This window comes from Stigmatopora nigra, chromosome 7, assembly GCF_051989575.1.
Source record: "Stigmatopora nigra isolate UIUO_SnigA chromosome 7, RoL_Snig_1.1, whole genome shotgun sequence".
NCBI lineage: Eukaryota > Metazoa > Chordata > Actinopteri > Syngnathiformes > Syngnathidae > Stigmatopora > Stigmatopora nigra.
The window spans coordinates 10,710,851-11,197,157 of NC_135514.1; the positions used below are offsets into that span (position 1 = coordinate 10,710,851).

General features: G+C 39.8%; 46 protein-coding genes, 7 long non-coding RNA genes and 2 other non-coding genes across 105 annotated transcripts; 15 read left to right on the top strand and 40 right to left on the bottom strand.

The window, feature by feature from the left end:
• Positions 1-3,781: 3,781 nt before the first annotated feature.
• On the bottom strand, positions 3,782-14,928 carry vars1 (valyl-tRNA synthetase 1). The gene is made up of 29 exons (XM_077721533.1): positions 14,797-14,928; positions 13,726-14,078; positions 13,517-13,660; positions 12,845-13,055; positions 12,364-12,479; positions 12,227-12,302; positions 11,591-11,691; positions 11,236-11,363; positions 11,004-11,168; positions 10,842-10,923; positions 10,029-10,148; positions 9,851-9,959; positions 9,183-9,362; positions 8,929-9,053; positions 8,727-8,830; positions 7,956-8,114; positions 7,762-7,852; positions 7,596-7,701; positions 7,446-7,516; positions 6,637-6,762; positions 6,440-6,544; positions 5,957-6,104; positions 5,534-5,661; positions 5,301-5,456; positions 5,021-5,233; positions 4,838-4,949; positions 4,213-4,388; positions 4,006-4,155; positions 3,782-3,910 (listed from the first exon to the last, which is right to left on the bottom strand). Exons 2-29 carry the CDS (start codon positions 14,074-14,076, stop codon positions 3,842-3,844), a joined length of 3,822 nt encoding a protein of 1,273 aa, XP_077577659.1. The 5' UTR covers positions 14,077-14,078; positions 14,797-14,928; the 3' UTR covers positions 3,782-3,841.
• Positions 14,929-15,162: 234 nt separating this feature from the next.
• On the bottom strand, positions 15,163-19,238 carry LOC144199982 (uncharacterized). Its single transcript, XM_077721899.1, has 3 exons — positions 18,766-19,238; positions 16,930-17,769; positions 15,163-16,222 (listed from the first exon to the last, which is right to left on the bottom strand). The coding sequence occupies exons 1-3, from the start codon at positions 19,060-19,062 to the stop codon at positions 15,674-15,676; spliced, it is 1,686 nt and encodes a 561-aa protein (XP_077578025.1). The 5' UTR covers positions 19,063-19,238; the 3' UTR covers positions 15,163-15,673.
• Positions 19,239-19,962: 724 nt separating this feature from the next.
• Positions 19,963-22,570, bottom strand: ino80e (INO80 complex subunit E). Of its 2 annotated transcripts, XM_077721855.1 has the most exons (8): positions 22,441-22,569; positions 22,080-22,162; positions 21,800-21,870; positions 21,646-21,698; positions 21,470-21,551; positions 21,256-21,373; positions 20,973-21,071; positions 19,963-20,806 (listed from the first exon to the last, which is right to left on the bottom strand). In XM_077721855.1, the coding sequence occupies exons 1-8, from the start codon at positions 22,466-22,468 to the stop codon at positions 20,600-20,602; spliced, it is 741 nt and encodes a 246-aa protein (XP_077577981.1). In that variant the 5' UTR covers positions 22,469-22,569; the 3' UTR covers positions 19,963-20,599. The 2 variants fall into 2 exon arrangements, with proteins under 2 accessions (XP_077577981.1, XP_077577982.1); XM_077721856.1 differs by lacking the exon at positions 20,973-21,071 and having other exon boundaries at positions 22,441-22,570.
• A 1,951-nt stretch (positions 22,571-24,521) lies between these two features.
• On the bottom strand, positions 24,522-38,015 carry LOC144199559 (uncharacterized). Its single transcript, XM_077721289.1, has 12 exons — positions 37,719-38,015; positions 32,556-32,628; positions 32,257-32,277; positions 31,912-32,181; positions 30,092-30,212; positions 29,830-30,005; positions 28,965-29,107; positions 28,728-28,875; positions 28,481-28,662; positions 28,165-28,257; positions 27,561-28,092; positions 24,522-27,088 (listed from the first exon to the last, which is right to left on the bottom strand). The coding sequence occupies exons 2-12, from the start codon at positions 32,599-32,601 to the stop codon at positions 27,033-27,035; spliced, it is 1,788 nt and encodes a 595-aa protein (XP_077577415.1). The 5' UTR covers positions 32,602-32,628; positions 37,719-38,015; the 3' UTR covers positions 24,522-27,032.
• A 562-nt stretch (positions 38,016-38,577) lies between these two features.
• Positions 38,578-48,282, bottom strand: mdc1 (mediator of DNA damage checkpoint 1). Of its 4 annotated transcripts, XM_077720615.1 has the most exons (13): positions 48,235-48,282; positions 47,736-47,873; positions 47,206-47,544; positions 46,900-46,978; positions 46,166-46,788; positions 45,762-45,821; positions 42,690-45,574; positions 41,990-42,043; positions 41,727-41,909; positions 41,522-41,647; positions 40,357-40,467; positions 40,111-40,275; positions 38,578-40,044 (listed from the first exon to the last, which is right to left on the bottom strand). In XM_077720615.1, the coding sequence occupies exons 1-12, from the start codon at positions 48,275-48,277 to the stop codon at positions 40,123-40,125; spliced, it is 4,794 nt and encodes a 1,597-aa protein (XP_077576741.1). In that variant the 5' UTR covers positions 48,278-48,282; the 3' UTR covers positions 38,578-40,044; positions 40,111-40,122. The 4 variants fall into 4 exon arrangements, with proteins under 4 accessions (XP_077576741.1, XP_077576742.1, XP_077576744.1 ...); XM_077720616.1 differs by having other exon boundaries at positions 38,578-40,275; positions 45,762-45,818; XM_077720618.1 differs by having other exon boundaries at positions 38,578-40,275; positions 42,690-45,526.
• A 474-nt stretch (positions 48,283-48,756) lies between these two features.
• tubb5 (tubulin, beta 5) lies at positions 48,757-55,253 on the bottom strand. The gene is made up of 5 exons (XM_077720621.1): positions 55,043-55,253; positions 52,090-52,198; positions 50,832-50,942; positions 49,790-50,034; positions 48,757-49,710 (listed from the first exon to the last, which is right to left on the bottom strand). The coding sequence occupies exons 1-5, from the start codon at positions 55,097-55,099 to the stop codon at positions 48,898-48,900; spliced, it is 1,335 nt and encodes a 444-aa protein (XP_077576747.1). The 5' UTR covers positions 55,100-55,253; the 3' UTR covers positions 48,757-48,897.
• An 825-nt stretch (positions 55,254-56,078) lies between these two features.
• On the top strand, positions 56,079-62,063 carry flot1b (flotillin 1b). 2 transcript variants are annotated; one of them, XM_077720619.1, is made up of 13 exons: positions 56,079-56,197; positions 56,647-56,722; positions 57,049-57,124; positions 57,569-57,659; positions 58,469-58,612; positions 58,677-58,796; positions 59,134-59,229; positions 59,416-59,568; positions 59,635-59,816; positions 60,184-60,229; positions 60,314-60,451; positions 60,534-60,698; positions 60,771-62,063. In XM_077720619.1, exons 2-13 carry the CDS (start codon positions 56,680-56,682, stop codon positions 60,798-60,800), a joined length of 1,284 nt encoding a protein of 427 aa, XP_077576745.1. In that variant the 5' UTR covers positions 56,079-56,197; positions 56,647-56,679; the 3' UTR covers positions 60,801-62,063. The 2 variants fall into 2 exon arrangements, with proteins under 2 accessions (XP_077576745.1, XP_077576746.1); XM_077720620.1 differs by having other exon boundaries at positions 56,115-56,197; positions 56,666-56,722.
• Positions 61,324-110,747, bottom strand: ddr1 (discoidin domain receptor tyrosine kinase 1). Its single transcript, XM_077720622.1, has 20 exons — positions 110,485-110,747; positions 91,782-91,945; positions 88,571-88,676; positions 84,842-84,917; positions 83,869-84,021; positions 82,815-82,962; positions 80,358-80,460; positions 78,485-78,671; positions 73,695-73,944; positions 71,964-72,095; positions 71,710-71,775; positions 69,483-69,649; positions 69,206-69,407; positions 67,436-67,543; positions 65,575-65,876; positions 64,573-64,700; positions 64,289-64,486; positions 63,959-64,226; positions 63,620-63,769; positions 61,324-63,550 (listed from the first exon to the last, which is right to left on the bottom strand). The coding sequence occupies exons 2-20, from the start codon at positions 91,885-91,887 to the stop codon at positions 63,410-63,412; spliced, it is 2,991 nt and encodes a 996-aa protein (XP_077576748.1). The 5' UTR covers positions 91,888-91,945; positions 110,485-110,747; the 3' UTR covers positions 61,324-63,409.
• Positions 110,748-121,945: 11,198 nt separating this feature from the next.
• Positions 121,946-127,258, bottom strand: gnl1 (guanine nucleotide binding protein-like 1). Its single transcript, XM_077720805.1, has 12 exons — positions 126,870-127,258; positions 126,149-126,296; positions 125,931-126,067; positions 125,670-125,821; positions 125,272-125,343; positions 124,851-125,043; positions 124,679-124,777; positions 124,429-124,611; positions 123,498-123,676; positions 123,239-123,425; positions 122,828-122,968; positions 121,946-122,733 (listed from the first exon to the last, which is right to left on the bottom strand). The coding sequence occupies exons 1-12, from the start codon at positions 126,940-126,942 to the stop codon at positions 122,477-122,479; spliced, it is 1,821 nt and encodes a 606-aa protein (XP_077576931.1). The 5' UTR covers positions 126,943-127,258; the 3' UTR covers positions 121,946-122,476.
• Positions 127,259-127,745: 487 nt separating this feature from the next.
• znf384b (zinc finger protein 384 b) lies at positions 127,746-140,057 on the bottom strand. 7 transcript variants are annotated; one of them, XM_077720062.1, is made up of 14 exons: positions 139,418-140,057; positions 137,632-137,774; positions 137,482-137,548; positions 137,257-137,308; positions 135,311-135,369; positions 135,010-135,238; positions 134,335-134,448; positions 133,601-133,731; positions 132,889-132,983; positions 132,267-132,491; positions 129,982-130,149; positions 129,831-129,909; positions 128,877-129,035; positions 127,746-128,750 (listed from the first exon to the last, which is right to left on the bottom strand). In XM_077720062.1, the coding sequence occupies exons 4-14, from the start codon at positions 137,270-137,272 to the stop codon at positions 128,424-128,426; spliced, it is 1,602 nt and encodes a 533-aa protein (XP_077576188.1). In that variant the 5' UTR covers positions 137,273-137,308; positions 137,482-137,548; positions 137,632-137,774; positions 139,418-140,057; the 3' UTR covers positions 127,746-128,423. The 7 variants fall into 7 exon arrangements, with proteins under 7 accessions (XP_077576188.1, XP_077576189.1, XP_077576182.1 ...); XM_077720063.1 differs by lacking the exon at positions 132,267-132,491; XM_077720056.1 differs by having other exon boundaries at positions 127,746-129,035.
• LOC144198868 (telomerase protein component 1) lies at positions 137,427-149,716 on the top strand. Its single transcript, XM_077720065.1, has 13 exons — positions 137,427-137,791; positions 139,482-139,573; positions 140,608-140,771; positions 140,856-140,979; positions 141,912-142,033; positions 142,765-142,851; positions 142,925-143,014; positions 143,891-143,979; positions 144,702-144,915; positions 145,864-145,986; positions 146,095-146,260; positions 148,987-149,066; positions 149,197-149,716. The coding sequence occupies exons 1-13, from the start codon at positions 137,702-137,704 to the stop codon at positions 149,292-149,294; spliced, it is 1,539 nt and encodes a 512-aa protein (XP_077576191.1). The 5' UTR covers positions 137,427-137,701; the 3' UTR covers positions 149,295-149,716.
• Positions 140,067-148,660, bottom strand: LOC144198887 (uncharacterized). 2 transcript variants are annotated; one of them, XR_013326798.1, is made up of 4 exons: positions 148,166-148,660; positions 148,006-148,083; positions 142,700-142,856; positions 140,067-140,972 (listed from the first exon to the last, which is right to left on the bottom strand). It is a non-coding gene; the product is annotated as an uncharacterized LOC144198887 (long non-coding RNA). The 2 variants fall into 2 exon arrangements; XR_013326797.1 differs by having other exon boundaries at positions 148,006-148,660.
• A 1,063-nt stretch (positions 149,717-150,779) lies between the features above and the next one.
• Positions 150,780-160,569, top strand: pianp (PILR alpha associated neural protein). Its single transcript, XM_077720078.1, has 6 exons — positions 150,780-151,242; positions 151,325-151,472; positions 152,083-152,344; positions 152,684-152,762; positions 157,420-157,560; positions 158,286-160,569. Exons 1-6 carry the CDS (start codon positions 151,232-151,234, stop codon positions 158,305-158,307), a joined length of 663 nt encoding a protein of 220 aa, XP_077576204.1. The 5' UTR covers positions 150,780-151,231; the 3' UTR covers positions 158,308-160,569.
• Positions 160,570-162,740: 2,171 nt separating this feature from the next.
• cops7a (COP9 constitutive photomorphogenic homolog subunit 7A) lies at positions 162,741-172,446 on the bottom strand. Its single transcript, XM_077720074.1, has 8 exons — positions 172,309-172,446; positions 168,632-168,754; positions 166,923-166,998; positions 166,223-166,311; positions 164,979-165,181; positions 164,813-164,918; positions 164,167-164,336; positions 162,741-163,218 (listed from the first exon to the last, which is right to left on the bottom strand). Exons 2-8 carry the CDS (start codon positions 168,752-168,754, stop codon positions 163,179-163,181), a joined length of 807 nt encoding a protein of 268 aa, XP_077576200.1. The 5' UTR covers positions 172,309-172,446; the 3' UTR covers positions 162,741-163,178.
• A 4,635-nt stretch (positions 172,447-177,081) lies between these two features.
• On the bottom strand, positions 177,082-197,788 carry usp5 (ubiquitin specific peptidase 5 (isopeptidase T)). 2 transcript variants are annotated; one of them, XM_077720049.1, is made up of 24 exons: positions 197,650-197,788; positions 197,293-197,362; positions 190,151-190,240; positions 186,290-186,486; positions 184,179-184,480; positions 183,802-183,930; positions 183,647-183,713; positions 182,874-183,001; positions 182,291-182,436; positions 181,565-181,749; positions 181,398-181,492; positions 181,148-181,341; positions 180,681-180,752; positions 180,515-180,602; positions 180,309-180,434; positions 180,072-180,225; positions 179,823-179,985; positions 179,652-179,740; positions 179,342-179,527; positions 178,871-179,014; positions 178,644-178,783; positions 178,305-178,455; positions 178,152-178,236; positions 177,082-177,567 (listed from the first exon to the last, which is right to left on the bottom strand). In XM_077720049.1, the coding sequence occupies exons 5-24, from the start codon at positions 184,284-184,286 to the stop codon at positions 177,474-177,476; spliced, it is 2,544 nt and encodes an 847-aa protein (XP_077576175.1). In that variant the 5' UTR covers positions 184,287-184,480; positions 186,290-186,486; positions 190,151-190,240; positions 197,293-197,362; positions 197,650-197,788; the 3' UTR covers positions 177,082-177,473. The 2 variants fall into 2 exon arrangements, with proteins under 2 accessions (XP_077576175.1, XP_077576176.1); XM_077720050.1 differs by having other exon boundaries at positions 179,399-179,527; positions 197,650-197,787.
• p3h3 (prolyl 3-hydroxylase 3) lies at positions 185,421-191,436 on the top strand. Its single transcript, XM_077720087.1, has 16 exons — positions 185,421-185,744; positions 186,323-186,507; positions 186,742-186,900; positions 186,966-187,158; positions 187,260-187,391; positions 187,461-187,603; positions 188,131-188,220; positions 188,295-188,347; positions 188,409-188,488; positions 188,819-188,946; positions 189,038-189,133; positions 189,202-189,352; positions 189,901-190,018; positions 190,138-190,213; positions 190,656-190,796; positions 190,861-191,436. The coding sequence occupies exons 1-16, from the start codon at positions 185,471-185,473 to the stop codon at positions 191,011-191,013; spliced, it is 2,172 nt and encodes a 723-aa protein (XP_077576213.1). The 5' UTR covers positions 185,421-185,470; the 3' UTR covers positions 191,014-191,436.
• gnb3a (guanine nucleotide binding protein (G protein), beta polypeptide 3a) lies at positions 193,785-200,252 on the top strand. Its single transcript, XM_077720073.1, has 9 exons — positions 193,785-193,999; positions 196,354-196,448; positions 196,923-197,068; positions 197,144-197,207; positions 198,160-198,322; positions 198,392-198,458; positions 198,627-198,828; positions 198,916-199,132; positions 199,598-200,252. The coding sequence occupies exons 2-9, from the start codon at positions 196,392-196,394 to the stop codon at positions 199,702-199,704; spliced, it is 1,023 nt and encodes a 340-aa protein (XP_077576199.1). The 5' UTR covers positions 193,785-193,999; positions 196,354-196,391; the 3' UTR covers positions 199,705-200,252.
• A 142-nt stretch (positions 200,253-200,394) lies between these two features.
• On the bottom strand, positions 200,395-202,893 carry cdca3 (cell division cycle associated 3). The gene is made up of 6 exons (XM_077720071.1): positions 202,744-202,893; positions 202,047-202,196; positions 201,854-201,965; positions 201,018-201,725; positions 200,798-200,856; positions 200,395-200,652 (listed from the first exon to the last, which is right to left on the bottom strand). The coding sequence occupies exons 2-6, from the start codon at positions 202,176-202,178 to the stop codon at positions 200,569-200,571; spliced, it is 1,095 nt and encodes a 364-aa protein (XP_077576197.1). The 5' UTR covers positions 202,179-202,196; positions 202,744-202,893; the 3' UTR covers positions 200,395-200,568.
• Positions 202,894-203,121: 228 nt separating this feature from the next.
• pex5 (peroxisomal biogenesis factor 5) lies at positions 203,122-213,990 on the bottom strand. Of its 3 annotated transcripts, XM_077720051.1 has the most exons (18): positions 213,906-213,990; positions 213,740-213,829; positions 211,576-211,733; positions 211,392-211,430; positions 211,183-211,300; positions 210,949-211,095; positions 210,006-210,090; positions 209,602-209,692; positions 209,280-209,402; positions 208,577-208,690; positions 207,489-207,572; positions 207,135-207,254; positions 206,367-206,510; positions 206,191-206,261; positions 205,451-205,672; positions 204,855-205,020; positions 204,611-204,768; positions 203,122-204,051 (listed from the first exon to the last, which is right to left on the bottom strand). In XM_077720051.1, the coding sequence occupies exons 3-18, from the start codon at positions 211,687-211,689 to the stop codon at positions 203,802-203,804; spliced, it is 2,046 nt and encodes a 681-aa protein (XP_077576177.1). In that variant the 5' UTR covers positions 211,690-211,733; positions 213,740-213,829; positions 213,906-213,990; the 3' UTR covers positions 203,122-203,801. The 3 variants fall into 3 exon arrangements, with proteins under 3 accessions (XP_077576177.1, XP_077576178.1, XP_077576179.1); XM_077720052.1 differs by lacking the exon at positions 208,577-208,690 and having other exon boundaries at positions 213,740-213,952; XM_077720053.1 differs by lacking the exons at positions 208,577-208,690; positions 209,280-209,402 and having other exon boundaries at positions 213,740-213,952.
• A 640-nt stretch (positions 213,991-214,630) lies between these two features.
• On the bottom strand, positions 214,631-230,615 carry clstn3 (calsyntenin 3). Its single transcript, XM_077720048.1, has 19 exons — positions 230,275-230,615; positions 229,483-229,549; positions 227,309-227,431; positions 225,217-225,427; positions 224,946-225,154; positions 222,880-223,029; positions 222,567-222,752; positions 221,980-222,267; positions 221,704-221,816; positions 220,835-220,994; positions 220,489-220,536; positions 220,253-220,401; positions 219,525-219,673; positions 218,400-218,626; positions 218,164-218,325; positions 217,856-218,001; positions 217,650-217,779; positions 217,296-217,480; positions 214,631-216,788 (listed from the first exon to the last, which is right to left on the bottom strand). The coding sequence occupies exons 2-19, from the start codon at positions 229,547-229,549 to the stop codon at positions 216,639-216,641; spliced, it is 2,853 nt and encodes a 950-aa protein (XP_077576174.1). The 5' UTR covers positions 230,275-230,615; the 3' UTR covers positions 214,631-216,638.
• A 192-nt stretch (positions 230,616-230,807) lies between these two features.
• lpcat3 (lysophosphatidylcholine acyltransferase 3) lies at positions 230,808-247,576 on the bottom strand. 4 transcript variants are annotated; one of them, XM_077720070.1, is made up of 14 exons: positions 247,462-247,576; positions 246,149-246,253; positions 242,398-242,505; positions 239,344-239,450; positions 238,480-238,573; positions 238,252-238,289; positions 237,048-237,226; positions 236,842-236,950; positions 236,681-236,767; positions 235,194-235,357; positions 233,719-233,866; positions 233,066-233,221; positions 232,763-232,912; positions 230,808-232,615 (listed from the first exon to the last, which is right to left on the bottom strand). In XM_077720070.1, exons 4-13 carry the CDS (start codon positions 239,401-239,403, stop codon positions 232,793-232,795), a joined length of 1,155 nt encoding a protein of 384 aa, XP_077576196.1. In that variant the 5' UTR covers positions 239,404-239,450; positions 242,398-242,505; positions 246,149-246,253; positions 247,462-247,576; the 3' UTR covers positions 230,808-232,615; positions 232,763-232,792. The 4 variants fall into 4 exon arrangements, with proteins under 4 accessions (XP_077576196.1, XP_077576193.1, XP_077576192.1 ...); XM_077720067.1 differs by lacking the exons at positions 246,149-246,253; positions 247,462-247,576 and adding an exon at positions 244,387-244,849 and having other exon boundaries at positions 232,768-232,912; positions 239,344-239,453; XM_077720066.1 differs by lacking the exons at positions 246,149-246,253; positions 247,462-247,576 and adding an exon at positions 244,387-244,846 and having other exon boundaries at positions 239,344-239,453.
• On the top strand, positions 245,408-246,603 carry mrpl51 (mitochondrial ribosomal protein L51). Its single transcript, XM_077720085.1, has 3 exons — positions 245,408-245,833; positions 245,951-246,058; positions 246,132-246,603. Exons 1-3 carry the CDS (start codon positions 245,743-245,745, stop codon positions 246,326-246,328), a joined length of 396 nt encoding a protein of 131 aa, XP_077576211.1. The 5' UTR covers positions 245,408-245,742; the 3' UTR covers positions 246,329-246,603.
• LOC144198881 (vesicle-associated membrane protein 3-like) lies at positions 247,460-252,187 on the top strand. The gene is made up of 5 exons (XM_077720086.1): positions 247,460-247,904; positions 249,031-249,160; positions 249,220-249,378; positions 249,937-249,988; positions 250,112-252,187. Coding segments are annotated over exons 1-5 (360 nt in total). The 5' UTR covers positions 247,460-247,902; the 3' UTR covers positions 250,129-252,187.
• On the bottom strand, positions 251,178-255,135 carry rbp5 (retinol binding protein 1a, cellular). The gene is made up of 5 exons (XM_077720084.1): positions 254,989-255,135; positions 254,811-254,902; positions 253,712-253,896; positions 252,723-252,824; positions 251,178-252,612 (listed from the first exon to the last, which is right to left on the bottom strand). The coding sequence occupies exons 2-5, from the start codon at positions 254,884-254,886 to the stop codon at positions 252,559-252,561; spliced, it is 417 nt and encodes a 138-aa protein (XP_077576210.1). The 5' UTR covers positions 254,887-254,902; positions 254,989-255,135; the 3' UTR covers positions 251,178-252,558.
• Positions 255,136-255,179: 44 nt separating this feature from the next.
• ptpn6 (protein tyrosine phosphatase non-receptor type 6) lies at positions 255,180-268,721 on the bottom strand. Of its 2 annotated transcripts, none has more exons than XM_077720055.1 (18): positions 267,059-268,721; positions 266,903-266,954; positions 265,446-265,769; positions 265,329-265,377; positions 263,969-264,091; positions 263,119-263,313; positions 261,127-261,310; positions 260,944-261,060; positions 260,682-260,813; positions 259,915-260,011; positions 259,771-259,850; positions 259,550-259,696; positions 258,694-258,825; positions 258,456-258,616; positions 257,252-257,319; positions 256,463-256,614; positions 256,261-256,325; positions 255,180-255,582 (listed from the first exon to the last, which is right to left on the bottom strand). In XM_077720055.1, exons 4-18 carry the CDS (start codon positions 265,334-265,336, stop codon positions 255,483-255,485), a joined length of 1,761 nt encoding a protein of 586 aa, XP_077576181.1. In that variant the 5' UTR covers positions 265,337-265,377; positions 265,446-265,769; positions 266,903-266,954; positions 267,059-268,721; the 3' UTR covers positions 255,180-255,482. The 2 variants fall into 2 exon arrangements, with proteins under 2 accessions (XP_077576181.1, XP_077576180.1); XM_077720054.1 differs by having other exon boundaries at positions 266,903-266,975.
• Positions 268,722-268,799: 78 nt separating this feature from the next.
• On the bottom strand, positions 268,800-284,770 carry chd4b (chromodomain helicase DNA binding protein 4b). Of its 5 annotated transcripts, none has more exons than XM_077720043.1 (40): positions 284,560-284,770; positions 284,214-284,457; positions 283,529-283,647; positions 282,735-282,992; positions 282,547-282,662; positions 281,837-281,936; positions 281,579-281,765; positions 280,908-281,023; positions 280,701-280,824; positions 280,459-280,631; positions 279,630-279,875; positions 279,351-279,554; positions 279,069-279,280; positions 278,632-278,763; positions 278,452-278,551; positions 278,135-278,326; positions 277,107-277,307; positions 276,881-277,018; positions 276,548-276,669; positions 276,278-276,451; positions 275,647-275,788; positions 275,309-275,558; positions 275,073-275,197; positions 274,876-274,968; positions 274,644-274,785; positions 273,932-274,101; positions 273,680-273,857; positions 273,150-273,236; positions 272,896-272,987; positions 272,679-272,812; positions 271,892-272,036; positions 271,649-271,805; positions 271,079-271,164; positions 270,768-270,993; positions 270,652-270,690; positions 270,408-270,563; positions 270,227-270,335; positions 270,010-270,142; positions 269,702-269,897; positions 268,800-269,149 (listed from the first exon to the last, which is right to left on the bottom strand). In XM_077720043.1, exons 2-40 carry the CDS (start codon positions 284,275-284,277, stop codon positions 268,947-268,949), a joined length of 5,841 nt encoding a protein of 1,946 aa, XP_077576169.1. In that variant the 5' UTR covers positions 284,278-284,457; positions 284,560-284,770; the 3' UTR covers positions 268,800-268,946. The 5 variants fall into 5 exon arrangements, with proteins under 5 accessions (XP_077576169.1, XP_077576168.1, XP_077576167.1 ...); XM_077720042.1 differs by having other exon boundaries at positions 271,643-271,805; XM_077720041.1 differs by having other exon boundaries at positions 273,668-273,857.
• Positions 284,771-284,918: 148 nt separating this feature from the next.
• On the bottom strand, positions 284,919-293,074 carry LOC144198885 (uncharacterized). The gene is made up of 5 exons (XR_013326795.1): positions 292,851-293,074; positions 290,089-290,179; positions 288,878-288,967; positions 286,668-286,782; positions 284,919-285,072 (listed from the first exon to the last, which is right to left on the bottom strand). It is a non-coding gene; the product is annotated as an uncharacterized LOC144198885 (long non-coding RNA).
• wnt4b (wingless-type MMTV integration site family, member 4b) lies at positions 290,757-295,849 on the top strand. Its single transcript, XM_077720072.1, has 9 exons — positions 290,757-290,861; positions 291,710-291,911; positions 292,383-292,536; positions 292,683-292,767; positions 292,878-293,009; positions 293,387-293,529; positions 294,168-294,308; positions 294,414-294,576; positions 294,889-295,849. The coding sequence occupies exons 2-9, from the start codon at positions 291,817-291,819 to the stop codon at positions 295,056-295,058; spliced, it is 1,083 nt and encodes a 360-aa protein (XP_077576198.1). The 5' UTR covers positions 290,757-290,861; positions 291,710-291,816; the 3' UTR covers positions 295,059-295,849.
• Positions 295,850-296,164: 315 nt separating this feature from the next.
• Positions 296,165-302,581, bottom strand: cdc42l (cell division cycle 42, like). Of its 4 annotated transcripts, none has more exons than XM_077720082.1 (7): positions 302,465-302,581; positions 300,632-300,753; positions 298,581-298,685; positions 298,419-298,491; positions 298,212-298,321; positions 297,119-297,316; positions 296,165-297,021 (listed from the first exon to the last, which is right to left on the bottom strand). In XM_077720082.1, exons 3-7 carry the CDS (start codon positions 298,683-298,685, stop codon positions 296,932-296,934), a joined length of 576 nt encoding a protein of 191 aa, XP_077576208.1. In that variant the 5' UTR covers positions 300,632-300,753; positions 302,465-302,581; the 3' UTR covers positions 296,165-296,931. The 4 variants fall into 4 exon arrangements, with proteins under 4 accessions (XP_077576208.1, XP_077576209.1, XP_077576206.1 ...); XM_077720083.1 differs by lacking the exon at positions 302,465-302,581 and adding an exon at positions 301,019-301,452 and having other exon boundaries at positions 300,522-300,753; XM_077720080.1 differs by lacking the exon at positions 302,465-302,581 and adding an exon at positions 301,221-301,450.
• On the top strand, positions 300,863-304,942 carry mlf2 (myeloid leukemia factor 2). Of its 2 annotated transcripts, none has more exons than XM_077720077.1 (8): positions 300,863-301,320; positions 302,308-302,419; positions 302,487-302,522; positions 302,674-302,730; positions 302,797-302,925; positions 303,110-303,269; positions 303,352-303,569; positions 304,460-304,942. In XM_077720077.1, exons 1-7 carry the CDS (start codon positions 301,277-301,279, stop codon positions 303,564-303,566), a joined length of 753 nt encoding a protein of 250 aa, XP_077576203.1. In that variant the 5' UTR covers positions 300,863-301,276; the 3' UTR covers positions 303,567-303,569; positions 304,460-304,942. The 2 variants fall into 2 exon arrangements, with proteins under 2 accessions (XP_077576203.1, XP_077576202.1); XM_077720076.1 differs by having other exon boundaries at positions 300,865-301,320; positions 304,480-304,942.
• Positions 304,943-305,939: 997 nt separating this feature from the next.
• On the top strand, positions 305,940-311,195 carry LOC144198883 (gamma-enolase). Its single transcript, XM_077720088.1, has 13 exons — positions 305,940-306,088; positions 306,286-306,371; positions 306,789-306,884; positions 307,115-307,173; positions 307,254-307,323; positions 307,822-307,955; positions 308,028-308,250; positions 308,769-308,966; positions 309,338-309,414; positions 310,293-310,417; positions 310,486-310,594; positions 310,728-310,786; positions 310,854-311,195. Exons 2-13 carry the CDS (start codon positions 306,287-306,289, stop codon positions 310,921-310,923), a joined length of 1,305 nt encoding a protein of 434 aa, XP_077576214.1. The 5' UTR covers positions 305,940-306,088; position 306,286; the 3' UTR covers positions 310,924-311,195.
• Positions 308,609-311,757, bottom strand: LOC144198886 (uncharacterized). The gene is made up of 3 exons (XR_013326796.1): positions 311,688-311,757; positions 310,426-310,613; positions 308,609-309,065 (listed from the first exon to the last, which is right to left on the bottom strand). It is a non-coding gene; the product is annotated as an uncharacterized LOC144198886 (long non-coding RNA).
• A 452-nt stretch (positions 311,758-312,209) lies between these two features.
• On the top strand, positions 312,210-322,834 carry atn1 (atrophin 1). Of its 4 annotated transcripts, none has more exons than XM_077720046.1 (10): positions 312,213-312,594; positions 314,509-314,633; positions 314,712-314,813; positions 314,984-315,115; positions 315,257-318,018; positions 318,123-318,339; positions 318,435-319,992; positions 320,437-320,580; positions 320,699-320,879; positions 322,077-322,834. In XM_077720046.1, exons 2-10 carry the CDS (start codon positions 314,607-314,609, stop codon positions 322,108-322,110), a joined length of 5,157 nt encoding a protein of 1,718 aa, XP_077576172.1. In that variant the 5' UTR covers positions 312,213-312,594; positions 314,509-314,606; the 3' UTR covers positions 322,111-322,834. The 4 variants fall into 4 exon arrangements, 3 of the variants coding, with proteins under 3 accessions (XP_077576173.1, XP_077576172.1, XP_077576171.1); XM_077720045.1 differs by having other exon boundaries at positions 312,214-312,594; positions 320,437-320,604; XM_077720047.1 differs by lacking the exon at positions 322,077-322,834 and having other exon boundaries at positions 312,210-312,594; positions 320,424-320,580; positions 320,699-320,847.
• Positions 312,706-325,875, bottom strand: LOC144198884 (uncharacterized). Its single transcript, XR_013326794.1, has 4 exons — positions 325,740-325,875; positions 324,878-325,022; positions 314,691-315,092; positions 312,706-312,776 (listed from the first exon to the last, which is right to left on the bottom strand). It is a non-coding gene; the product is annotated as an uncharacterized LOC144198884 (long non-coding RNA).
• Positions 325,876-325,899: 24 nt separating this feature from the next.
• LOC144198874 (uncharacterized) lies at positions 325,900-327,548 on the bottom strand. Its single transcript, XM_077720075.1, has 2 exons — positions 327,264-327,548; positions 325,900-326,713 (listed from the first exon to the last, which is right to left on the bottom strand). Exons 1-2 carry the CDS (start codon positions 327,427-327,429, stop codon positions 326,082-326,084), a joined length of 798 nt encoding a protein of 265 aa, XP_077576201.1. The 5' UTR covers positions 327,430-327,548; the 3' UTR covers positions 325,900-326,081.
• Positions 327,549-327,873: 325 nt separating this feature from the next.
• LOC144199342 (uncharacterized) lies at positions 327,874-329,741 on the bottom strand. The gene is made up of 2 exons (XM_077720923.1): positions 329,482-329,741; positions 327,874-329,407 (listed from the first exon to the last, which is right to left on the bottom strand). The coding sequence occupies exons 1-2, from the start codon at positions 329,642-329,644 to the stop codon at positions 328,785-328,787; spliced, it is 786 nt and encodes a 261-aa protein (XP_077577049.1). The 5' UTR covers positions 329,645-329,741; the 3' UTR covers positions 327,874-328,784.
• A 156-nt stretch (positions 329,742-329,897) lies between these two features.
• Positions 329,898-333,136, bottom strand: LOC144199630 (triosephosphate isomerase B). The gene is made up of 7 exons (XM_077721397.1): positions 332,901-333,136; positions 331,475-331,598; positions 331,326-331,410; positions 331,119-331,251; positions 330,957-331,042; positions 330,567-330,654; positions 329,898-330,434 (listed from the first exon to the last, which is right to left on the bottom strand). Exons 1-7 carry the CDS (start codon positions 333,007-333,009, stop codon positions 330,316-330,318), a joined length of 744 nt encoding a protein of 247 aa, XP_077577523.1. The 5' UTR covers positions 333,010-333,136; the 3' UTR covers positions 329,898-330,315.
• A 593-nt stretch (positions 333,137-333,729) lies between these two features.
• On the top strand, positions 333,730-333,784 carry LOC144199992 (U7 small nuclear RNA). The gene has a single exon (XR_013327020.1). It is a non-coding gene; the product is annotated as a U7 small nuclear RNA (small nuclear RNA).
• Positions 333,785-334,521: 737 nt separating this feature from the next.
• plekhg6 (pleckstrin homology domain containing, family G (with RhoGef domain) member 6) lies at positions 334,522-347,668 on the bottom strand. 3 transcript variants are annotated; one of them, XM_077720421.1, is made up of 18 exons: positions 347,527-347,612; positions 346,914-347,008; positions 345,734-345,928; positions 343,496-343,699; positions 342,295-342,429; positions 342,094-342,231; positions 341,279-341,374; positions 341,139-341,189; positions 340,911-341,060; positions 340,660-340,770; positions 339,447-339,596; positions 339,249-339,383; positions 339,038-339,157; positions 338,209-338,341; positions 338,007-338,122; positions 336,175-337,104; positions 335,292-335,374; positions 334,522-334,787 (listed from the first exon to the last, which is right to left on the bottom strand). In XM_077720421.1, exons 4-18 carry the CDS (start codon positions 343,628-343,630, stop codon positions 334,619-334,621), a joined length of 2,652 nt encoding a protein of 883 aa, XP_077576547.1. In that variant the 5' UTR covers positions 343,631-343,699; positions 345,734-345,928; positions 346,914-347,008; positions 347,527-347,612; the 3' UTR covers positions 334,522-334,618. The 3 variants fall into 3 exon arrangements, with proteins under 3 accessions (XP_077576547.1, XP_077576548.1, XP_077576546.1); XM_077720422.1 differs by lacking the exon at positions 346,914-347,008 and having other exon boundaries at positions 347,527-347,668; XM_077720420.1 differs by lacking the exon at positions 347,527-347,612 and having other exon boundaries at positions 346,811-346,931.
• tnfrsf1a (tumor necrosis factor receptor superfamily, member 1a) lies at positions 347,293-352,566 on the bottom strand. The gene is made up of 10 exons (XM_077720423.1): positions 352,510-352,566; positions 352,357-352,437; positions 351,760-351,865; positions 350,853-350,978; positions 350,354-350,509; positions 350,117-350,195; positions 349,634-349,692; positions 349,055-349,221; positions 348,880-348,988; positions 347,293-348,490 (listed from the first exon to the last, which is right to left on the bottom strand). The coding sequence occupies exons 1-10, from the start codon at positions 352,549-352,551 to the stop codon at positions 348,186-348,188; spliced, it is 1,230 nt and encodes a 409-aa protein (XP_077576549.1). The 5' UTR covers positions 352,552-352,566; the 3' UTR covers positions 347,293-348,185.
• A 4,030-nt stretch (positions 352,567-356,596) lies between these two features.
• iffo1b (intermediate filament family orphan 1b) lies at positions 356,597-364,176 on the bottom strand. The gene is made up of 9 exons (XM_077720424.1): positions 362,961-364,176; positions 360,607-360,667; positions 359,786-359,881; positions 359,417-359,557; positions 358,857-359,068; positions 358,659-358,785; positions 358,491-358,583; positions 358,114-358,244; positions 356,597-358,041 (listed from the first exon to the last, which is right to left on the bottom strand). Exons 1-9 carry the CDS (start codon positions 363,842-363,844, stop codon positions 357,942-357,944), a joined length of 1,845 nt encoding a protein of 614 aa, XP_077576550.1. The 5' UTR covers positions 363,845-364,176; the 3' UTR covers positions 356,597-357,941.
• A 666-nt stretch (positions 364,177-364,842) lies between these two features.
• gapdh (glyceraldehyde-3-phosphate dehydrogenase) lies at positions 364,843-368,871 on the bottom strand. The gene is made up of 12 exons (XM_077721710.1): positions 368,763-368,871; positions 368,577-368,622; positions 367,701-367,800; positions 367,284-367,390; positions 367,093-367,183; positions 366,905-367,020; positions 366,738-366,819; positions 366,277-366,428; positions 366,121-366,199; positions 365,735-365,818; positions 365,297-365,394; positions 364,843-365,177 (listed from the first exon to the last, which is right to left on the bottom strand). The coding sequence occupies exons 2-12, from the start codon at positions 368,597-368,599 to the stop codon at positions 365,108-365,110; spliced, it is 1,002 nt and encodes a 333-aa protein (XP_077577836.1). The 5' UTR covers positions 368,600-368,622; positions 368,763-368,871; the 3' UTR covers positions 364,843-365,107.
• Positions 368,872-371,524: 2,653 nt separating this feature from the next.
• nppcl (natriuretic peptide C-like) lies at positions 371,525-372,445 on the bottom strand. The gene is made up of 2 exons (XM_077721486.1): positions 372,344-372,445; positions 371,525-371,818 (listed from the first exon to the last, which is right to left on the bottom strand). Exons 1-2 carry the CDS (start codon positions 372,443-372,445, stop codon positions 371,525-371,527), a joined length of 396 nt encoding a protein of 131 aa, XP_077577612.1.
• On the bottom strand, positions 372,344-393,426 carry ncapd2 (non-SMC condensin I complex, subunit D2). Of its 2 annotated transcripts, XR_013326978.1 has the most exons (33): positions 393,260-393,426; positions 392,828-392,947; positions 392,543-392,618; positions 392,138-392,196; positions 391,878-392,053; positions 390,968-391,110; positions 390,455-390,582; positions 390,224-390,347; positions 389,582-389,729; positions 389,310-389,507; positions 389,097-389,231; positions 388,462-388,549; positions 386,544-386,730; positions 386,342-386,460; positions 385,450-385,650; positions 385,185-385,359; positions 384,777-384,861; positions 384,511-384,647; positions 383,297-383,429; positions 382,781-382,856; positions 382,023-382,232; positions 381,776-381,936; positions 381,075-381,186; positions 380,829-380,952; positions 380,584-380,739; positions 378,733-378,910; positions 378,569-378,663; positions 377,750-377,830; positions 377,123-377,306; positions 376,214-376,364; positions 376,008-376,127; positions 373,130-373,282; positions 372,344-372,483 (listed from the first exon to the last, which is right to left on the bottom strand). XR_013326978.1 is itself a non-coding variant. In XM_077721708.1 (32 exons), exons 1-32 carry the CDS (start codon positions 393,282-393,284, stop codon positions 375,669-375,671), a joined length of 4,188 nt encoding a protein of 1,395 aa, XP_077577834.1. In that variant the 5' UTR covers positions 393,285-393,426; the 3' UTR covers positions 375,519-375,668. The 2 variants fall into 2 exon arrangements, 1 of the variants encoding a protein (XP_077577834.1); XM_077721708.1 differs by lacking the exons at positions 372,344-372,483; positions 373,130-373,282 and adding an exon at positions 375,519-375,751.
• On the bottom strand, positions 388,131-388,412 carry LOC144199995 (small nucleolar RNA U85). Its single transcript, XR_013327022.1, has one exon. It is a non-coding gene; the product is annotated as a small nucleolar RNA U85 (small nucleolar RNA).
• Positions 393,427-393,717: 291 nt separating the features above from the next.
• Positions 393,718-396,502, top strand: LOC144199837 (uncharacterized). Of its 4 annotated transcripts, XR_013326981.1 has the most exons (5): positions 393,718-393,868; positions 394,048-395,399; positions 395,480-395,541; positions 395,960-396,258; positions 396,335-396,502. It is a non-coding gene; the product is annotated as an uncharacterized LOC144199837 (long non-coding RNA). The 4 variants fall into 4 exon arrangements; XR_013326979.1 differs by having other exon boundaries at positions 394,048-395,541; XR_013326982.1 differs by lacking the exon at positions 395,480-395,541.
• An 897-nt stretch (positions 396,503-397,399) lies between these two features.
• On the bottom strand, positions 397,400-400,787 carry LOC144199830 (uncharacterized). Of its 2 annotated transcripts, XR_013326977.1 has the most exons (5): positions 399,272-400,787; positions 399,155-399,194; positions 398,746-399,046; positions 397,617-397,694; positions 397,400-397,527 (listed from the first exon to the last, which is right to left on the bottom strand). It is a non-coding gene; the product is annotated as an uncharacterized LOC144199830 (long non-coding RNA). The 2 variants fall into 2 exon arrangements; XR_013326976.1 differs by having other exon boundaries at positions 398,746-399,194.
• Positions 400,788-400,948: 161 nt separating this feature from the next.
• On the bottom strand, positions 400,949-404,422 carry ing4 (inhibitor of growth family, member 4). Its single transcript, XM_077721704.1, has 8 exons — positions 404,323-404,422; positions 403,818-403,889; positions 403,433-403,599; positions 403,247-403,361; positions 402,707-402,818; positions 402,483-402,627; positions 401,742-401,803; positions 400,949-401,674 (listed from the first exon to the last, which is right to left on the bottom strand). Exons 1-8 carry the CDS (start codon positions 404,357-404,359, stop codon positions 401,635-401,637), a joined length of 750 nt encoding a protein of 249 aa, XP_077577830.1. The 5' UTR covers positions 404,360-404,422; the 3' UTR covers positions 400,949-401,634.
• A 224-nt stretch (positions 404,423-404,646) lies between these two features.
• Positions 404,647-410,929, bottom strand: nop2 (NOP2 nucleolar protein homolog (yeast)). The gene is made up of 15 exons (XM_077721254.1): positions 410,698-410,929; positions 410,033-410,159; positions 409,892-409,934; positions 409,745-409,812; positions 409,148-409,416; positions 408,583-408,781; positions 408,219-408,418; positions 408,037-408,126; positions 407,307-407,394; positions 407,086-407,226; positions 406,883-407,022; positions 406,735-406,824; positions 405,979-406,101; positions 405,681-405,915; positions 404,647-405,269 (listed from the first exon to the last, which is right to left on the bottom strand). Exons 2-15 carry the CDS (start codon positions 410,136-410,138, stop codon positions 404,866-404,868), a joined length of 2,196 nt encoding a protein of 731 aa, XP_077577380.1. The 5' UTR covers positions 410,139-410,159; positions 410,698-410,929; the 3' UTR covers positions 404,647-404,865.
• A 26-nt stretch (positions 410,930-410,955) lies between these two features.
• On the top strand, positions 410,956-412,260 carry emg1 (EMG1 N1-specific pseudouridine methyltransferase). The gene is made up of 5 exons (XM_077721255.1): positions 410,956-411,146; positions 411,317-411,418; positions 411,490-411,631; positions 411,705-411,910; positions 411,993-412,260. Exons 1-5 carry the CDS (start codon positions 410,997-410,999, stop codon positions 412,104-412,106), a joined length of 714 nt encoding a protein of 237 aa, XP_077577381.1. The 5' UTR covers positions 410,956-410,996; the 3' UTR covers positions 412,107-412,260.
• kel (Kell metallo-endopeptidase (Kell blood group)) lies at positions 412,225-418,430 on the bottom strand. 3 transcript variants are annotated; one of them, XM_077721252.1, is made up of 17 exons: positions 417,806-418,430; positions 417,397-417,610; positions 417,117-417,323; positions 416,870-416,991; positions 416,369-416,527; positions 416,235-416,306; positions 415,979-416,167; positions 415,037-415,197; positions 414,702-414,963; positions 414,022-414,120; positions 413,875-413,952; positions 413,697-413,803; positions 413,537-413,626; positions 413,407-413,474; positions 413,187-413,341; positions 412,778-412,867; positions 412,225-412,703 (listed from the first exon to the last, which is right to left on the bottom strand). In XM_077721252.1, the coding sequence occupies exons 1-17, from the start codon at positions 417,878-417,880 to the stop codon at positions 412,557-412,559; spliced, it is 2,295 nt and encodes a 764-aa protein (XP_077577378.1). In that variant the 5' UTR covers positions 417,881-418,430; the 3' UTR covers positions 412,225-412,556. The 3 variants fall into 3 exon arrangements, with proteins under 3 accessions (XP_077577378.1, XP_077577377.1, XP_077577379.1); XM_077721251.1 differs by having other exon boundaries at positions 417,397-417,652; XM_077721253.1 differs by having other exon boundaries at positions 412,227-412,703; positions 417,397-417,621; positions 417,806-417,859.
• Positions 418,431-418,805: 375 nt separating this feature from the next.
• zyx (zyxin) lies at positions 418,806-459,893 on the bottom strand. 4 transcript variants are annotated; one of them, XM_077720190.1, is made up of 11 exons: positions 459,762-459,893; positions 437,781-437,890; positions 426,090-426,328; positions 425,068-425,339; positions 423,544-423,639; positions 421,882-422,406; positions 421,223-421,367; positions 420,955-421,124; positions 420,692-420,870; positions 420,492-420,612; positions 418,806-420,102 (listed from the first exon to the last, which is right to left on the bottom strand). In XM_077720190.1, exons 3-11 carry the CDS (start codon positions 426,310-426,312, stop codon positions 420,001-420,003), a joined length of 1,833 nt encoding a protein of 610 aa, XP_077576316.1. In that variant the 5' UTR covers positions 426,313-426,328; positions 437,781-437,890; positions 459,762-459,893; the 3' UTR covers positions 418,806-420,000. The 4 variants fall into 4 exon arrangements, with proteins under 4 accessions (XP_077576316.1, XP_077576317.1, XP_077576314.1 ...); XM_077720191.1 differs by lacking the exons at positions 437,781-437,890; positions 459,762-459,893 and adding exons at positions 427,846-428,037; positions 431,527-432,090; XM_077720188.1 differs by lacking the exons at positions 437,781-437,890; positions 459,762-459,893 and adding an exon at positions 432,102-432,410.
• fam131bb (family with sequence similarity 131 member Bb) lies at positions 440,791-464,825 on the top strand. 9 transcript variants are annotated; one of them, XM_077720192.1, is made up of 9 exons: positions 440,791-441,004; positions 454,371-454,408; positions 455,410-455,445; positions 455,796-455,898; positions 458,242-458,466; positions 459,204-459,344; positions 459,619-459,950; positions 460,507-460,767; positions 461,930-464,825. In XM_077720192.1, exons 1-9 carry the CDS (start codon positions 440,977-440,979, stop codon positions 462,173-462,175), a joined length of 1,410 nt encoding a protein of 469 aa, XP_077576318.1. In that variant the 5' UTR covers positions 440,791-440,976; the 3' UTR covers positions 462,176-464,825. The 9 variants fall into 9 exon arrangements, with proteins under 9 accessions (XP_077576318.1, XP_077576325.1, XP_077576320.1 ...); XM_077720199.1 differs by having other exon boundaries at positions 459,700-459,950; XM_077720194.1 differs by having other exon boundaries at positions 455,796-455,889.
• Positions 464,679-465,838, bottom strand: LOC144198940 (uncharacterized). Its single transcript, XR_013326801.1, has 3 exons — positions 465,746-465,838; positions 465,115-465,236; positions 464,679-464,965 (listed from the first exon to the last, which is right to left on the bottom strand). It is a non-coding gene; the product is annotated as an uncharacterized LOC144198940 (long non-coding RNA).
• Positions 465,839-466,376: 538 nt separating this feature from the next.
• On the bottom strand, positions 466,377-485,082 carry LOC144199675 (chloride channel protein 1-like). The gene is made up of 24 exons (XM_077721487.1): positions 484,959-485,082; positions 484,836-484,903; positions 481,857-482,109; positions 481,057-481,188; positions 479,875-480,003; positions 479,676-479,809; positions 478,520-478,597; positions 476,861-476,939; positions 475,642-475,767; positions 474,221-474,305; positions 474,039-474,140; positions 473,118-473,202; positions 472,750-472,905; positions 472,567-472,636; positions 472,331-472,441; positions 471,224-471,437; positions 471,011-471,144; positions 470,067-470,254; positions 469,908-469,989; positions 469,151-469,236; positions 469,037-469,081; positions 468,847-468,951; positions 468,359-468,445; positions 466,377-467,085 (listed from the first exon to the last, which is right to left on the bottom strand). The coding sequence occupies exons 1-24, from the start codon at positions 485,080-485,082 to the stop codon at positions 466,723-466,725; spliced, it is 3,036 nt and encodes a 1,011-aa protein (XP_077577613.1). The 3' UTR covers positions 466,377-466,722.
• Positions 485,083-486,307: the final 1,225 nt, after the last annotated feature.

The window sequence follows — 486,307 nt, forward strand, 5'->3', positions numbered from 1 at the left end:
TTTTCTTTAAAAAACGACATAGTATAGTAAGGCTTTTTTCTTTAAAAAACGACATAGTATAATAAGGCTTTTTTCTTTAAAAAACGACATAGTATAGTAAGGCTTTTTTCTTTAAAAAACGACAAAGTATATATAGTAAGGCTTTTTTCTTTAAAAAACAACATAGTATAGTAAGGCTTTTTTCTTTAAAAAACGACATAGTATAGTAAGGCTTTTTTCTTAAAAAATACGACATAGTATAGTAAGGCTTTTTTCTTTAAAAAACGACATAGTATAGTAAGGCTTTTTTCTTTAAAAAACGACATAGTATAGTAAGGCTTTTTTCTTAAAAAACGACATAGTATAGTAAGGCTTTTTTCTTTAAAAAACGACATAGTATAGTAAGGCTTTTTTCTTTAAAAAACGACATAGTATAGTAAGGCTTTTTTCTTAAAAAAACGACATAGTATAGTAAGGCTTTTTTCTCTTCAAAAACGACATAGTATAGTAAGGCTTTTTTCTTTAAAAAACGACATAGTATAGTAAGGCTTTTTTCTTTAAAAAAAAGACATAGTATAGAAAGGCTTTTTCTCTTCAAAAACGACATAGTATAGTAAGGCTTTTTTTCTTTAAAAAAACGACATAGTATAGTAAGGCTTTTTTCTTTAAAAAACGACATAGTATATATAGTAAGGCTTTTTTCTTTAAAAAACGACATAGTATAGTAAGGCTTTTTTCTTTAAAAAACGACATAGTATAGTAAGGCTTTTTTCTTAAAAAACGACATAGTATAGTAAGGCTTTTTTCTTTAAAAAACGACATAGTATAGTAAGGCTTTTTTCTTAAAAAAACGACATAGTATAGTAAGGCTTTTTTCTCTTCAAAAACGACATAGTATAGTAAGGCTTTTTTCTTTAAAAAACGACATAGTATAGTAAGGCTTTTTTCTTTAAAAAAACGACATTGTATAGTGAGGCTTTTTTCTTTAAAAAACGACATAGTATAGTAAGGCTTTTTTCTTTAAAAAACGACATAGTATAGTAAGGCTTTTTTCTTAGAAAACGACATAGTATAGTAAGGCTTTTTTCTTAAAAAACGACATAGTATAGTAAGGCTTTTTTCTTTAAAAAAAACGACATAGTATAGTAAGGCTTTTTCTCTTCAAAAACGACATAGTATAGTAAGGCTTTTTTCTTTAAAAAACGACATAGTATAGTAAGGCTTTTTTCTTTAAAAAAACGACATAGTATAGTAAGGCTTTTTTCTTTAAAAAACGACATAGTATAGTAAGGCTTTTTTCTTAAAAAAAACGACATAGTATAGTAAGGCTTTTTTCTTTAAAAAACGACATAGTATAGTAAGGCTTTTTTCTTTAAAAAAACGACATAGTATAGTAAGGCTTTTTTCTTTAAAAAACGACATAGTATAGTAAGGCTTTTTTCTTAAAAAAAAACGACATAGTATAGTAAGGCTTTTTTCTTTAAAAAACGACATAGTATAGTAAGGCTTTTTTCTTAAAAAAACGACATAGTATAGTAAGGCTTTTTTCTTTAAAAAAACGACATAGTATAGTAAGGCTTTTTTCTTTAAAAAACGACATAGTATAGTAAGGCTTTTTTCTTTAAAAAAAACGACATAGAATAGTAAGGCTTTTTTCTTTAAAAAACGACATAGTATAGTAAGGCTTTTTTCTTTAAAAAACGACATAGTATAGTAAGGCTTTTTTCTTTAAAAAAACGACATAGTATAGTAAGGCTTTTTTCTCTTCAAAAACGACATAGTATAGTAAGGCTTTTTTCTTTAAAAAAGGACATAGTATAGTAAGGCTTTTTTCTTTAAAAAACGACATAGTATAGTAAGGCTTTTTTCTTTAAAAAAACGACATAGTATAGTAAGGCTTTTTTCTTAAAAAAACGACATAGTATAGTAAGGCTTTTTTCTTTAAAAAACGACATACTATAGTAAGGCTTTTTTCTTTAAAAAAAACGACATAGTATAGTAAGGCTTTTTTCTCTTCAAAAATGACATAGTATAGTAAGGCTTTTTTCTTTAAAAAACGACATAGTATAGTAAGGCTTTTTTCTTAAAAAACGACATAGTATAGTAAGGCTTTTTTCTTTAAAAAACGACATAGTATAGTAAGGCTTTTTTCTTTAAAAAACGACATAGTATAGTAAGGCTTTTTTCTTTAAAAAAACGACATAGTATAGTAAGGCTTTTTTCTTAAAAAAACGACATAGTATAGTAAGGCTTTTTTCTTTAAAAAACGACATAGTATAGTAAGGCTTTTTTCTTTAAAAAACGACATAGTATAGTAAGGCTTTTTTCTTAAAAAACGACATAGTATAGTAAGGCTTTTTTCTTTAAAAAACGACATAGTATAGTAAGGCTTTTTTCTTTAAAAAACGACATAGTATAGTAAGGCTTTTTTCTTAAAAAAACGACATAGTATAGTAAGGCTTTTTTCTCTTCAAAAACGACATAGTATAGTAAGGCTTTTTTCTTAAAAAATACGACATAGTATAGTAAGGCTTTTTTCTTTAAAAAAACGACATAGTATAGTAAGGCTTTTTTCTTAAAAAAACGACATAGTATAGTAAGGCTTTTTTCTTTAAAAAACGACATACTATAGTAAGGCTTTTTTCTTTAAAAAAACGACATAGTATAGTAAGGCTTTTTTCTTTAAAAAACGACATAGTATAGTAAGGCTTTTTTCTTTACAAAACGACATAGTATAGTAAGGCTTTTTTCTTTAAAAAACGACATAGTATAGTAAGGCTTTTTTCTTTAAAAAACGACATAGTATAGTAAGGCTTTTTTCTTTAAAAAAACGACATAGTATAGTAAGGCTTTTTTCTTTAAAAAACGACATAGTATAGTAAGGCTTTTTTCTTTAAAAAACGACATAGTATAGTAAGGCTTTTTTCTTTAAAAAACGACATAGTATAGTAAGGCTTTTTTCTTTAAAAAACGACATAGTATAGTAAGGCTTTTTTTCTTTAAAAAACGACATAGTATAATAAGGCTTTTTTCTTTAAAAAACGACATAGTATTGTAAGGCTTTTTTCTTTAAAAAACGACATAGTATAGTAAGGCTTTTTTCTTTAAAAAACGACATAGTATAGTAAGGCTTTTTTCTTAAAAAAACGACATAGTATAGTAAGGCTTTTTTCTTTAAAAAAACGACATAGTATAGTAAGGCTTTTTTCTTAAAAAAACGACATAGTATAGTAAGGCTTTTTTCTTTAAAAAACGACATAGTATAGTAAGGCTTTTTTCTTTAAAAAACGACATAGTATAGTAAGGCTTTTTTCTTAAAAAACGACATAGTATAGTAAGGCTTTTTTCTTTAAAAAACGACATAGTATAGTAAGGCTTTTTTCTTTAAAAAAAACGACATAGTATAGTAAGGCTTTTTTCTTTAAAAAACGACATAGTATAGTAAGGCTTTTTTCTTTAAAAAACGACATAGTATAGTAAGGCTTTTTTCTTTAAAAAACGACATAGTATAGTAAGGCTTTTTTCTTTAAAAAACGACATAGTATAGTAAGGCTTTTTTCTCTTCAAAAACGACATAGTATAGTAAGGCTTTTTTCTTTAAAAAACGACATAGTATAGTAAGGCTTTTTTCTTTAAAAAACGACATAGTATAGTAAGGCTTTTTTTCTTTAAAAAGGCAGGCAGGCAAGCAGGTAGGCAGGCAGGCAGGCAGGCAGGCAGGCAGGCAGGCAGGTATGTATGTATGTATGGCCAATCAGATCGCTCGATTTCCTCGGCCAATCAGAAAAAGGGAAAAAGTCACTCTCTTTGCCACATGATTTTATTCAAAGATTTAAGCTCCAACTAAAATATGTCAGGTGCGCTATAACATCTTGCTAAAGTTGTCCATGGCTTCTTTGACTTTCTCCAGCTCTGTCTGACTCTGTCTTAACTGAAACAAAAAAGGAACACAAACAAGCATGTTAGCAGTTTGAACTTGGGAAAGAGGAAAAGTTTCCTCGCAACAGGGTGCTCGCTATTCATCACCTTTTCCGCATCCTGCTGCTGCACTTTGAGGGGCACTTTTTCCCTGTAGTCGTTCTTGGCCATTTTTTCCCTCAATTTGTCCATCAGCTTGTCCAGATCGCCTTCCTTTGCACGCAGTTTGGCCAACTCTTTATCCACGTCGATGAGACCCTGACGCACACCAAAACGTCACTGTGGGGCTCAAATTGGCACGTCGTGAAGCCTCACCTTAATCATAAGGTTGACGGTGCAGCGGTCCGACGCGATGGCCACGGCGCAGCCTGACGGCGCCGGCTTCTCGGCGCTCAGCGGCACCACCGCCTGGCAGTACGACAGCGTCTGGATTTGAACACCCCACGTCTCCACTAGCGACGCGGTGGCTGAGTCAGCACACTGAAGGTAACCTTGAAGATAGGGAAATACAATAGACCACATGTGTCAAAGTGGCGGCTCGGGGGCCAAATCTGACCCGCTGCATCATTTTGTTCGGCCCGGGATAGAAAATCATGAGTGCCGACTTTCTGTTTTAGGAGCAAAGTTAAAATGAAGAGTAAGGACGTATATAACATTTCCTGATTTCTCCCCTTTTAAATCAATAATTGTAATTTTTTAATCATTCTTGACTTTTAATAAATTTCTTTTAATCCATTTGTTTAAAAAAAATCTAAATATATCTAGAATAGACTGTAATTTCAGTTCAGAATAGGCCAGGTAGAAAAGTAGATAATAGTGAAGACGTCTGCTATTTTAGCACGAAAAATTAGCTTCCATGCAACAAATGAATAAGCATGGCGCTCTAAATCCAGCCTGGAGTTTTTATAAACATCAACATTGAATGTAATGCATCACTTACAGTCAGCTCTGGTTTTGGTGAGGTTGTAGTCAGCTCTGAGCGAACGGATGGTCTTCACTACGTTCATGACAAAGTCCATGTCGCGGTCCACCTTGTCGCTATTCCAGCAAAACTGTCGAGAAAAATGTTCAATTTCAACATCCGACTCCCTCCGCCCATCCACCCCCGACGTGTCTCTCCAACCTCTTGGGCGTCGGGGTACGACGTTACGCAGACGGATGGCGCGTCCAGCTTTGCCCGACGCCGCGGCAACCTCTGGTAGAGTTCCTCAGTGACGAAGGGCATGACGGGCGCCAGAAGTCGCAAGCCGACGTCCAAGCACGTGTACAAGGTTTGTCTACACACTTCGGCTCGTTCCTCGTTGACGGGCGAGCTGAAAACGGGTTTCACGCTTTCCTACGGCGAAAAACAAGTGTCGTCGACATCTTTGCGGAAGCCAATCAAAAGTCGGCGGATCTGGTACCAGGTAGACATCGCAGAGTTCGTATAGCCAAAAGTTATAAATGGCGGTAGTGATGGCGGGGAAGTCGTACGCCTTGAACCCGTGGTCGCACAACGAGACGGCAGCGCTGAGGCGGGATAAAATCCAGCGGTCGGTGACGCCCTCGTCGCCTCGAAGCTGTAATTTGGAGAAGAAAAAAATATATATATAATTATTCAAAGACAGATAAATGCATCAACACAATTTTGTATCACCTGGGCGGTCTGGGAGGGCACGAAGGAGTCTCCCAGTGTCTTGATGGCAAACTTGACAGCGTTCCACAGCTTGTTGCAAAAGTGACGGTAGCCCAGAATGCGGTTGACGTCCAGGTTGATGTCCCTGCCTGGCGGGGGAAGATTATGTTTCAGTCACGTGGAAAAAAACGGTAGGAATTCACTCCAAGGAGCCACTCATCAATAATCTAATTGATCTTAAAACCAATTAAGAGTCAAAAATGGTGTTTTGCAGCCTTTTTTGGTTGAAAACTTGATATACTTTGTGTTGGATTAATTCTGTAATGGATTCTCACTTGCAAGTAACACCAGAGATATGAAATTAATTGATGCACAAATTAATAGAGGTCTCTTTGTATTGTTTTAACTAACACTATGCTTCATATGTGCGAGTTTTGCCTTTACCTTGACTGGTGTAAGCACAGAGAGCAAATCGCAAGGCGTCCGTCCCGCACTCGGGAATGCCATTGGGGTAGTCGGACTTCTGTCCCTGCTTGGCTCGTTCCACCTCCACCGGATCCAAATTGCTGTAGGTGAGCTGTGCATGCAGACCCTGGAAGACGCAAATGGGAGCGTAAGAAGTGCTGTAGCGCCCTCTGCTGGTTTCTAGCAACAACCTGGGTAGTCATTTCATGACGGATGGCTTCAATAAAAGCTTTTTGGCATGCTTAATAAAGCTTACGAGAGAAGACGGACCTCCAGGGAGTAATGTGAGGTACAAAAAAAAAAAATAGCATTTGTTGTGTGTGTGTGTGTGTGTGTGTGTGTGTGTGTGTGTGTGTGTGTGTGTGTGTGTGTGTGTGTGTGTGTGTGTGTGTGTGTGTGTGTGTGTGTGTGTGTGTGTGTGTGTGTGTGTGTGGCTATCATCAAGCAGCAATTCCACTTTACCTCCAGGGAGATTCCGGTAATGACATCAAGCGGGTCGATGACGTTGCCCAGAGATTTGCTCATCTTCCTCCCGTGGGCGTCCCTCACCACGGCGTGCAGATAAACCTTGGAGGAATGACAGGAGTCCTCGTTATGTTGTCCTAATTACGCCAACAAGAGTCGCCAAGGACGACCCCCAAGGCGTGGCGAGAGCTCACCTCTTTAAAGGGCAGCTTGCCGGTCAGTTTGAGACCCATCATCACCATACGGGCAACCCAGAAGAAGAGGATGTCGTGACCCGTTTCGAGCAAGGTGCCAGGGTAGAACACGTTCAGGTCCTCCGTCTAAGGTTGAATGGTATTCAATGTTATTTCCATTTTGAAATGTGCACAAATAATATGGACCCCAACATTATTTCATGAGCTCTGTGAAATCAAGCCGTGTATGAAATTTGTTTTGTCTTTTTTCACAAAAAATACTATATCTAGATTTTTCGGATTTATTTTATTGAGGATTACATAAATTCTTATTTGAATGTAAACATGTATGTAATACCCAATAAAAGAAATCAAAGGAATCCCACTTGATTTTCAAAAGATTAAACATATTCATTCCCCAAATTTTTTTAATGGAATTTAAAAAATTAAAAAAAATGTCCCTTTTTATTTACGGGGATTATTAAATTATCAATGTTCTAGCCTTCCACCATTAAAAATCTATTAAAACCCTTTTCTTATTAAAAAAAATACATATTTGACAACAAATTCAGTGTGTGTAGAACTGACGTCCTAAAATGGCTGTGCTAATCGCTGGTGTCAATTTGCTAAAACATTAATTTCTCTATTATCCGACCCTAGTGAGGATAAGCCAAGGAATAGGTGTAAGTCTTAACTCGATAAAATCTTAGTGTGTCATGGGAAGAGGCATTTCCAATAGAAATTAAGCTGACAATGCCACTTAGTTTTGCAGCCCGAATGGCTCTTTGTGTTGTTTCCCAGCAGTCCCGTTTGTTTTTGTTTTTTGTTACCTCATTAGGCCAGCCGAAAATGGAGAAGGGAAAAATGCCGGATGAGAACCAAGTGTCCAGAACGTCTTCATCTGAAACAACAAACGGCAACAAACTCAGCAAACCAATTTTTCCATTATATCTAAAATCCCACTTGGGGAGGAAAGTAACCTTGTCTTAGTGTAAGTTTATCAGGAGTCACATTGAAGCGCTTGGCGGCTTTCTCTCGGGCCTCGTCGACGGTTCTGCCGCTCACCCAATAATGACCGTCTACATCCTTGAAAGGAGAGAATGATGCTCATAAAGTTTCAAGGTCAACGCCTGGAGTTTGTCTTACTTCTCCTGGCTTCACGGAGGGATCGTTGACAGTGATGAAGTAAGCGGGGATGCGGTGACCCCACCACAGCTGCCGGGATATGCACCAATCCCTGAGAGGAGGGGGAGGTCATTGAGAAAGTGATTCAATGACAGGGATAGACGTCTCGTTTCTTTCAAACGGGAGGGCTGACAGCAATCATTTATTATAAGTACCTTATGTTGTCCATCCAGTTGAACCAAGTTTTGAGGTGGTGGTCGGGGATGATTTTCAGGCGCCCGTCTCGGACTGAATCTGCAGCTTGTTTGCCCATGTCTGCGCAGTTGACGTACCACTGGGGCTTCAGAAAGGGCTCCACGATGTCCTTGGAACGACTACACAGAAACGTAAAAAGACACAAAGAATAGCATTTTTTTTAAAAAGGCATACAAAAAAATCATTCAAATGCAAGAGTACATAAACAAAAAAATGACAAGAAACAACCCCCAGATGATACCGTAAAATCAGTAAAAAAATACACTTAGGCTACATAAAACAACTCCCAAAAACAAAAATACAGCCCACATAAAAACACAAAAAAAACTCAAAATATACAAAACTAAACCCCAAGTAAGACAAACCAAAAAAATCTAATATACACAACAATCCCCCTAAAACATAATATACAAACACAGAAAACAACAAACTACCTGAATACACACGAAAAGTACAAACAAAATAGAATAACCACCCAAAAATAAATAAATCAAATCCATATTCAACCTCATCAGGGGTGCTGGAGCCTATCACGGCTAACCAAAAAAAAACAATACACCACAAAAACACACAAAAACGATAAAAACGACTCTAAAAGAATAAGCATCTTCAAAACCAAAAATATGAACAACAAAACACCCACCCCCCTCAGAAAAAAAATAGAAACAGAGTGAACCCATGAAAAAAAATCTGAAAGACAGGGTTAATTCATGAATGGAATGACATCAAACCTGCAAACAGGCACCACCATAGGGTTGTCTTTGATCTCTTTAAAATGCCCCCTGTCCTTGAGTGCCTCCAACACCGCTTTCCTGGCCTCGAAACGATTCATTCCCTAGAATGTGTAAACCAATGAAAAGGTTAGTAAGAAAAAATGCCTCGGTAAGCACGGCTGCCGTCCTTCGCAGCGGGGACGTCGTAACGAGGCCATACCAAGAAGGGAGGGGGCACGTTAATGAGCAGCCCGTTCTCATCCAGGATGTTGATGAAGGGCAGACTGTGGCGCACACCCACGTCGTAGTCGTTTTGATCGTGAGCGGGCGTGATTTTTACGGCGCCTGTGAAGAAAATAGTACCGGGAAATGGCACCTTAGCACATTGGCTGCCACAGAATGGAGAAAAATCCTCCCAAATTGAACAGATTCAAGCTATTTTATTTAATACATGGCTAGGAAGTTGGCTCTTACCGGTTCCAAAGCTCATATCCACAAAGTCGTCAAAAACGACAGGCATCTTGCGGTCGCAAAAGGGATGCGAAACCATCTTGCCCTTCAGGTGTTGGTATCGGGAGTCGTCTGGGTGCACTGCCACAGCCGTGTCGCCCAGCATTGTCTCGATACGGGTGGTTGCCACAACCACCTCCTGGTCTGAAAAAGATTGCTCAGAAAATTAATATTGGTATACCGTATTTTCACGACTATAAGGCGCACCGCATTATAAGGCGCACCGCATTATAAGGCGCACCTTCAATGAATGACACATTATTTTATTTTTCATATATAAAGCACACTGGATGTCTATTTTGGAGAAAATTTAAGACATTAAAGTGCGCCTTATAGTCGTGAAAATACGGTACTTGGATGTGAATATCCCAAAACTAAGCAAAAGAGGAAAATAAAACCTTCATATATTATGATATGGTAAAAAAATATATAATGAAGTTATCATTGCAAAAGATTTTTTTAAACGAAATAATAAAATAACAAATAGTGCTGGTGTTTTTTTTTTCTACAATTGCGAAAGTGCTTTAAAACTATGGATAACTGGTAACTGAGGGGTTTCCAGCAGGTGAAAATCCTGACCTCTACCGCCCCCTGTTGAGAGAGTTTAATCATCTTGAGGGAATTTGGAGTACCTGATCCATCCACTTTATAGGCAAAGGACACCAAGACTCCAAATTCCACTTTGTCTTTGTAGCCCGGCACAGGCAAAAGCGTTCTGCCCGTCAGCTCCTTCTTGTCCACCTTAAAAGAAAGCAAGCACCCCCATGAACGGAAACCCATCTCATTTTCCAGAATTATTTTCTGACTTGCCTCAATGTCAGAGATGGCAGAGTTGAGCGAGCAGGACCAGTTGACCAGCCTTTTGCTCCTGTAGATCACCCCCTCATCGTGCATGCGGATAAAAGCTTCCTGCACTGCGTAGGAAAGTTTCTGCGTAAAAACAAAAGGGGGACATTTTAGAGATGGGCAACATTATTTTTGCAATTGGCAGAGGTTATGTGTTCGGTACAAGACAAGGCCAGAACGGAGAAAGTGATAATTACTCAATTTGAAGAGTATTTTGAATAATGTGGAATGGAAGAATTGAGTAAATTTGAGGGTCATAAGGTCAAATGTTAGAGGTCAGAAAAGGAATTTTGAAATAACTTCATAATGGATTAGTTTTCAACTCAAATTTTCAATCTCGGACGTATATAACAAGTATAAGGGATCGAAGGTTAGAAATATATCAATGCTTTGAATTTGGCTATTTGGTGGTTGGCTTTGTTCGGGTGATTCTCTAGTGCTTCATTTCAATAATTATGGATATGTGCGACTCTGGACAGTTTCATTTTGAAAATTATGACAATAGTCTACCATTGAGGTAGCATGTAAAAAAAATCTGAGTAATGGGATTTAAAGAACCTCAAAAAAAGATTTGGATCATGTTTAGGTGAACAAAGTCTAAATAATTAATCGACAAGCAAAATTGTCACCAAATAATTTGTTGGTCGATCATACTAGAGAATTTTTTAGAGTCGATCATTCTAGAGAACGCTTTAGACTCGATCATTCTAGGGAACGTTTTAGAGTCGATCACTCTAGAGAACGTTTTGCAAACATTTGCTGTTTAGCAACACTCACGGGGTCCATCGTGAAGCAAGCTCGGTCCCAGTCCAGAGAGGAGCCCAGCTTCTTCAGCTGGTGGTAAATGCGGTCTCCCTTTCTGTGGAGACACATTCAAAACTTAGGACCAAAAGTTTCTCCAATAAAAAAAAACATCCCATCCGCTCTGTGTCTACTCACTCATTTTTCCACTTCCACACTTCCTCGATAAACTTATCCCTTCCCAGATCGTGGCGGCTTAAGCCCTTGTCCCTCATCAGTTTCTTCTCCACCACCACCTGGGTGGCGATTCCGGCGTGGTCGCAGCCCGGGTTCCACAGGGTGGTCTCGCCACGCATTCGGTGCCTGGAGGAAGCAGCTCCTTAGTATCCAAGTATTTCGAATGTCTGCATGGTGCTAAAAACATCGTTACCATCTGGTCAAGCAATCCTGGATGGCATTGGTGAGGGCGTGACCCAAGTGGAGGGATCCGGTCACATTGGGTGGAGGGATGCACATCATGAAGACACCTTTGGGGTTTGGATGGCTAATGCTTTGCCTCTGTTGAAAAGGTAAATATGTGACAGACAGTAAAGGGAATAGTTCCTACAAATGTATTTGACAGAATGGCAGCAAAAGAGGCATTTACAGGTTGACCCAAAAAGATGCGTACCCATCAGTTTCGAAAACGTTTCCATTAGTACGCTTTTTGGGTCACCCTGTTTTTGTAAAGACAAAACGCCAAAGGTTAATCAAGATGCGACATAAACAGCCCACAAAGTCCTTACCCCATATTCAGGCTTGAAAAATCCCTGCTTCTCCCACCAAGGGTACCAGGCAGCTTCCACATACTGAGGGCTGTACGAATCAGGGAGTGGACTGACGACATCTGAGAGCACAGATGAACATCTTAAAATATGATATCACTTGATGCTGTTTGTTTTTGTTACATTAAATCGACTACACAGCTCAAATAAATAAATAAAAAAACTACCGAATTTTCCGGACTATAAGTCGCCATTTTTTATAGTTTGGCTGGGCCTGCGACTAATACTCAAATGCGACTTACCGTATTTTGCTGTTTAATATACCCCACCCCATTTAATATACCCGGGTATATTAAATGGCAAAATACGGTACATGTATTTTTTTTCTATCTGACCATGATAACTTCTTATGTTGTTACTTTTAGGTTATAATTGTCTGAAAAACCAATGTTAAATTCCTATTTAGCCCGTTTTCTCCATTTCACTTTAGTTACATTAACATGTGTGTTCTTAGTTTCTAAGAAAATAAAAAGTTGCCCTCCAAAAAGTGCGACTTATATACATATTTTTTCTCTCCATGGTGCATTATTTGGTCAAAGCCACTAAAACTAAAGTGCGACTTATAGTCCGCAAAACTCGGTATATATTTTAAATCACCTTTTTTCTCCCCAGGGGTAGTAGTAATGTCATAGGAAATGACTCCCAACTCCTTCTTCTCAGGTTTGGCTTTTTTCTAACAAAAGAAAATCAATATTTAACATAACTAAAAAATAAAATGATGCCTTAAAATGTACCTCAGTGGCTGGCTGTGTCTTCTTTTTTGCCTCCATTTCCTTCTTCTGCTGGAACTTCTCGAGCTTTTCCCTCTTCTTTGCCTCTTTCTTCAACTGGGCTTCTGTTTTTGGTGGCCCTGAAAGAGTCCAGAGGTGGCTATTTGTCCTAAAACAACAAAAAACATTGTAATACTAAAGGTGTAGCTGTTCACGGACCAAAAAAATACTTTGCTGCTTTTAACCTTCCGAGTCCTTTGATTACACTACGTCCAATCCCACTGCATCTCTAAAGTGCTCTAAAATAATCTTACTTGACGCTGTATTAATAACAGTTCAAATAGAATTGTGCTGAGTAAAATATACCCCTAAAAAAATTAATTTTCAAATATTGCCACTAAAAAATGATCTTTTTTTCCCCTTTTGAACCAAAAGGTGAGCCCCGCACCAAAGTACATACCGAACTGTGACTTGTGTTTACTCCTAGTTTACATTCTTAACTGACCATTAGTGAGTGCTGTCGTGTCGACGGTACTATCAGTAGTAGGGGCAGGTGTACTCTGTATAGTTGTGGCCTCAGTATTTGTCTTCACCAGTGTCATCTTCCCACACAGTGTGATTTTGCCCAGCACCTTGATGAAGTTGGGTTGGTTGATGCAAGTGGTAAACCATCTGGTAACATTGGTCAATGCCTTCCTATCATTGGGCTCCAAAGCCTATAGAAAATGAACATGGCCATTAGTTTTGAAAGCACTTTGTTAGGGTTATCATTATTATATATTTGCTTGTAATGAAGAATGCTTTGCTTTATTTAGAGTTATTGACATTAAAAAAATGCATTTTATTACATGTCTTGCAAGAGTAATGCATTTGGGAATGCCTATTGGTGAACCTTTCAAACCTATCGTTTAAAAATAAATAAATACAAAAATGTTGTGCTACAATCGCAATGAAATACAAAAATATGCTGTTAATTTTCACTCATTCATTCAATGCCCAGACCTCTTTTGTATTTTTACAATCTATCTTAATGCTCTATGTCTCATCAGATTTGGTCTTGACTCCTATAAAGTCCTGTTTTGATAATGGTGAATTCATATCTCAGGGTGTTCTTGTTATGAGATTCCTTCTTAGGCACAACAATAAGGACAAGAGTAAAAGACCTGAAATTACGCACGTATTTGAAGGGTAGAAGAAGAGCTGAGACCACAGCCATGTCAGCAAGTGTGATGCTCTCCCCCACAAGGTATGTTTTTGGCTCCAGCATCTTATCCAGGACCTTAAGAATGTGCAACAGCTCAGCGCGGGAAGTCTGCTGGAGCTGACGCAAAACAAGACGTGTCAAGAAAAGCATTGCTTTAACAATTACTCCAGTCAATTTTCTACCTTCTTATCCAACGTGGCACCCATGAGGGGGAAGACGACAGCACATGATGACGGGATTAGCTCGTTGTCGGCGAAGCTGAGCCACTGCCACACCTCGCTTTGCTGTTTGACATCTACGCCAGCTCTTTTCCCCAACAAGGCCAGGTACCAGGCCACAGCATTGGCACCACTCAACACGGTGCCGCCGTCTCCGGCTGCCAGCACCAAAACTGGTGTTGAGCGTGCACAGAGAGCGGCGGGGGGAGCATCAGTGACGGTCTTGACTTTAGCAGATGGCGCCACCTCGGCTGCAAGGAGCGCCAGGAGGCTCCGGAAGTCATCGGAGTGGGGGGACACGTAAAGAGTGGCCATCCCTGAACAAAATGGAATGTTATACAGTCATAATGATACGATAGCGTCTAAAAAGTTCAAATAATTGGACTTTTATTGCAATAAATTGCATGTATTATTTAAAATCATGCTAAAACTAAAGTTTGGTATTTAGGTAAGTGGTTTGAAATATATATGTCACTTGGAAGACGTACTTTGAAGTCACGAGAATAATATTGATAAAGATATCCATATTATTGGACATCAAAACAATATTTTTCGATATTACAAAGTCTCACAGTTCAATTTGACAGCCACTGATCGATTTTGAAAATAATAATAATAATAATCCGATTTATTTCACCTAAGGCAAAACGAAGTACACAGTACTTTTAGTGTTGTTGATTAATCATTTCAGACTAATAAAATCCCTTAACATCGCAATACAGTGGTCGCGAGGGTCCCAAAATTGAGTTCTTCGTTGTAACATTACAACTTCAACGCGATCAAAACAATCCACGGGGCATCCAGTGCTTCCGTGTGTTGGGATATTCTGTTTATTGAGTAATAAAGACAAATTTCGCGTTACGTGGGAGTAAAGTGTGTATTTTAGAGTTTACCGCGGCCACCTGTCAAAATCTGATGAAAGTTAATGCTATGTTAGTTTCGTAAAAAAAAATCAAAGTCAAGATTTGCGATTTAGTTGCAAAAATGTTGTTTAAAGATGTTTGGATGCTTAGATTGCGTGTGTGATGGATTTACCTGTAAAGAAACTATGAAAGACGACAGCCGGTCAAAAAGCTCTTCACCGCATCAAGACACTCACGCCACACTAGCAATCTGACAAAATCTGACGCAATGAGGTAACAGTTCCGGTTTGAAACGCCACTTCCGGCAGTGACGCCACTTCCGACAGTGAGCGGAAGTCTAATATTTTTGTTTGTATTTTTTTACCTTCATTTCGAGAAAAAAGATAGTGCAAAGGTATAATTTAGGTGGGGATTTAAATGATATTACATTTCTTTTCCACTTAATAAAAATCAATTTGTGTATGTATTTGGTTTACTGTATTTTTGTTTTGTGCTCACCTTGTTGGCCTTGTTGAATCAGTTGGAAAGAAAACAATAGTACAAGACCTGCCGATCTTTTATTCAAACATAACAAAGCACATCCAATTCTAATTACCAAAAGTTTTATGAAACAAAGTCACATTCAATCACTAACCACACTTAAAGAGGTAATTTGTTAAAAACCTATTCAGGTTAACAAATTAACAATGACTTAAAAAGGGACACACTGCTTAGTAGCCATAAAGACAACAGCAAAACTTCCTCAGGTTTATCACATTACTTGAAATTTATGTATAAATATTTCACCAGGCTTCTTCAAAACATAAATCGAATAGTTTTATCCTCAGTTGGTTAACACACTTTCCCTTCAGTTATTTTCCTACAAGATGAACGAGCAGGCGCTCTAAAAACACAAACACAATCATTAATATTCAAGCCATTAAAATTCTACATATCTGCATCTCCCCTTAAATAGAAACTTCCACATTTTTCTCCATTGTTAAATTCAATAAATTGAAAAAATAACATTCCAGTGCAAAAAAAAAAGTCAAACCCACTCCAAAATGTTCTTAATCGGCCTCCACCAAATCAACAAGGACTGGCATTTCCTTCTCCCGTCCAAACCCTTCCGTGAAAGCCCCAAAGATCACATCCAAAACCCCGAAGACTACACTGCCCCCCGTGAAGAACACATTGAACACCCCGACTACACTTCTCCAGGCCAAACGCCCCGTCCCTCCACCCAAAGCCACCGCCTGATCGCCCATCTCCATGGCAACCGTCCCGGCATAGTCCCCACTCTGCCTCAGGAGACGCCCTCCGAAGAACTTGCTCACCCACCACGTGTTGCCCAGGACGTCCCCGAATATTCCGACCGTGTCCCAGCTCAGTGTCCCTAATCCAGTCACCCCCATGTAGCAGGTGTTTAGCAGCACCGCCAGCATGGACGAAGAACAGTAGTAGATACCATAGATGAAGCTCATCACAATGTCCAGCAGCGTCTCCAGAGACCAGCGTATCCAGGACAAAAGATCCGACGTCAAGAGGTAGAGGAAGGAGACGGTGTCCTCTGGAAGAGCAGCAAGGACACCCAAGTCTTCCTGGAGGACGTATAACACCTGTAACCAGAGTCGCAAGATACATTTCAGGTTAGTTAGTCATAAAATTGCACATAAATTGTGTCAAAGTCATGTTTTTTTAAGGAAATTGACTTTATGTCTGTCCGTTAAAATGAACTTTAAAGAAAATTTGTATAGTCTTCAATGGAATATCGAATAGGAGAGAAATCAGAAAATATTAATAGGGCTTTTACCTCTTTGTAAAATTTAGAATGACTTTTTTTTCAATTTGAAAATAGAGGTTTACAGTTTTTTTATGATTTGTATTTTTAATGAAAAAACTAATTTATTGATCTTATCTTATCTAAAATAAAATAAAAGTGATTGGCAAATATGTTGACTGATCGGGCTGAGACGTCTTTTAAAGAGACAGAAAATTATTTGAATAGAGTGTGGAATGCCCTCGAACAACCTTCATTCCTGTTTCTGGGAGGGGCTGTATGAATGACAGACTACAATCGAGCAAAACATACACCAAAGAAATTGTGCGTTAACACTTGTATGGAAATATAAATCTAATAAACACATCTGAAAATTGGCAATGAATGTCTTCAGTTTAATAATCACTGTCATTAACAGAAATCTCACTCTTCACAATTGGACTTGATCGGTCCGACCCCAAAAAAAATCTGAAATTTCCAATAAATTAAGAATAAAAACGCAATTCTGCATAATAGATTGCAAAAGTATTGCTATATAATATTCACCTGTCCAGGGAACTGCGTGATTCTGGAGAATATAGGCCTTAGTGGAGCTTTGAGGATGGACAAAGTGGTGTAAAAGATGGAAACTACAACGCTGCTGGAATTGCTGTCTGCTTTTTCCACCTCTTGATCAGCAATTTTAACATAGCGCGTCTCATCGGCCGCCTCGACGCTTCTTCTCTCCGTCTCAACAGTCAATTCCTCTTTCGTATCTGCTTCTTTTGAATCAGTTTGCCTTTTATCAGTATCGGTTCCATCCGAGTTAATAGAATCCGAATGGCTTGGATCTGTAGGGCTTGGATCTGTATGGCTTGGATCCGTATGGCTTGGATCTGTATGGTTTGGATCTGTATGGCTTGCATCTCCGTCTGATACTGTGCTGGAACTTTCGATGAGATTTACAGACATCTTTTGGAGGTCCTCCTTAGTGTAAAAACTCTTCTTGACCCCAACCCTGTCTTCCCCAGCACAGCCTCCGGCAAACAGACCCTGAACTCCCAGCTTCTCTTGCAATTCCTTGACACTCACCGGCAGCACGGTGCCATCGTCGGCGCCGTCTTCGCGTATAAAACCCACGCTAAAACCGCCTTCGGCATGTGGGTCAAAGCAGCACGCCGAGGACCAAAGCGGCTTCATCTGACAATCCTCGCCCCAGCGAGCTCCAGTCCCGGTCAGGATGTAGAGAACCCCGTTTCGGCTGTTACACTCGGTGGCGACATGACTACGGATAATAGTGGAGACGGACCAATCCCAGTGTAGAAAGTCGTCATCTGTTAGTGGGGGCTTGGAGAAGTTGTTCCGGCAAAGATATGGGACAATCACTTCGACGTCATCCTCAATTTTCTGCGGGAAACAAGCAGAAAACCTTGAATACCTTTATTCTAAGGGCCATACTCTTTTGTGAAATGTTATATACTAATCTGTACAACAAATATGTATCCTTCCTCCATCTGGTTTGAACGGATCTAAGGTGTCCCTAGACCAAGACTTCTCAAACTGGTCTTCTGGGTAAACCTAACCAGATAGCCAGGAAGATGCTAACAGTTGCGCTAGTTATTTTTTGTTTTACAGTGCTTTGAAAATGTTCAATAAGAGTCAAAATGGCTTAAAATTAATTTTAGATGTTTATCTAAAACAGGGGTGGGAAAACCGATCCTCGAGGACCACTATGGGTACAGGTTTTTGTTCCAACCCATCCAGCACAGACACTTTAACCAATGAGATTTCTGCAGAAAACAAAAAGCACCTGACTGCAATCCACTGATTGCACTTGTAAAACACCAGATTGGTGAAAAGGTGTCTTCTTTAAGGGTCGGAATGAAAACCTAAACAAACTGCCGCCTTTGGTGGAATAGTTTGCCCACTCCTGATCTAAAAGATTAGGTTAAATACAAGGATGCTCAATGCACCCTCATCCTGTCTGAAAAACAGGCACAATTTATGATAGGAGGGTTTGTTATCTGTAGAATTCATCATATTTTGATTCATTTCAAGTCAGTCATTTATACATGTTTTTCTTTAAATCAATGGATTGTCTTAAGGAATGTTCTGTTAATAATACACCTGGAAATCATTATTTATATCTGATTGGTGAGGGGTTTGGCACATTAATATATACATATAATGATTTATGCTCACATTTATAATAGTATCCCAGAATAACCCCAACAGCGATTTTAAGACAATTTTTGGACTGTTTGCCTCTTCGACACCCCCACCAAGTTTGACAACCATGTGATTCATCGTCTCCAAATAAGGAGAGACAGGCAGATTGTGATGAATAACAATCATATGAATTGATAAAAATGAACATGAAATTCAAAAGACTGACATACTTACAAAAGACTCCTGTTTTTGTAAATCTTCACCAAACAACCCTTCAGGACTTAGACGGATAGCATAGACGACGGCGGTGTCACAGCCGGGTCTGTGCAAGGTGACGAAATTGGGGCCATTGGGCCGACCGTGACACCAAATGCTTAATGGCAAACCTTGGTCTTGAGGAAACGTCTGCGCGTAGAAGTATCGGTTGCAATGAAGTTGTGACGCCTCGCTGTCAGCTGTCAGTGGCAAGCTCCACCAGCCTTGCACCGGCAGGCCAAGCAGGGCCATCAGCCACACAGCAGCAGTCAGCATGTTGGAACTGGACACAGTCAGTGGGTGGGTGGTGAGCTCAGCAAAACTCCTTTACAAAGCCATGCAGTGTGTGAAAGGGCTACAAGTGTCTTCCTCACTGGCTGCTAAAAACCTTATTGGGGACAAACAGCAAATGAACAACCAGTGCCGGCTCCGTTTTACTCCGTACTGCCCTGTCAACTCCACCCTAAGCCCCTCCCCAATTTATAGTTTCTATGGTGATACCTTTAACTTTACAACATAAGCCTTGCACACACCCTCCACAACATACCTGTTACCTGTAAATCAGCATTCCCTCACACACATAATGGATGTCATCATGTTCTTTATGTAAAGCAATATTTTGGGCTTTTTTTGAAATATAAATCTAAAAACTACACTCTACTTTATGATTCTTCCTAAAATGCACGATCTGACTGTGTTGTCGTCACTGTTTCTTCGCAATCTGGCATGCATGAGATAGCAGCTGGCTGGTTTTACTTCATGGTGAAATTTAGCCAAACTACCTTGATGAGGCTTAAGACTTAGTCCAAACAACATTTGCACTTTCAAGTCAAAATGCTCTTTTCTTACGCCACAGGAAAAAAAATTCATTTACATACAGTGGCTGTGATTTAAATGCATTTTTTTTTCTTCTGTGAACAGTGGAGGTGTGGCTAAAAATGAACTTTGAATCATGAGTCAGTCATACACCTTCAAGTAATATGAAATAGTTGAATAAAGATGCCACACTATGGTTTTAATAGAAATCCATAGGCCATTTATTAAACAATGAGTGGATCTTCATAATCAACATGATCAATGTCACATTGTTGCAGTCTTCAGTTTTTGGTGCAAATGAAAAAAGTCTAATTAAAGTCAACAAGGCTTGTTTCTAGTCCACAGAGAGGAGTCCTTGGATTTAAAGACTGGTATTTAATGGACTACAATTCAGATATCGACATGATAATCCCTAACGCAGTCACAATTCACTCATTAAACATTACAAAATGGTTTTAAAGTTCCACTTAACCACTATGGGTGCTTAAATATACAATTGGAGACTATTTAGCAAACATTTTGTCATAGTTTGGCTAGTAATTGATCTTATAGTCTGGAATAAATTTCAGGATTTTTTTTTCATATCGACAGCCACAGTAAATGTTTTCTAATTCTAACCTTGTTGCTTACATGGTACAAAAAATGTTTAAAAAACAAAATTGTACAGTTGAAAACAGAAAAAAATGTAACAAAACGCCTACCAAAACAGTAATAATGTTTTAATTGTTGTTTTAAAGGAAAAAACTGTAAATAATGTAAATGTTCCTGGTCTGATGTTGACATTTGTCTACTTTTTCTCAGTCTAAAATGGAGTTAAATCCCAGCTAAGGGTTCTGACGCTCCTTTCAGTTCTTAGTGATATTTCCTGACCTTCTACCACACAGCTGGGAAGCACAAGCTTGTTATTTTTTGTCGATACGACTTACTTAGAAAAAAAAACAGTGTCAATGGCAGTATTTGAGCTAAATGACTCACATACCGAATATCTCCGTAAAGTTCACTCGTTAGGGATGTCAATGACCAGTTCGGCCTCGTCCCCTTCACCCCGATCTTCATCTCCCCTGTCACTGTCACCATCGCTATCGCCGTCCTCCTCGGCGGCGTCACCGCTAAGCATCTGACGGGGGACCCAACTAAAAGGGCCGCTAGTAGCCGAAGCCGCCGTCTGGCCTGATGGGTAATTGGCCCTCATGGGGGCGACTACCTGAGAAATGGGAGAAAAAAATGAGGATGGGAAAAGATGGTTGCTTAAAGGCAGGGTGAATAAATACAACATGGAATGACTTATTTTTTTGGTTAAAAATAAATAAATAAAAACTCCGGTTTTGGGACATGGGTCGGTTGTCTTTTTTTTTTCCCTCCTCTCTCACCTTCCCTGTTGTGCTTTTCTTGTTTTTGGGAATCTTTGGTTTCCTCTCTTTCTTCACTCGCTCAGCAGGGGGAGCCAAATACTCGGGTGGGAAGGGCATCTGCCCCGCAGTATGAGCACATAGACATACACGAATGGAAGCAGCAGACGGGACAGAAAACAAAAACAAAAAACGGTCCAAAATGATGAACAAATGAAATGATAAATAAAGTTGAGGGAATAATGCTCGAGGATGAGGATGAAGTGGCAGTGAAGGTTTATGAGGAAAGTAAATGTGCACTCACGGCGTTGAGGTAAGTCCCAGTAGTGGAGGACTGAAGTGGGTGCGGTCCTGGACGGGATAGCATGGAAAGGTGAGGTGAGGGTGATGGTGGGAGACACGTTCCCGGGCTATTTCTTCGCCTGGAAACACACAAAATTAAACAAAAGAACGGTGTGACGTCAAAAAGTCGGATTTTAGTTAAAAGCAGAAATGGAACTGGTGAGTCAAGGCTTTACTTCTTGGCTCCTTCCCGTTCTCGTTCCCTCTCCCGCAGTACTTCACTCTCACTGTTGTCAGAAGAAACTGTCGCTTCGGAATCTGAAACCCAAAACGTAAGCATGCGAGTATGAACTATCATTTTAATGCTAAGACTTGTCTATTTACGGTTTACTGGTGGTTTTAGGTGAGGTACCTGATGAGTCTTCGTCTACTCTCTCGTATGGAAGGAGTCGGTCCAGAAGGAAGCTGAAAAATATCGAGTCGTTTAACATTATCAAAGAATTGTGTTGTACACAACAATATTTTTATTAAACTTTGAGGAAAAACATGTCCGACATAACACTCACCTTTTATCTCGTGAGACTTTCAGAAGTTTTCTTTGTGCCCTTCGCAGCTCTTCTTGGAAACATTCATGTTCCTAAAAAATATCATGGTAATGTAATTTAATGTGGGATTTTTTATTGTTATTTCTGTTAAATCTCTCTTTGAAGCTTTTTCTAATTATATCTAGCAAAACACACAAATTTGCCTTTAGAGGAGATAATTCAGAACTACTATTTTTTTCCACATAATTCCTTCTTTAGTACAGAATATGAGTACTTTGATCAATTGCATTTGAATACTTACATATACCAAAAATTTTAATTTTCGTTTGAGGTTCTTGTATTTTCGCTTGTAGTCGACTTCGACGTCTGCTTGGCCGTTCATTTCTGAAATGCATCATACTCATAATGTCATATCACCATTCTGTGTTTTTATAAACCATATTGACTGAAACGTGGAAAAAATACTTAAAAATAATGAATGAATACGTGTTACATTGACATGCTAAGCAATGCAGCTCAGTATAAGCTAGGCGCGCCAGCTAACACGTTCGCAAAAGCAGCTAAACTTCCTCAAAATAAAATATCAAACCGTATACACCGTTCAAATATTTAGTTTTCCACTTAAACACTTAACTTATTTATAAAAATGGTGCCATACTTACCTCTTCTTTGTGTCTGTCTGAGTGACATGTTTTGTTTACGTTGGTAGCGTCGTGGCGTCACATCACGTCATTTTACGTCGAAAGGGGGCGGTTCTTTTCCCTCCCACGTGACATGGACACAGCAATAGACACTCGTAGGCGTTTAAATTCATTAATTTATTTCCTGTACCGCTTATTTTCGGTGATATTTCTTTAAAAAAAGGGAGACAGGGTGAACTGTTAAATGGCAAAATTAAATATTCATGATGTAACTAAATTATTTACTCATTGATTGACAGCAATAGACTTTCAAAATGAATTGGACGTCTATCCCCGTCCATGGCAGTGAAAATGTTATGTTAAAATATCATTAAAATTACTTACAGTAATTAGTACACATAAAAATACATTTTAAAATATCACCACTGTTCAGTAAATGCTTTTTTCTCACACATAACCTTCAAAAATGTTTAAAAAAAATTCCCCATCAATCCAGAGAAAGTGTCTTCCAAAGTATTGAGAGGAAAATTTTCTTAAGGGCAAACGTCAAATCAGGTTGTCAATGTTATTCCAACATATGCCGAATATACAGCTGCTTCCGCATGGTGAAATTTGCTGCACTAAACTGTACAGTCACATGGCAGCATGAATTATAGATGGGGTAGAATTTTCCACAAGGTGCATAATGCTGCCTCACAGTGTGCAGACCCATCGTCACATGGCACAACATCAATAAAAGGTGACCACTCAATCCATTTCAAAATGGAAGACACACAGAATGAGCTTGGACACATTGGCAAGTCTTCAGCAGCTACAGTCCGAAGCTTGTCGGCATGGCAACCCATCTTACCGACAATGTCACGTCACCTCAAACCACAAACGTGACCTTTTCTCTTCCCACGTTGTCTCCCCTTTCCTGTCATTTCTGATGGAATTTTTAGCCGATAGTATTCTCTCCAAAATGTCGCAGTGTCATTCCGGGCAGTAAAAAGTGTCGCAATGGCTCCGGGCTGCACTCTGTTACCTCACCCGCCTCCCCCTTTTGGATGAGAAATCGATGAAGTACCTTGACAAATTTAAACCTGCCCAGAAAATGTGTGGCACTCTGTCATTTCTTGTTCCCGTTTGTTACCTAAAGCCAAAAATAGCCTGTTCTTTGTCTGCTGCCATAAATCACATGATGCCTGACTCGCTCGGAGCCCTCTATCCACCATTTTTTTTATGCAGCTCTCCATGAGCTGTGCTATATATTGTTTCCTGTTATTTTTAGCTTGTCATCTATTGTCTCCAACCACGCAGCTGCTTAGTCGAGTCTCTTTTTTAATTTTCAACTGTGTCTACATTGACTAGAATGTATGGAAATGACAAATACAAATAAAAACGTCTGTAACAGAGGCCTGCTTTTTTGGCGGGGTTTCACAAGTCATTAAATATGAATAGGAATTTCACTAGTGACTAAATTAAACATGCCTTTTGGACATTTTTTGCCAGACTTCTTTTAACACTATTTTTTGGTAAAATCTATGTAAAGACTTTGACTTATCAAACCTCGACCAATCACTCTCCTTATTAATGATTGCAATTCCCCCTATTAAGTGATAATAAACTATACAAATGCAACTCGGCACATATTTATGTACTCACATAAGGCGCACTTAAAAGTCTAAAATTTTTCCCCAGAAATATACGCCTAATGAGGCGGTGCGCCTTTTTACTGCACTAAATTCAGGATTCTCTAGATGCCGCTGCGTGACGCTAACAATTCGACTTTATACATTGCTTGCTGACGCGCTATATTTATATACCGTATTTTCACAACTATAAGGCGCACGTAAAAGTCTAAAATTTTCTCCAAAATAGACAGGGCGCCTTATAATCCAGTGTACTTTATATATGGAAAAAATAATAAAATGTGTCATTCATTGAGGGTTCATTCATTATAGTCGTGAAAATACGGCAATTGACGATGACCTTTTCGTCTCCAACCAGTGACCGAGACGATCCGGATTAGAGCCGAAATGTTGAAGACGAGAGAAAAAAAGTACTTTTTAAACTATTGAATCCGACGCGCGACAATACAAAAAAAAAACTCCACTCATCCATGAAAGTTACCACAACTTTGACTGTTTACTACGAGAGATTTGAGTGACACATTCACACATTGTCGTACATAACATCACATGGACACACTTCCAGATGAAAAGTCGCACACACGTCAATGCACATCACACAAAACATCCGTGCGCGTATTACAACTTGTTGGTGGAACACGCTAACTTTCCGAAAGTGTAGGGTGACAAAAGCCTGCGTTGTTTTCCATGGCCGTGCTGCATTCAATGACATCAGGTACAGTTGAAAACAATACAGTACCACAAGATAGCAATGTAAGAAATCTCATACAGTATAGTATAGACATTTTAGCAGTGTTTGGCTTTTAAATGAGCTCAATGCATGACGGAATATTAATAGATATAGTATATAGCGTGTAAATATTGATGTCTTTTTTTTCCAAGGTTGCACAGGAATTGAAATTAGTCATCTTTGTTATTTAGTACGATACAATAACCATTCCGTAGACTTAAAAGTCAATTAGAGGGTTAATTAAGTGGTGTACACATGCAATATTTACAAGGCTGTGTGTGGATGTTACGTGTGTTTAAGAGGAATAACCAAAACTGCTGCTTTTTATAATTTTAAGGGTTTTATGTTTATAATTCTAATACTATTAAAGTATATGGCTTTTGGAAATGATGAGATAATTTCTCAAATGCACCTGTAAAGACAGGTTAATCCAAATAATGTTTTATATGCTGTTTCTTGAATTGCTCTAATTATTTAATGTTTCTGCAACAATGTTTACACTTTGACCCCCAGGAACTCCCACAATGCAACTCTGTGGTGTCATAACGCAACCAGAATATTATATGTACACATTTATTGGCCTTACATTGATTTAAGACGATACTTTGGAAGAATTTAACACAATTTGTTCCATTCTGAGGCAATTAAAAATACTAGGTTATTTACCATTTTAAAATGAAAATTAATTTTTGTAAAGAAAATAAACAGAAATATTTAGAAACGTTTTATGTCTCGATTAATGTGATTGGGTTGTAGTATATCGATTTGGACAACAGTGCAATATTTGATCATTTGCTCTACCATAACACCACTACAAAATATATACGACTTTTTTTTGCCCAAAATTTGCCAACTTATACAAACTAAACCCCATATTTTATGGCACAAGCAGTGAATCAGAATAGGTAGGAACCCCTGAATTACAATATAGAGGATGATTGAATAATAACTTCAATGATTAATACTGTTCCCATGCTGAAATTATAGGGATTCAAACAAAAAGTATGAATGACGTGGTAAGGGAAGAACAAAAAAAAAATGTCAAAACAAGAAAATTAAAACCAGCAAAGTGGTAATAACTCACCACAAAAAATGAGGGAACCAATCAGCATCGATAGAGGAGATGGGGCAGGGTTAGTTGTCAGCAAATTAAAACTGCAAGCAAGTAAACAGAGGTTAGCATTCAGAGTTTTAGCAGCAGTTTTATCAATACGGGACGGCATGGCTTCATGGATAAAACTGCTATTGGCTTCCCAGACTAATACTTTGTACTTAATTTCTCTCAAACAGATTGTGGAGTTGTATTAAAACATAAAAAAAGTGCATCAAAAACCAAAGGTTCAAACATATATTACTTATATATCATCTCTGTATGTTAATTTTTAGTACTGTACAGTGCTGTGCTCCAATCAGTTGCACACTTGAGACTATTAAACACCTCCCTGGAATAAACTGTTTAACTTTACCATCTAAAAAAAATACATTAATTGTAATTTATTTCATAGTGTTTCATTGAGTTTTGCTAACCAAAACCAAAGCACCAAAAGAAACGCAGTTTTTCAGTTAGTAATTCAAGTTAACGCAATGGTTAGGATTAGTGGGGGGGTACTGTTTTTGTAAACATGTATTTCGTGCTTAATGTGATGTTAATTTAAATGTACGTTATTGGGAATTTTTCTGCTGTACGTGTCTTTTTCTGTTGGGCTGTATGCTAATATAATATGTATATATACATTTATATAGTATGTTTTTGTGAATGTGTATTTTCAAGTTAAACAGCCCAACTATTTTATTGACATCAGTATTGCAAGCTTTTTTTTTAATTGTTTTTTTTGTGTGCATATTTCGCATGCTAATAAGTACATCGGCATTCAGTGCGTGGACCAAAGCGACGACGCTGTGAATGAAATGCACAACCTGGTGGTTTCTACTTGTAAACTCTGCATCTGCAGTTTGGCAGTTGTTGTTGTTTTTAGAAGGAATTTCCAAAATAAAATCCTGCAAAATGTACACAGCTAAAATGTGATGTGAAGGTAGAAATATTAATGGTTTTCGCTATGTTCAGACATTAAGTCAACCAAGGTCCCAATTTAAGGGGAGGAGTTTGATTGTCTTAAGTGAGGGTGGATGGTGGATGAGGTGGGGGTGGTTGTGGTGGTGGGGTGGGGGGTGTCCCAGGTGTTTGAGTCCTTAGGTGTTGGTGGAATCTTTATCTTTTCCAGCACCGCTTGATTTGGGATCCACTGTACTGCTTACAGAGAGGAACCTCCAATGAGATCAGCTTGATCTGAGCTTGGCTCAGGTGTGCCTGCAATGCCAAAAAAAGATTACTTTAATGGATTTAACATTTACATGACAACATAAATCAAGTCCACTGTAGGCTGAATTTGAGCTTCTTGTGCAGGTCGTATTCAACGAAACTTTAATCATTTGCTGTGGGCCCAAAAAAAACAAGGCAGTGGGCCAGAGTTGGCCCACGGGCCGGAGTTTGGACACCCTTCATTGAACATGACAGAAGAAGCCTTTATCATGTGCAGCTTCAATTCAACTCATTGAATCAAGTTTATAATATTAACTAGATAAAAATCACTCAAAAAAGCAATTTTCTAAAAAGAAAAGCAAATATTGTGTTATGTTTACTTTAAAATTTAGGTTAGCATGACTAGTAGGAAGTTTTATTTGTTTTATTGTGGGCCTAAGTACTTTGAGCAACCATTTTTTAACAGGCCATTTATACCAATGTGTTTTCTGTCAATTTAATGACATCATCACATACATACCGTTAGGAATCGGCTCCGTCAAAAACGGAATGTTGTCCTCGGTGGAAGGAGGCTCGTAAGCCACACCTGTGGCGGACGAAAACATCTTTTGGGGTTCGGGAGCTGGGCTCGGAGCCTTCGGGGAAGCCGGCTTGGCCTCCAAACCGGCGCCCACTGGTTTGGGGGTGGCTGGAGTCGCTGGACTCTTGGGCGCGGGGCTCGTGGCCGGGCTGATCTTGACGTCGGCCAGTTCGGGAACATCAAGAATCACGGGGGTGGTCTCGACATCTTTGGTTTCAGCTTTTGTTTCCATGACCGGTGGGGCGCTCGGCTTGATTTCAACTACTGGACTGGATTTAACTTTCTCGGTTGGCGGCTGTGGGGCGCTGGATTTAGTCTCCGGGGCGATGGAGATGCTCACGGCCTCCGAGTCGGGGATTGCTTCTGGGGCATCAGTGTCAGTGTCCAGTGGGAGGGCGGTGTTAAAACCAACACCGGAGTCGCTCGTATCCAAATTGCCGATGCCGATCTCCTTTGAAGAAACCTCCAAACCCTGCATTGACACAAATGGAATAGTTGACAACTCTGGACAGAACATGACATTGGCAAACTGATTTCCTACCACCTTAATGTCCACTTCAGTGCTCTGAGATTTCTCCGTATTGTCGGCCTGGGAATGCTTGGACTCCTCACTTAGCTTTGTGATGTTCTTCACCACCTGCCAGAAAATAAAATAAAATGGCAACTTTTTTAAGCCTTTTCCTGCCGTTTTTGTTTTGTTTTGGTGAGAATATAGTACATTTTTAGGTCAAAAACGCTATGTAGAGACTCCGTGTGTTTTGATTTTGGATTTTTTCTATAATGGGATTAAAAAATGTTGAATTTTGGAGCTATTTTTGGTGCAACCGTGACAACGTCTTGGGACTAATGACAGATCCAACCTGTCGGAAGGCTTCGCCTTCGTCCTCCTTGCCAGCGTTCTCGGCAAGCTTCTCCAAGGCGGCGGCCCTCTTGGACCTCTTTTGGACTTTGATAAGACAGGACAGCAGACAGACCAGAAGAAGGGCGACCAAAAGGCTCAGCAGGGCAATGATAGCCACGTAGATGAACTCCAACTTGTAGGCTGCCAAAGCACAAAGACGGCAAATGACTCCATTGACCTCCATCGGATATATTTACCAGTCTTACGTTTGAGTTCCATGTGGATTTTGGTGACTGGATATCCTTTTATGTCAGTGACTTTAAACAAGCCTTCATCAGAGCGCTTGACCTTATCCAGGAAGACCACCGAACCGTCCGTGGAAAGACGACCCTCGAAGCCAAGCGTGGTTTGGGCCTAACAATCAAAGGGAATGTTCAAAAAAATAATAATTCAGTACCACTGAGGATAGTCCATCTGCAAAATTGTGAAGAAAACTTGCTCACATCTGTGAATTCTCCGCGATCCATGAGTAGGCGCATTTGGTGGTCCCTATCCGAGCTATAGTAAAGTTGCACGGAAGAGCTGTTGGCCATCAGGTTGATCTTCAGACGCTCGCCGTGAAGCAAGTTGACAAAGTATTGGTGTTCTGAGGAAGTAGATGCAATACATCAGTTACTGAGTCATTAGCCGCTTTCAGAGATGCACTGAAATCTGCCAATGCGTGACCGGACGTTTGGTCGCTGGTCTTTTGGTCGCCAGTCTTTTGGTCCCTTTTATTCGCCGGTCAAATGTACTTAGATATTAAACAGTACTTAGATATTAAACAGTACTTAGATATCAAACAGTACTTAGATATTAAAAAGTACTTAGATGTTAAACAGTACTTAGATATTAAACAGTACTTGGATATTAAACAGTACTTAGATATTAAACAGTACTTAGATATTAAACAGTACTTAGATATTAAACTCTCTCTCTCTTAGATATTAAACTCTCTCTCTTAGATATTAAACTCTCTCTCTTAGATATTAAACTCTCCCTCTTAGATATTAAACTCTCCCTCTTAGATATTAAACTCTCTCTCTTAGATATTAAACTCTCTCTCTCTCTTAGATATTAAACTCTCTCTCTTAGATATTAAACTCTCTCTCTTAGACATTAAACTCTCTCTCTTAGATATTAAACTCTCTCTCTCTTAGATATTAAACTCTCTCTCACTAATATAATTTTGAGAGCTGGCTTCGACAGTAAACTCTCTGTCACCATTTGACCGGCGACCAAAAGACCAGCGACCAAACGTCCGAGCACGCTGCCAATGTTATCTTAATATGGGAACAGAATTTGCCAGATTGCACTTAAGATTCTCACCTATAACTTGGAGACAAATTTTGATCCGAATGGCACCCCGAGCGTCCCTGACTGTGTAGCTGCCATCGTCGGCCCCAGTCGCTGACTTGAGGATCACATGGTCTTCGCTAACATCAATGCGACCACGGTAGCCATCTCGAGCCATTCCTGTGCTTGTCAGTAACACAATAGCCGGTCTAGGAGACAAAAAGGCGTATAGTAATGTAATTCATCATCTTCCAATTCATTGATTCTTAGAATTCTAACGCAAATATGAGGATACTTGGATGTAAAGTTGGCCTCCACCGTGCTAGGCCTGTGCTCCAGTGTGATGGGTGGCGTAACGTCCATAAGTGGAATTTGGTAATTTTCTCCATATTTCAACGTTTGCTCGTTATAGCAATCTGAGGGCGGGAGAAACATAATGCTTTGGGAGGCAAGAACATCATTTTAATGGCAGCCAAAGAGTTAAACATGAAAAGTCACAAAAGATTTGTAAAAGATGAAATAAAAGACATTCCCAGTGCAAAATCCACAAAAAAAAACATTTAAATGTGTTAATTTTTCTTTTTTTTCCATGTTTTGAATTCATTTGTTGACGTTTTCATTTTTTTAATACATTATAGTGCTGTAGTTTTAAAAATAAGTGTTTTTATTTAGTACTATTTCTAAAACTGTATCCCCTTATTTTATTTCAAATGATCTGCAAACACATTTTTATTTCCCATTTAAAATATGTGCAGGCAATAACAATACGACGCAAAATATTATTTCATTTGCGGCAAGTGGCTCCTGGGCCGTGGGTTTGATAGCCCTGTGCTATGTAAACATAATGAAAACATTTACGAGGGGAAAAAAAATCATTATTCCATCATGCTAGCTTTAAAAGGACAGACAATACGATGTACGATTGCGGTAGTGACTAAGCTATTTTATCACTAAGACATACAAATATTGCTCTGGGCATCATTTTACATTTCTTTTTGCCTCTTCTCCAACCCCACCGCCCTAAAACCAGGGTCCCAAGAGGCTGGGGGGGTCTGTGTGCAGCCCCACCCTAATTACCACCCCTGGCTGCTTGTTTGTTCCTAAAGGTAGAACATGAGAGGACTTTTGCTACCTCTAGAGAAAAATCTGTTCAGTGAATGGCAAATTGCTTTAAATCAGCAGCAGGAGAAGCAAGCATTGGCATTCGTAAGAAAGAGTCTGAGTGGTATTAAGAAAAGAAAAAAAAAAGAACAGATTGTCAAGAAAAGAGTGAGCAGTGATCCAGAAATATGGGGATGGGACTCAGTGGGGATAAAATGGGCTACACAGCAGGGGGGGGGAGAAAGGAAGGAAGGAAGGAGGAGTGGGCCGTTGCTTAAAGAGCTGCATAATTACAGGCTGTCGGCGTCATTCGGAAGACACACGGTGTTCACAGCAAACATACATACTTGGTCATCATCTGGCAACGCATGACACACTCCATATGGCGCATATTACCGTTCTGTGCTCGCTTTTGAGCCACGCTTGCTTTCACAAACATCTGCGTCGATGCGCTCAGAGCTGATTAATGAATTGTTAGTGTCGTGTGAGCACTTTTTTTGGTAAATGGCTGTTTTATTGGGATTAGACAGATTTGACAGGTCATGAACTGTTTTTGTTAGGTTCAAATGGATGTATTATTCATTTTTTACATTATAAATAAGAAAAGCACTAACATATTAAGGCAACATTTCAATTGTTTATTTTGGTGTAATTTATTTTTATTTGTCACTTTTTTAGTACGAAAAAAAAATAAAAAATGTCAATGATTTTATCAGTTATTATTTTTGAAGTATTTCATTAATTATGCTGCTTCTATATGTCAACAAATCTCAGAAATATTTAAATTAAAATTCCATTAAATTAAATAAAAAATAATGTATTCGTTCACGTTTCATATTAAAATCTTGCCAGTTGAAAAGTTTTTTCCCCATAAAACAACACTAAAAACAGTTATATTTTAAATTTTTGTGTCTTTTGTCTATATAAATTACGTTAAATTTGTCCATTAAAAGCACGTTCTTCATTTCTTAGTTTTTCCAGATATTAAAAAACGATTATTAATGCTTTCTGTACCTCGAACGAAGAGCCTCGTGCGTCGGACATCTTCCAGGTCATTGGGATTTTTCACGGTGTACACGCCCTCATCTCCTTCGGTCAATGACTCGACAACCAGGTGACTGAGCTGGCGGTTCATCTTAGCCCGGTTGTTAACTACCAGGCCGCCTCGCATCAGGACCACTTCGGAAGAGCGCGGGGTGGCGCGAAACGTCACTTCCAGTCCGGATACGTGCAACATGATGTGGAAATCCTCCCCCAGGAAAAGTGTCATGGATTGCTCATTGACTATGTAGGGGAAGGAGAACTTTATGTTACTCGACGGTATAGAAGGAGGTTACTACCATTTTAAAGCATACTCACCCTTGCCGGATACTGTCAAAACTGCAAATGGAAAGAGAATACATTCAATTAGTGCACAATAGAAGTTTCACATCATCTCCATTTTACTCATTGTAGATGAGAAGAAGAATATACATTGTAAGTCATTTTAAAAATGGCCTTCATGACACAAACTGTGAAAAAAAGTAAAATAACTACAAATGCCTGATTAAGTCACAAGGTTTTACTGTTTTAGTCGAAAGAGAGTTTTATTGGAGGTCTTAAAAGGGTTCAGTATGGTCATAAACTATTGCCTCTCATATTTTTGGCTGATTTCCTACCTGTGGCAAGAAGAAAAGCGAGCGTGGTCACCATTTTTGTCCTCATTGTGGCAGTTTTTAGTACCTGAAGAAACTGAATAAGAGAAGATGACATCATCTACAAAACTGTGCACATTTGACAAGGTTTACAATCGCACTTTTGTGAAAAGCGGTTAAACTGCAGTACATTTTTTTCAAAACACCATTGTCTGTGTGTGTGTATGTATATATATATATATATATATATATATATATATATATATATATATATATATATATATATATATATATATATATATATATATATATATATATATATATATATATATATATATATATATATATATATATATATATATATATATATATATATATATATATATACACATATATATACACATATACACATATACACATATACACATACATATACATATACATATATATACACATATACACATATACATATACATATATATCCATATAAATATATACATATATACATATATATCCATTTAAATATATACATATATACATATATATACATATAAATATATACATATATATATATATATCCATATAAATATATACATACATATATACACATTATGTATATGCACACTCACTAAATATGTAAATATAGCCATACGTCTAAATTATGGGCTAAGATGACTACTGCGTATGTTGCGGGTTGTACATTTAATGGTGATGATAACAAATATACTCATAAATGAACTATGAACTGCTTTCTTTAGTATTTTGCACTACTGCACTGCATCTTCCAGAGAGTAGTTGTTGGCAATATTCTCTCTCCCCTCTCCAGACGCTAGATAAAGGTCACCAAAGCGTGAGGCGCTGCTCTCAGTAGGATGCTAGACAGCGCAATAGGAGATGGACAAGCTTTCTCATGCTTATTCATGGCAAAAAATGAAGGACGGTGGCAAGTCAAAGAGCCAGCAAGCCAGCAAGCCAGCAAGCTGCATTGTAAGTGAGTTACCGTGGTGGCCAATAAAGGGAGAAAAACATCTATCCATCAACAGGATGCGCCAACTCCATATTGATTCGTATTTTTCCTTTTTTGGGGTTAAATTGGATTCCACATGGAATAACTCTTAATGAATGCCTGGCAGAAGACACCCGATTAATGACGACTCGGAGGGCTATTACGGTGATGCGAAGTGCTTTCCTCTGCAGTGCTGACGCACAAAGGCAGAAACGTTCTGTCTGTGTTTCTATTTGTGGTATTTAGCTGCACTTTCCCTCCATGAAAGAAGCCCAGGAGGAAACTGCAAGTGTTCTTAGTTGCCATCGTTGTGATGTCGCCAAGACAACCAGGCGTACTTGCCCGAGAAAACTTAATCCACCTCTTAAAACCATCATTACAACATTGCAATGATGTATTTTTAATAGTATGCAAACATAATATCGACAGTAGCTCTCGTGATTGTGTCAAAGAACAAGCTCATTTACTCGATTCTTTGCATTTTATGATGATAAACATTCTTTAACCAATAGGATTCCCTACTTTCTGTTGTTTGTACTTAAACACAGTTGTATTAAAGATAAATCACGTCAACATGAAATAAAAATTTGCAGTCATGCCTTCTTATTTCATAATACAAAATTTTAGTATATACTTGAAACAAGCACATTTCCTCCAAGTACAGCAATATATGTGTTTTTAAAAAAATAAGGATAATAAATTCACGTAATAAACCTAACGCAACAAAAACTGTGTTCCCCATTGTTATTGTGGACAAAGGAGGGAATTAGTAGAAAGTGTTTTGGCGTCATAGTTCTGGGGTCGTTGGTTCGAACCTCAATCGGTCCTAACAATGTAGATTTTGCATATTTCTCCCCGGCTTGTGTGGGTTTTCTTAACAATACTCAAGCCAAAATATGCTTCTGTCCATTTCCAAAGGGTTCCATTTGACCATTTAGCCTGCTTAGCAAGGCCTCAGATGGCCCACTTTTGCCACAACCAAGCCCCTCTTGGGTCATCATTTACTGTGCTATGCGGTGACACCTCAGTGATCACAAAACATGCAAAGCGCACAAAAGCGTCCACTGACGCGCTGCGCCGTCCTCTGGACCATAAAGCTACAAAGCGCGTGCACCCAGACAACAAACCATCTGCCATCTTTGCCTTTCCCTTTTTGTACATGCACTCCCTTGCCCTCAGTCCTTCCACTGCACTTTTTCTTCCTCTTCTGGTTCACCTGTCCTACATTAGTTGGTATATCTATGTCTTACATAACATTCACCACCACCATCACGTCTCGCGATGGAATCAAAGCAGTCATCTGTGCTCCTTCACACTCGACAAGGTCAGCCGGGTCTTTGTGGCTCTTAAAAGAAGCGGAAATGCCTTTTCGTGACTGCAGATGAGTATAACGACACAAAGCTAGTCAGTGTCCACAGCCCTCATTTTTTTACTTTTCACCTTTTACAAAAGGTAAACATTGTTGAATTAATGTTTTTTTAATAACATGGAACAGCATATTTATAAATCATGGGGCATAGAAATAAAAATGGTGGTGAAGAGGTGTGTGATCGGATTAATCCACAAGTGATGGGTTTACTAATCAATAAGTTGATTAAGTCATCATTAAGAATGTTTTCTATTGGGTGAAATTGATTGATTATGCATGTCTGAAGGGATTGAGGTGAGATGTAGAGTGTGCTTAGGCTTTTAAAGAGACATCAATTGGTTAAAGGGGCTATGAAATACTAAAGTAAGTGACTTTAAAATGACCAAAAATAAATATTCAGTGTCTGTCTTATGATTTACATCATTTGGTATGATTTTCATGTGCTATTCCAATATGTTCCCAAAAATTTCCTTCTACTGAATAAATATATCTTTCAATGCTCATCCTTAGGGTCTCAACAGTTGTGTATCAAAGTGAACCAAAGAAGCAGAGGACAAAAGCTTCATTCGTGGCGAGCTGGCGGACTCTAAAAGTGATGAACTAAAGGATGAGACGGGCTCCTTGCACCTGTCACATTCTCTCAAATCAGAAACGAGGATGAGGATGATGAAGGCACTTGGGTTAACACATTGCGTTGTTGACCAAGTGTGTGAAAGTGACAAACATGTTATCTGGGCCAATGCAAATTGTCTTTATACATGACTGTCAAAGTGTTGTACAACTAACGCTCATGGAACGTGGGCGCCCTCTAGGGGTACGTGAAAGGATTTTTACGAACAACAATTCCATTATTTCTCGAATAATAAAACTTCATAGATCGAAAAGCTTCAGAATACGACTTTTGGATCGTTATCTTAAAAAAAAACAAATGCCATTATGGTTTTCCTGTGTGAGGCTCCAGTTTTTTTACCTAGGTCTACAATGTCTTCTGTGTCTTAGGACTGTCTTGCTACTGAAACCAAGAAATTTCCAGGACACGGAATGAAAGAAAATCTAATCTAATCTAAATTATTCTTTGCTATTGACAGACATGCCGTCCAATCCATTTAGCCAGTATACTTGAAAACTATGTACTGTCATAGATTTTTTTTCAAGTTGGTCCTTGATGTAAAACGTTAGAAACCAATAGTCTGTTTAGTGTAGCGTTGTCAGGCAAGGGGAGAAGCTTCCTCCTGGGCTAATGGATGCTGGTAAGCCATTTAGGTTTCCTTTAAGGAGAATACGTATGACGAACATTTCTCGCAATGTATTTAGCCTCGGAACAATCGGGTGAGAACATTTTTCGGTACGCCTGCATCGTAAAGTTTTCCTTTATAGAGGTATTAATGAAATGGTGTTTTTCCCAAGGACGGACGGTGGCAGAGATGAATCAAGTTGTCAGTGGGGACGTGAGATGATCACAAAATGAAGATGGCTAATTTGATTGGACACTGGCAAATCGGGTTGATTCATTGTTTTGGCTGCTTGGTTGTAGTTGGCAGTGGTTCGGACGTGCATTGCAGGAGATTCAAATTTCGTTGTAGTATTTGTAGGCTACCTAAGATCAGCCTAAATCTTATTATATATTAGTACATTTTGGAAATATGAAAAATATATTTGGACATTTTGAGGCAGACTGTTTTTTTTTTCTAACACTGGGTTTCATTTATGCAATTGACATTTAAGAAATGGCAAATAAGTTTGGGGAAAAATGTTAAATGTGGTTTAATAGGCGCAAATAGTAGATATATTTATCATACTTAGGCGGACGGCGACAGCATAAAATAACAATAATGATATAGCTACATGTGCAATATTATATCATAGTATTGGGAATACTGTTTTAAAATGTAAAAATACTTGATAGGAAAGCTAATCTTATATCTGATTTTATGATTTTCAAAAAGAATGAAACTAATTGAAAATATAGATTAACAAACTAAAGCATTTATAAAAACAAAAATAGAAAGAATTTATATTGAGGTTGCACAGTACAAAACAAATTGTTGTCAAACAAGCTTTGGTGCAATCAAAACACATCACTGACACAATTATTTGATTATAAAATTATACCGAGTGACCATTTTTGAAGCTGTTTGTATTCGAAAAACAACTAGCCTTTATAAATCAATCCAATTAGAAATGCAACAAAATCCTAATTACAATTGCAGCATAAACATGTACAGCTCCAAAGCTTCCTCCCAAAAAATATTTTTTAATTAACTCCCAGCAAAAAAAAAGCATGTCATAACACATTAACAATCTGCCAACCAAAACTGAGAAGTCCTCCCTCAAGCAACTCATTTCAAATCATATTTTTCTACATGGGCTTTAAAGATTCCTCAAGTAAACCTGATCAAGTGACCCCGATTATCATGAAAACCATCCATCAAATTTCAAAAACTCATCCATCAAAATTTCAAAACTCATCCCAATTTCCCCAGTGGCTTTCAAAAAAAAACACCCATCTGCATCCATGACTAATCACTTTACCCAATTCCAAAAAGGTAACTATCTCATCCTGTCTATTATTATTATTATTCCTCCACCTTATCGTCCATAATCCAGCAATTCATTCCCTATATGACACTGCTCTAAAGTCCAAATCCTTCCCCGCAGGGCCCGGGACATCACACGCACACGCACCCACACGCACGCACAAGGCGTGAAAAAGCTGCAGAATTTAACCCGTCACGCACCGGCCACGGTTGGGAGAACTCGGCCGAATGCGAGCACCGATACTCGGCCAAGCGAGAAGAGTGAGTGCACCGACCTGCGGGTGACGATGTGGCCGCCGAGGATGGAACAAGTGTCGTTCCGTTCGTCCCTCCGTCCGTCCGACCGTCGGTGGTGCAGATGTGCGTGAATGTGGACTGCGTGGGGTCTCTCCTCTCGCTCTCTCACTCACTCCCTCCTCCGGAGATGTTGCTGCCGCAGATGCACTCGGCGACTCGGGCTCCACGTTTGGAAGATGTTCAAAAATGTGTCGGACGGACACTCGGAAGCACTCGGCTCCTTTCGGAAAAGATCGGAGATCTCCGAGTAGAGCATATGTTTGGGAAAGAGTCAGAAAAAAACAAGTTAGGGGGGATTTTCGATTGATATAAATAAAAAAGGAAATAAAAATTACAATTTGAAAGCCAGAGAAGAATTGTGTAAATTTCAGTAGATTTTTTTTTTATGCAACAGAAGTCTTAAACTTGGGATATGGGGCCAATTGAGGAAAATGGAAAAATAATTTGGAATTGTGGTATTATAGTGGCAGCACATCATCTGACATGGTCAATAAAAAATGACATGTATTTATCAGGAGAAAAACATTTCAACTCAAATAATTATTTAAAAAGAGAAAATACGAAAATGCAAAAGAAAAAAAGGGAGTGGAATAAAAATATGTAAATGGAATTGAAAAATAACGCTTATAAAAAGAAGTATGGTTATTAACTGGAAAAAAGAAACAATTTCCAAAAAGTGTGTATCGTGTGAATTTTGGCCCAAGAATTTTATGGATTATTCTAATTTTACCTTAAGATGCAAATTTTCATCTACATTTATGAACTCTTCGACCTTTGCCCTCTTGATCCGAAATGTCATCATATCACCTACTACACACACACAAATAGGCAAACAAATCCATAAATCATAAACACTTTATTTGTTCTTGAATTCATTTCAATACACAGAAATACAGAAAGATAAAATATCCCGTTCAAGATATGCGTAAATGTCTTGACACGATATTGTACTTCCCTGTAATAAATAAATGACTTTTCTAAAACTAGATGATGAAAGCATTTTATAAAAATTTATAAAATTGAGACATTCAACACCATTGTCCCCTCTATCAGTAAAGTAATTTTAAAAATTACATCACACTAATTTTTAAACATTTTTTAAACTCTTCTGACTGAAATGTACTTAAGTATAAAAGGTAAAAATACTTTTTGACTGTCACAACTACACTAAGTTGCAAACAAAACAAAACAAATTGGGACACCACTCCCTCTATATATCATAACAGTCTTGCAACAACCACCATATTACAAATGAAAACTTCAATTAAAACATGATCCATAATCTCCTTTAATGGATAAGTGTACTCATAGAGTATGTTTTCTCTCCACATAGAAAAAAAACAAAGCCATTCATGCAAAACTGTCATTCTATTGTAGACAAATATCACAAAGAAATGGCATCCAATATCGTTGAATCCTTTCCTAGATAATATTTTTTTTTATTGGCCCTAATTTTCCTGTTTTGTTCCTCATCCAAAATCATTCCTGAGATAAAAACTGTTCTTTGTTGACATCTTAGTTGTTCACACACTATTCTGTGTCTAAATTACTCAAATATGTCCACTATTTAAGTCATGATTTTTTTCCTAAAACCAGAAATAACTACTAAAGTGAAAAAAAAAACGATACTAGATAGAAAAACACTATTTTCTCCAAATTTTGTTGGCATTCTAAATGAACAACAAGTACATTTAGTGACACAATCATGAGTTGCCATAGCATCCGGGCAGATAAAGCATATAAGATATTGATGACAACTGAAAACACATTCTCAAACGAACTCTTAAAACGAGTATTGCCCGCCTAGTCTTCTCCGGGGAACTAATAGGAGAGGATGAGGGCTTAATGGAACGTTTGACGGTGGTTAATGGAGACGAGAGGACACTCTCCTATGTACATTATCATCCCAATGTATAAAAAGGAAAAGCACACGATCTCTTGTGGTGTTACAAACCCATTCGATCTTTTCATCGATTTGTAGAAGCATTTTTTTTAAAACATTTTACCACACAAATATTTTCCTGCTTTTGCAACAATGCATTTAAGCATCACTAATTTCTCCCAAGCTTATTAAGGGGGAGTTGACATAGATAATGAAGGGGTCATTATACCCATCCGGCACACTTTAAATAAGGCTTGTTTAAAAGGTACTTACTCTAAGCACACGGCAACCAAAGGCGGACGATTGTGGGTTGCGCTCTTTTTTTCTCTCCATGTATACCGATGACAGCCACAAGCACGAGGCGGTAGATAACAATGACTTCTCAATCAATGTCATTCGCCTCTTTCACACGACCTGGAAAACTGGAATATTAATGTAAAAAAAAAAAGGTAGATGAAACAGTGCGAAAGGAATGATTACAATTGTACATTTTCCGTTTTTTAAGGGCCAGACAACTTGTGTGTATCAAAGTCCACTTTGTGTTGCAGGACTCCAGAGATGATGAATTCGGCCGTGACGATTGGGAGTGAAGCCGAAACGGCCCTGCGGCATAGCAGCCAGTCTTCCGGACAGGAAACTACCAAGGTGTAAGGCTGAGGAGGGAAAAGTAGACTTCAAATTGATGGGGGGGGAGGATTCAGTGTACCGTAAAGGCGGACTTGATGAGTTTGCACCTTGTTGGTAGAAGGCATTTTGGGGGCAAATGTTGCTCCACAGCAGGAAATGATGTCTTTCATGAAGACAGGCTCGGGCTGCACGGATTTGGTGACGTGGATCTTGTAGCCCTGGATGAGAGAATGAATGCAATGTGATATCAAATCATTCTAACATTCCTGCGCATAAACGATCGATAAATTGTCGTTGTAAGTGCTTCTTGTGTCTTTGCTGCTTTTTTTTTTTCATTTCAAGATTAGACAATCGTTTAGATGACTCAGCAGTGGAAGCGCATGGGCTCTGTTTACATCCTGCCTTAGCATGGCCTAATGTCTTAGCAGTAGCTAAACAGCCTGTGTCATCATAAAAGCACATTAAATAAAAGGAATAATCAAATTTCATATTGGCCGAGTCAAAAAAAAAAAAAAAAGCGGAAACTGAAACCAATATGTGAACATTTACTGATGCCCTTAAATATAAGATGTACACACCAAAATGTAAAAGGAAACGAAATTTGTAAAATTCCTTAAAAATTGGGATTTCCACTCCAAAAAATGTGTGCGCGTGTGTGTGCGTATGTGTGTGTGTATATGTGTGTGTGTATATGTGTGTGTGTATATGTGTGTATGTGTGTATGTGTGTATGTGTGTATATGTGTATATGTATGTATATGTGTGTATATGTGTATGTGTGTGTATGTGTGTGTATGTGTGTATATGTGTAAATGTATGTGTATGTATATGTATGTGTGTATGTGTACGTGTGTGTGTATGCGTGTGTGTATGCGTGTATATATATATATATATATATATCAGCAACATACTAATTTATTTATTTATGTATGTAGTAATTTATTAACTTATTTATTACCTATGTATTTATGTCTAAAATGTATTTACCTGTATCTGCATTCTCAACCTCTTGCTACTGAGACAATGAAATGTCCCAAATACGGGATGAATGAAGTTATCCAATCCAATGCACAAACATGCTGTCATTTGGATTAATGATAGTTAACCTGAAAACTAAAGTATTTTAGTGGTGTTAAGGGAAGGCAACCCTGAAAAACACTAGCGGTAGCTGCAATGTGGTTCTGTCATTAATGATATTAACCTGGTTGCCACGGGAGATGGGAGAAGAACAGAAACCCTCTTTGTAATAAATGCAATGAATAAGTTTGAGCACCTTAAAGAGAGGCTGTCTGCTGGCTTGCAGCAGAGTTTCCTGAAGACAGAAATTGAAATTCAGCTCCTGCGCTGGATCGTTCAACGAGAAGGCTTCGGGAGCCAGAAAGGTCCCAGCTTTAGCACTCTGTGGGGGAAGAAAGATCCACAATTTATCCAAGCACATGCAAAAAAGTTCTAAAGTCGCTGATCATTTGCTGGCTAACCTTGTGCAGCCATTGTGTGTTGACAATTGGGATTCCTTTGGCCACGGCACACAAGAACTTGACAGTCCTCCGCACCATATCAGTCACCAGACAATTCATGTCTGCGGTGCCTTTAGCCAAAACACCCCCCAGTCGTGTCACTACTTTCTCCCCGTCTTGGTCCACCACCCCTGTGAAGAGCACCTGGACAGGTAACAACCTGGGTTAGTCGGAAATTGGCAGCATAGCGATTTTTTATATGTTATAGTAGCGTATACTCAAACCTTGTAAGAATGGCTGGAATCTCGCGTCTGCCTCTTGCTGATTGGGGTCTGAGGCTATAAAATATGGAGCATGAACACACGTAAGAAATCCTCATTAGATAACCATTCATTAAGATCTTAATCCAATCAAGCATAAATGATGTTGGTGTTGATTTAAAGGACTCTAGTGGGTTAGCAACAGCAAAGAAAAGATGACTGTCAGTGATGAAGACTAAATTGCATTAGCTAGGAAGGCTGAATCAGAATAGAGACAGACAAAAAGCAGCACTCTAGATGACTAATGTTCCGCGCAATATCAACTATCAGCTACTTAACATTCCATTTAGTGGCCACAACTGGGTAAGCCTGCACTTGAATCGGAGCCATTACCCAAGAGCTATGAGAAATGAGGACTATTAAAAGCTAACTATTTGTGGACTACAGAAAGCAAATTTCTGCCATGACCAGGCAATCTTTAGCATCTGAATAATTGAGGATTAACAAGATAATCTGAATCCCGTTAAATCAACTGTTTTGTGTTGTTTTTTTTCATTAGCCCCAGTGCATGTGGACTACAAAAAAATGTTTCAAAACAAAATCCTCATTAGACTATCACTAATTTCGTTCGTATGACTGTTAGGTTATCACTAGACCAAGTGTTCTTCAGAAAAAAATGAACAAAATTCCATCATAGACATTTATTATACATAAAATGGATTACCTGAACACTTACACCAGAATCAGCAGATGTCCCAGGAGATTCTTTAACATTCTTGTCTACCGGAACAAGAGATGCTCTGGTTCTTCTCTTATCTTGAATCGGAGCTGGATTCTCATCTTTCACGTCTACCTCCAACATTTTCTTTCTTCCCACCCCCTTATCTTTGGCCTTTACTTTGTTTGTAGGCGCTACTGGTGCTTCCAAAACTTGACTTTTTCCTTTCCCCCTGATATTTCTTTTAGATGGCGGACCTGTTGAGTTGTTTGCCAGATTTGACGGTTCCTCAACATTTGCTCGCCTCTTCCCCCTGGTGGCCACCACTTGCTTTGATTCTGGCTTGTTGACAGCTTCATGAGAAACCTCAGTGGTGGATACCTCTGTCTTCCTAGTCCTCTTCCCACCTGACGTCGCCTTAGGAGCAGGGTTTGGACTTAATGTAGACTGGATCAAACTGGGCCCAGATTCCTTTTTGCCTTCAATTACTCGTTGTTTGCTTCTACTTCCTCTCGAAGAACTGCTGCAGGACATCTCTGAAGCCAGAGAGTTGGAAGAAGTGGATCTCGACAGTGAACCTAGGGAAGAATCGAGGCTCTTGTCCTGTTCTGAATTATCTGGAAAACCAGAAGGATCAGCTGCTACAGTCCGTTTTCTGGGGATAGACGACGGTCCAGACCGGTTTGAAGTCTTGGAACTTTGACCGCGCCCCTGACTCCGTTGGGTGCTTGATGGGGACATCTCGGAACTAAACGAGTTGGAAGAATTGGAGCGAGATCTGGTCCTCTTAGCAAGGCCTTCATCTAAAACTGCTGTGGACAGACTTTTGACGGTTGTTCTTTTTTCTCTTTGGCTCCTTCTTGGTGGCTTAGGTTTGGACAAATCATTTTGTTGAAGCTCCGTCTTGGCTCCATCGACTTTTTGTCGTTTAGATTTCGTTTCTGGTCTCTCAAGTGTTTCTTCTTCATCTACTGTTTCTGATCTTGAAGTTTCTTCTATTCTTTTACTCTCTACAACTTCATTTTGATGTTTCAGGTCCCTATTTTGGCCTTCAAGATTGCTCTGCTGTCTTGGAGCCTGACTTTCGCTTTGTCGTTTGTCCAATGATTTCTCTTTTTCACTTTGTTGTGACAATGTTTTTGAGTGTGCAGTTTGGCTGGTTCTGAGTTCAGAAGGCTTTTTTTCAGATTTGGGGCTTGGCTTGTCAGAGCTTGGTGACTGACTTTCAACTGCAGAAGTCTTAGAATTGTCCATCTCCCCTGCTCTCATTTCTGGTTGAGATCCTGTGAGCGATTGCGTCTCATCGTCAATTTGCAGCGGTCTGGCTTTTCTTTTCCTTGAGCTGCAGATCAGGATTTCGCTGTCATCTTCATGCAAGTCCATGAGTTGAGTTTCAGCAGAAGACACTTCGGAACTCACAAGCGCTTGAGTCTGTTCTTTTTCATGACCGTGACCGGATCGATTTTCATCATTGTTAGCCGGGGTTTGAACATTAGGATTTCTACAAGTTGAACTGTCTGATGGGGTTTCAAAATTACTGCAGAGGGACTGCGTGTCTTGGAGCTGTCTTGCTTTTCTTTTCTTTGGGAAAATTGGAATGGAGTCTTCCTCGTCATCACTTTCATTTTCAATTGTAGCTAAAGGCTGAGTTGCAGCTATACTAAGAGAATGGGGTGTACTTTTATTGGGTTGGATCTCCTTATCAAGCTGAACTTGACCTTCACGCAACACTGGAATGGGATCTTCGCTGTCAGTTTCCTCATTTTCACTGTTAGCAATTGGCTGGGTTGCCGCTATACTCATAAAATGATTAGCAGCCGAACGCAAAGAACTTGTATTGGCTTGTAGCATGTCTTGAGTCAAATCTTCATCACTGGATTCCTCATTTTCACTTGTAAGCAAAGGTTGTGTGGCAGCTATACTCATTGGAAGGGTTGCAATAACTAAGCTACTGGATTGCTTTTCTTTAAGAAGCTTCGTTTTAATTTCCGAAGAAACTTGTGTTACATTTTTGCTGTCACTTGCCGCAGTTTCACTTGTAGACACGGGCTGTGTTGCACTGACACTCAAAGACTTCTTACAAGCAGCCAAACCATGAGAAAACAAATTGGATTGTACATTTTCTTCAAGCAAGACAGAACCATCATCATCATCATCACTTTCTTCAGTTTCACTCACAGCCATGGGCTGGGTTGCAGCAAAACTAATCAGCTGACGATTAGCAGAACCACGAGAGCTCGTATCGGATTGCATTTCTTTATCAAGTTGTTCTTGTTCTCTTCTCAAATCTGTTTCTTGAAGTATCTGGTTTTGTTGCAAAAAGGCAACAGAAGGTTTCTTAGTAGTCAGGAGGTCAATTGCAGGATTTTTGGGCAAATCAAAAGGTTGGGTCTCTTCCTCTGTTTCTTCTTCAGATTCACCACAAGACTCTGAAACATAGGCCTGTGTTTCTTCTAAAGCCAGAACAACGTGCCGATTACTTTTCAAAATCCCTACACTTATTTTAGGCGATTTGAAGGACTGGCTGGTCTCTTCTTTTAAATCGTTCCCGAGGGATGTTGTTTCTACACTTGAGGTATTGGAAAACATTTGGGTTTCAGCTTCAGCCAACATGCCAAAGGCCTGGGTGCCCTCACTCGGCAGAGCTTGAGCCTCACTTTGAAGGTTGCTGGTGTCAGATAATGCTTGCTGGAAAGACGCTCCAATAACGGGCAATTCGGATGTTTCGTGATCTAAGGCCGACATTAGGCTGACATTATTGAGGCTACTACCGTTCTGCTCTGGGGTCTGAGGGACGAAGTACTGTGTATCAGCGACAACCATATCTTCTTCCTCTGGGATGTCTAAACTTGAAAACAATAGAACAGATCCCTTATTCCTGCTGAAACCATCTTCGGAACGGAAAGAGAGAAAAAAGTGTGTTTTAGCATTGTTTTGCTAATAGGCAGAACAAAGTTAGCATGTTTGTATGCCATGTTGTCAGTAAATAAATAATCGCAAATTTAGCGATTTAAGTATGCCAACTTTAGTGGCACGATTTAATGGTGCTTATAATAAAATAAGAGTTTCAGATCTTACCTTTCAATGGACCGAGTGAAGAATTAAAGAAGACTTGGGTATCCATCTCGTCCATTCCTCCTTTTCAACAACCAATGCAAGGAGGAAATAACAGTATTTATTATTCAAACATAAATAAGAGTGTTCCTATAACATTCTTATCTATAAACACAAACAAGAAATGAAGATTTATGGTTCGACTAAAAAAAAAATCAAATAGTACACCTACAAATATAGATCCGTTTTGTACCTTGTCATACTAAGATAGCGAGAAATACAATGTAAATTTTGTAATTATAGCTAGCCGATCGAAAGGCAACAAAAAAATACATATACTACATACTCGGATTCCCGTCTATAGCCAAAACTATTCACTAAACCTGCACCAAATAATGTGTTTATTTGCATTTTACTATGACAGTTACCTGAAAGAGGCACAGGGGTAGAGAAATTCTCTTGCTGTTTTTTCATCCCTTTAAAATGTATTGGATTTTTTCCCTCTTCCACATCAGTATCACTGTCCTGCTCAGTAGAGGGCACACTAGACTTGCAGTCCAATTGAGCAGCTGTAGCGGTGATACCATGAGCAACTGAAGAGGGTGTGGTTGCAACAGGTGAAAACTGAGGAGGTTCTCTCATCATCACATTGCTGTTATTTGATCCAGTAGTTGAATCCCTGACATTGAGATGTGTAGAACAACCGGGGGTCTGGTTTTCAACAAACCCTGACATGTCCCTAATCGAATTCAGCTTGGAAGGTGTCTCATCCATGCTGGTGCTGTAAGCCTCTTCATCCACATCTGTGTCACTGTCTAGCTGGAAGTCATCCAGCAGCACTGGTGTAGCCTTATCAGCTATTTTAGCACTGGGTGACATGTCACGGAATTCGTCGCCCGCCTTGGGCTGTAAAGATGTGGACACGCCGTCCCCCATTGCGTCGTCTTCGTCATCTACATCCGTATCACTGTCCATGTGAAAGCAGGCAGCTTTTGGCTTCTGGTCTAGCGCTGGTTCCGCCTCGCCACCGTCCTCCTCCATGTCAATGTCACTGTCCATGTTAAATTTAGAGATGGCATGTGTGGCAACAAATAGATCATTAACAGAGTGACAAATTTCTGCGGTATCTGATATCAAGATTAAAAAAATATGTAAAACATACCTTTCTGGGACTATTTTGTTTGTCGGAGTCGAAAATGTTGAAGAGAATTGACTGGTTTGATGGGTTTCAGACTCAGATCCTGTAAATATCCATTGAAATGACAACAAATCAAGAAAATGAATGTGTGACTACAATACAATTTATCTTGCATGCCATTGTTATATGAATCCTTCATTTTTTTGGATGTTTGATATTCAAATCCACAGCTGTGCACCATTAATGTTAATAAATTGCTATATGATATATTAATTTCGACACATTTCCGAAGTCTACTGGGAGTCCTGTAGGATGAAATCATGAACATACCTTTAAGCTGGCACTTGACCTCTGCGTGCCCTGACCCCTCACGTGTGATCTTACGTGTGACGAAGTGACACGGGATGTCGGCCATTAAAAGGTGGTCCCCCTCGTTCAGTGAGTAACGGACATTAGGGGTCAGTTTTAGGCGGCCTTTGCGGGTGCCGTTCATGCTACCCAAGTCCCAAACCAAAGCTTCCATATCCACTCCTCTACGCGATCCTCGTCGCCGGTGTACAGAGATGGCGATGGTGGCGTGCTGTTTGGAAACGGAGGGTGCCATCAGCGGAAGCGTGCAGATGGAAACGTCACGGCCAAGTATGTTATCCCCAATAAAAAGAGGAAATTCTGTGTGGACAGGAAGAGCATTGAGAGTCTAACATTCACATAAATGGGGATTTTATTTTTTTAATTGGGTAACTAAAGTGCTAGTGTATTTGTTATTGGATTTAGAGTACTTAAAACACTGTGCATACTACATTTAGCATTTTACACATCTAATTTCTGAAAAGATAGCTCCATATGGCTATGTTTCTTACCTCTTTCAGGAACGTGGTCATTTTTTAAGATGCACAGTTTGGCTAAAGGTTCCTTAGCCTCTTTCGCTTTCTCTTCTTCATTTGTTTCCTCATCTGACTCGAAGAAGGAGTCGTTAATGACTTGTGTGGCTTCCATTCCTTGCCAAAAACAATGATTATGCCACTCACATTAAAAAAAACCCTCTTAAATCTGCCTCTTAGCACATGACATCAAAGCATGAGTCCGTTAGCATACCAAACTCTGCCTCTCAGTCTATTTGATAACGCAAAGAAAGTGCAAAATTGGAGATCGAGTTTGAAACTTTAACATGCACGATGAAATGTTTACATCGTAGTATTGTTACGTTAATGTGAACGTGTTTTCATTGCGTAATATACATAACAGTATCCGATGCGTTTAAGCACCATCGTTGCTACTATTAGCAGACACTTTTATAATTTAAACATAAATCCGACCCTCCAATTTATGTATAATGTAATTTCGAGAAAATAAATGTACCTCGTACGCCTGACTCCAGTCGATCGCTAGATGAACAATACATGTCACTTTTCCGGGTCACACCCACTAAAATGTATGAAAACCTACTGCGATTGGTCAGAAGGGCAAGGATTCATATACATACACTCAACACCTATTGGCCGTTTTCACTTCATGTTCTCTGATTGGATCATCCTCACGAATCAGACAGCAAATGTTTGGCGCCGTATTTCTCTTAAAGTGAACTGATTTCATTAAAAAATACATTCAGAGTCAGAATATGGGACCAAAATCCTTGGGATCTGGACTGGAGTGGTCTCCAAGGACAGCCAGAAGATTTGTAAACGCTTCTTTGCCTAAACCGTATTACTGCTGTCAAAGCAGAATGTAGTAGATATTATCATGTGGTTTAATACTTATTTTCCTGGGTCATTGCCACTGGAAACTGTGCCTGTGAACGGAAACCAGTTTTTCCTCCCTCGTGTTCGCAAAATTTGCTGCGCGAAACGTTTTATGCATTTTCAGCAATGAAATAAAGACACATTTCACATTTGACAGATTTTATTGAAGATGAATGACACGGGACACTAAGACGGTCTAAAAGAATCGGTTTCTAGCATAGCTGACTATGTGGTCTCCTCGGTTTCACATGTAGTTGGCCCCTTTGACTTTCTCGTTACTCTTTTAGGCATCTTCCTCGGCGTCCTCCTCAAACTCGCCCTCCTCCTCGGCCGTGGCGTCCTGGTACTGCTGGTATTCGGACACCAGGTCGTTCATGTTGCTCTCGGCCTCCGTGAACTCCATCTCATCCATACCTTCGCCCGTGTACCAATGCAAGAAGGCCTTACGACGGAACATGGCGGTGAATTGCTCGGAGATACGCTTGAACAACTCTTGAATGGCCGTGCTGTTGCCGATGAATGTGACGGCCATCTTGAGGCCGCGAGGTGGAATGTCACACACGGCCGTCTTCACATTGTTGGGGATCCATTCGACGAAGTAGCTGCTGTTCTTGTTCTGCACGTTGAGCATCTGTTCGTCCACTTCTTTCATGGACATGCGGCCGCGGAAGACGGCGGCCACGGTCAGGTAGCGACCGTGCCGTGGGTCGCACGCCGCCATCATGTTTTTAGCGTCGAAAACTTGCTGCGTTAGCTCGGGGACGGTGAGGGCTCGGTACTGCTGGCTTCCGCGACTGGTTAGCGGGGCGAAGCCAGGCATGAAGAAGTGAAGACGGGGGAAAGGCACCATGTTGACGGCTAGCTTGCGCAAGTCGGCGTTGAGCTGACCGGGGAAACGCAGGCAGGTGGTGACGCCGCTCATGGTGGCCGAGACCAGGTGGTTGAGGTCTCCGTACGTAGGTGTGGTTAGCTTCAGAGTACGGAAGCAGATGTCGTAGAGTGCCTCGTTGTCAATGCAGTAGGTTTCGTCCGTGTTCTCCACAAGTTGGTGGACGGACAGAGTAGCGTTGTAGGGCTCCACCACTGTGTCAGACACCTAAACGTGCAGAAATAAGAGTTTGAATGAAGATAGAGTCCTTCATTTCAATGCTATTCATGCTAATCTTTGGTCTCACCTTTGGGGAAGGCACCACACTGAAGGTATTCATGATCCTATCAGGGTATTCCTCTCGGATCTTGCTGATGAGCAGTGTTCCCATCCCCGAGCCGGTTCCGCCACCCAGGGAGTGAGTAAGCTGGAAGCCCTGCAGGCAGTCGCAGCTCTCAGACTCCTTGCGCACAACATCCAGAACCGAGTCCACCAGTTCAGCACCCTCGGTGTAGTGACCCTTGGCCCAGTTGTTGCCAGCGCCGCTCTGACCTACACGACGACATGGTTTACAAATTATTAGGCAGTCAACAGTCTTGGGATGTAATGATGACAAATTGTTTTTTTTAATACTCTACTTATTGGGTAAGAAAAGACTCTTGAAGTAGGTCTGGGTAGAATACACATTTTAATGAGACCTACTTCACTCTAATGGAAACTGATATATGTCAAACATGATTGGTCAAGGTATTAAAATATGAAAATCCGGAATTTCTCGACCTGTGATGATAGAGAAAATGCTTAAACAACAAAAAATTACAAGTCAAGCCGATAGGTGGCATCAGTTATACCCATGCGCATGGTAATTAGTCTTAATTATGTCATGGAGAAAGGCCTGTCAATCACGGATAGTCACATTTGATTGTCAAAAATATAGCCAACATTGATAAAGTATCTACCCCAAATCCAAAAAGCTTTTAATTGACTTTTTCCAACTAATTCTCATGAATAAATTAATATTTTACTTCAGTACATTGCTGGGCCAATATAATAACAGTAAGAAATATTTAAAAATATTAATCAGAATTGATACTTAGTAACATACACTGGATTATAATGCTAGTATCCAGTTTTGGGAAAAACTAAATATTTTAACTGAATCTCATAGTCCAAAAATACAGTCAAATCACTCGAATTTAAATGCATTTTTTTAAAACCTCCACAAATGACAGGCAGATTATTTTTTTTTAAACTCAAGCGGCTTACAAGTGATTAAGGTCTAATGTTTGCAAGCAACCTTAATTTATTCGACTTAAAAATAATCTGTTAGCCTTTATCAACACACCCACCAAAGACAAAATTGTCAGGTCTGAAGATCTGTCCAAAAGGTCCAGACCTCACGGAATCCATGGTACCTGGCTCCAAATCCACCAAGATGGCGCGTGGAACATATTTGCCTCCTGCAGCAGGAAGACGAAAGAGTGAAAGAGTTGGGAGGCCCACACATAGACAGAGATTGAAAAAACAGCTCAGTAATGGAACACAAAACAGAGCAGAATAGAAAAACACAGACACAAAAGAAAGCTAAAGCCCCCCCAAATCACTCCTCTCTCCCCCATGCTGGGTTTCCTCCCACTGGCCTCAATCGGGAACAGCAGATCCCCCCTTTAAACGCACATATTTTAGCCTACATTCAACACTGACTGGATTAGTTTTTTTTTACATCAACTTGAGCCAAAGTAAACCTATTTTTCTGTTATTACAAGTTAAACAATAGCCAAGTAAAACTGTTTGGAGAGGAATTTGAAAGGCTTAACGGTAGAATATTAACATTTTGTAATTGTTTCATTCAAATATTTCCAAGAAATCACATTACTTGAGTGCTATTCTTAGTTCAGGAACTCGTCAAAAAAATAGCTGTCAAAAGGTCAATAAAAAATGTAATAAAATCAGTCTTGTTTTTTTGAGACACGTGAAACAAAATGAAGATTGAAATAGAAATCCTTGCTCACAATAAATGAGTGCATGTTTGAATTTAAGTGAAATTTGTTGGCTTGAATTCATGGAAAACCAGATTACACGCTCATATGATCAGGTGTGTGTATATTTTTTAATCAACTCCTGTCTGTCTGTTTAAACCCTGTGTGTCTGCCAGTCTTCATCGGATCGTCTGCATTAAGCTATGTTGCCATGCCATGTTTTAAGACCCTAATTTCCCCATTTCTTCCATTTTAGCTTTGATTTTATTATTTATTTCTAAGTCCTTGTTGTTTTCTTGATTGATATTTTTTCTGTTATTACAAGTTATACGATAGCCAATTAAAACTGTTTGGGGAGGAATTTGCAAAGCTCAAAGGTAGAATATTAACATTTTGTAATTGATTCATTCAAATATTTCTAGGAAATCACATTACCACCCATTATTACTCGGGTGCTATAACACGGACTATTAACTGGACTTTAAAGCACTTCAACAAAGTTCTAATAACATGAAATGCAAAGTACAGATATTAACATTTTAACATTTAACGTCTATCACTGTCAGAGAAGTAATTCATTCACTATGTACTCCCGCTTTCATTGATTTTTTTTGTTCTCCTATATAACCTGAGGCCTCGTTGTAGTAGACGCTGATCCTATCCAGCTGGAGGTCACTATCTCCGTGGTAGGTCCCGGTTGGGTCGATGCCATGCTCATCGCTGATCACTTCCCAGAACTGCAAACACACACACAATCACATGACTGTTGCTAAGTGCAAGTACAACAAGCAATTCTGTTCAAGTCACATAAGGGGGAGGACAGTGGGGGCTTTTGGATGAAAAAAACAAGAGTTTGCACATTTGCAAAGGGAGATTTGTGTAGTCAAATGGCGGATTATGCAGTGGTGATGACCAACTGATGACCGAGCACTTCTTTCACATTAAAAGAAGACAAAGAAACTACTCATCTGCCTTCGAACTAAAAATAAATCTTCATCTATAAAGCCTGTGTTTGTTTCCATGCTGGCCATCTTTCCCTTTAAAAAAAAGATCACCCTCGTGTGATTTAAATCCTGTCGAGTGAGTGGAACTGTTGATGCAAGCAAGTTGTTACTTCCAAGACAGCTTTTCTTCTGTCGTGTGGTCTCATTTTTTTTCGTTTAGTTTTTTTTGCATTGCAAGCAGGATTTAGGATCATCTAGCTAAGCGGGTCACAGTATTTTAAGAGATTGGGGTGTCATCTGTGCACTAAAAACCCCCTAAAAGTGACCTTAATATGAGTGGAACAGTGAAGGGCATGACAATGGACGGTGAGAGAATGAGGACAGCAATGACGCCACACCCTGACCCACTTGAGCTATGCTCAGCAATCGTGTCAATCTCAAAGCCCTGCGATGGACGTCACCCGGTCAGGCTGAGAAATATGACAACGAGGCAGAATATGACAGCAAATTCACTCATTTTTTAATAAGCATCAGGCAGAGGACAGCCAAAATTGATGGTCAGCCAATCACAGGGCTTTAGGGGAATCGACAACCATTCACATTGGGGCAATTTACAGTGTTAAACTTGTTAGCTTAGCATCCATGTTTTTGGGAGAAAACCGGAGTACCCGGAGAAAACCCAAGTAAACTGGGGGAGAAAATGCGAATTCCGCAGGAGGAGGGCTGGACATGGGATTGAACTGTCGATTTTAGAACTGTGAGGCCAAAATGTTTAATACTTGGCCACTGGGTCGCCATGACAGTAGATGGAAGTGTAAAATTGATGGTGTTCTATCAATGGAGGGTTAAATTAGATTTGGGAATGACTTCATCCTGTTTGGATGCAATGAGCATCAGCTGTTTTCTTCATTCCTTCCCCCACCACTGACTTAATGCGGTTAAGGGAGGAACTACCAAGATGGATGACAAAGGCAGGACTTTTTTTTTTAACAAAAAGGAGAACATTTTCAGAAAATCATAGGACTGAACTTAATAAATATTTTTTCTTGTGAATTTACAAAAGAGATATGATTGACAGGCCTTTGTGGTGTCTGTCGCGGTCAATTACAGCTGAAAAGTTGATGCAAGGAAATAAGGATTATAAAGAAATAGCAACAAAATTCTACAATTTTCATATTATTTCATCTTTTTTTAATGGGAGGGCAAACCTATTGTTCAGCATAAATCAGAATAAATTACATCTATAAATTAAAATCAAAAAGCCATTAGATTTCAGTTTAAGTCAGCTGTGGAAATGATTTCTCTTTTATTAAACAACATTATTGGTATTATTCTTAACAAATTCTAATTTCATTGGCATTAGCATTAAAGGTTAAACATGTATTTATCTCTTATTTAAGCAAATTATTTTATTGCTTTTAACATATAATTTAGAAAAAACTGGAGGAATATATATATATATATATATATATATATATATATATATATATATATATATATATATATATATATATATATATATATATATATATATATATATATATATATATATATATATATATATATATATATATATATATATATATATATATATATATATATATATATATATATATATATATATATATATATATATATATATATATATATATATATATATATATATATATATATATATATATATATATATACTTGATAAAAATTTGTACAAAAGTACTACATATAGACAATTTAATTTCAGAAAAAAATCAGGAAAATACCAAAGTAATATTTTTAAAAATGATAATTTCCTGCCAATGACAACGATAACTGTCAAATTTATTTAAACTGGCAGGATTGTCTTATCTATCGTTCATTCGCCCTCCCTTGAAAAAGGCACAAAAAAAGATGCTGCCAGGGAAGAAAAGACTGCAATCCCATAAAGCAGATGTGTGGCCCTCAAACCCAGTGATGTCATATTCTACTCCACTACACATTGTCCCCCAAAAATCAACCAAAAAAAACCAAACCCACAATTAACCCTCATTGAATCAACTGACAAAACCCCCGAACAAAACCCCCCATCAACTAATAACCAATTTTCAAGCCATTTCTTTCCTGCTTTGTCTCCCAAATGGCACCCTGCCACGCCCATACTACACAGCAGCTGACTGTCGGAACCATCTGCTGCAGGCATCGAACCCCCAAAAAACAATCGATGGCGGGTATTGATTAATCGTAGAAGTAGGAAAAGCTGGAAAAAATACACTGGCGCCCTATGCTGTGGGGTATTTAAATGAGAGGGAGACAAAGAGAGCCCCTCCTTTAGTATTTGCATTCTTTTCAGGCAGATAGACAAAGCATGGATGTAGAGGCAGTCGAGCCACTGAACAAGTGTGGCGTTATTCCCAGGAATCCGAGGTTCCACACCCACCAGGCACCCACCATGACACCGCATTGCACAATGACATTATTCCACCAAAAGCCACCCTTCCCATCTCACCCCAATGCGAAGCAACAGTATTTTTTTTTACATCCAAACCATTTGTTTTGTTGGGCGAGCCCTTTGTTTGTCAATCACATGTGCAGGAATCAAACAGATTTTTTCAACTTGAATAGAAAATGGCCACTTGTTTGAAGATGTTTTTTTTTTCTTACCTTAGCGCCGATTTGGTTGCCGCACTGGCCGGCTTGGAGGTGCACGATCTCCCTCATGGTGGATTTGGAAAAAAGGTAGAAAGGGGAGTTTCTTGGATGAGCTGAGCTGAGACGAGAAGAGACGAAGAGAGGCGGCTGGACAATGGCTTTATAATGCTGGAGGGGCTCCAGGGAAAGGCAGGGTGGGATGATGATAATGATGCGGAGGAGGAGGAGGATGGGGAGGAAGAGGAGGAGGAGGGGGCGTGGTTTTCATGGTAGAGAGGGTTTGACTGGTTGGGAATTGGTGGGGTTTGCTGCATGGGGGCCCTGCAGTGAGGCAGGAGGGGCCCGGCAAGCCCCAGCTGCAGAGATGGCTGGGAGTGGTGGCCAGATAAAAGAAGCAGACAGATGATTTCAACCACCAGACATGCGTTCGTTCATTCGGAAAAGAAGCTTAATCGCTAGGATCGAGATTCATTCAATCTGTGATATAGGTTAGGTATTCAAAAGGAAAAATTCCCCCCACCCTGGATATTATTTAACTTATTGCATGTTATCGACAGCCATACATGTTTAATTCATTTATAGTGGGAGGAGCTAATGCTGATGTTTGAGTGCCATTGACAGTGGTAGACGTCCAAATTTTGACCTGGAGTCATTTATTCATTTTCTGTCCCGCTTATCCTGAGTAAACAAATTCAGTCACACCAAGTATAAATTAGCAGGATGTAGAGCACTGTCAATGGCACTGAAATATGACCATTCACGAACACCTTATAAATAAATAAATGTATAAAATGATGTTAGAAATACAATCGATAATTAAAACAAATATGAGTTTTTTATCACCAAAAGTACTTGTTCACCCTGTACAAGGTCAAAAGATGTTAACCTTTGAGTACCAGCCCACTATAGTTACTCCTGTTGCTGAAAGGGTTAACTCATTTACTGTAGTTAGTACATACATTGCTATTCCAGTATGGCGACGTCACGATTTCATAAAGTGTAGCGTCCATTCTATCCACTAGGGGGAAGACAAAGTCAAATGATTGAATGGGCGTGGCCACTTGGCACTTCCGGTCTGGAAGACATTTTTGTCGTTTCGAGGATAAACGGCAAACAATTTACTCGAGGTGCCTCAACGCGAATAAAACACCGTCCTGTCAAGCATCAGTAAGTGAAATATTCGAAAGACGACTTATTATTCATATGCCTTTATAATGCGGTAAAAGAAATAAGATCGTTGTCGTATTTTGGAACCGTTAAGCTTCTCGGAATGTGCTCGTTGGGGCGTCGAAAAGGGGGCGAAGGGGTGGAGTATATTATGCCTGATTAAAACCAGCCACTGGTGTTTAAATGATATATAAAAATATTTAAAACTGACACAAAAGGCTTTTGAATAGTTGTATTATTATTATAACGTATTGATCTTCGTGTGGTTTGAAGATGTATACTTTGGTCGTGTGGGCGCGGCGCAGCTGAGCACTCAAGTAATTAAATCGATGAATGTCCAGTATGGCAAAAATGTCCCCATTAAAGACCACTAGACTTTATTCTTTCTTAAAACGATGAAAAATATATTCTGAAGAAAACCCTGTTTTGTGTTTGTTTGCTCTAATTAGATTGACGTGTCTTTTCAAGCAAAAACTGCAAAAATGTTTTACACGTGTGGACCCAATGAAGCCATGGTCGTCTCCGGTAAGTTGTCTTTATAACCTTTTTTTAAATACGTTTTTTTTCTCCTTAAATTTGAACTAGGTTTGTAACATTTTATTTCTTGATTAGAAAACCCTCACTTTTTAGGATTATTTGAGCATTGAAGCAACCTGTCACCGCTTAATTACACCAAACAACTGTCATTACAATTGTATCATATGATTATGATGATCACATGACCAGAAAACGTCACACAACAGTAATTTAAATTTAGCAAGGATATCCTGCAACAAGTAACATTTTTTTGCAGATGGTTATACATTAGTAAATGTCATGTTTACATTGCTCACCCTTCTGGTTCCCCGCAGGCTTTGGGCGCTCTCCTCCTTTAATGATTGCTGGAGGACGGGTTTTTGTTATCCCGTGTATTCAGCAAATCCAGAGGTGAGGGTGCCATCCTTCCATTTTGTCCATCATTTTTTGTCATTGCAACTAGAAGAAGAGTCGAAAAAGCTGTCCCTGGTCTTGTTGGGTATCACAGGCCCAAGGGAGGGGCTGATAATTGATTTACTCCTCCCTGGCTCTGCCTGGCTTGTATAGTACCACAACCCTGTTATTACATTATTTTTTCGTTGTCTTGCAATTTCCATTGAACCTTTCACGGCCGATTTAGTTTAGCATTTTTTCCCCGTGTCATTTCGGTTACCATGACGAGGTGAGGGGCTACTACAAGGCCAGAAGTGACGCCCCTATTTAAATTAGTGTCTTGACTCGCAAGTTCAATATTCTGTTAAACCGCATTTGCAGTCAACATAGGATTTTTTTTTTAATTATCTTGACAAATAATATTGAAATGGGCTCCTGATTTTTGTTTTACGTCATTTTTAGGATCACTCTTAACACGCTGACTCTAAATGTGAAGAGTGACAAAGTGTACACCCGACATGGTGTCCCCATTTCTGTGACAGGCATCGCTCAGGTAACATTTGAGACTATATTTTGACACATTTTCATTTGGATAAGGCAGGGGTGGGCAAACCAGTGCTTGTGGGCTTCTGTGGTTACATATAGATTTGGAATATGATTCAAATGATGCTTACAATATACTCGCTAATCCATTTTTCCCATAGAAAATAACTAGATCCAAATGAATCTATTCCCACCCTCTGGAAAAAAACACCAAAAACAGCATATTACAATGGAAAAACATTTATTTGTTCTAATTCACCACATAATCACAAGGTAACAAATACCTATCTAGTGGTAATGATTTTAAATACTTATGACACAATATTCAGTACAGATTTACAGAAAAAAAGGACGAGAGGGTTTTGGAAAAATGTAACAAGGTCGTAACAGAAACTTTAAATTTAACTTAAATGATTTAGATTACAAAACACACTAAAAAATAAGTAGTATTCTTACATTACACTGAATCTAATCCTTCTTGTGCGGTAACTGAGTAAAATATGTTAATGTAGTCCACCATGGCGTTTGAGTTGGAACTGCTTGATTCTCCATGTCTCAGAACCCAGTGTTTGTTTCGTCCAGTTCGTTTTTTTAAATTCTTAAACCAGCCATGACTTGCTTTGAAGGGTTTTAAGCTGACTTATTTTGGCAGATTGTCGACATTTGCTAAGTAAGGATTTTTTTTCTAGTAAATTTGTCAAAACCCTAGGAAAGTGGGATTTTGCACACCGAAATAAAGGAACATTTTCAATTTGTGCCAGAATCAAGGTACACCTAAAAGGAATACCATTGTGGGTCTAAGACGTTTCTATCTCTCAGGTGAAAATCCAAGGGCAGAACAAAGAGATGTTAGCCACCGCCTGCCAAATGTTTATGGGCAAATCAGAGGCTGAAATCGCCCATATCGCCCTGGAGACGCTGGAGGGTCACCAGAGAGCTATCATTGCTCACCTCACCGTAGAGGTGAGGCGGACTCTTACATAGCGGTCCTGACGTGGGACTAAAACCCTGGTCTGACACATCGCAGGAGATCTACCAGGACCGCAAGAAGTTCTCCGAGCAGGTTTTTAAGGTGGCCTCTTCGGATCTTGTCAACATGGGGATCGGTGTGGTCAGCTACACCCTCAAGGATGTCCATGATGATCAGGTGGAGTAAAGCTATGTTTGCAAAAAGTGTGCTGCAGGTTGGGAAACACTTGGGCAGAGGGAGGGGCTTATTTCTATAGCTGCCATTAATGGTGCTAGGGATCCAATTCATATTCATCAATCTATACCTGTATGACTGACAGCATCCCATACTTGTCAACTTTTTTCCATTTTTTTATAGGGGTTTTTGATCGGGCCTTTTTTTTTAATTTGTTTTTTTGTAAATTGCTTAATAAGGGGAATTGCTATTATTAATAAGGGGGAGCAATTGGCCGAAGTTGACAGGTATGGCATCCTCAATATTGGGAACGGGTGAATAAGCAAAGTATCATTTTCAGGATTACCTCCACTCACTGGGCAAAGCCAGGACAGCTCAAGTGCAAAAGGATGCCAGGATCGGAGAGGCGCAGTACAAGCGAGACGCCGTCATCAGGGTAAGATTGGAAACGTTTTTTGCTTTTTGGGACATTTTCAAACATCTGAACAGCGGTCTCAAATCTGAGAACAAAAAAAAAAAAAAAGAGTAAATTCCCAAATTAAAACTAACCAAATTAGAAAAACTGAAAAATAGGTCAAGTAAATCAAACCAGAATATAACAAAAAATGTCTAACCTTTGTAGGAAGCCCAAGCGATGCAGGAGAAGGTCTCAGCCCAGTACAAGAACGAAATCGAGATGGCCAAATCCCAGCGGGACTACGAATTGAAGAAGTCGGCTTACGACATGGAGGTCAACACCAAGAAGGCGGAGTCAGAAATGGCCTATCAGCTTCAGGTATGTCCACTCCTCTCAATTTCCCTGACAGCAACCTAACCTAGCATTAACTTGGCCCTTTCACAGGTGGCTAAGACCAAGCAGAGCATCGAGGAGGAGAAGATGCAAGTGCAGGTGGTGGAGCGCAGCCAGCAGATCATGCTGCAGGAGCAGGAAATCATCCGCAAGGAGAAGGAGCTGGAGGCCAAGGTCAAGAAGCCTGCTGAGGCCGAGAAGTATCGTCTGGAGAGGCTGGCAGAGGCCCAGCGGTAAAGTCCAAATGTCATGATTCTCGCTTGAATTCTAAGTTTGGCGACTAATCTGCTTGACACTGATGGTGCTAGACAAGTAACTTATTTGGACAGGCGGGGAATGGTCGCATTGGGATTCGCAATGTATTGGAGCCAAATTGACAAACAAGTAGCAATTGGTGTTAAAAAAAAATGGGTAAGGATTTGGGAGGTGCACCAAACGCTAACATCGAAAAATGCAATCGAATTGGATCTGATCCACCCAAGATAGTGTTAATTGTCTCTAATAGGCACAATTCAAGTTGACATTTTCAGCATTTTGGCTATTTTCAAAGACATTCATCAGCAATATAGTCTCCCTAATGAGTGTCTTTCTTCCCAACAGCCTCCAGCTCATCATGGAGGCCGAGGCAGAAGCCGAGTCTATCAGAGTGCGTCCCTCAACCCCCTCACCGACCTCATTGTCTTACCTTGCCAAAGACTTGTGCTTTCATTTTCATTGACCATCCATGCAGATGAAGGGCGAGGCGGAGGCTTTCGCGCTGGAAGCCAAAGGTCGCGCTGAGGCCGAGCAGATGTCCAAGAAGGCTGAAGCCTTCAAGCAGTATGGAGAAGGCGCCATGGTGGATATGCTGCTGGAGAAGCTGCCTCTGGTCAGTTCTCGCTCCGAGCGGTCGCCAATCTCGGGGCACTCGACCCCACGTCCGCCCTTCTGACTGTCTTTCTGTCCCGTAGATGGCCGAGGAGATCAGCAAGCCGCTGTCGTCAGCTCAAAAGGTCACCATGGTTTCCAGCGGCGGTGCAGATATCGGCGCCGCCAAGCTGGCTAATGAGGTTCTGGAGATCATGACCCGCGTGCCCTCCGCCGTGGAGCAACTCACCGGGGTGGCCATCTCTCAGGTACACACACACACACATCACCTACAACACCACGCGGGGAGTTTCTAACTCGACGTTGCCGTTCATGCGCAGGTCGGGAACACGTCCCTCCGCGTGCATTAAAGACGACGCAGCGCCCCGATGACCACGCTCGTGACACCGACCCCTATCCCCACGCGTGCATGTGAACCTTTCATCATATTTCGGTCAAGCTTCGGGCCACAGAAAGTTTGCGTATCGGAGGATATCGTCTCGACAGCGTGTTTCGTGTTTATCGCCCGCTCCATGTATGCTGTATTAAGTCAATGAAATAGAATGCAAAGTGAGCTTATGTAGTGACTATCGTTAACACTCGGCTGAACTGCGAAAGTGTGGGAGGGCCTCGCTCAAAGGAATGTTGTTTTAAAAAGGCGTAATATTAAGGGATTGCTGACAAAATTTCGAAAAAGTAGTGATTTCCCTAATATTCTAAACATTTATTAGATTAATATAAAATGAAGAAATAAATTTAATGACTGGAAGAATTTGAAAACAGTGACAAAGTTATAGTTTTTAAAATTTGCCTTTTTTAACTGATCAGATTTTAAAGTTAAATTATTCCTTTCCATTCATTATAAATGTAATTCTTTCCTCACTTTAAATCAGATTTTTAACACATGCACCTTTTAGACTAGTTATATTCTCTTTGGTTAAAGATTAAGATAAAAACATTACTAATATAGCCTCTAAAATTTTTGCCTTCATTTTCCCAGTTCTATTTTAATATAATCAAACATATATACGATAATCTTCCTGCCATCTCACAATCAAGATTGTCTGTCAAATAAACACTTAGTATATAAAGTAAAATGTACCTAAACAATTCGGTCAATTGGTGTTAAAGGCATAAAAATGAGTACAGTTGGAAAAGGAAAAACGAGTGCACGTTTTAGCTACGAAAAGCAAACGAAAGTGTTTCGTATAGGGATAATGTTACTAACCAATACGTGCTGGTTCCCCGACTAATCGTCCACGTTTCGAATGAAGCTGTCGTAGTTTGTTTTTTGTACATTTTATTTACTAACCACCCAAAGCCGAATGCACGCGTCATACCGCCAAGTGCCTGCTATCTTAAATATCGTTCAAATTCTTTATCAAACCTCAGAGCTTGTGTGTTCAGGTAAGAAATGTTCTATATTGGACTTGGGTTGTCAAACATTTCCACCAATGAAAATTGTTAGAATTTTACAACCCGAGCAAGCCATAATACTGACAACGACGGATGCCTCTTGTTTTCATTGTAACCCTTTTTAAATGTCTTTCTGTCTCTAAACGTGTGTTGTATTGTTAAATGTTTAACATTTATCTGTTATCACAGGAAATTCTACTATAAAGTAACAATTCCAATGCTTTTGTTATATATATTTTTCATTTTTTTGTAAAGCGGTTAACTTTGATTGAAACGTCTACAAAAATAACCAGCACAACAGATGACAACAGTCAAGGTAGCAAGCGTTTCTACAGAAGCCTCCAAATAGAGAAAATTCCATATTAGTACAGAAAATACACGATTTGTATTTATAATATGTACAAACTAAACAAATCACGTACTATAAAAATACAAGTTTAGTTAAACTACAGTGTATCGAAAAGGACTCAAACGGCAGTATACTTACCGCCATTTGGCGATTGGTAAACAAAAAGGTACATTCCGTGATGCTTTGGGGTAGTAGATGTCCAATCAGTTCCCTCCCACATTAAATATAATTTGAGTGAGTAAAAGTGCAGGAGCTGAGGCCTTTTAGCTATTTTAAAAAGACTACAATTCCTCAACACTCGCATGTGCTTGCTTGGCATTCAGTCCCTTTTCCGTGTAAAATTAGCAAAATTATTTTACACAGCACGTGCTAGCATAGAGGCATTCTACTCAATATTTTTCTACATGAAAAACTAAATTACTGGTCGAGCTAGTAGTCCTAGCCTAAATTAATTTAAACTATTTTTTAACATGATCAATTTAGACTATCAAGGAAGTAAAGTCATATTTTACATGCGAAATTGGATACATTTTCAATGACATTTTTTTACTTTAATCCAGTTGCTGTTATCATGGACATTAAAAGGTATAATTCCAATTAGCTTTTGGTCAAAATGTACCATTATGTCAAGTTTTCTGTTTCCCCATCTTTCAACAATTAATCTTAGCGATATCTGTCACGAATACAGACCAGTTTGGTCTTTCTTTCGCTTTGCTTCAACTAGATTTTGGGCAGAACTGAAATGCGTACCACGTTTTGGAATTAAGAGTTTGCATGCGCGACAATCGACAAACCACCCCCCTCGATCGGGATAAAAACTTGATCGGAATGTGCTCGATCGAGTCCAAATACTCTAAACAGGGTGTGCGCGCAAAGTATTCTTATTCCAATCAGCTTTTTGGGTGTTCCTGTAAACGTAGCCGCCCACCTAAAAGGTCCAGATAAAAGCGTACGCTAACCGGCATTGACTAAGCTTCTTAAAGTGGAAATATCAACTTCCTGTCCTCGTATAGAAAAGAAGAAAAGGCTCCTAATGCAGAAGGCACCCGCCACCACAATTACGCTAAAAAAAACGTAGCTCAGCCCCACATCTATACTATGTCAAACTCGGTTACTGGGGTGTGAGAATTTAACTGAGCCAGCAGTGTCTCAGCAGCCCCCATCCACCAAAAAAGTACAAAAGATCACCAAAAGTGTGGAAAAAAACGGCGCATATCACACCATGTTCATGGCGTCCTCGGTGAGGAAGGCGTGGATGTGGCCGAAGGACGGTCGGAGTTTGCAGTCGCGGTTCCAGCAGCTCAACATGAGCTCGTAGAGACCCTGAGGACACACGGCGGGCTTTCCCAGGTACACCTGCGGGGTCATCAGAGGGTGAGTGGAGGAGAGATTGATATGGACGGCAAAGGGGTGGGGGGAGGCTACCTGTCTGCCGTGGTCCCTAAAGAACTCGCCGGCGTTGTCGATGACTTGTTCGTCCGTCAGGTTGGAGTATGGCTGCTCTTGGCACACGCTCAGCATCTCCCACAGCGTCACGCCGAACGCCCACACGTCACTGGCCGTCGTGAACTTGCCCTGAGCAAACAAACAAATTCAGAAACTATAGTATAGTAATACCTTGACATAGTGTCCCAACATACAACAAGAAACTTGAGATACGAGGAAAAGTCTGTAAAGTGACAAATTTGACATGGGAGCATATGCACTAGTCGCTGACATGTACTAATTAAGTCGGCATTTAAAGGGATAGGCTGTCTACTTTACCATAAGAATGCACTCCCAGGCCATCCATCGAATGGGCAGCACAGCTCGGCCTTGGATCCTGTAGTAGTCTCCGGCATACAGATTGCGACTCATGCCAAAGTCCGCAATCTTAATGTGGCGCTCTCCGCCGGGGTCGTCTTCGCCATCGCCCTTGTCGCCGCCCACCAGGCAGTTGCGCGTGGCCAGGTCGCGGTGCACAAAGTTGAGTGAGGACAGGAACTTCATTCCTGATGCGATCTGGCCGGCCATGGAAATGAGAGCTGGGTAGCTGAAGAAAAAAATATATAATTTAAAAGACATTTTTTTTCTGTGTGTGGTTTTTGAGACTACCTGATGGTAGGCGTGGTATGTGAAGGCCCGCTTTTGTCCAGCAGGACACGCTGGGACAAATACTGGTTGAGGTCCCCGCACTCCATGTACTCGGTGACCATACAGAGGGGGTCACTGCTCACGCAAACGCCCAGTAGACGGATGATGTTGGGGTCCTTAAGACGGGAAAGGATCTTGACTTCCTTAAGAAAGTCGTTCCTAACAGTCGGAAGCAAAATTGGTAAACAACATTGAAAAATGTCACAAATCAGGAGAGAATTGTAGAAATGTGATGGTATGCAAACCTAGCATTTTTAGACGCGTCAGGTCGTAAAATCTTGACCGCTACCAGTAGAGGGCGACCTTTTCGTACGTTAAAAGGGAAGTCCAAGTTGGGAAGGTCCTGTGGGTTCTCGATTTCACATAGGTGCACCTTTCAGCAAAACAATGGAGAGATTGTTAGCTATTTTGGGGTCAATCACACTGACTGCCATAGTGGACTTACTGTTGACACTTGGACTAGTATTGTACTATTAATTTCATTTTACTGCACTATACTTATTTTTAAAATAAATGGCAGTTATACTCTAAAATATTTCAGGAACAACCTAGAATAAAGTTCAAACAACATTTTGGAATATTTTTACAAAGTGAAAAATGTGTCTGTTGGCTGTTCTGTGCAAGTTGCAGACAAGAATATGCAACCAAAAAAAGAGTGCCTATTTTTATCGCTACTTTTAATCATGTGTCAGGATTTATGAAGAATATTAAAGGTCTAAGAAGTTCACAGTTTGCACAATAACACTTCAACCCTCCGTCTATCACATTAAAAGTCTATTGCTTTAATAAAAACCTTAATCTTTATTTAAAAAAACAGCATGCTTAACTAAAAAATGCTGATATTAATTAATTGATGTCTCCAAAAACACAAACTATCGATATTAACACCCTTACCAACTATACTGAGATAAATAAAGAAGGATAAATGTGCAATCTCTAGCCATTCAAAAGACCGCTGATTTTCTTTCATTAAAATTTCATGATCAAATGCCAAAACCCATTTTCCCTTCTAAAGATAAGAAAAGACACATTTGGATTTTAGTGAGTTCTGCTCGGCAACAATGACAACTAGTTTAAAAATAACTTTAGTGCACTTGCCTTTGCACTAAAAATAAGTCTCCATTTTTTTCCTTGAAAGATGACAGGCAACTTTGTACCTCTCTCTCTCTCTCTTATTTTTTTTTTAAACATGATCCCTTTGCTGTCAGACAAAAAGATCTCAAAATAGTGGTAAACTTTTTTTTTACCTCTCCAAACTGTCCCTCTCCGAGCTTCTCCTTGAAGATGAGACACTGTCGCGACAGTTCGGGCAAGGGTCCGGCATCGGCCCCCGGGCTGGAAGGCGCCAGGGCGGGCACGGCGTACGTGTTGTTTCCACTCACGCCCTGCAGGCTGACAATGTCGGCTTCGGCGTAGTGGGGCACGCTGGGGGGCAGCGGTGGAGACACGGGTGGCGACAGGGCCGGGTATGGCGGCGAGCCTGGGTAAGGCGGAGGCTCATCTTGCATTGGAGGGAAGCCCTTCTCCGGGGAAGGCTCAGAGCTGCATGCTGGTCAAGAAAGACACAAACATTAAATTGTAATCTTCCTACTCTAGATGAGGAAAGAGGACAGAAAATATGTGGGAAAAGGAAAAATTGGAAGTGGTGCTATAACAGTGAAGGAAATGACAAAATTGACAGAAAGAAAGACCAGCATCCAGAAAAAGGAAACTTCATTGGTTAACCCAAGGGTGTCAGACTCGGGTTGGTTCGGGGGCCGCTTTAAAGTCAACTCGATTTGATGTGGGCCGGACCATTTTAGATATAATATTTAGATTTTTTTATTTATTTTTTATAAATGGATTGAAAGAACTGGATCAAAAACCTGGATCAAAAGCCCTCACTATTCCACTTTTTAAAGATCTGAAACAATGTTTATTTGAGCTTTTTTTCTTAGTAAAGGAAAATATTTTTTAATCATTATGTTCCATATTATAGTGGAAAACAGAAAATATTTTTATATATTTTTTCGATTTTATGAAATGATTTTTGAACTAAAAACAGAAAAAAATGATTTAAAAAATTACAATTATTGATTTAAAAGGGGGGAAAATAAGGGAAACGTAATATACATCTATACTCTTCATTTTAATTTGATCCTAAAACAGAAAGTCAGCACTCATCATTTACTTTCCCAGACCACACAAAATAATGCGGAGGGCCAGATTTGGCCCCCGGGCCGCCACTTTGAAACCTGTGGGTTAACCTGTCTGTGACAGTTTGAAGCACCGACGAGGGCCAGTTTGCCTTAGATGCAACCTGCTTTTAAACTCCGACAGATGGCAGCGTCTTCCTTCAATATTCAGTGACAAACTCGATAAAACAGACATAACAGCTGTAACACATCCCAGCATTCAGAGCAGGGCTGCTCAGTACCTCGATCGCCAAGGTACTATTTACAATGTAAATAGTACATATTAACAATGATTAGGCTCTCGTCAGGATCTGAATCTTCAGCTAACATAAACGACCCGTCACAGACATTGAACAGATAAAAAGACTCGCCACATCTATGCTCAATTTCAGCACCCTTTGTTGGTAACAAGACACATCTCGACTGCCTACTTCCGGCACCCCTTGTTTGAAATGGGTTAGACGTCTAACCCCGTCAACAGTTGTTCTCAAAACGACCTTGGCTTGCGATTAACGAGTTAAGCTAGCCATAACTTCTGAATAGAGTTCAACTGTACTGACCACCACCTCTGAGAGGGTCAAAAATCACTAAACCTTACTTATTAAACACAAAATACAACTTTATTCCTTTCATTTAGTGGACAAAGACAACACAGCCAAGCAACTTCGATAAATCCCCCAAAAAATGCAAAGAACCAGATCTTAATTCGGTCTGGCAGAAAAATGAAGACTTAGACTGAAGGTGAGAATGCATTTGATTAGAACTAAGCCACCACACAAGGGTTAAAAAAAAAATAGGAGTCAAGTCAAGACGCATGCACGGCGAGAATTCAAATGACGAGCCGACATCGCAGCCAACCTTGACGAATAGAAGAAGTAAAGGGGATAGCGGAGTGTTTCTTGTATTGTAGCTGGCCCAATCCGTGGCGTCTTACCATAAGGCACATTGAGACTCTTTTCCTGAGCCTGACAGGTGCTGGGCCTGGAGCCTTTCCTGTGATCTGACAGGAACAGGTGATAGGCCGGGTTGTTTAACAGCAAGGCTGAGAGATCACAAACACACACAACAAACACACACACAAAAACACACACAAATACACACAAGACGAGGCGGGGCACCGCATAAAGTAGAGACAGAACAAAACAAAATAAGGTACTGTTAGCATGTGGTGACTGATAAATCAAGAGGAAGATGGGATGCAAAGAAACGGGCAACAAGGCGGATGAGCAAAACAAAAATAAAACAAAAACAATACAAGAACACAATCGAGAGAAATCTTATTTAGTTTTTTTTTTTGAAAGGCAAAAGCAGCACCTGGCGGAAACCAAGTGGCAACCTCCCGCGGTAGTGCGCAACTTGAAGCATGCCCTCTTTTGTGGTCTCCTTTTCATGTGTTAGTTTGTCTTTTTCAGCTCAAGAACAAAAGGTGCTTTGTGCCCCTTCTGAGCATTGCATTCCCACACAGGCAGGCTTCCATGTGCCTTTGGCTTACTGGTGAATTACGTCACGCTAGAAAGGAATCAGGGTTTTCCTAACGAGGTCTTGGGACAAAAGTATTGGGACACTTTAAGTCCTGTCGCGAAGGTTATCCTTACTGCTTGCTAATTGCTAAATATGAGATAAACCTGCTCATGTGGTTTTATTGTCTTAGCAAACACATTTCATTTAGGTTTGTTGAATTTGTAAAACTGTTTCAGACTTATTTCATCTATCGTCATCACTCCTCCAATACTCTTTTTCGCCTGATATGGTAAATTGCCTTCAGCCAAACACCCTAGGTGCACCATTTATAGCACGTTAAGGTCTTAAAACTATTTTTTTTATGAGTTGATGTTACAATAATAAAAATAAACCACCAACAAATACTAACCCACGTTAAACAAATAGGTCATAAGAATTTATAACTGTATACGCTACATTACTATATGGTTTCAATTTTCTAAAATATCTCTGATCATTAAACCTTCACCTCAGAAAGTTATACTTGAAGGTTTTCATGGTAAATTGAAGCATGTTAAGAATTAAGTTTTCTACAGGGGTAAAGTAGGCCAAATACTATCAAGACAATGGAATGTCAAATACAGTAATCCCTCGAATATCACAGCTTCACTACATTGCATTTTTCTTCTTAATTACATTTTTTTGTAAGTTCATAAAAATGTGAAAATCCAAGCTGAAATTCGCAAGTGGAAGCCACTACCCCGTCCTCTGCTTGCTACTAGGACTCAGCACAAGTAAAAAATATATATACATATTTATTATTATTATTATTATTTTTTTTTTTAAATAGGGGTGACCCTACTCTGCGGTTTTGTTTATCGCGGCTTACCTTAACCGCAATAATTGAGGGATTACTGTATAATTATTGACCCGGACAGTCAAACACGCAGAAAAAGTTCTGCATTTGGGGGAAAAAGTGTGATTTGGGTGTATAAAGGATAATACTGGCAACTTCAATTCATACTCCAATAAACTGCATTAAAATCTAGCTCACTGAATGAAGCTGTATTTTGAATTGTTTTTAACAGTAGGTGTCCCAATACTTTTATCCACACATTGTTTTCTACTGGCATTTCACTCCAACAGCATCAAAGCTTGCAGGCGCTTCATTGGAGGGTAAAGTGCATGTCTCCATGGCGTGTCTGTGTGTGGGTGTTTCATGTTTCCATTTTTTTTTTTGGGTGCCTGTGACTTTAAGGGTTACCTGTGCTGTCTCGGTGATCCCTTGGGTGTAGCAGAGCGCTGGGCTCCTGGTATACGCTTTCGCCCTCTCGTTCGGGGTCGTCGGGGAAGGTGTGTATACGCTGATAACGGCTGGAGTAACTGTGCGTGTTGTTGATGACAACGTTGTCCGATGGAACCGACAGGTGAACGCGCAGTTCGTCACCTGACAGGCCATTTTGAGCCTACGAAATAAAAATAGTTAAAAAAATAAAATATTTGGGCTGGTCAGTCAAAATAACCCACAATTTGAATCGCACCTTTCCTAGTAGTTTCTTCCAGTATTGTCTCCAAAGAATGACGGCAATAACGGCCAGCAGCAAGAGAATGATGCCCACCAGGCAGCCAATCAGAATGGCTGTATTGCTGCTGTCGTCTTTAGCCACTGGAAGCCCCGCCCTCGGGGAGACGGCGGCGAACTCGGAACCTGCGAAAAAGAAAGAGAAAAGATGATGTAGTGTATCTGTAGGAAGGTTATTGTTAACAAAAATGGATGAAATGAACAAAAAACTTTAATTACCATTAAAAACTATTACTATGTTGCCAATGCATTAACTATACTATCTTATTCCTCTTTTATTATATTATTATTCCATTCTATTATCTACTATTCCATTCTAAAACCATTGTGTTTACTATAAAAAATAGTAATAATAGTTGAAAGGTGAAAAGAAATCCTATCTAAGAACAATATATTTAACAGAATTACTCTTCCAAGACGTATTATTGTGGAGAAAATATTATTTTTACCTGCAATATAACCAATAAAAACCTAACCAAAACCCTAAACTCAAAGACATTGAAACAAGAAAAATGAAAACCAATACCAACTGGCAAATCCATAAAAAAACAATGTATTTCAAACTAACTGAGCCAGAGGGAAAAACAAACAAAAAACTGAAATGAAAAATCCAAACTAACCTTGGCGTGCAATACAGATAACACGCACAGACACAAAATCCAAACGCAGTTCATCAGGTTACATGTGATAAGGAATGAATGATGCATAGCACGCAGCCCTGCTTTTGAGAAAAGAATGCCTCCTTATGTTCACAGCCATGTATGAAAAAAAAAAAAAAAACAGGGGTCATTTAATCTCCTCCAAAGGGCACGAGGCGCACACAGGTATGCGAGAACAAACACCATCGCAAAGAAAGACAAGACAGTCCCCGACCCCCCCGCAAGCTTATCAGGCTGTCAACACAATGTTGGCCATAAATCCCAACTAGTGAAGCAGACCACTTTTTGGACTTTTCAGTGCTTCAGCACGTAAAAACAATTCATTAACGTCGGAAAAACACCTAGTGTGTTAGTTAGTGTTTTTTTCTGAATATAGCGGAAGCTCTACAGTTGGAAATCTTCATTTAATTGACAAAAGGTTGGAAGGTGAAATATCAAGAGCAACCAATTGTCATTAACGTGTATGTATGGATCTAGATTTAAGCACTTCAACCTGTGAAAATATCACACCCTTGCCAATTAAAAGAGAAAAATATATATAAATAAATATATATTCTAGGCTGGTTTTATACTGAACACCTTAAAACTTTTACATAATAAAAAAAAAGATGAGTTTGGGTTCCAAAAGGTCAGCAATAAAATGTAATAAATTCTATTCCTTATATTTCTTTGAAAAGCAAAATGGACACCAATAAATTACAGTAATACCTTGACATAAGGGTGCCTCGACATAAGAGCAATTTGAGATAAGAGTAGAAATTTTGGGCGAATTTTTTTTTTTTCTTCCCGTTAGTCAGTGCCAATGGCGGAGCTTGTTCGCCAATACGAGAAGAGTACTATTTCCCAGGAAAGTTGGCAAGTGGTCTTACGTTATCCTATTATGGGGACACTTGTGTTTTTTGGGAATATTTTTGAAGGGAAGACAAAAGCAAAGTACTTAGATATTAAACAGTACTTAGATACTGAACTCTCTCTCTTAGACATTAAACTCTCTCATGAATAAAATTTGACCGGCGACCAAAAGGGACCGGCGACCAAAAGGGAACAGCGACCAAAAGACCAGCGACTAAAAGACCAGCGACCAAAAGACCAGCGACCAAACGTCCGAGCACCAATTTTTGTGGTGTAGAAAAGTTACAAAAGTGCAAAACTACTGTCGTTGGGACGAGAATAAATTACCTACCCATTTTCTTCATGTTTTTGGCATCTAAATAAATGTATTTTAGTTAAAGAGCGTGAAAGAACTAATATGGGGTCTTTCATGTTTGCCATTTGTAAATTGCTATTTTTATCCGTAGCCTTTTGCGATGTTTTGGATGATTGAGAGCTATTCATACACTGGACGTAAAAACCCTGATGATAACGACGTGATGAAGGCCCCAGAAAATGACAGGAGCGCATTCCAACGATCAAGGTTCCACTGTATTAGTCCTCCTCCACTTAGCGGAGGAGGTGCAGGAAGCGCATTGATATGGCAACCACTTCTCCCCCCACCCCCTCCCTGCATTCATCCTCCCTTTGTCTCACCTGACAGCGTCCAATTAGCAGTGGTGTCCATCGTGAAGGTGGTGGGGCTGGCGGTGGGAGGAGGTGCTGGATGATTAGGAGGTGGAGATGGACAAAAGAGGGGTGGAGGTGTAAATGAGTGTTGGTGGTGAGGGAGAAGAGAATGAATGAGGCGGATAACTCCGGCAAAGAAAAGATAAAGAGGGCATGTTGGGTAATGATGGGAAATAGAGAAAGAGGAGGAGGAGGGCGTTCGGGGTGAGAGTTGGACTCACCGGAAGCCATGGCGGTGGCGTTGGCGCTGTGGCGGTTCAGGGTCGGAGGAGAGGTTTGATTGAGGGGAGGAGAGAAGCTAGAGGTGGGAGTCTCAGGACCACTCTCCGGTGTCAAGTCCTTTTTCAATGGTTCTGGATTGGAGGATGAACATTGGTTATGTTGGATTCATTCTGTGATACTATTATATGTATTAGTGTGCATTTAATCATTTTTTTTTGTAAGGAAAGCTTATTCAATTTGTCTGAAGAGGACTCGGGATCGTAACAAGTCACCAGAGTCCTCCTTCCAAGGACTGTTTACTGGACTTCTATCCAAGGAATGCAGACCTGGAAGGACGCTCAAGAAGATGCTTATGCATTCAATGTCAATAATTGCATTAGATGTCTGCCTGGATTGTTTTATAATTATATTAAAGTATAATTATTGATGAATGCAACAGTTTATTTAAAAAGAAAAACTGTATCAAAGGCTAAAAAATGAGCATTATCATTGTAGTGAAGGGGGAATTGTTGGTTTGAATATGACATTGTAACAAAGTACTCTGGGTTGCCAGATGTGTCATTCAAAAGCTTTGTTAATTCTTGTAAATTAAACAATGCATTATTATTATTATTAGAGATTGGCTTGTTTTTTTTAGGTTTTCAAGTTGGCTTGCCAAGTGTTATATCACAACAACTAAGAGACCTTTTTTTTGGAATGAAGCCTTCACATAAATTGGTTTGTGTAAAAGGGGGAGTCGTAACAGCAGCATGTGACTTTGTAGGGGGCATTGTTAGCTTTTATTGATGTGCATCCCAAATCGGTTTCAGTGAATAAACAGAAAGACCGTGTAAATGGAATAATATTAAAAACGGGAAAACTCCCGTCGAGGTTGTGATGGAGCCAATCGGCCATAACAGCAAGTCGCCAGTTAGCCGGGTGATATGGCATGCCGACAAATACGTTTCTCTTGACTGCCGACCCCACGCCAATTACGACTCGCTGCCAGACGGCGGGATAAAAAAACAAACAAAAAAACAGCGGCCGAGAGTGGTCACGCATAAGAATGAGAATCACATAGAAATAAAACTGTGGCATGAACTTTAGACAAGATAAAGAGTTTTAATTTAGTAAAACGTACGACCCTTTTAAACCAAAATGATACTGCCCTTCACCAGGAACGGTTATGGGTTCGCCAAAATTCAACGACAAACAAATTCTAGTTCACGTGATATAAAACAAACATTATCATGATTTTTTTTCTCATACTACTTGGTAATCTGGAAATATTGTTCTTTAACAATACAACTTTATCCTCAAAATATTACGTAATAAAAGGATTTTACAGAGAAATATCGGGAAAAGTTTCTCATAATGATATGAATTTAATCCTGTAATATTGCAATTTTAATATAATTTTTAAGGGAATACAAAAAGCAAACCCTTGATAGGTTGAATCTGAAAGTCATGGTGGAGGCGGAGCAAATCTGCGTCTATAAAAATGGTGCGTTATTTGTGTGTAAAATACAGAAATAGAACTTGTTACTGACACTGCGGCTAAAAATACAATGCGCCGTATAGTCGTGAAAATACAGTAAATTTAGTATAAGATTAGATTAAATTTTTTCTTGAGTGTACCCGCTATTCTAATCCAAGTTCAATTTGTTTATATTATGTTACGAGCACGTTACCCTGACTGCCTAACGAGCGAGTTCATCAATTTAAACTCCCGTGGGCGCTTACGTTCTTACCAGAAATGAAGGATATCTCACTGAGGAGCAGCCATCTGTTGGTGAAGTAAAAGTTGCATCGCAGCAAGTGGGCCTGGTTGCCATTCAAGGGTAGCGAGAGGGTCCGAGCCGAAGGGTCTTTCAGGTCGTCCAGGGGCACGGGCAGGACGAGGGGCGGGGCCGTCCACGGCTGCATGAGGCCGGCCTTGAACACGCACTCCACCTTGTTGAACACCCGCACGCCCTGAGTGTGACGATTGTTGCCGTGCACCTGAAGGTAGAAGACAGACAAAAACAAGAGCCAATTTTATTTCCTACCTCGGGAAAGCTTCTATTCGTTAATCTGGGCCCGATCGCAGATTCAATTAACGGACGAAAATGTCCCACACGTTCATTCCTGGCTGCCTTGATTGCTTTTGGAAGACGCTGAAGAGAATCTGGAGTCGCCGCTGATGAATTTGACGAGAACGCAGTAGACGGGAAAGAAGCGAGTCGACTGACAAGTGCTTCAGCAAAACTCAGAAGTCAAAAGAAGAACCTTGTGATTTATTAGTTTGTCCTCACCTAAATTTTGCACGACTCTGTCACTTGCTGTCTTTTTCAGAGAAGAAATCACTCTGGATTCCAAAAAAAATGGGACATTTCTCTCTTAGCAGTCTTAATTCTGAGGTTATGTTTCATATGTACTGTTAACGGATGCACTTTTTTATATCTATCATATCTTGTGCTGACCAGGCCCATCTGTCAAATTTGTACAGCCAATTACGGCATTACAGCCTCACAGTTCTGCGGTTCAACCCAGTTCGGTCCTTCTGTGTGGAGTTTACATGTTCACCCTCAGGCTTGTGTGAGTTTTCTCCGGGTACTCCTCCCACATTCCAAAAACAAGTAACAAGTAGACCATGCATGGTAGGCTGGTTCAACACTATAAAATTGCCCTGGGGTACGAACATGAACTTTTTCCGTCTCCTGGTGCCTTGCGATTGGCTGACCACCAAATCAGGGTGTCCCTCACCAACCTGGACAAGCTCCAGCACCCCTCACAACCTGTGTCCAAAAATGAATGAGCCCAAGGGGTGAAAATCATCCATCTTAGCACCGCAAATGTAACAGATGACGATCTACAGGTCACAGAGGTGGCACATTGTTAACCTCACACTTAATTCTGAGCCTGTCACCTCTAACCGTATCCACATGTGAAGCAAACAGCTGCGCCACATGTTGCACAAACGTGCAGGTTGCTTTCAAAAAAAAAAAAAAAATCCCAAAGGACCAAAAAACTAAAGCCTCATGACTCCAACGACGCCAAAAAGTAATCCCTTTTGTTTAAAGAAGTGCAGTTTAACACACATGAGGTCAGACTCCTAATCATGTGCACGTGAAGTAACTTTGTTATAATCAATGCGTTCCCACTCGTGACCACAACGTCTCCGTCAACTAAAGTTAGCGTTGGAAAGACTTGTCGGGGAAATCCAGGAAATGGAAATAAGCTTAAAAAAAATAACCCAAAAAACATTGTGATGGTTACAAAGAAAAGAATTGGTGTTCCACTAAAAACAATGCGTGTACATCTTGAGGATTTATTACAATAACAAAGGAGAGCATGCGGTGAATGTTGACCGTAATGGTGCGATAAGAAAAACACAAAGCTTGTCAGCAGAATGCATCTCGTCGTATAACACAACAGGACATGCTGTTCTCGCGGTGGTTTTATTTGATTTGCTACAAAAATAACACGGTGTTAAATAATAATGAGGCTGGGTGAAGTGAAAATCTTTTTCATTGGGAAGGAAAGTCGGGAAAATATTGCTGAGTACAAAATTAATAGTGGCTGAGGGCTTTTATATATTCAACGCTTATTAAAGAAGAGGCTTCTTTATTTTAATAGCATAATTGCTATTAAAAAGTCTTTTGAACTTGCTGTCAATCATACGATCCAAAAAATACTGTACTTGGTAAAAAGAATGGAGCCCTAAATTAACGGGGATTTTCCAGTTTTTAGATATGTATTTTTTAAATTGAAAATACAGCCTGTGTTGTCCCATTAGACTAGTGTTTTCCAACCTGGATTTGAACCCAGAATCCCAGAGCTGCGAGGCCGACACGCTACCCACTCATCCACTGTGCCACCACTTTTTACTCCCAATATTTCTTAAATCTTCTAATATAGCACAAATAGCAATATTGTGCTCACACAGACTTTACTTTGCCAAAAAGTTGAGGTCCCTGAAATGAAACAACTTCTGTTTGACATAACAAAAAAACAAGAAAACAACTTAAATCTCATAACTTTCCCTTTTTTCTACCCCCAATTTTACTTCAATATCCTAACATTATGAGAATAGAAGTTTTGTGCTCACACAGACTAAATGTCAACAAAAAATAAAGCCTATGAGACAACTACTGTTTCCTGTTACATAAAATAAGCAATAAAATACACTTAAAATTCAACATTATACAATTTTAGTCTTGTTATAGTACAATCTATGATGCAATGTTCGTCCTATTTCAATTCCAATCTCATAGTAGTCAATTTTAATCTGATAGTAGTCAATTTTAATCTCATAGTAGCTATATTTCAGACAATATTAAATTTTTTCTCTCGGAATATTCCAATTTATGAACCTAACACCTGACCAGTGGTTGGGAAATACTGCATCAGGTTACCGTGATGCTTGACTTAGCATAATGAGGTTATTCAGTTCTTCTTATCTCTACTAAGCACATGGCAATAATTTTAAGAGCACTAAAAAACTCTAATGCACATTTTAAACAAGTTCATTAAAGCATTTTCTGAAGGAGTAGATTTAATTTATGCACCGATTTACTCCAGAATTCAATCTATGTCATGATGTGGTTCCGTAAAAAAAAACAACATCTGGAAATAAATCCCTATTTTATTTTATTTTTAAGGGGGGGATTGCGCCCCAAGATGGGATGTGAATCAATTCCGACAGGAAATTGAAAATTGAACAGGGAGCGGTACAATTGTCAAGCTACCCAATTCACTTTGTTTAAAAAATAAGGGTAGCGGAACCCGCAGAGGGGTTCCAGTGGGAATGCAAAGATCAGATTCAACTGCAAAACAAAAAAAAATGGAAATGCAATGTGACATTTTGCTAGCTTTATCCCTGCGAATCGAAAACTAGAAGTAAATAAGCCTTTCCCTAAGCATGTGGGTATTGAGTATAGGAATGGAGGCAAAGTGAATCCACTCTCTTGAGGGACAATTGAAGGATTCTAGTACTTCTTTTTCTCTCTCAAGATAAAAGTGAACTCAATACTTGCTGGCTACAATGCCAGCTTCCATAAAATGTACCACTTATAAGACACTCAGAGAGGAAAACAATGTTTTCTTTTCACTGGCTGCCATTGATGGGGATAGACGTCCAATTATTTTCCCTTAGGCCTCCCCTTCAACAGGGTTAGATGTGTGTACAGTAACCCCTCGAATTCCACGGTTATTGTAAGCCAAACATGGCCGCAAAAATGGAAAAAACGTATTATAAAAAGTATTATAACTACCTTTTCTTTTGTCTTTTTTTCCTTCAGTGCTGATTCCTAATACCAAGAGTGGCTTCCACTTAAATTAGATTAGATTACTTTAGTCCCGTATTTGGGAAATTTCACTGTCACAGTAGCAAGAGGGTAAAAATAGACGCGAAAAGGCATTTTAGACAAATAATTAGGTAATAAATAAGCAAATAAATAAATAAGTGTGTTGCATATACATATACATACACATACATGCACACATATACATATATACATACACATACATGTACACACACATATACACATACATGTACACATATACATACATATACACATACATGTACACATACATACATATACACATACATGTACACATACATACATATACACACACATGTACACATACATACATATACACACACGTACACATACATATACACATACATATACACATACATACATATACACATACATGTACACATACATACATATACACATACATGTACACATACATACATATACACATACATGTACACATACATACATATACACATACATGTACACATACATACATATACACATACATGTACACATATACATACATATACACACACATGTACACATACGTGTACACATACATGTACACATACATGTACACATACATATATATACACATACATGTACACATACATATAATGTACATGTACACATACATATATACACATACATGTACACACATATATACACATACATGTACACATACATATATACACATACATGTACACATACATATATACACATACATGTACACATACATATATACACATACATGTACACATACATATATACACATACATGTACACATACATATATACACATACATGTACACATACATATATACACATACATGTACACATGTACACATACATATACACATACATGTACATATACATGTACACATGTACACATATACACATGTACACATACATATATACACATACATATGCACACACGTACACATACATGTACACACATATACATGTACATGTAAACATATACATATATACACACACATACATACATGTGTATACATACGGTTGGTCTTAACATTCAGACATTTCTTTTGTTAAAGAGCCAGTTTCAGCGTGGATGTTTATGAACTTTAATAAAAATCTATAAATACTTTTAGAATATTTAATAGCAGAAAAAAATGGCAAAGAAGTGAATTTACCACGAGCAAAGTCACGATAATTGAGGAAAGACTGTACCTCATCAGAAAGACATTGTATACTATTTGTTGAAAATAGGGTGCCTACCTGCATGACATGAAAGATACGAGGCTTCTCAAAGTGGAACTCGATTTCCACGCTGGGTTTGCCGAGAACGTCTTTATTCCAGCCCAAGTAGTCGTAACCTGGCCACACCCGCAGTTCCTGGCTCTCCATGAAGTCGTCTCCTCCAAGGACGCCATCGCACAGTTGACCCAGGCCGCTGAACTGCACCCTGCAGGCCGGCACACACGTCATGCTTAATTTCACTCAGCTTTGACATTTTTTTTCCCCTCTTCAAAACTCATTCCCTACTGTTGATAGATGTCAAATCCATTAGAAGTCGGAATGTTTGGGCATCGATTGATCCTTCCCGGTCAAAATGAATTGGACATCATCAAAGGCAATTTATGAAATAACATAAAAGCCAATAGAACAGAAGGTAGGTTGTTATAATGGTTCCTTAGTTTGAACACAGCCGGCGGTATTGCCATTGAGTTAATCATGAATTCACAGTATGTTATGAAAAATGTAATATTTTGCATGCCAAAGCACTTTTCAAATGATCTGTAAAGATAAAAAACATCATAAAATGAAACCTCGATTTACAAGAAGGGCTGCCGTGATCGTTACGATAAGAAATATGGAAATAAATATGAATAATGTCCTACAATAGGCTGCAATAAATTACAAGCTTTACCAACATTCATTTCTGCTTCTTTGTTCTCGCTCTCTCTTTAAGGCAACGTGTTCCCTGAGCCTTACTGCATTTCTTCTTTTTGTGGTCCAAGTTACTTCAGGACAAGTATCTCCATACAATATATCGTATTTTCTTGCATATTAGCCGCCCCCGCGTATATATCATATATCTTTCCTCCCATCAGCTGTCAGGCTCTTTAACAAAACAAATGGCTGAGTGTTAAGACCTACCGCATGCATGCCTGTACATCTATGTGTACGTATGTATACATGTGCTTATATATATATATATATATGTATATGTATATGTATATATGTGCTTATATATATATATATTTCAGCAACATGTTTAGTAATTTAGATATTTATTCATGTATTTATGTATTAACTCTCTTATTACCTATCTATTTGTGTAAAATGTCTTTTTCTGTGTCTGTATTCTCACCCTCTTACTACAATGACAACGAAATTTCCCAAATACGGAATCAATAAAGTTATCCAATCTAATATAAGTCGCACCCTTTAAAATCATTGAATTTTACAATTTCTCGCATATAAGACGAGAAATGTGCAATACCAGGCACAAGTGAGTTTTTTCACAATTTATGCAAGGTTTATTATTTTTTTTAATTTAATTCATAGACGTCAGAATACATTTTGTTAAGTGTTTTATCTGTTTATCTTTTCTCTAATTTGAATTAAATGACCGTATCGGCCACATTGTCTAGCGTCATTGCGTTGTCAAGTCTAATTTATGCGCATATAAGCCATACCCTCGATTCAGTCATCTTTTTTTAGCGACAAAAATGGCGTATAAGCACAAAAAATATGGTAAGATAGCTAACTCATTGAATCGCAAAGTCTATTTTTTAAATGATATTAGAAGGTCATATCAATCGGGTGTTCAGTATCCATTTCCATACAAATACAGCGAGGTTGCACAGACTCGGTCACCCATCTGCGCGAGAATACGTCTGGTTCGCATCAATAGGTGTTAGCTTACTCATAAGCAAAACATTGTGGGCCCATTAACCGCGCAGGCTGAGCGAGCGTGACCCTGCCACGCATCCTGGTTTCAGCCCGCCTCGCGGCTTGCCAAAACATTATGGCCAGGAAACGCGCCTCCGAGTCCCTGAGCAACAACAATAACACCACCGGTCGCCCTTTTGCCTGGCCGGTCAGGATCCCTGGCGGCAAATCCAAGACGCGCCGCGGTACTTACCCTTGCTCGGTGGTGCCGTCGTAGGTGGAGTCGTTGAGGTAGACGGGCAGGCCCCACAGATTCATGACGTGACCCACTGGAGCTACATAAGCCGATAAGCCATCTGAAAGAAAGCAGGAGAGAAGTGGTCACGATTGAAGAAAAATGCGGAAACATTTGTCACGTTCGACTTGACTCGCCAAGGTGGGCAAACTTTTGAGCCTGGGGGCCACATTGACTTTAAAAAATTGACAGATGGGCGGGGTCAGCACAAGATACGATACATATAAAAAAGTGCATCTGTTAACAGTACATATGAAACATAAACAGAAAAAAAGGACTAAAGTATTAACATACTCATCATTCATCATTCAAGTAAAAAGTGTAAAGTACAAAGTAAAGTAAAAAGGAATGTATTAAGAAATATTAAAATGTAATTTTAAAAAAGATAGAGGGTCTGTAAAACACGAAAAACAAATAAGAGTGGACAGAGCTACTGCCACTGGCTTCCTCGTGACGGCGCCATCTTGAGGGAAAAAAATATATATAGTTGGACAACGTCGGCGGGCCGGATTAAAAAGCCTAGCGGGCCGTATGTGGCCCGCGGGCCGTAGTTTGCCCATGTCTGGGTTAGATCTGCTTTAAAACGAGTCAAACAAACTTTCGGGTACATTACGCAAGTCCATGCACGCTTAACATATGTGCTAATCAGGCAAAACGGCACTCTGGTACACGTGATAAATGATTCCTGACATAATGTCCTTTTTTTGGGGCTCTTTTGACACAAAACGTTGCCAAAAGTATCGGCTAACAAGCTGTCATTCGCTTATGAATTAAAGTGACATCCAGTCATAATCCCTATGGTTTAATATGGCGTTTATCCACCTTTTGGGAAGGTTTCTCACATGGATTAAGAACTTCAGAGCAGTCAAGTCATCTGCCACTGCCTATCATATCAAACCCACTCAAAACCGTGCCGGATAATGCTAATTAAAAGCAGCTAGTCGAAACCTAATCTCCATTTTCCAGACATAGCGAAAAGTGAGAGGCAGTCAAACTTTGTTGTTCGGCGTAAAAAAAGCCAAATTGTTAAAACGCTAATATCCTTAATCGCTACTTCCAGACAATCAGAAGCGAGCGTGTAGAAGCAGAGCCTTGAATCGGGAGCGAGCTTTAACGAGATATGTTCCCAAAAGAGGAACGCGGGACAGCTCTGATCTAAAAGGCAGCGGGGTGATGAACGAGTGGAGGTGGGATGCGACTGCGGAGGAGGAGGTGAGCGCTCATAAATACATTGAGTGCTTGGGGGAATGGCGGAAAAGCAACGCTATTCATCAGAGGGGCGCACACTCCAGCTGGCAAGCGGCATCTCGCTTGTAAATTTGATGCAATCTCTCAAAGCGACGCATGGGACGGACGACGAAAGCGCCGACTGAGAATCATTATTATTGATATTGAATTTTTCTTTTCACTCGGGGAAAGGACGTGGGTTTGTGCGAGGCCGTTTACACAATGTTTGAGGCCACTTTTTGTTCGCCTTGTGCGAAAGTATTGTAAATAATGTACGATCGATACATTTCTTTTTCTTTTCGGTGTGTGTGTGTGTGTGTGTGTGTGTGTGTGTGTGTGTGTGTGTGTGTGTGTGGTTGATGCAGATCCTCAGTAACCAGTTCATGGGAATCTAAAAAAATGTTGAACTGAGGAAACTGGAGTTTTGCTTTTATAAGTTACTATTCCGACAAACTGAAAAGGCTTAAAGTTTCAAGCCTCGATTTAATCGGTTACTTTTGAGTCTACCTAGTTTTGAATGGCTTCAGCTTCTGTTACATACTTGACCAAAACTTTACACAGTATAATCTAGACTGCAGTTTTTGAGGAATTGATGTACGTCTACAAAGTTAGGTAAGCTTATATCACTGTGAACTTTTAAGTGTGTATCAGAAGATGAAACTAGACTGTCCTGTTAGCCAGTAGTCAGCACGTTCAACTGCCAACGGTTATAATGTGGATTTAAAGTCAATTGGCTGTCAAACAACAGTTAAAATGTTCTTTTCAAGGTAGTTTGTCTATAAATTAACAGTATTATAATACAGTAATCCCTCGATTATCGCGGTTAATGTAGACCAGACAATCGATAAACGAAAAACCACAAAGTAGGGTAAGCCCTATTTAAAAAATATACATATATTTTTACATACTTCAGTGCTAAGTACTAGTAGCAAGCAGAAAAAAGGGGAGTGGCCGCAAGTTTCAGCATAGATTTTCACATTTTAGTAAACTTACAAAAAAAATTGCCCCAGAAAAAAATCGACGATGTAGTGAAGTCGTGAAAGTTGAAGCCACAATATTCCGAGGGATTACTGTACAATGTCCCAGTCTATTTTTACCATGTAACGAAGATATATCATTGTCAATGACATTAAAACATAACCATATAGCATTTTCCGTATGAAAGCTAACATTTGGATAGTCACATACCTTTCCATACACATCCGTAGAGTTCAACTCGAAGGCAGACGCTCATAACCCTGTCAGCTAGAGGGTAGAAGCGAACCATGCGGGCCACGATTGGAGGGCCCAGATCTTTCAGAACTATATCGTAGGTGTTATCGTTCCCAGACACCACCTTGAAAGAGAAAATGACAAATTAAAAATCCCTAGTAAACAAGCCAGAGTTTAAAATGATGAAATTTCTAGTTATAAGAAGTTTTTGGAATAACTCTTTGGTGGTGTATGTCAGTGCATCCACCATATTGGATGTGGCAGATCCATTTGTAAATGCACTGAACTTCAACTGACAACCAGCATGGTGCAATATTATTTATTCAGTTTTACACAGACTTTCAAAAGACTAAAAGTACTACAAAAAAAGACGAATGTAATATTCAAATTGGATGACAGAAGGGAACATGTATAAAATGTTCATAATTGTAGTTTAAATCCATGAAACTTTTATAGGAGTATATTTACATTTGAGATTGTGTTGAGTGGAATTTAATAGGCATTAAACTAATTAACTCATGTAAAAGTTAGTGTTTTGTTATAATAACTTTAAGATTTGAGACTTTCTAGTGACCTACACTTAACTTAACTCAACTCTGCTATGAACAAAAAGATAGGGGGTGACGTGGCTTTATCCTATCAGCCCCCAAAATCTGGGAGTTACTATTCCTGACGCGTTACGTTTTTAATTGCAGAAAAGCTCAAATAAAATGAAATCAGCGTGTTTTGTCGACAAACTCAGTGTTGGGCCCTCAGGCAAGATTTTGCAGTTGCAGAATTTGTGCAAAGATTGCACGCCGGTGTCAATCTCTAGTGTCTTCCTAGTCGGCTTGAAAATAATGGCGTCCTTTTGAAAACACTGCCGCTAGAGGTGGAATTCCCAGCGTGGAGTACGCAAGCTCGGCATGGATTTAATCGTACGCTAAAATATTGGACAGGGTGACGACGTTGGTGCCTGGCTTTTGTCGGAGCGTGTCACGACGGCGCTACTAATAAAATATGACATATAAGAAAGATAAAAAGTCCTCACTTCATGTCCCCAGCGGTCCTTCCAGGTGATCCATTTCACGCCGTCTCGGGAGTAGCGGAGACGATAACTGCGGACGAATTCCTGGCCGTGCCCGTCGGCGTGCCGACCTTGGGTGCCCACCAGGGCCAAAAAGTGGAGTTTGTGCAGGTCCACCTGCCGGAGAAAGTTAACAATATTTTTTAAGATCTATAATTTGCCATTTTTGCGCCAACTAGTGTTTTCCTATCCTTGTTACTTAGTGTAATGGTACATAGTCAGTGGCACGCAAAAAATTAGTTGTAATCAAAATAAACTGCAATATTTGGAGTTTAAGAACTTTTTTTTAACTAGGTCTACAATGTCTTCTGTGTCTTATGTCTGTCTTGCTACTGCAACCAGGAAATTTCCTGATTAAATAAAGTTCTAAACTATTTTTTTTAGGTTTTTAAGAACAGCTTCCAGTTGTAGTAGAGTTTAACAAAATTAAGAAATATTGCCTATCTTTTATATGTTGATTTCAAAAGGTGGGAAAAATGAAAAGAAATAATAAAATTAGCTATTGTAAGAGGATAAAACAAAAAAATTAGAAAATTTGGAGGTTAATAATGCCTCTAAGCTAGTCTGCAAGGGCCACTGTGGGACCAGGTTTTTGTTCCAACTGATCTAGCAAAGACAGTTTAACCAACGAGTTAATAATGAGCGTTTGGGGGTCAAAAACATTACAACAAAGTGACCCATGACAAAGACTGAACGTTTGTAAACTGCACTCCGGATTTCCAGCTCACTCATTCCTCATGTAACCTCATACAGTACCTGCGTGAAAAACGGTTTTAGGATGTATTTTTCCATCCATTTGTTGTCCCATTGTACAACTCAATGGCCAATAGAGCCTAGAAGTCTAACTGATCATCTTCCAAGGTAACATAACTCGTGCAGACAATCCCGAGAAGCAAGCATGATTGTAAATCACACAAACTGACGGCGTAGCGCTAACCTGAAGGTATTCCGATCCGTCGGGGAAGACGGGCCCTTTGGGGCACCAAGCTCCATCTCCTTCTCCAGTACTCAACCTAAAAACCAACACAAATCCGGTTTAGGACTAGCAAATGCACAAATGGAATTAAAAGGCCTTAAACTCAGTTTCTCCTGGGACAATGTCCACAAGCTCCTACGGGTTAAACCTTGGTTCTTTGTTGTAAACAACAAGACGTATAATGGATTCCACAGCGTGAAGACGCCCACGTAAAAACAGACAACGGTCTGTGAACTCGCTCAAGCTGGGAAAATGTAAAAATGTACAGAACACATGACCAAAGAGAGGAAAGGGACTCGAGAGAAATGCACTAGTCTCAACACCGACTCGGCGGCGTGTTGCTCAGACCACCGAAAAACAAATCATTAAATCAATGGCGTCACGCAGACAGCCATGTTGCTCCCTTCTGAGGGTGAGATCATGCAGCAGGAAACAGCCGGATGATTTCACACGCATTAAGAAGAAGAGCGTGATGGAAAGACGAGTAAGACTGGGCGTCAACTGCCTGACAGCTAAAGGCTTCGATGCATTATATTACTCCCGGGGTGTCGAGATAGTGTCATCGTGGAGCGGTGCTTCTCAATTATTATTCTCCGTCATGGACTCCCAAAGGAAAATATTTTGCAACCTTCAGGATGTGTCAGTGTCTTTAAGTGGTGTCATTTTGGGTGTCAATTCTTGTAAGATTGATAGAAATAATTTGGCACTGAAAAAATAAAAAATAAAAAAGCAGTAAATGAGGATTATTGGTCTGTAATGTGGCTATTTGAGATTTGAAGATGGAAAATGGATGGAAATATTTAGCGTGTTTTTACTGATAAAAGGTAAAAATCTTATGAGGATTATTGTTTTGCATTTGACGACGTGAAGAGTTGCCAAACCTGTTTTAGTTGGAGGTCAAAATGTCGTGTTGTGTTGGTCATGCTGTGAATGTTTAACTCATTTGGCAGATTTTTAACGGTGCTAGGCGACCAATCCATTTTCTAAATATTAGTAGAAATTTTTATTTGTATTTCTCTATTTCAAAAAATACATTTTTAGCTTTTTCTGGTTTAGAAAAGATTAAAAAATAACTCATTTTACAACCTTCAGGACACGTCACCATGTCTTTAAGTGGTGTCATTTTTTTGGTGTCAATTCTTGTAAGATTGTTGGAAAATTGGCTTCAGGATTATTGGTCTGTAATGTTTCTATTTGATATTTGACGATGTAAAATTGATGGAAATATTTAGCGTGTTTTCACTGATAAAAGGTAAGCATCTAACAGAATAATTGGTCTGCATTGTCTTTTTTTGATGACTTTTGAAAAGTTGCCAACCTCGTCTTACCTCGAGGTCAATCTTGGTCATTCTGTGAATGTTTAACTCATTTGGCTTATGTTTAACAGTTCTAGGCACCCAATCCATTTCATAAATATTACTCCAAATTTCCATTTTTCTTTCTCTATTTAAAAAAATACCTTGTTAGCTTTTTCTGGCCTAAAAAAGGTGAAACTAGAAAAACTAACTGGATCAATTTGGTCATTTAGTAAAATGGATCTGCACTTGTTTCCCACCATAGTTCCATTAAAGTCAATCAAATCGCCATTGGAACATCCATGTACCTGCATGTCCACCATTCTAATGTGGGTTTTTCCTCCAGACGCTCCCATTCCCTGTTAACACCAACGACCTTCCACCCCAAAACGCCAGTCACTAATGACTCTGAATTCTAAATGCCACTATTCTACTGCTGTTGAAGGTCAGACGGCGCACTACAACAATAATCCCTGCATCCATCAGCCCCTCCTTTCGCAACATACTCAAACCTCATTTACAAATTACTTCTCTCATGCTTTTAGCGGCCATCCCTCCACACTAGTTTGCTTTACCTTGGGTCTGGCGCTCGGTCCGACTCGCCGTTTCCCTAGTGTCTCCTACAAAAGCGCGGCGGCTAATAATTATTTCCACATGGTCAGACTCTAACACGTTAACGCCCACAAACGCTAGACATATCGCTCTTATGTATTAGTTGAGAGTGGCGCATGGTGTCAAAGTGGCGGCCCGCGAGCCAAATCTGGCCCACCGCATCATTTTGTGTGGTCCGGGAAAGTAAATCATGAGTGCCGACTTTGTTTTAGATCAAATTAAAATGAGTATAGATGTACATTACAATACCTGATTTTCACCCTTTTAAATCAATAATTGTCATTTTTTAAATGTTTTTTTTCTGTTTTTAGTTCAAAAATCATTTTGTAAAATCTAAAAATTTAAAAATATTTTCTGTTTTCCACTATAATATGGAACATATTGATTAAAAAATATTTTCCTTTATTAAGAAAAAAAAGCTATGATAAACTGTTTTAGATCTATAAAAAACTGAATAGTTAGGGATTTTGATCCAGTTCTTTTAATCATTTTTTTTTAAATTAAATATTATATCTAAAATGGAACTGCCCACATCAAGTATTGATGTATATTAACTTTCCTGATTTTCCCCTTTTTAAATCAATAATTGTAATTTTTAATCAATTTTTTTCTGTGGTTTTAGTTCAAAATCATTTTGTAAAATCTAAAAATATATTTAAAAAAAGCTAAAATAAATATTGTTTTAGATCTATAAAAAACTGAATATCCAGGGATTTGAATCCAGTTCTCTTAATCAATTTATTTAAACAAAAATCGAAATATAATATCTAAAACGTGAAACCAAGTTGACGTTAAAGCTGCCCGCAAACTAACCCGAGTTTGACACCCTTGGCCTTAAATAAGTAGATAAAATGTGATTATAAATGCACACTTTGTCATCTTTTGTTGCAATAAGCCTCAGGCAGTTTTTTTTTTTTTTTTTTAGGATGGAGGAAAAAAATGTGTGGGATGGACTTTCATTATTTGAAGTAAAAACATTTGAAATGCTGAGCAGGCATGACTGTTAAACAACTAAAACACTTCATGCTGCTTTATTTTGGTTTTTAATCTTTAGCAGAAACAAACACCAGGTTGCATGCGTCATCCTGAATGCACTTTTGTTGAAATGTGTTACTCTTGGGTGGTGAAAAGTAAAAGCTTTTAGACTAAAAGTGACAACAAGGCCCAAAAAAATCCAATTCACTACTAAAACTTGGCAACAAAAAACAATGCAGGGGTGTCAGAATTGTTACTATTGTACTGAATTGCAATGTAGTTTTGTGTTGGTTAAAGTTGTCTTTCAAAACTGTGCGTAAACTTTTGTAACTCTCAACTAAAAAAGAAAAAGCAGTTTTTGATAACACAGTCAACAGTCCACAACAATCTTGAGGCTGTCAGTTTGGATATAAATTGCACCTGAGTTTTAAGTCCAAATACCAGCCCATCTATGATATAAAAATAAAAAATAAAAAACTGTCTTACAGTCCAGAAAAATGGTTATTTAATTTTTCTTCTTTACGATGGTCCCTCCTCCCTTTTCCTAAAAAAAAAGCTTTTTTCCCCCTCCCACATGATTTATTCTCTCGCTTGAAAAGATGTTCTTGCCTTCCGAGGCCAATTCTTCAAAATCTACCTTTTCCTGACACTGACCTAAATGTGTTCCCATTATTCATAACTGCCACCAAAATGGTTAATTTGGGGGGAAGAAAGTGTATGTCCGCATCTTATTTGATACTTTTTACATGCTTGTAAATGTGAATAAAGCAGTGAATAAAGAAGGTTTTGAAAGGTTCAATTCTCTGACCTTGCGTGTTTGGCTTCAGTGGAGTCGGACCAGGCGCTTGAGGCGGTGATGTCAGAGTCTAAGATGCTGCCATCTTCCATCCCCAGGGCATAACGGCATTGAGCTGCTGCAGATAGAGACGGGAAAAGCGATTTGAGAGATTAAAAAGAAAACAAAAACGACAAAAAACAGCCATCCACCTCATTCCTATTGACATTGATGGGAGAAACTAAAAAAACTCCATTTATATCTCAAGCCAACATCATTTGATCACAGAAAAACTTGGTTATGGACTTAACTATTGCATGACAATGTCGAACTCTGCTGTATATTTGCTAAATATTCCTCTATTCTGCTTATATTTAGCTTAAAAACATATTTCGGTTTAACAGACTCATATTGCATTAATTATTCCTGTCATTGATTGTTTACAAAAGGGCAGATTAAAACCACACCTAAAGATATTGTTGGCGTCTGCCTTCATTTTTTCATGTCCACGTAATTAACTTGAAGTGCCTTTGACTTTAAAAAGTAGAATTTGATTATATTCGCTCAGAAACCACATGGTTTAAAATTGCACTCTGTGACCAATTGATTGAATTAGATTTGTATGCTTTAAAGTCCTTCATCACTGCTGTTGCTACTGATCAGGTGATTGGACAATTTAGGAGGATCTAGGTAAGGAAGATAATCACCTCCAGACTACTGAGGGACTTTGTGGATTAGTTTGAGAGAGTGATTCTGCATATTTAACTTTAGTCTCAGTCTGCAGAAGGTTCCCGTATTGTGGACTTTCTGTGTGTGGCTCCAAGTTTTTTAACTAGTTCTACAATGTCTTCTGTGTCTGTGCTTGCTACTGTAAGGAGATTTTCCGAATACAGGATAAAATAACATTCTAATCTAATCTAGTACTTCAAATTAGTTTGTTGTTCAACTGGCTGGTCAGCATTGATGAGGACAGATGTCCAATCAATTTGAACTGTTCAATTCCTGCAAATTCTGGAGCATTTTTGGGTTAATTCCATTTGATTTTGGATCACTTCCCAAGAATTGCGAGACAAAACCGGATCATTTCCACTTAATTTTGCATCATTACAAAACATTTCAGCCTAAAAATGTTCCCTTTGCCTGTTGGTGAAATCTACAAAAAGATTGTTATTTGTCAAATGCATAAAAAATAAACAAAATCTATTTACAACCAAAACACCAAATAAATTTCACTTCCTCCCTTTCTTCCTGGAGTCTGGCTCTAATTGGTAAACACATCAAATGAATAATGAGCCAGTAAATACTCATTCCAGATTGCTCTTGTTTTGCTTTGGAAAGCGAAAATGCCATTGGCTCCCGCACAAAGTTAATCATGCCCTCAATCCTTGGACTTTTCTGCATTTGGCCATTTCAGAGGGTGTTTAGACAACCCAGATTTCAATGCACAATGAGATCCAACTTAGTTTTCCTCGTCAAGACATTAAATATCCAAACTCTCACTAGATTGCAAAGGTGACTCTTCCTATCCAAGACAACAGGACACCCTTCACATTCCACTTTTTGTGCGACCCGTCACGGCTCCTGTTACAGTAAGCCTCGCCGGGGGGGGGGGGGGGGGGGGGGGGGGAGGATTTGTAAGACTGGGGACAAAAGGAGGGACAGAAAACAGGGCGCTGGTCTGTGGTCGGAAGACAAGCAAACACTCTTGGGTGTCTGCGTCACCTCCGTTTCGGCGTCAGACATTATCAAACGATCCAGATAGCGTTGGGATTACACAGAGCAGCAGGTCGCCTGCTCTGAGGCGAAGGCCAGCCAAGGGGGGTGATAAAATAGAAAAAAGGGTAGTGACAGAAGAAGGGGGTGGCGGTGGGTGCCTGTCATTGACTCACCCCATTGGAATTTGGGGCCCCCCCACTCGAGTAGCAATCGTTAAAAAGACGACTAGGCGCAGAAACGCCTGATACAAATCCATCAAGACAGATGCCCACTTCATTAAATCATCATTCTGCCACTTGACAGTTGAAATTTGACATTCAGCCCAGTTTATTTTATTACTAAAAGTGGAATAACAACATGAGACAATGTTTCTCAAGGTTCTACTTTAATACAGAAACAGTGCTAATATTTTATTGCTGTTTTCACCCACAAGAATACTTCATTTATTATGTATAAGAATAATTTCTTCCACTTTTATGTCAGCAAGCTTATCTGACTTACTTTTATGAGCCACACAAAATGATGTCGGGAGTTTATACCTGTATCCTAGAGCAGAAATTTTTAAACAAGGAAGAAACAGCCCGTGAAACTACTGTTGTCATTTCCAACATGAACACAAAAGCCTTTTGTTAATGCAGCAGGTCGCGTCTGCTGCCGCAGTCAGATATTAAAGCCAGCGCTCCGGTTACACCTGGTTGCCCACCCTCCCCAAACCGCCTCCCTTTACCGAGTTATTTTGACTGGCACTTTGTAATGCGCTTGTGCATTAGCAGTCTTGAGAAGGGGAGAGGTAACGCTTTCAAATCTACTGTTACACTCGACCGGGGGAAGCGCCTGTGTTGCCTGTTGATAACACAACAGGAATGGAAATCATTGCGAGGTGAATATTGGAAGGAAAGTGGCGTTTTCATGGATTATAATGCAAACACAGTTAGTTTGCCTTGTCAACAAATTTGAACTTCAAAGTAAAGCACAGTTATTTTTATTTGAAATTATTGTACGTTCAAGAAAAAAATCAAATTTACCAAGCACTAAAATTAAAAAAATATCTATAAAAATACTTAAAATACAGCAAATTTTCACCTAAGCAGCCAAACTCAAAGCATCACCCCATTTCTGACCCCTGTGACCTTTCAAGCATTTGTTTTATATCACCTACCCTTAAAGTTTGACTTAAACAGGCAAACCCATTATCAAGTTATCGTGAAATTCCCCTTTTGACCTCTGAACTTTTACTCCATATCCCCAAAATGTAACCAATCTCTTCTCTTTCATATTCCAAACATATCCTGCATGTTTGCTAACACCCTTTATCCATCTTTCCTTAATTTTCAACACATTCTCTTAGCAGTGAAGAATAAAAAACATTAAAGTCTCCTCCAAATCCCTCATTTCCTTAAGTGTTTAAAAAATATCTGTACCATGCTTTATCAAAATACCCCATGGGCACACTTTATCCAAGCTATTCCATCACAATTTTAAAGCAAGCTGATACCAGAAAAGAAAATACATTGTAAGGTTGTCCTACCTGCATCAAATTGCCACTCATGCTCTTTTACAGAAGACGCCTGGATGACGAAGATCAAAACCAAGGCAGGGAAAGGAGGAGTCAGCCATCGAGCCGGCCTCACCATGACTGCAGCTATGCACCTGGTTACCTGTCCGCAGACACGAGGCTTACCACAGGCATTCCTGTAAAAAAAAGATGGGAAATGATCAAGATAGAGCTGATTTTTGGCCATTTTCAGGTGAATTCCTGATGTTTTTAAGGCATTCTAAATTTCCTTCTTAACTCATTGAATGCCATTGATCACAATGGTTTTGTGGCAACCATGTCGAAAAAAATAAGTGTTTAATTATAGTAAGAATGAGCTAAAAAAATTCCGTTGGGCAGAACAACCTTGTGGACCGGATTAGATTTGCCCTAGCAGGCCACTGGTAGCCCACGAGCCGCACATTTGACACCCTTGTTTTAAGGATTTGCTTTTTATATCTGAAAAAAAACGTGTTCTGACTATTTGGTGGACTATCACATGCCTTTAATCACTCTCTCCTTAGAAACTAAGTTTCTCTGTAGTTGCTGAGGTCCAAAATGTCTTGTTTGCAGAGATTAGCAAATAAAGTTAAAGCGCCAAAAGTCAATCTGAGGTCCTAACTTGTTCCCTTCTATTGGCAGTAGCATGCTGAGTAACAATGACGTTCTACTGCTTTTAGTAAAAGAACTCTGACAGTTTCCAAGGGCACAAAACTTCTTCTCAGTTGGATCTTTACCCCATTGTAACCTGAAAAGAAAAATCCATTGTATTCCAAATGGCTACCATCAAACTTGCTTTCACTTAATTGAACAAACGAGTGTTGGTCACTCTATGACTAAGCAAATGCCACTTTACGGGATTAAAGAAAACCAAGATATCCATCTGTGCTGAATGGAGGAGCTGCTAACGTTTGAAATGCTGTGCCTTCTTTACCGAGCCAAAAGAAGCATAAAACATTCCAACAAGGCCGTTTAGTCTGACTGCTTTTTGTCAGACGGCATCAATACGGCTTCGGCAAACTGACATGACAGCTGACAGCTCGCATATTTTTGCTCTACGAAACGTGTGCGAGGAAAAAGTCCAGTTGTGTCGCGAGGGGAGGGGAAAGACGATGAGTGGAAGTCTCAAGTGGAAACGACAGCTGGGATTGCAAAGGAGGCCAGTCTTTCTTTCTTTCTTTCTTTCTTCCCTTTCTCCGAGGGTTCCACTTCATCTCTGACGGAGCGGCCGACAGCTGACGCACAGCTGTAGTGAAGGAGGCGTCAATGGGGAACGTAGCCAAACAGACTTTGGCCACTCCTTTGTGATTTACTGCCAGATTCGGATTTTAAATCCAAAAACATCCTCTCAGCATTTTCAGACAATTATTTTCGGACCATAATTTTCGGACCTGCAAACTTTCTCCTATTTTGGACCCAGTGGCTAATAGTCTGGGTTGCAAATTGGTGGTTTTTTGCTCATCTAGATGCATGGGGACATTCCCAGAAGAAACGAAAATATGTGTTATAATACACAACATTGCAACACAGGCAGAAACTGTAGTAAAGACCCCTGGTCGAATACCGTTATAGTAATTGCAGTGGTAAATTAACGTAGTAACAATGCCTACAGTATGAAAATACTTTGTATATGTGTATATATGGGTATGTGTGTATATGTGTGTATATATATTTGTGTAAATATGTGTATATATGTGTATATATGTGTATATATGTGTATATATGTGTATATGTGTGTATATATGTGTATATATGTGTATAGATGTGTATAGATGTGTATAGATGTGTATAGATGTGTATAGATGTGTATAGATGTGTATAGGTGTATAGATGTGTATATAAATGAGTATATAAATGTGTATGTGTGTGTATGTGTGTGTGTATGTGTGTATATGCGTATGTGTATATATATGTATACGTGTATATATGTGTATATATATGTGTATAAATGTGTATGTGTATATGTGTATATAAATGAGTATATAAATGTGTATATAAATGTGTATGTGTGTGTAAATGTGTGTATATGCGTATATATGTATATACGTGTATATATGTGTATATAAGTGTATATATATGCACACACATACATACATGTATATATACAAGCACACAGATATACACACACATATACATCTTTTCCCGTGTCTGTATTCTCACCCTCTTGCTACTGTGACAGTGAAATTTCTCGAATATGGGATGAATAAAGTTATCTAATCTATTGTCATCCAACAACAATAAAAACAGAAGTATGGCTATAATGGGAAGAATAGAAACATGGCCAAATTTGTAATGTGGCTACTAACTTATGGCCGTGGAAAGAATGAATGCATAGGTGCAAAGGGCCAGGGAGACGACATAAAGGCAGTCCGAGCCATAGCAGCTGTCCTCAGTCAGTCCGACACAAAAAGTACGCTCTACATACGTTCCCATTGACAATGTCAAGATACCGTTTTAGCAATATGTCCGCTTTCAACTGGGCTTTAACGCGCGACAGTAAAAGCGGAGAATCCCCACCGATCAGGTGTCATTTGCCACAGATAAACACGGCCCGCCGGCGGCGGCTATGTTTTTCCCCAAAGTATCCCAGCACAACATCATACATCACGGAGTAAAAAGGGTGGAAAAAAAAGATGCCAGACAAATGTTTTGGCGAGCGGTAACAAAAGTGTCTGGGGCCATCCGAGAACTTGTTTTGTTGGCCGAGTCAAGTGGGGCTGAGCAGCTGTGCTTAGTGTTCAGGCTGTCGGGAGAAAGGAGCGTTGTTGTGCTTTGGCGTTTTGTCCTGGCTAATCCAGGAGCTGCTCTAATGAATGCACATGTGAGCAGCTGCTCCTACTGCCGGCAAATGCAAAAAAATGGTGCGTATCAACCTTTTATTGCATGTTGCTTTCATCATTCCTTCATTAAGAATAGATGAATGATTAAAAAAAGGGACACCAGCCTTGGTAAGGGTGTATCTTAGTTACAGATCCAATTTAAAAGTCATGATTAGTTCGTTTTGGAGGTCAAACAGTGGAATTGGAGAGTGCGGGGGGAAAACACCAGTTGGTCCACTGTAGCAATAAACAGGTTCATCTGGTTTTCCCCCTATTATTTCACATTAAGTCAATTGAGCTTCTTTGGCGTGATGGCTAGCGTCAAGGTTGAATCACAGGGGGTCCACACATATTTCCAATGACTATATTTAGACTAGGATACAGTTTTGTTTTGTTTTTTAAACTTCAGATCCGTTAGGTTTTTTCTAACCTATGTTATGCTTACTCAATGCCCATATTTCTAAAGTTACCCATCCATTAACAGACATTTTTTATATGGAAGTGATCGCTGGTACCTCCACAAAATACTCTATTACCAAGGATTACACGATACTCGTATTTGTTTCTAAAGAGAAGTGATCGCACTTAAGTTTTGATTTACAGCTCGATGTTACGACTAAAAACCCATAATACTCCTGGATGGGATCCGATTTGGTGACAAAATGCGACACTCCAGAAAACGATACTCGGTATTGACGGGGACATTACAAATTCAGACCAAACTAAACGAAAACCAAGGAAGTCGTGAGCTTCCATTCAACCAAGCTTAATTCAGAGATGAACATTGGAACTCTTCAAAAAACACATTTCTTTCCATGAATGACTATTCCAATAATCTTCACTCCAGAGAAATCCCACATCAGAACACTTTTTTTTTTTTAAACACAAACCTGTGAAAGCAGGCTTTTAACATGTTTTCGATTATTTGTGTACCAGACTATTAAAAAAGAAGTTTTTAAAGACTACCCTGACAATCTCCATGTGTGCCGACTATGGAAGCTGAAAGATGGTTTGTAACCACAAAAGCTTTGAAACATGTTTGACAGACGATTCTATGGAAAATAACAATTATATTGATACAATTGTCCTGACAAGTTAGCATATGTCCTCAATACAAACTCCTTGTTTACCACGTCTGCCATCTTTGCTTACCATTTAGTGACAGGTATGTATGGTATGCAATCATTACACAAAATGGCACATTTTTCTGAAACAGTACTTGCTTTATATAGGCACATCTGCACTACATTTGCAAACGAAATCTATCCAATAACACAAACTTTGTCAGCCATTCCAAGACACAAAAAAAAAAAAAATCGGCATCATCTGCTATTAATAAAGATTTGAGGTGAATGTTGGGCGCTCAATACTTGGAAATGAAAGTGCTTTTTTTTTTCTAAGGGCACCTTGGCAATTTTTAGAAGAGTCAACTGGCCTATTTCCAGCAACCAGGCAATCAGGTTCCATTTTCTTTATCAAAACAGACAACATGAAAAACAGTGAAAGGGCGTTTTGTCCCCCTTGTTGTTTTTTTTCGTTCCTTGAACTCGCACGTTCACATTGTTAGGTGGGCTAACAGGTCAAGTAGCATATGCTTGGCTATGCATTTCACCATGTTTAACTCCACTAAGGCACAGTACATGCATGCTGATTTCTAAACATGAGGGTCTTAAGACATGATGGCTAGAGTGGGGGATCCACGCTTAAGAAATGCGGTATACATGAGGTCACCAGCACAGAAAACCATATGCATAATAACTCGAATCCAGACTTGCTGGAAAACAAAAAGAAAAAGGGATCTAAGAAGAAATGGAAGAACACCACATGACAATTTGTCAAAAGCATCAAATAACAGGACTTTTGCTGACTCCTCAAATCCTCCAATTCCACAATATTACAATTTCTATATGATACCATTGGTATCAAAACCGATTATTCTACTATGTCATTTATCTATGATAGGGGAAGGGAATCTATGGCCCGGGAGCCACATGTGGCTCTTTTTGATGGTGCATACCGCTCTTTGCCAACCTGTGAACTAAAATATGGAAATTGCTGGTGACAGAACTGAGATACTACATCTAGAACTGCTTAAACCTTCATTTTTTTTGCAGTAAACTCTTTTGGAATGCATCCTATCATTGATTGACAACAGCATAAGAATATTTCTAACAATATTCATATTTTTTCCACTTTAAAAGTGGTGAAATTACTAAAAATTATGATAAGGAACTCGTTTACATGTATGTATTTTGACTTTTAAATTTGTAGTATGACTCTCAAGAAGTAACATTGGAAAATATGAATTATTTGTAGCTCTCCTCGTCAAAAAGGTTCCTGACCACTGATCTATGAAATATCTCACCATGGTTCAGTCCAACACAACAATGAAATGAATCACCAATTCCCACTTGTTACGAATCGCATTAAAAACAGCATTTGACTCATCCAAAATGATCTCAATAAGTGTTGAAGTGTTAAATCCGCAACGAAGGCCACATTCCGAGGCCTCTGTACGGACGTGACTATGGGCCACGGGGGACATAAGGAGTAAAAACTCTTTGTTTTGGACTTCCTTTTGATACACTGTATCCATTTGGTCTGCACTCGAAAAGTGCTAGAGGGAAGGAAGTGTGACTTACTCCTCCATCCCTCGCAGCTTTTTAAAGGATGAAGAGGAGGAGGAGGAGGAGGCAAGCCGGGCGCTTGAGCTCGTCAAATCTGCCCACTCCGTTAAAATATTAATGGGTAACTTTTAATGAGCAAGAATATAGTTTTTCTTTTTTTTTTTTCCAAGTTGGAAAATCAGATCCAAGTGATAGTTAACTGAACCTTCTTCAAAGAAAGTTATGTTCTGATTGTTAACATACCTGAAGTTAAACTAAATAAAAAGTAAACAACATAAAAAATGCTAGTACTGACATTTGTGATTTCATTTTGAGAACATGGAATGTAAAGGGATCAAGAAGTAGCCATTTAAATCTGCCTTTGAAAGATTTAACTTACGTGACATACATAAAAATAGTAAAAATGAATATAAATGAAATTTAAAAAGAAATAAAAATGGTGCCCATATATCTAAAAGTTAACATTTCTTCAGTCAAGCACAATTAAACACCCATGTTATCATTTACTGAAGACATTTCTAATACAGTGAAAAGCCTTGGGTGATAATTGTTGTTGAACAGGTAATTATTTCAACAACGGCTAGTAAACACTGGCACGTTAGCGCTAACTCTGCAAAAGGTAGCTTATTTGGCCTTGCCATTGGGATGCGATTCTCACGCATACGACAGGATGCGAAGCCAAAGCCAGTAAGCCAACTTGTGTCAACGGTCAACAGATTCTACACTTGCATGTCATACTATTCTTCTATATACAAGGAAGTGCAACTCACAACAGTGGTATGTCGCACTTCTATGAGTGGTCGGGGGTAGAGAGAGGCATCATGAGTCACAAAACGGGATAATGGATGGCAAGTCGATTTTAAAAAATGAAGGAAGTCTAATGAAGGAAAAGTAATGTGAATCAACGAAGATGAAAGCAGGACAAAAGCATACTAAGAGGGAAAATTTCCTGCAATAATGTGTGCTGAACATTAGGTGACTCATTAACACGGCTCCATTTGCAAACAAAAGGCTTAATAATTACACAACTTGGCAAGGTCTTTGTCATGGAGATCTACAAGTCCAGCTTTAGAATCATGAAGGCAATAAAAAAAAAGGGTTTACCGGTGCGAAACGCCACGGAACGGCAATCGATTGCGACTTGTACTTCCACTCGGTTCCACAATGTCAGCACAGCAGGTGGAGGGGAAGAACAAATAGTGAGTGATGACCGCCAGAAACGGCCCGCCAAGCCAGAAACGGCTTCATCACCAGTCATATTCGGTACAAGGTGAAAGAAAACATTGCGGCCAGCTTCAGGCCAAAAGCACATTTTCTTTTAAGACCTCAAGACATAAATTCCTATCACCTCATGTTAGGCAAACCTTGGCTTAAAATACGATTCATAACTCTCAACAACAGAGGAAGTTAAAGTGGGATTTTCGCCAAGGTTGAACGGGTGCTTTGTCTGTCTGTGGATGTTAAATGGCCTTCTCCTGTTTTACTGATGTGAGATGACAGGAACCAACCACTAATTAGTCTGGGGTCCGTCATGGCTCACTGTGCCAATCATTCAGGCGGAGCCAAGGAATAGACAAACAGACAATACCCTTTGCTTTACAGATAGTTGGGGATAAAAAATGAGCTAGAAAATGTAGCGTATTTTCACGACTATAAGGCGCACCGCATTATAAGGCGCACCCTCAATGAATGACATTTTTTCCATATATATGGCGCACTGGATTATAAGGCGCACTGTATTATAAGGCGCACTGTATTATAAGGCGCACTGTCTATTTTTTGAGAAAATTTAAGACTTAAGTGCGCCTTATGGTCGTGAAAATATGGTAATCGCTATTGACTTCCAGGTATGAAGCACTCACGAACACAGTCACCTCTAGAGCCAGCCATTGTTGATGTTTTGGATTTTTTCGTATAAAATCTTGCAGTGGGGGAGGAGCTATATGATGGAAGATTTTGTAAACTAAGATGCCATCTGCATATTTAACAGTATTGTTTCAGTTCAGGGGTTTGTGTTTTTTTTTTAATATCCAACAGTGGTGGTTTTTCATTTTTAGTTTTCTTTTTTTCCCCATATATAAGGCGCACTGGATTATAAGGCGCACTGTCTATTTTGGAGAAAATTTAACACTTTTAAGTGCGCCTTATAGTCGTGAAAATACGGTACTGTATATCAATGACTCAATCAAGCAACAAATTACATTCCCTAAATTTCTTTTTAAGTCATAAACACTCCTAAAAATCTCATCTATATAATGCAAAATGCAGATTTTTTTTAATAAAGTGGATTTATTATTTGTTTTAAGGACTAGAAGTTAAACGCAATACATTTTCTTGAAGAGCACGTTTAATGGATTTTTTTAATTAAACTCAATTTTAAATGTAAATGTCTGACAAGGACAAGTATAAGTATGTCTTGTTACCATAAAAAAATGAAAAAAAATGTTGCAGGTCTGGACAAAAGCTGACATGACCGTGACAAGTTTTTTAATGCAAAATTCAGTATTTTTTTGCCATTGAAAAAAAAACATTGAAATTGACATGAAGTTTCATTCCGCTACGTTGACCTTCCACTTAACTTACAACCATTAAAACTAATCAAAAACTAAGAAGAACAAGTTACTTTCCAGCAAAAAAAAAAACTTCAATGCCCTGCAGCCTTGGTGTTTTGAGAGATAATTTTTGAGTTATTGATCTAAACCCAAACTCTAAAATGAATTCAGTCGACAGTTTTTAACAAGCAGACTTTCAAAACCACTAATGAACCAAAGCATAGACACAATTTCATATATTTTTTAAAAAAAGACCAGAATTTAGTCGATAAATGATATCCAAGCCAATATTAAAAAGTGGAAAACTTCCAGTTTGGGTATCGCAATCAAATGCCAAATCATCTTTTTAGCAAACTCAAAAAAATCCAACACGTCTACGTGCAAACAGGTCGAGACAGTTTGTTTAACGTCAATGTTTTGATTCTCGCGGAGCATTCAAGTCGCGGCATGCCGACCAATGGCCTCCTCCTCACTTGACTTTCCCTCTCAATTGTTTTGTACAATCCAGCAGGAATGAAAAGGAGTGGCGCCGAGCTTTCTGCCGACGCAGGCGGTCGATAAAAGCGCGGCCCAGCGCTCAATACGAGCCTTGGCGTGCCCCCCCTCCCACCCCCCGCCCGCTTTCATTTGGACACGCCTCACGTGGTGAAGGCTTCATTAATTTAATCGCACTGTTTGGAAACCACTCCGTACTGTAACGGGGTCTAACAACTGACTGTCGACGTTTCCTTTCTAGTTACCATGACAACAGTAATACCTGGGCCAAAAAGGGGGTGATATTGTTGACGCTTTTGTTTGTGACTGAACAGGATGACAAAGGCTAAGTAAGAAAGAGATCATTAGTGTTTATGGATTCAGTTAAATGAGGTAGGATTGATTTTTTGGGAAAAATGTGCTTAATTAATCTGTAAAATTGTCGACGCAGCTTTTTCTCACGACTCGACAATAAGAAAACACTCGTAGTTAAAAGTCCGAAGAAGGCTATGGCCAAAATGAATTCCATGAATTCAATTTACGCCATCTTGTTAAATTTCAGGGCCATTGACACCATTTGACATTCAATCCAGTTAATGTGTCACAATGTATTGTGGTAAGCGGCAGTTAGCATGGGTGTAATCCATCATTGTTTTTTTTTCTTCTACCTTTTTTTTATGATGTCACCTTGTATTATCTTGAGGGAAATGGTCCAGTATTAAAGAGTAACACATGTTGGGAAGAGTATTAGCCTGCTCGTCACAAATGAGCTGCACATTTGGTTGCTAATTGAGTTTGGACGTCGAGAAATGGTCAAGTTTGCAGTCGACAATATAGTCAACATTCCACTCTCTTCTATACAATTACATGATGTTGGTACATTTTGGAAGCAATTTGATGTTGGCTTGCATAGATCCAATTGGTACATCAACCCTATCTGAAAATGGACAGACAACACACAAACAAATATAGAAAATAGTATATTCAGTCATAATAGTCATGTGCTAATCTGACCTGACATCTGTTTTTAGGTAGGATTTATTTTAAAATAAATGGGAGATGCCATTAATCAAATAAAATATGATTCAATAAGATAAGAAATATAACTTTCATATTTAGTGTCTTCTCTCAATGAAGTTGTAATGCTACTTAAAGCTAGGTAGCATATGTAGTTGTTTAACAGAGTGACAGTCGATATATCGGATATGGAACTAACTTATTACTTATCGGATATAGAACTAATTTATTACTTATCGGATATTTAACTAACTTATTACTTATCGGATTTGGAACTAACATATTACTTATCAGATACGGAACTAACTAATTCCTGGTTACTTAAACTGCTTTTATTAAAAGAAAGTAGTTGATTTTTTTTCCCCAGTTTGGTAAAAAAGTTGATTTCCGCTGGGATGCACATGCTAATGTTTATGTCTTTCCCTTCAATGACTCACAAGACTTTTGTTGAGGTCAGAGGAGGTTTCCCTTCAAGTCTAAACCATTCATAAATTCAAATCACAATCCTGTCTGTCACCAGATTTCAAAACCCAGATTATTTTGAGACTGAAGCCAACCTATGAAAAGTAAGACTGGTTAATCATCGATCACAAATTAAACTACAACACAAGAGAATAAATCAGTGTGGAGGGTCTAGCAGGATATGAAATATTGGTGTCCCCTTCCTTCCTTTCATTTCTGGCACAAAGACTTGGAACAAAAAACTAAACAAAAAAAATAGCACAATAAGCGTGATCTTTTCCAGAATTGCTGCAGGCCAACACCTCAATCAGAGTTCCCCTATAAAGAGACTTAAATTACCCAGCGTAGGAAAGCTCCTCATGCTAATGTGACAAGCCTCCCACTAGTCCCACCCGCGGGCACGATGACATATTAGCCTGCTCCGAAGTTGGAGGAAAATGTAGCGTGGCTTATTCAACTTTGATGCTGAGCACAACTTCGCTCCATGTTCCAACTATTCAAGAGTTTTATACTATTGCCAGGAGCTTTGCGTGATTAATACCCGGGTAGCTGGGCCGTACGAGGTCTGCGTCTATGTGTGAGTTCTTGAATACGTGAACAAGTATCAAAAAAAAATTATAATAAAATGTACAGATGGCTGAAGAGAAGCTCAAGTTGCGTTGCTTTGAACATTTTTTCTTCTGAAAACGAACACTGACAGCACCTGAAGGCACGGAGAGTTATATGTCAAACTAATTGATGTTCTTAGACACAATTGGAAAAATTGGGTCAAACAAAGGACTATTGTCATTATTATTGATTTATTTTTTTTAGTTTGATATCAGCACTCCTCAGAAATTGTTCTTAGACATTTATGGTTTTGGACATTCATTGCTAATTGGCCAAAATATTGAAGTATATCTCTGGAAGGGTAATAATAATTAAAATAATAATGTAGTCGGTTACAAAATAGGGTTGTTTTATTGAAGTGTTTTTGACCCTCTTTGTCATGGTCTCATTCGGAGGGTAATAACGCCATTTGTTGACCTAAATATTATCCAAATTCTCTATTTTTTAGCCTTATAACTCATCAAATGCCATTGACTGTGCTAATTGTCCAATCCATGTACCCTCCCATATTTCATTGATTACTGCGGGGACGTATTTGAAAGTTATTTTTCTGATAAAAAAAAACAGTCGACGCAGATCATTTACTTTCACGGGCCTCACAAAATAATGTGAGGGTCCCGAACCAGCCCCTGAGCCTTATGTTTCTCACCTTCATTTTCAACACTTTTAAAAACGTGGTGACCTGTCGATACTAAAAAAATAGTTATTAAGCCTAACAATATCAACACTCCGACTCGATATGGCAAATAATCCTGAAAATGTCAGGGTTTTCATCCGAGGCTTTGCCGGTGGCTGAGCGCGACATCATGTTCTTCATATCGCATTTCCAATGCGGGTAGCGGGGACTGCTCATGCGGGATGGAGAAAAAAAACAGGCAGGGTGCCAAAATATGATGGAGGACAAATGAGAAATTCTTTGATGTCAAGTCGAGAAGCCAAAATAACTTTTCCCCACCACGCACACGCGCCGACGCTATCTCGTCGCAGCATCCCTTGACGGGACGGTGGAGGAGATGATAAAATGAGGAGCTGTGGGAGTGAGTCGGGAGGCTTAGGAATCAAACACTCAATATAGCCCTGCATCCATAGATATATATTTTTTCTGAAGCCATCGTCTACCATCAACGGGGACAGTCGTCTAATCTAAAACGGCAATGTGAAACTTCTTAGTGAGCACTGGTTGAACATTAACATTAGCCTGTTTCATGGGCGGCGCCTTATTTCCATTGTTTGAGTTTGATTTATTAAATAAGGGAAATCACATATTAATGGCTCCCATACATACACATCTATACATACACACCTACCTACCCATACATATTGATTAAACTAAGTGCAATATACCTAATACCTATCCCTAATACCTATACCTAATACCTAATACCTAATACCCAATGCCCAATGCCCAATACCCAATGCCCAATACCCAATGCCCAATACCCAAAACCCAATAGCCAAAACCCAATAGCCAAAACCCAATTCCCAAAACCCAATAGCCAAAACCCAATTCCCAAAACCCAATTCCCAAAACCCAATTCCCAAAACCCAATTCCCAAAACCCAATTCCCAAAACCCAATTCCCAAAACCCAATTCTCAATTCCCAATACCCAATATATAATACCTATACATTTTCCTGTGTCTATTCTCACCCTCTTGCTACTGTGACAATGAAATTTCCCAAATGTGATGAATAAAGTTATCTAATGTTGTTGACAAAATCTTCCAACACAAAGCCCCTCCTCCACAACAAGATTTTATACCATTAAATTCCAACACATCAACAAGAGCTGGCTCTAGAGGTGACTGTGCAGTTCCCTTAAAAATTGAACGCATTCATCTCAAAACAACTTCTCTGTCCATACCTTGAACTCCATACCAATTAACATAAATGTCTCTCAACCTCTTCGCCAATCATCTTACAGCCTGGCTGCTTGCTGAACAAAATTGCAATCACAACGCTGTCTAAAACTCAGCATGTGTGTCATCGTTTATCTTTGACCTACACAAGGGACTAAAGATGGAAATTAGCCCTTGGCTACAATGGTGTTTTCACTCTCAAAAGCTCCCCCCCCAAGCAATTAACCGTTAAACAGCATCCTTGGGTCAACTCACCGGATTAAGCGGTCAGGAATGCTGGTCACAACCTCGTTTTCCTGTCTATCTTTTAAATGGGCAAAGAAGACGTCTACGAAAACCGACTGATGCATTTGCCCTTGAATTGAATTGTCTGGTGTGGTCAGAAAGGCTTTTTTATCGGGTTAACGTGATGCGACACATCAAAGTAGGATATTGTGTGTTCTTGGGCTTGGACTTGTCACTAACTTCTTCAAACTTTATTGGATTTTCCTATCTGAAAATCTCCCGGCATTATTTCTCATCCTCTAATTAGCTCTGCCAAGGAGATTATGTTCCCATCACTTGGACATTTAGGATGAAGGCACAAAACGAGAAATTGGATTTCTACTACTTTTTTTTGTGGTAGGGCCAAATACATCTTTTGGCCGATAAATGAATTAGTATTGCACTTTGTTGGATGTAAAAAGAAGTGATACATTTCTGTCACGCTGGGACGCCATCGTGTTTCACAGCAAGTCACAGTATTTCATTTTTTTTTTTCATGAAAACACAAAATGATTGTTAGGAGACAGCTTGGGCAGACCATAATCATAAATCTATCATTTCACGTTTCCCTGGTAGGTGTGCGTTTAATGTTTGAAAGAGAAGTGGACTAAAATACCCGTGTCCGAATGAGACCACGTGTAAAAAATGACAAACGGAGTTGTAAATCTCATGCTAGGTTCCTTTGAGCCAAGGAAAATCTACTACATTTCTATTCTACACTCAACTCAAAGCAGTTATCATAATGATTCATTTAAAAGGGGCAGACAACATCTTTATTATATTCATCCCAGCTGGAAAGAATATTATTTAATAATTTGGTATTTAATCATTGAAAAGCTATGCCAACATTACCGTCATAACAAATACTATTAATAAAGCAAGTTCAGTTTAAGTTCAAGTTATTTGTTAACAAAAATTGTATCAGATTATCTACAAAGACTTTGTTGTATGTGAATATAAAAAAATGGTCATCCAACGTCTTATCAAATGAGATATTTTGCTCTTATTTTTTTTACTGTCGCTGGACATTTTGTTCTGCAAAGGTTGTTTTACTAGTGTAAATATATAGTAAAAAAATGGACTGTTTATATTAGTTTTCTCCAATAATTGTTATACATGTGAATTATTTTGTTACTTATCACCCAAAAGTTATTAGTTTTCTCCAATATTGTTATACCTGTAAATGATTTTGTTACTTGTTACCCTTAAATTATTTGCTGCCATCAAGTTTTGCCATCAAATCCAGTTTCTATCCCCCAAAAATGTCCCAAAAAATCTCCCAAAAAGTATATATTTTTGCCCGTTTCCCAAGACAACCATTCCGAGTCAACAATTTCCAACCATGTCAACAAATTGCTGCTTTTCCAACATTAAACATCCACTTTTTTGTGTCCAAGGATTCTGAACGCCACATAATATTACCCATCATAACTCAACTTTTGTTTTCAGCCCGCCATTGATTAACTAAGTCCAAAATATTAGTTTAACTTGCCTGAGTAACAATGGCCCACAAAAAGACTCCCATTTAGTAATCTTTAGCAATTTCACATATCCAGCATTCATTCCCCCAGTGAACCATACAAGCACATAAACAGCAATTACATGGGACCAATGGCTCCCGTGAGACACAGCAGGAGGGAAATTAGCAGCCAAATGGGCATTAAAAAGGCAACCAGGCGACTGTAGCGAGGATGTCAACTAACTAACTCCTTCCATTTTTGTTCCCTTTTACACCCAAAAAAAAAATGCAAACAGTTCCAAAAGGAGCCAATAAATTTAAAAGGCTTTTCTTGGGCGGCCTTGGTATTTCCAGCCAAGAGTCAGGAAGTAACACGTGTTACTTTACGTGCCAAGAAAGGTGAGCATAGCGTGAAAATGCAGGAATTTGGAGGAGATTGATTTCCGAGATGCAGATTCAAAGATTTGTGATAATTTTCATGTGACAGTGACAAACGTCCAATCCATTTTAGGAGCGTGAAGGTGGCTGCGGTTGATGGCTCATGATGCAAAAGTAAAATGAACTATAAAAATGAGTGAATTAGAAAAGGTGGCTGAACACAGAGCTGCTACGACTACTACGATATTTTAGAAAGAAACAAATTATAAACCTTTTTTTTTTAATGAAAGGGCACCATGATACATGTTGAGAATTGCAGAATTAAGACATTATCTCTTTATCACAGCCTTCCCAAACCGTGCGGTAAATGATGCATTCAAAAGAAATGGAATTAGCGGAGTTCAAATGAACTCATTTACGACTAAACATCACATTGACTTCCAGGCGCCACAGAAAATTGGGTTGTATGGCTATATGAACACAACTTTCGCAAAATTAAGAGTAGATTTCCATTTTTTAATCATAAAAAAGTTTGTTTCTACTCTGGTTCTTGAGTTATGAGCAGTTGAACTGCAAGCAAAATTGTTATATGGCTTTGGTATTGAATACAACAAGGCAACATGTCACAAAAACACAACTCAATTTGTCAACCTATTGATAATAATCAAATAATTATGAATAAAACTATCCAAGACTCAATCTCAGAAAATAAAATCACTCACAATTACAAATAGCTTTCAATATGTTTGAAAAAAGTGTACAGTAATCCCTCAGTTATCATGTCTTCACTACTTTGATTTTTTCCCCTATTAATTATTTAAAAAAATAAATTCATAAAAATGTGAAAATCCACGTTAAAACTTATCCTTGTCCGGATTGTGGGGTGCTGGGTCTTATCACAGGTGACTATGGGCAAAAGGTGGTGACCCTAAACTGGTCGTCAGTCAGTCAAAGGCCACACAAAGAGACAAACAACCATTCACAGTCACAACTACACTACCATCGAGTGGGACTCGAACCCACGCTACCTGCACTAAAGTCAGCCAAAAGAAACAATGCACCATTAGAAACTGAATCCGACCACATATTTAAAAATAGCGATTGTCTAAGTAAAGTAAACAAAACAGCCATGTTAATTGTTTCTTCGCTGGCTTTACAGGGTCATGTAATTCTGCTCTATTGATTTGTTTCATTTACCTCAATTATTTCTCTTGTAAGAGCTGGTGTTTATGAACGATTGCTGAGGAGAGATTAGACACTGACGACTTTATGGATTACAGTGCCATGAAAAAGTATTTGCCTTGTTCCTGATTTCTTTGTTTTTTTTTTTAAATATTCACCACACACAAAAGGCTCCAGATATTCAAACCAATTTTAGTATGACACACAGACAATCCACAGAAATAGAAAATGCAATTTTTTAAATGATGATTTTTCTATTTCCCAAGGCATGAAAAAACAAAAAAATTACAAACTTGTCCTGGCCTTGTGAAAAAGTAATTTCCCCCTAAACCTAATAACGCAATGTGCCAATTTTGTCAGGAAGAACTGAAATCAAGCATTTGCGATAATTTGTAACGAGTCTTTCACAATCTTTTAGCCAGACGTTCTCCACCAAAAGTTGCTGGTAGACAGCAGAATTCATAATTCCACCAATTACAGCAAGTTGTCCAGGTCCTGGGGCAGCAAATCAGCCCCAAACCATCACCCAACCACAACTTCCTCACTTTTAGTCTATAGTTCTTTTCAGGGTGTGGCCTGTGAAATTGAACTGAGCTTTCCTACAATTGCAATTAGTCAAAGTTATTTTGTGATTTTACAATCAAATACTTTCTCACGGAGGGCCAAACAAATGTGTAATTCTTTTCTACCTTGGTAAATAAAATCATCATTTAGAACCTGCATTTTCCATTTCCTTGGGTTGTCTCTGTGTCATACAAAAATTGGTTTGATTGTCTGAAATGTGATAAATAAGCAAAAACCACAAACACCCGGAAGTATGCAAATACTTTTTCACGGTACTGTATGCAGAGTCAATATATAGCATGCTAGGTGTCAGTTCTCGAAGCTAAATTTGCATTACCGTAATTTAGGTTTGGCTAGACAAAATGATGTGTCCAAATTGGACCTTTTCACTCACATTTACAGTGACTTTTGTTGGCAAACATTTAAACATTGGCTCTATGTGGTTATTTTGAGGGGAACGTTTTAAACTCTTGTTTTGCACAGATTACTTTGCTCAAATGTGCCATTTTTTCTAAAAGAATTAAACAATTGCTGTAGCTTTAGAGCATGTTTTCACAACATGCCGCAGGGGCTAGAATCATGTTTTCATGCACTCCCCCAGCATAAAAACCACGTGCACAAGGTGATGTCATCCAAGATACTGTGAGGGTAACAGAGGTTACACCTGGATGTGTTGGGGTGGTGACCCTGGATACTGAAAGAGGGGCCATTAAAAAAATGGGCCTCACGGCTTTTACACCGCCAGAGAATGGCTTTTGTTTGGCTTTTTCCTTTTTCCTTTTTTTTTTTAGGAGGAGGAGGAGCTGTGTGAAGAAAGCCGTGAGGAATGTGGCTCTCGAGAGGAGAATGTTGAGACTTAAATTTCAGATTAACGCATTTTGGGAGCTGGAACTAAAGTTTTAACCTTTGATAGGACACTCATTTAACGTATTGGTTGCCACTGATGGATTTTTTTTTTTTTTTACAGGAAAAGAAATAACTGGCAACCACGGCCAGTTCTCACAATTTGAATGAATTGGATGGTTGTTGTTGTCAATAGCAAATAAACAATTAAATGACTTATTTTTGTTTATAAGAGAAGAAAAAACTTGTTATAACCTATTTCTATTCACATTTTGTTCTTTCATAAAAAGTGCTGCTCTCGTATAAGAAATGTTAATGTTTTAATCTGCATAAAATATAATGATTTCCACATTCATCCAATGAGTTTTTAATGAGCTAAAGTCAAGGCTGCAGTTTTTTTAATGACCAAAAGTAGTCTTAGACTCTCCTGAACATAAACTATATTTAGACAAGACATGATGAACATTATAACATGGCTATCAAAGAAACATGCTAATTTTATTTTAGCATGCCTATGGGGGTAACCATTTTTCAATATTCTGATATGTGCTTCAACTGTCAGAATCGAAAGTGAAAAAGCCAAATACGGTGGCCTGAGGGAGGGAAATAATGCTAATAAATCTCTATTGTGAAATGGATGACTTGTAAATAACCTGGTCAAAGTGTCACATTAACTCATTGCCTGCCACTGATTGACAGACGACCAATCATAAGGCTTATTTCATTTGCTGTGAATTTAAATGAGTTTATCCCCAGTTGAAGTATAATCCATTTCAACTGGGGCGGTGGGCATCTATTCATTCACTGCCAACCCTCCCACTACAAATGGTTTGGAAGTCCATTGCCATCAATGGCACCCAATGGGTTAATATGAGACAATGTCAAACATGCAGTTTATAGTGGCTTTGAGAGGATCTTAAAGGGAAAATATGGCCGTGATTGGCTTGACTGGTGCCCATAGTTAGCTAAGATAGGATCCAGCACCCCGTGCGAACTTTGTGAGGATAAGCAGTTCAGAAAATGAATGAAAAATATATAAAATTGGAATTTTCTAATATATTTTTTAAATGACCCAAAAATAATCATATGCCAGATAAAGATTTAAGACTTTTGAGTGTTTACAAATAAAAATAGTCAAAGATTAAATGTTTTAAGCGTGTTCACTGTGCCTGAAAGGCTTAATTTGCAGAGGATGACAAGTATATTGGCCACATGTCCTTCCAAGGGCGAAACTCTCCATTTTTAAACTTGTTAGGACATGTCAGAATTTCTATTGAACTTCAAATTGGCATATGAATATACTTGATAACAATCAGATCAACTTAAACCACTTGTTTCCAATAATAAAGAACGCATGGATTGTAGAAATGAGTGAGTGAATTAGTTAACAGTAACCAGTAAATCCAGGTTGTGATGCTCACTGTCAGAGCATTTCAGACACGCGGCCGTTATATTTGTGCGCAACGTTACACCTACTAAATCGGCTATACTATGTACGTGCCTGATCTTCCACAGCCAATTTGGAACGAGACTGACGGACGCCAAAAGCAGTGTCTGTAAATAGAAGAAAACTATCCAAAAAAGCCTACCTTTAAGACAGGCAGTCGTGACTTGTGACAGCACCGCCCCAAACTTTTTGGGTCTCTTCCAATTGGGAACAGTCGTTCTCGTGGGTCCAATGTCCAACAGCCGATCGCTCCAGAGTCGGTAAATCGATTTCTTTTCGAAGATCCAAGTGGTTTGGAAATAAATAAAGGAGTAGGAAGATGAATGTAGAGTAAGGAGAGGCGATAGAGTTGGTGTCCGCCGCTCGGTGTGAGCTCCCGGCTTGTGCCTCGGCAGCCGGCCCACAGCGGGCGCCACCAGGTGCTCATTTGCATAACTGCACCGGCTGCGGCCAATGCGAGAGGAGAGCAAGGTGCCTCATTGGATATTCAGGAGAGAGACTAGGCCAATCGGAGGATGGAGTAGGCGGGGCTATGTCACTGACAATTTTGGAGTGAAACTAAAGCGTGTGCGAAAAGCCTATTAAAATACTGCGCAGATCTGATTGCAAACCTTGTTAACCCTTTGCTCCTTACAAAAGTTGTTTTTATCAGTTTGTTAAGAGATTTGATGGATTGGTATTTTCATTAAAATTATCTGATAGCATGTAAAAATATAGTAACATTTTGAAGTACATAACTGGTACCTGAAAATAGCAATTTAAGTAACAATATGGATTAAAATAATCTGTTAGGACGATTTTTAGAAAAGCAAACGTACAGAAGACTAACAAGAGGGACAAATATTGCTGTCCTGCTTTGCTGACAAAGTGGACTAATATATTCAGAAAACTTCATGTGACTATGCAATGGACTGAAAAGTTAAACTAGTTTTGGGTATGAATACATGACCATTTAAAAAAATAAAAAGTAAACTGCAAGATAACTAAAGCCTTACAGAAACAAATAATGGCTGATTTTAAATCAGTGTCTAAAAACTGTCCAATGAAAAAAAAACAGGCAACAAAATATGAAATGTTAATCTGTTATTAAACACACACACACATACATTAGCATTTGGCATTCACAAATTCACCTAAGATAAATTTTCATTTACAGTCCACATCGTTTTGCCTCAGCAAAAAAAAAAAAACACAATCAATCAAAGTGGTGTACAAAACACAATGAATAAAATGTGTATACATACATTGACAATTTCCAGTGCTTCAAGGTTGCGAAAGAGGTATATACTTCCATGCTAATAACATGTCTGGAAATGCCCTTTGAGTTGTTTGTTGTTGCAACATAATTGGACATGTGTGCTCTAATTGTAGATTCAGGTTGCCAGATTCAATTTCTCAACCTGCCTATAAAACATTAGACATTCATGTTACAAATTCACATACAATACTGGGACATAGTCTAATAATCACTATGGTTTACTCCTCAGTCAATTTGTATATTTATTATCACTCTCATTTTCTATGATGCTTCCCAAGAAACTTTGAATTGTCTTTTTTGTGTGTTAGAAGCCACCTGGTTTAGGCCGTTTAATATAAAGCTACCCCTGGTGAAGGCCACTTTATTACAGAGCGTTGGCAGCATAACAGCATAGCATTACAAGCCCAAGGCTATAATGAGAGACTTTTGCAGTAAAGCCCGGCAAAGAGGCAAGCGAAGACTGAGTTGTTGATACAAAACCCCCAGGCAAAGGCACTGACTGGGAAGAAGGAAATTTGCCTTTCAAAAAAAAAAAAAAATAGAACCGCCTGCTTGTGAGTGTTTATGACATTTAACGCCAAAAGCTTTATCTTCCTGCACTTTCCGTACGTGTTCCGACTTGCCCATTTTTATGAAAACTTGAGCTCCCACGGACAATAAAGGTCATTAAAATGTTGAGCTCCACCTTGGATTAACACCGGGACACTGATATACTGTTAAGTGTGCACTGGTGGGTTATAAATGTCTTCCAAAGTCATACCTTCACCCAATAAATGGACTATATTAATGTGGAGCTCCCAGGGATATGTTGCATAGCTAATAGGTGAAAAATTGAAATAAACCGTCTGACTTTAAACACATTTTAAACTTTGCGGTTTGAAGTTAAGTTGTTTAAAGAACATTTATCGTATTTTCTCACAAAAACGTCGCTAAAAAAATGACTGAATCAAGTGTGTGCGGCTTATATGCGCATAAAAAGACAACATGCACAAAACTGCAAGATAACTAAGACTAAATGTCATAACGCAAGACCATGCAGCCAATACAGTATCTCAGAATTTTTCACGTGTGATTTATTCTTAAGATTTCCCCTTCAAAATAACACATTTGTACACCCTATTAAAACCATGAATATGGATTTGAAAATTGTGAATCAGGGGGCGGCTTATACGAGAGAAATTGTCAAATTTAACCATTTTTAGGGTGCGGTTTATACGCGGAGGCGTCAAATATGCGAAAAAATATGGTGGTTGGACTATTGCTAACTAGCAATTTAATTCCAGAGCCTTAATATATTGAAATCCTTTTTAATCATGGATAAGAAAAACATCATTACCTTTCTAAATGGTGTGTATAAATCAATCAGTGCAATGAGGTGGTTATAGTACTTGGATTCTGGAAAGAAATTAAATCCAGGTTAACAAAGTAGAGTACCATAGAAACCTTTGGATACCATACAAATATTCCCCCCCTGGTGGATGACATCAGAGCAATGTTTAGTCACTACATTCCAATATTGTTTTTCTACTTCATGTGATTTCACCGAATGGGAAAAAGTCCAGAACGTCCAGTATTTATAAGTAACACATGGTTGGCTAGCCGGAAAAAAATAAAAGTAGGTCTCCAAAGAGTTGGACAATTAGCTCTTGATTGGGTTTGGACCGAGAAATGGTTACTGCGTCGTGTTCGAAAATGAAGACATTTTTTGTTTTTGTTCGCATACTTAAGGAATCAATCTAAGAAGTACAAAATATTTGGTTCAGTTCCTTTCAGGACAGCTGGCCTGTGAGGGAAGATGATTATCAGTAAAGATAATCTCCCAAAATTGATCCTTCGGTCACGTCCTTGAGAAAAAATACTGGCTGGGCTTGTAAAATCTGTCAGAAAATTAGCTTATAATTAGCTTTAACAATGGATGGGACTAATCACTCATAACATGTTAAAATAATTTGCATAATTAGCATTTTTGCCCCAAAAAATACATACAATATAACACAAAATTTGCCCAGAATTCAGCAGAACAGATATAAACCAGATTCAATTACAATATAAAGTTCTTCATTTTGGAATTACGTTTAAATCAATTTAATGTCACCAATTTTTTATAACAAGTCTTTGACAAAACTATTGATATTGGTCATCAACCTGAGCTACGCTAGCTTGTACTATTCTAGCCAAGACCGACAAAAGTAGTCGTAAAAGTTACAACACAAATTGCTTCTGCTTAAAAATCACATAGAGGACCGCAAAAAACTGCCCACCGGACCCAAAACTGGCCCTTGTGCCACAGTTTTAACACCAGTGGTGAAAATGAATTCCGAATACTGATGAATGTGTTCCTATATTTCAAATTCACTCAAGTGGCCTCATTTTCTCTTTCTCTGCTTGTCATTAGAAGTTTTCAGCCTCATTTTTTATCATAAAGAAAATGTTCAATTCTGGAGCGTCAACAATGTTTGGCCTTGTTAACGTGACCTGTTTTAGTCAAAAAGTTCTAACCCAGATAAAGACTGGAATTGGCAAACAGACTCCAATAAGCTCATGTTTTCTCACTCCCTCCTGCGGTTTTTTTTTTGTTTTTTTGGCACTTTGTCCAGCAGGCGTTTGCTTTGTTGGTCGCCGAGGCAACCACAGACGGATCCCATGGTAGAAATTAAGAGCTTTTTTTCACCATTATTCTCCACTTCTTTATCGCACTACATCCCTCGCGTTCTGATATTTCTCGAGTGAAAGTGAGTTTCTAGGGAGGAGGCTTGTTTGTCTCAATTTCTCACTCAAATCCTCCCTTTTTTTCCTGAAGCATTTAGAGTGAGCAGGTCTGATCCTGTAAGGAATTTAATGGGAGATTGTTGAAAAACGAGCTGTCGCTGGATAAAGAAACTCCGCCTGTAATTGTGTGAGTACTTGGAAGTAATATAGCAGTATTTCATTAACTCATATGACGGCAATAAACATGTAATCCATTTGGATTAGTGGGGAATGAACGCGACTAATCAAAGTGGACTCTAGTCTATTGTAGCCAATGGGAGCAAATTTCCGTATTATTTGGACTATAAGTCGCAACAGCCAAATAATGAATAATGCAATTTTCTAAGTCTCACTAAAGTATAAGTCAAATTTTAGGGAGGGGAAACCAAGAACAAACATACTTTAAAGTATTTTTCATTCATTTTTTGAAACATTTTATCCTCATTAGAGTCATGGGGGTGCTGGAGCCTATCCTAGCTGACCTTGGGTCAGAGGCAAGGGACACCCTGAATACCGGCAGGTAATCGCGAGGAGACGGACCACCATTCACATTCAAACTCATACCTAGGGTCAATTTAGAGTGTCCAATCATGTTTTTGTAATGTGGTAAGAAATTGAGGTACCCAAAGAAAACCCACACTAGCCCAGGGAGAACATGGAAACTCCACATAGGTGGGCTAACCTGGATTTGAACCCAGGACCCACCAGATGCGTGAGACCAACACTCAAAACTTTAAAGTAAAACTAGTTAAATGGAGAACAGACTAAATATCCACTAGTTAAGGTAACATTTATAGTTTGACTTATAGTCCATGAAATACAACACTACTTCAATTATAGAAAGTTTGATTCAAATAATAGTCTAAAACCCAAATAAATTCTAACCTAGCACTCATTCCAAAAAGCTTTGCCAATGGTTGCTTTTCGATAAATTGTAATAGTTTTGCAGTGAATCCATCCAAAACCCCTTGGAACCAAATTAAATCATAGCCAACATTGTTATATCAGCAAATATTGGATCCTTCTCTGAGGAATTGATATAGTAAGGCATTGTCATAAAATCGATGATTCACCCGGGAAGCAGCAGAACAAAGTGGAAACAACTAAATTAAAAAAAATGGAAGTGTTCAACTCCCGAGGCATGTCATTGGAAAACACACCAACGACTCCCCCCGCATAAAACCCACCCACCCAGCCACCCCCGTCTCGCTCTGACAGCTGTGCAGGGCCGCAAGATTCAGACAACACAGATCACTCCCAGAATGCCAAGCTTGCAGTATGTTGGGAACCAGCGGAAAATGGCATGCCGAACATACTACCCACATTTAGTGCCGTCTTTTCACCGGGTTTAACCCGCAACTGGGAAATTGGGTCCAAGCACTTCACACTTAACGCTGCAAACCCTCCCAGTTCAAACGGGTTGGGCATCTATCATATTCCAATGTTGACTTACTATGATTTACCTCATTAGAAGTGGAAGATATTCAAAAGGTGAGAAAAGCCTTGACAGTTGAGTGTTTTTCAGATTTTCTATGAATAGAGTAAAGACATGTTGTAATTAGAAGTCAGTCACATGATCACATCTAGACATTTGAGATATTATCCTGTCAAAGTCAAACAATTTACAGCTTAAATTGAGCCTCTTATTAAGATTTAGGGGCGGAAGTTTGTTTGTTATCGGCGGAATGGTCGGACAAATTCTTGAGGAAACGACTTAAATGAGATTGCATGGTATTTTGGGAGTCGGATTGGATGCCTAGTAAAGTCGTTCATAGAAACAAGATACATTATTAGAATATCTGTCATGTGTCTGCCTAAAACCACAATTTTTGGGTGCTTTTCTACCTATCTACACTAAAGTTACCATTTCATTTGGTGGAAATGACCATATTTATAAATATTGACCCTTGTACATAAAGATTTGAAATTTAAAAGTTGTCAAAATCATAGCCCGTAGACTAGTTGCATCTGACCTTGTCTATCCTACAAAATAAATTATGTTTCTTGCTAAAATACATCCCATGATTTTACTGTCATATCAGCGGCAACATCAATATCGGTGATAAGCAAATTTGTCAAATGTTGATTCAAAACTGAATAAAATGCTGGTTTGGCCATCCAAAGTTCACTTTTTCAGAATGTCATCACATTTATTTAAATACCATCCAAAATAATGGCTGAAGTGTGGCCACAAGATAGCTCTAACGCGCGTGCAAAATTCTAATTAGCAGCCATAAATCACAACCGCCATTCCGAGGTTTTGGTCTTCTAATCTAGGCTCTGGTTTCCCCCCCGCATCCGGAAACATACATGTTGGGTTAATTGAAGACTTAAAAAACCTAAGCATGGATGTCAACAGAAAATGGATGGCCCATAGAACAATTCCTTGCAATTTCAGCGGGTTCAAAAAGTGACAAAAAGCTACGTTGGCGTTTATTACCGTGGCAACCGCAATCTAAGGGGCCTCCCGTCTCTACTCCTGGATCTATCTCCATCCTTCTATTTTCCCCAACTCTTTGGGGAAGGATGGACGGTGGAGGGAGGCGGGGTATGGAGGGGGTTCAAGTCGGAGAGGTGCGAATGAGCGCCATCGCAATGCAGTGAGAGGCGGTGCTAAAAATACGCTACTGACACATGGGCTCGACTTGGCAAAGGGCGCTCAAGCAAAATGACTTCAACGGTGTGTTCGTAACCGTCAAAAAGGTGACAAATATTATTTGTAGGTTTGTTACATTTGGCAGTGAATGTTGACCATCAGTTTATTTTTGGTCCATAAGGTTAATTTAATACCCCGAAAGGTTGGAACTGGGATTGAACCCTTGAACACAGAACTGTGTGGCAGAAATGCTAACCGTTTGTCCACTGTGCTACCAAAAATGTTATAAATGTTAAAAGAAATGAGTGTTTTAAATTAAAATCCATTTTTGGCTGATTTAGGGTTTCCCATAGTTGGCTGGGATAGGCTCCAGCACCCCCACACGAACCTTGTGATGATAAGCCAGTCGCCGAAAAGCCATTTACAATTCATATTTTCAAATGTTATTCTGAGATATCAATGCTCAGAATTTAAGAGTCAAAATCGTGTGTATTTTTAGTACTATCATTAATTTTAAAGTGCAAAAATAATAATTTTGACATTATTGCGGATCAATGAGAACACGCATGCAGATGAGTCTAATCAAAGAGAATTATAATTAAAAAGGCTAAAGATAGTTGACGTAAAAAAATGAAAGTGATATTTTGTACATAAAAAAAACGAGTGCTAAGGAATCATTAGTACCTTCATAATTATACCACTAAAATGTATGCTATTTTTTTTAGATTTCTACCCCAATGAAAATGTCAATTCCCCCCAAAAAGGTATTTTTATCTGGTATCTCCGCAACTGCTGACTAAGATCACACGAATCAAAGCCATTTCATTAGCGGTTCCTCAATTCAGGCCCAACAAATGACGACAAGTAGTGAAAAGTTTCCGCCCTGTCGCACTTGCCTGTTTCATTGGTAACATTTAAAAACAGAATCAAGGCTCACCTTCTTCACGTGCTTGACAAAAACCTCACCTGCATGAATGAGTGAGTGCAGTACACTGCCAGACAAATTTGATTTTCTTCTTCAAACTGGCTTCTTTTCAGCCCTGGGCCACGCATGGAGCCCAAAAGATAAGCGAGCTAAAGTTCCCTGTCCAAAGCAGACAAATTTGACATCATGTTAAAGCCTCCAACACTCTCCGCTAACATTCTCCACACGCGTGTTGTCGCATACCGACCGCTCTGGATGTCATTAACTGCGTGCGATCGACGTCTGGAGCTTCGAGGTCCCGAGTTCAAACCCAAATCATTCCAGATGTTGGGAAATGATCTCGTCAGCCGCCGATGAAAAGCATACGATCTGGCGAACCCATGCGATGATGTGCATAAGAAGAAAAAAAAGGGAATTTCCAGCTTCTTCAGGACTGTAAAAAGTGTTTTTGTCAGTGATGATGATCATCATACCGCCGTCTTGTGCACGAACGTGCTAACCGTAGGGAGCAATTAGCATAATGATGTCAGTGACAAAATGAGTGGATTGGCGCCAAACTGGGGAATTCATCGGCTGACTTGATGGTGGTTGATAGGTTCACCCTTAAGGCAAATACATGCTATTTTTGAAAATTATTGAAAAAATGGCAGCCCAGAAGTGTAAGTGGTTAGCGGGTCTGCCCCACAGCTCTGGGGTACTGGGTTCTAATCCAAGTTGACTCCACCTGTGTGGTGTTTGCATGTTTTGTGTGGGTTTTCTCCGGGTACTACGGTTTCCTCCCACATTAAAGACCAGAATTTGGGGAAATTATTGAAAAAAAAAATGGCACCACAGCAGCATGTGTGGCCGATTCAGGGTGTCTCCCTCCTCAGCTGGGATGTGCTCCAGCACCCCCGAGACCCTAGTGAGGATAAAGCAATTCAGAAAATGAATGAAAAAGTGAATATTGAAAAATTGAGCGGCAAGAATGAAGACAACCCAATCATTTCCATTATTGATATGAATTAATTATAAATCATATGCGATTTCAAAAGGAGCATTACATAAGTTTTGCCTTTTAATTATTCATTAAATGACCCCAATAGTTCTCCAAACACTCAAGAAACATGTTTTGTGGCAATACTTTGAACAACATATGATAATTTCTCAAAGGCAAAGCCTATAATTTCCCATTTTAAAAGTCGTTTGAGTTATTAGCCGCATTCCTTGTTTAAAATCTTTACACATTTACATACTGTGTCGGTCGGTGAAATAGATGTGGGACTAAAATTCTACTTGTGGATGCTGTCAGCTCATCACCAAAACCAAACCTAATATAATCAGTTATCATGGTGTCAATCCAGTTAAATTACATTTTAAATTTGTAAAAAAAGCACACATGCTTCCCCTACAATTGTTTTGCACGGGTTTCAATTGACTGCATCTTCCCAACAGCACGTTTATCCGTAATAGAAATGGATCGAAGAATAAAAATAGTCTTTACAAACGTTATCAAATGCGTCACAAAAAGAAAAATTTCCCATTCGTAGCATTAGAGACTAAACTCAGTGACTTCTAACTGCTAACTTCTATTTCCATTGGATAGAGGAGCCCTAGACTAAACTAAAAACATGCCAAATTAAGACACACGTTCATAGTGATATTAAATTCCCATAAGTATTACTGAGAACTATGTATAACTCAATTGTGTTGCTGGGTGACTGAGGCTATGGACTCAGACTTAACATGGCTTTCCTCTGCTGGTTGGATTTTGTCACTGACTTCAATTCAGTAGCTGTTGTGCCTCTTATCTATGCACGTTAGCCATTTATCATGCTCAGCGCTTTTTTTTCCATGACGTGCATTTCATGAAGTACCCTCCACACGCCATATAACATCACCATAGCTCTCAAAATTGTCAAATGTCAACAATCAAGACGAATAGCAAGAGACAGTCAACACAGTTGTTCCTTTTACAGATGCAACAAAAATCCTTGAAGGACTTTTTTTTTATTGCAGAGAACACTCCAGTGAAGAGATTTTGGAACAAAATAAGGAATGTGGCTGACATCATAAACACTGGTCTAGCCTTTACACTTCATAACCTTTCTTTTATCACGTTCGGAGCAGAGAAGCAATGCTCAAGATGGAGCGAAAGCTTTGACCAAATAACGCCAAAGTCGCAAAGAATGACTTGGTGATGCTTTCTTATCGCGGTGGAGATGCGTGGAAGTTGAAAATTCCCGTGACCGGACGTTTGGTCGCTGGTCTTTTGGTCCCTTTTGGTCGCCGGTCAAATGTACTTCGATATTAAACAGTACTTACATATTAAACAGTACTTGGATATTAAACTCTATCTCTTAGATATGAAACTCTTTCTCTTAGATATTAAACTCTCTCTCTCTCTTAGATATTAAACTCTATCTCTTAGATATTAAACTCTCTCTCTTAGACATTGAACTTTCTCTCTTAGATATTAAACTCTATCTCTTAGATATTAAACTCTCTCTCTTAGACATTGAACTTTCTCTCTTAGATATTAAACTCTCTCTTAGATATTAAACTCTCTTTCTCTTAGATATTAAACTCTGTCTCTTAGATATTAAACTCTCCCTCATGAATATAATTTTGAGAGCTGGCTTCAACAGTAGACTCTCTTTGACTGGCGACCAAACGGGACCAAAAGACCGGCGACCAAACGTCCGGCGACCAAACGCCCGGCGACCAAACGCCCGGCGACCAAACGTCCGGCGACCAAACGTCTAGCGACCAAACGTCTGACGACCAAAAGGGACCAAAAGACCGGCGACCAAACGTCCGGGCACCAAAATTCCAAATCCACTTTGCCTCCCTCTGTGCAGTTAAAAGAACACGTGGACGCTCGTGGTAGAATAACACCCTCATAGCCGGGAGTTTTATTTGCTCTGGCGCGTGTGGAAGTGGATGATGATGTTTCCTGCCTCACACTGCGATGAAAGAACATCTCCCCCACAGCCCCCCAAAAAAGCAAAAAGTCCAAGAGCCTTGTTGGCGTGAACGTCGCATGATTGTGTAGCCAAGTAGTTAAAACACTACAGGTTTTCAATTCCCATTGAGAAAGCCGAGAATCCAAAGCCACACCAAAGAACACAACAGCACTCTCAGAAATGCGATACTTTTCCGCAATCATCCGAGAATCGAACTTCTGACTGGCAATACTAGTTTCTGCTGACCTGAGTATGAAATGGCGCTTGTGCCTCGTGATTGACAGCTAAGAGGCGGAGCTAGGAGGTCACAGAGTCTTGATTAGAAGAATTGGAGGGATGGGCATTTTCTGGAATTATCGTGATTGGAAGTTTTCATGCTATTGACGAGGGGAGTCATGCAATGGGTCAGGGCGTCATTTTACCAACAAGGGTAGGCGCAAACCGCGAAACTAACTTGTAATAGTTGTTCCATGAAATGATAGCGTTTCTTTTGGCGTTGCTGCTTCCTGGGAGTGTTTTTTTTCCATCCAATCCCGAGGAAATTTGAATGGGTTTGCCGGCGTAATTTAAACTATATCAGCAAAGGGGGTTGTTTCTTTAACGAGCAAGATTTCATGCATTTTTTCAGTCTCGAATGGTTGGTCAGAAACATATCGGCACGTACTGGTGCATTTAAATCATTATAGTAAGAGACGTCTAACCAATTTTGACTGGAATACCTGGCATTGATGAATATGTTACATACCTGTTCATTCCATTTGGACACTGCAGTCCAAAGGAATTGGACTGAATCAAATACCTAAGGCTGCTCAATGATGAAAAATCTTGCCAAACTTCCCAGGACACATGGAAAGGACATCTTAACACTGTCAATGGCTGCCATTAGAAAATAGGGGTGTTTTCTCATCTGTTTACTTAAGTTTCAGTATTATAAATGGTAACATTCCAACATTTCTGACGTTCCTGTAACAGTTTTAGATCGCCTATTGTTCATTTATCTTCATCAATAGCAGCTAATCATTTAATCCAAATTCCTTGGGGAATAAGCTTTGCATATTTTATAAGGTCATAAGATGATTTTGGCTTCTGAAGCCCTTCCAGATGAGCACAGTTGCACGCTGTTAGTCTGTGTATAAATATTTGTTTAAGACTGCCCATCCCTACGCCAATTTTTTTCTCCTCAATCTCAATATACAAAGAAAAAAATATGCGCACCCGCTGCTTCACATCAAGAGGATAAAAGCTTAGTGCATGACCAAGCAGAGGCACAGCATGGAGTAGAAAAATATGTTCTATAAGATGGGCGCGGGTGTGCAAATATTAGGAATGATGCGCTTTTCTTTTCGGCAAATACAGTCAAGGTACATTAGGCAACATGAATTAAGGAAAGAATTGCGGTGAAAAGTCCACAAGTGACTTTGTTCAGTACCTTCTGCCATCTAGTGGCTTTGTTGAAATACAAGGAAAGGAGGAGGACTCGTTAGCAGGCATGCTAACTAGCTAGCTAGCTACCTACCTACCTTCCCCAATGGCGGCTTTATAATATAGTATATAAATATATATATATTGGGAAGGGTGACGACAGTAGGAATACGTCTTCAGGGGAAGAAGATTTGGGAAAAAAAGAGTTGGAGAAAGACATACTAGAATAAATTTATCCCTTCACTCACATTCATTCTCCTGGAGAACATTAAACATGTTGACACCGGATTCCAGCGTCGTCCGTCCACTCCGCCGTCCGAAGCCTTCATCTTCGTCGCCGTCGTCATCATCGTCTGCGTCGCGGTCTCGCTCCTCTTCGGGCTCGCTACTGGACTCGCCATCTTCTTCGTCGTCTCGCTTTCCGACGCCGTCGTCCTCTGACGCCCGTCCTTGGAGGGCGAGAATATCTGGGATGTCTGTGTGATTTTCCCAGTGTTCTGCGGGTGGAATGCAGGGAGGAAATTAGATATAATATCAAATTATCGGGGAAAAAAAAAGTTGTAATGGTGTCAATGGCAATTTTTCTCGAACCTCTCAAGCAGCTGTAACCACGGGGTCTGAGGCAGAGGCACAGGCGGCCGTCGGTGGCTAACCTCAAGAGGCTGTTTGCCGCCCGATAGACGTCGTTACGGGCCGCTTTGGCCGTTTTGTAACCTCTCCTCTCGGCCCAAGCTGGAAATCGAAAGCAGTGTCAATAAAGTTTAGCCTCCAAAACAAAGCCATTGGAAGTGGAATCATACTTTTGAGAAAATGTGCAACTGAATAGTAAACGGTATTTACAACAACAAATGAAAAATATGCTGTTAACCCTAACTGGGCTTTTTGTCAACTCTAGTCATCGCCATGTTGTTTGTTTATGCACAATAGACGCTACTATAAAAAATATATATATATAAACTAACTCCTAGTTAGCTAATTGCGTTCTAAAAAGGAGTCACATACCCTCACAAACATCCCAGGCGGTCCAAGGGAGCTCTGTTGAAACCTGGTCTTCCGACTTGGTGTTGAGTTCTTCTAAATTAGGATGTTTGAGCTTCAACACCGAGAGGAAGGGGGTCCTCTCGCATAGATAACCCACGGAGCTGTAAGGTTCCTGCAGCTGTGACACTGGGTAAATACCGGCAAGAATCTAAGAAAACAAAATACATGTTACAGCGTTAAAGATGAGAAAGTGAGGAGTGCGACACGAGACAAGGCCTACCTGGAGCTGTTTGTCCACACGGGAGGGGAAGACGAGACCCGGGCAGTCGCAGAGTTTGACCGTGGGGGTGAGGTAGTAAGTCTGGAAATATTTAGTGTGCCCCGGCGTCCGAGAGACGCTCACCACCTTCCTGCCGACCAGGCTATTGATAACAGATGACTTGCCCACGTTTGGGAAACCTGCCAACAAAAGCAGCGGACACAGTATTGTTTATATAAAAAATATATATATCAGAAACACCAATCCAACCTGTTAAATAGGATTTAAAATGTATCTTTCAACACGACTATAGAAAAAAAAAGCACTGGTACTTCACTCACATTAAACTAAACTGTCATTTTTGGATTATAAAGCGCTATATTTTTCTTCTGCTTTGCACTTTAGTATGATATATCGCAAAGTATAGATTATGAAATGTGTACAAAAACAATGTTTGCATGTAAATATTATTACTATTAGTACTTTAAATGTATTCACCAGAAATTTGTTGTCAGTGGGGAATTTGTTCTTGTAGTTTTTGTAATGACATTTTGTATACCACAAAAAGCACTAAATATTCAATTCATTTGAAGTGGGAGGGTTGGCAGCTAACGGAAATGTGCTCCTACATAGGACATCTACAAGCGATAAACTAATTGGGCGTTGGGTGCATGTTGGCCAGAGGAAGAACAATAGTTTTTTTCAACTAATTAGCGGTGGTAGACGTCCATTTCATATAAAATGGGAGGTCTTGCAGTAGAGAAAGAAATCTTCTTTTAGCTTAGAGATTAAAAGTTAGGTACATTTTATAATAGTTAAGAATATGTTACACAAAGGGAAAAAAACGTTTTTTACTATGGCGCCCTATTATGGAATTGTAAAGCCTTTTTAAGATGCATGATGATAAAAATATTAAGATCTTGTAAACCTGGAAATCAAACAATGTACTGACCAATGCAACCTAGAGTGAGAACGCCATCCTTGTAGAGCTCTTGAGTGGGGTTACTCATCTCCATGGCGCTATCGCTCTGATGCTCCACCAGCACCGACTCGGCGTCATCGTCAGGCGCCTCCTCGTCCCCGTGCTCGGCGACGGCATTGGCTTGAATTTTTTGCTCCCAGCTGGACAGATCGACTGCGTATCGAAAAAGAGGAACGCTTTTTAAAAAAGGGTAAACGTCAATAAACAAAAAACGGCATACCTCGTCCGACTGTGATCTCTTGACAGGCCTTGAGGATCTCTGTGGGCCCTCCAGCTTGATTCCAGTCTGCCTTCCGTCTCATGCGCCTTTTCTGAAGCACTGACCCCGAAAAAAACCCCAGAATCTATCAGAAAATACTCCCAAATACTTTTTTCTTTTAAGTGGCACTCACCCGTGCTGTAGGCCTGACCGCGGTGGGAGGTGAAGCAGACGATGTGAACCTGCGGGAACTGCGAGGTCATGTAGTGTTTCCAGGAGATCACCAGGTGGGGTGGACACAAGTCCACTTTGTTCAGTACCAACACCATGTGCTTCTTCAGCTCCACCGTAATGTATCGGTAAATCTCAGGGGGAAACTGCAACACCTGGGGAAGACGTACACACCAAGTTGTCATTAATGTACATTAATCACGTACATTTCAGTACAATTTGTATGCAAATTGTCAACAAATTTAAAAAAATGGTGATTATTCGTCTATATCAAAATAATCATTTTTAGAGAGCCCTCAAAAGTTATCATATCAGATTATTAATGTCACCTAAGCAAAGTATGTTTTCACCTTTTTTTGGTTTTAAATGATTACACCACCTACCGGGTGCCTGATGTCCACAATGAGCAGGATGATGTCTGACATCTCTAATACTCGCCACAGCTGCCTCCATGTCTGATACAGAAAAGCATACAAAAGGCACTTTAGCAAGATTAAAATTGTTTTAATAAATTCAAATATGAAGAGTGTGAAAGTAGAAATAATCACATCAATTTGAGATTCAATCAGTAAGATTTGTATGGGTATTTTTTACTGGGTATTTTTAGCTGATGGTCAGTCAAAGTGTTATGATGCAGTATATACATTTTGGTATTTTTTAAATTCAAATTGCCTACTATATGTTTAAATTGCTGGGGGTCAAAGTGGATAACAGGAGGTGACTAGCATATTAAAAGGCAGTCTTCCTCATTACATTTCCCTTCCGAAATTGGTCAATTTACCTCCAAATTATGCTCAAAATGGCTGAGTGAACCAGGCGGGTTTCTTGAAAGCATGTCATCCAAGTACTCTTTGTACGACTTCTCCTCTTTTCGCAGCAAGTCCGCTCTGCTCATTTTGTAATTCCACGGTGGCCGTCGTGGGAAGCCCAAGCCTGGAAAAAACAAATTTCACGACATCAAGCCCTCATCGTCTCATTGAACAAACCCTCCCGCCTATTTTGACACATGTCATGTGGAGAGAATGACAAATTATAGGGAAACCTCTCTCAGGGGGATAGACATCCTCAATGCCGATCTCTAATAGTTTATCCGAAATAGGCAGCAGGATCTTCTCTCTGGCCAACTTTTTCCGCTTCTCCACTTCTTCTTTGCTTTCCTTTTCAAAGTGGAGACGAAACCTTCAGCAGAGAAAACAAAGGATGTTACTCCACTGCAAAATGTTGTATTACAGATGACATCCACTATGAGCATAAATTCACCTATTAGGGTCATGCCTGCCATCTCGGCCAATGGGCTGCTGATTTATCCTCCTGATGTCGGTGGTCTCACTGTCTGACGTGTCTGACTGCCGATCTCCACCTCGTTCCACGCTGGCATTGCGGCTGCTCGGGCCTGAGCCCGTGTCACCTAGCAGTTGACAATACAATATAGTCACGTGGTAGAATACTGTGGAGGTCTTGACTCTTGACAACCAGATTTTAATTGAAGAAAAAAAATTCAAACACATACCAAGAAACTGGTGTGTAATAGTACAATATAGTTGAGAATTGTGCTAAGATAAAACACTTGGTATTTAGTATATGCAACAATTGTTTTGGTAAATAGGTGGGGATCAATTAATTCCATTAGGTTGTTACACATTGAAACTTCATAATTAGCTATCACATAAAATGCAAAGGTGCTATTATTGCTGTCATATTTGAATAATGACTCTGATTTCACAGGTACGCATCTATGTACGTAGTGCCGTTAATAATAAACGTGTGAAGCACGTGTATTGGAATATATTAAGTATAGCTTCTGGATACTACTGTCAAAACAAAACAAGTGAAAACTACTAATGGTCAATTCCGGGAGGAGTTTATGGTAGATCTTAGATCGAGGAAAACAAAGTAGCATTTATGAACCATAAACTTTAATTAGCTAATAGCTAATGCTAAAACATAACGCTATATGCTAGTGTGGGTGCTTTTGAATTACCTCTCTTTCTCTCCCGTTTGACTTGCAGCTGTTTCTTCTTCTGCTTGTTGCTGAATGGCTTTTTCCGGGGCATTTCAATGACTGATCGCGGTGAAGAGTTTTGTTTGATTGACGCCGTGTCGTTTATTGCTTTACTGGTGTGAAGTTTCTCGACTATGTGCACTTTCCTGTGACGCCATGTTTGACTGCAGACTGCGGAGAAAGTCGGACGAAGGTATTGCGTTGTTGACAGGCCAATCAAAATTGATTAGAAAAATGCAGGGTTTATAGCAATTTCAGATATTAAACATTTTTTGAAGAATAAATTGCTGAATTAACATCAATTACTTTACATTTAAACACCTTAATGTGACTGAAAGGGTGACTGAATACGAGTGTGCTCCCCTACAACAAGGTTTGTTGGTTTAGTCCAGTTTTGTAAACACCTCTTAATGGGGCGTTCAAGTCTTGTGGGAAATTACTTTTGAAAGAAGTTAATTGCAATTTAGGGAGAATCAATAACATAAGGATACGCTGGACACCAATTTGCTAGTTATGACCAGTTATGAAAAGGCATACATGTTCTCACCTTAGTCCATTCTGGCGAACGCAACTACGATTCTGCGTGAACTAAAATGTGAACGATTTGCATTGAAACGTCCGTCGTGTGTGACGTCACCACTGTAGTGTAAGTGTTGTCTAAGAAAAATACTACGTTTAGTATCTTTCAGCATTGTATTAAGACATGTCAATTATTTTTCAATATATGCTACTCAAGTTATATTTTTAAACATTTTTTCACCAATCTGGTGTTTTAATCTGTAAATGTCACTCATGTAATTCATAATATATTTTATTTGCATTTCATGAAACTGCATCTGATACAATCCACGAACACAGATTCCAAAGATTTATTGTTCTTTATCAAAAACGTCAGCTGTGCAAGTGTGTTCCTGGAGTATTACAATCTGAAATCATATAATTGCAACACACTTGAACATTTATTCGTAAAATGAGCAGAAGGATGGGATTATAACCCGAGAGCCTGCATTTGTTTGAGTGTACATTACATATACATACACACAATGTCAGATGGTTGTTTACAATGTATCTACATATAGATGACTAATCTTTTTTCATTTCCCGAAAAGGAAACAACTTCCATTTCCCTTTAAGAAAGCGTGTCACGCAGTGAAAAGATAATAACACTGATGTAAAAAAAAAAAAAAAAAAAAAAAAAAACATTACAAATACTCTCTGGAGCATAACATGGTTATGACCTGCACGCTGTATTTGTATGGAAGAGCAGAAAGTGATAAAATGACAATAATCTTGCTTGCTTTTTCACTTTAAAACCATCAGTGTGATGGACTGTAAATCATCAGTCTTTCACACACATTCCCTCTGTTGGGACACTTCCGAAAATTTAAAAAAAAAAAAAAAAAAAAAAGCACATTGTCCTGTTGACGCAAAAAACGAAACATTTCCAGGCACAGTTCCCAAAAGTCTCTTCCATTTTTAGTATTGCCTTTATGTCCTCTTTTTCCCCTCCCGACGTTCCCTTTCCCTCCTTCTCTACGAGTTGAGGTGCTCCACTTGAACGCTGGAAGACGACACGGTTAAGCAAAGGTCCTTGTGTGAGGAAATGTCCGCCACGCTGACGGGTTTGTACTGGATGTCGCCGGTAGAAACCGTCTTGTACTGGTGCATGTCGAAAGAACAGTGCATGGCGCCCGGTTGGTTGTAGCCGCTTTGGCCGTGTCCGGCCCGAGAGGCCCCGCCTTCCGAGCCCTCCGCCTGGCTCCGAGCCGCGGGCTGAGCGCGTGCCGACTGTCCGGCGGCGTCCGAGGCGTTCAACTGCTCTTGGCCGTGTTTCTCCATGTGTTTCACAAGATAGGTCTCCTGGGGTGAAGGTAGAGGGGAGACAGTGGACACATGACTATACGGCGTAAAGTAGCTGGTGGCGGGCGCGTGGCGGCGCCAGTGAGGCCACTGGGAATTGTCTTCACAATTGCATAGCGGTCTTACTGAGGTGTACGTGCGATTGCAGAGGCCGCACGAGTAGATTCGGGCGTGCCTGACCGTGTGTTTAGCCATGTGCACCTCCAAGCTTGCGGCGTCCACGTAGCCTTTGTTGCAGTTGGAGCACTTGTATGGTTTGTCTTTGTTGTGCTGCCGGCGGTGTGACTTGATTGGGAGAGGTGGGAAGGGGGCGGAAGGTTATAACAACATAGGGAGAAGAGATTGGTAGACATTTTCCAAGTGAAAAACAGAGGGAATAAGTTGGCTAAAAAAAACTGGTGACAATGGTGACAGTTAGCATTGACGGGCAAAATTAGCTGGATTCATGGTTGTATAAATATAAGTAGTGATTATGTTTTTGTGGTGCTTCGAGAAAATTTAATTCCGACGTAAGGGTGTTTTCACTTGTCTGTTTCTCCTAACTTTCATTACCCTATTTTTTTCCATAATGCTGTATTTGTCACTCGAAAACATTACGACCAAATCAAGGGTATGGCTTACATGCGCACAAATTAAACTTAACATGCACAAAATTGCAAGGTGACAGACGAAATGCCATAAATATGAATATGGAGGAGAAAATCGTGAATCAGGGGGCGTCTTATACAAAGTAAATAGTAAAATTTAACGATTTTAAGGCTTATATGAGAGAAAATACGGTTATTTTTTTGCCATATCTGACATTTTACACCACATACAAACACATGTATATGTATAGAAAATCAGATTACTTGTAACCTGGTGTGTAGTAAAAAAAAAAAAATCCTACTCTGTTTGGGTCACTTCAGGCAGTGTTAAAAAAGTGAAATTAAAAAAAGTGTCAATTAAAATAAGTCACCAAAAATTACCTGAAGATTAAAATCAACAAAACACCTCCCCTTCACTTGTTTGGCTTCAATGCAATACAGGAGTTCTTAACCAGTAGTACTATTGGTCTACCTTAGAGAACATTGCCCCCACCTGTAAATTGGAGAGCTGCGTGAAGGACTTCTCGCATCCAGGATGCGAACACTTGTACGGCCGATCTCCCGTATGAATCCTGATGAGACACACCGCAAGGTCAAGGTTAGCCCCCGAAAAAGTAAGAGCCCCAAACTTCTTGCGTTTTTACCTGTTGTGCTGTTGAAGGTGACTGAGCTGCCTGAAGGATTTCTGGCAAAAAGAGCAGGTGTAAGGTTTCACGCCCGTGTGGATTCGCAGATGCTGGGCCAGGTAACTGGAGTTGGCAAACGACTTGGTGCAATGTGGACACTTGTGAGGCTTTGATTCCGTGTGGTTACTGATGGGATGACAAGGTGAACGCAAAAGTTAGTTTTGGAGAACAGAGTAATGCAATCTACTTTGGAAATGTCAGACGTGATTAACAATTGGCAGCAAATGTCTTAGAATGAAGCAGGAAAGGCTTAAAGTTGAAATACATTGGAGAATGTGGTGTGGATCTTTTTAAAAACTACATTATTCAGCTATTTCACTTATGCAACATTTACAAAATAATATGTATATGTTTTTCTACCCAAATATTTTGTATTCAAAAATTCAGGGCCTTTTTTAACAATTAAAATGTTACCATTCATCTAGAAGAAAAACAACATTTTCTTCAAACCTAACAATTTAATTCTTGCATATATGTAAATATTTCTTTGAAATATAAATTGCGCTTATTTTTAAAAATACTATTTTTTCTAACAGAAATATATTTCCCCAAAACCTTTGCAATTCTGAAAACCACATCTCTGATCCAAACAATTTTACTCTACAAACACCCTAAAATTACTTTTTCCTAACATATCCAACCATTTTCTCAGAAACTGCCAACCCTCCCAGTCAAAAAAAATGGGTGTCTATTGCCATCTATAACGTAGAATTAACCAACAACACATTTTTGTTTATCGTATTATATCAGCAAACTAATTCCAACATGCAAACAACAGTTGAGGGTCATGACTAGAAAAGCTGCTTCATAATTTTCACACAATATCTAATTTAATAAGTTTCCAATTCCAATGCAAACATACACACACACACACACACACTAAAGCACCAATGTTATAAAACCAAATTTTGAGAGTCACTGCCAAAAATTCTTGCCCATGACTATTGTCCCCCATCAGGGTGGGCTTCATATGTTGCCCTTGTGTGTGTACACAGCTTGACAAAGCACATGTAAAGAATGTGCATGCATGATTGGCTTTGCGCAAACACACAAGTTGAATCCGAATGCATTCTGGCGCCGGAGAGTGTGAATGAGCAGCACAAAAGCCGAGCAAGGCAGCGAACGGTTAGTCAGTCCACAAAGGGGAGCGTTCACAATGAAAAAAAATGGTTAAACAAAAGAATAATGGGCTAAAAGGTAAAAACTAATTGTGTGAGAGAAGAAAGACGCATGCAGGAAGAAATGACGTCCATTCAAGCGGAGATAGAGAAATGAGCAGAGATGAAAATGGAAGAGAAGACAAAAGTGTTGACATTGACATTCAATTCAAAAGATTATTTAACGGCAATTATGGAAATTACATGGGTGTGACAAATTTGCAATTGAGAAAAAGGGCCATTTGAATAGAATTTTTAAAATGGAATTAATCAGGGAAAATGAATTATTTGGTAGCTTTTGAAATACTTTTCTATTCTATTTTCACCATTTTTCCCTGTTAATTAGCTCAGCTTTCCAACATCAAACTGTTGGACTTTAAACTACAATACATCAATCTGTATCCAATGGAAAGGCAAAAAATATATACATTTGCCTCCATTTAGGTATGCTATTTTATTTAAAGTAAAGAGTATCATCTCTAAGGAGTCAATAAAACTATTTTTTTCTTAAAAACTGGGGAAGTGCACCTTATAATCCGATACACCTTAGATATAGATCAATATTGTATGAAATTAGCACAGCTCCATCTAAATGATGTATAATGCATCTGCTAACAACTACTATTATTACTGCTACTACTACACCAATCAGTGTATGTATTCCAAAATCACCTACTACCACTACTACTGCCAGTACTACTACTGCATTTTATAATCTGATGCGCCTTAATTATATTCAACAAATTAAAAAGATAGGCAATTCATTGAAATGGCGCGAATAATGCGGAAAATACAGTACGTATGCGGTCTGACCCCAGCTTAAAAGGTGACTATTTTATGCGTTTCTTTTGATTTGATGACATTGTTTCTAAACCAATCAACGTTATTGATCCAGTGAGTTAGATGTTACTACACTACTTGATTTTTTGCTGAGAAGTAGGAGGACCTTACTGAGGGAATGCCATGCAAGACTACATAAGAAAAGCCACCGTCTAGTTTAGTTTACTAGGAGGGCCTTATATAAGTGGGAAGTGGGGTGGGACAGGGTTGCACGGGTGGGGTGCATGAGAGGGGTGTCTGCAGTACCGTGTGTGCTGCTGTAAATGACTGAGCTGCCTGAATGATTTCTGGCAGTAGGAGCAGGTGTAAGGCTTGGCCCCGCTGTGGATGCGGATGTGCTGCGCCAGGTAGCTGGAGTTGGCGAATGACTTGGCGCAGTGCGGACACTTGTGAGGTTTATCCTCTGTGTGCGACTTGGAGTGGATCTGCATGTCAGACTTACTGAAGAAGGTCGCCGGGCACATCCGGCACCTACAGACGGGGAGAGACACAGAATTGGGGGATAGGACAAGGAGGAGGTGGACGTACGTGGAGGGGGCGGGGTCAGGGGGGATGCCGCACGACCAAGCCAGAAAAAAAAAGGCAAGAAGGAAGGAATGATAAAAAGAGATAAGATGTGAACGCAGAAAAGGGGAAAGGTACGTAAGAGTCGAAAAGAGCATGCCGTGGAGCAGTGGGCGGGCAAGGGCCCATCGCAGACTTTTCAATGTATTTGGGAGACCAGCACAAGTTGAGTGAGCATCTTAATGGTCTTCCCTCATGCAGCAAAGGGGCGCCGCCTACTGTGCGGGGCTACGAAAGCAGCTAATGGAGGTGCGCTTGCATTCCACAGCTCAAGCAAGAAGGATGCGCGTTGCTCCAAAGGTACCTGTAGGTTTTAGTGCTGTCCTTCAGCCCGGAAGGCTCATCGTCCTCGTTGGAGAGGTCGTAGGGGTCTCTGGGGTGATGATGCAAAGATGTCACCTGATAAGAAAAAAAAGTTCTTATGTAAAGGAATTTTTTAAAAGTTTTTTTTAAAGAGAACTCTGGGTGGCATTGTGGTCGACGTCCGTGACAATTGGCTAGTGAGTTTGATTTTTATAGATACAAAAACTGTCAGTAACCTAAACTAGAAGGAACTGCTGAAAACATGTTTGTAGCCTTGACAGGGCTATTTTAAATCATTCATCCACTTAAAACTATTCCTTTTTTGCGCTATTTTTAAATAAGGGCACCATTTTAGTGAACATTGTCCCAGCAAATGTTAATATTGTTATATTTCATTAGGTTTTTTCATATAATGAATACAATGAAACACAAATATAATTTAAAGTGAATAAAAACAGACATAACTTATGGAAAGAGCACTAAACATTTTTTGGCCTATAAAATGTATATTATACATTTCTGAAATGGCAAAAAAAGATCAAATAAGACCAGAAATTACATTTTTTTCGTATAAAACTACAACTTTGCCTGTACTTTCCCCCCCAATATCGCCCTTTTAAAACAATTGTAAGCAACTAAAACCTTATAAAAAAATGTCATCTTAAACAATCATTAAAAAGCTATAGTTTCTATTCTACTTGAATTCCTCCTACCTGTCCTGCAGAACTGAGCTGAGCCAGTATGACCGTTTCATTGCCCTCGCCGACCATGCTTTTCTTCTTCCGTCCTCTTTTGGACGGCGCCGGCATCACCACCACGTGTGACGCCCCATCATCTTTTTTGTCTATGGAAGAATGGATCAAAATAAAAGGGTTGACACCAAATAATTATATCTTTCTTATTGACACATGCAAATTTCGACCTAACAATGTACATGTTTCCCCATTTTCCCAAACTAGTTGACCTCAATCCTAGTAGGAGATGAAAGATGAAGGACTTAGAAGAAGCGTGTCATAGTCCTGTCCTTTCAAAGACAATTTAATGTTTGTGTATTAAGCACAAAGCTTTGTCTAAGATCAAAGTATTGCTTTGGTGCCATGTGTTTTTGATTTGACTTTGGACACTAGGTTAATTAATACAGGAGATTCTTTGTTCACAAAATATGTTAAGATAACTTTTAAATGTTTCCACATGACCCACAGAATCATTGCAATGATTAAAAAAGAAATACATTATCCTTACAGGTCCAAGAATCACAAATTAGTGATCAGACAGAACATTTTAACAGATATTCCCTTTGTAAATATCAAATTTTTAAAATGCCGCTAAAATGGAATATTAAGACTTGTTTACATGCATTACAAGTCTTTAGGCTTTTGTCAGGAAGGATGCAGCAACAATAAGATGCTAAAATCGGCCATAGAAATGTACTATCCATGTATTTCACCTTGCGAATGAAGGGCAGAGACAATCATGGTGGTTGCTGGATGTGCAGACATGAAGGATTGCGAGGATGTGGGAGATACTAACGTTCCTTGGGGTGTCGTGATGACCAATCCCGCTGCATAGGCAAACAAATAGAAAACAAAAGGACATCTATTAAGTATTTTGTCCACCCATTCGGGATAGAGCAAAAATATAATCATATAAAAGGGCGATATTAACAAAGCAGGAAAACAATGCGTTTTCATTTAGGCACCACCAACACAAGATTGCAAACAAATTGTGGAAATAATTGATTTAACATAAATAAACTTATACAGTGTATAAACTTGGTCGCCTAATGCAGTTAATTGAGCTATTTTAGTTGTGATTTTCTGCATGTTTACATTTTTTTTTACTTTGTTTGTTTCAATAGCATCACAATAGTGTCCATCTTTCTACATTTTTTCAATTATACCAATGGATAATTTTGGTACCTAAACTCATTAACTGCCATAACAAAAAAAAACTTTTTTTAAACCAGTTTTACGATATATCCCCATCGGCTTTCTGATCGGAGACGTCCCTATTTTGAATTATTTTGCTAGTTAACATTGTAAGCATTCCCCATTGGGTGTTTCTCATTCAACTTAAAGGAAAAAACAAAAACAAATCAAGGTCGGCAGCAGGAGATACCCACCTGCTGTCATGATGCCCGTAGAAGGCACAGGCAGCACCGTAATGTTCTGGCTGCTGTGCGGTGGGTGCAAGTGGGACGCGCCGACAACCTGTCCGCCAATGTCTGCCTTGCCCGTCGGCGTGGGGATGGTGAGTAGCGCAGTTTGATAGTGAGACGCTGAAGACGGACCGAAGGATGCGTTCTTTTCTTGTTGCTCTTTCACTTTGTTCAGGAACACAGCGTTCTCCAGCTGGAATCCAAAATGCAGTTATTATAATGATGGGAAGAAGTTGTTTTATATTGTCAAACGAATGTGTCCCACCTGTCCTGGTGGGATGGGCGACCAGAAATAGGATGAGTTAAAATTATCTTCCATGATTCCTGGAAGAGAGAAGACAACATTGAAATATATATGGACACTTGATGGTTAAGCGGAAGATAAAGCATACAAATAATATAATTTATGCTCATAGTTTGTGAATAGACAGGTATTTTTTTGTTTGGAAATACAATTTAGTAGAGCAAGTTTTTCACATTTGTCATGCTATTTTTAAATTAATACATTTTAAAATCCAGCTTTGTACCAAAATAACTAAACGTGAACTGAAAAATATGGAGGATGACTATATTAAGTATAGCAGAGATGATAGGTACCTCAACTTACCTCTACTTATGAAATTAATTCATTGCAAAAGCGGTTTTGTAACTTGAATTTTTCATCGCAGGTTTCCAACACCATTGGCAATTGGTTGTCAATTAACACAATAAAATATCAAAATATTTATGACCTCACATGATATCTGAAACAAACTTGTACAAATACTATGAAAGGACTTTTAACACTGGGTCGTTATAACGAGTTATTAAAGATGTAAGACTTACACAATATCAAAAGATGAAAGGCACATCATAACAAAAGGGAGATAAAGGAGTGTAGTTGGGATAATTACAGAGAAACAAATTAGTACGAGTAAATACATATTAAGTTTTAGCTTTTAAAATATGCTCGTTTGGATAAAAAAAAACATTGTAGGAAAACGTTATTACATACTTTTAAGTACAACGTGGGGAAAATATATATATTTGTAGCATATTAGCAGTGTGTAGCCTCACATGTCAGATACGTGTAAATTAACTTCTTAAACATTGAAGTGTGGCGTCTTTGGAATATATCTAATTGCTCTTAACGACTTCGAGACCTCAGAATTGACTACTAAAATACATATATGAACGTTTATGTTGAGGTTTAGGCCCAAAGTGTGCTCATTAGCTTAGTTAGCAAGGTGGAATAGCACGGCTATCTCAGAGCTTGAAACAAATTAAGTGCCAAAAAGGGGTTGAAAAAAGAGAAAAGATGCCAAAAAAAAGCAAAACATAAGCGCGCCCACACACAAGTGCGCGCCTCGGCGTACATGTATACACACACTTCCGCCTGCCGAGTCATGCAAATTTAGCAAGAAAATAGCAAGTAGCATGACCAAAATGAACAAGAACTGCTCTTTACCGTACGCTGGGCCTCCCGCCCCCTGTCCGACGCTTTCCCCCCCTTGATGTAAATCGGATACAATTCCCACAATTGTGTGAATGAGGGGAAGGAAAGGGAAAAAACACGAGGAAGTTTTTTTTTTTTTTTTTTTGAAGTTTTTTTCTTTTTTTTCCTCGCTCCGAAGGTGGCTGCCTGTCTGGCGCTTTCACTTCCTCCGGATGAGGTCGCCAGACAAAAGGGGCTGATTGATATGACGTCACGTCCGCCATTAAAGTTATTATAATTGTTCTAATGAAAATTGGAAAGAATAATTCAATATTTCTTTTAATTTTGGTTTGAAATGCCAAAATAAAATAACAATATATAAAGAAAAATACAATATATAATTAATATGCTGCATATATTATGGATATATTTGGCACTTAAACTTGTTGGACTGTGCTGCGAGATTTGTAAATTCAGAGTCTACGGCGTAACAAACTAGAGGCCATCTTCGGTCGGAAGACTTCTTTGACAGGGACTTGTAGTGCGGCATTAATTGGCACTAATATAATGTTAAATAGTTTGGTTTATAGCAAATTGAATAAGCATGGGTATAATTCAGGCCGGATGTTGATAAAGGTGTATAATTAATTAGTATGTAGTTAATTTACAACATGTTTGGTTTTGTAGAACCACGCCATTTGGACATTACTATTATTCCAAAGTATACATTAACAACTTTTTTTAATGATTGGCCTTCTGCGCAAAACGCCCGACAAGTGATGACGCTTTTTACTCACTGCGTGTTTGCGACATCTAGCCTCTCAGATTATATCGCGCTGCCTTCATGTTCTGTTGTAAAAAATGGGAAAGATTTGAACCCAGTAGTCATCGAACCGACTGGAAAAAACACATTGCATTGATATGAAACATTCTTAATGACTTAAAACATCATATACCCAATTGAACAGTTAATGTAAAAGTGGCCTAAATTGAAATAGATAGCAAGAACCGTAAATGACCACCTAATGTCGCTGTAGCGTAGCCAGACAGTTCAACACATCTTTCGTCAACATCCGGCGACACGTTTACCTAAAAAAAAACCCGTTCTCTCAACATTTCTATTCCAATCCGCTTAACGCCGATTTTTAATGAAAATCCCACGCATTTCCTACCTTTTTTCCATTATATTCATCCTCCAATTTCAAAGTTAGTCATAGACGCAGAGGTGTTTTGGATGCTCAAATGGGGGAGGTGAGGAAATTGCAGAAGAAGTTGAGGCAGATTGAGAATCTGGAGATCAAAATCGATCTCCGCCCTGAGGAAAGATTGAAGGTACATAAACAATCTTAGTTTATTTTTTTCCTCATCTTTTCATCAAGCACATATTATCATGTTATAATAATAATAATAACAGTGTGTAATAGTAACTGTATAGTACACGTTAATAACAACCAAATCAGTTTCTCCCACTGTAATATGCCATAAATGTATTTTTTTAAACATAAACAAGATTTAAATAGTCGTTCACTATTATGATCAATGATAATTTGTCAAAAATAAATAAAACATATGGGACAACCATTTGTATATAATTTCATTGTGTTGTATTTTCTTCACTTGGTGATAATTGTCTTTATAATTATATGCAGTGGTATATTTAATATATTTCTCATCATTGATTTAGCTAATCAATTTGAACAATGAAGTACTTCGGGTGCAGACAGAAATATGAAAGAAAAATAATAGGCAAAGCCTAGTAAAACATTAAAGGTCTATTTGGTGTTAATCATAGTCAATTAAAATGTTGGCAAATAAGTTGGTGGTCATACAGAGTGTATTATTTTTTTAAACAACTGTAATGTATAGAATGTAAGTACACTAGCAACTTAGTGAACTTTCCCTCATAGCTCCTAATTAGAAGGCGAGAACAAAAAGTTTCAGTTAAGGGCTCCAGCGTGGGGTCATTGATCTGCTTTTTCTTGGCACTTTTTCTTTTTTTTCCCTCAAAGACGCTAAACTTGAAGTAGGTTGTTTCAAAACCATCTTAATGAGGACTCTAAACGAGCATTCTTGCACATACAAAAATACCACATAGAAAACCCAACCCTCTAAGAACAAATAAATAAATCTACTGCAATTAATTAATTCTGTAACACCATGTCTACACATAGATTACTTAAAAAACACTATTCTAGCAGAATATTTTTTTTGTCTAGTGGGATTGTTTGCGATATTTGGATTAAACCTTCTCGATATATCGCCATATTTTATTCACACACGTAGTTATTATCACATTAAAAGGAAGGCTATCCAATTAATACAAGGGTGGGTGGGCAAACTTTTGGGCCCGGGGGCCACATTGACTTTAAAAATTTGACAGATGGGCCAGGTCAGCACAAGATATGATACATATAAAAAAGTGCATCCGTTAACAGTACATATGAAACATAAAGCGAAAAAAGGACTAAAGTCATCACTTATCATTAAAGTATAAAGTACAAAGTAAAGTAAAAAGGAATGTATTAAGAAATATTAAAATATAATTTAAAAAAAGATAGAGGGCCTGTAAAACACAAAAACAAATAAGAGTGGACAGAGCTACTGCCAATGGCTTCCACGTGACGGTGCCATCTTGGGGGAGAAAAAAAACATTCTGACAACGTCGGCGGGCCGGATTAAAAGGCCTAGCGGTCCGTATGTGGCCCGCGGGCCGTAGTTTGCCCATGCTGAATTAGTATGACAAAATTCCTAATTTAAACCCCTTAATAATGACTCATCTCCGAGTCTAGCCACCTTTTTTCCTCTCAAATATTAGAGCGACCGCACTTGAAACCCAGCACTGGAGCCTCTTAACGCTCTTTGCCTTAATTAGAACACACAATCAAACTCCGGACAGCCAGACGAGCCTGGCTCATTCATTGGCGTGATATTAAACAAAGAACGTGGAGAATAAACAACCTGTGGATGATGCTCGAGTCTCTTCACAGCCAATTTCTCCTCTGGTCTGGTGTCTGTCTCTCAGATCTCCAGGAAGGAGGAGTTGCGGTGCAGATTGGCGGAGCTTCAGCTTCAACCGGCTCCCGGGAACCGACAGGCAGACATGAAAAGAGCAGGGTAAGGAAGCGAGAAGCGAAAAGCGGCAAGGGCCAGATGGAGGAAGGCGTAATTAGTCCAAACATTGACGTGAAGCATTTGATCTTTTACATGTGTGTGTGTGTGCGGTTAAAAAAAATGGCGTAGAGGTCAAACACTGCTTTTAAGAAGACAAGGGAACTTACTCATGCTCATTATGTGTGAGCTTCATGACTGGCAAAGCCCCAGAGGTGAAGAAATCAAGTCAATGTTTGCTTATTAACATCAAACTGAATAAAAGCACAGATGGCCTTCTTTTGATCGGAGGAGACGTTACAGGTACGCTGGCTATGCGCTAATTACGATCGGCCCAGACCAACACGACCGTGGGTTTTTCCACAACCTTTACATAAGTGGGAGAATTTTGCCGTCTTGTATTCAAATCTGTGGCTGTCACAATTGGGATAACGTTGAGGAGTGGCATACCATTTGGTAATAAATAAGATAGGGCAGTTTTCTATTATGATAGTAATGAGGATAAATCGGTTCAGAAAATGAGATGAGAGCAATAACACCCCGATAAATCCCCAAAACATCCTGTTTTTTAAAGAATTGTTATGGTAGAGTTGCTTTTCTATTGGCTATCTCCAAACTTTGCTGGCCTCCCATTCGCTAAAAGTTTGCGCGCCAACGTCCAATCAGAATTCAGTTAATTTCCTTTTCACGAAATAGTATTATTATTTGAAAAAATATTTTTTTGGGTCCTTTAGCAACTCACTGATTGAACAAAAGGGCAAAGAGTCTTTTCTACATACAGCATTTAAAAACAAAACAAATGAAACAAAAGAATGCCATTTGAACCATCTTGGAGAAGGAAAATAACAAGCTATTTTTTTCTTATGTCGGCGTCTGAGTGCATTAAGTTTGCAGACCTCTGCTTTCCACAAAGAGCATTCCCAAGCAGAAATGCCTAAACATTTCAATACTGACCAGAAAGAAAGAAAAAATCCCACTGACAGCGCCGCTCGCATCTTTTCCGCTTAACCATTCATCCCTCGTTTTGCGCACCGGCACAGAGAGGACGCCCCCGAGGGCCTTCCATCACCGGCGCCCCCGGCCTCAAAGATCCTAAGGCCCGGGCCTGGGGGGTCAGAGGAGATGCCTCGACGACAACCCGGGCCACAAAATGTCACGGCGGTGTCACGAGACGCGGCGGAGGAACGGGAACCGACACAAGAAGGCAAATCAGCAGAACTTAAAAAAAAGATGTACCTGAAGTTTAAGTCCAGCCTCACTGTTTTTTTTCTTCTTCTTCTCTTTTCAGACAAGGAATTGACAGCTCTGAAATCGTGTTGGCAGAAGGCAAAGTTTCGCTTGAGGCGTTTGGAGGGTCACAATGACATCATCACTTGTGTGCTCGCGGTTGATAACCTGGTGGTTTCTGGCAGGTAAAAAAAAAAAGAGAAATAAAATGAGGGTATACAGCAAGAGATACGTAGAGAATTATACATTCTTCCATTTCTTTTCGAATACATATAAATAAACACATGAATTATGCTATCCCAAGAATCAATTAATTTCCAGCTTCTGTCCTTTATAGGATATCTTAATATTTTTTTAGATGAGATAACTTTATTCATCCCATATTTGGGAAATTTCACACAGGAAAATACATTTTTGACATAAATCAATAAGTAAATAAATAAGTGTGTTGCTGAATATATACACATATATATATATGTATATATATATATATATATATATATATATATATATATATATATATATATATATATATATATATATATATATATATATATATATATATATATATATATATATATATATATATATATATATATATATATATATATATACACACACACATACATATATATATATATATATATATATATATATATATATATATATATATACACACATACATATATATATATATATATATATATATATATATATATATATATATATATATATATATATATATATATATATATATATATATATATATATATATATATATATATATATATATATATACATATACACACATACATATATATATATATATATATATATATATATATATATATATATATATATATATATATATATATATATATATATATATATATATATACATACACATACATACATATATACACACACATGATTTGAGCGAATTGAACTGGTTTGACTTGTTTGAAGGCGCCCGTTTTTCAAGTATTATTCAACATTTATGTGTGATCTTTATTGCATTGCAGTAACATTGACTGACGTTGCATCTTGGCTCTTCTGATCTCTTTTGGCCTCATCTCAACTTTTAACTGTAAGTCTTTCTTTTTTCTTCCCCTTGTAGCCGCGACACCACGGTCAAGGTGTGGCACGTCCCCACGGCGACGGAGCACAAGAATCTCGGGGGTCACACCGGCGGGGTCACCTGCCTGTCTGCCCCTCCCCCCGCCTACTGCAAGAAGCTGGGTGAGGACACTTTCCCTTTCCTCATTACGCGTGTGCTGTAATTATTGGCGCACTTCTTCACATTGGGTCCGTAGAGAAATGAAACATGTCTGGCCAACTGAGCGAGCACACACTCCATAAATCTAGTCCACGGGTGTTAAAGTGGCGGGCTGAGGGCCAGATGCGGCCCGCCACATCAGATGTGCGGCCCGTAAAATTACATTTGTCGACTCCATGTTTTAAGTTTACATTCAAATAAAGAGTACAGATGCATAGAAAATATTTACCGTTTTCCCCTTTTAGAAAAAAAAATCGCCCAAAATGTATTTTTAATTTTAATTTAATTTTAATTAATTTAAATTTTAATCCAGAAAAAACATATTTTAAAAAAATCTAAAAAATAATAGGGGAAATAAATTTCCTCTATTTCATTTTTTTTAAACATGATTAAAGAAAAAGAATATATTCAATAAAATATATTCAATGTCCGTTTTTAGTATTTTTGTACCAAAAAAGTTTTAAAAAAATTCTAATAAAATAAGTAAAACAGAATATTTCCTGTTTTTCTACTTATATTTTATGTAAATAAAAAAATCTAATATCTCTTGAGATATATCCAATGTTTCCATTTTTAACACCCCTAGTCCAATCTATCACCCCCTCTCAATAAATGAAACAAATACTTACAGTTATGCAATCGTCTTTTTCTTCCCAATGGCCGGCGGCCTCTGTCACGGCATCTTTCTTCACAGCCAGGTCGCTGTGCCTGTCAGCCGACGAGAGATTTATTTTGAGCGGCTCGGCGGACTGCAACGTCAAGATCTGGGCCCTCAGCGTCGGTAAGCTTAAGACAGAATACAAGTGCATGATGGGTATTTATAGTCAAGGACAACATATTATACTTCTACGCAGGCCAGTGTGTAAAATCTATCTACACGTTCAACGTTGTGACGGCACTCTGCTTTGTTCCTGAGGGCGACGGCTACATTGTCACAGGATCAGGTACGCTAACGCACCAAACCACGCGTTTACATCAATAAATCTTTCTCCGTCCCCAATACGAACCCCAAAACTCCTAAAAAATATCCAAAGTATACAAATTTTGTATAAAATGTGTGTCAGGAGTAAAAAAAGAATGTATTAAACCACTGCTGATAACTAGTGGATGCAAGTGGAGGTGCAGCCAACAGGTTTTCCACCAGAAACATGTTTAGTAAAGATCGATTTTGACAGATTTTGAATTGATACAGTGATATGTAGATGTAACAGAGAGGATTTTTAAATGGCTTTGATTTAACATTTGGAAGGATGGTTGAATTTCTGAGATTTTGCGTTTCGTAACTTGAATTTTTCGTCACATTTTACATCAATAAATCCTTCTCCGTCCCCAATATGAACCCGAAACTCTTTAAAAATATCCAAAGTATACAAATTTTGCATAAAATGTGTATCAGGAGTAAAAAATAATGTATTAAACCACTGCTGCTAACTAGTGGATGCAAGTGGAAGTCCAGCCAACTGGTTTTCCTCTAGAAACACATCTAGTAAAGATGGATTTAGGACAGATTTTGAATCAATACAATGTGATATCGCGATGATTTTTAAACAACATCTCGAAGCATGGTTGAATTTCTTGAGTTTTTGCGTAACTTGAATTTTTGGACATCGACATCTTTAGAAAATAATTGGGTTTTTTTTCATTGGGGTTAACGCCATAAAGATGAAGCCAATGATAATGGATAAGGTTGAAGGGAATCGGACTCCCAATTTAGGCCAGGCAGAGGGGCTCAGGTGGGGCGACGGTAATGGCCTCCACACGCCTGTCGCCGAGCGTTAACCTGACACTCTGTCACATGCATCCGCGTTCCCTCTCCGCAGACGGGGGTAAGGTTCAAGTCTGGAGCTGGCGAGCTTTGGAGAACTGCCAATCAATCAACGCGCACCAGGAAGCAGTCACCTCCATTGAGGTAAGTGGCTCGGTTGCCATGGAGACAGACAGGGAAATACCTCAATCAAGGCAGGGCGAGCGTGATTAATCGTTAAACATGTGTTTTGATAGTTCAGGATCATGAAAATAAATACTTAGAACAAATTGTAGATACCATTTTTGGATGGGCTGTCATTGGCATAACTGAAATTCATCATCCTGCTAAGTCATAATGAAAATTAAACAGTATTTTCATTGTAAATTTATGAAAAAAAAGCTTTGCTAGATTTGTTTTTGTAGTTTTGATACAAAATCCGTATTTAGTCGTTTGGACTGTTGTCGTAAAATACGTCAAATGTATCTAATTTGGCAGCTCTGTAATATTGTCACTTATTTACAAGTTAGCTTCATGCTTGAGGGTATTTTAAAGATGCTTACCGAAAAAAACAGGACAATAAATGTAGAAAAGGATTCATAAATCTACCCACCGCGTCTTATGTGTACTGCATCGAAATTTCAATTTTTTCGAGATGTAAGGCGGACAAATAAACAGCTCAAGCCGTTTCTTAAGAATATTGAAATTCAGAGCCGCGTTTGTTGGACGCGCAATCGTCGCCAGAGGCGTTAAAGCATAGCGAACGCAACGCTCATTGTTTTTCTCTCCTTCCACGCGGTCCGTTTCCAAACAATTTGGCGCGCTGGTGTCAGCGTACGCGCCAGCGATGCTCATCACCATGACGACCGAACGAACCCTCTCGGCAGGCTCAGGGTCCGTTGGTGTTCGCCGGCTCGTCCGACGGAGCCGTGTCGGTGTGGGAGAACCACTGCAGTGAGCGAGACCCCCTGAAGCGGCTACACTACTGGGACGGTGGGGTGACCGGTTGCGGGGGCGGACGCCTGGCCCTCAGCCCCCGGGGGGACCGGGTGCTGATGGCCTACGGGCGGGCCTGGATTAAGATACTGCTCTGGACTACTGGTGAGTCGGAAATGGGAAGGAAGGAACAAAGTTGAAATGTGACAAAAATCAAAAGGCAGAAACTAAGGTTATTAGTTTAAGATGAAGGAATTGCAGGAATATGATTGCAAAGTTTTGGTAAATCTAAAGAAAAAGGTCCCTTTGACGAAGGTAGCGTCTCAATTTTATGATGAATTTGCCAAGTCAAATTTTATAAAATTTAATTTTATCTAATATAATAAAATTTAATTTTATCTAATATAATAAAATTTAATTTTATCTAATATAATAAAATTTAATTTTATCTAATAAAATATAATCAAATTTTATCTAATATAATGTCAAATTTTATCTAATATAATATCAAATTGTATCTAATATAATATCAAATTGTATCTAATATAATATCAAATTGTATCTAATATAATATCAAATTGTATCTAATATAATATCAAATTGTATCTAATATAATATCAAATTGTATCTAATATAATTGTATCTAATATAGTATAATTTTATGTAATCTAATCTAATTATATCTAATCGAATCTATACAAATAGAAAAAGTCCTAAATCCCCGTGAATAGAATAAATAAATGCAATTAGTATTGCTTAAATACACTAAGATTTTACTTTAATTCATTTATTTATTATTATTAATATATAATTGATAAATTGTATAATGACAAAAAGGAGTAAATTCTCTGCAATTTTTGCCATGATGTTTGCAAGAAAGATGAATTGTAAAAGAATAAATACTAACGAATACCATAATACAATGTAAAAAAATGGCTCATTTGCTTAATTTCACTTTTTGGGCCCAAAATAAAACGTCCCAGCCCACTGGAGATGGATTTAACACGAATGTGAGCCGTGAACCAAACTGAGTTTGACACCCCAGCCAGCCTTACAGCCTTAGCGTGCATGTCCCATTTACTATTTCACCCAACGCCTGTCCAATTACCACAGGAGCCGTATCCAGACTGACCAATCACGGCGACGTCGGCGGCGTGACAGATTGCATCCGGCAGACTGCCGGCCTCCTGATAAGCTCCCGTTACGACGTGGCCAACGGCGAGAGCGCTCTCAACGGTGACCGCTCTCCAAAATCCCCGATTGGGCGTCTTAACTCAAAATCTCCATCTCGGAAAATTCCCAATTTGGCGTCTTAACTCAGAAATCTCCATCTTCTCCCTCTAGTATTCTCCCTGCCTCAATGTCACTATCTGGCCTCCCTGACCTGGCCCCACGCTCCCAGAATCCTTTGCTTCGCCGCGTGGACCACCGGGAGTGGCGACCATCGCTGGGTCAGCGGCGGGCGCGACCTGGTCGTCTGGGAACAACTCCCCAACTCCGGCAAGCAGAGGTACGAGAAAATGGGGGTTCGCTTTTTACCATCATATTCCCTTATTTCCATATTCATTTTTCCCCTGTATTAGCATTGCTAATTAAATTAGCTAAACGGAACATTAGAATTGCGTATGCACATACTGTGTGGGGGGTCTCTGGAGTGCCTGCCTAGCTGGAAAATGTGAAATTAAATATCAGGATACTTTTTGGGAAAGATCGGGGACTGAGTTAAAGAAAGACTAATTGAAAAAAAATATAATAAATAAATTCATTTTAAACCATTACTGAGTTAAATAGCCATTGCGCTTTCAACTATATTATAGACGTGGTTCAAATATGTATAAATTTTAGATTTAGTTTTGAAGTATTGGTCTAGCCTGGTGGCCCACCAGGTTTATAAAACCATAGGGGAAACAGTTATAGCCCTAATGTACCCTATTGCACTTGTAAAATTATGGTTAGCGGAATATTGGACACATTTTTTCTCTCCGTTTGTCATACATGTGTACTTTTATACTTTGTTTTGAAGTACTGCTCGATCCTGGTGGCCCACCAGGTTTATAAAACACTGGGGGAAACACTGTTATAGCCCCGACGTACCCTAGAGCACTTGTAAAATTATGGTTAGCGGAATATTGAACATATTTTGTCTCTCCGTTTGTACCCTTTGTGGCTTTTTAAGGATAATGAAGCCATTTATTTAAGGAACTTTAGGAAACAAACAAGCTTTAGGTTTCCTCTATTTCTTTTTGCAGTGCAGCTCGGCCAAATCTCTAAACACTCGGGCGATTAAATTCCATTTTGACAACACTCTTGAGTTCCCACGAGTACCTGTACGTGCTCAGTGGGTTCTATCCGCCTAACGTAGTCTTAGCTCGTTAGCTACATAGTTTTTTTTGGGGGAAAACAGTACATTTCTGACTTGTTTTCAAGAGATAACCACTATAGAAGAACTACTCAAGTTTAACCATGGTTAATTAGATATATTTTTAAAGTGTGGCTATCCAAATTGCACCATGAAATACCCTTCGGCTACTAAACTAGTGGCGATAAAGCTTGCCACATGCTTCAAACGGAAAAAAATCTGGGAATTTTAGCGATGAATAGTACTCCATCTGATCCGATATGTTACTACAAAAGAATTATTTTAAAAGGATGGCCATCCACTCAATGTTTTCTACAAAAGAGGATGCAAAGCTAGCTCGGATTAATCGTTTTCAAACAAAACTCTGAGGATTTTATTGATCCAAAGCTTGATCACATGACAGAAGAACAGTTTAGCCCGAGGCATTTTGATTTTGTTTAGATTTTTTTTTAAGAAGAAGGACTGACTACTACAGTATACTACAACAAAGCTATAATAAAGGCTAGCGCTAGCTTGGATCTGAGGATTTTAGATGTTATGACAGGGATTTTTAACAGGAATTAGTCCACTTCAAGTTTAAAGGGCAAGATAGAGCACATTTTTTTCTACTTTGACAAGTCAGGTTGTTATTTTTTTCCTTGTTTGAGAGAATACAAGAGGGACTTGTGGTGTCTGGCTCCCCCGAGTGACAGACCGCTGCGTACATGAATAAAAACGCAAACTGGCGTGTTGATAAATATTTTTTGGGATTTAGCAAATATTTCTGGACACGTATTCCATGTGGATAGATGGATTTTTTTTCATAAAATCTGCCCGGTGGGGTTTATCGTCTATAAATTCCAATACTTGGATTAAAAATACTTCAAGACTATACAAAGAAGAGTAATTAAACATACCTTTTTGGCCTGTGTTAGTCTGGATAATTACTTTGCTGTGAATAGTACTTGTTTGTGTTTAAATCATATTATGTCGAGCTGAAAAAAAGGGAAAAAAAACAAGTTAAAATATGATTTGAGGTCTTTAGGTAAGATTGTGGAATATTGTAGACGGACTTACCATTGACTTGGTTGGTAAGGCTTCCTCTTGTTCTGGCTCAGTAACGAATTTGCTCGTAATTTTTCCAAGATTCCCGCCCAGGAGTCGCCACGGCAACACCAAAGCCGCATTGTCGGCGGCCCGGAGTCTGGGGTAACCACTGGCTCGTTTGTGAGACAAAAAAGCCCCTCGAAAAATAAGCTTTCTTTCTTGCTGGAAGTAAAATATGGAGGTGGCCCAATCTAAAAATGCGCGGACATTTTTTATAGCGGGGAAAAAAGTATTTTTTTTAAATGAGCATACCGAGTTGCAAAAATGGTTTGATATAATATTTAAAAATATATATATAAATGGAGTAAAAGAACTGGATTAAAAGCCCTAAATATTCAGTTTTTATAGATCTAAAACAATGTGTATGAGCTTTTGTAAAATATATTTTTAGATTTTACAAAATGATTTTTGAACAAAAAACATGTATTTAAAAATTACAATTATTGATTTAAAAGGGTGAGTAACAGGAAATTGAATATACATCTATACTCTTCATTTAAATTTGATCCTAAAACAGAAAGTCAGCACTCATGAATTACTTTCCCCGGCCACACAAAATGATGCGGTGGTCCAGATTTGGCCCCCGGGCCGCCACTTTGACACCAGTGTGTTAGAACATGGGTCGAAAAACATCCGTCCGTTTTTCATGTACCACTAGAGGTAGCCCACCTACATTGCTGGAACTTGGAGAACCATTTTCTAATTACTCTTCGTTTTTTAAATAGATTTTTTAGATGTGCTTTAAAAAAAAGGCTAAAAAAAACAGACTAAAAACTTTTCCTGAATTTCAGGGGTGACATAACGGTGACGAGAGATCTCCGACTAGAATTGCCGCTGGAGTCTGAGGGGGAAGATGATGAAGACACTGATGGTACCTTTTTTTTTTTAAAAAAAAAAAAAGCATACTTCTATCATTTTCATTTACCGCCTCACAGATCAGAGGGTTAATTTTAGCCGACATGCTTTGTGACAAATTCCCGCGGCCTGCTTGTTAAACTTAGAACACCTTGATGATGATGATGATGACGACGGAGAGGAAGAGGAGGAGGAGGAAGGCTCGGGGGCCGCCACTTCGTGGTTACGTTGCCTTCTCCAATAAGAAGCTACCATAGAGTGACAAGACGCAACGGCTGGATTTACAAGTGACAGAATGGCAAAATTGGGACGTGAGTCACGGTGGTGTAAAAAGGAAAAATGGCTTCCTCTCATACGGATACAATTGTCATTTGCGATTTGTGGATGCCAACTTGACTTCATTCAAAGAGTGAAGAAATGTCATTAACAGCAAAAGCATTAAAAGCGAGAAAATATACAGTACAATGGAGCAATGTCTTATCAAGTACATGTTACGCTGCTTTAAATGAAGTGACATTCCAGGCCATGTAAATGCCATGTTATGTTGGAGTGACTGTTTTTATCCTAATGTGTAAAAAAATGGAATATAAAAGAAACAAGAGGCTGTACAAGGCATTCCATACTTTTCATTGTTGACTAAATCTAAAATGATCATGGTAATTCCATCCTTTTTTTACGAGTATATCAAGTTGTCTACAATTTACTGTCATTTCTAACCATATCAAATGTAATGACTTTAATTTTTTTCTAAATAAAAAATCTCATTTGTAAATCCCAGCATTTTTGCATATTACAAATATATCTGACAAGTATGATCATAAGAATTTATGATCATTCTTTCATTACGTCAAACGCTAACCTATTTCTGACTTTGGTGACCTTTGACCTCAGTAAAATCAAACTTTTTCTCACATTACAACCATATCTTAAAAGCTACTATTCGCTTCATTCTTTTCCTGCCAATGACTTAAGCACCCCAGTCATTCAGACCCATTGACATATAGTCATCAAATATCAAGTTCATTTCAAGACTATGGATCGAGTAAGCCACACCCATTTCAGGCCTTCATAAATATCAATACTAACCACAACCAATATTTGACTGCCATTGACAACTAATGATTCCCCAGTCCAAATGATTTGGACGTCTATCACCGTGAATGGCATGAGAAAATAACCTGAGCCTTATCGCTGCCAGTGCACAGCCCATTATCTCCACACTCCATCACAATTTGACACTGGGGACACGCGGTGTAAATCTAGCCTGCACCCGCATTTGTATGCAATTGTTCCTACTGTAAATATTGCTGGCAATAAAACCCCAAATTTGCATATGGCCCTCTTTTCAAAAAGCGCCTCTTGTCCCCCCCAAAAAAATCAGCAGCTTATCCCGCCACCCCTAAAACAGTGTGACCTATGTAAATGAATGGAAATTCAATTACAGCTTTTTCTATCTCTCCTTGCTTTATATTTGCCTCTAAAACGTCCTTGTTGTTATGATTGAATTTTTTTGGAGGGTGGGGGGGTGTCAACCCCCTGAATCAAGAAAATGAGATATCATAAACGTGAAATATTTCTTTGCCACGTCGAAATCAAGCTTTTTTTTTTATACGAGGCTCTTTAAAAAAAAAAACAATTAGCATTTAAATCTTTCTGAAAGTCTCTCTCTACATGTCTCGGTCGCTACGGCAACCAATGCTTTTCTCTTGCTTTCTCTCTCTCTCTTTTGCTCGTCTGTGTATCTCCTCTTTTCTCTCCGTCTCATTCCCCCTCTCCACTCGCCAGAGGTAGGCAGCGAAATGCGTCGGGGGCGCTTGAGTGACATTTGACAGGCATTTTACGCAATCGAGTACTCGCTAGAAGTTGGCCGAAAGTGTCACCGGAAAAGTATCGGGCGAGCGGGTGACGTGGCTAATGATGATTTATGGGCTCGGCGGTCAGCGCGCGCAACCGCCGCGGACTAACGGTGCGTACTTTGGAGCGCGTGCTGCATAATTGAGCGTTAAAACTTGGCCCGCGGGAAGGTGTATATTTAGAAATAGATTAAGAGCGGGATTTTTGCCAATCCTACACAGAAGGAACCTCTGGACCCTCCCTCTTTGTTTTTCCTCTCTTTGCCCCTCTCGTCTCATCTTCCAGAGATGATCGGCACGCCGGAGTGTCAGTGAACGCAGCGTAGCGATGGAGAGATGGTAAAGAAAAAAAAACGAGAGTTTGAGAGAAGGGGGGGACGCGGGTAACTTGTCTCTCACTCTTAATCTCCCTCTTCTCTAGCTCCATCGCTCCTGTCGCACGACTGACCGCCCTCGTCTCCCTGGCGCTGGTCGCCCTGGTGACGCAGCCCTCCACCTGTCACCGTGACGACCGGGGCGAGGACGAGCGGGCGGACGCCCTTCCGGTCCCGCTAGCCGTCACCACCCAGGTAGGCACGCGCTGGTCTTTCTACGGGTACGATCGTCTCGAGCGAAAATAACGCTAATTGAAGCTAAGACAACATGGGTGGTCAAACTCGAGGGACTAGGGCCAGATGTGGACCAGCACGTCGTTTTGTGCGGCCCGCCAAAGTCAATCACAGGCATCGACTCCTTATGTTTTGGTGAAAAAAATTACATTTCAGTAGTTTACAAGGACAGATGGTCAAAGGGGTGCTGGAGCCTATCCCAGCTAACTAACGACAGACACCAGGTGAGGGACGGCCGGAATTGGTTGCTAGCCAATCGCATGACACAATGAGACACACAACTAACTATTCATCATTCGGAATGTTTTTGGGATGTGGGAGTACCCGGAGTAAACCCACATGGGCATGGCAAGAAGAAACGCAAAAGCCACCAGGGATCGAACTGCTAACCACTCGCCCACCTGACTGGCATATATGCAAAACAAGAAAATAATGTGTCCCCTTGCGTATTTCAATGACTTCATAAAAACGAATCTAATTTCAAGCACTATGTCCCATTTCTGCAGTATTTGTTGCTGCAAATCTCAGACTACCTTACAAAACGACTAAAAGGCCACCTCCCTCCACCCAGGTGACACCCACCCCTCTCTGGGCAGTGGTCTGGGGCCCCACCCAGGGTCTGGAGGATGAGACCTATCACGTCCTCTCCAGCCAGGAAACGGAGCACCTACGCCAACAGGGGAGCCAGCCCGAAGCCGACACCCCGGTGGCCTCCGAGGCCTGGCCGAACCCCGACGCCGCCACGACTCGCCAAGAGGGGGCGCGTTCGGAATCGTGGGATCGAGATGGCGTGCGGGACGAGGGAGCGGCGGCGGAAGCTGACTTTGAGGAAGGTGGGTTCCCTATAAAAAAAATAAAAATAAAAAAAACGAGGTGCCGCATTGCCAGGGGTGCTCCTGGGAATTAACTGTCAAGCGCACCCCCGCCCTAGCGAGCGCAGTCAACTGCGTCTGGAAAGCCTCATAAAGTTGGCATGGCTGGCGGCGTGGAGACACACTCGCGGGACGGCTGTTTTAGTCGGAGGCGGGTGTCTTTGCGCACATCCAATTTCATGTTCAGTTGCCCTCATTGATTTCTTCTTTTGTTCTTGGCACAATTATACACGGTCACGCCTCTGAAAATAGTAACTGGCTACATGTGTGTGTGTGTGGGTATGTGTGGGTATGTTACAGTGGACCCTCAGTTCTACGTCACCGTGACCATCTCTTCGCTGCTCATCGTCACGGCCGTCATTATCACAGCCAAACTCTGGTAGGAACTTTGTCTTAATATTAGAAATGATGATTAACCTTTTCAAGGGACAGTGCTTTCTAGAGGGAACATCTATTGTAAAGTTATCTATGGTGAGGGACAAGCTAATCTATTGAAAAGTTACAGATGATGTGTTGTGCTAGTTGGGTGGAACATTGAAAATGAAAACAGCTATAAATGATCTGACAGGAAAAACTATGACATCATAATGAATACATTTGATTCTGATGAGTTACATGAAGTACTTCACCATACACACAGTACAACTTCACTTGTTAGTGATTCTTTTAACATAAAAATGTGAAAATCCACGCTGAAACTTGTTATAATAAGGGAGACCCTATTTCGATTAACTGGTCTAAAACCCGCGATATTCGAGGGATTACTGTAGTCCAGAAAAGAAGTATAGTACCAAACGATTTACAAGATATTTTATTGTCTGAGTACAAATTGCCCAGGGCCTTGGGCACCAATTAAACACGATAACTAAGACTGTTGCACACAAATACGACAGTATAATACGGCAACACAAATTCCCATCAATGCTCTAAACCAGTTAGCATAGCGACAACCATTGGATTCACTCAACTCAAGTCAAAGTTAGCTTTTGAAAATTGCTTTTGTTTGGAGGAAGCTGGCCTGGAGCCGGTCCAACCACAACGAAAGCCACACGAGCTCAGGAGTGAAAGGTCCAAGCACTTTTCCATCCTTTCTCGGACTCTAATGAACTCCACAGCTGACCTTGTTTCCACTGTGGCTCCTCACTTTCCACGCCGGAGGGAGGCTGAGGACTTAAGACGCGAGCCGACCCGCCGTCGGCGTGTGAATTTTAGCGCTTGCTAATCCACACGGACTTTTTCACAAGAAAAACGGATGTAGGCGTCTTTACTTTCTTTCTTGGCCATTGACGTCCAACCCAATTTAATTGGCACTTCTGTTTCCTCCAATGGATATTTTGACTATTCACTACAGCACAGGTGTCCAACCTATGGCACGGGGTCCGAACCCAGCCCCCCCACGTCATGTTTCTTGAAAAAAAATCACATTTGGATTGACATCTTGAGGATTACTGAAATGAAATATCTACACACTTGTAAGGATAACTTCTTTAAAGATTTGCTTTCCAATGTGAAGAATGCTCATCTTCTCGCTGCCAATACAAGGAATGGGCGTGGCTTAGTATATACTGACTAGCCCGAGAGTGGCCATTAGCGGGAAATGGGGGACTCCTGGAGATGATATAGTGGAGCACTTCCACGCTTTGCTGATCAGACCAATAATGTCAAGGTGATTTGACCGCCGGGTTTTCTCCGCCAGTTTTCCCACGTCTTTCTCCGTCAAGGTTTTTTTTTTTTTGGTTGTTTTATGTAGCTTATTTACACGTTGGATCTCCGCCTCCTTACTCCCAATCGTATTTTCCAACTGGGCGCCCAGAAGAACGAACGTCATTGATTCCACATTGTGTCGGCTTTCTCAGACTTGAGCTGGGATTTCGGAAGCCTGCTTCGTTATCCTCCCACTTTTGCCTCGGCAGGGATTTTCTTTCTTGATCTGGATAGCCGTGTCTTTCCAGCAATTCTTTCCTTGGGCTTGGTGGCTTTGTGTCTTCATTGTAATTGTCGCTGGCGCGCTGGAACGCCGTCTTTTTTGCATCTTATCTCCAACGCCAGTCTTTTTTTTTTTGCGTCCCGGTGTGGCTTGCAGTTTAATCCTTCCGTTTCCTGAGAGCGACTACACGATTAAAATTTTTCAGTTTTTTTCAACCAACTGTTGCTTCTAGAATTGTCTTCAGCAATGACCTGATTCAAACTGGGGACGAGGCAGCGCATGGTCGCTCTGCCACCATTTCTGTGTGGCGTGATAGACGGTTTGGCTCTCGAGTGTCATAAATGTGTAAATAACGCCATGTGTTGGAGTACAGATGGACTCGTATGATAGCGTATTGTGGAAAGTGGATAGCATCCAATTCATTTTTCTTGCATATGGACTCCAAATTGTTTTTTTCTGGGTGTGAAAATCACAAGTGTGATGGCGTTAACCTTAACGGAAGGCGAGGACAGGCGTTGCTAAGGTTGGATAAGGACATAGACGACCCAAGAAAAATAAAAGCCAGTTGTGGTTGTACCCTTAAATAAATGGAACAAATACCAAATTTTTTAACATACTAGCCCCCTCTGTGTGTAAGACGCACCCTTAAATTGCTTTAAAATCGTTGAATCTTACAATTTCTCGCGTATAAGCCCCCCCTGATTCACAATTTTCACCTTTATATTCATGGTTTTAATAGGGAGTACAAAAGTGTTACTTTGAAGGGGAAACCTTAAGAATAAATCATTGCACGTGGTATTTCTGAGATACTGTATAAATTGAAAAGATTCCTTAAGGGTGTTGCCTGCACATAGACATATTCAAAAGGTAAGTCATGTGAGCAGTACAACCAGGAAGGGTGTCCGTAGCGGTCGAGTTAGGTAAAATGGCGGAGTACAAATAACTGAGTTATTTCCACGTTATTTTTTCTCTATTTTGAAATAAATGACCATATGTTATGGCGTTTTTTACGTATAATGTCTTATTTATGCGCGTATAAGCCGTACCCTCAGTTCAATTATTTTTTTCAGCGACAAATATGGAGTATATGCGAGAAAATACAGGATTTTAATGTCTAATAGACCACAAGCTACTGTAAAAAGAAATACTAGAATAGTATTAACTTGGTGGCCCAAAAAAAGATAAGGCTGGTTTGGAATTACATTTGAAGAGAGGGCAGACATCAATTGGTGTTGGAAATCGAGAACAGACAGGACCATAAAACCTATTTGGGAATGGTCGCTGTGATAACTAAGGGGTTGTGATTGGTTCGTAAAAAACAATTTGAAGGAATTTGCTGCCCTGCTAAGCGGAATCAGATGAAGAAAAGCTCAAATGAGTGCAAATCTTGACATATTTCAACAAGGACAAAACCACAGACCAAGATATCAAATCGATTTCCACACAAAGACCGCTCGAGTGTAGACTAAATTACGTTAGCATTGACAATTCCAAAGATTGGCATTTGCATTGAAAATATCAAGCCAACCAGAAAACAAAAAAACATCCAAAATCAATTCTACGAAGAACAACAACATCAAAACGGAAGATGATTTGTTTTTAGTCGCCACAGTTTTCTGACATCTTTAATCTCAGCATGTCAGGATCTATCGATACATCAATAACAAACAAGAAAGCCAAAGCCCAACTCATATTTTTGATGGACACTATCGCAAAAAAAAAAAAACCCTAAGAATCCATCTCCTCGTAGCAACATTTCGTCAAATCCCGGCGAGACTATCGAGACGTGTTTGCTGTTTTTTTTGCGGGTGAGAGGGCGCTTCATTTGTGCTGGCTGACTCGTTTGAGGACGACGTGTACTATTCTTGTCCATTTAAAGACAATTTGTGACACGTTGCTCTCTGGTGAGCACGTTGCGCCATTTTACTGCCTAACTAGCATAGCGAGGCAAACCTCAGATGTCGTAGCCCGTCGTGAATTGCGCAGGTGTTGAGACAGCTGCCACTTTGAGTGCATACACCCGTGTTTTTGCTCCAAGCAGAAGGTACAGTAACTTTTTAGGCTTTCATATCTTTTATTCATGAGGTTTAGGTCTAATACGGTGACAATTTTGTTTGTTTCTCTTTTGTCAGGCTTTGGGTTTTTCTAAATCCAGCCAACATGTTTTGATTCTCTGGTGGTTCCATTATTTTTTTTACTTGGCTCTTTTAAAATCGTTTAGTTTAATTGCTTTAGTGCAACTGATGGTGATAAACGATAACTCCCAATCGTTTACACATGAATTAAATGATTAATTGTGTCAAAGAGTATTCAAAATTAAATACTAAGATCATAACTATTGGAATTGTATAATAAAAAATGAGTTTTATCACTGTTTGCCTCTGCATAGTTGAAACCAAGGACTGTCAAAATGCAATGGACTCAATGGAAACAGTGGTTGACAACTTTTCATTGGCATTCACGTCTTGTGTAAATCCGATATGTCCACAATTTGTACTAAAAAAAGAGTCAGCAAACCTTTTCCATCCTCTACGTCCATTCCCTTCGCCTTAATACACCCCAGCCCCAATCGTGTTGCCGCCTCCCCCTCTCCCTTCCCACGGACATTGTTTTAATGAGTCCAACGAGGGCCTCTAATCCTCTCTCGCATTGGCGGCGTTAATGCATTTGCCGAAGTCCGAACGACTGCGCCGTTTCTGCCGCTTTCCCCCGGGATCTTTCTGCACTCGTCCTCGTCCAGCGGTCACGGCCCGCTGTGTCTTTTTCTGACCCACTAAACGCTTTGGGAAACACAGAGGACAAACTCAATCCTAATCTGATTCGTTTAGTTGTCGGATTTAATTTCCGTTCAAAATTGGGTTACTTCGCATCGATTCCATTCGCAACAGCCCTCCAGAGCACGTAATGCTACTTACAAGCAGGTAGCATAAGTATCGGTAGAGATGCTCTTTATATTATTTTACCCAACCAATCAATGGATGGGACGTCTAGTACCATCAATGGCGGCCATTTTAAGTGACCTTGTTATGGCCCAAAAAATAATCTAGCCTGCAAACTTGCATGAAGAAACCTATGGCGCTCATTTTCTGTCATCCTTCTACGTCCCCAGTTACGATCGCAGCTGTTCCCGGCATCCGCCCCCGCTTTCCCGCGGCGTGGCCCCGCCCCTCTCCCGCACTCTACCGTGCGCCCTGGCTTCCGAGGAGAGTCGGCAGACGCTGCGGAGTGCCTCCTTCGCCGACCGCGAGAGGTAACGACGTGTCCTCCTGTCATTCAAATTCGGCGCTCACAGAGCCGTCTTAATGACACACTCTGGGGCTCCCCAAAAAAACAAAAAAAAAACAAGGCACCCCAACTTGGCCACCACACACTGAAAGCTGCTTTTCTTCTGGGGTATTTAGAGTTAATCTCCATAAGGATAATTATAGCACAGCACTTGCCTTTTTTTAGTCGGTTATGATAGGCTCCTTCCTTTCTCCAGTTTTTGGGCCTCTACCTCCACATTAGTGGAAAACAGGATTGGTTCTCACAACTTTTACAGAATTTAAGGGGGAGGGGGCGCATCTGGCTCCAGTTTTTTTAACTAGCTCTACAATGCCTTGTGTGTCTTATGTCTGTCTTGCTACTGCAGCCAAGTAATTTCCCCGAATACGGGATGAAATAAAGTTCTGGCCTATAAGAGGCCTGGTTTTAAGGTGTTTTAAGGGGAAACATAGTTGGGTCAGAGGAAAGAATAATAAACGTAAAAAGAATTTACTTGTCTGTAGGGGTCTGCAAAATACAAAAATTTCGATTTTTCTAATTATTTACACACCTTTTCTCTACTGTAAAAGATAATGGTTGCAATTCTGATACATTTCAATACTAATATTGTACAACATTGAAGTAACAACAAGCGTGACAAGCCACCCCCTCCTCCCCTCCAAGGACAGACTTCTGTTGATGTTTTCTAACAGACTTTCTTGTCTTTCTCAGAATCCCGGTTGTAAACCTCTGAAGTGGCTCTTTTCCATATGGCCAATACCGACGAACATACCCTCCAGATTTTTCTTCCCACCCCCTCGGCCCCCTACCCAACCCTTGCCAGCAGCAGGATTTTTCCCTATCTCACTCACCCCAACTGTGAAATCCATCGAGGGACCGCAGGTATTCAAACTCCCCGGCTTCCCCGAGGTCTTAATCCTAAACTCATCACGCCCGACTCTCTCTTTTTCCCCCCCTGCGCGCCGGGCGTAAATTTCCTCCGCGTGGCTGTCACGGCCCCCCGAGCGGCGCCGACCCGCCGTGACGAATTCGCAAACAAAGACTTTAACAAGCGTGCGGCCTTCCTCCATCCCTCCCACCCGCCCGAGACCTTGCCATCCCTCACCGTCGAAAAGAGATGTTCGCGGTTGTTGTGGCGCAAAATTTCCGTTTTCTAGTCCGTGAACGGAGTGTGTCGAACAAACGCTCTCTTTTTTGTCGTTTGACTTTTATTTTTAGATGGCCGTTCTAACTGTGATCGCAAGGTATGACATATTGCATGTAGATGATTACCAATGTGTTTGGTTTTTATTACAGTGATGCCTTGAGGTACGAGTAAACTGACTTGAGATATGTGTGAGGTATAAGTTGTTTTTTGGCCGTTTTTTATCGCTTTTTTTTGTGTGACCAAAAACAAAATCTTTGGCACTTTCCAGTGAAAAACTGATTAGGCATCTATGGCTGTTAATGAGTGTGTTTTTCTTTTAATAAATCTTTTGGTAACTTGCATAGCACAATTTGTGAATTGCATGCTTTAACATGGGTGGACAATAGATGAGTAAAATACAAAAAGAATTGTTAACATAACTGCAGTTTAGGGACTTCTTTGTTCATTTGAACGAATGTATTAGATTGCCACCTGCTGGCCAGGATGAGTACAACAGCAGAAACTACAAAAATAAGTGCTCTAACTGTTTTTACATTATATACATTGTTTTTTTCAGATGATGGGTGTTACAATTAATCAATATATCAATTTGTTAAGCATAATATAATCGAACTCAATTAGAAAGAAAAACCTCAATATGACAATGTCAAGGTTTTGCCTTCTAATTGAGTTCGATTCAATTATGCTAAACTAATTTGCATATTGGTTCCCCCAACAAAATGGTAATTCAAACGTGTTAAAAATGTTAAAGAATGGAGGACATAGTGGGACTTTTGCTGGAAATAATACTGCTTGCCCCACAATTCAAATGGATTGGACGTCTATTGCCTTCAATAGTTAAAATAAATCGAGAATTTTTATAGGTTTTTCCGTTCATTTCAATTGAAATACCTGATTTGACATATGTCTGTTTGTGGAACTAATTCAACTCATACCTCAAGGCACAACCATATTGATTACAACATTTTAAGTGGCAAAGGACAATGTGTCTATCAAGAAGCCCATAAAAATTTTTCTTTAATACCGACAGATTTAAAGAAAATTTAAAATTAAAAATTCTGGGTGGCCAAACTAAATAATTTGCTGACTTTTATTTAAAAATAAAAAATAAACTAAAATGTATAGGAACAAATACATTTAGTGAGAAATTTTAAAAAGGGGGAGTGGTCATACACTATATTAGCAGGCCACATATCCTATCTCAGGGGACCAAATCTGGGCCCCGAGTCTCGAGTTTGACACCCTTGATGGAATCCATTCCGATACCCATACATAGACGGGCTATTTCACAAAGCTGCAGCTAACGGGGAATATGTTTAACATGTCACGGTTCAACAACAACAAAAAAGCTTTGGGGGAGAGGAATGCTAATTTTTAGTGTGTGTTTGACTAGGTTTTCATGTCGATCTGTTTTTTTTTTTTTTACAGTTTTTATCTGCCATTCCCTGCGGCTCACACTACGTGCAAAATAGCACAAACCCTTATTTCCCAGAAATATTCAGCACACAAACAGACTTTAGTGCTGCCAAAACGACCCAAGGATTTTTTTTTTTTCGTTTTGGACGACGCATGACAGAGACAGATTCAAAGCCCAGGCATCTCTTTTTCTGACAAGAATGGCATTGTGGAAATATTCATCTGCGTTTCACGTTTATGGAGGGAGCCGCCTAGCCACGTGCACATGTAATATTCATAAATGTCTATTTTATCTGTGATGGGCTTGTGACGTCGCAATAACGGCGTTGATCTTGCACAGATGAAACTTGGTTAAAGCACTTTTCCTGGACGTCATTTCGAGGTTGGGCTGGCGCTTAATGGAATAAATCTTTATCGGATACAAATCTGCAATCTTATTTTCGCTGAATCCCTTTTTCAAGTTTTATGGCTACTCATTGGAATGCGGTTTTTATCTCAACACACTCAAGTGCTTAAATTAAATATTAATTGGGTCGAATGTTGTCGATTTTTCTTTCTTTTTAAGATACATATTTTAAATATTTAGTTTTTTTATTTAAATTTGGATATGTATTTTGAATCTGTAATAATTGGGTTTAATTTAAAATGTATTCAACATTTCTTAAAATAGCCAAATTGGTTAAATAGTGTAAATATTTTTAAAATTAAATCCAATTTGAAAGATTTCAGTAATTCCAAAATGTTAGATATTTATATCTTTTTTAAAATTAAATTCCTCGTGTATTAAAATCCATTAAAATAGCTGAAATACATATAATGGAAATCAATTTTCATGTGAATATTTATAGATTCAGATTACATAAGCAGCTCGGAATATGAATAAATGAATGTATATATATATTCTGATCCTGCCTGCCTTTCAATTCCTGTCGGCGCGGAATTAAATTCCCCCAACTCGAAGCACGTGTCCATCACGAAGAGGCGTCCGCTTATCACGACACCCCGTATGGATTTCACTAGACTTTTCGTTCAGATTAGCGAGAAGCTGTGTGAGCATTTCCCCCGTGCGTCGTTCTTTGCGCGAGCGTCGATAACATCAAGAGTGCGCCTGAGGGGAAGTGCCACGCAAACGTATGGAGAAATCAAGCATCACCCGGTCGAAATATTTCACCGATCCCCGTAATCAATCTGTCTGGCTGGCTGGCTGGCTGTGGAGCCATCGTTCATAATGGCCTCATCTTTAAAATAAATAACTAGTCAAAGGCGCGACTCGCCTGTCACAAGATGAGATGGCACCTTTCGGCGAGGAAAACGCTCTCCAAGGGGACGTACACTTGTCAGAATTCAAGCCTGGTGGTGGGGGGGGCAGTGAGTTTGATGACAGTGAGTGAAATTAACAGCGCTATTTATAAACAGGGACAAGGACGAGATGAAAGGTAGCATTGTGTGGGATTATTTTGTTCTTGCCGTTTTGGACAGCTAATTGCTTTTTTTTCTTCTTCTTCTTAATACCAATTTACAGCATACTCTCCTGCCTATAATGTTATTGCTATCATGGCTTAGTCAGACACTGATTAATTCAGGGGTGTACACACAACAGGCTTGCAGCAAATGAGGAATATGGCTATCAGAATAAGCTTGAGTTCCACCTATGTTGTTGCATTTCTCACTTTTAACAGTAGACAGAGCTGGTTACTTAAATAAAGTCAAACCGCTACTTACAAATGCCTCTAGCTATGAAGGTTTCAGGTTACAAAATGTTTTCATATGCAAATGAGTGACTCAAGATACGAAAAAAATCCAAGTTACGAAATTCACCAAAAAGTAAATGCATTCCCTTATCCGTTATTTGATTTTGAATTACCCTAAATCAATTAAAAACCATACAAATACAATGTGGTACATATTTTCACACACACGGTACACGTAAAAGTCTAAGATGTACTACAAAGTGGACGGCTTTCGGCTCTAGTAGAACGGGCTCTTATAATCATCTCTCATTTTTGTTTTTCCTCACATCTTTCATACGAAATTGGGACACTTTGACCAATTTTAAAAGGTTTAGTTGGTATTTGTGTCAGGGCCATGGTAAGAATTAGAGAATATACATATAAAGTACACCTCGACTTACGAAATTTTCGTAAGTAGAGGTACGACTGTAGTGCGAATTTAGCCAAGATAAAAAAAAATGAAACCAATGTGGGAAACAATTAATTCCTTAATTAATCCACAGTTAAAGACATCCTATCTATTTTAAAAAAGATGGCATTGATTTTTAAAGATTTTTTTTTACACCTAATAATAAATGTTGCTTGGAAATATTTTAACTGTCTTTGAGAAAGGCAATTTTTAAGAGTTTTTATAGTTTTTAAGGTTTCAATATCTTAAATAGCATTCTGTCCAAAAAGAGGAGAAACAATAATGGCCTTTAAATAAAACTCCCCTGCCTGTGATACACATCCATCCGTCTTAAGGGAGCGGCCCTAATTAACGGCTTGACCTCCTAACGACGCCACCCCTATGCGAATTAACATTTAGCGGGCGACACCCTCCGGAGTTGCCTTCCGCAGCTGGAGTATTAAAAGATGCCACAGCGAGATGAATAAGATCTCTCCAGGACGAGAGCCTGGACTCTTTTCATTTTATTTCCCAAATAATTTGTACTCCAAATGTTGTTGATACATATCTCAACTCAGCAGCGGAGGGAAGCCAAAAGGGAGCACGTTAAAAGCAATGACGACACAGGCAAACATCAGATAAGCTCCCGCTCGGGGACCGAAAAGCAATTGGCCGTCCGTTCTGGTTCGCTCTCTTCAAAACGCCGACGAGGCCGCAAATCCGTCAAGGTGAGGTTAAGTAACGAAGAAGTGGGGGCAAAAAACAAATAAATCAACACAAAAAAAACGAAGCGTCCCGTGAAGCGTCCCGTCAGAGTGTCAGTCGGTGAAGGTGCGTCATTCCCCCCCCCTACGCTTCCCAACGTTTTTGTCCCACAACCAGTCCGGTGAGAGTTTGGATCACTCTTGTCCTTTGTCACTTCTTCAGTTGGACTTGGACCAGATCTTGCCGCTGCCGCGCAGCCTGACAAGTAAAGAATGTCAAGGGTTATTTCCAGTTGGTCGTCTGTGCGTTGGCAAATGTTAGGGCTGCCACAACTATATATATATATTTTTTGCCAACTGATAAGAGTCTTCTATAAATCATGCTGAGCACTGTTATGTTGTTCTCCTTGATTTATGGTCATGGCAAATTCTCCAAGTGAAAATGTCAATGAGGTTTGTGATTGGCTACGTGTTCACCAAGTCAGACCGCCGCACAAGTAGAAAAAAAATAGTAGAAGCGCATTCGAATTGTTTCCCCACACGACACAAGTGAAATCCTTTGGCAAGCACGCCATTGGTCGCATTTGGGGAGCACGCCATTGGTCGAAACCAGAATGGATTGTCATCATAGGTTTTAATTCTAAGTATTGAGGTTAAGCTATCATTAATTGGAGTTTGCAAATATTGAGACAGGGTCGTGAGAGTCACAAAGTCTAGTGGGTAAAGGTAAAAATAATAATAATAATAATAATAATTAAAAAAAAATGAAAAGTTTACAAGTCCCCATCTCACAAATGTTTACAGTACGCGAGGTGGATCGACTGACATTTTACAACCTGGGACAGATGTGCATTTGGGAGACGGTAATGGAGTCAGAGCAGAACAACCCTGACGGCCACTTATAGCGGCAGCTGGCTTTTTAGTGTTGACTGAAAATAAATAAATAAATAAATACGTAAGTGAATTGCACCAACAGTGGCTCTCGGCTGAATTAACTTTGCTCTCTGCGAGAACATTGGACTAATGGCTTTTATTTAATGTTGAAGGAGACACTTAGCCGTGTTGTCGTTATTACTCGCCAAAGTATATGGAAAACGTGTGTTGCCTAAAGTGCTCTTTAAAAAAAAAAATGGGGGGGCCCAATGTAGAAATTCCATGCTACTGTTCTAGATAAACACAAGTAAATGGATGAAATAATAGCACTCACCCTTTCACCTTAGAACTTTTTTTCCCTGGTTGTCGTGGTTCCTGAGAGGAGGCGGGGTCTCGCGGTTCGGCCGGCTGGTCCGCATCCTGATTGGAGGCTGCTCCGGCGGGGGCGGGGCCTGATGACGGCGAGGCGGCGCTAGCCTTCAGAGTTTTTTGAAGGTTGGACACCTGACGAAAGCCAATCGTTTAGTCACTTGAATTGAATTTGATTGGCTTAAATAGCACCTACATTGTTATGTCCAAAACCCACTCCCTGGAAATACTGGCTTTTGTTGGATAGGAAATTCAGTTTTCTATTTTTTTTCCCAAACACAATGCTTTCTGCTTGGTTGGACATGAGGTCTTCCCCTTTCAAATGAAAAATACGCCATGGCTGGTGTTCCCTTTCTACACGAGTTCATTGTGCGGCAAGCGAAGAAGAAATTTCATGGAAGCTGCTTTTGAGAAATGACTTTCATAAAACCAGGGAAGATGGACCCGCAACATAAGTGTAAACATGACAACCGGGGGGCAATGATGAGGAGCAAAAACTACCCAGTCGAGATTTCCGTCCTAAATATCAGGAGTCGCCTTAGGCAGAAAGGGAAGGCTGCTGTAAAAGTCACACTGACAAATAGCGGAGAACTCCAAATGTCGAAACTGACCTCTGTTTCCACTTGAACTTTGACTTTCAGCTGGCTCTCCCGGTATTGATTGGCCCGGGAGACCTGCTCTTCGATACTGCACAGCACTGCCTCGCAACCCGTGCACCTAAAAGGAGGGTAGGAGGTCACAATTGATGCCTTTGAGGTTGACGCGCCCGTTACTCACCACTCCTGCAGCGTTTTGACGATGGTGGGCAGCTCATTGGGCCCCAGGTCGCGACCCACACTGCAGTCCACCTCCACTTGCTGATTGCGCTGGTCCAGTTTCCCCTGGATGATGTCGCAATACACGGCCTCGATCAGGAGGTCCTCCAGCTCGCGTACGTTCTTCAGCTCCAGCTGCTGCAGGAGCAACGAGTACGGCAAGCACTGAAAGGGAGCAAACGGAGCGCGGCGCCCGCTTTTAAACAGCTGTGGCAACTTCACTGGAAAATGGAACGTTTGCTTAAATGTCGGGGGAAGACGGGAACAATCTGTCGGGCAATTAGAGGTTCCGCACGGTGACATTAAACACAGCGACGCCGGGGAAAGAACGACTGCAGAGTAAGGAGAAAGGCCCCCGGCCCGACCGGCTACTGACATATTACAACAATCTGATAAATGCCACTTGCTAATGAACTCATAAACTACCATTGACAGGGACAGGCGTCCTATCCATACATTCTAAATGTCTTTCCAACATTTGACTTTTGGAAATTGAGAAGATGCCGAAATGGTGTGGTCCATTCTTAGAGCAATTCTGGTTTGTACAACACTGTCAATGGCAGCCTAGGCGTTTATTAGATTACTAGATTAAACTTTATTCTACCCGTATTCAGGAAATCCATGGCTTTACACCAACATCCACAAGATGCTATGGTAAAGCTAACGCTAACAACAGTTTATTAAGCATTACAGTGATTTTAAGGAGGCGGCTGTCAAGGTAAGGTGGATTTTAATATTTCTTTCTATTGACCTGGTTTTGAAGTTCACGTTTCCCGTGGTTTTAAACTGACAGTGAACACACCACACTTATTGGCTGCATTTCAATGAGAAGGTCACAACTCGGCATATTGATATTATTAATTTGGTTAGTAAAGGGCTTTTGGTCAATCAAAATTGTATTTAACATACGACATTAAAATGAGGCCACCCACCCACAACATGTGTATTTATCATAAAGTCAATGGACTTTGGGTAGTTGTCTTAATACTCAGATTACCTCGCTAGTGCTTAATTAACAGTAGAATTTCTCAGAAGGAAAGGTGAAAATGACTCATGCTTCTAAAAGGGAAGGCGGAAAAAAAATCCCGCTGATGGGTTGAAAACAACATGCGATGGCACACGTGTCTTGATGATAACGAGACAATCTGGCTCGACTGATGACAGCTCATCTGTTTGCTGAAAACACCCACAAAGGAGAGCTGGTACCTTGAGGTTGGAGGCCAAGCTGATGATTGACAGATGGCGAAGTTTGTTCCTCTGAGCGGGTGTCAGCTCTGGCAGGGATGCCGCTCGATCTAAAGAACGACAATTGGTCATAACGAGTCACTTATTCTAATGAGCCTGAACAAAAAAATGAGCCTTTCTGTGTGGTAAATGAAAACCTAAAGCCAAAACATGATTTTCTTTTTATGTTTTGCCGATGGCGATCAAATATGGACCACTAAAAATAATGAAAATAATGCAATAAATAAATAACAAATGGTATTTTCTGTATTAAAGGACTCCCTGCTGGTACCTCCTCAATAAAATGCTGTTACCATCATTAGTTTCGACATAAAACGAGTTGGGAAATCTCTCATTGAGATGAAAGTAAAATAATGACAAATTATTCCAAGCGAGTGTGGTCAAGAAGATTAAAAAAAAAAAAAATCAGAAACATTGGAAACGCTTCTATGTTTCTTTAATTCTTATTTTTGATATGTGAAAACACTAATGAGTCAGTCAGAGAAAGTGCGGCAATTTGTTTGTGAAGCACCTGCCCGCATTGCCTTCATGTTTTTTTTAATACCTTGGAGTCAACACGGCTGCCTCGCGGCGACAAAATACAGCTTGTAATAAAAGAGTCAGCTGCGAGGAACACGCTCGCGCGCTTTCGCTAACAGCCTCTTCGCATGCGACACCGTACCTTTGTAGTCGCAGTAGGTTCCGTAAGCAAACAGGTTGAGGAGCTGGTACATCGGGGCATGAGGGCCATTCTCCATCTGGCCAGAAGGAAATCAACAAGACAGTCATTACAAAACTGCCTACGAAAAATTACACCTTTCAATAAATATGTAAGAAAATGTCATAAAGAGTTTATTGGCATATATAGAAAGACCGGGTGACCAAACGTCCGGGGGACCAAACGTCCGGGGGACCAAACGTCCGGGGGACCAAACGTCCGGGGGACCAAACGTCCGGGGGACCAAACGTCCGGGGGACCAAATGTCCGGCCAGGGCATATATAAAAATATATAAGAAAACGACTTGTATTGGATTTGATATTTTCCACTTCTAGAAGACCTGTCTTGTTCAGACCGTCAAGATGGAGCCTTATTTCAATCAGATAAACACCACACACAATATTGGTCAGCAATATGACTGGTCTAAGAGATTAGATGAGTATCATCATCAATGGAAGTCAATGTGTTAATATACACACTCAGTTAAAGAAAATTTGTTCAATCATGCTGTGTTGACTTGTTACAGATGATCATTTTTGGGGTAAATTATTCTCTGTTAATGCAGCAAGAGTTGTCCTTCACAGTAAAAAAAGAAATAAAAAGATAAGCACGTGAAGCAGCTAATCGTGTGACTGACTTCATCTGTCTTAATCAAATTGACCAATGAAAAGCAAGGACACATCGCATGTGTGTCGTTGTTCATTTTTGGAGCTTAAAAGAGACATTTTGGCTCTTTATATTAATCTCACCATTGTCTCAACCTAAATGCATACACGCAGCAGAAGCGAAATGATGGCGAACAAGCAGCCGTGGAATTTTCCAATAAATTCTGCTGAAAGTAAACAAGTATATTAGCAAATTAACCGCTCGGATGCACAAAATGAATATGAATATTAGATCAGAATGAGTGTGCAGACCAGAGCGCATTTAACTGCAAATATTAGCGAGTGAACCATTTCACCTTTATCAGGCATGCTTGACGAGTTACACCCACACCTTCTAATGAGATTCAACGCAACTGCAGTATTAGAAATTGCCTTTCTAAAAAAAAACAGTTAATGGGTGTCATTAGTCTTTGTAAAATGATGTTCAGCTTTGACTGATTACAACTATTTACAACTAGTCTTGTACATTCACTTGGAGGTACTTCTTTGCGTCTTTTTGACATTCAAAATCAAATTTTTAACAATTATTTTAATTTTTGTTACATGCATATGATTATTTTAAGATCTGGAAAAAAAACCTATAAATAACATGCATGTTTTCACACAAAGTTGCATATTCATCAATATTTTCTTATGTTACAACCTTATTATTAACATAAACACTGTTTCTAACAGCTATACAAATTTAAGCCACCTTAACTGATGTTAAACGATCATGTTTCAGTGCCATTGACAGAGACCAGTCCATTTTTACTGGGAATAGTGACTTATTTCAAAATTTAACAGAAAAAAATACTTTTCCTTTCTCTCTATTTATATAAACTCATTCACTGCCATTGATAGCAAAAGGCATTGAACCCAATGGAACTGGGATACCAAGCATTGAATGGTCATGCTTCAGCGCTCTTGACCGAGTCAATCGTTCAATCGCCGCCAGCCCTTCCCAGTTCAAATGATTGGACGTCAGTCAATGGGCAAGGGTCACTGAACCCAGCGGCGAAGTTTACCTCTCTCACGTTGGGCAGCTCCAAAATGTCAGAAAAGACATATAGGCCGGGAGTCTCCAGCAGTGAGCTGACAGCTTGGGACAGCGCCGGTCCGGACAGTGTGAGGAGATGTTCCACCTCCATCTACAAAAGACAAGACAACCAGATGGGTAGTTAAGGGCACTTTTCATGGGGTCGGCCGTCTGACAGCTGCCACGCGTAAGAGGAATAACACAGTTATAATCTATTGTGCTGCGTCACGATGGCGCACGACTCCGTGGAGGGCCACAGAAAAGACTTTTGGGGACTCCCTTTGCTTTATAAATGGTGACTGGAAGTACAAGCCGCATGTGGGCATCACAAAAGTGCCCTTCACAAGCAGCTTCAGATGTTTGCAGTTTAGTGAAAGTAGAAAATAAAGGATAAAAGCAGTAAAAATATTTTATTTTTTATTTAATTTATTATTTTTAAAAGGGGAAATGGAGAATATTCTCTGAACATTGAAGATTCATCTCCTGACATTTGACTTATCGTATTTTCTTGTGTATGAGCCGCATTTATTTCTTTAATTTTATTCATAGATGTAAAAAACATGTTATGTTTATCTTTTCTCTATTTTGAAATAAAAGACAATTCGGCCAAATTGTCTTGCATTGTGTCTAATTTGTGCACATATAAGCCATACGATCAATTTAATAATGATTTTTTAGCGACAAATATGGCGTGTTTTTGATAAAATACGGTAAATTAATTTATGGTCTATGGGCATGATTTACTTGTGTCTTAATGTCTTGTTTAATCTGATCCCGCGACGTGCTAATCCGTAACAACAATAAAGTGACACCATTTCCCGCGGTCAAACTCCATTTTACAAGAAAAAAATGGGAAAAAATGAATAACTAATGAAGAGGAAAAGAGGGCTGATAGTTTCAGTCAACTTGTCAAATTAAAAGTGAGAGAACAAAGTGGCATCCAGTGCTATTGACTTGGATCAGCTATTTTAAGAGCTTCCTCCCAGAGTGCACTTGGTGGCCCACTTGGGACATCTCAGGCTAGCGATACACGATACAATTATTCAGCTTGCGTCACACCGCTTTCACCACTGCGGGCTACATCTTAAAATTAATGCCGCGGAGAGATGTTTGGAAGAGGGAGGGCGAGTGGTTCTTCTTCATCCTGTGCTGACACTTATTAATAGGAATTTGCATGTTATCATGGAAAACGGACGCATTATTTGGCAGCTCGCGCTCACAGCTGGCGCCCCACCTGAGCGCGACCGCCGCGACAAAGCGTATTCCCGCCTGGCATTTCCGACAAATGAGCTGGCGGGCGTCGCGGCCAATACAACCTACGCTGATTTTTAAAAAAACTAACATTATATTACGCTTAATGAATGAGGGCCATTGAGCTCAGTTTCTATTTGATGGATTTCCCGCCCCGGGGCTGACGTGGCGTCAATCGGCGCTAAAGTGCGGCTGACGGATTGGCCGAGGTGTTGCAGATGTTTCCTTAGAGACAGAAATCAACAAAGAATGATATTAATGTCTGCAGCGTGTGTGGTTTTACATGTTGGGAAAATGAGACGCCTTGGCTCGCCACCATTGCGAAAGACGGAGGTGATAAAAATAAATTACTTAGTCGTGAACTAATAGCTGATTTCTCAGACTATTACTTGCTGTTTTTTCATTGTTTGGCTGGGGGTGCAACTTATATACCCGAGTGAGTCGTGAATTATTAAATTGTAGGAATCATGCATATCTAGCAGACCAACAGGCTTACATTGACTTCTACAATTTCACATGAATGCAGTAATGCCTTGACATACGAGTGCCCCGACATACAACAAAGAATTTGAGATAAGAGTAAAATTTCGAGCAAATTTTTAATTTGAGATACGAGTAAAATTTTGAGATACGAGCGTACGAGACAACAAGATGCATTCATTTTAGTATTAAACATCAAAATGACTAGTTATTTGTTACTATGTTAATAGATGGTGAATTTGAACCAATAAAAATGTTTTTCCTTTTTAATATTCTGTTTTATTTATAGAGGGTGAGAACGAATTACTTTGTATTTAGTTTCTATGGGAAACATTAATTTAAGATACGAGTAAATCGACATACGAGCTCGTTCCCGGAACACATTAAGTTCGTATCTCAAGATATTACTGTAATATCTACCTTAGTCTTATTTACTTTATTAGGAGTATTGAACAGAATGAACAAAAACAAAGGTTTACAGTCTAGTCGATCTAGCCTGGAGAGCTACAACTTTCGAACACAAATTCACCACGCTGCACTCACTTTAATAAGAAAAAAAAGTCTTCTGGCTAATAAGAAGTGATGACTTTGAAGATCACCGCTAGCCATTTTTACTGGAATTAAACGCTGCCTCTAGAGCGCTTGTAATGTAATGACTTTTGTAGCGTATTTGCCAGATGTAAACAAGAACTAGGCATTCTGCTGATGAGCGGTAATTTAAAAAAAAAGACCCTCTGATGTTTATTAGGATCAAGGAAAAACATGCTAATTACAATACAGGGAACGCCCGGAGATTTGCGAATCAACGAATCGTGACATTTAACATGAGACTTCACAAAACTGATAGCGTCATTTTCCTTTTTATCCTGACAGTGGTGCTTGGAGCGCAGTATTTTAAGTTGTTGATAAAAATAAATAAAAAAAACTCAAAAGGTGAATCAATCAAAATACAGAGTAGCATTTATTATGGACCGTATTTTCAGCAGTATAATGTGCAACTAAAGGATTTTATTAAAAGCCATCAGCCTTACATAGGCATCAATATTGGTTAATCCTGTGAAATTTTCTTTAGCATATCTCCATTTAGTTGATTTACAACACCACTCTTAACCACTACTACTGCAGCTCCCTCTAGTGGATGTAGAACATAATCCCCTCCGACTACCACATTTTATAATATGTTGCGCCTTATATAGGGCAGAAAATACGGTAATAAAGACAAAATTGTGATAAAATGCTATTGGAAAGTAATTACTGACACAAATTTAAAAATATAAGCTTATCTGTTAAATTTCATTATACAATGGTAAAACATTTTGGAGGACATTTTACTCTAAAATTTATTGAGTAGGTTCATTGTGACTACATTTGATAGGGTATCCATGTTAAAATGGGTTATGGAATTGGACTATTATATCTCAACATACATCAAATTTTGTAATCTTTTTGCACACTACCAATGAACCAGAAACACAATTACAGTATTTAACATGAACACATTAGACATTAGGTGAAAACGCCGCATTAGCCATTCATCACTGCATATGACCCTTATTCGTGTAAATCAAATGGTGGAATATCAAAATAATAAACAACACAGTGTCCGTTGAATTACACTCACGACAAAAAGTATTTAACGCTTTCGAATTTAAGTGCAAGTAAAGAACAAATGTGAACGTAAAAACACAAAACCATAAAAACAGCAACAATTAGTCAATACGATGACCATCTGTGTTGTTAATTAAATAAGGTACGGCATGTCATGCTAGGCATATTAGCATCCATAACGCTCAAGAAGTGCTAGGCGACGTTTCTTGTTTGTATTTTAACAGATAAGAATCAACAAACAGTTGTCATGTGTGAAACAAATTTTAAAAACAGCTACGCCATCTAAGTCGCCAAAAAGCTATTAAAAACAATAAGGCTGATTGTTACCTTGCGGTGTTGGCTTCAAGAGGATTAGCCTTCCCGGTGGATAGTTCACTTCCGCCTCACTCACGCACGACAACACGAAAACGTGCTTTGTGATTGGACAATCGGTGGGGGCAATTCAACGTGTGGCTTACGTCACCATGAAGCAATGAAAACAGCGGCACCTAGAGGCAATTCAATGTAAAAGGGCAGCTATTCAATGAAATGTTGTTAAAAAACCAAAATTGCAGTTTAAATTATGAAAAACCCTTAAGTTAAAGTGTCGAAAATAATAAAAAGAGTTAATAACATGACATATTTACTGTATTGGTTAATTATGAAGAGGAACTTTTGTTATTTTGTTTCTGCACCAAATGTGTGGAGTATTTATAACAAAATGGCTTCTATAACTAATAAACATATTCTGCAGAAACAGTGACCTTGGTTTAAGTTGACAAGTCCTTGCTGTAGACAGCATGAAGTCTCCCAGCCAATGAAATGAGGCGGTAGCAGAACACCTGTGTCGGTCAGCGGGGTTCCTCCTAAACAGAAAGGTCACAGTTTATTTATTTATTTTGCGTATAGCCGCAGCCTTGCCATGAAACACATCAAATGAAATTAAATGAAAGTGAAGAAAGCAAATATGTGTTGGCCCATTGTTCTGTTGGAACACAAATGTGAGTGTGGCACAAAAATCTAACCCCCTACTGTGCAAAACAAGTGATGCTAATGTACGCACGGCTTGTGTAGTCAGTGATAGATCAAGCTGACAGCGCCTGGTGTTAGTTTTAAACGAGCGAGGGTCCTCAAAGAGTCTGTTGGCCCTGCAGGGGGAAATATTTCACAATTATGGACTTTTTCTTCTTCTCCCCGCTCCATTACATGAACCTCTCTAGACGCGGAGGCGCTTCATCTTCTTTTTTTTATTGTTTTTATAGCCAATTATAGGTGTCCGAGAGCACGCCGGCGCTGAAATAAAAGCCGGAATAATCAGCAAGGGAATGAAATGGACTCGCGGCTTGTAGAAGGAAAGATTGGGCTTGTGTAAAGGAGTGTTTAGCCTGCCAGGAAGAGGAAGATGTCGGTGAAGATGGGGGCCAAAGAGGCTAGTCGGTCCCGGGGAGCCTGATTAAATGCTGGCGCGTCGCAGCGAGGGAGCTGTCAAGTGACTTTGGTTCATCCAAAACGGTTGGCTGTGGTGTGCTAATGTTTGCCGTGACATCATATTTACGAGGGTGAGGCCTCTGGGAGTGTGGTCAACTCAAAGGTTGGTCATTAATGGTGGGAAATTAAATTGAATGGATTCAGTGGTTATCTCCATCTAGGTCTGCCAGGATGATTTGATTGATGGATATTCATCAAATCTGTCAACAAGTATTTTTAAAAGGCAGTTAAGCATTTAGATATTTTCTAGCCTAGTATTTGTGGATTTACCATTTTTATTTCTACATTTTTCAAATAAGGGAAACATTGATCATAAATATAGTGGTCTGTTTTGAAAACAGATTATTAACATTTTTAAATACTTTTTTAACCTAAAAAATGAAAAAAACTCGTCAAATTGCCCATATATTGTTAAAGTAACTATATTCTAGTTTAAAAGTAAATTCTTGAAATTTTTTATTTTTAAAAAATAGCTAAATACCAATATATTTTTACTTAAAAAATTTTCACTTCTTACAATATATACAACAATAAATATGTTTTTTTTTTAATTTATCAACCCTTCAGATTCTAAAAAATAAACAATCTTGCACCATATTGCCACCTTTATTATGCCACTCTTTAAAATTCCGTCAAATACAATATTTATTGTTGATCGGATGGAAATTTATAACATTATAGTTCAAATATTTTTGGGGGGTTGAATTAACAGCAAAGGACATCCCACTGAATCCATTGGCCTTTTTTCCTTCCTTTGCTTCACTGCTTTTCTTTTATAGACCGTAATAAAAGTACTTGCCGTCTCCAACACAATTGTGCATTTAAAACAATAACACAAACATCTATCAGGAATATTAACTCGATAAATTAAGCTCCTGTCGCAACGACGACTTCACGGACCTTATCGTAAATATGTTTATTTCACTGCTTTGCATGATAGCACACTTCCTTCTATACAAATTAAATACGCTTTTTACACAAAAGGCATTTGATTAGCATTAAATGACTTTACCCTCAACACTGGAATACGTTTAAAGGGGAAAAATTAGACATTTATTTGGCTTGTATGACGTCAGGGAGAGTGATTGAAATTCCATTAATCTGTTTGATATTTATATTTTGAACTAGAACTTCTGCAAATTTACAGTGGAGTAGAAGAGCGAAATGTGAGAACAACAAAAAATGTTGTCAAGGCAACAGCGTACAGATCAGAGAACGTTTTTAGAATCTCATTATTATTATTTCTCTATTTTTATGACCACAACCTCTCAGTAAAATGCTTCCGTCATCTAAGAACACAATTTGAAATTTGACTCCCTTTGACATTTTCAATTAAAATTTGATCAAATAAATACACTCACCAAAATGGCTGTCCTAGCGTCCACATGGACTGAAGGATGGACTTGATCACATGGAAACGAGGCAAAAAAAACAGCATCTGTTGCAAACAAAATGTTAGTATTCTCCATAAAATTGTTCACTTTTACAACATTAGCATTAAGGTAAAAAAGTTGAGAATTCAGAGATTTTAAAAGTCTTTAAGATCTCCAGAGTCCAAGGGGAGGTACTCTGAAGGCCCTATAACCTCTGACCTTGAGCCTAGTTTTGGGGATCTTCATCAGAAGTGTCATTGGGATTGAAAAGTATTGATTAAAAGTGCTTGCAAGTGAAATGCATCCAAAGAGTGGCAAAACTGACAAATGAGCTCAGCATCACAACCATATTTTTTCACAGTCGAAATATTCCTATCACCATATTAAGCAATTTACATGATATTGTGTTGCTCCTCCGCTGCGCTATTCCATCAAAACAAATGGTGCTGGACTGGTTTTTCATCCCCGATAAAATGACACTAGGGAGACATGAATGTTTAAGAGCTCTCTTGTTGCTAATATTTTGAGAAATGAAGTTTCAAGAAAGCATACCTGTCAACTGGTACGTTCTCGCCGTAATTGGTACAACTGAAAGCCCATTTTTATATTGGTACGCTGTACACATGAAAATGGTACGCTAAACGGTGATTTTGAGAAAAAAAAATAAATTAAGGCACTTTCTAGCCATTTTTCACCATCCGCCATTGTTTCTTCCCGGAAACGCATGTCTGCCAAGTGATATATGTACCGGCGCCTCTGATTGGCTAAAAAAAAAAGATCATGATAAACATTTCGTTTTGTAACACTTTCACCATGTGATTTCCGTTTCCTGTTCCCTTGTTTATGTTTACTTTCATTTGATCAGCTGTTTCTGGCATTTTCTACTTGTTGTTCGTGATTTTTTACAAAAAAGTAAAGTGGTAAGATTTTCCATGTATTTATACATATATGTAAGGGCGAAAACAAAATTTGGTAAGATCACAAATGGTTCGAGGTTGACAGGTATGAGAAAGAGAGGGGAAGGAAAAAAAAAGAGCATCAGAAGATTTTGTTGTGTAATTATGTGGCCGCATGAGTTCACCTTTGATTTTAAAGATAGAAAATTACAAGGTGTTCAAACTGCGCGATGATATTGTTGTGGAAAATTACAGCAACCGACGCGACTTTGTCGATGGATGATTTGCGCTAATGGAACGACACCCCAGGTACTGGCGCACGGTTCATTAGTGTCGCACACGCTATTACGTAAACACACACAGATTAATACAGGTCATTACCAAGTCATAAAAAGGGAATCAGGTTTTAAATGACAACGCCTCCAATTATGTAAGAGAATGGTACGAAAAGTTTGCATTTGTACCACCATTTTCATGAATGGGCTACTTTGTTATGGATTGGACGTCCAATTTATCTTGACGGGGGGGCTGGCAGCGACCGAATTGTTGCTAATTATAGTTTTTAAATAAAACTTATTTTTACTAACTACCACACACATATACATATATATGTATAAGTATGTATATGTATATAAATGTATGTATGTATGTATGTATGTATGTATGTATGTATGTATGTATGTATGTATGTATGTATGTATGTATGTATGTATGTATGTATGTATGTATGTATGTATGTATGTATGTATGTATGTATGTATGTATGTATGTATGTATGTATGTATGTATGTATGTGTATGTATGTATATATATATATATATATATATATATATATATATATATATATATATATATATATATATATATATATATATATATATATATATGTATACATATATATACAAAGATCCAATGTATTTTGACTGCAAGGGCCTAACAAAAACATGTATTAATTTCTCTCAAAAACTGCCAAAAGGGACGAGAATGGTTAAATGAAGTGGGGAAATGTTGCTTTGTGAAGCATCTGCTAAAATACTTACCTCAATTAAGAGGAAATAACGTGGATGGTAATGTCATTTAGTAAGTCCCACATCTTTGTTTCTTCTGCTTCTCTTGTGAGGAGTCAAACACTGTGGGAAGCACAACTTCAACAGAATGAAATAACCAAGACATGTTGCACTTTGACAAGTTGAGTCCTAATTAAAATAGGAAAAAAAGTTTGTCTCTTCACGCTTCAGTGAGCAACTGAGCTGAGATTTCCAACCTGTAACGTATCCACCTCATTCACGCATGGCTTCTACGACAACAAATCCCCCCCAAAAAATCCCGGAAACGCACGAAACAGACCACATCAAGTCTTAAAGTGATTTTTTTTTCTTTTTAATTTTCTTTTGTAGCACACGTGAGAGCTGACATGATGTCATCGCTTTTTCTGAATGAGTGAATAAGGTGGAGGCAGGCTTGATGGACTGTATACTTTTCAAGAGGGGGTTAAGAGACATGCATAGCAAACCAATTGAGTATAAATGTATGATTCCGGTTTAGGTGAGGCCTTAAAATAATATGTGATGGTTCAATCTTTGGACAATTAGAAAACTTGAATTGAAAAAACAAAACAAAATCTTAAGAGTATTTACACTTATGAAGCAGTCTGGGCAATTTCTTTCAAAGAGCTCATTGGGGTGCGCCAGTAAAAGCTGTGTTTGTGTTTTAGCATCCACTCGTCACAAAAAAAAGTGCAGCGGCACCCTCGCTTTTATTCCGCCGCCCGCCGGTAGAAGTAAAGGTACCCCAGATCCTTGGGGGGCTTTTCGGAGGCGCAGACCTTCTGGTCGTTGAAGATGACCCATCTGTCACACACAGATATTATGTCACATTATGAGCTAACTCTGGGGGCGGGGTCTATTGTAGCGGACTTTCATTGGGATATTTTCCAGTTACTTTCTGTTCATTGGGGCTTTGGACATAATTTCAACGATTGGGGACGTAAATACATCGCAGCATTAAGTTGAAAATGCATTTCGGACGAGGGGTTGGACAGCGGCATAATTTAAACGGACAAATATTATGATTATTTTCCACCCCTGACTGACTGGTGGAAAAAGGGAGGAGCAACTAGAGAGGAGCCAATTGAAACCAAGCAGGAGCTTCAGGTTTGCAAAGGCAATAATATTTCATTATGATATAAAACTTGTTTTTCAATTGGCTTTTCATTATTAAAATGTAGTTTTTTAGGGTTTTTATGAAGAAAAACTACTGTTTCTTAGTTCTCCATTATTATTTTTTCTATACGTTGTTTTTGGTGGAAATATTGTTAGCATAATCAAAACAGTCAACTCTAAGTCACTGAACATTTGCTATCATGAAGTTTTAAAGAGGAAAGACAGCGACCTCTATAGACACTGAAGTAGATAAACATTTCAAGGCCACTTACTGTTGGTCCTTCTTGATGTGACACACGTAGTGGCCACACATTGTGCTCGTTCCCATGTGGCTGATGAAGGCAAACAGTTCATATTCTGACGGGATAGCAGACACAAGTCATTAATGACATGGACATGGTCTGAGAAATTTTTTTGGGACTCACTTCCTGGTCCATCCCTGACGCAAGGCCCGGGAGGAGGCTCCCGAGCCGCCTCGCTTTCCGTGGCGGAGCGGCCTCCTTCCGACACCTCCATGGATTCCAGGTCGTCCAGGTGTGAGAAGATCCAGTCCACTGCCCGCTCCAAAGTATTGCTCTGTTGGAAAATATGATGCTAAAGTAATCCCTCGATTACCGCGGCTTCAACTATCACGTATTCACTACATCACGTTTTTTTTTTTCTGGGGGAATTTTTGACATTTTCTGACTCAGATGGCTCGTTTGACGAATGGGTTAAAAAAATTAAATAAAATACAAATCTGTGAAATGGAATGAGTCTCATACCGTTGCTCTAAGTGCTTTGGTAGCTTGTTCTCGGCTGAAGCCCATAGACACAATGGTTGCCAGGTGCTCCTCAGAGACGCTTTCCATGGTTGGCGTGGTTCCGCCACTGCAGCCAGGCAAGACCAGCGGTGCTGAGAAATCTATGTTCAAACAGGAAAGCTTTAAATATTTTAAAAAAACAGTGCCTAAAAAGACTTGGCATGCAGCACAACTGTTTTGCCGTTTACCCGGATCATCCATGTGGCCCATCACCCAGTTCATGGCCGAATCGATGCCCGTGTTCCCTGTATAGTACACAGCTTTCCGGCACGCCTCCAGGGGGAATCCCATGTCGCAGAGTTGCAACACGGTTGAGTCGTCGAGGACGGGAGCTGAGGATTTGTCAAAGGGCTGAATTACTTTGAAGCTCCGATAGTTTCAACAGAAAAACTCAAGTAAACGTGAGTCAAAGAAAAGGGTGATGCTATCATTTCCTCAAATGGTGGCCAGCTTAACATATCAAGCGACCGGTATTTTGATGTTCAAAAAAAACCAGGGGAAAGACAACCACCATTTGAGGAAATCCACCAAAATCATAAAAAAAACTGAATAGTGAACAACTGAGGCAACATGAGGACGACAAAGGCAGAAAAAGAAGGAAAAGACGAGTGGAGGTGAATAAAAGGGTGGAAAGGCCCGGAAAAGACAGACAGACTGACACAGCAGTGGGGAGTAGAGAGAGTCGTCTTCCTCGTTGCCGTGGGAGCCCAGGATACCTTTAACCTCCACATCGGGGGTCATGAGTGAAGTCGGGGCCACCTCAGGTAAGAGCTCCTCCCCCGGCTGCTGCCCCGATGCACGCAATGAGCTCAGGTCCAGCGTGTCAGGAACGTCGATGCTCACGTCTGGAATGAAAACAGTGACTGTTTGTCAAACCTATTTGGACATAGGCCCTTTTATTTGATTGGGTATGACTGTTCTATTATTCGTCATTATTACAGTATTAATACTTTGGAAAACATTGCTCACCCAGTTTTTTGGGGACCCAGTCGAGGCCAAATGTAAACTTTTTAATCTGAATAACCAGGTGGTCCGGGAATGAGGCGAAGCGGGTTGTTCTGTCAAAACATACAAATCAGCTCAAACAAAAATCTATATTTCTTTTTATGGATTTTCTGATTGTCGGCGAGGTGCTCATACTTGGTGGCGGTGGTCTTCCCTTGCACGGCCGAGCTCCAAAAATCAGTGAGGAGCTCGGGTTCGCTGAGGGCCGCCAAGCAAACCGAGAAGGGGATTTGCGCTCGCACGTTGTTGACCGTCGAGTCGCCGTTCTCCCGCTGGCGCTCCACCTCCTGCAGCTCATCTGTGGGGTTCAATTGGTAGCAATGAATGATCATCATTCATCACCACTGAGGGTCAGATTTATCATCCTGGCAGTCGTGGTTTTACCCGTATTGATGGCCTGATCCATGGGCACGGGCAGCTGGATGATATAATCCACCCGCTGGGTGTACTTGGCCTTCTGAGATTGCTGACATACAATCTTCTCCTCTACCAGGAAGCGGAATGCTTCGGAAGGGTTGGGCCCTGAGCGACAGTTTCTCTGGAGTAAGAAAGTAACAAGGTTGAAGTGAATAAGAATCAAGATGGTGATCGTCCAAGAGTGATGGGGGTGTTCAAATATACCTCAACCATGTTTATGAAGTGCAATAGGAACTCCTGCGCGTCCTGCTGTCGATTGGTGGAGAATTCCGGGTGGCCCCGGCCGACCAGTGCTTTGAACATTCTTGGTGCTATGCCGATTTGGTAATCCTGGGGGATAGGGGGGCGGGGTCATTGAAAAAAATGATTGGCCAGAATAACATGTGGTAAAATGAGCGCTATTTTCCTACTTTGGGCTCAGCAGCACCGTTTTCATCCCCAGGATCTGGTGCTGGTTGGGAATATTCGCCCGACAACAGTCCGTGACCTAGTTTGGCTCTGTGAGAAACAACTAATGATGACATCACAGCACAAATTAAATCAGTATGACTAAGGGGGAAAAAAAACAAGACTCACACTTGGGTTTTGAAGTCTAGAGTGGGATCACTTGGGGCCTCTCCAACAATTTTCTCTATGTTGTCCACATACCTAAATGAAAACAAAGTGTTTACTTTTGTGTTCTGGTGGCTTAATCATAGTCAATTGTTCACTTTCATTTTTGGCACTTATTTTATGTATTCCCGTCTATGTTCTATGTAGCCTCCTAGCTATAACAAGGAAAGTATGGGTAACTTAACTTGTTAAATACAATTACGCTAACAAGTTAATTGTCACACATTGGTAACAAAACATAAACTAAATTAAGCCAAGAAGCCATTTCATTGTTATAATCTTCTGGGATTACGGTTACACAATAAAACTGAGGTCTTCTCGCATATAAATAAGCATAACCAATCAGACTATATTGAGATTTGGTATATCAATGGATTCCCAATCAAAATCTGGGACAACCAAGAAGCACAAAAAGAAGGACATATACTAACTTGCTCACAAAGTCTGGAACGGTGAAGAGCACTTGCATGACAGAGTTGAGGTAGCAGCTGTTGCCCAGGTTCTGCATGCCGGTCAAGCCTTTCCCGTACATTGGACGCAGGGTGGTCCCGGACTCTTGGATGACTTCCCACTCCCCGACGCGCTGGTTTACGGCGATTTCCAGCTCGGTCATGGTTCGCTCCGTCTGAAAGGTCAAAGGTCAGCTCCAATCGACTCTTAACCTGGCAGCTATGAACTTACTTTCTCCATGTTCATCATGTTGATGCCAAAGTGTGAAAGGTGCTCCGGTAACTTGGAGTCCAGCACCATGTCATCCTCGTCATAAGAGTAAACATCTGGATGTGAAAAACGATTGCGTCAAGCCAAAGGTCTTGACTTTTTTCAAAAAAAAAATGGGGGCGTTTTACCTGCTCCGTCAGGAGTTATGGTTCCCAGTTTAACTGCTAGCGGGTACCCAGTCTCCTGAAAGTACTGCAAGGCGTGGTTGTTGCCACCGGAACCGTCGAAATACCTGCGGCCGCACAACACTTTGCCGTCCGTCAGGTTCATCCAGAGATTCTCCTGGAGGCCGCACACTTCGCACCGCCAGCCGCTAAAACGCGGAGGGATGCAAGAGTTCTACTCAGTCTGTCTAAACCAAGGGTGTCAGACTTGGGTTGGTTCGCGGGCCGCTTTAATGTCAACATGTGGGCCGGACCATTTTAGATATGATATTTAGATTCTTTTTCATAAATGGATTAAAAGAACTGGATTAAAAGACCTGAATATTCATTTTTTATAGATCTAAAACAATGTTTATTTTAGCTTTTTTTTTACATATATTTTTAGATTTTGCAAAAGGATTTTTGAACTAAAAACAGAAAAAAAATTATTAAAAAATTACAATTATTGATTTAAAAGGGGGAAAATCAGAAATTGTATATATATCTATACTCTTGATTTTAATTTGATCCTAAAACAGAAAGTCAGCACTGAAGATTTACTTTCCCGGGCCACACAAAATGATGTGGAGGGCCATATTTGGCCCCAGGGCCGCCACTTTGACACACGTGGTCGAAACGCTTGTGTAGATCGACTAATTATCGGTCGATCTCTATTGATGTTTGAGGTGTTTATCATAAGAAGAAGCTCACCTGGGAGGGATCTTGATGCCGTTGTCAAGCTGCTTGAGTTCGGCGGCGAATCGCGACTCTTGTCTTAGCTCGCCGTCCCACTGTTGTACTTGCAAAGCGTGAGAGACTGAGTCGGCAGCTATGATGCCTGCCATTGACAGGGAAACCTTGGCGGGAGATGGGAGAGAGTAGACTGAACAATAAATAACAGCCAATTCATGAGGTTACTTGTAGTTTTTTGTATGTTATTTTATTTTCCAATAAATTTGTGATTATGTTAACTTCTCATGACATTAGTGATTTGCACGTCTAGTTAATAATTGCATGTAATTTGGCCAAAACACTGAATTCTTGTGAAAAAGTACCTTAATTTACAAAGTTGGTCATTCCGTGACTAGCCTCTAAACACAATTTACCAACACGGGAATTGAATGAAAAGCCATTAATTTGTACCAAGCTTCCAAAAATAAACCTTCTTTTTGTACTTATTGAAAGCGAGAGCTCATGACTCAGAGAAGTTGCAAGTCAAGACTTCTTTATATTATCTTTTATGCGAGTGAAACACACCTACATATTTGGGAACTGGCACACAAAAATAACTCACCCGTTCTTTGACGACGTCAGGCATGGTTTCAAGGTCATCCGACGTGACTTCCTGTTTGTCAGGAAAGATGACAACCTTGTAGTCTTCTTCGTAGTGCTCTTGTTCCACATCGAAACCGCCTTCAATCCCTGAACAAGCAAATATGACAAATAGTGAGCCACTGTGAAATGCTCATTCACAACCATTAATGACTATCATTAACTGCTATTAAAACAATGAATCTCCTACTTTTGTTGAAGTAGGTAGTTTTATATCAATTCCATACAGGCCAGTATGGCAAACATTACACTGTTTGTTGAATAAATTCCAAATAGTAACTTATCGTGCTTATCTTAAGTACAGTTTAAATGACTCCATCTTTGGAGATAAATGTTCATCAATAAAACTATCACTTTTGAAAAAAAATATATGCATGCGTTATTTTTATTTTAGGCATGTGAAAGATTATAATAAACAAAATGTAAATATTTTGTGATCTAATTTTCACTTACCTTTCATTCTTTTTTTTTAAATATAGAATGGAACCAAGAGTATTGGACACATTCTGAGCTAAATCACTAAATCAGCAACTTTGAGAATCAAGCCAAGAATATGATAAAAATCTACATGGTCCGGAAAGTCAAATGCAAGAAAAATAACATCCGTTCCTAGTTCCAAAAGCCTGCCCATTTGTGTTTTCAACACTTTGAATTGTTCATAAGTTTGAATATTTTGCCTAAAGCTGTCTTGTGGGTGAATGGCAAAATTTATGTCAATATTTTTCCACATTTCACCTATTGCAAGCCTGGTGGGCTTCTTCTTGGGTGGGTGTCCAGATCCTGAGCTGGTATCGTCTTCCTTCTTTAGAACAAAACAAAAAAAAATGTGCTGATAACGTCTTCGATTGTGTTGCTCCTACAGTGACATATATCAAAATATGATTTCATACCTTGGCCTTTCGAGTCCTGGTGATGTGCAAGTACGCCCTCTGACCAGCCCGATCGTGATGCACTTTGACATATTTACTCCCAAATCCCAGGAAACTATTCATGCACACGAACAAGCCTCCATCGCTTTCCTTTAAAACACAATTCAAGAAATTTGGTCAAGAAAAGTTGCCATCGAGTGCTGCATGCTAAATGCTAAAGCAAGCTAATATGGGCTCCATTAGCTTAGCTCTAACGCTTATTACATTTCAGGGTAACGGTATATTGTCGAAACATTCCGTCTGGGTAAAAGTACAAATAAAATGTCATCCATAGCTAAGCAGTTTAGCCATATTTTCTTAATATTGTGGATATATAAGAAAAGAGAGCTGTTGCTCACCGGGGAGGAAAATGACAAGGCGCATTCATCTTTGTGGACGCGGTCCCCGGGCTTCGGCACTCGAATTGTGGATAAAACCGACATTAAGACCTCGCTGGAGTCCGCCATGACGAGCTAAATGGTGGAGACGTTCGGGAAGTAAGCGTGGGTCTACCGGGCACCGTAATTCCACCGGCAGGAGTGAGTGACTCGCTTAAAGTTGATAAATGCTGGATGTGTTTGACTTGAATGAACCATGGGACGCTGCCTTGTGTTGTGGGAAGGCCCCGAACACAGCTGCCTGGCAGGAACTACCGTAATACCTGCAACACACAATTTCGCCTTCAATGCAAGTACATTAGACTGTGCAAGGAAAGATGCGCGTATATTGGGTTTTGGGATAGTTACGGTAATAGCCGTTGGGCACGTTATCGTAAACATTCTAATACACGACGCCACCTTCAATGCAAATTTATGCAAGCTTTATTGCACGTAATGAATTCGTGAGTTTGCTTTCTAAAGGAAAGCGCGACGTTAGTGGGTTGTATTCCCTGGTTATATTTCACGGAGTGAAAGACTTCATAGAAAAATATTTTCTTTATTTTTTTGTTCGGTAAATGTATATATTGGATGAAAAATTATTTCATATTCAATGAAATGGTGGAAAATGTTACCAGTGGCTTTATCTTTCCATTCAATTTGAGCTGGTCCATTAGTTACATTATTCACATTATTTAATGAACAAATAGCCCATTTGTGTCACATTAAATCCGGAAAGGATTTTGCTGAGAGGTAAAAAGTGTGTCAGATTAATCATAAGGGCTGCTATTCACATCATTCATTACAGTGCCGCCCCTCCTACATAAATATGTAATTAATATATAGTAATATTTGTCTAATTTGTTTAAAATTCATGTTTAAAACACTTGTGTCGATTATGATCACATCGCCAAACTGAGAACGCTTACAAAACATTCCATGGAGTGATAATTACGGTAAAAGCTCTTACAAACATGTAGTAACTACGACAACTTACGCCACCTTGTGGAATGAAATGAGTTCTTTCACAGATTTTCTTTTCCAATGATTGCAACGCATTTTAATCATTTAAAACAAATAAAAGTTTAGTTACTGATCCTAAACCGTCAAACGACGGCACATTTAAAGAAGAACCCTTTTCACTGTGTAATTCTTACAGTGATATATCAGTTGTGCTGGCACAAAACTCCCTCTACTGGACTGGCGCGTTACTACTGTCAATCCCACCTCCTTCCCAAACTTCCACCCAAGACCGAGCCTTTTTCCGTGGGACCATGGCGCTGTCCCCCGAACTCCTGGCTGTCTACGTGGCGTCTCAAGTGTGCTTTTTATGCTCGGCGCCAGTCTATTCGGACGGAGTTTCATCGCTGCTGCAGCCCTACGACTTTTTGTACTACTCGGGGGTTCGCTCCTATTTCAACGGCGAATGGACGAGGGCTGCGGAGCTCCTGGAGAGATCCATCGCCACCAAGGAAGCTCTCTTCAAAGTCCGGAGGAATTGCTACGACGAGTGTGGAACCACCGGAGAAGATGGACTACCAAAACTAGGTACTTATACATTGCATTAGACCAGGGGCGTTCAAAACTTGTCTCTATTGAGGGCCGCTTTCATAAAAAATACTGGGTGAAATCGTTCTGATTTCATTGTTATATTCATTTAATTCGAACAAAATAATTAAATAATATATCATAACTAATCATTCATAAATAAGCCTGGGTTAAAATTCAGGTCATGTGGAGTTTGCATGTTGTCCCCATGCCTGCGTGGGTTTTCTCCGGGTACTCCGGTTTCCTCCTACATTCCAAAAACATGCATGGTAGGCTGATTGGACACTAAATTGCACGTATGGGTGTGAGGATGCATGGTTGTCCATCTCCTTGTGCCCTGCGATTGGCTGAGGTCAGGGTGTCCCAGCTGGGATTGGCTCCAGCACCCCACGTGACCGTCAGTGACAAAACGAGTCGTGTTAACTACCATATTGAGATTGTAAACAAACGGATAGAAATACTCCAAAAGTATCAGTATCTAATTTTAAGATAACATCACACAATTATGATATCGATGCACCAGGGAAAAAAATGGAGTCACCTACCTTTGGTCATTCCTTTTGTGTGTATTTTTTCAGGGCCCGAAGATGGGAACCTATGGGACCTGTTGGCTCTGGACTGGGTGCAAAAAAAGGCAGAATGCTTGAGGTTCTGTGTGGGAAGCTCCGTCAGCCGTGTGGGCCAGCTCCCCGTTTCCACGGACATTGACTATGAGTTCGACTCCCGCAATCCGTACAATTTCCTGCAAGTTACATATTACAAGGTGGGTTACTAAATTAAAACATTAATTAGCTATCTAGCTAGTTTAAAATCCTTTGAAAATTAATTAACCAATACCTGACTCTTAAAAATAGATGCAAAATCAGAATCATAAATCCAATTTCAAAAAACATGTTTCATTCAAAGCTGAGAATGATAGAAAGGACCCATTATTTCTCATGACAGACTTATGGTGGTTATTATAATGGTATTTTGGCATACTTTTTTGGGACATCAGTTGGACAAACCTCAAAAGGCAGCGGCGGCGGCCCAGACCTACTTTGTGGCCAACCCCACCCACCTGGAAATGAGGAACAACATTGAGAAGTACCGCCGAATGGATGGAGTGAACGACGACGACTTCTACGACCGAGAGACGGCGAGCGAGAAGCACTGGGTGAGAACGACCTGCAAAACGGCGTCTCCCTCCATCTTTTCCCATTACCCGATCTCGCCCCACAGCTGTTGTACGACTCGGCGCTCCAACTGGAGGCCTCATCCGAGTGGCCTCGGGCGGTCGAACGATGGCGAGAGTGCGTCAACGAAACCCTGCGACAGACGGACGAGTGCAGGGTGCAATGCGAGGTGGCGGCACAGCGCCTCCCGGAGGACCGGGGTGTCCAGGGCAGTGACGGCGTCTTCGAAAAGGCCGCAGGTATGCCGGAGAAAATTTAGTTGCGATGGGGCATTAAAACACGCCCCTTTTGGCCATTTACTGGCACCATTGCATTAAAACGCCCCCTTTTGGCCATTTAGTGCTTTCCCTTTCGCTGCTATCGTGCCAGCAGTGGTGCGTGACCCAAGTGTCGACGCGTCCCGGCCGGATCTCTTCCCAAGACGACTTCCTGCCAACCCAGCTGGAACACATGCACATTGCGCAGTTTCAAGGTACCGCAACACGCCGCTATTTTTTCCGCCGTTTGTCGTTGTGACATTTGGGGTTCGCCAATCTGACAGCTGGAGACCTGGAAGGCGCTGTGCAGACGCTTCGCTCGCTTCTCCTCTTTTACCCGACTGACAAGGATTCCTTGGACAACCTGCAGCTCTATCAGCAGACACTAGGCGGAGACAAAGAGTTTGAGGGAATACAGGCGGCTAAGGTAAAATATGTGCGCAAATTCAGCCCGTTTTTTGTTTACAGGTTTGTTTGTCTGTTAAAAGTCGCCATTGACAATGCTAGGTGTCCGATTAATTTTGCCAAAAAGGGGCGGGGCGAATACAGGGGCGTTCCTAGCTAGTTTTGTGCTTTGGGCAAACAACCCTCTTGCCCCCCAACCCCAATGTTCATACAAAAGAATATATTATTTAATTGATCCAATATATACCTAAAAAATAGGTATATTCTTTCATATAATATCATTTTACCAAAAATATAATTTTGACTCATTCAACACAACTACATTCTTTCATTCACTGTAACAATTATCCTCACAAGGGTCGCAGGGGGTGCTGGAGCCAATCCCAGCCAACAATGTACAAAATGAAGAATATATTATTTATCTTTATCCAATACAAACTTAAAGAACATTGGCTATCTTTCGTACAACATCATTTTAGCAAAAAAATATGGAATAATAGTCTTTTTTAAATGAAGGGATGAATGAATTTGCATCATTTATCATTACAGGAGATCGTTCGCTACGTCAAACGCTCGTTGCGGGAGAAGAAGCTTCTCTATTTCGGCATGGAGAATCTCAATTACACTTTTACAGACCCGGTATGTATTTATTTGGATTTCAATAATTCCCCATTAAGGAAACTTTATCTGAGTTATCTTGTCTTTTTGTGTAGGATCTTTGGACGCCACAGGACGTCGTTCCAGAATCTCTGAGAGAAACTTGGAAGTAAGTCAAGCGAGGAAGAAAAAAAAGCGAACTCAAAATGACATCACTTAACTTTCTTAAGGGCCGAGAAGGAGAAAATGAATGAGAAAAGAAGAGAGGAAGAGCAAGAAGAAGAGGTGGACGACAGTGGCTTCTACGCAGGTCATATTTTCTATACTCATCAATAATAATCCTTAGAAAGCATCATTTATGGGTGTATGTTAAGATTCCCTTGCTACGTTTGTCTAAAATGTGAAACGTAGAGGGTTAGGGTGTGTTTAAATACAAAATGGTTAGGGTTAGAATTAGAATTTTTAGGGTTAGGGTAAGAATTAGAATTTTTAGGGTTAGGGTTAGAATTAGTATTTTTAGGGTTAGGGTTAGAATTAGTATTTTTAGGGTTAGGGTTAGAATTAGAATTTTTATATGGTGACCAGAAATGGCTTTCAGATCTTAATAGACAATGATTGAATATCTTCCGTTATTCTGTAGGTGGTCCAATCCGCCAAGTGGGCGTGACCATCACTATGGACGAACTGCTCCTAAACGGGACCAACCGAGTGGTGCTGGATGGCGTCGCCACGGAAAAAGAGTGCGACAGAATGTTGAAACTTGCGTCAGTGAGTCGAACTTTTTGCCATTTTTCCATTTTTATTATTGCGACTTAACTCCAAACTAATCAACTATCATCATCATCCGTTTTATTGGCAGGCGGTTGCGTCAGCGGGCGACGGTTACCGAGGACGGCGCTCACCGCATACGCCTCACGAGACGCTAGATGGCCTCACTTTACTCCGAGCGGTGGAGGTGAGGGGAAAAAAAAAATGTGACGAGATGTGATTTTTTTTTTGGGGACATCCGCCATATATAAACAGCTGGCGGACGACGGGCTGGTCAACAGAAGTGACGCCAAGTTGCTGTACGAGTTAGGCGAAAGAGCCCGCGACATGCTTCACTCCTACTTCAGAAGTCCATCAGGACTTTTTGTCGCCTTCACGCATCTCGTCTGCCGTAGTGCGGTCGCAGGTGAGCAACGATGCAAATGACGGCCATACCCGTCCAATCAATTTAAACCGGGAGTCCCAATTCAAATGAATTGGACATTTACGTCAAAGTTGGTCAGTGAGTTCAAGGTTCAATTGTTTAATTGAGCCAAAGTCAACACTGCATTCATTCACTTATCCTTCTAAGGGTCGCGGGGGGTGCTGGAGGCTATCCCAGTTAGGACCAGGGACACCCTTAATCAGTGGCCAGCCAATCACAAGACACCAGGAGACAGTTGACCATTTACCTTGGGACAATTTAGCATGCACAACCAGCTAGCCTAGCATAGATATGGGGGGGAACAGAGTTACCCGGGAAAAACCCACGCAAGCCTTGGGAGAACACACAGTGAGGACCTTGGGTTCGAATCCTTGTGTTGAGAACTTTGCTTTCAAAATGGTTAAATGGAGTCAATTCACTATAATAAGTAACACTATGTCCTTTTTGGTCAGGCTAAGTAAGGATTTTAATTGGACAAGTGGTTTTTATTCTTTTAAAATAAGGGTTTTTTTTGTTGTTGTTGTTTTTAGGGGACCAAGAAGGAAGAATGGACTTGTCTCACCCAGTTCACGTGGACAATTGTCTTCTGGAGCCAGACACTAACAAGTGTTGGAGGGAGCCACCGGCTTTTATACACAGAGACCTCAGGTACAACATTTGCTTGAGTTGTTCATTTAAAATGTGATGTTCCAATTATTGACAGTTATTGTGTTATTTTTTAGCCTTATTTTGGAAAATTTGTAATGAAAATGAACTTATCTCCACAGCGCCGTTCTGTACCTGAATGACGACTTTGACGGTGGCGAGTTGTTCTTCACCAACAAGGACGCCAAAACGCTCACAGTGAGTATTTAAGATATGAATCCATTCCTGGAATGAAAAAAAAAAGACATTTTTAAAATTGAAAGAAATGACATCATAATTTAAAAAATATTAAATAGAAATAAAAGAAAATCTAGAAAAATAATTTCTAAATAAAACCCTTAACAGCCATTATTTAAGACAATATTAAATAAATTAGAGGATTTTATTATTAAATTCCTGCTGTTAATTCAATTATTTTTATTCATTTTTATGTTTACTTTTATTTATAATTTTCAATTTAATTTTCAATATTTTGTAATATATTTGTGAACTCTTTGTCTGCCATTAATGGAGCTAAACCGTCCATCCTACTTCAAATTGAACGTCTCTTTGTGACAATCTCGTTTCAATTCGCGGCTAAAGGAAGATTGGACGCCGCATGATTGGTCGAGACATAATTACACTTTTTGATGCCACGCAGGCCCGCGTCAAGCCGACTTGCGGCCGTCTGGTGAGCTTCTCGTCGGGACCCGTCAACCCGCACGGCGTCGCGGCGGTCACTCGAGGACGACGCTGTGCGTTGGCGCTCTGGTTCACCAAAGACAAACTCTACAGGGACATGGTGAGTGAATCTCGAAACTTTGAATTACGACGGTGGAGATTGACGTTTGTCCCCTCGAACGCAGGAGCGAGAGGAAGTGGAAAAGCGCTGGTCCCCGGACGCCGACGGAAAGACCGCGGCGGATGAGACGCAACTAAAAGAACGCAATGTTCGAAACCAAGCGCCGGTCAAGGGGAAAGCCAGAGGTCGGGTGACGGTGGGAAGAGATGAACTCTGATGGGGACGTGCTGGAATCTACTTGCTTTTTATGGAACGTCAAATTTCTAAACTTTATCAATTTTTTTAAAGACCAAAAAGTCTGAAAAACATTTTGGAAGATTTCCATGTTGTTCAAATTGTAACACTCCTACTAAACGGGGTCTTAGGGTCAATTAGCTAGCTAAGCAGCTAGCTAGCTAGCAAAATGCCACAATCACAAAGAAAAGTATTTCAGTGATACCAAAGAACTGTTTTTAAAAATATTATTTCCATGCGATGCAAGTTAGTTTCGGTAATTTTGAGACTGCTTTTGACTATTTATTAGTGTCACTTGTGTTTTTTTTAATTGATGTGAATCTAATGAAAAGATGCATATGTATATACTACTGTATTATACTTACAATGTAAAAAGTAAGTAGTAAACTATTTTTGAGATCTCCTAGCAGTGTGTTTCTTTTTGTTTTTGTTCAAGTCAATCGTTTGTAACAAAAGAAAAGTTGTTTTTATCGAGGTAAAATGTTTTTAGAGCTATTTTTTAAAATCAGAATCTGAATGCACACTGAATATTAAACATAAAATTACTATTTGTTAATGAGGGGGCAAGACTGTCAATTTTGGCAGTAATGCACCCTTTTCCATAGGGAATAATAGTGCAAAGATATTTTACATTTATCCGGAAACAGATTGTTGAAAACATTATTATTTTGTGCATAATAACTAACGTAAAAATCCTCACATTTTACATAGTTAATCTTAAACTATTATTACACCATTTTTAATACGATTTTTACATTATACAATCTTCTGATAGTGGACTTTTATTTATTTTAATGTTGCCTTAATATGATTCTTCAAGTAAATCTTAGAACACAAAATTCTGGAGATTAAAAAAAACAACAACAACAGCTGTGAAAATAAACTAAAACGACTAACAATCGGAGGAGGGCGGGGCTATTGTCAATTTTTGACCCCAAAAAAAAACCTAGATGAGCATCCGATCCAGATTTAGGGTAAACAAGCTTAAAACATTGACCTCTCGTCTCACCCGCTTATTTCCAGCTAAAATAAAACCAACGGGCCTGGCTGTCCCAAAACTTACGGCGGGGGTGATTAAGCACCTGAGATGGAGGCCAGTTTTAAAGCGTCCATTAGGGTAAAACAAGCGGGGGGTGTAGCACAGACGTAGTAGAGACGGCATCCGTGAGGAAAGATAGAAATAGAGAGATTAGCATTAATCCCTCCATAAATGAGTGCATTTGTTTATGAAGCTTAAAGGGTCTCCCATTTAGAATATGGAATCGTAATCCAGTGCTGGAGATCTTTTAATCATTGGGTAGAGTGACGCTCTCAGCTAAGGGACGGCGGACGGACCCCCCACCCGAGCGAGACCACTTCATCCCACCTTGGCAAAGTCCACTCAAGTGCTGTTTACATTCCATAGCGTATAGACGTCGTGTCATAATCCCCCTCGGCAACAACTTGGGGGGAATTGGGTCGGCGCGTCTCTAATGGTGGCCAACATTGCCATTCGTCCACTCACATTTGACGCCATCGTTCTGTGTTTTACCAGAAGTTACGTAAGGCTTCATAGTAATATTGGAATGGACTCCATCACTGGAATTGAGTGCGCATTGGCGTGAAGAGGAAAAGCCTTCACATTCAAAAGCACAGCGGTCAACCATACATATTCTAACTTGGTTTTATGGTCCTTTCCTAAAAATATACGATTTAAACAGTTTTTTTGTGATCATTTTTCTGCCAACGAAGACTCTCTCCGACTATAGCCCTCAACTAAAGGTGATCATCCAATCTCAATGAACACCAGCGCAAACGCCAAGTCCAAGCCGAGTCCTAAAACCACTAAATTTGGCAAAATCTCCAATTCCCCACTCACAACATTTATGTAATTGCCATCGAAATAACCAAGCCGCAACTCCACCATAATACATGGTTTCCTAGCACAATATCTGTAATCACTTTAGATTAGATTAGATAACTTCATTCATTCCAATATTTGGGAAATGTCATTGTAACAGTAGCAAGAGGCTGAGAATACAGACAAAGGAAAAGACATTTTAGACATAAATGAATAGGTTAGAAATATGTAAATAAATATAAAAAATAAAAATAAGTAAATAAAACATAAAAAAATGAATAAACAAATATAAACAATAATTACTCATCACAAAAAATAAATAAAAACAAACAAATAAGTAAATAAATAATTAAAATTCTAAATAAGCAAATGACTACAAAAATAACTAAACATAAATAATTAGATAAATAAATAATAATTGGATTCATATATAAATAAATAGATAAATAACAAATAATTTAATGTATATATAAATAAATAGATAATTAATTAATAACTACATATTGAAATAGATAATTAAATTAATAAAAAAATAGATAGATAAATAACACCTTATATATAATCCAGCCACAAGTTCCCCCTTTTCTAACCAATCTCTGTCCAAAGGACAAAAAAGGGAGTTAGTTAGATCTCCCCGTCTCTTACTTCGCTCCTTCCCGGTCAAATTTTGCCTTTCCGGATGAGCGACTGCTGCGCCATAAAAAGTCATTTATCCAGACCCTCTCCTTCAGCCCTCCCCTCCACAATTTCCATCCCTTGAGTGACCCCCCGCGCCGATGTCTCGTGACCCCCGCTGGCCGTTAGTGCGCTAAGCGCCTTCCTTCTTTGGTCTCCCCCCCACCCCCACCGGCCTCCCCTCTCTCTTTTCGTCTGCCCCCCCACACAGCAGCAGCCGCATCTGACTGGCATTGGCGGGCTTTATCCCCTCGTCCTTGATCTCTCTTCATCCCTACAATCCTCATCTGTTCCTCACAGGGGAACAGCAGAGGAGAAGAGAGGTGAGGAGAGAAGAAAAAAGGAGCACCAAGGCCCGTTGGTGGAATGAACAAACTCTCACTAACTGATTAGTCGAAATCTGATTAGAAAAAAAATCATATTCTGGAACATTTCGTGAGGATTCTCCAAACAGGTGAGGCCTATTTTCAGCCTTTTTTTCCTTTTTTTTTGACTCATTACACGTCCATAAAGTACAAATGACAACAATTTAAAAGTTTCTCTACCATCAATTAAGCTAATTTTATATAGAGTATAGAATAAGACATGCTTAAATGTTATATTTTAGCCAATAAAATTTAAGGGGAAAATCATTTGAATTTTTTTAAGCTAAATGTTGATTTCTCCCAGTAAATTGACAAATGTTAGTGATATTAATGTCTTAGGGATTAAGAGAAAGTACAAAGGCATTATTACTGAAATTGTGTTTTTATATACACTTTCTAATTAAAAATTGGAGTGGCTATGAGAAGTCTTGAAATATTTTGAAATCAAGTCATGATGTATCCTTTTTTTAAAGTTATACTTTTGTGCTAGCTGATAAATTATGGGGAAAATCAAGAGTTCAAAACCTGAATATATCCAAATTTGTCAGACTTTTTGATTGAGAATTGTTCAATCAGTTTCAACCATCAATGGCAGCCAAAGTAGACCAAAAAAATAAGTAAAAGAGAGCAAACTATAATATTCAGTGACCTAATAATAATACTCAAATTTAGTTTTGACTTGTTAGAGAACTCACCAAAATAAGTCTTTAAAAAATGTCTTTTGTATTGGGATCCATCACTTTTAAGCACACTCAGCAAATTTTAAAAAAAATCTTCTTATAATACTTTCTTTTTAGAAGACTTTTTAAACCTCAACATCTCTTCACAAAATCTATCAATGCAGCAACAATAAATGATCAAATCCCTCCCCCAATAAAACCACACTAAAAATCAAACCCCCACTTCATACTGTTGCTTCCGACTATATACTTCCACTCCATAAATGCTCCCCTACACCCCCCCCCCCCACTCGTCTCTTATCCACATGCAAAGAGCAGTCAGTAATCGGATAAGAGCAGATTTGATTCAAAAAGGCCCCCCTCCCTCTTCCCCTTTAAAAACCTCCACCGACAGGATTTAAACCTCACTCTCACCAACTTGCCTCTACTAACCCCCCCCCCCCCACACACACACACACACACACACACACACACACTGACCCCAAACCAGCAGCATAAATTCAAGCTTCTTGTGCAGGCCATATACATTAACTTGAACACCGACAATCTCAAACTCGATTATGAATTTGACTAAATTCAATCATATAATCATGTACAAATAATGCATTTTCTTTCCAAAAGCGGGGTGTTGTGTCGCCCAGTTAAATCGGATTGGACGTCTATCACAATCAAGGTATAAAATAATAGAATGTCTGGCGACGAAAGCGGCCGAGTGGACAAAAATGGTTGAAAAATACTGTAGATGGAGTTTAGGCATAGACACGCCTTGTTGTTGCGCTTCCACTCTTTTTTATAAATTATACAAATAAGAGGCAAATAGTTCAGGTCACATGCTGGCCCATTCAAATTGTGAGGGAACACGAGAGAAGAGGCAGATAAGATGTCCTTGCTTAGTGAGAACCGTCGTACGTCCACATCGTGTTTGCTTTAAAGTTTACATTAACTGAATCGTACTAACCCAAATTTAATCACCTCTTCCTTTCCTGCCAATTTCAGCATTATCAAGAATAAAAACAATGATACAAATACACCATCTTCCCCATTTCAAGGTTTGTCTACTGTTGGCAAAACAAATATAACAATGTTTGAAAAAAAAGAACAAATATAGAACGTAGACTTTATAATCTGAAGTGCTCCATATGTGAAGGAATATATTATAATGAATGTGGGCCTTAACTGTATCTATGACATTTTTCAAGCATCATCAAAGCACAAGCCGCCAGAAATCGTATCATTTTATACAAATACATTCATTCACAAATGGCGCACTTCAATTTCCCAAAAATACAGAATAAATCATATCAAACAAACCCACATTTGCTTTAAATTGTCATTTCCCTGCCAACCCAAACTGTATTCCGGGTCTTAAAAATTCCAAAACGTGTGTCACGACGACATCTGTCCCACTCCCCGCCTTCATCCATTTTCAGATTAAGCACCTCTGTTAATGAAGACATTAGCAAATTCAATCGCAATCCCCAATTCGAACGCTTTTGAGTGCACGAACACACAACGCTTCCATGTGATGTGACATTCTGACAGGCCGTACTGGTTTATGTGTACACACGGGGCGACTCATCCGAAGAGCAAATAGCTTCACTGCTAAAAAGCCGCCACAATATTCATACGCCGTTTGTCCCCATGTGGGCGGAGTCTAACGCTTTGCGTCTTTTTGCAAAGGTGCACTTTGACTTGCAAAAAAAAGTTCACCTGCTGCAGGTAACGCGCATTGTCAGGAATTGTTTTTTGTTGTTGTTGAGCAGATTTTCTGCCACCTTGAGAGTGCCTAACGTGCATCGCCATGGGGGAGATGGAGCAACTGCGAAAAGAGGCCGATAACCTTAAGGACCAGATTACTGTGAGTAGTGGCCATTTTTTCTTTGGGGTCATTGACAACTATGGTCGTCAATGGCGGAATTTTGGGCTCAAAATGGGTGTCGGATTTGACGTAATGTGAAGTTAAATTGTTATTAATTATGTTATTTTTGTCGTTTACCTTTAAAAAGATGAGTTTTCCAATTTTGGGGTGAAGTGGATGGCCTTGTTTTTGGAAAAAAAAGTCTCTTAACTTAGATAACGATGATGACAAAGCCTATGTCTGATTATTATTATTACTTTTATTTTTAAATAAAGCTAAGTGGATTGCTAATGCTAAAATATGAGTGATGGAATTATTATTTTTTTGCACAGCTGTTTAAAAGCTTCCTGGCTAAAAAGTAATCGAATAGAAGTCGTCTGATATGGGATTTTCAAAATATTGCTCAAAAAGTAAAATTGCTAATTGCATTTATCCTTTGGGACTTAATGGCATTGAAATGTGATTTGACACTAGGCGGCGCGTAAAGCCATGCAAGACACGACCCTGCAGGACGCCGTGGCGAGCATCAACGTGGTGGGCCGCGTCCAGATGAAAACCCGAAAAACCCTGAGGGGTCACCTCGCTAAGATCTACGCAATGCATTGGTCCACCGACTCCAGGTAAACATCACCTAAAAAGTTGTTGTTTTTGGTCTAAAAATCTAAAAAAAAAATGCATTTTGACGTTTCTTTTAGGCTATGTGTGAGTGCGTCACAAGACGGGAAACTCATCGTGTGGGACAGCATCACCACCAATAAGGTGAGGCGGTGAGATTGGACGCATTTGGAAATATTGAAGTGGTTAAAAAAAAAAAAAAGAATTGATTACTGTGTTTGTTGCTCACTTTGTGTCCTCCTGAAGGAAGCGCTCTGTTTGCCGAGCAGTAGCAGGTTTTTCGTCCTCACAAGAATCGCCTGGAGCCAACACAAAAATCCATTAAAATGTGCTATGTAATAGAACGGGATATTGACATTCAAATGATAGCCGACCATATTCCAACACAAATTCATCCTCAAAACAGACAGAAAAGGCTTGACCATGAAATTAGATCCTAATTCATCTTTCTTCATCAGCTGCCTTAGCCCCACCCACAAAAAGCTACAGACAGAAGATGATGCAGCCTGCTAATATGCTATTGCCATGTGACTGTGCAACATTAGAAAGATGAAACCTAACCTATCTGACAACATAACATACGTACCGCTTATCTTCACAAGGGTCAAGGGGGGTGCTGGAGCATATCCCAGCTCCCTATAGGCACCCTGACTTTTGCCAATTGCGTGGCACTGAATTTAGAGCAGGGGTTGCCAATTCCAGTCTGTTTTCCATGTCTTCCTCCTTCAACACAGTTGAATTAAATGAGCAAATCTTCAGCAAGCTGTCCAGAAGCTCGGTAACGAGCCTGATTATTTCATTCAGGTGTGTTGGTGGAGGGAGACATGGATAGGGAGGGGCCATCAAGGAGCATGCTCTGTTTTGGGGATGTGGGAGGAAACGCATATACTCCACACCTGGGATCGAACCCTCGACCCCAGAACTGCAAGGCAGATGCACAAACCACTCAACCACCGTAACACACTACCAAAATATTCATTTCCAAGACTGCTAATCCTTATCGGGGTGCTGAAGCTTGACTTGGGGCAAAAAGCGGACGACACATCACATGGCACAATTGAACCTCACCTTTAATGTGCCATTTTTTCAATTGCAGGTGAACGCCATCCCCCTCAAGTCGTCGTGGGTGATGACGTGCGCCTACGCCCCGTCGGGCAACCTGGTAGCGTGCGGGGGTCTGGACAACATGTGCTCCATCTACAACCTGAAGGGCAAGGACGGCAACGTCAAGGTCATGCGCGAGTTGGCGGCACACACAGGTCAGTCTAATTTTAACCTGTTTTTTGACGCCACACCTTTTTTAAATTGACGTATTGGCCTCGTTGCAGGTTACCTGTCATGTTGCCGTTTCCTTAGCGACACGGAGATCATCACCAGTTCTGGAGACTGTACTTGGTGAGTCAGGCATGGGTGATCCATCTATTTCAGGAATTAAGAACTGGTTTTTATGAAAGATTTTAAATATATATATTTAAAAATAGGGTATTTTTTTGCCTCTTTTGTTCACCTCAAATGAAATACAATTGGTTCACCTGACAATGAAAATGCTGGCTTTGGTTTCAGCGTGCTTTGGGACATTGAGACGGGCACTCAGAAGACCATCTTTGCGGGCCACCAAGGCGACTGCATGTCCCTCGCCGTGTCTCCGGACTTCAACTTCTTCATTTCGGGAGCGTGCGACTACACGGCCAAGCTGTGGGACATTCGAGAGGGCAACTGTAGACAGACATTCGGAGGTCACGAGAGCGACATCAATGCCATTGGGGTGAGGAGACCAAAGAAGGATGATCCATTTTGAAAGGGGAAAAAAAGTAGATATAAGGTCCTCAAAATTGCAATTGTTTTTTGTCAGTTTTTCCCCAACGGCAACGCGGTCATCACGGGCTCGGACGACGCCACCTGCAAGCTGTACGACCTGAGGGCCGACCAGGAGCTCATCACCTACCAGGACTCGGGCATCATGTGCGGCGTCACCTCACTGGCGCCATCCCTGTCGGGCCGCCTTCTCCTGGCTGGGTATGACGACTTCAACGTCAACATTTGGGATGCGCTCAAGGCGGAGCGAGTGGGTGAGTTGTCCACTTTTGCCACCTGAAATCACAGGGAGTTATGTCACATTACATCACCCATCAAAAACCACATAAATGCTATCAAAAGCAGGGCATCCAAAAATAGCAATGTATATGAATTATTTAAAAAATGTTAATATTAATTGTGGTCAATTTAAATGTTTATTTTTGTTGAAAAATATTCTCTATTTTTTTGCAACATTTCAAGGTAAATTAAGCATTTTACTTAAAAATAAAAAAAGCCAACAAATTAAAAAATTTTGGAAAAATCCTTTTAAAGGCAGTATTCAAGAGGGAAAAATATACATTCCAAATTTGCATTTCTTTTAAATAAACAAAACAAAAAAACTTAAATAGGTCATTATCATTTTTGAGTTGTTTTTCCATTCTAAAAAGTATAGTACCCCCAAAAAACATAGTATTTACGTAATACAGTAAAACAGATGACTACCCTTTTTCCCCCAGGCGCACTGGCCGGTCACGACAACCGAGTGAGCTGCATCGGCGTGGCCTCTGACGGCATGGCTTGCTGCACGGGATCCTGGGATAGCTTCCTCAAAATTTGGAACTGAGGCCTGCTTCGTCTGCGTGGTATTTTACGGTGCCAATTCCAAAAGTTAGCTGGGTGAACGCAAAGGAAAAATTTCCCTCTGTAGTCTTTTGCAACTGCTTTGTTTTCTATCAAATCTGGGATGTTAGTAGTTTTCAATTATAGATGCTTTTGTTGACCTCCATTTTCTGTAAACATCCAACTACAGAACTTTCTGTTTGTTTTGAACGGTGACACTGGCTTGTTGTGAACCCCCCCGAATCCCTTACACGCACACAAATATGATTGACAGCCAGCCAATCGATGGGACGAAAAAAAAAAAGTTGTATCACGAAGCACTTACGACAAGCGACGACATATTTGTCTCAGGATCTATTTAATGAATGCCATCGTGTGCATCTGTTGTAAATAGTTAAGCTTTTCCTCCAACAAGGTCATGTTAAGGCCATAGTATGTACTTTCTAGTTTGTTTTTGGCAGGTTTTCGGATTCGGGTTTCTCGACAACAGGCAATTTTTAGCGTGATACTGCTTTCTTTTCAGGTTGTCCAATAAAAATGGGATTCCACTCACCTCGACTGCTCATTTTGGATCCCTTAATGGGATAGACGGCAATTATTTGTGCATCCTGGTGGAAAGAATGTTGGTTAAAACAAATTGCGCTAAAAGTTTCCTTCCTTCCATTTTATAGAACCACAAATGTAAAAGCAAAAGCAGGTTTAACAATTTTATTCATAAATGTACAACAGAAAGGGTAAGACAGGTTAAGAAAATGCAAAGTTATAGTAAAAGACAGAACAAACATGTCTATACACAAAATAAAAGACAAACTTTAACAAAAAAAGTGAGAAAATACCTATATACATTTTCTTTTAAAAGTCCTTCCCATCAATTTTCCTTGTTGATAGCCAAAATTCTGTTGTCCATCTGGCCAAGACGAGGTCTTTCTGGGGTGGAACCTTTCAGCTTCATCTGAAACAAACAAACAAACAAACATTCATTCATTCACAAAAAGACATTTAGTGACCCATCACATTTGGAGTGGGTGCCAATCGCCGTTAAGAATTAAATGAATTAAGGTCAGTGAAAAACAAATAAAAATTGAATGAAGGATTACCTGAGGCTGTCCCCTGGGTGAGTTTGTCTCCTTGAGAATCTGCAGTGGGGAGCGGCCCTCTGTCAAAGTCACCAAAATCAACAGCGTTAGTTAAATGACACCAACATCTACTACTGTTAAGCTAAATCAAAAATACATTGATAAATTTCATGTAAAATTGATGCAATCAAATCTGTCCAAAACAAATGACTGAATAAAATGCTCGTGGATAAGCACCCACCTTTTTGCTTCTTTCTCCCAGAATTCACTTTGTTCTCATTGTTGACGTTCTTGACCGCCACAGCCACGGCGAGGGGGGACGCACCTCCTTTGGTGCCTTGCACCGATCTTGCCCGGAGCCCGGAGGTCCCGAAGCCCTTCCCCAGCCACTGCGGCTTGAAGACCACTTGACTCGGACTCTTTATGCTTAAGGTGAGGCGGAGGGGGCCTGCGGAAAGCCCCTTTGCCGCTTCCGGGGACTCCGAGGAGCCCCTGACAGCCTCAGGCGTCACCGGGGGAAGAGCAAAGAGGTGGTCCACACCGTCGCGTGGCGCTTCGGTGTCACGTGGCGCTTCTGCGTCGTTGTGCAGCTCGGCAAGGGCGTTGGGGGCCGGCGCACCCTCATGGCAAGTGATGAGGCTCATGCTCAACTTCTTGTGGACCGGCGACTCCTGGGCCTCTTCCGCTTCTTCCAGGCTGACGTTGTCCGCCTCAATCTCGCCTTCTACCTTAGGCTCGTCCAATAGGACGAAGGGGCTGCTAGCACCCTCCCCGTTTTGGTCGGCGCTTTCCGATACAGAAATACGCGACTTCGGGGGGCTCAGGAGAGGTTCGGCAGAGTCGGGCTGCTCGCTAGGGGGGGCGTCCCCGTGCTCTTCGTGGGGGACTTTGCCTTCAGCTTCCGTGTGGAACAACATCCCCAGATGACGGGCTAGGTTGCCCACCTTGGCTAAAAACGGCAAATTATTTTTTGTCTTTATTTGAGCATTTTTTTTGCTGAAAGTGTGCATTGAACCAAAATGAAAAGAAATAATAATGAAACATGACCAAAAGAAAGTGCAATCGGGCTATTATTACCTCTCATAATGTCCCTGACGGGCGTGCGGACGACACCCAAAGTGGGCGAGCGTGGATCACCCCCAACTGAAGGACACGCGATCACATCCTGATCATCTTTAACTCGACCAATCTGCATGAGGAAGAAAATTGATGACTGGAAATCCAAATTAAAAGTAATACAGCGATGACTTTCAAGTAACTTGTGTCGTACCTGAATGGGCGTTCGATCAATGGCCGCTGATGGGGAGCGTGGATCAATAAGGTGGGAAACCAAGGTCTTCTTGACAGGTGCAACTGGGTTAGTTGCAGGCTTGGTTACAATCTTACTCTCACTGGCTCCCATTTTCAGTTGTCCTCAAACCTAGGCAAGTACAAAATGAGCATATCTTGATGAAATCTACATTTCCTTCACAAAATATACCCTAAAACATGAAAAAAATACTCAGACAATAGTTTTTGCCTTGGTAAAGCCTGGCTAACGTTTACATTTTAAAAATGAACAATAAGTGTGATCATTCACAAAACTATTTAACTTTAAGATGATTTTATGAACGTAAACACAACATAAATGGTTAATATGTACTTAGTACAACACAAAGGTACTCGCATGTGTAAATAAATACATTTTAATACAATCCTTCGCGTTGTCAAGTTACATTTATTTAAATAACATTTACTGGTCCTGTACATGTTTTTATAAATCGCAGGAATTATAATTAATTGTTATTGTTTTTTTGTCAATTTGTAAAGAAAGGTCTTTTAAAAACTGCGCAACAGCGACTACGGTTAGCTTGATAACAATCTAGTTCTTCTGAATTCAACATGTGCTTTTGTAGTTTTATTTACTGGAATAAGGTATACAAACACTAAAACCAAATGGGAAATCGTCTGATATTATCCAAACTTACCTTTCTAAGTAGAAACAACTTGAATTAGTCGATTGGACGACCAGACTTTATATCAGCTTCGCCCAAATACTCGTTTAGTTACTACTTTAACGAACCTCTCACGTACATTTAAATGGAGCGGTAGGGGTGTATTTTATGTTTGAACAAACCAATAGTTATGCACGAACGCCCCGTTCTTGTTGGTGATTGGTTCATTCTGGTCAACATGTAGGCGGTACCTGGTACTGCATTTCGAAGGGAAACATCGTCAGGATTTTTAAATTTGAACACGTGACCGACCAACATGACATATCTAACCGTTTTTCTTGAAAAACATACTACAAGAAACATGATTATTCATTCAATGTGTGCTGAACTGCTGACTTTTTCCACTAACAATCACTTCGAAATTAAAGCTTTATTGCCGATTAAGATGTTAAATATTTCAACCACAGCCTTAACCGCTTTGAAACAACGATGAGTTAACAATTCACAGAGCAACAGTTGAATTTACAATGGCGCAACTTGTTTGCTGACAAATTAAAAAAACAACGAGCTGTAGCCCATTAGAACCAATCATATAATACAAATAAGACCTTATTCAACATGCCTGTACACACGAACTCTAACACACACAACAATGGGCCAGACTGATAAATGCCGACGAAAAAATTAAATAAAGTTTATACAAAAAAAAAAAAGACTGATATAAGAACTCAAACTCGTAGTGCAACATAAGAACTTGCACCCGCTTGTCTGTCCCAGTCAAGCGACTTGCTGTACAAGATTTCCATTTTGGAGTACTAATTTTTGCAAGGTAGAGTGATATAGGGTTATCACAAAACTGTCTAAGCATTGCAAGAGGAAACACAAAGACTGTTAAATACACAGTATAAAATGTACTCCGGCTAGCTGATACTGAATACTGCATTTGTAGTGGGCGACTGATGTTTGGAGGGCGATTCATAGGGTCTTTCTCTTTGTCCATTCAGTCCTGCTTATAGTCGATGCTTAAGTCCCAAACAGATACCTCGATGTAGGCAACATTCACACTCAATAACCACCCTCACGGTTGACCTTCAGTCAGTCCCGCCTTCAGGTTCCCTCTGGCAAAAATGAGCCAGTAAAGTGTCCAGGTCGCGGCGGTCGGCGGCCGAGTACAAGGAGCTCTCGCCCATCATGCTGAGAGCCATGCGTAGCGTGGACCAGATGTTGTCCGACATGACAGTGGCCGCCATGCCGCCGGGACCCGGCGTGGTTCTGGCCTCCATGCCGGCGGCCGCCTGCCGTTGCAGGGAAAGCGCTTCCAGAAAGTGCTCCACTGCCTCCCTGCATGTTTAGGGAAACAATAAGTGTCTGCGTTAGTATCACCCGGGTTGGTTGTTATGTGTGGAAGAAAGAGAAAATAGCAAAAAGGCAAGAAAATAACAAACAAAATACAGCACTCACTCTATCACACTATTTTTTTGTATATGTATACAATTTATGTTCAAAGAATATTGATATTATAAAGTTTCTATATTAATTTCAACAGTTTTTTTGTACACCTAGGGATGGGAATGAGTGGCTAGCTTTATCTTGTGTTAAAAACAAGAACTAGAACAGAATGCAAGTCTAATTTAAGCTTCAGTGCAGGATATTTTTGCTATTTTCATCTTTTGCAGCGGGCCAAATAAAAAGGTTGCATATAACTGTCAACTTATACGCAGTTGTCCTATGGACTGTGGTTTGGGCAGCTCAGAATGCTATGTTAATAGTACATTAGTCTGATTGGGGTTTCTCTGCCCCCTGTAGGTCTGGAGGGGGACAGACGTATGTGTTCACTTAATTAAATCATTGCACCAATAAACACCCAATAAATTAAAATGTTGGGGACTGAGAATATTACCTGTGTGCTCCTAAGTTGACACAACTGATTCCGAGGTTGTAGCGACTCCGGACAAAACCAGGCTGCAATTCCAACGCTCTCCTGTAGGCGGCCACGGCCTCTTCGGAGCGGCTGCCGTTAGCCAATGTGGCGCCCAGTTTGTTCCAAAGCAAATAGTCCTGTCAAGTGTTAAGGGTGACGTCAAAAGATGGCAAAGAAACGGATTTTGTTGATCCAAACATGCCGAGTCAGCTTAATAAGTCACCTGCGGTGTGGCCGATAGCGCCGCGGTGAAACAGTCCACCGCTTTATCGTATTCGCCACTGAGGTTGAAGAGAACTCCCAGACCGCACTGCAGCTGAGGATCCACCTGAGCGGGGTCCGTGTTGGCGGCGTGCAGGAACAAAGTCTGTACGTCTGTAAACAAGGACCTGAAAAGGTGCCGCAAGACAGTGTCCAAAAATGTTCTAACATATTTTTTTCCAAAAAAAATGGCATCATTAAGAAATTATGATTTTTATTTATATTTTACCTAAATAGAGAAACCAAATAAATCAACACAAATAATTTTAACACACTAGAAAACAAAAAGCTTAGGCCTTATTTTTAAAAAAAAGACAATAAAAAACAAAAAGGGGAAATGTATTGATTTGTTTAGTCTTTAAATAGACCAGGTGAGCATCTTTATAACATAATCATAATATTCATATCAATTTTCAATGTACTCAAAAGCATTGCAATTGAACAATAAATGATGATTTACACGTATTAGCCAATTGTCGACTAATCCTCAAATATTTTTGTTATGCTTGTGGCACGCTAATTTGATATTCAGTGAATTGAAACCAAAACGTTACTCACTCGGGCAGCAAAGAACCGAAACGTTCCCTTTGCTTTTCCCTTTCTCTGGAAACGTCCTGCTGGAGTTCCCGCTCGTGCTGCTCCCACACGGCGCCGTATTTGGGGTTATGCTTCAGCCAGTCGCGCAGAGTCTCGCAGGCCTGCCGGTGTAACGACTCGTTGGTGAAACTGACGGCCAGCGTCATCAGTGCGGTCAGGTTGTCGTTCTTCAGCTCCACGCATCTGATGAAAAAGGACAAAACAAGACAGTGAATTGGAACTTATCGGGACACCGTCTTTCCAAACACAAAGCCGCGAGCGCCATAACTCAGAGGGATTGACTTCACCATAAATCAGAATACTGGAGCTTAATTCAAAAAGCACCTTGAAGAGCTGCCTTTGTTTTACAGTCGATCATTTTCAACACGACGCCTCAGAAATAGATGACTGTAAAATGGGAATCAATCATCAACAGCAGCTATAAAACTAGTGCGCGCCAAAGCCCGACCATTTCTCATCCGTCCACACCGAGGATCTTCACAACTAAAAAGCAGCCAATGTTCCACCACAATCTGGGAAGTCCTTCTTTATCCAGGAATAAATGTTATGGGAAACTGCATGATTGTGCAAGACAAGACTAAAACTAAAGGAATCTGTTGTTTTTTCCCCAATATATTTATGCTAAATTGTTGACGTGGCCGATATTTACAAGGACGACGCGACGACACCCAATTTTATTTCTAACAATGACAACAACTGACCTGCGGAGGGCGCTGATGGCCGCAAATTCTTGCTCATTTTCAGCTTGACATGTGCCCAGGTATTGCCATGCCTACAAAGAAATACAAAACATCTTTATTTACCTCTTTCACTCCAAACGGATTGGACGTCCAGCGTCGTCAATGGCAGTCGGCGAGCTAAAATTGAACATACTCACCAGCTGGTTTTCTGGCTCTTTCTGTACGGCGCTCTCAAAGAGTCGAACGGCCCCTGGGATATCCCCAGCCTCCATCCTTCGGACACCCTCGGTCAGAGGGTCCTGGTGGGACAAGTATGGGTTGTCCTCTTCAAATTGATACCCCTGAAGGGAAGAAGAAGAAAAAATGGAGAGATTTTAACTGTTGTATTGAGTAGTAAGCTTTATAAAAGTAATTAATAAAGCATTATAAAAGACAATAAGCATCCAAGCTTCCACCATTTCAACCTGCTGCCCTCTGGAAGGCGGAGCTACAGAGCCATAACAGCCAAGACCAACAGAGTCAAGGACATAGGACCTAATCAAGACTCATCATTATTACTTATTTAATATTTTGACCATTTATTTATCTATAGCTATTAGGTGATCATTTATTTATCATGACTATATAATGATTATCTACGTGTTTGTTTGTTTGTTAATGAGTCCATAGACTCAACGAGTGCTGCTTTCAACAACTTGACGCTGAATGTCTCCAAAACCATGGAACTAACTCATTCTGGACTTCAGACAGAACAAGGCCGCTCTGCTCTGCTAATCTCACTTGAACTACTTATTTCTTAATGATTAATTTGTCTCCTTGTTGTGGTTATTTGTGCACCATGTGGTAAAAGCTTTAAATCTCTTCTATAATGACACTAAAAGCATTCAATTCAATTCAATTTTTGGTCTGTAATACTAAAACTCTAACTAAAAATGCCTCCCAAAAAAACCCAATAATTGCAACACCTTATCGTAAGACGTGCCGACTAGTTGATCAAAGTCCGACAGCCATGGATGACTCTCTGCATCGCGTTTTGCCATCTCCTCCCACTCTTGCTGCAGCTTCTCCCAAAAATCGACATCACTCTTGAGGCAAAAAACATAAAAAAAGAAGAACGGATGGTCGGTTGCTTCAAGGGGAGCCCGAAACACACACATGGAGCTCAACTTTAACAACTGATTTACGAGCAGTAGGAAGAGGTGGAGGAATTTCCCTGCCTCTACAAGTCTCATAATTCATTTCCAAATCTTCCTCTTCCCAGTCTTATCTCTGTATTGAATTAGCTACGCGGTTCACCGCTAAATCCGACTGTGACTCACCTCCACCGCGGCTTTGGCTTGGTGGAAATCCGGTCCGGGGGCGGTGAACTCGTCCACCCAGGCTTCGGCGGAGTCCTGCGACACCTGAAGGAGAGACGAGAAACGGGCAAGGTTGTTCGGAGTTTCACGTGCAAACTTGGACGTGACGTGGAAGGGTGAAGGGACAGTAAATGCAGAGAAATGGAATGGGGAAAAAAGTGGAAAAAGTGCCAAAAAAGTCTTCTTAAATAAGTTTGCTGCCTAAAAGCATTGAAAACTAAAGTGCGTCTTCTTTAACTTTTTGATTGCCGGCAATTATGAATAATTCTGCATCTCCAAGAAATCATAAAAAAACTACAACCATAAATGTTGAAGAGAGCCTCCTTAAGAAATACCCAAGTATTCAAAAACTATCATTTTTTTCTGTCTAAGCCTTTAAAAGCCTCGAAGGATAGGAACATTTTTTTGAGGGGGGATATGGAATTTCCTTAGGCCAGCGTTGAACATAGAAAATAACGTATTTCATCATGCCAATTTTTCATTGAATAGGTTAGACTTGGTTAACTAAAAAACTTTTTTGAGCCTGTCATTGCAAATATTTCTTAATTTTCAATTAAAAAGTGTATTCATTTTTTTAGTCCTTATTGAATTTACATTAAAAAGATAGAAAATATTCTTTCTGTATTTTTCATTATTATTGTTGGACTCAGTACATGTATTAATGTGCACATATAAAGCTATAAATAATGATACCATTAGTATCAGATTAAAAATATATATATTCATATATAATATTGTAAAATGAAATAAAATAAAAAAAAATATCTATATATATATATATCTAGTATCGTATTTGCTTGAGTGGGATGATGATGTAATCCCACCCCCCAAATGTCCTCTTAAGGGTTGTGAAAATGGCCAACTTAACTTGTAGGAACACGTAGCATAACTAATTAAGCTATTATTATTCTCTGTACATTTATAATTCAGTCAACATTGTCTAAAATGGGTCAAGACGTTGGAATTTCCTCCAAGCGCTAGTAGCAATCGAAGGGATGCTCAAACTAGCCTACTGCAGTCTACCAGTGGCACAACCATGGCAGTCCTACCTGCCTGACGACCTTGGCCCACTGCTTTGCCTGGTTAGCTTTAGCATTGTCAATCTTCTCATTCCTCTCGGTAGATTCCAAAGGAAGACTCCCTCCCCCTGTTTCCGTCAGGAACTTTCCCAGGGAAGAGGAGGAGAAGGAAGAGGAACGGGTTTTCGAGATTTGAAACGGGTCAATGTGGGAGGGATTTTGTTCCACGGGGTAGGAGAGGGTAGATGATTTGTGGCGGTAGTTAAATCGGGGTCAAAAAAATGGGAAGAGTAGTACATGGCAAAATTAGTGGCTTGTGGTCAAGTGCAGGTGGTCATCATAAATAGAGGACACTTGAACAATGTTGGATCAAACGTTAAGTCCAAATGAAAAAAAAAAAACAAGGATTTAAAACGAGAAGCCAAACCAGAAGGAGCCAATGGGATTTAAATCTGTTTCATGTCATTTCTTGGCACAGGCGGGCTTTGACGGCAATTTGAAGGGGAAATCCAGCCACTCTTGGCTTCAGGCTTTTTTCTTACTGACAGAAACTCTACACCGCAGTGAACATAAATGATAGTTTACATTTAAAAAAACAGCAGTTATTATTCGTCAAATGCTGAAATGTAACCGCAATAGGAACGCCTGCTGTGGGGTGGGTGGTTTTTTTTTAATTTTTTTTAATGGGGGCTTCCTGAGAGGACAATTTCAACATATGGACTCTCCTTCGTACCTGGTTGAGGTTTGAAGCCCAGTTGTGAGCCTCCTTGGCCTGTGCTTTATCAGTGAGCTGTTTGTCTGTCATGCTCTCCACTGTCACACTTCCCTCGCCAATTTGTCTAATGAACCGCAGGAACTACACCACAGTCAAATACAAAAGAAAAACGGAAGAAAAAAAACCAAAAAATCAGTACTATCTCATCAAACTAATGTGAATTTAACAACAACAACAACAAAAAAACACCAGAGTGCAAAGAAATAGAAAGAATAGCGCGACAAATGTGTTATGAACGTGAACATGTCGGCGGATGTCTCGACGGGATGTGTTCACTTACCTCTGGGTTTTGTAACTTGGGGTCGTCGACCTTTGCGACCGTTTCATTGGCTGTTTCTTTCAACTCCTCTCCTGGTTTGTACTCCTTTGTCCTGTTCAATTAACAAACAAACAAACAAACAAAAAAGATGACGTTGCATATTTTAAATCCTGCACTCATGTAAATTCGAACTAACAAACATGTACGAGCCCTGTGGATTTTAACAAGGCTTTATAAAGCTCACTTTTTATAGCCTACTATACCTCTTGGGGATTATATAGTCTTTTAATAAAAAACACAAGAGCACTCTGACTTTTTCCCTCAAACCACAAATGGATCAAAAGCCTTTGCCTGTACAGAATTGATGCATTCAATTTTTGTTGTGAGTTCAACAATAACAATGTGAAATCTTCTTTTTTCCTCACCATTCGTTCTCCTTGTCTCCAAAGTCTCCCAGCCATAGTTTCTCCTCGGACTGTTCCAGATATTCCTCTGCCCAGCGTCCAGGATCTGGAAGGAGGGAAACATAAACGCCAGGAGACCACACAGTTAGAAAAGTTTGAGTCCAAATGCTATTCTGTAGACAAATAGCATAGTAGCATGCATGCATTTTGGTATCTTCTTCCATAAATCCTTGGAGGGATCAATTTATGAGTATGAGTGAAGCCAACAAGAGATAAATTGTAAATATCTCATGTGCGCTTGACTCAACTAGAATCTTCTTTTAAAACCCTTTTCACCAGACATATTTACATTCAATTAAGCACATTCAGAAGAAAAATATATCGCTATTCATGATGAATACATTGTAAAGCAATCATGTTATAGATGACTTCACTTCAAAGGGATTCAATATATGAATTTAATGCAATACTTCCTAGCCCTGGGTTTGTTAATGAAATATTAAAATATATGTTACACTAAAACCTTGACATACAAGTGCCCTGACATGAGAAATTTGAGATATGAGAAAAAATACAGACCAAATGTTTGCCTTGAGATACGAGCATAATACTGAGCAAATGTTTGCCTTGAGATACGAGCATAATACTGAGCAAATGTTTGCCTTGACATACAAGCTCGGTCCGGGAACGCAATAAGCTCATATCTCAAGGTATTACTGTATGTGTGTGTGATAAATTCCAGTTCAAATGGACTGGACATCAATAACAGCCATTTAATTCATTCCCATTCGGATACCTATAGTAGTAAGTGTCAATTTTTTTGGGAACCAATTTCTAAACACTTAAAAGGAAGGCACCAACTTTGGCATCTATGCCTTATTTCTAATGTTTTGATGTTCTGATTTTATGTCATGTTTTCAAGGGTGAATTTTGCACTAAATCAGGCTTTCCCAAATGGAGCTACCTGCAGCCTGAGCGATGAATTCTTTCGTCCAGTCGGCATCCGCCGCGTCACCCAGTGCGCCCAGCCCCGGCGTGGACGCCGAATCCGAGCCAGACGCGAACTCTGCCGCCCAGTCACCCGAGAGAGCCAACGCTGCCACATCTGGTGCTATGCCGCCACAGTGATCATTGCATTAAGTAGAAGACTAAAGATATGTCGGAGGCAGAACTGAAAAAAAATAAATAAATGGTAGACCTCTCTGTGGAGCCTGTCTGTAACTCTGCTGGTCAATTTGCTGCATCTCCTCCAGCAGCTGACCCATGTCAAAGGTGTGCGGAGGTCTCGGGGGTGCTTGGAGGAACTCGTTAACCAGCTGGTAAAACCGTAAAAAATGCTTTAGTGGACTTTTCTACTTTTGATACAAGATGAAAAGGTATTAAAGAAGTGCAAATGTGAGCTCTGACCTCATCTTCAGTTGCAATTTCAATGGGAGTTGGAGGAATCTAGTATGAAAAATATTAAAATAAATAATATTAATAACCCTTTATGTGTCATTTATAGTCAAAATATTTGCTATCGAAAGACCAAAAAAACGACATTGGTGCATCACTCCTTAAACTTTGACAAATAAATTGTAAATATGCTCACCGTAGGCGTGGCACGATGCCGCCATGCCCCGCCTTCTTGAGTCACGTGACCGGTCAACTTCATGAGCGGATTGGCTCCGCCGCATTCTGCCTCCACGAGCTCCCGCATCGCCATGGCAACACGAAGGCCGAGGCAATCCCGATCGGGTCACCTGAGAACTGAAAGGAGAAATGCCGACTAAAAAAATGGAAACGAAAAAGTATTCGCCGCCTTTGACGGACGGCGGCGGACATCAAACGGTCATCGAATGAGTTAAAAACCCAAAGAGCGACAAAAAGATTAGTATTAGCATTTAAGTCCATATAAGTGAACATGTTTTTGAGAGACTAAAGGGCAAGCGGGGCAAAATCTGTGCCCCAGATTTGATTCCAACACATAAGCAAGTTAAAGCTCCATCTGCTGTTTTCCGTGTCATTTCCTGGTTGTCCTCATGCGTGAAAAATGGGGCTGCGATGGGCCAGCACACACAAGACACGCTCCGTCACTTCTGCTTCCAACTGACTTTTTTGTTGTGTTTTGCATTGCGTTAATGCAAGCATGTCCCAATGAAGAGACTCTCAGGTCATAATATGCATCAGTAGCCGCCAGATAAAGCGAGCTAAAAAATGCTGTCAGCCCACATAAAAGGCTAAAAAAAGGTTTGCAAAATATGGGGTGAATAATCATAAAGTGATAGTTTTTAAAATTATTATCACATATATGTGACTCATCGAAAACTAATCAATTATCAAAAAAATACTGTCATTTTGATTGTTTATTCATTGTATAAAAATATTTTTAAGCAAAGACAATGCCTAAATCTTTTTTGGGGAGTATCTTAATGGCATATACTTATTTTGCATAATTTTGTGCAATTCTGATTTTTTTTATCAGCAGTTTTTGATAAATTATTTAAAAAAATAATTTGTATCATTTTTTATTGTTATTTTTGCTTTTAATGTTCTTTACAAAAAAAGGGGAAACTGTAAATTCATTTTTCTATTTAAAACAAAAAAATACATCATATTTTTCTAAATCTGACCTACTGAAGCCCACCCACCCTTTTGGAGACAACTTCAAATTTCCAAAAATGAACTGTCGGGAATATGAATCATATTGGGCAACATTCTTCTCTCCAAACGCGAGCGTAAAATGTCAAACGAGAGCAAACGGGGTCCTCTGTTATCAATTACAGACGAGGGCGTGCTAAACGCCGGGCACCGGTTCACTTGGCTGGGTTGGGATGGGATGATCAGGATGGAAATAAGAGGATTATGATAGGATATTAATACACACACATACAAACTGCCCTCTTCGAATACATCATAATCAGGTGTAATCACAGTCAATACAATATTTGAAGCAAATATTCGGCCATTAAGCTCATTCATTTGCGCTTCATTACAGTTGTGGATGAACTGGGGTTTACTGGGTGCACTGATAGAGTCACAAGTAAAAAATCTAGGCACATATATAGAATATTTAAAAGGCAAACAATTTAAATATCCCATTTTCACAATCACTTAAGTGGGAAACAAAACAAAAATAACCCATGGGGCCAGACGTGGCCCCCACACCTTGAGTTTGACCCCTTCATGGAAAAAAATGTCATAGACCAAATTAGAAGGATAAAAATAGATGCATTGCAACAAAAAAATAGAAGGGCAATTATGAATATATAATAACATTACAACAGAATTAAGCATTGTTATAATGACATTTCAGATTCAAAATTGAATATACAATGCATACTGTATTACAAATTATGCTAACATGACACCTGTTTACCCTCCGCTGACCAATTAGCTGATAAATGAAGTCTTTTATGAACGTATATTTATAAAATGACTCTAAATCTAACACAACATAACAGTATGGAGGTGCTAAGTGACAGGGTTTATTGTCATGTACCAAATGATAAAACAATGGCCACGCACTCTATATTAATTATCCCTTCGCACACAAAACATTCAAAATCTGTTTTTAATTATTCACTGAGCTCCTTAATAAAAATACTGACAGCATAACTCCAAATAAGCTAGTTACCCATCCAACAATAGCAAGCTAAGTATTAGCTCGTAGGCTAACTAGCCGTAAAGCTAACGAACCGTACCAAGCGGTACGGATGAAGTCAGCACGCCGCCCAATACGCAGCCTAAGACGGATAGGGAGACCTTCAACTCACCGCCGACTGAAGCTCCTACCCGGAGTTCACCTCCGCTGTCCCTCGGTCAGTTGTGCTTCTTCACGCTTAACTCAGGCTGATGCCGTTAGACTGTCATTTTCGCACATAAAAAATCCACTGAATCTCCCGTTGCGCGTTTATATAAGGACAGTTTGTTTAAATTTACCTTCCTCGTCCATGACAGAGTGCACAGTGCACAGTGAAGCTCGAAAAAGCGCTTGTTAAGGAACGTCTGAACGGTATTCTCGAACGTCCCATTTACGTACGTACGAATGCTATCACTTGTTTGAAGGAGTTACGCAAACATATTTGGCGTAAAATATCAAAGTTCAACAGTTGTTTGTTTAGAGGACAACATTTACTGAACATGAAATGCTCAAATGCTGCCTTTTGAGGTGAAAGTTTAACTAACCGTCTAAAAGTTTAATAAATTGTTTTAAATTTTGGGGTAAATCAAGACAGGTCATTACATTTAGGGCCTTAACATGAATTAAACTGCTACAATTAAAATATTATTCATTATAATTTCCCATGTATAGTTCTAAGAATATCAACACAGTTTTGCTAATTAGCAATTAAAGGGCTCTCATCCTAAAAGCATTTTGGTCAATGCTGGGATAGGCTCCAGCACCCCCAGAGACCCTTGAATAAAGCTTTTAACGAAAAGGTTAGTTTGTTCATTTATTGTTTCGGAATTTACTAGTATAAATGTGTTTATATTGAGACTTATTAGGAAATTAACCAAAAAATATCTTAATTAGTTGGGGTACACAATTAACTGTTTCTGTGATGGTGCAGTTGAAATTTTGCAGCTAAAAACACTTACTACAAGTGTATCCCATTTTGTAGTACATAAGATAAAAGTTGAATTTAAAAAAAAGTTCCCACGGAGACGTCATATCTTATTTTTATTATGAATTTTGTCACATTGTCCAACATATTTCTCTCTGAAACTATTCTTACCGTTGCTGCATCAGTAATTACAGATCATGTTCCAGTACAATATAATAACAAGTCATTCTTTGTGACATCATCATCATCCCCCCCCCAAAAAACAAACAAGCTTTATATTTTTAATATTTTTTTTTGGATTTTTTTTCTTTTTTAAGATACAGACATGTCTTCTTCTTAGCACTGCACATTGCTAGGCTACACAGACGGACAGCAAGAGACACTGAGGTGAGGGGTCAAAGGTGAAGGGAAGCACAAGTTGTACATTCACTCAACTGAAATATCAGATGGAAGAAATAGAATATCATTTGATATAAAGAAAGTGATGCCACGTTTATGTACAGTTGTTACAACAAAGACTCCTCCCCCTTTTTTTTTAAATCAGATTCCTATAGTATTGACATGTTCTTAAAAGGACAACATTATTACACACAAAAGAAAGAGACACTCATCAAGCCAGTTATTATCATCCTCACCAGGATTAGAATGATTATTTTCCTGTTGAAAAAAAAAAGTGGCTGCAAGAATAATAATTGTTAACAATATTTCTCATTCTATGTACAGAAAATTCAATACAATCAATACAGTCAAAACTGCCCAAGCTGAGCTGACATTCCGGGGACAGCGGGGGGGAGCGTTGTAGTGTGTGTGTGTGTTTTTTCTGTGCGTGTGTTTTTGTGTGAAAAGTAGTCACATTCCAGACGTCAAGATGAGATGCTTTAGAGGAATTCTAAAACTGAGAACCGTGAGAAATGGCCAAGGGAGAATTATTGTATTTATCCCGCATGCACCTTGTTTTTAGATATATTGCCTTGAGAAAAAAGTCAGTTTTTGTTTTTATTGAAATTCCATACTTTTCGGAGAAAGAGCCATACAATTTGGAATTTTATGAGAAAACGTGGCAGTGCCTTTAAAATTGAGTGATTTTTTTTTTGTAATTGATGAAGTTATGTAAAGAAAAAGTCCTAATGTTCTGAAATTAAAATGTAATTTTGTTCAATTAAAAATGGCAATATTATCAAGACTCTAATTTATGTGAAATAAGTATTTATAATTTCAGAAAATGCCAACATTTGTTTTTTTTAGAAGGGAAAACGTTTAGTTTAAGTGTAAATACGGAGGACATTTTTCTTCTAACTGCACATAATTTGATTTTTTATTTCCTACTAATAACTACTCATGAAATATCAATTTTTTCCCAATACTCTCCACTTTCACCTCGTCCTACTTGTCTGCATTTCCCCATAAAATGTCCACATTTACCCCCTAAAGTTGCTATTTTCTCTTACACATACAAACTATTCTCTCCAAACGCCTCATTTTTTTGCCTCCAACTTCATTCCCATATTGCGGTTACATTATTGGGGTGGGAATATTCTTTTCTACTCTCCCTCGCACATGAAAGTCTTCTAAAAACAATGCTTGTCGTGGAATGAGGAGACAAACAGCTTGTGCGCAGACTTTGTGGTTAAGACTAATAAGTGTGTATTCGTGTGTGTGTGTGTAGTGATGCCCGCTAATTCAAGCAAGGACTCAATTGTGTGTGTTCAATAACAAAATACGATACAATCAATAGTGTTTTTTTCCCCCCTAAACGAAGCAGCCTCATTCATCCGGCATCACACAATACGGACACTTTGTTATCATTATTATTATTATTATTATGATGATGATCATCATCATCTGGTGATGCGGAACGAGTGCGCCACAAAACAATAGCGTGGCTCAGGCAGTTCAATTACATTGAGTGTATACATTGTGCCGTTGAACATCGAAGTGGAGAACGAGCGCCCGTGGTCGTCGGCTATAGGTCACGCGTGGCGTCGTGTGGCTGAGTGTTACATCGAATGCGTTGTGCGTCGTGTGTTTTTTGCAGCTATACATTCCGTACGGGATTTGGGGGGAAAAAGTGTCGCTTTTCTGTAGGGGAGGCGGGGTTACATGCAGCTCAGTAGCGACGGGCGTTACCGTCTCTCCCTTCCTTCTTGAAGATGATCCGTTGGTCGTCGCCGGCGTTGTCGGGCGACTCGGCCGCCTCCTCTTCTTCTTCGTCCTCGCCTTCGCCCTCCGTGTCGGCGGACATGCGAGAGTCGTAGGACTGCGGCAAGGACAGAGGAGGTGGAAAAGACCGATTATTATTATTGTTATTGTTATTAAATGCCTTCCTGGTGGTACGTGATTTGTTGGTCGAATTAAAAATGAGATTTTTGTGGTCACCGGAATTGGTCTGATGGAGTGGTGGTGATGTCATAGATGTCGAGCGTGCTGACCACTGAGCTAAAAGCCTGCTTCATCATTTTTTTTTTAGCTCAAATCAATTAGGTCTAGTTTTGTTGGCCTATGTAAATTATATAAGTATAAATTGAGTTATATATATCTGTTTATGCCATTGCAGACGTTGCCAAAAGGGAAAATGGAAGGAATTGAAAGTGCAGGAATTTGTTTTCATAAAAAAGTAGAAAAAAAATATTATAATCATTGAGGTAAACAGTTATTTTTCTCCATTAAATTTCATGAAATTTAAGACCATAAAGTTTGAGAAAATGTATATGTAAAATCGAAAAACAGACATACTGATGTCCATTTAAGATTTTTTTTTAATTACCTCCATGGGGTTGACGATGATGGTGAGTGCGGAGTCATCCCATTGGCTGCAGCCTTCCTTGGCCGCGTCGCGGGCTTCCTCACTGCGGCGGTGGATGGAGCGGATCCGGAAAATGCCCAGAATCACCATGACGACCAGGAAACCCACACACACCATGATGATAATGGTGGCTGCCCCGGGAATCACTGTTGAGAAAACAAAACAAAAACAAGGTCAATGTCAAATACGCCATTGATGGCAATAGACGTCCAAACTATTTGAACTGAGAGAGGCTGGCAGTGAAAGTATAGTGTTCTTTGGACCATAAGACGTGAGAATATGAGGATGAATGAATGAATATTTAAAAAAAATGACCAGAGTTGCGATGCAGGCTTGGCAAAGCGTGTCCACTGAGTTCGCCCGCATGTTGATGAAGAAACTGATGCTGGGAGGCCATCAGGTGGGATGGGTGGTACATACTTTCCAGGGAATGGAGGAAGTTCACCTAAAGGTGGGAATTACAAATGAATATCTAGCATTTCATTGGGTGATGTCAATTTTCAAGCGGATTTAACCATCACCTCCAGGGTCAACTCATTGCTGGTGTATCTGCCGTTCATCTCAGAGCAGGACAGACGGAAGCGTCGCTCGAAGCGCGACGAGCTCCTGGACATCCGATAACGGATGGAGCGAAGTACGTCCTCGTACACGGAGATGGATTCGGCGCCTGGAAAGGATCACAAAAAAAATCAGATGGAAAGTTTTCTGACTTTAGAAAAGCACAAAAAGAAATAAGAAAAACAATTGTGATAGTTAGATAATTAGAGGGAACATTGACATCTCGCGGCAAGTTAACTTTTTGAAGGTTGGAAAACACTACTCTAATGACCTGTGATGGCAATGTAGGCCGTGGTGTTGATAATCTCCAAGCCTCGCTCTCGTACGACATCCATGTCCACCAGTAGCTCCTCCCTCTCCAGGTCAAGTTCCTCGCCAAGAGGTTGGACCTCACATCCGTCCAAAGTGTGGGCCACGGCGTCAGACATCAATGCTGTGAAACGGTGGAAAAAATAGCTCAATGACTAAAAACCAAATTCCCAAAGGCGGGGACTTCTTTTGACTTACCGCCACCTTCCATTCCATGTGCGGCTGTGTTGACGGCGTGCGTCAGAGAACAGACGATCCGCAGCTCGGGGAAAAGCGGGACACCCCGGGGGGCTTCGAAGTCAGTGGCCGGGCGAGCCAAGTGAGGACCTACCCCAGAAAGAGAAATCTGCGGAGCATCGGGTTGGAGGACCACCAGGTATCCTTCCAGTGGTTTCAATGACAAGCAGCTTTCTTCATTGAAACATCTGCAAGAGGGGGAAAAAAGAACCTGACTCAACAGCGCCCTCTGCTGATTACTTTGAAACAGTGCTCTAGCTTTACCACTGACATTATTAACACAGAGTTGAACTATAAATATAAACATCTACAGATGTCACAGATTTCCAACATATTCCCTCATTGACTTTATAAATCGGCGCAACGACATTTACTCAAGGATTAAACTTAGAACGTGTTACTTTTTCGCTATCGGGTTGAGCAGCTGCTTCTATCGGCTTGTCCAGAAAAGCCTGCTGTTTGGCCATCTGGGTGACTTCCTGGCCCCAAATCAATCTCTTCTTCCCACACGCGATAAAATAAGAAGAGGGGCGGAGGGTGAACATTTAAATAAATAAATAAATAAATAAAGCAGCACTTGAGCTGAAACTATAAAACAATCTCAGCCTGACCTTGAAATACTGATCAATGCATAACCCTGGAAATCTTACCATTCATCTCCATTACGACCGCTCTTTATTTTGTTCCCTCGCCACGTCAGTCAACCAGGATTGGTCGCCTTTTTTCCATTTTGAAAAAAGATATGAAAAGTGCTGGAGCTCGAATGGATGCAATCTGCCTGGTCAATGGCCTACTTTTCTCTCTATCTTAGTTGTGGAGAAATATAAATATAACCACACACATATGCTGGACTGCACTAATCTGAAGGGGAATTCATATTTCAAGAGCGAAAAGCGACTAGAGTTGTGTAGATGGAAAAGAGCGTTTTGTTATGTTTTACTGTTGAACAATTTTTCACCTTTGAGAAAGTGATTGTAGGATAAACTATGGATGAAAATTCAGCCTTGCTAACATTAACTGGTTCAAATGGATTGAAAATCTACCCCAGTCAATAAGTTAAGACAAATGGCATTTGGTTGCGCTTACCTGAGCGAGGTGGTGAGTTTGAGGGGTCGCACTCCGGGTGTGGCGAAGCGGAGGGAGTTTCGATAGGTCACTTGCTGGACGGCGCGGTTGAAGCTCTCGATGTCGTCCCCTTCCAGGACTAGCACGGACTGGCTCGGGTTCACGTGAACCTAAAAATGTATTAAATATCATAAACAAACATAATATATATCGAGTGGTTAGCATGACAGCCTGACAGTTCTGGGTTTGATCTCAAGTGGCTCCTCACTAGATGGAGTTTGCATGTTGTGTGTGGGTTTTCTCCGGGTACTCCGGTTTCCTCCCACTTCCCAAAAACATACATGCTAGGCTAGCTAGTTTAACAATGTACGTTGCCACAAAAGTGAATGGTTGTCTATCAGTCGCAAGTTCTCCCCAGGTGTGTGTGGGTTTTCTCCGGGTACTCCGGTTTCTTCCTAGATCCCAAAAGCATGCATGGTACGCTGATTGAACACTCTAAACTGCGATTGGCAGGCCACCGATTCAGGGTGTCCCCCACCTCTGGCCCAGATTCAGCTGGGATACGCTCCAGCACCCCCACGACCATTGTTAAGATAAGTGGTATGGAAAATGAATGATTGACTTAATTTCTTACTCTTCCAATCGATTCCAATAAGACTGGGAAGGGCGAATGAATGCAATCATTTTCATTCGTTCACCACATCATAGCACCTTTAAAAATATAAAATGTTTCCCATTTGGAATGTTACCTTCATCCCAGATCCTAGCGTCTCCAAGTCTCCAAAGTCCAGGCCCTCTCTACAGGCGTACAGGCACTCCACCACGCTGTGTGGCTCAACGCTTCCCGGCCGCACCGTCACCCCCGACAACAGGCCGTGGAAACCTCCTACGTATTTCACTGCCATCACGAACAGACAACAAAAATGGCGAATATTAAAAACGACACATTTCTCTTTGTGACGGCTATAGGAGCAGTTTTTGTTACCTTCTTGGACGCTTTTGTTGACGATCTCCCTCTGCTTGTCCTCCGGTTCTGCACGGAATATCAATGTGAGACAAATACTCATCAAAATGTATGAAAGGGCGCCGGGCGACGCCTGAACGCACCGCAGAGTGACAGCAAGAAATGCGAAAATGCGGAAAAAAAGAAATCCAGCTTGTTTTTAAGAGAAAGCACGATTTAGTCGCTTGACTTATTCAGTCTGTGGCAGTCAGTGTCTATTCTTACTGGACTTATTGACTCAGCCTCCTATTTCATTTATTAAAATGGTAGGAATTTTAAACTACCCTGATTGTTATCATTCGTTAATTTTCAGAGTGTGGTGTCTTACCCCAACAAGCCCCAACAGTCATCCTCTGTCGGGGAACCGGGTTGGGCAGGGCGCCATTGTCGTGGATGAGAGCGGGGTCAAAGGTGACGCCATCCACGTAAAGGGTCACCGAGGGGAACTGGACACTGAGGGACAGGTGGTGCCATTCGCTGTCGCATACCTGCAAGACACGTGGGATTCTTTTGATATATGATTTGAGTTAAGTTTTTAAAGTTGCCAAATATGTACTCAAAATTAACAGGAATTTCGGCAGCGAGTTCAGAGGGAACGCAACTAAGATGCGACTAATTACCAACAAAGGACGGCGAAATGAATCATAGATGCGGCAAGTCTGTTCATCGGTTCAACCTCAAAGGAACAACATAACAAGCAGCTGTGACAGATTGTCTATGTTAGCTGTGTGTCAGATCCAGATGAGAGCTTAATAATTGTTCAATGAGATATGCATGTTCAAAAAAAAGGGTGAGTGCAGTAAAGCTATTTTGCGCTTCAACTTTCCTGCCTTCACTATATCGCAGATTCTTTTTCTGGGGAATTTTTACAATATTTGTATTATTATTATTTTTATTTATTATTATTATTTTTGAAATTGATAAAAACCTGAAAATCAATGCTGAAACTCATAACCACAAGCTATTTTGCTAGGACTGAAGAAAACTTATTATTTTTTTGTTTTTCGCCTTACTTTGCTATTTTTCGAGTATCCACATCAACCGCAATAAACGAGGTATTACTGTATTGCAATATCACAGTAGAAACAAACTTTAACAATCTACCAATAGTAGCTCGGCGATCGACGTAATGAGCACCCCAGCCTAAAGGGGTTCACCAAACAGTTTCGTATGAAAGAAACAAAATGGCGCCCATACCTGCTCCAGTTTCCAGAGAAACTTGACGGGTCGTGCGGCCGACACGTCGGGCCAGTAGAAGAGAGACAGACGGCAGCCATGCACGGACAACGAATAGTGGGAGAAGGAATCGTCTGAAATAGAGAATAAGAAGCCATTTAATTCCCTTTCCAATGTATTGAATATATTAAACTCAAAGTCAGGGTGTTTTTAGCTAGACTTCGGCACCCTCCGCGTCCCTTGTGAGGATAAGCAGTTCAGATAATGAAGGAATGAAAAATAATTGTGGTTACTCACCATTTCTGACTGTACTGCACACAATGGTCTCCTCCTCCCGGCGACCGGCTTTCGACTGAGCAGTCGCCGGCTGGACGTTGGCGCCCCACCGCCGCATCCACAGCTGCAGGGTAAAATGGTCGCCGGACATCCCCGAAACCACCGCTTCCGGCACGGCGGCGACGTGACCAGAGCCATTGAAGGAAAAGACTAGCGAGGAATCCGACGAGGGCAGCGTGGGAAGGGCTGCCGTCCAATTGGCTGCTGGGGAGGGCGGCGGGAGGAGGTCCACCTCGCCTCGGACGGCGCCTGAAGAAACAACAGTAAATGACCCAATATCATCAAAAAGTGACCTACAGGTGTTTCCTGACCAGCTAAAATAGCATTTCTCCAGAGATGACATCTCATAGTTAATATTTCAGTTATTTAATTTATTTTTATCAATTACCCGAAAATACCAAATGGCATCACATAAGCTACATAACATTTTAGACCATATAATTTGTGGACGCCACGTATTAATGGAGCTAACTTTATAGTCTCTGGGCCTAAAAAGGGGTTAAGAAAGTCATGTGCGCCATTTTTTGTGGTTGTTTAGGTTGACTTACCGCAAAGTCGTCGCACGGATCGGTCCGAGTAGCTATCACGGTCGCATCCCTTCCCGATGTGGCCTGTCTGAAGTTCCACGGTTGCCTGGATGTTCCAAACAGTCTCCTCGCAATTTTCCAGACGCAAGCTGGGGAAGAGAGGGACGCTGCCCGAACCGGGCGTGTACTCCACGCGCTTGGTCCAACCTGAAAAACATTTTTAGCCTTGGATGAATTGCAGGCAGGAGAGTCCAATGTCAAATGTTCAATTGTCAGCAGATGGCAGCCAGCAAGTTAAGATGGCTTCCTTCAAACGACACAAAGCGTGAATTACCCGTCCAGCCGGGCTTGCACGACGGCTTGACCGTGATGGCCACCTGAGCGTCGGCCCGAGCTCGGTTCTTGCCGCAGTCGAAGGCCGTCACCCAAAAAGTGTGGACGCGTTGACGCTTGGAGTCAAGCGGCTCCGTGTTCTTAATGTTCCCTAGTGGACAAACACAAATATTGCAATTAACTGACTTTTATCTGTTGACGACATCCTTGCCAATCATATTTTCTTCGCCCTTTAATAAAATACTCAAATGCTAAAAACAATGCAATACTTTTCAAATGTTTTCTTTCCATATATACGCATGTAAATAAATCATTGTAGCCAGCAGAAATAGCTAGCTAAAAAGCTAGCTTGCTAACCCTGCGACTAATTCTTGCCAATCCTATTTTGTCACCCTTTAATAAAATATTTGAAATGCTAAAAATAATACAATACTTTTAAGATGTTTTCTTTCCATATATACACATGTAAATTCATCTTTATGGCCATTAGCTAAAGAGCTAGCTAGCTAAAGAGCTAGCTTGCGACTACTGCGTTGTTTTATTTTTTTGTCCCATGGTTTGTAATCATTTCATTTGTGTTGCTTGAGCAGAAACTCATTATAAAAGTGACACTAAAACAGGTAAAATATAGATTTTTGCGTCGACAAAAGCGATTTTAAACCTCAATGCAACGAAACTCAAATTATGCCAAGACTGAAAACATCTAATAAATCACTTCACAATGTTCCCATGAATACATAAATGCTACCATTGATTCTTACGCCGAGCTAATCAAGATATTGATAGTTTACGGCCTACTAGAAATGGGAAAAGCGTCGACTCGACAATTTAGAAGCCAAATTCCGATTGCGGAATGACCCAGAAAAGCAAAAAAGACTTTTGTGCATAGTCACGATGAGGCGGCAATCTTTTTCATTCCCCCCACATCGGCACCGTCTGTCAGCTGGCCGGCGGTTGCGCTAACGGGAAATAAGACGCCAGGGAATAGACGCAGCCATCACCTGAACAGCTGCTGTTGTGTTTATGCAAAAATTGGCCACAATAGTGAGCCCACCCACCAATGCGACAACTATTTTCATATTTGTGGCTTCTGGTGTAAAACGACGCATTATGCAATAGATTGTTTCCATTTTTCTTGTTCCTTACTCGTATGTACTTGAAATTTTGGAGAGCGAGATAGAGCAAAATGAGCACAAAGATGATCTCGTAACCTCAAAAAGTGACAAGTGGCATCACTTGAGAGTTGACGTAACGAGATATGACCTACTTTTATTGTCATAATGCTACTTTAAGAAGAAAGGATACTGTGCCCTATTTTCCGAGTGTTTTTTTATTCTCAACTATTTGGTAGTATACTTTATATTTAATACATAGAATGACGATGTTGGTTTGGGAATTTTTTTCAAACTCCTCAGTACTACTGATGTTGTTAGAGTGATGATTAAAAAAAGTCTTTAAATTATATTTTTGCCTTTTAAAGTATCAAAAAATACATTTTGGGAGCCTGAACATAAGTATACATTTGTCCATTCACTATCTTATCCTAACATTGCATTGCTTATGCCTTTTTATTGTATTTTAACCAGTTTTTTTCCATCTTTTAGTTTCAGATCATTAAAATATCAAAGTACCCAAAAAGGCGGAGCCTGAAAATACTCTCCATTTAATTTCTTTTATTTTTTTTATCGCTGAAGGAAAAAAAGTCTATTAAATGACTCATTTTTACATTTGTTAAATCATTTTAATTTTTAAAAAGGGATAACAGTAAACATTTTCTTTGACTTTTTAATTGAAATTCCCCAAAATGGTCTTTTATGTATTTTACTTAAATGCTCTGTTTAATCTGTTAAAAATTCAATTATAATTGTTGGATCAGATTTTGTTAATCTACTATTTCCCTCCAGTCCTTTTTATTCATATATTTGTTTACTCTTAGCTGCCACCCTCCCACTTGGAATAGATCGGACGTCCCCAAATCATCAACTTGCTTCAATTCCCGACAAAAGCGCATTAAATAAAGGCGCCATCCACCGTCATTTCTGTCGCCTGACGCATCGGGTGACTCACCGTCGTTGTCGATGGCAAAGGGCACGTTGGGGGTGATGATGTCGTAGAAGCAAATCTGGCTGTACTGCGGCGAGCAGTCGGCATCCAGCGCCTCCACCCGCACGATGCGGTCGAACAGACGGCCCTCCGGGAGCGACGCCTCGTAGCGACGCTCCACAAACACGGGGGAGAACTCGTTGACGTCATTGACACGCACGTGCACGGTGGCCCTGGGGATGGCGAGGAATGGTTATCGCGCTCATCGAGACCACGGCGAGGAGCGAATACTCACTTGTGGGATTTCTTGCTGTTGACACCGTCGGGGCCTTCGCCACAGTCGAATGCTTGGATGGTGAAGCTGTGTTCTCGTTGGCTCTCGCAATCCAGAGGCTCCTTGGAGCGCACTAGACCCTCGCCGGTGGAGCGGTCCAGGACTACCGCTTCGAACTGGACAGAACCGGAACCGGAGGGGCCATTGTGTACGCGGAAACCGCAGATTTCCCCTGAGAGTTTGGGGGTAAAAAAGAGAAAATAGCATCAAAACGATTATTGATCTTAGATATTCAAGCCACAGCGTCAGCAAAAAGATAAGATGTTTAAATACATAATTTTTGTATGTATAAAAATGTATAAGAATGTTCTTTTGTGCAAGAAAATAAGTGATAAGAACAAGACAGTTGATCGAAATACGTCACATGACAAATTAGTTTTCAATTTAACTGGAAATTGTTAGCAGTTGTGCATTTATATTGAATGAACATATTTTGAAATTATTTTTTTCCAACTCTTAGGTTATTCAATTACATAATCGCTCCAAAGATGTATACTAAGGGTGTCCTTGTTATCTAAGTTAAGTCAAATGAATGAATGCAGATCATTATTATTATTATTATTATTATTTGCGCACAATGCGTTTCCTCTCAATTACTAAAAAGGTCATCCAGAAAGTGATTAACACTGCCCAGAAGATCATCAACTGCTCTATGCCATCACTGGAAGACATTGCATCAAATATCGACAAAAAACGAGTCATTAAAAATACAGACTACAACAAAACGGCCTAAATAGACATTAAAAATGTCTATCTAGAGTTGGCCAGTTCCAAATGAAATTTAACTAAGCTCAACACTCCAGCCCAAGTACTATAATATTTCCTATCTATCTAGTTTGGGCATTTTTTGCAGCGCTTGACAACAAAAGCGTCTCCATTTTGTGAGTGACAGCGGCCCATTCCATTTTTCTATTATCATTTGAGCCCACATGGTTATTTGAGGGTCCCTGGGGCATAGGCGCGGCGGGATGGAGCGGCGGACTCGCTGACTGACTGCTCCCGCCACGATGCCTTCAATTACGCTACGGCGCTTTAAAAATAGACCACTCGCCAAATGATTTCAAGCACTCGTATGGAAGGTTGCCTGACGAAGACTGACACTTTGGTGACGGTTAAAAGATGCCGGAAGGTCGTTTGGATGATTGTCTACTAAATACACACAATCTCTTGGAAAATAAGTGCCGAAAGCGTGGGTTGCAAGCTGAAAAAAAAAAAAAAAAAAACAAGTGAGTGAGTGCTGAATCACTGAGTCATACGCAGAAGCTCTTTTGATCTCATTGCCGGTTTTTGGTGGAAGGCGTGTTTAAAATGCGCATTTTTTGTCGTCATCATGCCTTAGCTGAGTCGTCACTGCTTTTTGGCTGGCCCAAAGTCAGTTTCCATGCCTTTCCAACATCCCACAATGCATCAGGAAATATATTTAGATTATGGAAAAATGAGGAAATAAAAAAAAACACTTAAAAAACACACAAATGGAGACATATTTAACAATTTTGAAGGTCTTGTCAGGATAAAAGTGTGGCGCCGACACCCTTGGCTAACCTAAACGACCCGTCACAGCTGCTCAGAAGCACGCAGTTTTCAAAGTTGATCTTTAAAACCTCCAGACTACTGAGGGACTATGTGGTAAGCTCAGTCTCAGTCTGCAGAAGGTGCAGTTTTTTTTTAACTAGGTCTACAATGTCTTGTGTGTCTTGTATCTGTCATGCAATTGCAACCAAGAAATTTCCAGAATACAAGATGAATTTAAGTTCTAACCTAACCTAAAAATTGTATTCATGCTTGGTTTGAAACACGCTAGACCCATTAGCATCAATGCTAGCAAGCACCACGAGTGATTGACAGTCAAAAGGGACTACAGAAACCTAACACTGACGGGGCAAGGTGTTTTATAAGCCTTATTAAAAGGCATATCCTGTTTTTTTTTATTCATTCAAAATTGTCAGGGATGTTAATGGTAGTCTTTACTTTCACCCAATTCAACTATTTATTATAATTGGACCTTCTAGGAAAGGATGTGAACGGTGGTTGCTTGCGAATTCGGGAACGTTACCGGCATAGTGGAGGGGTGCGTCTTTGTCCAGGGCGAAGAGCGGCGGGTTGAGGAGGACCGTGTTGTCGTTCTCCATCACGATGCCTTGGTATTCCGTCTCGATCCATGGCTTGTGCTTATTGGCTGGAAACGCCAGATCATAAAAACATCATTCAGGTCAGGTGAATGGCATCCGTGCTTGTGTTATGGTAGTTAGTTAAAGAACAAAAATGGAACATATGAGGATATCAAATATAGGATGTTAAAATAAAAAGAAAAATTGTAACATATGAGGATATAGAATACAAATATAGAATGTGAAATAAAAAGACAAATTTGAATATGTGTTGTGGTGGTTAAAACGATTCAACCTTTATTTCAATTAAAATGAAATGACATTTTAAAAAAATATTATTATAATTCCAAGAATCTCTCCATTGCGACTGACTTCAGCTATTCTTTTTTTTTTTAATCACCATTTTGTGCCTGCTGGAACAATTAAAGCTGCCAAAAAAGTCCTCAGTTTCAATGACAAACTGATCTCTCTAGCGGCGCCATCAATCAGTCCGCCCGCCGGCTGCACAAAGTCCATTGAAAAGGACGCGGGGCCTCAGGTTTTCTTCGAATTTAACCTTTAATTGCCAATTAATTATTCATCTTTGTGCTGGATGTTCCGCCAAAAAGATCATAGGCCAAGTTAATGAGCAAGAAGATTGTTCTTGTCTCCTTTCTCTCTCTCTCTCTTTTGTCTGTCCTGCAGCTCTTTGGAAAGTACACAAAGAAATGCACTTCTATCTGAGAACCAGACTGGGGAAAAGTCTCTTCTACTCAGTTCTACTGCATAACATTAGATTAGAAATACTGGACATATACATTACTTCTTGATACCAAAACTAAATAAACAGAGTAATCCAGTCCGTCCATGTCGCCACCTCCTTCTTTTTTTTTTGGTCATTTATCTCCCACCCTTGCGCCTCCCCCCACGTAGCATTAATCTGAGCATCAAGCGCGTGGATTACATTCCGGATTACAGATTGACTGTCTCCCTTGGCAGCGGTCTTCTTCTCTGCCACTCTATCTCACCCACCGCCGCACCCGCACACATAAACGCCACCTTTCGCCCGATCTGTGGAGCCCCGCCTCCTTCCCCGGCCTCCTGTCACTGCTCCTTATCTGCCTCCTTCCTCCCTCATCATATTTCTCATCTTTTCCCTTCTACATGTACGCCTGGCACCAAGCCCCACCCTCCTTCAGACGGATGATCTTTGACTTGGAAGGGCAGAATAACAAATCTGATGTTGGAGGAAGAAATGAAGTCACGCACATTTGATGGACGCTCACCAAATCGTGCCTGGCGCCTTATTAGGCCTAGCTAAGAGACAACCTAAGGCCCGTGGGTCAAATAGGGCCACGGCAAAGGACTTGATCGGCCCACTTTAACAAGAAAAAACCTTAGAATCCATAATTTATCATTTAATTGACAATATCAATGGAAGGTAAAGAGCTGAGAAAAGCAAAATTTAGCACAAATATAGTATGTTGGCCATATCATTAGGTACACTGGCGCAATGTACCAAAAATTTGGATTATTAGGCAATTGATTTCTGTACAAAAAAATAATAATTGTATTGTCTTGATATTCTCATCTTTTTGGGGAAATGGTCTATTAAGATTATGTTATAGGAATATAGGTGTAAAATAAATACAATAGGGTTGCAGGGGGTGCTGCAGCCTATCCCAGCTAAATTGGTGCTCAGCCAATCACAGCTGTTTTAAATAATTATTAAAATCTCTGGAAGATAAGGGCTAAACGTTATGAAAGGAAAACTATATAGAAAAAAATAGTTTATTCCTATAATATTCATTAATTTATTAAGATTCCGTACCAATTAGCGGCTAAGTCTTAGCCACAACAGGGCCGAGGGGTGCTGGAGTCTAACATATAGGCCGGAAGCAGGGCACACAATAGTTTCCCTTTAAAAAAAACAATAGTAGTACTAAAAATACTGATACATTTTTTCAAACATACCAATAAATAGGGATTTGCTAAGGTTCTTTTTAAAACCTTGAATTTGGGTAATGAGTCTGCTGGGTACTATTTAGGTATCCCTTAACACTGACTCAACAAGCTAAAAAAAACAAAAAACAAACAACACAACATGAGCAATCATTCTCGATCCAAACGAGTAACTGACCTTTGTTGCCAGTGGCAACCGAAGTCAAGCAAAGGAAGAGGAAGGAGAGATATTTCATTGTGTCCATCTGAGGGAGAGGTGTAGAGAAGGTTGGAATATTGGGGTGGGGGGGTTGTTAGGGTTGGGGGGGAGACATGCATCAACAACTCATTAGCACTACTGAAGAGGCACAGAGGTTAAAGAAATGAAAAAAAAACATGCAGGAACAAAACGTATTGACTGACAATGCAGAAATCCATAAGCGATTCATATGGGAAAGTGTGCATTGAAACAATATACATCTGCACACAATACAATTCTTTTGCATAAATGTAGTACTGTCTAAAAATAGCAATAATGAAGAAATGGATCATTTTGCAGTGGTGTCTTCTATTTCCTACAGTGTTATCTGCGTGAGTCATTGCAATAAATGGTAAAAACCAAGAGTGTTCAAGTGTTAAGTGGGTGTTTTCCTGCCTTTTAATTGTGGTTTGTCAGCTTGTGGCTGAAGCTGAAAAATGACTCCTCAAGGGAGGATGGTATGGAATGAAAGGATGATATGCTGCACCCTCTTGACAAGCAACATTTGGAATAGATTTCCTTCATATGCAGGCTTATTTGCTTGCACTGAAGGCCCAAGACGTGACTATCTATATCCACTCCATGTGTTCCCACTTGCAATGCGACATTACGGCGTGATAGTGACAAACATCCTAACAGCAAAACGAGACTCCAATAATGGCTGCCAAGTTAAAGTAAGGTAAAAATGTCGCAGTAAACCCGATTATAATCACGATTAAGTAGTGATATTACCTTGTCCGCTGCAGCACTGATGCCTCTTCGGTAGCCTCAGCCTCTTTTTTTTTGGTATGTATTATTTTTAGGCTCGGAGCATCCACCGCTCACGCCCCTGCCTCGTCCCCACGTTCGGTGCTTCGTTTTCGGCTAGAGCGTCGGCGAAGTCCCGGTGGTGGTGGATGGACGGAGGTCGGGGAAGGGGGGGAAGATGAGGACGATTCGGTGTGCAAGTGGAGTGTTGTCCTTGTTTTCTCTTCTGTGGAGAAGGAGAGATTGAGGAGGGATGTTACACTAGCGTGAACGTCCCCTTTTCCCCTCCCTCAGTGTGCGTTAACCCGCCCACACTGCGTCCTTCTCCGGCTACGTCCTCCCCCAGCTGGTCGGTGGTACGCTGGTTCTCCGGATCATCATTTTTTCCCCCCTCTTTGCTCATCTAAAATAACACATCGTCATGGCATGTTAACGTCACATAAACGTGTAATATTTTAGTAGTACATTTCAAAAACTGGCAACTGCAAAATGACGTCATATCAGCAAAAAGGCACCTGTTTTGAAATGCAGCACGTTTTTGTATTTAATTATTCAACATTAGAAAATTGCATTTTGATTTAAAAAAAAAAAAAAAAACATCACATTCCCCCTGGGTTTTTTCCCATTCCTTTGAAGATTTTTTTGTACAATTGGTAAGAATAAGGCATAAATTAAAAAGAAAAAAAATATTGTAATTGGCATTAATCAGAGTCATGGTGTTTGTAAAAATGGTGTTTGTAAAAATTTGACAGGCTTCAGGCATTTTCCCTGCAGGATGGGGTTGATGATGAGATGCATTGTGCACCCAGCCATCACCAGCTGAGGCGGCACAGGTGGAGCACACAATGTTCCTCGGCTGGTTGCATCTCGACGTGAAAACCGTTCCCGGAAACGGAGATTTAAATAACAAAACATCACCACTTTGTTCACAAAATACACATCTGAAGGACACAGCGAAAATGAAATTGAAAAAAAAACATTCATAGACGGGGAAGTGATTTCCTGACTTCAAATTACAAAACCTTTCCATTGAACGTCTATAAAATCAAGTCTTTGTCAATACAAATCACAAGCAAATGAACAATGATAACAGTCCAAAAAAACCACAAAGCCGAGTTAAGTTGTTGTGGTTGTATAATAGGGCTGGGCGATAACAGCAGAGATAAGAAAAAAACAATTCCAACGATCCTATGTTGCGGATAATTACAGTGCGGGTGAGATAAACTGCAAAGCCAAATTTACGTAGCAAAGAGAATGACAAAATAGCTTAATGCTCATATACAATGACCATCATTGCATAAATACAATAAATCAAGCTTTTTTTTTTTGTTTAAATCACGAAAATAATTGAAAAAACTTCATAAGTGACTCATTTTGGAGTCAGATCGCCCAGCCCTAATGAGTAATAGTATCTCACAAAAGCAAGTATAACTCTAACATTGACATTTATCACAGTTTGGACATTTTTAGTGAAGGTTTGGTTTTATGCCCTTTTGTTTCCTATTCAAACTAAGATAAAAAAAAAACCATTGATGGCAATATAAATCCAATCCAACGGCAGTATTAAATTAATATTTTTTTTCTTACCTTCAGCAGACATAAAATGATTACCTTCCCTTCAAAAAAAACATGGTTTGCACGAAAATATATATATAAATATTTTTAAATGGACAGCAAATTTCCACTTACCCTCCTAGCATAGCCATTCCATAAGTGTAGTCCTCTAAAGAGAGAGAGAAAATATATTTATAACAATGTAAGAGTTGTGCTGACTTTTGCGAGATACTGAGTGTGTTCCAGTGCTTTTGTATTGACTTCACAAATTAACACCCTTCATTTGAAACTGTTGTTTTTCCAAGCAAACAACAGCAACAGTTGTATCGTTACATTCCAAAAGTGCATTGATTCTTCGCTTCTACCTCATGTGAAGCCTTGCTGCTGCTGCTGTTCTTGTTTGGAAAGAAAATGGAGAATCATGGCAAAAAAATATATTATTAGGGACCAACAACTGGTTCCCAACCCGTGAAAATTGAGTGCAAAGAGGATTTAACAAATCAAAAAAAACAAAAAACAAACAAAAAACAGGATGCCGCCCTTAACGGGCTCCTTAGTTCGCCCGTGTGGCACATTGGTCATTTCCTGTATGTAAACATTAATCCAAAAATGTTTATAAAAGCTCCCTTACTTTATACACAAAAATATATAGATTTATTTTCACATGGACATGTGTGTATATATTATATATATCTATATACTAAAGGCCTTAAAATGTTTTGGGTTCCGCCCCTTTTGGAAAGTCAAAGTTTCCTCCAGTGGACATTTTGGCCTGCAAAGAAAAAAAAATAAGATTTTTTTTTTCATGGTAAGTGTGTGAATTATTATTTTTGAAACAAGGCTTTCATAAATTGAGGTAGTGAAAAACTGAATTAGTTCTGAAATTTGTTAAAAATGATCAAGACTTTAAAGCACCTACTGTACCAAGCAGTCTCCTTTTCGCCAACATTTAATCCTGCTTGTGCGGGCTGCGTTCCTTCTTGGGCACCAGTGCCTTCCGTAGGTACGGTGCGATTAAAAAGGCAACGAGGAAGAAGACGTGACCACAAAAGTACACCGAGTAGTACACCTGCAACAACAAAAAAAGCATAGGCGGAGGGCGAAATCTTTCTGAAGCTTCAAGAAAAAAACTAAATTAAAACACAAATATCAAACCACTTCCACAGCTCAATTCAAGTCTTTTTTTCCCAGAAAATGTGAATTTTGTTTGCTTAAGACGTACCTTCAGCCAGTTTTCGTAGGTGAAGATGCAGAAGGGCACCAGCGAGTATCCCATAAAGAGCCAGTGGAAGAATTGCTGGACTAAGTAGAGGACTGGGTAAAGTGGGCCGTTGACCAAATTAGACAACATTGGACTATCTTTCACCAGCGCCTGGTACTGTCAAACAAACAAAAAAATCAACAATTATACACACAATAGGCCTGCAATTATTGATCATTTAATATGAGTAAAACCATTTGAATTTTGAAATTCCAATCTTGGAATCAAAATTAATACTATTGTTAGCATAAAGTCTCTTTGTTTTACTTTTGTACAAATTACACCACGACACATTGTTTGTTATCCAATTAATCGAGGTAATTAATCGATAGACGACTTGATTAGATAATCAACAGCTGCAGTTCTAATGCACACATCACACAATTCCTTTTGCTTCCCAACGTGGGGCCACTGCCAAATTAACATCACAGTCAATATTTAATCATCGGTGCATTTAACCGGGCGGTCCATTAAATCAATACGCTTTAGTCACTTAAAAAACAAGAAGCGGAAGTCTCTTTATTAAAAGGTTGAGATGATTTAAACGAAGCAAAAGACGGAGAATGATGGCTTGAAAGGTCCGAATGTGACAGAAAATGAGTGGCTTTGCTCACCTGTCGCTCTACGGTGATGATAAAGAATTCCATGGAGAAGCATATGAAGTATCCTGAGTGAAGCCCATGCCAGATGCCCAAGAAGAACAAAGTGGACAAATGGGAGAGCGTCTTGTTGCCCAAGAACTTCAACCGCTTAAACACTTGCCTGGTAAACAAAAAAGGAAAATGTTAACTTGTGTTCGACAAAACAATTAATTGGACCTTCTGCCTCTTCATTTATGACTGGACAATTCAAAATAAACTGCAAGTTAACGCCTACATTGTCTTTGATTCTTCACAACCTCCTCTGCATTTTTTTCTTATTTTGAACAGTTTGTTGGTTTATTTTAGCAGTAAGTGTGAATGATTCATGCAGAGATAGTTATATTCAACAATCAATTGGCATTTTAGGGGGGAGGGGCATCAAACATGCCAGGTTCTAAAAAAAAAAAAAGTCCAAACAAATCTACATATAGCGTAATGTTTATCTTGATTTAGTATTTACTATTGATGGTGCTTGGACGTTTGGTCATTGATCTTATGGTAACAGAGAGTTTACTGTTGAAGCCAGCTTTCAAAATTATATTCATGAGAGAGTTTAATATTTAAGAGAGTTTAATATCCAAGTACATTTGACCGGCGACCAAAAGACCGGCGACCAAACGTCCGGCGACCAAACGTCCGGCGACCAAACGTCCGGCGACCAAACGTCCGGCGACCAAACGTCCGGCAACCAAACGTCCGGCGACCAAACGTCCGGCGACCAAACGTCCGGCGACCAAACGTCCGGCGACCAAACGTCCGGCCACGACTATTGATGGGTCAAAAAAGGAAAAGGTTGCTATGAAGTCGTCATGATTTCAGAGCAGCTGTGTTGAACTTTTACCATAATAAGCATGTTAATCTTTATTAATGTGTTTGTGCTAGCTGTGTTTTGCCGAACGTGCGTGGTAATTAAGTGTCGCATTCCATTTAGGCTGCACTTTGTGTTCATTAAAAAGATGCTGTAGTTATTGGGTGATCTAGTGGTATATGGATTAGTTTTGTTATAGTGAGGATTGTGCGCAGACATCCAATCGGGGAATAGGGAGGGTAGCAGGGAATAAAAACTCTAAAAAGATATACTATATCTGGATATATATATATGTCTATATAGTTATTTACACATACATACACATTACATGTACAATTTGATTAAGGTTTTGTTGTAAACACACAACATTGCCATTTCAGTCATCTCATTGGCTGCCATTGACGGCTCTAGACGTCCAATCCATTTGAATAGCAAAGCTGCACATTAGTTCATCCGACCGTTCAAATGGATTAAACGTCTACTCGTAGCAAACTCATTTAAATTCACATCAAGATAAAAAGAGAACGCATATACTAACGAGTTCCTTTTAAAGCCTAGATTAGAGTCATCAATATTTCAGCTATCAACAACAGTAAATAATTCACTTTTTTTTTCCCCTCCCGGGCGCTGCTGCACTGACCTGGCGGCCCACGCGTTAGTGTTGATGTTGAAAGATGAGATGGTTCCCCCAAAGAGTGGCGTGGTCTCAAAGAGCCACACCTTCATGTTGGCGCAGGCGTCCCACTGGGGCTCGCCGTCTTTTAGCCCGTTGTAGCCCAACCCTGTCAAGATGCAGACGCCCTCCTGCCAACACAAGACCATCATCATCACCATCATCATCACCAATGTGTCATTTGTTTAGCTTGAATCACAGCAGGGAGCACCTAGTGGGAGGCTTGCTTCATTTGGTGCAAAAATACACAGTCTGCATGCATGAATGATTATGTGCAGAGATTTGGGGAGTCATTTTCACTCCAATGATCAAGTATGCTGTATTATGAATTCAGTACATTAAAAAAGTAAGTGTTATATGAGCTGAATGAACTTTGCGTTGACAAATATACGCAGTAAAACTCAATTAAAATTGGGTCACATTTAACCCACAATTTAATGTATTCACTACCAATGACAGGACTAACCCATCTTGACTAATATAGTAATATAATGACTATTTTTGTAATGACTACTGCTTGAATCTTGTCATGAAACATTATATTTTTGATAGTGACAAATGAAAAATGAATGTCATTTAAAAATATCTAGTATTTTTTGTTTTTTCAGAAACATATTATTAGATTTGAATCTTTTAACCAAAACATTGCTGGAAAATACTATGATCATGCTTATCAAAATATTGTATCTTTATAAAATGTACGATTTGAACCAAAGCAAGTAGTGTTGTAAAACTGCACTGCATCATACTAGTCATTTCTCATGTTCTATTCGCCATGTAATATGGCTACAGAATAGTAACCAAGATGACAAAAGACCTGCAGCAAGGCTGAGTTGCGAACAAAAGAGTGAAAAACACATGTAGAGCTCCTTTTGTTGGTCTAGCAGCATCAGTGACGTATACAACACAATTGCACCGTTTTCCATTCAACCCTTGCTTTAAGCGTCCAAAAACAACAAGTGAAAAATAAATACTAAATGGAAAATAAATGTATGGTGTATGGATTTAACTCATTGGCTACCACTGACGATAATAGATCCAATTTGATAGAATTGATAATAGAATCCAATTTGTCCCAATTGAAATAGAATGTATGTGTTTGACTATTACATGAATGAATAATAGATGAAATCCTTACATTACTTCGCTTTTTACGGGAAAAAAAAAGAGTGGTGCAAAACGTTTAAAGAATTTCAAGTTCACCACTAAAGTAGCGCAGTTTAAGTTCATGCGAAAATGTTATTTTAGGAGTGAGCGTGACTCATTCATGCAGAGATAGTTTATATTCAAATCAATTCAAATTTTAGGAGGAAAAAAACAACAACTATGCCAGGCTTTCAAAAAAAAAGCTGTCAAAACAGATCAAAGTATAGCATTCCAAACACGCTTTTCATTCTATTGAAGAAAAAACAACAAAAAACTATCGTAACTACTTATCTTGTTTCTCTACTTACCGCAATGAGCCAGCAGCAGACATATTTATACAATATGATTTTCGCCCAAATCATAATGAAGACACATCGATACCAAAATGGTTGAGCCTGTGAAGAAAACCAAAGCATAAAAAAAAGTGTCAACACAAAAGCTTATTTACCATCAGAATGTAACAACTCACATCATACTCATCCGTCAGGTAGTAGCTTTCTTGATAATGAGGACTGAATATTGCAAATATGACTAAAAAGAAAAAACCTAAAGAAAATCTCTTCACAGCCGGTACCACACTAGTAAAGGGCAAAAAAGATAACAATTGAATGAAAAGATTTAACAAGTTCTTCATACATTTTTTTGGTCATGTCTTTTGGGCTAACACCAGTATACCTGTTTGGAGGTTTTCCAGGGCGGTCGCTAAGCTCTCTGGCCACCAACCTCTGGTAACTACGCAACGTGAACTGCGGCCCCACCAAAAAGCCGCCGTAGAAGTAAGAGAAACCAAACACTTCCAACAGCGAGGGGACGCTCGGCAGGGCAGCGCTTTTGTGCTGTGCGCTCACCTCCGTCTGACCGTTGAGGATTGAACAATAGCAGAAGAAGAAAAAAGACATTTGTTATAGAATAGTTGGGTTTTTTTTGTGCAGGAGCAAGTCAAGATTTTCTAAAAACTGACAACGCGACCGACTACTGTCCAGCTAAGGCAAAGCCATGTATTGTTTCCAAATTACAGTCGGGGAACTACAATGACCGGTCGCAACATTTGGTACATGTGCAATTCAATTAGTTCAATACCAATTAAGGAATATGTAGAGTAGGGGAGATAGAAGGGTTGGTTGTCACATTGTTTACTCTTTCATGATAAGCTTTATATCAACATGTCTTAGAATTAGAGTTAGCTGTAAAGCTAGCATAAACTAAGTTAGCAGCTAGCAAGTAATCAAGTAGTCCAAGGGTGTCAGACTCGGACTATTTTTGATTTAATATTTAGATGTTTTTTTTTAATAAATGGATTAAAAGAACTGGATTAAAAGCCCTGAATATTCCATTTTTAAAGATCTAAAACAATGTTTATTTTAGCTTTTTTATATATATTTTTAGATTTTACAAAATGATTTTTGAACAAAAAATTGATTAAAAAATTACCCGAGCCACACAAAAAGATGCGGCGGGCCAGATTTGGCCCCCGGGCCGCCACTTTGACACATGTGAAGTAATCAATCAAAACTCTAGCTTTGTCTTTATACTTTTTAATCCTAAAAATATTTAAATTATTGCTATTGACTTAAAATATTTACTTTGTCTCGACTGTAATCATTTTAACACTAATAATACACACCACTGCCATCTGGTGGTCAGGTTAAAGCAAGAGTGAGAACCAAAGCATGTGACAACTAACTCTCTTCTCCCCTGTGTTGCAGAAACTAGAAAAATGACATTTATATTACAAAAAAAACATCCATTAAATAGAAATAGACTTCAAATCCCTTATGAATGGCTATTGCAGATGTACCTAATGGAGTGACCCCGGGTGTGCGTGAGGAAAAGACAAAGCAAAAAAAAGAAAGAAAAGCAATGACATCAACTAACTCACTGGTTCTTTCCCGCCGTCATAGTAATCAAATGCCAAACCTGAAATCAGAAAGCGTAAAAACGGGCGTAAGGAACCGTGTTAGGGTGACTAATGAATGAAATCATGACCTTTAGCAGAAGGGACAGCGTGCACAAGCGGTTAATGGCCGTGATAAAGTGCTGATAGACGGCGCTTGTAAAACAGAAGCCAATGAGTAGTAGAGAGAGGGCTTTAGCCCCAGCAGGTTACCAATGAGTTTCAGCGTGAGGACGCAGTGAGGCATCGTCCACTTGATGTCGTATTCTTCCGTCGCCGTGTAGTAGTAGCCTGCCAGCAGGTAGAACTGAAAGAAGAAGAAAATTCAAGTCATTGATTGGCTGACTTTAGTTTTTAAAGGCAATTTTAAGGATGTGTTTTATAATGGGGGAAAAGTGAGTTTTTTTCACGTTTTATGCCAGATTATTATTATTTTTTTTGTCTTGCGTTATGGGAGGGGTGATAGACTCGGGTTGGTTAGCGGACCGCTTTAAGGTCCACTTGATTTCACGTGGGCCAGACCATTTTAGATGTAATATTTAGATTTTATTTTTTAATAAATGGATTAAAAGAACTAGATTAAAAGCCATGAATATTCAGTTTTTTATAGATCTAAAACAATGTTTATTTTAGAATTTTTTAAATATATTTTTAGATTTTACAAAAGGATTTTGAACTAAAAACAGAAAAAATTGATTAAAAAGTACAATTATTGATTTAAAATGGGGAAATTAGGAAATGTAACATACATCTATACTCTTCATTTAAATTTGATCCTAAAACAGAAAGTCGGCACTTATGATTTACTTTCCCGGGCCACACAAAATGATGCGGCGGGGCCGGATTTGGCCCCCGGGCCGCCACTTTGACATGTGCATTATGGCATTTTGTCTTTTCTAACCTTGCTGTTTTGTGCATGTGAAGTCTAATTTATGCGCATATAAGCCGTACCCATGATTCAGTCATCATTTTTAGGAGCGACAAATACGAGAAAATACGGAATATTGACAGTGAAAGGTCACAGTAAGAATACAGAAAAAAATTGGTGTGGAGTAAATAAACATAAAGACCCCTCACCATTTGAAAGCTGAAGCTGCTCAATATTCCCGTTACTGTCCTTCCCATGAGCCTCAGCATCAGGAACTGGATAAGGATGCATACTACTGAGTGATAGATTTGGGAACCTGTTGAAAATAAAAAGGGAAAAACAACTAAATTAGATCCGCTTTATTCCGTCTGTTTCATTTACTTCCACAAGAATGAATAAGCAGCTCACAGTTGGACGCACTTGATTGGTGATACATGCTTTCAAGACTTGCACAAAAGGGGAAAAGAAAAAAAATCATGCAACAAACCTGCTGTGAAATCCAAAGTGCAGCCACAAAATAAAAGGAGGGAAAGAGAGAGGATCAATAATAAGTAGTGAGAACGTCAATTCTGTCGGGAGGTGAACTAGAAAACAAAGCCCCTGACTTTACAAGTGTTTCTTTTCCATCCTTTTTTCTTTTTTTATTTGCCGTGATGCCACCACTGAATGGCACCACTCCTGACAAAGAAGAAACGTGTGATGATAGCCTTCTAACAAAAGGGATGCCAGCGATAAATGGCACTGTGTTCCGGGCTGATAAATGAAGAAAAGCTGAGCCGGGAAAGGGGGAAAGAAAAAAGGGAGCTGTGATAAATCCCTAAAAGCAAGTCTGCCCTGTTGACTGTCTTATGCAAATTGGCTTCACAATCAGCCATGTGGTCAGTAGACATGTCTCATTAAAATATAATTTAATGCCAACAAAAATAAAGGCCTCTTTTATTCCTGAATTTGGCCCGGGCAAGGGTCTCCGTTATCTGGTCCTGTAAAGTTTGCAGCTTTACGTTATCTTTTGGTTTTAACTAGTTTGAAAAATATACATCAAAAAGGACTGGGTGACTATTTAATTTATTTATAACATTTATGTGTTTATAGAGTTCTTTTTTTTGCTCTATATTTTTATATTTCCATAAAAAATATTTTACAAATATATGTAAATCCTTAAATACACACATAAATACACATGCACATACATTTTAATAAATGTAATTAAAAAAATCTAAAATTAAAAAGAAAATACACAAGATCCATTTAAAATAAAATAAAAAATTAAAACATTTAGGGATTTTTGCACAAAAAAAAATGATGCCACAGATTATTTTTAAGTTATTGTTTTAGCTTTTTGCACTCAGTTTTCACGATTTTTTATTTTAGGAATTTTTTAACTATGTTTGATCATTTAATTTTCTTTAACGAATATGATTTTAATATTACCATTTCTATGTAGGTACTTTTGGACTCCTCTGATGCTTTATGTATATTTATTCAATGTAAATTCAGGCATCAAGTGGAGAGAAACAAACAGGGAGAAATTATTTAATAAAAGCGGATGATTCATATGGCACTATCTTTACATAGCCACACGAGTAACACCTCCCCAAAAATATTTTGCTTTTCTTCTGTTCCTTTCAATGATGTACTTATTCACTTAAAGTAAACAGCCGTAGGCTTTTTATTCCCCCGTAAATAACTAACTTTGTTGCAAAGCTTTCAAGTCGCACTCAAACGGGACTACTTCCAAGTGAGATGCAAATAAACAGCAGGTAGCTTCAGGGCCATCAGACTTTTTGGAAAAAAAATGGGTAAAAAAGAAAAAATGCAGTTAAGCTCTCTTAGACAACTTCATTTCATGAAACTGACTTTTTACACCAACCTTTTTCTAGCTGCAGTACACTTTTTACATTGAAAAAATCTCAAGGCACACCAAATTTCAAACCATATCGCCTATATTAACAATATAAAGCATATAGACCCCAAAAACTATTCCAAAATCTTCCAACATTTTACATCGACAACAAAAGTGTCACCAAAATTTGATGCTTTTGGAACCCAAACAATTTCAGGTTCATCTAATGTAAAAACAAACAATGTAACGTTTTTAATCTCATAATTAATGACTTTTACTCCCACTATTACTCTAATCTCTTAACATTACGCAAAGAGAAGTTTTGAGGTCAGACGGAATTAATGTCAACAAAAGTTGAAGCCCGTGAAACATTTGTTTCACGTTACATAAAACTAAACAGTTTTAACTTTCGAAAATCAGTAAATATTAAGATTTTGCTATTGGAATAGTACAATTTGTGAATTCTTATGGCGCAGTGGTTGGGAAACACTGTTTTAGAAGATCCATACTATCATTATAAAGCATGGTATCATGAAGTAAGTGTTCCCGAATGCACCAAATATTGATTTTTAGCGGCTTTGGTCAACTGGACGATGCTGAATACACACACTGAATGAGTTTTTCCTCAGTGCTGGACATGAAACCTGGCCTTATGGGACATTTGATGGGAAAATCCATTTCTTCCTGACCAATGCTGGCCATGAATGCAACATTCCTTTAATTGGTTCTGAAAGGTTTTAGAAGGAGTGAAAATGAAATTCCTTTTGGTCAGGAGATGCCGCAGCAAAGGTGGGAGGTTAGGGAACAAAACAAGAGGGTTCACATTCCTCCTGGGTGATTGGGCAAGATTCGAGTGGGTGCAAATTGAAAACTTGGCAGGTGACTTTTCCAGTTTCACATGACTTCACGACACACCAAGGTTTTTTGTTTGCTAGTTGACTATGTCAACACTTCAGACCTTCAGATTGTTTAGACCACATAATTGTCATAACAACCACTTGGATATCAAAATAAAACAGAGTGGGACCCTCTAAAGGAAAATAAAGTGGTACCCCTACTTAGGAATGCTTCAACTTACAACATTTTCAGGTTACAAAACACTTAATGTTTTTTTACTGGGAAAAGGCACTTTGTGGAGTAGCACCACCAAGTTCGTTATACGCAGCTGAGTATGATGACAAAGGCTTTTGATTGATTGAATTCTACTCACCAGCTGCACTCCTTTCCGCAACACACCTGATTTGTAATTAAAGTCTTACGTCAGAACTAATACAATTTTGAGAGAGCTAAATACTACTATTAGTCTACTTTTTGAACTGTAGCTCTTGTTTATAAACTAGTGGCAACAATGGATGAAGACTGTAATAAAAGCCAATTTAAATCACGGGTCGTAATTGTTAAGCGCAGTTTTTCATCTTACCAAAATTAAATGTGGCGAGGGCCAGTCCAGAGAAGGTGTGGAATAGGTGGATAACGGTGGCGGACTGATGGAACAAAAATCTCCGGTAGATTAACGCAAAGGGATATCCTGTAGGAGGGAGACAGAAAAAAATAAAAATAAGATCAATAAATGAAGTATATGTGGATACAAATCATTTATAATGACAGATACAGTGTACTACAAAAACATAAGAGCCTAAAAGCCTCAACTACAAAGTGACATTGATACTTTCATAAAATTTAACACACGTTGCAGATTTCTAACGGTGATAAACTTCGGATATGAAGGTCAGGCTGAAACGAAAACAGAGATCCTGTGTATAAACGATCATAAATTGGAGCTAAATATAGATTTATGAGTGCTTAAAGCGCAGCCAATATTTTGTTATTTAAAGTGCATGACTAAGGCACTACATGTACTCATTACATGTGAGTGTAAGAAATAAGCTAATAGCTAAACTAGGTTAGTTATGGTATTAATTTCAATGATTGGATGCCATTGAAGTTGCCATTTTGACTTGAAGGGGTGAACAAACAAATGTCAGAACCAGATCGGATGTCTCACGCCATCTTTGGAATTTAAAGGTTAGCTTTTACAGAGTGTCCTCCCTGTCCTAATAAATTGGACCACCATTTTTGTCAATAGGAGGTCATGGGAAACTGTATTATTAAGTAAATGTTTGTTTGTCCTTAGTTTCTCATCAATTAAAAGAAAAATGCCCTCCCAAAAATGCGACTTCGACTCCAGTGGGACTCCTTTATTTGTTTTTTCATCTTTATTGTGTATTCTTTGGCAAAAAAAAGACGGAAAGTGGGCAAGTGGACTTTTATATTTATGGCTGCGAAAAATGGGGACTGCCACTTAGTTGCCTTTGGGCCACAAGGTTATGAAAGACCCATTAAGCAACACACAAGGACAGGGAACACGCACACTATCAGATTTAACATGTTTGTTGCCCTCGTGTGATGCAAAAAAAAAAAAAAAAATGACTGTCCCTTGACGTGTCAGGGCAAAGTTCTGGAACAGAAAATTCATCCAGTCATACTTTTTATCGTGAAGTGGAGCCTTTCTACGGCATTCCCAGTTATTCTTAGATGAACTCATTCACTGGTAGACTGTCACTAAATATGTTTAAATATAAAAAGCTAAGTCTTTTTATGGCAATGACAGTCAATGGCAGCCAAATTGTTAACATATGTGAGGTTAGAAGAGACTTATGAAACAAAACATACTAATCTGAGAGCAATATACATAAGGGTTACACTTATTAGAATGTGTCTTCTTTTGTTTGAATGTATTATTTAAAAAAAGATTTAAAGTTTTACTTAATTACTTTTATGATAAGATTTATTTTTATTCGATACTGTTTAAGTATTTTAATTTCCCCAAACTAGATCATTGGATTAGATGATTTGCTTTGTTAAAAATTATTATTTGTTGTTGTATTGACAATAACAAAATATATGCAGGCAACACTAATAATTACAATTACCTGGCAAATGAGTACACAAATAATATCCTATATGGGTCTTCTATTTTTAAAAATGAAAAACAAGAAAAAAATATATATACTTAGGTTAAATCATTTTTAGTAAACCCGTTCAGTCGTGAAACAATAAGTAACTTTATGACGCGTCACACTTGACTGACTGTTGGCCCCAAGGTTGAAGTAACATGGACATTTTAAAAAATGAAAATACAAACCCGTTTCGCCCCTACAACAACACACTTCACAGTTAGGCATATTAATAAAGCTGCTTTATGAAAGAACACTTTTAGGGGAAACAATATACAACGTGTCCGTCTAGTTTGAAGACTGTAAAGTCAGTTTGAAGCTGTCACAACAGTACGTGGTAAACGTTGTTAAGTCCCCGCACAATAACACAATCAACTCCGTTACAACAAACCACAATAAAGCTACATGAACCAAATACGGGATAAAACCGCTTCAATAGAAAGAGAACTTACCAACTAAAATGGACAATATTAGACGAATGGCAGGCTCCGAGGAACCAAGAGACTCCGAAAGATTCTCCAGCCAGGGAGCCGCCATCTTTACTGTGGGCGGAAGAGTCTCTCCGCGACGGTTCGCTGAACTCTACTGAGTCGCGGCACACATCGACACGCTGTCACACATACACACGCACGGACAAAATAAACGATGTTGCGTGGGAACCAGTCGTGGTTCGACCCCCTCCTTCCCGTCAAAAGTGGACCACCCCCCCTTCTCGCGACGTCGTCTCGTCGGCGAGCCAGTTGGGGCAAAGTCGTACGATGTGCTCATTAATAGACCCCAGGAGCAAGAAGATGATTGGTTGAGAGAAATGAGTACGTCGCCGTCAGCCAATCGGGAAACCCTCATTTATTATAAGAACTAAGATGATACATATTTTCTCTAAATAAATACTAGGTTACATGTTTAGAAATGGGGACCGGGACCCCCGCAATAGCTCCATTTCCGCGAAGTAGGCGTGCCCCTTCAAAAATGCTTAAAGAAACGTGCAACACGTGCACAAAAGCACCACCAAGCAAAAACATCATAGTAGTGCGGATGGAGGATCTTCTGCAGTTTAATTGCACGTAAGAAACATCGTTATTGGGAGTTGTGAACATTGTTTTTTTGGGCGGTGAAGATGCGCCTGTAAACAGCCATGACGTCATCAATGCGATTTCTGAACTCTCACCATGTTATTGACCATTTCTTTGGCCTTTTTTGATGCAATTACGAATTCTTATTGTATATTTTGTTTCCACCTCTTGTAAAATGATGTAATTTATAATTTTAACTTAATATCTTTAATTTTTTTTCCTGAAAAAAAATCTGCGAAGCTCTGAGTCCTCGATAGCTGAAGCCTGAATTATTTTTTTCAGAACAAGGATAACATTTCCAGCAGCAGCAAAAAAGCTAGAAAATCACTAACAACATATCTTAATTTATCATCTTATTATGCTAATGAATTATTTTTAATGATATATTTTATGTAAAAACTTTGCAACCCGATGCGCAATGCATTGCGGGAGTATGCGTAAAGATGGCCGCGTCCTTGGCTACCATGCTATAACGTAGCTTTTCAAACATCGAACTTTACTTTTTGCAGTGTTTATCGTTCTAGCAACTAATTCATCCACTTTACTGCGAGTAAAAAGAGCTAAATTCGACTACCTGGGTGACAGCGAGATCCTTTTTTTCTCCTTTTAAGACTTAAAAGTTAGCTCAACGTGCTAGCTCAAGCTACAACCAGGGTCAATGTACACGCTAACGGACAGACGCTAAAACGACGTGCTATTCTACAGTATCTATATATCTTTATTTTAGCACAAATCATGTTTGCTTTGGGCGGCTTGTTACAAACCGGAGTTTCTTTCTGCCGGTCGGCCAGAGCTCTGCCGACCATAGCTCTAACTTTCTGCACCGGTAAGTACGAAAAAGCACGTCCCCGATTTGTGGCCAGTCTTTACCGGTCTTAACGCTAATGTATTCGTATATGTTAGTCTAATGTCTAAACTGGTTATTAAATGTTAACTTTTGCAGGTTCATTCCAACATTTAACCCTGCTTCACAACCCAGACTACAAGCCGGTCGACAGGTGGAATGAGAAAAGAAGCATGTATGGATTATATGACAATATAGGAATTTTAGGTAAGTACGTGTTTAGAAGTCCAATGCATTTAATGATCCAAATTGAAATGATTTGTTTTTGTTTTGTCTGCAGGAGATTTCAAAGCTCACCCCAAAGATATGATCAAGGCCCCCGTTTGGCTGAAGGGTTTCCGTGGCAACGAGCTGCAGCGTCTCATCAGGAAGAAGAGGATGGTGGGAAACCGAATGATGACCCTGGAAAGACACAATATGGAGAAGAGAATTCGTTTCCTCTACAGACGCTTTAACCGTTATGGCAAACATCGCTAACGTGTCGCAAAAGCCTCTCATGTAATTCTGTGTTCTGTTTTTCTTTCTTTCTAATTGTATATGTTTATCAAATACAAGTGTCGACAAGCAAGCACTATTTGTGGAACATTTGTTGCCAGGAAATGTACATTTGCCTAGAATTATGCAATTCAAAGAGTTGAAATTACTAATCAATTTTTAGCTTGTGACTATGGATGTTCTGTAGTATAAATAAACTATACGAATATTACATTGAATATAGTGACTGCATACAAATACATTAAATGTTAAATAAACATGGCAGTCCTAGTTTTTTTCCTCCATTAAACTTGTTAGTTGTTTTCTATTTAATTTCTAAAAAATAGAGACTATATTTGAGAACACGGCATTATAAAAGAAAAAATGACATTTATAGAATTCCGAATCCAAAATTTGCCACTAACAGCTTTCACACTAAAAATAAAGTGCACTTTTGAATATTATTTTAAAATGGGACACAAATCATTTCTCCATCCTAAAGAATTTTTTTGCTGCAGTATATTATTCTTTTAAAACGACCAATATGTATTTTGAATATGAATCAATGAGAGTATGCATGCATAAGAGTCGAAATAAAATAATGATGACGTTAAAGGTAGTGTGGGGGACTCAAGTGCTCCTCAGTTTCCATATTTTTACCTCACACGTTAACAGAACCATTTGAATATTTTTGTCTTCACTTATCACAAATTCACTACTCTGCGATTTTTCCACTAATACTTAAAAATATATTTTTATAAATTCAAAAAAATGTTAAAATCCACACTTTTTAACTATATTTTTTGCTTTTTGTTTGTTGATATCAGTTATCGATACATGAATTAGCTTTGTACTAAAGTCACTTTCACAATCAACCGCAATATTCGAGGGATCACGCACCCACCAAGAGCCACATACAGCTCACGAGCCATAGCTTCCCTACCACCATATTATTATCTCCAACTGTAAAGTAAAAAAAAAAGAAAAGAAGCCCCCCTCCCGTCCCACAGTACACACGCAAACTCAAAAACACGCACCGCAGTGACGTCCACTTTCTGGAAAAGCGTCGCTGCAGTACTGCAAAGTGTGCAGCTGGGGGAGGGGGGAGAAACGGGTGAGTGGGGGTAGTACCGCACCGTAGCTTCCGAGTCCAAGCGGGGAAAGCGAGGTGGGAGAGGAAGTCGACGCATTACTGCAGCAGCAGCAGCGAGAGAACGGCGCATCACTCCGGTTTTTTCATGCAAGGCGGCCTTTAAAGAGAAAACACAAGAAAATTAGCTTCTGGAGCGGATTTAAGTACATTGAATCAGTGGTGTTTTGATTTTTTTGGGTTGTTTTTTTCTCCTTCCTCAAGCGGATGCTGAGGAAGAAGTACTCAGCATCACTCAGCTCACTTCAATTTGCTGACTCGCTGCTTTTGAGGGGGGGCTGCTGCACTGCGGCACTTTGATGTGTTTTGAGGGAAACTACTGTATGCTTTCCATTTTTAGGGTTGTTTTGCTTTGATTCTTGAGCCTTGGGTTTCATCGCTGGACTTTGGAAGCTCTGCTGAGTCAGCACAAGCAACCGCATAGAACATGTGAGTGTGCGCTGATGCGGATTGATTTATTGTTTGGCATGATGCGCAAATTATGGATTAAAATTTCAATAAAGTCTAGAAACATGAATGTGCATTTATGTTAATGATGAAATCGCTTGGAGAATCATTGCATGAGTGTTTTTTTTAACTCTTTGGCTGCCAAATTCAAATGAATTGGACATCAATTTCCGTGAGAGGATGTTTTAATTCATATTTTCTTCACTTACTCAAAACAACAACATACTTAATGTTTTTTTTTTTTATACTAGATTTTTTTTTAGCTTTCTGTTTGTTTATTTCAGTATCGATATATGTATTAGGTTTGTACTGAAGTCACTTTACACATCCTTGTATAAGTGCTATTTAATGGTAATGCATTACATCTATTACCGTTACAGGGTGTTGTTTTGAGATGCATTTACTTCTCTTATTACAACAACAAATATTTCATATATGATGTACATAACTGGGCTGGTAGTGAGCTGAAAGTGGGACTAAAGATTGTAGTTAAGGCTTTTACTGTGGGTTTTACTATATTAAAAAATGCATTACTAAATGCTCCGTTCTGATTGGGTGAGAACTACTGATGGTATGCGGGCTCCTACATCACAGAATTAAATATATAATTTTGTTCATTATGTAAGCAAGTGTTTCCTTGTCCAGATATTTCATCTAAGAAGGATTCAAGTACTATATCTCCGTGGGTTTTCCCCATTTTGTGAAAATATTGTAGTATAGCTTTGAGTATTTTGAACAGTTTTAGGCAACCAATGGCAAATAAAGATTTAATCTGATGGATTTTGTTTTAATTGGCCTATTTTTCAAAATTGTTTTATTCATCACAATATCAAAAATTAGCTTTCCACATTAAAATTGAGCCTTAAATTAAAACAATGTTGAACATTTTATTTCTTTAAAGTTTATTGCCCACCACCAATCTGATTGGATCCTAAATAGGGGCCGAAATTGGCCCTTGGGCCACATGTTTGTAACCCTTCTTCTATGTGAATATGATTAAACTATTTTGTTTTTCTTTAAAAAAAATGGATTTTTCGGAAGTCAGTCTGTTCAACTGTACTTTGAGATTTAAAAAGCATTTAAATTATTATTATTATTTTTTTTTTAGGTCCGCACCAGATGCCGCAGCCCCCGGCGCCCCGGGAGCCCCCGGTCCAGAAGGTGGCCCCCCAGGGGGCGGACCTCCCAACACCTCCAGCAACCGCAGGCTACAGCAAACGCAAGCCCAAGTGGAGGAGGTAAATCCCACCCAGTAAGTCCCGTTTGTGCTCTACTCACCGCAAACTTTCCCGTCGAGGTGGTGGACATCATGAGGGTGAACGTAGACAAGGTCCTGGAGCGGGACCAGAAGCTCTCAGAGCTGGACGACCGAGCGGATGCTCTCCAGGCGGGCGCATCGCAGTTTGAAAGCTGCGCGGCCAAGCTCAAGAACAAGTACTGGTGGAAGAATTGCAAGGTTAGCATATTAGCATTGAGTATGTATTAATTGGAAAATAGGGACGGTGGTCACAATTATATATATTTCCACTGTCACATCTTAGAATATTTATTCATTAATTACAGTAGAGATGATAATTTTGGCTTGAATTTGACATTTTTTTCAGTTTTTACACTTTTTTGGTTGTAACTTGTGGGGATCCTGAAATAAAATATTAATATTTTTCCCCATTCATTTTTTTCAAGGCACTGCACATTGACCAATTCTCATTATTCCACATTCAAATTTTACTTTAACATTTACGGATGCAGCCAAAACGTGGCAAAAATGGTGACAAGAAACCCCCAACTCATTTTTTGGCTAACAGATAAGCTACCAGCTAGCTATCCAAGTTTGAATCACAATTGTCGCATTGTCGAGTCCAAAAAGTCCTATTTTTAACATTTTAAAAGTGACCTTATTTTCTCAATGTGATGTGACAAAATACTTTTAGCCCAATTTCGATACCGTCCAACACCGCTCGTTGTGACAAGAAACCTGTTCCCCCCTATTAGTAAAGTCTTTTTCTCTTTACAGATGATGATTATGATGGGCATCATTGGCGTCATCGTGGTTGGAATCATTTTCTGTGAGTACACGACCGCATCTGCAGTCTGATTTTTGTTTTCTTGTCTGACATAATGCATGAAGGGAGGTGATTTATTGCAAAGGACCATTAGAGTAATGACTTCCTGTCTCTCCTTCTCTGCAGTGTACTTCTTCTACTGAGCGTGGTCGGTAAAAAGGATGAATATGGACTTGAGATTGTTGATGAGATGGATGACAGTGCATAAAAAAGTCTCCCTTTTAACCCTCCTCTCCTTACATGTCACATCAGTTTACAATAGTATCCACTATATTTTTTTCCCTTTTTGGCCTTCTTTCCTTAAAAGTTTTATTTCTTCTGCCTCAGTTTTCATCTTAAACTCCATCACTCGTGTTATAAGGTGAAAGAAGAACATTTGCTTAAAGCAGGGTGTCCCCAGTGGTGGGTAGAAGTAACGCAGTACATTTGCTACCACCTGGAGTCGTATTTTCACCATAATGTACTTCTAAAAGTAGTTTTACTACGCTATACTTTTTACTTCTGCGTGGTTCTACTCGTACCCGACTACTTTTACATTTTTATTCTTTATTCAGAGCTGCCAAAAATCATATTCCGTAGCAGGTAAAGAGAATGTAACGTTTTATTTCCCCGAGTGGCGTTTTACCAGCGACGCGTACAATAATAACGTTCAATATGATCTCATTTCCTAATGTTTTTCTAATCTAATTTCATTTTTTAAATAGTTCGTTGTTCCAAAGAACTAAAATACAAAGAGAAAAGCAACTAGTAGTACTCACGTTTTTGTTTTGTGGACATTGTACTAAACATGCTGATTTAAACAGCTGATGATATTGCACACGTGTTGTTGGAAAGGAAGTGAGTAACGCTACTTTCAAAATAAAATGCACGTTTTGACAAAGTGCAACATGGAACACATAATGTTGCATTTCGAAATATATCAACGCGGTATGTTATAATGGCGAGCCAAAACCTTTTATTTAAGTACAAAATGCGTATTTGATAGTTTGGTAAAAGCGGGCGCAGTAAATATGGAATATTTTAAATATTTGGCAGCTGTTTATTCTGCATATTTGGTTTGATAGTTTCACCAATGTCGCAACAATATGATCATTTTTATTTTATTGTAGTAAACTTTTTCTCCACTAGAAGTTGCTAATTCTCCTTGGACAGTTAATGTTTCAGTTCTATAGATTTATTATTTATTTACTATTTATTTATTATTATTCGAATTAACTTTGTGTATTTGAGAAATTTCTTTGGTTGACTCATTATAATTTCACTTGGGTTGTATAATTATCAAGTAGCGCTACTCTTAAGCAAAAAATTTAGACGACTCTACCCACCTCTGGATGTCCCCGACCCACCTCTCCGGGTGTCAGTGTCAGTTGAAATGGATTGGACGTCTATAGATGTCAATTAAAGGGTTAAAATAATGAAATTTGACATCATTACCTATATTAGTTTTAACATGATGACCGGTTTTGACCCCTCAACTCATGGAGAAGGACTTTTAAGGGACAACCTTTATCTAGTGTTGAAACTGGGAAGTGCAACAGACTGTAGGATGCAAATATTGTTTTGTACAGAAAGCCAGAGGTAAGAAAAGACAATCGACATGATTGCAGTGCAAAAAGTATAAGAGCCATATCGCCATTGTTTTGTATAGGAAGAAGTATTTTAATGGTCAAGGCTAGAGTGAAGCATTTCAAGGCATTTCTACATGGAAACTCGGATAGAAATTCAGCAATGTCAATGTCAACGCTGCTTTTCTCTCACTTGCACTAACACAAGGTCAGCCAGAGTGAGCTTTGTTTCCTGTTTGCACGGCAAACACGGTCATTTTCTGTCCTAATAACGACACGATTGCTTCCACTCATTGTTTCACAAACTCCCCAGTGCCAAATGTCGCCGACTTTTAACCCTTAACTTCATGTAAATCGGACCATCTTCAAAAATTGTCACCCTCTGATCCATCGTTCACCGGATTTCTGTGTCAATTAGTCAATGCTTATTTGGATTCCACCCAAGACTCATTTTAATGGAATTAAAAGCATTTGTGCCTAGCTTTAGCTGACAAACTAACGATATGATAACACGGTATCATTTGGGTGGGAAGACATTTGGTGTTTTACAGGAAAATGCAGCGAGAAGTGAAAATGTTTGCAAGATTAATTGCATGCTTGACAATTTTGCTGATGCCAATAAAAGAAGTCAATGAAAGTTTTTTCTGGTTTTGTTTTCATTTCAAAAGGACAGAAAACTTCATCCCAATGCTGACATACTTGTTTAGTAAATGCAAAATTGACAAAACTGGATTTTTCGAATAAGTAATACAGTAATCCCTCAAATAACGCGACTTCACGACATCACAGAAACGAGATAATTTTCACATATGTTCTATATATTTTTTTAAATGTAGTTTATTTGTTTTTCATAAAGGAATTGACCTTAAAATCTACAATAAGAGACAAATACTTCATCAATTCCTCTTCTAGTTGAAGTACATACTGCTGTGTAAATGTAAACATTAAAATGGATGTACCTTGACTACTTGCTCTAATGCGTCTACACTGCACGTCAATAGTGGGACTTCAATCAGCCTTTTTGAAGACTTGCTTAGCAACGACGCCTTCCACTCTCATCTCCTGCAGAGAAGGAAAAAAGTGATTAGGGGAAGACGAAGGAGGCGTTTAATTAACAGTGACAAACTAAAGAGGAGCCTCACAACATCCACTTTGTAATTGTTTTTGCTCACCAAATGCAGTTTATCACCATCCAGCCAGTGCGTCCATCCTCGGCCTTCTTTCTCGCCTCGCTGTACGCAAACCAGCTTGTCGCCTTCCCAGCTGATGGTGGTCTGAAGTAGGGGGAGGGCAGAAAAAGGGCCTGAATTTTCAATCTATACTGCAGTAATACCTCGTTTATCACGACCTGCTTCAATAAGTGAATAACATCAATGTAGGGACAGTGTTTTTATGGTGTCAAGTTAATATTAGAGTCATACCCCTACTTACGAATTCCTCTAGGTATGAAAAAGATTCAAGTTATGAAATCCCCCAAAAAGTAAATGCATTTCCTTATGCATTATTTTATTTAGAATTCCCCTTGTTACGTGATTAAAAACTACAAACGTAGCACACATTTTCACGCACACACACACACCAGGCACACGTAAAAGTCTAAAATGTACTACAAAGTGGACGGCTTTCGGCCCTTCTTCACATCTTTTATGCAAAATTGGAACACTTTGACCCATTTTTAATGGGTCTAGCTGGTAGTTTTGTGAGAACCGTGGAATGAATGAGACTTTACATATAAAGTACACCTCTACTTACAATATTTTCAAGTTAGGAAAAAAGTTCTGCAACCAATTAAATTTGTAAGTAGAGGTAAGACTGTATTTGGACTTTTAAAAGCCTCTCTTGTACTATTACTTAACTCGTAACTACTAAGGTAGACATCGTTTTGTAGTGGCCATTTAATTGTATCCTATGCTAGAAATTGTTCTTAAATATATTTGGTGGATCCAAAGCCACGATGTAATGAATCTGCAATAGTTAGATCCGTCAAGTGTCAATGTATTACTGAAGTCTTGCCAATTGTTTTTATTGGGGGTCTTTCACACATCTCATGGCTTTGTGAATGGAACGGCAGGAGGCGGCTGCAACAACAAAAAAATCCCCGCAGGAGGTCCGGCCGACTCATATCAAAGCCCGGCCGGGAAGGGGGAATTCTGTTTTCTACCTGACACGTGCGACCGTCCACTGGGCCCAAGTCTTCTGTGAACTCCTGCCCGATAACAAAGTCCATGTTGAAGTTCTTCAAAGTGGTGAGGGTGCGGATCTTCAAGACCCCCGTGGTGGGATCGTGGGAGATGTCTTTGGTGGGCTTGAGTAGACACACCAGCTTCCTCAGAGCAAAGTTGATGTCTGAGGAGAAAGTAGGGGTGGACTTGAATGTTAAATAGGGGCGTCTTTTCCCCTTTTTTTCTCCACACAGTATGTGTTTGGCGGAGGTCACCCAGAGGACACGGTGATGAGCTCACTCTTCTAATGCACAGCTGCAAATGGAGATTATTTCATGATTGAAATTGGACATCAACGGTGCTAAAGGTGAGCCTTGGTCGAGAGCTTTTGAAATTAATGTTAAGTCACCCAGTCAAAATGGATTGAACTTTTTCATTGCTTCTAATTAAATAGTAAAAAGTGTTTGAATTATATATATATATTTTTTCTATTTGGAACAATTTGTGACAAAAGTTAACGGTTGTTTTGAATTTTAAAAAATGTAATATTTATCACAAATGGCACTCAAATATAATTACGCACAAATACATCGAAAAGATAATTTTATTATTGTTTAGTGGTGTCAAAGTTGCGGTCCGCGGGCCAAATATGGCCCGCTGCATCATTTTGTGCGGCCCGAGAAAACATGATCAAATCTTTTTAAATTAATAATTGCAAAGAATTTGTACTAATTTCAACGTCCAAAAATGATCAACACGATCAAAAAATCTTTCAATTCATTCATTGATTACGTTACGTCTCCAGATGAAATTTAAACTACGACGTGGGCCGCAACAAAAAAATGAGTTTGACACCCCTGATTTAGTGGATCGAAAAAAGCAACTGAATTTGCATTAAATTCTTTAAAAAAAAGGACAATTTGCTGCCGACCTTCCCAACCAAATTTTGTACCACTATTGCTTTCAATGGCAACCAATGAGTTAACTGGGACGGACAACATCTAGCCCCTCCCACCTGAAAAATTCTCCATCCATGGCACTGAATGAGTTAAACTGAAATCGGCAGAGCGATAGATGGAAAAAAAAGCCTTTTCTTACCTAAAGCTGCGAGATAGGCGTCCATGTTCTCCTGTTCCACCATGTGAAAAATACCGGAGTAGTCTGGTTTGGACATGCTGTCTTCTGCTGTCCTGTGAAAATGTGTTAAAAAGATGATTTAGCCTATGAGTCGTCCGAGAGACAAACTTGTTGATTCTGGGAAGCGGTAATGACTCACAAAAGGAGGCTCGCCGCCTTCTTTTTTCTCCTTTTTCGCAAGAGAGAAGAAGGGGCGGCGGCTTCCTTCAATTCCCTCGCCGATTGCCTTTCACTCGAGGGGGAGTGGCTTCACAGCACAACTTGAGGGGGAGGGGCTTATTGCTGTGAAAGCCTCACTTTTAGAACCAAAACAACAAATAGGGGCTGGGCGATAATACCTACTGCATTTTAATCGTGAAAGATAAACGGCGATTAATCGCACGATCCATTGATGAATTTAAATGTCGTACTATTACAGGTAAAAATTAAGTGCAAAACAAAACATGACATATTTTAAAGTAGCCCGGAAGAGTACAAAGTGAAATAAAACTGAGTTTTCTCACAAATCGAGTGTGAAAATATGTTGTGGTGTTATTAGACAAATTAAATTGCGTTTGCTGGAGGTTGAAAAAAAAATGGCAGACATAAATAACACAAGACGACTTCAAAACATACTTAATAAAACCTAACAACTTATTTTTTCTTTAACGAGCCACTTTTCTTTTCAGGCTTGGGTTTCTTCTTATCTTTTTTTGCTTTGCTCAAATTCTCGTAGATGTTTGACTCCTTGTTTCTGCGCAAAAAAGAAAATAAACAAAGCAGCTATTAAACAAAAAATATATATAAAAAACAAATATGTATATATGTATATATATATTAAAGAAATGCTATGCAAATAATTTTGATCAATAAATATCTGTTATAATGTAGTTGATTAATGAATGCATGAAATGAATGATTCATAATTAATGAGCTGTTGGTTAAAATAACTATTTTGCCAATAGTTTACATATTAACTAGATACAATTTTACATTTTATCTGTGATTAAATGACTTATAAAAAAGTGTTTTCCAAAATATAAGCAAAAAATTACAAAAAAATACAGTAATCCCTCAAATGTCGTGGGTTCACTTCATCACGTTTATTTTTCTGGGGGATTTTTTTTTGTTTGTTGATTTAAAAAAAAAAGTTTTAAATGTGAAAATCCATGCTGAAACTCACAATCATTATATATTATTATTAATTTTCAAGTAGGGGTGACCATACTTCACAGTTTTTCGTTTATCGCGGCCATTTCTGGTCTACATTAACCACGATAAGCGAGGGATTACTGTATTTTCCTAATATTTTGACATTTAAAGGTGAATCCTAGTATGGAGACTCGAGTGGTCACCTAAGTGTGAACTTTGGCAGCGACCGTGCCACGTGAAAAGGTTATCCTAATAAACCTGCAATGGACTTTTCACTCACTTGGCGCCATTCCCGCTCCCGGGCGGGTGTTTGAGCTGCAGATTTTCATACTCCGTCTCCACCTCCTGCAAACAGAAGTCGGACAGAAGTTGCCTCTCTTTTTCGTGTCAAAGTTCATCTCGCCGATAAAAAAGTTCAAAGGCCCATCGACTTTTGGTTTGAGCGTTTTGTCGAAACGCCGCGAAGCAAAACAAAAGCTTACCGCCGAGGCGCCTTCTTTGGCTTTGGTGGTCTGGATGTATTCGGACACCGACAGGTAGATAAATTTGTACTGAGCTTCGGTTTGTACCATGCCGGAACGTTGTTCGCGCACCATTTGGATGTATTTGGAGATGTCGATGTCGCAGTTTACACCTGCAAGGAAAAACGACAAATTTAGAGTAGATCTAGTGCCAATAAATATAAATCTGGGATGCTTTAAATCAGTGTTTTGGACAAAAAAATGTCAAGGCATACAACATTTGAACATGAAAATCTTCCATTTAAAACTACTTAATGCATAATATCATTCAAATCAAAGTTTCATCAACAGGAATCAAAGAATTATTTCAATATTCAAAATTCCAGTTCACAAATCCAATTAAGCAATGTACTGATTTTATTCTACAAATTTTATAACTACAAAGATGACTATAATCTTTTAAAATGATGCTAAAAGCAATTTTGTGGTCACACAAACTTTACATGATCAAAAATGAATGCCCGTGAAACCAAACAACTTCCCGATATGTTCAAAATTCGCAACAAAATGACTTCAATCTTGTAATAATTCAATTCCAATCTTTTTACATTACAAAGCAGATTTATCAATCATCATATTTCAATTTGAATCCCCAAAAACTACCATTTTTCTCTTGGAATTTTACAATGTATGACTTTTCTCGCGGCACACCACTTGGAAAACACTACCAGAAACGCCTCCAATGGAAATCATCTTTTTAATCTTTATCCTAGAAGAAGAATCCTAATATATATTTTTTTTCATATTTACCTATTGTATTGATGGTCTCAACGATCATGTCAATGACCACAATGGTGCCCGTCCGACCAATCCCTGCGCTGCAAACACACACACACACATACACAAAGCACAATGAGTAAATTGGCAGTCCGACTTGAGTTTGCTCATCGGACAAACGATGGGTGCCAATCTCCCTACTTCAAAAGCCAAATGAATTAAGCTCTCCCACACAGAAAAATCAAAGCCCCAACTGTGTTTTCTTGGCAAAAAAAATACCAAGTTTGCTCAAGCCTGAATAGTCACCGACGGACAAGCAACATTCCACAAGGATAAATTGTCAGTTGACTTGAAGCCTCCATCCGTTCGCAAATATGTTTAAACTAGAGAGAGAGAGCTTTAGTAATAGAGGATTTTCACAATATTGCTCAACAATAAAAGTGTTTTCTTGAAATCAAATAAAAATGTATTGAGAAATATTAAGATATTATATTGTACAAACCTCGTATTGATTCAAAATCTGTCCAAAATGATCTTTACAGGTGAATTTTTGTGTAGAAATAAACAATTCTACTATTCTATTTTACATCATAACTTGCGGCGCCTTCTCTATTTGATCCAAAATTCCAAATAATTCATTTTATAACAAGTATTCCTCAGTTTTTTATTCACACATTGTTTTAGTATAAATTTATAAACATTTATTTGCTTTAAAAAAAGTCAGCAACAGAAACCAGGCATTGTTTTAGTATACTTTTTATTTCTAAATGCCTAAGCTAATGTTTTGACTTTCCATTATTTTAAAATAACTTCATTATAAAGTGATATAAATCCTTGAAGATGTTTATTTTATTCATAAAATCCTCCATTTAAGTAGATTTGGACTAAAACTGAGAAAATGATACATTAAAGGCCTTTTGTGGTTTGATAATAAAGCATGTTTACTTTAGTGCTAAAGGGGCATTCATAAATAATGTGATAGAAATGTACTTTTATCTCTATTTTGATTATTGTTTTCCTAAAGCGATATCTAAAAATCGCAATCATCAACTTCAAGTATATCATCGGAATTAATCGGGATCAAATTGTTAATCAAAACAATTAAAAATGTAATTTTTTTTTTTGCCACATCACTTAGGCAAAGTGCCTCTGCCTTCATTTGGCCAACTGCGAAATAACATTAAAACTGCATTCTATGCTTTTTAGCTATGCTATATCTATATTTGTGTGTGTTTACCTGCAGTGGATGACCATAGGACCGGCGTGGACATCGGCGTACTCCGCCTGTTTCGAGTTGACTTCCGTGAGGAAGTTGAGGACCCCGCTGGGCTCCTGGGGAACGCCGTGGTCGGGCCAGCTTAGGTACTGGTAGTGCCACACGGTGCGGACATTTTTGGGCTGCCAGTTCATGGGAGAAGATGATTTCAGTTTTTTTTTTTTTCAGTTATGGGTAAGAGGTGCGAGGCGGCGTTCACCTTGCTGGTGAGCGCCAACTCCATGACTCGGACTTTGTAATCGTCCGCTTCCCACTCCGACTCGGGGGTCACCGTGTAGCGACCCACCACCTTGGAGCCCTCGCCATCGGGCCAGTATGGAACGCATTTATTCTGAGAAAAAAAGTTGCTGTTAGTGTCACACACTTTATGCAGATTAACTTTTAAGGCTTCCAAATCTTGACTATGACAATTTAGGTGGGGCATGAAACAGGTAAAATAAGCTATATAATGATCTAGCTTTAGGAACCCACAATAAAATCACTAATGAATCAAATTATGAATATAAATTACAATATAGTAGGTTTCTATTGGTTGCATTTAAGTAAGCAACAATAAGCAATCCTTAAAAACTCACAATAAAGCCATGAATTGATTTTTTTATTCTAAAATCACTCCTAAAATTTGCAATTCAAGCACATAATGGCCCAAATAAAACATTTTTATTAAAGAATTAACAATGTACTAAATCAAATAGATGGCAAATGTAATTCCAATGACTCTAATTGAAATAAAATATATTTTTTAAACTTGCACTTGAACAGTAAAATGTACCAAAAGACAGAAAACATGACTTTATTAATTACTAACTGTGCTTTTTGGAAACAAAAGTACACCAAAGCCTAGTCTAATTAAAAATATTGGCATCCTTGTGTCAATTCCTCCATGATTTTTGCTATTAGCGCTTAATATTACTCGATCTTTTTCAACTTAAAAAGAACAATAAGGAATATGAGACCAACTTGAGCATTGGACGGAATGAAACTACGCCCTCTAGTGGTTCCACAGAACTAGTGAGGAACACTGATTTGTCCACAAAGCAGCAAAAAAGACTTACCCGGCCCTTCTCCACCTCTCTGGTTGTCATGACGATGACCCTGGTGTTCTCCTGCCACACCATCTGCCAGAAGTCATTGATGGTCGTTGCCAGGCAACCCTGGGTGGCAATGTAAACTTTCGGATTGTCCGCCTCCCACAAGGTGTTCTACAAAAAAAAAAAAAAAAACAGGAAATCAGCCTTCTGTCTGTCAGAAGAACCGCCAAAAATTTGGGACGTACTCGCATGTAGTTGGCGTTGATGTAATCCGAACCCACCACGCCGTGGTCGACTTCTTTCAGGATGACTCGGGTGTCGTTAACTGGAATGAAAAATTCAAAATATTGATTTGAGGGTCAAGGTTTTGGGCTTAGACGGATACTTACATGGTAGAATATTCTTATATCTGTTTTTGGTCTTGTTTTCTGGTCTTTGGCCTTCTTCTCGACTCTTTTTCACTTTTGCCTCCAACTTTTGAAGTGCCTGAGTAGGAGACAATTGAAGTATTGGACTTTTAAAGGTGAATTGAAAACTTGACAAGAAAATAATTGGACATTTTTTCATATGCACTTAAAAATTGTATCTAGATGAAAAATTCCAGGTATTTTTAAAGCTTTGTTTTGTAATAAAAGGCAAAAGAGGAATATTGTCATTATTGTTACTATGTTTTATCCAATAACAATATATTTTTAAATCATTAAATGACATTGGCATCCCAAAATTAGAAAATTGCCCAAAAATAAAGTGTAATATTTTGACTTAACACTGTATTGTATTGACATTAGTATTTTTAAACCTTTGATATTTAATAAAAGGCAAAAGAGGAATATTTTCATTATTAATAATATGTTTTTCCCATTACATTTTTTTAAAAACATCATTAAATGAAGATAGCATCCCAAAATTAGAATATTGCCCAAAAATAAAGTGTAATATTTTGACTTAACACTGAACTATTGTATTGACATTAGTATTTTTAAACCTTTGATATTTAATAAAAGGCAAAAGAGGAATATTTTCATTATTATTAATATGTTTTTCCCATTACATTTTTTAAAAAACATCATTAAATAAAGATAGCATCCCAAAATTTGAATTTTGCCCCAAAAATAAAGTGTAATATTTTGACTTAACACTGTACTATTGTATTTACATCAAACTCCTCCCAGAAGCCCGCCTTGCTCTGACTGCCCTCAGCCTCCTGCTGCATGAGCGTGGTGGTCTGGTCCAACTGCCTCACACGGCTATCAATATCAGCTGCGTTCACTCTGGTAGAATAAAATGGCTACAAACAACAACAACAACAACAAAAATCCAGATGAAAAAAAAACATTTTGCTCATTATTATCCCATAAATAACAACAAAAATCAAACATGTTCTTCCACTGGCCAAGATGCACCCCCCCCCCACTCACTTGTTTAAGGTACACCCAGTTTCCAGAAACCTCCTCGATACCTTTCCGCTTGTAGAATTCCACCAAGTCACTTAACGTGTCAAACATATCCGAGCCTCCCACAGTGTAGCGTTCATTCTACAAAGACAGAAAAATGAAATCGAATCTTGCTATAAAACTTGGACAGTATTTATGTACGCGCACCTGACACATGACCTTGATGTGGGACACCCTCCTGACCCCCGATTTGCTCCTTTCGTCTGTTAGAACGGTCAGCACAAAATCTCCCGGCTTGGATAGCGATGCTCGGACCAGGAAGGTGCCCGACTCATCCCGAGCGATCAACATCTTCTCTGCATTTGGACCGGATAAGTGACCGTGATACCACCTGGGTGAGACAAATGGATAGCCGCCATTTATATATTATCTATAGTACCGTATTTTCACGACTATAAGGCGCACTTAAGTCTTAAATTTTCTCCAAAATAGACAGTGCGCCTTATAATACAGTGCGCCTAATATATGGAAAAAATGTCATTCATTGAGGGTGCGCCTTATAATGCCGTGCGCCTTATAGTCGTGAAAATACGGTACTTGTTTTACAGCACAAAACTTTTGAAAATAATTTCATCAAGAATACCTTGGTTCATACAGTTTTTTTCCCCTGATTTAACTGTTTTTCTCAGACGATGTATAATAAGGACTATAAGTCGCAAAACCAGTCCATTGTAGAAAATGTCCATTAAATGTGGTATATTTAACTGAGTCCACTTTAAATCTGTATGGATTTATTTATTTAGTTATTTCAATGTTTTCATACATTTTGAATACCTTTATGTGTGTAAGACATGTTTTTTTTTGCATTACTGCTTAACCTTCTCTATGAATGTGTGTGTGTGTAAGTGAATGTACACTTGGCTGGGTTGGGCTTAATTTTAGATCCAGTTCTCAATTTTTTTCATTTGAACTTCCTGTTTGTGGTCGGAAAATTCTTATGACAGATTTTGTGGCTTAAAACGACAAAGTATTTTTAGTTTTCTACCAAACCCGCCTCACACAACCTCCACCCCCCCCCCCCCTCCCCACACACACACACACACACACACACACACACACACACACACACCTATGTGTACCTACCCAAGATAGATAGATATAAATAATATTATGAAATAATCAGAATGTCTTTTTTGGGTTTGCCATTACAAAATTACATGAATTATGGATGTCCATCATCAGAAATCGGATTGGAATTGATTGGAAATGGGGCCCAATCAGAGAGTCAGAATTGGGTCAAAACAGACCAGGTTTTTAAATATTTTGCTATGTTAGTTAATGAGTTTAAGTAACAAAATGAGGTGATATCTATAATGATATATGTCATTTATTTATGTATAATTTTGCAATAGCGCTATAAAAATTGGATAGATAAAACATTTAAGTATAGTAACTTTCCCCTTATTAATACAATTCCAATTAAGAGACTCAGACTTGAGGTCTCTGGTTGAGACATTAAATAATATATATTTATATATTTATTCCACACAAGTTAAATATTGAGCAGATCATCTCCGGAAATGTGAATTTCCCGAGACGAGGGAAGGAGAAGGAAGACGGTGAGGACACGACAGACAGAATTTGCAAGCGAGAGAGAAAGAGAGAGATTAAGAGAGAGAGAGAGGTCTGGCCGTCACTTTCGACAGTGTCAAAATGTTAAGTTTCCAACCGCAGTGGCAAAAGGGAAGTTAGACAACTGACAGAGAGAAGAAGAAGGACAGCGGACGGGTGACGATAGCCGGGGAGGGAGGGACTCGGTGGCCCAAGAGTCTACAGAATGAGTTTCACATCAGAATGGACAATGTGAACTGCTACACACAGCGGTAGAACTGGTGAAAACACCGTAGTTTCCGGACTATAAGTCAAACTTTTTGAATAGTTTAACTGGGCTTTTAAATTTGAATACTAAAGGTAGTTTATTGTTTTTTTCTTTCATTTGTTGACTTGGTTTAAAAATACATCAATAGAAAAGGAATATTATTATATATATTTTTCAAATTCCAGGTTTTTATTTCTTATTGAAATCATGTATTTATTCAAATATGATATATGTCTACCACAAAAATGTTTTTAGTTAGATTTTTTTAGCGCAAATAAGTAGAGGCCGTTCGACCATTTAAATAATAATGCAAAACTAACCTCTCTGTAGTCGGGTTGGAGCAGTTGAGTGGGTATTTGAGCTCGATGACGGTGCCGTCCTTGTCTTGCAGGACGCCATTGTCGGCCGTGTAGTACTCCACTAGCTCGGAAAGAGTGGCAAACTTCTCCCCGCCGTACAGGTCGTAGTAGTCCCCCGTGTTCTGGATGCGGATGTGGGTCACTTGCTCGCCCACCCTAATGGCCAGACAACAACAACGGCTTGTGTTATGACACCATTTTATTTGACACAATTTCATTGCACAAAGTTGTAATAACAAAAAGTATGGATTTTTTTTCCTCGTTGAAAAAACAAATAAACAAATAGATTTTTTTGGGTGGGGGGGGGGGTTTGGAGTATAGATTAGCACACTGATTAGAAGTTGGTGGTGAAAGCTGAATATGTTTGCGCTCTTGTTTTCAGGATATGATTTTATGTTAATGCATAAATAGTCATTTTCAAACACTTGAATTTATGGTGTGTTGAATTTTTCTATGCAAAGTAATATTTTGTGAATTTTTTTTTTTGGGGATATTTAATGAGATTTTAAGTCCATGCGGCAATTCATAGAGTTTTGTATTGGCATTAGTAGTATTCGTTTTTTTGAAAAAAAATATATATATATTTACGGTTGATAGAAGAAGACATATTCCACATTTCATTTACACACTGGCAATCTTGAAAAACGTTTAAAAAATAAATAAAAAAATAAAAAAATACCAACCTTGAACTAATACAAAACCTACCGACAAAAAGTGCACAATGTCTCAGTTTTATAAAAATAATTAAATCACTGTTAGCATGAAATATAATTGAATGGAGAGGAAAATCTGTGATTATTATTAGCCTTACCTGACGGACAGAGAGAAATCCCCCACGTTCTTTTTGCTCGGCCGGGCCAGAAAGCTTCCGGCGATACCTTCATTCTTCAGCAAATCCTCGGCTTGTAGGCCCGTCAGGCCTCTGTGGAACCACCTGTAAACACACACATACATATTGCCATCTAAAAATCATTTCATTCATGATGCTTTCATGATTCATCATGAATTTTAAGACAAACTATGTCTTAAAATCGTACAATTCACAAGCCAAATGGTTTAATTTAGCTTTTCAGTCTACTTTTATACAACAAACAGTTGGGGAAAGTCAACTAAATTACTAAATTATGTTTTCATGAATCTAATTGTACATTAAAAAGAATCTTTCCTATCACGTTTGATTGTGCTAAATTATGAATGATTACAATTTCACAGCATGTATAGCAAGTGGTTAAAAAAAAAAGTACAACAACGTGAGAAGTAATACTGTGGTAAATACCACAATGCCACTTACTACAAGTGATCATTAAATGACGTATTTTTTTTTCAAATGTTTGTTTTTCTAATTGCACTGAGACTTTACAACAATTTAAATACATAAATCAGTGGAGTTAGATTTTTCTTATGCAAATTAAAATTAAAATTGGAATGCTGATTCCAAAATTGCACTCAGTTTTCGCTAGTTAATGTCAGGATTTTATCTAATACTTTTTAAAACAAAATTCTATTATGAATAGCACTTACACACAACAATAAAAAATATTTGTAATATCAGAAATGTATTCAATAAACTACATTTATTTCTATTTCTATAATACTTTCCAGTATGTGAATATTTTATGTATGTATTTTTCTAAAACAAGCATGATTCAAGTACACTATATTTCCTATCTAAAAGTATGTTTTTGGATTCGGCACTTGAAAAAACAAATAGCTGTTTGAACCAAGTTGACAAAAACTGGGGTTTCCAATCAAGTTAAATCTGAACACTGCACATACAATAAAGATTAATGAGATAGAAACAGATTCAGAAAATTGTTTCTTTCGCAACATAAACAGCGGTTATGAATACTTCATGTTCTTTCCAGCATATGTTCCATTTGGTCATATATGACGCAAACTTGCGTCATATATACGTATTAGACTCATTAAGTCTTGGCTATGACCTCTAAGTCGAAGGCCCATAGTTAAAGCTCAAGAGTTAAATCCCATTTTCATGTCATTTACTCCGGACCCAATAAAATGACTCAAAACAAGCCCTGAACCCCCAAAAAATCCAAAATGGACATCAGACAGCTTTAAAACAAGCACCAGGAGAGAAGAAGCAAGAAAGAATGGAAAGAGAGAAGTTGTCACGGTTGCCCAACGACGGGCGCTCGGCAACGTCCACTCACCGAACCATGGCGTCGCGAGCCAACCACGGCTGGAGACAGCGCCTGATACCTGCAAAAAAAGATACGCTTAAGCTTAAAAAGTCACTTTTTAAGACCTATTTGGCGTCAATACATTACCTGTTATTTGCACTCTTTTGTGGCTTGGCTGTTGCACGAGGAAAGCAGGCAGACGCCCTTTTGTCCGCCGTCCCTGAACACAACTGAGCGCCTTTCTCTCCTTCTCTTTATCTGTCTCTGACGGTCTGCCTATGCTGTGGTGACTCTTCCTTCCTTTTTGTAGCTCCTTTCACAAAATAGTGAAAGATCTGACAGGAACAAAAAGAGCTGAGCGAAGCAGGATTCTTTTTTTTCTTTCTCTTTTTCTTTTTTGGAGGTTGGGGGAAATCCAATGTAAAAATACTACTGTGATGAAGCTTCATTGAACTTCCATTGTGTTGGTTTCTATACAGTTGTTGCCATGAGGAAAGAGAAGAGAAAATATGTTCAAAAATTAAATAAAAATGGATTAAAAGTCATAATAAAAAAAAAAGGTTTTAATTTCTCTGTCCAAAACTGCCAGTTTCTGTATTGTTGTGAATGTATGATAACACAAGGTCAATGAGAAGGTCAACTTCCTTGTTTGTAATACAATACACCAAGTAAAAGTGCATGTATTTTTTAGTTACAATATGAAAACAGACACGTTTTCCTCCATAACACACTCTCATCTAAAGAGGATGTGTGCACTTGAAACAAATTCCCCAGCCTTAATAAAGTGAATATAAAAAGTCTATACACCCTATGAAAACTTTTCCCCTTTGATCCCACATGTTATTGTGAGAATTTTGAGGGAAAATAAATATCCAGTTTAGCATAAAGTTGCAATTAAATATAAAAAAGTGAGTGTACCATTAACAGATGTAATTTTTAAAAAATAATTTCAATGCTACTACTTAGTTTAAAAGCATTAAAGTGTATATTAAAGTGTACGGTAACCATATTTAATTTTTTTAAATACTTTCAATGCCACTTGGTTTAAAAAAAACATTAAAAAGTGTATTTTAGAGTGTACGGTAACCATATTTAATTTTTTAAAATAATTTCAATGCCACTTGGTTTAAAAAAAACATTAAAAAGTGTATTTTAGAGTGTACAGTAACCAGATTTAATTTAAAAAAATAATTTCAATGCCATTTGGTTTTAAAAAAAAACATAAGTGTATTTTAGAGTGTACCTTAACCAGATTTAATTTTTGTAATAATTTCAATGCTACTACTGTATATTTTTATAACCTTATGTTAAGAGCAACAAAAAAATACAAATAAAATAAATAAAACATTAGCATACTAGTCACTTGCCCTATTAAAAAATACATATATTTTACTACATATAAGACAGTGAGTTACACACATTATAATACTACTATATATAAAATCCTTATCAGAGAATAGCAATCACCCTCCCAGTATTTATCAACCTCTTCACTCTCATATTCAGCAATAGACGTCTTTCTTACAGACAATAAAAGCTGATTGAACCCTCATCACCATTCATGCTACCCAACGAGTTAACCCACAAACAATTTACTTACTCACCCGCATCACCTTGTTTCTTCTTCTCAGGTCATCTGAATTCTTGTCAACCTCTCTGCAGGAAGTCACGGGTGACCTTACGTATAAAACCCAACCTCAATAACACTCCCAACTTGACTTGTATTTAAATTTTTTTATGCAATCGTTTCCCTCGCTTACATTTCACCGCTTGAAGAATCCACTGTCGATGAGCCAATGCTGCTGCTGCTGCTGCCGCCCTGGTAATTTGCTCTAATTCTCTTAAATTGCCTGAAGATAATATGCTTCTTCCTGACGCTCTTCCTCTGAAAAACTTGAAAAGTACTCAAGTTACCACCGTATTAAGTGCACACACAATAAACAAAAATACTGTGACAGCACATGAAAATATACTCACACATTCGCACAAATAAAAAAAAAAGATTCAACAGTTCCTGTGTAAAGAAACCACTTGACAAACAGGTGACCTTTTATTGTGGTCCATTAGAAACAAAGGTGATAAAAACAACAACGCATAATGATATACATACAGAAATTAATTTAAGTTAAAGATAGCAGACGTGTCCCCAAAAGCGCCATTTCTTCGAGTACTTAACTTGGGAGTAAAATACAGGAACATCTGGGGATTTAAGGAATGATCACCAGGTCAATTGATGTCAAGAAGAAAGAACACATCTGGCGGTAAAAACGCTCTTGCTGGCACAGGCACGTCAGCGCAATCCTGCAATGGAGCACCAAATGTGGCATTAACTTGGACAAACAGTGTATTAAATATGGAGGACACAAGTGTTAGGTGACCATTTGTTGCTTTTGGGATCATTCAAAGCCATTTTGCATAGTGTGACGAAGAAATCATTACATTTTTTTGCGGAAATTTACGAATGCGATTGGGACTACTAAAGTTAAATATAATGGGCCACATAGTAGTATTTGTAAATCATGTGAATATCCTTTGCAAAACAATGCCTTTTTCCACCCAAATGAGTGAAAAGTATCTTTTGTCATATATTAGCATTAAGCTAGCAATTTTAGCGCAGAGTATGTCTCATTTTCCCTAAGTGTAGATTTATCGCTAAGGCTGTATATTTACCATTTATAGCTTACAAAGACTTTTATTTGTTATTAGAAGAGGTGCAATGGGAATTTTACTGAGAAATTTTGTAAGACAACTAGGGATAATTTTACAAATTATGCCCCAAAAGCTAATATGCGTTTACAGGGTGATGTAAATAGCAATGTCAATGGTGACCTAAGACTTTTCCCAGACAGGACTGTATACACTATGTGAAATGACATTACAGAAAATTTCATTTAATAGTTCAATTCAAAAAGTGGACTTAACGATGTGTTTTTGTTTTTTTTCCTATATCTGCATTCCCCCTTACTTTTACTGTCACAATGGAATTTTGCAAATACACGATGAATAAAGCTATCAATCCAATCTGCGAATTGGGAAATCTTTTTTCGGCTTCTCTATCAAAAAAAAAAGATACTTTTAGAATTTTTTTTGCGACATTTCATTTTGTCCGTTTGCCCAATGTGACTAAAATCCATTACATGTTCATTCTTTGAATTAAACTAGTAAATGTAAGGTCAAGTTTCTCGCAATCTTTCCTTTTATTGAGATGCACCTGTACATACTAGAGAGACAGACAAACACAGCAAAGTGAACATTACAATTTGAAAGAAAAAAACAAATCTCACGAGAGTTCCTACATGTGAAAATGAGCCGGAAGATCGGTCCGTTTCTCCATTCTCCGCCAATAGTTCCAAAACATTGCAACATGGGATTTCCATTTCTTAGTACACGAATGTACATGACCTTGGACAGTTCAGGCATTTTTTTAAAGGAGATCCATCTTATTAATTGTTTCTTCCAGTCTTAATAAATGAGTGTCCAGAGCTGATGTCCTTTTGGGTTCAAAGGCAAGTAGTGTGCATGTGTGTGTGTGTGTGTGTTTATGTAGATTTCGGAGGACTAACCTGTCTGTGCTGTACAAGGCGAATGAAAGTAGAGGTTTGGAGGAAGGGATGGGTGCTAAAATGTGATGAATAGTCAGTCCCTGGTTCAGCGTGAAACCTGCATCTGCTGCACGCTTTGTGACTGGTTTTGGGCGCCGACCTCGGGTCCGCGATTTGCTAGCCTGCTGAGGATGTTCCTCTCGGACATTTGCAGCCGCACGGCCACGGGCGGGATTCGAGCGATGGTCGCTGGGAGGCGCGTGACATCCGCCTTCATGTCACTCAGTAGCTCCTCTAGTTGTTTGAGAACTGCAAGGTAGAAGGGAAGGAAATTGGGGTGGTTTAGCTTATGGTCAGTTGTGTTTAATGAGTGCAGAATTTAGATAGATACTTATCCCCTTTTGAGAACACGTGACAGGTTAGCCGAGCATGGGCAAACTATGGCCCGCGGGCCACATACGGCTCGTTAGGCTTTTTAATCCGGCCCGCCGACGTTGTCCAAATTTTTTTTTCCCAAGATGGCGCCGTCACGCGGAAGCCAGTGGCAGTAGCTCTGTCCACTCTTATTTGTTTTTCGTGTTTTACAGCCCCTCTATCTTTTTTTAAATTATATTTTAATATTTCTTAATACGTTCCTTTTTACTTGACTTTGTACTTTATACTTGAATGATGAGTGATGAGTATGCTAATACTTTAGTCCTTTTTTTCTGTTTATGTTTCATATCTAATGTTAACGGATGCACTTTTTTATATGTATTGTATCTTGTGCTGACCCAGCGCATCCGTCAAAATTTTAAAGTCAATGTAGCCCCCGGGCCGAAAAGTTTGCCCACCTCTGGGTTACCCTCACTTTGTCTTTACCTTTATGCAGCACGGCGTTAGCCGGCTTGTTTCCCGACATGGACTCTTTGCTGAGATGTTGGTGTGACTCGGCCAGACACTCCACCTCGCTGAAGCGCGTATTGAGCGCCATGGAGGGGTGGGCCGGGTCCTCCGTCATGTTGAGGTAGGCCGCCCGACGTAGCTGCTCCTCGATTACCAACGCCTGCTCTAGTAACTAAAAGAAGAGGATCATTGAGCAGTGAGACTGACACCATTGCACAATAAAAGACAAAGAACGGTCAAAGTAGCGGTAGCACAATATTACTAAATGCTAGTCTTGTGGTCACCTTGAACCTGCGTGCAAGGAACTTGTTTTTAATCTCCAGGAAGTTTCCTCTGCTCATCTCCCCTTTGAACGGCTCGTTGAGGATAGCGAACCTGACGTCGTTTTGAACGTCCTGCCACCGAGCGTAGCCGTGTCTGAGAAACATGGTGTTCAAGGCTCTAAACAATGTTTCAAAGGACTACAAATATCTCCATGTACAAATGGGCTGTCAAGGATACTGTATGATGCCAGCTAAGAGCCAGTAGTCATGGCGACGGTGCCAAATTTCAAAAGTCTTCTTAGTGACGGTGGCTGCTCTTTCTTCATTCTGCCAAAGGGAGTGGAGCTCTGCAGAGTGAAAAGCTTGTGAGACAAAAATAACAAGAGGTCAAGTGCATGTTTGGGTGTGAACACCCTCACCTGTGAACCCTCCGTCGGCTATGTTGAACATGAATCTCTGTTTGCTGGCTTTTTTCTTCTCTTCACTGACGTTCAACATGGAAAGAGCACCTTCTCTGGCGTTTTCGCCATTTGGAAGTTTGGTTGATTCCTCTGATTTCACACTGTCTTTTTCCTCTATTTGATGGGTGAGATATTGTGATGAGAAGTTTCAAAAGTTTTGGTAATCCTGCGACAGACGGGTAGATAAAGTATATATACGCACCTTTGTCTGTGTCCATCTTCTCGTCTTTGGTTTCTTCAGCTTCAAGAAAATAAATGACATCAAAACACAAGCAAAAAAAGAAACTGTCTCTTTAAGAAATAAATATGACGCCTAACCTTTTGACCGGTCTTCAGCGTCTACTTTGCCTTCTGTCCCTTCACCTTTGACCTCAACGGAGACACCCTTGTCACTTTTTTCCTCTTGGCCCTTGCTGAGGTCGTCGGGTTGATTCCCATCGTCTCCGCCACGCGTCTCCTTCTCTTCGTCCTCCTTCCCGGCGGGATTGTCTCCTTTGTTGTCAGCAGGTGGCGATTTGTCGGGCTCGTCTGGGATTTCAATAATCTAGGAAAAGAAAATGAATTGGAGTCTGAAAAATGTCCCAAAAAACTGAAGTGAACATAGTAAGCAAGCATGAAAGTTAAGTTACTTCCGTATCTTCGGTCTTTCGGGTTGTTTTGGTGTCCTCCGCGTCCTTTTTAATGTCGTCTTTGTCTTCTGATTTTGACAGATCCTCTATTTGAAGAAATTCATGAAAAAGGCAAAAACATGTAATTAGTCACTGTCTATTAATCACTAAGGGGATTGAACAATTACACAAAGGACGGATTATTAAAGCAAAAACTACAAAAATGACCTAAAGCAGGGTGTCAAACTAAAAACGGAAAAAATAGATTAAAAAATTACAATTAATAATTTAAAGGGGGAAAATCAAGAAATTGAATATACATCTATACTCTTCATTTTAATTTGACCTTAAAACAGAAAGTCGGCACTCATCATTTACTTTCCCGGGCCACACAAAATGATGCGGCGGGCCAGATTTGGCCCCCGGGCCGCCACTTTGACACATGTGATTTACATATATGAACAAACTTTGAAAAAAAGAAACGCAATATAAAGTCTCCATTATTTATTTTTACATTGAAACAAAACTGGAGGAATTAAGTATACTTTTTGTTTTGTTTGAAATTAAATTGTTTTGTTTGTGTACCTGTACCTGGAACAGGCGTGTTGGGTTGCGTGTCTGCGGGCGTTCCGCTCGAAGGGGTCTTGGGATCCTCACCCGCAGCCAAAGCTGCTGCCCTTTTGTTTTCCTCTAATTCTGCCATCCAAGGCATGGACCACTGACCATTGACATGCTCAAATTCTTGTACCTAATAAACCCATAGATGTGTTTTTAAGAGACTGTATCATAGTTTGAGATGAATCCCGTTAAGAGACGATTCTGAGAAAGTAGTACCTTTTTCCTTATGAGGGACATGACACCAATGCGGGTAAGCACATGTTGCCTGGAGAGACCCTCTCGAGGGACACCGTCTGCGAAGGTCTCTGCTCCGTCAGCTCCAGGCTCGCAAAGGTGTCTCATGAAGAGAGACACGTAAGCCCTGTTGTGGGGAGAAAAAAAATGTTTCATGTTAAATGTTTAAAAGGTCAATTATATTAGAAAACGCAACAAACGAGCCAAAATCACAAAAGTAGGTTGACAAAAAAATCAGAATAAAATATGAGCTAAAAGTTAAAATGAGTTAAAAATATATATATATATATATATATATATATATATATATATATATATATATATATATATATATATATATATATATATATATATATATATATATATATATATATATATATATATATATATATATATATATATCTATAACTCAACAAAAGGCAGCATTTGAAAAACATAGATGTGAATTTAGTCAGTTTGACGTGCAAGTATGAGAAAATAATAATCATTTATAAGATTTCAAGCACAGGATTAGTGTCTTTAATTAAAATGTTTTTTCTGCATTTTGTGATCAGAATGCAATATTTTATTTCTTTTTTCAATTCCAATTTTAGTTTAGTTCACTTTCATTCACCAAAATAATCTTATTTTACTGATACAAAAAAAAAATTTAGTCAATGTTTTGTCTGTTAGTTTGTCTACCACAAGATGTGCATCTTAAGTCAATAAAAAAAATGCCAAACTCCAAAAATATGACATAAGCATGAAGGAAAAAAACCAATGTACTAACTTGAATTCCTTCTCCGACTTCCCCCGAAGGTCCCTGACAAGCCACTGGTTGGTAAAGGCATCCTGGGGTGGCATTCCATAACGCATCACCGCATTCAAGAAAGCCTTCCTCTGCCGTGCGTTGAAGCCCAACACCTGATAGACAATTTGACCCAAATACCGCCAGTCAGAAATGGCTGAAAAGCATCTGAAAGCGACGTTGACGGAAGGCGACTCACCTCGATGTTTCCGCTGACTCGGGCCAGCAGCGGAGGTAGAGGCTTGTCCCTGTCGTTCCTTAACCCTTTGCGGCTGGGTCTTCGTGCATTGGCTACGGTGAGAGAAATACAGTCAGATCCTCTAATATCATTAAAAAAAAGTCCCACAATCTCAAAAAGGACGACTTTGCTGCATTCAATAGAATGCCTTAGAAGTTAAAAACGTTCCACTGTGCTTTAATAAGCTTCACCAGAAAACAAAAAGGTGACACTACCTTCAGAGCGCTCGTCAAAGTCTTCGTCGCCTTCCTCCGACGCCACCGAGTAATCTGATTGGTTGTCGGATTGGTCCTCTTGCCAGTCTGGAAGGAAAGACAGCAAAAAGACCATATTAAATATATCTCATTCTCACAATGAAAGTGAAATAAAAATGACGATACCGCATGCATTATATTAGCAAGTTGTCTTTCTTGGACTATTTTAGCTTTAATCACATAAAAGCAAAGTGCTGACTAATTTTAGGACTTATTCAAGTCGATATTTTACTTGTAGCAATCAAAGCAGGTATATTTTAAGACAATAGTCTATTTGACTAAGATTCTAAAAACACCAAACGATTTCATGCCATTCAAATGGAAAGCAATTTGAACATGACTTCTATATGCTTTGTATTCATCAAAGATATGGAAGAAATGCTAATAGTGCTCACCCTTCATGCAATCACACCACAATAGACAAGACAAAGCAGAACATCACACAACAAAAAGAAGAGTTGCTTTATATGTTTCTGTACCCTGTCGAATACCTCGGTCCTCCTGGGAACCGTCATTGTAGTTAACCGGCTTTCGCGTTCTTTTGCCTTTGCCCAAATTGCGGGCTAGATCCTCTTGCTGTTGCTCGTAATGATGGCGAAGCAGCTTCTCCCAATAGTCCGGGTCCACGCTTTCTTCTTGCTTGATCACTTCACGCTCTACTTCCTCCTCCTGAAAAGAAAAGATGACATTTCGCTGCCAACCGCCCACGTCCCTCATCTCATCTCATCTCAAACACCGTGTACCTCGTCATCCTCATCTTTGACGACGTATTGGGCAACTTTGAAGGAGCTGAGGTATTCGTTCATGCTCTGAATCTCGGTGTCGTCCGTGGCGTCCTGGTTGCGGTCCAGGAGACGGTCAATGGCTTTTTCATCGTAGTGGATCACGCTGCTGTCGTCCTCCTTGTTGTCCCCTGGAAGCAAGTAAAATTAGGTTAATAAAAATGTCCTCTGTAGAGGACATTTGTAAACCTAAATATCTTCCACCCACCAAGTGCATCCAATTGCAGTAACTCCTTTTGTGCTCTATAGAGCTTTCCATTGATACCAAATGTCTTTTATTTTATAGTATTACAAGTCCTTCACATAGATTGGAGAATTACAAAAGAAATGTGATTGAACAACTTTTTTTTTTTTTTTGGTAGTCAGGTGGATTAAAAAAAGTATTTGAAAATATGAAAAAAAAATATTAGGAAAACATCTTGGGCCAATGAAGGAGATATATATGTATCATTTTTACTGCGAGGACTGGCAGTGAAATTTATATTTTAGAACCATTAGAATCCATTTAAACAGGGAGATACTGACAATCATCGTCCACTTAAAGTATAGTTAAAATGGATGGCCATTAATATGACATTTGCTTATTTATTTTCTTTAAATTGTACCATTTTAATACACTGTTTAAGCAACGCCCACCCCATTATTAAAAAATAATAATAATAATGTCACCAACCTTCTCCAAGTTCATCCTTAAACAATTCTTCTGTTCCAAATTTGAGGATATCATCCAGCTCTTGTTTAGACATGGAACCAGTTTTGGAACCGAGACCCGGTCGTACAACTAAATGTGTTAGCATCATCTTCTTCTTAGCAACCTTATATTTAAAAAAAAAAAAAAAGCAATCATGAAGTTGAGAAGTAAAATAAAAATGTTGTATTGATTTCCATGCTGCGTCACTACTCACCTGTGTGATCCTCTCCTCTACAGAAGCTTTGGTCACGAAGCGATAGATCATCACCTTCCTGTTCTGGCCAATACGATGAGCTCTGCTGAATGCCTGTAACACAGATTTATGAACGTTAACACACATTTTACGAACAATTTATATGTTAAAAGAACAATTTATGTGTTTAAAGAACAATTTATGCGTTAAAACCATACCTGAATGTCATTGTGAGGGTTCCAGTCCGAGTCATAGATAATAACTGTGTCTGCAGATGCGAGATTGATGCCCAAACCACCTGCCCGTGTGGAGAGGAGGAAAGCAAACTGAGGAGCACCAGGAGCTGTTAGAATAAGAAAAAAAAAAAATATATATATATATATATATATATCCATAAGTTAAAAACATACACATTTAGCCGTGTGATTTCTCAATTTGAGTGATCAAGAATCACCATTAAAGCGGTCAATAGCCTCCTGTCGCATGTTTCCTGTGACTCCGCCGTCGATCCTCTCGTATTTGTATCCCTCATTTTCCAGGAAGTCCTCAAGCAAGTCAAGCATTTTGGTCATTTGGGAGAAAACCAGCACTCTGTGACCTCCTTCCTTCAGCTTCTTCATCATTTTGTGCAGGAGAGTTAGCTTGCCAGATGCCTTGGTCAAAGCCAAACCCTCGTACATGCCGTTTGGAAGTTTTGGAGCCTCCTGCGATGAGAAGAGAGACGTAAATTGACGTGATCGTATTTGTGTGGTAGATAGAGGATTATAAAAAGGGGTAAAATGTGGGTTGTACTGTAGCAGCAGCGGGGAAGAGGTATGGATGGTTACAGCATTTTTTCAGATCCATCACAACGTTGAGAAGAGACACTTGGTTTCCGCCTCCGCGAGTGTTCAAGGCTTCAAAATTACGTGTTAGAATGAATTTGTAATATTTCCTAAATGAAAAGAAAATCAGTTTTAGAAAAAACAACAACACAATAAGATAGAAAGTGCAGTATTTTGGTTTGAAATTGACTGATAATTACAAACAGCTTGTCAAATAGGGCTGCAGTCATCAATCCTATTTTATTTTTAATTCAAAAAAGAAAAATGTGAATAATAAATTTAGATTTTTGTCCAATATTAGGACCTATTTTATAATTGTCATTGTTTTTAAATATTTATTTACATAAAAAAACACAAAAAAGGGAAAAATCAAGGATTTAATTAGAAAATAAAACAAAAAGTTAAAAAATGTTTAGTAATTTATTTTGAATCGTATTAAAAGTCAGGAAATAACAGCAAATATTGGGTGTAAAAAATTATTAGCCTCTAAAAAAAATGGCATTTATAACTGACATCACAATAAATCTGCCCTTTTTTTTTAGTAAGATACTTTATAAAAGCGAGTATTTGTTTTGCTTCTTGAATAACCTAACACTTACTTCTGCATGGGACTAAGCTCTACTCGAACAATGAGTTCCGTCTTGGATGGCATGTGTTTAAAAACATCTGCCTTCAGCCTCCTGAGCATGTGTGGTCCCAACATATCATGGAGTTTCTTGATCTGGTCTTCTTTGGCTATGTCGGCAAACTCCTCCAAGAAACCTTCCAAGTTGCTACAGAGGACGGAAAACAACAAAATGAGCCAAACAAGGTCAGGCGTGGGTGTCTACTGGACGCATGCGCCAAGCACATGTTGAGGATTTACTGACTTGAATCTCTCTGGAGTCAAAAAGTTAAGCAAGTGGAACAGTTCCTCCAGGTTGTTCTGAAGAGGCGTGCCGGTCAGAAGCAGCTTGTGTTGCAGGGGGTAGTTGTTCAACACTCGGAAGAACTGACAAAAGAAAGATTTTATATACAGAGGGAACACTAAAACGTTTTTTAAGCAAGTTTACTTCAAGTAAAAAAAACTGAGAAAATAATTGAAATTTTCTTTTATAATTAATTGTCTTCCATTTAAAAACCTTCAATTCTGGAATGACCTAACACACGAAAATAGCCAATTGCCCATGAAGACAAATAGCAAACATTGGGAATAATCTCACCTTGGATTGGTTGTTCTTCAGCCTGTGTGCCTCATCCACAACCAGACAAGCCCATTCAATAGATCCCAAAACAGCCTGATCAATGGTAATCAGCTCATAAGAAGTGAGCAAGACATGAAACTTGACCGTTGAGTCTTTCTGCAAAGCAAATATTAGCGATCCGCCATTATTTTTAGGCCTTAGATCTAATTTGAGCGCTAATACTTATCATTTATTTCCTTCTCACCTTCATTTTGGAGGCCTTTTTCCCACCCCGGATTGCATTCCCTTCAAAAGAAAACTCATTTTCTCGGATTACAGCCCTGCTGTCCTTGTCGCCCACATAGGTGACCACATACATGTCAGGGGCCCACATTTCAAACTCTCGCTCCCAGTTTATAATGGTGGACAAAGGTGCGCTAACCAGGAAGGGACCTTTAGAGTGGCCCTGAGTGTGGGGAAAAGAAAAAAAAAATAGAAAAATCTCATAAACATTGAAAATTCAACACGTGCAGCCTCGTGTCTTGCCCTGCCTTTAGGATAAAGCTCATGACTTGGAGCTGCTCCCCTTGAAATGGGCAATGTTGCTCTATGTCCAATGTCTCATAGCCCCAATAAAGTCACTAATTGACAGAGTTGGGTTGACAGGACAAAATTAAACCTGCAAATACTTCACAGATGAGCTTTTAGCTGTCAGGTTGATGAACTGACAGCTGAGATGCATATATTATATTCAGTGTGTGTTTTGGTACTTATTAAAAAAATAAAATAAATAAATGGAAATAAGGTTCTATTCAATGGCAGCCCAAATTTGGGTTCCCTCATTCAACTCCCAAATAATCAAGCTTTAGTGCCATTGACAACGATAAACATTATTTAAATTCTCCAATTCATTAGAAAATTATTTGACCGGTTAATCTTTCGTTAACTCATTCAGTGCCAGGGAACAATACACGTCCAAAACAATTTAACTTCCAATAAATGAGGGTGTCTCATTGCCAATAAGGCCGTCAGAATTCATAGATTAAACATAAAAGAAGATTGATCGCAAAATGGGTTGTTATATTAATCTATCAAATTCTTCCATTAATTAATCATGTGATTATTAACTCAGTCAATGCAAATGAATATGTCAAGAATAAATGATAAAATGAGATTATTCGCATTAGTGGACAGATTAATCCATCAAATTTTTTCCATGTAAAATGTATTGATGAATCTCATTCACTTCCAATGATTATTTTCCAATTCTATTGATGTGAATTACACACTCACCTCCTTGTACAGTGAGTAGAGGAATACGGCGGTCTGAACAGTCTTCCCTAAACCCATTTCATCGGCAAGAATAGTGTCAGTGGCCTGAGCCCAAGAAAACCTGAGCCAGTTCAAGCCTTCCAACTGGTAAGGGTGAAGAGTCCCGCCTGTGCTGTCCAAGTAGTCAGGTTGGCGGTCAAATTTGATGGTAGGCTGCCAGAGAAAATTAAAATGATGAATCCCACAAACAATTTGGTTTGCTATCAGATTCCTCGCTTCAAAAAATGAAAATGATTGTTGTTGACACATGGGCAAAACAAAGATTTTCTGATACTTACATCAACCACTGGATTAGCAGGAGGACGCTCCGCCTTTTTAACTTTGACAGGCTTTTTCAGCTTCTTACCAGGTCTTCCTTCATCACCAATCATCAACTCTCTGGTTGGGAACAAAAAAAATGGTAAATGGCACTTGTGGCTATTTAAAAAGAGGAATCGGATATTAGTATGAAGGTTAACCTGTGATTCCAGTAAGTCTGCCTGTAAACGTCAAACTCTGGAATGTCCATGTCTTCACTCTCCCACGTGGATTGGTCGTAGGCAAGATCTCGCCACTTGATCAGATAGTGAACGTTCCCCTTTCTGTCCACACTGATACAAATAAAACATGAAAAGACACTGGATCATGTTGAATCTTTGGGGGAATGTTATCATCAATTGGATCACACATTGTAACAATAAAATGGAGACCAAACAGATGACTTTAATGGTCTGTTAACATAACACATTAGCATTGATTCAGATATCTATCGCCCAAACAACACAACTTCTTTAGGAAACTGTTTACTTCCAAATTACAACCAAAACATGAAAAAAGTGTCTTGTAGTTCCGAAAATACCCAAATTTGACATGGTTAAAAGCATTGTTTTTTCCCTTTCAGATTGTGAGTGCTCACCTGTGGTTGAGAATGCGGTGTATCATCATCCACTCCATCTTGACTCCATAGCGATAAAACTCAGCCTCCATATGGATAAAGAGCGGGTCCTTGTTCTTCCTTTTGGTGCTCTTGTCGTCGTCGCCTTCACCGCCAAAGTCCACGGGCGGTGGTTCGTCCATGTCGGTCTTCCTCTGGTAGTTGCGGAACATCACCTGGCAGTTCAACTCCAACTGATAAGCAAAAAAAAAACAGGTTAAAAAACTGCATACTGGTTAAAAAAAACAAGTTTTATCTGGATACCTGTAGTTCCAGAACCCAGGAACAGTGCCAATAAGACATATTGCACCATTTTACAAAGAACTCCCTCTCCCTTCGGCCAACCAAGGGCGGAGGATCGGGAGCGTCGGCAGGCAAGTCGGCGGGCCTGGGGACAGGCGTGGGGGCGGGCAGTTCTCCCCAACGCCATGTTAAAACCTTTTGGACTTTACCCTTCATCGGAGGACACTGTCAAGAAGCGGGTATGAGTCATTGTCCATTGGGTTATAAATAAATGGGCAGACAGTGTAGTCGTTTCGGTACCTTGCAACGTGGACAGATCCACTCGCCGTTGGGGATTTCGGGGAGAGGCGGGTTGAGACAATGGATGTGGTAGGACGAGGGGCAAGTGTCGCAACAAAGCAACTCTCCTCCGTCTTTGCAAACTCGGCAGTACTCGATGTGGTGGTCGTCTTCTTCGTCGGCGCCGTCATCCTGCCGCTCGTCCTCATCTTCCACTTCGGCGTCGGAGAGGTCTTCCTTGGCTTCCCATTGGATGCCTTCCTTTTCCTGATTAGAGAACCAAAACGCCACATGGTAGTTACGGTTTGTTTTGAAGAGCTATTCTGTCTGTCATAATTAATGCACAATAAATATGGAATCAATACCGACATGAGAAAAGCTCTCACTATCATTAAAAGCAGTTTTGTGTTCACACAGACTTTACATTGCCAATTGTCAAAGGCCTTGAATCAAGACGACTTCCAGTTAAAGTTAAGTAAAAAAAAAAAAATGCAATTTTAATCTAGTAATTGGGCGACCCTAACATGTTTTCTTCTAATATTATGGCAAAATATGATTTCTATCCACTACTAGGATGCACAAGACTAAAGTGTTGTTAGTCTCTTCATCGTGGAACAGTCCAATGGTAATATATATGTATATATGTGTATGTATATATTTATATTTCAACAACACGCTCATTTATTTATATATTCATGCATTTATTTATTTATTAACTATCTATTTATGTCTAAAATGCCTTTCCTATTTCTGCATCCTCACCCTCTTGCTACTGTGACAACCAAATTTCCCAAATACGGGATGAATAAAGTTATCCAATCCAATGTATAAACAAAATGGCCACACTCACACAATGTGGACAGCTCCACTTGCCCTCGGGCGCCTTCTCCATGTCAGGATCCAAACAGACCATGTGGTAAGCTCTTGGACAAGTGTCGCACAAAATGATCTCTCCTCCCTGTTGGCACACTTCGCAGTAGTCCTGGTGGTCCGTCTCGTAGCCGTCCCCATCCTCAGTTTCCACTGGGAGAAGAAGTAAGAGCAAAAATGATTAGGGAATCAGAGTCTACATACAAAAAAATTGCAACACACCTTTCTTCTTTTTCTTGGCGCTCTTGGACTTTTTCTTGTTGCGGCTAGTGCGGTTGGCGCCCTCGGCCACGGAAAAGTTGCTCTCGTCAAAGTCGCTGTCCACGTCGGGTTCTTCTTCGTCACTCTGATAGTGAGAGAAATGATACATTAGATTGGCAATGTTGGACGGGATAATGGGGCAAAAAAGGTAAAGAAAAAAAATCTTACAGAAGAGCGCTTTCTCTTGCTGTTCAGTCCTCCGAGTTTGATTTTGAGTGGAGCCACTTTCTTCGGTTTGGGCTTTGGTGGAACTTTAGGCTTGGACTTTTTACGTGCATTAGGGCCTGAGACAGACAATAGGTTACTCAAAGTAAATCAAAAAAAGCTAAAATTTGTGATTCTGTCCAGTTTTAACACCCCATGGCAAATTAGGAAAATATTACCGAATATGGCCCGCACAAGAAGCTTAAATTTAGCCCATATTGCAATTCTAAGCTATAACACGAGATAGAGCAAGTCACTTAAACAGTGGCTTTCCATTAATTCAGGAGCTCAAACCTGGCAACGTGCTGAAATCAATGAGGAAAAATTTAGAATTTCATTATCTAATTTTACATTTAAAAAAAATGTATAAACAATTTCATGTCATAAATTGAGCTCTTGCTTGTTGCTTAACATTTAGTTTGTTGGAAAAAGCTTATTTCCATAGTATCTTTGCATATTAACAAATCTTTATTGATCCAGTCAAAATGGATCGGACGAGAACCAATGAATTAACACTTAAAATTAAAAAAAAACATCAATTTTTACCCAATTTCGAGCCTCAGTTTAACAAGTCAGTTCAGTGGCCTTCGGATAATAACGATTGCACGCCCCTGTTCTAAACCGAGTCCAGTTACCTTTGCCCTCTTTGGTTTTAGCCTTCCGGAGAGGTGGTGGTGGCGGCGGCAGTGGCGCCGTGGCAGCTGGAGGCTGAGCAGGAGCGGTACTACCATTGGTGGCGCTGTCAGGTCCGGCGACCACCATACTCTCCACAGCCGCAGCCACGTTTGCGGCCGCCAGAGCCGCGTTTGCAGTTGCGGACCCCTGCAAGAGAGAGTCATCGGGAATGACGAACAGTTCTTCCATGACTCATTTTAATCAATTCAGCGTAATACCTTGTGGGGGTTGTTTGTGCTGAATTCTCTCCACTTGGCCATCATTAAAGTCATCATCTTAGACACAGCAATTTTGGGGTTTTTGGCTGCAATTAGTGGCCTGAGGAGAACAACAAATGTCATGCTGACAACTGAATATTTTATTACATTCAATTAAGAAGGAGACTTTTAAGAATTATCAGTGGTGTTTTTAATATTTAGCTTGAGGTGAAATCGCCCAAAAAATATTTTTTTTCTATTTCTGGTATATTTTGCTCTTTTGTGAGCCTTTATTTTAATCATTAATTCATAGTAAGGGAAATGCCTGACTTTTTAAAACATTAAAATACTGATGTTTTTACACATTTATGAGGATGGTTTTCATACATTTGCTTATTAATTGAATGCCTTAATTGTCATTATTGCAATCTTGCTATCTTTTTGTGAAAAATAACTATTTATAGCTCATTCCAACTGTCAATCTAACTCATTAATATTTGTGTTTTAATACACATTCCAAAAAAAAAACTAGCTGTCAATGTTTGTACTTAAATAACCGAAAATGTTCATGATAGCATAACTATAATAGTACACGCATATTCTATTAAGTAGCAAGATTGTCTCTATGAGCATATTGAGCATTTGTTGTATATCGAGTGCAAGTACAATTTTCAAAAGACTGAATAAATAAATAAATGGTTTGTATTGACATGTTTGTAAAGTTTGCCCACCTGACAAATTGACTGAAGGCCTTGTAGTTCGTAAGCGAGCTGTAGTCTTCCTGAGTAAAGACGTGGTCGATATCTTTCATGCCCCAGGCTTCCAACATCTGGGAGGAGCTTTTCGGCTGAGTTAGGAGGGGGGAGATGAAAGAAGGAATGACACGTGACCTGGCACAGTTGGAGAATTGCGAATTTACCTGGCAGTCGTCGTCGTCATCATCGTTGTCGTCGTCGTCATCGTCCGGTTGAGGATCTTTGCGTTTGCTCTTGGAACTGCCTTTCTCCGCAGCGGAGCCACTTTTCTTCTTTTCTTTGGTAGAGCTGGAGCGTTTTTTCTTTTTACGGCCCGGAGCGTAGTCGCTTCCGTCGCTGTCCGAGCGTAGGCCTCCCTCATCTTGCTGTCTTTCCGTTGACTCGGGTCCGATCAGATGCTCGGGGGAGCTGATGGGTAACTCCTGTTTGGGTTGAAAAAATGTTGAAAATATGCAGGTTGGGTTTATTTATTATTTTGAACCGTTTTTGATGGTGATGGGCATTCAATCAATTTTGACCTAGGAGGACTGGCGTAAAATGCCGAATGATTCTTCCCAAATAGATCTTTTGCTATAAATGGCAGCCAATGCGTTTCTTTGCATTTACAATACTATTTTTTTGCATTTATGGACACTGTCTATAAAAAAAAAAAAATCAGACATTGGGTAATTTACATATTTTTATCAATCTTATGGCCCGGCGGCTTGAGTGGTTAGCGCGTCTGCCTCACAGCTCTGGGGTTCTGGGTTCAAATCCAGATCGGTCCATCTGTGTGGAGTTTGCAAGTTGTGCGTGGGTTTTCTCCGGCTACTCTGGTTTCCTCCCACATTCCAAAGACATGCACGGTAGGCTGATTGGACACCCTAAATTGTTAGCGTCCATCGTCATTTGAAGATAAATGTGACAACATTTAAGTGGTATGCGAGTGCATGATGAAATGACATGACATCCAACTCGCCTCTCTGACGACCCTCTGCCTCTTGTTGCCTCTGCTCTCCCGGCTGCTCTTCTTGGCCTTCTTCTTCTTTTTGGACTTGGGCGCCTCATCGATGTCGGACATGACGTCCTCGTTCTCGTCTGCGGGTGACATCCAAAATGCTTGTTATTGTGTATCACTCCATATGAGTGAATGTGTATGGCAGTGTACGCGCGTGTATGTCCGTGTGGGAGTGTATGCATTTGTATTAGTGTGCACGCGCGTGTGTCTGTGTGGTGGTGGTGGTGGTGGGGGGGGGGGGGGGGGGGGGGTTGTGATTCAAGCGCAGGCGCAGACATGCACGCCCCTGCAGGCAAGGAAGGAGGGGGGGTGGGGGGCGCGTGCACAGTGACGTGCACACACAAATCCGCGTGCACGCGTACTGTGTGGCACAAAACATGAGGGTAAAACAACTTGTTTATCATTTGGGCCCTAGAACTTTGACGCGAGGACAGCGTCCCCCCTCAAAAAAGCGCGCCTTTTAATTGTAAATAAGGAAAAGGAGGGGGAAAACACCTGCACGTGAAGTTAGCTTAACTAACCTACCGTGACCGAGCGAGCGGGGAGCTAGCGTGCTAGCATTAGCATGGCTTTCAAAGCGACCCCCCCACCCCTACCACCACCACCATAGGGGAAAAAAACAAGAAGACGAGGGCTCGGATCTTACCGTGGAGTAGCGAGTGCTCCTCGGCGGCCCCGAAGTCGTTCCTGTCATCGTCGCTGCCTGACATGTCTCCAGTGGCCCCCCACCACCTCCTCGCTCGAATTAATCCCTCTTAAAGCCCTCGCTCTTCGGTCACTCGACGAGGGAGGAGGGAAAAAATGACGTGGGACTTGCTAGACTAGAGAGTGGACCGGGGGTGGGTGGACTGTCCAAAGGGAAGGGAGGAGACGGTCGTGGAGGCTCGCCACTGTGTGTTTACGATATTAAATAAGTTGAAGCCGTTAAGAGACACTTGACAGCGGCAAGTTGGAAAACCGCAAAGGAAAGTTAAAGCGGAAAAAAGGCCTACCTTAGAAACTTGCTGTGGGCGTGTGTGACGGTCCGGGGTCCAAGTGAGCTTTCTCTTCCGTCCCTTCGTCCGTTCCAGCGCAAGTCAGCAGCTTTCTCTAATTGACGTCCATTGGTGACGGCAAAACCCGCAAACACAGTCCCCTGTCCTCTCCCCCCAGCTTCGGAGCTTAGCTAACATCCTCGCGAGCACACAAAGGGGGCCAGACATCCCATAATAATCCCCCCTCCCATCCCCTCCCACACGCGCGCAGGACTCTGCGTGGTTACCTCGCAACCGACAGACCATAATACTCACAGGGCCCGGCCTGCCCTCGCCAACACTCCCCCCCCCCCCCCCTCTCTCACTCACGCGCACGCACGCACGCGCTCACGCGCACGTTACCACTCCAAGACATGCATGCTCAGGCCCTTGGAGCCACCTCGTTGTCATGACGACACCCCCCCTCCCGTCCATGTGTCGACAGACCATAATACTCACCATCCAAAGCATCCATCCCATAATACACAACACCTAAAAAAGAAAAACAATGGAAAACATGGTCAGTGAATGGGCATCTACCTGGGGTGACCAGTCAAGCAATTTACTGGTTGTCCCGAGACAAAATGTCCAACTACTTGAAACAATTTCAGTTCAAGATGCTTTAAAACACATTTTTGGGTGAAATTGGGCATATGCTCACACCTAGGATTGGTCGCTTAAATCACTTGGAGGTCACGAAGACAAACTATTCAAACATATGGCTAATTTGACGTCTAAATAAATGACAATATTTCCAAGAAGTGACATTTTAGCAATACTGGTACTTTCGTGGCCAATCAGGTACGAGTATGCCAGATGGCTCGCCCTTCCTTTGTTGCATTATTAATATTCATGCTCACACACACCTGTGCTGTGCACAAATCTATGTGCATGTTAGGGCGTATAAGGCATTTGTCATTTTCAGTCTTTTTTGTGGTTTAAAGATTATTTTCTTAAGATGTACATACTTACTTAAGTGACTATTTTTGGTCATTTAAAAAAAAAGCTTCCATATACTGCACTGCATTGACATCTCTTTTTGGGCCTTGTAGGCCACAAATTGAATTTTTTGTTTTGAAGTGTGGTCCAAAAATGAATGGAATGTGAAGAAAATGGAAGTACTAAAATGAATAGAAAAAAACTGAAATACCATCTGCTATTAGCCCTCAAGAAACCTTCAAAGTCATTGAATAACATTGAAAAAAAGCTAATTAAAAAATGAATAAATAGTAAAATAACTCAAAGAAATCAGAATATTTACCGTTTTAGGATGGGTCAAACATCTATGGTCGTCAATGGCGGCGGCATGTGTTGCAAACGCACTGAGGCCTAGTCCTTCTACTTCCCTCCACCCCCTCCCTCAAGGCACTTTTCCCTGCCTAACAACACGGCGGCCATCCCATAATATTCATCATGCACTGCCATCCCATAATATTCAAACGGCGCCGCGCGTGCGTTTCTTTGTTGGCGTGAGCGCGCTCGCGCATGCCGCTGTGTTCTTTGCATGCGTAGGTGGCAGGTGAGGGTGATGTGAAGGAGAGAGGGCTGACTTTTATTTTGAAAATATTGGAAAAGTTGCTTCTGGAGGTCAAGCAGCCTTGTATGTGGTGCTTTGTGTTCTCATTGGTCGGTCTGGACTGCTTGACTGACTTTTACTCAAACTGATTTCATTTAATCTTGTGTTAACCAAAATGTTTTAAAATACCGTCTTTTGTTATTCACTTAAGTGATGTAGTTTTTGACTGTAATCTAACTGGATAAAATATATAAAAATATTTACAATGGAATTTAATGTTCATGAGGTCTCATAGTGGTCAAAACATATATAAAGTCAGTATTTTCAGGAATTGTCCATTTTATCAATGTGGGTACAATTTTACCCTAAAAATATTTAAATATTCCAAATTGCCCACTCTTTGATGACATCACAACTACCCATTATAACACCCACGTGTGCTTAAATCGGATGTGTGCGTGAGTATAACTAAAGTGACTGTTGTCCTTTTTCAGAAGTCTAAGAAATTCCCAATTTGCATATTTTAACACACTAAACAACCATCTTTCTTATGTAAATCATTTATACTCACCATTGTCTTTCTCTTTAAGGAAAAAAAGCACTTGGTCACAGTGAGCTGGCGGGTGCTATGGCACGCTACAGGCTGAAGTCTGTGCGTCTATGCCCTCTAGTGGCTGAGTCAGAACCTACAGGCAAGACAGTCATCAAAAAAAATCAGCCATTATTTAATCAGTCTGGACACAAAATAATCAAAAATTGGGCTCGCTGGATTTTCATCCACTTTGTGGCGATTTTGAGTGATAAAAAATAAAATCTTGCGGCACCTGGTATTCCCACGCAGACTAGTATCCCCAATTCAAATACCAAGTAGGCAAAACCCTGGAGATGGTGTGTTTACAGAGTAGTATAGCCTTCAGACGTCCAAATTTGGGAAAGTTACCAATGTAGAAAAAGTACCACTTTCACATGCCATCATTTGGATAGCAATTGCGTGTCAGTGACTTAGGGGCGGAGCCTATACCAGGCTCCTTTGGGCAATAAACAGAGGGCACCTTGAATTGGTTGCCAGCCAATCACAGGCCAGGCACCAGAGGGCAAAAAAAACATTCACCGTCCTAATCATACTTAGGAACAATTTAGAATGTTGATGCATGTTTTGGGGTTATGAGAGGAAAGCAGAGTACCCCAATAAAACCCACACATGCATGGGAAAAACATGCAAAATCCACAATGGAAGGTCAGAAGCCACTTGGGGGATTGACATAATGCAATATCTAATACAGTAATCTTTAAAAAACACTAACAAATACACTGGAAAGAAATTAAATGTAACTGAGGGGTTTCCAGCAGGTACATCCTAACCTCTAGCGCCCCCTACTAACAGATTTCCGTCGCTAAGACAAAGCGCTATGTGTCTTTGAATGCAATAAAAATGGAAAAAGTCCCAATTTTGACTCCCAAAGATACTGCGTTGTACTACAACACAATACTACTTATTAGTACATTACCAAGTACTACTACTTCACTTTTTTACCAGTAAAAAAAGCTGCAATACAAGCTATTATAGCACTGAATTGTCTTTTACTAGCGAAAACAAAGAGTGCACCAGTAAACAGTCAATCAGCATCGATGATAAAATGTCCTCCAAATGGGTGTTGGGGGGGTGGGGGGTTATTTACGAGAGAGGGCGGAGCTAAGGGACCAGCGTAGCGGAGGCGCCGGACGTGACAGCGGGCCGCTGGTCTCCATGGCGTTGCCGCGGGCGACTGCGGAAGAAGACGTCACCGCCATAGCGAGGGAGGGGGGCGCACAAAGGAGTAATATGACAAGAAGAAGGCGGGGGGTGGTCTCGCTAGGTACGTGCGCCAGGATTTATTCAGGAAGCGGGTGTCAGGGGGTTCACGGCGGCGCGGCCAATGTTTGATGGCAGCGGCGTACCGACTGATTCAACAAATGAGCCCCCGGGCAACCCCCCCGGACTCGTAAATAAGCCCCGTCGTGGTGGGACATTGTGTTGCTCACAGTCATTTAGGGAAAATAAAAAAAGGCCACACTTGATAAATCTGCTCACTCCTGGGATTCACAGCGCCTTTGTCAAAATTAGCAAAATGAGCTAAATGCTGATGTTTACACGAGGATTTGACCTCGTTTGGAATATTTCTAGCATTGGAATGTACATGTCTGGTCTGGTACTTGATGGGGTACCACAGGGCTCTTATTTAGGACCATTGCAGTTATGGCCTTACTATTATTTATGGCAGTCTAGACAGCAAACTGATAGTAGTTAACATGTTGCATACTGACCGCAATGTGGCCAAATAATGTTTTGTTGTTTACGTTGACCCAAAAGTTGAAATATGCATAGTCCAGGCAAACTCAAATAAGCAGTATTATACGATTTTAATCTTATAATGTAATGACATTAAATCAATTAATCTAATATTACATTGTTGAAAATTATCGGTCAAATCTTAGCCTGTGAAACTTTTTTAAAGTGTTTTTTTTCCTCAATAAGTCATTCTGATCTTAAATTAAATTAGTTTGTGAAAAAATACCATGATTAAATATATATAGATATATTTTAAATTGTAATTATTTTTTCATTAATTTAATACAAGGCAAACAGATTTAACCATAAAGTACGATCAACACAAGGTAATTAAAGGCGTCAATGCTACATTTAACAAGAAATAAACCATTCAATCAACCTGATTAAAAAAAAGATAAAAACATTCTTCTCTGACATCCTTCCTTGAGAAATTGTATTTAAATTTTACTTACAAAAAAACGTCTTCCTGTTGTGGACCCAACAAAATGACACGGCGGGCAGGATTTGACCCCTGGGCTGCGAGTTGGACACCTGTGGCCTACCTAAAAATGAAAGAGCAACCTTAAAAAACATATCAAAAAGAATCAATAAAAGTTGAAATGACATTTTTAAAAAAAACGCCCAAAAAATGACAGGCCGTTTTCTGTCTTCTCAATTGAATTTGATCCATTTTCTTTTAGCGTCGCCCCCCTTTTCGGGGCCGACGTAAACGTAGCCGCGTCCCCCGACGTCCTTTGCCCCCCCCCCCCCCCCCTGATTTATTTGCCCCCGTTCCAATATTTGTCGGCACTGTGTTTTCCTCCCCTTGTCTAAATGTCACCCCTTCTTTGGAGACAATGTCGGGGGGAGCGCTAGAGACTCGGGGCCAATTCGTGCGGGTGCGTAAGGGGTGAGGGGGCGTGGGCCAAGTGAGGTGGGACGCTGGGGAAGAAGAAGAAGAAGAAGAAGGGAAACTCGTAAAAAGAAGCAACAAAAGTTTGGGAAAATTAAACATTCGCTAAGACGCTCGCTGGCTCTCACGTGGAGGATGCTAAAGTGCTGTGTCATTCTTTTCCTTCACGTCAGTGACACACCACATTGCAGTTTACAGTGAAAAATATCATAGTATTTGTCATTTTAAATATAGAGATGAATATGAAAGAAATGTATTGGCTTGAATTAAAAAAAATCTCTTGTATTGATCTAAAAAAATGTAAGTGAAGGAATATATTTGATGAATAATAAATAAAAAGTTGCAAGACTAAGCATGTAAAAATGAGGAATTAACAATTTTCACATACAAAAAATTCTAAGAGAATTCTCCTAAAATATAGTATTTTTTTTAGATTGAACTTAAAAGAAAAAACAACATTACCCACTTTAAAATTTGACTCAGAAAAAAAATATTTTTAATGTGGAAATCTTCAAAAATTGAATCCACATTGTCATCTTTTCTTTGTTTTGTTTAAATATATATTAAACAGAAATTTAACTATATTCAATCATATCAAATATCAACCAAGCAAAGATTGTAACAATGACTTTTCAGCCAAAAAAATCCTCAAAGACTAAACAAAGCTACTATTTTTAAAGCGAGAAAACAACACTTTTTTCCTAAAAAATGTTAGGTACTCTTTTCAATTAATACTATAATGAATGACATTTTTATAGATCATTTACTCACCCAATTTCAATACGTACTTGTTTCCGTGTCAGGTGTAGCAGTCCGGCTTTCGCTTTAAAGTCATCTGGGATAGGCTCCGGCACCCCGCAACCTAAGTGGTGTTGAAAATTGAATGAACATTAAGTCCCAATTTTTCCAACTCCTACAATAATGACCATATTTTCTCGCATATAAACCACCTCAGCGCAATATTATTATGTATAACATATATAAATACATATGTATTTCAGTTTTCCCCTCCATATTCATACTTTTAATCGAGAGTACAAATGTGTTCCATTGAAAAATTCTAATTTATGCGCATATAAGCCGTACTCTTGATTCAGTCATCATTTTTTTAGCGATAAATACGGCCTATACGTGAGAAAATACAGTAGCAGATTTTTCCCAGACCATTTTCCCACCTGCACATGACAAACGGTGGCCAATCAGAGGGTGAGTCTGTCCACACCCCACATGACGCCCGCCCTGGTTCCTTTATAAGCCACGAGTGGCTGAGCGGTCCAAGCAGGAATTTGGTCGGCTGCCCCCCCTGCGTGCAAAATGACACGGCGCTCAAAAGCAATTATTAGTAGATGCTGGCGGCCGGAAGTGTGAAAGCCTTTTTTTTTTTTTCCAAGTCAACACGTGGACTTATTTATTTTTTGGGGGGGGAGGAGAAATCCGAAGAACCAGGGCCCACTTTGTGGGAAATTCACATTCAAACAACTACTTGGATTAAATTTCATTTTGATCTGCAAATATTAAACTGGATAGCACAGCACTACGGACTGGTATGATTCACTTTTTTTGGTTTTCTTTACTGTGGATTATTGGGAAATAGAGGACTGTATTTTTCATTTTGCACTTAATATGAACACAGTTTTGATTTAAAGGGGATGAGAGATTATACTATAAAAACTGTTTTAAGTTGGGGGTTTTTGTACCTAAGTTTGTTTTGCATTTGAAAGTACTGGGAAATACTATGCAGTGAGGAGTATTATTATTATTCCTCTTTTTAATCATTTTTTTACTGAAATATTCTTAAAAAACTATAATTTATTCCTGTTTTTCCTCTTTTTACAATTGAAGTTTTTTTTAATGAAAACAACAACAGGTAAAGCAAATGTAAAATTTTTACAAAATGAGAAAATTCAGCAAAAAAAACCTTGTTCCCTTTATATATTTTGATACATAATCCCCTAAAAGTATTAGCGTAAAAAAACATTTTTTCCAGCTCTGAGCAGAATCATTTAAAACTAAAAAAAATATTGATTTAAAAAAACTGGGCTCTAAAGCTCAACAACTACCCTGAAAAAAGACATTTTTTTTACATATTAATTCTTCAAAAATCAAATACAACATATTAATGTCTACATATGACAAATGTAAACAAATATCTTCCCACCATAAAACTTCAAAATCATTCCTAAATTATGTAATTCTTGTTGAACAATAGCTTGTCAGGATCAAGAATTTGCCTGCAAAATACTTTTTAAAATTTATGATTAAATGTATGCCTTTTTTTACCCTGTTTACTGCCAACTTAAATGATGAAAGCTAAAGTACAAGCTAGCAACTTGCCACCAAGAGCTAATTGCGACTGTCGCTGCGACATAACGGCCCGTTGTCTGATTTGCAGCTATGAGGGGATCAACCCCAGGTTGGGGGGCAGGAAGATAGAGCAGACCGAGTGACAAAAGGACGGAGACCCGGCGCACGACGACGGTACGACGGCCGGACTGTCTGATGCCAAGCGTCTCCGCTGTCCATCTCACGGCACCGCTCCTCCTCCTCCTGTTGCTATGGGCGACGACGCAGCCCGCCACGGCAACCAACTGGCTGTGAGTCGGACGCTCTGAACTAGGGGACTTTGTTTGTCATGCTATAACGTGTAAAAGATGGTGACACGTCTCCCCCGTCCCTTTTCAGCCACTCGCCGTTAGTTTTTTTCTTTGTCTCCCTACCGCTGACCTTTCCCTTTTCTTTCTCTTTGCCGTCACTGGGGATTCTCCGTCTTCTTTGCCCCTCTCGTCCCCTCATTTCGGTCCCCCCTCGGCCCCACTAAAATCCGACGTCCCCTGTCCTTCTTTATGTTCGCTTAAGTGTCCATGTGCGTCACTAAACTGCAAAAGTGGCGTCGAGAAAAGACGGGTATCAAACTTATGGTTCCGGGGCGACTTTCGGCCCGCTAATTTCAATGACGTGGTCTTCTTTTGTTTCTCGCTACAGTAAAATTGAAGTCACTATTCGGAAAAGCTGAAAAAATGTATACGTTTCGCAATAAGAGAATATTTTTAACCGTCCGTCCTCAGCTCCCTGGCGAGGCTACCTCGCGCCAGGCCCGTGTCTGGCGCCGCCCCCTGTGCACGGCTGAGGGGGCTGACCCCGGGACAGGTGGGAGTTTGCAGGGCCCGGGGGGAGGTCATGGAGTCCGTACGCAAGGCTGCCGAGATGGTTGTAGAGGAGGTAGGACGCCATTTTCAATTTTGGATTATTTTTTTGCCATTAACCTTTTCATTTTTGGACTTTGAAATGTCTTATTAAGTCTTAGTTTGGATGTTAATTAAGTTCAATCTACTCAAGTGCCAATCATGTTTCCACTTCCAATCTAGTGTCAGCACCAGTTCCGGAACCGCCGCTGGAACTGTTCCACCACCCCGCGAGGGATCAATGTATTTGGCAGAGTCATGAACCAAGGCACAATATCCAAGTCGTTTTAACATGAAGGACTGACAGCAAAGATAGCAAACCATTTTAAAACCACATTATTGAGTTCTTACCCATTTGTCTTTTTCTTTTTTAAACAGGCACTCGCGAGGCAGCCTTTGTGCACGCTTTGTCCTCCGCGGCCGTGGCGTTAGCCGTGACCCGGGCGTGCACGCGTGGCGAGCTGGAGCGCTGCGGTTGTGACAGGAAGGTCAGAGGGGTGAGCCCCGAGGGTGAGCATGGATTCCGTTACGTGGAAAAGTGCCACACGGGGTCGCTTAAAGGCGCAGTGATGCACCAACGAGGACAACGATGTCCCGAAAAAGTGTTATATTCTGTCCAAATGCAAAAGAGAAATAAAGGTTTAGTCAAGAAGAAGAATGCACAAGTGTAGTATTCAGTGATGCCACCAGAAAGCAGTGTATACTGCCAAATCAGTAAAACTAAGTACAGCAATGTCAAAACATTCAACATTTTTTGCAGCGACAAATACGGAGTCTATGTGAGAAAATGTGGTATTTTAAAGAGGAAAATGATTTACAGGCTTTTTCTTCCAATGTACTTACCGAATTTTATTGTCTGATCATTTTGTTGACATTCTTATTTACAGGTTTCCAATGGTCAGGCTGCAGCGACAACCTATCCTACGGCGTGGGCTTCTCCCAAACTTTTGTGGATGAACCGGAAAGAGCCCGCGGTCTGTCTGCTGGCCGACCGCTAATGAACCTTCACAACAACGAAGCTGGCCGAAAGGTAATCAATCACACGTTCTTATTTTTACAGTTTTTTTTTTTTTTTTGTTTTTTACCGGTTTTTAGTTGTTTTTTGTCACAGTTTTTAGTTTGGGGTTTTTGCCACTGTTTTTATTGGGTTTTTTGCCAGTTTTTATTGGGGTTTTTTACCACTGTCTTATGTTTGTTTGTTTTTTGCCAGTTTTTAGTTTGGGTTTTTTTTTTGCCAGTTTTTAGTTTGGGTTTTTTTGCCACAGTTTTGTGTTTGGTTTTTTTTGCCACAGTTTTGTGTTTGGGTTTTTTTGCCAGTTTTTAGTTGTTGTTTTTTTGCCAGTTTTTAGTTTGGGTTTTTTGCCACAGTTTTTAGTTTGGGTTTTTTGCCACTGTTTTGTTTTTTTTGCCACTGTTTTGTTTTTTTTTTTGCCACTGATTTTTGTTTGGGTTTTTTGCCAGTTTTTAGTTGGGTTTTTTTGTCACTGATTTTTGTTTGGGTTTTTTGCCACAGTTTTTAGTTTGGGTTTTTTTGCCACTGTTTTTAGTTTGGGTTTTTTGCCAGTTTTTAGTTTGGGTTTGGGTTTTTTGCGAGTTTTGTGTTTGGGTTTTTTGCCAACCTTGCATTTTGGAAATCAGGTCATCTTTTTCAACTGTTTCCCCCCTCAGGCCATCCTTCACAACATGCAGGTGGAATGCAAGTGTCACGGCGTGTCTGGTTCCTGCGAGTTGAGAACCTGCTGGAAAGTCATGCCGCCTTTCCGCCGCGTCGGCATCGTGCTGAAGGAGCGCTTTGACGGAGCGACAGAGGTGAGCCATTCCACTGAAATGTTATGTCTTCTCGTACTTTCCTTCGAATATTAAGGCGAAGAAAAATCTAGGTTACATTGACAGGGTTCCTCCCCCCCTTGGTAGGTTCGCCTGACTCGAATCGGATCCAGGACCGCTCTACTCCCTCGTGATCCTTTGGTAAAACCCCCTGCCGCCCGAGACCTGGTGTACCTCGCACCTTCTCCGGACTTCTGTCTCCTGGACCCTGACAACGGTATCCCTGGGACTGCGGGCAGGAGATGTAATGGTGAGACGTACATACAATGAATTTGCTTACATGGGGAAATTCAAGCATGTTGAATACAGGAATGTTCATGCTATTTCCACAAAAGTTTTCATTCCAAAAGACCAAAATCCAGAACGAGCTAAAAACCCTGACAAGACCAAAGCTTGAATTTCCAGTATTCCCTCGTATTTTGCGGTCATTACGGTAGACTGCAAAAAACGGGGGACTTGTGTGGAAATATTGTTCACATATATGCTCATCTGATGTTCTGATCTGGTCATTGTATACTGCAACTTAATCCAATTAAATATCTGGCATGTTGTCCCCCCCCAGGAACCTCCCGATTGGCACCTGACGGCTGCGAACTGGTGTGCTGCGGACCCGGCTACAAAGCGGGCCGGGCCGAGGTGGTGCAACGGTGCTCCTGCAAGTTCTCTTGGTGCTGCTCAGTCCGCTGCCAGCAGTGCAAGAACACAGTCACCATTCACACCTGCAAAGTTTAAAACCTCGGCCATTTCTCCTCCCTAATCCAATAAACCTAACACCTTAGATCACAGGGTGTCCAAACCAAGTCCTGGTAGATGCAGGTTTTCGTTTCAACCACCAAAGAAGATATTTTCACCCTTCTGGTGTCGTAAAAGCAATCGCCATCAAGTGGATTCGAAAGAAAACACATCGGTTAAATACTCTGCTCTGGATTAAGAGTTGCAACAAAAACCTGCATCCACTGCTTTGTGGAATAGTTTGGACCCCCCCTACTTTAGATAAAAGAACCCCCCGAAATAAAACAGCTGACATACTCCTGAACCACAGGACGAGCATAGGGCTATTTTACCACTGATGACATGTTTATCTCTTAATCTGACCTAAACAAAAACAGTAAAAGGCTATTCTCAACGCTAACGTAGGCCTGCAGGCCGTTGCTAGTTCTTCAACATTTGTAACCTTGAATCAGACAAACGGCATTCAAAGATGTGCGCGCACGCAAGTCAATTCCTGAAATCATGTTTTATAACAGCAACAACAAGTTTAATCATCTCATCCAAATACGACAACGCTCTGAAGCCGAATGCCAGAAACACTAACCGTCAAACGTAAAAGCACTAGTTTTGATTTCACTACGTCCATTTATTTATTGTACACCGGAAGCGTTGCTGCGCTTTTTCAGCAAACACCATTCAATCCTGAGAATAACTTCTACTGACATCCGCCATTTTTGTTTTTGTGCCCTCGGGTCGGTTGCTTTTTAGCTTTGCTCATGTCATCTAATAAATACAGTAGTTTTGTCCCACTAGACTGTGATTCTTTTCTTTTGAGTTGGCAGAAACCATATTATCTTTATATTTTGACCTGATAATTGTTCAATACTTCACTATTGTGAGGCTCCAACTAGGAATTGACTAAATATTCCATTCTTCAGTTGACAAACTGATCCAGTCCATGTCAGTTAAACCATTTTATTACAAAGATGCGATTACAAACTCCCACAAATTTAACTAGCAAAGGTTAAACGTCATAATCGCTTAAGATTAAGATCTATGCAAAATATTACAGCTGAATTTTCATTTTGCAATATATCAATGGCCTTATTGGTAGTTTAGTGAAAACCTCAAGTTTCAAAAGAAAAACAAATTACTTGCTAGAAAGGTCCCAAAAAAATAAAGTCAGGTAAAGCAACGCAATATACACAAAGAAAAAATAAAATAGAAATTCTTTGAAGTCACCCGCAGATGGGAAGAAGAAGAAAAAACAAAATAAAGTGAAAATGGCCTCCACACTAATCACTGAGTGGAAGGAAGGAAGGAAGTCGCAGTTACAGAGCACAACTGTCGCTCGGAGTGTATTCAAACTCTGGTGCTTCCGTCGTTCAAATCAGTCAGAAAAGATAGTAAGTAGAATACCACTTGTCATTAAAGTCGCCCCTTGACTAAAAACTAATTTTTTAAAATTATTTTTTCATTTTTTTAAATTTTTTACTGCGTCTAACTGGGGGTCAAAAAAGCCCCAGGAGGCCACGTGAAGTCAAAAGCAATTATATAATAATAAAAATCTCTTTAAAGGGAGGTGGAGGGTTCCTGCCCCATTTGTGGAGAACACTGCACTTTCAGCGATGGAGGAGGAGACGGCTCAAACTACCCGTTTTTTTTATTTTTATTTTTTTACACTCTACTGACCTTTAAACTCTTTTTTCGTTGGTTTGTTTGTTTTTAAAGGCACAGTCGCCAGCGCGTTCCCCTTTTAAGTCTCTTTGTACCTTCCCCATTGTCTCGATTGGCCACGGAACATACCGATGTTTTGATTTGGACCCGAAAAACCCCGCCCGCCCCCTTTTGCGCGATTACTCATTCCGTTTTGGTCTGCGAGAGCGCCGCCCGTCTATAGCAGGACGCACTTCCTCTTGGTTTTGGTCTCGGGGGGCTCCAAGGCGGCCAGGATGGCCTCGTCGAACACGTTCTTGAGGCCACGCTGGGCGACCAAACAAAAAGGAAGTAAGGCGTCGCGCCACCACGCGCTTCCTGGTTTCCCCCTTTCCCGTCTACTTAAGCCGGCCCGGCGGGCGTACCTGGGTGAGGGCGGAGCACTCCACGTACTTGACGGCCCGGAGGTCCCGCGACAGTTTTTCGGCGCTGTCGGGGTACAGGGGCCGCTGTTTGTTCTTGGCCAGTTTCTCGATGGTGTTGCTGTCCTCCCGGAGATCCACCTGAGTTCCCACCAACAGGAATGGGGTGCGTGGGCAGTGGTGGGAAATCTCAGGAACCCACTGTCGGAGTGGACGGAAGATAATGTGAACAAAATGGAACATGTTCTACCTCGGGCTAAGATCTGTTGCCAACATTAGTTTATCACGAGAGAAAACGTCCAATTCATTTGAAGTGAGAGGGTGGCAGGAGACAAATGTTTGTTTGTTTTGTCACTTGCGGCCAAACCTTCTATTTCAAATGGATGTGACGTCAATGAGTTAAAACCGTGTCTAACCGAGTCTAAGTAGGAATCACCGTATTTTGGGGAATAAATCGTACTATCTGAAAATGTAATGCAAGGTGTATCATTATCACACTCTTTCAGTTCTTTTATTTCCGAAAAAAAAACATGTTCTTGTCGGAAACCAATTGGAATTTAAGCCAAATCTTTGGCCAAAAATATTCATAGCTAGCTGACTATTTACAGATAAGTTTCCTATTCATGAATAAAGTAATCAAATCTAATGAATGGGGTGGAGGGTTCCATCCTAGGTTTTGAGTTTGCATGTTCTCCCCGGCCTTGTGTGGGTTTTCTGCGGGTGCTCCAGTTTCATCCCACATCCCAAAAAACAGGTATGCTAGGCTAACTAGTTGAGCACTGTAAATTTCCCCAAGGTGAGTGGAATGGTGAAGTGTTTCCTTGTGCCCTGCGATTGGCTGGCTACCGATACAGTGCGTGCTCAGGCTGGGATATGCTCCAGCACCCCCTGGGACCCTTGTGAGGATAAGTGGTTCAGAAAATAAATTAAGGAATAGTACTTACTGTGTGCATGCTTTTATACTCTTAATTTTACACTTGATTATATGAAAAGTGGCCGAATATAAAAATGTTATTGAATATTGTTATAAACTTAACATGTATATTGTGTAAAACAAACAAGGGTCAAGTTTCAGCCCAATTACGACATCACCAACCTTCTCCTTGACGTTTTCAAATGACGACGGGGAGACGACAGAGAAGCAGACAAGGAAGACGTCTGTCTGCGGGTAGCTGAGTGGACGCAGCCGGTCGTAATCCTCCTGACCTGAGCACGCAGAATAAAACAATCCCGTTTTTTGTTATTTTTTTTTTTGTTGGTCGGCGAAAATGACAAATTCCAATTTCCCTTCCAAATTCCTTACCGGCTGTGTCAAAAAGGCCGAGTGTGTAAGGCTCGCCGCCGATCATCACTGTCACTGCATAGTTGTCAAAAACCTGGTGGAAAAGAAAAATTGAATTTTGACCACTTGGTTCCTATCAAAGACAAAATAAAAATAGATTTTTACAGATGAGATGGCACTTACCGTTGGCACATATTCTGAGGGGAACTTGTTGGTCGTGTAGGAGATGAGTAAGCAGGTTTTTCCCACTGCACCATCCCCGACAACTACACATTTTATAGTCTGCATCTAAAAAAGGCAAACAAAAACATAGTAGAAAAGGATTAAAGTAACATTGGCATACCATTCATAATCCAAAAATGAATTGAGCTAATGGACTTCTTGATATTCTGGTGACAGAAAACAGCATTTTAGCTTTATTTGGGTTATTTTGGTGAAAATTTTGGGACAATCTGCAATCTGAGTTTTTATTTGGTCCAAAAATAGTTCATAAATGCATCTGATAAATTCATACAGATACAATCTCACTTATGCCATCTTATCAGTATCATGTTCTTTTGCGATGATAGTTTTGTAACAGGAAATAAATTTCCACTTTTCTATCATAAAGTTTTATTTATTAGGCATAAAGCACAATGGTTTATTTGCCGTGTCATAAAAAAGGATGGAACGGAACAATTACATTTTTCCCCCACCTGCATTCAAGTCATAAAATAATACACTGCTTTATTTCCAATGTAAACAATTAGGCATGTTTCAATGACATATTTTCACACCTGAGTCAGAGTCACCTGACGAGTACTAATCTGATACTTCCGAGTTATCTTAAATTATGACTCACAGCCATTGACGGTTATGGACATCAGATCCATTTTTACTGGGAATGTTGGTATTAATTGAACATATTTCACTGACACTGACAGCAAAACACTAAATAAATTACAATAAATTAATTAATTTTAAAAGGCCACCTAATTTTTAACCTGATTTTGATGAACAAACAATTGGGATATCACCCATAAAACATCTTAAGAAGCAATTTCAAGTTATTATTTGAGTAATAATTCCCAAATAACTGTTTCTAATAGCACAAATTGTTGTCATACCACAGATATTTGTACTATTTTCAAAAGAAACCTCGCACGAAAAGTGTCAAAATAAAGGCCAAACAGGAAGGAAGATTGGGAAATAGTTTCTGCTGTCCTCTTGCTTGTTATTACACGTCCGTCCATACATTTGCACAACATAATCCACCATATTTAAAAAAAAAAAACCCATTAAATTACAATGCATTGTTTATGTGGTTTACAGGTACAATTTCCCTTTTCACGGTCTAATAATTGAGCATTCTCCCTTGAAAGTGGAATTAATTCACACCGGAACTTTCCTGGAGGTTATTTTACTTGCTAATCGCTCTTGTGCGAGTTTCCCATTTTACAAGCGTTTTTTTCCCCCTTTTCTTGCGGTAAGAGGATTTGCCCATGGAAAGCTCGTCATACCAAACGTGTTAATACATGTACGAATATGTAAAGGAGGAAAAAAAGGCACATAATGACGATCGATGACTTCCGCACTAGCCACATACCGAAGATGTCAAACAGAAAGAAACAATTGAGCTCGCAATGCTCAACCCAACTTGATAATTACAAAATAAAAGCTTATATGTCCGCACACATAAACATGGCGTTATTCCAAAGTGTGAATATTTGCTTTTTCAAGCACTGTTGACCGCAATAGACGTCAAATTCATGGGACTCTTAATCCTTCCTCCCAAATTTAAATGAGTTTGTCAACATTAGACGTCCAATCCATTAGAACTGTAAGGGTTGGCAGCTAATTAGCACGGATTCGATCGGTCTTAGTTCTAATAGATAGGACGTCTATCGTCGTCAATGGCAGCAAGTAGGTGAAGGCCAAAATATAACGGAAAGACAACATAAAACAATTTTTTGGAAGCATAGAAAGGCTCTTTTGTAGTATCTGCGCCACATGACGATTTTTTCACCAGTATAAACAATGAAAAAGAGGCTAAATGTAGCAATTGGGGCAAGTGCATCGATGTTAGCTACAGCATTACACAGAAAGACGGTGGCTAGGAAACGGCAGGCGGTCGAATTAACTCACTTTTCTACCCGGTGAGGGTCTCAAATTGTGAAAGAGTTTTCCTAAGCACGACTACTTGATGAAATTGCAGGAATGTTGGCCTTCAAAGCGGATTTTACAAGTCTACTCACTGTTTTTTCCTTCCGACAGGTTAGGCGTTGGTTACATCCGGGTTTGAGGGTCGAAAGACTTGGGGCGCAAGCGCACAAGAGACGCGGCGCAATGTTGTGGCTTGAAGGGAGAAACAGCGCCCCTGAGTGGAAGCGGAAACAATTGACGCTGTAAAAAATAAAACTGAAAGTGCAAATGTAAAATATGCAAATATGAACTGATTTCCGCAATGGAAAGAGAGTCATGATTGTTTATTAATAGTTGTCATGGGTGAAATATTTGAATGGCCAAAGGACTTGCAAGAACTTTGTATAAATATAAGAGGTGTAGATATATTTACTTTTACGTTGAAAATCACCAACCAGATGTAGCACCGGTGTAAAAAGGCGTTCGGTAAACTAAATTACCTTCTCTTTGTCAAAAATCTGACTTCCGTTTCTCATGTTTTGTTCGGGTTTCTGGAATTTGCCATCCCGGCTTTACAACGATTTAGTCTGCCGCTCCGCTTCACCAAAAGAATTCCGAACAACAGAGTCCCCGCCATTTTAATCCGGGACTTGGGGTTCGAGTACATTGTGTTGTCGTCCGTAGAAAACAACATCTATTTACCTAGCGTGCTAGCTGGCTAACAGCAGCCAGCTGAGTTGCATCACCGATCCCCGAACATGTTTCGATACCTCAATGACGTCGACGACGATCCCTACATGCTGTGAGTACACGCAACAAAAATTGAATTAAATGCTTATTTTTTCTCCCTGTTCAAGCACATCAGGCCGTAGTGTGCTTGGAAGGAGCTTACTACTCGTCCTCTGGCCTGCTGGGTTCCATCGGACCCGTTTTGGAGCACGGTGACATCACTTTAAATCATAATTAAACTCATAAAGGAGAGTTCCATTGCAATACTTTAGTGTCTTGAAAGGTGTCCTGCAAAAACGTGGCTGATTGATGCTGATGCAATATCTTTGATTTAAAGTTGGGCTTTTGTGTTACAGGCTCGTGCGTCGTGGGTGTTAAATATTGCATATAAATCAGGACGTGCAGTGTGATGCATTCAGGGACAGAAGTACAGTGCTAAATTAATCAAAGCGAACTGACAGATTTATCCACGTCAAAAAAATAGTGTTTTTTCTTGCATTTATTTTCATTTAAGGGACTAGTAATAATGACTTCCATGCTAAAGATGGTTGCTCAAAATAATACACTGTCTAAATTGCCATTTTCTCAATTACTAGCTCTGAAAATAAGTGGTTTACACGTAGGCCTCGCAGTTCTGGGGTCGTGGGTTCGATCCCAGGTCGCGGTGTGGAGTTTGCATGTACTAGGCTTGCGTGGGGTTTCTCTGGGTACTCCGGTTTCCTCCCACGTCCCAAAAACATGCAGGTTAATCAAATATTGTCGCGGATAATCGGTCAAACTAATTGATGGCGAAAAAGTAGAATCCATGTCAAAGTAATATCTGTATTTGCTGAATATAAAATATTTTCCCATGTGGAAAAAAAACTGCATTTCCATCGGAGACAGTGACACTGTAGCTAAAGCACAAGTTTAAAAAAAAAAAAGTATTTGACCCTATTTCGCGTTTTTTCTTTTATCATGGACATGTCTGGTCTACATTAACCACGATAATGGAGGGATTACTGTACTTTTTTTTTTTTTTACTAGTAACGCTATCCATGTTGCTTTCTTTGGCCCATAGGGATCCCTTTGCTGCTCACCGCCAGCAAATGAGGAGCATGTTTGGACCATTCAGCATGGACCCTTTTGCACTCACGCCACAGATTCAAGCACCCCGTGCGCCTCGGCGACAAGTAACAGCCTCAAAATCGTCATTTTCCAAAATTCTTTCCGCTTACTTTTTTCTGCTTCTTTTTCCAGGCTGGTGCACTAACCCCGTTTGGCATGATGGGAATGGTGAGCGTCTTGAATGCTTTAGTCTTGCAAGCCAGTCAGTAAAAATAGATTTTCAAAGCCTGCATAAGAATAGTTTTTAGTTTTTTTATTATTCGCAAGCTTTTGATGCTCAATGCGTTAAAAAAATGACATTTTTTTTCACTGTTTGCAGGGTGGAGGAGGCTTCATGGACATGTTTGGCATGATGGGGGAAATGATGGAAAACATGGTGAGTCATTCAGACTGGTAAAATGAAAGATTTGGTGGGTTGGAGGTCATAATCTTACTATTGCAGGAAAGGATGTCTGGTTCGCCCAACTGCCAGACTTTTTCTTCCTCTACTGTGATTTCTTACTCTTCGATGGACGCTGGAGCTCCGACAATGTACCAGCAAACCCACCAAACAAGACACGGCCCTGGAGGGGTGAGAGAGAATACATGTAAAAAGTGCTGCAACTAAAAAAAAGGACTCCTAATTTTTGTCTTTACAGTAATACGGGGCCAATAGACTTGCTTTGAATCGTCTTTGTGGTTATGGGTTGTTAATCTTAAACGTGTAACTATGAGGCATAGATGGATAATCTGAAAAAACAAATATATTTTTTCAGATCCGTGAAACACGTCAGTCCATGCGAGACAGCGAAAGCGGCTTGGAACGTCTCGCCATCGGCCACCATATCGGCGAACGCGCACACATCATGGAGCGCTCGCGGAACCGTCGGACCGGAGACCGGGAGGAACGGCAGGACTATATAAACCTAGATGAAAGTACGTCACGGCTCCGTCGAGATTACCATGGGTCAACATGGGGGAAGTAACAACTTGTACCTTGAACCTTGTCTCCCACCAGCTGAGGCCGAGGCGTTCGACACAGAGTGGCGGACTCAAGCGGGGCGATACGCTCCCCCCAGCGCCCGGAGCCTGGACTACGGGCGAGAGCGACGAGCGGGGGCCCAGCAGTTGGCGCTCACCGCCCCGCCCAGCAGCTCCACGACCCCACCTGGCCACCGGCACGACTCACCCCGACACCACCCGCCCCAGTCTCGCCCGCGTTACGACTGGTGAGAGGTATGGGCTTATCTATTTTATGTTATGTACAGTAATCCCTCGAATATCGCGGTTAATGTACTGACGTGGCTGCGATAATTGAAAAGCCAGGAAGTAGGGTCACCCCTATTTTAAATAAATAAATACATTAAAATAAAAAAAAATCTTTAGTCCTGTGTACTATTAGAAATAGTGGCTTCTGGTTAAGAGTTTCAGAATAGATTTTCACATTTTTTTGAAATTGATTTGGATTTGAATTTACATTGTCTTCAATTCAAAAGCCTTTATTATCATTGTTTTTTTAAAACTATTTTATGAAGTTGAAAAAAATGAATAAATAAAAAACTTCCTATAAGCAAGAGCAGGTGTGGGCAAACTTTTTGGCCCGGGGGCCACATTGACTTTAAAAATTTGACAGATGAGCCGGGTCAGCACAAGATATGATACAAATAAAAAATTGCATCCGTTAACAGTACATATGAAACATAAACAGAAAAAAAGACTAGAGTATTAACATACTCATCACTCATCATTAAAGTATAAAGTACAAAGTAAAGTAAAAAGGAATGTATTTCAAAATATTAAAATGTAATTTAAAAAAAGATAGAGGGGCTGTAAAACACGTAAAACAAATGAGAAAAAAAACATTTGGACAATGTCGGCGGGCCGCATTAAAAGGCCTAGTGGGCTATATGTGGCCCGCGGGCCGTAGATTGCCCATGTCTGAGCAAGAGGCTTCTGGTTAAAAGTTTGTGTGAATTTTCACATTTTTTATGAACTTAAAAATAATAATAATAATAATTGCTAAAGAAAAAAAGTCCACGCTGTAGTGAAGGTGAAAGTTGAACCGCGAAATGGCGAGGGATTACTGTATTACTCTAAAACGGAAGTAATGATAACCTGCCCTAAAGTGACTCCTCCCCCTCTGCAGAAGCCCCGCCTGTAATCTTGAGCCAAACGGGAAGAAGCAGAAGGAAACACCGTACCGATGCTGTGAATTGAGGATCGTTCTAACTTCCTCGTCGATGTTTTAGCCGACCAGACTGTCAATACATATTCATGTGTGACACCCCCACCCCGCCCCGCCCCTTTACCCACAAAAAAACAATTTTGTCCTCCGTTCCTCGCCACACAAACAGGTGATAGTCTTAGAATGAGATTAATCTGCACACTCACACACTTGTACAAAAACATCTTCGCTTACTCCTCCGGATTTGATGTGTGTGTGTGTGTGTGTGTGTGTTTTTGCCCACTAAAAGTGCTCCAAGTATATACAGTGCATCCGCTGTACAGTTCGTTTTGTCTGTGAGGACACGCGAATGTGTCTGAATTGAATTGTATAATGTTGACTAAATTAGCTAGAGGAAAGTTAATTAAACATTGCTAGATAACAACAGGCTGTCTTTTGTGTGTTTTTAGACAAACAATTTTACATTTCCAATTTCGTTATACGCAGCTGGATATGTTGACAATTAGGCTTTTGTTGTGTCAATGATGATGACAAGCCAATTATTGTTATTATGTACACATTTGGAATATTTGCCAAACATTTAAAACATGGGATTAAGCCTGATGGAAATAAAAATGCTTCATGTGAAGCATTTTAAAGCAATCAAGACCATTTTAATCGTGACAATATGGCAGGGGGTGCTTGATGTGGGTTTATAATCCAATTGCTGTGCCTGTTTACATTTTAATCCCAAAATGAGTAAAACTGAACTGCTGTGTACCTGAGATGAACAAATTGCTAAATATATTTAAAAAAAAATCAAATTGTTGAAAGACCTGACTAGAAAAACAGGGAAAATATGCTAAACAACAGCAATATTGAAAGTAAGAATGTGAGATAGAAAACAAAGAATACATAAACAATGAGCCTATTTCTATGCCATCAACAATTTGACCAAATTTCCCACCATTGACGATGATAGCCATTTTGACTTAAGCCAAACCTCCCAATCAAAGACAACTAACGAAGATGAAACCTATAGCATTTCAATAACCTACCTCAAAAACAACTAGCAACAAGCACAAACGACCCAGGCAGTTGTTAATTTTAGAACTTCCAAATGCCCTCAAGCTGTGGCTTGGACACCACTGCTCTCATAGGTCACATGACACACAGACGAACCAATGATATCCCTTCCTCCGCTTGTCTACCAAAGGCACCTATGACTATTTTTAAAAGCACGACTGCGTCACCTGTCTACCTGCATGTTCATTACGGATCACAGACAATTTTGTGGTGGTCCATTTTTACAAATTTGACCCCCCCCCATTAGTACATATTACCCAAAAAACGGCCAAATAAACGCATAAAGTCAAGCATTGTCACGATCGGACCCCCCACTACTATTCAGCTCTACCTCCATCTTCAAGCCGCCATTCCTTTTCGTGACAACCCCCCCCCCCCCCCACCACCACTAGTGACTCATCAGCCCCTCCCCCTTTTTTCCCCACTGCGTGCATCCTACTCGCTCGCCATCCATCTGGCTTTTCGCTCATTCTACTCGCATCCTCTCGCAAGAAACAGGCAGCAGGTAAGAATTTCTGGGTTTACTCACTCGCTCGATTCATCAGCCGTCGATCTTCTTTCTCCGTGTCGCAATGCCGAATTGCCGATTGGGCCGTGACGTTTTGGTTCTCCGTGTGAGGATTCAACATTTGCTGTCCTGCGGGAATGACACACGTCTGTCAAAATTACGCATTGTAATCATTGCTTTTTGTATTATTACAGGATGTCTATTGTGAATATTGTTGCCAGGGAGATCTTGGACTCCAGGGGAAACCCAACAGTGGAAGTAGATCTCCATACTGATAAAGGTTAAGAAAATAATCCTGTATTTGCATATCCAAGGTTGAATCCGTGTATGCAGTGACTAAGGATGTACTAACTACATTATTATTAATCAGATATATCCATTGGTTAAATGACTATTGAATTGCTGAGTATGTACGAATTTCCACTCAAAATTGTCAAAAAACATCAAAATATAGATCATATTCTCTTTTTTTTTAACAAAAAAATGAAGTTGACTTACATGATTTATTTTTTAGGGCCACAGAAAATGATGTGCTGGTCCAGTTTTGTTCCCCGTGCCATTAGTTTGACACCTAGAAAAAGAATATTTACCCCCTTAGCATTTCCACTGGAATTGTGCTAGTTAGAATAGTGCTGATCATTTGGACTGGATTCAAGAGATTAAATTGAAGTGGTGTTTTTCATTCACCCCAACCTAGGTCTGTTCCGTGCTGCCGTTCCAAGCGGCGCTTCCACCGGCATCTACGAAGCATTGGAACTCAGAGATGGCGATAAAACTCGCTACAAGGGCAAAGGTAAATTGTCAAATGCAGTTTTTAATATGAAATACTTGACTTTTATGGTTGAATAGTCCACTAAACGCCAAAATTAAGCAGAGAAAATACGGAAAAATTGCTGACAAATGCCGAGTCATGCTGTCACTAGAAAGCAGTAGAAACAAGTACATTTACTCACTAGTTCAAATTGGATTGGATGTCTACTGTCGTCAATGGTGGTGAATGAGTTGATCCCTTCTCTCTTTTAGGTGTGACCAAGGCAGTGGGTCACATTAATGAGACCATCGGACCGGCCCTCATTCAGTCGGTGAGTAGGACCATGACAATGTGTTCCAGTGAGGAGGTTTCTCTTGTGAGGGTGAGACGTTTGTTTTCTTTTGTTTTTAGGAGATCAGTGTCCTGGAGCAGGAAAAACTGGACAACCTGATGATTGAAATGGATGGCACTGACAACAAATGTAGGCGCTTCATTCTAGAATTTGGGGGGGCTTATACTTGAGTGCGACTAATAAACAGCTTGTTAACTTGTGTTTTTTATGCTAGTTATCCAAAAATGTTAATGATACATTCACAAATGCCTATTTTACTATTATTACTATTATTAACATTTCATATTATGTTTTGGTGGCCTGATGGTAAGTGGTTAGCATGACTGCCTTGCAGTCCAGGGGTACAGGGTTTGATCCCAAGTACGACTTATAAAATATATACTAAATTCTTATACATAGGTATTTATACTTATTTCTTACTTATATATACTGAAGTGTGACTTCAGTGCTTGTAGTTTTCAAAAATATTTTCCAACATATTCATTTCTATGATGTAGCTTTTTTTGTATTTTTTAGATTTTGTGTTAAGACGATTAAATAGACCGAGATACTGTTTGGGAAATTTGGATTTGGACTGGTTTCAATCTGAAAATTGGGACCCAAAATGTTCATTTGTGCCTCTTCTAGCCAAGTTTGGTGCCAATGCCATTCTCGGAGTGTCATTGGCCGTGTGCAAAGCGGGAGCAGCGGAGAAAGACGTGCCGCTCTACCGTCACATCGCGGATCTGGCCGGAAACCGAGACTTGGTCCTCCCGGTTCCGGTAAGGAAAATATTCGGTTTTCTGGTTTAAAGTGATAAGAAGGAAGCTCCAATTTGTGCCCTTGACTTTCAGGCCTTCAACGTGATCAATGGGGGGTCCCATGCCGGCAACAGGCTGGCCATGCAGGAGTTCATGGTCCTGCCTGTTGGGGCGGAGTCATTTCGCGAGGCCCTGCGAGTGGGGGCGGAGCTTTATCAGACGCTGAGGGGCGTGATCAAGGAGAAGTATGGTCAAGATGCCACCAATGTGGGTGACGAGGGGGGGTTCGCGCCTAATATTCAAGAGAACAGTGAAGGTGAGCTATTTGATTTAAAAAATAAAATAAAGATATATATATATATATATATATATATATATATATATATATATATATATATATATATATATATATATATATATATATATATATATATAAAGTAGTAATATTTAAACTTTCAAATTTATTCATTTAATTTTTTTCAAATAAAAACTACAAAAATAAACATTTCTAAATTTTGTTTTCTTTTAAATATTTAGTTAATCAATGTTTAATGTAAGAAAAAAATGGCAAAAACTGCAAATATTCTCTTAATTTTTCATTGAAAACTGAACATTCGATTTAAAAAAAAACGTGATATGAATGCCTTTTATGACTTGGTTTCTTTTGTGGGGCACACCAAATCATTTGAATAAAACCCACGTGAGCCTGGGAAGACTGTGCAAAGTCCAACTAGGATTGAACCCTCAACACCAGAACTGGAGTGTTTGGACTCTAATTTGTGCACTTTTTTTCATTTATGAAATAACAATGCAATGTGACTTACTTACATGCAGCTCTGGAACTGATCAAGACCGCCATCGAGAAGGCGGGCTTCACCGACAAAGTAGTGATCGGGATGGACGTGGCCGCCTCCGAGTTCTTCATGGAGGACAAGTACGACCTGGACTTCAAGTCCCCGCCCAACGCGGCGCGGAACATCAGCGGCGAGGAACTGGCCTCCATCTACCAGGGCTTCATCAACAACTACCCAGGTCCGCGGCGTGGGTGTGCGTCTAGGGTTGGCTTTTAGCCCTCCCTGACTGACGGTGCACGTATCCATTATCCGTACTCCCGTCTCACGCTCTCATTTCCTGTGTCACAAAAAAAAAAGGAGAACAAGTGAGCCATTGGCCTCCTCAGCCCGCCGCAATTAGAGCTCTTAAAGAGCTTTTAATTACGCGTTACGGCGCTCGTTTGGCAGGCGAGGACGAGCCTCTTTGCCCTCATAATAGCGTGTGCAACTGTGTGTAACGTGATTGCACAGCGGTGTAAATGACTTCTAGAGCACTTAGCCTCAAGGCTAGCAATCTGCCGTTTTTTTTGTTGTGGAAAATTAGTCAGGTTTTTTTTTTTCTCCCTACAGTTGTTTCCATCGAAGATCCCTTTGACCAGGATGATTGGCCGGCTTGGTCTCAGTTCACGGCCTCAGTGGGGATCCAGGTAAAATATATCAAAAAAGCATTTCAGATCATTTTTCATACCAGTCAATTCATGTTTTTTCCATTTTTTGATCAATTCAAATTGTGTAGGCCGTGTAACAACTTTTTTTTTACGTTTTTTTTTTGTAAAACCGATCTGGTTTTACCCATTTTGGCTCAAATCTGGATCATCTCAATGCATACGCGTATTCCCCTTTCACCCCCCCCCCCCCCCTTTAACTATATAACTATAGCGTGTCAGCAAGCAATGTACCCAGAAATTCAAGCGGAATTTAGAATTTAGTGCATGCTGATTGGGCACCAAATCCACTTTCGAGACATTTTTTTTTTACACTTTTACGTGTGCCATATGTGAGTGAATATGTATGTTTTTTTATCGCTTAATAAGGGGAATTGCAATCATTAATAAGGGGAGCAATTGGCCGAAGATTTTTATGGACACTTTCTGGAGGGGCAGCTCAGAACTGGATTCTCATTAAGGACAAGTTAGAATTGAATTTTCTGGAAGGAGAAGTTCAAGGGCAAAGGAAAAATCAATTTTGAACGCGGGTCAAATAATCTGGAGGGACAAGTTGGAGCTTTTTTTGTAATAGAAGAATTAGAGCTCAATTTCAGGACACTTTCGAACTAAATATTCTGGAGGGATGAGTTAAGGTTCAATATTTTGGAAGGACGAGTTAATTTTGAGAAGTTGAAGGGCAAATTCGAGTTCACTTTTCTAGAAGGTTGATTTTTCTGGGAGGATCAGACTTTTATGATAGTGGACATTTGAGTTCAATTTAGCGACAGTGACAAGTCAAGACTCCATTTTTTGAATGGACAAGTTAGAATTGACGTCTTAGAATTTAAGAAGTTAATTACGATACGGATATTTTCCAGGTGGTTGGTGACGATCTGACAGTCACCAACCCGCGTCGGATACAACGCGCCGTGGAAGACAAAGCCTGTAACTGTCTTCTGCTCAAAGTCAACCAGATTGGCTCCATCACGGAGGCCATCAAAGCGTAAGTACCTGCGGGGAGGCGGACTTTGCGTTTCCATCCAGATATGGCATCTAGGCTTCCTTCTCCAGGTGTAAGCTAGCCCAGGAGAACGGCTGGGGCGTGATGGTTAGCCACCGCTCGGGTGAGACCGAGGACACCTTCATCGCCGACCTGGTGGTGGGTCTCTGTACTGGACAGGTGAGGAAACACACCAGACCTGCCAAAAAAAAAAATTGAGATCTTAGTGAGCGTATATTCTTGATCCTCTGTCAAGAATGTGTATGACTTTCATTGGAACTCCAATTAAGTGTATATTGAAATCTCCTTTTAGATCAAAACTGGGGCCCCGTGTCGTTCAGAACGTTTGGCTAAATACAATCAGCTAATGAGGTGAGTAACCACACCCAGAGGAAAGCCACCAGTGGTCATTTTGATCTCTGTTTTGTCTTTTTTCCAGGATTGAGGAGGAATTGGGCGATCAGGCTCGCTTTGCCGGACACAACTTTCGCAATCCCAGCGCCCTCTGAGGAGTTGGCCACCCGCCGTTGTGCTAAATCCATAGCGAAGGCTCGCTTTATTGAACCCAGGCTTTGTTGTGTGACAGTATGTGGCTGAGTTAACCGACGACTTCCCCGCGCTGACCGCCGATCCCCGTCTTCTATTTGGATGACTTTCCTCGCCTAGTGTGCTTTTTGTGGTCCTGCTCGACTTTCCTACTGTGAACATTAAAAGGCTTGAAACAAAGTTGTGTCAAAGTAAATGTGACGAATAAAAAGATGGGTTTGTGCTGACTCAGTAATTATAGTATGGCTGTTTTGTTTTTGAAATTTAACAACTTTGCATTCATTTGTGTGAAAATACTTCTTTTTTATGCTAGTATTCTCAACATACAGTTTTAAAATGACTTTAAAAAATATATATAATTCCATGCTTTAGGTCATAATCCATCTTGAAATTAGTTTTAGTTGAGTTTACAGTAGTTTAAGGTTTTTTCTGTCATTTGTCAAAGGTGGGCAATTTAAGTAAAAAAAAAAACTCTTTTGCTGTCAAAATTGTTGCAAAAATATATTGTGGCTGGGTTTATTTATAAAAAGCTGCACTAAAATATTGTCATAGATAAAATATTTAGATTGTTTTTAAAAAAATATTATCGTTTTGTTGCATAGAATAACTTGCAGTTATAATATCGCGAGATAATCGTTATCGTTCCCCTTCTATCGTATCGTATAACCAGCTCCTTAGGACCTAGCAAGTGTACCTAAAATTTAGACCGACGTTCCATCGTAATCACCTGCAGTGTCACGATGCAACCACCAGGAGGAGCCGTGAGAGCTGTATGCAGCTGCGTAACGATTACGACTGTAAAGAAAAAAAAAGGATGGGAGGAGTGGACTTGTGAAAACGCGCAGGCGCAGTCAACACAGTCTCCGGCCGGGTTGCTATGGCAACCACACAATAGGAGACGGGACAGGGGGCTGCGTAAAGGAGAGAGAGAGAGAGAGAGAGAGAGAGAGAGACAGAGAGCGAGAGGGAGGAGAAAGAGGAGGTCTGCAGAGCCGCTTGGCTGGACACAAGCTTCTCTTAGACAGACAGCTGCAGGACAGACGACCACTGACAAAATCACCATTGTAACTCCAACTGTTTGCTTATTTTTGCAAGCCGAATAACAATATTTAGCCAACTGTAAACCTGATCCCCTCCCGCTCCTGTTTTGACCCCCCCCCCCACCTCTTTTCTCGGGAGTCTCTCCTGATGCAAATCACGCCTTCCTCTCTCTCTCTTTCTCTCTCTACCCCCCCCCCTCTCACTCTCTCTCTTGCTTTCTCATCCCTCTCTCCATTCCCTTTCACAGTCAGACAGAGGTATATATAGATATATAAAAAGTCGTCTTGGAGGAAGAAGGGGGTAGGTGGGAAAGAGGAGGGGGCCAAAGCAAAAAAAAAAAAAAGGAAAGGAAAGGAAAAAGGGGGGTGGGGAAGAGGCGAGTGCACATACGCATCAATTTGTACAGTTCAGTTTTTTCCACGCCGCCTCGAAAGAAGATTTGAGCCGCATTGTTGCTATCCCCCGCTCGCCGCTGCCTTTTTTTGTGTGTGGAGGTGCGACATGAGGCGTAGCGAGAAAAGCCAACAGAAAGGAGGGCGAGGAAAGGAAACGGGGGAGTGAGGAGCACCACCACGCATCGCTGGATATTAAAGGTAAGCACAATTAAGGGGAGGAGGTAAAGGGGAGAGGCCAAAGGGGGGGTGCCGTAGAATGCAATGCTTATGCCGGCCGTGTTTTGGAAGCTACGCCGGGCAACGTTACGCACCTCTTCTTGCTTTTTCCCATTGTGCCTTATTGTCATCCCAGTGCTGCGTTCAAGATGACGGCCACATTCCTGCAAAGCAAAAAAAAAAAAAAGGGGAGGGGGTCGGTTAGAGGGTCTCCGGTGCTAGATGCAATCATTCCGCCATTCCGGTTCCTTATATGTAGTGTTTTGGTGTTTTTTTTTTTTGTTCCCGGTGCGTCCCCCATAAAACTGTTTTGTCCCGGTATGTGTATCAATTACACTGCAGTGGGATCATAGCTGCGTATTGAGCCAGTGTGGCTTATGTTAGGGTACTCCATGCCCACCTGTATTGTACACCCGTGGGCCCTTAAGCACGTGTTGACATCCTTGTTTTTTTTTGTGTGTTATTTTTTTTATTGTATGTCTTCGTCACTGCAGCGTGCACTAATAATTAATGCACAGTCATGTGTAGCCAGCGTCGCCCCCCCCCCCCCCCCCCCCCCCGTAGTCGCCGCCACCGTCGTGGTGGTGGACGGTGTTTGCACACACGCACGGCTGCTAAAAATGACACTTTCCCCATCTGGCGTTGCGCACTATTTATATCCTTCATTGAAAAACACTGTCCGTTTTTTCACTTCTGGCATGAATGAATGGATGCGGCCATTTTTTTTTTTTTTTTTTGGTCATGGGTGGTTTGCCAGTCGTCACCGGGTCGTGTAGGTTGACCACAAGTGGTGGAGGGTTAGGGGGGTGTTGTGGTCAGTGGTAAGGTGGAGGGGGGTGTGGCTTCTATTTGGTTTGGAGTGGGTGATAAATACCCAAGCATGTCTGGCTGTATAATCCCTAATATCAAGTGTTCTTTGATGAAGAAACCACTAGGGCTTTCGATGTGTGCCAGTAGGTTTTTGGCAGCTGCGTGGTGAAAAAAAAAAGCGGCGGCTTTGCTGTGTGGAGAGAGAGAGAGAGGCATGCTGGGAATTGAAATGCTGAAACAAGGCTTTTGCAGTTGTAAATGACATGTTTCAACACAATGGCGCAAATTCCTCTGCTACCCAGTTCCATTTTGCGGGTGACCAAGGCATCCCCTTGGTGTTTCTAGACCACAGGTCAAATCTGGACCGTTGCATTGTTTTGTGTGGGCAGAGAAAGTAAATCATGAGTGGTGACTTTTTGTTTTAGGATTCAATTAAAATGAAGAGTAGAGATGTATATTCAGTTTCCTGATTTTCCTCCTTTTAAATCAATGATTGTCATTTTTTATTCCATTTTTTTCTGTGTTTTTAGTTCAAAAATCATTTTGTAAAATCTAAAAATATATTTAAAAAAAGCTAAAATAAAAATTGTTTTAGATATATAAAAAATATTTAGGGCCTTTAATCCATTTATTAAAATAAATCTAAATATTATCTAAAATGGTCCGGCCCACATAAAAGTTAATGCAGCCCGCGACCAGGGGTAGGAAACCTATGGCTCGGGAGCCACATGTGGCTCTTTTGATGAGTGCATCTGGCTCTTTGCTAACCTGTGAGGTAAAATATGCAAACCGCTGATGACAGAACTGAGATATTACATCTAGAACTGCTTTAATCTTCATATTTTTGCAGTAGACTCTTCTGGAATGCATCTTCTCATTGATTAGCAACAGCATGAGAATATTTTTAACAAAATATTCATTTTTTCCCACTTTAAGTGGTGAAATTACAAAAAAAAATATGATAAGGCACTCGTTTGCATGTATGTATTTTGACTTCTCGACCCCTGCCATAGACCTTGTTTTTGTTGTTGTTGTTGTTTTTTTAGAAATCCACCTTTGACCCCTTTTGTTTACAAATCTTTTCAGGTTTTCCAAGTGAAGCCAAAGAAGTACCCCCCCCCCCCCCCCTTTAGCCCATGCGATGATGTTTTGTGTCGTGAAATGGACGTTATAAAGAAGAAATCATGAAAACCCGGACTCACAAGGAATCGGTAAAAGCAAACATGCATGAATGACATATTTAACATGCTTAATAATGAACGACTTACCTATTTTTCCCGGCCTTTTAGATGCCCATGCGTAGCGGGCGGCGGCGTGGAGCTAGCGAGGAGAGGCGAGGTCGACGCCCACATGCCAGTCCAACTCGTCCAGAGCGCAACGACAGACAGACTGTACGTAACCTCTTGTTTTTTTTGCATCATCTGGGTACCTGAATAGAAACAGAAAGCCTTGAGTTTATTTATTAAGACATTTTTTTTTATACGTACGAGAGTGCGTTTGATCTAAAAACAGAGGTATTGAAACGCGTAAGGAAAGAATTTAAAATATGGTGTCATTGTAGCCAAGAGGTGGCGGCGGCGGCGGCGGCGAGGAAGTGGCCGGGAACCGCTTCAGTCGCAGATCACAAGGCCATGATTCATCAGAGAGCGAAGGGGAGGAGCTTGTATCTCCTGCCAAAAGGCAGAAAGTTCAGGTTTGTCTTACATTTCATCAGCCGCTTACGCAAAGCTGCAAATCATTGGCATGTCCGACAAATCTGGAGAAATATGTTCCGTTAACAACATAATCATACATCCTTCCCTGACTGAATTCACAAATGATCTTTTCTTGTCAGGATTCTGCAGCGGCCCCGAACCCGCCAACATCAACACACGGCGCTGACAGCTTGGCTCCCCCCGCGGTCCCGCCTCCCACTTCGGCCGCCAGCCAATCGCGCGAGAGCGACAATGAAGACGGCCAATCCCAAGGCAGTAGGAGTTCAGTTGTGGGGAGCCTGGCCAATAGTAGCAGCAGCTTGAGCAGCGGGCGGGACATCGACCAGGACAATCGTTCCTCGTCGCCGAGTCTCTCCGCCTCCCCCCTGGGTAGCTTGGACTCAGACTCCGAGGGCCCCGATTCCCCCAAGCCGCCGGGAGAGAGGGAACGGGAGAAAGGCAAAGACGGAGGGGCGGGAAGCGCCTCCGGAGAGGACAGGAGGGCGCCACGAGACCGGAGAGGGGAGGAACAAAAGACAGATCCGCCGGATGCCAGAATTGAGGACCTGAAGCCCGTGCATCCTTGCCCCTCCTCGATCCGTGGAACCGGCGATTCCTCCCCGACCGACAGCGGCGGCGGTGGGAGGAAGTCGTACTTCTCCTTGGACTCCAAATTCATGTGTAAAGTGGAGTACGGCGGATCGACGGGCGGCGACGTGGTGCCCGTCGGCAATAGAATGAATTCCAAAGCCAATGCACAATGTGTGACAAAGACATCTGCCGCGACTGGAGATTTTTCTCACAACAGCCCCGGTATTCCCCATTCCTTGGCCCCGCCCCTTCCTCCTCCACCTGCTCTAAAACCACTGGAGATTGGCGGACCAAATCTCCCCGCCGAGGTCAAAATGGAAAGAGACAAAATGGACAAAGCGGCGGACAAGCACCTGGACAAAACCCAGTCCACACCCCCATCTCTCTTGCAGACTGGGACACATCCCCAATCCCAATCCCAACCCCAAAGCAACACCCACGGCCACCATTACAGCTCCCCGAGCTGGCAGGGTGGCACAACGAGTGGTTGCCAGGGGAATTGGGGCTACACCCGTTACCCCGGCAACCATCATCCACACCAGCATCAGCCCCCGGTGCAGCAACAGCAGCTCCCCTCCGTTTACAACCCGCCATCCTCCCGACACTCTTCTTACCTCCCCCATCCGCACGCTCACCCCCACAGGGAATACCTTCCCAGGTACGCCGGAGGGGAGAGAGAGCGGGGGGCCGGGGGAGATAGAGAAAGGGGAGCCAGGGGTGAATGTGTAGGGAGGGAGCTCAACAGGGACTTCTCGGCTCCCATGGGTAACAACAGCAACGCCAGCAGTGGAGGTAATGGCGGTGCGCCAAATAGCATCCAAGCCAGGGACTTTTCGAGTCTTTCAGTGTCTCAGAACCGGGAATTCCAAGGCTCGGCCAGGGATGGGCCTCCGACTATCGGCCCCGATAGAAAAGACTTTCTCCCGGCTTTCCGAGACAGGGAGCAAGACAGGGAACGCGATGCGGGAAGAGAGTTCTCGATGTCAAACCAAAGCCAGAGTAGAGACTTTGGTCCAAACGGAGCTGGAGGGGGTCATCCCAGGGACAAAGACAGAGGCAGATGGGCTGAGTTTGGAGGCCAAAGCAGAGAGGTTGGAGGAGCAAACTGTAACCCCAACAACAACAACAACTCTATGCCTCAAGCAAACCACCCAAGTTCAAATAGCGGACTACCTGCAAACCCCATGCTGAACCGAGATCCACCGCCGTCCCCCCAAAACAACAATCCCCACCCTTCTCATTCCTCCCTGCCCCCACACTCCTCCAACTTAGCCAGTCGGGAGTTTCCTCCTCCTCCTCCTCCTCCTCCTCCTTCCATGGACCAGGCACAGACCCCTTCCTCTGCCGCTGACCCTTTTCACAGAGAGTATCCTCCCACCGGTGCTAAAGACTTCAATACGGTGGGACCACCCTCTACTGCAACTAATCGAGATTATCTCAGCCCACCTGGCGCTACTTCCAATCTGGTAAGAGAGTTCTCGGGGGCGCCTGGTGGGATCCAAACACCCCATTCCACTCATCCCCACTACCAGTCTGCCCCAAGAGACAGGGATCGGGAATCAAACCTGCGAGAGTCTGCACTGTACCAAAACCGTGGAGGTCCCAACCAACCTCCTACACTTTCCCCCTCCTCCACCAGCGGTCACGGACACCCTCCAAACGCTACCTACCCCCCTCCACAACCTCAAGCTCCTTTACCACCAGCCCAATCTTCTCATACCCAGCAACTCCCACCGGGTATGCCACCCAATTCCCGCCCCCCACTCTACCAGTCCTCTGACCAGACCCCTCCAACGCACGTGTCTCCGTTACCCAGCCCGTCTACGAATCAAATAGCGGGCTTTCCGTCGTTTCCCCCCGGATCCGGTTCCGCACCCAACGTTCCACTGCCCGGACCGGGTGTTTCGTCCAGCTGCTCACCCGGATGTCGCCCTTCCCCTTTACACGGCGCCATAAACAGCCACCCAACCTTCGGTGGAACGTACCACTCCAATGGAAGCGGTAGCAATAGCATGGCTAACAGCAATAGCAACAGTGGCACGCCCACAAACAGCAATACCAACTCCCAGTCGCCTCCCAATATCTCCAAGGGCCCACCACCGCTCACAAATAGCGTTACGACACCCGGTGCTAGCTTGCCACACCCGGGTGGAGACGGACATTCCGATTCGGGCCTACCCACGACCCCTGTCATCAAAGAGGAGCCGCCGGAAGACAGGGACGAGAGCCAAAGTCCACCGCCGGTTTTGAGAAGCCCTTCTCCTGAACCCAAGCCTGTAGACATCCCTATCCATGCTAGCCAATCGGCAAGGTAATGTCAGAGATGCTAAAATCCTATGTGTCCGTTTCACTACGTTGTGGTATTGACCTTGTGAGGTGGTTTAAAATGACATTGTACTCCCATTGCTTGTCTAGATTCCACAAGGTCCTGGATCGAGGTAGCAGCAACTCCTGTGCCCGGAGCGATGTCCTCTTCGTTCCATTGGATGGCTCCAAATTATGGAAGAAGAGGAATGAAGTGATAGAAAGAGCTCGGAGGGAAGTTGAACAAAGGGCTCGAGACATCCGAGAAAAAGAACGAGAACGCGAAAGGGAGCGGGAGCGAGAGAGGGAATTGGATCGCCATCTACAGGTACGTTGAAAAGAACAACAACTATTGTGCGTATGTAATTAGTCCAACAAAAAGTCATAACATTCCCTGTGCTTTTGATTTTGTTTCGTATACAGCAACAAAAAGATGCAAATGCCAATGCAGCAGCTCGCCAAGGCTCCTCCCTCTTCTTCCCCTCTTCTTCCTCCATAATCCTTGACCATTCACCGTCATCCTCCTGTCCGGGCAATCCCGGCGGACACCCGGGACACCACGTTCAGCATCACCCCTCTCACCCGCACGCTCACCTTCCTCCGGCACACCACATTCACCCGAGCCTCTCTCACGCAATCCCCCACTCTTTGCTCCTCCCATCTATGGCCGGAGCATCGGCGGTCGTCGGAGGCCACCAAGGTGGTCTGGGAATCGGTATAGGAGGCCCCTACCTTGGTCCCGATACCCCGGCCCTAAGAACCCTTAGCGAGTATGCTCGCCCTCATGCCATGTCTCCCTTGGGAGCAGCAGGTCGGGCCCAAGCACACCACCCTCAAATCCATCACGGTCACCCTCACGTCCACCCTTCATTTTTTCTGCCACAGTTCCAGAATCACGCCATGGGTCATCCGCACCACCTACCGACTGACGCCGCAACGGCTGCAGCCATCTTGGGCTTTCTCTACGGCGGCAGCCTTGAAGGGGGTCCCGGAATCGGGGGGCATCCCGGGGTTGGAGGAGGAGGACCTGGAGGAATCGGTCCTTCGGGGTTGGGGGGAGTGGGCTTTCCTCACGCGGTGGCCGCTCACCGGGATCGCATGAAGCAGGGATTTGAGTTTAAGAGCGATGATCGCATCTACCCACCGGTTTCCATCCATGACCCGGCGGCTCTTGCCCTTGCTCACTCTCATTCCCATGCCAATGCTCATACCCACGCACATGCCCATGCCCACGCCCATGCACACGCCCATGCACATGCCCACTCCTTGCTCCTAGGGGGAGGTGGAGCAGGAGCTAACGAAGTGTCCCTTTATTGCACTCCGCCTCCCCCCGGGCCGGGCGGCCCACCACACCTCCAGAACCCGACACTAGCCCCAGCAGTCCGACCTCCGAACCCACCCGCCCCTCAGTCCCTATCCAATCCACCTCCTCCGTCACTCTTACCACCTTCACACCCTACTCACTCCTCGTCTGGCCCGGCTATGGCTACCCAACCCCCGCCGGCCCCCGCCGCACCTCCACCGGCTCCCCCTCCAGCACCTGCTCCGCCGACCTCCAACGCCACCTCAATTCATCACGCAGTTCCCAATGCTTCTTTCCCTACTTCCCTGTCTACTCATCAAGCTTCAGCCCCGGCCCCTTCTTCGGAGTCTTACCCGACGTCAACTAGGTCGCCGGCCCCTTTCGAACGGGAACGCCGTGGCGAAGCGGATAGGGAAAGAGAACGGGACAGGGCGCCCCTGCCGACCTTTGGGGACAGGGAGCGTGAGAGAGAGAGGGAGAGGGATAGGGAAAGGGAGAGGGAAAGAGGTGGAAGTGGAGGAGGATCTGGAGGGTCAACGGGAGGCAACACAAGTGGTGGAACGAGTGGAGGAAGCGGAGGAGAAAACACGGGTCGTGTCCAGATGCTGAACGTGACGCCCCACCATCACCAGCATTCCCACATCCACTCGCACCTTCACCTGCACCAACAAGACACAGGTACTCACTGCTACTAACTATGCTACCTTGATCGAGTTCCCCTAGATCAGGGGTCGGGAACTTTTTTTGACGAAAAGAGCCATAAACAATTCATATGTTCTAATGTTATTCATTGAGAGCCATTCTCTGAATTTAAAAGTCAAAATACATATTAATGTTTTTAGTCATTTCACCACAAAAAATACTTTTGACATTCTCATGCAGTTGCTAATAAATGAAAGTGTACAATCCAATGCAAAAAAATCTCTAGTAGTAACTAGTTTCCATATTTTAGCTCGCAGGTTAGGCGAGCGCTAGATCCACCCATCAAAAGAGCCACATGTGTCTCCCGAGCCATAGTTTCCCTACCCCTGCCCTAGATGTTTCTCCGTTTTGCCTTGTTTCCCCTTTGTTGGGCTCCTATTAAATATCTCCTTTATTTCCTATTACATCATTGGCATCCAGCGGCGGGCGGGGTTCACCCCCTGATGGACCCGCTGGCGTCAGGGTCTCCTTTGGCGCGACTTCCTTACCCAGGAGCGACAATAGGCAACCCTATCCTGGCTCACCCCCTCACTGACAGCGAGGTGCTCCGCCAACAGCTGTTTGGTGAGGAGAAGACTCCTCGTCCATGTACTCGCTCACTTTTTTTACTCTCAAATCAGTAATCAAGTTTGTTTGAGAATCTTTGGGCGGAGTCCCTGACGACTTTACGTCTGGGCCCCAGGTGCTCCTTTCCGTGACGTGCCCCAGCCGTCCTCCCTCACCGGTCCCATGTCGGCAGCCCATCAGCTGCAGGCCATGCAGCAGGCCCAGAGCGCCGAGCTGCAGATCCAGAGACTGGCCCTGGAACAACAGTGGATCCATCACCATCATCACCACTCCCTCAGCCAGGACGAGTACTACAGGTATGTACTTTACAGTCAACTATTCAATTGTCTTATCAGCTAAACACCAGTTAGCACAACTCCTGACCAAACAAAACCCAACAAGATCTCCTTCAAAGTTGAAGAATCAAGATTTCCCTTAACTATTCCACTCCAGATTCGTTTCCAACTCCAACATTTACTGTCTCAGATGGCTCGTTCTATTATAGTTTGCTTCGCAGCATAAAAATAACAACAAACAACTCAAGAAGAAACAATAGGCTACGTTGACACAGCAGGTCAATTCCGATTTATTCGCCCAAGTGCGGCATATATTTGATTTTTTTTCCAGGAACAATGCAAATGTATTTTTTTAAAGGTTTTAATAATATAATGAGCAAAAACTCAGAATTGAGCAACCTACTCTGCAACCTTAGATACGATCAGAGTGAATGATTTTCATTTGGATTTTTTTTTAACTGGAATTAAACTACAACATAAGACTATTCACTACATATGGTTCCAACATAAACTGATGACTATCTGTTCTAGGTTTTATTATATTTTTTCCCTATCCTAAAAACATATCTTGCAAAAAAATCTTTGTTGTACTGCTTACATGACTTCCTTTTTGAAATGATTTACGTGCAGGCAACACCCTTTTTTTATTAGAATTTTCCCTTCAAAGTAACACATTTGTACTCCCTATAAAAACCATGAATATGGATGTGAAAATTGTGAATCAGGGGGCGGCTTATACGAGAGAAATTGTAAAATTCAACGATTTCAAGGCAACTTTAAAGGTGCAGCTGATACGCAAAGGCGGCTATTATGCAAGAAAATACGATGCTTGCTAAGGTTTATTTGAGCTTTTTTAATATATTTTTAGATTTTACAAAATGATTTTTTAACTAAAAAACTGATAAAATGGATTAAAAATGACAATTATTGATTTAAAAGGGGGGAAATCAGGAAATGTAATATACATTTATACTCATTTGAATTTGATCCTAAAACAGAAAGTCACTCATGATTTACTTTGTCGGGCCGCACAAAATGATGTAGTGGGCCAGATTTGGCCCCCGGGCCGCCACTTTGACACCAGTGACCACCAACCTTTATATGTTCAAAACATTGCATTTTTTTTCATTTTATCTCTCACTAAATAAACTGCAGACTGTAATACTAAAAATGTTTTGGCTTTGAGCATTAATAAATGTTCTTCTTTGACCTTCCCAGTCACCTGAAGAAAGAGAGTGACAAAACCCTGTGAGGGAGGGGCACGTAAGGAGTGGCGTGGAGGAAGAAAAAATAAAACAGGAGAATGTGTGCAAAGTTTCAAGAAAGCGATGCAAGACGAAAGCACTAAAAAAAAAAAACTTTAAAAGAGACAAAGACTGAAAAAGAGAACTGGACGAAGGACGACCATGTGTCTCTCTGCCAAGTGCACCGTTTTCAAGTTCCAGACTCTTTTCCTGCATTGTGATCTTGAACTTCAGTCCTGTTTTGTAACGTGCTCTGTACAGTATCGGAATTGGACGGAGACGGCAACAACAGTGCCACTTACTTGGTGTAAAATACTCCAGAACAGATGGAATGTGTACATGAGTCTTTTTAATGTCATTGCATGTAGCTAGAAGAGCGTACTGGGATCTGGTGGAACTTTTGGTTCGTCATTTTAGTTAAAAAAAACATCCAAAAAAAAAGAAAGAAAAGAAAAAAAATACCCTCATTTGTACCGGAGGGTTCTATATGCATGAAACCAGCTTTTCAATGTTCTGTTTCCAACAGTATTGTTATCATTATTCTTGTCGTCTGTTTGTTGATAATGGCATAATTCTATATACGGTACATATTATTTGTATTATTTTTTTACATTTTCATGCTATGACTGTCAGTCTTGATTTTTTGAAGTTGAAATTGACCTTGTGAAACAAGATGCAAAAGAAAGAAAGAAAAAAAACAAATCCGGAAAAATAAATGATCTCTTCTTCTTTTTTTTCTACATCTCATAGACATCTTTACCTTAAACATATCGATGGTCCCGGTCTTTGTTTTATACAAGTCACTCATGCACAAAGCATATCAAATTCCTACCGCCCCTCCCCCTTCCCCCCCGTTTTGGACTCCCTTCTGCCCCCCCCCCCGCTAGTCAAACCCCTCCTTTCGCTTGGCGAGTGTGGCTAATAGGAGACACATGGGATGAGTGCGAGACATGGGAGTTGACTTGCTCCATTGAGAGCTGGCATTCCATAGTGGACTGTTAAAAATCGAAAAGAAAAGAAAGAGGAAAACGCCAGAGAGAGAAAGAGAGAGAGGGGCTGATTCTGATTTACTGACTATGTTTTCTGGCCACGTCCGGCCGGAGGAAACCTCCTTCCAAACGGACACGGATCACTGAGTGAGGCCTTCAGACGCTGCGGGGATGTCTGGCAGAACAAACTGCAATCTTCCATCTTTCCCCCCATCCATGATATACTCTGCCCGTTGTTTGCTAAGGCTAAAAGGCCCGGGGAGAAAAATAGGCAGCCAAAATTTTCGACGTGTATGGTCTGGAGTGTGGTTGCCAGGCAGGTAGCGGGTCGTTAAAAGTCACCTTGGAGAAGGGAGGCCGTGTAATGTATAGAAAAGTCATTGTCCTCCATTTGACGAAATGGCAGATGCTTAGGATATTCTTGGTGCTTTGGGAGGAAGGCCAAGGACGTTGTGAAAGGAGAGTTTTTAAAAAAAATGGATGGTCCATGTGAGGAGGAGCAGAAACCACCATTTTTATGACAATGCATTTTACGATTTTTCCAAATTGTATACAACTTGAGTACGTTTTATTTTAAGTACTGTATTTACTCGCATAAAAGCTACACACTTAAAATGGCCTTAAAATTGTTGAATTTTACAATTTCTCGCATATAAGCCGCCCCCCGATCCCAATTTTTACCTCCATATTGGTGGTTTTAATAGGGAGTACCAATGTGTTACAATGAAGGGAAAATCTTCAGTAAAATAATCACACATGGTATTTCTTAGATATTGTATGAATCAAAAGCACATTATCAGGGTCAATATAATAGCAAAGTTAATATGCCTGTCTGTAAAAATGCAAAATATCAAAGTATTCAGTTTGAAAAAGAATTTAAATTGAATTTAAATGACAGAAATTACAATTTTCTTACCAGAAGTTTAAGATATTGTGGCAGCCAAATAGCTTTTAATGTCAAAATGTCTAAAAAAAAAATTCAATGGTTCATATTACTACAATAGTTGTCACATTCATAATCACAAATGTAAAATCATTTCTTTTAAGATAATAAGTAAAGTGAGCACAACCAGGAAGTGTGTCCATAGCGGTATATAACATGAGATACACATTACACAGGTATCAAGGCTACCCATATTTGGCTAGTCAGAGTACGTTTAGCTAGGTAAGATGGCCACTCCCTGAGCAAGACAGGCACAAGTAAGTTTAGTTAGTTTTGGAAGAAAAAAATCCAAAAGAAGGATCGAACCCTCAACCCCAGAACTGTGATTCCAACACACTAATCCCCCCACAACTACTTTAATATCATATTATTTGTATATAAAAATTTGAAAGACTTACTCTAAGTAGCATTCAAATATTTTTTCCTCCCATAGAGTGAAAATTCTTAAATTATTTAAAAAATATACGTCAGCATAACTGACATAAACCAAAGTTAACTGCTGACTCATTGAATTAACCACGGACCACCGGGTCGCTAAATGGTCCACATGCTATGTTGTGACTACGTTGACATGTTTGATGTGACAAATAAAGCTTGGTGGCGTTCTAGAGCTGACGTAACATCTCCGCAGTCGTGTCTCTCCTCCTCAAGGAGCTGTCAAAGTCGATAAAGGTCACCCCGAGGACACCAACGCGGCGCCTCTTTCACTCAACTGCGTATTTTCTGCGCTCACCGGCGGTCCAGAATTGAGGGAGGTTGTCATTTTCTAGTATCGTCACGTATGAGTCGCCAGTGACAGACGGTGAATAAGCAAGTCTGGTTCATCTTCGGGAGGCCACTCACCAAAGCAGTTGAGTGGGTCGGTCGTGCTCTGCCACTTCACTCCATTGCGTGGATTGGAGATGATCTCGGAAGATCACCTTGAAGCATCGTAGAACATCTTAAGGGCCAGATGAGAGCTCTCAGCTTAGATGGGAGATTTTTCTACCTGAAAAATGATGCCATCATATTTCAGATTTGACACTTGGGAAAAAAATGGCCATTTGAGAAATGAAATGACATTTAAAAAAATCTGAAGAATCTAATGACTGCATATTAGTTGTGGTTTTCTACTTTGTGAGGAATTGTGCTGATCTATATTAAGGATTACAAATAAGATTCAGATGCCGAAAAGCAACAACGGTTGACGTAAACCTGTGGAAGTGAACACATTACATTTTTTAAACACCCACTAGTTGAGTGCTAATAGACCATAAACTCATTTATATGTTAGCAAAAATGTACTTCCTTTGGTTTATGTAATCTTGATGGGTTCAGTACATTTAGTAAGTCTAAAAAAAACAACGTTGTAGAAACTAAAATGTTTATTCTTTGCAAAAAGTAGCATTTTTATATTAGACGAAATTGAGTACTGCACGTTTCGAAAATGTTTTATCTAATTATTTTATTAATGTAACTCTAATTGGTTTGTAGGGGTTTCTCATTATCATTTATTGGTTCGGGTTATGATTTTAAAATGAGTGGAACTTTTAAAAATGTTTGAAAACAACAACTTAGTACACGTGTGTTAAACTAACTTTCTGGCCACAACATAGTTAGCTAATTATCAATTTACGTTTAACGTTTTGCTTTAGATAAATGGAGAAAAAGAATGCCATGTCACACACGGATGATTGTATTTTGTTATGTATCGATTAGATCTTACCTCATTTTTATTTTTAATACTGAGAAGCATGTCGTCTTCAGGAAAAGTGTAGAATTTGTTTGATTTACTCGTTTCCAAACAAAGACTGCAAACATCCATTCACGTCGCGCTGCTGCCCCCTAAAGAATAACAAATCAATTGCATCAATTCAGAAATCAAGCACAAAGCATTTTTCGTCATTGTTTTTATTTCTTTTCAGTGTAAATACAGTGTTGATAAAAATTAGTCTTCATAAAAGTAGAAATTTCAGCCTTACAACATTTGAACCATAAAAAAGCTGAATGTACTTCAAATTGTTATAAAAAAAAAAACAACACTAACAGAAAGTAATACATCCCAGTATTAAGAGGGTTTTTTAGTAGAGCGTTCAAAACTGTGCTTGTATCTTTTATGCCTCTTAAGAGAATCCCCCCTTTTATATGCCCTATTGCAGTAATTGCACACAAATGGTTTGATGGTGCTGTGAAAGGTCATGTGCCTGTCGAGATCTGCTTGATTCCAAAAGCTCTTGTTGCAAAGTGTACAGCTACACGGCTTCTCGCCTGTGTGCAACTTCAGATGTCTTTCTAGCTGGGAATACTTTTCATAGCCCTTGTCGCAAACGGAGCAGATGTACGGCTTGTAGTTATCCGCTGGTTCGGGTTTCAGGTCAGAAGGTAAGACCGGGACCTTGACGTTGGGAAGCGAGGCTGGCCTCTCTTTTGAGGCCCAGCCCACAGTTCCTTTCGGCAAGGCCGGCCTCTCCTTTGTTTCCCAGTCCGGAGCTGCCCTTGGCTCCGAACCGTGACCCGGCGAGTTTTTGCTCGGATCCCTTCCGGGATTTTCCGTCGGCTGCTTTGTGTCGTCGGAATGAGCGATGCCGCTGCTGGTTTCGTCCTTCATTTGCTGGAACTCTGGGTACACCTTGTCTTCTGAAGGAGGAGCAGGAAGGAGGTGTTGGATATGTTCTTGAAGCTGGGCTCCGTAACATGAATCTAATGGGAAGAAAGAGATGAGGAAAAATGTGGGTATTCTTTATAAATCATCAATGCTGATTAAGTTCATCTGCTATCTAAAGAATACCCAAATACAACTTTGAGATCCAAATATTGAAGTGAAACTTTGAAGTTTTGGTGTAAGCATTACTTGAATTATGACTTTATTAATGCCAATTTTGTGAGATTTGTCAACATTTTGTGAGCTAATACCCATAAAATATGCTAACGTTGCGGTTGTCGTGGTAAAAAAAATATATTGATAGAAAAAGTGTGTTTAATCTGCTGTATCAAAATGCACGTGTGAATTTTAAACCCATAACGCAAAAATAAACAATAATAAATTCCAGCTCAAAAAGTAAAAGTTTCGGTCACAATTGCTTTGTCTTGACCATAAAACAGGCTAAAAAGTCGGTGATTTTACACGGATGTAGAAATGGTTTCGTTGTTTCTGAACAAATTTTAACGCTGTTAGTGTCGTTTTTTTGAGTGGTTTTGTGCACTTTTTTCGATTTTATAATTTTATATTCGTGTTTGTTGAAAAACCTACCTGATTGAAGGAGATGCTGCAGCTGCGATCGGAGGTGCCCAACCTCCAAATCTATCACGTGGCAAAGCTCCATTTTGTACTCGTCGATTCTTGTTTCGACAAAATCAAATATTTCCTCCGCTAGAGTCGACAATCTGTCTTCGAGAAAACCTTTTAAGGAAAGCATGGTGCTTACGCTAACAACAATACTTGTTGAGTTTGTACACTCTTTACTAACTTGCGGTCCGTTTGTAAACACGGAAGTGAGCTCACGACGGCGGTCCTTGGAACTATATTTCGACTTTTAGTCAAACGCCCACTAACGAAACGGAGGTGTAACTGCAAGAGAAGCTTGCTTTACCCATTCATTATAAAATCTTTTCTAAAAGTGCAACAGGTAAAAATAAACTTCATTTAAAGATAAATTGAATAAAGTGTTTCCTTTAACATCTGGTTAAACTGTTTAAATTAACAAATGAAATTGAAAAAATCAAATGTTTGTAATATAATCAAACTAATCAATAGAAAAATCAGTTACTTAAATAATTGATAGCTGCACCCATTTAGTTCACCATTTAAAGCATATCAATGACAATATAAGCACACTTACCAGAAAAAAAATGAACACATATTGTGTCTAAAGTTTAGTTTATTATAGTATTTTCTCCTTCCGAAACCGACCATGACACGTTATGTATGGTCACGCCTCTTTGGCAAAGGAGCCAATGGGAGGGCGGCTCATGCGAGGCTATACGAATGAAATCCACGGGGTCATTAACACACAAACACACATTGGACATGTGACACATGTATAAAGTGAAACACTAAAGGGCAATACATGTTTTTTGTGGTTTTCTTCACAAAGAACTGATTGACTGCCATTGATGGCAATGGACGTTCAATCCATCTCAACTGGAAGTCCATTTTAAATGGAGTAGAGGTCTACTACTATTGTCTCCTCATTACAGATCTTAACAGAACCACAATTGCAATATCTTTGTCAATGCCACTGACAAAGTGTACTATTCATTTAAAAATATTAAGAAATGTTATTGATCTCAAGAAAAAAATCAGTTACATTTCACCTTACCAATAAAAACCACAGAGCAACGTTTACATTTTTGTAGCTGAAGCATTACATTTGTATAAAAAGTTTTTTTAGCAAATCTGTGAAGATCACAATATGAATTATACATGCTTTGCGATTAACTGGATTATCAGGGTACTATTGGGAAATCAATCATTTTATGATGACGATAGTGTTGAGACAATACGATATTTAATTTGGATTTAATTTGATCATACAATTTTTAGATGACAATATTTACTATTTTTACAAATCTATTCTTAATTAATTTGCTTAAGCGAATTGACCCAAAATGGCCGTCGTTACGGCGTAGCTGAGTCTTCAAGTCATCTCCACGGATATGGGAAAAGGACAAAGTACCCCGCGAGAGAACCTGAAAAACCTGTGTTCTTCTGAACAGTGAGACAGACTACAGAATAAATACAACTTACATAAATATAGTACTTTTTTTACCGTCATGGAGGCACGTCGGGCCTTTTGTGGGCGATTCGCACATGTCTCCCAAGAGACTCCATCCATTTAAAGGCCTTGCTGCAGTAGATGCAGACATAGTGTTTGCCCTCAGTGTGTATGGTTTGGTGTCTGTTGAGTGCGCTGGTGGTGACGAAGCTCTTCCTACAGATGTCGCACCTGTAAGGCCTCTCGCCCGTGTGCGTCCGGATGTGGGCGGCCAGGTGTGAGCAATTTCCAAAGCGTTTATCGCAAACTGAGCAGGTATACGGTTTGCCCCTGCTCTCGTCTCCAAGGCCGCCGTGGTAGAGGTGAAAGGGCAAGACGGGCTCGTGTAGGGCGGCCCTCACGCCCGACGACATGAAGTCCTTGATGTCCGACTCGAGGTCTTCCAGGGGTTGGGAGCTTGGACCAAGCCAGAATTGTCTGTGGTTGTTCTCGGGTTCTTTCTTGACTTGAGCGGTCTCGTCGGGAAGCTCCAGGTTGCTAGTTCCATCCTCATTGAGGGCTTGGGGGTCATTAGCGTCCACATCTGCTGATGCTGATGACTCTTCGTGCTTTTGAGGAACCGGAGGAGGAATGGGCTGTTGATGGGGGTGCACCTGCAGCAGAGGTCCATGACACGAATCTAAAGAGAAAACAAGAAGAAGTGTCAAGCTAGACTTTTGGCTTGATAAAGTGGTTTGAAGCTTAGAAACCAACCTGACTTGAGGAGCCTCAGTTGCATTCGGAGACGTCCTATCTCCAAGTCTTTCACACGGCAAAGCTCCTCTTTGTAGTCGGCGATTGTCTTCTCGACTGCGGCAAAAATTTCCTCCGCCACCGCCGTGAGCCTCTCGTTGAGAAAAGATTTCAAAGAGAACATTTCGGTCGTCCCGAGTGCGGTTTAAAAGCAATTTGAGACTCCAAGGCGATTTTTTTAGTTGGACCCTGAACGTCACGCTTGGCTTGTAAATACGGAAATGAGAGTCCCAGGGAAGAAATGTGCTCCATGTTCATTTGCTGACCCCTGCTGCACAGGAGGTGAATTGCACATAAAACGTTTTTCCTTTTTAATGTACTTTTATGTATTCTTTTTCGCAATGTCAAGATTGCATAAAATAAATAAAACAACAAACCGGTCTCTAAACAATTTATTATTGTTCCTTACAGCCTCAAATACCACCAGCGGTGGCAAAAACATGAGCAGACACGTCACGGATGAACCAATGAGGGCGCAACTGAAGCAAAACAATTGGTTAAGTGAAAAACACGGACACAGTATTAGAGAGACGGGAGACGAATATTTTAATACGAGCAAGACACGGGCTGGTAAACGTTGACGTAAAGGCGTGATGGTCAGTCTTTACATCTTTTGGTGGCAGTGTTAAGCGCACAAAGAAATTTGCAGTGCATGTGCCAACCCGCACCACCCTTGTTCCTCGAGACTAGACGCACCCAAACACAAGAAGGGATTGCGCAAGTACAGTTAATTAAAAAAAATGGGTGTACTAAGTGCAGAACTGATGGATCGTCAGGTCAGATTTTTTTATTATTTTACATCTTGGCGTTGATGATTTCGATGAATTCGGGCTTGAGGGAAGCGCCGCCAACGAGGAAACCGTCCACGTCTTTCTGGGAGCCCAGTTCCTTGCAGGTACCACCGGTCACTGAACCTGGATGTAAAAGACCCGCCAAATAATTGATCAAAAATGTGTTTCTTGAAAATGAGTCAAATTAGGACTTTTAAGATTTTTTGAGATAAACTGATTTGGGTTTTGGTTTGTAAAACTAAATCCACAACATACCTCCATAGATGATCCTCACAGAGTTGGCGACTGCCTCTGACACGTTGGTCTTAAGCCACGCCCTCAGCTTCTCGTGAACCTCCTGAGCCTGGAATATTAAAACACGGGAGGTGACATCTCGGTGACTGAAAGTATGGAAGTAAACATTATCATTTTTTTGGACTACAATTCACTTTAAAGTTCTTCGGATTAATACATATAAAGTACACCTCTACTTACGAAATGTTCAAGTTACAAACAAAGTTTTGTAACCAAGACATTTTGTAAGTAGAGGTACGACTGTAGATTATTTTTGAAATGTCTTAAATATAATTTTCAGGCCGATTAAGTCGCTCAACTAAGCTTTTATGGGCAGATTTTTTGGGACTCTCCCAATTTGACTTGATTTACCTGTTGTGGGGAGGCGGTCTTGCCAGTGCCGATGGCCCACACGGGTTCGTAGGCCAGCACTACTTTGCTCCAGTCCTTGACGTTATCTAAAACAAAAAGAGACACCAAATGATCAGAATTGCACAAAACTGCGAGGCCGACGTGACAAAATATCCATCCTACCTGCGATGACTTTGGTCTGAGCAAAGACGACCTTCTCGGTGATGCCGCCCTCCCTCTCGTCCAGCTTCTCGCCGATGCAGGCGATCACGCCGAGACCGTTCTCCAAGGCGTGGGCTGTCTTCTGACCGATGAGCTGCAGGAAGCGGACGAGCGATTGGTCACGGCCCATCACGTTCCCAGTTCCCCCGGCTTTGAATGAGCACCCACCTCGTCGCTCTCTCCGAAGACGTGGCGCCTCTCTGAGTGTCCCAGGATCACCCAGTGGACGCCGCAATCCTTGATCATCGCAGGGCTGATCAGAAAAGATAGAAATGTTTTTATTTCTGTAAAAATCTGAGCGAGGGTGATGGACATACCTAATCTCCCCAGTGAAAGCCCCCTTAGCAACCTTGTAGCAGTTCTGGGCGGCCACGCCGAATTTGGGGTCCAATTTGGAGCTGGCAAAGTCCAAGTAGATGGACGGGGCGCCGCATACCACCTCTGTGGAAATAAAGTGCATGTGTCAGTCCACCTTTGTACTACAACAACAGTCTGAAGCAAAAAAGAAAAACATTTTCCATGACACTAATTGTCAGATAATACATATTTGATAAACACGCGAGGCCAGACAAAGCATTTTCTTCATCTTACATCATATATTATGCGCTATAATTAGTCTACTGCACATGGGGACACCCAACTCTTTCCTGTAGAAGGTCAAACACTATATGAATTCATGACTTACTCAATTTACATCAACCCAAATAATCTTATGTGCCTACAGGTGAACAAAAAGCTGACTATCACAAACTTTTATCGCTAGCAGCTCAGATTTCTCCATTGGCGCACGTCACAAAATTCCATATTTGAAGAACGTGGAGAAAAAAAAACAGAAGCCAGAATTCCCAAATCAGCAAAGACGTGGACCTTATCAAAAACGCTACAATGCGTTCGGGGTGCACGGCCAGGTCGGTACGCCGCTATTCAAATTGTAACTGTAGAGCCGGGGGAGTCTATAATAAACTGCCCTCGCTGTCATTAATGCTAAAGGTCAATTCTCCATGAACCCTTCGGAATAAAGTTCAGCTCTGTAAAAGGTCACCAACATGGTTGCATTCTGCAGAGGTCACGTCTGGTTGATGGTAAGATGGCACTCTGAGGGGCGTATGCAGGGAAGGGGCCGAAGTTCAAGGCTTGTGTGGATGGCAAAATAGGCCTGCGAGTGAATTTTACGCAGGGTTGCACAACTGCAATTTAGAATCGACAGCGGAAACCAGCTTCAACGCACTCAGCATCTCCATTGAGCTATTAGCAGTGATAAAACACGGTGAAAGCAGAACTAATGTGAAGGGTATTCCAAGGAGGAGACTGCCAATAAATTGCCTTCATGCCAAATAGGAAAAATGGGACACGCGATTACCTAAACTACGCATATATGTCACGAATCAATGTTGTTGCTATCAAACACGGTACAGTTTAACCTTACAAATACAAGGGACAATTTGATGGTTTTGCTATGAAATATAGTGAAGTCTAATTTTAGAAAAGGTAGCACATAGTGCGCCAGGTTGATTTAAAATGAAATTGAAGATGTGCATGTAATGTCCTGATTTACGCGAACGCACCAAGTACAGCAGTCGCAAAGACTACGTGCTAGCGCGAACGCACCACCCTCCATTGACCGATTTAAGCTCGCACGATGTAAATATGCATTAACGTGCAAATTCGTTCAATCACTATGCGAAATAAATACGTTTAAGAGAGACAGTTGATATTTGGACGCGACAATTGCGCATTTCGTACCGACGTTGGGATCCACTTTGGCGCTGTTCATGGTGTTAATGAGCTCGCCGAGGCTCTTCTTGTCGCCGTTCATTTTCCAGTTTCCTCCGACGAAGAATTTCCTGCTCATTTTGGCGTTTGGTTGGTGGGTTTGCTGTCGAGTGGAACTGACTGAGGTTTTGCTTGCCTTGGGAGGGGAGAAAAGCGAATGTCGATGAGCTGTTCGGCTTATTTATAAAAGCCGGAAACATTAACCCCTCCTCCAGCCTGGCTTCATTGGTTTATGTCGGACCGCCCGTAAACGCGTCTCCATGTTTGAGCAAGAGGAAAGGTACAGGACTGGACAGATATCACATCTACTATACATAACGCTAGATGGATTATATTTGCTGTGAATCAACGGGGGTAGCCGTTAATCTCTTAACCGTCATTTTGTGTCAGTGCTATTCTTCCTCCCTTATCGCAGAGTTTTAAATAACAAACGCCTAAAACAAGTTACAGGCGAGAAAACTATTCATACCATTATCGAGAAACATTATGGATTGCCAATTCAGAAAGTGGGCGTGTTTAGTGACGTAGGATTATCTGATTGGCTATACCCTGGCATGCCCTATGTTGATTGGGAGATTTCACGTTGTCTTGTGAATAATTACAAGACTGTTGCTAAATAAACTTTAATAACAAAAACATGTTTTTATTCATGTTATATTTGGAAGAGTTGTTAATTATATATTTATCAGTGTGCAATTGTTAAACAAATAACGGGTACAAAAGTATAAATAGAATGACACCGTGATCAAAATCTGTCGGTCTATTGGTCTAAGTTATCACCACGACTGCAAACCCACAGGAATATTTGCTCTTTAGATATTTGTCTAGTAGGTTTCTCATAATGAGAAGCCCCCTATACATGTCAAATAAATAACCCATCTAAACATAATGTTATCTTATTCTGATGATCGGTTAAGTACCGTAGTCGACCTGCTGAATAAAGACATTAACGAGCCACACGGGCACCGGAACCACCCGCACTACTGCCTTCTCTTACAGTGTGATGGCCCAGTGGATAAGTCATCAGTCTCTCGCCTCTGTGATCCTGGGTTCAAATCCAAGTGCATGCAAGGATTTTCCCAATATTATTCAGTTAAAAGAATAAGTTCTAATGCTTAAGTGTATAAGTCTGCAGTGGTGGATGAAGCACTCTTTGAAAAAATGACTAATTGTTTCACCCCATTTACTTGGATAAAACTTATACACCAATGTATAAGTGGGGCATGAGTTGGTGTAGTGGGTTGCTCACTCACCTTCGGCCGGGGAGACCTGGACCGATCCCCGGTGTCGCAGGTCGACGACTAACCTCGACATGAAGTGGCCCCTCCAACTGTTGTATGCATACGTATGTACGTACATACATATTTATGTATGTACATATAAATTTATGTACCAATTTTTTGTTTTCTTGCCTTTCAGAGAAAAAGAATCCTTGGGTACACCGCACTGGACTCAATTCTCTACATGAAGTTCAACGAACGTCTGGCAAGAGAACACAGTCAAGCATCTTAAGTTTCCCTATTTCAAGGTTAAAATATGTTTAGCAGTGGGAATTATCAAAAATAAAGTACATTACACAAAGACAAGACAGTAATATAAATAGTTGTATTAATTAATACCCAAAAGTGTGCCAAAAAGTAAACCACATGGAGAAAATCTAAAGTGGTCATCACGTCACAAGTGAGCGTTCACACGTGACTATAATGTAAGTCTTCTTGCTCGGATAGGTCACACAATTCCAAAGCGTAATTAATATACTCCAGTAGACTTCTGGTTTCTGGATTGTTATGATCCGTCACCTCCTCATCCTGAAGACACCATCTGGCCCAGTCCGCGTTGATGCCGTTTGTAAACGGACTAATGCGACACAGCAAAGGACAGCATAAAATGACTTATCGTAATACTATTTGCAATACATCATTATTGAAATGGCGGACACTTTACATTCCATTAGACAAAAATGTCTTTCTTGATTTGTCAACAGAACTTGCCCCAAAATAATAAATGAATGACTATCGTGTCTCATTGGCTACCATTCCTGAAAATAGCTAACATTAGTAATACATTACCAAGCCTTTTTGTTCCTTTAAAATGGCAAAGTATTGTAAATAACTGAATAAATGAGCTAATAATGATTTTACTACAAATCTAAAGCTGTTGAAATGGGCACAAAAAAATGAAAATTTGAAAAATTAAGGTTTATTTGGTTTTAAGGTTAATTAAGGTGAATTTGGAAGGCCAAATGTACTCCAAGTCTTAAATAGTGCAATTCAAAGTTATTTCTATTTATAGCTGTTATAGTTAGCTTCAAACATGTCACGTTAACATCTTACAAGCAAAATACAAAGAAGTGTTTCTCACCTGTCCGGCTTTTCACTATCGCTGTCAACCAGCTGCTCTTTCCATCCATGATTCACACTTAGCTCCTCTCTACACGACCAAATCTGCTCAAATTCAAACAAATGGTGAGGGGAAAAATGCCATGAATACTTAAGAATTAAAAATCGAAATTCAAAAGATTACTGAAAACTAGTATATTCAATTTATGGAGAAATCCCAATGAGAGCTTCTTTGTGAAAATAGTCTGTGTGGCCCAAAAAAAGGCTTGTGTGTTTTTTTAAAATTGTTTTTCTTCTTTGTCATTGGTATTTTTTAAGGAAATAAGTCATACTATACATGGACTTGTCTTACTATAAATGGTTGTTTTTAATGTAAAAATGCCTTACTTTACAGTCAATTTTTGAAGAAATTAATGCCTGACTATACATGGTCTACTTTTTTTGTACGAAAAATAGCCCTATATACATGGTCTTTCTTTAAAAAGCCCCACAATGCTATGTCATTTTTTTTTGAAGATAAAAGCCTTACTATACATGTCGTTTTTATGAGAAAAAAAGCCTTACTATACTATGTCGTTTTTTAAGACAAAAAAGCCTTAATATATTATGTCGTTTTTAAAGGAAAAAAGCCTTACTATACTATGTTGTTTTTTAAAGGAAAAAAGCCTTACTCTAATATGTCGTTTTTTAAGACAAAAAGTCTTACTATACTATGTCGTTTTTTTAAGAAAAAAGCCTTACTATACTATGTCGTTTTTTTAAGAAAAAAGCCTTACTATACTATGTTGTTTTTTTAAAGAATAAAAAGCCTTACTATACTATGTTGTTTTTTGAAGATAAAAGCCTTACTATACTATGTCGTTTTTATGAGAAAACTTTGGCATCTCATTTCTACCATCACCTACCTCATCTCTGTCGTAGTCGCTGGGAGACGGCGAAGGGGACGTCGGTGGGGAAGTTTCAGGTGCGCCACTTGTGGGCTCTTGCTTTGTCGCCCCTCTTCCTTTGGATCTGGCCAAAAGATTCTCTACGGTGGCGGGGGATGCAGGTACGCCCCAAGGGAGTCTTCGCTCCTCCTTTGGATCCGAAACACTCCTCTGAGTCTTCACTTGAAACCTCTTGGTCTCGGATTTGAGACGCGTCCGCTGACCCGGTTCGGAAGAGAGCCCGGCGTCCGACGAGGTTCCGGGGTCCTCGCCCCAAAAGGTCCACTTGGCGGGCTTCAGGGCGCTCAGCTTAAGCACGATGCTAGTGTTCTTGGTATCGAGGCTGCACTCGGAGTCGGAGTTGGACGACGAGGTGTTGGATTGCGACCCCCTGGAATTGGGAGCCGCTGTGGGAAGGCAAAAGGTCTGGTGGCCGTTCCTTCTTAAAATGGGAGACTTGAGAATTTCTGCAATGCGCTTTGTCTCAAGTTGTAACTTTAGCTTTGGAGGACTCTGGTTTTTGGCCTGGAATTCTGGCGTCTGGCCGGGAATCCGCGAGGGATTCTGTTCCCCCGTTGGGTAGTCCACATCGGGGTAGCCACCCGGGACCAAATTATTAGGGCTTCTGGAATTTTGGTCTATTTTGACGGATGCGACAGATGGTTCCGCGTGGGTCTGAGTATTTGCAAAAGACGGATTGCGTTCCTCCTCTGGATCCATCGCAGACAAACCATTGTCCAATCTTTGGATTGCTACTTTGTGATTGTCTCTTGGTCCATGGACGCCATTTACCAAGTGGCTGACTAGGAGTTCACAGATGGCCTTTTTCTCTTGGTGGGAATCCGTACCGTGCGTTTCTCGAACTTTGGCGCTTCTTCGGCTCACCTGCCTCAGGTTTCTCAGCGTTTCCTGTTGAGGTGATACAGAGAAGATGTAAGTAAGCAAGTCCATAATAATTCATAGAATGAGACAACTTGAGACAACTGAGAGAAACGCTTTTGCAATATTCTAAAGATTTGAAGTCGCACCGGGCAAAAAATATAGACACCCTATCCATCAAATGTTGAAAAATACACATTAAATACTATACAGTTTATATGACTAACTATATTATGCATTTTTTTTAAAGAAAAAAAGCCTTACTACACTATGTCGTATTTTAAAGAATAAAAAGCCTTACTATACTGTCATTTCTTAAGGGAAAAAGCCTTACTATACTATGTTGTTTTTTAAAAGAAAAAAGCCTTACTAGGTTATTCATAAAAATATAGCCTAAACCAGGGGTGTCAAACATACGGCCCGCGGGCCGGATCCGGCCCGTCTGGTGGTTTGGTACGGCCCGGGGAAGAAAGCTGCATTGTATAAAAAATATATATGAATTTTCTTTATAATTTGTAGTTCTCGTATTGTCCGCTTAGGGGCGTATTAGTACGTGCAGACAACATGAATTGACATTTATTTATGTTCTTATGTTATTCTCTTGTTCATAATATATTGTTCATCATGTAAAAGGAAAATTCTGTAAATAAACATTTTGATAATTGACTCATTCTTTGCACTAATTATTAGTATTAATGACTAATACAAAGGAAAAAAAGTGGGCTTATTGTTAGTTCTATGTCATTTTGCAATGAGTTTACTGGTCCGGCCTGCTTGATCTCAAATTAAGATGTATTCGGCCCGCAGACCAAAGCGACTTTGACACCCCTGGCCTAAACGGTACAATGTAACTTGTGTATCAAACTCTGGAGCTCACTCCAAACCACAACTATAAACTCATTGACAACAATAATCAGTTTGACAATATCTACCTTTGCCTGATGAATGGTGGATACCCAATTTGAGCAGCTTTCACAAGTGCTTGCTGTAAACATGTCGACGTTGACGGGACATCGAAGCTCTCCCACTTCCACCAGAAGAAAGGAGCCTATAAAAAAAAAAAAAGGAAGGCATCTCATGTGAATTCACATTTGGCTCAAGTTTTGATTGCCTTTGAATGGTTTTAGGACTCACAGTTATCCTTCAATGCAATACAGTAGATTCTGTCCAAGGCCAAAGGAGGACGGAGCACCTTCAGTCGCTCTCCTTTCTTCTGCACTTTGGTCACCAGGAGCACATCGGAGAATAGGAGAGCCACCACCTCCAGCTGAACGCAGAGAAATTAAATACCATTGTCAGTAGGCAACAATACTTTTCTTTTTGGCAATGGAGATTGATAAAAAAAACACAAAAAAACACCTTACTTAGTCTCTCTTTTTTCTTAGTATATACACAGTGGTACCTCAACATAAGAGTGCCCCTACATACGAGCAATTTGAGATAAGAGTACATTTTTGAGCAAATATTTATCTTGAGTGCTAATACGAGAGGAGTATATACTACTTCTCTATTGTCAAGACATTTGTGTGCATCATTTAGAGACAATTTTGAAGGGAATATAATAGCAAATAACCCTCCATAGGTTGCATCTGAAAAGTCAGGGGTGGAGGCGGGGCAAATAAGCCAATCCGGGAGAAGGTATTAAAATTTAAAACTAAATTAGAATTAAGGTTAGATTTAACTTATATTTGAGTGTATCTGCATCACAATCCAAGAACATTTAAATTTGTTTATGTTATGTATATTATGAGCACATTGCCATAAGCTGGTATCTCAAGGTACCTCTGTATTCTTAATGAATTAAAAAAACAAATACTATTCGTTGTCTTTTTAAAATGAAAAATATCCTTATTATAGGCATGATCATTTTTTCTACCTTCTTTTTAAAATGAAAAATAGCCTCAATATAGGTATGGTCATTTTTTTCTACTTTAACTTGAAAGTAAACCAAATAAAGACTAACCTTGCTATCTTTTCTACCACGAATCTTCAAGTTTTCCTCCAGGAGTAGCTTGCGTACCACGCCACAGCCGACTCCTCTCATGGGACTTGTCAGGTCAAACTGGCAGATATCTTGAACGTGCTGGACAGTGTGGGAATCATCAAATTTTAATCGACCGGCCATCTTTACGTTTTTCCACTTTACAGCCAGTTTCTCCATTTAATTGACTCACCTTGTCAATTTCCTCGTTTATTCCCTCTACCTCGTATCCGTCCAGCCTCTGAGCAGATATGGCGAGCGCCGCGTCCTCGTCCTTCAGCTTCAGGTACTCGTTGATGCTCTCCAGAAAACCGTTCATGCTGGATAGCTAAAAAAAAGCAGAGATAACGGTCACGTTTGAAGGAGTCCGGGTCGCGTGGAAGTTTCTCACCATGCCTCGAAGGCCGAGCTGCGCCCGGGGGTCTTGGGTGGTTTTGAGTAGGGCCTTGAGAATAAGGGGGTACTTGGTGATTCTTTGATGGGGCTTGGCCTGCATGTCGCCGATGCGCATCCGCGAGCACTGCGGGTGGGTCTCCACCCACTAGGCGCAGAAAATATAAGAAAAGATTAGAGAAAGAGAAAAAAAAAAAAGATTAGCGTTCTTCTTGAGTTTTAAGTGTGTATGTTTATCAGAACTAAAGCAATGTTGAAATATTTTTAGTTTGTGTTTTGTTTGTTTGTTTTTGTTTCATTTTGTTGTTGTTTTCTATTTATTATTATTATTATTATTATCATTATTATTATCATTATTATCATTATTATTATCATTATTATTATCATTATTATTATCATTATTATTATCATTATTATTATCATTATTATTATCATTATTATTATCATTATTATTATCATTATTATTATCATTATTATTATCATTATTATTATCATTATTATTATCATTATTATTATCATTATTATTATCATTATTATTATCATTATTATTATCATTATTATTATCATTATTATTATCATTATTATTATCATTATTATTATCATTATTATTATCATTATTATTATCATTATTATTATGATCATTGTTATTATCATTAGTATCATTATTATTATCATTATTATTTTAATTATTATTATCATTATTATTATAATTATTATTATCATTATTATTATCATTATTATTATGATCATTATTATTATCATTATTATTTTAATTATTATTATCATTATTATTATAATTATTATTATCATTATTATTATTATTATTATCATTGTTATTATTATTATTTTTGTTTTTTGGGCCTGTTGACTGTTTCAATGCCTGCACAAAAAACAACAGGACCAGTTTTACTTAACATAGCATGTTATATAATAATAAAACTTATTTTGTTCCTCTTCCGTTTCCTCGTGAAACATTTCCAGCAAATGTTCTAAAGATCCCTTTATTCGTTCTTGAGTTATTGTGAATAAAAACCTGTAACTATAAGAAGAATGAAGTCCATTTCTTTTTTGACCTCCGCGAACTTTAACTTTTAACTTCAAATTCCCCCAAAAAATGACTTTTGTATCGTTGTGAATAGTTTAAATATGCTCTTGTTACAAAATATATTCCAAAGGAATAAATCTGGGGGCCCCAAAACATGAATACTGACCAGCACATATGTGGCGAACTGCGGGTTGCTTTCCATTTGTTCCCGAGCAAACTCCAAACTATTTTCTTGTTGAGCGCAGTAATGGAGGTATGGAGTTAAATTCTCACTAAACTGTAGGAATACAAATAAAATAAAATAAATACATCAAATCTGGGAAAAAAAGCAAATGCAACTGAATATGAGAGAAAAGTTACATTAAAAAAGTGAACTTGGTGGTCATGACAAAGTAGAAAATCACTTAAAATACTCACCTGGAGGAAGCCTGCCTCCATTTTTAGTGGGTTAAAAGGTTTTCCTGTTGAGCGCACTTGTTCTAACATGGGAAAAATCACTTCCTTCCAGAAGAGCTGATGTGCGTCGAGTATTTCAGAAAGGTTGGAGAAAAGAAGCTCTGGGGTCACCTGGGACAGCAAAAAACAAAAAGATTACTTTTGTATGTGCATGAAAATGTTGTGGCCTTAAAAAAAGTCTGGACTGACCTCGTCGAGGAAGCCACGAAAGCGCACGTTGACCAGAGCTGCGATAACCAACTAGGAGAAGAAAAAAAATGGAAGAGTGTTGTAAAGACAGCAGATATTTTGTTTGGATTTAGACAGCAAAGCGTCATTGGGGTTCTTACGTCTTTAATAATGGTCAGTTTGTTGATGTAGTTGAGTTCGGTGACTATAAATTCCCACATGGCTTCTTGTTGGTGTTTTTGCATGCGAGACATGCTCTGTCAAGAAATTCAAAAGAGAAAAATATCAAGCTATTTTGTCAATAATGTATTCTTTTTATATATAGGCAATAAGAATAAGCATGAGCTTTAACTCATAATGAACTCATTAGCTGTTGTATTCAACTTTAAAGTTTGACAACTTTTTAAATTTAAGTTTTGATGATTGTTTTTAAATATTTAGCTGCAAAACAAAAGAAAGATTTGTGAGAATATAGCTCATATTTCCACACAAGTAATTCTATAACTTTAATAGAGCCTTTTAATCGCTTTAAGAATATTTGATTGACTTTTATGGAACATTTTTGTGTATTAAAAACAGTTTGAAGAGTACTGTCTGAGATCGAATAGTATTTCATGCATTTTTAATAGTACATCTAGCGACATTTTCATGTTTTTAGAGGCGCAGTCAATTAAGTTGATGGATTTGCAATAGTTAGAAAGGCACTGTATCAGATGTTTGGTCACTGGACGTTTGGTCACCGGTCTTTTGGTCCTCTTCGGTCAAATGTACTTAGATATTAAACAGTACTTAGATATTAAACTCTCTCTCTTAGATATTAAACTCTCTCTCATAAATATAATTTTGAGAACTGGTTTCAACAGTAAACTCTGTGTCACCATTTGAGCGGCGACCAAAAGACCGGCGACCAAACGTCCGAGCACCCACATGTTCCACCGTATTCGTCATGGTTATAATATTTATAAAGTGTTCTTACAGCGTGAGAGTTGACAATTTCAGTCCAGTGCCTCTCTAAGGAGCTTCCACCTTTCTCTTCTCTCCATCTCCATTTTAGGCTGACTGGCACGGCAAAGGCCTCCAATGCCAACTTCAACGTGTCCAGCTGATTCTTCTCCTGATAGAAAGTGAAGTTAAAAATGTCTTTTTTTTCAATGTATTTTTATTTTAAGGATAGTACCTCTGTGGTTAAGTTCCTATCAGACAGTCCCTGATTGATAAAAACTTGTTTAAGTGCAGCTCTGGGTTTGGCTGTTGAGGACGCTCCTTTATTGACGGTTGAATAGTTGCTCACAACTTTCTGTCTCGCACGCATCTGGAAAGAGAAAGTGATCATTTTGATTGGAATTTTTATTTATCAGGCACTTTTTAAAATGAATAATAAACCTGTCAGAATTGGGAGCGCTTCTATTGAATTTTTATGTTTTCGTTGGCACAACGACAAAAAAAGCAAAGCAATGGCTTCTATATTTCTGGTTTATTATTACTGTGCATGTTTTTTAAAAAATAATACCTTGCATTTATTATGATTTATATATTTGCCCAAAGAAAGCTTTCAAATATTTCATAGATTTGTTAATTCATAGAATGATTTAGTATTATAATATGAATAGAAACAAATGTGTCGTGACCCAAAATAGTTCAAAAACATAGAAAGTGAGCCATAAAGGCCCACAAATTAACACGAAGTTATCCGAAAACAACAAGAAACGATCTAGAATTGTCCTAATTCAACAGAGAAGTGACATTAAAATCAATAAAAAGTGACTAGGGATGAATCTACAATCAACAAGAAGTGTAGCAAAATAAAAAGTGACCCAAAATGTCCCAACTTCAAAAGAAAGTCAACCAAATTCAACAAGAAAATCCAAACAAAAAAAACCCCAGGAAAAGACACAAAATTGCCTCAAAAACAATACAAAGCAACCCAAAATCCAGAGATATTTACCTATCAGCATTAAAGGATTACCACAACATTTCTCCCAAAAAATGACATGTCATTCGATTGTATAAAGTCTAAAAATGTTTTTTCTGCAAATCCTATATATCAAGTTGAAAGAAAATCAGGAGGCTCAATCATTTAGTGAATCTGGTATGACAATGAATTCACACAAAAGGTTGCTTATTGGCTGTGTACAAACATATTTTCTGTCATTTGTCACTTCTCCTTTCCCTCATCGTGTCATGTGTCACTCCTGACTCATCAGACGCTAACCCAGCTCGTTTCCGATCATATTTTCTCGTCCTCCGGCGAGGCTCATGTTGTCGTAACACAAGAATTTCCCTTTCGGCATCTTTGTGTGAAACGTCATCTCAGTCTCAGTCAATTCAAAGTATTCCTAAAGCAAAAAGTACCATACAACAGTACGAGAAAGACTTACCCGAGGGCCATAAGTGTAGAACTTGACTTTGTCTGGTAACAACTTGCGGTAAAAACTGAGGTCTGCTGGACTTTCAGGGTTGTTTTCAGGTTCCATCAGCTCCATACTTCGTCCCTCACTTGACAGCACCTCCATGGTCTTTAAAAGGCTTGATGTTTATTTAGGGGGCTTTTCGGGGACTTGGCTTGTTCATTGTCAATTTATCTGAGAAGAGAAACAAAAGGCAAAAAAAAATATTAACAGCAATATACATCACCTTTAATTTAATACCTTTAGATATAATATTTAGATTTTTTTTATATAAATGGATTAAAATAACTGGATTAAAAGCCCTGAAAATTCAGTTTTTTTTATAGATCTAAATAAATGTTTATTTGAGCGTATTTAAATATATTTTTAGATTTTCCAAAATTATTTTTGAACTAAAAACACAGAAAAAATTAATAAAAAATTACAATTATTGATTTAAAATGGGCAAAATCAGGAAATTTAATATACATCTATACTCTTCATTTTAATTGATCCTAAAACAGAAAGTCAGCTCATGATTTACTTTCCCGGTCCACAAAAAATGATGCGGCGGGCCAGATTTGGCCCCCGGGCCGCTACTTTGACACAAATGTGACATAAAAGCTGCCTTTCCAATATATTGGCCCTTTTTAAAACCCTGTATTTCATTTACAGATGAACTTGCCATGGCAACACATCCACGCTGATATTTGATTGGACACTAAAATGTAATGCGCAACACAGATATTATGAAAAATACAAAACCAAAAAAACAAGTCGGAGCTACATTAGACAAAGACTAAAATAGATCTGCTATTGTGTTTCAATGGTTTTACACTGTATTACATCTTTGAATATTGCAAAAGAAGAACTTGTAATGCCACATTTGTTCACGGACAGTAACCGCAAAACACTGACGTCAGGGACTCAAAATATGTTATTAATATTACTGTTTGTTTATTAGTAGGCTGAATTACAAGGAGTGGGTAGTGATGAAAATCGAATAAAATGCCAAATTTTATTTTTTAATGCGTATCAAAACTCCCAATCGAAGTGGTCTTCTTCTTCCCAAACAAAGAAACAAAAACTGTTGCTATGGTTACGCTTTTTTTTGTACTGCTGTCTTTTCTGATCAGTTGTGTAAATGTCCATTTAATTTTATTTGTATTTTTAGATGAGGTAAAGTTAATTTTAGACTCTAAATGATTCACAAACTGGAATTTCACCATGAATATAGTTTCTGGTTTAAATAACGCTTGGCAAAAAACAGTTGTAAAATGGTTTCGGTTACAGTGCAAACTTGACCTTAAATGAGGACCCGGTTAAATTCCCACATTTGTCAATTCTCATCTGCGCTGTCAAAATGTCCCACAGGCAGAATTTACAACCACACAGTCGTCTTTTTAACAATGTGATTCTCACACGACTCCAGCTTTTTTGTCACCAAAAATAAATTGAATTCAATTATGTATTCTAATAAGCATATATGTATGTGGTTATATTATATAGAAATAAATACAATATAGAATAAAGTCATCATATTAACTGTCATATGTTGTAATACTTTGATTTTCCAAGTTCATTACCTAAAAAAACATTACAATGTTAATGTCTTAAACTCTTTAAATCGTCCCTCGGAAGAAAAAGAATACAAAATATTAACTATAAATTGTCATAAATTTGTTATTTAACAGTGGGGAAAATATCACATTGCTCAAAAATCATGTCTCAAATATGATATAATATTACATGTATTATTTTAGTTTCAGAAAATGACAAGTTTATTATTTTATTTTATTTATTATTGTAATATTCTGACTTTGTTGCCCTATTTTTCTCCGTTTAGCCTGAATATGTTGTCATAATACAGAGCATTTTTATAGGACTGAAGTAATAAAATATAGATTTTCAAGGGCAAACATTCTATATATCACGACATTATATTAAGAGGGAGTGTCAGTCCGGTTTTAAATGGCACCGTGATCCAACTTTTAACCCAAATCAAAACCCCACAGAAATGAATGTAATACTTTCTATTGAATTATACGCCAATTTTAACCCCCCACAAAGCGATTCCACCAATTCAAGCTTCCTGGTAGATGTTTCCTGGTACGTTTTCAATACCGGTAAACCGTGAAAACTTTATGAAAATAGTCAACCATATTCATATGTTATAACAAAAAAAAAACACTTTACATAAATGAAGAAAGAAAGAAAAACAAAGCTTACCTGGTGTGTGATTGCGTCCATTGCCGGACTGTCGCGTCGAATTCCTCCAGGCTGTTTAGGTCGCGCCCTCCCTCCGTCTGTGCGACTTTCACCTGCGCCTACCTTGGCTCTCGAAACTGGCCCAGCGGGAATGACTGCATTGTGGCGACCAATCAATCGGCTCTCCGCTTTTAACCCTTTCACGGATGGTGGTCACTAAAGTGGACATTTATTCACAAGTTAGCATTATAACATTCAGGTGACAGAGTATATGTAGAAGTATGATGTATATATACATATGTATGAAGAAAAAATATAATTTATTCAGCTCTTGGCAGTTGTTGTGACAGCCAAAGTGACAAATGAGAAAAACATTTTCTCTTTGTGAATTACTTAATTAGTTCTGTGTAATTGACTTCACTAATCCATAATGATTTGTCAAGCACATACTTAAGTGCATTTTTTACCTTTTTGCTTTTCAAACTTGTTAACTGCCATCTGTATCAATCATTTTCCTCCACAATTATTTAATATTTTTATTCTCTTCTCTGACAAAGGAATATGTCTTTTTTTGTTCTGTTTTTTTGTACATTAACTAGGTTCTTTGGAATAAGACCAATTGGTGACATACTTTATTAAAAAGTTGGGGCACTCGAGATTCATTTAATTTTTTTCTTTAATAAACTATTATTTATATAGGTAAACAATTTCAATTCAGTTCTACTCTTACATGCCAGTGACGGCGCTAGAGGTCCATTTTGACTGGAAGTTGTATTTTAGCATTACTGCTACAACGCCTCTAGGGGGCGGTATAGAACTGTAAACAACGTATAAAGTTAAAGAAGAAAAATCTTTACAATATTTTTTTTGTTTGCTGATTCCTTCAATAACACTTTTTAAAATTAAATAATGCATTTTTCCACCTCGCACGTAACGCCAAACCTCGTAGCTTAAAAACTAAGTTTGACTACTTGTCTGAGATCAGTTGTGCCATAATCGGAACGAATTCAGTTGCTAAACTGAGATATAAAGTAGTAAAGCCATATCATCTATAATAAATTTAAGTCGTCATAAAAAGAAGTTCTTGATTCGACTTACATTTTACCCGATCTTAGTTAAAAACCTACGAGAGCAGGTCCTTACACGCATTTTGCCCATACAAAAAGACCGCACCGGATGTCTAGGAAGTAACTAGACACACCTGCAAACGAAGTGTAGAACAATACTGAGTAGTTCCTGGTGAGATGGGCGTGTCCTTTTGAGAAACGACGTCAAAACGGAGGCTAAAGGAATATACTGAGGAAAGAGTGAAGTTCCAAATTTTATCAAAAAAGTGCTCCAATGACACAACCAACAAAAGTAGAGAGAAATTAATTATTAAAAGTATTAATTATTTTTGTTCATCTATGTATCCTATCATTCATAAATGCAATGTATTTAATACTACAGTATAGATTTAAGTTCCAATCCAAAATGTGGTAAAATTTTGTTCTAATATTTTTTAACCAAATGTATTTAAAAAAAAGGGCTGATTATTTTTCAAACTACCACAGTAAAAGTCATGTATTACTATGTGAATGTACAAGTGGGAGTATTTATTACAAATACACACATTTCCGGATTCAGATACAAAAATATGCAGTATTTTGGTGATTTGAACCCATATCACACAAAAAAAAACCATTCTGACATATATGGGAATTACTTCACTCTGATAAGTCACATGGAATGGAAATTCACTTGGAATAAAATCTTTGCTTTTTAAAAATTTGCCTTTAAAAAAAAAACATTAAGAGTAGGCGTTTAACTCTTACCTTTCTCGGTTTCAGCTCCTTCTTCATGGGTGCTTTGTATCAAAGTGTTAAGGAAACAATATGGTAATAGAAGTAGTGTTGCACCGATACGGCACAAAAAGGACATCAGAATCAGGAAGTATTAAGAATTAAGACATTTTAAATCTAGTAGTTTCCAACCGTCGGTCGTCTTCCCCAAGATGGCCGCCGGGAAACAGCAGTGCTTGTAAAAAATCCCAAAAAAATAACATCCTAATTGCTGTCATGAAAGTCTAAATAAAAGGTAGACAACAAGGAAGTGGCTAACAGGGCTCAGACATCAGTTCCTCAATCAAAAGATGAGTTCAATAAAAAGTTGTTGTTTTTTTCCCCCCCAAAAGACGACACGATTGACCAACACTATTTGCCCTGCACCAGTCGATCCAATCGACATATTGGTGACCTTTGATTTGACTTTTGATGCGTCCCTTTAAGGTGAACTCCCCCATCCAGCAGGTGGCAGCGACACATTCACCACGGCAGGAATGTCGACATTCCATTTGACGTCACGCCGCCTCGGCACGGACTAGCTCGCATTGCAAAGCTTCCAGGCTGCCCTTGAGGTCCCGACCCGAGAACAATACTTTTCATTCAAGGGCGCGTGTCTCTTTAAATGATCCCGCTTGGCAAACGTCGGTGCCCTAGTGAATGCCATACTTTGTTTCCAACTCCTCGGCCACGCCCTTCAGGTGCATCTGCTTGAGTTTGAGTAAAAGCTCTTGCAGCATGGACGGGTGTAGGATTCCATTGCCATTGCCGTTGCCGCTGCCAGTGAGGGAGCCGCCTTCCGCCCACGCTTTCAGCATTTGGTAATGGGCCTCCTTGCTCGTTCTGTTTTCCTGCTCGACCCATTGGATGACGGTGTCGGCCACGCCGAGCGAGCGAACCAGTTGCTTGAGTTGTTGTACGGGCACCTGGTCGAGCACTGTGTAGATGACGTTGTAGGCTGGAGAGAGAAGAACAAGTCGTAAATCATTGTTGCCTCATTGCAGACTTTCCATTATAATTTATAATCGCTGCCCAGGACTAAAAATTACTAGGAGTGAGAGTCAAATAGAAAATAAATCTGGTTTTGGCATGAAACAAGGTATTTCTTGTAACTCACACCTAAAAAAAATATTAATTTTTTGATATTTTTTTTAAACAAGGTATCATTTTTAAAAAAGCTAACAATTTAGCCAAGCATTTTTTTTTACCTCATTGCATCTTCTTAAATCTGATTTTCTTACTAAAATCTCACTCATAATACACATATAATGGCAATTTCTGTGAGTGTAGCATTTAATAAAATTATTTCCTGAAATCCGAGCATTAGTGTACGTTAAACACACTCACTTTTTATCTCCGGTGGGACACAGTCAGGCAAGTTAGCCTGCTCCTGGACAAGTTGTACACTCTCAGTACACTGCGTGACGGACGGTGACATCTCTTTCTGAAATAGAGACTGCACCATGATAGGTTAGCATGATGCAATATGTAGCATAGCATACATATGTTTTCCAGACTGTACCTTTTCCGAATCCAGCGACTGAACTGTTTTTATGAATGGCTTGCGTAGCATCATTTTGGCTAAGCGCTTGGTGGCCAGGTAGCAGATGACCGTCGTCAACAACACTGCCGTCACAACCACGGATGCGATCAGGACGTTGACCAGGAACCCGCTCCGACTCTCTGAAGCTAGAAGACATACAAGGATATGGTAAACGATAACGTTACATAAAAACGATACTGAACTGAACCCCACCTTAGTTTTGCGAATAAAATTTAAAGCACCCTGTCATTCCATTCTGCTGAGTCATACATTTTGATGAATTGAGAAAAAATGTAGCAGTGCGATCCAACAAAATCAGAACAGATAATTTGTGTCATTATTCCGGCAAATCTAATTTAAGAATTTGCTAAACCCAAGTTTGGTGCAGTGGTTAACATTGAGGGCTGTCCTCCATTTACTTACATACTTAAAATCCTTGAGCTTTTACATGAATAAAATCAATACTAGGTATCGACTTTCCCTTTAAAACTTTATTTAAACGACTTAACGGAGGTCCGGTTGACTTGAAACTTATAATCTGCTCATTTTTGTGCTCACCTGCTGCTGGTTTGTGGGAAGCAAGCGACGTGCAGAAATGCTTGCATTCATCTGTACAACTGTGAAAGTACAAAGACAGGAAGTCTTACTTCAAAGTACAACAAGAGAATAAAGGCATTTTGAGTACAAACTCAAGATATAACCCAAATATTAACATACCAACATCTACTTGATACTATTCTACTACTTAATACGACTAACATTGATTGTAGAGTCGAGCATTTCACAAACTCAGAAAGAAATAAACACTCCTAAAATAATGGATAGATTAATGCTAAAAGTCTTATTAGAGAACATTTCAGTAAGCTTAAAGTCAAAATGCAAACTATATTTAGAATGGAAAAGCTTCTCTTCTTTTTGTCCATGGAAAAAGTTTCAGTTCATCAAAACCACTTCCCTTTACGTCCACCCTTGCGTCTCGCTTTGTAATGCGTAGGCGCAAAAGAACACACCTTAAACACTTAAACATACACACACACTTACTTCTTGCAAGGCTGGCATTTTTCTTTCACCCGAATGTAGTTTTCTTTACATTTGCATACAGTGTTTCTCTCCGGTGTACCTGAAGACAATGTATAAATAAGCCTATTAATTGTGGACGGCATAGTTTCAAGGCCACAGAAAGTTAATTATTGACTTGGGTGGCAGTAATCATAAAGTGATAATTGCTATTTGCCTCATAACGAAAATGAAGAGTTTAAAAAGTGTTTTACAACTTACATTTTTGGATTTCCAGTTCATCAGCACTGCAGGTTGAGCATTTGACGCAGTCTGTCGTTTCCGAATCGATTTTTACGGAGTAATACGTGTCATTACAGCGACATTGAGTGTCGCGGTAGTGCTCGCATTTGGAAATCTCCACCTCATGGCGATTTTCTGTCAAGAGAGAAATTGGGAAAAATATATTGTCGAATCTGTCACTGAAAGTTATGCCTACTTTTTGTTTATTTTATGACATTAATAAATCATTTCCTTATAATATTCTCTCATTTTTGTGTGTTTCCTCACATCTTTCATATAAAATTGGGACACTGATCAATTTTAAAGGGTTTAGTTGGTAGTTGTGTGAGGACTGTGGAACCAATTAGAAAATTTACATATAAAGTACACTTCTACTTACGAAAATTTCAAGTTAAGAAAAAGGTCTTAGTGCGTAAGTAGAGGTATGACTGTAAATAAAAACACTGCAGAATTCCTAATGTGCCACTAGTGAACTTACTTTTGCATGTCCGACATTTCCAGCAGTTTGGCGAATAATTCATGTGGTCCAAGAATTGGCCGTCAGGACACTCAACACAAGTCGTTCGGGAATTTTCAGAAATGCAGTGTTTCACCAGTTTGAATCCTGGACAAAGAGAATGTAACATCCACAATAAGTTTGGTTAAACCTTTTTAATAAGGCTAGCAGCAAATAATGAAAATATAAATGACGGTCCGCACAAGAAGCTTAAATAAAGCCTACATACTCTGTTGCATTTTAGATGTTGCTTGTCATTTAGTCAACAGGGCCTGACAACATGTTAAAATTAATGTAGGAAAATGTAAGTATTTCAGGATTTAGTTCTCCATAAATGAATGAATAATAACAGTTATATGAAAAATAATCTAATATGATGAATTGAGTTTTCCTGGTTGTGATTTTCTCGAGTTTTTTGGGATGTTGCTGTACTTTTTCCTCTTTGTTCTGCAAATGAATTACTAATACTTCAAAAAAAATAGATTTGGAAAAAACGATCGTATTTAACCTAATTATGATCAGATGTTTAACAAATAAAATTGCTAGGATTTTTCTGAAAGCACCCCTTTTAAAAAAAAGTTTGGACGACTCTTCTTAAGAAAAAGGGTTGAACGCAGGAGTGGCCTTATAAACTATGATTTTTGGATTATAAAACATTCCTTTTTACTTAACATTTAACTCTCTGGCTATTGTCAGAAGTTATGTCCAACACACATTTCCAAGCCAGAATGTTTTTGACCCTTGAGACAGCTATGACGCAGGTTTTTTGGGGTTATTTATGAATGATTCAGAAAATATCCTATTAATGAGGAATGAATGTCTTTTTATGTTGTTGTCAGAGTCTCTCCAATAAAATAAAATATGATTGTTCAGTAAAGCCCAAACTTACCAGCATGACATTTGTTGCAACATATCTGGTTTACGAGGTAATCGCTGGAAGGACACGTCTTTTCCGTCACTGTAGGACTCAATGCAAGTGTGGACATGGCCAGGCACTGTGGGGCAAAGCAGATGATGCGGGGGAGATCACATTCTGTTACGCTTACTCTCCTCAAAGTGCAAACTATAGAGTGTGCATTGTTTGGGTGAAAATGCCTATCGTAGCTCTACTTACGAAATCAATTGGTAGCAGAACTTTTTACCTAACTCGAAAATTTCGTAAGTAGAGGTGTACTTTATATGTAAATTCCAACTAAACCCTTTCAAATTGGCCAAAGTATCCCAATTTTGTATGAACGATATGAGAAAACACACAAAAATGAGAAAATTATAAGGAAATGATTTATTAATGTCTTAAAAGAAATAAAGCATTTGAAAATATGTCCTGCCCCGCTGAAATAGTTCCTTAAGCGGCTGTTATAATGGGAGATTTGATACCCCGCGTTTGTTAGCCAGATAACTTGGATTTTTTTCGTATCTTTAGCCGCTCATTTGCATGTAAAAAAATGTGTACATAGAGGCTTTTGTAAGATATGTCTGTACTCACGGCCACTGTCAGGAGCACACCAAATGTGACCATCTCGCCATGCATGTCGCTCGCCACGAACAATTTCCACTTAAGATGAGTCTGTCAAAAAGAAGCACTTGTGAGCAAAATTGTCGTTTTTGTCTTAAAAATCTGGAACAGAGTGCAACTCACAAATAGTTTGAACTCCTCCAACACATTCTTGAAGGTTTTCATCTTGTGCAATATCAGTTTAAGGAACTAAAAAGAATTAGAATCTAAAACCTAATTTGCAAATATCCCCCAAAGCTACTTATTCAAAATGATTCCAAGTCAATTAATTGACCTCAATCAAAGAGCAAAACACTTCATTTTGTTTATTATTTTTAAATTAAATGAACAAAGCAAAGAGGTACGGCACAGCAATTAACTTGTAATTAAGAAGAAATTCTGGATCGGCTGGTTACATACATGTCAAACGACATACCAGGTCACAAGGCGTTTCCTATGGCAGCCATAATTATGATGAAAAATGGTTATCATTTAAATCATATAGATTTTATTATTGATTAAGAATATCATTGGAAAATGGTGATCAGGCCGTGACGGCAAGTAAAAAAATCCACTTAGGAGCCAGAATTTGAAAATATGTTTTTGCGGCTTTCACTAGCAGAGACATAGGGAATTTGGGGAGGTGGTCTATTGTGAATTACAGCTATCTAAACAATGTTCATGTGCTTTTTGCCATTGACAGCAATAGACGTCCATTCCATTTGGACTGGAAGACTCATTAAAATCGTCAATTTAATGACGATGTGATACAATAATACTTTTCTCCAATTCTATGGATTTTAGACACTTTGTAAACAATCACTTTTCACCAAAAACAACAACATATACAAAACCATTTTGTTGTCTTAAGGAATTCCACAGCACTAAAATAGTTTAGGCATTTGAAACAAAATCATTATTGAAAAAAAAACAGCATATTTAACATATGAAAATGTATGCAGGTACTATACATCGATATGATGTATCGTTACATCTCGAGTACATTAAGGTGTACTTTAACGCTAAAGGTCTATCTTATCCTGTATACATGTGTTTTACGCATCATTGTACTTTAAGGTCAATTGGATTACACCAATTTACATTTCCAGGAAAAGTGGAAAAAAATGAAACAGTTTTACGTCATATAATTAATTTCTTGACAAACCAAATTGCTTTAAATAGAAGCCTTAATTGTGTTAAGTAGACAAAAGAATGTTTGATCAGAACAAACGTCGCAAGTGCAACAATAACATAATTGAACAGTACTCTTATTGAAGTGTTACTATACTTAACCAATTCATCTCCATTTAATGAAGCATAAAAGAGTAACACGAAGATATTTTTGAATAATGATTGGACATAGTAATGCGCGCAAAAAGACGCACAGATACGAACCGGTGCCCACTTTTAAGTTATCCAGTTGACTAAAACGCGACATGAAGAGAGAGGAATACATAAATAATCGAAAGTTTAATCCGATTTTTACTTAACAAACACAGTTTCCGACTGTAACATGCCCACCTGAGCCCACTAACCTCGTGCGTAAAAATCAACGTGTCGTTCCATATGACTTACCAGCACAAACGTCAATTTTTTTCGCCCGTGTCCACTTTGAATTTGGGAATGTTTTAGCCTTCTAAATTCAGAGGAAAAAGAAACAAAACAGGTCGAAACCCGCTGCTAAGAGAGGCACACTAAAACTGGCTGACTATAGTTGTAGGCGGTCTCAAACGGGAACTGGTTGGGTCACCGGATAATTTCAAGGAACTCCTTTTTCGGCATTTAACCCTGTCAAACCAAGAGACAGTTAGCCAGCCGGCTAGCTAGCTAGCTAACGAAAATGTTTGCTAGCTAGCTGGCTAGGAGATTTGCGTATATAAAAAATAAAAATAATTCAACCACAAAGCGTCATTTTAAGTGACTTTTTGTTGTAATTAAAACAAAAAATAAATTAATAAGAAAAAAATACCTTTTCACATTTGGGTCATGTCACAATGTCACAATTTTATTTATTTATTTTCTCTACTGTTTATCCTCATTGAGGTCGCAGGGGGTGCTGGAGCATAGTTATCATACCTGGGGAAATTTAGAGTGTTCAACCAGTTTATGCATGTTTTTGGAATGTGGGAGGAAACCCGTAAAAAGCCCACGCAAGCCAGGGGGAAAAGGTCAAACTACAAACAAAAGGACCCACCTGGGATCGAACCCAGGACGCCAGAACTGTGAGACTAACCACTGACTCTCTGGAAAAAGAAAATGATTGCAAAAAGAGAGCACTGTAAAGGATTAAACGTGTTATTGTGAGCGGTACACGTGACAAACAGGAGCGCAAATTCCGTCAAGTCGGTGCGAAAATGTTGAGTCATGACAGTTCTCTGTCTTGAAACTTCCTGTTTCCCACTCCCCTGCTGCACCCTTAATTTTCAGCCATAATTGTTAAACGAGCTGCTTTTGTTTTTAACAGTTGTTTGACCCAATTTAGCGAAAATGCTCAAATTTAAGGAACAAATAACCAGTCAAAACCACACAAAAGGATTCCTGGTTTTGCATTTATCAGCCACGAATTCATGTCATAACAAATCCTAGTGGTCAAATAGTGTCTTGATTTGTTTTCTTTCTTTTGTCAACCACAAATGATCTCTTACAACTTTTGTTTCGCTTTGTCAGAGATGTTGAAACCCAACAGAAGACACTAAATCCCTTTTGTAACAGGAAAATACTCGATGTGGAAATTGATACCACATAAAAAAAACAATTCTAGCGTTTCACCTTCTATACAAGCTACATTGAACATTTAATTTTTCCTCCAGTTTAAAATAGATTTGACGTCTCTGGCCTTCAATGGCAGTGATTTATTTAGTTTAATTTTACACATTTTAAGTTATTTGGCCCTTTTTCCATTTTTAACATTATTTTAGTATGTTTCAGCTTCCATAGAGTACAAACATGGGACATTAGTTTTCATCCTAAAAGCTAATTGTTGCCTCACTCTGGTCATTTTGGACCTTGAACGCTATATTTGCAAGCACTGAGTAAATAATGCTGCATGTTCTGGTCTCTTAATGGACTTTAAAACCTGAAAATTTAATACCTCTACTATATTTGAACTAGTCAAAATGGGCTTCAACATGAAATAAATAAAAACCAAGCAGAAATATCTTTTGATGTTCCATAGCACTGGTGTCAAAGTGGCGGCCCGAGGGCCAAATCTGGCCCGCCGCATCATTTTGTGCGGCCCGAGTAAGTAAATCATGAGTGCCGACTTTCTGTATTAGGATCAAATCAGCATCTAAGACAGTGAATAAATAGCCATTACTACATTATGCATGTTGTTCCTATACATTGTTTATTTTCGTCCATCTTTTTTTTTAGACATTTTGCAGCTGTGCATCGATGCTGACAGGAAATTTCAAGCATTAACCCTATTAACTTACAATAAGATACACAACTTGAAACCAAGAACAAAATAAAACTTAAAAAAATAACAATAATCACAGCTAATTTATGTTTTCTCATCAGCTGCTTACATTCTAGTTGTACAAGTCATTTACCGTAATTTTCGGACAATAAGCATCTACTTTTTCCCCTCCCACTTTTATACGTTGCGACTTATAGTCCACCGCATCTTATATGTGGATTTTTACAAGCGAATGAACGTCATGTTTTGTAGTGTAAATATCCCATAATATAATGTGTACACCTGCGACTTATAGGTGGTGGGCGGTAGTGCGGTTTTCTTATCAAGTGTGGTGGGTGCGGCTTATAGTCTAAGAATTACGGTGTGTTCTGGTGTTGACACATTTTGAAGTAATCCTTGCACTAAAATTCAAAATAAATACTCCTTTTGAAAGGTCAGAGAAGGAAAAGAGGCGGGGTTTCCTTGAGAACTGTAAAACATGGACGTGTTTCTTCCCTGCATAAGTCAATGTTCTAGAATTTCTTGTATTTATGGTCAATCTGAAAATAATTAACTCTGAGCGAGAGTGCCATGTCAGAACGGGCAAATCCTAATCAGATAAATATTTTTAAAACAGTGCATCTGATGGGAATTTTAATCCACGTAAACGTAGCCAGCTTGTTGCTACCATGACTTTGGCATAAACCTCTCACAACATGTCAACCGTGACCGGACGTTTGGTCGCCAAACGTCCGGGGCGACCAAACGTCCGGGGCGACCAAACGTCCGGGGCGACCAAACGTCCGGGCGACCAGACGTCCGGGCGACCAGACATCCGGGCGACCAAACGTCCGGGCGACCAAACGTCCGAGAGACCAAACGTCCGGGAAGACCAAACGTCCGGGCGACCAAACATCCGAGTACCTTTGAACCTTGAAATATTAACAGTACTTGGGCTAGTTGTGCTTCCCTTTTAAATCCATTTCAAAGTATTATACATTCAAACATGCTCTATTCCAGTGGTGTCAGATTCAGTTTGGTTTCGCCAGCCATATTAATGCCAAGTCCATCTCGTGTGGGCTGGATCCATTTATTTTTGGTTAATATACTTGTGATTGCGGAAAGGAAATTGATCTTACTGCAAGTACTGCAAGCACTTGATAACACACCCCACAAACATGTGGTTTTGCGGCACCCTTATCGCAAATAACTAAAGCATTTAATTCTTTATGTACAGTATGAATGAGCTAAAAAGATCTCAAACAACTCAGCGGGCCGAATCGGACATCCTATCGGGCCACTTATGGCCCACGTGCCGCACTTTTTTTTCTCCCTGCAAACTGGCACATGCATACAAAGAAATTGTCTATTTCACATCTTACCACCTGATTGGATAATCCTCGAATGGAGTTTAGCATGCAATAATGTATTTTAAGCTTCAAATATGTCCTCCTTTCACTCCACTGTACAGAATGATCAATTAATGGCTTTACAGATTGACTTTTTTGTTGTTGTTGTTATTTACAGTTCCTTGGTTACAGGTTGAAAAGCGATTCATGGCTTCATACACGTTACATTATTTCATTGCTTTTTGCTCGTTCCTTTCTATGTGCAAAGTCGTATTGGATTTATTTACATCAAGCACGTTGGTGGAAGAAAATAAAAGTTCGGGCAGCTCATTTTTGCTCTTTTTGTTGTTGTTGTTATTTTGGCACTCGGCGGCTCAATTCTTTGCGGTTGTCAAAGTGCATTTTAGAACATTACGCCTGAAAAGCTTGCCCCAAATTTGACAAAACATTGGCTTTTGGGGTTGTTATCTTTATCATTAAAGCACATTCACTTTCCCCATTTGCTCGCAATGTACTTTTTGTTCGCCTGAAAATGCAAAGCAAGCTCTGCTGCTGTAAGGCAGTAAAACGCTGACTCGTGACATCGTTATGATTGGAAAAAAAAGTGCCCATTGTCTACAGTTGGGGTGAGAAAGATTTCTTTTTGCACGTCAACTACACATATTTTGATGAAGATGTTTCTTGATGACTCATAGACGGGACAAAATGAGAATAAAATGCGCATATTTAACTACTGTGGTGTGATAACGGATGTATACAATAATAACATGGTGTGTCGATGTGGCGGTGCGGTACTGTTTCGGAGATGGCGTGCCCATCGCGGCGGGGTGTCAGGACTTCCCGGTGGCGGAGGGTGGCGAGGCCGAGCTGGCGTCGTTCTCTCGCTGGTCGCTTTCGTCGGACGATGATGTCTGCGCCGCCGCCACATCTCTGCAGGTGGTAAAAAATGTTCAAGGGCTGTACGACACGATTGGGAGAGGACGTGTGGATTTGTGTGCTTACTTATCGCCGCTTTGCGTGATGAGCCTCCTGCACGTCTCCATCTGGACGTCAAGGCCTCTCTTCATGGAGCACATTTCCATGTACTCGTGCAGGTGGCGATTCATGTCGCTTTTTGCCGTTGCCAACTCCAACTAAAAAGTTCAAATATGAACAAAAACACATTAGACTACACTTTAGAAGTCCGATCCATTTTGACCCAGCCTATTATTATTGCTATTTTTTTTAGTATTTGGCAATTTTCTTGCCATATTCGCATTGGTATTAACACCAGAGAACGGAGCATAATTTTCAAAAGCATTAAAACATGAAGCAGTTTTACTCCATACATTCCATTTAATAAATTGGATGTCAATGATAGCAAAAACATGATAATTCACCTCAATTTGGTCAATAGTCTCTTGGTATTCCTTCTCTCTGGACTTGAACAAGCACTCAGTGTCATTGATCACCTTTTCCAGACAGTCCTCTTGCTAAAATAAAAAGAAAGAAAAACTTTTTTTTTTTCTAGTTCCAAAACAAAACAATTCAATAAATCCGCGTCAAACCTCTCCCGGCGGGTGGGCGGGGTCAGGAGGCAGAGTGCACCCTGGGAAATCCTCCCACAGCAGTAGTGTCTCCTCGGTTTCTTCCCAGGCGAGACTGTCGCAGTCGTCTTCGAACTCGCACTCGCGCCTGAAAAGTGAAGAGTCAAGCGGAAAATTCAGTTTTCTCGAAAGATTCTGGATATTTTGGCGATTTCTCACAAATGACTGAGCATCCGCTGCATTTCCTCATTGATCTGATTGGCCGACGAGTTGCCGTGCGGTTGTGGCTGCGCTGCTGGTTGTTGCTCGTCCTCTTTAGCCACGCCGGCGTCGCTTTCGGACGTGCTGATTGGTTCCTCTCCTTCGCTGCCGTTGACGGAGAGCGGCGTCTGTTTGCGGCGTAGGCTCAGCGACGGCGAGTTGTTGGTGACCTGCACACAGTTTTGCGGTTAAGAACAAAGACATTTTGACACATTACATGCTATTGACAACTAAACTAGACATTTTCAAAAATTGATTGCGATATATCGCGATATTACCTTGAAAGATTATTAATTCAAAATCCCTCTGAATCAGTGTTTTGGGTGGAAAAAAAAATATGTTACTGAACTGACACTTACGCCCACTAGTAGGCAGCAGTAAGCCAAAATGCCCTGACATGTAGTAATTGTGCTTAGGCTCATGAGGGCGCTGTTTCTCAGTTCAAGTCTCGTATCTAATATTTACATGAATTGGGCATCCATCGGCGTCAATGGTGGAGAAGGTGAAGGAGGGCCTACCTGGTAAATCTGGATGACATCTTCACAGTTTCTCTGCTGGGCCACGTCGCAGAGGCGAGCCGTGATGTCGATACGCCGGCAGATGTCCATGTCGACCTTCATGGCTTTCTCTTGGATTTTTGTATCCAGATCAGACAGATTCTACGGAATTGATGATAAGGAAATCCATTGGAAAACAATATTTACGATCAAATGAACCTCAAGAACCAAAATAGTTCTCTCTAGGAATATTCATTTTCATCTTTTGCTTATGTACTATACTGTACACATGGTTAAAATGATACTTTTAGATAAGAAATATTACATATAATATAAGAAAAGCCACAATTGTCCTTTTTCAAAAATGGCCGATGCTTACTATGAACTCACATTGCTCATGAGGCCTTTAAAGAGAACCAACTCGGCCTTCAACTGCTGAACTCGGACGGCCAGCTCATCCTGACAGCCTTCACTTTCTTGCAGGTCCTGCACGCACGCAAACAAACAGAAAAGCTCAGAATCACAGTGGACAAAAGCCTTTACATTATGCAAGACTATGTCATGAGCGCAAGAAAAGCTTTCGGCTGCAGTCAAGTGCACCAACTCCTTGTAAATTCCTCTTAACCGTCATTTAACGGCCTACTCGTTGATTTATTTCTGCACTTGTGGCCTCTTTGCTGATGGCCGCTATTGGCTTGATTGTTATTGTTGCTATCTTAAAGAACGCCTAACCAACAATGCCATTTTTTTCCCATCTTTTTACATTAAAATGCGCAAAACGTGCATGTAATCTGAATTAATTCATGTAAGCCGTTTGGGAATTTATTTCACTTTTGTGAGTTAAACTGTGTAATTAGCGACAATTCGGGGTTGACACTGTGGCTTATGATGAAAGTACTTTGTACTTCTCACACACACACACACATCTGAAAAGAGCTGCAACAAGGTGTCTCCCTGCTGCATTCATGAGGTGCAAAGCAAAAACTGCTGTAGTCAGCCAAACTCAAAGACTTCATAAATTGGCATTAAATTAATTTGGGAAAAATCCCTCATCATTTTGGAACTTGCTTTGTAAATGTTACATAATATGCACATTTCTGGGTTTTCTGACAGCCGACCGTCGCTTTAACCGTATTACCCCGTAATAAAAAAAACGACAGTATTACCTCGTTTATCGCGGTAGATGAAATGTAACATAAACCGTTCGTTACCTCTTGCAAGTCAACAATCTTCTGCTGCAGGTCGGCCCTCATTGTGTACTCCTCTTCCCATCTAAGAGTCAAAGAGATACGAGGTATCAATCATGTTTTTCATTTCAGTTGGAAACAAAACATATATTTTAATTATGTTCAATATTAAAGTGGAAAACGGAAAATATTTCTATATTTATTTTTAAATCTTACAAAATGCGCTTTGAAAATCAGGAAATCTAATATACATCTATACTCTACATTTTAATTTGATCCTAAAACAGAAAGTCAGCACTCATGATTTACTTTCCCGGGCCGCACAAAATGATGCGGCGGGCCAGATTTGGCCCCCGGGCCACCACTTTGACACCTGTGCACTCAGCAAAGAATTATGACTCACGAGAAATTTTGAATTTCTACAAAAAACGGCCTCAATCTGAAGTAAAAGCCCCAAGCGCAAACATGTGCGTGTGTTCCAGAGCCCCTGGCTCACATCCCCCCCCCCCCCCCCCCCCCCCCCCCCTCTGCAGACTGCTGCATCATCTCCCGACTAAGGTTACAATTTCCCCAAAACTGCGACAGACGCAGATCTGGTGGAGCCTTCCTGCATCTCAAACGCTGTCTGGGAAAAACAGAAGACGTATGCAAGCGTGCCACCTTTGGCGGGGTGGGTGGGCCGCTTCCACACCCCCGCACCCGTCCAGTAGTTTGCAGAGCGTGCTGCATTGCAGATAGGGTAAGGAGGGGCGAGGACCGGGGGTGGGGGTGACATTGTGCCTGCTTTATGAGACAAGTGTGCCATCAAATAAACTAAATAAAATGACATTTTGGGGACAAAAATGCCATGATTGAAAAAGAAGTGATGTCACATGTGAATGTTTTTTTTGTTGGATTCTGAACATGTATGAGGAGGTCCTTTAAAATTGCTCTCTATTGGGTTTGAATCATGACGTAGTAGTGCAGGCTGTAAAAAATATTTTGTTTGACCTTATTTGTATTTGTTATTCTAAATTAAGAAAACTATAATGATGTTTAAATCAACATTTTTAATTGGCATTTTTTTCTTTTGGTTGTAAAAAGTGAAACATTAAAAAAGGTTGTACAAATGAGTCAAATTTTCTTCCAGAAATTCATATTTTTATGGTTGTTAGAATTAATAGAGTGAAAAAATATATTAGTTCCTGACATTTTTAACGTTAATCGAACTACAGTCATTTTTTTTGGTTATTTTCTAACAAACATTTGAATCTGTATATGTCGCAATAAAAGGAAAAACAATAACAAAACGCCAGTAAAGAGAAATTATTCTTTAAAAACCTATTTTTTTTTGTCAACACGTAAAAACAAAAGTAGGCACGCTCAATCACACAAAAGTTGCCATTCTAGCAATTTCATAGTTGACCAAAGAACCAAAAACCACTTGTCAGACGCCTCTCTAAGGAAAAAGTGACCAATCGAGTTGAATCCTTCTGTATTTTTAGGGACTGACTGGTTAATGGAGGTGTATTTCTAGCATCAACACCTGCCTCAGTGGGAGGTATCAGACGGGGTGGAATTTGGGCTGACTCAGCCAGGCACAGCTGAGCTGCAGCTGCTCGGAAACAGCAAAAAATAAAAAATAAACAACAACAACAAATGAACAAAAGCGTATTACAATGGTAGCAAATGGCACTGTTTTTTAAAGATTTTTTTTCTTTAGTTAGCAAAAAATGTAGCTTTCACAAGTCAACTATTGCCAAGTGCTAAGTGTATTAAGAAGTGTGTCATATAGTGAAATGTCAGTGATGACAGTCACACTGAATTGGACATCTGTCACCGTCAATAGCGGTGAAATAGCATCACTCAATGCCAGCCATCCCAGTTCAAATGAATTTGACATTTTTTCAAGAGGAAAAAAAATCCTTTTAAAACAATGCAAAATGGGAATCACCATTTGCCTGATTGACAGCAATAGATGTACAATCCATTTTGACCGTGAGGTCTAACAGCAATCATTCTATCTCTGCCAGCCCTCCAAGTCATACTGGATTGGGCATTTATCGCCATGACAACATACGAGGCATCCCATTTCAAATTGATTTGATAGCTTTTCAAGAGTATATTTAAAAAAAAAAACATTTTAAGTCATGTTAAACCACCATCAGACTCATTGACTGCCATTAACAGGGAAAAATGTCCAATTAATTTTGACTGGGAGGGTCCAACCCACTATACAAATTGGATCTGAGATAATACCCATCATTGGCAGTTGACATAATCACCCAATGCTAACCCTTCCAGTTCAAACTGTTTTAACATGGATCCCTGTCAATGGCAGTGAATGAGTTAAAATCCTTTAGATCCATTTCCAATGGGTAATAAGAACATGTACTCACCTGCGTTTATACTCATCCCGTTCCCGCTTGACTTTAGCCAGGACATTGTAGAGTGCTCGAATCTCAGGGGTGATGGTGTCAATCTGGACCCCGACTCCATCCGGGTGCATCCAGGAGACCCCCGGGCTGGTCGGACGCCCCGCTCCAAACCTGGGAGTCGGGTTGTAGGACCATATGGTTCCCGGAAGAAAGCGAGACGCCGCCGTGCCCACCGAGCGTCCACCACTTCTGGACTCGGCGGTAGGGGACGGTTGGCTGACGGTGACGGTCGGGTTCGAGGAACCGTCGCTTCTGCCGAAAGCGGAGACGGTCTCGGTACCGCAGGATAGCGTACTGGGTCTTCTGGCGGAGTTGTTGGTGTTGTGGAAGGGGAGAGAACCGGGTCGGAGGGGAATGGATGCCACTAAACCGGTTTGGACGCCGGCGTCTTGCATGTGAGCCCTGTTGCCGCCCTTGTTGCTGTCCACGGCCTGCTGCAGTTGCTTCTCCAGGACTTTATTCCGACGTTCCAGCTCGTGGACCTTTGCCAGGAAGCAACGGAATCTCAAATTGAGGGTTTTCAGTACGCTGATGTTGGAGCCCAGGTCGTTCCTCAAAGCCATGGCGGCGGGAGGGTGGTGTGCAGAGGGGTGCTGGTGCTGATGTTGATAGTAGTGGTGGAGGAACTGGGTAGTCTGGGACGGGAACTCGGGACCGGGATGGAGATCGGAAACGGGGATTTCGGCTAGTAGCAACGATGCCGGGTCGTCCGGGAGGAGGCCCGAAGGGGAGTCTGGTTGTCCGGTGGCCTGGTTCGTCTGCGGGGTTGCTTGGAAATGAGCCGTAGCCCCCAGCAATGGATTCATGCTATGGTACGGGAAACTAAAACGCTGCAAATCTGGCATGAACACGGACTGGATGTGTCTCTGTTGCAGCAGAAAATAAACGGTAGCTGGTTGTTGTTTTTTTTTTTTACCTTCTGATGTAACCGTCTCGGAATTAAGACTTAATGGTCTTAACGACGACGGCTGCTGTTTGTTAAGGGGTCAGCTCGGCGACAAAGCGTCCATAAAATGGAGAGGAAAAATAGTCAGGGAATGAAAGACGAGGAACAGAAGGAGAAAGGGGGACGTTTTGTCCTAAAAAAAAAGAGGTGAAAGGGGAGGTAATTGGAGGAGAATTTTTGATGTGAGCTAGTACCTCCGAGTTGAAGCAACAAAATGTGACCGCAAGCAGGACAAGTGCAGCTGGGGCTAAATTTACCGTAATGGTAAAAGAGAAAGGGCAAGATGAATCATCAACACTTCGTTTACAGCAATAATTCGAGTCGTTCTAATCAAATTTGAAATTTATAATTATTATTACATGCATTTGAATCTGGAAATGCTTAAACGGGTTGTGTGAAGGTTTTAAATGACAGCAAAGGAATTTTTTGGGGGAGGTTTACACAGAGTAGTACGTTTGATGATGCGGATATACTGTTAACGCGACCTCTAGTGGTGAAATGAGGTATTAAGAGGATGTCGCCACTTGGTAGATTAACATTTATGTATACATAGAATGTTTTTTAACCAATCAATTTCTGACTGCACATAATCTAAAAGCATTGACTGAAATGTACCATAATTCTGCCATTATGTGACCTAAAAAGTTCCAGCCTGATTTCACCAGAGTAGAAAAAATGAAAATCTCTCCAACACATGAAGCCAAAGGTAAACATAAAAAATAAAATGTTATTTTCAAATGTGTAGAAACTAAATTAATAAGGACCAATACAGTAAAACTGGTGGTCAAAAAAGGTACTGCAACCTGGATAAGCCCAAAAAAGAAATGAGCTTCATCATGAATGAATATTCAAAAGAAAGTCAATGAATCGGTTATTAAGTGACAAAAACCACAAAAGTAATTCTCACAAAGAGGACTTTTATTTCTCCGCCGACCGCATTACTGCAGCACCACAGACACTCAACACCTTCAACTCCTCACAAGCGCAGAACAGGACAATTCAGAGAAGGAAATCGTGACAAATAATTCCTTTAGAGATCTGTGGAAGGGTGGAGGGTTCTCTTCCCAGGCAGCGGGGTTCTTCTATTAGTAAACGTAACCTGGCAGCGTTCATCTGCCGCCGTGGAGAGTGGGGCAAAGTGCAAAGACGACCAAAACGGGGTTTACTCCTTGGAAGCCATGTGGGCCATCAGGTCGCACACGCGGTTGCTGTAGGCAAACTCGTTATCGTACCTGATGCAAGAAAATGGGGGGAAAAATACAAGCTTTTAGCTTTTTAAATTTTTTTATATATGTATATATATACACTGAAATCACACTTTGCCAAAATGGGGTCCCAATTTGACACATACCAGGTAACCAGCTTGACAAAGTGGTCATTGAGGGCGATGCCAGCGCCGGCATCAAAGATGGAGGAGTGGGTGTCGCCATTGAAGTCTGTGGACACAACCTGTAACACAAAAGTTCACACATTTCATACTTCTATATCAACTTGTTATTGGGGTCCATAGCCAGGTTTTATCCATTTATATGCCTACTAAAATTTATTTTAAACTAAGAAATAAATACCATTATCAACATTCAACAATCCATAATTATACAAAATAAATTTAAAATTTTAATTCCCAAATTAAATTGGCAGTATATTTCACCAGTAGATGGGGCAGAGTAACATTTACTATTTGTTGGTTATTTTCTGTTTTGCAGTAAGAAAACAACCATTACTGAATGAATGAATTCCTTATGATATTGACCCTAATAATGCACTTTTGATTCATACAGTATCATACCTGGTGCTCTGTGTATCCCAGAATTCCCTTCATGGGTCCTTCAGAGGCAGCCTTCACCACCTTTTTGATGTCGTCATACTTGGCCTGGAGAAGACAGCTCATTGTGTTATTTGAAACAAAATATGATACTTTACTTAAAACAGTTCATAAATTAACCACCAGAGGCAGCCGTTTCACACAAAATAATTCCAGTCACCAATGATCATATATTAATAATGATTAATATTATATTATATAATATTGTAATATATATTTAATATATAATAATAACAATAATTGTTATATGACAATTGGTGACTGAACATTTGTGTGAAAATGCTACCTCTAGTGGTTATTCTAGGAACTGTTTTAATCAAAGCCAGTGACAAAAATTCAGGAGGACTCACGGGTTTCTCCAGACGGACAGTCAGGTCAACCACGGACACATTGGGGGTGGGCACGCGGAAAGCCATGCCAGTCAGCTTGCTGCAAAACAGAGCCAATTTGAATCACGATATTACGGCATAGTAAATACTTTGTTAGTTCATATTTTTAAAATGTACCCATTAAGCTCGGGGATGACCTTGCCGACGGCCTTGGCGGCGCCGGTGGATGCAGGGATGATGTTCTGGCTGGCGCCACGACCGTCCCTCCACAGCTTGCCGGAGGGACCGTCCACTGTCTTCTGGGTGGCGGTGATGGCGTGAACAGTGCTCTAACAGGGGAAAGCAACATGCGGATATTAATATGATACAAGGTTAATTCTTCGACAAAATTCAAATGTGAAGTGCTAGCAAGAACAGTTTTGGTTAAAAAATGAAATCAACTACATACTAGCTTTCGATCTCTTGGATGTTTCCAGACTGAGTTTAACAGAAGAAAATGGCGGTGCTTTGTAAATGGAACAATTAAAAGCTGTGTACTCTTCAAAGTATTTTGTTTTTTTGCCAATACGAGTACCAAAAATTATACTTTAGCGGTACTAATGAAGGGTGAGAGACATTCAAGCATTTCAAATCCTCACCATCAGACCCTCAATGATGCCAAAGTTGTCGTTGATGACCTTGGCCAGGGGAGCCAAGCAGTTGGTTGTGCAGGAAGCATTGCTAATGAATACAAACACATCAGGCTTTACTGGACTGGACAAAACCGGACTTACTTAACGGCGACGTGCATCGCACAGATTCTCACCTGACGACCTTCAGGGAATTTTCGTACTTCTCGTGGTTGACCCCCATGACGAACATGGGTGCGTCAGCGCTAGGTGCGGAGATGATGACCCTCTTGGCGCCGCCCTTCAGGTGAGTCTGAAGTATTGGGGAGGATAGGTTAGTCCAGTTTGAGAAGGCAGGCCCGAAGTAAGGTCAAAGGGCACTTACGGAGGCCTTCTCAATGGTGGTGAAAACGCCGGTGGACTCAACCACGTACTCGGCACCGGCATCGCCCCATTTGATGTTGGCGGGGTCCCTCCTGCAAGACAACGGAGGCCGATCATCTCAAGGTATCGGAAGCCATTGACTGGTCATTGGCAAGAAAATAAAATTTCAAGTCTTGGTAGTTTTGGACGTACTCGTGGAAGACGGTGATCTTGTGTCCATCGATGACCAGCTTGTCGCCCTCGATTTTGACATCGCCGGTGTAGCGGCCGTGGGTGGAGTCATACTTGAACATGTAGACCTAAAAAAAATAATGTTTGGACTTTTATTATAAAGCTAAACAAAAATCTGAAAGATTCTGTTAGGCCTGCCAACTAAGATTTTTTAGCTACCGTAGTTTTTGGACTATAAGTCGCACTAGCCATATAGTCTGAGAAATACAGACTTGGAGGAACTTATATATATTGTGTCAAACTGAAGTACAGTTAACTGAAATTTGTATGTTTTAACAGATGACATTTTTTTGGAGGAAATTTCCATTCGAATATAATGTCCTGATTTTAACTTTCTAGTTCAGCCTTTATAAGTAGATTTTCCAGGCCAAAACTCACCATGTATTCCAGGTCAATGAAGGGGTCATTGATGGCCACCACTTCCACCTTCTTGGAGTGGAAAGCAGCACGGGTCACCAGACGACCAATACGACCAAATCTGAAGAAAAAGAAAAACATTTAAGCCTCTAGAAGTGTGTCTTTTTATTTTAAGTATTACCATATTTTCTCACATATAAGCCGCAGCCTAAAAATTGCCTTAAAACCATTGAATTTTACAATTTCTCGCGTATAAGCCGCCCCATGATTCACAATTTTCACCTCCATATCCATGGTTTTAATATACAGTACAAATGCGTTACTTTGAAGGGAAAATCTTAAAGAAAATTACTTGCCATGGCATTTGAAAAAGAAAAAATATGAAAAAATAAAACAAAAACAAGGGAGGACATTTACAAGGTAGGGACATGTTGCAACATTTGATTAGCAAAATGTCCCGCCTGCCTCAAAATAAGGGGTTCAAAGTCAAATGTGCCAACAACGAGTTGCCGTGTTTGATCAGCACTTGTTACTTTTTAACCAAGGAGTTCAAAATACACTTCTTGTGGGGGAGGGGGGGGGGTGTCAGTTAGAGGGAAGACATCCAAGTGAGCCAATGGACATCAGGGAAATAAAGGGCTTAAATTAAAGTCCTATCTTCTAAAAGTCAAAGTTCAGCTCCACTTTATCAGTACTATTATTATCCAACAGTGAGAAGCTACCATACAAACATGGCAATCTTCAGTCATCCATATCTGAGGAGGGGGTTGAGGGGGCGGCAACAGGGGGCTGCTTTAAAAATAACTTGACATTTTCTCTTGAGTGCACCCAAGCCTCACTTTAATCCCTTCTTACCCAAAAGAATGAGTACAACAAAAATAAAGGAATAAAACTTACCCATTGATACCAACTTTAACCATTTTGCCTGAGTTGAGCGAGTCCTCTAAAGAAAAGAAAGTGGCATAACATGAATAGATTTAAAGTGAGCAACACAAATGTAGCCTGAATTCAAGCAGCAGCTTCTAATGAAAAAAAACTCCATTGGAAGTCAATTTTACATTTAAAAAAGAATCTTTTCATTACCGTTTGTGAGAAGGCTGAAACTGTCCTGCGACTCCAGGTGAGAGTGGGGGAGAGCAAAGTGGAGCGCAGCCTTTTATCAGGAAAGCTACGTTGGGGTAACGCCCCCCTGCCATCCAGGGACACGCCCCCTCCTGCCCTTCTGAATGTCAAGGTTAGCCAGAGCGGCCATCGGGCCCCCGGTTTTTGAGTGAGGCCTCTTGCCATGGTTTTGCTTACGCTGTGGTGTCAAACATATGGCTCGTGGGTTGAAAGCGGCTTCCCTGGCTGGGGACCGTTCTGGCCCGTGGGGGTGTTCTGAATCGAACGCTAGGGCACTGTAAAACTAGATTTTTTGTGGTTTGTTAAGGTCTTATCTGCAGTTATATTCATTCTTTCACAGTCAAAATGGCGCCTTCAATGGCGGCCAATGAGGAACCTTAAAATTGCCCCAAAAATCACCTGGAAATGTTCAGAAATGAGCAGAAAGCAACTAACACATCAGAAATTACCCCCAAATCAATAGGAAATGAACCAAAACATACAGGAATTGACCCACAAGTACCCAAAATGGCCACCACTGCCCGCCATTGAAAACGGATGTTCATTTGCCCCTCCAGTCAAAATAGACTGGACGTCAATTGCTGTCAATGGCTGCAAGTAAGTTCAATTTTTAGGGCAGAATTAAACTGGTAAGATTTAGTTGGCATGAGCACCAAACTGAGTTGGACACCCACACTTAGGCCTCAGGCTGGCTGGGTGACCTTCCGACCTTTAAAGCACACTCAAACGAATGAAAAGGGGGCAGAGCGGGGATCGGATCTCTTCCTGCCTTTCACTGACATTTAACGTCCAAAGACCACGACCCCTTGACGTTACTGCTCTCGTCATGTGCTTATCAAAAGGTTTTGCAATCCTATAGCCAACATCCCTTTGAATGATTACGCAGTGAATTGCAATAACAAGACCAACATTTTTGGCTAGTCCTTTTTAACTGAGGTGTTTTAAAAAATATATATATTTTAAAGACGTTAAGCATAAAAATATTCTTATCTTTATGAATTTTAACTGTATAACTGTACATTATTTTAGCCATCCCATTTAAACATGAGGGAATTAAAAATAATAATAATTTTAATTCTATTAATTTATGTAATTTTAGGCGGGCCGGTGGATAAGTGTTTAGCGGGCCGGCCTCACAGTTCTGGGGTTCTGGGTTCAAATCCAGGTCTGTCCACCTGTGTGGAATCAGCAGGTTCTCCTGTGTGGGTTTTCTCCAGGTTCTCCAGTTGCCTCCCACAATCCAAAAAAACATGCATGCTAGGCTAATGGTATGCTAAATTGTCCCTAAGTATGAGTGTGACTGGGAATGGTTGTTTGTCTCCTCATGCCCTGTGATTGGCTGGCCACCAATACACAGTGCGCCCCGCCTAGTCCCCGAAGTCACCTGGGATAGGCTCCGGCACCCCCTGCAACCCTAGTGAGGATAAAATGGTTCAGAAAATGAATTGGTTTATAATGTATTGCATATTTATATAAGAAATCAGCACTCACCTCGTCATTCCTTGTGGCTTGATTTTTTGACCCCATTTACAGCTCGGAGCAGGCCGTGCGAGGCCCACCAGCCGTAGATTTCTCACCAACAGGTTAAATGTTGAAGTTGTATGTATAATGGCGGCCTGCTGTGATTTTGGCAAGAGTCCTAACCCCAGTCTTGCCACATACAGTGTGCAATATATTGACTTTTTTTGTATACGTGCTATCAGTTACGCATTTGCAGACGTGCCTGCAGGCACCGAGCGGCCAGTTGAAGATTGGACGAGGCTTAAGGTCAAAGAGGGGAAGTAAAGGGCAGGCTAAGATTAGACGACGGCGGGCTGTTTGACACTTGGCTATCGGGCATACCGGGAATTTGTCAGCGGACTGGCCCTCGTTTATAAAGCTATGCTCAGTTAAAAGGACAGAAACAGTTTCTCTCATGCAGTTTCAAATATCATGTGAAGATATTAAGACCCACTTTGTTTCCGGTTGTTGTTTTTTTTAACTAGGTTTACAAACAGCGCCGCCTAGTGCTGAAATCCCCAAATATATCTACGTATACGTACAACAACATGTAGTCTATTCGCAAAGCAGACAATTGTGAATATTGATCGTGCTTAGAATGTCAGGCAACATAAAGTAACCGATTGAGAGATGTATGCACCCTGAACGTTGTGTTAATACTGTCGCCTAGTGGCATAACAAAGAACTGCAGGCAAATGTTGAAATGTTGGATATTGTGAATGTAATTATTCTACAAAACGTCCCCTGAATATTTTCTGTTGATGTTCGAACCAGCTATTTTGCTTTGAGACAACACCAATGGTTTACTTAATATCTTTGCAAAGGCATAATTTTATTGTAATTGTACACAGGTGTACCCGATACATTCCCAGCAAATAGTCCCCCAAATATCTGCATATTTAGGTCAAACTTGCGTATCGGTATACAAATAAGTAAACAAACAACATGGCGTGTGTACACGATGGGCTATGAACGTCTACTGTACTTTTTAAACGCTAACTAGTCCTCTAAACGAAGAATTCTAAATTCCTCCATATCACAACATTGGACCGATTCTAGAAACGCGACCGTCTACAAAACGAAGGATACAATGGCAAGAAAACGCAGCTTGATGGCAAACAATTGACATTTTCGAACAGTTAAATACTCCAGCCGAACTTTTAACTAGCCCCTAAAGCTTCTAAAGTAGTACTAAATACTAACTCACTTGAATAATTAGTCGACTAACATCCCAAGCCGCTCATGGAGCCGATCCGGTCCAATTTAAGCCCGAAGCAACCTCGGTTCCAGCCCCTCCTCGAACGCTCCGCCTCCGCCGGCTTCTGATTAGCCAAGGCTCCCCGGAGGAGGCGGAGCCAAGGCGTCTGAGGCGGAACCTCGGCCCACTTGGCAGGAAAGTCAGAGACTTTGGCCCCAGAAGACAAGGTGGACTGCTCCTCTGCTGGACCGCCTAGAAGGTTTTCCAGGTCATCCATGGTCAGCAGGTCGTTGTAGCGATCCACCAGCTGCTCCATTAACTTCATTGTGGCAAGAATACAAATGAAATATAAGGGAATCTAATGGAATCATGGAGACATTTCATTATACTTTATCCTCTCCATCCTTCAACAACCTATTGATTCCTGTTTAACCCTAATCACAGTGCATAGACGTAAGCAATTGAATCTTGTGGTTTTTATTATTTACTTATTTTTAAATATATCTCTAAAAAAACAGTAATGTTAGCTAGCTCTTGCGCTGAATTTCTAACATGTTATTAAAATACGCACAGTAATACCTTGGCATGAGGAATTTGAGATACGAGTAAAATTCTGAGCAAATGTTTGCCTTGAGATAAGAGCATACGAGAAAGGGGAACTTTTTAATTTGTATTTAGTTCATATCTAAGGGAAATGTTGATTTGAGATACGAGTAAACCGGCATACAGTCCCTGAAGGCATTAAGCTTGTATCTCAAGGTATGGCTGAATATACAATTATTTGAACCCTTTTGCCCACTACAGTGGACAGTTATACTTAATAGAAAATTTAAAAAAAATGAACCTGAGCATCATCCGGAGAAGAATGAAGGGTCCGAGCCTCTGGGGTCTCCATGGGGGCCAGGATGAGCAGAGTGGCTCCGAGCAGAACGGGACAAAGCAACATGGCGGCAAAGGAGAAGAGCTTTGGGGAAAACACACTGGCTGGAGGAGGAATAATAACAAACAAAAAATTAAAAACAGTGAACCAAATAAAACTAATTAAAAATCTTTAGTGGTCTTTCTGTCATTAGAGACTAACCTTATGTTAAAATTGAAATATAAAAAAAAAATATGTATTTATTTTCTAAAACCCTTTAGGCCCACTACTCTATATACCTTTATGTTAATAATAAATTAATATCTGTGCATGTAAAGGTTTAAGAACCAAAAAAAAAAAAACTCAAGTCAAAATTGGATATCAATCACCAAGCAAAAAACTAAAGGATTTTTTAATTAACTTAGAATTCTAACCATCTTTTTTCCTGCTTTTATTCATTTTCATTTCATTCATTTATAGCTTTTAAAATGCTTACCTACCCTAAAAATAATACATCATGAAAAAAATGGGAAAATTGCTAAGAAACATTTATTAATGACCAAAATAAAATGTAAAAAGTCTATGATGAGTTTGCAGGTCTTAAGTTGCCCACTCTTCTGCCCCAAAAAGGGTGAAATAATTTTTTTGGGGTCAAAAGAGGTGCCTTTATCATAAAAAAATCCCTTCTGCTACCTTTCAAAAACCTCAATCTATAAGTGTAATGTTCTTAAAAGGTAAGGCAAACAGAAAAAAAAATGAGAGACAACTCACCTGTTTGTTGAACGGAGGAAGGTGTTGGGCGCTCAGTGGCTCTTGTCCATCTCCAGCTTGGGCAGGCGACCTCTCACTTGTTGGCACCTGGTGAGAGCGCCACTATCTCACTTTCCAGGCCCCGCCTTCTCTTGGAACTCCTCCTCGCCGACTCTGTAGCGGAATCGAAAGGATGATGATTTTTTTTCTTTTTTTTTTTCTCTGCCTCCTCCGCTCGAGTGTTTGTCCTCCAGGCAAGAGGCTGATTGGCAGGGATTCACCGCTTTTGGAATTTGCTTCTCGAGGACGTTGGGATGGAGGACGTGCACAAATGAGCATTTTTTTTGCCATTCGCCTAATTGGCTCGGAGATAAAACAAATGTTATTTTGTTTTATACAAGTCTGGGTTTAACAATTTAGCAGGGAATGAACATTGGAAGTAAAAACTATTTACACTATGAATATTGTGACTGCATTGCCATTCAATATTAAGATAAGTTATTTTCATAAGGAATAAAAATCGTGCAAATGAAAAACTAAGTTATTAAAAATTGAAAAATGTTCATTTTTTTCCCGTCTTGAAATGTGTTTATTTTCTTGTGTAAAAATGTATTTTTTTAAATTATATTAGGAATGTTTACTAGAGTAAAAAGGGGGTGTTTAAACCATTTTTCAGTCAATAAACTATGACTCAACTATCAAAATAGTCGATTAATGAACTTGTTTTTTTTTTCGTAAATCGGCACGTCACTGAATTTGTTTAAAAACAAAAAATTGCACTTTTTGGGGGAAGATTTGAAATCTTTCCCATGACATTATTAAAAAAAATTTTAAAGGTACAGTAAGAACAATGTGTGCTACTTCAATCCTTGGCTTATTTTTAAAGTCCCATCAACAAGAAATTGAATATTTGATTCCACCTCATGTTGAAGGAAGTCACCTCCATCTTTTTTTCCCTTTTTTGGTCTCAGGTTATTCCCTGCGTGTTCTGATCTCCCCTCGTTTTTGGGCAAGTTACAGTCTGTCATTGCCATCTGCTCCTCACAACCTCCCGCCGTTAAATTGCAACACAAGCGACAAGTTTATCAGTATCTCATTATTTCAACTAAATCATCTTAATTAAACTTAAAATCTGCAAAAAGTCCAGTCCCATAATTTCGGGATCAGTTGACTGCCCATTTCATAGGATAAAATATTGGAATTATGGGTTTTCAACAAGGTCAGATTAAAGATGAATTCCATTTTTACATAAGAGCTCATAAAAGGATACATTGGAAAATTTGACCCATCTCATCTTTTTGGGAGAAGACGACATGTAGGCGAATGGGAGAGATTAGCAATCATGAGAGTGCGAGAGGCAGTAAGTGAGGGGATGGGGGGTGATGTCAGCACCGTGGGAGGTGAAGGGGGGGTTATGAAAATGAAAAAGTAGGCAATGGGAGATTGAAGAAGAAATATAAATCAGCAGGCGGACCTAAAAACGATTGATGAGCGAAGTGAAGCCAATCTGCCAGGAAGCTAAAAGTGGGATGAAGGATGGCCATTGTTAGTAAATACAGTATAGCGAGTGAGAAGTGGCTCATGGAGATGGCTGACTTGCTAGTTGGCATAACTGCAAGGAAAAAAATGCATGCAAAGTGAGCAAACACAGAAAAGAGACAAATCCATGCTTTCCAAAGGGGTGAGGCAAGCACTTAGTAGCTTCATTTAATTCCCGCCATTGACACAGATGGACGTCTAATCTATTGTGATTGGAATAGCTATGCACACAATGAAAAAAAAAATATATTTTTTGTTTATTAATTGGAGAAATATTTTTTCATTCTTACACTATATATATATATATATATATATATATATATATATATATATAGAAAATCTAAATTATGTATTTTTATACATAAAGAGAGAAATATTTTTTCATTCTTACACTATATATATAAATATATTAGGTATTTTTATATATATATATATATATATACACAGAAAAAAGAATAGAAAAAAATATTTTCTCATCTATTTTAATTTTAAAAAACATATATATATATTGTATAATTTTTTTTTTTAAACTAAAATAGATGAGAAAATATTTTTTCCATTCTTACTCTGACTTCAAGCCAATTTTTTGGGAGGGTGACAGGGAACTTGTTTACTCCCTGCCGACCTTCCTACATTAAAAGGACTAGACATCCATTGGTATCAATAGCGGCAAATGAGTTCAAAGCTTTAAACAAAAAAGAAGAAAGAAAGAGGGTTTGGGTCATTTTACAGTCTGAAATGAATGGAGTATTAAATGAGTTGTCAATCATTTTGGCAACTACGCTGAGGTCCGTGACGAAGATGAGTTTGAGCGCCACACCTTGAAAACCCTGGTGGTGTAAAAGTATATCAATGACATTATAACAATACCCCACTTCTAAAGCAGCTTTATTACATGATGTTGATGCTACACGGACACATAATCAGCTTGCTAGTAGCTAAAAACGCTGCTAAAAATGTAAAAAACGGTTATTAATAAAATTGGTTTTAAAAATAGATAAACAACAAGACTTTTTTTTTATCAGTTTCTGAGGCGAGTTCGTCGAGAAGTGCGGGCGATCGGCGTGGTGACTTTCGGGGTCTCGTTTTCTGTCATCACAGCATCTGGTGGAGAAAAAAAAAGATTGCAACGTGATGGAGGATGAAGAATACATCTCATTGGATGTGGGTGGGGGCTGCCATTTCTGGAAGAGTTTTAGAGCAGTTTGTAACGTAAAGCACAATTTTGGAGAGAAAAGACAAGCGCCGTTCAGTAGAATAACCTACATTCAAAAGGAGAAATGGTGTAATCTCATTTCTCAATGATGGACAAAAATCTATGTGGCAGTGGTATTTTTACAGCATATAAAAGTTCTTTTACCCTCTTCCGAAATATCTTCATCACTGCTGAAGGTGATGGCGGGCTTCTTGGATTTGCGAGTACGCCGAGGCGTCACAAAATTGGTGTCGCCGCGATGGCAAACCGATTTCTTGGTTTCACCTGAATGGAGTGACACGGTCTTAGATGAACTGGGAAGTGGGTTTTGATGGACTTTGGATGATGACGGACGGCGGCTGCTAACGGACCTCTTTTGGACCTGGTTCGATTTTGCGGTGTTTGAGCAAGCGATTTATCGGACTGGTTTTGATTTTCTTCCTCCATCTCGGGGCTCTCCACATTCTCCAGACCTCGCGTGTGCGCGGCAGTCAGTCGCTTCTCAAACTGGTCCACTTGGCTCTGGGGCACATTAGAAATCGTTAATGATAGAAATACAAAAACATAGAGCGGCCACTCTAATTATATGAAAATATATAAATGTTTTATAAAAAATGAGGCAAAAGTTGCAACTTTTGACCTTAAAATTGCAACTCCCAGTTCGAAAAATTTAGTTTTTATGAAGAAACTGGGGCCAAAATTCCAAAATTGAGCGGAGTAACATCCTACGGCCGCACATTTAAAATATTTTTGGTTCAAAACTGCATTCAAATCGATGTACAGTGTTGTCTCCAATTTGTTCGATGTTCACGGGAAAACAAACTAATGCCCACAAAAACATTCATAAAAAAAACAAAACAATCTATTTTAAACTGAAAATCAGTTACTTTTTCAAAAAAAATGCATTTGATGAATACAAGTTAAAAAAAAAAATGTAGTTACATAATATTCTTTGTCCAACTTTTAAAGATAAGTACAAAAATTATTCTGTGATTTATTCATCATTGGAGTTCATATAACTGTAAAAATAATTGCGGATTATCCGACAAAATGGCTGTCTGTGAACGCCCGACTTGAGTTTTTTGCTGTTGCTGTTGTTGCCAGTCAATTTAATTCTAGATATCAAATCAACTTATCCAACAAAATGTTATTAAAAGCCCCAAATTTTGAAACAAAACAGAAAGTCAGTCAAGGCCACATGCTAACGATATCAAACAACCTAATTTTACACGGTACGATTAGACCAAGAGAAAACTGCCTTCAGTGAAACATTGCGGCACCTTGAATTGTACTTTGGCTCCACGGCGCAACTTTGCGGCAATGGTGAGCAGAGGCTGGTAGACACCGGGCACGGTTAGCTTGTCGCTATAGCACTCCCAACATTCCTGCAACCTCTTGAAGCCACGCTCGCACATGGACAGCAGGGACAGCGAGACGGCCACGTCGCACCACTGACGCTCCGTCCTACAGAGAAGAGAAATTACGGGTGGGGGGCCCCCAAATCGGATTAAACATTATGCAAATGGAACAACATTTTAGATCTTTTACTCGTGGATTTGCCTTTGTACTGGCATTTGGAACAAATCGCATTTACTATCTCTAATTCACTTTGCCAGCGAGTAATGTAAAATGTCCTTCCCTTTAAGCATGGATGAGTCAGAGGTGGATTTAAGGTACAGGTCCTGCCCCATTGTTCCACCTCCGTTTAAACCCCATGACAGGATGAGTGAAGGTTATTCTAGCGAGTGATTAATACGTCAACTGGCACTAAATGTCAGCTTGCCTCTTCACACGCACAAAACTAATTACCTACGCGTCCACTACCTCTGAATGTTCACAACGGCGTGGCCGTGAGACGCTGTCAGAGAAGACAAGAACATCAAAACGGGCGGCCATCGTCTTCTCACCTGGCGGTCCGGAAGCGTTGACATAGTTTCCCCACTAGAGATTCGGTTTGTCTTTCCTTGGTGATGTAGGAGAAGAGTTGCCTAAAAAGCACACAAACCAGAGACTAAACTCATAACCAGAAGACGACACTTTTGCCATTGCAACCCTAGGACTCATCACCGAAGATTTTTTTTAAATTTATTTTTATTTATTCATTTTAAATAAGGGTAAACCCACTTTGCTGTTTTTTGATTATCGCGGCCATGAGTGGCACACATTAACCGCGATATATGAGGGATTACTGTATATTGGTCTGAACATGCCATAATATAATTTGGATACCGGCAGTATTTACTCTTATGTAGACGAATACAGTTATTAGTCTTAATAATCTTTCACTCCACAATATGGACAAGCAAGAAGTTAAGGATGAACTAAAGCCAGGAGAACTGAAAAGGCGGTAAGAGTGAGTTGTAGAAAAATTTGAATATGCTAGAGAAATTTGATGTAGATGAATATAGTCTTGTTTAACTTCGATTTAGTTACAAAAGGCTTTAATTTGTTATCATAAATCAAGATTCCTCCTCCCGATTCGGTAGTACGGAGTCCTCACAAATAAAATTTAAAATGTCAGGTTTGCTTCAGGCTCGGTCCTGCAAATCAAGTTAATTCGCCCAAAAAAAAAAAAAAATCGGCCCGTTCTTACCCCTAGTCCAAAGATTACAGTAAAAAAAAAGGTCGAAAACATTACATATAATTGCCAATGTCTTTATTCAATCTAATTTACCACGTTTATCAGCCCATTGGAATAATTTGGAATAAAAAATGCACCAACTCACTTCATGATGGTATTGAAGTCCTCCGAAGTCATTCCTCTCTCCGGGTCGGACAGACGACTGATGATATCCGGTAGCAGGTTGTAAATTGCATTGTCCTGATTGGCAGATAGCGACATGTGAGCAACCAATTAGTTACAAACTCCAACTTAAAAAGGCGTTTGCACCTTGGAAGCCAGCTCATTGAAGAAGTTCAGGGCCAGGAGGGCGATTTGGGGCTCCGGGTCAATTAGCAGCACGGCCACCTCGCTGACTTGCCCTTTGACCTTTAGAACATCCTTAAGCACCAATTGAGTCAGCACTGTCACGGCCGTCTCCCTCACCGAGGGGACTTCGTCACTGAGTCTGCAAAAAAAAAAAAATGGATGTCACATAGGCATAATGAAACACTTTGCCACCAAACCAAAAAAAGTCTTCATTATCTGTTTGTTTTTGTTTAATTTTTAATACATTAAATAACAATTTCTATCATATCCTTTCAAGATGACATAAGCAAAATCTTGATTTTCCGTTTGTTTAATTTTTGATAAATTAAATAATTTCTGTCATATCCTTTCAAAATGACATATGCAAAATCTTCATTATCTGTTTGTTTTTGTTTAATTTTTAATACATTAAATAACAATTTCTATCATATCCTTTCAAAATGACATAAGCAAAATCTTGATGATCCGTTTGTTTTTGTTTAATTTTTAATACATTAAATAACAATTTCTATCATATCCTTTCACGATGACATCATGGAGCCTGTTGTCCAATCAGAACATGCCTATTAAAATACCTTTACATTGGTCAATGGAGTTGTAGTTGAGCAGATCATTAAAAAAAAAAAAAAAAGTTTCTCAATCAAACTCCAAAAGTCGTCACCATTTCTCATTTAAGCCAAAGAGTCGAATTTCTGGCATAAGATCAGAAACATGGGAGACGACGGCATTTGCGAGTGCCGATGCAGGCAGGGGCTTACCAAGGCAATGAACGGGGGTAATTAATTCTTAATACGCTTATCATAAATCCCCATGGCTGCAGCTGCTTCCAGGACAGTGGTGGTGTTTGTGTGGGAGACAATTAGGGGACACTTATCAGGTTGGAAACACTAGGAGGCCAACGAGGCAACAGAAAGAAGTAAATGTTTGACATTTGCGCACACGCCGAAATTGCATTGCATTGTCGAGCATTATAATTAAAACACATCAAAAAGAACGGTGGGTTCTAAGTTGCCCGACTTGTACCGGCTTTACTTTGGGCTCCATTTAAGTGTTTTTTAGAGTCAAGTTCTTGACACAAGTGTGAAACATTTAATTGCCTTTCCACTTTCTCAGCCATATCTGCAAAATAGAGATGAGGCACAATCTGTTAAAAGCTAATAATTATATTTTTTTGACAAAAGATTTTTTTAGGACTACGGTGTTCCGTTTAATTGTAGGAATCATGTAAACATAACAATTTACCAAACATTTTCTTTTTTTAAGTAAGAACCCTTAAGTAAGGCATCAGTTGTGTGTTCTACCCATACCAGGTGTCAAAGTGGCGGCCCGGGGGCCAAATCTGGCCCGTCGCATTATTTTGTGTGGCCCGGGAAAGTAAATCACGAGTGCCAACTTTCTGTTTTAGGATGAAATTAAAATGAAGAGTATAGATGTATATTACATTACCTGATCTCCCCCTGTTAAATCAATAATTGTCATTTTTAATCCATTTTTTCTGTGTTTTTAGTACAAAAATCATTTTGTAAAATCTAAAAATATATATATATATAAAAGCTAAAATTAATAGTTTTTGCTTTATCAAAAACTGAATATTCAGGGTCTTTAATCCAGTTCTTTTGATCCATATATAAAAAAAAATAATCTAAATATTATATCTAAAATCATCCGGCCCACATGAAATTGAGTTGACGTTAACATGGCCCACGAACAAACCCAAGTCTGACAACCCCTAACCTATACAATTAAGCCTCTAATCAAAAAGGAACAAACATTTGAAAGTGAATTAGTGTGACAACTCCATGACTGGATTACCTGGCATATAAATGATGGGTCCAAGGCTCCAATATGTTGGGGTATCGGACAGTAAGGTCTCCCAGAGCAATGACGGCATTGGCCCTGACTACAGGGAGAGTCGAGCGCTCCAGAACGGTAAACATCAGCCGGGCATTGTCCTCACAAACGGAAGGACTGGAAAAAAAAAAAAAAAAAGAGGAAAGATGACCTTGATAATTTGTGTCATCACCGTGAAAGACCAACACAGCGGGGAATGTGTTTACCTAATCATCATGTACTGTGAGAGAGCCAGACAGGCAGCGGCGGTGAGCTGAGGGTGGGAATAGCGTCCAGGGGCGCTGCATACTTTCACCAGTAAAGGAAGGAATTCACTCAGCAGGTTCTCCCCTTTGAGAGAATACAGTGGGCGAGTGAATGCAAAACATCACATTAGCATGAATGCGGCAAGAAGGCGTTCAATGAGCTGCTCACGGCGGGACAAGAAAGGGATAATTAGAAGCAATCTTTACCGGCCAACAATTCCGTCTCGCAGATCTTCCTGATGAGCTCGGCCTCCGTGTCTTCTGCGGAGGCGCCGACTAAACCTAGCTCCTCCTCCATTGTGGAGTCATTGGCCGCTTGCTGTTGGGGGAAAAGAGATATTTTAGTGCATTTGGACAACGAAAACTCAAAATTTAGGCCAGATAACCTCCTTTTCAGAAGATTTTAATCAGATTTTGAAATATTTTGTAATGTTTACATTTTCAAGGTATTAGCTGCTATTGATGACGAGACATCCAATGAAATTTCCAGAAAACGGGATGAATAAAGTTAGCCAATCCAATCTGAATGAGTGGAATGGCAGTGACCCCTCGATCGATACATTTTCCTTAAAAACAATTTGTTTACATCCTATTTTGGTGTTACACAACAAAACAAAAATATGTTTGTTTTTATTCTGGTTAGTTTAAATCACCCTTTTATTGAATTGGATAACTTTATTCATCCTGCATTGAGGAAATTTCATAGTGACAGTAGCAATAAACGGGAAAAAAAACGTATGATTTTGTGATACCACTATTCAAATTGGTTGGACTAAAGACATTTGGATATAGTAGTCCCGCCCCCTTAATACTTTTCCTGTGTATCGGAATGAGACTCGGTATTGGCAGACGTCTCACCACCAGGCGAGTGAAAAAATTTGCCATGTGGACATCCCCACGTGGCATACCTTAGCTTTGCTGGACGGTCGTTTATTCTTCTCGTTGGTCTCTTCGGTCTCTCTTCTCCGCCTCCGCAGTTCACTGCTGACGCTGCGCTCCAGGTGAAACACCTGCCATAAAGCCACGCTGCCAGACAAGGCCAAAAGCTGAGCCAGGCACACATAGTTCACTGTGGGAGAGGAGGAGGAGGAGGAGGAGAATGGCCGTGATGCGACAGAACGAGCGTGGCGAAACAAACACGAGCCAGTCACTCACCGTGTTCGCCGGACCCTTGAGAGCCCCCTTGTGTTTGAGTGGTCTCCTGATTAACCGCCACGCCGTCTTCCACCATTTGATCGAGCAGGAGTCGAGCGGTGCGTTGGAGCAACCGGGAGCACAATTGGTCCGGGGATTCGGCAAGAAAGTAGATGAGGCGGACGGCTACCTCCATGAAACTTTGCCAGTGAAGGTCCTCCGTCATGGCACCTGGACATAATTCATAGTCAGCCAATCGGAATACATTGAAAATACAGTGTTCCCTCGCTATTTCGCGCTTCAGCTATCGCGGACTCAGTTTGCAGATTTTTTTCAGGAAAAATAATAATAAAAAATTTAAAGATATTAAATTAAAATTAAAAATTACATCATTTTACAAGAGGTGGAAACAAAATATTCAATAAGAATTAGTAATTGCATCAAAAAAAGGCCAAAGAAATGGTCAATAACATGGTGAGAGTTCAGGAATGGCATTGATGACGTCATGGCTGTTTACAGGCGCATCTTCACGGCCCAAAAAAACTGTCCACAACTCCCAATAACGATGTTTCTTACGTGCTAAAAAACTGCAGAAGATCCTCCATCCGGACTATGATATTTTTGCTTGGTGGTGCTTGTGCACGTGTTACACGTTTCTTTAAGCATTTTTGAAGGGGCACGCCTACTTCGCGGAAACGCAGCTATTGCGGGGGGTCGCGATAACCGAGGGAACACTGTAATAAAAAAATAGCAGGCTAAATTCAAATACAGTGTGATACCTTCAGCAATTGCTTGTGTGAGGCGAGTAAAGAGCTGATGTTCTTGGGGGAGTCGGAAAGGTGCACCTTTTGATCGCTGATCAGGAAGATAAAAAAGAAGAAGTTAATTGAATCATTGTGTCAGTGACATACGATTTCAGTCTGCCAAATGGAAACGTTTATGAAAATGTGAATCATAAATGCTAGTTTGGCTCTTGTTTTAAACTTTACTTTGCTTTTGGATTTTTGTTCAAGTTAGTAGAATAGACCAGACAACAACAAAATGTTGTCTGGTCTATTCTGAGGGACAAAAAAAATGTCAGAACCAAAAAATAGGCAAGTCTGTGTACATATTCCATAGACATAGGCTGTAAATTAGGTTGGACTAAAAAAATTGCACCAAAAAATAAATAAAAATAAATAAGAGTTTTTGTATTGTATTTTGGTCCGGACCAAAGAAGGCAAACTATGGACTTTCCTGGAGTAAATACGCCCTTAAATATCCACCAAGAGAGTAAATCTGATGACACCACTTACCCTAACGTGGTCAGTAATATTACAGATGGTGATCACTGTATCCCTGGCCAGAAGAAAGTCCTCTGTCACTTTTACACCCAAACCCACAGAGCAAAGTGTGTCCAAATTGCTGAGGACCACCCCTCTTTCTGCCCTGTTCATAAAAAAAAAAAAACATCCACGCATAAGAGATATGTGGGCAAAGTCATACAATTGTACAGCATTATGCAAACGTATGACCTACATTAACTAAAGCGCTATGAATTGGCCTCGCCGGTGCTTAGCAGCTGGCCAGATAATGTACGTGGGAGGCCCCGGTTAGAAGAAACGCATGAGATTTAATAGGTTGTGAATGCAGCGGTGTGGGTGGACTACAAATAGTCCTGCCATACTGTCGTCGTTCACTATTGCCTCAAGCAGTGTATGTGTTTGAAGGGAGGGGGGGGACACAAAAAAAAAAATATATATATATAAATATATATATATACACATGTTCAACAAAATGCATTGACGTGACTTTGATTTGTACCGAAAAAACAAGATGCCAGCGAAGCGTATTGATATTCGCTGGATGACGCAAGAGCGATATTTACGGAACATTCTGTGCTGAGGTACAGCACAGAATGTACATTGATGGAAAAAAAAAAAACTAGATCAAATTAACTGGTTTTATAAAATGCTATTTCCGAACTACAACTTTATTGCACCTGGGAGGAAAAAAGTAAATATCCAACAAATCACAACCCCAAACTCATTACATTGGGTAACCAGGTTTAATCGCTTCTTTGTGCAAAATACATTGTTGAAATAATTTGTTTGCAAACTTATTTTGGTCCCGCACAAATGAAAAGGGGCATTTGTGATTTTTCTTTCAGCTTCATTGAAGCCATCTTTTATAAGATTAGAATGTTGTGATAGCTCTATTTAAATTGGGTGACAAAAGACATGAATATACCGTATTTTCACGACTACAAGGCGCACTTAAGTCTTAATTTTCTACAAAATAGACACTGCGCCTTATAATCCAGTGCGCCTTATATATGGAAAAAATGTCATTCATTGAGGGTGCGCCTCATAATGCGATGCGCCTTATAGTCGTGAAAATACTAGTAGTACTTTCCCCCTACTAAATGCTTTTCCCGAGTATCAGATCGGGATTCGGTATGGGCAGATTCTGACGACTTGGTTACTTGTACTTGCAAAAAATATGCAATCTGAACATAAAACTGTCTCACCGTGCAGCCATGCCAAGAAGAAGCACCGCAGCTCGCTTGTACAAAGGCGAAGTTTCAATTTTGCCAGTAAATCTCCCCCATAGAACCTGCACAACCGTGGCTTCCAGACTGTTGCCACAGCCGAAAAACTCCTGTACCTAGAGGGCGAGTTTCAAAGATACAATTGAATTTTCAGTGAAAATGATTTTCTAATTGGGAGGGGGACAAGTTGATCCTTTGTCATTCCCACAGCCAAAGCAAATGAGATTAATAAACGAATGACTCACTATTTCCTCCAGACACTGAATTGTCCCGAGAGATGCGTCCACCATTAGTTCAGAAAGACTGTCCACAAGTGTCTGTGCTTTTATCCTACAATGCCAAAAAAAAAAAAAAGTGTAACTATTACCTCAATTTGTACAAAACAATATTTGTTTTATTTATCTTCCCTTCAAATGACTGACAATACAAAAATGTCATTTCAGAATTCTTCCTTCTTCCCATTTAAACTATTTGACACCACAAAAGACCTTAGATTTAGTTTCAGGTTATTTTTAATGCCCAAAATATCCTCCAATTATGGAATGGTGCATTTAAATTCACCAGGTGCCAGAAAATAATTGAATTTATTCATACAAATGGCAAAAAAATGATGTTGATTGGTGTGTGTTACTGGTGTTGAGTGTTTTCCAGACCTGTTGGTTTCTCCTTGAGGGTTGAGATAGAGGCGCCTGTAGGCCTGGACGACAGCATCTTTGATGGCGGCGTCCCTTGACCAAACCAGTGGCAACATCTTCCTCACACCAATGAGCGAGTTGGCAACACTGAATTCGCACACCGTGACGCAAAACTGCACTGCTTCCTGAACCACTACAAAAACAACAACAACAAGAAAACAAGCCATTATTACCAGATGTGAAAACTGACGACTTTTTCATGTGTCTAAAGTCCTTCTTCTACCTGAAGTTATTTTCCAGTAAAGCATTGAGTTAATGACAGAGATAGCTTTCTCCACTTGGAGAGCAAATGTTTCTGTGTCTCCCAAATACTGCACCAACATCTCCTGTTTCTTCAAGTCAACATCTTCGGTTTCTTGATCGCCTTCTTTTTGTGGAGTGGGGGGTAAGCTTTGACTATGCTTGGATGTGTCAATGTCAGAGCCTGAAAAGAAGGATGAAAAAACAAGTTTTGTTCAGAATATCCAGACAAATTTCCCCCCAGAAAAAAATTAAAAAAATGACAATTATTGATTTTTAAAAAGGGGGAAATTCATGAAATTTAATATACATCTATACTCTTCATTTTAATTTGATTCTAAAACAGAAAGTCGGCACTCATTATTTACTTTCCCGGGCCACACAAAATGATGCGGCGGGCCAGATTTGGCCCCTGGGCCGCCACTTTGACACCAGTTTGCCTTAAACAGTCCCACTTTTCTTGTGTTTTCTGTACTAAGGACACGAGAAGCTCAAATGCACCTGAATCTTTATTGTATCTCCTTTCTGAAATTCTTAAAATGTCATTTCTATGATAAACTTGTCAATTTAAAAGCACGATGAAAAGATATACAACCAATGTCCTCCAATAATTATCTTTTCATCGTGCTTCTTTTAAATTGACAAGTTTATAATAGAAATGGCATTTTAAGAATGTCGGAAATGAGCTACAATAAAGATTCAGGTGTATTTGAGGTTCTTGCGGCCCTAGTACAGAAAACACAAGAAAAGTGGGACAATTTAAGGCACACTGGTGTCAAAGTGGTGGCCTGGGGGCCAAATCTGGCCCGCCGCATCATTTTGTGTGGCCCGGGAAAGTAAATCAATGAAGTTTATAAAGCCACTAAGGGATTCACCTTTGAAGATAAGGGCGAGCGTCTCCATTAGCGTCTGTGGAGTTTGAGTAGAGAGGGCGGCAAACAGCTCGGATTTAGGGAAGCGGCTGTAGGCTTTCACGCAGAGACGAACAGCATTCCTAAACAGGAGAAACCGGAAAATGAAATTGTGAAAATGGTGGTCTGATGTCGTAAAGATATGCTGAGCATCCATCCCAGTGACCTGTATTTGTTGACTCGAAGATACTGAGCAATCATCACCGCCGTGGCCCTGTCATCCTCCATCTCTTTATGTTCCTCCTCTTCCTCCTCTTGTTCCTTGGCAGAATCCACCAAGAGTTCCACCTCTGCGTTGACCGCGTCACGCAATTCAGGCTCCATGGCGTCCCACAGCTCTGACGCGCTGATCACTGTAGCAGACAAGTTGACATTTATCAACATTTGGGAATTAAAAAAAAGTGGGGAAAAATGAGGGTGGGTTGGGTCAGTGGGAAAGTAGCGCCCATTCTTGTGATTCACAAAATCATAATTGAAGCCACTGATATTAATTTATGTAACAACAATTGCGGGATGGAAAGTCTTTGCTTTTATTTTATATAGGAAGTCATGAGATTCAACTCATGGAGGTTCAGAAAGTTTGTTTTTCCTATCAAAGTCAATTTTGTGCGAGTTTTTTTGTTTGAGTGGACATGTTTTAAAACTGTATTTGCATGTAAAGTTAATATTATGCATTTTTAACCAAAATATTGGGTTTTAATTCATTTATCCAAGTAAAGTTCACAATGGCAACTTAATGTAACTTAGTCCACATTTCATTTTCCTCCCTATTTTTCCAAATGATCTAGATTTTAACATTAATTCAGCATTTTATTGTGAAATGACCATGAGTATATTCCACATTCAAGTCTATTGAAAACCCGTTTAATTTTCTTCCTTCATTTCGTCACATCCTGGTATACGTTTGCTTTCCCATCTTTTTGTAAATGACGACCAATTGTGTTCTTCATGAAGCCTTTTCAATTATATTAAAAGGCTTTCTGAAGAACTACTGCTTCACTCACATTAATGAACCCACACAAACTTGAATGGGTTTTGTTGCACTCGGAAACAGGTGTAGTAACTTTATGACTCAAAGCACTTAGATTGAATGCACCCCTAGACGTTAAAAGCGCCGGCATTGCGTCATGCTCTTCAAAAGTAAATTCCCGGGCCCGAACAAAGAAAACCCATGACAAATTGGGCATCGTTGCGGATTAAATGTGTGATGGGAGGAAATCGAAAAACGAGGAAATGACCCCATATATTTTGAAGAAACTACACACGTACTACAGTGTTCCCTCGCTAATCGCGGTTAATGGGGACCGGGACCCCCCGCAATAGCTGCATTTCCAAGAAGTAGGCATGCCCCTTCAAAAATGCTTAAAAAAACGTGTAACGAGTGCACAAAAGCACCACCAAGCAAAAACATCATAGTAGTCCGGATGGAGGATCTTCTGCAGTTTTTTAGCACGTAAGAAACATCGTTATTGGGAGTTGTGAACATTGTTTTTTTGGGCGGTGAAGATGCGCCTGTAAACAGCCATGACGTCATCAATGCCATTCCTGAACTCTCACCATGTTATTGACCATTTCTTTGGCCTTTTTGATGCAATTACTAATTCTTATTGAATATTTTGTTTCCACCTCTTGTAAAATGATGTTATTTATAATTTTGACTTAATATCTTTACTTTTTTTTTTCCTGAAAAAAATCTGCAAAGCTCTGAGTCCGCGATAGCTGAAGCGCGAAGTAGCGAGGGAACACTGTATTTGGCCCTCAGATTACCAAAGAAGCAACTCATTGCTGACTGAATTTTGATAACAGCTGGTCAAACTTCAAGCCTCCATACACACACACTATAGGGACCATCCAAATAATCACTCCAATGTTACTATCAGAGGAGAAATAATGGTGGAGCCAGATTAATGTAGGTGGGCCCTTACAGCAGAGTAAGAAAACTCCCTTACACTGCCAAGATTACCCACCAGTTGAGACAAGAAGAAGCCAGCTGTTGTTCAGTCAACTCGTATTCGCCTTGGTTTCATCATGGGGCAAAAATCTACGTTTTCAGTATTCAGCGTAAACGTGACTGGTAAGCTTACCTGGTGCACTACCTCGCAGCCTCTCTTTCATCTCCTTCAATTTAGCCGTTTCTTTCTCCAGAGGTTTTTTCAGATCTGCACTGCTGAGCTGAAAGTCACAAAAACACTAGTGAGCTTGTATAACAAGACTGTTAAACCAGAGTTGTTCCTGAAACGGGCCAGGGGTCAGTCTTTAGCTGTCTGCAGCTAATAATGAAAATAACATTGAATATGACCCACAGAAAAGCTTAATTGAGTCTATGTTGGGGTATACTTCTGTGTTTTAACATTAGGACTCAAAACAAGACAACACATTGAAATCTATCTGGAAAAGTGTAGCATTTTCAAGAAATTAAAAAAAAAATGACTAAGCAAATGTGCTGAACTGAACAATGTTGGTTGTAATTTGAAGTTGTTGTTTTCTTTTGCTGTCGCCGGGCATTTTTATTAGTTTTTTCAAAATGTGTTTCGGTATTGCAAGTTTTACTGCAGTTTCTTTATACATATCATTTATCTCACCACTGCTATTCAAAATGATAAAATCAGTTTCAAATGAAAAGGTGATCAACTTTCAATGTTTTTTAGTACCGTGAACTTCCCACCCTCCCCCTAATTTTTCCCACTACGCCACCATAAAAGATCCAAACTGAAGCTACCTTGCAGCTGTAAGGGTTGTGCGCAATGAAGGCTGCCAGAAGCTGAATGGCACTCTTCACCACATTTATCGACTTATCCATCAGTCTTCCCACAGCGAGTCCCATCACCTCAGTGTACCGACAAAGTGGCAAAGCCTAAAAGGACGAGAACAACACCGGCTGAGCAAACTAAACATCACGGGGATCAAATCCGACAAACCAGGAGGCACTTACTTGGCTGTTGACGATACGCGTGTACACTTGCAACACACGTGTTCTGACCTGAGAGTGAATGTCATGCAAGTGCTCCTGTAGGGTGTCTAAGAAGCGGTCGCGGTCGGCTTTTCTCGAGTCTTGCAGTTCGTCTCCGCACAGGACGCGAACCATGATGTCGCCGAGTACCTCGCACACGGCTACACGCATAGTGTGACTCTGGGGATTGTTCATAAGAATGTACAGGCCTTCAAGGTAAAAGGACACTTGATAATGGATGGAGATGTTAGTACCTCTCCTTCCAGGTGTGTGATAAGCACACTCATGTTGGGAATCAATGACTCTGGGACGAGAGCACTGAGTTCAGATAGGAATGTTGAAAATGCTTTGACTCCTGAACCTTCTCTGGCAAGCTCTTCACTTGACTTCTGGCCAATCTCTCTGGAAAAATAAATGACACCATCAAACCTTACTCGTTAGCTGCTATTGAATACTAGAAAATTAAAAATTATAAACATTTTTCATCTCTTTTTACATTCTTCTCATTTTTTTTAATTGACCAAATTGATAAAACTTCCAACTGTATTTAACAAATATACAAAAATGAACTTTCACACCCACACACACCCCATTGAGAATTAAGAGTCCTCACATATGGACATTGCATTGTGTAGGCCTTACTAATATACCAAATGGTGATATTGTGATGACATGACACAGAATGTCATCTCCACGTACCGTTTTGGATGCCAGGTCATTATGTGGTTACGTTTTTTTAAATCACAATAACTCTAAATGTACTTATATTGGGTTATAATGCTCCTGTATAGTGACTTAAACAACACAGTTGTAATTATTTAAAAAGCCATGAAAAAAAACAACAACAAAACTTAATCCCTGTCATTGATAGGCGAAATAAAAGCATGCAAACTGACCTGATTACTTCCCCTATTATGGCTCTGACTCCATATTCGGTGCTCCAGACAGAAAGAGCCTGAGCAAACACTGATGACAAATGTTCAAAATGCTGAAGCAGTTGGATGACCTTTACACTTGCACCTTTTGGGAGAAAAAAAAAAACATCCAAAATATGATAATGTTATCATCCCATGAGCTAATATTGCACAATTGACAAAAAAACTGCAGATGAGTCATGTAAGACTTACCTAGAAGGTGATTGTACTTTTTGATCTGCAACCCAAGCAGATGGATTATACCGTCTCTGGTGGGCTTGCTTTTGACGTGGCCGATGGTCGGATTTTCCAGGAGCTTGTAGCAGCAACAGGTCACACAGCTTAAAAAGCCAAAGACAAGAATGATTATTTAGAATTTAAAGCAATCCCCATTGTTTTATAAGCCCGGCGGGCCATCAGGGTTCATTTTCCCCATCCTTGACAGGCTAATTAAGTTTGATTTAAAAAAAAAACAACAACAAACAAATATACTATGTACAAAAAGCACAATGATGACATCTGTTGGTCAATATGTGAACACACCTGTCCCACTTTGTTGCTGGATTAAATTGCATTGTAGTGTGTTGAAAGTTTTTCATGATGACGTCTTTAGTAAGGTTCTACAGTTAAGTTGTCAATACATGGCTTATAATAAGTTGTAATTTCACAATTCCTGTCAATTTAGCCTTCTGTCATTTGTAGGTTTTTTTTTGGGTTGTGTTTTACCTGGTGAACTCTTCTTCCACAAGTGCAAGATTCCAGAGTGAGCGGATGTCTAACTGGAGGAGCTGCAAAAGCACCTGAAGAACTGTCTCCCTTTTGCTATCCCAATGTACGAGACCTCCGGCACTTTTGGCTTTTTTACCACCCTGGGAAGTAAGAGACAACACTCCAACTCATTACACGAGACAAACGCTAATGATGCAACCTCATCTTGTGTCAACACCCTCAGATTACCAAAGATTGACGCTCATACCTGTCAAACCACTCAAAGGGACTGTACATCCACTTGCCAACTGCTACAAAAACAGTCATGCAACAAACGTGCACACAAAACAAACATTCATACATTGTTTGACATCTTCTATCTGCCTCATCCCATTACTGTGAGGAAGACAGTCATTGTAGAAGCAGCGTCAGTCTTATTTTAGGTGGGCCCTTACAATAGTGAAATATAACTATAACACTACCAAGATTACCCATCAAGCAGAAGGTAAGCGATCACAATCCCCGGTTTGACAGGTCACCCGATTGCCATGATTATACATCACTGGGAGTTTCATTTAAAAATATATATATACACATATACAGTATTCCCCCGATTTTTGCGGTTAATACGTTCCATGACCCCCCGCATTGAGTGAAATTCCGCAAAGTTGGCCTACAGCTACTGTACATTTTATTTTGTAGACTAGTATTTACATGTTTTATCAAATATTTCTGACATACTACAAGTTGATGGGCCAAACAGGTAAAAGTTTTTCTGGCTAGTACTTGTTATTAGTATAAGTATGAATTTAAAGTAAAAAAAAATAATAATTAAAAAAAAACGTGATGAGCCAAGGGTGTGAAAGTCGAACCGCAAAATGGCAAGGGAACACTGTATATTATTATTATTATTATTATTTTTACATACTTTGCGAGGGGCCGTAATGAAGCTCTGTCTGCATGATTCACTTTCAAGATGTTCTGTGATTTTACAAAGCAAGTAGACGCTCATTTTAACAGCATTGAGCTGCTTTTTTCGCTCTGCGGCAGAGACTGTGGCGGACATCAGCAATGAAGGCAGGGATGAAGAAAGGTCGCTAACAACTGCAACACAAAATAAGAAATCAGAAACTCTAACAACCCTTTTTCTTTTGGTTATTTGAAACATTCAAAACAAAAGATTCCAACCTTGCACCAGCAAATCCAGAGTGTCCTCCTTCACGGTTGAATCCACTGAGTTGGCATGCCTTTAAAAGTAAAAACAAGTTACAAGATGCTATGTAAATTAAATTGCTAACATCTTTTGAAATGCTGTAAATGTATGATTTTAGCACAATGTTGAGCAATTGTGATGTTACTTAAAAAATGATTGCATTTTTTTTTAAATATATTCATATATATATATTTTTGTCATAAACCTGCCGGACTGACAGGCTCTTCTGATAGGTTAAAAATGTAATGTTTTATTTTTTCAAAAAAATGGTGGACCACAAGCAACAAGTTTTCTATGGGGAAACCCAGCTAAAGTGAGTGAAAGTATGTTTCTGGTTGTGTAGTTGACTTGTTTGAGTTTGCATGAAACCAAAAACTCACTGTAACACACTGTAAGCTGTGTCGAAGTGTTCCAAGATACCCAAAGGCCCTTGACTTCTCAAAGCATTCTCGAATCCTGCATAAAATAGAGATCAAAAGATCGAGTACTCGTTCTCAAGTCCAAAAGAGTTTTAAAAATGTGTGAAACAAGTTAAGTGAGGAAAATGCATTGTTGGTACAGATTTTCAACCAGTACAATACGTACACGCTGCATGGCCATTCAATTTTGAATTTGTATACGCAACTTTATTTATAAACCCAGGCGCACAATGGAGGACAACTTACTGTTTAGATGGGTCGGTAGTTGTTTAGGGGAGACTACATCTTGCACGACGTACTGGTTTATCCCTCCACTCTTCACCAGGTCGCCGATGCACAAAGGCACAAAAAAATCCCACGACATACCTAAGGAAGAAAAAAAAAACTCAATTCGTCGGAAAGTCCACGCATATCATAGCAAAGCTTTGTAAACATTGGGAAAATGATTCTTAGTTTTTGTTCTTGAATTGGGTTTCTTTGTGACTCCCAGATATAAAGCAAAGAGCTAAATACGACACGAATGAGAATGATAAAAGAATACAGCAAACATTTTTTCTTGGAAAAAAATCGGCATGCTAACTAACCATTAGCTACGTTCGCGGAGACGGCGTGTCTTTTGAAGAGATTCATTTAATTGTTCTCCGGTTAATAAATCGTCTAATTTAAGACAAAACTTACCTTGAAAATTCGGTACCCCGTTCATCTAAATATAAACGGGAGAAGAAAATGTATGCCCTCCAGCTTCCCCGTGGTGCACAAATTGTTTAGTGAGTGAGCGCCATCGGATTTTCAAATTTGCGGAACTTTGCGCCAATCCAACGACGCTGACGCGATGTCATAATCCCGCGACGTTTATTCCCTCATTTAAATACGCATACATTCAGTCACGTGATATTAAGTGTAATGCAACGACGCTGATTGAGGTCATATTCCCGCGACGCTTAAAACACTAACAAAATGTTTAGTATAATGTGATATTAAGTGTAATAACCAGGTTTTCAGGATACTTTTGAATCAGGAATGTTGTCAAACAAAAATACATACAGACTCACACACACACACAACATACACACACACACTGACTAATGCACGTTATTATGAAAACAATTTCTATTTTGTGTTTGTCTATGTTTAATGGGCGTGGCCGAGGTTAGAGTTCAAATAGTCGATGTCATACAGCAAACTGGCGATTGAGACTGCACGGGCGTGCACTGCAGAGCTGTTCAGAGCTGACAATTTGACGAAGAATGGCTGACAAACTTCTCACAAGACGTTGCTGCACATGTTGTATGTCGTCGTTTGGGGATTTCGAAGCCCCAGTTCTCGTCTTAGGAGTGATCGTTGACGGTAGCATGCTCCGTTAGCGTGATGCAGCCATGACGGCAAAATGTTTGCAAACAAATTGGCTGCATTGCGTTACCGATCGCTCTTTGTTTTAAAACTAATCATTCCTTTGTGTCTTTCAGTCCCTTAACGAGCACCACCGACTACTGGGAAACATCAAGAATGTGGCCGAAACGACCAGAAAGGATCAACTGGTCGACGCCATAACAAAGGGGGTATTTTTTGAATAGTTCCGATTTTCTCCGTTTAATATTTAAACTTCAGCATTCAAGGATTTGCGCAATTGGCTCGTTTTTCATCATGATACATTCAAATTTTGAATGAAATCACTAACTAACTTTGCGTTTTTTTAACAGCAAACATCTGTGGATAAGTCACCCACACAAATGCATTAGTGGATGCGAAAGGAATTAACAGTAATCCCTCGATTATCGCGGTTAATGTGGACCGTGATAAATGGAAAAACCCCAAAGTAGGGTCAACCCAATTGAATTTAATTAAAAAAATACTATAGTGGCAAGTGGGGTAGCTTCTGCTTGAGTTTCAATGTGGCTTTTCACATTTTAAAAAAGTAATATGCCATGTAGTGGCACTAGGCACTTAAATAACTAATATAATTTTAGCCCCTTAACTTTCTTTAAGACCTCAGGGTTAATGTAGAAAAGACATGGCTGCTATAAAGGAAAAATTTAAAGTAGGGTCATCCCTATTGAATTTAATTTAAAAAACATACTATAGTGGCAAGTGAAGAGTAGCTTCTGCTTGAGTTTCAATGTGGCTTTTCACATTTTTCTGAATTTAAAAAAGTAGTCTGCCATGCAGTGGCACTGAGCACTTAAATAAATTATATAATTTTAGCCCCTTAACTTTCTCAAAGACCTCTAGGCTAAACGGTAATCCCTTAATTATCATGGTTAATGTAGACCAGACATGTTGCGATAAAGGAAAAATTTAAAGTAGGTTTATGCATATTGAATTTAATTTTTAAAATAAATACTATAGTGGCAAATAGAGAAGTAGCTTTTCACATTTTTCTGAATTTAAATAAATCTGCCAGGGCTTGGATCTTTTGACAAAATATAAGTGAGGCATTTATTCAACCATAGTGAAAGGGTCATTTTTGACTCATTTAAACGTATGGTAAAATAACTTTTCTTTTTAGGATATTTTTAAGAATGAATAGATTTGAAATGATTGACTGAAAAACTCAAGGCAAAAGTAGTACGCCCCAAATGTTTTGTTTTTTTTTCAAAATAAAAGATTTCCCCAATTCTGGTAAAACCTTCCTTGTGAATGTATTTTTTAAAAATGCCTAGATTGATTCTGGTGTAATATCCAGCACTGATCTATGCATTTTTTCCACTTAACTTTGTATATTGACCCTTTTTTTTTTTGTTTCCAGAATTCCACCCAAGTCAAGATGGGCTACACAACTCCCCCATTTCAGACATTCTGGTAAAATCTCACTTGCAAGGTCTTGCCTTTTATTTTGAAAAAAATGTGTAGATTAATTCTGGTGTAACATCCAGTGCTGATCTATGCATTTTTTTCAAGATAAAAGGTAAGACCTTGCAAATGAGGTTTTACCTGAATTGGGAGAATTCCACCCAAGTCAGGTAAAACCTCACATGCAAATATATTTGCAAGGTCTTGCCTTTTATTTTGAAAAAATGCATAGATTGGTGTTGGAGTAATAGCCAACACTGATCTATGCATTTTTCAAAATAAAAGTTCATACTTTGTCCTAAACTTGATGTATTGACCCCTTGTTTCCAGACAAAACCTTGTGAAAAGTTAAGTTATTTCCTTTTATTTTGAAAAATGCATAGATTGGTCTAGTGCCAAGCTATGCATTTTTTCAAAATAAAAGACCTTGCAAATGTTTTTATATTTTCCCAAACATTTGCAAGGTCTTACCTTTTATTTTGAAAAATGCATAGATTGGTGTTGGTGTAATAGCCAGTACTGATCTATGCATTTTTCAAAATAAAAGTTTTCCTAAACTTGATATATTGACCCTCTCTTGTTTTACAGAATTCCACCATTGAACAGATAGCCTCAGATGCCTTAATTTTTTTTCTCTGCTGGATGGTCAATGTGAAACAGTGACATTTTTCAAAATAAAAGGTAAGCCCTTCTCATTGGTTTTTGAACTAACTGTGTACTAACCCTCCTTTTTCAATTTTCGAATCTTCTCCACCAGGGGGTGAAGATTAGATTTTTTTACGATGCTGGACCAACCTACAAACTTTTTCAAAATAAAAGCTGGAGCTTTTATTTTCTGATTTCCTGCTGGTGACAGGAGGAACTACTTCATTTTTTCAAAATAAAAGGTGAGCCCTTCTCATTGTTTTTTGAACTAACTGTGTACTAACCCCCCTTTTTCAATTTTCGAATCTTCTCCACCAGGGGGTGGAGAAGATTCGATTTTTTACGATGCTGGACCACCAACGGGAACCAATCTACAAACTTTTTCAAAATAAAAGCTGGAGCTTTTATTTCCTGTTTTTCCTGCTGGTGATGGGAGGAGTTACTTCATTTTGCTCAAGTTTTTCAAAATAAAAGCTTTTAAATGTATGCATGTGTTTTGTCTTTAATAAAAAATGCAAGTCACAATCAAAGTTAAAATATTTTATTTACAAGTAAACATAAAAAAAACACTTAGAAAAAAAAAAAAAGACAATAAACACTTAGAAAAAAAATGAACAAAAAAAAGGGCAAAAAACACTTAGAATATTTTTCTAAAAAGCTGGGGGAATAAATACTTAGGCAAAAAAATTGAAAAAAAAAGATGGTGAAATACATGCAGGAAAAAAAGCTGGGGGAATGAGCAATAAAAAAAATTAGAACATAAAAGCAGAGAATATAAATTGAATATCCAAACATCAGGGGTGCATATATTTTCTTTAAAAGCTGGGGGCATAAATAATTTTTCAAAAAGTTGGAGCAATAAACATTTAGAACTTTTTTTTTAAAAAGCTGGAGAAATAATATATTTAGGATTTTATTTTTTTTAATAGCTGAAGAAATAAACCATACTTTAAAAGAAAGTTTGAGCAGTTAACACTTAGAATATTTTTTAAAAAGCTGGAGAAATAATATATTTAGGATCTAACTTTTTTTAAAACCAAGGGGAATTTAACATTTTTTTTAAATAGCTGAAGGAATAAACCATATTTTAAAAGTTGGAGCAGTTAACAATTAGAATATTTTTTTAAAAAGCTAGAGAAATAATATACTTAGGATTTAATTTTTTTTTTTAAAAACCAAGGGGAGTAAACATTTGGAAGAAAGAATAAACACTAGTCTCGTACTTGGGAAATTGACTTAAGAAAAATCTACTTTAACAAATGAACTTTCTAATCTTTAATAATACCCTTGTGGACTTTACCTATATAAGAGGTCACAACACCAACTTTGTTCAGTGAAACCTCACCATAAAGATCAGATATCACATCATGGAGTTCCACAAGATTATAATATTTAAAGCTTTTATTTAGTTTGGATGAAGACTTGGATACTTTGCAATAAACAAATACATTAACCTTTGAGAAGCCTGCCAGTCATCTCTGAAGTGCAGATAAGTCACAAGCGACATGGACCTGATGTGTACAAAGAAGAAAACAAAACTTAATATAGAGAATTAAGATTCACCAAAAAGGCTTAATGTTTTCTTTTGAATTAATTTTACCTTGATCTGGCCCAATCTCCTCTCCTTTAACCTCAAAGGCGTGCGTTCATGACACTCTGGAAGAGCTGCATCCGGATGCTAAAAAGAGAGAACTTGATTTAACCAAACTAGTTGGGAGTTGCAAAACCATTATTGCAAAATGGAGAAATCTTACAACAAACTTAATAATATACAATCAAGATAATGAATGAAAATAAGTTAGTGACTGCTACGTGCTATTCTTTTCCATTTTCAGACAAGGCGATTAAATATACACAGTAGTGTTAACAGTTAGGAGAAAGTTGACAACTATTTTTTTATCAATACATTGAAATTGTGTGAAATCAGAACAATTACAAATTGGAAATGGGTGTTTGGAACTTGTGGTGAAATCTATCTTTACATCCAACATTAGTTGTACCACTGGATGTAATTTAGGAGAGAGCATCTACCCATCAAACTAACTATACTCATGTTGATAAATCTGACAAAAAACTTTGTAATATACGATCAAGCTAATAAATGAAATTAGTTAGAGCGCCGTGTTGTCCTTTACCTTTCCCTTTATCAGACAAGGTGATTAAATATACACAGTAGCAATAACAGTTAGAAGGAAGTGGACGTAACTATTTTTGCATCAATAATGTTTAGAGTGAAATCAGAACAATTAAAATTTGAGGCGTTTAGTACAGATAAGGCGATTAAATATACACAGTGGCGATAACAGTTATAAGACAGTTGACATAACTATTTTGCATCAATAATTTTAAGTGTGAAATATGTTTACATACAACACAAGTCGTGCCACTGGATGTCATCTAACCATCAGACTAACTATACTTACGTTGACATCTCGACTTTGTTTGATTAGATTAAAAGTATTTCTACACGACGGAATAATGGACAGAAAACGGACAATACGATTAAAGCCAAATGAAAAGTGTCGTCGTGTCACTAATGCTAAAATAGCTAGTCAGATGCGGCACACATCTGGAGAGGAAAAGGACCTCAAACTTCATATGTCGACGGTGTGTTGAAGCTGGCATTAAAGTAACAGATTAACCGGAGTTTTGGGCTCAATCGATTACTAATAAATCTCACGATGGCGTGATAAAACGCACTTATGGCCGTAAAACGCAAGAAAACTTACCTCGTTCGGATGAATGTGTCTCGACCCCCGGAAGAGAAATGGCTTCCTGAAAGAATGAGGTACCGCGCATGTGCCAAATTTAAACAGCTGGTTGGCCTACGCACAATAGCTGTTCTTTTTTGTTGCAGCCAACAATTACTGCCCTCCTGTGGCGTGGCGTAATTTTGCAATTACCACGCTCATACAGTAAAGTGAGGATCTTGCTGCTCATCTATGGAATTCCCCTATACATCAATACCAATCAAAAATACTTACATCTAAAACTCCCTGATAACCAAAGCTTTATGTCGTTCTGTTTTGGCTGAGGGAGTTTTTGGAAAGGATAGAGGTAAAAAAAAAAATGAATACCGATAACATTTGGCTTAAACCTATATAAGTAAAAGGCAATGTTGTCTGCTGCAATCCTTACCATCAGCCTTGCCCCGATGCGGCCCAAGTGACGCCATAGCCTGAAAAGATAAAAGGGAGTACATTACATATTGGGATAATTGCTTACAACTCAATGAGACACTTTTCAAAATAATACCTTTCTTATTGCAGTCCAGTCTTCTAGAATGTCCAGATCTTGGAGCATGTAAACAATATATGGTTGTGGAGGAGATGTTAAAGAAATGTACATGGCAACAAACAAGTTGCTGCTGTGACTTGTTAGATGATAGAAAAGGATATCTGAAACGACAACAGGCATCTTCTTTTTGATGGGGCAGAACGTGTCTTTCTTCTTATTTTTCCGGGAATGCAATCCATCATTCCACCATTCTGAAAACCCAGATGACAGATTATAGAAAAGATGCTACTTTACACAAAGTTACCTCTATCAAACTTTTCTATGATAATCTAGAATAAGGGTGGATTAAAAGAACTGGATTAAAAGATCTGAATATTCAGTTTTTTTTTTTATAGATCTAATACAATGTTTATTTTAGCTTTTTTAAAATATATTTTTAGATTTTGATTTTTAAACTAAAAACTGAAAAAAAATGATTAAAAAAGTCCAATTATTGATTTAAAAGGGGGAAAATCAGGAAATGTAATATACTCTTCATTTTAATTTGATCCGAAAACAGAAAGTCTGCACTCATGATTTACTTTCCCGGGCCACACAAAATGACGCGGCGGGCCAGATTTGGCCCCCGGGCCGCCACTTTGACACCTGTGATCTAGAAAAAATGTCACCACATATTCAATATTTGACTGACACTCACTTTTTTTCCTTTTTCTATCCTAACTCAGATGTCTTTTTTAAAATCTGTATTACACTGCAAAGGCTAAACTATTTACTTAATTTATTAACCAAGCAATGAGTGGCTGGAGTCTTTAGTTGAACTAAAATCAAATTGGTTTCATCCTTTCAAGGCAGTTTGCAAACTTACACAATCTTGAAGTTCAAGGCCCCTTTCATAAAGTAAAAGTTGGAAAAAAACTTTTTTCCATCAAAAACCCAACTCACTCCTCCATTAAAGTAAGGCATCTACTGTGTTTTATGCAGTGGTCTGTTGGGGAAGTGGGAGCACGGAGAGGGACAGGAACAGGCTGAACAAGCTGATCAGGAGGGCCAGCTCTGTTCTGGGCTGTCCTTTGGACTCTGTGGAGGAAGTGGGAGAGCGGAGGATGCTGACCAGGATGAGGTCCATCATGGACAGCACCTCCCACCCCCTGCATGAGTCTGTGGAGTCCCTCCAAAGCTCTTTCAGCAATAGACTGCTACACCCTCATTGCAGGAAGGAGCGCTTCCGCAGATCCTTCCTCCCATCAGCTGTCAGGCTCTTTAACTTAAAAAGGCTGTGGGTTAGGACCTCCTGAATTTGGATACAGTGTAGATGTGCTTGTATATATATATGTATGTATATGTATATATACATCTCACCAACACAGTTACCTATTTATATATTTATTCATTTATTTATTTATTAACTTACTATTAAGTACCCATTTGTGTATAATGCCTTTCCTATTCCTGCATCCTCACCCTCTTCCTATTGCAACAAAGAAATTTCCCGATTACGGGATGAATAAAGTTATCCAATCCAATCCAATCCAATCCAATCCAATCCAATTCATTCTTAGAGAATTTGATGGAATGATCGTTAGACCATTTAGGACAATATATATCTATTTTCCAATGTCACTCAAGTGTAAAGAAATATATATTAAAAAAAAATTGCAAATTCTGAGACTAACATTTAAACACAAGAAACAAGAGTTTGAGGTAGTAGCTGTATTCAAATGATTGATAACACAATCACACCCTCCCCGTTGTACCAATATTCCAGCTACAAGGATGACAATATTTTTTCCAAAAATGTCTTACACTCAGTACAGCACTCGACCAAAATGCGAAAAATAAATTGTCACTACCTAAAAAACAACCCACACTTCCGTTGTGCAGCATCCGTGATCACATTTTCTTTTTTTTTTAAATCCACTTACCTGTAGGAAAAGAAAAGTGAAACTTGTTCTCCACGGCATCAGGAAAAAAATAACTACATAATAACGCAAAACAATTATAAATGGGCACATTTTTTTGAGGAAAAAAAATACTTCACATTTTGAAAATGGATAGTAGTAGTATCATGCAAATTTAAACCATTAAACAATTCCGGGCAGTCTTAGTGTTCATTGTTTGAAGATAACTCTTTAAAAAAAATGCTAAAAGAGCATTGATGTAACTAAGAAAAAGATATTTTAAATACACTTGAAACCACTTTATAGTTTCCATAAACTGTCTGCATCAAACCATGGCAAATACAAAAAAATAAAAACAAAACAAACCAAAAAAAAAGCACCACATGTTAAGGAAGACGGAAAAAAAAAACCTAGTCATTAACGGAAAATGGTGTTGTTTTCTTTTTCCTCCATCGGATTAGTGTTTGTTCCAAAACAAACGTTTTATTTCCTCTTTCTGTCTTGAGAGCAGCGTGGACAATACCTATATTACGACAATAAAACGGGTTATTACGTGTAAAAGTACGGGAGGAAATAATAATATTTCTTACCATTTGCCTCGCGGTTTGGTTGTCAAACCCACACATGCGAAATGGAACCACTCAATGGAGCACTGTAGACAAAAACAAATGCAATTTGAACCATCTGTGATATATTAAACTTACACACTTTCAATTTAAGCCAAGAGACATATTGTCGATTGAGTATAACGAAGCATTTAATCCACAGGTGTCAAAGTGGTGGTTCGTGGGCCAAATGTGGCCCGCTACATCATTTTGTGTGGCCCGGAAATGTAAATTATGAGTGCCAACTCTCTGTTTTAGTATCAAAATATAAGGATATAGATTTATATTATATATTTTTTAAATCAATAATTGCATTTTTTTCTGTGTTCTTAGGTCAAAAATCATCTGGCAAAATCTAAAAATATAAAAATATTTTCTGTTTTCCACTTTAATATGGAAAATAATAAAAAATAGTTTTCTTTTAAAATGAAAACCAATTATTAAATAAATGATTTTCTCTTAATAAGAAAAATAAGCTAAAAAAAATGAACATTTAGGGTTCTTAATCCAGTTATTTTAATCAATTTCTAAAAAAAATCTAAATATTATATCTAAAATGGTTCGGCCCAATTCAACCAAATCAATCGAAAAGACAAACTTTGGTCAAAAGAAGCCTTTCGTTCAATTGTATGAAACCATTCAGAAACAAAAATGTACCCAGTTAAGCTAAATAAGTACATAACATTACGTCCAATTTATTAAATTAGTCAAAAGCAATCAACTCACATCTGTGTTGTCACAGCCAATCATCTCGCCGTAAGACACCTGATGGCACAGACAGTAGGTGGGCTCGTTGGGGTCCACCGGCATGTCCAGTACGTCGGAAGGGTGAACATTTCCAAAATTGGTGGTGGGGCTGTTAAATTCACCCCTGAGAGAGCAATACAAATAAATGACAGCCAATGAGAGTTGCGATGTAAAATGTGACATCTGGCCGAAACAAAACTTACGTTTGAAGGAGTTTGACTTTCTTCTGTGCGCTTTTGGGACTACCGTCTTCATCAGAGCTCTTTACTTTCGATCTCGTTTTAGCCGACTTCTTTTCCTTCTGTCGGGTGTCCACTAGAATGACAAAAAGAGAAATGTTACATGATTTGCCTGGTCTAGCACACGGGTGTCAAAGTGGCGGCCCGGGGGCCAAATCTGGCCCGCCGCATCCTTTTGTGTGGCCCGGAAAGAAAATCATGAGTGCCGACTTTCTGCTTTAGGATCAAATTAAAATGAAGAGTATAGATGTATATTCAATTTCCTGATTTACCCCTTTTAAATCAATAATTGTATTTTTTTAATCCATTTTTTTCTGTCAAATCTAAAAATATTGAAAAAAAAGCTAAAATAAACATTGTTTTAGATCTATAAAAAAAACTGAATATTCAGGGATTTTAATCCATTTATAAAAAATATATATAAATATAATATCTAAAATGGTCCGGCCAACATGAAATTGAGGGAACCAACCCGAGTCTGACACCCTTTGGTCTAGCACAAACCTTTCTTTCCTTTACTCGAGGTGGAATCATAGTCCGTGCTCTCAATCTGTTTTTCCTTTAAGTCGGCTTCGAAACGTGCCAGGTCTGTGTCGAGGCGTCTTATGTGTTTGTCCACCTGAATGGGAAATATGCCTGCTATTATACATATAATCGTATTATCACACTGTCATTTGATCTGGTACGAACCATTTCGTAAGTCTGCATGGCCAGTTGCACTTTGTCGTCTCCGAATTCTTTGCATTTGCTGTACGACTGCTGAATTTGCCTCAGGATGGACAACTTTTGTTCAGAGGAAAGTGTTCGAGCATTCGATGTGTATTCTTTTGCGAGGGAGTCGATTTGTCCTTTGAGATCTACAGGGGAGAAATATTATTAGGATTATTATCATTTTTTAAACATTTTGGCATCCACTGAAGGCGATAAAAGTCCAAGCCATCAATTTTATCAGCACAAAATGTAGATTGGGAAAACTCTTTCAGAACAAACAAGGTTTAAACCACATTTGTGTAGAAATGTCTACATTCAATCATTGAAAATTAGTGCCTCAACTCAGTTTCCATTCACTTCTCACCTTCTGTGCGTTGATCTAAGTCCCTCATCAAATTGAAATTTCTCTGCAACTCGAAGGGCAGGTTTTCTATGCCTAGTGTGACAGAAAAATACATTTATTTACATTCATTTGGTGCAAAAAACGGGCAAAACTAGCTCGCTCTCATTGATGTGTATGCAGAGGATGACTATAGACGACTAAGAATCAAGCATTTATGCAGAATATATCGATTAAGGCATTGGATCAATGTGCGTGCGTGGTGTTTATAGACACTTATTACTGTAATAAACGCAGAGAGTTAAATATCGGTCACCATTTCGGCGCATTTAATCATTTCCCCCAAGCTAGCTTCGTTGCGACAAATGAATCCAGCAAATAGACCGAGCCGAAATGTGTCGAGCCGGTCGGGAGCGCTTAAATGCTAACCTTCTGTCCTGTGTTTTACAGTACATCTAGACAAAATATTTTCTTGGCTAATGTGCGTTATAATTTGGCACAAATATGTTATATTTTGAAATAAACTTACTGTCCAAATAATGCTCCAAATACATTCCCGCCGCCATCTTGGAAAATGTAAACAACACAGCTTCCGTTGAGACAACCAAAACCTGTGGTTGGTTGTTTCCACAAAACTGACGATGGAGGAAGACTTTGCAGTATATAATGTAATCAAATGACAACAACTATTAAAAAATAAGTTGTAAAACATAAATAAACTTGATATATTTTAATATAATTTCATTTGTAGAGTTTTTTAAAGAAATACACATTGAATTTAAATTATTCATAAGTGTGGAAGCCACTAAACTGAATTAAAATGTGCTTGATTTATGGAAAACAGACACAGTAGAACAATTAAACATTAAAATTTATTGTGAGGTTGAAACAAATAATTATTTTCAAATATTTCAGTCAACAGACACACAATTGGTATTTCATATTACACTAAAACACCCCATCACATCTAACTAAAGCTATGCTAGCATCATTTATCGAAAGATAAACATAAGTAAAAAATATCAGCATAGGTCTTTTGTAACCTCCTGAAAAATTAAATCATTGAACCCATTTATCTCTTTCCCATTTTTTTGAATGATTTCTTTCCCATTCTATTGTTGCCTGTCAAATGTGTTTTTCTCTTTGTGTTAGCTGGTTTCTTCCCAAATTTGCTCTTAACATTTTTCCCCGACTTTGGTGATTTCTTTTGGGCGAACGCTTTAGTCTGTTTTCCCTTCACATTTTCTCCGTCCATTTTGGGGACTTTTGCTTTTTTTGGTCCAAAAGGTGATTTATTTTTGCCTTTGGGCTTAAGTTGAGGTGATTCCTGAGCTGTTGTTCCATTAGTTTTAACCTCCTGCTTTGACTTTGCGGCTTTTCCGGGGTCACTCTTCTTGGGGTTATCTTTTTTCACCGCATTATCATTGGTCGAATCGGTCGCCACTGTCGCCTCGGTAGCATCTTCCTTATCTTCTACTATATCAGGAACATAGAAAAAAGAAGTTATTTGTCAGCTGTTACTGCACAGGTGTCAAAGTGGCGGCCCGAGGGCCAAATCTGGCCCGGCGCATCATTTTGTATGTGAAAGTAAATCACAACTTTCTGTTTTAGGATCAAATTAAAATGAAGTATATATATATATCAAATTTCCTGATTTCCCCCTTTTAAATCAATATTTGCAATTTTTAATCCATTTTTCTGTGTTTTTAGTTCAAAAATCACTTTGTAAAATCTAAAAATATATAAAAATATTTTCTGTTTTCCACTTTAATCTGGAACATAAAGAAAAAAATGGTTTCCTTTTGAAATCAATTACAAGAGATTTTCCCTTACTAAGAAAAAAAAAAAGCTCAAATAGGGTTAAATTATCAATGGAAAAGTGTTTACCTTGTCCTGCGGGTGGCCCTGGAATCCCGTTGGCAATTTTTTTAAACTTGGCCACAAAGAATCCATCAATGTTGTGAGCGTGGGGGTAAAAACGCCTGGTGAGACGCAGAGAAGGATGGAAATGACGCTCTTTGAACCGAGTGAGACCCTCCTTGCCGAAATCCAGTCCCGTGGGGACCAATTTGACATTTCTTTTCTTCAAGGCGTAGTCCACCACCCATTCGTTCTCCTCCATCTGCCACAAAGCATTTTGTCACACACCAAAATGGTACCAACCTTATTTTTGCAGCATACAAACCATTATGGAGCACGTGCAGTAGATGAGATAACCTCCCGTTGTGGAGTTAGCATTGACCGAGTCGATAGCTGACAGGATCAATTCTTTCTGCAAGTGGGCAGCCAATTGGATGTCCTTGTCATCCTGTCAAGAAAGATTTCCATTGGCCAAATGATACCATATTTTCTCGCATAAATTAAGGTACCGTATTTTCACGACTATACGGCGCATCGTATTTTTAGCCGCAGTGTCAGTAACGAGTGCTATTTCTGTATTTTACACACACAAAAGGATACACAGATTTTAAAGACGCAGCCAGGCAAATAGTAGCTAGCTAGTAACTAGTGTTACTATTCTAACGCTGTCACCCATGCTCCGTAAAGCTGTGTTGATGCCGATCGCCAGGCCATAATCCATTGGGTGTATTTTAACAAAAGAACTATATATCCCAGCAGTCACTGCACAGTACTTTTTCTACAGAAAATAGTAGAGTTGGGGGCTGCTTGCCGTAGTTGTGAGAGATGTAAAGGACAGTGTGTACCCTATCGAATGATTTATTCTATTTTATCGTGATAACAATTTTAGTATTGGTCAATATATAAAGCGCACTGGATTATAAGGCGCCCTGTCTATTTTGGAGAAAATTTAAGACTTTTATGTGCGCCTTATAGTCGTGAAAAAACGGTATTTCTTTGTAGAAAGGTTTGCTGAGGAAAAAAAATGACATGCAATAAAAAGAATCGCTATCAATATAGGAAATAATAAATGATGGTTTACCTTGCTGTTCTTTACAAAGGGGTCTTTAGCAATGACCCCTGTTCCCGAACACGGCGCATCCAGTAGCACTCGATCAAAGCCCCCCATAACCTGCAAATAGCTGCCTTAGTACACAACTTCTTGGTCCCAAAAATCCTCCCCAACTCACCTTTGGGAACTCCCTGCCGTCATAGTTGCACACCATGGTGTTGGTGACCCCCAGACGATGAATGTTACCCACCACGCTCTTCAATCTATCGGCGTTAGAGTCATTGGCGACAATCACCCCCGTGTTTCTCATCAACTGAGCTGTGGACGTTAAACGAGACTCGTACAAACGCCCAACCGTGCATTTTCTACTTTTATACTTACCGATATAGGTGGTCTTTCCCCCGGGGGCTGAGCTCATGTCCAGCACCAATTCTCCTTCTTGTGGCGCCAGTGCCATGACTGGCAGTAAACTGCAAGCACCTTGGAGCATATATTGGCCGGATAGGTACTCGGGAGTTGCGCCTGGATGGTGACAAGAGTTATTGTGAGGAAACATTTAAGTGGGTTCTTACTTTTTGAATCTGTAATAAGTGTAAACTTACCGATGGGGACTGAAGAGTCGTAAATAACTAGACCCACTTTGGACCATTGGCCCAGTGGGTCCAAGTTCACTCCTCTGTTGATGAGGGCCTTAAAAATAATTAAAAATAAAATAAAATGTCACTGTGAATGGCAGCCAATGGGTTAAAATTCATAGTTTTGTTTGATAGTTTATTCATGCTCTTTTTGAATTTCTTATAGGCTAATTTAATTAAAACAACATCTTTAAAAAGGTGAAACCTTCTTTTGACATTTAGATATACCTGTTTTTTTTAAAGGGAGGGAAGGGGACTATAAATTATTTTACTTTTTTTTAAAGATTTTTCATGATTAAAGCAAAACCAGTCAAAACTAGCAAATGAAAACTTTTATTTTGTAATTTAAAAAATAAAGATTCATATTCAATTTTTATAATGTAATAACTCACCTATTTTAAATGCACAAATTATGACCTTTTTTTTCACCCTTTCAGAGCACTCAATGTTGGCGGCCATTGACGGACTTAGACGTCCAATCCATTTTGACTGATACATTACAGCGTCCTTAAAAACCATACTGAAGTTTATGTAAGTCCAAAATAAAAGTAATGCCAAAAGCTTTTTGTGACCTATCCCAATTGTATTTTTTACATCATTTTATGGTTGCATTTAAGACTTTTTAACACCCCACAGATACCCTGTAATGATATTTTCCAATCCATTCAATTTGCATCATCTAAACCCCAGCTGTCACCTGCGCAAGATCCCTCCTCCTGGTTTTCAACGTATTGGTCCGAATAGTGACCGGTCTGTGAATTTCATTAGCCTCCAGGAACTCCACGAGCTGTTAGCGAGGAGAAAACAAACATTAAAACCACCTTCCAACAACTACTTATTTTCAAATAGACACAATTGAATTGTCATAATCAGACTGACCTCAGAGAGAGGGAAGAGATCCATCAACTTTTCCATAAGGTAGTCATTGTAGCTGTAGTAGGTGCAAAGATCAACTTTCAGTAAAGACAGGTACTCCTTCCTGTCTCTCCCCGCCTCTCTTTTGTCCGAAAAATTACAAAGGACATCGATGTTGTCCTTAATTCTTTGGTGGATTGCCTTGAAGTCCATGGGCAAGATTCCTGTAGTGCACAGATGACAAAAAGAGAAAGACCATGTCATTAGGAAAGTGTTTTTGCATGCTTGCTATCCATTTTAACACACAAATGAATCACTTGATAATCATTTTCTCTCATTTTTGTGTTTCTCACATCATTGGCAAAAAAATTGGGACACTTTAACTAACCTTCTTTCTTCCGCTCTTCCGCGCTGGGGAGCCGAAACTGATCCATGTCTATATTGGTCTGTATCGTGTCATCCTCAACTGATGTTTTCTTTTTTTTGTTTTTCTTCTTACAGTAATCAAAGTCATTATCTTCATCACTTTCGATCTCCTTAAGTTTGTCCAACTTGGCTTTCTTGGCTGCACGCTCGATCGGAAGCAGCTAGAAAATTAAACACGTTTCCATTGTTAATCACACATCCTTCAATTTCCAGGATTCAGTGAATAAGCCCCGCCCCCCACTTCCAAAAAATTTAATTAATACTTTTAATACCAAATCCTGTGACAAATTATCCATCCAAAAAGTGGATTTTCCTTCTACTACCATAAGATTCTATTTCCTTCCTTTGCACTATTTTCTGATGTCATTGAGACCATTTCCCATCCAAATATATCAATATTACCTTTCTGAGATAATCCACATATTTATTAATATTTTTTTTCTTGGGAAACAGAAACTTTGGAGCTAAAAAGCCTAAAAAAGGTGAAGTAAAATGTTCATATTTTAGCCATGTAACATTAATCGTACCTTATCATCGTCACTTTCATCTTCATCAGTGGCACCATAATCATCTACCATTTCTTCATCCTCGTCATCATCATCATCCTGCAGTTCCTTCATCTCCATTTGCGTGTTCGTTTTAGCTTTTTTCAAGCCTCCTTTCTCCGGCCCTTCAACTTTCCCCTCATCATAATCGTCTTCTTCCTCCCAGTGTTCGTCGCTGTCGTCGTCGTCCTCATCCAGTTTACGCTTCTTATTCGTCGGTTTCAGCCATTTACTGTTGTCGTCAGAGAAGCCTTTGGAAATAAAATTTGGGACCCCATTAAAAACGACAATCACTTAAAGAAAAAAAAATTCTGAAAAGTGAAGTCCAGTGAACCAGATGGGGAAAAAAGTAACGTCTTTTTCGGACTATAAGTCGCACTAGTCAAAAAATGTACATTGAAAGGGCAAAAATAATATATATTATAAGTTTTGCTGGAGTATAAATATTTTTTGGGGGCTGGGGGATTGTATCTAAAACAAAGAATAAAAAAATCATCTTATTAGAAAAAATAACACTATTTTTTATAGTCCGTAAAATACGGTAACAGCATGAGTTATAAACAACTCCGGATTTAATACCTTTTTTTGCTTGTTTTTTCAGAACTCCTGTAGCCTTCGTCAAATTGTTAGCGGCTCTTATGGCATTCCTGTAAAAATCATAAATATGATGAGGATAATATTGAAGAACGTACTGTGTATTTACATCCCAATCTTAAAATGTCTTACCTTTTCTTGGCTCTCCTTGACGGAAGTTTTGACCCGGATTCATCTACAGGGATAGGTGAAGGTCATTTTTAGATTCCAATACATGTTTTTTTGACGCATTTAGTATTTTGATAACAGGTAAAAAAAAAAAAAAATAGTCACCATCTTTTATAAATTTGGCCAACTCTGTTTCCGCTCCTTGCTGTTTTCTGGCTTTCCTCCCAGGACCGCGTTTCACCTTGTTGGTGGGATCCAACTTTCGGCCCATGATTTCACACTAAAAGGACACCTTGAAAAGAATAAAACATGTTTGGCACCAAAGAAGAGGCACTATTCTTGATATTATGCTCAGGCAACTTCAAATACTATTTGCCCCCCAAAATTAACTTTTGTTTTACGTTATTAATCAACAGTATAAAGATATTGTCAGCTGTCAGTTTGAACCAAGACAGAAGTAATACAATTGTTTTAGCCTCATACTTAAATACTTAAAACTCTGCAAAACAACTTAATGTTGCTTCATACTCTATATTTTTCGAGAAAATAAATAAAATATTATAATCCATTATGAAAGATTCGTCTTCAACGAAAATGAGTTAAATGCAATTTTGACCAAATTGTCCATTCATGTGATGCATTCAAGTTATTGTGAATTTATTATATTTGACAGAAATATATTCATTTTGACTGGGCAGAGGTAAAACTTGACTACGTACTTGCAAAAAGACGACGGTAAATGATCAAATGCACGCACTTTGTAAATGAGTCAACTAGCAGTTAAACAACTAAATAATTATGAGCCATTGAAGAAACAACATGGTACTTACGTTTATCAGATTTCTGATTGTATGAAATAGGACGAAAAATCCACACGTGAATTTTCAGACAACACGTTGCTGCACGCTTCCGGCGCGGGAAAGTGACGATTAGGTGCCGACAATTAACTTCAGGCGCCAAATGCTGTCAAATTGTAGCTTCAGAAAAGGCACTTTTTCATCTATAAGAGTTTTTCTTGAGCGTATAAGGTAGTTATTCACCAAGGGACGACGTTGCAAATAAATCTGTTCTGAAAAGCTCATTGTGTGACGTCAATATCCTGCGACAGTGAGACGCGACACGGGGCAAAATGGCTGCCGAAGACGCGAAGAAGCGTGGTCTCGAACATTTGGACGAATATGAACCAAAGCGTGCCAAACATCTCCGCAGCCTGCACGATCGCATGGTGGATAGGCGACTAATTGTTATTTTGGAGGGTGCCTCGTTAGAGAGCGTTAAGGTAAAACTGCGGCCATGTCAGAAAGTTGGTTGTTGAAGTAAAAAGTAATATTCTTGTTAAGGTTTAACAAATTGATTCTCTGAATTAAAATCACGGCTTGTGAAAATTGTTTTATTTTTGTGTTTTATCTTATGAATGATTGCTGCTAAATGTGTTTCTAAAAAATGTAGGTTGGGAAAACCTTTGAGTTGTTGAACTGCGACCAACACAAAAACATCATCATCAAAACTGGAAGAGATCCAGGACACATTCGGCCAGATATAACACACCAGGTAATCACTTAACTTCTAAACACTTGCCTATCATCATTATTTGACAATACCAACATCCATCCCTCCATTAGTGTCTCCTCATGTTGATGGACAGTCCACTGAACAGAGCAGGCCTCCTACAAGTTTATGTTCATACAGAAAAGAAAGCTTTAATAGAAATCAACCCACAGACACGCATTCCAAGAACCTTTCCACGATTCTGCGGCCTTATGGGTAAAAAAACTACATCAATACTCTTTCCATGTTGACTTTTGATTCCTAATCAGGTTAAACTGTCCACTTTCAGTCCAGTTACTTCACAAGCTGAGCGTTCGTGCATCCGACGGTCCTCAAAAGCTCCTCAGATTGATCAAAAATCCTGTTTCGGACCACTTGCCCCCTGGCTGTCCACGTATAGGCACCTCCTTCTCCTCCGGAGAGGCAATCTGCCCCCGCACGGTGGTACCCGAGGGCCCGGCCACCGTGGTGATCGGAGCGTTTGCGCATGGAGCGGTGAGTATTGTCCGCCACGCCCCCTCCACATCTACAGTCCACCATCTTATATTCATTGTGTTGTTGTTGTTTTTTGTGACAGGTCAACGTTGACTACACAGACAAAACCGTGTCCATCAGTAACTACCCGCTGTCCGCCGCACTCACCTGTGCCAAGATGTGTTCAGCCTTTGAGGAAGTTTGGGGGGTGTTGTGATGTTACGCCGGTCCACCGTTGAGCGGACATGACCTCCTCCTATAAACTAGGATTCCTACACATGGACAATATATGTATCCTATTTTGGATGATTGTTATTACGACATATTAGCTAGCATATTAATTTGTATTTTCAATAAAGGCATTAAATGTCGATGGATTAAGTCTCTTGTACTGGGAATGACTATCAACTATTTGACTAGTACACCATTTTTTAAAAAAAATAATCCTGTAAAATTACTACCACTTTTCCATGCATTTGTTTTTAATCCACTGCTTTTTTTAGATCCTAAATAGTGGTATTTTATCCATATTTGTCATGTATTTTCACCACAATTTTTCATTGGACCATTGCAGTTTATTTTAAAACATAACTGCATTTGATATAACACTCAAACAAGACTTATGTACAAAAATATCTTACATATGTGCCTTTAACCATACACACATTCAGCATCCATTCCATGAATATTGCTGAGTTGTTTTGAGGCATTGCAGGTTTGTGGGACAAAGACGTGATTTGGCGCAAATGGCTGTGATGATAAACGAAGGTTCCATTGGCATCAAGTGGTGATATCGGTCGGCGTCACAGTTGGCCTGTAGGGAGAGAACTTGGAAAGAAATAAGGGAAATCGTATAAATCCTGATGTAAAATGTCTGAGAAGAAGTACCTGAGAGAAAGCCATGAAAAACAGACGGGTAAGGGAGAATCCTGATATGGACATGTCTGCTGGTTTCTTATTCAGACTCTTCTGATATGCCTTTAATCAAGAAAAAAAATGCTGTTTTATCCAGAATATAAGGCATTATACATCACACCCATTAAATTATATGTAATTCACATGTAGTTTGTGTTGATTTATTTTTCCTGAGATTACAACAATAACAAAAAACTGAATGACACTTTAAAAATACTAAATAACCAAAATTACCATTAATCTGTGAATGACTGATAGCTTTTTGCCAATAAAATGTATGACAGGTTCTTTTTTTATCTATTTTAAAGACTACTAAATCCCAGAATTATCTCAGTATCATGCATTTGTATAGTAAATATCAGAAAAATTCAGATTATCTGACCTCCAAGGCTATCTGCAGTGCCAAATACTGCACCGAGACTTCCTGCTGCTGAGCCGCAGACAGCGAGACCTCGCCGCCATCTTTACGAGTCACGACACGGTATCGCGACCACACACACTGGCCTATGGTGCGTACCATCTCACTCTGGGAGTAAACTACAAAACAGCGCAACTGTAAACCATAAACACAGCATGAAAATGACCAAGCAAAGTTATCTTACTGTCAGGTAGGAGCTCGTGAAGGAGATCTTTGGCCAAAAGGAAACCTAAGACGCCGTAATTCATAGCCCTGTTGAATAAAGTAAAGTCAAGTTTTGCTAACGTGCGTGTATATCGATGGTTATTTCCTACCTGGGATACGTGGGATGGAAAAAAGGTGGGATAAAAATCCCCATAGGAACAATCAACTCATTTCCCAGGAGAGATAACGAGACAGCTAGACTTAAAAAGAAAAGAATAACACCAATGTTTTTGTTTTAATGTACACACGCTACATCCATGTTGAACTTACATGTCAGTGTCATCGTTGTCGTCGCGCAACAGTCGACTCCGTCGCTTTTGTAAAAAAGCAAGCAGTTCAAGGTAGTTGGAGAAGAAGCTTTGAATGCTAATAGACACCTGAGATAAAATATAAATGTTTTAGGGGCACCTCCATTTTAGTTTACAGTCTATTTGGGGAATGACTTTACCTCCGAATAAAGGAGGTCAAGCTCAGCCTTGCCGGAATTTTCTTTTGGAGTCATAATTCTTGGAGTTACAGACTCAACCTGAAAGCAGAAAAGTCATTAGTTAAGCCAAGTGTCATGTTCAAAAGGCAAACTCTTGTCCTAAATCACCTTATTCATAACAATGTGAAGAGCCTTGTCGTCACCCCACTTGAGTTCTCTCAAATGCGACTGGAGGGAAGACAGCGTATTTGCAACAATCTCCTCCGCCTGTCAGACAACGAAAACATTCTTCTGAACCACAAACTCATAACGTCTACGCTAGGGGTGTCCAACTCAGTTCATGCCAACTATAGCTAATGTGGGCCAGCTTATTTTTGGGCAAAAAAGTGAACCTACTGTATTTTGCTGTTTATTATACCCAGGTATATTAAATGGCAGGGGTATATTAAATGGCGCACAAACGCGAGGCTCAAAAAAGCAAAAATCATTTAATATACCTGTGTATATTAAATGGCAAAATACGGCACTGGCTAGAGGGGTAAATCAACAAATTCCCAGTCAAAACGGATTGGACACCTAGCATCGTCAATGGCAATAAAAGATCACCATGCAAAGACACTTTAAGTGAATTGGACATCTATTGTTGTCAATGGCAGGCAAGAATTTCATTTTGGATAATTTCCTTGCCATTCTACAGTACTAAAAAGGCCTTTTCTTGTAAATTTTGGATAATTTTCTATTGGTTTTGGGAATTTTCGGACTGATTTCTCTTCGTGGGCCACTCTCTGCTCATTTTGGACCCACGACCCATAAGTTTGACACCCCTTGTCAACACATTGTCCTCTCACCTCCAAGCCGGCGACATTTTCTCTAAACAGATGCCCCAGAACATCGTCGAAACCTCGCTCGGTTTCCGTCACGCATCGTTTCCAGCGAGGTGCGGCCGTAAAAAGTTCCACTGGAACGTCCGTTTTGGTTCGAAGATCCCCCTGCCTCAGCCTGGTGTGGCCCACCGCCACCGACAAATTGTTGGTCAACTTTGAGAATCTGGAGTCCAGGGCGGGTAGGACAGTGTGCAGTAAGTTGAGAACCATAAAAGTGTGGAGGGGGCTGTGGAGAAGAATGGAGAGGTGAAGAAATGGAAGCACTTTCGGGATTCTACATTGAGGATCACTTACAGTACCTGGTGCTCAATTCATTCCCGGTTGTTATATTTGTGATGATGTTGGACATCTGCACCACGTAAGGGAGGTTGTGCAGGAGGATGTGCTCGTCTTCGGTCAGAGGCTCTGGATGGAACACAGCCCGAAGGCAATACAACCAGTCGATAGCCGGAGCCTTATGCTGTGGATAAGCACAAGGTCATTCAAGTATTTTTGTATGACAAATATGCATGAGGGTAGAAGTTGCAATTTTTTGGGGGGGGCGTTTTTTTTTTAAATTTAATTGAGGAGAAACTAAGAATAAACAATATACATGGTGATGTAATAGTAAAAAATGGCAATAGTAGACAATCTAAGATAAGATTTTTTTTCATAACTATAGCCTAAAGAACACAATGGGAGTTCAAAATAGGATATATGATAGCAATAGACGTCCAATCCATTTGAACTGACAAGAAAAAAAATAAAGTTATTTTACAAGGATAAAGTTATGTTATGTGTCTTCATGTAATATAACAAGATTAAACTTGTCGACAAATAATCAAAATATTATTACAATAAAATTATACTTTGTAAAATTACAAGAAAAAAATGTAGTATCACATTACTTTGGAATATATAAGATTTTTTTAGATCAAAAAAAGTTTATTCATCCATCAGGACTCTAAACTTGCGGTAGCACGACACACAATCCCTTCTGTGTAATAACTTTGGGGTGAGGTAACATGAAAAGACATTGGGCAGTGATCTGACTCCTTCTGGCTGACTGAAGGTAAGTGAGGAGACAGTGAACTCTGTCCAATTAATATTATTATTAATCAAGATGAATAACAAGATGTATATCTAGAATTGTTATTCAAATTTTACCATACAACATGAAGTCTGGCCATCAATCCAAAAAAAAAGGTATACAATCCATTCTTTAACTTAAAAACGTCATCTGACATCTCATTGACTTTTACCTGCAGCTCTTTGATGGTCAACCGGCGATAAAGCTGCCCTCTGTTCCGGCGATGGCTCAAAGGCGCCACGGTCAGAGCCAGCCGTGAAGACAACGAGAGGAACGGGCCCACGTGAATCATGACCTGGTCTGGCGGTGCCCCTAACAGCAAAAGGTGGCTTTTGCAGGAGTCTAAAAAAAGATGTACCGTCTACACCAGGACAAAGTGCAAATGAGTGAGAAGCACCACAGCGGGGATACTCGCAATCAAAACCCACCTCTCTTATGACTTCGGATTTCTCCGTGTCGCGGTTCCATTCGATTGGGACCACCAGGTCGGGCTGATCAATCTGTCGGCAGGGCGGAAGCGTCAACGCGGCCGTCCTTGTGGCAACGTGTTTCGAAGACTGACCTGTATGTAACGTTTGGACCTCTTGCCGGACGTGTGGGTGGGGTCTTCCCCAACGTAGACGTTGAAAAAAGGAAAGGTGGCATAGTCGCTCATTAGCACGCTTAAGGTGGAATTGAAGTCGGTCTTGTTCCATTGGCCGGAAACAGACCAACCTCCAAGCTGAAACAACAGTGTCAACAAGTCTAAATGTACAAGGTTTATAAACATTTAATGTTTGTGTTTTCACAGCCAGTTTTCACACTTGAAATGAATTGAATGTCAATCATTGTCAATGGTGGGAAATGAGTGGATAACAAATATTTTCTTAATTTTGAAGTGTGTAGTTTCTATCTGGGGAAAAGTAGTCGATATACACATTTTTAAGTGATTGTGATGTCACAACCAGAATTGATGATCATGCTTAGCTTTCTAGTTCTGCGCTGGTGTTTGAAGAAATAATATCTCTAAAAGTATCTGGGACAACGATCAGTATGTCAAATTGGACACGTTTTATGGACTTACTTTGTGAATTAGTCCAAGGAAAGGCTCCACTCCAGTGAGATCCAGGGATTTGGTGTCCATACAAGTGCGGTAGAAGTCTTTAGCTTTCTTCATAGATGAACTGGCAAGCTTGTCATTTGATTCTAAAAATTGAAATTTGCATTAAAATACAACTTATATCACAAACTAAACTGGCAAAAGGCTTACCGCAACCATTCGATCGGTCTATGACCCTCAGTGGGAGGCCAAAGGTAAAAAAAATCCTCACCCAAAATCTCCCTCAGATACTGCAAAAGCTCAGTTCTACGGTCCAATGTCCTCTTCTCTTTGACACCTCTTCTGGTTTTGCCTTGGACATCAGGCCTATCCGGTTCGCACGAAGACAGGAAGTAGTCACAAGGGTGCGTGAAGGGGTCCGCCGACATAGAGAGATGGACCGAAGCTCTCTGGCAGGCAGGAGAGTCACAAGGGCTGACTACGAAAAGGAGTAGAATTTAAGCAATTGGCCATAGCGGCGTTTACGGCAATTCTTATGTTTTGGTGCCCACCGATGACTTTCTGGTTCTGCTTCCCACGACCAAGAGATTGACGTATGTAGTAAACCATCCCGAGAAAAGCCGCGCACAAGCAGAAACACGCAATGAAGACAGAAAGCGTACACCTGCGTTTCGGCAAAGCTGTTTTTCTTCGCTCAGTTCGTTCATCATGCGCTTCGTGAAGCTCCAGTTGGGTCTCGACTCGGTCTTGAGTGGGGGGATTCAGCTGAAACAAAGCTTGGGGGTGAAGCCCTTTCTCGGGTTCTGGCTGTGATCAATATGAAACAACATAATCCTTTATCCATGCTTACATTCTAAAATTTGTTCTTAGACCATGTATCAGAAGACATACGAAAAACCAACAAATAACATTGACCAAATTTGAAAAAAACAGTGACATACAGAATATTTTGCATGTTACCTCAAGCCTTGTTGGAGTTCCACTCATTCTTAGTGTTTGAAGGTCTTGCCCTGTTTCTGTGGTGCAGTAGTCCATCTTTTACATCTGACGACCCCTCGGTGCATGTTTCAAGTATGGAAACCCCACCTCCTCCGTCACACAGCTGTCATCTCAGCTCTTTATCTACTGCTATCACTCTCTTTCTTCTTCTGCCGTACCGATAAACCCAGAAAACCAACTATCCTGGTTATATAAATAACAGACAGTGTATTTAGATCCCGGTCTGGTCTATTCAAAATGCATTATAATGGCTAACAAATTAAGTTCCAATTTGTAACACTTAAGAGTCCCACTTTGTAAACAGCAAAAGGTTGAAAAGTCAATATTGGGAGCAATAAATCCAAGCCCAATCAATTGCTTTGGATTATTTTCACACTGCATTAAGCGTAAACAAATTACAGAACGTAAACATTTGAAGATTGACAGAAATGCTGTCGTCATTATCAGTGACAGACATGGCTGCCGGCGACTGATAAAGGACGTGTCGGGTCCGTGAATGGCGTGGTGCATTTTTGTCATCAAAAAGGGGAGGTGAAACACATACTTGTGGACATTTGGAGTAATAACTGACTCACTACTGTTGACAGTGACAGATGTTAAATCCATGGCTGACGTTGAATGGCAGTTTTACCAAGATGGACATGCACAACCTGTTGAAGGGAGTATGGAGAAGTGATCACATGACTGAGTACTTCAAAACCTGTGGTGTAAAAATGTGGAAAAAGTGGTCTGGATATACCTCAGAAGAAAAAAGTCATACCTGAGTGAAGTTGAAGTCGCAGGAAAACTGTGAAAAAAGGGCATGGCTTAATAATCTGGAAAATATGGTCCACAAATTCACTAAAATGACTCTGAAAGAGTTCTAAAGTATTCAAAATGTGAGGGTCAACTCCAATTTTTCCATCATTAATGGTAGAAAAATGGTGGAGAGAACCAAAAAAAAAAAAATTGATTCATCCCACAACATTTAATTCATTTATTGTTGGGAAATAGGGCCAAATCTTTCCAACACAAAATACATATCAAACAGCTGTTTATATAAAAAGTAATACAAAAAAGGACAAGGCAACATCACACCGGATAAATGCAGGCATTGTCTATTGTATATTGGATCACGCAAAGGCATGTAAAGCGGTTGGTGCCGAAGACCGTGTAGTATTGTAATACTTGGAAAGAAAAGAAAAAAAAAAAACAGCACCTACAATATACACAGCGAGCATGCAACGCTGAGTGGCTATTGTTTCCTTGGTGTCGATTTAAATTGTCCTAAGTAACCTAGCTTCCATTTCAAGGGAGCATCTGAGTTCAAGCGTGAAAAGGCACAATGCCAGACATACAGTATGTAAAGAAATACATTACCATAAAAGAATACAGAAGTAAAAAAAAAAGTGACTCATGGCAGAAAAATGGAAGTGTTTACTCTAACCTCAAGAATTTTAAAGTCAACAGGGCTCATAAAGTAAGTAAATGATGCTCCAAAAAAGTTCCGACCACTTCCATTAAACAGCTAAAAAATTTGGTCATTATGCTCAAACATTTAAAAAAAAACTTGTATATATTATATTAGGTAAAGCGAAGAAGTTCAGATAAAATGGAACAGAATGATGGCGCCTATGAACTTTTAAGACAAAATGACACTGGCATTATTAAAAAGGATTTATAAATCACATACTGTGTGTAAAAGGTCCTATTTGGAGGCAAGCTGGTGACATTGTTAGCTACATGAAGTGATTTCCATAGTAAAATCCATAGTGGTAAAGCTCTAACGACTCTTTGTTCGCATTTTGAGAAGCCATAGAGCATGCGTTAAATATTTAACTCTGTTCTTAATACGATAATACGCATTATTGTCCGGCAGAATGCTTTTTGATCGTAGTGGTCTGTGCAAGATTTGCGGGACATTTGATTCGATTTTTTACCAGCCTAAACATACAACAAGACGTCTAAAGAGATCTATGGCAGTGCAGTACATTACTTCTGCACTAAAGTGGATCGAACGAAGGAACAAACGGCGGTACGGCATGCAAAACGCAACCCTTTCTCCGGGTGGGACATTAACACGGAACACTGAATAAAAAGCCCTGTATGGAACCTGTGCTTTAAAGATTTGGTTCAGATTGAAGTGGGAGGGGAGAGTGGAAGTTGACTGCTCTGTCTTAATTGGCTCGCTTGCCATGGCACTTCAAACATAAGATACGGCCATCCAATGGGTAGCAACCGTTTTCATCCGCTTCGATGGATAGCGGGCGAGCGCAGTCCTGCAAAAAAAAACAAATAAACTTTATGTTGGTGGTTCCAGGATTATCAATGACTATACAGTAACAAATGAGGATGTCAGTAATACTTAAAATCAATAAATTGAGATGTTTTTTTTTCAGGAAATTTGATCCAAAATAACACTATCCGAAATCTAGAAACTCATTGGAAATCATAGGAGAAGTCTATAAGCTGTAATTTTGGCAAAATGAAGATCCACTTAATATCTTCCTTCCTCTTTCGATACCCTATATAATTTGGTTTATTTTCTCATAATCCAAAAACTTGGTTTCACTTCTGAAATATTCCTCTATCTATATGCCTTAATTTGAAAATTTCCAAATGAAGTTGTCGCCAATTTCTAAATGAAAATAATCGTAAAGAATCTTACTTCGCAGCGGTAACACTTGAGGTGGAAGTTCTTGTCGAGAGCCACCACCCTGACCGTCTCCTCACTGCCCGGTGCCGGAATGATGGGCTCATTGCAGCTGACGCACAGCGGAGAGAAACGCCTGCAACGAATGACAACACATGTCAACTTTGTCCTATATTCACAACAACATATGACATTTGCAATGTATGAATTATCACCTGTGGTAATCCTGGACACAGTAAGGATTATTGTTGTCGTCCGTGATGAAGGGCGCCCCTTCCAGTATGCAGGAGCAGGTGCTGCATCGGAAACATTGGGAATGGAAACACTGACCCACCGCCTTGAGAACGCGGTCTGTGATCCTCTCCCCGCATCGGGAGCACACCGCCAGGGAATTCTAAAAGGGAACGACATAGATCTTGAAGATCCACAACAAAAAAGTAAGGCCTCCCTGACGGCTTGCGCCGGCTGGTCTACTCACCACGTAGCATTCCTCGCATTCGGGAGCGCCATTCCTGTCGTAGAACTGCATGCCCTGCAGGGGGCGATGGCATGTAACGCAACAGAAGCAGTTGGAGTGGAAAAGTTTCTCCATGGCTCGCACTGCCGGCTGAGTGCGGGACAGTGCCTCGCCGCATTTGCCGCAAAGGTCTAAAATGACAGAAGTGGAAAGGGATTCATTTGTTGCTGTGGAAGGCCCAATTTAAATGGATTGGACGTCCACGTTAGCCAAGGAAGTAAATAAATACCGGTGGTGGTGGCTGGGCCGACAGGTGGGTGGGCGTCCATGTTTTTAATGAAGTCCTTGGTCATTCTCTCCAGTTCTTCCACTTCCCTCATATTGAGTGCTACTCCTCCTCCTGAGGTTAACACTGGACCAGGAGGTGATGATGGCTATACACACACACACACACAGTCAATTGTTATTATTTGTCTATCAAGTGAAGAGTGAGTGAGTTACCTATGACTACAAACATGTATTAAGTATTGCTTTAATTTGCCAGACAAGAAAAACATGCTAAATCCAAGCTGCAAATAATAGGTAGCATATTTTCAGGACTATAATTTGCACTTTTTTATAATTATAGTGGACTAGCAATTTATACTCATTTGCACTCTTGCAATAAGGGTGGGCAATAGAACGAGTATTGATAAAATGTCTGCCTACTCTAAAAGTGTCCATTTTCAGGAAATATTGGCCTTTATTTAACTTTATTTTTTCGATTTTACTTTTTTATTTGTATTCTTTATAAAAACAAGATTTTTTTTGCTGGAATGCACCTGATAAGTGTTGTTTTTGCCTTTGGTCAAATATTGCTTGGATAACAATACTTTTTTTAAATGCTTTTGATTGTCTAAATGATCACAGAGTAAAACAACACAATTTGTAGCAGCTTAGTAAACATACCGTAGATGCAGGAGGAGATTTCATTGGCTGATTGAAGGAAGATGGCGGAGGGGGTGTTATAGTTTTAGCTTTTGGAGGAGGTACAGCCACAGGTGTCTTTTCATTCAGACTGACAAACTGAGGACTCTTCACATGATCCCCGGCAATGTTGTTGGGTGTGGTAGCGGCAGGTGCCGGTGGAGAGGATGGAACTGGGGGGAAAGTGGTGGGTCCCGACAGGGTAGTGCTTTTCTGAACACTGCTGCTGGAATTTGGAGTCTGGATTAGGTTTTGGTTGAGTTTTTTCGCAAGGGATGAAGACGAGGTTGTTAGCCGCGCTCCGAATGGTGACTTTGCCACCGGTGGCGGGGGGGAGTTGTGGTTAGCCTGTCGGTTGGTTCTGGCTTTCAACTCCTCTGCCCAAGGAGCGGGAGGGGGACGATCTCCCATTTCGGGAGGTGGGAGGAAAGAGAGAGTTGGCTTTGGGGCTGTGGGTGGGGGGGCCATTGGTTTGGTGTTTTGCACTGAAGAATACTGGTTTGGCAACTGAAATAGAAAATAAAAGTCAATAAAGCCTTCAGTTCAGGTAGTAACAATATTCATATTTTTTTTAAATGCTAGTGGATCATTTAGAAATGAAGCCTTTATTTTTCAGTTTTGTTTTACCTCCATATTCATCAATGATAGATAACTATTACAATCTTGATTGTCTTAGCTTACAGAACAATGATAAATTTCTTTAGCTAGCAGTATTTGCTCACGAAAGGGACAAAGAAAGGCCAAGTATTTAAAAAAAAACAACAACATAAATTTGTCCTCCCTATTCTTCTGGAAAACTGATTCACTGCATTCTTCTACAATGTTAACAGGTTTACAGTAAACGTGTTGTTTTTGGACATTTTTTATTGATTATTCATATTTGAAAGTGTTTATTAAAAAAATCCCCAGTTTAGATAAAGGTCGTTGAAAAAGATACTTTTCTAAAATTCGATTTGAATCTAATTGGAATTAGTCATTTTCTATTTTACAGTCATTAGCATTTGTATTAAAAAATACTGTTATTTACATTTTAAAAAGGACAGATATAAAATGCAATGTCCTCCAATTCTGGAACAACTTCACTATCCACCAAAGGAAGGTCATAAAGGCACCAAGACTCAAAAGCTCTGACTGATGTGCTTGTATAAGCCAAAAAATACATGTTTGGATCTTATAAACAGTGTTTGAGCTTTTTAGCATTTATTTAGCAGATTAGCAGCAAATATTATTGCCTCATGCTCTCGAATCTCCCACTCGGTCTAAACACGCTCCATTTATGGCCGTGTGGCGGCACATTCGGGCTCCATCACGCTCTCACGCTTCACTCGGTGTGCAATTCTCTCTGCAAGAGTCACCTCTTTTTTTTTCATTGTTTTTTTTTTTTTGGCGGTCTTTGCCAGGCCAATGTGCTGTGTATGCAGTTCACTTCTCATTGAGCTTTCCACCTGAACTGAGACTCAGAAAGCCAGACATGGCACAACTCCAAATTATTTCCACTGCCCGACCCTTCTTTGTTTTGCTTCCTTCCTTCCTGGGTCTAAATCATCCCTAGTCTCATCATTATCACGAGTTGGGTAAAATCCTGGCACTTTTTCAACGCTCCATGTTTAGTAAAAGTTTCTAACATCTCTTCTACTTCAGTACCTTCGGATTGAAGGGCCCTCGCGTCTCCATTTCGGAAAGCATGTTTGTCAGAGAGTCGATTTGCTTATCCAGGCTTGTTTGCTTGGTCAGAGCCCTCTGCCAGAGAAACATGTAAAAAAATGGAGAAAAAAACACAAAGAAAGGATGACAAATGGATACAAGAAGCGATCATATGTCATTATTGGGAGGCTAAATTAATTTATTGACTGCCATTAACAATAGACATCTAATCTATCTAATTGCACTCCTTATTGACACTGCGGCTAAAAATATGATGCACCGTATAGTTGTGAAAATATGGTAATGTGATGTTTTCCCTATCAAAAATAATGTATTATATAAATATGGTGTCGTCTTTGAATTCTGATTGGCCCAATTTCCCGGATAAGGCAGCCCGGTGGTTAGCAGAGACAGCTGGGATTGGCTCCAGCACCCCCTGCGACCCTAATGAGGATAAAGCGGTTCAGAAAATGAGATGAGTGATCAGATTAAGGACATCTATACTTACAAATTCATCCATTATCTAACTGTCACTCTTGACTGCCTGAGCATTTAACAGAAATATTGCTGAAAAATGCTTAGCATAAATAAATCTAACCTCACTGACAGCAATCAAAGTATATGAAAACTATTAATGACCGCAAATCACAGTTATGCTCATGAATGATTCATATAATTAGTGGTTACAGTTGCACGGCAACAAAGATGTTCCCACTGATAACTAAGGAGATGAAGACATCCAAATCCAATCAACAGAGTTCAGATATGCTCTATTTGCCTTTTTGTCATTGAACTATTGACTTCATTTGAATGTTTTAGACTTTCAGATTTTTTGCCTCTATTTATTCATTCTTTAAAATGAACTATATTACTATTTTTATTGCTCTCCTATGATTTGACTGTTAATTTTTCACACATTCTCAAACATTGATGAGTTAACTATTTTTGTATTTTTATTCAAGCATATTTTTTAAATTAAGACAATTACGATATAAAAAGCAATGTTGGCTTTTTTAGTCATTAGAAAAATATGGAGCAGAGTTAATGTCCTGTCATGTAAATTTATTGTGTTTTCCAGACATTTGTAAGTCAAATAAAAAGAGTATTATGATATTTAAAAAATAAAAGGTAGGAAATATAAATATAAACATGAGCATATTTACGATTATGAGCACAAATATTATGCTAGCAGCCCGGGGGCAAGATCTGGCCAGCCACAACATTCTTTTAGTGGCTTGCAAAAGCAAATCATGTGCAGTGACCTTATGTTACTTTCTAAAATAATAACATTGTGGATGCTTATCACTTTAAAAAAAAAACAGTATACATAACTAAATGTCCTATAATATATTTACTGGCTTCTAATTTTAAGGCAGTTTTGTTTTGTATATGGAACAATGTGATTTTCATTTTTCGTTCCATTTCAAGTATGCAGACAATTTTACAGATGCCTAACTGACAGTAGAAACTTTTTTAAAGGTTAAAATGCTCTAAAATGGCAGACAATAAAAATGACTGGCTTACCTGAGAATTCCCACCAGCGCTGGAATAACCAGTAGCAGCAGCAGCGGTTGCGGCGGCGGGTGGGGGCGGTGGTGGGGGAGGGGGGACGGGAAAGCTTGCCAAACGGGCACTCTCCTCGGGTGCGGCGGGAAGGGGAAGGTCATCTGCTACAGGTGGCGGGGCTGGAAAGGCCGGCGGGGGGGCGTCCGAAGCCATGGGTGTGATTTGGCATTCGGGGGGAGGGGCCGGCAATTCGTCATCCATTGGAGGTGGAGGAGGTGGGGGTGGGAAATCTGGGGACAATATGGAAGCTTGTTTGGTTACACTAAAATCTAAATCATATGCAGAATGACAACAAGCAAGTTCAAGGGCACAAGCATGTGGCATCTGAAAATAGATATGGGAGTTTTGTGGCTTGTGTAGGTTCCAATCCCAGAGATGTTAGCAAGCCCAAATTAATCTACCGTACTCGCATATAAGCCGTATTTGTCGCCCAAAAAATATGACTGAATCGGAGGTGTGGCTTGAATACGGAAGACAATGTGGAGGGTACGGTTATTTATTTCAAGTTAGAGAAAAGATAAACAGATAAAAGGATAACCAAAATTTATTTTGACGTCTATGAATTTGACATCTCATTAACTTGTGCCCGCCATTGCTCACTCTGGGCGCCGCCATCCATGGGGATGACAAACTAGACCACTATGGACGCACTTCCTTGTTGTACTGTTCATGTGACTTCCTTTTTGAACTTCCGTCGTAACGTGCAATTCAGCAGACGATCCTTTCGATTTATAAAGTAGCTCAGAAATACTACGTGCAATATTTTTCATAAGATTTTCCCTTCAAAGTAACATTTGTACTCCCTATTAAAACCATGAATATGGAGGTAAAAACGTGAATCAGGGGGGGCTTATACGTGAGAAATTGACAAAGTCAACGATTTTAAAGCAATTTTAAGGGTACAGGTTATACGCAGAGGTGGCTAATATGCAAGAAAATATGGTAATTGTGGAGTGGATTGTCAAGAAAATGTCAACTACCATCAATGAGCGAAGGAGGCGGCGGCGGCATATCGCCAACACGTCCGATCACGCCCGTGCCCACGGGCGTCGGTGACGGCGCCGAGGGCGGAGTCATGCTCTTGGGCCGTGGCGGGGCGACCGAAGCAAACTTCTTGGGCTGGTTGTAGAAGGACGGCGTTGTGACTTTGAAGTTAAGTGAGGACGTCACCATGACTGGTTTGCTACTACTGGAACTCTCCATCTTCTAAAAAGTAGACCTGAGGATAAATGGACATCATTTTTAGATATAGAGCCAGAAAGGGACAAGAAAACAAATGAATATGGCAAATTGTATTGAATTAAATTAGACTATCAGCACAGAGCGGATGTGAACCCTACTGAAGATAGATAGTAACACCTTATAATATTTTTCACCATGCTGTTGTTGAAGGTGACATCAATCATTGTCCCAGTTGGGACGCTTGTTTTGTACAGCTAACATTACCCTGCGAGGTGAGTCCAAAAAGTGGGTCAAATCAAATATTTACCTCACAAGTGCATGATGTTAAACACGGTTAGAATTACCGCTGTGTCTTAAGAGAAATTCCATGCGGTCTCAAAACTGACCTTTCGTTAAAAGGTTCGTTGTTTCCCTCACGCAAAAAAAAAATGTCTACACACATGAGCAGTCATGACTCTTCTATAACGCTCTGTTCTAATCATTTGTGTCATCTGATGAGGAGTTGTCACATTCCTCTGTGTTTAAATCTCTTCGACAGCAATGACTTTAACCTGAAGAACACCGATAAGAACATTTGAGTATATCATTTGCATTTTTTTCTAACCACGCACAAGCTATGCTTCAAGTTCTGACATGACAAAACACCAAAGAGCTTTAAAAAGTATTGTAGAATCAGTTTCCCTAATTGAAACCACACCCCATTTTGACTTGGTAAATCTCCCCTTCTTACCAAAACTATCAAAGTTGCCATTTCCATGATACACAACATAATCTATTATAAAGTCGAAATACACATTGATTCAAATGCAAATAGTATAAAAAATGAATTTGAAAATCATACATTTAAAAGCCTTACTGGGCTTACTGTTGCCTTATTTACACACAAAAAACAATGTAAAATGTGCCTTAAGTATGTTTGGGTTCTGAACCCCCCCCCAAAATAGTTGACCCATCTACACAAATGATTTTCTTTCATTTATATGTCTGGAGTTCTCTTCGTTAGTAGTTTTTGTAGTAAATAGTTCATTTTATGAACTAACGAATGAGAACCAAATACAGCCATTTCTAGTCTTTACTGTGTCAAGGTTTATCATATTGCATTAAAATGTATCCAACTATGTTGTAACATAAAAATGCCACTCCTTTAAATGAAAATAATTATTTTTTTTAAGTAGTCTCAAAGAGGAAGTGAAAGTGACACGACCCATGTTATAATTTCCCTCTGATCAACCATCTGTAAATACTACAGAGAATTGGGGCTTGTTCAAACATGCCCAAAAAATATTTAAAAAATAATAATATCATCAGTAAAACCTGACATCGCCTTGCTTCCATTTTGCTCCCATTTTACAACCTTGTCCTCCTGTAAATAAAACCCTCAAATAGAAACACCTGTATGAACGTGTCGGCGGCGCTAGAAGTAAAATCCTTATGTAAAACAAAAATAATCAGTTGCAGCCATGTTCAAGTGGCAACAGCTGGCTCTTAACAAAATGAGATGGACTGCATAATACAGGGTGACACAAGTGGGTACAAAATTTGCACTTGCAATACCTTGTTTCCAGGAGACCAGCGCCTGTAGTACTCTCCATAATTGATGCCAATTGACGGTGCTAACAGGTCGCATGTGTTTCTTGGTACGATCCCGAAGGGGTTTATACGACGCTGACATCAACTCCAACCTCGGCCCCAAGGCTGACTAGCTAATCTGTCTTGAAACTTGATCCCCAAGATGTGAGCGAGACCCTTTGCGGTGGGGAGAAATGTTGCATTACAGCACAATGACATCACCTTCTGTGCAGTTTTGTCTCCCCCCCCAAAAAAAACGCAACGGCGCTCCATCTGTGCTGACTTAAGCTTCGCAATACCCAAATGAGGACTCTGGCTACGGCTAATCTGTGCCATATTGTTTTTATATGTTCTTCATCCCACAGTTTCCTAGTCACTTGAAGTCAAAGACGTCACTTGTGGCGTGATACTATCGTTGCCCTCTTGAAGTTGACAACATCACCAAGTTTTACCGCAATGCTGTAGCCCAAAATTACCAGGTTTAAGTAGGCTAGCTATGACATACTTTTGACATGAGCGAATTGCTAGGTCACGTACGAGGGAAGTGTGTTAATACATTGCTATTACCATGAAGGAGCTAAAAGAAGCTGAGACGCTTTACTTCATATCTGCATAATTATTGCGACTTACGTACTTTGAATAACAATAGTCAGCACTTTATGATCCCACGTGGCGTTTAGGCAAAGAAAACTGCTTCCAGGCATGTCTTTTTTAGTTTAATTCTGTGATGTCTCAGTTTCAGTTGAATGCTCAGATCAATGAGATGAGGGAGAGGAGTTTTTTTTTTTTTTTTTTAAAGGATTAGAAGTCTTGTGGTTTAATTCCTAAGCTACTTTTGGGGCATACGATGTAGCTTGACTTAGTAATTAGGTAAAGGGAAATGGAACAATAAGAGGGACAGTGAAGGTTAGGTGCGTTGGAGACAAGGTCAGTGAGATAATTAAAATATTTTATATATAGATAAATATTTTTAAACACTAGCTATGTTCACCCTTTTCCATGGTTATTATGTAGCAACAGTTGTATTCAAATAAAAAATACATAAATACAATATTGAACATCCTTTCTTAATATATGTCTAAAGAATCCGAATCCCCCATCCAAATGATCAAAACCAACCACCCATGAATCATGATGCATGATCCATTTTGTATACCGCAAGACAACGCAGCCCATCCGGTAATTTATTTCAAAATAGACAAAACGTTTCACAAAATTAATGTTAACGTCTATGAACGAAATTCAAGACAAAATAAACCGTATCTTGAGTAAAACATTAAAAAAAACTGCCATTGCTCACTCGGGGCACTGCCATCTTACCTAGAGATGACAAACTAGATCACTATGGACACACCTGATTGTACCGCTCACATGACTTCCTTTTTGAATTTGTCTATGTACTGGAATGTGCAATCCAGCAATCGATTGATACAGCAGTATCTCAGAAATACCAAGTACAATGATTTTCTAAAGATTTTCCCTTCAAGCAAACGGCTTATACGAGAGAAATTGTAAAATTCAACGATTTTAAGAGTGTGGCTTATACGTGGAGACGGCTAATAGGATAGAAAATACGGTAATTGTAAAAGTTCCTGTCACAATGTGTTGTTTTGAGACAACCTCTCTATTGTTCTGATGTAAATAGCACAAGCCCAGTCACTGGAAAGTGTGTCTAGGTCACTAATGCAGGGACAAACAAGCCTTGAGAGAAGAAATCTTACAGGTCACTAGACAGCAATTGAGCTCTCGTGCTGTGCGCCGCCCTCTGATCACGCCGAGTTGAATTATTAAAGCAAACGTTGTCACGACGCACAGTCGGGAAAAGCTAAGTTTCAACATTGTCGATAGACAAAACAGTTAAGTACACGTACTGATCTTTGGCTGTAAATAGCATCTGCGCCAGCGACTTGTCAAGGTTGCAATTAAATGAGAATTCCCCAGTAAAGCAGCTACGTGTTTAGCCATTCAAATAGTCACCACATCTTCATTTGTCTCACGCATATAGTCACGATTCATACACCATAATCCTCTCAGCGGGAAGTGCCACAATGACCTCAGACTAAACCACTACTGGTTTTGTCGCTTTAGTTTGGAAGCAACAAAGCTTTGCGTAGGGGCTTTTACCTCCAGCTACAAACAATAGTGTACATTATATAGTGTCAGCTTGTCAAAAATACAGTTAACTATATTAAATGTTGTAATTACTATTATTTTTAGCATTTTCATCAAGCTCTGAGCTTGTTAGTTAGGTCATTCACTGAAATTGTCCAAACCTGTTCCCCCAAAATATCTGGTTTATGTTAGAAAAACAAGCTAATTATTGTTTCATAGCAAATAGATGCAGACAGGTTGCATAAAAACGTGATGGCAACTTAAGTTACTCATTTCATCTAATCAGAATCCTCTACATCAAGGGTGTCAAACTTGGTCAGCTTTATTATGATTTAGATGCCAATATCGCTCATATTACTATATGATGGATTCCTCATATCACAAATAGAGGGTAAATTCTATTTTTTACTGGGAGGACCTGAAATTGCAGTCTTAATAGAATTATGTATTTAAGTGAACTCTGATAGTAAATATTCCTTCACATTTCCCCTGATTTATTCTTTATTGCTGATATAATACTTTTAAAGCATATTAGAATGTTTAATCCAAAACTAATTTTAAAGCGCAAGACAAATGAGATTCACATAAAGACAAAATATTTACTAGACCTTGGATAATGCAGAGGGAAAAAAGTGTAACCAAAACATGACAGCCTAACTATTTTATTATGTCCATTATACTCATAAAAAAAAATAGAGTCAATGGCATCACGTGGAAGGGCAGAAAATTCAGGATAATCGTATTCAATTGGCTAAAATAGTATGCACTTTGCACAAAATGGCTTCTTGAAATACTTTTTTTTCTCTCTAGAATTTCATGCCTCATTTCATCTCATTTTCTGAACCGCTTTATCCTCATTAGGGTTGTGGGGGGTGCTGTAGCCAATGCCAGCTGTCTCAACCACACACACCCATACCTAGGAGCAATTTTAGAGTGTCCAATCGGCCTACCATGCATGTTTTTGGAATGTGGCAGGAAACCAAAATACCCAAAGGAAACCTACGCAAACTCCACACAGGTGGACGTGACCTGGATTTTAACCAATGACCCCATGGTTGTGAGGCCGACACTAACCTCTTTCATGTGGGGGGGAAAAATATATATATTTTTGGGATTGACAAAATCATGTGCCGGGCCAGATCTGACCCACTCGCCTCGAGTTTGACACCACTTACCCGACATCACTTACACTGCTTTGTTCTCCACTTTGATATTTTCTCAGAGGCTTTCATGTGCAACAAAGTACACTTTAGCAACCATTGATACGAGTAGTTAATCACGTACAGGTCGATAAACTAGGTTACGACATCTATGACGTCAAACCTTTACCTTTATTGCCATCTGATAGTAATGGAATTCAAAGCTTGAGTTGGCTAACGATGCAACGCGATAATGGCCCACAACCGGATAAAAGCTTCATAAAAAAAAACAATAAAGGCAAACAGTATGCGATAGTATAAATTGGTCAATATTCTACGCGCACAGCAACGGACATTAAACATTTTTAAAAACATTTTTATGGTCGTGATCTCAACCACGGGGACCATCACTCACCTGCCCGCAATCCCAACCGGCTGTCACTCACCCAGCGACCGGTCACGTTAGCTTAGCAGCGTGGACCACCAGCACGCCCACTAAACAGCCGAAACTCGCGTAGAGCTCCACCGGGCGTCGAAACAAAAAACACTTATTTCAGATAATTCCACCAATTTTTTGAATTAAACCAAACCTGGAAATAACCGTAGCTAGCAAGCTTTGCTAACAGTCAACTTTTGCCTTTTCTTGCTAGGTCGCCGCTTCCGCATAGCCGCCCTTTTTTGTCGTCGTTGCCCAACAGCTGGCAGAGAATCCTAATCTTCTAAATGTATTAAGCACCAAACTAAAAGCAACATTCATTCAACTCCATAACATAAACAGAACATTTCTCCTATTACGCCTCCCTAATAGCGACCCCAACCCGGGTAGTAATTTAATCCATTTCATTCTTGCGTGCCACAGCTGTAAAACCCTTAACTGACAGTAGACTTGTCCTTATTAGGCAACTTATGTCAGCGTATCCCAAAAGCAGGCGAACAAAATCAACAAACCACTTCATTGTTTTGTCTAACCTTACTACAATAGGCACTCACCGTTGTGATCTAGTTAGTTGAGTGTTTTTCCCCCTTTTAACTTGGTACTCTTCTTATTTTTTTGCTGTGTTTCTCTTGTTCCAGTTGCCAGAAATGGTAAGTTGTGTCTTTCTGTCTTTGCCTGTCTGCCGTCCTTCCTCTTTCCAGCTGCTTAGACCCTCCCCCTGTGCTTTTCAGCCTGGATAAGGAATGACAGCATCCTTTCAAACAAGTTCTTTCTCGTTTGACTTTGGCTCAGGACCCTGTGTAAGTACAATGTAAACAGCACCTCACTCTCCTCTCCCTCTTTCTGACTGTGTATGAGGGGTCTAGTTATAGGCTCCTCCCCCCTGAAAGCCCCCCCACAACCACCCACTTTCTATCTGAATTCTTGCGGCATTCTTCATTCAATGACATCAACCTCTCTCTGTCTTTCCTTCTAAGGTCAGGAGAGGGGGAATGAACAAGGGAGAAGGAGGGAGAGATAATAATGGGATAAGGAAAGCATGATTAGGCATGCATTTGATGTGTCACGGTGGTTAAGTGGTTAGTAGGTCGGCCTCGCAGTTCGGTGGTCGGGCGTTCGATTCCAGGGTGGAATTTGCATGTGGGTACTCATTTTATGTGCAACGGCGGAAGAGTGGATAGCGTGTCAGTTTCGCAGGTCTGGGGTCGAGCGTTCGATTCCAGGGTGGAGTTTTCATGTTTGACCCGGTCTCGTGTGAGTTTTCTTCGGGTACTCCGGTTAAAAAAACATGCAGGCTAGGCTGGTTGAAAACTCTAAATCAAGGGTGTCAGACTAGGTTGGTTCGTGGGCCGCAATAACGTCAACTTGATTTCATGTAGGCCAGAATTTTAGATATAATATTTAGATTTTTTTTTAATAAATGGATTAAAAGAACTGGATTAAAAGCCCTGAACATTCAGTTTTTATAGATCTAAAACAATGTTTATTTTAGCTTTTTAAACATATTTTACAAAATGATTTTTGAACTAAAAACACAAGAATAAAAGAACAATAAATTACTTTTGTATACCTTAATATGCAGACTTGAATCTACTGATTGTTTATAGAAAGTTAGACATTTGATGAGTCAGTTTCCATTTGATAATTACTATCTCAGTGCCCTCACTTGCAACATGATTGCTGACGAAGACTCCCGCGTTGCATAATCATAACCATAACCATAAAACACGCAGTTGATGACTCACAAGTCGGCACCTGTATGCGCTTTTATGTCATATCGCAGCATAGAAAATGCTTGATCAATATAATTGTCATTGAACGGAATAGACTTCTTATTTTCCATTTTAACTGGATGCCTATAGACTTTGATGTGAGTGAATTAAAAATAATAATAATAATAATAGGAGAATTGGATCTAATTTAAAAATTAAATACAACATTTTTCTACTTTTATGACAATTGCAATATTACCCTATTTTTTAAGTCAATATGAATCTTAAATGTTATTTTTACTTTCTTTAGTAAAATAAATTTCAGTATATTAGCCTGTTTTTTCAAAATGTAAGTACAAAAATATTAATCCAGTTAAAAAAAGGGGAAAATTGTTGTTTCTTTTAATTGTAAAAAAAATACTATGTTTACCTTCAATTTGAGTATTTAAAAAAAAAAAAAAAGTCAATTTAAAAAAAGGAAAGAACATATTTAAATATATTCGAATATTTTTATCGTCATTATACAACTATAATGAGATTTAAAGGGAAGTTTTAACGATGACGTGTCCTACAATATGGATGAGCTTGACTGTTCTCTAACCATAACTCAATTCAAATTTTGCAAACATAAACAATATGGTAAAACCACCAAAAGCATCTCCTACTTTCTACCAATACAAATGTCACATGACGTATGCGTAATCATCCCTGGAATCCTATTCCCCCCATTGTCCCACAAGAAATTTCCAGCAGCTTTCCACTTCCACTAAGGCAGAAAAATGTGTCAAATCAACCCCCCGTGCCCCCCACCCCAAAGTTTCCTTTCCAAACAATTAAATTTTCCTCTTAGTAAAGAAATTCCTTTTTAATCCAGCCTTCCCATGATGATCAAATTCTACAAGTTTGGATCAAAACAACAAACTCGATTTTGGGGTCCGTCTGGCCCATTTTGGAGGTAAAAGAGAAAGAAAAGACACGGGAGGCCGCTCCAATCAGAGCCAGACAGCCTGGAATGCCGCCAAACCTTGGAATGAGAACCCCAAAGCCCCCCGATAACCCCCCCATTTCTATCGCAACATTAGTCAGCCTGCCTGCCTGTCCTCGACCCCGCAGCACTACTTCCCTTTCCATTTTTCTTTCCGCTCCTCCCTCCTTTTCACTCGTCACCTCGCTAGAATCATCGGTCACTTTTGTCCAACTCCCCAATTTTTTTTATATCGAATCTATGTCAATTTTAACTCTGTAGTGACCAAAAATATGTATGGTAGGCTGATTGGACACCCTAAATTGACCCTGTGGGTGTAAAGACTACCACACTTTTGGCTTTGGAGTCAGCTGGGATAGGCTCCAGCACCCCCAGGGACCCCAGTGAGGATAAAGCGGTTCAGAAAATGAGATGAGATGAGCCATGCAATTCTGGAAAGAAAGAAAAAAGTATTTTAGGAAGCTATTTTTATTAATACGCATACTATTTTAGCTATTTATTTAACTATTTTTTTTTAGAAAATAAGATGAGATGAGGTAAATACATTGTACAGTAATCCCTCAAATATCGTGGCTTCACTACATTGCTGATTTTTTTTCTGGGGGATTTTTTTTTAATTTAATTTTGTTTTTGTAAGTTCATAAAAATGTGAAAATCCACGCTGAAACTCGTTAGCAGAAACCACTCCCCTGTCCTCTGCTTGCTACTAGAACTGAAGTAAAAAAATAAAATAAATAAAACCAATAAAAACATTTTGGTGGCCAACAATGGCATCCAACAATGTAAATCTTCACTCATTTAAAATTTTGAAAAAAACAAAGACAAGCTAGCAAATATTCCAAAATGCACAAGCTCAACATTCACGGACCCTACAAACCGACTTAAGGAACCTCAACTGTCCCCCGGATCTTAAGTTTAACACCCATGTCTTCTCGGTCCAACTTTATTAACCCACATTTACGGTGGATTACGATCAAACAGCTCTACTACGACGCCCCCGAAAAATTAATTTGGCTGCCTGACAGAAATTCCAGACATTCTTTGGACAGGATGAGGACCTGCCTACCTGAAAACATGGGAACATTTCTCCTCTGCCAAACTGGCTCCCATCCAAAGCCCTCCCCCTTTTAACTGCAATTCCTGCTTCCACCAGTGGGTGGTAGGCCAGACGCACATTACCGCAGATCAGTTATAAACGAGATTTAAAAAAAAAAAACGAGAGACTGTGATCAGCTGACCACCGATTCAGGGTGTTGTCCCCCACCTCTGGCCTGAAGTCAGCGGGAATAGACTCCAGCACCCCCTGCGACCCGAATGAGGGCAAAGTGGTTCAGAAAATGAGATGAAATGAGATAAAAGACAGGAAAAAGTGGACCCAATGAGGTACCAATGGAGATAATGGAGGTCCAGGGCAGGCCTGGCGGTGGATAAACACTCTCGTTGGGGGTCTCGACGAGGACATTTGGGGCAGGGAGGGGAAGTGTGGGTGAATGCGCCAAAGGAAGACGTACAACTGTAAATAATAGAGGAGGTGGGAACTCCTAGTACGAAACGTTTGGGCAGAAATAGCGCAAAGGATGCTTGGAAAAGAGGGAAAATGGCAGAATTAGATCCATTATGGTCGTCCAGACAAAACCAGGCCAAGCGTGTTATTCTGTTAGTTTACAAAATGCATGTCGGTATTTTGCTTAGGTTAAAAGTATATTGGAACATGTTACAGTAGCATGTGTACCGCATCATGCGAGATTGACGACACGCCATGATTTGTATCGTTGCTATGTGTTTGTCAGGTTCGTTTTCTAGTATGCTAAATTCCATTAGCATATGTTTTGTGTTTTGAATCATTTATTAGCATTATGCTAGGGTTCTTCTGTTGGACCAAAGTATTGGGTGTACATTTCCTCTCATTTTCTGAGATGCTTTATCTTCACTTGGGTTGCAGGGGGTGCTGGAGCCTATCCCATCTAACTGTGGGGCAGTAGCCAATCACAGGGCACAAGGAGCCAAACAACCATTCACACTCACATTCATACCGAGCATAAGCATAATTCCTCCAAAACCACAACTTTTTCAACGATAGTGACACCAGAAATGCCAACAAATGACACAAGCCCTTTTTTTCATTTAAAAAAAACTACCCCCCACTTGTCTTCATCCTTTTCCTCCAAAGCGAAGCATCTAATATTTCCCCACTAATCCTCCACTCTTCTTCTCCACTTGCCCCTGATCAAGTGCGAAAGCTTCATCCTCCACTTGTTTTCTCTCTCCACAAGTATTTAAGGACCGCCACACACCACACACACTTTCCTTCTTCAGGCCAAAAACACACACACACACACACACACTCACACACACTTAACTAACTGTGTGGCACCCCTCGAGGCAAATGTGTAACACGTGACTCTAATTAACACCTACTGTAACAGTTTGGAGTGGCGAGAACGCGGATGAAAAATAAATTTGACATTTAGAACGCCATGTCAAGGACAGGGATTGGGTTTACAGCGACCATACAGTAATCCCTCAATTATTGCGGTTAATATAGACCAGACAAGGCTGCGATACACAAAAAAAACGCGAAGTAGGGTCACCCCTATTTTAAAAAAAAAATAATAATTAAATGAGCCCTGAATGGCCCAGAATAGCCCAAAATCAACAGATAGTGACCCAAAATTGCTCCAAAATCAACACAAATTGACCCAAAATGGCTCCAAAATCAGCACAAATTGACCCAAAATCAGCACAAATTGACCCAAAATTGCTCCAAAATCAGCACAAATTGACCCAAAATTGCTCCAAAATCAACACAAATTGACCCAAAATTGCTCCAAAATCAGCACAAATTGACCCAAAATCAATAGTCAGTAAGTCAAAATAGCCGCAAAATCAACTAGAAGTGTCTTGAATTGTCAGGGACCTATACCACCCTAGTCACAACCTGTTCCGGCTGCTGCCCTCTGGTAGTCGCTTAAGGTCTCACAAAGTACGGACAAATAGGCTTAAGGACTTTTTTCCTACATCCATCAGGACTCTAAACTTGCGGTAGCACGACACACAATCCCTTCTGTGTAATAACTTTACGGTGAGGTAATATGAAAAGACATTTGGGCGGTGATCTGCCTCCTACTGGCTGACTGAAGGTATGTGAAGAGACATACTTTTAGTTTCAATGGCATGTTTCAAAAAATAAATAAATAGAGAAAACAATTATCTAGATGAAGATGAAGCGATAGTGACGGCTACAGAAAAGTAGACGATGACAGCGATGAGTCACACGTGACTAAATCAAAAAGGAGCATCTTAATTAAAATTCCGTTGCGCATCATCACGACAACGCCGATAAAAGCTAGCGAGGCGCCGACAGTGACGTGAACAAAGTCATCTGACTCACTTTTGTTAGCCGCCTTGTAAACATGCGTGAGTAAGGATGGCTAAGGCGGACGCAAACACGGCGCCCCCGTTTTTTTGCGTGCGTGCGGCCCACGCGTCACGGCGAGATTAGCGTAGAGACATTTATTTTCCACCATGTGGCTGACCTTGTATGTCGCATTGATGGTCTGTCCGAGGCGTAGATCACAGATTGGTCGCTCGGGTTTGTCTCCGAACGTGGATGTCAATGGGAGACAACTTGACCTTGCCCATGCTCCTAGAAATAGGAAAAATAAAAGACAGGTCATCAGTCATATTTTGTATATATTTAGTTTTTTCCACAAAAAATAGCTGATGCCTCCAATAGTAGAATAGCATCATTCATTTTCTGAAAAAAATATTTAAAAGAATACATGTTTTAAATATAAATTAAAAAATACATTATTTTGAATATTTTATTTAATATAATATATTTAAAAAAATTACACAGTCATTCATTTATTCTCAGAAAAAAATATTGTCGTATTTAATATTTAAAAATATGTATTTTAGATATTAAAAACGAATATCTAAAAATATACACAATTTGGAAGCTTTTTTATTTACTATAATATTTATATATATGTATTTTTTTTTAAAGAGTCGCAGGATTGGTTGTCAGTCTGCCCTGCGATTGGCTGGCCACTGATTCAGGGTATCCTCTGACTGATATGCTCCGGCACCCCCTGCGACCTTTGTGAAGAAGTGATTCAAAAAAATGTAATTAATGACTGTGTCATTTATTTTTAAAACATATTAGAGTAATTGATTTGATATAATGTCATTTAAAATCATTTTAAATATTTATAAAATATATTTTTGAAATATTAAATCTTATGATTATTTTGAATCCTATTCTGGATTGCCTAGCAAACTATTCAGGATGTTTTTATAGACTAACTTGTTTTTATTCCAATTTCAATGAATCAAATTAATTTCCTACATTTAATGTCAGCATTTCCAAAACAAATTATTATCATGCACTGTCGATTTTTCTCATTATTTCTATTTGCTAAACACAAATTCAGGCTTCACATATTTAAAATTCTCTCACCGTGTCCCTCAAATTTGTAAACAGCCCCCCCTATTAAAAAAAAAAAGTCTGAAAACCATGCAACCATTGTTGGAACCTTCCATATTTTGAGCCTCCCACCAGCGTCCATCCACTGACCGACACAGAATGTTGAGCAGATAACGCCGCAATAAAGCGGCAGGGATGGCCAACATTTGGCTGCTGGAGGGAATAATAAGCGCCTTGAGAAGCAATCACAAAAATCGGGGGAGTATTGTTTTGAGCAGAGACTGACCTCTGCCGTGATCTCCCCTTGTTGCCCGAGTGGGCAACATCTAGCACACAAAATAATATCAAGCACGGCAACCGCATTGGCTGGATTATGTATGATTTATGTTGGGTAAATGGCACACATTCACCGTCAAGCCTTTTATTGTCCCGCCGGCACCCCCCACGACCTTAATGAGGATAAAGCAGTTCAGAAAATGAATGGGAAAAAAATAGTTTTAGAGCGCTCAGTTCGGACCGGACAATTTTAGATACAATTTTTTGATAAATGGATTAAAAGAACTGGATTAAAAGCCCTGAATATTCATTTTAGCTTTTTTAAATATATTTTTAGACTTTACGAAATGATTTTTGAACCAAAAACAGAAAAAAACGATTGAAAAAATGACAATTATTGATTTAAAAGGTGGAAAATCAGGAAATTTAATATACATTTATACTCTTCATTTAAATTTGATCCTAAAACAGAAAGTCGGCACTCATGATTTACTTTCCCGGGCCACACAAAATGATACGGCGGGCCAGATTTGGCCCCCGAGCCGCCACTTTGACACATGCTTTATGTGGATAACATGTGAATGAATAGGAGTGTACCATTCCCTTCCGTCCACTCCACCTTTCTCTCATTTGACTCAAGTGTTCCTTCCATTTTCCCTCTCTGTCCTGTCCCCAGCTGTCCCACTCGTGTCCATTTCTCTCCCCCTTCATTTGACACACACAATGCCAGTGACCATACACACACTCACACACCTCACCCTACTCCCTCTTCTCACTGTCCAGACTGTGTTACACATCCACATTTGTCATGGACTCAAGAAGAAGGCGGGACAAGGGGGGGGGGGGGGGGGGGGGGACAAAATCTGGGGGCCAAGCTTTTCTAAGTGTCACGCAAAGGTCGGAAGAGATGGAGGATGTTGCTCGGCGTTTACAAAAAGCAAGAGAGGATTGAAAGGTGGATCGATAGGCTGAGGATGGACAGAAAAGCTCCCTTTTGTGGGATTTTTTTTTTTTTGGTGGTGTATGTGAGGGTAGATGGAGACAGCCGTCCGCCGTGCATTGTCAGGCCGAGCGCACACTCGGAGGGAGAGAGAGAGAAAGAGAGCGAGACTGAGGATCCCCCATTTTAGCTCAATAATATTACAGCAGTGCAGCGATATCTACGGCCATGGCAGCGGGCTACTATAGCCGACGTGATATTGATCCAGCACCCCCCCCCCTTGGTGGCAACTTAATAAACTCACACACACATTTTTCTGAAGATTTTTTTCCTTCAAAGTAACACATTTGTACTCCCTATCAAAATCCTCAATATGGAGGTGATAATTGTGATTCAGGGGGCGGCTTATACGTGAGAAATTGTAAAATCCAACAATTTTAAGGATGTGACTGTAGTTTAACTTGCTCTTTTTTTTCAATACAATGCCAATGTACAGTAATCCATTGAATATCGTGGCTTCAATACATTGAGTTTTTCTGGGGGACACTTTTTTTAGTTTATTTTTTTTTCTAAATTCATAAAAAATATGAAAATCCACACTGAAATTTGCCAGCAGAAGCCACTCCCCCGTCCTCCACTTGCTGCTATTACTAAAGTAAAAAAAAATAATAATAATTGGTGATAATCCTACTTTACGTTTTTTCGTTTATTGCGGCCATGTCTGGTGAACATTAACCACAATAATCGAGGTAATTACTGTATTTAGTCGTCTCTTACCGCCAGGCATACTGACTTACTAACCGGATCTAAGACACTGCACCGGAGAGAGCGACGGATGGCGAGAGCGAAACAGAGAGAGAGAGAGAGAGAGAAAGAGAGGGAGAGAGAGAGAGAGGGGGGAAGGACGAGTGGCCGGGCAAGCGCAGGAGAGCGAAAGAGAGAGTGCAGGAGGAGGGGAGAGGAAGAAAAAAAAAAGCCAACCAAAAGGAAGAGAGGAGAGTCGCAGGAAGGAAGGAAGAGGGGAGAATGCACGTTGTCTGGTGGCTAACTCTTCCATGCTTGTATCCAGGGCCTTTGTGAATACACCATGGGATGCATCGGCTCCAGGAGACTGAGTAAGCAGCCTTCACTTCTCTCGCTCGCTCATTGCGGAAAAAAGAAAAAAGTCGGGGGTGTCGGGGTTGACGACGAGGAGGAGTAGAAGGAGGAGGAGGACGTTGTGTTGGTGGGATAGTGGGGGGTGCTTGTCCTGCACAAGTGATGGCTTGTCTTCTTGAGATGGAGAGGACGCACGGATGGACGGACGGACGGACGGCCTTTGTTTCTGCATGTGTTGCCGCGTTTAAGAAAGCTGCGGACGTGTGCTCGCCCAGGCGAGTCCGTACACTATGCGGGCGAGATGTCACAGACGATATGTGTTAAAATGTGTGTGTGTGTGTGCATGTGTGTGTGTGTGTTTATGTGTGTATATGTGTCCTCCCCCACCAATGCCCCCAACTCACCCATCCTCCCATCCCCTTGATTTATGATGCTGTTTGGCAGTATGTATATGTGTGTGAGTAGGAGAGCTCCAGCGGGATGGAGAAAGCAGAGGCGGGAGCTTATTTATAGGGCGGCGTGGCTCCGAGGAAAGGAAGATGGGGTAGGGGGGTAGGGAGGTAGGGGGGTGGGGGTTTTTGCCGTTCAATGGAAAAGTGATAATGCCATTGTCAGTTGGCGTTGGCACAGTTTGTTGTTATTTGCGGAGAGAATGGGGAGATATTTGGAGCCATGGCGATGGCTAGGAGGGAGGGGCCAATGCGTGTAAGATATGGATGGATGTCTTCAGGTGAGTGGATATGGGAAGGGGAAGGGGAGGTGGGGGGCAATTGAATGTCAGGTCAAAGCGTCAACTGTTTGTTGGAATGTTGCGTCGCCGGAAGAATGAATCATGAGGTGAGGTGAGGGAGAAATGATGGTGTTTTTTTTTTGGTCTTAAATATTCATTAGGTACTTAGAGTAAGGGGCTAGTTAAGTTATTTTTGCGGAGAAATGTCGACGTTGATGTGGATCGGCGTTGGAGGGGTCAAAAGATGGTTTTGGTGCGAAGGGAGGTTTTTTGATGGGAGGTAAATTGTTGATGAGGGGTGGTTTCAAAATATCTGGGGTGGAAACGATGTGGCTAAAGATTGGAATTTGAAGTGTTTGGAAGGAGGAGAAGTACAAGGTCGGGGTCCAGTTAAGAGTCGGATTGCTGCAGTTTTATTGGAAAGGAGGCTCTTATTCCTCTTGAATGTGAATCATCAAAAAGGATAAATGCAATTTGTTTCAAGGTTATTGTCATAAAAGCAGAAAACAATAGGAGGGATGTTGAAGGAGTTTTTTTTTACTGTGTTGAGGGACTTTCTCATGGTGCTTCTTGTTCGTTGGATGATTTTTGAGGATTTTCAGCGCACTTGATGGTTAATGGGTATTTGGAGGGTTTTTGTTAACTCATTCGTTGCCAGGAAATTGAGAAAAGTGTTAAGAATTACACACACTTGGTCGCATAACTTACAAACTTCTGGTTTTGCGGCGCCCTTGTCGGAAAAGATATATTTAGATATCATATTTAGATTTTTTTAAATAAATGGATTAAAAGCCTTGAAAATTCAGTTTTTTTCTAGATCTAATACAATGTTTATTTTAGCTTTTTTAAAATATATTTTTAGATTTTACAAAATGATTTTTGAACTAAAAACTGAAAATAAATGATTAAAAAATTGCAACAATTGATTTAAAATGAGGAAAATTAGGAAATATAAAAGACATCTATACTCTTAATTTTAATTTGATCCTAAAATAGAAAGTCAGCACTCATGATTTACTTTCCCGGGCCGCACAAAATGATGCGCCGGGCCAGATTTGGCCCCCGGGCCGCCACTTTGACACCTGTGACGTATAGTATGAATGAGAAACAAACCCCACGGGCCAGAAGGGACCCCCATAGCGGGCTACTGGCGGCCCACGTTTGACACTGCTACTTTAAAATATAGCAACCTGATGGCTTTTAAAAAAAATCCATATTCCAAAACACACAGGACATTTCTAAAATGAAAAATGTCTCAGGTCTGCAGCTGACGCGATACTGACGTCACCTCCAGTTCAGCCGCCAAGCTAACGTGGAAGCACGCTTGTGTTTATCCTGGGTGAGAATAGCTTTAGTGTGCACTATTGATTGGGCTTCTCCGCTGCAGTCCGGGCTGCCAAGCCAAAATCAACAGGAGGGAAGCGACAGGCTGCCGGATCCGGTCTGGCTAGCAGCCCAGGGTCTGGCTAACAGTTCCGGGTCTGGCTAACAGTTCTGGGTCTGGTTCTGGATGACCTCGACTAACTCGGCCATTAAACTCAACCCTAAACATTCCTTTTCATCAGTAATTTCCTTCCAAAATGCGGCAAAACTAGTACCGTATTTTCCGCACTATAAGGCAAATTATAAAATGTCTTAAAAAGGATGGCTAGCTGGATTATAAGACGCAGTAGTAGTAGGGAATTGTCTTATACATCCATAAGATCTGGTCCTTGAGATTCCTTATCCAGTCTGTTATCCATAATTCCATCTTCTAGCACACCTGAATCAAATAATCCACTCATCAAGAAGCTGACCAGAAGCTTAATAATGATCCCAATGATTTGATTCAGGTGTTGGTGGAGTTAGACCTGGAAAACAGACTAGATAGGGGCTCTCGAGGACCACACTTGGCCACCCATGCACTAGATGGCGCTGTTGTAGTAACGGATAGGAGTTGTACATCAATTAGATGGTGTGCTAAAGGGAATTTTATACAAAGATGAACCAATATTGATCCATATTGTATAAGGTGCATCAGGTTATAAGGCGAAAATTGACATGCGCCTTATAGTGCGGAATATACGGTACACTAATTTTCCATAAAAAAGTAAGCTTAAGGATAATTGTTGCTGTTTTCTAGCATACTAACACGGCATATGTCTGAGAAGTAGTTACATGTTTTGTCCTTTGTCAAACTGTACTTAAGTAGTGCAATTACAGCCATCCATTTTCTATAATTCATCTGGTGGACGTTCACGGCACCCCTTTGCGTAAAAGGCAGACGATGAGTCTGCCAGTCAATGGCATGGTGGCACATAACAAGCCAGACAAGCATTCACAGTGGCATTCCTAACTGAAGCGCTGCCAATACGGAAGTCATCCAAGCATCCATTTTCTATAGCACTTGTCCCGTGCGTCTAAGGCTTGCGGATGAACCGCTGCCAATCCCCGCTGACTCTCAACCAGAGGCGGGATCCGCCCTCCACAGATTGGTCCACGGCCAATCGCGGGACAGAAAAAAATCAAGCCCCCGTATTGGAATTTGACGTAGTATTCCCACCCTAGAAAAACAGATTGTCTAGATTGTGGTAGAAGCCCGGGACTACCCCCCTCCCCGTCCCTCAAGGACATCCTTCCGTCCCTGGGCTTCTTTGAGGCGATCACAGGTGACAACCCCCACATTAGCAGCCCCCCCACTTTGACCCGCCGCTCTCTGGCAGGCGCTATCGGACCGTGAGGTCCAGAATAAACAGAGTCGGACAGCTTCGTCCCACACGCCCGCCATCACTGCGGTGAACTGGCAATAACATCGAGCCTCATTCGGCTCCTTCTTTACCCATTTATGAATCGGCTGCTGCAGCGCGGGTAACGTGGGGGCCTTTACTGCCTTTTGCAATGCATAATTTAATCAAACTTGGAAGCCCTTGCCCAATTTTGTTCGACAAGTCTTTCCTGGAGGATTGTGTATTTTCAGCAGTGGGGGCAGATGAAATTATTAAAATAGTGGTAGTGATTAAATTTGCAAATACAAAATTAAAAGAAAACATACAAAAAAAAACCCAAAAATAACCACATAATAGGGTAGTGCATTGATTTTAAGGCAGGCTTGATGCAATCAATTATTTAAATTAGAGAATGTATGGTGTCCCTGTGTGGGTTTTCTCCGGGTACTCCCAAGTCCCCAAAACATGCTAAGCTAACTGCTATAACGCTCTAAATTGCCTCAAGGTGACCATGAATTGTGTAAAATGAGGTTTAAAGTTTCTTAAGTGCAGAAATAACAACAACAAACAGACAAATCAATTAATAATACAAATAAATAACAAATAAATAAGTCAGAGATAAATAAATAATCAATAAGTGTGAGATAATAAACAACTAATCAATCAATAAATAAGAGATAATATATCAATAATCAATCAATAAATAAGAGATAATATATAAATAATCAATCAATAAATAAGATATATTAAATAAATAATAAATAAATACGTAAGACATTAAATAAATAATAAATAAATAAGATATATTAAATAAATAATTAAGAGATAATAAATAAATAAAATAAGATGCATAAATAAATAAATAAATAAATAAATAAGCTGTCACAACATAAATAAGTAGGGAAGTGTACAAATAACAACAACCCATGCGATTGGCTGGCCACCGATTTGGGGTATCCCCCTCCTGGTTCCCGTAGTTAGCTGGGACAGGCTCCAGCACCACCCGCATACCTCGTAAGGATAATCGGTAGGTAATATAAACAAATAAATAGGAAGCAATGTAGAGAAAACGCTGAGAAAAGCTTCTCTTACTCTTTCTGACCCTCAATTCCGCAGAATCTTGCACTTGTAGAATAGCTATAGATTTAAAAACAAAAAAAGAACTCTAAAAATCAATAAGCTATCTTGATGGTCTCTCCAATTCCCTTTCTCACTCGGCTATTTTGTCGTACTTTACAACAACAAGATTAAAGCATGTCCACTCCAAATTGAGGCAAATTCTCCCATCCCGGAAATTCCCGTAAGTCCCAAAAATAGACCGGTCTTAAATCAATGGACGCACGCACCAATCTCCTGTCGACACATTGATTCACGCGTCGTTGTAAAGTAGGAATTTTATTGACTCATCGTGCCTTTTATCGTCTACTTATCCCGGATCTACTTAGCTTCGCTGGGTCACGTGATTGCCGTGCGCGAGGAGGGCATCCATTGGCCCTTAGGAAGAAATCAAGGGAATGCGCCAATTCCATATGATGAAAAAATGTGTTAAAAAAACAATCTATTTCTACCGTCCGTGAATCGGCTCTTTTGCAAGGTGCACATCATTATACATGCTCCATTGAGCACAAAACTAGTAAAGGCATCATTAGTAATGTTATCCATACTACCGTCCCAGTCCCACATTAGCCACATTAGCGACATTAGCCGCATCTGCGTTGATACAATCGGCGGTAAAGTCCACACATCATTAGCATTTTCTCGTATCCATTTAGCAAGTTACACCATACCGAAGAAAGCTAGAAACATCAATCATGGTGTAAATCGGGTCATTGTTTGCGCCGTGGAGCTAGCGACTTTAGCGCAGGCAACGTGGAAATTATACCGTGAATGTGGGACATCTTTGATATATCAACTTACGCTAACGTCATAAATATGGTGAGGGATGTCCTCGATCTGATCACATATAGGAAACGGGCAAAAAAAGATTGGGTTTTTCAAATGAATTCATTTATTTTTGTCTTTAAGTTTCAACTTTGGCTGCCGATGATCGCAATCGGCGTCCAATCCCATTTTGTTTTAATTCCAGCATTAAAAACATGCCAAATAATACATTAGTAGTTCAATGAAAGCATATTTACTGCTTTTTTGATTTTGTGGCACTCAAAATGTGATATCTTGGAGCGTTTTTTGTTACCAATCATCGTTAACAAGAAATATATAATTAAAAATAAAACAAGGGCCTTTCACATTTGCAATACAACCTTAACTGCCATTGAATGAATGTTTTCCGCTCATACATGCGTGTCTGTGTTTGTTTGTCTGTGTCTGTATTCTCACTCTCTTGCTACTGCAACACTGAATTTCCCAAGTACAAAATGAATCAAGTTATCTAATCAAATCTATTTCAACGAATCAGTGGCAACTCTTGTAGGCGGCGGGTCACGTTAACATTAAACGTAGATTGCTTTACACGCAGTATTGCCCCACTCATCCTTGGCTTTTTCACATTTTCTAAGCAGCAAATTGAAGTTAAGAGGCACCCGGCAACCAGCGTTTTTCAAAACAATACGACTCGACCGCACAGCGAGTTATGACAATACAGCACAGTTTCAGTGCTCGAATCGGAGAGCAGTTGTCATGTGTCACTAGAGTGTGTTTACCCATCTGTGTGCGGCCATTGCTAATTCCTCTTTGTTACATGCGGCTGTCCAGAAAAATAAACAGGGCAGCACGCTTTCCTTTTGCGCTTGCGAGGCGTCGATTTTCTGCGTCTGCACCGCTTTTGGACAGAAGCGTCTGACATTTCCCCCTCAGGTCTGAATGGTCATTAGAAATGGAGCAGGCCATTACGATGTTTATGAGCGTTATCGACTTTATGAAGCCTGGCTCAATCGCCTTCGTGTCCCGACGCTATTTTGCGCAGCTTTTTTGCTTAGCGCGCTAAGTCAACAACATATTTACCTTCGTCTACCGGCCATTTCATACCGTCGTCCCCCTCCGAGTTAACGACTCGTGTTGTGTTTTCGCATCCTACGGCCCTCCCCTGCAATTTTCCATCTTTCCCAAGGCGCAATTGAACCCTGGTGGGATCCCACAAGGGTTCTGGGATCCCACCAGGGTTCTTGGCTCCCACCAGGGTTCTGGGATCCCACCAGGGTTCTGGGATCCCACCAGGGTTCTGGGATCCCACCAGGGTTCTGGGATCCCACCAGGGTTCTCGGCCGGTGAAGCCGCAGGGGTGGTGGGAGTCAAGATAAGACAGATGACAGTCAAGTGTTTCTCACTTGAGCGCAGGCTGTCAAATCGTGGTTGACGGCCGATCTTCTTTGGCCGGTTGATTCCGCACGGCTGAGCCGCTCCCTTGATTTCCTCCCGGTGATGCTCCGACTCCCCACCCTGCTCCTCTGTTCAGCTGTGCTAAAGCAGGCTCTCCCCCATGACTGCAAAGGGAGGAGGAGGGTATCCAACGCTACGCCATTGTACCCACCAAAGGGGGGCGGAGAGTGAGGGAACGCCGGGGGAAGAAAACGTTGGCTTCGTGCGTTGGTCATGTGTTTCGTTGATTTTTTTTTGGGTTATTATTTTTTTCGTGGGAGCAGAATTACGCATTGGCTGAGGCTAAGGCCACTAACGATGATTTGGATGGGCGAGCGGTCAGCCTTTCGTTTTCGGGTGGAAATCGTGTCGTTTATCGGTGGTTGGGTCAAGGAAAATGCGGTTTGACTGCATTTTTGTAGGTTTTTTTTTTAGAATTTTTGATCTAAAACTGGGAACAAAATCAAGTACTAAATGCTGACTTTTGGATCACCCAGTTTGAGCACAAATAGCCTGTGAGAATTACACCCAGTCTCTGTTCACCCCAAGGATGTTTGATAGGGTTGAGGTCAGGGCTTGCCAAGTAGTTCCACATCAAATTCATCCAACCATGCATTTATTGACCTTGCGTTAAGCACCGAGACCCGAATCCAACGGGGATATTCCCGAGCTTCTCCCTGACCCTGAACTGGATGGGCGGTATTAAAAAAAAAAAGAAAGAATAGACGTATGATTTACGACGTACTTGCACTGGCGTAAAATACAATCCACCTCGACGCTTTTTCCGCTTCCTTCGACAAGGTGTCCTTATTGAAGAAAGTCATTCCCTCGGCAAAAAAGGACAAAAGAAACCGCCCATGATCTTTCCCAAAGTGCTGCTAAAGACCGTCTGAGTCATTTGCAAATTTTACAATTAGAAGTGAACTACTGGCGACCCCGGTCGGATTAGGCGGGCGGGCCTCATTTTCCTAGCGTCGTATGAGACGGTTCTCCGTGTCCGTGAAACCATTTTGGACTGGCAGATAGAGAAGGGTGGCCCATATTCTGGAAATATGCCCTACAAACATGACATATGCACATACTCTATCCAATGCACACAATTTATCTGGGGCTATTTGCCTAGTTGACATTTTTCTTCTTTTATTTTATCCTGCAGCCTTGTTTGTCCAATTAGTGGATTAGCAGTGCCCCCCCCCCCCCCCCCTCATAAATCACATTGTGGCTCAATACTTTTGTAGCCTGCAGTGGTCCAGCTATTGGACAGCATTAGACTAGCGGAAGGATGTCAGACTCGGGTTGGTTTGCGGGCCACTTTAACATTAACTTGATTTCATGTGGGCCGGACCATTTTAGATATAATATATAGATTTTTTTTTTTTATAAATGGATTAAAAGAACTGGATTAAAAGCCCTGAATATTCAGTTTTTATAGATCTAAAACAATGTTTATTTTAGCTTTTTTTTCAATATATCTTTAGATTTTACAAAATGATTTTTGAACTAAACACAGAGAAAGAAATTATAAAAAAATGACTATTATTGATTTAAAAGGGGGAAAATCAGGAAATTTAATATCAATCTATACTCTGCAAGTCGGCACTTATAATTTACTTTCTCGGGCCACACAAAATGATGCAGCGGGCCAGATTTGGCCCCCAAGCCGCCACTTTGACACATGTTTTAGAGGCATGCAGGACACATTTATCACGAGCTAAAGATTCTCGTGTAACTTATTGGCGGCCATTGACGCTGCTGGACAAGTCAGGGAGAGAAATGATAGGATTCGAAAACAGCTTATTCATCAAATCTGGATGGCCTGTGTATTATAGTTCAGTCTCTTTGTTAGTTTGCGTTCCTGAGTTTGTGAAAAAACTGACGTATTCAATGAGACTTTTTAAGTGTCACGGTTTCAGAATCAAGTAAGGAATTTAGTCTTCAAAATTTAGAAGCTATTTCTCTCAGCCGGTCACAGTAAAAGCGCTTATCTGCTACATTATCGCACTCCTTATCTTGAGCGACACTAAGGTCTTTTTTTTCCTTATTCATTCTTGGTTGAAAACGCTCCCGCCTGCACGACTGGTCGCTCTTGTTTAAGTGTTTGCTTTCGGTGAATTCACGGCTGGAAAGAGTGGATCAAAATTTGCTCTGACATATTGAAGCTGTTTCAAGTTGCTCACTGACAAGAAGAATCATCAAACAAAGTGGCCTGCGATCAAAGTGGGTCAAATTGAGCGGAAATAAAACTTCATTAACACGCGAAGAAACTGTTTGAAATGAGTTGAAGTTTCACGTTTTGGTGTCCCCGGAATCAAATCCGGATTGGATGACAGCTACGGCGTGACCGGACATTTGGTCGCCGGTCAAATTGTGACAGAGAGTTAGTTTACTGTTGAAACCAACTCTCAAAGTACTGTTTAATATCCAAGTACTGTTTAATATCCAAGTACTGTTTAATATCCAAGTACTGTTTAATATCCAAGTACTGTTTGATATCCAAGTACTGTTGAATATCCAAGTACTGTTTGATATCCAAGTACTGTTGAATATCCAAGTACTGTTTGATATCCAAGTACCTTTGAATATCTAAGTACTATTGAAACCAGCTCTCAAAATTATATTCATGAGAGTTTAATATCTAATAAATATCTACTGTTTTTAACAGTACTTAGATATTAAACTCTCTCTCTTAGATATAGAACTCTCTCTCATGAATATATTTTTTTTAGAGCTGGTTTCAACAGCAAACTCCCTGTCACCATTTGACCAGCGACCAAAAGACTGGCGACCAAACGTCCGGTGACCAAACGTCCGCCGACCAAACGTCCGCCGACCAAACGCCCGCCGACCAAACGTCCGGCGACCAAACGTCTGGCGACCAAACGTCCGGCGACTAAACCTTCCGGCGACCAAACCTTCCGGCGACCAAATGTCCGAGGACCCAGCTACAGAGGAGGGGGGGTTGGGTTCGGGTTGGGGGCCTTGGTTGGTGTTTGGTGGGGAGAACCAGCCCCGGCCCCTGACCCGGCAGGAGCGTGCCCAGGAAAAGTGTCTCTCGAGCGGGCATGACACGGAGGATAAGCCACCCTGGTCTGGAGGATGTGCTTGGCCAGGAAAAGTGTCTCTCGGGCGGGCATGTCCAGGAGGATAAGTGATCCCTGGCCTGGAGGATGACGGGGAGGTTTGGGGGCACTATTTTGACTGGATTCTGGTGGGCTCATAGTTATTATCTGATTGTGGATTGGCTGGAGTTCAGAGAAAAGGCTGATATGGTGGCTTGAGTGGATGTTTTGGAATCAGTGGGTCAGTGGGTCGCCGACATTACTGGACATTTCCAGAGCCAAAGCGCAGCCGAGGAATAGCTCATGGTGGGGAAATATTGCGGTGGCGGTAGCGGCGACACTATGCCCCCCGACACACATGATGGTGATACAAGAGTGCGCCCCTCTGAGAATTGCGCACACACAGCTGATACGGAGAGCAGGCACCTAGAGACGCTAGCTGTGTTTAAACCCAATTACTAGTACACTCTATCGAATTAAACCAATGTTTTAATTAGGATTTGAGCATTCAGGAAAGCAGGTGGAGGGGGGTGGGGGGCGGGTTAATAACCTGGATTTGTCCTACTGAGAAGGTCTCCTAAATGAGTTTTGTTGATGGGACATTCTTTTCATTGGCCATTAAGTGGAAACTTCTAATGGACTAGTGTTAGTACCTCAAGGGCGGAGGGGAGGGGATGATTTGATGGAGAATTGTCTTTGGGACATAAAAGTGGGTCTTCTTGTAGGCTAAGCGGCACTAGAAAGGCTGGATTTAGTCGAATTTCTGGCTGGACTGGATTGTCAAAAAAAGTTAAAAGTTTATAAAATGTTTGTTAGAGATGATACTTTTCATCCAATATTACTTGATTTACATCCAGATATGTATGAATTGAATTGAATTGAATTTTTGTATTATTTTTATTGTCATTATAGAAAGCATCACTGCTCTTTTGGAACTCATTTTTCAAACAGTGGTCAGCTTAATGCTAGCGTACAATTGTAAACGCAATCATATAAAAATGGCCAAAGTCTTATAGTCTCATAGTCTTTTCCCATTAGATCGAATACGTTCCAATGCCCCTCCATTGAAAAACCTTGACCTGTATGTATAGAGTTATTCAGTTTTGAGAAAGGCAGTGACAATGAACTATAAAAGCTCAACCAATGGCAGAAGGGTTGTCTTTAATCGAGGTCACCTACAGTTCATCCCTATTTTCCACGGTACAGTTCAGACCAATAAACCCTGATCGGGCTCGTGTTTATGTCTGCGCGACGGCGATAGCCGTGTCAGCTATGTAAATAGCTTGAGATTATAGTGACGCTCAACACGCCAATGACGATGAGATAAATGCAACACATGCTGCTTGTTTATATTAGCGGTAAATAAAAAAAACAGAAGGCTGAATGTCTTGTTTGACTTGATAGCCAATGAATCAATCTTCTGACTGCCCGTAGATTGCGTTACTCTGAAAATTTGCTTATTTTTTGGACCTGTTAAGACAGATGTGGCGAAAAATTGAGGTATTGTGAGATGGGAAATTGGGTTTGGTCTGTTTGTTTTGGTGTATGGTTGTGTTTAAAATAACTCCAGAACAAATAAAAGGGATTATTTTTTTAATCAAAGTTGTAATACCTTGACATACGAGTGCCCCGACATACGAGCAATTTGAGATAGAGAAAAATTTTGGGCAAATATTCATCTTGAGATACGAGTACAATTTTGGGCAAATATTTATCTTGAGATACGAGTAAATTTTTGGACAAATGTTTATCTTGAGATACGAGTAAAGTTTTGGGCAAATATTTATCTTGACATAGGAGACATTTTGGGCAAATATTTATCTTGAGATACGAGACAAATTTTGGGCAAATATTTATCTTGAGATACGAGTACAATTTTGGGCAAATATTTATCTTGAGATATGAGACAAATTTTGATGAACGAGCATACAGCAGAGAACATTAACTGGGCGGAGCATTGCATTTTTTTCAGTATTTTTTTTCCCGTTAGTCATTGCTAATACGAGAGGAGTATATACTATTACCTATTTTGAGGACATTGGTGTGCAGCATTTTGGGAATATTTTGAAGGGAATACAAAAGCAAACAACCCTCGATAGGTTGCATTTGAAAGTCAGGGTGGAGGCGGAGCAAATAAGCCAATCCGGGAGAACGTATTAAAATTTAAAACTAAATTAGAATTAAGGTTAGTGTAAGGTTAAATTAAAGTAAATTTTTAGTGTGTCTGCATCGTAATCCAAGTTCATTTCAATTTGTTTATGTTATGTTGCCGTGCAAAAAGTCTTCTTTTATTTATTATTATTTAAATGGCCTGGATAAAAAACATGAAACTCCTCATAGTCTCTAAAAGGAATTTAAAAAGGAATTTGATATCAATGTTATTATATTTAGTACCTATCAGGAATAGAGTTTTGTGGAGTAGCCAAAACGCAGTATTTTTCATTTATTCATGTGATATCTCGAATTTATTCGTAGTTATGTCACATATGATATTATTTCTTGTTATGGTTGGAGCTTTGATAAGCTCTTTGGGCCTGGTAACATTGAATTTGGGAGTCGAGTTGACGGCGCTTCCTGCAAAAGACGTTTTTCTTCGGATTTCAAAACATTCACAGACAGGCAGCTGCTCGAGCATCTTCGGAATATAAAGTACGTATTGAGTCAAAGAGGGCAAAATCTCCTGATATGGAAGAAATTGACACAGAATGCCACACTGCGCAATGCAAACACAAGATTGAGGATAAAGTAAAGCTGCGTAGAAAGGAAAACTGTGCCATTCAGAGGTTTGTCATTTTTAGACAGCCCTTCTTCACTTCCTCACAGCAAAGATACTACAAATAACCTGGAAAATATATGGTTTCCCGTAGCCCATTTGAGATAGTTTGGACAATCCCACTATACAAATAATAACAAACAAAGAAATACTGCCACTACCTCCCATTAATTGATTAATCAGCAATTAACGGATTGGTAAACAATTGACGATTATTTTAGTAGTCAATGAATTGTTGTTGTTGATTTTTTTTAGCAAAAAATATTGTCCAAATGTGTTCTTATATGAAGTTTTTCAGATTATTCGTTTTTATTCCATTCCATTTTCTGTAGAAAACGAAAAACAAAATAGTTCCTCTCACTATCTTTTATTATTAGTTCAAAAAACAAACATGAAAAAGGTAACTATTATTATTTTTCATGACAAAAAAAAATAGAAACAATTACAATTTTTCATTAAAATTTTAAGTTTTTTCCTTTTTTAAAAACAAGAAAATAAGCAATATTTTACTTTATCAGAAACATGTAGTCAACGCAAATGATTTACTTCTGCGGGCCGCACAAAATGACCGGCTGGCCGAAATCTGGCCCCCGGACCACGACTTTCACACCAGCGAACCAAAATATCTGAGGCTCTACCACTGTTAAAAGCCGACACTTGTTTTTTTCTTTTTACGGGCTGTTCTACAGTTCCTTGTTTACAGTTTTTGTCGATAACCAAACTTAAACTTGCGTGTTGCCTACAGACTTCCCCCAAAAATAAACACTAATGCGTCTTTTCTGTTGTCTTTCCTGTTCCCAGCAGCAGATGGCGTGCCAGTCCAGAAGGATGGGGAACAGGTAAGCCCTTTTACGCCTTCTGGCAATACTTTTCCCAAAGACGGCAACGGACAAGCTGGGGGATTCAACATGGCCTAGTAGACGACCACCATAACACACTCTGCGTGGGGTGCCGTAGCGACGGAACAACTTCTGGCTCAATAGTCTCATTGCAGTCCGACCGACCGTCTGATACTTCGGTGACCATTCCCATTATAGCCTTTCCTCCTTTGGGACAGGGCCCGTGAAGGGAAGCCATTTTCCGCTAAAACGCAGCCTGGGTTTTCTGGGCATCATTTATTTATGCACCGCGACTTTGTAGAGAGGAAAAGAAAAAAAACAGCCGCCCCCCTGATCAATTTTGTGAGATTTTTATTTTTTGGGGGGGGAAGGAAGATGGATGTGACTATTCCCTGGATGCACTCAACCACTCAAGTGTTAAATCTCTTCTTCTCACATACTGCTGTGTGAGAGTAGAGGTACTAAGCGCTAAGGGGGAAAAAATGGAGTTGCTAACCCAAAGAAATAGAATGTTGCCTCGAAATTTGAAGTTGATATTAACCCTAGCTTTACAAAAATCATATTTAATTCTTCATACTGCTGCTGCTGATACTAACCCAACAAGTTTCAGTTTGGCAGTCAATTTTCGGGAGACACAGTCAACCAAAATCTTAATATCAATTATCCTTCTATAATTTCCCTATTTTTTTCAAAGTATACCCACCTCCCAACCAGGGAGAGCAAATAGAACCAAGTCATTCACCCCTTGGGTATCAAGTCCACTCCTTCAAAGTGACCAATCCCAAACTGACAGCTGTCCAATCCCCTCCCTCCTCCCTGTCATCCCGGCCTTTGCCTCTGTGGTCTATGGAAAACCCCATGTCTCGTACCTGTCCTGCCACATGTCCCCCCCCTTTGACCTTTTACGACCCCCCTTTGGCCCTCTGCCCCAACCGCTTCCTTCACGCATGTGGATGTTTTCTCTCTCTCCCTCTCTCACTTCATCCCTTCTCCCTCCTCAGCATGGCCGCTCAGAGTTTTCATGGGAGGCTATCAACGTAAGTGTTTTTTTTTTGACGTCCCCTCTTTGCGGCCACGTTTGGACGGATTTCAATTCGAGTTCGATTCCCTTTTCGCCTGGCCCCGCCTTCTTCTTCTTCCCAGTCTTGGTTCTTTTAAGTGTACACCGCGTGAGGCAAACTTAAGCGCACATGAGACTTTACTATAAACGTGGAGTTGTATTAATCCAGCCCCTTCACCCTCTTCCCCTTCCACTCACTCACTCACTCACCACTCTTTAACACACCGTGTCGCCGTCTTTTCTCTGTGCGCCCCGTCACACACCGTCCATACTATTCTTTTCTCCTTCCTCCTCCATCCCTCTCCTCTTTCTCCTCCTTTTCTCCAGCTGTCCATGGAGGACACCACGTCCATCCTGCCGCGTCTCAAGAGGAATTCAAATGCTTACGGCATCGGAGCTCTGGCTAAGTCTTCTCTGTCAGGTGTGTCAGGTGTGTGTCTGTGCTGTGACCGGTAAAGCCACCCCATGTTGGCTCCGCCCCCCCATGCCGGAGTCAGCATGGTACCCAAAAACGGGTTCCCCTTTTTATCACTGCTTACCCCCCCACTTTCCACGCCGTGATAGTCAATGACTCGACGTGAGTCATTGGCGGAAAACCGAATCGGGCCCCCCCCAAAAGACGGTAGAGTGCGTCACCGCGCCGCTTTGTTGCTCGGAGAACAGGTGAGTCGAATCGTGAAGTGAATTCTAGTGTCGTTTTGGTGTCTTGTGTGTGTGTGTGGTGATGAATTCTAATCAGTTTGGCTGTTTCCACTTGTGTCAAGTGTCGTGTTCTGGGGAGGTGGATCAAGTGCGCTCGAGTGTTTGCCTTCGCCAAGCGCCTTTTTTTTTTTTTGGTTACGTCCAAGGGGAGGGTATGGTGACGACTATTTAGCTAGGTTACATACTGGGAAAAGCTTTTTTTTAAAACCAATGTTGGCTCCTGAAAGACTAGCATTTTGTAGTTATTTCCAGAATTGCAGGACATTTTGTCTTGACAAGTGGACAGTTAAGCTCATAAATTGATACTTAAGATATGACCTTATTAGGCCAAATGAGATAGATGAATTCGGAGAAAACTGATATTTTTTTTATCCCTGATAAAAACCAATGTATCATATAGATATGATACAAATCTATGAGAAGTTGTAGCTGAAATTTAGCAATTTTTTTAAAGGTACTGTTAAAGTTTTGATAATTTTAATTTGCTGTCCATTATTTAGTTGTTTCCGCTAAAATAATTCAGGTATTAATGTCTATTTATACAGTGCAACCTCTAAACTCAAATAATTCAGTTAATGGTAACCTCCAATTTCTGAAGGATATTTGAAATCAAACTCACTTTTTGTTAAATTTTATAACTATTTATAAACTAACATTCAATCCTTGAAAAACAGTTAAAAATTAGTTCTCCATTTAAGTGTTCCAAGTGAAAATATGTTAAATTTACTTTTTATTTCATGTAAAAACAGTCCATTTTTAAGCAATTAAAGTATTTTATAATCCTGGCGGGCCGCCAGCCTTTAATTTTATTTTGGGGAGAGAAATGTCTATTTCATTAACACTGGCCCCTCCCAATCAAAATGGAGCAGCCATTTAGTTCAATGCCTTGAAAAGCATTAATGGTATTCAACTTTAGCGGTTGCACTGTATAAATGAATCAACCCTGCAATGGAATGGGTTAACACGTTAAATAACCTAACCAGTTGACTGCGGTGCATCAAATTCCACTCGTCGCTACTACTAGCTCGATCGAGTTATTTCCTGCAATGCGGTGGCGCGCTTCTACCGTGCGGACATTCCCAACCCTTTGCATCATTTATTCATCTCATCCACACTGCCATCACAGAGCGTTACAGCGGCGTACGCTAGCAAACGTCAGCGCCACACAACGCGCCGCTAAGCCCGAATTCAGCTGCGGCGCGGGATATGAAATTCCCCCGCGGCGAGGGGACGGCGCACGTTCCGACTTAGCTTTTTGCTTCTCATTACCGGCTCATGCCGTAGTCGTCGCATCGGCTCATTTAACCCTTTGGAGGCCGCAATGCACCTTTGGCAGATAGCGTTCATCCATCCCTTCTTTTCTTCATTCCTTCCCGGAATCTCATTTAAAAACGTGAATGTCATCCCCGTAACCTTTGTCATTCCGCTCTTTTCATCATCCATGTTCACCAAACGCGCTCATTTAGTCGTAGTGGCTTGATTTGTAGGCTTGGACTGAATAGTATGCTTAAGTACATTTGAATGGAGCGGAATATTTCTCGTTTACAAGCAAAATGAAATACGAGAGAACCAATTAAAGAGAGTGGACGTAATACATTTGCTAGAGGTGGCCATTCCAATTAACATTTTTCAGGTCCAGACTGGAACGACTAGACTAGCTACGATTTCCATTCGCTAGTCAAAATATTACAAACAATAGTATAAAGCCTCTTTGGTCAATCGAAACAAAGCATGATTTTTGTATGGCCATGGTGTAAATAATGCAGTTGTGTAATAACAGCATATCAATCATTCTCAAGAGCTAACTTACTGCTCAATAACATCAAATGGAAAAGCAATATATCAGTCTAACCCTTCAGGCTTCCCATATTTTGACAGGCCATCAGAACATCCGTGACCGGATCGTCACACACGCTTGGAAATAATACTTGTATCCTTTGTCTGCCCTTCCCCCTTTTTTCTTCCCCATCTGTCCACATTCCTCTTTTCCATTTCCCCTCCAAATTGCGTCCCCCCCCCCCCCCCCCCCTTGACTCCCCTCATCCGTCACCTCTCCATATCAACAACGCAGGTGTGTCCCGCACCATGAAGGAAAGAGTGACCAAACCGACGGCCATGGCCCAGGGCCGCGTCGCCCACATGATCGAGTGGCAAAATTGGGGCATGTCCACGGTGGGCGTTGGGGGCATCCCCCAAACCCGCATCAGCACCCAGGAGCGGGAAAAGGAGCGGCGGTTGGAGAACGACGCCTACAGCGACCTGAGCGACGGGGAGAAAGAGGCCCGATTCGCCGCAGGTGGGGTATAGAAGGGGGCTCCGCCCATTTGTAACGGACTAGTGCTGTCCAAGTGTTTTTAACATCACAACCACAAGAAAGGGCACATCTTAGTAGTTTTTTCTCATAGATAAGGCTCTAGCATGACACTATGCTAGCGTACGTTATGCTGGTGTATGTTATGCTGCCGTATGTTAGGCTAGCCGTATGTTATGCTGCCGTATGTTAGGCTAGCCGTATGTTATGCTAGCCTATGTTATGCTAGCCTATGTTATGCAAGCCTATGTTATGCTAGCCTATGTTATGCTAGCCTATGTTATGCTACCCTATGTTATGCTAGCATATGTTATGCTAGCATATGTTATGCTAGCATATGTTATGCTAGCATATGTTATGCTAGCATATGTTATGCTAGCATATGTTATGCTAGCATATGTTATGCTAGCATATGTTATGCTAGCGTATGTTCTGCTAGCGTATGTTATGCCAGCGTATGTTATGCTAGCCTATGTTGTGCTAGCCTATGTTATGCTAGCATATGTTATGCTAGCGTATGTTATGCTAGCGTATGTTATGCTAGCGTATGTTATGCCAGCGTATGTTATGCTAGCGTATGTTATTCTAGCGTATGTTATGCTAACGTATGTTATGCTAGCGTATGTTATGCTAGAATTTTGTATCGTTTCGTCCAGAAAATGGCAAAATGGTATTTTCTTTTAAGATTGGCCCAGCATTTTAACTTTTGTCTACAACTGTAGGCATCCTGCAACAGTTTGCCATCTCCCAGGCTACTCTGATGGCCTGGTCTTCGATGGACGGCGAGAGTCCTCGATCGGGATCCAACCAGGGCAGCGTGGCGCATCTGAGCGAGGTCAACCAGGAGAGCATCACCAGTCGAGGTAAAGTCCACAAAGGCCGTCGGCCAAAACAGCACCATTTGTCATGTTGTAAACAGCCTTGATGAGCTTTATCATGAAATTATGCCCCGATTCTTCAATCAATTACAAATAAAATCTGCCTGTAGGTTCCGAGTTAGGCCTCCGAGTTAGCCCTCCGAGCTAGCCAGTAGTAGTGAGCTGACGAGACCCTTAGGTAGCCGGGTGGTCGTAATTCATTATGAACTTGCTAAACTTAGGACACAAGCCCGACTCGTTTGTCCCCCCCCCCCCACAGACCAGATCTTGCATCACTCTTCCGCCGAAGTGTGGCCACACACATACGTCTCCCAGGGCCACTACTGCCTCTCCTCCTCAGACGCCTGGGAGCCCATAAACAAGGACGCGTCGGGCGTAGCGTCTCCCGCTGCCGGTTCCTACCTGGTCGGGAGCGATGGCTACGACGGGCAGGCGGCCGCTCACTTCCTGTCGCAGCAGCAGCAACAACAACAGCAACAGCAGCAGCAGTTTAACCTCCAGCAACATAGCCAACTTCAGCAGTTGCAGCAGATCCAGCAGATGCAGCACTATCAGCAGCAGCAACAACTCCTGCAGTATCAACAGCAACAGGTCAGCTTGTATACATTGTGACCGCGGAACTTTAGTTTGCTTCTTCATACTTTTTGTCACGCTATGCTTTCTTGGGAACTGAAGTCATAACAGGTTAAAGAACATTCATTTTAGAATCGCCCCTCCTCACAATTGAATTGAATGCTGTTATGTGCATACATGACAACAACAAAACAAACAAAATCAATGAATACTTTATTTTCTCGCATAGATGTCACCTCCGCGTATCTCAAAATGGCCTTAAAATGATTGAATTTTACAATTTCTCTACAATTCAGTTGGTGCAATTCATACTCAAGCGCGACTTATAGTCCGAAAAATACGAAAATGATTTTCAAGGTGACTCGCAGCTTAACAAAAGCAGCATTCCTTGCTTCCATTGCACATATTTTACACCGGAATGTACTTTGTGGCTGTCATTGTCTTGTCTGCCAACACAAAATGGTCCTCAGTGTCTCTCCATCACCGCCCACAGCCCCGTAAGCTCTCATTTTACAGTCAGCAGCGCAAAGTCTTTCCCTGCCGCATTCTGATCCCAATCTCTTTGTTTTCCAAGTCACTGGAACACCGGCTCCACAGCGCCAACCACTCCTTGCAAGCCACCCCCAACAGTACCATCCACAGCTTAGTGCACCAAGTGCACCCGCCCCTGGTAGATCTGTGGAATACGGGCCAGATGGAAGCCTATCAGGTGGAGGCGGGGGGCTACGTGGGTGCGGTGACTGAGCCCGGACTCTGCGTTCCCGCCGGAGACGAAGTGGTGGGGAATGAACACTCGCCGCTGCTGGAGCAGCAGGAGGAAGAAGACGACGTCAAGGTACGTTTACAATCGCTGGTAAAAAAATCATGGTCGAGATAAAATGATTAAAGGATTATTACCGTAATTTCGCGCATATAAGCCGCCTCTGTGTATAAGTCGTACTCTTAAAATTGCCTTAAAAATCATTGAATTTTACAATTTCTCGCGTATAAGCCGCCTTCTGATTCAAAATGTTCATCTCCATATTGATGGTTTTAATAAGAGTACAAATGTTTTACTTTGAAGGGAAAATGTAAAGAAAAATCATCGCACGTGGTATTTTGAGATACTGTAGAAATTGATAGCGTTTTATCTGTTTATGTTTTCTAGTCTAATTTGTGCGCATATAAGCCGTACCCTCGATGTAGTCATTTTTTTAGTGACAAATATGTCGTATGTGTGAGAAAATAAGATCATCTTTTCAAAGCAGGAAAATGATTAGTGTTGCAAAATATGTCGATTAATCACAGTGAGTTGTGATTGAAATCAGCTATTAAAAACTACAAGGAAAGGCAACGATAGTGGATAGACAAATATATCAAAGTGTCAAGTAAAAAGACCTAAAGCAATATGTCTTTAAAATGAATGGAGAACAAAAAAAAAAAGAGAAACAAATAGCAGGATATTTCAAAGATTGTGAGAAACTGTCTCCAGGAAATGATTGAAACATATTTTGGAAAAAGTAACAATGGTCAAAAAAGCTGTTATGGATGAAAGTCAATTATTCAGTGTTGATTAATAAATGTACATTAGGAAATTTGATGACGCCGGAAATGTAGTCAAACAAGAAACAATTTCTGGGGAGGTGCATGCTGGTCCATTATTGGACATAATTGTCATTTGATACATTTCAACAACAATTCTGAAAATGATTGAATAGCAAATGTAAGCCTTTTTTTTACAGGTTGCTTCCCTCCTAAAAAGGAAAAAAAGTACTTTTAATACACATGAATGAGCAAATGTACACTGGTACCTCTACTTACAAACATTTCTACCTACCAATGCTTCTACTTACAAAATTTCCCGGTTACAAAACCCTAAAATCTTAAATTTCTACCAATTTCAACATATGCAGATGGGTATGATGACAATTAGGCTTTTGTCAGTCAAATCAATGATGACGACAAATCCTATGTCTGATGTTTCGAAAATAATGAACATTTCCATGTATCTTTCCAAGGAAGGAGAGATAACCCTGTGTATGGAGCCCGAGTCGTCCACATTGACTCCGCCCACACTCCCGGGGGACGCTTCGGGTGGCAGTAGTCCCGGGCAACCGCCGGCCTCGCCGATGGGCGAGCAGAGGCCCGTCGACGTCGCGCCGGCCGGCCTCGCTCCCACGCTACAGGAGGAAGAAGAAGAGGAGGACGAGGAGCCCGCCGGCCAACAAGAGGACGGAATGACCGCTTCCATGGCAACCAACTGACTCACCCTGGCTGTCAAGTGACTCCTCCATACAAACTACCATATCTATCTATTCTTCTGTTGCTATTCAGGTACGGAAGAAAAAAAACAGGAACAAAAAAACTTCTTTTTGTTGCCGACGTGACGATGGATTCTTCAGAAAAGAAAAAAAAATTGAGTTGACCTGACGCAACAAACTTGGTAAGCCTTACATCCCAGAAGTAAAGGACGAGGAGCCACATGGACCGTACCATTAGGGACCACAACAGAGGGGGGCAGTGCGGTAAGGTGGATACGTGCATGCGACCCCATCAACCTATAATAAAAATCTAAACATATTCCAACAATATAATAGGAATAATTTTGTAATAACATGGGAAGGGGAGCGAAATAATACAAAAAAAACATTTAAATGTATGGTATTAACTATTTCCTTCTTCGGGGGAGGAGAGAAGAAGAAGAGGAGGAGGGGAGCAATTTTTGTTTACATGTTCCCCTTCTGACATCCTCATGAATTTCAGCAAAGCCCCCCCATGACAAACACAATAACACTGCACAGATAAGGATTGTACTGTAAAGATAAGTGTGCTTCCTACTCTGTCTCAATGTATGCATGTTCCTATGGCGTTCCTGTACTATACAGCACTGTATAGACTTTGCACTGAACCATAGACGGGATGTGAAGTGGGCTTGTTAGCGGGTGCGAGGGGGGGGGGGGCAATGGAAGGTGAAAAGGTTATAAAAGGCAGAGTTCTCTTTCTTTTGCACTGATGAAATTCAACCAATTGGAGGTTGCCTTCTGGACACATTGGCCGACCGAGTCTTGCTCTTGAAAGCTTTCAGCAACCAAAACGTGGCCACTTGACAACGCCAACCCTTACATGATGATGATGATGATGATGATGTTGATGAGGATGATTGCTATTTGAATGTAGTGGTTTGAAATGGAAGACTTTTTGAGGGATTTGTGTGTGGCGGTGGAATTCACTGTTGGCTCATTTGCATCATTACTCGTACTATAAACAGAAAGGTCCAGAAGTATGACTTTTTTTATTTATTTTAATGATGTTGACTTTTTACACCACCACAATGGTTTTAGAAGGATTTGAAAAGGAGAATTTTGTATAAAAAATTAGGATCTTGGGTCTGGTTTTCATATATTGGAATGCTAATTTGCATATGAAAGGGAAATTTCGTAAGTAGAAACGTTCGTAGGTAGAAGAGTTTGTAAGTAGAGGTACTAGTGTAAATTCTTTCATATTTTTTTGCTCAATTACGTTAATTAAAAGTATTTTTTTTCCTTTTTAGGAGGGAAGCAACCTGTAAAAAAGTGTTACAGTTGCTTTTCAATCATTTTCAGTTCCAATTTTTACTATTTCTGGTCGTTTGCGTGTTTGTTGGTGCTGGAAAGTTTGTTCAAATTAGTGTCTAGAATTTTTTTAATGTGTGAGCAGGTCTAAAGGCTAAAATTACGAAAAATTTAATTTTTACTGTGGTGGTGTTTGAAGCCAAATATCATAAAAATACTTCTGGACCTAAAAAAAAAACATGAATATCCAAATTGTAACCAGCAATAGGCAGACACAAGGCTGTCAGCTCATGTTATATAGATGTAAATAACACAGAAAAAATAATTAGACTCACTAATTTCTCATACAATATCATTTCTTTGGTGAAGACTAGCTGCATTAATAATTGCGTTGCATTAGACTAGAGACGAAATAATACTTTGACGAGTCTGCTTTGCTCCTGCGACGGATGCGTGCTGCTCAATCAGCCAATCAGGGAACAGAAGAGGCGGAGCTTAAGGCGTCTTCCTTGCTCGTGTGAGATTAACGCGAGGTGCTTAATTGTGTGTTGACCGAAATGCATTTATTTATGATATTTTTTTTATTTCTAGATCATAGAGTGAATGATTACATTTCTACGCCATTGACGTCCAATTTATTTGAACCGGGAGGGTCGGTTAAAATAGATTGGACGTCATAGGTGGTCAATTTAAGACATTTTATGCTGAAAAAGGAGCAAATGTAAAGGTAAGAGTGAGTTTTTTTTAAATTTTTGGTTGTGTGAGAAACTTTTTAGACAGTATGTTGCATACTGTACATTATATATATATATATATATATATATATATATATATATATATATATATATATATATATATATATATATATATATATTTAGATATATAAATATATATATAAAATACAAAAGAGCAATTTACTGACTTGAATGACTTGATGTATCTCGATGGCTTCTTTATGCAATGTGGGAACAATGTTTATTTTTCTACTTGAAATCCCTGAAGTTAGAATAGGTGTCTCAGTTGTAAAGTGGAAGAAAAAAAAACTAAGCAGAGGATTAAAAAAGTTGGATCTTGACGTGGTCCGATCCTTTTCCAGCAAGAGAGATCAGAATGTCTTTACACAATGGCACGTATTCATTTATTTATTGAGCAATTGGGGAATTAACTTGTACAGAATTTATGCTTTGACACGATCCTTCTATGTTTTTGTGTCAGGATCGCGTCATTTACCAGATGCTGCTTTCGTTAAAAAAAAAATGGCCATTCTTTACCATTCATTTTGTCAATTCCTGCTTTTATTTTCATATTCCAAATCTCAATGAATGAATAAATGAGAAGCCACGTGTCTTACGGTGGATGTAAAGGCTTTAAGGACCACGTCTTTCACTTTGTCTCCTTTTATACGAATCCGGATGCTCGAATTCGCTTCCTTTGTATGTCGTCGTCGTGTGTACGTATTTCTCTGTTTGTGTGTATGTGTTGTCACGTTGGAGGAATCACTGCCTGGTTCGTTCAAAAGATAGAAAACAAAACAAAAAAAACTGGGAAATACTTTGAAACAATGATATTGAGGCAATCGTCGACGTGGATCTTTTGGAGGCGCTGCAAAATTTGACTTGTGTGTAAAAGTTTGTATAGAAATTGGCACTCACGCATGCATGGTGGATCTCTCTTCCTTCTGGCTGCTTTTTCTTCTTCCTCCTCCTGTTCTTGTCTTCATTTCTTTGCTTTTCATTCTACTCTTCCTCCTCCTGACTCCTTTTCTCATCTCCTCCTGTGGAGCAAATAAACAGAGAAACCAAAAGTGTGTACTTTTTATTGACTAGAAAATGTTTGCCTGGCAAATAACGATAAGACTGAGAAAACAAAACACCAAACTGGAGAGCAAAAAGCCGCTGTGTGCAGCAATTTTGGATCAAAATGTGTATGATGACAATAAATGCTTTTGCCTTTTTTAATACTACTTTCAAACAGAAATCGCCATTTTTTTAAATTGGACGTCTATATACGTCAATGGTAGTGAAATTTATCCTTCAAAGTTGAGCTTTCCAGTTTAAAAATGTGTTTGCAGCGACAGCAAAAAATAGGAAAAACAACGTAGTAAACAACAGCAAAAGTAGACAGAAAACAAATTATTTTGCAGTATTTCTGCAGTAAATTCCCCTAGTGAAGGCTCACAATAGTAGCATTTGCATATAACGCCCACTTAAAACAACGTTTTTAGCCTTTTTAGTACTTTATTTTTAAAACAAACATTTTAATGCTGCAAAATGTGTAAATTACCTTAATTCGCACTGTAGTTGTTTTGCACACCTGCGGAGGTCAGTTCACTCATCCTTGGCTGGGCGTATTGATTGACCTGATCACCGACCGCATTGCGACCTGTTGCCTCTTTCAGAGTATCCATCCGCGGGTTAATCAAAAACTCCAACAATCGTCATGGGATATAGGCACTATTTTTTTTGGAGTAAATCAGAAATTTAAAAGGTTAACATTGACAGAAAACATAAAAACATAATAAACATATAGTAAACGTAATAAAGTACACAAAATATATTGTTAATTATATTTAAACACAAACAATAAGGCAGCACTGTGCACTTGGAAGAAATTACTAAATCAAAAGCAGATTAATATGAGTGATTGATTGTCAAAAACATGCCCTGTGATTGGCCGGCGACCAGTTCAGGGTGTCATGCCTTTTGGTTAGAATATTAATTAAGACACTTTAGTAATGTTGTTTAAAAGAATAAGTGATTAAGAGTTCTTCTAATACAAAAACTTAACACGTAACTTATTGTCATAATTAAGACTCACTCTTTATCTTTTTAAAAACCCTATTAATTGAATTACGTTGCTCATAGTTTTCTCTCCATTTTTATTGTTAAAAAATGACAGATCCTTCCAGTTGATTTAAGAGCAGTTATATATATTAGTAAATCATCCATTTAAAACGAACCTCAATCGGTAAACATTTAAACCCTCCTCGCGGTAAATGAAATTAATTCTAAATCAGTACACGACTTCATTATCATCAAAAAATGGCTGCCGTTTGCCCATCAAATGTTTTAGTATAAATTAGCAGTCCACCGACGTGGATGTGCCTCGTATAAATCCATGAATAAGACGGACCAAAATGTCCAAAATGGCTAAAAATTTAGCGAAAGACACAGGAGGCCCCTGAGATTTGAAAAGTGGAAAAAAAGTAGAAAAAAAATGTGCTCGCTTGAATACAAAGTCTGTGAGCCGACTCGTCCTTTCTAGATGGGCTCGTCCGACTCCTCGCTCTCGTGCTCCTCCCGTCGGGAGGACGGCGCCAGGACGGGGTCGGCCTGCGAGGAGGTGGACGGCGAGGCCGGCGAGGAGGTGGACGGCGACGCCGCCGGCTGGTGGGCGTCGGCCGAGTGGCCTCCGCGTGAAAATAAGACGTCTCGGGCGGATATTCTTCTGGAATCCTCCCTCCTGCTCCCCTCGGCCCAAAGGTCCCTGTCCCACGTGGGGGAGGAAGCGGTAGAAGATGGCGGCTGGTGCTTCTTGGATTTCATGCTGGCATCTCGGAAGCTGGCCAACGGCGGGCGCAGTCTCACGCCACTTTGGGTGGAGCCCTCGATAGCTTTCTGTAACTGGATGCACAACCCATAAGTCATTGCTATTCTGTGACATTCTTTATGAAGAAAACCATAGTTGACAAATATTGAAGGTGACGGCTCCAATTTCGCTCAAAAACCGACTTATTTCTGTTGACTACTACTTATTAATAGGTTAACTACTTATTTTTTATGTTGACAACTTATCTATGTTGACAACTTATTTACTAGGTTGACGACTTATCTACTATGTCGACTACTTATCTATGTCGACTACTTATCTATGTCGACTACCTATCTATGTTGGCGACTTATCTATGTTGACGACAACTTATCTATGTTGACGACTTATCTATGTTGACTACTTATCTATAATGACTACTTATCTATGTCGACTACTTTTCTATGTTGACTACCTATCTATGTTGGTGACTTATCTATGTTGACGACAACTTATCTATGTTGACGACTTATCTATGTCGACTACTTATTTATTAAGTTCACTACATATGTATGTTGACTACTACTTATTTATTATGTCGACTACTTATCCATGTTGACTACTTATCTATGTTGACTAATACTTATTTATTTCATTGACTACTTATCAATGTTGACTACTTCTCTATACTACATATGTATGTTGACTACAACTTATTTATTATGTCGACTACTTATCCATGTTGACTACTTATCTATGTTGACTAATACTTATTTATTTCATTGACTACTTATCTATGTTGACTACTTCTCTATACTACATATGTATGTTGACTACTACTTATTTATTATGTCGACTACTTATCCATGTTGACTACTTATCTATGTTGACTAATACTTATTTATTTCATTGACTACTTATCTATGTTGACTACTTCTCTATACTACATATGTATGTTGACTACTACTTATTTATTATGTCGACTACTTATCCATGTTGACTACTTATCTATGTTGACTAATACTTATTTATTTCATTGACTACTTATCTATGTTGACTACTTCTCTATACTACATATGTATGTTGACTACTACTTATTTATTATGTCGACTACTTATCCATGTTGACTACTTATCTATGTTGACTAATACTTATTTATTTCATTGACTACTTATCTATGTTGACTACTTCTCTATGTTGACCACTACTTATTCATTACGTTGTCTACTTATCTATGTTAACTAGTTATTGTTTGCTTTTTTTATTTATTATTATTATTATTCCCTGGTTGTTATTTATCAGTTCATGTGGTGTTGTTTGTTGAAATATTTACAGTAAACACACTTGAAGCCCAAAAGTACTTTTTACCTCTTTGAGTGCAACCACACCCACCAGCTTGCCAATACTGGTAACGTAGGCGTGACTCAGACCCAGCAGGGAGAACAGAGTGTGGGTCTGAAGAATAGAGAACAGGTGCCAGTGGGTTACCTTCCACTCAGTGTTAAATGTATTGGAATGTGACAGCATTCTGTTTGTGTGGTCGCTCATAAACACTTTCTCTGCAGGAGCTAACAATGCATTGCGATAATGTGTTGTATACATAACGCACATAATACATAATACGTATTTGGACAGTGCAGTTTGAAGTATACAGAATTGCCATTCACTTAAAACTGTAGAAAAATACTGTCTTTAATAGGTATGTTTGTTTTTCCTTTCCACATTTTGGCATCCACTAAATTCTGAACTGCTTAATCACAAAAAGGTCGCAAGGAGGGGTGCTAGAGCCAAGTTCAAAACTTGTCCTCAACAATTCAGTCAAATCAAAAACTGTAGTTTAGTATTTTCTGGCTCACCTTGTGCAAAGATGTTTTTTCCACCAATTGAAAGGGGGAGGGGTCAATGCGAATCTGCTCCATGTCTATTGGTTTGTCCATCTCAGACTCCTCCCAGGCTTTGATCTGCTTCGGCCAATCACAGGACCGCACTTATCGTACGGTAAGTCGACTTATTAGCTGATAACGCTAAACTTTGCCGGTACACTACCTCGTCCGGTGACATTGTGTCAGCCAATGTAGGGGGTGCCGTGTCCTGGGATGGATAACACATGTTGACTGAGCCGCCATTTTCAACATTCTTAGTCTAGAACAGTTAGCATACCTGCGCATCGGTCTGGCCGGTGGAGGACGACGATGAGGAAAAGAGTCTCTGAAGTGTCCTCCTCACAGACGCTGTTTTGCGTTTTTCTGATCATGTTTAAACATATTAAGCAAAGTCGTCAATGCTGACCTTGACTATTCATTTTGAAAAGCATTTCTGGAACAACGTACAATTATTTTGAAATATCCGTATTTTGCTGTTCAATATACCCCCGCCATGTAACATACCCAGGTATATTAAACGTCAGGGGTATATTAAATGGCGCACATACGGGAAGGTACGATCTACTGTGCACTCGTTATGCCATGACGGGGTGCATCAATGTTTTGCAGACTAAAAGTACCTACTGCTCAGGTTAGAACTACTTACTGCTGAATAAAGTCTGACTTGGAATTTTAATGAACTTATGTATCTATAATTATGCCCCAATAAACACCATACAAATCTTTCCAAAAAAACGGAGTTGCCGTTTAATATACCCGGCTATATTAAACGGCAAAGGTACATTAAAAGGCAGGGGTATATTAAATGGCGCACAAACGGGAGGCTCAAACAAGCAAAAATTATTTAATATACTCGGGTATATTAAACGGCAAAATACATTAGCGTGCTTTTTTTAAAATTAGAATGAACTATTAAAAAGGAAACTATCAGAAAACAAGATTTTAGGAAAAACTCTCTCAAACTCAAAAAAATACTAATAAGACTACAAAAACTGACTTTTGACGTTTGGAAGCTCTTGCTGTTCAAATTGTACCTGAGCTCGTGTGATTGGTCGAAGGCTCCTGAGCTTTGGGTGACGGGACGGGCCCGTTACATTCATCTAGCACTGGCACGCTCTGGAAGAAAAACAAACACAATAAAATAAAAACACTTTAACATCATTTGAAATTGCACCAGCAATCCGTATCCTCACCTTGTCTTCGACACCCTCATCGTCGTCGCCTTCCTCGTCCACAAAAGCGAACGATTCCCAGCTGATTTTGGAGACCGGGCCGAGTGAGGTCTGACCCAGCTCAAAGACCCGCCTAGCTGGCGAGAGCCACCAGTCGATGGCCGCTTGGAGCTCCATCCTTTCGATGGAGCCCAGAAGAATCATGGATTCTTTAGGTAAGGCAGGAATGGAAGGAACAGTTAGTCAATGGCGGCCATTAAAACCCAGAGATGTCCAATCCATTTGAACAGGAAGACACTTGTTTGGATGTTGGAATCCACTGACTTCAAGGACGACTTAATATTTGAGATAAGGGATTTTTTTTAACTAGGTCTACAATGTCTTCTGTGTCTGTACTTACTACTCCAACCAAGATAATTTCCCTAACGCGATGAAATAAAGTTCTAATGTAATTTAATCTAATCTCATGACCTCAAATTAAACAAAATCTCAAAAAAAAATGATACAAATTCAACGCAAATAACCGTTTCTATCTTGACGACTAATAGTCGTCATCGCCACGGAAACCGAGCGGTCCACTTTCATTGTAATAAAAATTAATATTTTGGAGAAAGACGGTTTCAAATGACTCCTATTATGTAAATCAGACATAAATAGTTGCTGTCCGAACCACCAGGTGTCGCTGAAAAGGCAATTTTAAATTTCGGATTAACTATAGGTCGAATAATTAAAAAGAAGTCAAAATATCATATAAATCAGACATAAATAACTACTATATCTATTACTATATCTGAAAAGAATGATTTTACTGTATATTTTAGATAATTGGACGCTTAATATTTGTTGTTAGTGGTCAAATAGATAAGAAAATAAGATAAGGATGAGTAAATAGTGATGAAAAAGCCACATTGGTCACAGAAATGTCACGACTGTAAGACATAAAGCTATTCTTTAACTTGCCTAACCTTTGGAATCAACCAGAGGGATGGTTTTCAACGCCGTCGTCTCCAGCAGACGATTCAATTCCCGATAGGTCGAGTTTGACGACAAAAACATCACCTTGCGTACCATGATGTCCTCCACAAAGATGTTATACTTGCTGCAAAAAACGTGGGTAAAATCAAAGACGTCTCTGCTTGTAAAATCCAAAAACATGGACGCCGGCCGTTTTTTTTTACCTGATGTGCCCGAGGGCCAGCTCAGGCAAGTATGGCAGCTTCTTCACTTGGATGATGGAGTCGTATAACGAGGGTTGTAGACCTTGGGCCACCATGTTGGCTAGAATGACCGCCACCATCATGGGCAAGATGTGGGAAATCTGACCCGTTAGCTCGAAGCAAATCACCGCCGTGGAAACGGTGTGAGTGACGGCTCCCGTCATGGCGGCGGCGCCTGGTGGAAAAGTACAGCCCCAGATTTACATTGCATGTAAATTTTTACAAATGACCCTTTTAAAGTCAAATGATCAGAAATTAATTTGTTCTAGCACCCCCTAAAACACATGTTAACCTGTTTTTACATGTACAAAAAATGCCTTTAATTCTTTTATACTATCCAAAACATCCATAACTGTTCATTTCAAAATATTAAGGGAAAAAAATGAATGATAACTTGCTCTATAAAGGGTTAAAGTGACCAATTTTCCTGAAAGTGCTAAAATTAGCATTGTAAAGGCTCTATAAAAAAATAATAAACCTTCCTAGACTTTTATGAACAACAATATTTAAATAAAATCAATAATTTTGTGGGGGTGCTAGAGACTATCCCAGCCATCTATGGGCAATAGGCAAATTATTTCCCAGCCAATCACAGGGCACATTGAAATGAACAACCAATCACACTCATGCATTTGGGACGATTTTTCATTCATGTTACTGGGTTCTGGGAGAAAACCAGAGTACCCGGAGAAAACCCACGCAGACAAAGGAAAAAACGTGCAAACTAATCACTGGAATGTCGGCCTGGGAATTGAACCCTCGATCTCAAAACTTGGAGGTGGACCACTCAAACACTGTTCCACCTCTATGATTTATTATTACTATTAACCCAAATAAGTACATCATATACATACTACTAAATCCTATGCATTTTTTTTCCATCAATATAAATCAGAAAAAAATAAAGTAATGTCATTGTGTTTAATTAAATCTTGTAAGAACCCCATTTAACAATATTTTTTCGCAATGGATGATATAAGGGGATGACGGTCCTTCACGGGAAGCCATATTTCATTTCCTAACACGAGGTCAAATACAAAGGACAAGCAGGGGAAGGCCGCCACTGACCGATGACGGCATATCCTCCCGGCAGAATGCGGTACACGATTCCGTCAAATAGGATTCCGTTGGGGAACAGAGTAGCCATGATCTCTCCTACCAGGCGACCAAAAGCGGCTCCTAGAGGAGCGAGATAAGGTACGCTGGTGAAGACAAACCAAAAGAAGCTGCTGAGGGTCAGCAGGCAAGAAAAAAGCGCACTGGAAATAATAAAAAGCAACAAAAAAAAGCCTAAATTGTCTTACCTAATATGAACACTGGCATGAAGGCGCCTGAGGGGATTGGCATGGTGGTGGAAACCGCTGACATCCAGAACTGAGATGCAAAAAAACGGATCCCGGAGGTTTCATTTGGTCAGCAACACTTTAAGTCGATCTAATGACTTGATCTAATGGCGGACAAGGATCCAATCTAGGAAAAAGGCTCACCTTCATGACGAGGAAGAGGACGAGGATGACGAAGACGCTGACTTGCGGGTGAAGCCATACGGTCGAGCGGCCCAAGCCGGGCGGAGGGGAGGATGCTGAGATTTTGGTCCAGGTGAAGTTGTCGAACAGCGAGTTGATGCACTCTCTGGGCATGAGCTGACGGAAAATGGAGGATACAAAAGTCGGAAAAAGGGGAAATAATATCGAAATGTGGAGGAGGGATACTCTTTGTTTTTGTGAAAACAAAAGATTACTGTATGCTTCCTACTTGGTGGAAATTCATTTAATACGGGTGGTTATGGAACGGATTAACAGCAAAAATCGAGGGAATACTGTACATTATAAATAGTATTATTTTTGTTCCTCACCTCACCAGCCATAAACTGTCCAAATCCAGGAGGAAAGGTGAATGAGGCGATAATCAAGGTGACGGCTCCTGGATAGATCAACCGACTGGAAACACACACACAAACATCTGTCATTTTAGATAGCGTTTTTTCTGGACTGTAAATCGCACCAGCCAAAAAAAAAATACATAATTAAGAAGGAAAAAAAACTGAAGTTGCACTAGAGTATAAGTCGCATTTTTGGGGGAAATTTATTGGATAATATTCAACACCAAAAACATAAATAAAATATGGAACAACTAATATAATCTAATGCAATGTAAGATAATGTAATGTAAGATAATATAATGTAAGATAATATAATGTAAGAAAATGTAATGTATGATAAAATAATGTAAGGTAAGATAATGTAAGGTAATGTAGGGTAAGGTGAGGTAATGTAAGGTACGGTAATGTAATGTAAGATAATGCAAGTAAAGTAAGGCAAGCCTTACATTATCTTGGATTGGATTACATTACATTACAATACTTTACCTTACTTTATATTACCTTACCTTACATTGTAAGGTAAGGTAATGTAAGGTAATGTAAGGTAATGTAAGGTAATGTAAGGTAATGTAAGGTAATGTAAGGTAATGTAAGGTAATGTAAGGTAATGTAAGGTAATGTAAGGTAAGGTAACATAATGTACTGTAATGTAATCCAATCCAATATAATCTAACCTAACCAGATCCAACATAACCTGACCTAAACTAACCTAATCGTTAGGCTGAACCTATAATATTTTTTATTTTAAGCCGTAATGTACAAAATAACTAAAATACACCCGGTGCTAAACAGAAACTATAGCAAAGGAGCCATAATGGCGGATGAGGTACGGATATCGTAAAGTGTCAACGTTGTTTTTTTCCAAATATTCCTCATTAGTACGTATGCACCCACTGTTTCGTCAGGAAGCGAGTGAGCGCCGTGGGTCTTCTCATGAACAGAACCACCTGTCTGTTCAAGTAGACGAAGAAGGCCCCCATGAACCCGCACGAGATCCTGAAAAGCAAAAAAAAACCCCACCGCTAGGATACATTTTCATTGAATGACGTAGACACAGACGCACGCACACACTTTACCCGATGATTGCAAATGCTGGCAACTCCTGCAGGTCGAAGGGGAAATCCATGCGAAAGTTGGTTTTGAACAGAGCCGTGATTGTGACTGGGGAAAACACAAAGTCAGAGACGTGCTTTTCCTCCAGGGACCAAATCATACAATCACAGAGTGGGAACTATTAATTGGTTACCCAAACCAAATCCGACGGCTTTGATTTCATTCCCCCGTGCACTCACTCGCCACCCAATGGACTCTTATTTGCATAATCTGGGGATTTCTTTAATGTGATGTTTTAATTAACGCTATGGTCTTAAGATCCTAGAAATTTAGACTGGATTTAGTAGTCCCAAGTAGTTTAGACATTGACGTTTACATGTCTGCTTATCCAATGCCAAATTAAGTGAAATCCAATTCAAGAACACATTTTATTGATAAACAAAATATAGGCCTGTTCAAATGATTTTTTTTTCATTAAAACATAATTTTATGGTTTAATTTTATTGACTTTTTGGATGTAAAAATGCATATATTTTTAAATTGAGTTTCCATTGAATACTTATATCATAACTGTTTTCAAAAGGAATAACTGGAGTTAAATACTAACCACTTTACTAATAATTCCACTAACATATTTTTACATTTGAAAACAAACGACCAAATTATTTACTAAAATGAAGGATTTCAAACCAAATAGATACATTTTACAAATTATTTATAGCCCTGCAACTATATCCAAAAGTATTTGGACAGAGATGAGATCATACACAACTGCACTAAACAGCTTTAATCCAAAAACTTTCCTCCAGAACTACATTACAAAAAAAAAAAAAAAAACAGGAACAGCATGACTAATTCCAACTGAATGGTTTTGTAAAACTGCATCTTTATGAATATATAATCCTGAAAAAGCATGATTTATGGGCGTGTGTGAGTGTGTATGTTAAGATTCTCTCGCTACGTTTGTCCAAACCGTGCAACGTAGAGAGTTGAATTTTTTTATGGTGACCAGAAACTACTATCCGATCCTAATAGACAAGATTAAATTACTTTACCTTCTCTAAGTGGGTAAACTCAATCTAGTATTTGTTAAACACCCATTATTATTATTTTTTTAAAATAGTGCACTAATTATCTTTTGGTTCTAAACAAGCAGGGGATCCGGCAAAGCAATATTTTGTGAAAAAAAAGTCATTTCATCCACTTGGCCTGGAATAGATCCAGTGACGTACATTTATACGTCGTTTCTTTAATATATACTAGCCTCGGCCTAATCTTCCAGTATGAAAGCAGGCTCTTTATCCATATCGACTTAAAGGGAAAACAAGACGAAGGACTTTGCCGTCAAAACCAGTTACATACTTTCCAAAAAATGCTAGCACTGCAGTATGCTGTGTGTATGTGTGTGTGTTTTGTGTGTGTGAGTGTGTGTCTTGCGTCTCACCGGCATCCTTGTTCCATACTGAGAGCACCCTGAATATGAAGGCGCTGAACGTGGCGGCAAAATATCCCCGCCAGTAATTCCTCACTGCAAAGTAGGTAGACGTGACCTCAATACTGAACAACACCCCTGGTGGTGGATGAGGAAAGAGGAAAAAGGGAGGATTAGTTCATAGAAAACGACAAGAAGTGGTCAAGGATGGGGTGTAAGGAAAGGGGGATGGAGTTCAAATCTGCCGGTGGAAACGAATAAATAATACACAAATACACGTACGCAGGCTAATGAGTCGGGTCCTTTGTCGTTGATTGAAATCTAATTGCCGGATGGTGATTTATTTACAAGGATAATGAGGACGAAATGTTGAATAAGAATCAGAGTTGAAGGTGGATTTAGACAAGAGAAGCACCGTATTTACTTGCATATAAGCCACCCTGTATATAAGCTGCACCCTTAAAATTGCTTTGAAATTGTTGAATTTTACAATTTCTCGCGTATAAGCCGCCCCCAGATTCAAAATTCATTTATTCATATTCATGGTTTTAATAGGGAGTACAAATGTGTTACTTTGAAGGGAAAATCTTAAGAAAAATCATCACTTGTGGTATTTCTGATATCCTGTATCAAGTACATTATTAAGGTCAATATAATAAGGAATGAATTCAACCAGTATAGGTTGTTTGATTCCTGCAAAACAGAAAATAACCAACAAATAGTAAATGTTACTTCACCGACATCAACTGGTGAAAAAAGTATAGCAAGTCTTGTGCGCATATAAGCCATAGCCTTGATTTAGTCAGCATTTTTTGTTACAAATACGGTTTATATGCAGGAAAATACGGTATATAGCCATAAATGTATATAGTAGTATCATTTTGGAAATATACAAACAATATATTACCAAACTATGTAGGGAAATGTTTAAAAAAGGAATACATTTTCAGAAAAAAAACAGCACCTATTCCACAATCGCAAAGGCCTGGGTGGCCAGATTATAGAACAAAAAGGGACTCACATAGACCTAAAAACCACAATGCAAGTCATCAAAATCAAGAGTGATAACAATTTCCCACCCTTTTCATTGACTTGGCAGTAAAGCAAGCAAATTAAGATAAGTGAGCCCTCCTACAAATGCAAAAGAATCTCCCAGAATCGGATCCCTTCTAAAAAAAAAAGCTTTGAAAGCATGTTTTTGGACAGTAACAGGTGCAAAATTGTACAGTACCTCCTAGCGGAGTGCCGAAACAGCATCCCACCCCGACGGCACAGCCAACTGTCAGAATATCTGTGTAACCGTAAGGGTTCTACTGACACAGACAACAGAAGGGTCAGGGGGCGGGACGGGGTCAACAATGGGTGGGGTCAGGACAGACAGGTAGGACGAAGGTACGAGTGGGAGGGGTCATGTGACAGTGGGGAAGCAAAATTGGATAAAGTGAATAAATAGTGCTCCGTGATTTTTACCAGTGGCAGTAATAAAAAGGGGTGAAGGGAACATGCCAGACATGCAAATTGCAGCATTTTGACAAAAGTATTGGGATACTTTCACTGGATTTTTACAACCATCAACGGCAGTGAATGAGTTAGATTAGATTTGAGTAGATTAGATAAAATTAGAATTGTGATAAATGACAATATTAAATTTTGACCATCATTGTATTAAAACAAATTCTTCTGCAAAATTTCATACAAATTTACAGTTTTACTGTCATTTTTTCAAATGGTAAAAAATGTGTGACATTTTTTACAGTGTGTACTAAAAAAGTGTCCCAAAACTTTCGCTTCATTTATACCTGGGGCAACTAACGATTATTCAAGCTGAAATCAATCCACCCTCATTTGTTTTACACACCCCGATTACCTTGAAAAATATATATATATAATTTTGCACACATTGTAAACATACTATCTGGTAAAAAAAATATAAGAATAAATATGAACCAAATAGCAAATATCAAAATTAGCAATTATGTCGTTCAAGTCGACATTTTTGAAGTCTTGCCTCCAACTGGAGCAGCGAAACAAGTGGCCACTCCCACAGCACACGCACACACCAACAGGTCCTGGTTGCGGGTGCCATTCTGGGTGGGGTTCAAGGGTCAGTAATAGGGGAAGCAATGGGAGGGGGAGCAAAAAGGGACAAAGAAGGAGGAGCTAGGGTCAACATTTTTACACATGCCAAACATTAGCATCACACTATTAATACTAAGAAACACAAACACAGACAAGGTGATGGGTGGGTTTTTTTTCCGGGTGCTAGCATAGCAAGGAATGGTTGGGTGCATGCAAATAATACAATTTTGGGCCTCAGAAAAACAAGTGGAGGACCGGATCTGGCCCCTGAGCCGCTAGTTTAACACCCATGCACTATTTTGTCTGATTAATGTATTCTCTTTTAATCATTATTTTGCATATTAAAGTGGAAACAGAAATTATTTTTATATTTTAGATTTTTAGACTTTATAAAATGATTTTGAACTTAAAAAATGATTTAAAAAATTACAATTATCGAAAAAAAATCAGGAAATATAATATATATATATATATATATATATATATATATATATATATATATATATATATATAATCTTCATTTTCCACTTGCGTGGATATTGACATTTTTATGAACTTACATAAAAAAATAATTTAAACAACAAAAAATCCTCCCCAAAAAATCAGCAATGTAGTAAAGCCGTGATATTCGAGGGATTACTGTAAAAAACAAGTACGCAAACCAAATTTTCGCGAAAATGACTTTGTGCAAATTTCTTTAAACCCATTTTGTTGTTTATCTGAAATGTCTTTTCGGGTTAGACCAATTGGAAGGGTTTAGTCGTCATAAGGTCAAAGCACACACGTCTTCTTGCCTGAGGCTCCATCTTACCTCATAGACGCCGGAGAAGATGGACATGAAGCGACTGAGCACTGCGGCACAGATACTGGCGATGTGGACGAATGGACCCTGAGGGATGAGGCGGGGAGACACACACAAAAACACTGACGATGGCGTGTGAAACGCGAGTGTAAAATGGGTCGCGGGGTATCGAAACACATCAATCAGGGCCTAATTAGCGGGCGAGGTGGCCTTCCAGGGGCGGGCGGGGGGAATAATGCACTCGGAGGAGGACTAGAATAATCAGCCAGGGGAGGCAGGGCAGGACAACCAGACAGCCCGTGATTTATTATCCTCTAAACTCCAGGAAAGAAGTGATAGAGTGGGCGAGAAAGCAGAGAAGTGTAGAAAGCCATCATGGCGGCTATGCGGGATGCTCATGAGGATTTTAAAAAACTGTAAAAAGTAGTCCTTTAGTTTCTTTATTAAACTTTGTAAAGCCTGAATTTACATTTAACTCATTGACTGCCATTGACGGAACTAGTTCTCGGTTCAAGTTCTGTCTAAAACAGACCAATTGTCGGATTATGATCTCTCCGGGCCTCTATGGGTTTTCTCCGGGTACTCCGCTTTCTTCCCACATTCCAAAGACATGCATGGTAGGATGATTGGACAATCTAAATTGCCCTTAGATAGGAGTGAGTGTGAATAGTTGTTTGTCTCCTTGAAATTGGCTGGACACCAATTCAGGTTGTCCCCCATCTCTGGCCCAAAGTCAGCTGGGATAGGCTCCAGCACCCCCCGGGACTGTTCTGGCTGATTTAGTAGTTCATTTATACTATACATAGAGAATTAAATGCGTTATTTTTGCCTTATATCTTTATATCAGTATCACAAGGTACGGACAAATAGACTTAAGGACAGTTTTTTCTCCCCACATCCATCCGGACTCTAAACTTGCGGTAGCACGACACACAGTCCCTTCTGTGTAATAATTTCGGGGGGAGGTAACATGAAAAATCAATAGAAAATTATCCAATATGGACAGATAGTGACCTATAAGTACCCTAAAGTGACATAAAATTGACTCCACTGACTGACATTGACATTGATAGATGTTCAATTCACCTATTCTTCAAACAGCTGACTCGTTGTATACACAAAAAATATGTGATGGGGACATCCCTACTGGTCCCAAAGTGTTTACCTCTTTCCCCACTGGCATTCCACTGCCTAATCCCGCCGTCAGCCCGATGACTTTGGCCACAAAGGCCTTCAAGGTCAGGTACTCCTTCAGGACCACCCCCCTCAAGATGGTCTTGAGCTCGGGAATCCCGGAACCTGACGGCAAAAGGTAAACGTTTGTCGCGTTTGACGAGAGGCGACATTACAAGAGAAGTTCTCACCGATGGCTTGCGGGGAAACCAGATGGCAGAAGAGTGAGGCGAATGTGGCCAGGATCATGGGATAGCTAATCCAGGCTAGGAACTGGAGCCCCACGTTGCCCTTCAGCTCCCCGTGCATCCACTTGTAGGCTGAGGGATGGAGAGTTGTGTTATTCTAGATTTGGGGGTCACCAGGTACGGTACTCGAGGGCCCCTCTTAATATTATGAGATTAAAATTGAAATATGGAGAATAATAAGGTAATATTACGCGATTCAGATCGTAATATTATGATATCAAAGTTGTTCTGTGGCTTATTTTGATGGTAATATTTACCAGAAGTCAACACGTAAACATAAAACTGCTTTTTTGCTTGTTAGTAAGAGATTGAAGTCATTTTGGGAGATTAATATTGAAATATAAAGAACAATAGTAGTTCTAGATTCTAATGTTACATCATTCAAATGGTAATATTACAAAATAAAAGTCGTTCTGTAGCTTGTTTTGATAGTAATGTTTACCAGAAGTTGTTTGGTTTCGCACGCATCAACTTTTAAGCGCAAAAACGCTTTTGCGTAGTATTAAGAAATTAAAGTCATCCTGGCAGAAAAGGTCATAAAATAAAATCAGTATATTACCTATTTTTACATCACATGAACCAGAAATGGTTGAGAGCCTTAAAATTATCTTAAAATACGTTGGACTTATTGTTTGGTGTTGTTTTTTGATTTCAGTTGATAAATTTTTGATGAGAATGTTAAATATTGTCAACAAAGTTGATAGTTTTAGATGAGAAGATTTTCATTTAATCAAGAATTGAATTGAATTGCTTTTATTGTCATTATACTATAATGAGATTCAAAATCTTCACTAGCAAGTGCACAAACAACAACAACAACAACAACAACAAACAAAGAGAAAAAATAATAATCAATACATAAGTAATAAATAATGCCTGGATATTTTTGCACTACAAAAAGTGTTCCCCGGCTCAGAAATGGCTGAAAAATATTACTTTACAACACCTGCACCAAATAATCAACTCATCAACAAGCTTTCCAAAAGCCTGCTAACGAGCCTGACAATTTAAATCTGGTGTGTTGGAGGAGGTAAACATTGGAAAACAGGGCGGATCAATGACCTCAAACACCCGAGTTGTGGCCCCCTTGTTGTGTCTAAACGAGGTCTCGACCCCCGGCGCTACCTTGCAAGCTCTTGGCGCTGGCGTAGTCCATGCTCCAACTGACCAGCGCCATGGTCAGGCCCAGGAGGACCAAGAATATCCAGTCCTCCCCCATCTTGTTCACAATGTAGCGGCGTACGCGGGACAAACAATCTGGAGAGGGGAAATTAATGATTCCATTTATCAGCGCGGCTCATTTGTGACACTCGGTTATTGTAACAATGGCTGCCAGTAATCATCATCATCACCAGGAGGTGAAAGACTTCATTAGGGATGATTAGGATCAACATGCATGCTTATCATGAGTCAATTTTGGGGGATCTCATCTCATTTTATGAACCGCTTTAGGCTCACGGGGGGTGCTGGAGTCAATCCTGGTGGACAGCCCATCTCAGGGTACAGTGAGAACCAAAAATGTCCCAGACAAAGGACAACCAATCACAGCTAGGGGCAATTTAGAGTGTCCAATCAGCCTACCATGTGTTTTTAGAATGTGGGAGAAAAGTGGAGTACCCGGAGAAAACCCACGTAAGTCCGGAAGAGCGTTTGCCTCAAAGTTCTGAGAGCAGGGGTTTGATTCCAGAATTTGGACATTTTTATGTGGAGTTTTGCATTTTCTCCCCCAGGCTTGTGTGGGTTTTCTCCGGGTACTCCAGTTTCCTCCCACATTCCAAAAAACGTGCTTGGTAGGCCGGTTGTACAAAAAAAATTCCTTTGGGTACGAGTGTAAATGGGTCTTGTGATCGGCGGCAGTCATATAGTTGACTGGGACAGGCTCCAGCACCCCCCGCGACCCTTAACAAACGATTTGTAAAATTCACCTTGACATTTGGAGTATGGACGTGGTGTTTTGGTGGAGGAGGTATGACTGAGATGTGATTCCAAAACGACGGGATGTTGATGACCGTGCTGCCGCCGTCCGGACCCTCTGCCGCCCGCCGGCGTCGCCGCCGCCGTCCCCGCCCTGGCGGCGTCGTTTTCTTCCGCCTGTCTCCGGCATTGTCTCTCCGTCAGCAAACGGGCCGCCTCCCGCCGGGCAAAGTTTCCAAGCTGCTCCCTGTACTCCCCGTACAGCTGTTAGGCAAAAGTGTCATGATATCAGATGGATATTCCTCAATCTTTGTTGTGAGTATCAAAACAATAACAACTTTTATGCACTGACCATCTACCTTCAAAAGTCAGTACTATGAAAAAAAGAGTATTACTTGGGACTATAAACTCTTTGTTTCTGTGCTTTTATTCGTTTCTTTCCTTTTTATTAACATAGTATTGAATTGGCAATTATAATGACAAAAACACAATAACTCCTAATAATTTAATAAATATATAACAATACTTGCTAATATTTTATATTTTAAATCAGCAAATATATATCACGAATAATAACACATCTTCATAAAATGGGTGATTCCCACTCCTAAATATGTTTCCAATAACAATAATTGCAGCAACACAAACTACTACACACATATAAAATCATTTCAAATCACCCTTAGACGCCTCCTATGATTGATGGGGCCTACCCTTTGCCCGCGGGCACAATCTTGGACACCCCTCAGTGTAAGAGATACACATCAACCTGAATACCCAACAGACAGAAATAGACAAAATGGGCATAGAGATCGGAAAAAGCCCTCCCCGGGCAGAGGCGGCGCTGGCCGGCGGCCACGCGAGGAGATCCTGGAAGAGAGGACATTCCACATCTTCCCCTTCCGACTATGTGCGCTTTACACCTTCCACCAAGTCACATGGTCGCACACACACACACACACACACACACACACATAGAGACAACATGACACCTCGCCATCCAACCCGATCGGTTTGCACTCGTTAAGAGCACAGAAGCTGTGAAATCCAGCACATCCGGGCGCAGCCGCAGCGCGTGCAACCCAAACCAGAGAATCGCACGCATCCCATCGCTGCCTCTGCCACCCTGAAAAGCCAAATGCTAAATTAACGGTGCCAATCACGTGGCCGGTGGGCCCAAAGTGGCCTGTTAGGGGATCCGCTCATTCAAACTGTACGTACAGAATGAAATACTTTCATATTTTTTCTCCACAAAATGTTTTTAAGTTCCTCAATTTCATATCCGCAATCCCATTGGTTCATTCGCCCTATGCCATCAAAACAGTGCCTTCAATGGCAGCTAATGAGTCAATAAGAAGCCTTAAAATGTCTCAAAACCAACAAGAAGTAACCTGAAAATGCCTGAAAATCAGCAGGAACCGACAAACGAACAAAAAGCATCACAGAAAGACCCTCAAAATCAATCGAAAATGACCCCAAATTGACCGCAAGTGACCCGTGAGTACCCTAACCTACCCTTAAAATGCCCCAAAACCAACAGGTAACCTTCAAATGCCCAAAAATCATCAGGAACCGAGAACAAAACAAAAATCATCCCAGAAGGACCCTCAAAATCAATCAGAAATAACTCAAAATTAACCAGAAGACTCGTGAGTACCCTAATCTACCCTTAAAATGCCCCAAAACAAACAAGAAGTAATCTGCAAATCCCCAAAAATCAACAGTAACCAAAAACTGAACAAAAATCATCCCATAAAGACCCTCAAACCAATCGTAAATTACTCCAAATTAACCAAAGTGACCCGTGAGTACTCTAACCTACCCTTAAAATGCCCCAAAACCAACAAGTAACCTGCAAATCCCCAAAAATCAGCAAATAACCAAAAACCAAACTAAAATCATCCCAGAAAGACCCTCAAAACCAATCGTAAATGACCCAAAATTAACCAAAAATGACCCGTGAGTACCCTAATCACCCCCTAGCGCCGTCAACAGCTGCCAGTAAGTTCACTTTTTTAGGCTAAAAATAAACCGACTTGGCCCACATGAGATCTGATGGGCATTAATGCGGCCCGCGAACCAAACCGAGTTTGACACCCGTGTGCTAAATGACACGGCCACCACATTTGGCTGTGGTGTACGCACGGGAAAGGGGAGCTGCCACTTTCAGCCAGGAGGCCCCCCGCCCAAGAGGACCAAAGCTCCCATAACTGACTATAAATCTCAACTCTCGTTGCACTATAATGTGCAATCTGTAGGATAGAAATGACACCAAAAGTGCATGGCAGGAGTTCAATAAGTTATTTATAATTGATAGCGTAATGCATACTAGCGGCTTGCAGGGGTGGGGGTTTCGACTCAAGACTTGAGTCTCGAGGAATAAGGACCCCACATAATGAGCATTAATTTGTGAGTTTATTCATTCTAATACAGGAATGTCCTGGAATAGGCTCCAGCACCCCCAAAACAGGATTGAAAACGAATAAACTAATGTTTTGATCGTTCATTTGTCTGTCAGACATTTTTTACCTAGAAATGAAAAAAAATAATAATACTAACAAATATTTACTGATCCATTTTTGTTATTTTTGTTATTTTTTTGTCTATATAAAAATGAAAATAATGATTTTTCTATCCTATTTATTTAAATATTTGGATTATTACAATTCCATGGCATTATCCACGTACATATATTTAATATATTTCAAAAACATTCAACTTTTATAGCTTCTCTAAATGATAATTTGTATCTAAATAATGTTCTAAATAATTCAGGACGTGAAAATAGGAAATCTAGCGCTCTTATCTTTCAGTCCACTAAAACCAACATTAAAATGCACCAACAGCAACTTTCCATTAAGTTGCACAGGACGCCCATTAAAAATGGATTTCCTAGAACAATAACAATGAAAAGAAGATATATCAAGCATAAGTTCTGGAAAAAAAGAAGAAAAAACATTATTATATTTTTTTTTTATCCACAGCTTTACCTCCTCATCACTGGAGCCGGGCATGACTTGGCAACGTCTGTGTTCAACGCCTTGTTCTGTCACCTGGCCTACACAACAGACAAGCTGTGCGGAGCATTAACGCCGCGCCCCCCATTCATCAACATCCCTCGCAGGCGTTGGCAGCGGGCGCCATCAAAGAGTGGCCGCTAACCACGGCGACCTGCACACTGTTCATCTTAAGCGGCAAAGACATGCCCCGCTCACCTTTGACCTCTCTCCTCGGCATGCTAAGTGACACCCAAACAAGATAACAACTAGACTATGCCACAATTGAATTGAATTGAATGTTTTTATTGTCATGACACAAGTATAATGAGATTTAAAGCTTTCAAAATGTATAAAAAATATTTTTTTCATTTCAAAATGTGTCAAAATTGAAATTTTTCATTTCAATATGAATCAAAATTGAAATTTTTCATTTCAAAATGGATCAAAATTGAAATTTGTCATTTCAAAATGTATCAAAATTGAAATTTTTCATTTCAAAATGTATCAAAATTGAAATTTTTCATTTCAAAATGTATCAAAATTGTATTTTTCATTTCAAAATGTATCAAAATTGAAATTTGTCATTTCAAAATGTATCAAAATTGAATTTTCTCAGTTCAAAATGTATCAAAATTTAAATGTGTCATTCAAAATATATCAAAATTGTAATTTGGCATTTCAAAATGTATCAAAATTGAAAATTTTCATTTAAAAAGTATCAAAATTGAAAATTTTCATTTAAAAAGTATCAAAATTGAAATTTTTCATTTAAAAAATGTATCAAAATTGACATTTTTCATTGCAAAATAAATCTATAATTCATCAAATTATTCTGTTATTCTGTTTCTGAACAGGATAGCATTTTTGATGATTTTGGCACAAAATGACCAACCTGAAAGTATTTTGGGGAAACTATGTATTTTTTTTACATAAGGCCTTTAGGTTAAGTACCGTATTTTCCGGACTATAAGTAGCTTTGATTATAATGCACATTTTTTTAAAAAATTTGATCTTATCATGTTGAAAAGCAGTTAAAATAAAAAAGAATAGGCCAGCCAAAAACGAAAAGCTATCACTTGTCCAACACGGGATGTGGGAAAGACATTGAAAGCTTCATTTGTAGCTGGCTGCTGTCTCCATCTGTCAAGCTCAGTGTTTACATCGATCTGATCACATGACCTTGGACGCCACTTACGCACGCACGCACCCCAAGGTGACCCTGACGTTACTTTCACACGCTTCTGATGTTTGTAGCTGCGGCATACTGCGTGCAAATATGCTCATTATGGCGCCCAGCGACCTTCACTCCTTTCATCCACTCTACAAAGTGGTCAGCTTTAAAGTACAGCTCGGTGACTCATTCTATTCTTTTTTTTTTTCGTTTTTTTTTTTTTTTGGAGCACGCTCATTTTTAAGTCCCTCGGGTTGGGAACAAGGGAACGATCCCACATGGCTCGTCTCTG

Coding starts and splice junctions, on each gene's coding strand:
- vars1 (XM_077721533.1), bottom strand. CDS start 14,076: ATGGCCACTCTTTACGTGTCCCCCCACTCCGATGACTTCCGGAGCCTC. Junction 10,149..10,841: donor CTTGCTTCACGATGGACCCC/GTGAGTGTTGCT, acceptor GTTTTTACGCAG/AAACTTTCCTACGCAGTGCA. Junction 7,702..7,761: donor CCTCCGTGAAGCCAGGAGAA/GTAAGACAAACT, acceptor TCTCCTTTCAAG/GATGTAGACGGTCATTATTG.
- LOC144199982 (XM_077721899.1), bottom strand. CDS start 19,062: ATGCTGACTGCTGCTGTGTGGCTGATGGCCCTGCTTGGCCTGCCGGTG. Junction 17,770..18,765: donor TACAAAAACAGGAGTCTTTT/GTAAGTATGTCA, acceptor TGTTTCCCGCAG/AAAATTGAGGATGACGTCGA. Junction 16,223..16,929: donor TCACGCAGTTCCCTGGACAG/GTGAATATTATA, acceptor CTCTGGTTACAG/GTGTTATACGTCCTCCAGGA.
- ino80e (XM_077721855.1), bottom strand. CDS start 22,468: ATGTCACTCAGACAGACACAAAGAAGAG. Junction 21,871..22,079: donor AATTAAAATTTTTGGTATAT/GTAAGTATTCAA, acceptor GATATTTTTTAG/GAACATGAATGTTTCCAAGA. Junction 21,552..21,645: donor AGTAGACGAAGACTCATCAG/GTACCTCACCTA, acceptor TTTGGGTTTCAG/ATTCCGAAGCGACAGTTTCT.
- LOC144199559 (XM_077721289.1), bottom strand. CDS start 32,601: ATGAGGACAAAAATGGTGACCACGCTCGCTTTTCTTCTTGCCACAG. Junction 30,006..30,091: donor GAGGCCAACTTTACATCCAA/GTATCCTCATAT, acceptor TTTGTCTCCTAG/ACCGGCTATTGTGTTACTGA. Junction 28,093..28,164: donor GCACTGAAGTGGACATTAAG/GTGGTAGGAAAT, acceptor GTGTCAATGCAG/GGTTTGGAGGTTTCTTCAAA.
- mdc1 (XM_077720615.1), bottom strand. CDS start 48,277: ATGTATTGTTCATCTAGCGATCGACTGGAGTCAGGCGTACGAG. Junction 45,575..45,761: donor TTCACTCGGTCCATTGAAAG/GTAAGATCTGAA, acceptor TCCGTTCCGAAG/ATGGTTTCAGCAGGAATAAG. Junction 40,276..40,356: donor AAATGCCTTCTACCAACAAG/GTGCAAACTCAT, acceptor TTCCCTCCTCAG/CCTTACACCTTGGTAGTTTC.
- tubb5 (XM_077720621.1), bottom strand. CDS start 55,099: ATGAGGGAGATCGTGCACCTCCAAGCCGGCCAGTGCGGCAACCAAATC. Junction 50,035..50,831: donor ACCTGACAATTTTGTCTTTG/GTGGGTGTGTTG, acceptor GTCGTCGTGTAG/GTCAGAGCGGCGCTGGCAAC. Junction 49,711..49,789: donor GTGTGGTGCCTTCCCCAAAG/GTGAGACCAAAG, acceptor CTGCACGTTTAG/GTGTCTGACACAGTGGTGGA.
- flot1b (XM_077720619.1), top strand. CDS start 56,680: ATGTTTTACACGTGTGGACCCAATGAAGCCATGGTCGTCTCCG. Junction 59,817..60,183: donor AGGCTGGCAGAGGCCCAGCG/GTAAAGTCCAAA, acceptor TCTTCCCAACAG/CCTCCAGCTCATCATGGAGG. Junction 60,230..60,313: donor CAGAAGCCGAGTCTATCAGA/GTGCGTCCCTCA, acceptor CCATCCATGCAG/ATGAAGGGCGAGGCGGAGGC.
- ddr1 (XM_077720622.1), bottom strand. CDS start 91,887: ATGGTGAGGCCGGCTCGATGGCTGACTCCTCCTTTCCCTGCCTTGGTT. Junction 72,096..73,694: donor TGAGATATCCTTCATTTCTG/GTAAGAACGTAA, acceptor CCTCCAATCCAG/AACCATTGAAAAAGGACTTG. Junction 63,770..63,958: donor CCTGGGAGTGCATTCTTATG/GTAAAGTAGACA, acceptor TTGTTTGCTCAG/GGCAAGTTCACGACGGCCAG.
- gnl1 (XM_077720805.1), bottom strand. CDS start 126,942: ATGCCCCGGAAAAAGCCATTCAGCAACAAGCAGAAGAAGAAACAGCTG. Junction 126,297..126,869: donor CAAACGGGAGAGAAAGAGAG/GTAATTCAAAAG, acceptor GTCAACTGCTAG/GTGACACGGGCTCAGGCCCG. Junction 126,068..126,148: donor GGCAGGCATGACCCTAATAG/GTGAATTTATGC, acceptor TCTCTGCTGAAG/GTTTCGTCTCCACTTTGAAA.
- znf384b (XM_077720056.1), bottom strand. Junction 134,449..135,009: donor TACGGGCATCATGACAGCAG/GTGGGTATCTCC, acceptor TTGCCTATGCAG/CGGGATTGGTCATCACGACA. Junction 129,910..129,981: donor CACCTTCAACAGCACAACAG/GTAAAAACGCAA, acceptor GTGTCTCATCAG/GATTCATACGGGAGATCGGC.
- LOC144198868 (XM_077720065.1), top strand. CDS start 137,702: ATGGGGGAGGTGAGGAAATTGCAGAAGAAGTTGAGGCAGATTGAGAAT. Junction 142,034..142,764: donor CGCCTACTGCAAGAAGCTGG/GTGAGGACACTT, acceptor CTTTCTTCACAG/CCAGGTCGCTGTGCCTGTCA. Junction 142,852..142,924: donor GATCTGGGCCCTCAGCGTCG/GTAAGCTTAAGA, acceptor ACTTCTACGCAG/GCCAGTGTGTAAAATCTATC.
- pianp (XM_077720078.1), top strand. Junction 152,763..157,419: donor ATTATCACAGCCAAACTCTG/GTAGGAACTTTG, acceptor CTACGTCCCCAG/TTACGATCGCAGCTGTTCCC. Junction 157,561..158,285: donor TCCTTCGCCGACCGCGAGAG/GTAACGACGTGT, acceptor TGTCTTTCTCAG/AATCCCGGTTGTAAACCTCT.
- cops7a (XM_077720074.1), bottom strand. CDS start 168,754: ATGGAGGTGGAACATCTCCTCACACTGTCCGGACCGGCGCTGTCCCAA. Junction 166,312..166,922: donor AACCTACTGCGACTACAAAG/GTACGGTGTCGC, acceptor GTCGTTCTTTAG/ATCGAGCGGCATCCCTGCCA. Junction 165,182..166,222: donor GCTTGGCCTCCAACCTCAAG/GTACCAGCTCTC, acceptor GCTCCCTTTCAG/TGCTTGCCGTACTCGTTGCT.
- usp5 (XM_077720049.1), bottom strand. CDS start 184,286: ATGGCGGACTCCAGCGAGGTCTTAATGTCGGTTTTATCCACAATTCGA. Junction 182,437..182,873: donor CTGACGTCGTCAAAGAACGG/GTGAGTTATTTT, acceptor TCTCCCGCCAAG/GTTTCCCTGTCAATGGCAGG. Junction 177,568..178,151: donor CACATCAAGAAGGACCAACA/GTAAGTGGCCTT, acceptor TGTGTGTGACAG/ATGGGTCATCTTCAACGACC.
- p3h3 (XM_077720087.1), top strand. CDS start 185,471: ATGGCGCTGTCCCCCGAACTCCTGGCTGTCTACGTGGCGTCTCAAGTG. Junction 187,392..187,460: donor GCACATTGCGCAGTTTCAAG/GTACCGCAACAC, acceptor CCAATCTGACAG/CTGGAGACCTGGAAGGCGCT. Junction 188,947..189,037: donor GAATGTTGAAACTTGCGTCA/GTGAGTCGAACT, acceptor TTTTATTGGCAG/GCGGTTGCGTCAGCGGGCGA.
- gnb3a (XM_077720073.1), top strand. CDS start 196,392: ATGGGGGAGATGGAGCAACTGCGAAAAGAGGCCGATAACCTTAAGGAC. Junction 198,459..198,626: donor AGTTCTGGAGACTGTACTTG/GTGAGTCAGGCA, acceptor CTTTGGTTTCAG/CGTGCTTTGGGACATTGAGA. Junction 198,829..198,915: donor GCGACATCAATGCCATTGGG/GTGAGGAGACCA, acceptor GTTTTTTGTCAG/TTTTTCCCCAACGGCAACGC.
- cdca3 (XM_077720071.1), bottom strand. CDS start 202,178: ATGGGAGCCAGTGAGAGTAAGATTGTAACCAAGCCTGCAACTAACCCA. Junction 201,966..202,046: donor TTGATCGAACGCCCATTCAG/GTACGACACAAG, acceptor TTCCTCATGCAG/ATTGGTCGAGTTAAAGATGA. Junction 200,857..201,017: donor TGGGAGAAAGAAGCAAAAAG/GTGGGTGCTTAT, acceptor TGACTTTGACAG/AGGGCCGCTCCCCACTGCAG.
- pex5 (XM_077720051.1), bottom strand. CDS start 211,689: ATGGCGATGCGGGAGCTCGTGGAGGCAGAATGCGGCGGAGCCAATCCG. Junction 211,431..211,575: donor GGCATCGTGCCACGCCTACG/GTGAGCATATTT, acceptor TTTTCATACTAG/ATTCCTCCAACTCCCATTGA. Junction 208,691..209,279: donor GGGCTTCAAACCTCAACCAG/GTACGAAGGAGA, acceptor TCCCTGGGAAAG/TTCCTGACGGAAACAGGGGG.
- clstn3 (XM_077720048.1), bottom strand. CDS start 229,549: ATGGACACAATGAAATATCTCTCCTTCCTCTTCCTTTGCTTGACTTCG. Junction 225,155..225,216: donor AACAGCAAGAAATCCCACAA/GTGAGTATTCGC, acceptor CGCCATCCCCAG/GGCCACCGTGCACGTGCGTG. Junction 222,753..222,879: donor GTGCAAGCCCGGCTGGACGG/GTAATTCACGCT, acceptor AATGTTTTTCAG/GTTGGACCAAGCGCGTGGAG.
- lpcat3 (XM_077720067.1), bottom strand. CDS start 244,471: ATGGCGGCTCCCTGGCTGGAGAATCTTTCGGAGTCTCTTGGTTCCTCG. Junction 238,290..238,479: donor CCTCACGCTGAAACTCATTG/GTAACCTGCTGG, acceptor TTCTGATTTCAG/GTTTGGCATTTGATTACTAT. Junction 232,913..233,065: donor CCTACGAAAACTGGCTGAAG/GTACGTCTTAAG, acceptor TTGTTGTTGCAG/GTGTACTACTCGGTGTACTT.
- mrpl51 (XM_077720085.1), top strand. CDS start 245,743: ATGTTTGCTTTGGGCGGCTTGTTACAAACCGGAGTTTCTTTCTGCCGG. Junction 245,834..245,950: donor AGCTCTAACTTTCTGCACCG/GTAAGTACGAAA, acceptor TAACTTTTGCAG/GTTCATTCCAACATTTAACC. Junction 246,059..246,131: donor TGACAATATAGGAATTTTAG/GTAAGTACGTGT, acceptor TTTTGTCTGCAG/GAGATTTCAAAGCTCACCCC.
- LOC144198881 (XM_077720086.1), top strand. Junction 249,161..249,219: donor CGCAAGCCCAAGTGGAGGAG/GTAAATCCCACC, acceptor TTTCCCGTCGAG/GTGGTGGACATCATGAGGGT. Junction 249,379..249,936: donor ACTGGTGGAAGAATTGCAAG/GTTAGCATATTA, acceptor TTCTCTTTACAG/ATGATGATTATGATGGGCAT.
- rbp5 (XM_077720084.1), bottom strand. CDS start 254,886: ATGTCCAAACCAGACTACTCCGGTATTTTTCACATGGTGGAACAGGAG. Junction 252,825..253,711: donor TGGACGGTCGCACGTGTCAG/GTAGAAAACAGA, acceptor CCCCTACTTCAG/ACCACCATCAGCTGGGAAGG. Junction 252,613..252,722: donor ATGGTGATAAACTGCATTTG/GTGAGCAAAAAC, acceptor CCTTCTCTGCAG/GAGATGAGAGTGGAAGGCGT.
- ptpn6 (XM_077720055.1), bottom strand. Junction 256,326..256,462: donor CCAAAGAAGGCGCCTCGGCG/GTAAGCTTTTGT, acceptor TTCTGTTTGCAG/GAGGTGGAGACGGAGTATGA. Junction 255,583..256,260: donor GGGAGCGGGAATGGCGCCAA/GTGAGTGAAAAG, acceptor TTTTTTGCGCAG/AAACAAGGAGTCAAACATCT.
- chd4b (XM_077720040.1), bottom strand. CDS start 284,277: ATGTCAGGCAGCGACGATGACAGGAACGACTTCGGGGCCGCCGAGGAG. Junction 281,024..281,578: donor TAAAACCAAAGAGGGCAAAG/GTAACTGGACTC, acceptor TGTCTGTCTCAG/GCCCTAATGCACGTAAAAAG. Junction 270,336..270,407: donor AGCCGACGGAGGGTTCACAG/GTGAGGGTGTTC, acceptor TTCACTCTGCAG/AGCTCCACTCCCTTTGGCAG.
- wnt4b (XM_077720072.1), top strand. CDS start 291,817: ATGCCAAGCGTCTCCGCTGTCCATCTCACGGCACCGCTCCTCCTCCTC. Junction 291,912..292,382: donor GCCACGGCAACCAACTGGCT/GTGAGTCGGACG, acceptor GTCCGTCCTCAG/CTCCCTGGCGAGGCTACCTC. Junction 292,768..292,877: donor TGGCAGAGTCATGAACCAAG/GCACAATATCCA, acceptor TTTTTTAAACAG/GCACTCGCGAGGCAGCCTTT.
- cdc42l (XM_077720082.1), bottom strand. CDS start 298,685: ATGCAGACTATAAAATGTGTAGTTGTCGGGGATGGTGCAGTGGGAAAA. Junction 297,317..298,211: donor TTGAAAACGTCAAGGAGAAG/GTTGGTGATGTC, acceptor CCACTCCGACAG/TGGGTTCCTGAGATTTCCCA. Junction 297,022..297,118: donor AGTGCTCCGCCCTCACCCAG/GTACGCCCGCCG, acceptor TTGGTCGCCCAG/CGTGGCCTCAAGAACGTGTT.
- mlf2 (XM_077720077.1), top strand. CDS start 301,277: ATGTTTCGATACCTCAATGACGTCGACGACGATCCCTACATGCT. Junction 302,523..302,673: donor CGTTTGGCATGATGGGAATG/GTGAGCGTCTTG, acceptor CACTGTTTGCAG/GGTGGAGGAGGCTTCATGGA. Junction 303,270..303,351: donor CTATATAAACCTAGATGAAA/GTACGTCACGGC, acceptor GTCTCCCACCAG/CTGAGGCCGAGGCGTTCGAC.
- LOC144198883 (XM_077720088.1), top strand. CDS start 306,287: ATGTCTATTGTGAATATTGTTGCCAGGGAGATCTTGGACTCCAGGGGA. Junction 307,324..307,821: donor GGATGGCACTGACAACAAAT/GTAGGCGCTTCA, acceptor TGCCTCTTCTAG/CCAAGTTTGGTGCCAATGCC. Junction 310,787..310,853: donor AAATACAATCAGCTAATGAG/GTGAGTAACCAC, acceptor TCTTTTTTCCAG/GATTGAGGAGGAATTGGGCG.
- atn1 (XM_077720045.1), top strand. CDS start 314,607: ATGAAAACCCGGACTCACAAGGAATCG. Junction 314,814..314,983: donor AGCGCAACGACAGACAGACT/GTACGTAACCTC, acceptor GTGTCATTGTAG/CCAAGAGGTGGCGGCGGCGG. Junction 320,880..322,076: donor AGCCAGGACGAGTACTACAG/GTATGTACTTTA, acceptor TGACCTTCCCAG/TCACCTGAAGAAAGAGAGTG.
- LOC144198874 (XM_077720075.1), bottom strand. CDS start 327,429: ATGCTTTCCTTAAAAGGTTTTCTCGAAGACAGATTGTCGACTCTAGCG. Junction 326,714..327,263: donor GCAGCATCTCCTTCAATCAG/GTAGGTTTTTCA, acceptor TCTTCCCATTAG/ATTCATGTTACGGAGCCCAG.
- LOC144199342 (XM_077720923.1), bottom strand. CDS start 329,644: ATGTTCTCTTTGAAATCTTTTCTCAACGAGAGGCTCACGGCGGTGGCG. Junction 329,408..329,481: donor ACTGAGGCTCCTCAAGTCAG/GTTGGTTTCTAA, acceptor TTTTCTCTTTAG/ATTCGTGTCATGGACCTCTG.
- LOC144199630 (XM_077721397.1), bottom strand. CDS start 333,009: ATGAGCAGGAAATTCTTCGTCGGAGGAAACTGGAAAATGAACGGCGAC. Junction 331,043..331,118: donor TCAGACCAAAGTCATCGCAG/GTAGGATGGATA, acceptor TTTTTGTTTTAG/ATAACGTCAAGGACTGGAGC. Junction 330,435..330,566: donor TGTGAGGATCATCTATGGAG/GTATGTTGTGGA, acceptor TTTTACATCCAG/GTTCAGTGACCGGTGGTACC.
- plekhg6 (XM_077720422.1), bottom strand. CDS start 343,630: ATGGAGGTGCTGTCAAGTGAGGGACGAAGTATGGAGCTGATGGAACCT. Junction 342,430..343,495: donor TCTACACTTATGGCCCTCGG/GTAAGTCTTTCT, acceptor TTCTCTTTCCAG/ATGCGTGCGAGACAGAAAGT. Junction 338,123..338,208: donor TATTGCATTGAAGGATAACT/GTGAGTCCTAAA, acceptor TTTTTTTTATAG/GCTCCTTTCTTCTGGTGGAA.
- tnfrsf1a (XM_077720423.1), bottom strand. CDS start 352,551: ATGAAAACCTTCAAGAATGTGTTGGAGGAGTTCAAACTATTT. Junction 352,438..352,509: donor TGGAGGAGTTCAAACTATTT/GTGAGTTGCACT, acceptor TCTTTTTGACAG/ACTCATCTTAAGTGGAAATT. Junction 348,989..349,054: donor AGTCGCTGGATTCGGAAAAG/GTACAGTCTGGA, acceptor ATCATGGTGCAG/TCTCTATTTCAGAAAGAGAT.
- iffo1b (XM_077720424.1), bottom strand. CDS start 363,844: ATGCCAGATTTGCAGCGTTTTAGTTTCCCGTACCATAGCATGAATCCA. Junction 360,668..362,960: donor CGGGATGAGTATAAACGCAG/GTGAGTACATGT, acceptor TTTGACTCTTAG/ATGGGAAGAGGAGTACACAA. Junction 358,245..358,490: donor AGACTATTGACCAAATTGAG/GTGAATTATCAT, acceptor TGAACTTTTTAG/TTGGAGTTGGCAACGGCAAA.
- gapdh (XM_077721710.1), bottom strand. CDS start 368,599: ATGGTTAAAGTTGGTATCAATGG. Junction 367,801..368,576: donor GTTAAAGTTGGTATCAATGG/GTAAGTTTTATT, acceptor CTTTTTCTTCAG/ATTTGGTCGTATTGGTCGTC. Junction 365,395..365,734: donor TGGGATACACAGAGCACCAG/GTATGATACTGT, acceptor TTTGTGTTACAG/GTTGTGTCCACAGACTTCAA.
- nppcl (XM_077721486.1), bottom strand. CDS start 372,445: ATGTTGCTTTGTCCCGTTCTGCTCGGAGCCACTCTGCTCATCCTGGCC. Junction 371,819..372,343: donor CTTCTCCGGATGATGCTCAG/GTTCATTTTTTT, acceptor GCCACAATGAAG/TTAATGGAGCAGCTGGTGGA.
- ncapd2 (XM_077721708.1), bottom strand. CDS start 393,284: ATGAACGGGGTACCGAATTTTCAAG. Junction 385,360..385,449: donor TTACTGGAAAATAACTTCAG/GTAGAAGAAGGA, acceptor TTGTTTTTGTAG/TGGTTCAGGAAGCAGTGCAG. Junction 384,862..385,184: donor CCTCAAGGAGAAACCAACAG/GTCTGGAAAACA, acceptor TTGGCATTGTAG/GATAAAAGCACAGACACTTG.
- ing4 (XM_077721704.1), bottom strand. CDS start 404,359: ATGGCGGCGGGAATGTATTTGGAGCATTATTTGGACA. Junction 403,362..403,432: donor CCATGCAGACTTACGAAATG/GTTCGTACCAGA, acceptor TTTCCCATTCAG/GTGGACAAACACATAAGACG. Junction 401,804..402,482: donor TTGGCTGTGACAACACAGAT/GTGAGTTGATTG, acceptor TTTTGTCTACAG/TGCTCCATTGAGTGGTTCCA.
- nop2 (XM_077721254.1), bottom strand. CDS start 410,138: ATGGGCCGAAAGTTGGATCCCACCAACAAGGTGAAACGCGGTCCTGGG. Junction 409,417..409,744: donor GAAAAAACAAGCAAAAAAAG/GTATTAAATCCG, acceptor TTATTTCCAAAG/GCTTCTCTGACGACAACAGT. Junction 408,782..409,147: donor ATGAAAGTGACGATGATAAG/GTACGATTAATG, acceptor TTAATTTTCTAG/CTGCTTCCGATCGAGCGTGC.
- emg1 (XM_077721255.1), top strand. CDS start 410,997: ATGGCTGCCGAAGACGCGAAGAAGCGTGGTCTCGAACATTTGGACGAA. Junction 411,419..411,489: donor GGCCAGATATAACACACCAG/GTAATCACTTAA, acceptor TCCCTCCATTAG/TGTCTCCTCATGTTGATGGA. Junction 411,632..411,704: donor ACGATTCTGCGGCCTTATGG/GTAAAAAAACTA, acceptor GTCCACTTTCAG/TCCAGTTACTTCACAAGCTG.
- kel (XM_077721251.1), bottom strand. CDS start 417,880: ATGGACTACTGCACCACAGAAACAGGGCAAGACCTTCAAACACTAAGA. Junction 416,168..416,234: donor AATCCGAAGTCATAAGAGAG/GTGGGTTTTGAT, acceptor GTCCTGGTGTAG/ACGGTACATCTTTTTTTAGA. Junction 412,704..412,777: donor TTTTCATGGCTTTCTCTCAG/GTACTTCTTCTC, acceptor CTCTCCCTACAG/GCCAACTGTGACGCCGACCG.
- zyx (XM_077720190.1), bottom strand. CDS start 426,312: ATGGAGAGTTCCAGTAGTAGCAAACCAGTCATGGTGACGTCCTCACTT. Junction 425,340..426,089: donor GCCTCCTTCGCTCATTGATG/GTAGTTGACATT, acceptor TATTGTCCCCAG/ATTTCCCACCCCCACCTCCT. Junction 420,103..420,491: donor TCAAGTGTTACCGCTGCGAA/GTAAGATTCTTT, acceptor TTTTTTTTGCAG/GACTGCGCTCGCCCGCTATC.
- fam131bb (XM_077720192.1), top strand. CDS start 440,977: ATGGGATGCATCGGCTCCAGGAGACTGA. Junction 441,005..454,370: donor CATCGGCTCCAGGAGACTGA/GTAAGCAGCCTT, acceptor TCCTGTTCCCAG/CAGCAGATGGCGTGCCAGTC. Junction 459,345..459,618: donor GGAGAGCATCACCAGTCGAG/GTAAAGTCCACA, acceptor CCCCCCCCACAG/ACCAGATCTTGCATCACTCT.
- LOC144199675 (XM_077721487.1), bottom strand. CDS start 485,082: ATGCCGAGGAGAGAGGTCAAAGGTGAGCGGGGCATGTCTTTGCCGCTT. Junction 475,768..476,860: donor TTTCGGCACTCCGCTAGGAG/GTACTGTACAAT, acceptor ATCCACCACCAG/GGGTGTTGTTCAGTATTGAG. Junction 469,082..469,150: donor CCGGCCAGACCGATGCGCAG/GTATGCTAACTG, acceptor TATCCATCCCAG/GACACGGCACCCCCTACATT.